Consider the following 483,793-nt stretch of genomic DNA (forward strand, 5'->3'; position numbering starts at 1 on the left):
GTTAACTATGTAATCCAGTAAGTGTTACCAAACTAGTAAAGATTAGCATGTTAGCAAGAATTCAGTTTAGCTGGACCCTATTGAGTCACTGTGGGAGGATTAATAGATGCAGGACCTAATTCAAACAGAGTGTGCCTTATTTTTTATGATGTTTACTTTTGTTTGGTATCTGTTCTTTTCTTAACATGGATAAGTCGCCAACATTCCCGAAGTACCGCTGAATGTGAGCGTGTGCTCGCTTTGGTACGGAATGATTTACTTGCATTCTCCAGGTGCCATTCTTATCTCTGTCGCCCCTCTGTGGCATTCGCTCACTCACCGACATCAGTCAGATCCAGGCGCTGGGAAATTCAGCCTGTGCGTTTGAAACACTCTTTTACCGTTTGTGTACTTGAACAGATCCGATTTTGTGAAGTCAAATGCATCTAGCATGATGACATGTCATCTCGTTTTCATGGTGACGCTTGCATGTTTTCTTTGTGCCGTCTCATTCTTTAAGAGATGCATTTAACTCTTTGACTGCCAGACGTTTTCAGAAAAGGGATGCCGTGGGTGCCAGCCGATTTAAGCATTTTTGACTGATCTTTCAAGGTCCACAGAAAATGATGTGTTTGGACTATGGAAACACACATACTACCAAATGAAAGATTGGACTCTCATCTTTCATCAGAAAAAAAGTTTGTTTCTACCTTATTCCGTTTTTCAGTAATCAACAATTGAAAATGGTTAGTTTCACCTCTGTTTTGAAAAAAAAAACGTCTTTTAACGTCTTTGGCACTCCTCCATAGGATTTTACTAAACGTTATTTAACGTTTTTGGCAGTCAAAGAGTTAATGAAGACCACCTGTCTGCCGGTTCCAGGTGTCATTTAGGAACTGTGGAGGAATTGCATGATGGCTATCACAAATTTTTTTTCTCTCTCTTCCAAATGGTTCTGGTGGTCGTCCAAGAGAGAGAAGTGTGCGTGTGTTTGAGAGACACTGAGAGTGATTAGCTCCACATGGGAGTGTTTATTAAGAGGAGATGCTCTGGGTAAATTCCTCAGATAAGTGACACGAGGGCTCTCTTGTTGTGGGTGTAGAGAAGCGTGCAACCTCCTTATATGGAGACACTGCCAAACGTACACTAACAGCTCACATTCTCGGTCATTAAAAGTGAGTTTAAGAAGCAAAAACATTCGATTCCACCGTTTGTATTAGGCAAAGTTGCACGTTAGAAAACAATAGTCAGCAAACATCACCCCTAAGGTCAACGTCAATCAGCATTCAGATGACAACATTCTTCAGATTCCTGCATTTAATTACACTACCTCATTCTATTCAATTTATTCTATCCACTAATTGGATGTAGTGAGTGTAATCAAGATGCCCGAGGAAGACGAAAAAATCCCAGAAAGCAGAACACTTGGACCAGAAATATTGTTCCAGTGTTAAGTGTCCTCTGGGAGGCGGCGTTTATGCACATAGATGTATGCGTGTGTGACCAGACTAAACATGTAGAGCGGGGGGGAAGCAGGTGAGAGAGATGTGGAGGAAGTGAAAACCTCAGCAAGGGATCGTGGAGTCGAAGCCTCTCGTTGGTAGCGTTTTTTGCTGGAATGAAATCGGGCCCAAAGTCTGGCAGGGTGCAGCAGCAGATGTCAGGGACAGTAAGATGAATGCAGACACACATACCAAGACATTTGCATCACCTCGGTTATGCTGTGTAAACACAGACAATTATAACAGCAGAAAAGTCGAATCAAGTAGCACAGCGAGTCTTTGTAAATTGCGGTTAACTGCAATATATTTCGGGGTAAGCTATTGTCAGGCAGGTGTACCGTGTTTGTTTATATATATATATATATATATATTAGGGTTGTTAGAAAAAATCGATTCAGCAATATATCGTGATATTACAGCGCGCAATTCTCGAATCGATTCGATATGCGGCCGAATCAATTTTCAAACATCTAATTTTTTATGGGAATATTCAACAAAATGTCTTACTTAGGGTTAGGTATGACACATTAAGCATGGAAGAATGTTATATTAAAGGAACATTAAGCCTTAATATTTTATTTCAGTGCTGTTCAAACATGAAACAGACTGCAACCTGTTTGTTAAATGCAGTGGCTCAGTTATAAGCCCGAATTACATTATACAGTATAAATAAATACATTTTCATAAAAATCTTACAGTGTACACGTACACGTAGTTTACTGATTAGTATTTTCTACATTTGAGTAAAAAAAAATCGCAATAATCAATTTATAGATTCGGACCGGGATTAATCGGTATCGAATCGAATCGTGACCTATGAATCGTGATATGAATTGAATCGCCAGGTACTAGGCAATTCACACCCCTAATATATATATATATAAATATATATAAATATATATATATATATATATATATATATATATTAATTTTTATTTTTTTATTTTTTTTTGATCAGTTCATTAGTAAGCAGACTACTTAATAGTTCATGGAGGATGTCAAACACAAAAGGATATTACTGATTTAAAAATTATACTATTCCTGTTTATTTATTTTTGGTGGAGTTGCGGTTATTAATCATTTCAATCAATTTGTCTTTTTGAAGACCTGATGCCCAAAAGCTATTTCAATATTGAGGCATGTCTAGGTAAAGTAATTATAACATTTTTACGGAGTAGACAATTAATGGCAGATTTTTGCAATTCAAGGAAGGGCTTTGTTCCCTACAAAAACAAGAATTTTTTATTATCTTTCTCTGCCACTTGTGTTTACTGCTCAAAACAATTTTCGTCGATAGGTTACCATTAATTAAGCCGTGTGGCACCTTGCTGGGCATTCCGGCAGACGTCCCACACACATTTGACAATTCGCTGTGCGTAAAAATGGGCGCATCTTCATTTTCCTGCCCGGGTCAAGCCTAGCTTAGCGTGTTTGTGAGTTTGGTAGCCTGCGTTACACCTCCATAGGTGTTCCGGCGGGTTTTTGTTTTGCACGCACTCGGCACGTCACAATTTGGGGACAAAAAGTAGACTAGAGTTTAGACTCGCTAAAACAAGTCTAAGTGGTGACGCAGCTAGTGTAGCGCGATTTTTGGTGGATTTGATCAAGACGCGAGCAGACAGATTCTGAGCTCCGTAGACGTGTGTGGTGGATGTCATCGTATTTTATTTTGAAATATGAGAGCAGTGTTGGGCAACTCCTCTGAATCATTGTAGAAATCAAGTCATTGAATTCTTATTATCATCCTTAAAATATTTTTAATAGCATCCCCGTGACCATGCAACACAACTATCGGCGCGGGTCCAATGTCCAATTGCTTTTAACACAAAACAATGAAGACCAGTAATGTTTTCTTAAGCCTCCATGTAAGGGTCATTGCAAAGTCAGCAGGTAACTGCACAGCAATATTTTGAAGGATAACGCTTTGTTATTTTTGGGAACTACGTTTATTGGGAATCTTTGTGGGAGGCTCAGTAGTTCCACACATGCCCGGGCGGGCGCACCATCAGGGCAGCCCTCCAGACCTCTCTCCTGCTTCCTCTCCAATTTCCACTGAGCATCAGCTGACTTGGCTTTTTTTGCTAAGTAGTGCAGAGGGAAGCGGTTTCTCCTTCTTTGCCTCTGTCATGCCGCTGAGAGTTTGGAGTGATGGAGCCTTGACCTGCTTTGCCTGACAGTACGGCATCACAAATTCAGCGCGAGATCTAAATCACTTCCCGGTGCTGAGTCATTCGGCCGATCCTACCCGGTATTCGGTCTCGTTGAGAGACCACCAGGGTCGCTTGGCGGATGAGATCAACCAGTAGACATGTTTATGGTTTGAAATTTACAGTCAAATTGAAAATGTTTCTGAGTTCAGTCGTTTATCTATGCTTTCCATATGTGGAGTTTTGACTGCACAAAAAATGGAGTATGGGTTAGGGTTTTTAGGTTTACATTGCAGTTTGTTTTTTTTTCCATACTAGAAGAGAGAGTCCATACTGACACGAACATGCAGTTCATCATCTTGTCAATGGCTGTCATGACCGAGATAAAATACTTCTTTGTCAAATTATTACCTCTTTTTCAAATTTTTCCGATTTGACATGTCATCATCATTGCTCTCTCTCTCTTTTTTATTTTTATTTTTATTTTTATTTTTATTTTTATTTTTATTTTTATTTTTATTTTTATTTTTATTTTTATTTTTATTTTTATTTTTCCATTTTTATTTTTATTTTTTATTTTTATTTTTCCATTTTTCCATTTTTATTTTTCCATTTTTATTTTTCCATTTTTATTTTCATTTTTATTTTTCATAATAATAAAAAAAAAAGGATTGCATTCACTCTTAAACGAGATGCCAATTCTTTCCCCTAAATAAAATCAAACAAAGCGGGGAATAATAGTTTGCAACTTTAAAGCACCATTCTTTATTTGACTAAAATACCGCAAGGATACCAAAATGTAATACATAATCCATTAATTTACGTGGAAAATGGATGAAAGACCCAGCCAGCAACATGCTTCCGGTGTAGACACTGTGTTGCATCAGAAACCTCTGATCTACATTTTCCAAAGCAATCACCGTTGCTCCTCCAAAAGTCTGAGGGGCAGTGAGGGGGAGGGGAGGGGGTGGGGGGTCTTGCATGTTTCAACTGTAAGCAGAGAGTACAAAGCAGCAAGGAGCTGCCAGTCCCTGTTAGGTGGACATATGGCAATGCCGTGGCCTGGGGCGTCATTTGGGGAGGGAGGGGGGGGGGGGGTCGCATGCCTTATGCGTTTCATTTTGTGTGCTTGCGTGTGTGTTTTGCGATGAATCTGTGACAAAGTTAAGGGGTTTAATGAGGCATGCAGGGGGGTTAGCAACAGAAGGAGGTTCCGGCACTCGCCCAGTGCATTGGAGGGAGGAGTCGGTTTGAAGTCCTTGTTGTTTGGACACAATGGGGCCCCCCTCCCCACTTGTCTCTGATCCCCACTTTCCGTCAGTTAGGTTGTTTACGGCCTTCATGTCCATTTTTCATTTCTTGAAGACATTGGGACCCCCAAAAAAAATCTCAGCACAGTTCAATAAAAAAAAGTGAACACTCCAAGTTATAGCATCAATATTTTGATATTTTGATTTTCAGTTTGTGTGTCAAGTGAACCGTTCACACATTTACACAAACCATTCATCTTTGTATAATGGTAAATATGCTATCATATGAATGGTGTGGCACATACAAATCGTCGCTGCTATGTGAAAAACACTTATGTCAATTTATTATTATTTTTTTTTTTTTACATTTTTATGTTTTGGGATGAAATTGAATGCAGACGTCACAAAAACGTAAAAATGTCAAAACCGGGGTAAAATATGGACATGAGTGTTTTTCCACACAGCAGCAACAAAACCAGCAACTTTAAATCTAGTTTCAAATAAGACAATCCAAAAAAATTAATAACTACGCTCATCATTCATTTTTGCAAATGTCAGTAAAAAAAAACAAAAAAACAAGATGTCCACATTAGTCTTAATAAGACCCTCCCATTTATTTTTTTATTTTTTTATTTTCACTCTCCCATTTATTTCTATCATCTTTAATTTCCTGTTTCTTTTTTTTTCCCCCAACTATCTACCGCCATCCTCCTATTTTAATGAGTGGAATGTTGTCTACTTCTTTCTCCTCAACAATGTCAACGCAACTGCACAAGCATTAAAAGCTGAGACGCTGATCTGTCGCGGCACTTTCAGAGTCCTCCGCAGTTAAACACATGTTGACACGGCATGACAAGAAGCACACTAAGAGCACGCCACAGCTGATCCATTAGGTAATCAACATTATCTGCTGAAGTGGTATTGACCTTGCCGTTTTTTTGCCAGTTTAGCATTAACTTTTCTGGAATTCATCTACAGAGGATTTCTCCCCAGCTTTAAGCTGCACGGACACGTCAGTTATTTACGCTTGAGTATTTGATCATAAGTTGCCCCCCCCCCCCCCCAAAAAAAAAAAGGGATGTACATATGGCTTGTCCTGTCCTGCGAATTAAACTGCGAGGCAGACGCGCTAAACACTTGTGCATGTTTTCATTCCATCAGTTTTTATTTACCCCCCCCCCCCTTCCTTCTCAGCGTGTATCAGAGGTTGTATAATTTCAAGAATAAATAATTCACCAGGGCTTGCGCTGCCATTACATAGTGGTTGTCTTCAAAGCAAGCAGCAGATTTGCCACTAGAGGAACAGTGAAGGTCATCTCTTTTGCCGTGGCGTGGACACGCCTCCGCGGTTCTGGTGACTGCAGCTGTAACAATGTACCACAGGAATGCTGTTTTCGGGAGACGTTGTGGATTGCTCGCCTTTTGGGGATCAAATACAGCCAGTGCAACTTGTTGGGTTGATATGTGAAAAGTCATGTGATGGCAAATTTTAGAGGGACTCGTTTGATTGCAGAATATTCGTGCCGTGAAGCAGCTGTGCGAGTCACTCAAAAAAAAAAAAAAAAACTGTTCAAGGGTCATCTCTACTGGCACCAACTACTCCATGAATGTTGCCATCTAAACGGCATTTAAAATGATGTGTGACAACGTGGCAGCTAAAGCTAAAGCTAACCATTTTCTATTGTTGATTACTGAAAAACGGAATAAGGTAGAAACAAACTTTTTTTCTGATGAAAGATGAGAGTCCAATCTTTCATTTGGTAGTATGTGTGTTTCCATAGTCCAAACACATAATTTTCTATGGACCTTGAAAGATCAGTCAAAATGCTTAAATCGGCTGGCACCCACAGCATCCCTTTTCTGAAAACGTCTAGCAGTCAAAGAGATAATCTGTCAAATAAAAATAAAATATACTCAACTCACCATACTCGCAAGCGTTCTAAGAACGGCCCCTACCTCAAACCTGAGCAAAAACTGTTAAGCGATTGTGTGTTTAATCAAGTTTGTTTGTTTTTAAGGAAAAACGTAACTGCTAAATTAGCTATGCTAACATGCTAGTTATGATAGCTAGACTTGCAAGCATTTCCTAAGAACAACAACTATCCATACAATTCTTGCTAACGGGCCGACGTGTTTATGAAAATACTTGACCATTACTCATACACACACAGTGCGCAGAAAATGAGCCGCTATAAAGTGCCCAGTCAGCGCAGCAGCTGCATCAGCAGAGTGAGACAGAATAGAAAGCAGTGTCTTTGTTTGCTTGTGTGTGTGTGTGTGTGTGTGTGTGTGTGTGTGTGTGTGTGTCTGTTAAGAGAAAGAACACATGTGAGGAGTTAAGGGTGATGGGGATCTCGGAGCAGACAAAGGAGGGGAATCACAGTCACACTCAGCATCCATTAGACCAGCCCCGTGGATCAATATTGATCCTCACGACCACAAGCTCGGTCTAATAGGCCTTCTGCCTGCTACGGTTCGATGACGGAGCATTAGCGCACATGTCCAAATGGACTCAGGGGTGACGCGCAGTCAGAAAAGCAGAAAATGAGGAATAAAGCTGTTTAACGGAGTAGGGAAGACAACAAGGCTGCTGATGTGTACAAAAAAAAAATGGTTTCTTGTGAGTGTGTGCTGTGTCTGGTGTTTGGTTTTGGCTTTGCCGTCTGTTGCGTTTGCCTGTGCGTTTCTTTCCGACACCCTCTAGCTTGGAAAACAAACAACGGTCAGCTGTGATTGTCAATTGGCCACATTTTGAGTCCGATTCTTCTTTCTTCACGATGCTCACATCCTCCAGACGCCCTAAAATTCCTTAATACTCAGGGAACGAGGAGGTCTGAACTTGCGCTAAGGGGAAGTCAAGTTTAAAAATAAAAATAAAAATGTTCTATACGCCATCACTAGTCTAAACTCGACATTGTGATCAATATTACGTTTGTGGAATCTGACTTAAATGGCAAAATTCACGTTTTTATCCTTCTCAGGGGGGGCGGCCATTTGGCCGCTTGCAAACTTGCTTGCGAATGTCACATGACCAAACCCAGAAAACAGGTGAGTGGTGATTGGTTGTTACCTGAGGCCTTAGGCACTGTGATGTCATTTTCAGTTGACAAGTGGCAAAATGGCTGCCCCCTGACGTGGATTTTGCTGCTTAATTCATACTCCACAAATGAAATATTAATCCAAATGCCGTGTTTAGACTGGTGGGGTGCCTAGAATATAATACTATATATGAATAAAGATTGACTTGACTTTTTAACTTCCTTCAATCCCTTTGTCCATACTGTGTCTTCCTAGAATAATTTGTGATGATGCACGATTACACTCAAATATGTAACCCCCTTTTTCACTCCTTCATTGGAAACATTTTGTGACTCACTCGGACATACCAATGCTATTTCTAATCAGAGCTTGCGGTTAACTATTTGTCAGCCATTCCGGCGTGAACGGCGAATTTCTACATGACTGTGTCCTCACGTGTGCCAACAAATACACTGAAGCCATTGTTAGCTCATATTGTCACAAATTTTCCAGGGAACGTTAGGTTACAATAGGTTAAAATGTCCTATTGTAACCGGATTATACATTGTCAGGGAATCAATCATTAGAGCATTCTAACAATGAGTTTGTTAAAAGGACATCGACGTTTGGTGCAGGAAGAAACATAGTGTACGTGAACTGCGTTGTTGGTGGCCTTCAATTCAAGAAAGTCACAGTAGTCACCGGTGTGAAATTGACAATAATAAATACATATTTACTGAATCTAGCTACTAGCTAACATGATGACATAGCTGGTTAGCATAGCTGGTTAGCATAGCTGGTTAGCATTTCAATGGACGTTTGGCTATTTGAGTTGTGATTGACTAGTGACAGATTTAGCATGGACCCTTCCTCGTGCTCAAAGTCCGTTGGGATAGTCACCCCAAAAAACTTCAAAGAAGCCACAGTGGATTGGTGCCTCGTACTCTTCTTCATCAAATAGCGGCTTTGGATTTAGTTCAAGGCTCTTCCCCCCCCCCCCCCCCCCCCCCCCCCCCGTTTGCTTCTCAGAGTATCAGTCAGCGTTAGCTAACGCCTGCAGGCTGAGAAAGAAGCTGGAACACAGTCTGTGCTTTGTGCAGGCCTTTGCATATAGAGCACATAGTGTCGGGGTAACCAGGCAGTGCAGCTGGCCTTTTGGCCTTTCACACAAGCTACTTTAAATCAAAAGCCAAAGGACAAGAGCCCCGTTCACTCGTTTCAAAAGACATTGAGGGAAAAGATCGAGGGAAATGTAGGGATGAGTTGTTTTCGGACAAAATGTACGATTGTGAATGCGCTGGTGGTCGTTTCTGCATTGGAAACATTTATTTTGACGATGACTCTAGCATTTAATATGTTTGGTGGGGGGGGGGGGGGGGGAACTTCCCGATTAGTTTGACACATTATCAGACAACAAATAAGAATTGTCTGCCATCAACGAGCATGCCAAGTATTCTTTCCAATAAATGTTGGGAAAGAGAGGACAACATGTCAGCAAGTTCTCCCTCCACAACCCCCTTGAAATCCCTCTCCACAACATTCCTTTCATAAATATGCAGCACCAGAGTTTTTTTTTTTTTTTAAAGAAACTAGAGCGCTGCTATGTGGATTGGCCTGGCAAGAAGCAATGGGAGGCTTTCATGATCCCTATCAGATCTCCTCCTATATGCTTTTGACCCAAGGTCCAGTAGTTTGTTCAAGGTTGGGTGATCACCCTTCTCCTCCCACCTCTCTTCCACTTCACACACACATGTGTGCACTCGCCTCCCAACTGTCCGCACGAGCGTACGCACGCATTTTCACTCCCCTGTGCTAATGTATGTGCGTTAGCGCTTACGTGACAAAGACCGTAGGACTTTTGACAGTGATTTGAACAGCAGGTCAGGCAACATACAAAAAAAAAACCTACAATGCAGTGTGTGGTCAATACAAAAACATGCACATCATAGACATCTAAAGCCTCATTTGACTGCGATATAGTGTGAACGTGCCAGAAGTGCAGCCAGACTGTCTTTCCTGGCTCTGTGAAGCATCAGAGTGCTCCCTTTCATCACTAACACAACCCCCCCCCCCCCCCCATTACTCTAGCTCGCATTCATGCCTCGTCGCCGTTAGATCCACGCCAGTACGGAGCTGTGAGCCGCCTTCACTAAAAACAGAGATCTAACTATAGCCGCGGTGACATATACGTGTGTCAGAAAATTTCCAGAGCTGGTGTCACAAAAGATATTTCAAAGCCAAAACTACAAACTGGGAGTTTTCTAAAATACCCTAGAAGAACATGATTGTGCTAGAGCAACCTCCCTACTCACCTGAGCAAGCTCGAGGGGCTCGTCAACTTGTTTTGAAGATATGGATCACAGCCCTGACAACGAAGCTGCAGACGATACCAGAATAATTCTCCCATAAGTGCATGAAGGCGTGGCAGTAGACTGGTTTAAGCCTGGAGAACCCAAGAACCCTTTTCTGCTTTGGAAAGTTATGAATTATACATTAAATGACTGCTATAAGTTCACTGAACACCAAAATATATGTTTTTTCAATTTTAACCCTTTTTTTTTTAAACTAGCTCAGAGTTGCTAATTTATCAAAATATATATATATAAAACATACTCCTAGGCATTCTGCAACATGATATGAAATAGAAAAAAAAATAATTTTACCATCTGATGGTTTGCTGAGAAGATGGTTTTGTTTGGATTGATTTCCAGCTCAACAAAACAGCATGTTTGTTGCCAGCCATCTTGTCACCATAAACTCTGGGTCATGTAAGTACAATATTCATCCACTAGATGGCCCCATGCAGGGGTCAGAAGTGGCACTCTGTACTTTTGAAGTTAAATTTGTAAAAAAAAAAAAAAGAAGAAGAAAAAAAAGGTCTTTATTTGAGTAGCAGAATTGATAGGGGCCAAATTTGACCCCGTGGGTTCTCCAGGGTTAAGATACACTCCAGGGGAAACTTTGTAGTTTAGATCTGAATTCTGAAATATTTTCCGTGACACCAGTCCTGAAAGTTTTCTGACAAACCTTGCACCAGAAGGAAGGCTATGCAGGGAAAATACGTCCCACGAGTGCTCTCTGCACATCAAAAATAGAAGCATTAACTTAAATAAACATTTTGTCAACTGGTTCCATGCAAACCTGTTTTGGTAGTCTTCAATATATCCAAAGTTTTGTGTTGAATACTTTTTGTCATGAGACGAAATATTAAGGTGAGTAGAAAGTGAGCCCTCAATGGGCAGCAATGTTACACAAACTAAAAATAAAATATTTGCAGTGAGCATGGACCTTCAGGGCATTGCTCTCCATTATCAGACAAAATGTGACCTGCATTACAGCTAGCAAGGTTGCTAATGTCACCAAGTACCGTACTTTAAAATGTTCGGTGTATTTTGTACCTTAGTTGTTCTTACAGCCTCATGCTATCAAACGCATTGTATTCACTAATCATGTGATTAGTTTGAATAAACTTGCACTAAATAACATGATAGGGGTTCATTCTGTTTGAAGGGGAAGCCAACCTGCCCATAAAATCGAAATATCTGGTTAATATTGCGCTAGTGGAATGTGAGCAAAATCTAGCAGTTTTTCATCAATATCAGATGGCGGCCATTTTGCCACTTACTGTCGAGTGAAAATGACATCACAGTTGCTCGGGTAACAGCCAATTGCAGTTCAGCTTCAGAAAACAGGTGAGCTGTGATTGGTCGTTACCCGAGCAACTGAGATGGCTAAAAACAACCGGATTTTGCTTCACAACTCATATTACACAAATATAATATTGATAAAAAAAATGTCACGTTTAGACTAGTGAGGTCAACATGTCGCATATTATTGTCAAGAAATGTTCAAGGTGGACTTCCCCTTTCGTGCTGAGAAGTACACGGAAAGACAAGAAGCTCACTGTGGGCTATGACAATCTTTTTATTCTCCGTTCAATCATTTTAAATTTAACAGATCTCACAAGTATCATTTGTTATAAAAGGCCAACGCATTGTATGGCTCTGCACATAATAGAAAGAATATATGAAAGTCAGCTAATATTGTCATATTAATCGGGCTCACACACAAAGACAGATTGAATCACTTCACTCGTTAATAACATGTCCATCGTTCGTCCAGTATTTTAATTCAGGTGTGCGGTTTAACTGTCTCGGGTCACCCCTCAAATTCTAAACACAAGTCTGTCCTTTGATTTTACCTGCTAGCTACCCAAGCTGTGTCTATGATCATGCGACTGCGTGTTTGTTTGCTTTTTTTTTTTTTACTCAAAACAAAATATATCGTTGCCTGAGTTACCGTTAAAAACACAACCATGATTTTTGACGTTTTCCCGGAAACCCTCGCCGCTTTTTTGTGATTCCTTGACGCCTTTCTGGCATCACCGGAAGATTTTGTCAAAATTCAAAACGGAAAGCTCAGACTTCCTGCGTGACCGCAGTACTCAGAGCCTCCACCATGTCAGCGACGGCCTCCGGGACTTCCTGGACATCCCCACTCAGGTTAACGTCGGTTTTCAGTTCAAAGTCACTCAGCTTCTTGACAGGCGACTCCGGCGACTTCTCAATCCCATTAACACATTCCTCGGGGTGTGCGGCGACTGCGCACTCTCCATTCACAGCCGGGAAATCTGCGACTTCCGTCACATCCTCTGGAAGAGGAAAGCTCTCTGTATCGCCGTTTTCCATCTTTGTTTGGACCACACTCTCTGGGCAAGGCACATCTTCTATGGGAGCTCGGGCTGTCGTATCAGATTCTGCAAGTTCTGCTATGTCTGGTCCGGCTGCTTCATCATTTAAAAGCTGGATTTCCTCCGCATCTACAGTCTCGAGTTCTGTGCTCTCACCTGTGGCCGCTGTTGGAACAGGCTCGTCTTCTTGGCCTTGTTCCTCGGATTGTGGTTCCTGTGTGGCAACCTCCTGCTCTGGCTCCGGTTCTTTCTCTGTCACGGATTCTGGCTCAGGCTCTGTTTCCAAAATGGTCTCTTGCTCGATTACGGGCTCAGCTAATGGTTCGAGCTCCTGAGCAAGGGGAGGTTGGGCTGTCTCCTCCAAAATGATCTCAGTCTCTGAAACAGTCACTGGAATGGGTTCTGGCTCTATGGGTGCCTCCTCTGGACTGGTTGTAACAGCCTCGGCTTCTGTCACAGTTTCTTTAACTGTAGAAGGTTCTTCAACAGGTTCAGGTGCAGCTGCGGGCTCGAGTTCTGCCTCGGCTGGCGCAGCCTCTTTGACTGTAGCTTCTTCTGGTAATGGTGATGCTGCCTCTGGAATGAAAACCGCCCCCTCTGGTGCTGCGGTCGGTTCTTCTACTACTGCAGCTTTTTCCTCTTGAATTGGAGCTGCTGCTGCGATTGGACCTGGTCCCTCCGGTATTGAAGCCACTTCTTCTGGCGCTGCAGATGATTCCGGTGTAGCTGGTTCCTCTGGTGCTGCTGCTTCTTTGAATGCGTCTGGTTCTTCCGATACCGGAGCTGCCTCTTCTTGGGCTAGAACTGGTTGTTCTGGATCAGAAGCTGCTTCTTTATTGACTACGACTGATTCTTCTGGAACCGGAGCTGCTTCTTCCTTGACTGGGACTGGTTCTTCTGGTACCGGAGCTGCTTCTTCTTTCACTGCGATTGGTTCTTCTGGTGGAGCGGAATTAGGCTCTTCCGGGGCTTTGGCTGCTTCAGTTTCTGCTGCCACATCCGACCCAACAGCTTCCTCTTCCACTGTGCCTGATCCAGTTGTCACATGAGCTTCTGTGGGCGGTGCCGCATCCTCCCCTTTGCCGGACTCCTCAGCACTTGCTGCCGGTGCTGCAGTCTCATCCTTTTTTTCTTTGGGATCACTCACGTCGTAACCCTTCTTCTTCTTGCTCAGTTTTCCTCCCATGGTGTCACCTATAAAAAAAATAAAATAAAAAAAAATAGGTGATAAAGATTAAGGCATTGCGTAACCTTGGAACATGCCGTAATTTGACTTTAATTAAATAGACGGGGATAATCACATTCATTTCCACTGGTAAATTAGATAATTCAATTCACCTGACTAACATGAGTTTAAACACAGGATGTAAGACTCATGACCATACTAGCATAACACAATTAACATTCATTACATGCTCTATTTTAAATGGGGATGTTTGAATAATGTTTTATTCTTCAATTAAAAAAAAAAAAAGAAGTTTGTATTTAATTATGCAGCAGCTTTATGTCCCAGTAATCCAAAAGAACAACCCGATGAAAATGTTCTCTTCATCCTACACTACAACAGGGAATTAGAGGGCTTTTTTTGGACACTATTTGAATTATTGTATTGTTTATGATGACAAATATAACATATAACAGCCTTATTTTCAGTGGGAACTACAGATTGGTGTCTGTGAGCACAATGACCGTTCAATGAGGATGTATCAAAGGCTGCAGCTGATTACCACACAACTGGACTTCCTTTCTGTATTTAAAAAAAAAAAAAAAGGAGAACTGGTTGTTCCTTCCATTTTGCTACCTGCTTTTCAACCCAGTGAGAATGAATCAATGTTTGAAAATGTTGTATAAAAAAAAACTGCGTCAGATGATAGGGTTATAAAGCAACATATTACATTACGATTTGAGTACAGTGTTAAAAATGATGGCAATATATTACAACCATACTTTTATGTGTGTGTGTGGGGGGGGGGGGGGGGGACTTGACATATAGAACCCATGTGAGGGCAACATATGGGCACCAAATTGAAAGACCAGGGAACTGTCCATAGTGCTGCAGTGGAGCAATCAAGCCACACCGTGGCCACACAGAACCGTGCTGGGATTGGCTGCAAATCCATTTCACCTATGGCCACTCCCCACTACGCCATTTCACTAAAACTGACTTGCGTCTGCTTTAAAACCAGCACATCTCAAACAACTTCGTTTTAATGTGGATGATTTATCATTCGTCTCCACGTTCAATGATGTGATTGAAGTAGTTAACATGTTGATAAAACATCCAATTTCATATCATGGGGAAGCAACAAGATAATGCGCAGCGGCTCTTTTTTGAAAGGCATTTGGTTTATGAAGGATGAATTCAAAGATTGAAGCAGCATGTGTCTGCCGGTTGGTAACAAAGGAATGAGAGAGCAAGTGGGTTTAGACAACAAATTGGTAGAGTAATAATGTAATTAGGAGATAAGACTGAGCACTTTCCAACCACTGTCCATCCCCCACCTCTCACTCTCTCTTGCTGTGCTCTTTTTGTTCACAGGTTTGAACACGCACACACCAAAAAAAAAAAAAAAAACTCTTTTCAAACATCATATTCAGCAAAAATGTCCTCCGGTATATAACCAAGTCGAAACTCGAGAACTTTGTTGCGCTTTCTCTTTTGTGCATTTTTAATTCATTGGATGGCCTACTTAAAAAAAAAAAAAAATCTGAGCTGCTGCCGGTAAAGCGCACACAGGCTGAACCAGTCTGGAGAAGAAAAGAAAAGGGGAAAAAAAAACCTCCCCGGCTATTGAAATTGAAATTCATTTGCATAATTAGAGAAAAGGAATAGCGAGAACAATAGGAAAGCTGCACAGAAGAACTGCTACTTTCATTCACTCTTTCTTTCTATTGAGAAAATGAAAGAAAAAAAAACAACAACGACGCATCTCGTTCAAAAATAACATTTCCCAAAAAAAGCATCGGTTTGACCAACCTGTGAGTGAGGAGAGTGATCAATCGGTCTCCAGATTCCGCTTGAATGTGATAATGGAGGTGAAAGCCTTGCAAGTGACAGCTGCGGATTCCGCTCTTGCTCTCCGAGGGTGCAGTGTGGGTTTGAGGAGTGCCCCTCAGACATCTGTCGCTATCACAATGCAGCCTGGGCCCACCAGGGCTCCTCACTGCAATCTATACCCTGCCGAGTTTTAACCCCTCCTCTCCCGCACACACCCTCTCCACCACTGCACAAGTACTAATATATATGTATACTGTATATTTGGGGACCAACGAGGATTGTAACAACAAAGACAGCAATGTTAAATTCGCAAAAAAAGAAAACATGAGGAATCATATCAGGGGAGCCCTCAGGGGGGTGTAATTGTAAGATAAATTATGCATGGGAGGTATCATGTCAATGAAATCTCAATTGCTTTGTAAATAAATAGTGATAGTGGTGACTGTAACATGTTATTTTATGTCACCTATCTAGCACTGAATATGCAGAGAGCTGCGTCCCACAGAACACTAAACTGATTTGGTCGTGTTGGCAAATGGTTTACTGAGTTAATTCAATGACACGGGTCTTTTTCAGATGGCTGAAAAATAATTGATTTGATTGACATTTTCTTAATTTTCTATGAAATGCTCCTCGTAGATTAAATCACTCAGTGGATATGTTTAGGGATATAGCGCCCTCTTCTGTAAGATCAGCACAATGCATATGGGTAAGCAAACACTCATTTAAGTACTCATTCATTTCCTTTTGAACTTTCATTTTCAATCATGAGGTTTTGTCTCTTTCCTCCAAAGTGACTATAATTTGAATATTGAAAACCTAAACTATATTATCTGCATAATCTTGTTAGCCCTGGATCTTGATTTTTTTTTTTTTAATTGTGCTGCTAATTTCTGTTTAACAAATGGGACAAAGATTCCTTTTATGAGCAAAAGAAAACAAGATCAATCTGGCATGTTTTTCTTTGCTGGAAGCAAAGCTCGGCAGTGGCAAAGGGGCAGCAGCAAAGGCCGAGTTTCACATGATGCAAATGTTCTGGAATGCAATTCCCACGAGTTGAACCACAAGCCCGGTCTGTCACTGATCTGCTCCCGCAAACATGGGAGTCAACATGCATGTGAACAACTTGAGAAATTCCCTAAATACACAAGCCAAATGTTCACAGTTTGCGATGACGAAGATCTAGACGTACAGTCATTCCTGCAGGGTGCCGTGAGAGCTCATCAGGGGTGTTATGGGAAATGATCCAAGTTCGTTTAAATTGCTCAAAGATTATTATTAATGAATTACAAATACATCTTTGTTCATCTATCTATGCCAGCGATGTATAGTGACAGGCGGAACAAACACATTTGCTTGGGTGGCAGAAGGTATGAAAAACCTGTGTAGCTATCCACCTGTTGTCATTTGTACAGAATAAGTCAATGCTTCATGCCAGTTTAGTAAATTTCACACAGTATGCCAATGCCAAATTCCTGGATCAATATAGGTTGAGAAAGACTGATGTAGAGAAAGAATGCAAAAGTGAGAGGTTTCTGCAGGAATGAGTGTCTGGGAACTTTCTCAGGAGTGTAAGCTAATGTTTGTTCTGCTTTTATATAAATGAGAAGCAATTAGGCTTTCATCTGTCACAAGTGTCAAACTGTAGTGGGATTGCTTTTGCATTCCACTGCCCTTATTTTGTGTATTTGTCTCAGGTTAAAAATACACAATTTGATAAAAAGGATGATATATTCTATAAGTAGTTCTCTGCTGCTGGCTGTTATATAAAGAACGTATAAATGAATGTCTTTTGTTTGACCCTCATCAAATAGCACCATCTACTGGATCATCCCAGAACCAACATGTTTTGCCAAAACCATAAAATAAATTATAGAACTTTTATAAATCTAATAAACTCAAGAAATACAAGCAGAAATAAAACAAATGAGCTGGAATTGTTGCGTTTGAAATTCTGTTAAATTATTGTCAATGAACTCACATTTGGATCTAGTGAAAAGGAAGCAATTGCTGTAAATGAATGCTTATTTTTTTTTTATTTAGAATGAATTTAATTGAACAGTATACACAGTCGTTTATTTTAAATGCTTTCCACTTATGCAGCTAAATAAATAATATAATGATGGCATGATGATAATAAATATTCATCTCTAATTTACCATGATGAAAAATCACACAAATTATTATTAATATTAATACAGCTGCATGCAATACAGTTATTCAAATGCATCGTATTACAATTAGAATAATGCCAATATGATGCATAACATAGGCCTACAATGTGCAAACAAAACTATATTAACAGTCAAACACATTTTCAATTCTGTCAGGGGTCACAGCAAAAGTTTCACTTAGGTACAACATTGTACATTCACTTTTCTTATTTTAAACAAAGGTCAGTACATTAACAAAAGCGCAATAAAATTTAAAAAAAAACTTGTAGATGTGAGAAATAATTACTCAATTTTGCCTTGTGTTTGTGGAATTTAATAAAGGTGATATACGACGTAGCACATGGCCGAGTGATACATTTTCAGCTTCACAACCACATGTTATAACTTTGGGATAAATCATTATAGGATGACTAGTATTACAAAAAGATCATTCCAATATTTTGATGAAACGGAGCATTGACAATATTAGTGAATTATGGTTTCAGGTTTCAAGTTGCAAAAAGAACACAATGTCACAAATGATTGATTGGGTACATGTTGTTGTGTTACGTCAGACTATCAACTATCCATTTTCATTTAATTTCATTGAATATGTATGTATGTATGTATGTATGTAAAGTAAAATATATACAGTATACTGTATCTAAATTGACACACGAATATGCTATAAGTTTCTTTGCCATCGCCCCAGGGATCAGACACCAACGCGGCGTGGCTTCCGAATAATAAAGCGTACCCTCGGCCACCGACTGGGGCGGCGCTAGTGGTGGCGGCCAAGCAGCAGGCAGGGCCTTGCCTTTGTGCTCGTACAGAGAGAAGATGGCTCCCGTTTTGGAGAAGCAACTCCCGGGCGTAGCCGGGGCAGGCGACAACAACAACGAGGAGGAAGAAGGACTCGACCTTTGGCAAGTTCGGCCATTCTTTTAGCGGCGTAACAACTGTTGTATTCCGCAGGAAAAAGTACAGCCGCCGCGGTCATGGTTTGTCACCACAGTTTGCTTCCCAGCAAACACCGGCGGCCCGGCTAACAGTAGCGTTAGCACATATTTGAGGCTGGGCGTCTAGTTTGTTGGCGTTCTTTGTGGTTATTGAGTGAGTGTCTGTTGAAGAGTCTCTAAGATCTGCATTTGTCTTTTACACACATACGCTGGAATATTTTTAATCACTCAGCCAGTTTAGACACTTGCCGTTTATTGACGGGTTTGTCTTGTGTCAAGTCACAGCTAAGCTAGCTGCTGTCATTTTAACAGGAGATACTTTACAACAAGCTAACAGGAACCTTCGTGCTAACGCCTTCGCCACTAAAACAGCATTATCTGCCCATCTCAACCAGTAGAGATGACATCATTTCAGTTTTTCAATTGCATATTCGGAGGACAGAGTGGAAAATTTGATTTATCAGAATGACAGCTGTGTTTTGTGAAACTTTTGTTGCCATGATTTAAAAAAAAAAAATTATTTGTTGCAAATCTGCTGTACTCAAAAATAACCCAACTTACTCCTTGTCTCACAGGACCTCGATACTGAGTGATGTTTCGACCCGTTCAAGTTCAAAATTACCTTCAGGAAAGAACATTCTGGTATTTGGTAAGTGCTTATAAAACCACCATTGTAGAAAACTGACAAATTGCAACGCTACTATTGTGTTGTCAGCACGGAAGGGAGTGGAACAGTTCCCATGCTTTTTTTCTTCTTCTTTAGCTACTCTTTCTAACATGCAATTAAATTAAATGCACGACGATCAATGCATATTCAGCAGTGCTTGTGGTCATGAGGTACATATGTATGTGTGAAGGTTGAGTATCATTCTAAAGTATAATGTTAACACATTTTTTTTATTGACAACAAAGTAGTCTTCCTTGAGTCATCATGCATGCATGCATTCATTTATTAAATCAGTCAGCTGATGGCAACAGTGTCTTTTAGGGGAGGATGGATCAGGAAAAACTACACTCATGTCCAAACTTCAAGGGGCTGAACACAACAAGAAAGGAAGAGGACTGGAATATCAATACTTAAATGTCCACGATGAAGACCGGGATGGTGAGTCTGTCTGGTTTAAATGTGTTATCTGTACTGTTGTTGAGTTTATAGTCCTTCGTGTATACTCAAGTTGTGTGTTTTTTTTCCCTTGGCAGACCCTACACGATGTAATGTGTGGATCCTGGACGGAGACCTGTACCATAAAAGCTTGCTCAAGTTTGCTGTTTCTGCTCTGTCGCTATCCGGTTGCTTGGCCATGTTTGTTGTGGATATGTCGCGGCCCTGGACCATTATGGAGTCACTACAAAAGTGGGCCAGTGTGCTACGTGACCATGTGGACAAACTGAAGATACCTCCAGAGGACATGAGAGAAATGGAACTCAAGAGTAAGTAAAGGCTGACTTCATCTGTGCACATTTGGTGTATTTTTCGATGAGTTTTGGTTGCAGTCAGAATCTGGTCACAATTGAGTGTACACTTTACTTATGTAAAGAATCAGGTTTAAATTGAGGTTATTTTATATCTCAGCATCAGAATTATTAGAATTATTATGTATTTAAACCAAGAGTGGTCTTCAGGTAGGCATCGCTCATTTGTTCCACCAAATGGATATGAAAAATAGCATGGAAAATAACACACACCCAGTTTTACTGACTACCTGTAAGAAAGAGCAGTTGGAGGATAAGGCTGGAGTGAAGTGTGTAATATTGCCCATTGTTAATACTGATTCTAGGTCAGAAGCCCGTGATCCTCAGCAGTGTGTTCTGGCCATGGGCAAGTTCACCAGTTAACCAGTCACACATACGCAGATCGGATGATGTTCTACTGTTAAATTTAGATGTGGCTAGCACATGAAGAGCTCCATTCTATTGTGAACAAATGATGCTTTTTGTACAAGTTAGTTAGGCCTGCATGGTTTTTAAGACCACTCCTCTGCATTGCATGTAGGTTTGATCATTTATGAGGTCAGAACAACTAAATTGTAGCCGTAAAAATAAAAGCAATTGACTGTACACAATTGTGCATGTTTTGATAGTAACGCCATTGGTTGATATTATCTTTGAGTGCTGTAAAATATATTGAGTATCTGAATGATGATGCAAAATTGTGTTTGGTGACATCACAACTAGTTTGGCTAAGCTTTAACTCAACATGGCTGCATGTGGCCTACACTGTACAATATTATTGCATAGTAGTTAGAAGATTTAAAAAAAATTAAAAAAAATGCTCATGCAATTCACTTGTACAGTATTTTGCCAACTTATGAAAAATAACAGAAGCATGTTTATTACAAATTTTGTGCAAGTACCCAATTTTCCCTACCCGGTAATGGAAAAACAAACAATGTAGCAATAATTGCTGCATGACGACGTGAATATTGAATAATAAATAGCTCCACATTTTTGAGGAAGTCAATTTTTTCTCCATTTATATTTCAGCACAGACCCCACATAAGATATCAGCCGGATAAATTTGCCAGCATGACAGCATTGACTTCTAGTGAGATGGAGTCACATTTATAGTTCAGTGGATGCGTATGAACGAGACAGGCAGGACGTTTGTGCGAGTGGCTGAAATCCAAGAGCTGTTGCAGCCCTCTTGCATCATTGTTCCCGCCCCTCCCGCAGTAGTATCAAGGATGTTGGTCTGCTGAATTCAGTCTGTGGGCTGGACGCTCTGAAAGTGGCTGCTGGGTTTTTCTACTTGAATTACAGGATCAGTTCAGAAAGTAAAGTGAAAAGGGAAGCAATGAAGGCATAGGGAAGAAATCTTAATATTGTTGTTGTTTTTCTACCCACCCGATAACATCTCGACTCATCATGTTGAACAGAAATGTAAAAGCATCTCATCTGATCCATTTTGTCAAAAATGCACTTCAGTACCAGTAAGACTTCTCTCCAGGATAGAATATTTCCCTGCTTGTTGCCCCACATGCTAAATCCCATGTCATAAAGTCAAGGAATTGGCTCTAAAATGCAAGTTAATCTGATGTCACGGGCTGTCCCTAGTTACATTCTAAATCTCCTGAGGAAGTAGGCCAAAGCTTCCTGCATCTCAGCACACACACGCACACTCACTGGCAAAAGTCTTTAACAGCTGGAGTTGCAATACAAGGATGCCATATTTCTATAATTAAATCATGTGTCTAGGTAACACTTACTGAATTGCAGCAACATTTGCCGTATTTGAAAATGTGCTTATTTTCCGCCACATCCTGCACCTATTGCGGTTATTTGCCATCACCATTTAATTGGTATTATAAATATGAATATGATCATGTTTTCCTTGTGTTGTTATTTAGTGATGAAAGCGTTCCAGGAGTATGTCGAACCAGAGGATGCCATCCCCGCCTCTCCACAGAGACGGGCCCCGGCATCAGGCGAAGACGAGGCTGTTGTGTTACCGCTGGGGGACAACACACTCACGCACAACCTCGGCATTCCAGTGCTAATAGTTTGCACAAAGGTAAGGGATTCTTAAAAGTTCACTTCTCTTTCTCCGGTAGCAAATACCAATTAATACCTTATTACTGTATTACAAAATTACAGTTTGATTGCAGCCTCTTCAGACAAAGTTAAACGTTTAATCTACCATTAACCCTGGAGAACCCACGGGGTCAAATTTGGCCCCTATAAATTCTGCTACTCAAATAACAAAGACCTTCTTTTTTTTTTATACAAATTTAACTTCAAAAGTCCAGAGTGCCACTTCTGACCCCTGCATGGGGCCATCTAGTGGATGAATATTGCACTTACATGAGCCAGAGTGGTGGTGACAAGATGGCTGGCAACATGCTGTTTTGTTGAGCTGGAAATCAATCCAAACAAAACCATCTTCTCAGCAAACCATCAGATGGTAAAAATTTTTTTTTTTTGTTAATCTATTTCATATCATGTTGCAGAATGCCTAGGAGTATGTTTTATATATATTTTTTGATAAATTAGCAACTCTGAGCTAGTTTAAAAAAAAAAGGGTTAAAATTGAAAAAACATATATTTTGGTGTTCAGTGAATTTATAGCAGTCATTTAATGTATAATTCATAATTTTCCAAAGAATCAAAAGGGTTCTTGGGTTCTCCAGGGTTAAATTCTTCATTTTGGTTACGTGCTACCTCCTCACGCAGCCCAAAACGATTTCCCAAAAGTTCTCCTGGAACATCTTTTTACATCTCTCTGCGTTAAGCCAAAAATACCTCTTTATTATCTTGGCACCGTCTTCCGTTGCTGGATTTTACGGACGGCTTCTTAAACCCTCATGAGCGCTCACTCATTTCGCAGTGTGAAATCTGTTCCTCCCCAACAGAGCGTTTTCGGTGCAAGCTTTTACTCGGGTGCTGTGCTTTGTGAGAGGCCGGCCTGTATTAAAAAGCAACTATTCTTGCTTGGTTAAACCTCCAGGCAAAGACTTGAGCTGAAAGTTCCTTGCAATCAGCAGGGCTTCACGTGCTTGCTAGGAACTTTAAAATAGTCAGTCTTTGCGTCTGTCCGGACAGATTTTTGGGCTCTTCACAAAGAGCTCTTTTTCCTCATCATATTATCATATCTTTATCACCATCCCTTCTATCATGGACTTTTAAAAAAAATGGATGTTTATGGTGTGAAGAACTTCTACGCTCATGGACCTTCCACACAAACACTTCATTTGTACTGTATTCTTTTTCATTACGAGCACGTTAATCTCAAACACCCCAAAGCTACAGACGACTTCATATGTCCAAAACCGTCTGAGGGACTGCAATAATGGCTTCACGGTACACTATAGTTGCCAAAATAAGCTCAAAAGGGGCTTCAGATGGATCAAATCAGCTTTAAAGAGGGAGACTGACGTCCATTTCCATGACTACACACTATGGGTTGCAGAGTGATGACAATGTTGACAGTACCACAAACAAAAAACTATGCCAAATGTAAAATATGTGCCATTTTATTTTCTACTGTATTAGTTTGTTATTTTCACGCTTCTACTGTCCCTCGCATAATCCACAGTGTGACTCAGTCAGCGTATTGGAGAAAGAGCACGACTACAGAGAAGAGCACTTTGATTTCATCCAGTCCCACATCAGGCAATTTTGCTTACAATGTATCCTTTTTGTAAATGTTGCCACTGTTATGTTCTTTGGAGCGTCTGCATTTTTACTTGACCCGACTAAACAGATGGAGCTGGTCTTATCTACACCTCAGCCAAAGAGGAAAAGAATCTAGATCTGCTTTACAAATATATTGTACATAAATTGTATGACTTTCATTTTACCAATCCTGCCCTAATAGTGGAGAAAGATGCCGTGTTCATGTAAGTCAAGTGCAAAACACACGTCACTATTTCTTTAGCTCAGTCTTCAGAATCGAACATTTCTATTCTGTAAAGCGACATTTGTGTTCTTAAAATGTACTGGGTGCTTTCGGGAGCAAAATTTAAATACACTGCTCTAAAAATGAACTCTTCGTTATATTTTCGTAGTCCATCAGGGTGGGATAATGACAAGAAAATCTGCATTTTGCATGAAAACTTCACAACAGTCAGACCTGGAGATCCATTTGAAGATTTTATCACAAAACCTCCAATTCGAAAGGTAAAGCAGTCCATTACTCCAGACCAGAGTATCTGCTTTCTCATATTTTGTCATTCATATCTGGAATTGTGTTTCATTCCCATGTTGCGTATAGCTGGTGCATGACAAAGAAATAAATGCGGAGGATGAGCAGGTATTCCTGATGAAACAACAGGTATGTTGTATGACTTGACGCAAGATTATAGCTGCCGTTTCCCTACATTGCAAATTATTCACATGTGAATTATACGGTCAGGGTCAGTTAACAATTTTTGTTTTTGCAGTCTTTGTTAGCAAAGCAGCCGGCCACACCAACACGAGGAGCTTCCGTAAGTGTCGTCAGTAGAACTCTTAAAAGTACCGTCCGGGCTCTTAAGTTCGTTCTTTCACCTCATTTCACTTTTATAGATGACATTGTCGCTCTGATTTCTGTGAAGCAGGAATCTCCAGGACGGACAGCGTCAGGTTCTCCGAGACCTGCTGCAGGACGCGCTGGACAGCCCACTTTGAGCAGTGGTTCTCCCATGGCTGCCGTCAAAAAGCCTGATGCCAGCATGAAAGGTAAAAAAAAAAATTATCTCTTCATCATCTTTTTTTTTTTATATAGTTAAAATCTGGACCTTTTTGGGAATTTTGCAGATTTTGTTTACTGCTTTTGAAAACATTTAATCAACCAGAAACATTTTAAGATGTTTGTCATTCCAATACTGCCCCCAAGAGGTTGTTAGTAAAAGTATGTTGACTTGGGCACATCCTGTACAGATCCTTTAAAAAAAAAATAGAATATCATACAAAAGTTGATTTATTTCCATAATTCCATTTAAAAAAAATCAAACTTCCATAGATTAGAGATTCAGGGCCCACAATTTAAGTGATTTCAAGTATTCATTTGTTTATTTTTACATAATTTGGGCTTCCAGCTCATAAAGCCCACAAAAAAACAGGATTTTAGAAAATTTGAATACTGTTACAAAATCAGCCCAAATTTTGCAGGGCATGATTTATTTTTTTTTTTTAACTGAGTGTCATCTACTAAATTGGTTCAGTTTGGTTCAATTGTCTCAGTTCGGTTCCATGGGAAAGACTGCAACCTTGACAACTGGCCAGAAGATCGTCATTGATAGGCTGGATAAGCCACAAAAGCAAAAGCCAAGCAGGCTGGTTGTTCAGACTGCTGTGTCCAAGCATATCCGTTTCTAGTGGAAATGCAAAATGTGACAGGAGAATATGCACCACCAAAACAGATGACCGTGGGCTTCAGCAGATGATCAAACAGAGCAGATTCAAGAATCGGACATAGATACAGAAAGAGTGGTACGAGGCTGGAGTCACTCATAACAGTCTATCAAGCTTCTTATGAGCCTGAGCCATTGTAGGAAGCTTCTCAAATTAGACAAGGAGAAGGAGGACTGGACTGTTGGCCAGTGGTCCAAGGCCTCTTTTCTAATTAAAGTAAAGTGTGCCTTACGAAAGTTTGACTTTCTGAATAGAATTATAGAAATAAATGAACTTTTCCATGATATTATTTTATTTTATTTTTTTAGGATCTGTACAATGCACCATTGAAAAGCCGCGTTTATTGTTTTCATATGTCTAAATACAGCAGCTAAGAAGAAAATCACAAATTAAAATTATTTGGTCAAGTTGGATTCATTCTGCAAATTCTAGATTTTGTTGTTCCTGTTGGTGGAGATGAATTCCTCTTGGTTACTAACAAGAGACAGCTATTTATTTACACATTCTTGAAATTTGTCAAACACCCACCACAGCTCCGTGTTGTTCATAAAATGTTTTACAGCTATTACGTAATATTCTGAAGTCAAGTGTAGGTCATTGATCTCGGCTTTTGAAGTCACTGCACATTTTTTTCCACAGCGGGAGCTGCCACTGAGGGCGTATTGGCCAACTTCTTCAACAGCCTGTTGAGTAAAAAGACGGGATCCCCGGGGAGCCCGGGAAGTGGAGCGGTCGGAGCTGGAGTCCAAGGCGCTGCCAAAAAAACAGGTACAAACGCATATTGCCATTCTGTGTGTGTATTATAGTCGCTTTTTGTGTGTGTGTGTGTGTGTGTGTAGAGCGACGTTTAACAGATGCAATGTTAGATAGGGGAAACATTTGCTGTGTGGAGTTTTATCTCCACAGCCTGAACACAAATGTTAAAAAAAAAAAAAAAAAAGATAGATGTGTGCTGACCTTCTGAGATGTGAAGAAATGCGTGACAGGCCTGTATGAACCAAACCTTTATTCCCGTTATTGTAACATTTTTCTTTGCATTCCCCCACTACGTTGCTCAACTAACTGTTAAATTATTGTTTTTATACAAGTTAAAAGGTAAGCCAACCCACACATTTTCTTCACAATATGTTCTATGCAGCCCTACTGATCTAAATATGACATTCAGATTAATATTGCGTTTGTGGAATATCAATGAAGCAGCAAAATTATGTTCATAATGGCTAAATGAGGTGTTAATCTACTCCCTCAAAAAAAAAAAAAGAAGCCAATTTCTGCTTTTTGTGGAAATTCACATAAAAAGTGATGGCGCACCGTATTCAAGTTAGGCGGCCTTAGTGAGTGGCAACGTAAGATGGCTGCCGTTGGCTTCACTTCTTGTTAGTCCGTTCATATGCAAGTGTGATCTCAAAGGGCGGCCATTGTGCCACTTGCTGTCGACTGAAAATGACATGACAGTTGCTCAGGCAACGACCAATCACCTGTTTTCTGAAGCTGCGCCATGATTGGTCGTTACCTGAGCATTTGTGATGTCATTTTCAGTCAACCTTTTGCTGCTTAACTCATATTCCACAAACACAATATTAATGAAAATGCTGTGTTTAGACTAGTGGAAGCACATAAAACATATTATTTTTTATTTTTGTATTTTTTTTTGTGGGGGGGGGGGCTTCCATTTAAATATAACAAACTATGAGAATGCAATGACTGAATTACTGAGATAAGCGTAAACCAAAGCGCATAACTCCCCATGACCAGTAAAAACGTCCCTCTCTTTTCCAGCTTTGAGGATAATGCATGTGCATGTCGTTCATTTTGCACGTCTTAACTGTGGCAGCAAGCCGGCAACCGCTCCGCATGGGATAGCCTCACCTTTTCCCCAGCTTCCCACTCATCTGCTTGCTTCTTCTGAGCACACACAGAAGCTACAGGAGATTACTTTTTGCCTTTTTGTCTCCCTTTTTTTGTTCCAAGGGCAGAAGCCGGGTTTGACTGACGTCCAGGCTGAGTTGGACCGAATGACACGCAAACAGGACCCCGTGGTTTCAGCCAACAACATACCGCCGCAGACTGAGAACGAAGCGTGAAGTCCACAAAAAAAAAAAAACACACAAAAAAAAAAAGCTGCATTGTTCACCGCGTTAATAATGGAAATTCAAAGTATACATGTGAGCTTAAACAGTTGACCAAATTCCCAATGTCTTTGTCAGAACAGAGCAGGTTTCGCCAAAACACGTTTGGGACACTATCAGAAGAAAGAAATGGTTAAGAGTGTGCTGATGAGATGACCGTGCTGAAGAATCAGTCACTCTCCACTTTCAGTATTGTCTGTGGAGAAATACAGTATATGGAAATGGCGGCAAGCCTGGTGGACTGGGTTGCAGGCTTCCCAGTAGATGAGGTATATTTAAAAAAAAAAAAACAACACTCCTGAGTGGAAGCACACTGGCCTTTGGCTCAGATTATCTCATGGAACGATTTGGCTTGAAATTGAAAAGTTATTTCAACTTTTAATTGCATTTGTCATGAAAGTTCATTCAGATGGTTGCGAACAAAATGTTGGGCTTATGCCAATGTATTTATACGAAGTTCCTCCTCCTTTCTTCTGTGCACCGTTTTAAGGAAACAATCTCTACAACAAGACGCCATCGAGGGCAAAAAATAAACAGGACAAAATCTCGATAGCTGATAGCATCGCCCGAGTCATCTCGAAGGATTCTGTAAATACGTACCAGGAAAAATCTCTTCAGGTTTTATTTTGTGTATATACAATTCTTGCCTCTTTGACTAACTAAGTTGGCCATTTTGACAAGGCTTTGAGGCTCCGACAGAATATTTTCTTTCGCTACAGGTGTGTATATTTGGGAAGCGGGTTGGGCAGCATCTTTCCTACGATTACTCCCAAAAGTGCCTCGCACACGAGCTGCTCACGCTGCCGCAGAGTCGCTCTTCGGCACGAGAGGAAATGCACTGTAGCTTGAAAGGTTTTCGTCCATTTCTTGTCATCCAAATAATTTATTTTTATTTACCTTTTTTGCTCATGTACATCAAGCCCGTGGTTGCTGTTATTTTGGTAGTTTTTCAGGAAAAAAAATACATATATATATTGTGGCCTCGTTGATATTTCGTATAGAAAAAAAGAGCTAACACGTTTTTACTGAAAACCTGAATTTTCATGTACCCAAAGCCAAAACACGAGTTGCTTTGTTGAAACGGAAAAAGAATCCCTTCTAGTTCAGTGCCCCGACATCATTGTGCTCTCGTCCCGCCTTCCCCGTGTTGTACACGTATCGTCTTTCACGTCTCAGTTGAAAACATTCCGTTTCTACGTAAGGATGAGAGCAATCACTGGCCCTTTTGGAAACCCTTTTTGTTTCGTCTTCCCTACAGTGCCCTCAAATGACCTTTGCCTTCAAACGACACCTTGCCTTCACAACATCACTCTCGTGCTAACTGTATTGAACCTTATCGGTCTGCAATATTTTGTTAGTTTAGAGACTTTTTTTGGGGGGTTGTTCTTTAGTTGTTTTCACACAAGACAAGTTAACTGAAAATTTGTAATCATCCATACATATTTCTCTCCTTTTCCGCATTTATTTTATTTTTTTGTAAAAATGTAAGGAACCCTCCTGTAATCGCTACATTTTCAGGAAAACCATAAAGTGGTGTCCAGATGACTTAATTGATGATCTGATATGAAGTGAGAAGATACAAACTGCACACTAATTATGTTTGATCAAAACAAGGCAATTTTTATTGGTTTGTGACTGGCTTGGCATATGCAGTAGATGAAGCACACCTTCCACGACAACCCGGATCCGAACATGTTGAAATAAGCACTTTTCCTTCTACTCCTGAATCACTTTTTTTTCCTTTTTTGCAACAGTTCTACAAACAGAATGCATCATTTTTTTCCGCCTTGCCTTTTTGCGCTTAGTGATGAACAGACACCGTAAAATAGCGTATTTGCTGCTTACATTTTGGATGGTATACCCTGCGGTTAAATACGGAATCCCCTTTTTTTTTCCCTCAATTTTTTTTTTCTATTGCACTTGTGCAATGAAAATTTTGGGACATCTTGAAGATGGATAAAATGAATATCCATTGTCATCTTTGCCCAAGTCTCCTTTGTTATGTGTACAAACAAATGTTTCAATTACGGTTATGCCGATTTGACATTTTCTGTTAGTCGCTCCAAGCTGACTGATTTGACCTTTCCGGCCACACTTGTTAAAACTGTAAAAAACAACAACAATTAGGTTAAAGGAATGAAGTGCTCTCCTGCTGCTTGGTTCCATAATTGCACATGTTTTAGTTGTTTTTAATGACTGGATGTCTCTTCCAACATTGAATAACGAGCAGACCTAACTTTTGTATTCTGGCCTCAGTTGAAGTCAACTGTCGCTTGCCAACTTTAATGAATTGCCTTTGACCACTAATGGCGGTCCTCATCTATATGAGACTACAAGCTTCCGCTATCAGTCCTTTTGTATTCAGGATATCAAGACATTATAAGCATTCAAATGGCTGCTTTTTGTGTACTGAATTAATTCAGAATTTGATTGTATGACTTTAACACAACTGCGTAGCCTCTAAGCTGCCATGTGGATTCTAGCTTCTTGTGCCGACAAAGATGAGGAAAATGCTTATCAAGTCCCCGGCTTCAATAAAACAATGAATCCACGTGTGTTGTCTTTATTGTGATTGTGGTGATGATTGGTGGACCAGTTTCGCTTTGTTTGGGTACCCTAGACATAGACAAGTTACATGTGTGCACTGCGTTGTTATAATAAAACTAGGCTAACTACAGCAATTGTTTTTTATTTTTTAAGATGAAAACGTAGGATGCACTGTAGTGACCTCAAATGGGGCAAGCCAAAAGAAAGTGTTTGTTTTTTTTTCCTTCGAGATTTTTTATTTTCTTTTTGCATGGGCAGTCTTCCCAGCTCACTCCAATACAATGTCAAATGTATTTTCATCATGGGCCACATCAAGGTTTGTTATGACTGAAAGTCATGGACGTTTTTTATCTGCCTTGTATTAACAGATACATTTTAATCTTGCTATTTGCATTAGTGGGCCACAAAAATGTGGCGGGCCTGTAACCTAATCTCATCTGGTCCCCGGGCGGTCGGACCTTAAATTTGTAACCAATTGCGGCGTAATTTTTGATTTTGTAATACTACACCCAACCACTAGACGGCAGTAAAAGTACAGTACAGCCAAAAAGACCGGGCAGTGTACAGTAAAGTTAATGCTTAACGTCTATTTGACAAATAACAAAATAGGCTGAATAAATGTAAGAATGTCACGTGACATAAGTAGCAGGCGTTGCGTTATAATAGTACCCAGGAAACAAAGTTTTTTTTTCCCAGGCCTTCACTTGGAGGGGTTGTATTGTTTTACATCAATATGAAGGCATTGCCAACAACTGAAGAGAGGGAGAAAGAAAGAAAAAAAGCTGTCTGTCGCCGCATGTTTGTGGCCAAAACTCGCTTTCCCAGACTACTCGGAGGAAGCCGAAACTGGCGGAGAGTTTTCTGAAGTGTGTGCCGTTTGAGGGGGGCGGAGACATGGCCGCCCCGCATCCACAAGGAGCTTAGCTGCGCGGAGCTGCCCCAGTGCGGGTTGCCGCTACCGGGACAGCAGGCCTCAAGTTGACGCAAGCTCACAATAGAATTCTCGCTGGGTCGTGATGGGTTCGCATGATTTGCTTACAGAAAAGGCTCGCTCTTCCCGGTAGGCGTGTTTTGTTTTCCCTTTTCTTTTCTTTTTTCGTATGCTGCGGCACTCGGCAGAATCGTCTGCGGTTATGACTGTGGAAAACAAGTGACCCGCCTAATAGAGTTCCAAGTGCCTCTGTGGGAGAGAAGCAGGAAACAGCCCCGGGTGTCGACCTCCTTACCCCGGTGAACCCTACATCGCGTCCCGGCGGGACGCCCGTGAGAAGTGGGCATTCCTGTTCGTTTTCTGCGTCCTCGCTCCTCTTGTCGCCATGGAACAAGTTTGGCTCTTTGGCGCATAGAGACAACCGGGTAATATATATATATATATTTTTTAAAGTGGACTTTACAAGCCCTTCGGCACCGCGAGGAACCACCACCATGAGGAACACAGAGGAGGCGGAGGGCTTGGACGGCGAGGCCTCCAACACCTCCATGATCTCTGGGGCTAGCAGCCCCTACCAGCCCACCACCGAGCCAGTCCAAGCGAGGAGCGTTTGGGGGGGCATTCGGTGCGATGTGGACTACCTCAAGTCTTACTTTGGTATTTTAAAGGCAGTCGAAGTGGTAAGTTAGTTCGTATTTTACTGTACTTAGGTACCATTTGTCCACAAATTAGCCACTAACATATGGTCACCGTGGATTTAAACTGCACAGTCTGCGTTCAAATGGATGGATTAAATACTCTAAAATAAAGTATGAAGGGACAGTCTGGTTAGTGTTTTGTCATGCTGACTGACTTTGTAATTGGCGTTTTATTAATTTGTATTTATTTATTTTACATCCCGCACACGCTGTTGGCTATACATTTTATGATAAATTTCATATTTATAATTCCCTCGTTAAAAAAAGAAAATAAAAAAATCCAATACACTTCCTGGATTTCCCCCCTCAGTGGTGTTTATGCACCTGTTTGAATATGATACTCTCCTAAAGGTATCTTGAATCGAATTTTGCACAAAATATAGTAAAAATTAGTAAATTAGGTAGTGATAAAGCACATCCTGTCGTTCTTATTGTATGCTGTGGTACAGTAAAGTACTCCCTGGCGATTGTGCATGAGGAAAACAACAGTGACGTCAGACAACAATGTGTGAATTGAAGGCAGTTGCAAGAAAACACTGAAGTCTTCACTATCTCACTGTGTTTGTTCTATTGTTTTGGGTGCAAGTAGCCCGTATCAAGAGGCTCTACATGTGGTAGTCGAGCTGCGTATTTGTTTGAAAATATAAAAGCGGGCTTTTATTAAGATAATTCTTCTTTAGTGGGAACTAGGGGTGTTAAAAAAAATCGCTTCGTCAATATATCGCGATATTACAGCGCGCAATTCTCAAATGGATTCGATTTGCGGTCAAATCGATTTTTAAACATCAACTTTTCATGGGAATATTCAACAAAACATCTTATTTTGGGTTAGGCTTTACACATTAAGCATGGAGGAATGTTATATTAATGGAACATTAAGCCTTAACATTATTAACATTTCCATACAAATCTTACAGTGTACATGTACAAGTTTACTGATTAGTATTTTCTGAATTTGGGAAAAAAAAATATCGCAATAATCAATTTTTAGATTCGAATCGGGATTAATCGGTATCGAATCGAATTGTGACCTATGAATCGTGATACGAATCGGATCGCCAGGTACTAGGCCATTCACACCCATAGTGGGAACTGGGAAGGCCATTTTAATAATTAGTGGTGAGTTTGGTCCGTAAAAAAATCAGAAACCCGACCTCAACCCCTGCAAACGTCTTTGCGATGAGGTCGTCTTTTTTCCAGTCATAACAAAACAGTGTTCTTCAGAATATAACGAACAATATTCTTCACATTCTGTTCCGCCCGTGTTACTTTATTTTATTTAAGCTCGTCGTAAAGTATATCTTGTCCACAAACGAGGACAGTTGAACGCCATCCAAGTTTGCATTTGTTATGTTAGTGGAAGCCTTGCAAGTCTCACCGCCAGATGGTTTTTCTTCCTTAGCTGGCAGTTTTACTGCTTCGTTCTGTAAATGCCCTAAATGGGGTCATGTGTTTATATTCTGTGCCTGATTGAGGTCAAAATAAAGAGATGGAGGACGAATCGTGAATGGTCAAACTCTGTAGCTGCGAAGAGGTTATCGGAGTGTCATTATTGTATTATGTAAATACTGTTTTAAACTGTAGCAAATCAAATTCCCACGGATGGATGATCATGCCGGCCTTTGCCGGACCTGGACTAACTGACAAACTTACTGTACCGCGTAGACAGACCATCCACATCCACCACCCAACCCCCCTCCGACCCTCCCCCCCCCCCTCGCGTCACATGTAACCCGACCATGTTTTGTCCTCAACAAAGCCCAACCCAAATTCAGACAGTTCCCCATTCACAGTCGGGAATTTCATTACACTAATCACTCGGCTCTTCAGCATTATTGAAAACTCAAGTCGCCCTGAACTGAAATGGTGGCGCTTGAGGTGCTGCGGATGTAATGAACTTTCCAGATGTCCGTGAGCGCTTCCTGCTTGGAGAGACACTGCGGTCGCTTCTGCTTGAAATGTTACGTATTCGGCTTTGGGAGGCGAGAAATCAAGAATGTTGCGCGTGCATTTTCGGGTTGCTGTGGCTTTTTTTATTTTTTTTGTGTGCACACATTTGCAGTATTTGTGTTTTCTTTGGACAAACAATGGTATCTAAAATAATAGTTATTATGGTAATCCGAGGTACCGTGCGATTATGTGTTTGCACAAACTGCGTCGGGGTGAAGGTGGGCATCTAATCGTTACTTACAAGATTATCCAATATGGAAGCTTGGTGGCCCCTCCTCCTTCTCCTCTTCCTGTTTGGCAGCTCGGCACCTGCTACACGGCGACTTTTTGGGGGAAGTCATGCTTTTTCTCTCTTAGACGTGACATCATCCCTAAGCATTTGCAGTCTTGCACTTTTTGTTTGGGTGTAACAGACACAAAAAAAAAAAAGTGAATCTAAGGATCAGTTCCAGTGTTTCCTTAGAGGAGGCGCGTCAGACTTGTTTTTGTCTCGGGCACACGTCGTAGTTTGGGTTTCCTTCGAAAGGGCCGTTGTGATCCTTGCGATTGCTTCCAATTGCAATCAAACAACAAAATGATGAATGAGGAGTTTAGAAATCAGAGGCCCGTAAAAGGAGTTTGTTCAAATATTAGAACCGATTATCGGCGCTGATATTGGGCGTTTTATTTTGACAAATATCGGTATCAAAATCTGATAAAAGGTCAATCTAAAATCATCTTCAGTTAACTTTATAATCGATGCTGCTGACCCCGGGAACCTTCTGAACCTTTTGTTCTTGTTCAACATTAAAATAAAGAAATATTTTCAAATTTTGGCAAAAAAATACATTTATTGTAGAAAACTATAGTATTTACTTGTTTAAGTTTCCATTTAACTTAAGGCATACTGATAACCTTGGGAGCTCGCTGAACATTTTGTTAGAAATTTAAAAGGATGTCTATTGTTTTAAGATTAAACAAACAAACAAAAAGTTCGACATTTTGTAAAGTCTGAAAATTTGTTCAGTCAAGATCGGCATTTAAAACAAAATTGACACTCATTTTTTTTCCCCCTCTTTTGACTGAAAATGAATATTGGCTCCAAATATCGGTTATCAGCCTCTTTGACTATTAACTCATTCACTGCCATTGACGGATATAGACGTCAAAAATTCATTTGAACTATTTCCATTAGTTTCACATTTTTTGGAGTGTGACAACCTAGAATTTTTTTACTGTACATTTAGAACAGATGTAAAATTTGTAATTAATTGTGAGTTAGCTATTGAAGTCATGCGATTAATTAAAATTTAAAAAAATAATTGTCTGACGCCCCTAATTTTTAATTCTTTTCTTTTCTTTTTTATTAGGGACATCAGGCGATTATTTATTTTAAAATTGTAATTAATCACACGACTTCACTAGTTAACTCACGATTAATCACAAATTTTATATCCATTCTAAACGTACAATACATTTTTTTTTTTTTTTTAGGTTTTCATACTCTTGTTAACAAAAGTGGAAAAAATGTGAAACTAATAGAAACCGTTCAAATGAACTTTTGATGTCTATAGCCGTCAATGGCAGTGAACGAGTTAATGTTCGGTATCGGCCATAAAAAAACCCAAAACATATCGGTCTACCTCTTAAACGTTACATTTAAAATAAATGTAATGCTGGCAACCAAAAATGCTTGCAGTATTTCAGCGTTTTTAAAAGTGAAGGTAATTTGTTATTTCTGTATTTTTGCAAGAAAAAGTAAATGTATAAATTTTCCACATAAAATGATGTGGCGGCCTCGACTTGGCCCCCAAGCCTTGCGTTTGACACCTTAGAACTATTCTTGTCATTTTGAATTTACCACACGCACGATTGCTGCTTAACCTTTATCAAACATTAAACATAAGTTTGTCGTTATACAACAGCAGACTTGGCGGAGGCGGGACTTTGCGTTGATGTTTTTCTTGGTTCTGTCGAGTCTCTGGGATTTGGACCGCACTCAGCCAGTCGGTAATCTGCATGCGGTTTTGCCGTGCCTCGGATGGCAAAAGAATACCTAAATAGCGGAATTCCTCCCATACTGTGGTTTGTTGATGACTTGGCTGGTGGAAGGCATCCACGCTGGCTGCCAGGAAGTGGACTCATGAGATGCGTTCACGGCCTCGGGTTCAGTCATAAGACAATCCCGTCATCATCACGACAGCCCAGAATTTCTGTACAACAAGTCCCATAATGCTGAAAAGAAAAAAAAAATGCATTTTTTGATGTTATGTACTACACTGGTTTGCCTTAAAAAAAAAAAAATGGCGCATTCTACAACAGAGCACACACACACTCATTGTTAGTTTTGTTAGTTAGCTAGAATTCCATTTTTAGTTTTCATAGCAAAGCTGTACATCGCCTTCTGAAGTTCTGTGCAAACATGACCTTGATATGGACAATCAGTACGGGTACAAGCATGGTTAGCCAATGAGAACGGGCACATTTGTGAAGAATGTGTAACTTTGGGTGACCAACGGTTTTGGAGCAAAACTTCTTGTGTACTGATTAATGCGACTGGCTACCGGTTTGATACGCAATTCTGAAGTAATACATTTGCTCAAGTTATTTGGTGGTAAATCATCTCCTTAGCGCCATTGCACATGCTAGCTTTTCTCCACGGGTGCTAGGGATGTAACAATTCACTCAAGCTCAATTCGATTTTTCCATGATCGGTACCCGATTTCCGATTTTTAAAAAAAAAAAAAAAATTTTTTTTTTTTTTTTTACAAAATGACAAATTTTTACGGAAGCATATTGCATTCACTTGAAAAAAAACAACTGTTTTTCTGACTAATTTTTTTGGGGGAGCTTTGTTTTTTTGAGTATTTTTTTTTTTTTTTCTGTTTTTCTGAATATTTTTTTTCTGTCCAAAAAATATTCCGATAAACAGGCTGAAAAAAAAATGTTCAGAAAACCAGGAGGAAAAATTACTCCGAAAAACAGGGAAAAGGAATATTCCAAAAAACAGAAAAAAAAAAATTTGCAAAAAAAAAAATATTCAGAGAAGCTGAGCTGGTGTTCTTTTTTTCTGAGTATTTTTATTTTTTTTTACCTCTGAACTCCAAGTGACTTTTTGCAGACTCAGTAATAGCGGAAGCGGACACTTTCCCGCATACCTCCAAATGCAATAAGATGGTCATGTTTACTTACTGGCTCTCAACAAAGGAATGAATGTGTATACTGTATTGTGGTTTGTTCTTTAATCTAAGGGAAAAAACCTTTAGAATTTTTTTTGAAAAACAGGAACATATATTTTTTTTCAAACAAAAAAAAATTGCTCAAAAAAACAGGGAAAAATATTTTTTTAAAAAACTGAAAAAAATACGCCTGGCGAGATAATTATTAAAATTAGGGGCGTCAGGGGATTAAATGTTTTTATTGTAATTAATCGCATGACTTCAATGGTTAACTCACGATTAAGCACAAATTTTATATCTGTTCTAAATGTACAATAAAAAAATTCTAGGTTTTCATACTCTTGTTAACAAAAGTAGAAAAAAAATGTTAAACTGATAGAAATAGTTAAAATGAATTTATGGCAGTGAATGAGTTAATATGAAAAGAAAAAAAGTACCTTTTCTGTCACCAATATCCAACATGAAACACTAATGCCACCTAGTGGCATAACAATTAGTCTAACGCATCTACTGTAGAACTCGTTTTATACTCCTTTTAATTACCTTTTTAACTTCAAATAACTATCAATTACTATAAAATTACTCCATCCATTTTCCTAACCTCTTGTCCTCACAAGAGTCGCGGGGGGGCACTGGAACCTAGCCCAGCTGGCTTTTGCGCAGTAGGCGGGGTACACCCTGAACATTTTTTTTTATAACCGTCACTGGCAGTGAATGTGTTAACATGGCAACGCAAATTGATACTTTTTTTTTTTTTTACATCAATGTAAAATCGGTTTTCCACTAACCGGTACCAATGAAGGCGTGCTTTAAAAAGAAGAGCAACAAAAAAAGATGTGACGCTTCTCTGAAGTTTTATTCTGCCTCTTGACATCGCCCATCCATGGTGAAGACGTTTCCTCTCCTTGCACCCGTCCGTCTCCCTCCAGGTCCTGTCCCTCATCGGCTTCATCTGCATAGAAACCATCATGATGTGTTCCCCGTGCAGCGGCGTCTACTTCTTCGAGTTTGTCAGCTGCACTGCCTTCGTGGTCACCGGCACACTCCTGGTGATTTTCTTCCTCAACCTGCACACCAAGGTGCCCCACATCAACTGGAACCTGACGGTTGGTACAAAAGTCAACAAAGGTGTCACAACGTGTTCAATGCTGTAACTGCTCGTTTGTTTTTAGGGCGTAATCGTGCTCCATTGGGATGCGTTATGCTTCATCTTGCTCCTCCATCTTAGCGTGGAATTTTCAAGAAATGCGAAAACAAAACGGACTAGTCATGTTTCCATCCTATTGTTTAGATTTTTTTTTTAAAGCAAATTTACTGAAAATGCGCAAAACGGACATGTGACTTGTGTCCGTTTCCATCTGTTCTTCTTTTGCAAATATGGAGAGGGAACTCCGCCGCTGTAGGGGGCGCTATACACCTTAGAGATGGGATCCACCAGTCATTTAAAAGAAGAAGAACAGGAAGTGATGACGTCGTATGAGTTTGCTTTTGTACTTCTTGATCAACCGTAGCTTTTTTTTTTTTTGCTGTTTTCCATCTAGAATTGCATTCAAATTAACTTATTTGATTCCGAAAAGATTTCTGTTTTGTTGTCCAACCCCAAACATACGCGTGACGTAATATCCAGTCAAAACTGTATTCGGTGTATCTTGTCAGCGTTTATCCACAAAAACTGTTTCCGTAGCCAAAATTCACATTTTTCTTTTTTTCCGATACGCTTCAAAATGCACCGCCTTACAAGCGTAATTTTTTTTTTTTTTTGCAAATTTTGGACACTTTTTCATTCAGTTTTATTTTCGCATTTTTTGAAAATTCAAATAAAAATGGGTGGATGGAAACCCGACTACTGAAAACGCTAGAAATTCGATAAAGGGCCCAAAATTCGCAAAAAAGTTTTTACGCTTAAAGGGGGAAGATTTTGAAGTGTATCGAAAAAAGGAGAACGCAAATTTTGGCGATGGAAACTGGTTTTGCGAATAACCGCTGACAAGACCGGAGATTACGTCACACGTACGTTTGTAGTCACAAAGCAATGTCGGACGATAAAGTAAGGTATTTTGGGGCGGGAAGGGCGAAACGGAAATCTTTTTGGAATTAATTAAAGAAATGAATATTAACTTATTCTCTGCCATTGACGGCTATAGACGTCCAAAATTCATTTTCACTATTTCTATTAGTTTACCATTTTTTCACATTTTTGTTACCAAGAGTATGAAATCCTAGACGAAAATTATTGTACATTTAGAACAGATATAAAATTTGTGATTAATCATGAGTTAATTATTGAAGTCATGCGATTAATTACAATTACAAATTGTAATCGCCTGATGCCCCTAATTTTTAATAATCTTAAAAAAAAAAAAAAGCTTATTTTTTAAAAATGTCTAGGTTTTCATACTCTTGTTAGCAAAAGTGGAAAATAAGTTCAACTAATAGAAATAGTTCAAATGAATATTTTACGTTTACAGACGTCAATGGCAGTGAATGAGTTTTTGAATGAGAATTACAAAAGCAAAATCATACGACGTCATCGCACGGCGCAGTCACTTCCTGTTTTTCTTCTTCTAAATGACTGGTGGATCCCATCTCTATGGTGTATAGCGCCCCCTACAGCGGCGGAGTCCCCTCTCCATATTCGCAAAAGAAGAACAGATGGAAACGGGCAGAAGTCGCATGTCCGTTTTGCGCATTTTCAGTCAATTCGCTTAAAAAATTCGAAACCAATTGGATGGAAACCTGACTAGTGTTACTAGAACGTTCAGTGTCGGCTGTAACCAAATGAGCTGGTCGGGTTTTCTTGACACTCCTTGCTTGCCTTTTTACTATTTGCCTAAACACACAAGATGCTGTTGTGTGAGCATCAGCGAGTGGAAAACTGCTTTTAAAGCTACAATAGCAGAAGCCACACAAGCTTTGCATGTCATCGTCAAGCAACGGAATCCAACCGTAGCGATCGGATTGCCTTTCAGGAAAGGAAGGAAAAATGCGGTCCGTTTGTCCTAAATGCGAGTTTTGGAGTGACTGCAGGCAGATTTAGAGAAATCGGCAACGTACCTGCGACCGGCACCATGTTACATTTTCATTTCTCATTCTTTAGTTTCCTTTTCTCATTCTCTGGTTTACTGGACTGCGTGGTTGCAGCTTAATGCGTTTTCCACTCACCGTCCCGACGAGAACTGACGAATCAGCAAGATTTATTCATCCGCCGATGGTCTTTTGTGTGCTTGAAGACTTGTTGCTATTCTGTTTTACATTGTAACCGTGGAAAGAGGAAATTTTGTTATACATTTTATTCACATTGTTGCTCTTTTTTTTGTGCTTCTTTCCCCCTTTTGCTCCTTCCAAACTACGGCTGCCATTGCAGTGACTGAGCAAGTTGTGCACGAGGGATTTGATCATGTGATTACGTGCTATGTGACTCCGTCTCCTCAATTTCACCCTATGGTGGCTTTGGAAGTGCTGCTGGGAAAACTTAGACACCCGTTCCCCCCCCCATCCGTGGAAATAACAGCACACACCACAATGTTGGTGACTTGCTTTGGACAAATGTGCTTATTTTGCACAAATAATGGCAGCTGATGAAAAAGTATCAAAAGCACCACTTTCCAGACAAATCCGTTTCCCTTCCTTCGATATTAATCACAATAAAAAAATAATAATAATAAATAAAAAATAGAAACTCCAGCTCTAAAATATTTTAATTTTTAAGCATATGTTTTAGGGGTGTACAAAAAAAAATCGATTCTCATTTAGTACGATTCAGAATCGATTTTAAATGTCCCTAAACCGATTTTATTTAAAGGATTTTATACTGTCTTGCCTTTGTCTGTGTGTGCCTTTATTTGGAACGCTGTTCATGTTGTACCAGATCTGGCCACTTAGGGGCAGTGTGGTTCCGCGTGGTCTAATACACTGTTAAGTTGTCGCCACATTAGAGAGTAGAAGGAAAAAGTCACTTTCAAGTTATTCCAATAAAGTAGTTTTTTTGCAGAGTCATTCTTTTGAGTGATAAAATTGCCGCAAGTAGCGCGCTAATTAGCATTAGCGAGTCAGATTGGAGTAGATCGTTACGATTCCTTGCACATCTATAGATTGAAGCAAAAATCATTGTCAATCAAATCATTTTGAACCGAAAATCGGTTTTAATCGAAAATCGATTCTGCATCGAATCGCAGGCCCAAAAATTGGAATCGAATCGAATCGTGAGACATTCAAAGATTCCCACCCCTAAAATGTTTATTGCACAACTTTTAGGGTTTGTGAAATATTGGAGTTAAGAACAAATCTTACTCAATAGACATCTTTGTTTTAAAACTCTAACAAAAAAGTTCAGGCATCTCTTAGGGGCAAGTAGCATGTCTCCAAAAGTTAAATAAAAAGTTAAGGAAATAGCTCCCTAATGTTTTCTACAGTATTAAAATATTTACTTATCTTAGTTTTAATTTGGAACAAAAACAGAAGGTGCAGAGAATTCCCAGAGTCAGCTGCATCTCTGAACATTTAAATACTCGGTAATTAGTTCCCTGAAGTTAACACTTTCTAGTATCGGCCGTGTGATTCTTCAAAATGGCCGATGCCGACATTCATCAAAATGCTGAATATCGGCGCCGATAATTCACCCAACCGATAATCGGTCTATTTCTAATTAATTTGTTTCATTGTTGTTCCACACACGCACACCTCGCTTTCCTCCACTTTTTTTTTTCTTTTTCTTTTTGTAAATGAAATTTTTTTAGGGTCAGCCACGATTGGAATGTGCAGTAAAGTAAGCCCGCTCCAATATTCTATCAATGGAAGTGACATTACACGAGAGAGGAATTTGAGTTTGACTTGCAAACACATTTTATGGTGTTACATGCATTTTTATATGGCTGCTTTCAATTGCTTCAATGCAACGTTCCATTAAAAAAAAAAAACATTTTTTTTTTTTTTAGTTCTTGTCGAGACGCTGACTGAGATCGGGCCAAGACTCGAACCAGACAGCCGGCAGTTTGTTCTGGTCTGGTGTTATTTAGGGTTTTACAGGGTGTCGGCCCGGCGAAAACATGGAATGTGTGAGACTGAACTGACAGGATGTGTGATGAGACACGACCCTCAAAAATGACAACCAAATCCTGTTCAACTGGTTTCGTGTCAGATCAAAAGCGCGCGTGCGTGCGTGTGCGTGTTGGAATATCGGCTTAGCGGGCGTGCGCCGGATTCACGTTTTGCTTTTCCCGTCATTGCGCTTCAGTAAATATGCGGCGCTACTAATTAACTTCCTCGATGTGACTTTATTGCGACCGTTTCGTTCATTGTGTGGATCTCGTGTGTCACATGACCCAAAGAAAAAATGCATGCCTGTAATAATTGAAATCATGCGTCCCGGCGTGATGGGCAAGCCTCAGTCGCACTGTGGTGGGATTATTAACCCGTCCTGAACTGTCTTAAAACAGCAACAGAACTCATGTAGAAAGTAGCAGCTCTCATTTTTGTCTGCTTTGGGGCGAGGTGGGGGGGGTTCATGTCTTTGAACTATGCACTTCCTGCAGGTTTAAACGGGCTATAATGAAGCAACAGGGATGCAGTCTGAGTGGTTATTAGCACAAACCCAAATTTTCTTTTCTTTTTTTTTCTTCAGTTGCAGGCAAAGGCAGTCATCCGCAATGTGTGTGTTTTTGTATTTTTCCTGCAGGATTTGGGCAACACGGCAGCCAGCACCTTCCTCTTCTTTTTGTCGTCTCTCGTGCTTGCGTGCATCAACCACAACACTGGAGCTGAAATCGCCGCAGTGGTGAGTAAGCGGGCAGCAGGCGGGATTGTTCCGTTTATTCGCAGAGCAAATCCATTGTCCCCGTTGAAAAGAACGCAAATGTGTGTCCAGTCACAACGCAGCAAAATTTAGTAGTAATAAATTGAATAATAATGCATCATTTGTGGAGACTGGCGTCAAGTTTTTTTTTTTTTAAATGTGCAGAATTTCACAAGTTACTTCATGTTAACTCGTTCACTGCCATTGACGGCTATAGACGTCAAAAATTCATTTGAACTATTTCTATTAGTTTGACACTTTTTCCACTTTTATTAAAAGTAGGAAAACCTAAAAAAAAATATTGTATTGTACATTTAGAACAGCTATAAAATTTGTGATTAATCGTGAGTTAATTATTGAAGTCATGTGAATAATTACAATTTAAAAAATGTAATCGCCTGACCCGATTAAAAAAAATAAATAAAAAATAAATAAAAAGAAAAGATTTTATTAGGGGCGTCAGGCGATTCAATTTTTTAATTGTAATTAATCGCATGACTTCACCAGTTAAATGTACAATAAAAAAATTTAGGTTTTCACACTCTTGTTAACAAAAGTGGGGAAAAAAAATTGAAACCAATAGAAATAGTTAAAATGAATTTTTGACGTCTATAGCCGTCAATGGCAGTGAATGAGTTAAAGATTAGATCAATCTTAATATGAAAAGACAAATGCACTGAACTGTCACCAATGTCTTACAAATGCAATAATGCCATCTAGTGGCAGAAAAATTACCAACATAAATCAATTTCACACTTTTTTTTACAGTACAGCACATCTTTTTAATTTTAACTTTTTTTTTTTTTTTTTAATTATTGGATCAATAACTAAAAGATGCAACATTTGTTTCCACATTTATGTTAACAAGGGTACGAAAGCTTAGAAAAAATATTTTATTGTACATTTAGAACAGATATAAAATTTGGGATTAATCGTGAGTTAACTAGTGAAGTCATGCGATTAAATACGATTACACATTTTAATCGCCTGAAGGCCCCTAATTTTTAATATTCTTTTTTTTAATCACGTTAGGCGATTATTATTTTTTAAATCGTAATTAATCGCATGACTTCACTAGTTAACTCACGATAAATCACACATTTTACATCTGTTCTAAATGTACAATATTTTTTTTTCTAGGTTTTCATACCCTTGTTAACAAAAGTGGACACAATTTTAAACTAAATAAATAGTTCAAATGAATTTTTGACGTCTATAGCCGTCAATGGCAGTGAATGAGTTAAGAGTAAATTAATTAGAACATGAAGCAACTCATGGACTCTTGTCCATTTTGTTCACCGGAAACTACAAATGGTCCCCATTTCCCGCAAATATTTATTATTGCAAAATTGTGTTATGCCTTTTGATACCGTTTCACGTTGTCACATTAGTGACGCAGCGACGACAGCAAATGAGCCAAATATAAAAGCGATGATGTTAGCTCAATGCTAACTGCTAACCAGCAGCCTACCAAGTGTACCACTGTAACTTTCTCTAAAGATGCATTAACTGCTTTTATTACGTGTAAATATTGTAGCTACTCTCTGTAGTAGATTATTATTATTATTTTTTTTTTTATTTTTTTTTTTACAAAAGTGCAAGAATCGAAACGAACCTATCCTCGTTTCATGAACAGCCTGTCCATGCAACGTTCATCAGTTTCACCACAACAATCGTGAATTGTTGCTCACTTCCCATTTCCTCTTTGTGCGCAGACGTTCGGCTTCCTGGCAACAGGTGTGTACAGCCTAAACACTTTCCTGGCGCTACGGCGGTGGCGCCGCGGCAACGGCGCCCAGAGAGCGGCTCAGAGCAGCGAGTACATGCGAGCGCGCACGGCCTCCCGCGGGGAAACGGAGGCGCGGCCCGAACTGGCGTGAAGGCAAACCACGTGACCGGCAGCTGACGGAGAGGCACAGAAGCACCTGGAGTGGAAAAAAACGGCCGCGTCCACTTTGCAACATTTGGGCTGCGCTTCCTGAGCCGCAGATGTGCTCGCCGCTTTGTTTAGCAGGAATCCCCCATCGGAACATTCCACAGTAAAGAGGCTCGTTGAAGGAATGGAAAGAGTCACAAGTTGTCGTCGCGTCGGAATTGAGGTTCACTTCGCTACTTTTGCTGATGAACTTGTAATCTATTACTGTGGAACGTGACCATTCCTTTCTCTACTGACACCAGCTGTCGGCCAGACAAGACTGATTATTTAAACGCTTAAAGATTACGTAACGCTCATTGGCTTTATTTTTTCCTTGTCTTGATGAACTGCCGTTTTTTAATCTGTGATGTTTAGCCACTAAAAGAACTTTGCTGCGTGCAATCATTTGATTTGATTTTTTAGCTTTTTTTCAACTAGCATTTATACTTACATGAAGGTTATTATTGCCAGTACAATGTGTCTTAATCCATTCAATTAGTTTTATGTCAACACTGTGAGTAAATACCACGAGACAAGAATGCTTGATTTATATTGTCTCTCTTTTGCACGTCAACCGCTTGGCTAAGTGATGATGTCATACAGTAGATCTTGTTGAAATGGCGCACGGTTCTGCAGCACATAGTAGCGCAAGCCCTCAGCCTAAACTGCATCTCAGGTGTTGCATCACCTTGTTCCGTTTTGACGTTTGCGTGACAATCTATGTAAGCACTTCTCATGTAGTCGGTCTATCATAGAGGTTTGCTTTATTATTATTTTTTTTAGTTTCCATGCTGTGTGATTTATTTTTATTTTTTTTCAGTTTTCAGTATTATTCTCTTAAAAAAATATAAATTTATAATCGGTGTATAATCAAACCTCAGTCATTCCTCTTGGTTATAACAATACAATCATTTCCTGACACTCCATTCATGCTTTTAGGTCAAAGTGAGCCATGAGTGACTGAATTGTACTTCAAAATACTTTACTGGATAGATTGTATGGTTACTATTTAACGCCACCTTGTGGTCTTTTTCTAAAATGTACTTCAGCAAATTTATGACCAATCCACAAATGTGTTGCTTTAAAAAAAAAAAACTGTACACAAACATTCCACTCCATTTTTATTCAAGCATACACAGTATACTATAAATACAGCGAAAATCACTTCAGGTATTTATTATGCAATGCTTTTATGTTAATTGTTATTAAACCAACTGAACCAAAGACTGGCTGCATTTTTCTCGGTTTGCGTATGCTTGATGTAGAGCATTGCTATAGATGTTATCTACATAAACGTGGCCAACTTAAAGCCACTCAGCCGGATGGGCAATTCAAATACTATATTGGGTGAAAAATATATAATTAAATATCTAGAACACTGTGTTTGCTTATAGAACTTTTTTTTTTTTTTTTTTTTATAAAAAACTCTAAATCACATACAAAAATAAAGACACGTGTTTTTTGTAATTAAGGTATTTTGAATAACGTTCTAACAGCAGCATCAAACAAACTAGTCAACTTGGATTCAACAGAATTTTTTTTCTTTCTTTCTCCAGATTGCTCTTCAAATGTAGAGGCGTCGTCCCATTTCAGTGCAACGATGCTTTGCTGGAACACGTGCCTTTGAGACCAACACACCTGCCGGGAAATAAAAAGGAACATAAATATGATTTCATTTGCATCGAATTACAGCGAGGGATCGCTGTATATTATTTATTGGAACATCATGTATCGCACATGCTTACCTGTAGTTTGATCATCGTGTGTGGTCTTTGGGCGTGTCCTCTTCTTTGGGCCAGGGGTGACTTCAGCAGGCCACTTGTTACCAGAGCCGACGCCCTGTTCAGCCTCCCCAGTCTCCTCATTTGCTGTTATAAAAGAAAACATTAAAAGCAACATGAATAAAACAACCAAATTTATGCTTAATGGGATCTTCAAAAGGCTGATTTCCTTTGTTGAGAGGTCAAACTTCCTCAAATAAGAGTTCAAATCTCAGATTATATCCTTACTTTCTACTGGAATTAATTTTCACCATTTCCTTAAAGTCTGAGTTTAATATCTTTTTCCTAAGATGCTGGTTTCTTTGGATCTTTGAAATTCATGCAAAAAAAAATCTGTAATATTAAATTTCTGATCCAAATGTCGCCCCTGGGTGGAATTATAATCACTACAGTAGATAAAATTAAAAATACAAACGAGACTGTCCACTCAATCGGGCGTACTGAAGAATTCCATTTATGGACAATTTCGAACTTGCATCACAATTACGTCACAAGTTAAAATGGCGGTATTTTGGGGTCACTCATTAAAAAAACTGATTTTAGATCGTTGTAATATAATTTGTGAGGATTATTTTGATTTCAAAATGTTATAAATAATGTCATTTGACTACTATAATAATCTGCCTGGTTTGTTATGCTAGCCAAAAGTAATATAACACGCTGTTTAGGTGCTTTGCGTTGAGGAAATATCAAAAATGCCCGGATGATAGGAAATCGTACAGAATTTATAAAGTACAACTATACTACAGTGAAACTAGCCTAAACTATTACTTTAAATTTTACAACATAAAGATGCCGAACAAATATAAATGATGAAAATGGACTGTTTTGTTGTCCGGGGGAAGCAAGTTTTTCTAAAATGGACGTTGATGTAACTTGTTAGCTGCTAAGCTAGCTAACCCAGATGCCGTTACGAATAACAGCTCTTGTCTTTTTTTTTTTTCTGTGAACACACCGTGAATAATTTATTTTTTAATAAAAAATTGCACATACCCACAGTGGTAGAAAAAGTTTTCTTGTCCCAGGTGGACTCGTGGTAAAACGCAGCTATGCTTTGCACCGGATTTTTCTCCCACTGCAACCTGCCGGGCAGCGGCGTCTCGGTCTCGAAGACGAAATTCCAGCGCTTGGTGACATCCTGGCTAATTTGGTGGAGCTTCTGTTCTAACTCTCGGTCTACGTGGTCGTGGTCGACGGTGCCAAACAGACGTTTGCGGACCAACTTTGTAGGCACGACGTCGTTCATCGTTGTCGTAGTGGAGGAAAAGCTTCTGGAAAGTTCCCGCTTGAATGTGATGAGTTGAGGTGCCGCATCGGCGCTGATCGCAAAGAACGTGATTGGCTGTGGCATTTACGTCATAGACATCAGAGGAGATTTAGCCAATCAGCATGCTAACAACACCAGATAATTTAGATCGTTTATTTTGTTTTTGTTTTTTTCACAGTAAATTCGATTTATTAAAAACAAAAAAGAGTAGCTCACGTTTAATGCTCTGTATGAGGGAATCTAAGATGAGAGTATGGGTCCATTTTTTTTTTTTTTTTGGGCCACCTGTAGTTTCTGCTAGGTAACAAGCTAAAATAATGTCTGAAAAAAAAATAATTTTAACCCTCCACTACACCCAACTCAATTAAAAAAAAATAGATACATGAAGACACAAATGAACACATTTTCAATCAAATATTTATTTATTAAATTTGTAACTTGTTGACCTACCTTACTCATCCTCATCACTGAGATATTTAACCTTATTAGCATCACTAACATCAGCTACAACAGCATAGGACCGAGAAAAATGTCTCTTGGACATATCTGCTGAGTTTTTTCTTTCAAAGTTGGAACCTTTTTGGCTTTTTATAGCGGTCATATTTTCAAGAACTAGAGCTTGCATCCGATTGTCTTGGAACTGTGGGCGTTTCATCTAAAGATGTTCAAGATGAAAAGTAAAAGCTGAACTTTATTTATCTTCGAATGCTGTTGCCGTAGCGATGCGCTGTTTGCCATGAAAATGTATGCTAATTTAGATGGTCAAAACGTGTGAAAACACATGGAATTTTACACACCCATAAGACCTGGCAAATCCATATGTTGATGGTTTATTGCGTCATTCATTTTTTTAAATCCAAATCCAATGTGCCAGTCACAATTTACATTCCACAAACAAATTCCGCTTGGTCAACTTACAATTTCTGCTGTCATTAATTACTGATGTTGTGTTGTGAAAATATTCACTGGGACTTTTTGTGTGCCTCTTATGCCTCAGTAGCGGTCGTAGAAGAGAGGACACACACAAAAGCACAACTAAACAATTGCAAGATACAGTAAAAAAAAAAAAGGAAAAAAAAAAGAAGCTAAAATAAAGCACTGACAATTCTACTACATGAATGAGTGGCTGCACTTTACTGTAAACATATTAAAATAATCACATACAGTAGATTAATTCACATTCACACATATTCAAATGTGACATTTCAGAGACAGAATCAACAGAAGATAGCATAACAACCTAAAAAAAAAAAGTGGCACCAACAGTGTTGATGTCAACAACACTCTTGTAAAGTTAAGCGTAACTGTTTAATGGTTGAAACCAGCCAACCTGCATCACATCTGTCCATAGAGTTTTTGGATTGAACACTAAAAATTCTTCATTGACCCTTGCTACTTTTTAAATTAACTCATTCACTGCCATTGACGGCTATAGACGTCAAAAATCCATTTGAACTATTTCTATTAGTTTAACATTTTTTCCACTTTTGTTAACAAGAGGATGAAAACCTAGATTTTTTTAATTGTACATTTAGAACAGATATAAAATTTGTGATTAATAGCGAGTTAACTAGTGAATTCATGCGATTAATTACGATTAAAAAATGTAATCGCCTGACGTCCCTAATTTGCAATAATCTTTTCTTTTTTCTTTTATTGTGTCAGGCAATTTTAATTTTTGATGGTAATTAACTGCATGACTTCACTAGTTAACTCACGATTCATCCCAAATTTTATATCTGTTGTAAACGTACAATACAATTTTTTTTTAGGTTTTCATACTCTTGTTAACAAGTGGGAAAAAAATGTTAAACTAATAGAAATAGTTCAAATGGATTTTTGACGCCTATAGCCGTCAATGGCACTGAATGAGTTCATATTCAAAAGTAATGCTTTGTTATAAATTCACTTTAGACAAACATTGTAGTGTTATTGTGGCTACACAAATTTAGGGAAAAAAGTGCAGATTTAACGATGAAGAGATGAAATAGATTTTTTTTTAAATAGAATCGGCAACTCTTCAGTTGTTCAAAACTGCATTTAGCATTATACTTCATACTTAAAGGTCAATAAAGATTTTTTTTTCTCCTTCCAGTAAAATAATGACTTGTGCCTGCAATGCATCGCTACTCTTTGGTGTACAAAACAACGGTTGTATTTAAACATGATCAAGTACCACGTTTACCAAGTTTGTCTCTCACTGAGCCCGAAATATCCCAATTGTGCAAGAAAGTCGACTAACTTCCTCTTATGCACAATATGAATGTACCCTTGCACGGACGGTGTCGTGCTGCAGCTGCCGCCTCGTCACAAATGCTGCCATTGGAGGGGAAAAATCTCAGTCCGAATCAGAGTCTGAACATTCATCTGGAAGACAAAAACACATCCATCAGCATGATTGGCGGGCGCATCCCAATGTGGGCTTGTGCTACAGTTTTTAAATAAATAAATAATAGTCATTCACAAAAATGATTTTATTGTAGCTGTTGACAAAGAAAAATATACATTTCGAAGAACAAAAGGTCAAGGCTGTAATTTGCCACAAAAAAAAAAACAGAGCCGAATTTCAAAAATTGGGGGAGAATGTTTTATGTATTGTCAAAATGACGGAAAACTTTAAAGCTTCTGGAAGAAAAAGTTCACACAAGTTCATCTGCGAAACTCAGCAAATTGAACTCAGATGTCAACATGTCTGCCAATTTAAAAGATATATGCAGCCAAATTTGAATGACTGAGTCTTCATGATCCATGAACAAACATACGGCCAGGAGAACAAAGAAGTTCATTTAAGGCAACAAGTCGGTGTAAACCTTCCAGCAGTGCTTTAAAGAAATGATTCAAAATTTTTAAAAAAAAATTGAGGGATGCTCTTGTGCACTTTAACTCATTCACTGCCATCGACGGCTATAGTCGTCAAAAATTCATTTGAACTATTTTTATTAGTTTAACATTTTTTCCACTTTTGTTAAAAAGAGCAAGAAAACCTAAATTTTTTTTATTGTATATTTAGAACATACAGATATAAAATTTGTGATTAATAGTGAGTTAACTAGTGAAGTCATGCGATTAATAACGATTAAAAAATGTTTAGTGTAAAAAAATTCTATTAGTTTTAAAAACATTTTTTCCACTTTTGTTAACAAGAGTGTGAAAACCTCAATTTATATTTTTATTGTACATTTAACTGGTGAAGTCATGCGATTAATTACAATAAAAAAAAAATCGCCTGACACCCCTAATTTTTAATAATTTATTTATTTATTTATTATAAATCGGGTCAGGCGATTACATTTTTTAAATTGTAATTATTCACATGACTTCAATAATTAACTCACGATTTAAAAAATTTAATCGGCTGACACCCCTAATTTTTAATAATTTATTTATTTATTTATTATAAATCGGGTCAGGCGATTACATTTTTTAAATTGTTATTATTCACATGACTTCAATAATTAACTCACGATTTAAAAAATTTAATCGGCTGACGCCCCTAATTTTTTGTATATATATATATATATATATTTTTGTAAATCCTGTCAGGCCATTTAAATTTGTGATGGTAATTAACTGCACGAGTTCAACAGTTAACTCACGATTAATCACAAATGTTATATCTGTTGGAAATGTACAATAAAAAAAAAATCTAGGTTTTCATGCTCTTGTTAACAAAAGTGGGGGAAAAAAAGTGAAACTAATAGAAATAGTTCAAATGAATTTTGGACGTCTATATCCGTCCATGGCAGTGAACGAGTTAAATGCATCTGAATTTGGTGCATAAACATCCTGATGTAGGTCTCAATGATTGAGAGTGGAGAACAAAGGAATAATTAAAAAGGATGATATATTCTTGAACTAGTTTCTTCAACAAAATGATGCTCTTGATGAGGTCACTTTAGAAATGAAGCAAAATGTATGTTTTTTTATATTTTCTCTGACAAAGTTCATCAAGCTCAACTCAAAACTACAAATAATATTATATGCTGTATTCCCATACACATTTGGGATGGCGATAGTTGCGGGACAATACCTTGCTGTCTGGGGGCCTCCTCAGCGGCGTCTCCGCCTTGCTTCAGGAAATTGGCCAGCTCGTTAAAAATCAGATAAAAATCTAAAGCAAATGCAATGGTAGCGATGAAGCCAAAAACCTGCCAGGAGGACAGAAGGAGAAACTTGCAGGTGAAATTTAGACTTTGTGGGGGGGGGGGGGGGGGATAGTGTGGAAGGATAATGGTGATGTTGGGGGGTGTAAGCAGTCACGGGCTGTCAAATTTACCCCGGCAGCTTTGGAGGAACCATCCACATATTTGGACACGGCAATTATGGAAATGATGAAAAAGATGATGGCAGCAGTCACGCATCTCATAAAATCCTAGAAACGGGGAAAAGAGGAAACACTTATTAGCAGGAAAAACAATTTCTTGAAAAACTAGTGCTGGGTTCAAAAGATGGAATAATCAAAATTGAATTGATTTTTCCTTTTCGAGCCTGATATTGATTCATAAAACCATGAATCGATTATTTTAATATCTCTCTTTCCCAAAAATTCATAGGAAAAAAAAATTCTTACTTTTTTCTTGGACTTTACTGTTTACATACAATTTAAAAGTGTTTTCTTACACTTATGAAAGACTCTTTTAAATTTATATTTATAATTATTGAATTAGAATTATGAAAACATTTTCCTTCCATCCTTGCTGTTGTCAATGTTTGTGTAACACTTAAGTGATTATAGCACGTGTTACTTTCATTAATAAACAAAACCTTTGGAAAATTGAATTTGGAATTTAACTCATTCACTGCCATTGACGACAATAGACGTCAAGAATTCATTTGAACTATTTCTTTTAGTTTCACATTATTTTTCCACTTTTGTTAACAAGAGTATGAAAACCTAGGAAAACAATGTATTGTACATTTAGAACAGATATAAAATTCGTGATTAATCTTGAGTTATCTAGTGAAAAATGTGATTAATTACAATTTAAAAAAAAATCTCCGCTAATTAAAAAAAAGAAGAAAAGATTATTAAAAAAATTTAAGGGCATCAGACGATTACATTATTTTCATTGTAATTAATCACATGACTTCAATAGTTAACTCACGATTAATCACAAATGTTATATCTGTTCTAAATGTACAATAAAATATTTTTTAGGTTTTCATACTCTTGTTAACAAAAGTGGAAAAAAAAGTGAAACTAATAGAAACAGCTCAAATAAATTTTTGACGTCTATAGCCGTTAATGGCAGTGAATGAGTTAATGTTTTTGGAGTTTTTATCGTTTCCTTGATATTTAACTCATTCACTCCTCGCCATTTTCACTGAAGCAGCCCCCTTCGCTCTCGGCTGTTTTACTGGATTTGGACTGATTTTGCAAGGCCCACAGAATATTGTGTTCTTTTGCTATAAAAACATGGAATCAACCAAAAGAAATATTAGAGTCTCTTCTTTCATCAGGAAAAAAAAGTATATTTCTATCTGGTTCTATTTTGCAGCAGTTAGCATTAGAATATAGCTAAGTTTCATCATTACACACAAATCTGTTTAAAACACTGGGGGGGGGGAACAGCTTTTTTTGCAACACGGCCCTGGTTGATCTCTTATACTCTGCTGCCACCTGCTGGCCGTTTTTGTAATAACTCATTGCTTTATGCTTTCTCTTCAATTCAGAGGCTGCATCAAAGCCTTCTGTATGCGCTAGCATAAAAAAACGTATAAATATGTTTTTGGGAACTATGACAACATTTATAATAGAACTTATTTATATGTTTTGGGGAGCAAATAAATTAAGAAGAATTGATGTTCAAATAATTCCTATCGGATTGAAGCGATGTGAATCGAATCAAAAAAAAAAAAATCGAATCGAACTGAACTGAACTCCTGCGAATCGAAATCGAACCAATTGCCGAAATTAGAATCAATACCCAGCCCCTTGCAACCACAACATGACCCCGGGACATTCCTCGTACCATGAGAGGCCACAGGAAGCCTTTGAACCTCTCGTTGAATTTAGTCGAGTAGGCGAAGAGCAGGAAGAGAGCAGCCAGGAACTCCAGCAGCGGCACCGTCACGAAGGCGGCCGCCGTGGACGCGGCGAAGCATACGAAGTCCACGAAGGACAGCGCCTGCGGACACACGGGGACGTTCGGGAGAAACGTCAGACAAAATTAAGCAACACCGGACTGTCATAAACAAGAGCAAAGAATCAAATCCCGCTCTGCTCTGAATAAATCTCAGCCTCATCTCTGAAGGATTGTTTATTTATAAAGCGTGTCACTTCCTGCATGGAGTCGGTTTAGTTCCTGACATGGATCACTATCTTTTTTTTTTTTCTTCTGGAGAGCTCAGTATTGTTCATTCGGTAATTTTACCAATTTGACATGTCATCATCACTGCTCTCTCTTTTTTTTTCTTCTTGAAGAACAGATCTGGCAACCAGATCTGGCAACCAGATCTGCCTTGTGGCCGGTCGTAATTCGCAACACAATTTAGGCTGAGCACGCGTAGGTTGCGTCCAGTTTTGATCGTCTCTTTGGAAGCAAAGCAGCTTCCCCAAGAGTGGAGCTTATCCACCCACGGCTCCAGGCCGACTTCCTGGAAGGAGATACGAGCTGCAAACAGATTGTGTTTATTCACGGTTACACTAAATCTCACTTGCCGTCACTCCCGGCCGAGCACAAACGCTCACTCATATCAATGGAAAATATAAAGCGGTAACAACGACGATAAAAAAAAAAAAGGCAAAAAATGACAACAAAATAAACAAAAAGGAAACTTGCTTGCTTTCATGTAAACTAAAACAAAAATATGTGATATTTAAATAAACAATTGAGAAACATGAAACAACCTACAGTATGTAACATAATTAGCGATTATAAGACCTATGATTATATATATATTTTTTTTTTTATGTACTTTGATGTGATAGAAGATATTTTTTGCATATAACTGAAACTAATAGTGTTGTTTTTTTAAGAACTCATGAAAGAGAAGAAAACGTGCATTTCAAGTGTGTTCCGGTGTGGGCGCGCGCACGAGTGTACAAATGAGTATAGTTACGAACGTTATCCAGCAAACACGCTGTTAACTCATGTTAAAAAATCATTTGAACTATTTCTATTAGTTTAACCTTTTTTTCCCATTTTTGTTGACAAGAGTATGAAAACCTAGATTTTTTTGGGGTACATTTAGAACAGGTATAAAATTTGTGATTAATCGTGAGTTAAATAAATAAATAAATAAATAATAATAAATAAATAAAATAAATAAATAAAATAATAATAAATTAATTAATTGTTTCTTTTTTTTTACAAAACAAACAAACATGTTTTGTTTAATTTTTATTTTTTATTTTTTTTTAAAGAAAAGATTATTAAAAATTAGGGGCGCCAGGCGATTACAATTTTTAATCGTAATTAATCGCATGACTTCACTAGTTAACTCACGATGAATCACAAATTTTATATACGCTCTAAATGTAAAAAAAAAAAAATCTAGGTTCTCACACTCTTGTTAACAAAAGTAGGAAAAAATGTTTAACTAATAGAAATAGTTCAAATGAATTTTTGACGTCTATAGCCGTCAACGGCAGTGAATGAGTTAAGATAGCAATATTTACCCGGCTAACTTCACACACTTCCTGTATGAAGCTTTTATTCTTATACAGAACACATCTCAATAACAATGCAACAGTACAATGTTTTTTAAACATGTTCAACATTTCTTGGCCACAAGGAAAACTGTTAAGTATATTAAAACGTCTTTGTGACCGTTTGCGACCTCCAATGAACCCGGGTACTGACTTTAGGGTCATAATAGTTCGGGGCCCTTCTGGTAAACTGCACTGGTTGATTACGGGTCGATGTTTGCTCGGGCAGAAAAAAGTAGGAGGATTCTTAAGAGTACCAAGAATAAAAGTTCATGTTTTTGTTGTATAAATGACTTCTCTTAGCCTACAAGGCAAAATGTACTCTTACATCATCATAATGAACAAACACATTGTACTTAAAAGGTATGGAATGAGTGAGCAGGTACTAAAAGGTCGTAAAATGAGCTGTGAGTGCAACGATGAGTCACAAACACAAAGAGAATTCTGCCATGCTATGTTCATACCAAAGAAGGGACTCTTTCTAACATCATCTTATATTCAACTCAATTGTTATGCACGGCAGGAATAGACGATTGATACAGGCGGAATAATAACCAACATTTAGCTGGGAATCTTTGAATGTCTCACGATTCGATTCCGATTTTTGGGTCTGCGATTCGATTCAGAATCAATTTTCGATTGAGAGCGATTTTTTTTATTCAAAGATGATTTGATTGACAATGATTTTTGCTTCAATTTAAAGATGTGCAAGGAATCGTAACGATTTACTCCAGTCTTACTCGCTAATGCTAATTAGCGCGCTAACACTTTTATCACTCAAAAGAACCGCACCACACTGCAAAAAAAACAACTTTTATTGGAATAACTTGATCGTGACTTTTTCCTTCTGCTCTCTAATGTGGCTACAACTTAACAGTGTATCAGACCGCGCGGAACCACACTGCCCCTAAGTGGCCAAATGGGGTACAACATGAACAGCGCTCCAAATAAAGGCACACACAGACAAAGGCAAGACAGTATAAAATAATTTAAATAAAATCGATTTGGGGGATATTTAAAATCGATTCTGAATCGTACAAAATGAGAATCGATTTTTTTGGGCACACCCCTACTGGCTAGCTTGACTAATATGCATGGTAAGATGTGGCGCTCTCTTACAATGCACTTTTTTTTTCAGATTTTCAAAGAAAGAGCAAGACTCGGTTGTGGATGTCGTGGATGTCGGGTCATGCACTCAGTGAGCACGATGCTCCAGGCTACAAATTGAAAAATGGAAGTGTGTGACAGTGAGGAAGAGAATGACCGCTCTGTGACCACGGCCCAACATTAGCTGAGAGTCACATGACACCAGTGTGATGAGAGAGAAAAAAAAAAAGAACACTTCCTTCCCACTAGCATGAGAAAGCTGATGTTGCATATGTGCCCCGGGTTTAAGAAAAGAAAACGACATGGACTTGGTTTTGCTCAATGCTGAATCCACGTTTTTATGCATCTCAAGGGGCGGCCATTTTGTCACTTGCTGTCGACTGAAAATGACATCACAGTGCCTCAGGGCTCAACTTGTGAACGTCACATGACCAAACCCAGAAAACAGGTGAGCTGTGACGTGTTTGTTTTTTTTGGGGCAATCTGATGTCATTTTTAGTCAACGGCAAAATATGATGTCATTATCAAAATGGCCGCCTACTGAGATGGATAAAAACAGGTGGATTTTGCTGTGTAACTCATATTCCACAAACACAATTTTAATCACAATAATTTACTAATGGGGGTGCAAAGAACATAGCTTTGTTTTTTTGGAGTATTTTATTTTAGTTTTCTGTTTTTCTGAATATTCTTTTCTGTTTTACAGAATTTTTTTTTCGGTCGAAAAAATTCCGAAAAACAGGCTGAAAAAAATTATTAAAAAAAAAAAAAACAGAAAATTTTTTTTTTAAAAAAACTGGGAAAAAAATAAAAATAATTTTACCTCTGAACTCCAAGTGACTTGTTGCAGACTCGCTAAAAGCGGAAGCGGACACTTTCCCGCATACCTCCGTATGCAATAAGATGGTCATGTTTGCTTACTGGCTCTCAATAAAGGAATGAATGTGTATACTGTATTGTGGTTTGTTCTCTAATCTCTGAGGGAAAACCCCTTTTAAAAAAAATACTCAGAAAAACAGAAGAAAAAATATTCAGAAAAATAATTATTTTATAAGAGGGGGAAATTACTCAGAAAAAAACGAAAAAAAATATTCAGAAAAACTCAGGAAAATATATATATATATTTTAAAACATTATTTTTTTTACAAAAAAAAACAGGGGGGGAATCAATAAAACTGAAAAAATACTCAAAAAAACAGGGAAAAATTACTCAAAAAACAGAAAAAAATATTCTGAAAAACTCAGGAAAATATATATATTTTTTAAAATAGAATTTTTTTTTACAAAAAAAAACGGGGACAATTTTCAATAAAACTGAAAAAAATACCCCAAAAAACAGGGAAAAATTACTCAAAAAAACAGAAAAAAAATTTCTGAAAAACTCAGGAAAATATATATATTTTTTAAAACAGAATTTTTTTTTTACAAAAAAAAAAACGGGGAAAATTTTCAATAAAACCGAAAAAAATACTCAAAAAAACCAGGGAAAAACATATTCAATAAAACAGAAAAAAATACTCAAAAAAACAAAGCCCCCCCCAAAAAAATAGTCAGAAAAACAGGACTTTTTTTTTTCAAGTGAATGCAATATGCTTCCGTAAGATTGCGCCTTAAAAAAAATAAAATACAACTTTTATACAATTATTATTATTATGTTTTAACTATGGCTACACAAGCAATGGGTCATATTGACCTATAAAAATATTTGGTGCACCAAAGAAGCATTTAGCAAAGGTTAGCGAGAAAAAAAAGTGTATTTCAAAGTTCGAAGGTTGTTGTTTTTTTTTACCATTTCAGACACCGACTGACCTACATGGAAGCAAATCGAAGAGTTGCGTTGTAGTTGCAGCTCAAGCGCGAGGCGGTGCCACATTTCCACTTTCATCTTGTTTTAAGAAAACTTTCCTACCACTTCAGCGATGAGCAGCATTCCTTTCCTGGAGGAGGCGAACTCTCTGCTGGGGAGGACCGACTGCAGCACGCTGCGACGCGGCTGCCTCGAGTCGGGAGCTTCCATGTCTCCCATGGCGGAGAGAAAGAGAAAGAGAGAGAAAAAAGAAAGACAAAAGTAGTGAAGAAGAGCTGATCGGCTCCAACCAAACTGGAATGGACGAGGGAGGCTCCTCTGAGGTGGAAGCGGAAACAATGACAGCGCGGAAGCACGACGGCGGGCAGCAACATCTGTTTGGCCAGATGTGAAACGAGGGGGGACGGGACGACCCCTAAAGCTCACGCTCGCGCGCGCACACGAACGCACGCAGCCATCTTGTGATGGGAATGTCTTTTCAATAGTGACGTCACACAGCTTTGAAACTACGCTCTAAAAAGAGAATTGTTGAACCAATTTTAGAATACAAATTGAATTGTTGAACAACTTATATATATATATTTAAAAAAAATCGCTTCAATTGGCGACACACGATTAAAATAAGTTATTCTGAAATGAATATAAAAGTTTAATTAATTATGAGTACATTAAACTTTGGATGACCCAATTTGGATTAATTTAGGTGAATATATTAAGTTTAATTAACTCATAATTAAACTTAATATATATTCACTTTGGATTAATTTAATTCAATTGTGCATGTGTTACCAATTTTTTAAGTTTTCAACAATTCAATTTGTACGGAAGAGGATTAGGGCCAGTGACGAGAGAGAGAAAAAGTTTGGCAGGATATCTCACTTTGTTCTCAGAATTCTGACTTTAAAATGAGAATTCTCACTACAATCTCAGAATTCTGACTTTAGAGTGAGAATTCTGACTTTATTCTCAAAATTCTGCCTTTAAAGTCAGTCAGAATACTGACTTTAAAGGTAGAATTTTGAGAATAAAGTCAGAATTCTCAAGGCAGAATTTTGAGAATAAAGTCAGAATTCTCACTTTAAAGTCAGAATTCTGAGATTGTAGTAATAATTCTGAGGGGAAAAGTCAGAATTCTGCAAGATTAAAGTCAGACTTCTCACTTTAAAGTCAGAATTCTGAGAATAAAGTCAGAATTCTGACTTTGAAGAGAGAATTAATTCTGGGAGGAAAAAAGTCAGAATTATGCAAGATTAAAGTCAGAAATCTCACTTTAAAGTTAGAATTCTGAGAATAAAGTCAGACTTGTCACTTTAAAGTCAGAATTGTGACTTCAAAGCCAGAAACCTTTTTCTCTCTCTCTTCACTGGCCCTAATCCTCTTCCGTAAATTTGTAATCTTAAACTAGTTCAACAAATCTCTTTTTAGAATGTAGAGGCGTGACCACATGAGTATTAGTTTTTGATAATCTTCATAGATTACATATTGACATTACAATAAAAATATATATCCATCTATCTATCAGATATAATAATAAAGTTTTCTGTATGCATTTTTCTATGGATTCTATTTTCATTCCTTGTTCTTTCTTATGCCGTTTCAACATTTCTCCATGAGCTTTCAAAGACCAACGGGTGTATTTTTCTATGGGAACCCGTGCAAATGTGGTGGAAATATGGACCGTTTTTACGGTTTCAAGCTCCTTCAGCAGCACATTGGTCACCCGGAGATTGAAAAAGAGGAAGTGGCTATCGGACCTTGTTTTTTTTAGTCATGCATGTTATTTAAACCTTTCTGCAGCCTCAGCGTTTAAAGCTGCTTGATAAGGTCCATCTTTATCAGCACGCAACATGCTAGAGAGAGGAAATGTAAAAAACGATCACAGCATGTCCTCACGATGCCACACGAGGAGAAAAGTAGCGTTGGCGGCTGATTATTTGAATTTTCATGACCTGTAAGAAAACAAAATGCAAGAAATTTGTGCATTATTTTGTACAAAAACCCACTACACATTTTTCAGCTGTATTTAAAATATACATTTATTGAAATAATTACAATAAAAATGAACAATTGTACAATTAACTCATTCACTGACATTGACAGCTATAAACGTCAAAAATTCATTTGAGCTATTTCTATTAGTTTTCCACTTTTGTTAATAAGAGTATGAAAACCTAAAAACATTTTTTACATTTAGAACAGATATAAAATTTGTGATTAATCGTGAGTTGATTATTGAAGTCATGTGATTAATTACAATTAAAAAAAAATAATCGCCTGACATGATTTAAAAAAAGAAAAGATTATAAAAAATAAAAACAGGTGATAATTTTTTGTAATTGTAATTAATCGCATGACTTCACTAGTTAACTCACGATTAATCACAAATTTTATATCTGCTCTAAATGTACAATAAAAAAAATCTAGGTTTTCACACTCTTGTCAACAAAAGTGGAAAAAATATGTTAAATAGAAATAGTTCAAATTAATTTTTGACGTCTATAGCCGTCAATGGCAGTGAATGAGTTAATATTATTAGGGAGGGTTCTTATTCAAGATATTTGTCAAAATTTTAGATATATTAATAAATATAAATATTTGAAAAATATTCAAAGCAGAGAAATTGAGCAAACTGTTGGGTGAGTGATCACTGACTAGCAGTAACAAGAAGTAATGCAAACCAGCTTAAAAAAAATGCACTGAAACAAATGTATGCAAAGATGCGGAAAGACCTCTAAGCGTGAGTTTTTGTAATTAAACCATCTGATCAGAATAATCCCTGAAAGTTGATCAGTAAATAAATAAACTGCCTTGTAAAGGGCTGAAAAGGGAAATGTTTTGATTTGACCGCCAACTTTAGAATTGGAAGGAAGATTGGCTCTAAATCAAGTTCTTTGCAACATAATACATATTCTGGAGCCTGCAACAACTGACTTCCACATTTGATCAAATGAGCAAATTTTAAAAAACACTGAGCAGTTAGAAAAGTTGTATTCTCATCATATTCCTCAGTGCGGCCACTCGCACTTCCAGGGAGACGACTCGGGCACTTTTAGGCACTTTCCTAACTTCTCACAGCCGGCTGGGGCCCAGTTCTGAAAAACACAACAGTCGCCACAACAATAACATTTCATCATTTATGCTGTTTATGAAGTAGCATTTCTGACATTTTGTCCATATTTTGTTTATGTCTTATGCGTTGCCATTATACGTATTTGAATGTTTATCTTTTATTTTATCTCCTGTACATTTTCACTTAACTTGCATTACATTAATTTGCCACAAGGGGGCAGTAGAATGCCACACATGAATCGGCGGTTCAAGCTTCTACGAGCTTCAAGTACAAAAATGAGGTAATAGTTCACAACCATTGCAGTGATTTTAGTAATAATATAAGTTTGTTAGGAAATATCATTTTAAAAGACATATTCATGAGTTAATATTTATAATAATATGGGTAAGCAGGGGATTTCTTTGCATCATGTCTTATGTACTCCTTCAACCTTTTAATTTCTAGTTTTCTTTATTTGTAAATAAAATAAATTAGATTCAGTTGGAAGATATGCAAAAAATAAAAAAAATAAAAAATCCCAATAGTGTCTTTCTTGGAATACCATACAAAAAAAAAAAGGATCTGCCTTACAATGATTCTTTGTTACATTACATGTGGTAATATTGATCGTAGTATGTAATCATATTAAAGCGCAACTGACCATGACTGCAACGTCACACATGTTGAGCTGAGGGATGCCCGCAACCAGCGTCTTCTTATGGTGATCAACAACTGGCGAAATGCGACTGAGCACATCCTGGTATTCCTCCGTCAAAACGCTGCAAATACACAAGACGCTGAAATTAACAATCACCTCCATGAGATCGATCAGAATCCTCTTTATTGGCCAAGTATGTAAAACACACACGGAATTTGTCTTCACAGTCTCAACTCATCCAAGAAACATAAAAATAACAATGACCAACATTGTAGGGATAGTCCAATATGTAATTTATATTTGTATTTATTTAAATTTTGCTGACCCTGGGAACCGTCTGCACCTTTTGCTTTTGTTTGAAATTCAAACTAAGATAAGCAAAAATTCAATATTTCAGATGTTTAGAAATTTTGGAAAACTTTATTGTAATAAGCAATTGGGTACGGAAGCATTCACTTGAAAACAAACAAACTCCTGTTTTTTGGGGGGAGCTTTGTTTTTTTTTTTGAGTATTTTTATTTTCAGTTTTTCTGAATATTTTTTTCAGTTTTAATTTTTTTTCAAGTAAATGCAATACGCTTCCGTAATTGGGAGCTATTTTACGCTTTTAATTAACTAAGACATGCTAATGACCCTGGGACTGGCCCCTGAACTGTTGACTAAGTAAGATTTTAATAATAATAATAATAAAAATATTTTGCAAATCTTAAAAGTTGTATACTTACTAAAAATTAACTAATTACTAAAAAAAAAATCAGTTCGAGATTTTTTTTTAATTTAATTTTGATGCCAATATTTTTCGCTAAAAATGAAAATCGGCTCAAATATTGATTATCGGCCTTGAAACATACCCTGGGACTGGCCCCTGAACTGTTGACTAAGTAAGATTTTATTAATAATAATAATAATAATAATAAAAATATTTTGCAAATCTTAAAAGTTGTATACTTACTAAAAATTAACTAATTACAAAAAAAAAAAACAGAGATTTTTTTTTAAATTAAATTTTGATGCCAATATTTTTCGCTAAAAATGAAAATCGGCTCAAATATTGATTATCGGCCTTGAAACATACCCTGGGACTGGCCCCTGAACTGTTGACTAAGTAAGATTTTATTAATAATAATAATAAAAATATTTTGCAAATCTTAAAAGTTGTATACTTACTAAAAATTAACTAATTACAAAAAAAAACAGAGATTTTTTTAAAAATTTATTTTGATGCCAATATTTTTCGCTAAAAATGAAAATCGGCTCAAATATTGATTATCGGCCTTGAAACATAAATGCGATCTATCGAGGTAGACAGACTTTTAAAAGGAGATGCACAGGATGAACCTGGGAAAAAAAAGCCCGCACATACTGCCACATAATGAAAGGCATTCCAACAGAACTTGCCATGTGCAAGCATAAGTCCGTATATGTAAAAAAATAAATAAAAATAACAGTTCACTTCCATCTATCTTTCATTAGCGCCATTTATTCATCAGCTTTAAAGCACAAAACCTAAAGACGTCAAACAGCTTGATAAACACACCAAAAAAAAATGAATCAAGCTTCTATTAGACCTTTTCCATTTGAAGGCCGGCGCGTGTTTGCAGACAGCTAATTGACTACGCAAAGACTTGTTTGCAACTTGCTTACACGGAATTTAAAAAGGCGCACGTACGCACAACATAATCCCTCCGCTTTGTTGTGGCTTTTGTGAAGGAGCGTTTGCGAGTGAAACGCCGTGGCCGAGCTTAACTCATTATATCAGCTGCAGCTTTCCGCCACAAAAACCGGCCGGCACCCCGTGGGAAAGCCCACTCGGCGGGGAAGGGGGGGGGGGGGGGGCGACTGTGGCGCTATCCCCCCGTCTCTCAATTACTGTTGTCGGACACCAGTGGGCCGCACACCTCTGCGCATTATTATATTCAGTGTGTAAAACACAAAGCCCCCGAAGGCTTTCAAAGGAACGCCGCTCTCAATAGGACCTGTAGGGTTAATGGTGTGTGTGCGCGTGTTGGGGGAGTGGGCTTCTGGTGGCGTGACACACAGATAGACAAATATCAGCAGCGCAATTACACCCCTGATACACTCGCCGGCAGCACCTGTGCCAGGCCTCCGTCCTCCCCTCGCGACAAGCCCCTGCCTTCTGATTGGCCCCCGGGGAGCGTGTGCAGGCTTGTGAGGTGAAGTGTCAATTAGAGTAATAACCCCAGGCCCTGTCCAGCTCACACCTAACCCCTCCCCAGCCGGATCTCCCACAGGGCGGGCGAGGCTTCCTCCATCAGCCGGCACCTGCTCCCATTTCCTCCGAGCGCAGCCGCTTTGACTTGCCGCCACAATTAGGCGAGCGCTAGCTAGCGCGATGACTGCAATTAGTCTCTCTCCTCCTCGCTCCGTGTTTGTCATCAGATAACGGCTGTGACCCTTGATGCCGGGGGGGGGGGGGGGGGGGGGGAATGATTACACCTCTCAGTTAAAAAGCAGATTCGCCGCAGATATCTGAAATCGCAAATTCTCCGGATTCGCATCAGAAAAAGGGGGATTTTCATTCCCCGTTATCTGCACTCGCGATTCATTTTGTGATAAGCAACGGAGCAACTTCATTTTCAACTTAATCTTAACCTGGGTTGGATCGAAGTCCAGGGATTCGGCGGAGGTCGAATTCACGTGTGTAATGGAACGTATGGTGTTCCACAGGGTTCAATTATGGGGCCTCTACTTTTTTTATTAATTAATTAGTTATTTTATTATTTTTTTTTTTAAAAACCAGGGGCCTCTACTGTTTTTAATCAATTAATTAATAAATTAAATAAATAAATAAATAATTTAAAAAACAATTCTGCGGCCTCTGCTGTTTTCATTGCATCTGCTGCCCCTGAATTCCATCTGAACTATTTTATTGCCCAACGTTATCCCAAAAGAGTGCCAGCTGATTTTGAACATTTTCACTCATCTTTCAAGGCAAACAGAATATTGTACGCTACGACGGCGTAAACATGGTCCCCATATGAAAGATAAGATTACATTCTCTCATTAGAAAAAAAAAAAAGTATGATTCTACCCAAATCCGTTCTTTAACAATCATCATTTGAGAAGGTCATTTGAGTGACATCAAGCGAAAATAGAAAAAATAAGGAGAAAACGAGCTTTTTGTGAAAAAAAAAATTCTACACAACAGTGACTTTGACACTACAATTTTTTTTTGTTTAGTGGCGCTCTGTGAATCAGATTGAATGTGCTGTGGTCATTCAAAACATCCTTAAAAACGTATTTCCTAAGATCCGCCATGTTGTTTTGTCATTATCCTATTGAAAAGAGATACTGTACAATGCTGCTATCTGCTGGCCATAGTTTGTGGGTGTTTTTTTCTCCCCTTTTCAGCTCATTCATGAAACCAGAGCTGGAGCAGATAAAAGAATTAAGAAAACTGTAGTGGTTATTTTAAAGCGCTGTTAAATTGAGTGATGGCAGTTGCAATGCCAATTGTAGTCCAGCACAACTAGCTATCTAGTTAAATTAAAAGTACACTTTCGTAATGTCTTTGAATTTGAAAAAAAAAAAAAATCCTGACGGGTTCTGTGAATGCGCATAGGAGACTGGTGGCGTTCAATACTGCCAGTCCAGTAAAAAAATTGATCTTTTGACGTCTATAGCCGTCAATGGCAATGAATGACTGAAAGGGATACTTGACTCCTTGACGCCATTTTTCAACAGTAAGAAGATAATATTTCATCTATAATTAACCTACCTTTAAAAACTATTTTTTCAACTTGCTGTTGCCCGAAGACCTGTTTTCTAGCTTTGGTCAACAAACTGAGCCATGATAGGTCGCTACCTACTTCCTCAGAACAGGCGATGTCATCTTCAGTCAATAGCAAATGGGGGGGGAAAAAAAATAGTTTTTAAAGGTATTAATTTTTCAGGAAAATAATGACGTTATCACATTATTTATAGATAAAATATTAATTTAAAAAAACAAATAAATATAAATATATACTGTATATAATAAAAAAATATATATAATAAAATTAATTAAAGCAATTCCTAATGAAAAATAATAAAGTTATATTAATTATAGATATTATCTTCTTACTGTTGAAAATGACTCAATAAATCAAGCATCCCTTTAAGAATCACTGATCAAATGTGAGCAAGCGTCCCCTTTCGCGTGGCGCCTGCGAAGCAACTGGCGCAAAACACAAAGTTTGCCATTGTGGCGTCCACGCGCGGGTAATCGTATTTGAGCAAAGCTGCGCATGGAAATCTAATTATATCATTTGTTTGTGTCTCTTGTGCACACAAATAATGAAAAGCCACCGTCAGCGCGGCTCATTAGCATGACTATAACCCTTCGCTTGCTGGTGCTCAGGCAAAGTGCGGAATAATAAGCAGGCGCTATGCAAATGGCCTCTTTTGATTTATAATTTATGGCACCCAAGGGGGGGGCCGGGCCATTGCTCAGGTGTGTCGCCATGCCGATTACTGATTCATAACACTATTTCTGGAACACACGCACACACAATCAAGAACACAGTGGCAGACGGAGGGGGAATTGAGGAGACAATCAAACGCATGTGTCCTGCCTAACCTCGCCCTCCGACAGCCACGCCCCCTCCCCCGCTCCTTCCCCCTCCTCCATGGAAATGGAGCACTTGGGTGAGGACTATTGATTAGAGACGCAGGAGCTTGGTGGTAGGGAGCAGATGAGGCCAGCCTGGAGCGTCAGAGCCGGGACCGCACTCTGGATGTGTTAACCTTGAGGCCTCGGGTCATAAAACGGTAGGCAGGAAAAGTCTCTGACGTACAGTTTGGCCCAGTTGGGAAGGCCCTCAACATTGCATTTAAGCCTCTTGAGTGTGGCGGACCAAAACTGCCAAAATTAAAAAATAAAGACATGACTAAATAAATAAATGAATAAAAGTGAGAATAAAAACGGATATAAGACATATAGTTTAAAAATTAAATACAAAAAAATAAATATAAATGGAAATAAAAACGACAAAATATATATCCATAAATAAATTAAATAAAGTAAAATTGAATGCAAAAATAAAAACCGAGATTCAAAAAATAAAAATATAAATAGAATCAAATATCAATCCATAAATAAGAACGCACTGCTCACATTTATTTATTTCATGCTGCAGACGCTCTGTCAGGATGAAATGTTATTCAAATGAGGGGGCGGTCCTAAGCATGTCGTGGGTTGGGCTCCGCCATTATTTGTATTTTATTAATCTTGGTTTATATATATAGAAATATATATATAGAAATATATATATATATATATATATATATATATATATATATATATATATATATATATATATATATATATATATATATATATTCCATTTATATTTACATTTTTATTTATATTTTTAGATCCATTTTTATTTATTTATTTATTTAGTCATTTATTTATTTTTAATTTTGGCAGTTTTGGGCCTCCATACTTGAGAACCGAAAAAACAAACTCCATTTCTGAAGTGTGTGATTGTGGTTGGCATGTTTTGGACTCATCAGACCGCAAGGGAAGTGAGGGTATGCGCGCAGACAGGCGCTGCATCATCTTAAGTGGCTCTTTAGGTGCAGGCAGAGATTTATGGCGGCCCGGCAGTCGGTCCGGCTACGGGAGCGAGGAGCACACGCATGTACATACACACGCAAAGGATAAAGGATTAAAAAGGATGGAGCAGAATTCTCCCCAGTGGATGCAGAGGGACAGCCACTGAGAAGAGAAGTGGCAGAAACTGTAAGGAAACAGTTAGGAGGATGGAAAACAGATAGATCGGAGTGGACGTAAAACAGTGGAGACGTGTGACCTTCCCTTCTGGAAGACTTTGCTGCATTTTACATGACTGCACATTGATTAGTTGAGCTTTTTTGTCTTTCAAGCAGACTGTGCCAATATCAAAATGAATATTTTATCATCCAATCTCATATCAGGGCTGAGAGAAAGACAAACAGGAGACGAGGGGAATTGGTGTTGTACGAATAAAATGGCATTCAGCTTCAATCGAACCCTTGATTCATTAATTCATTGAGATCGGCGATGCTATACGTATATTCATATAGTATATTTACACCAGGGGTGTCAAAATTAGTGCGTTAATTTCGAGTTAATTTCGAGTTCCTTTAACGCCACTCATTTTTTTTAATGCGCGATTAATTATTTGGAAAGCCTGTACTGGGGGAATTCAGGTCGCAATGCAGCATCAAAATTTAGCAGTAATAAATGTAATAATGATGCATACATTTGTGGAGACTGGGGTCAAGTAGTATTTTACAATTTAAAAAATGTGCAGAATTTTGCAAGTTACTTCATGTTAAAGATTAGATAGCTCTTAACTCATTCACTGCCATTGACGGCTAAAGACGTCAAAAATTAATTTTCACTATTTCTATTAGTTAACCATTTTTGTTAACAAGAGTATGAAAACCTATAATTTTTTTATTGTATATTTAGAACAGATATAAAATTTGTGATTAATCGTGGGTTAACTAATGAAGTCATGCAATGAATTATGATTAAAAAATGCAATCGCCTGACGCCCCTAATTTTTAATAATCTTTTCTAAAAAAATATATAAAAAAAAAAGATGCAAAATTTTTTTTTTAAATAAAATTATTATAAATATTATTAAAAATTAGGGGCGTCTGGCGATTACATTTTTTCGTAATTAATGGCATGACTTCACTAGTTAACTAACGATTAATCACAAATTTTATATCTGTTCTAAATGTACAATACATTTTTTTCTAGGTTTTCATACTCTTGTTAACAAAAGTGGGAGAAAAAAAATGAAACTAATAGAAATAGTTTAATTTTTTTTTTTACGTCTATAGCCGTCAATGGCAGTGAACGAGTTAATCTAAAAAGAAAAATGCACTGACAAATGCAATTATGCCATCTAGTGGCAGAAAAATGACCTCAACACAAATAAATATCACACTCATTTTTTACAGTACAGTAATTTTTTAAATTTTAACTAAATTTGATAAATTATTATGAAATTACTGTATCAATGACTAAAAGATGTAGCCATATTTCTATTAGTTTAACATATTTTTACCACTTTTATCTTAACAAGAGTACGAAAATTTGTTGCATTTTATCGTATATTTAAAACAGATATCAAATTTGAGATTATACGTGAGTTAACTATTGAAGCCATGCGATTAATTACGATTAAAAAATGTAATTGCCTGACACCCCTAATTTACACCCTGACTCAGTCGTCTGCATTCATCGTTTGAGCTGAGACCGAAATGCACCAAAGCTTATTAAACAGCACTCTCTCTGAATTTAGAGCTGAAGAATTTATCTGGCAATTTTAACCTGCAGTGGCGTGACAGTCATCTTTAAGAGGGCTGTTTGCAATCACAGAGACCAGGGTGCAATCAGGCGTGCTCTGGATGAGCGGATCAATCGTCCGCTTTCTTATTTCTGCCACCGAATCCATGTTGAGCTCATCAGCATTCTGCGCTAGCAGCAGGCTAACGGTCTCACATCATATCGCCCAGCAGTCCTGCTCTCAGTTTTCTGTGTTTTGTTTATCTCTCCCGTCCCATCTTTTCCAAATATAACCAGACTTTTCAAGCAATCCACCTGATAGGGAACTTCTCCCCGGGATCTCGACCCAGGTGGAAAATGAGAGGCTGCATCGTGTGCTCCTTTTGCTCATGCGTGGTCACGCCCGGGACTTCCTGGCCTGGACAGAAGTTCACACCCTGAAACAGAGAAGTGTCTGACTGTTAAATTCAGTTTATGCATATGAGATAAAGTTCAGAATTGCCGCTTTTATTTGAGTTTTCTTAAGATGGAACCGAGTGGCAGCAGATAAACAAAAACAGCAGAGGCCCTAGAATTGAACCCTGTGGAACACCATACGTTCCATTATACATATCAATTCATATTGCACATATTCATCGGATCACTTTCTTTTTTTGTTTGAACATTAGGGCTGGGTATCGATTCAAATTTATTCAATCGATTTGATTTTGATTCACAAGAGTTCAGTTCGATTCGATTTCGATTTTTTTTTCCCCTGATTCGATTCGCAAGAGTTCAATCCGATATTGATTAATTATAGAACATCAATTTTTCTTAAAAACTCCATAAACATTAAATTCCAAAATTAAGTAATCAGTAACTGATTAAAATATTTAGTTAAAAATGAAAATAACACATTATATAATCACGTATGTGTTGGCATGCATGGCTTGGATGAGATGAAAATGTTTTCATAATTCTAATTAAATAATTAAAAATATTAATTAAAAAGATTCTGAATTGTCATAAAGTGCAATAAGTCAGGTCTTTCATAAATATAAAAGTAATTTTAAATTCATGTGAATATTACATTTCAAGTGAACAGTAAGATACCAAAAAATATGGCCTTTAAAATTCTAGTTTCTTGTTCATTTATGGGTGGAAAAGAGATTAAAATAATCGATTCATGGTTTTATGAATCAATCTCACGTTCGAAAAGAAAAATTTATTCAATATCGATTATTCGATTTTTTTAAAACCCAGCCCTAGTATGAAGGAATTACAACAATAAAAAAATCACACGATAACCCATCACAACAGCCACAAGTCGACTACTGAGCACACATAATTCCCTGCAGCACAAATAGGCCAAGCAATATAAAGTGATCACTTGCTTGGACATAGCCATTATGACAAACTTTTCATAAATGCCCTCAATGTTAACGACTAACTTTAATAGCTTAAGGAACCGTTTATTCAACAATAATGAGCAAATTGAAAATGCTCACACTGTTACTGTTCCTTTTCAAAAGGTTCCAAAATGTTTTGTCCAAAACATCTTTTTTTTTGTGATTCATTCATCTCTGGCTGCACTTTGGTGGGCACCATGATTGAGTCACGCACACACACTCCTTCAGAAACCCCCGGAGATCCGCCTCTTTCTTCAAAAACACACATTGGCTTTTTTGGGTGAGCGTAAGTAAAATTGAAAACGCTTTCATCTGTAAGGCAGTGTTGCTGCCCCCCCTCTGAGATGGCCCGACGGAACACCTCAAAATACATATTGAAGAGCGCGAGGGGAGAACGATAGATACCCGCCGCCCCGCAGAGGCTCGTCTGATCCTGACTGCTCCCGCCTTTGAAAGCCGAGAACTCAGAAATGCAGAAAAGAAGGAAAGAGCGCTCATCCCAAAGGAGACGCAAGAGGCCTGGTGCGTGTATCTCGCCGCATCTTGTACTCCACACATGAGCGAGGACTGGCGTCTCCGAGGACTTGAATGATATGAAGACCAAAAGAGGAGGATTTCAAACTCAAGCAGCGCACGGCTGCGGGGGCATCAGAGAAACAGCGGGCAAAAGAAAGGTAAAAAAAAAATAAAAATTGTGAATATTTACTACGAGGCATGTGAATATCACATACGTTGTGTTCTAGGGTCAAACTGACACATTTAAATCTGCATTGTTTAGGTTTAGTCATACTTTAACATCTATAAACATTCAACAAAATTAAAATAAATAAAAACTAGGGGTGCCAGGTTATTAACATTCTTAATCTTAACTAATCTTCAATAGTTAACTCACGATTAATCGCACATTTTATATCTGTTCTAAATGTACAATACATTTTTTTTCTAGGTTTTCATACTCTTGTTAACAAAAGTGGAAGAAAAAAATGAAACTAATAGAAATAGTTTAAATGATTTTTTTTTTACGTGTATAGCCATCAATGGCAGTGAACGAGTGCAGAATTTTGCAAGTTACTTCATGTTAAAGATTAGATAGCTCTTAACTCATTCACTGCCATTAACGGCTAAAGACGTCAAAAATTCATTTTCACTATTTCTATTAGTTAACCATTTTTGTTAACAAGAGTATGAAAACCTATAATTTTTTTATTGTATATTTAGAACAGATATAAAATTTGTGATTAATCGTGGGTTAACTAATGAAGTCATGCGATGAATTATGATCAAAAAATGCAATCGCCTGACGCCCCTAATTTTTAATAATCTTTTCTAAAAATAAATAAATAAAAAAAAGATGATAAAAAATAAAATTTTAATAAAATTATTATAAATATTATTAAAAATTAGGGGCGTCTGGCGATTACATTTTTTTCGTAATTAATCGCATGACTTCACTTGTCAACTAACGATTAATCACAAATTTTATATCTGTTCTAAATGTACAATACATTTTTTCTAGGTTTTCATACTCTTGTTAACAAAAGTGGGAGAAAAAAAATGAAACTAATAGAAATAGTTAAAAAAAAATTTTTACGTCTATAGCCGTCAATGGCAGTGAACGAGTTAATCTAAAAAGAAAAATGCACTGACAAATGCAATTATGCCATCTAGTGGCAGAAAAATGACCTCAACACAAATAAATATCACACTCGTTTTTTACAGTACAGTAAAAATAGTACAATAATATATTTTAAGTTTTATACTCTTGTTAACATAAAAGTGGAAAAAATGTGTAACTAATAGAAATATGGCTGCATCTTTTAGTCATTGATAGTCATTTCATTATAATTCATAAAATTGGGTTACAATTAAAAAGATGTACTGTAAAAAACGAGCGTGATATTGATTTGTGTTGAGGTCATTTTTCTGCCACCAGATGGCTTAATTGCATTTATAAGACGGTGACAGCTCAGTCAAGTCCAACATTTTCTTTGCAATAACATGTTGTCATGCCTCCACTAGTCAAAACATGGTATTGTGGTCACATGACAAAACCAGGAAACCAGGTGAGTCGTGATTGTTTGTTAGCTGAGCCCTTGTGCTAAAACTAGAGGTGTCAGGTGATTAATTTTTTAAAATTTATATTAATTGCAGGACTTCAATAGTTAACTCATGATTAATCGCACATTTAATTTCAGTTCTAAATGTACAATAAAGTATTTTTTAATACTCTTGTTAACATAAAAGTGGGGGGAAAATACTCATAGAAATATGGCTCCATCTTTTAGTCATTGATACAGTATTTTGATAATTCATGAAATTTAGTTAAAATTAAAAAGATGTCCTGTAGTGTAAAAAAAACAGTGTGATATGGATTTGTGTTGGTCATTTTTCTGCCACTAGATGGCATAATTGCATTTGTAAGATGTCGGTGACAGCTCAGTGCATTTTTATTTTCATTTTAAGAGCGATCTAATCTTTAACATGAATAACTTGAGAAATTCTGCACATCTTTAAAATGGTAAAATACAACTTGACCCCAGTCTCCACAAATATATGCATTACTATTCAATTTATTGCTGCTAAATTTTGAGGGGCGGTCATTAATCGCGCATTTAACAAAAAAGAGTAATGTTAAAGTAACTTTAAATTAACTCAAATTTAACGCATTAATTTTTACACCCCTAATAAAAAATAAAATGACTTTTTTAGTAGCAGGCAGGAAAGACATGTTTAAACTTCTTTCCAATAAGTTCCATTTGCAGTTCTAGAAGAATCAGGAGACGAGCAGCAGCTAACACAGTTCTGCCTCTTGGGGAATTTAGCCTCATCCGTTAGCTACAGCCGTCGCAGGGACCGTTTTCTTTTATACAACGTCGTGTTATGCCATATGTCTTGTTTCCGACGGCTCGGGACACTGGACCGCACCATAATTGCAGATTCCTCCATTTTCTCTTCCATGCTGTCTTCACTATAGAACGGCGCTAAAGCCTCTTGCTGTTTACTCTGAAATCCCGATTGCACCATGTCTCCTATTGAATGACTGGAGATGTCATCACAGCGTGCTGCGCTCGAGCTCTTCAATTTGAGTCGGCGCTGTGCGAAACATACACATGACGGGGTGCTGCGCTTTGTGAAGAAGTCTTAGTAGGTCTTTTTTTTTTTTTTCAGATCCTAACTTTATTGTTGTTGTGTTTTTTGTAGAGGACAAATGTTCCAAAAAATTTCATCTGTGGTGTGTTTAGAATTGGACAATTGCGTGATTTTTTTTTTTTTTACAGAAAAAAAAACATCAAAAAATAATGAGAAACAAATAATATGCATATTGTTTAGTCTTTAACCAGTACCTAGGGGTTGTAAAAATAATAATAAAAATAAATAAATAAATCACCGATTTATAGTGCATTTAATACAAAAACGAAACCTATTGTGCTTCACATACTGCAATTAAAAGTACATTTAAAGCAGTTTAATACATTTAAAAGCAAAGTTTAAAAAAAATTAAAATTAAAAACAGCTGACTAAAGTGTACAGTGTAAGAACAAGATTTCCGAAAGACCTTAACTCATTTGCTTCCAAAAATGTATAAAACCGCTCTATTTTACTTTTGGCATGGTCCCAAAAACGTATGTATCCGTTTTTTTGTTTTTGTTTTGTTTTTTAATGCTAGCGCATACAGAAGGGTTCGATGCAGCCTCTGACCTTAAGAGTTGGCTGAAAGCAATGGTAGTTATTACAAAACACGGCCAGAAGGTGGCAGCAGAGTATAAGAGGTCAACCAGGGCCATGTTGCAAAAAGCTCTTTTTTGGCCAGGTGTGTGAATATTGATGGAACTCAACTATATTCTAATGCTAATTGCTGCAGAACGGAAATAGAAACAAACATACTTATTTTTACTGGTGAAAAAAGAGACTCTAATCTTTCTTTTGGTAGGTTCCATATTTTTATAGCACTAGAACACAATATTCTGTGGGCCTTGCAAAATCTGTAAAAATCCAGTAAAACAGCCAGGAGCGAAGGGGGTTGCTTCAGTGAAAATGGCTGTGAGTGGATGAGTTAATAACCTGGATTTAAAAGCAGTGGCACGTTGTTGGTATGTTTGGGATTTTTATTCATTGATATGATTCACTTTGATAATAAAGGATACCAGCCAATCAAGGGGGAACAGAAAAAAAAAAGTTTTTAAGGGTGATTTTGACGGGGGCGTATTATACACGTTATTCAAGGAGTTGCACAATAACTGCTTTTTGCTTCAAGTAAAATGATCTAGATTGATAAACTACAGCTTTTCCCCATTTTGATAACAATCCACTTTCTCTGAATACTCATTTGAAATGGCACGATATGTTGTCAAGTTAAAAAAAAAAAAAAGCTACTCAAAGAAACACCACAGGAGCACAAGTGAGCGATACAAAAGACCTGCAAGTAATGACAAAGTATTTTGAAATATTAACGTCACCACAATGCCTGCAGACAGTTTGACGGGAGCCATTTAAGCCTGTGAAATTTCTCATTTTCCTCATGGCTGAGCTGCACGAACACTGCCTTGAGTGATACCTCGACTAGCTATTAACCTGTAATGTCTTCACACACACACACACACACACAAAAACACACCATCCTTGTTTATTTTTTCACTACGCGGTCCGAAAGCTAAATTATAACAAAATATCGCAACAGCTGCCACAAAGGCGGGAAAATCTTGATTACACGAGAGAAACAAGCTGCCGTAAAAAGTCGATTGGAGTATTCGATTTACATTTAGCGTTCATGGCTCGCATTATGTGTTGTATAGGAACAGTTTAAGTATTCTATATCTATACTGAAAACAGCTTTTGTGGGCGCCTAGCTGAATACATTTTCATAGAAAAGACAAAATGCATGCAAAAGCTTTCTCTTGTCCTCCCTCCCTCTCTCTCTCTCTCGTGTACTCAACACGAATCAATAAGCAACTTGCAGGCAATCAGACACCATTATTTGCCAAGTTCTACTTCAGTTCACATGAGATGATAAAGGAGGCTGCTATTGATTCAGCGGCCCTGAAGGAGAGAGCAATTTAAGCGACCGATGGGGCATAAAGCAAACTGAATCGCAGCAAAGGAGGGAGGAGCAGAGATGGATATTTTTTGAAAAAAAAAAGTAGCAAACTGTACCGCTTCACAAACATCACATTTCATATTCCTCAGCGCAAAGTTGGAGTTGCCATCTTTTTTCTTTCTGTGCGATAGCAAAAGCAAAAAAGTCCACAGCGGGGAATGTTGGTATGTAAATTACAACGGGGGGAATTCTCCACTGGAGCTGCAACAAACAAGTCTAGCGGCTGATGAATGATGCAAGTTTGCTGATTTAGGGGCTCCTCATTAATATTCATTAACGCTGCGACGTACACAGCAGTCGGCTGATGAGCCGTTTTCAGCTCAACACCAGCAGAGAAAGCCACGAAGGGGTTCGATGTGTCAGAGAATTTGTACAACACACGCGCTGATTGCACTGCACCATATGGCCAAAAGTATTTGGACAGATGTCCATTAAACCGGATCAGTACTTCTGGAAGGATTTTTGACTTGTGGCAAATTGTGTCTACTCATCATTTGCGAGGTCAGAGTTCACCGATGTTGGATTACTGGACCTACCAACTCACAAATTGTTCTACTTTCTCTCAAATGTGCTGGATGGGGTTGAAGTTTCTTTGTCACACTCAATCAAGGATGCCTTTTATGGATCTCACCTTTTTTAACTCATCCAGCGAGTTGGTCCAGGTCCAGTAGTGGGCCTTGTATTGCCCAAGCCGGACAGCCATCAGTTCGTTCCCACGGTAATAAAAAATTGGCCTGTTAAAGAACATATGACAAGTGGGTGGGAATGCTGACAAATGAAAGGTAGCATTTTGGCATCTTGGTCCCAAATTGAAGGTCAAATGCGCGTGTATTCAATTATACATTTACCGGTTTTGCAGTGTGTGAGGACTGTTCAGGAAAACCGGCGTCAGGTCCAACCCATCCAAGGCTCGATCATCAGGTGGGCTGATGCCAGCCAGAGATAAACTCGTGGTGAACAGGTCCATTACACTGGACAGCTGGAAATTCACCTTTGAAGGCACACATTTTTTTAAATTAGATCTAGTTTTGCCCACCAATGACCCTTTAACCTTGAAGGCATTCAAAATAAATACAATTAAAGCCAAGCTACTCCTTCCTTTCTGTCATTATAGCTGCCAAAAAACTCGAACCGCAGGGTTGGTTTATAGGAGGAGGAATAGATGAAGGAGTACGAGAAGAAAAAGGGAAATGAGGAAAAGTAGAAGAAGACGACGATAACAGAGGAGTAGAAGGAGGAGGAAGAGTAGTTGAAGTAGACAAAAAACGAGGATGAGTTGGAGGAAGAGTAGAAGAAGACGATGATGGAGGAGTAGAAGAGTAGAACCAGGACAAGAAAGAGTAGAAGGAGAAGGAGGAAGATTATAAGGAGTAAAAGAAAGACGAATAGAAGGAGGATTAGAAGAAGAAGCAGGAGTAAAGGGGAAAGGAAAAGGAGTAGAAGAAGAAGGTGTACAAAAAGGAGTAGGCGTATTAGGAGGAGTAAAAAGTAGAAGGAAAAGGAGGAGTAGAAGAAGGACAAGACGTAGAAGAAATAGAAGGAGTAGAAAAAAAGAAGGAGCAGAAGGAGGACAATGAGGAGTAGAAGGAGGAGTCAAAGTAGAAGGGGGGGAGGAATGGAAGAAACAGAAGGATTAGAAGAAGGAGTAGGAGGAGTAAAGAAGGAGGAGTATAAGAGGAAGGAGGAGGAAGAGCAGAAGGACGAAGAAGAGGAGGAGTAGAAGAAGACGATGATGGAGAAGAAGGAGGAGGAGTAGAACAAAAAGAAAGAGTAGAAGTAGAAGGAGGAAGATTAAAAGGAGCAAAAGAAAGAGGAATAGAAGGAGGATTAGAAGAAGAAGCAGGAGTAAAGGGGAAAGGAAAAGGAGTAGAAGAAGAAGGTGTACAAAAAGGAGTAGGAGTATTAGGAGGAGTAAAAAGTAGAAGGAAAAGGAGGAGTAGAAGAAGGACAAGATGTAGAAGAAATAGAAGGAGTAGAAAAAAAGAAGGAGCAGAAGGAGGACAATGAGGAGTAGAAGGAGGAGTCAAAGTAGAAGGGGAGGAGGAATGGAAGAAACAGAAGGATTAGAAGAAGGAGTAGGAGGAGTAAAGAAGGAGGAGAAGAAGAGGAAGGAGGAGGAAGAGCAGGAGAAGGACGAAGAAGAGGAGTAGAAGAAGACGATGATGGAGAAGAAGAAGGAGGAGGAGGAGTAGAACAAAAAGAAAGAGTAGAAGTAGAAGGAGGAAGATTAAAAGGAGCAAAAGAAAGAGGAATAGAAGGAGGATTAGAAGAAGAAGCAGGAGTAAAGGGGAAAGGAAAAGGAGTAGAAGAAGCAGGTGTACAAAAAGGAGTAGGAGTATTAGGAGGAGTAAAAAGTAGAAGGAAAAGGAGGAGTAGAAGAAGAAGGACAAGACGTAGAAGAAATAGAAGGAGTAGAAAAAAAGAAGGAGCAGAAGGAGGACAATGAGGAGTAGAAGGAGGAGTCAAAGTAGAAGGGGAGGAGGAATAGAAGAAACAGAAGGATTAGAAGGAGTAGGAGGAGTAAAGAAGGAGGAGTAGAAGAGGAAGAGCAGGAGATCCTTCTGCGAAGAAGAGGAGGAGGAGTAGAAGAAGACGATGATGGAGGAGAAGAAGGAGGAGGAGGAGTAGGACAAAAAGAAAGAGTAGAAGTAGAAGGAGGAAGATTAAAATGACTAAAAGAAAGAGGAATAGAAGAATGAATGAATGCAACTGCGGCTCCATGCTTGTCTATCATCTCATGACATAACTGCTCGTTCGAGCCACCAGGACAAATTGTTTGGCTTTGCAAATCAACAATCTCACTTTTTTTTTTTTTTAATGTCGGATTTTATCATTAAAGCGAACATGTATACTTGTGATAGTGTGCGTGTGTGAACACAGATTGCAAAAAGAGGCACATTTCCTCAGTGCACCTAATCTCCTTTTGCAGGTTTTTTTTGTATAAAAATGCATCTCTTTAAATTTGGAGAGAAGTCGAGCTAAAAAAAAAAAAGCGAGAAGAGGAAGTAGCGAGAGGACGCAGCCCGGCGTGAGCTGCCTTTTTTTTTTTATCTCCTTCTCCCAGTCTCGCAGGAGAAAAAAAAAGCTTTATTTTATTTATAAACTTTGAACTATTTTCAGATAAAATGCCATTTTTCCGCTGTCATCCTTGATCTTGCCTTCCATTCTCTCCTGAGCGAGCCTTGGAGGAAGACTGCACGCTCACAATCAGATAGCACTATCAGGCCTCTGCAGCTGCGCGGCCATGTGCCGCTGTGCTCCTATCCACACGCACGCGCACACACACACGCGCACACCAGCGCACTGAAATTAATTCACTTTACTTCCGCAGCAGCCACACAACTAGTCGGCGCAACGCATTCCATGATATCACACGTCCTGCTCAAATACGGATTTAGTCCTTAACTTTTTCTTTTTTTTTTGGGTGCTTTTCCACACGACCACAGACACACACACACTTAAAAAAAGGGACACAAGTCGAAGCCAAACTGATATATATATAAACTGATATGAAAGGTTTCTTCAAAAGTTGCCAATTTACATCCTGTATTAGCTTGGACTGTTTTTCATTGTGTATTAAACTTCGTGTTTGTTTGTTTTTTGTCTCCTCTAAATTCAAGAGAATCTACATTCCCTTTGTCCGTGCGGCCATGTTGGAAATGGGAGGAGCCTCTCTGTCCTTGTGTCTGCATCTTGATAACAAAAAATGGATCGCGATGCAAACACCGCAGCCGCCTCTTCATCCTCTGGGGGCCCACACTGAAGATCCCACCGGAATTGGGAAGAATGCTGAACACACACCTGCGTCGCACAAGCCCATCATTTCACTACACTTGCGAACAGGCTCTTTGTGTGCATATTGATGAACTGAATAACATTCAAAATGTAAATTAAAAGTTACGTCACTGTGGGTTGGATTTGTGGCTACTAGTTTAATTAGTCAACTGGATTATACAAAAGCAATTTCTACAAAACTTTGTGACATGCATGATTGCCACCTAATATTGGATTTTATTTTTTTTTTTGCAAGAAGAACAAAAAGTGAGAAACTGGAAAGAAATACAGTATGCGGGCATTGACAGAAACTTATTAAGCACTTGGTGTTTACCCTGAAGACAGCCCTTAAAGATCATATTTTCTGTATGCTTCGTATTAACCCGTGTTAGTCCTCAATTCAATTCATGAGTTGGCATTTCAGCTTGCTGGGAAAATATGAGTGGAAATTGCAATTTGCAATTGAGAATAAGAAATAGTTTCTTAGCATCTTTGTGAATCCGCTCCCTTGTAGGCCTGAACCGTTTTTGAAAAATTATTAAATTTCATTTTTTTTTCTCGCAATATTGCGATTGAGATTTAATATGCAAATATTTTTTAAGGTCTTTTTCAAAAATATTATTTTTCAACAAACACAAGTATCTATCCAATACTATATTGCCTATCGCTGGCGTCGGGCCAAAACCTTGTACCTCAAAAATTGTCGGATTCGTCCCTTGTCAGGAGACCCCAAAAACAGCATTTTGTTCGACCATTAACATCAATAAATCTCATTCACTCCCAGCCATTTTCACTAAAGCAACCCCCTTCGCTCCAGGCTGTTTACTGGATTTTGACTGATTTTGCAAGGCCTACAGAAAATGGTGTTTTATTGCTATAAAAACATGGAACCTACCAAAAGAAAAATTAGAGCATCTTCTTTCATCAGAATCTGTTTTGCAGCAATTAGCATTAGAATGAAGCTAGAAGGGAAAAGTTACGATCAAGTTTTTCCAATAAAAGTTGTTGTTTTTTTTTGCAGCGTGGAGCCGTTCTTTTGAGTGATAAAAGTGCCGCGAGTAGTGCGCTAATTAGCATTAGCGAGTCAGACTGGAGTAGATCGTTACGATTCTTTGCACGTCTATAAATTGAAGCAAAAATCATTGTCAATCAAATCATTTTGAATCAAAAATCGTTCTTAACCAAATAATCGATTCTTAATCGAATTGCAGGCCCAAAAATGGGAATTGAATCGAATTGTGAGACATTCAAAAGATTCCCACCCCTACTGCATATGGTATATAAAATGAATGAAGTGGAGGGTTGGAATATTAGCCGGACTCCCTGTTCAAGATGGTGACTACTCTGCACATCACTCCAATTACCTTTCCGAGCTCAAACTCTATCTATTGTTATGTACAATATCTATGGTCAGTGTTGAGCGTAGCATTAGATACACTCACTCAATTAGCAAATCATAGAATCGTTGACCGACTTAATAGAATTGCTTCAAGTGGTAACACACGCTTGAATTAAATTAATCCAAAGTGAATATATGAAGTTTAATTAATTAAGAGTTCATTAAGTTTAATTAATTATGAGTTCATTAAACTTAATATATTCACTTAAGATTAACTTAATTCAAGCGTGTGTTACCAATTCTCTGCGTTTAATCTTAAATCGGTTCCACAGTTCTCTTTTTAGAGTGAAGTTTAACGGTGACATATCTTGACGATTTCAGATTGTTCAGATGATTTATGTCCAGCCCTATATTCCCTTGCACCTTGCTCAAACCCTCTTTTCAACGCGCAAGCAATAAAGATGTTGTCGACTCTGGCATCTATAGATCATCTTAAAAACAAGGAAAACGATTCAGCGCGCGTAATCACGTTTTACGCACTTGCGTGCATTTACGGTGGACAATTATGACGACGAGACCCTGCAAACGCAACAATGTCCCTGGCAATGGAGCTATTCCTCTCTCCTTTCTCTTTTCCACCTCTTTCACATCTTCTTCCTCGCACCCCCACCCCCACCTTCCCGTTTCTTTATCCTCGGCGCCTGGCATATTCAGATACTGAGTCCTCATTACAGCTCAATCCAACCTCAGCAAACACACAAACAGATTAGCTGCTTAAGACGCTCCCAATCCCCCTCTCCCTCGCTACTCGGCGGCGCTATCAGGTCCCAGCACAACCCTGTGAGATGAGCCAGGGGCAAGGCTTACTGCAGACTGCAGCCTCCGCTCGCACCGCCACCAAAATCCCTCCGCATCACAGCCCCGTGTCACAGCTGCCCCTAATACAATTAAAAGTCATTTGCAGAACGCGCGGGCTTAAAGGATGGCGCAGTAGGTGGGGGGGGGGGGTTAAATTAGGTTGTGGGACACAGATAGAGAGAGAGAGAGGAGAGAGAGAGAGAGAGGTGGGTCAATAAGTGTCGCTAAACATGACAGGGAACGCGTTCCCAAATGTAGGTTTCAAAGCATGCACTCCATCTTTCTTGGCGACCGGTTCAATCGCTCGGTAGACAGTCAAGATTAGGCGCTTGCAGCACAAGTGGCTGTGATGCGGAGTGGTAAATAACACACAAAAGAAACAAAACATAACAAGTCAATACAGAGGATTAGTAAATCAATTATTCCGTCGCTCTCAAACTGATTTACGGGACTGAACGCTGCCTTCAGCGTTTGCATTTACATTTCTGGTACCTGTTGATAGGCGGAACATTAGGAAGGAACAAAAGCTGTCAACTTTCAATGCGGTTGTTGTCCTACTTCACATTTGGGTAATCCAGCAGAAATCTTAGTGCATTCATTAGTTCATTTAAAGTTCCTTTAACGCTACCATTTTTTTTTAAAAGTGCGATTAATGACCGCCCCTTACTTGGCAAGCTTGTAGTGGGGGAGTTCCAGTGGCAGCGCAGCAGACACGCCCATCTCAAAATTGAGCAGTAATCAGGGATGTGATTTGACCAAAGTGAAATTATCTGAAAATTTAGCCGGGGGGTCTGGGGGCCGCTGGCACCCAGCTAGGTCCAGGGAGCCCCCCGGAGCTCATGGGTTTTCCGTGTTTTTAAGTACTTTCAATGCACTCACATGACAAAGAAATAGACAAAACAACAGCATAAATTTTCAATGTATATTGAACTATCCCATATAAAATGGCAGTTTTAGTCAACTCAAAATCAGTCACATTCAAAAACATTGGACTGCCTTTGCTTTTAAAAACTATCACTGAGAATATCATCATATCTAACTAATGTGATTACTAAGTTAACACATAAATAATGTTGAAGAGTTCAAATTTCATGAACAAATAATTGTATCATGACCAAATGAAAAGTAACTCATATTAGAGCATACCACAAATGTCTTTGTTATAGCAGAAGATGTTATCTGTCGGAGTCATGTGCATACACAATGAACTACTAAAAAAAAAAAAAAGATTTTTTTTTGGGGGGGGGGGGGTGGTGGATAAAAAAAGCGGAATTCCGCGAATTAGCGGAAAAATCACATCCCTGAGTAATACATTGAATAATAATGCGTATATTTGTGGAGACTGGGGTCAAGCTGTACTTTGCAATTTGAAAAAGTTCCTTCATGTTAAAGATTTGATCGCTTTTGATATGAAAAGAACAATGCACCGAGCTGTCACCAATGTCTTAAAATTCAATTATGCCATCTAGTGGCAAAAATATGACTTCAACACAGATCAATATCACACTCGTTTTTTACAGTACAGTCATTTTTTTTTTAATTTGAACTAAATTTGATAAATTATTATGAAATTACTGTACCAAAGACTAAAAGATGCAGCCATATTTCTATTAGTTTAACATTTTCCCCCCCACTTTAAAACACATATAAAATTTGAGATTACATGTGAGTTAACTATTGAAGTCATGCGATTAAATACAATTAACAATTTTAATTGCCTGACACCCCTAATTTACACCCTTTTTACAGTACAGTACATCTTTTTCATTTTAACTCCATTTTATGAATCCTTGTGAAATTACTATCAATGACTAAAAGATGCAGCCGTATTTTGATTAGTTCATTTTATTTATTCATTTCCCACTTTTATGTTAACAAGAGTATGAAAATTTAGTGCACATTTAATTGTATATTTAAAACAGATATGAAATTTCAAGATCAAAAAAAATTATCGCATGACACCCCTAATTGAAAGTACAGGCAAGGGCTGATATTAGATTCTGATGGCATTATAATTGTGAGAAAAAAATATCACAGTTTGCCCTAAAATAACCTTTTCTGAAATGTTTGGCTACATAAAAACAGCATTTTTTCCCCCTATGAAACACAATCTATTTCAAAACAATATAAAATGTTTAGTACAGGGAATAAAACGTGCATTATGTATGTTTAAATAAATGTGAACATTCTTCTTCTGTTTTAATTCTTCTTAGTAAGTCACAGTGTCCACAATGAGCTATTTTTGGAACAAAACTGTTGGCTACTCATGTTGTCCTTGGGGCTAAATAGTACCTACCCACTGCTACTTTTTTTTTTTTTTTTTATAGAAAATGCAAATAATCTGTGTTTACAGTATCTTGCTGCTCCCTCCCTCCTACTAATTGGAGCCAATTAACATCAAAGAGGCCTCAACTCTGCAAGCAGCCAATCATATTGTGCCCTGCTTGGACAACCCCTCAAAAAAGAAAAGAAAAGCTTGACTTTTTAAAACCACGGTAAACCAACCTACCAGAAAAACAAAACATCAACCAATAAACCAATTGGTAAATTTTTCGACTTGATTTTGAGGGGCCTCCACATGGTGGATATTGATGAAGGAATCCGAACTTCCAGTCAATTATGGGGACATTTTTGAAAGCCTAGTTATGGATTCGCCTTCAACTTTCATTCTCAAAGGTGTTCTCACCTTGCCTGCTGTGATGTGTCCGGGCCACCAGGCAATGGCCGGCTCTCTCATGCCCCCTTCGTAGGTGGTCTCCTTCCCGCAGAGGAATGGCCCATTACTGCCACCTGAACAATTGCAGGCGTAAACATCGCATGACATAACATAACACCATGAATAAAATCCATAACATGACTTGTTTCCAAAGGTGACGCTTACTCTCACTGGGGCCAGACGTTAGAGCGGCTCCATTGTCTGAAGTGAAAAAAACAAAGGTGCTATTTTCAATACCCAGAGTCCTCAGCCTGGACAGGATCTGACCAACGCTGTAGTCCAGCTCCATCACGGCATCGCCATACCTACGTAACACAACATCCCGTTAACAACAAGAATCATCCGGTCCTGTGGTGAGAGAATGACGGGGGAACGCACCGGCCTCGTTGGCTCTTCCCGAGGAAGCGTCTGGAAGCGTAGACAGGGGCATGAGTGGCGTCAGCCGCCCAGTACAGGAAAAAGGGCTGTTGGGCCAGACGCTGTCCATTTATGAAGTCCAGACCTTCCTGTTGAAGAAGGAAACATGAGAGGCGGGGCATTTCTGTGGCTCGTCATGTAAATCAAGAACATACCTTTCAACTTACCTGCAGGTAAATCTGTGTGAGATTGGACTCTCCTGTTTTTCTATCGATCTGAAACTCCTCATAGTATCTACAAAGCAAGCACGGGGAGAACATGCAAACTCAACACTAAGGCGGAAAGTGGGATTTGAACCGAACCTCAAAACAGCGAGACACATGCTAACCGCTGCTCCACAGTGCTGCCCACTTTGCTCTATTCGTTGAAATCCAATCTTAAACTGTACAAATATCTTTCCCTAGGTTGTAATTAGTGATAGACCGATAAGATAGATCAACAGAATATTTTGTTCTATTGCTATAAAAACATGGAACCTGCCAAAAGAAAGATTAGTCTCTTCTTTCATCAGGAAAAAAACCCCACATATATTTGTATCTGTTTATTAGAATAAAGCAAGGTTTTATTATTATTCACAAACCGGTTGAAAACACTGGCAAGAAAGAGCAATATGGCCCTGGTTGATCTCTTATACTCTGCTGCCACCTGCTGGCCGTTTTTTGTAATAACTACCTCTTCATGTTAGAAGCTGTATCAAAAACTTCAGTATGCGCGAGCATAAAAAAACGTATAAATACGCTTTTGGGAATGAAGGACAAAGTATTAAAAAACGTATACGTTTTGGGGTTTCAATGAGTAAAGAATGTTTGTTAAAACATTTTTTTTTAAATTTTCAACACTTTGAAGGTTTTTCTTGCATTTTAAATATATAAAGAATAGACAGCTTTGTTTAAAAAATTGCATTTCTATGTAGAAAATTTGCCCATAATGTTTTACATTTCTTAAGTTTAAATTTTTTTAAACAAAAAGTGTCAGCATAATCTTTTATCAAAATAAAGTGGAAATTTAAATAAATCCATAAATGAAAAGTTCCCAGTATGTCACTGAGCGACAAACGCATGCGAATGTAGCTAATTTGGGGTTTTCGTCAGGGTTCGTAAAAGGCTTCAAAAGATCTACGCAAATGGCGAAAAAATTGTCTGAACACGTTCAAAATGTCTTTGCAAAAAGTCAAAACTGTCCCAAAACCCCAAATTTGCTACATTAGCAAGCATCAGTGAGACGCCAGCTTCATCGGCCTTCACATTCCTACAAAGGCCGATTATCAATCTATCCCTGGTTATAATTGTGTGATGATGAAAGTTTCCCAGGTGCAAACTACTAACGAGATTTTCCAAATTTCGCAGGTCCCCACAGAGCCAAGCGGGAGGGACCACTAAGACGTTGCTGAGGCGTGGCGAGCACAGAAGCAGTGACAGCCATCTCTCTTCCATGCGCTTCACTTCCTCCAGGTGTCCTCGCACTCAGCAAACACAACCTGCTGTCTCTGGAGGGCGTTGCGTGCGTTCATGTGCGCGCGCCAGGTGAGTTGCGCTGATTAAACTCCCGACTAAGCGAAAAACACCGCCGGCTGCCAGTTGCGCTGACCCTGAACACGAATATGGCTGGCTGTTTTCCAGGGACACAAATAGGCGTAAAATGGAATGCACGAGTGCAGGATGTGTGGGATTCTACCTGCCGACCATCTCCGAGTTGTTGTAGACGGGGACGTTGGGTCGCCCGCTGTTGTTGTAGGGCCCAAAATGGCAGTTGGGTGCGCCAAACCATTGGTGGAAGCCGTTCTTCAGGGGGAGGTACTGCGCTCTGTGGCCCAGATGCCTGCCGTCAAGTAAAGTGCTCTCACACAGTGCGCTGTCAACGTGGCTGACTGAGCATGTGCGCTTTCACTTAGTCACATGTGCGCAGCACATTTTCCACATCACACTGATTTGAAGTCACGGATCGGACTCGAGTCATTTGAGTAATAAAAAGGTGCACGTTGAGATTCCGGAACATTATTCTTTGCATTGTATGTAAAGTTGCTGCTTATTTTATAGTTTGAGGGGTTTTACAGTTAATTCATATATTTAAAAAATGTGGATATACAAAGGGAAAACAACCCTACTGGCACGTTACGATTTGGCCTTAAAAAAATTCAATTGTTTAACCCTGGAGAACCCACGGGGTCAAATTTGGCCACTATAAATTCTGCTACTCAAATAACAAAGACCTTTTTTTTTTTTTACAAATTTAACTTCAAAAGTCCAGAGTGCCACTTCTGACCCCTGCATGGGGCCATCTAGTGGATGAATATTGCACTTACATGAGCCAGAGTGGTGGTGACAAGATGGCTGGCAACATGCGGTTTTGTTGAGCTGGAAATCAATCCAAACAAAACCATCTTCTCAGCAAACCATCAGATGGTAAAATTGTGGTTTTTTTTGTTAATCTATTTATTTCATATCATGTTGCAGAATGCCTAGGAGTATGTTTTATATATATATATATATATATATATATATATATATATATATATATATATATTGATAAATTAGCAACTCTGAGCTAGTTTAAAAAAAGTGTTAAAATGGAAAAAACATTTATTTTGGTGTTCAGTGAACTTATAGCAGTCATTTAATGTATAATTCATAATTTTCCAAAGAAGAAAAGTGTTCTTGGGTTCTCTAGGGTTAAAAAAATGTGGCCTATAAACTGCACTTAAACCAAACTAACCAATCTCTACTAGGGAAAACATGCACACCGGTTGGCAATACAGTACTCAAAAACATTCAGCCATTTCTGTTATGAGTCATCATGGAACATGTTCATATTTTTTCCTCTCAAAATCTGTCAGATTCAGAAAGCATTTCTTATGCACACCCCTCAGTTCACCCCATGGAGTTTCAATCGGATTTAGGTCTGGGTTCTGGCTAGACTTTTCCAAATGAAATTTTGAATGATCCTGTTTGTTTTAGGTCATTGTAAAGCACAAAAGTAAAATTCCTCTTCATCTCCAGCTTTCGAGAAGACGCTTGAAGGTTTAGTATGAGCACTGGCTTTTGGAACTGCCCAGAATTCTCAAACTTCAGCTTCAGTTGAAGAAAAACAAACCCAAAGCACAATACCTTCACTTTGGACATGTACTTCTTAAGATGATGGACAAATTTAAATTTTGAAATTACGACCAAAACTTCCTCACATGATTACTGGAGACTTTGTTATTTAATTGCAAAATTAGCTTTGGGTGATTTCTCTCTGGTGGTAAACAATCTTAGCCTTGAAAAACTCTCTTTCAAAACCATTTTGAAATCAAAAGTCACTCACCATTTACCAACTATCTTGCTGATGTAGCCTTTCTTTTTCAGAATCTGAGGTAACAGGATCTCATCCCGAGAGATTCCTCCCACAATCTCCTGTGGTGTGTATGCTGAAAAAGAAGTCCACAATATATTCAGTCTCTGTGACATTAGCTGACAGGAGATGAGCATGATGGCCTGAAGTGATTTATAGATGATTTTTGTCAGAAGTGGAGATGTTTTTGTGGGTTTTCACCATTTCGGGCATGACCGTTAGTGGTGTAGAAGCCATTTCGGACAGGTAGCCTCCCAGTGAGTAGTGCAGCTCTGGCTGTTTGACATTGAGGGGTGGGGTTGCAACATTTAAAAGGTGAGGAGGAAAGAAATATTTTTTTTGTAAAATAATAGCAAGTCTGCTCACTTACATGGCGAACATAAAGGGTTAGCGGTGTAGAAGTTTGGGAAAAGCATGCCCTGTGCAGCCATGGCATCCAGGTTAGGAGTCTCTTTGGAGGGCTGGCCCAAAACCCCCAAGTCCCCCCAACCCATCTGATTCGTAGAAACAGACACAGATGTACGAGGGCATAATTTATCATTTTACAAGGCATACACATACAGGAACAGTTGATTATGATTGGAACTAAAGACGACAGAACACAACTTCATACATACAGTATATGTCACGTGCTTTGGTTAACTCATTCACAGACCAAACAAACCGAACATTATTCCCGGGATAAACGCAACAACAATAACAAAAAAACTCACGTCATCCATAAGCATAATGATTATGTTTGGTGGCGACGCAGCCCCCAATTTTTCTGCACATGAAAAACATATTAAAGCACACAAAAATGTTAAAACTGGACCAGACATCACAAACAACGCAATGTCGAATAGCACCAACTATCAGGAAGTGATCTTTGGTTTACTTCAGGCAGCTCATATGCGCAGTACTTGCGCATATGCATTCGAACATAATAGTTTACGTGGTTCTTTTTCAAGTAATTTAATTAATAAAAAATAATACTTAAATTAATAAAACGTAGTCGTTTTCGTTAAACTACAAATAATTCATATGACACTTATTGTGAGGGTCAAAAATATGTACAGACCTCGCAGGGTTTTTTGTGTTTATCGTATTTTTTGTCAGAAATAAAATAAATACTTTGTACATGCGTAATAATGATAATGATTAAATTTTTTTTTTTTAACCGGGAATGTGCGCTTAACGCTCCTTTTATTATTGCTTCATTGCCAAATTTCCTAAAGTCAGCGAATGCCCCATTGTCACGTGATCACTCAACCGGCACACAGGAAGAAAAGTAAAATGGCCGTGTGTATTTCTGTCATAGCAAAAGAGGTAATGCTCCTTTTTCTAGCTGCAAAACATCAGCATCTCTGTTATTGGCGTATTTTACCAAATGTCATTAATTCTCTTGTGCTGTCAAAATCGGCTTCCTATTATGTTAGTGTCGTGATTGTGTTTATGTTCCCTCAGAACTACCCGCTGTATATCCGCAGCGTTCCGACACAAAATGAGCTAAAATTTCACTACACCGTGCACACCTCCTTGGATGTGGTGGAGGAGAAGATTTCTGCTGTGGGGAAGTCATTGGGGGACCAGAGAGAGCTCTACCTTGGTCTTCTATATCCGACCGAAGACTACAAAGTGTATCCTCTTTGCAAAGGCGCACATTGTTTTCGAAATACAGTAATGTAATGTACACATGCAGAATCTAAAATTTAATAGGACTGTCTCAAATCCCACCATTATAAAGATGCTAATTTTGATCGTCACTGCCGCTAAAGTGTTTATTTTAACTGCATTTTTTGCTTAACAGGGTAACCAAAACGTGAAGTTCTCAAAATGATGCAAGACACCACAGCAAAGTACAACTTCTTGCACTCAAATGCCAATCACAACTGACAATGTTAATCCTTGACGATCTTACTAGATATGGCTATGTAACAAACTCCAAGGTTAAATTTGTTATTGTTGTAGACTCATCTAATACATCATTGCGGGACAACGAAATCAGAAGTGTAAGTTAAATTACCGTTGAATGCATATTTTACATTTTCTCAAGTTAAAATATTCATTTCCAATGAAATGCTCCTACAGATGTTTAGAAAACTGCACAACTCCTTCACCGACGTAATGTGTAACCCGTTCCATACTCCAGGAAATCCCATTCAGTCAAAGTGAGTTCATGTTTGAGCAATTTTATGCATTGGTCATTTTTCTAAAAATCACATTTAATGGTTGACCGTTTCTTTCAGGGCATTTGATGAAATTGTCTCAGGAATGATGGCTCAAAGCGCTTGATGTCCCCCAATGTACATTACCCCGCTTTCCACATTTTTGAATCGCATGTGTAAATAAAAATGATGTTGCTGCACATGTACATGCATCATTTTAGTACAAATGAAGCATCAGATCATTTTATTTGTTCACATAAAGCAAAGGATGTATAAATTAAACAGAGGAAGATTCATACAGAGCAAGCACAAAACAATACATTTGCATTAGTCCGTCAAAATGAAAGGACATTACGACTGCATGAATACGGGATCGTCACCCTCCCCCATCATGCATTTTACACAAAAAGCTTAAAATAATCTATTTGGAGGACTGATGCAGACAAACCAGTGAGCTCAGCAACACTCTTTAAAATCAGTTCAGAGGCCCAACTTTGTACACAAGCAGCAGGGAAACTGGTTTCTAGCGCTGTTGGGGGTAGTGCTGTCCGCTGGCCCCGGCTCCCATTTCCTCTGAAGGTGGGGTGATGAGGAGAAGACAAGGGTAGCGTTTGGACGTCTGTTCATGATAATCCATGTGGCCCCACTGTCTCTTACCCGCCGGGGGGCCTCCGTAGTAAGGGTGGGGGTTCTGGTGTTGCGGTCTAGTGGACTGGTAGCGAAACCTGCCTCGGGATCCATGCTGGCCCCTGGGGGTCTGGAAGCCCCGCCCTCTGCCTCTTGAGTGGCCACCTCTGTGGCCTCCCCTGTCGGTAGTGCTGATGCCAGGCATGTTGGTCCTTTTGGGCAACACCTGGAATGTAAAAATAAGACTGTTTGTCTTTAGCTCTATTCATCAAATGCTTCTTTATGTGTAAAGATGAAACTTAGCAGTGTAAATAATTGTACACAGTTGTAGTGAGGATAGTTATGTCAAGCTCACATGCACAATTTTTAATTACAACATTTGCTCCCTTGTGTTAAAATTGAGCCTCTGCAAGAATTAACTTTTTTTTTTTGCGGAATATAAATAAGCACCAAAAGCCGCCTGTTTTTAAATCCATCTCAAGGGGCGGACATTTTTTTTTTTAACTTGCTGCTGATTTTAAATGACACACTTGTTCAGGGCCAAGGTAATGACCAATCACGGCTCAGCTTGCGAACGTCACATGACCAAACAGAAAACAGTTGAGCAGTGATTAGTCGCTACCCGAGGAACTGTGATGACATTTGCAATCGACATCAACTGGCAAAAAGGCTGAGATTTTGCATTCCACAAACAATATTAAAGTGGAAGTCAACTTTAACTAATTTACTGCCATTGACGGCTATAGACGTCAAAAATTAATTGGAACTATTTCTATTAGTTTACATTTTTTCCACTTTTGTTAAGAGTATGAATACCTAGATTTTTTTTTATTGCGCATTTAGAACAGATATACAATTTGTGATTAATAGGTAGTGAAGTCATGCGATTAATTACGATTAAAATTTTCACTCACCTGACGCCCCTAATAATAATAATCCTTTTTTTTTTTTAAGTCGCATCAGGAGATTAATTTTTTTAATATTAATTAATTGCATGACTTCAATAGTTAACTCACGATTAATCACACATTTTATATCTGTTCCAAATGTACAATATTTTTTTCCTAGGTTTTCATACTCTTGTTAATAAAAATGGAAAAAAAAATGTTAATAGAAATAGTTCAAATGAATTTTTGACGTCTATAGTTTCTTGACACTTAACATGTTATGCGACCTCACTAGTCTAAACATGACATTCTGATTAATATTACATTCATGCAATATGAGTTGTGAAGCAAAATCCAGCCGTTTTTATCCTTCTTAGGGGCGGCCATTTTGCTACTTGCTGTCAACTGAAGATGACATCACAGTTGCTCAGGGCTCAGGCAACAATCAATCACAGCTGACCTGATTTCTGAAGCTGCGCTGTTATTAGTCGTTACCAGAGACACGAGCAACTGTGATGTCATCTTCAGTCGACAGCAAGTGGCAAAATGGCCGCCTACTGAGATGGATAAAAACGGCTGGATTTGCTGCATAACTCATATTCAACTAACGCAATATTAACCAGAATATCGTATTTAGACTAGTGGGACTCCATGGAACATATTGTCAAAGAAAAATTTTTGGGTTGACGTCCGTAAAGAAAATTTTTGGGTTGATATGAAACCAACGGCAAAATCCACCCGTTTTTCTCCATCTCAGGGGTCGACCATTTGACATCGTAGCTTCAGATCAGAATACTGTATTTATTTTAGACTAGTGGTGCTGTATAGAAAACATTGAATATTTTTTCCTCCTTATGGTGCAGTGAATGTCATTCTCACCTTGAGAACTCTTCCTCGGAACACCGACTCATGCAGGGCAATAGCACTCTGCACCGAGTTGCGATCATAGAACTCGATGTAAGCAAAGCTGCAAAACAGCAAGATTGGAAAATGAGCAAAATGTTTCTTGGCAGACGACCATTCCAGAACTTGACATTAAACTGACCCTTTGGGGTGACCGGTGAACCTGTCGCAGAGGATGGTGACACGGTTGACAGGACCGCAGCCGTTGAAATGGATCTCCAACTCATCTGCAGTAGCTCCGTAGTCCACCTGGGATTTGAACCAGAGCGCATGCTGTTATCAAGTAGTTTGGGCAAAAGGCATTGGGATAATTTTTTTTTTAAAAAAGTATAATAAATGTCTTACATTTCCTACATAAATTGACCTGTTGTCTGCATCTATCCTCTCCTCGGGTGTCATGTGGTAGAACGTGCCTGTGGCAAGACAAAAAATTATTGACCAATTGCATTACCTGAGCTTAATTTGAGAGGTTCAAAGTTCAGGTCAAGTAAGATATTGCATGTAGCAATTTCTATACTTCTTTAAAAAACAACAATGTGGTACTCTTTCAATCTTGGAGTTAATGGAAGATGGGCAGCAAGTGAGTGGGGGGAAGGCAGAAAAAAAAAAAAAAAAAAGGATCCCTCCGCTCCATCGGGCAGCGATGAGGCACATTAAGTGCCGCAGGTGTTAGCCACATGACACAGCTAGCTCACCTGGCTAAAATACAACGTTGAACTTCACACAAACTGTATTTACTGCTACCAAACCTCAAATGACGGGTCATCTCACCAAGCCGGGGGCTGTTGGTCAGCAGCTGCATCTCCTCACCGTCACACCTGTCCTCCTCCTCTTCTACTATTCCCTCCTCCTTCATTCTTTCAGTCTCTTCTTCCATCTCCAGCTCCTGAACTCGGGCCTTGATGGCTGCCAGCTCCTGTTTATGCACAAATAAATAGTCAGTGAGGTTTATTAGGAACTGTCTGCCACCATGACACAGTGGAATACTACACTAATGCAGCCACAATAATAAACGATGAGTAAACAGTTTCTCAGATTGCAAAGCTGGACATAATCTTTTACAAATAAGCTGTTTGTTCCAGAATTACACAAACCCTACATGCCAGTCTTGGAACCGTGTTCACATGTGCATAATTGGTAAAGCTGAGCAAATCCAGAAAACCACGTTTTTTTTCTATTTTGATGTTGATTGCTTCCATCAAGAATACAGGTGTGTGCATAATACATATGCTAATTCCTGTTAGCATTATGCTAGCAGACTTGTTAGATGAAATGACATGGTTTGGTTAAAACATTTTGTAACAGCACATTGTTTGATTCACTTTTCTTTTCCTTGTCAGTTTTATCGTGAACTGTTAATAGCTTGCCGCCAAAAAAGTGTTTTATTTAAACCCGTGGGCAGTATTTTACTTTGAAATGGCTGGTTCAGAACCATCAAAAAAAAAAAAAAAAACGGGCCACAATGGACTATATGCCACGGAGGAGGCGGGACTTCCGACCTCTGGGTTTACGACGTGGGCCGCGTCCCAGTACTTGCGCTTCCGCCTTTGTGCCCCTCGGTTGCGTGTTCCTGGCGAGGGGTGCGAGGCTGCGAGCGTGTAGTGTATGTCTCAGTGTCCGAAGCATTCCAGATAGCCAAGACGCCCTCCCGTCAATGAACGGGAGCGTGCGGTTGGGGAGCGCGAGTGTTGGAACTGTAGCCAGCAGTGGCCGGAAACGGCGCTGATGTGTAAAACCCGGAAGTCCGTGGCATCTACCCCATAGCGCTAAAATCGTATATATAGTACACTATATCGTGTATACCAGGATCAAAAGAGCTTCAGTATACAGTTACTTAGGTTACATTTGTTAGGTGGTCCAGCGACATTTTCCCAATGTAAAAAATGTGTCTAGGCTAAATAAAGTTTAAGAAACAATAACGTTATAGTTTGGTGCTGATCCAAATGAGCAATGATCAGCCTTGGTGGAGGTCTTCCCTCTACTGAATACCACTTGCCATTTGTGTCATCTTGTATAACTGTAATTCGATTGTGCAGGTGAACCGAATTGGCAAGTGTGCATCATCCCCTTCAACATGCTTGCTATACTTCGCCTTTAAATCGAGCCAAGCAACCACATGTGAGAAACGGCCCGACACAGATCATTAAGCTTTAAATATTTTTTTCAACACTATCCAGTCTTTCTCATCCATGTCTAAACATCAGGGGAATATTATATCTACATCTCGCTGATGCATTAAAGTCTGGATGTTTAAACCGGTACATTTTCATGTGTGCGCCATTCCTCCACCGCTGCTAGCGTCCGTTCTTCCACCGCAGCGGCGGCTGCTCATTTCCTCGCCGATAACGAAAAGGAAAAAAACACTCACCGGGTCCTCGCCGAGATGCTCCCCGATGGACTGTCCCTGCAGATAGGCGTATTCCAGATGATTGTCCGCCATGCTCATTGTTTCAACATGGCTTCTGCAGCCAGGTCTCACCGCAGCCTGCTAACACGCTACGCGCAAATAATGCCACCCCGGAAGTAGACTGTGAGGACGCGCGTGACGTCGTGAACTTAACGAGCGTCAGCTGTGCGCGTGCACGTCTTGCGCTGTGTTGATTGACAGCGTCGTCTTGTGCCACTGGCCACGTCCGACAATTTTCTGAGCTGCCCCCACCCCAGTTAACCTTTAACCCCAGCGGGACTTACGTCATGAATTCATAATGATCTGTAATTGAAAACCTAATGAAAAGAGTTGAATTAGTCATAAATAAATAAATAAATAAGCTATTACTAGCCTGCCAGGCATTAATAAAATAATGAATAATCCTTAATTAATGTACAGTACTTGCAGCTGTCTGCCTAAACCCCGGTCACTAAACGGCAGCATATTTTGTATCTCAATCGAATAAATGCAACATTGCACTATTTGTTTTTGTATGTGCAGGTCTCAAGTCACCCTGTGACATCTGAATAATTTCTGTTCTTTATGTTTCGTATGTATAATCATTCTTAGGCTTTTTTTTGTGGTTTTGTTTTGAGATTCCATCGTGATCATTTATTGACTTCTGTTGCTGAGTGCTTCCCAATTGTTTTTTGGTACCCTCCCTCTCCACTGCGACTATAAATAGTGTCACTTTTCTATAAAATGTTTCACTCTGTCAATAAAAGCACCACTGACATCTACAGTAGTGGATGTGGACTTCACTTCATTGCAATATGGCAAAAAATAAAAAATAACATGCTCACCCTGGCGTCGCTATGGACTATGGATAAATGAACACAGATGCAATATTTCTGAGTCAATAAACCATTCTGGACCAATTAAGTTGAAATTAGCCAATTTCCCGCAACACATCTATATCATCTGTGATTATGTTAAAGCCAAAAGCCAAGCAGAGCTGCACTGAATTTTTTTTGAATGAACTGATTAGCTTCTGATAAGTGGCACATACTTTGCAGTGTAAAGTTGTCGATGCGGCGAAGGTGAAGGGGGATTTGTGTTTGGTACTATAAGGGAAAATATTATCCATCCTAGCTTTGTGCTGCCCCTAGTTGTCATGGTGATAAAAGCTGTACCTGCCATAGGCAAATTGCCATTGTATTTTGTTATGATTTTTAATTTTGTGCACAATTTGTCTCACAATCTGGCTCTACTAAATGTAATTAAATGTAAAACAGTATTCAATTTGTGTGACAACTCTTTACTGTCAATATCGATTTCATGGGAACATGGTTTGGGCAACCCACATGGGAGACATGGTGGTGTGTTGGTGTATACTTTTCAATTATAATTGATTGAAAAGGTTTCAAAGGGTCCAGAGCAGAATCTATTGGCAATTACAGTGATAAATATTGTTTTAGGAGTGTAAAAAAAAAAATGCAGCGTGTACGGCTTTCATTTCATATTTTAATTACACAGTTACATTGTTCAACACAGACAATAACCTGAATTAGAATGTTTTACAGCGTCACACATCCAACAGAGCGAACAGTTAAAGAGCGGTATTAGCAACAGGGAGGAAAGCATGCAAGAAATAAATACAAATCAGAATTTAATTCCTCTGGCACAGTTTACTTTATCTAAAAACGGCAACAGGAACTTGAAAAGAGAGAAATAAAGCAAAGATTTTCAGTCAACCTTCCCTACAGAAAATTGCTGTTTTTTCCCCACGTCATAGTGTATTGCACAATACAGTATAGAATGCTGTTCAGACACCCTCGTTTTCATTCTTTTATGTAAAGTTAAAAACGGGACCATCCTGAGCCATGACATTTTTTGGGGGAGTATGCAAGTGCTGTATGGGACTTTTAGCACATTAGCTTTCACCTCTGGCTATTCAGCAGTGCCTGTCACGGGAAGGATGCGCCATCACTTCTGATGAGCCTTGAGACATCATTGGTTAGCTCCGTTTGGCAACCTGCTAAAATGTGTCGTTTTAAAACATGCTTTATAAAGCGGGGAGCCTTTAAAGGTATTCACAAGAGCAGAGCCCGTTTCATTTCACAGAATGCAAAGAAACGAATATGACAAATCTCATTTGTTTGACACAATGTATCGGACACACCCTCGTGAACAGACTGTCACAACAAAGTACAGTTAAGCTACTCTTTAGGTCTGCTTTGCTTTGCGTGAATGTACGCTTCACACCCCACATCCGCCTCCTAAACTCTCTATTAATGCTCAAACAAAAACATTACCTTAAAGACAATGGAAGCAAATAGCTTTTGGTTGTATTTTGGTCATTTCTAAGTGGTCAGTTCGGTTTGGTTTATTTCTTGGAGGGCATCAATACAGACAAGGGCGCACGCTAACAATCCGCAGTGTGGCACCGCGCCACTAGGTGGCGCCTCTTTGTTTTTCTGGGCATGTTCAGCGCTTTTTCGTTTTTTTTTTGGCTGTGAACGTTTTTGACGCCGGGGAGGCACGATTAACCCAACTAACCCACAGTTTTTTTGTTTCTTTTTAATAAAAACGAACCTGTGGACTTCTAGTTGCTCTCCCGTTTTTTTTGTTGTTAACACGCGCTAACAGCGTTTGAAAGGCGTTGCCACCGTAATGCTCTTTTAATGCTGATAATGTTTACAAACCACACAACGTTAACACAGATACTGTCGCTACATATTGTGGATCTCTGTCAGTCGTCTGCCTGGGGTCTTTTATTAAAGCTCGGAGGGTTTCAAGTACAAAGATGTGGTGGGGGAAAGGAAAATAAGTTTATAAAACCACACTCTATTCAGAATATACAAACAGTCGGCGTTCCAGAGGAGATGCTTTTAATATGTCACAGAAACACAATTTAGAATGTCCGTTGAACGTTTAAAGCTCAAATGTTTCACTCTTGGCTCCGATTCTCTGACTGTTTGCATCTCAGACACTTTGGTTAACTGTAGTGGAGCTTTAACCTCATCCTATCCTGGTTTGGCATCACGACAAAAGGTCAAAGCCGCTTATGGCAATGCAGGAGTACTTTGGTCTGCGCTTTTATTGGTTTTGGATGACAAATGGCTTGCCACGGTCAATGATGTGTTCAGTGATATGTTTGGTTGTTGTTTCACCGACGGATCGGTCTGACGGACGCAGTTACGGCGGCAAAGCCTTTCGAAACCCAAACAGGTCACGGATTCACACGTGTGGATGCGCGCTTCCGTGTCTGCACTCGGCCCATCTTTTCAAAGTCCAGGTGAAGCTCTCCTGGGTGATTAGCTGTATGGTCTCAGGAGGTAGCAAGTGAAGAGTGCTCGGGCGTCACAAAAGTGAACGCCGCATCGAAGAGGCCATTTCTGTTGCAAATACAAAAAAATGCTACACAGAGATGCAGCACAAGCTTGCAGCTTATTCGCACCGTAAGCACCAGATCATCTTTAAATAATGTCATCATTCACTGTGGCCATATGTTGGGAGTTTTAAAGTGTTTATGGGAACCAAATTTGCTTGAATGTGGCCACATGGCCCTTTTCCACTCGGTAAAAGCCCAAGGCTGATAATCAACCAAGGGAACGCTCAAAAGCTGTGTGGAAAAAAAGCGATAAGATCCTCCATTTTTTTTCAATGATCAAAAACTTAGTTTAAAAACAAGGGAGCCAAATTAACATCTGATGTTGGCTTTACTTCATCTGAATACTGGCTAACGGTCCAATTTTACTTGGAAAGGTTTTACTGCAGCTGGAGGTAACAAACATAACGAAAGAGTGAAGAGAAACGGTCACAGAGGAACTATTCTAAATGAGCGGTAATATTTCACAGGACTCAATTGAAACGAGAAACTAATTTGGCATGAATGATTTGAAATGAGTCTCCTCCTGCGTGACTTTACCAAATCCGGTGTCAAGGAAATTCGGTACACTGAAAATATTCACTCATAATTTTAAAAGAATGAACGACGATCACATCTCTTGACAAGGTGATCGATTTCTCCTCAGTAAGTTCATTAAAGCCTAATTCATGTATTCCTGGAAGTCATGCAGTTCATGCACACTTGATCTGTCAGAATGTACGTTCCCCTACATCTACTCCACTGAAGAAAAGTGTTTGAATTATCTATTTAAAAGGAAAAACAAAAGAAAGAAAGAAAGAAAGAAAGCAATCGATACATTAGAGAAACAAATGTACTGTGAGAAAATCATATTCTGGACATTAAACTTTAAAGGTTTCTGTTATTTGGCAAACACATTTTTGGACCTCTTTAAATACTATGTACATTCACATTAAGTTACCGATGTTACTTTAAATATATTTATATGTATCTATATTATATGACACCCTATGGGCAGTTGCTGAGGTTCCATTCAGTAGCTGAATTCTCTTCATATTGCACCTCCGTCCTCTCACTGTCTTACAATGCGAGCAATACAAAATATTCTACAAGAGGGGTTTCATCTCATTAATATAGATACAACAAATCAAACAATGAGTACATTGTGGGGCTTCCTCTCATAGACGAGCGTCCTTGCCCGGGATCCCACTGCTCAGTCCCCAGGATGAGGAAAATGAAAGGTAACAAAAAAAAAAAAAAAAAAAAAAGTCAATTTCTGGATATACACAAGGTCATGTGTAGGTGAGCGACGATAGACTATTGAAAAATGTAAAGAGGAACAATATCTACAAGCGGGTTTGATCCCTTTCCCGCGCTGTCTTGCTCTGATGTCAATTCCGAAGCAGACTGGGTGGGGGTGGGGGGGGGGGCAGACTCGAGTCAAGTAGTCGGGCCAAAGTGTCGGGATGTGGGATGAAGGGAGGTAGAAAAAGAGGAGAGTCTGCACCGCCCTTCTCTCGGCTCTGTTCATCGTGCTTTGGAAAAGGTGTGTGAATGTAAAGCTACATTTCACCTCACCATTGGAGATTTAAAAAAAAACAAAAACAAACATACACAATGCTTGCATGTGTTCTGCTGGATGCAATTGCTCCTCCAGGCTTGAGGTTTTTGGTAGCTACATTGTTGTGTATGTAACGTCATCTCCGTTGAGTCCGCGTAGCGTTTCCGTTCCCTCTTTTTTTTTTTTTTTGCTTCCCACTCTCAAACAAATCTCATCGGGGTGAGGCCTCGGTCCATTTCGCCAAGTGGTTCACAGCGTTGTCCATATGTCTGGGCCATCACTGAAAGATGGCTGAAGTCTTGTCCACGGTGCAGAAGGCAGCTACGCAGCAGAGCCTGACTTTCGCTCTCTTTCTCTCATGGGCTGCCTTATCTGCTGAGGAGGTGATGTTGCTTTGCGTTTGGTTATGAGTGCTTCTCTTTATCGCTTACTCACTTTGGCAGTGTAATACAAAGGTTTGGATCAGGTTGTTTTTCATCTTTGAATTCATTTGGGTTCACAATGGTTTTTCGAGAGGTGAGTCCGGCGTAGATTTTTCTTGGCTCGCTAGCAAGGTAGTTAGCAGTTTAAAACTCGTGTCATTACGATGGTTATCAACGTCCGCGTCGTCACTTTTTTTTTTGTCTTATTTAGAATATTTGGACTGTTCTTTGTATTCCGTTAAAGCCCGAAAGAAATGTTTCATAAATACTAAGTTGTGTTTCTGAGGAATGGCATCACTTGTTTCCCCCAAAGCTAAATGTATTTGAGGTATAAAAAAGAAAAAAAAAAGTTTATCATCCTTATCTTGTTGGCATTTGGAGACTGGAAAAGATCAGTACTGTTAGCGCATATAACAGGTCTGGGTGCTCTCATTGGGACAAAATTATGAGGAAATTGAAGTGCTAATTGATCTTGTCTTAAACACAGCTCATGCGAGCACATCTTAGTCAAGTCTCCAGGTACCCGAGCTAAACTTATGATATGTTACTGTCACTCGTTATTGTGCTTTTCAACAGTTACACTAAGCCTAAGGTGACCAGAATCCGGAACAGTCTCGTTTTGAGTGTTGTGTCTCATGTCCCTGCGGATTTTGCCAGCCGCATTGTTTTGTCTCACTTTTACGCAGGTCTCGTCGCCACAGTGTCCGTTTTTTTTTGTTCTTGTTTTTTTTTTAGTCCGGTCAGCCAGCCAATTGTTTGGGCCATGTGTATGTCAATCACACAGTTGTCATAGCGATTCGTAGGATAAACTAATTAAAAAGAAATTTAACTGTTGAATTACTTCCAATTTACTTCCACATTCACATTTGCGTTCTCTCTAATCGTGTTTTCGTTATAACTGAACTCACTCTAATTCCTGCTTCCATTTCTACGAATCATGGGATATGTAGCTATCTAGCTAACTAGCTTAATGCTGCGGTTGCCAGTGAGACCCTACCCAAACTTAGCTTTTCTGGCGGCAGATTAATTCCAATGTTACAATACGGGACCGGCTGCTGGGACCGAGCAAAAAAGGTTGGATAAGGGTGAGTGCATTTTTGTTTAGCGCTGTTGAACTGTCAATCAAGATAGCATTTAGCATTAGCTAAAGTAATAGCACAATGACTGGTCACCAGATTGACTACCGATTAAATGTAAATTTATTGTGTCGCGGTTTTTAATTTTGAAAATCTGATCACCTTAACTAAGCCAGAATGTTAAGCTATCAGAGTTCAAAAAAAAAAAAAGAAAAAGAAAAGAAAAGAAAGAAGGAACAAGGTCTAAATTGTTGGAGGAGGAAAGGGGTCACTGTGAGATGAAGATTCCTCAGTTTGGTTTTGTGTGGCTACTGTCATACGAACGGGATCCCACGTCAGCGAGATGTGGCATCAAGTAGCGCGGGTGTGGCTGGAGTGGTGGAGCGAGAGGCACTACTTGAACTGCTCTCCTTGGGGCTGGCCGACATGCTGCCGCTGCCACTGCCCGCCCCCGCCGCAATCCCGCTCTGGCCCGCCAGCGACAGCGGACCCGGAGGGGCGCTCTCCGAGTGGGTGGGGGGTGCGCTGGACGCCGAGGAGGGGGTGCCAAGAGGAACACTGCTGCCCCCTGGCAGCCCTTGCAGACCTTGACCACAGACGTGGTGGTGCCTCTCCCAGTCTTTGTGTTGGCAGAAGGAGCCGCAGTAGCGAGCTGTGTTGCAGCCGCTGCACGTTTCGCTGGCTTTCCTCCCGCAGTTCCAGCAGCTCTGGTGAGACAGTGGGAAGACAGACGGTTGATAAAAATAAGTCTCTTTTTGTCTCCAAGACATGACACAGTTATATGTGTGTGCGGTGCTTGATTTATGGTTTTCCTGCTAAATCTATTTACATGGTGGATTCATTTCAAGTCTGCTCTGGTTTGAGCCACCAGCAGGTGGTGGTCATCTGCTCTGGAATGGCCTCAGTCTGGCACCCTGCGCTTACCATCTGCGTCTGTCTGCCATTATTATACAAACAACTGGACTGCTTCTGCAGCGATGATGGCACCATGGTGGTGCTGCTAAACAAGAGCCAAGAGCTGTTAGCTGAACGTCAGAAGCTGATAAAATGCTGGTGCTAGCTGCCTGCTGCTGGTAATAATGTCGCGGTCCAGAAAATTGGGAGCCAGCCTCTATCTGACTTCAAGCTTATGAGGTCAGACGGCAAAGAAAAAAAAAAAGGTACAGTGGTGTATAGACTTGCTATTTTAATTTGGTTCGAAATAAGCGTTTTTTTTTTTGCATTTTGCGCCTCATCAAAAGACAAAGCTGGGACTAAAAAGCTGAGACAGTCCCAAAAAAACGTCACTGGACTGGACGTACACACGTGACGTTACCTCACCTACGCATGGGAAATAGGTGGCTTGGTACTATTTATACCACACCAGCTAGCTAGCTAGCAATGAGCTTTGGCTAGCTACTTTTGCGGCTAAACACGTTGTGGAGCCGCTTCTAGGTTATTGCCTCCATGGCGGCAAGTAACCTACACTTTTGAAAAGTATCGTTTTCATGAGGGGATGACAGGGAAAGACGGAGAATTCATGCTAATTGCTAGGCTAACCTAAGAGTGACAAGGTTAGCTCGCGTTTAACACCAAAATGAGGTGACTTCTCATAGACATCTGGTTGGAACCATGTTAAAGCGGAGAACAAACTGAACAGAAAAATAGCAGGTAATTTATAGTAAGTGTCTGGGAGAAATTAAATAAATTGCGTTTACGAGGTACGTCCGCTATTTGCTTGTTTTCACAATAGTCCTGAGTTTCGACTTTTGAGGTCTGCACAATAAATGCTTTGCTTGTAGTAAATAAAATACTGTGAAACAATGTGAATTTAAGAAATAAAAACTGTTGGTTATATAAAAAAGAAAAACAGTTGGTCATCGAAAAACCCTTGCTACAAGTCCCTGGGATTAACCTGGCCAAAAAATGATCCACAAAATTAGAAAGTTGCTCGTCAAATAGTCATTGATGTTCTCATTTTTGGTGTATTTTAATAAGAAAAATAGCTCTGTATTTTATAAAAACGTAATAAAAGACAATAATCCTTTTTCCCTACCAAATTTTGGCTCACACAACAAGCAAACCAAAACGACCAGGCGACGTCTCATATCTTAAAAATTGGGACATTTGTATTCTATTCTGCAAAGCAGCATCAACAAAAGCAAAGGTATTGTTGTCTGTGATGCTCACTTCACTGGAGTCCTCCTGCTGGTTGATGACTGTTAGTGCGTCCTCGGAGGCTTGCCTCTTGGCCTCAGCCAGGGCCCTCTCCATTTTTGAGCGTTCCGCTGAAATCATCTCATGAGCCTTCCTCTCAGCATCGGACACGGCCTTCTGCAGCTCCGACATCGCCTGTCGCTTTACTTCGTTCACCGCTTCCTCTGAGAAGGAAAAAAGGAGAGAGAAAGGGACGCGTTAGAGCCTCCGCCTGCTCCGCCTGCTCCGCCATCATTTATTGAAGCTCTTTAAGCTGCTTTTTTGTCGTATCTTGGCTAACAGATGCACGCCATCCAAGATTTAAAAGTTGACGGCAGAAATGGGGAACATCCAGACAGTCAGTGATGAATTCCAACACAATCTGGACTCCGAGCGGAGAACAGCAGATGCCTCCAAAGTTTTGTCACCAGCTTGGCTGTTCAGCCGCCATCATGGGATTCCCTTTCTGCCTGATTGTCCTTCTGTCATCTGGATGGTTCAGTAACAAATCCTCAGACACACCAAGCATCCTGAAAATACGCCAGTGTGTTGTGAATGCTTGTTTTCACTACAATGCTCCTACGGTGTAGATTGTTGTGTCGGGTTTTGTGCACTTCCAGGAAATATTGAATAACAAAGAGGAGGGGGTGTTTTTGCGCGAGGCAGTTACGGGATAATGCTTGGACAAAAGCATTTGGATGAGTCTGCTTCCAAGGCAACAGTTTGAGGTTTGGGTATTCTGGTAAACAAAATTAAAAGGACGAGAAGCCTTTTAATCCAATCTGGCTCACTTCACCTTGAAATCAGAAAGTGGTGTGTTCTTGAATTCTCCATCTCCATACAGCTTAAGTTTCACTTTAGTTTTGCTAGCTTAGTTGCGCTGGACTACAATTACTCAACTTGCACTCTAAAAACAGTTGGGTCAGAAATGGACCGATCCTCTACTTGGGTCGATTTGATCCAACTTTGAGTCAAGAAATGGGTCATTCAGCATAAAACAACTCATAAATATTGGTCATATAATATCCTTTAATTAGGTCAAAAATGGGTAATTTTGTATAAAACAACCCAGAAAGTGGATCGGTCCCATTTTTGATCCATAATTGGGTTACTTTTTGACCCAACTGTTTTTAGAGTGTGGCATTGCAAATCATGGAGTTAGGTCGCTGACTCCCATCACTCACTCAACAACAACCGCAATATTCTTAAAACGAAACTCAGGGGCAGCAGATACAATGAAAACAGCAGAGGCCCCAGAATTGAGCTCTGTGGAACACCAGACGTTCCGTTATACATGCGAATCCATTATTGCACCTATTCGTTTGACCTCTTTCTGTTTTAGTCATTAGAGTCTGTGGATATGCAAGGAAGACACACAGACAGATTGAAAGGCTCCAGTAATTCCTACATTCAAGAACCACTAGCAGTTGCTTCCCCGCATCTTGTACAGTTTTGCATGTGTATACGCATATGCTAAAATTATTAGCATGTGCCTTGGATGCCATTCACATCAATGCATAAAGTCAGTGTTATGCATCATTCTAACATTACCTTCATCCTCCACTTGATTCCTCCTATTTCTGTTTCCATTCATTTCTCCCACTCTTTATTCTCTCCCCTCAAGCATTATCTGCATTATCTCAAGCTCAATTATCAAGCCTAATGTATGCACCACCAAGATAAGTTTGCAAATTTAATTAATTCTTATCAAGGAGAGTACATAGCAGATGCTAGGGCAATTAGCACTTAATGAAAAACACAGGGGCAGCAATATTAGCGTTATAATTCCACAGGGATTTGCCAAGTCTATTCACAGACCAGATTTCTTTTTTTTTATTTGGTCCCAAAATCACAGCAGTCTCTCAAGCTGAACTCGATCAGAGAAAACAGTGCGTGCATGGTTTTAATTAAAAGGGAGAGAGGCAGACTACCTGGCTGCGCACACTCGCACACAAACACACACTGAAGGGAAGATGATGGGAGTGAGATATGTTACTCACCCTGCTTGTTTTGGAGGTGCTTTAGTGCTGGGGAAAGCGGGATGCTTGTAGTGCCTGTATGAAAAACAACTGCAGTTAAAATAGCTTTTTTTTTTTTTTTTCTGCTGGTGGAAATGCAGCGCAATATTTTGCCAACAGCAGCAGCATGTTTGTTCCACAGGATCTATATTTAAGGATTATGACTGACAGAAAAATCCTTTTGACAAGGGTCTGAAAAGGTTGGAGCCAAATTATTCAAGGGATGTGTCAAAAAAAAACAACATCATGCAGTACTGGAAAAAAAGGACGTGCAATTCCGTTTATGGATATGCACATATCTGTATTTTATAAATACACACAATTACATATAAATAAAATAAAATAAAATAAAATAAAATAAAATAAAATAAAATAAAATAAAATAAAATAAAATTAAATTAAATTTAAAAAAAAAAAAGGGGGGTGGGGCGGGCTGGTTGTTGAACTCAAGATTTTATTTGGACCATAAAGTCACATTTCAAGTGTTCTGTGCTGCTGTGGCATGCCTCGGGCCAGGTGACTGCATTTTCACTGCAGCTTAACTGCAGTGGCCTTTCATAGTGGTTACAGATGGAGGGCTTTTAGCCAGAATTTTACAGAGGGCTTTCAATCCTGTGACTGAAAGGCCTCTGTCCTTTCCGTCTTGAGCCATGTTTCCACCCAGTGGTAAATTCAGATTTTCACCACATTTGTTTTATTGTCACACTAGAGTACAGAGAAGCTATTTTGACAGTGTGAAATTGAGCAATTTACAGTTTGGTGGAAAAAGGTTCTATAGTGGAAAAGGATGAGGCGGTGACTACTCATTGTGAGATGCATGATTGCGTCGGTTTGGAGTGCAAGGAAATCGTTAGCGTGAGGTCCCATAGACAAATCGGGAGAAGGAGGTGTGGTAGGTTCTTACCAGCTTTTCTCCAGATTTCCTCTGGCAGGTATCCCGATGGTGGTCTGTGCAGAAAGTCTCTGTGGATCTCTGAAACACACAGAGAGACCTAATCAGGAATGCACGCACACATATAGGTAAAAAAAAAACAAAAAAACTTTTATCCACATTATGTATGGGTGTTGAATCATCATAAAACACAACCCAAGAATCAGGATGACCTCACACTATGCACTAAGTTAAACTTTCTTTCTATGCTTAAAGTCAGTCCCTTGCCAACATCTTCAAATGGGCCCTACCTTGCCAAAAGTGCCAAAAAACATCCCCTGTGTGTGTTTGTCTACCTGTCTGTCTGCCTGTCTGCCTTTCAGCAGCGGAAGAAGCTCCTTTGGGCAGTGCCTCACTGCTGCTAGCTGTGTTGGAGGAGGAGTTGTGATGAGGAGGAGGAGGAGGAAGAGGAGGAGGAAGGCAGTGCTGTCCGTTGCTCCCACCTTTTTTCATCTCCTCCACGTCGCTGTAGCGCCGTATCCAATGATTCATCTCCTCCCGATCCGCCTCCTGGCAGCGTCGCAGCACGGTCAGAGAGCGGCGCGTCTTCTCTACCATGTCCATGATACAGTTCAGGAGCTGGTAGGAACACAAATTGGAATACAGTATATACTGTAGATTAATATTCATTATGGATAATAACACCCTTTTTTTTGAAACACTGTACAACACTGTAAAAAAAAAAAAGAGTAACAGTTACAAACATAGTGAAGTTTATTTCACTCAGAAATTTTTAACTAAATTTTACAAGGAGAGTTTTGAGTACATTTTACCAGTATATAAAAAAAGTAATGAAGCATTAAGGAAAAAACTCACGATCTTCAACTTGGGATACACTCTACCACCTGAGCCATGCCACTCTTGCTGTACTGGTGAATCCAAAATGAGACCAAAAACCCGACTCTTGGAGGTAAAAGTATTCCGCCTGACACCATTCTGAGCGGCATGGCTCAGGTGGTAGAGTGGCTGTCTCCTAACCTGACGGTTGAGGGTTTATTCCTCAACCCTTGCGTCGCTTTTTATTTTTTTTAAATAAAATAAACTGGTAAAATGTACTCAAAACTCTCCTTGTAAAACTGACTTCTTTTTTTTAAAAGATTTTTTAAGAAAACATACTACAATTAACATGAACACACATTGAATAGCAAAAACGGAAAATGAACCGCCATAGACGATTAAATTGTCATCTTCATGTTCAATCATCATGTTTATCGGTAATAAAATCCTTGTTTGAGGTCCCTGGGATTGACTCGCCAAAAAAAAAAAAACTCGACAAAATTAGAACGTTGCTCCTCAAATGAAGTAATTGATTTGCAATGCTGTTACGCAAGACAAAAAAAGAAAAGCTCGACAAAATTAGAACGTTGCTCCTCAAATGAAGTAATTGATTTGCAATGCTGCTCCGTAAAAAAAATAACAAAAACATTTCGAGTCTTGGTATGCAGATTTAAATCACTGAACAGCACAACTTGCAAAGTCTCATCTTCAATGTTGTTTCAACAGTTTGGAGAAGTAGCTTCCAATATTATTGTGCACAGAATCCAGACTAAATAAGTGTGGTGAAGTCGAACAAAGATTGTTAGCCAGGCCGCTTTGTCTCCAAGAATGGACCAAAAAAAGTCCCACAAACTCCTAAATCTTTGAGAAGGACTTCAATAGATTGGAAGAAGCTACGTTAGCTGTTCAAAATGAACCAACTATAAATTTTCCTCCATTTTTCATTTCCAGTAAACGTAACAGTCAGTTCAGTTCCCTGTTTACAAAACAATTTTCAAGTTTCACTTGGCTACGTGCGAATTTGAATTTGTACGAGCATTGCAAGAATAACGTAACAGCTGGGCTACAGATGAAAGGTTGAACCAATTTCTTCCACCCTTCTGCTCGATTTGCTGCCAGCTCAACAGATTTTCTTTTAGTTCTCCCCCCCCCCCCTCACATTGCAGTGTCACTTTCATGCACGCTACCAGTGTCGCCACCCTTGTCTGCTCCACTAAATGAGCTTAACATGTTTGACATTCACTCCTTCATACGATCCACATTCAAATGTCTTCTCCGTTGTTCCCTTGCTCCATCCCTGCCGCCGTTCGTCGCTTCCCGCCCGTCCCTCCACTCTCAGTAAGCTATATTTATTTCAGTGAAGTGTTTCTAATTTGGCAGGGGTCCAGGCCTGGCCGGTTCTCTCCATGACTGCAGCTCTTGTCTCAGCTGCTCTGCCCAGCTGGAGCTGCTCTCTGCTGGGTCCCGAGCTCCATCTGGGGCCCTATTTATTTTTTTTTTTGTGTACCGTATGTGTGTCTGCTCCATGTGTGCAATAACGCTTTCCTGAAGCTAAATGTTGCCAAACTGATACATCGCGTTTGACGGGAAAAATGGCGGCCGCGCCGATACCTACATTATCAAGGTGCTTCCATTCTTCTGCCCACTCTCGATCTGTTAGGCGGTGGTCGATCACTTCCTCTTGGCGGGCTCCGTGAACTGCTGTGAAAGAAAAGCAGATTTAAAAAAAAAAAAAAAACGGTTTCAGTATGTACGCTGAACTACAAAGTCACAGGGAATTTCGTAAACATCTTAACAAAGTTGATCTGGCATGCTATTGGACGCCTCTAAACACGCCTTCGGAGTAGAAAATGGAGATAAAAGTTATTATGGAAGCGTGGAACTGTGAATGGAAGTAGACATTTTTGAATGGCAAATATATTCAACCGTGTTTTCAAATGCATATAAATATATTTAAAAGCAGTAATTGCAAGTACGTCCGAACTTATAATTCACCACGGGTGTACCTGTATTTTTATGGGAAAAATGGTAAACGGAACTCATACATAGAAGAATAAATAATAAAAATGACCAATAAACAATGTCTACTTACTTAATTTTTAATTAGCAAAAAGTAGGCCAAATGTGGTTAAACACACTTGCAAATATTAATAAATATAATTCCGTATTTAAACACGTTCAAACGTGTTTGCAGGTACGTTTGAATGAATAACAAGTCACTGGTATACCCCGTGAGAAAAAAAAAATGACGGATGGAACTCATGCACTGCAGACATAATAATAATGAATTATAAAAATTATGAATAAAGAATATTTACTTACTTATTTTTCAAACATATTGTTATAAAGCAGGCCAAAACGTATTTATACGTATAATTTGCCACGGGTCTAAAAAAAAAAAAGGCAAAGGGAAGTTGCACTGCAGTGAGTCAGTAACTCACACAAATAATAAAAATGATGAATAAACAATGTTTACTTACTTAATTTTCAAACGTGTTGATATAACGTAGGCCAAATGTTTCAACGTTTGAACGTCTTTTTTAAATAAGTTTGAACGCATTTGCCAGTAAAAGTGTTTACTCTACATTGGCAGTTCTACGCTTCCTTAAATAATGTAATCCTGATTGCTTCATTAAAATACCATACATGCATATTCTATAGTTTTCACGTTTTGCATTTTCTGGCAGTGCTCAGCTAATTAATCATCACCCAAGCCTGCTTATCTCAGAGCCTCCATATTGGCATATTATTCCCATTACAGTATAAAAGGCTAGTAACTAATCAGGGGGACAGTTTGGCTGAGAATGCGCGTCTTTCTTTTTGGGTAAAGCAGTAGGAAGGCATATATAGTTGCCACAGTTGTAGCACATGGGTATGTAACGCTGCGGGCTTTTTATAGCCACAAGGATTAACACAGTAGGCTGACAACTGGTCATTGTTCCTGACATACACCCCACTTTTGTATGCCCCCCCCTTAGTATTTGACCTCATAATGCGACCTGCAGTTTGAGCTCGTCATCCATGTGAAGTGTTCTACCTGTCGGTCGGTGTCTGTCTCGGCTGTCTCTGTGTTCAGTATGTCTGTAAGCGTCTCTGTATTGGTGCGCCAGCGCCATGTCCTCCAAGCGGTAGTGCTGAGGGCCCATTTGAGGGTTTTGCGGGTGGGGCAGGCCGTTGGGAGGGTGCGTAGGGAGGCCGTTGGGAGGTTGGTGAGCAGGGAGGCCCGTGCTGGGACTGAAGCGCTGGCTGGGGCTAATGGTGCAGGGCCTTTTAGCGAGGTGCTCCGGGTGCAAGCCATCTCTCTCTGAAGAGTCTTTGGTCCTGGGGAGGGGGCATAAGCATGAAAAGAGTCAACTTAATATACAGTACTCGGGTCTCCTGACGGCCTCACGACTCTGGCTGGAAGTGTTCGGTTTAGGTGAACGGTATGGGATTTTTTTTAATAGGTTTTAGGTGAACTAATGAATACACACTCACACGCACGCACACACATACACGTACAAAAAATAAATAAAAGGGAGAGCAATGATGATGACATGTCAAATCGTTAAATTACCTCTGTCTGTTAGCAAGAGCCACTACATCGTGATAACTTACATTGATGTTTCTGCATCTGGCAATTTATTATTATATTATATTATATTATTAGTATGGGATTTTTTTTTAATGGGCTTTAGGTGAACTGATGAATACACACACGCTCGCACGCACGCACACACACACACATACTCACCCACATACAAAAAAAGGGTTTATATATATATATACAGTATATATCTATATATGTGTGTATATGTGTATATATATATATGTATATGTATTTAAAAAAAAAACAAAAAAAAACATTTATTAAATTTTTTTAATTGATTTGTTGGATTTTTTAAAAAAAAAAAAAAAAAAGGAGAGCAATGATGATGTCAAATCGAATGAACAATACTGAGCTCTCCTGTAGAAAAAAAATCGTTAAATTACCGAATAAACAATACTGAGCTCTCCAGAAAAAAAAAGTACAAAAAAAAAAAAAAAAAATATATATATATATATATACAGTACGCACCAGTGGAAAGCCTTAGGCAGACGAATGAATAGTGGTAAGAAAAAGTTGCTCACATATATAGTCAGTACACCCATTAAAGTAGGATACAAAATGAGTGTTTATATTGTTGAAGTAATTGCAGTGTGAAATGGGAGCATTGATTATTTGCTGTACATTATTGAAAACACTTCAGCGTTAATGAAACACACAAGGGGAGCTGAAGTGATTGTGCATACATAAAAGCCTGCAGTGTTTTTTCAGCTGTCGCATTGAAGTGCAGAACGAGAAGGTGAATTAGTGCCGGCGACAAAAACAGTTTTCTTTGTTTGCTTGCCAATATGGAATTACATTGTACGGACTGGCAACATTTCTCAAGCTATGTTTTCATCGCATGTCTAGAAAAATGTCTGCATATCAAAACAAAAAGCAAGAACTGAAAATGGCTCCTCTTTTAATAGGTCTGTAATTTTAGGTGCACAATAAATGGAGACTGGCAAATATGTTCAAAAAAAAACAGTACTGTAAAGTAGTACACAATTGTAGGCAAAAATGCTAACGGCTTAGCATTTTTCCCCATAATGTCTTGGAGTGTTAACTGTAGACATAATAAAGCATCAAAATTATGAATAATAAACAATTTTTACCTACTTATTTTTCGAACTCATTCATATAATTTAGGCAAAATGCTAATCTTTATTTTTATTTTATATCCGCGTGCACAAGTCAATACCAAGGGGCATTCTGGGAAAAAAATGCTACGTCTTTAGCATTTAGCCTACAAGTACTGCTGTGCTTGAACACGTTTATGAGTGTAAATGTACAAAAGCTAAATGTGGCTTAATGCCACATAAATGCTATAAATCGTCACCAAAATTGACAAACACACCTCTACTCATGTTCAACTTCAACTTTTGAAAATATCCAATTTTGGATTTTATGGTCATTTTTCTCACCAGCACTGTATGGTGCTCATATGTTTACGTTACGGTATGTACTGTAAACTTTCAAGCACAACTCAACATTCGAAATCCTGCAAATACGTTTGAGCGTATTTAAATGCGTTTAAATGTACTTGCAAATACATTTCAAAGTATTTGCCAGTCAAAAATGTTTACTCCAGGCGGCACGGTGGCTGACTGGTTAGCACGCCCGCCTCCCAGTGCTGAGGACGTGAGATCGAGTCCGGGCTTCGGCCTTCCTGGGTGGAGTTTGCATGTTCTCCCCGTGCTTGCGTGGGTTTTCTCCGGGTACTCTGGTTTCCTCCCACATTCCAAAAACATGCATGGCAGGTTAATTGAATACTCCAAATTGTCCATAGGTGTGATTGTGAGTATATCTCTGTGTGCCCTGCGATTAGCTGACAACCAGTTCAGGGTGTACCCCGCCTACTGCCTAAAGCCAGCTGGGATAGGCTCCAGCAGCCCCCGCGACCCTTGTGAGGACAAGCGGTAAAGAAAATGGATGGATGGATGGAAACGTTTACTCCACATTGGCAGTTCCACACTTCTGTGCAAATGCAATCTAAAGAAATAAATGAAACGCATCTTTAGTAACGCTACAAAGAAAAGTTCTTGAGCACAATGACGTCCCGCAGTGTTTACAAAACAAGTCCATCCATAAAGTTACAAATTCAGATTGCTACAAACCGCGCTATTTATAAACGATTGCAGCTGCTTCTGCGCCGAACCCGCCGCAAACGTGAACTCTGTCAATACTGTAAATTCGACAACTCCCACATGGCGTGCATGCAGAGCGACACACTCGCACGTGCACAACCATGGATACCCGTGGAGAGCTGCTTGTTGTTCAGTTACAGCGAGGCAGCGCCGCTCCAGAGTTCCAAGCCCAGCTGTACGCCATATGCACCAAACAAAGCCAAGTCCGAGCGTACACCCTGCGTCTCAAGCGTTTAATCTGAATATCCCTCGGCCTGCTCTAAGATTGCAACTATTCCTCATGCTCCCGCCCCGCGCCAGCTTAGGCTGCAATATGGACTAAATACAGAGTGTGTGGCAGATGTTTAGAGACACTGTGTACGAGTTGTTTAAGCGAGTGTGTGTGCGTGAGGGAGGGAGGCTGTGTTTTCCAGCCATCTGGTCGGTTTAAAGAGGAGTGTTGATATTAATCTTTTTAGCTAGATGGCACTAGCCCGGCATTCAGATGGAAATCAGTCAAAGGCCAACGAATGCTTGGTGGCTGCATGTCATAGACGTGCGTTACGATGAGCGTGCGGGTTATCCGTGTGTATTTTCAGCATGCCGGCAATACTCGTACACATCCTCGGCTCTGGCAACTGACAAATCATTCGAACAGCTGGCACGGCGAAGGCCATGCCTCTGCCTGAATACCCCCCCCCCCCACCTCCCTCCACTGAGCCAAGCCTGCTGTGCATAAAGCAAGAGGTCGGGAGGCGGAGGTGTGTGGATTACAGTCCCATCCAAACCACCTCCTCTCACCCGACGGAGGATGTGTTCAGTGTTACGGTCAGCACATCACCATCTGGACACATCCCTGACATATGGACAGCTGCTGGGAGCCTGCAGGTCATGCAGTTAAAGGGGCAGGGAGAGGGAAGGAGACTGAGTAAGTCAGAAATGTCAGATGCAGAGAAAAAAGGGAACGATGAGGCAAAAAAAAAAGGGGAAGATTTTGAAATATCAGTCACCCTCTAAGGAGTAAACAAAGCAAAACCTTGGCTGAAATGGGTTATTTTAAATTGTGCCACCAACAGGTTCTACTTTCCTTGTATCAGTGTTTGCCCAAACGTCTGCCTACCCAGAAAATTAGATATATAGCCTATTTCGGACACAATGGGCCCCTATTTTCGTACACGGGTTCCTGTGCATCGTCGTCGTCTTCAATTCCGCTTATCCGGGGGCGGGTCGCGGGGGCAGCATCTTTAGCAGGGAAGCCCAGACTTCCCTCTCCCCAGCCACTTCACCCAGCTCCTCCGACGGGATCCCAAGGCGTTCCCAGGCCAGCCGAGAGACGTAGTCTCTCCAGCGTGTCCTGGGTCGTCCCCGGGGCCTCCCGCCGGTAGGACATGCCTGGAAACACCTCCCCAGGGAGGCGTCCAGGAGGCATCCGAACCAGATGCCCGAGCCACCTCAATTGGTGCCTCTCAACGTGGAGGAGTAGCGGCTCGACGCTGAGTCCCTCCCGGATGACCGAGCTTCTCACCCTATCTCTCGAGAGCCCGGACACCCTGCGGAGGAAACTCATTTCGGCCGCTTGTATCCGGGATCTTGTTCTTTCGAACGTATAGATCGACCGGTAAATCGGCTTCACCACAATGGACCGATACAGCGTCCGCATCACTGCAGACGCTGCACCGATCCGCCTGTCGATCTCCCGCTGGGTTCCTGTGCGCTCAGCATAAAAACGGGCGCGTCTTCATTTTCGTGCCGTTGTGACGCTGCATTCGAGGATGGTCGGAACTTTTCCAAGTTCAAACCAGGAAGTGCGTACCCCGACTTCACCGACGGACTACAATGTGACGTCACACTACAATGGCGACCCCTTTGGAAACACGGACCGTGAATGGTAAGACACAATTTACTAGAGTATAAAACTAGATAGCTTTCTTCATTCATAAATATTCGACATAACTTCACGTAACACAACGTACGTGACGGTATGCTGCTATCTCCCTGCATGAAATTATACGGTGAACTACTGAACTGTATGAAATAAGATAAAACAATAAATAAAGCAAAATTGTGATGAAGTAAGTTTGCTGGAGGTCAAAATGAGTTTTGAGGACCACCAGCCGCCATTTTGATTATTTGCTTTCGCCTTGAACGCTTTCAGGTCGGGAACAACCAACTCTGATATATCCGACTTCCGACCATCCTCGAATGCAGCATAAGTCTGGTCTACCGAGTTTGGGACCGCATTGCGCCTCTCTGGTTCGTTCCAGTGCATCTTGCAATTCGGTGACAAAAAGTAGACTAGATTTTAGACTAGCGAAAAAAGCAGGTCACACAAACTGTAGATGACCAATCGGGGTGCAATGCGGTGCACACATCACATGCGCGGCCGCCGGCCGACTAAATCATCCGGGAGGTGTTGCTGTTCAAAAAAACACACTTTGCGCACGCCAATCTCATCGCTCGGACCTCAGCGAGTCAATTTCTGTTCCTGCAATGTCAATGATGTGTGCGCCTGATTTAATGGGAATGAGGGGAGCCTCTTCGATTGACCTGAGCTGGCTGAATTCACTCTAAAAACAGTTGGGTCAAAAGTAAACCAATTATGGATTTTTTAAAAATGGACCGATCCACTTTATGGGTCAATTTGATCAAACTTTCTGGGTTGTTTTATAGGAAATGACCTGATTTTTGACCCAAATAAAGGATCTGACCAATATTTATGAGTTGCTTTACACTAAAAGACCAATTTCTTGACTATAAGTCGGGTCAAATAGACCCAACTAGAGGATCGGTCCATTTTTGACCCATATTTGAGTTATTTTTGACCCCGCTGTTTTTAAAGCATTCCATCCTACAAAGGCGCACAAAGGAGCAAACACCTTATGCACAATTCTACCTGTGTAAAGTCTAGGAAAATACCAAAAGAAAGAAAATGCCAGGCCACGTGCACAGTCCGACTACGTTTTGCGCCGGGAGCAAAAACAGGGCCCTCTATACGTGTGACAATATATGTGTAATTGAGCGCCGTTACCTGTCGGGGGTCCTTCTCTTGCCATGCTCATTCATCTCCAACATGATCTCCGAAGAATCCAGGGGCGAGCTGGCATTGGCGTCCAGGAGAAGCTGCTCGTGTTGGGCCAGGTATTGTGCTGGAGTCTGCTTGGCAAGCCTGGCACAGTGCAGCAACTCCCTCTGCAGCAGGGGCAGGTTTGCCTGCAAAGCAGACAAAAATGAAAACATTCATTAAAGAGAGAGAGAGAGAGAGAGAGAGAGAGAGAGAGAAAAATGCGCCGAGAGAACGAAGCTGGAAACTGAAATGTGGAGAGTGACTAAAAGCCAGATAAGGCGGTGAAAAAAAAAGGAGGGAGTGATAGATGAAGAGACACAATGAGATAAGACAGATCTCTTGACACATTCCTCTGCCATGTGTCTCCATCGGAGGTGTGCATTGTGTATGTGTATAAGTGCTGTCAAATAACTCTCTTAAGACCTGTCTGCTTGATAAAACACAGACTGCTGCAATGTCCCAGATGTGGAGGATGACCACACACAAGGATGCATGACACCGAAACATACGCACTCACACTCATCGAACACTTTTTTTTGGTCTAGACATTCGCCTTAACTCTTTGACTGCCAGACGTTTTCAGAAAAGGGATGCCGTGGGTGCCAGCCGATTTTAAGCATTTTGACTGATCTTTCAAGGTCCATAGAAAATTATGTGTTTGGACTATGGAAACGCACATACTGCCAAAAAAAGATTGGACTCTCATCTTCCATCAGAAAAAAAAGTTTGTTTCTACCTTATTCCGTTTTTGAGTAATCAACAATAGAAAATGGTTAGTTTCACCTGTTTTGAAAAAAACGTCTTTTAACGTCTTTGGCACTCCTCCATAGGATTTTACTAAACGTTATTTAACGTTTTTGGCAGTCAAAGAGTTAATAGTCTACATTGTGTTGACACAAATAATAAAACACTACAAGGTTCATCTCTCAGGTTCGATCAGCTCCCCCCCAAAAGAGTCATGACTCGACTAAAATATATTTGAGCGAGGGTCGATCACGCTTAACATCTTTGCGAACTGCGCCTGATTTATCGGTTGCAGTGAGTCGGTGCTTGTTATAAATAGTTAACAGTTATATGTTGATGTCACAGCAAGAAAAGTTTTTAGTTGATATAGCTTCACACTCTCCAGAGTTAATCAACAATTTTTAAAGAGTTAAATATTTTTGCAGTGAGGGAAAGCACATTTTTAACTCACTAACAGAGTTAAATTTAAACGCTAAGAGTAGACAAGTTATTATTATTTTTCTCTCTTTGTCAGTTAAGTCGACTCCTTAAACATTTCCCTTGACTGGAATTTGATCCCCCGGTTGTATTTTACGTCAGCAGCACGACCACATCTCTTAGTCTTTTAAATAACTTCAATGTGGTCAAAATGAAATCAATTAAAACAAATAGTAGTAGCCTGTTGACTACAACCTCTTCTATGAGTGACAATGACGTCATGGGTCCTAAACTCCTTTTGTTTGAATGCCAGTGTTTCCCAGTGATAAGCAAAGAGGAAAGGAGGAGGAGGGAAATGGTGCTGATTTGTCTCTCTCAAACTGGAAAAGTGCAAGTGCTAAAATCTTAGGTAAATCTAACACTCTGTGGAGTTAATTTAACTCTACAGACTTAACTCTACAACTCTGTGGACCAGCACTCCGGAAATGCTAAAATTAGCTCCCACAACAATACTGAGCTCTCCAGAAAAAAAAAAAAATAGCTCCCACAAATTTAACACTCCAATTTTTGCCGGTGTCAATACGAGATGTATTTCACTACGTTTGGGTCAGAGGAATGATAAAAGGGCTAATTTGAGCTGAATAGAAAGAGACAGAGAAGTGCTATTCTGTAATGTATGAAGGCCATAGAATCCAGGGCAGGGCTAAATATATCACATATAAGCAGACGCACACCTGTGCAGGCAAGTGTGTAGACTATATTTACCTTCAGGAAGGGAATGACGAAAGGCCTCAGAGGGAAGTTGGTAGCTTCGTGAAGTTTGGAATGAAACTCTTCAATGGTAAGTGTAGAGTTCTGTACAAGAGAAGACAAAAAAGAGGGCACAAGGCACAATGGTTGCTAATTGTGGAAGTACACAGTGTAGTTGAAATATTTACACATACATAGCCAAACATCAACTGCATTAAACATTTTCCCTTTGTGTACACAAGCGACCAAAATCAGCACAATAGATAAGATTATGTAATGTAAGTATCCAGTGCGTTTATAATGCATATAATAATCCTCCTATTTATGAAATTGACCACAAACTCACCACCAGCCCCAGCACAAGGCTGCGCACTCGCTCTCCAATCTCCGGCGAAATGTCGTTGCCAAACTGCTGCAACGTAGTCAGGAAGCGCTTCAGCTTGCAGAGCTGGCGGGCGCCGCAGGCTGGCGGGAGCTGCTGGTTGGACAGCGAGGATGTTGACGACATAGCCGGCCCGTTACTGAAGCCGTTTGGAGTGGACGGGGCGCCGTTCAGTGATGTGGGAGAGTGGCTGCTCCCGTTTAGCACTGCAGACAAGACATAAGGGGGAGACAACACGAATTAGGTCGGTAGTTTCTGAGGGGCATCGGCGGACATCTGGGGGCAAGATGGGGGATGACACTCTTTTGCTGTATCCCGCTGATAGAAGAGCACACAAATGTGTGTGACGCATACATATTTATTGTCACAATCTTGTTTGTTTTTGTGCAAACTTCAGCTGTCTCACAAGTGTCAGCATTCGACTCCCCTCTCCCGCCACCTGCTCTTGTGTCAGTCTATTTCGCTCTGTTCCTCAAACTCTCCCCCACCCACCAACTCACTCACTAGGACACAACTATAAGAGGAACTTGTAAATGAGGTGCCAAAAATAGTCCTGTGGCCTGTGTTACTTTTATTCCAGTGGCAGGTGTGTAGCTAAATGCGGTGCTGCACATGTCCACCATCTGAAAACAGATTTGCAGCTTTGAGGTTCGCAATTCTATGAACATTCATGTGTAACAGCCCATTCTTACAGTGGGCAAACCAAACCTTTCGTCTCTTTTAATTTCACAAATTCACAAAAATGAAGGACCAAAAATGTTTGATATTTTTCTTTGTGGAGCAGTTTTGCGAATCAATGACTTCATTTGAGGAGCAAGTTTTTAATTTAGGGAGCATTTTTTCCCCCCTACGTTAAACCCAGGGATCTGAAGTAAGGGATTTATTGAAGAATAATATTATGACAATATAACAGATGAACAATTGCTTTTATTTCTTAAATTCACAATTTGTATAACAGCAATCTGTATGTTCTTGTCCAGAAGCAAAGCTAAATTTATTTTTTTAACCCGTAATGTAATTTGAGAATATTTATTGTGCAGACCTCAAAAGTCAAAATCAAAACTCAGGACTCTATTGTGAAAACAAACCAATAATATTACTTATACATAATATATAATTTTTATATATAATTTATGCTATATTTTTTTGTATTTTTAACCTTACAGGCCACTCCTTCTGGCTGTCATACGGTGTAACCTAGCATAATTCATTTCCAGTTCCAGTTTAAATTTAAATTTAAAACAATGTTTTAAATTTTAAATTTTCTTTCCGGAGCCCAGACACTCAATTTGTTGTTCAAAGTGAACTCGATCACCCCAAGCACTTAATTCCAGTTTTAAACCCGCTAGCTAGCCGTGTCACACTAAGGTTAGCTAAGTAATTAGCATAACTTCTCTGTCTTTCTTCATCATCCCTTTGTGACATACTGTAGCCGACTTGTTAGGACAAAAGTGAAGCTTATTCACCGCCAAGGTGGTGATGAATCATCACTGATGATGACTAACTTAACTCCGCAACGTGTTTGGCGGCAGCATAACCATCCGAAGCTCGTTGCTAATTGTAGCTAGCTGATGCGGCATAAGTAGCACCGAGCTACTCGAGCCTCGACCTCCAAAAGGCGCATTTTCCACTTTAATGCGTGTGCATCCAGCCCAGAAGCTTTTTGGAATCATCTAAGCAGTTGATTCTCAGTTTTTCAATTCAGTGTATTTTGATAAATGCAAAATTAGCTTCACAAGCTGCGATGCGAAACCGTGTATTTCAGGGTTTGAAAATGTTTACATTTTCGGGTATATTTCTTTGATAATTTCTGTTGACTCTCATTATATTTGCCCCCTCTCGAGTTCAACATAGCATTGTATGGCATGATAAATGTAGTGGTAGGTGCCAAAGCAACAACAACAAATGTGAGTCCATCAAATGAATTGACCTAACCTGACTAAAACTTAAATAATGAAAACAACTAGCAGTTCTGCGCTAACCCACATGATCCTAACACACAAATGTGTTTTTTTGTTTTAGAGGGGACTAACGTCACGCCATAACAGGTGAAAGAACATGGCCTGACATTGCTATATAGGGAAGTAGCCACCCCACAGCAACGCCAGCCTGACTGATGCCCTCTGCCCTGCCACCCTCCTACCAGCTGGTGAACAACAGACACACGTGCACGCACACAATGCTACAGCCGCCCTCGCACATGCACTCAGAGACACTTGTCAACAGCAAGGGCGTTTCGCTCAACAAAAGAAACTCCCACTGAGGAGCGCACTTGACACTCAAGTAGCGTCAACACTTGGTCACCAGAAACTGTTAAGAAGCACACATTTTTGGAAGATCCCTGGACACAAGTGTGTTCAAGAACGATGTAGCGCACGTACACAGAATTGTCTCACGAAAGAAGGCCCTTTTACGCTCCGCTGTGGTTGGTGCCCCAGTGCACAAAGCAAGGTCCATAAATTCATGCTTGGATAAGTATGGTGTAGAACTTGAAAGCCTTGACCTCAATTCCATCAATGACCGGTAGAATGAATCAGAACTGAAATGGTGAGCCAGAGTTAAATAATTTACTCAATGGAGGTAAAGACCAACAAACATCTACAGTAATAAAAAAAAAATGTTAAATTGTATGTACATTTTTTTTTACATTTTAGGCCTTACAATAATGATCTAATCGCAGTTTAAGGCATTAATTCCAATGAGACTTCAAGGGTTCTATATTCATAGATGCAAATGTAAAAACCTGGCGCATCTTCATCCTTGATTTTCATGCCGGTGCAAGCCTCGTTTCACCTTTTTGTGAATTTGGCAGACTGACCTACGCCAAAGTCTAAAAGGCTGAAAGTTGACCAAACTTTACAGCTGCTGGAACCACGTCTAATTACTGGCGCAGGTCGTGTAACGCGATTTGATGAACTTGATTGGGGGACGGGCAGACAGACTTAGCTGGCATATGTGGTGGATGTCATCCATCATATTTCATTTAGAAATATGACAACTGCATCAATTTCCCCAAAACGGCGCAATTATGTGAAAATACCAAACTTGGTCTAACCTGCCCCTGCACAGATTTAAACTACACTTTGCGGTAGGTTTGCATTAGAAATTAAAATAGATGACCAAGTTTGTCCCAAATGTGGCACTGGTAGAATATAAATGCTTTCCACAAACTCCCGGAGTTGCTTGAGGCTGTTTGTTCATGCACATGCCTAATTTATTGCTTACTGACGTGGTCTTTGAGCATGAAAGCAAAACAGAAGCAAAACCCACATACCTCCCAAACTATGAGTCATTGTAAATAAACACATAAACTATATTGAAAGTGTTATTTAGAAAAACAAAGATGTGGTATTTACTTGATTTACTAGTGGTGGGGGTGAAAGAAGCATTACGACTGGTTGCTTGGTTGACTGCCGGGGGTGGAGGAGGCATGGTTGGCGGGGTGGACCTGGGCTGGCTTTTCACATCCGCAGGTGAATCTGGCATTGTTCCAACCTTCTGCACTCTGCTACCTGGCAAGAAGGACAAACAATAGGAGAGAACAAACATCAAGATGGTGCACGAAAAAGAAACAAAAACTGTAACATGTTAAAAAAAAGAAGAAGAAAAGGCCAGCGCTGACATTGTCACCTGGGAGCCAAGTTTCCTAAGAACATAAGCCCCATCAAAACAGCCGAAGCAAATCAATGCACAGTGCGGAACTGGCCTCAAATGTGTATTGTGTCTCTGTTGGTTTTCCAAACACAGGCCTGGGAGACATACAGTAACACCTGCTCACCCTCTCAGCTGCCGCTGACTGAGACCCCCCCCCCCACCCCGCAACCCCACCTCCCCCCCCACTCTCCTTCACACACACCGTGTAGCTCTGACATCCCAATCAGTGCCCCTCCAATCTAACCTATGGCACTCACACACAAACACGCACACATGCGCACCCTCCTCGGCGGCTGTCCCCTCTCGTCCCCCGCTTCAGACAGCCAACTTGACTGCCAGTGACAAGTGCAGCTGGATCTGCTGCTGTCCATCATTGGGGACTGACTTTCAGGAGAGCTCCATCCCGCCACCACGGGTTCCACTGTCCTCTGCCAGGACCAAACAAGGCAAGAGCAGGCTGGCTGGTGTGAAGTAAATACATGGCATGGCGATACACCGGAGAGGAAAAGCAGATGCGGGTGGATGTGAGGGTCGGTTTGGATGTCTGTAGCCACCAAGGAGTGCGTTTTGAGCACCATGTATATTACGCAATAATGACACATTACTTACTTCATTGATTTTCAATAAACTTTGTAGAGGGTTGGGTCAATTATTTAATGACGCAGACACATGATTTTTCCACCCGTTGCTAAACTTGCAAGATTTTGCATCATTTTTCTTCACTTCTCCTTGAATAGTGCGTGAATCTTGAATATCGAGCACAAGGGTGTGCAAAGTTTGCTTTGACATTGACTTTATTATCACGTTGAAGCCAATAAGTCAAGCAATTAGGTCATATAGTTATTTTATTTTTTATTTCTTTTTAACACATGTTAAAGGCAGACAGTTTGGGATTTTTCATGGGGGTGGCCCATAGTCCTGTATCCCACCACAATAGATCCGCCCCTGCCTTGAGCTGATCTCTATTCCAGGACCAAAGCAAGAATAAACAATAATAAGATGACAATTTTTAACTCATTCACTCCCAGCCATTTTCACTGAAGCAACACCCTTCGCTCCCGGCTGTTTTACTGGATTTTGACTGATTTTACATCAATATATAGTTAGTCAACCTCATCCCGTTTTTAATTAGTCCATTTTTAGTCGACTATAAATCCAGCATTTTAGTCTTTATTTTAGCCCAAGAAAGACTAATTTTATTTGTCGAGTTTTAGTAAAAAAAAAACGGTCAACGTTTTAGTTTAATTTAAGTCAGGACAATCATTTAACCCCTGTATTTTTTCTCTCCATAAGATTACGTTGAACATTTCAGGTTTAAAACTATTTAACATAAAAAATTCTCTCTTTTTTTTGGATGAACAACAACTTGACACACAATTACAGTGACTACTATGGCTCCATGCTTCGACAGGTAAGTTAGCTAGCATTAGTTAGCGGTCGGTTCAACAATATTGTTGGAATGTTGCAGCCGTTGGATTAATATTACGTTACTATAACTATTACTATATATATATATATATATATATATATATATATATATATATATAAAATTTCCTTCTAACTTTTCACAGTGAAACCACCTCCTGTCTGTCCCATGTGTTTGTGCCTGTTACACTTGCTAGCTAGCTAGCTAGCCGCAGATTTGAAAGGGGGTGTGTCACATGACAGATTAGCAGAAACAAGATTTTACAAAATCATATCATTTTTGTCTCGTTTCTGTTCATGAACTAAAATGTAAATAGATTGTAGTCCACTTTTTATTTTATTTTTAAGTGAAGTAGATTTTCGTCTCGTCTTTATTAGTCGAGGAAAATACAGTACATATTGATTTACTGTAGACTTGGTTATTGTTTATTAATGAAGGTTTTAGTTAGGTTTTGTGATATTTGCAACAAAAAGAAACCAGATCAAAAAAAGAATTGCTTGGCAAAAAGCATTCTGAATAACAAGACAAAACACAGTGAAACGGCAAGACGCGGAGCACATGTAAACAACGTTGTGCCGTCAGTTTGACATTACACAATGTGTCTCATGTTTCAGCGGAAGAGAGAGAGAGAGAAATAAGTCATGCTTGTTTTGAAAATGCCAGCGCTGCCATGAGAATGATCCTGAGCACACATCTGAAAAATAAAACCAAAATAAACTCAATGGTGCTAACAATGATTTTTGTTTATTTATTTATTTCATCGACAAAACTCCCGCCACAGTTTGCTTCAGTCCTTTTTCTGAGACTTCACAGAGAAGCCTTCAGCAGTTGGGTCTCTGTATTTAAAGCTGCATGAGGGTCATCGACATGGTGATCCTCAAAAGCGCGAGGGGCGCTCGCTCTCCCCGTGCTCGACTCTCGACATAAACACACAAGGTTGGAGATAGCGGCTTGGTATAAATAGATGCAGATATTCTAGTCTAAAAGAAGCCGAAGCACATAAACAAACCACCCGTGCTGACGAGGTTTCCTGTGGGGAGGCTGCCATATGGCCCAGTAAACCTCCTCTTTGATTAAATGTGCAGTGTCACTGTATGAAATGTGCACTTGTGTGTGTGTGTGTGTGTGTGTGTGTCGGAGACTCTGTGAAGACATTCTAGAGGCCAGTTTGGTCACTTTGGGACAAGAGCGTAAAAATAAAGGAAAAGAAGATGAGGATGGTGGGGTGTGGGGGCCGCCCAGTCTGTTTACTCCCTCTGTGGGATTACAGACAGCTGTATAATCTGAACAGCTACAGGGACAGGGCTCACACATACACACCGGGCTGGGGATTTCACTTTTTAATACATTAAGAAGTCTGCTAGGTCTGCAACCCCATCTGTGGCCATCTGTGCTCCCACTGTGCTATGTGCTGAAGGACGAAACCCTTGCAGAGAAAGCAGAAGGCAGAGGGAAAGAGAGAATATCAGGTAAAGTGAGGTGGTTAAATCCAGGTCTGGACCCCGCACCCCCCACATCCCCCCCCCTACGAGCCCCCATTAAGAGGAAGCAGATGTGTCGCAGTCGGTCCTGCGCTGACTATTAAAAGTGAAAATAAACAACAATTTATCCCTGCACTGCGCTCTCTTGACTTTCGGAACATCTGTACATCTGCACGTTTGATGTTAATCTGGCCTAAAAGATTGCTCACCGAAAAAACTCGAGTTTAACTCATTCACTGCCATTGACGTCTACAAATCATTTGAACTGTTTCTATTAGTTTAACATTTTTTCCCACTTTTGTTAACAAGAGTATGAAAACCAAGACATTTTTTAAGAATCTTTTTTTGTTGTAGAAAAAAAAGAAAAGAAAAATTAGGGGCGTCAGGTGATTATTTTTTTTTTAATTGTAATTAATCGCATGACTTCAATAGTTAACTCAAAGTCAACTTTTTACATTTATGCCTCATTGAGCCATTTTCAGCAGTGAAAAGTGGATATTTTGTCCAGAATTAATTTGCACTGCGCTCTCTTGACTTTCGGAACATCTGTACATCTGCACGTTTGATGTAATCTGGCCTAAAAGATTGCTCACCGAAAAAACTCGAGTTTAACTCATTCACTGCCATTGACGTCTACAAACGTAAAAAAAATCATTTGAACTGTTTCTATTAGTTTAACATTTTTTCCCACTTTTGTTAACAAGAGTATGAAAACCAAGACATTTTTTAAGAATCTTTTTTTGTTGTAGAAAAAAAAGAAAAGAAAAATTAGGGGCGTCAGTCAGGTGATTTTTTTTTTTTAATTGTAATTAATCGCATGACTTCAATAGTTAACTCGAAGTCAACTTTTTACATTTATGCCTCATTGAGCCATTTTCAGCAGTGAAAAGTGGATATTTTGTCCAGAATTAATTTGCACTGCGCTCTCTTGACTTTCGGAACATCTGTACATCTGCACGTTTGATGTTAATCTGGCCTAAAAGATTGCTCACCGAAAAAACTCGAGTTTAACTCATTCACTGCCATTGACGTCTACAAACGTAAAAAAAAATCATTTGAACTGTTTCTATTAGTTTAACATTTTTTCCCACTTTTGTTAACAAGAGTATGAAAACCTAGACATTTTTTTAATAATCTTTTTTTGTTGTTGAAAAAAAAGAAAAGAAAAATTAGGGGCGTCAGGTGATTAATTTTTTTAATTGTATTTAATCGCATGACTTCAATAGTTAACTCGAAGTCAACTTTTTACATTTATGCCTCATTGAGCCATTTTCAGCAGTGAAAAGTGGATATTTTGTCCAGAATTAATTTGATAACTTCATTATTTTTCATGTTCAATTAATATCTTCAAAACCTTTTTTTTTTTTCACTTGCTGTCGACGAAAGATGACATCACCTGTGCTGAGGAAGTAGGTAACAACCAATCATGACTCAGCTGTTTTCTGGGTTTGGTCATCAACCTGAGCCATGATTGGTTGTTACCTACTTCCTCAGCACAGGTGATGTCATCTTTCGTCGACAGCAAGTGGAAAAATTAGGTATTAGAAGTATAAATTGAACATGAAAAATAATGAAATTATCAAATTAATTCTGGACAGTATAATCACTTTTTACTGCTGAAAATGTCTCAATTGGTCAAATATCCCTTTAAACATTTCTTGACAAAAATATATGTGACGTCACTAGTCCAAACATGACATTCTGATTAATATTACATTTGTGGAATATGAGTTATGCAGCAAAATCCAGCTGTTTTCATCCCTCTCATGGGGCAGCCATTTTGCCACTTGCTGGCGACTGAAGATGACATCACAGTTCCTCAGGCTTAGGCAACGACCAATCACAGCTCACCTGTTTTTTTTTTAAGCTGAGCTGTGATTGGTTGTTACCTGAGACCTGAGCAACTGTGATGTCATTTTCACATGGCAAAATGGCCGCCTTCTGATATTGATTGAAAACTGCTGGATTTTGCTGCTTAACTCATATTCCACTAACACAACATTAACCGGAATACTGTATTTAAACCAGTGGGGCAGCATATAACATATTATTGTCAATTGTTTTTTGGGGGTTAACTTTGCCTTTAAAAAGGTTCCAAGACCTATCTCGAGAACTACAATACTAGTCTCAGTCTTGGTTCGTGTGCCCTTGACTACAACACGACCCAGAACCAGGGTGGTGTCTGGTCGGTGCTGGATTTCATTTTCCTTTCTTTTCTTTGGTCCTTTCTCGGGTTTCCTGACTACTACTACTCTGACTGGAAGTGTTCGGTTTAGGGAAACGGTATGGGATTTTTTATTTTTATTTTATAGGTTTTAGGTGAACTAATGAATGCACGCACGCACATACACATATTCACGCACATACAAAAAAAAAATTAATAAATTCAAAAAAAAAAAAGGAGAGCAATGATGATGACATGTCAAATCGGTAAAATTACCGAATGAACAATACTGAGCTCTCCAGAAAAAAAAAAAAAAAACACGACCCAGAACCATCATGTAAAATGCAATTGCATACATGCATGTTTTCCCTAATGAATAACACATGCCTTGATTAAATATCAACATGATCGTACTGTATTTAGTAAACACCATCTTTTTATGACACAGACGCTCTTGGCGCATCGATCTGTACGTTATTACGTGTTCATGCCTTCACTGCAAAGGAAACACAGCTGCGACTTATTAGCTATAGCAAACCGCTGCAAAGTAGTCCCTTGAAATCCTCCTGTCTATTCCATCGCTCGTACTCCGCGGAGACTCTCGTCAGTGACCACATAGTCCTAAAACTCTCTCTCAGTCTGTCGCTTAACTCTCCCCTCCCTCCTTCCCACTGTAATTCGCCCCGTCTCCAGGAATGCTGTTGTTTTTAATTTCTCCCAGCTGCTCTGGCTGGCTGCCCAGCCGCCTGCCTTCCCACATCTGTTCCCTATGAAGCCGCTGAGGAGTCCACACAAACAGAGCCAGAGCCTCTGGCCCGCAGCCCCCCACCAGGCCCTCGTATCAAAACATGGGGTTTTGCAGACCTCAAATTCACAGATATGTCTCCTAATATTGTACTATCCTGCCTGATTTCCATCAGGAAGAGGACGCCGAGGCTCAGCAGCGTACAAGCGCATCTCCTGAGGAGCATGAATAATCTATAGAAAGAACATATGTTCTCTCGGTATGGCTAATCATTGTGAGGTAAGATTTGTTTATTTGTGTCAGCGCCAATTGGGCCCCTTCAGACAGATCCAGACTCTGCTTCATCTTGAGCTGATTTAGAGTTCAGAGGCTTTTGAGTCCGGACTAATGACAGGCTGTGTGGTGTGGGTGCGCGCGCAAATGCATATGACATATGTTGGCAGAACAAAAAAAACACGATGGTGGAATTGCAATGCTAACTGAACAAACAAGGCAAACAGAAATGTTATATTTTTATGTTGGATGGGCAGCTCAATGGCAAATTATTAGGGTAGTCAAAATTAGTGCGTTCATTTTGAGTTAATTTAAAGTTCCTTTAACGCCACTTTTAAACGTCAAAAATTCATTTGAACTATTTCTATTAGTTTAACATTTTTTTTCCACTTTTGTTAACTAGACTATGAAAACCTAGACATTTTTTTAAATAATCTTTTTTTGGGGGGGAAGCAAAGATTTTTAAAAAAATTAGAGGCATTAGGCGATTACAATGTTTATTTGTAATTAATCGCATGACTTCAATAGTTAACGCACGATTAATCACAAATTTTATATCTGTTCTAAATTTACAATATTTGTTTCTCTGGGTTTCATACTCTTGTTAACAAAAGTGGGAAAAATGTTAAACTAATAGAAATAGTTCAAATAATTTTTTGACGTCTATAGCCGTCAATGGCAGCGAATGAGTTAATTGGAAAGCCTGTACTGGGGGAATTCCAGTCACAATGCAGCAGGCACGTCCACGTCAAAATTTAGCAGTAATACATTTAATAATAATGCATATAGTTGTGGAGACTGGGGTCAAGTTGTATTTTCCAATTTTAAAAATGTGCAGAATTTCACCAGTTGCTTCATGTTAAGGAATAGATAGCGCTCAATATGAGCTGTCACCAATGTCTTACAAATGCAATTATGCCATCTAGTGGCAGAAAAATGACCGCAACATAAATCAATATTACATTTGTTTTTTTTACAGTACAGTACATCTTTTTCATTTTTACTTATTATTTTTTTTACTTATTACACAATTATTATGAAATTACTGTATCAACGACTAAAAGATGCAGCCATATTTCTATTAGTTTAACATTTTTTCCCCACTTGTTATGTTTACATGAGTATGCGATTAATCGTGAGTTAACTATTAAAGTCAATGCAATTAATTACGATTAAAATTTCTAATCGCCTAACACCCCTACAAATTATATATCCAGTGTTGTTTTCTTTAAATTTCTGTTTTTAATTGGCACCTTGGCAACTCAAAATGAGAGGATGGGCTTCAAGCAAGTATGGATGAAAGGAAATTTATCCCGGGTTAAGGGTAGAAGAGTTGTATTTCTGTCTCTCTGGGCGGCAGGTATCTTGTCATCCACAGCTCATATCTGTGAAAGCTGTTATTGATGTAATTGTATTGAAGTTCTCGCGACCATCTGTTCTCCTTTGGGAAGGTCTGGCTCCTCTCGTCGGCAGTGAAGTGGTTATGCGCAGCACATCGCTGCTGCAGACGCTTTCAGCGAGGAAAAAAAAAAACTTCCTTTTCAGATTTTCCCAACGGCTGCTAATAAAATCCAGATGTTAGACTTGAGCTGACTCTCTCACCTCTTCTCCCTCCTCCTCCTCCTGTCCTCCCTCTACTTTTTGTGTCATTCTCCATCTCTTCTCGTAGACCCCTCCCCCCCTTCCTCTGCCTACAACGGTACTAATCATTTATTTCGGCCCTTTCATCTTCTACCCCCTCCCCTCTTCGATCCATCCATCTACACCTCTTTCCTTTTGCTGCAGCCACTAAAGCCAGAGTCATTGCTAAATAAAGGAAAGTATTTGCGACATTTAGTGAAGGTAGACTGGGCCAAGAACAACTCCTTGGCTAGCCAGACACATCTGGAGTGTGTTAAGATGGCAGTAGTACCAACCGTGGTTTTCCCACTGAGCACACGTGAAAAAAATTGTACCGCATCTGGATCATATTGTTCGATCTGGAATGTATGTAGATTCATAGTCAACAAAGCAGATTTGGATTTGAATAAAACTTGGTGTATTTGTTGATAGTAATGTGACAACAGTAAATCTCAAATTTTATGTCAATCGGAGCAAGGGTTTGGGAGCTACGCCCAACCGAATTTTGACATTTTGGGCAAAAAGGGGCGTGTCCGTCTTACTTTGAACCCTTAAAGTTCAGGAGCTACTGGGTCAATCTTCACAAAACAGATATTGTTGGAAAGCGAATTGAACAAGGATGCCAAATCTGCAATCGTTTAGAAGATTCGTACATATTTTATTAACTTGACCTTCTGACCTTGAGCTTGACCTTGTGGATAATATGATTTTAACTAAATAAATGTCATGAAATGTGATCTCTGAAACTCTTGTTTTAGAGAACATGTAAGAGATAACGTTTCACGTAAAAAATGTTAAGGTCAATTTCAGGTCAAATTATAGGTCAAAAAGGTCAAATTCCTAAAATACATCCGACATCCATATCGATCTTGTAAATTATTGCGGATTAGGAATCCCTGTTGAGTTCCCTTTCTAAAAATACCCGTTTTGTGAAGATTGACCCGGTTAGCTCCTCAGGGTTCAAAGAAAGGCGGCCACGCCCCTTTTTTGCAAAAAATGTCATAAAGTGCCGGGCTGCATCTCCCAAACTTTAACTACAATTTACCTAAAATTTGAGATTTTGTGTTGATCCATCACTACCAACAAGTACACCAAGTTTCATTAAAATCCAAATCTGTTTGGTTAAACCATCCCATTGGGTGATTTTGCATGGAACGACCCAGTCACATTATGTTGTTGTCACCCAAAACAGCCAGTATCAGAGTACCAGCTCGCTCTTGTATACATCCTGCTATGCATGCAAACTGCAAAGGCATGTGGATTCTGATCATGTGGGAACAGTCAACTTTCATTTGTTTAAAAAAAAATAAAATACCCCAAATGCAGTTAATATGATTTCTTCTGAAATTATGGAAGCACCATGTTGTGTGCATGTTTCATGTTTGTGTGTGGCTCCGGGCTCTCTGTGTGAGAGGAGTTGAACACCTGAACATCAATAACTGTCATGAGGGCCACCTGGGACCCCACAGCCAGCTTGCACCGTGGGCACACAGCCATCACCAGCACAGCTGCCGCGCAGAGCCGGGGGGAGGGGAGGGGAAGGGAGGGGAGGGGAGGGGGGAGGGTAAACTGCGAGATAGGGGAGGAAGTAAGAGTGGACGGACACACGGGTACCGTATTGAAGAAGGTGGCTGTACTTGCACATCTGTGACGGGAGAAAAGGCAGACAGAAACGACTAGACGGGATTTGCACGCGAGGAGTTTCTGCTCTGTCCTCACTCATCGTCTTTTCCTCGTCCTGTCAGCCGTGAGCCTAATTTTGCCAGCTGAGAGCTTCGCCTCTGGCTGCCACGTTCCAACATGGGATCAGACTTCCTTCCCCCTCTCCAATGACCTCGGTTAGCAGGCACCATCAGACATGACATAATTCCTCTAAATACCCACAAGGCTACTGATAGCATGAGATGAGTTCCACACCTGAGCTTAACCTGAGCGGCTGCGGCAATCCGACAAAGTTTCCAACTTTAGACCTCTTTGATTCTTGAAACATTATCCTGCATATTTCCATTTATTACTGAGGTCATCTATTACCGATGTCGGCTTCTTCCTTCTTCATACTGCACACTCCATATCTGCGTTGTGTTGAGTAGCACACTTGAGTCTAATAGAAACATGACAAAAATCTTTATTTTTATTTATTTTTTTTTTTTTTTACAAAAGACATCATTAGTTAAGGCCTCTGGCACAATTAAATAGGTGACTTATATCCCTGTGACTCTCTTGCTTGGCCTTCAATTATATATTTTTAGTAGTCAAGGATGCCGATAACAAATATTTGGAGATGATATTCATTTTCACCAAAAGGGAAAATATATGCATAAAAAAATAAAAAATACAAATTCCAGCTCTGATTTTTTGGGGGGTTTCGTAAAATATTGGAGTTTAAAAAAAATTGACATATTTGTTTTACAAATCCAACAAAAAGTTCAGGTATCTTCCAGGGGCAGCAGGATGTATAAAAAAAAAAAAAAAAAAACTGAAGTAAATAGCGCCCTATTGTTTGCTATGGTAAATAAAATAAATAATAAAAAAAATTATCTGATGTATTAAAATTTTACTTATCTAGTTTTAATTTTAAACAAGGTTAAAAAATTAGTTTGTGGATTTTTTTTATTCCTCTGAACACTTTTTAAAATGAATCTATCATCGGCCGTCTGGTTCTTCAAAATGGCCGATACCGATATTTGTCAAAATGCTGAATATATAATCAGCCCTTGTTATGTTTTTATTTTTATGAACCCAAAGGACTAGTGGTACTGGTACTAAACAAAACTAGTAATTACTACTTACTATTTGCGGGCATTAAAGATAAAAGGCACGGTTGAGGTTCCAATGGCGCTTTCAACATGCGATTCAGAAATGAAGGTCTCGATAAAAAAGCTAAAAAAAAAAAAATTCTCGACTGACTTTAAAAAGAAAAAAAGGTGGATCATATTGCATTTTTGATACATATTTTGTCAGTCAAGTAAATTTGGCATAAAAATCATGATTGGGAAATTGGGAACAAAATGATCAAACCTGATTAATTGATGAGCCAATAACGTATTCAATAGCAATCAAAAGACACATCGCGTTAGGTTGTCTCGCTAAACAAAAATAACTTCACTCAGCCAAACGCAGCTCGGCCCAGCACCAATTAGCTCGTCAAGCTTTTAATTACCCTGCTAATTGCATACAGGCAGCATGAAGGGCAGCCTGGGAATGGGAGGGTCTCGTGAGGACCCATCTTGACAAATATGACCAAGCGGATGTTTTTTACCAACAGCATCAAAAAACAGAGACTGAATGATCGTCACATACATGTACTATGTATGTAACATGTGGATCAGTCTATGTTGGTCACAGGAAGGTGCGGGGGGGGAAAGGAGCAGGCGTGGGAATGTCTCACTGTTAACTTTAGGCCATGTGGGCTTATTGTATTTGTGGGAGAGTTTGGCTGGAGTCTCCACAGAGTGACCTGTCTGTCATAGAGCTCGGCTATAACACAAACATCCTCTTAACGTTGCCCCTCCCCTCGCCTCAGCTCACACACAACATGGCAGCTAACATGAGAAACACTTGCTGTTTGATTTTCACAGACTTTATGTACATGCATTGATATTTTAGTACACGGAGTGGCCTTTCCCTCCCGTCGAGCAGATGTTCTCCCTCCATTTCTTCCAGGAGCGTTGTTTGAGGAGGTGTATCCAGGAAACAGTGGCCGGTGCTCACTTCCTGTGTGACAGGTGCGCGATGGAGGCCTGACAGCTGCTGTCCTGCCCTCTGGCCATCCCTCTCTCCTGCTCCTTTTCGCTTCCAACCAGCTGCAGCAGAGCGCTTACACTGTTTGCCCTGACGTCATAACGGACGCCTGCTGATTTATGAAGTACAAAAGTCTTAGATCCCAGCCTGGCAACAAACGTGTGCGCAGGTTACGGCGTCGTAGTGTTTATTCTGTCAACGAAAACTAGACAAAAATAATTTGGTCACCGGACTAAAACTAGACTAGAATAGACTTCAATCCTCAATAATAAACAAGAACTGGGATTAAATCCATATGTATTTTTGGCGACTAATGAAGACGAGACGAAAATGTAATTCACTTAAAAACTGGACTAAAATCTATGGACATTTTAGTTCATGAAAAAAAAAACAAGATGAATATCGTATGATTTTGTAAAAATCTTGTCTCTGCTTATCTGTCACGTCTGTGACACTGTCATGTGACACACAGTGACACGCCCCCTTTCAAATCTACAGCTAGCAAGTGCAACAAGCACAAACATGGGACAGACAGGGAGGTGGATTGAAAAGTTTATATATATATATATATATATATATATATATATATATATATATATATAAATCTGATTAATCACATTTATGATTTTTGATTAACTCATTTACTGCCATACATTCATAAAAAAAAGATAAAAAATTTGGGGCAAGAGGTGATTTTTTTTAAATTTATTGTAAACTGTTCTAAATGTACAATAAAAAAAATTCTAGGTTTTCATAGTCTTGTTAACAAAAGTGGGGAAAAAAATTTAACTAATAGAAATAGTTAAAATTATTTTTTGACGTTTATAGTCGTCAATGGCAGTGAATAAATAAAAAAAGAAAGAAACGATTATTACAAAATTCGGGGCGTCAGGCGATTAAACTTTTCAATTGTAATTAATCGCATGACTTCAGTAGTTAACTTGCGACTAATCACAAATTTCATATCTGTTATAAATGTACACTAAAAAAAAGATAGGTTTTCATACTAACGTTAACAAAATGTTTAACTAATAGAAATAGTTAAATGAATTTTTGACATTTACAGCCGTAAATGGCAGTGAATGAGTTAATCACGATTAATCGCTCTATTAAAAAGGCTTTTTTTAGCAACATTTTTTGCCCGACAAATTTAAAGAGCACCTGTTATGAGTTAAGTTTTTCCACATTTAAAGTTATGAGGCCGTCTTCAAAAACATTAATCCACTGCACATCCTCATCCTCCTCTTTTTCTAATCAGTTAATTGCTTGCATAATTTAAAATGGAACAAAAAATTGCCCCAGTACAAACATTTACTAAAAGCCTTACTTTAATGCATGGAGTTATGTTTATTGCTTAAACTCTATGTTTGTTGCTTAAACTCTCTATTGCTTAAAATCTGTGCTACCTTTAACGGTAACCATCCGCTGTCAGCTAAACTAAAGGATCATCTGCAGTCAAAATTAATAGTGTGATTAATCCGCGTGAATTTGATCAATGCGATATTTTTTTGTGGGTAATTAGTTAATGCTTTAACTTTGACAGCACTAGCATTAACCCACGGCTATAACGTTCCAACAATAATGTTGACCGCTAACTAATGCTGGCTAACTTACGAGCTCATAGCATGGCGTCATAGTAACCGCTGTAATTGTGTGTGAAGAAAATTTTATGTGAAATAGTTTTAGATCCGAAATGTTCAAAAAAAATATACAGGGGTAAAATGATTGTCCTGACTAATGCTAGATTTGTAGTGGACTAAATAAAAACAAGATGAGTTTGACTTATAAACTAACAAGCGTGATTGAAACTGTACTAAAACTGACGCTACATTTAAAAATGGCGGCTATAATCAACACTACGTCGCACTGTTTGCCGGCTTCTGACACTGATCTGTCACTCGCCGTTAAGATAGGAAAAGCCAACAGCTGATTAGTCATCCTCCTGCTTCATGTCATCTACTTCATTTGGGTCAGTGTTAAATGTCTTCGGCGTCACGACCGAGCTGTCATTGTGAACAAAAGGCTCCGCACAACCCGAGCTGCTCACTGTCTGCCGGCGCTCTCACACCTCATGGTTCGGCCCACAGACGCCGTAACAATAGCTTCTGACATAAGCCAGGCAAGCGCGAGGTGTTCTGCGTTAGGCCTCGAAGCAGAACGCGCGAGTTGCGGGGCTGTTCGTTTGACAGGTTCAAGAGAAGCTCCAACAGCCGAGGCAGCAGGCAAAATAAATACCAACAATATGCCGCTGGGACGCTCAGTGACTCAACGAAAACAAAAAAAGCCAGGATGATGATTATTATCATGTGGCTGACAAATTGAGATGAGCCGGTTAGGGCGGGAGTGAAGAACCGTAACCGCCGCCATCAAAGGAAGTGTCGCTTTTGAATGGATTGAAAAGCATCTGGTGTGTTTCTTCTCAACAAGTTAAACTCATGAGGTACATTTTTTTACATCATCGAATAATGTCATGTGTTTTGTTGAGTTGGATTTTAGTTGCCATCTTTTCCTTGCGTTCCCGTTATCAACGTCCGTCTCCTTAAGTTTTATTGTGTTTTATCTTGTCCCTTGTGTCAACCAATCAGCTCCCTCCGCCTCTTGTCCAGGTGTGTCTTGTTGTCTCGTCAGTTTGTTTGCATTCGAGGAAGGTGGGAAGTCGGACATATCCCACTTGGAATCTCCCAGTTTCAACCTCAAAGCGTTTGAAGCGAATGTAAACAACAAAGATGGCCGATTCTGATCAATTGTTTGTTGTTTGGGTTGTTGGGTTATGTAAAGTTATTTTTTTTAATAACTTAATTGTATGTGATAGTAAATAAATCGATAAATATGTTCCTAAATTATATTTAGAAATTATATTTTGACATTTATGGTCTTTGTCTCTAGGGGGTTCGCCACTGTCGAATGATGTCGGATTTTTTTTCACGACTTCGTAACTCAGATGTCCGCGTTCAAAGGGGCGTTCCCGTGTATAATTCCTAGGATGAAGTTGGTGTTTTCGGACTTCCCACCATCCTCAAACGCAGCATTAGTTTCCTGTTTGTTTGTTTTTTCAGCCCTAGTCCTTGTCCTTGTCACGGACTTGGTGCTGTTAGTTTGCTGTACGGTCTAGCCAAGTCTAGCCAAGTCATGTCTTTTTTGTTGTTTGGGTTTTTGTTAATTCTAATATTTTTGATCATTTGAGTACAGTGTTTTGTTTCGGTTGTTTTAGAAAATAAATACATTTTGAACTTCGCTGTGTTTCAGTCCACAACAACACATATTCGGCCTTTAGAAGAAGTTTACATTATTTGATTGACAAATTCTAAGAAACACCTCTCAGAATGTTATCCAATCCAAAAACAACCACATATAAATGACTTTTGTCAACATTGTTATCTTTGTAAAAGTAAAAATAAATAAATGAATAAATAAACTGTAAAAGATCTTAGCAAGGATATGTTATGTTCCGTGGAGTACATAATTAAAATATATTTTTTAATTATGACAACATCGAGGAAAATAAAGACTGAAATAAATGTCAATCGTTTGTCCTCATGCGGGTTAGTGTGTGGAGTAGAGATTCTTAGTTGACGGTGCGAGGGGCAGGGTAGACCCTGACATGGCAACTATCCAATCGCAAGATGCATATAAACAAATAATTCCTGATAATTGCACTTATGGGCAATTTCAAGTTGTCACTGAACCTAATGAGCACGTTTTTGGGGTATGGGACTCGTTGAAGTGTAAAACGTGGATTGGTTTGGCTTTTTAAAGCTATTGTTACTCTAAATATTAAACAATCAAAATTTCTCGATCGTATAATAAAAGTATTTACATCCAACAGAGGTAGAGGTGATTTCTTACCTATTATAAAAGGGATCATCTCTCTTTGGGGGGGGGGGGGGGGAGCATTTGACACCATCAAAAATAAACCTACACTCCTGCTTGTGACTTTTTAATGTCACATGACAACTGGTCTTGGACACATCAAGACAACATGTAGCCTCCCATCATCTGCATTACAGATACCCCTGCCAAGGCTAAACTGTCCGTTTTATAGCGGAATGACCGCTAACGTAGGCAATGATAACGCATAAAGGGATCAGGGTTGACTTTGTGTGTGTGTGCGTGAGCGTGCAAAGCAGAGACAGAGAGGCAGAGGAAGGAAGGCTGGAGCCGAGATTAAGGTCTGTTCTCCTAACTGGTAACACAACGCCATTCAGCAGCTCGGCTCCCATTTGAAGAAGGACGGAACCATCTGTGTGGCACAGGATCTGTTTCCAGGAGATAACAGCTTTTTAATTTGATAAATACGGAACGTATATTATAAATGTATGGAAAGAGAGAGAACAAGACGCGCTTAACATCGAACGCTCCCTCAAACTGAAAGTCTTAATCATTTCAGCCTGTGTTCTTTAGTGCATGTTTACTCCGTGTCAGTGATCAAGTCCACAGTGTGGGGGCAGAAGGAAGGGGAGGGGCAGCCTTATATCGAGACGCGCCGGTGATATGAACTTCCCATTGTCTGCGTCGCCCCGTTCATCTGGCTTGATTAAAAACGCTGCTACTGTAGATTAGCCCAGCTGCTTCCTGCGTCTGACTCGGATCCCAGCACACTTCCAGCCATGCGCTCCTTCCCATGAAGTGGTGGGCCGGCGCGGCCAGGAGAGGCGACAGGGACGCTGAAGAGGGTTACGACAAGGTCAGAGGTTTGCGGGCATGCGGGGAAGTGCGAGGTGAGGACGGAAAGCGGGAGGTGGATTATGCACAAGACGAGGAAAGGGAGGAGGAGGAAATGCTTTTCTGCTACGTGTTTGTTTGCCTTCAATTCATAGCACGCATCAATTGAGAGTATATGTGTTGTTTGTGATTGTGACATAACTAAGTGGTTGTGTCAGCCTTCTTTTTTGAAAGCATGATTGGAGGTGCAATTTGTCAATGTTGCGTGTGTTGGGGGTAATTCTGGGAAAATGGAAGCGTCGATCCAACAAATAATTAGCAGACATTTTCCTCCGTGAATGTCTGCATGGTAATTAGCGGGTTTCACCTTTGACCGCATGCGTGGAAAGTCAAAATCAGTCACCTTATAATTGCAGTGGATGTAAAACAGTGTTGTGGGAATGCTTTGAAAGTGTCGTAGGCAAGGTTAACGAAATAACTAAAGCTAACATTCAAAAAACATTATTGACGAAATCAAATAAAAACAAAAATGCTTTTTAAAAAACGAACCGGAACTACATTTTACGTTTACAAAACTATAATTAGAGCAAAAATGTCCTTCGTTTTAGTCTTTGGTAATTCATTTAATACATGAGTCTTTGGTGTTGATTTTAAATCAGACTCAGATTTATTTTCATTCAGCAAACATAACATCCCAGATGTCACTGAACGAAATAAAAACACAGAATAAAACACAAAAAATACAGTAAACAAAAAAAATAAAACCTTAAATTAAAAAACAAACAATACAATTTACACTTCCGGGAGAGTTTCAATTCATGATATTACTTGTGATTTTAAGTAGATTTATTTCGATATTAACCAGAATAAGGACGTTTGAAAGTGTGTCACTCAGAAGTGACGTCATCAAGCAGCAGCCAATAGAAAAGCACCTTCAGATGACGTCGCTCCTCGGCGACAATTTTGCGTGCTTGACTTTTGGCTCCAATGGCTCGGCTCACTTTATTTTTCATTTAACTCAGCCGAAATGCAATACTAGGTAAGAAATGTGTTACTTTTTTCATTTGACCATGTATGAAATATTGCACACAATACACATTTAAAAAAATAAAACTATTAATGAAAGTAACTAAAACTGAAGCAAAACTAAGCATTTTCTAAAAAAAAATATATATATATATATATATATATATATATAAAACTAAAACTAATAAAAAATAAATAGAACCACCCTGAAAACTAAATAAAACTAAAAACTTAAAAACTCAAAACAAAATAAAAACGAACTAAAATGAAAAATTCCAATAACCCTGGTCATAAGTTATTCTTCGAAATCCTACCGAGTATGTATGCATTTAAGGAATGGTGGCGAACGGAGAAAAAGTGATATTTCACACACACACATTCGGGGTTTTACTTGGCCTCCACCCTTCGCTCGGCTCCCACGCTGTGGCGTCAGCGGGCCTGCCGTCCACCGAGTGCATTTCTCATTCCGTCAGATGTTGGGAAGCCGTTCAAGTTCTCCGCTCTATTCTTTGACATTCCCCATCTCCCACGAGAGGATGGGCAGCCTTGTCGCAGTAATGTCAAACACATGTGGAGCGCACACGCGCTTTGGATAGAGTGGAGCGAGCGGCGACTCCAACCAGCGTGCGATAGGACGAGAGCTGCTGAGACTGTTAAAAATCAGACTTTGTCGCTCTTGTCATCAATCGGCAGTTTCCGACTACATCACCGTTCACCGCAATCAACCACAGCAAAAGTATCCCTGCAAATGGACTGCATTCAAGTCACTTAGTGTATCGGCAGAGCTGCCATTTTGTTCATCAGACAGCAACAAATAAATACCTGACTGTGTGAGGGACAAAATGTAGAACCAGGGTTTCCCCCAGTGCTTTGTGGGCCTGGCGGGCCACCAAGCTTTTCTTGGGGTTAACAACTTTTTTGAAACTGAAAGCTGCTTCGTGGGGACTGATAATGTAAAGAGTTACCAGTTTCATACGCACTACTGGAATGACAGATTTGCTCGAATGAATTCATCATCGTTATGCTAGATAGCTTAGCTTCACTAAGGCTACGGTTTTGTCTAGGAATAGGCGAGTACCAATACCAGGCATCGGTATCGGGCGGATAACCGGCCTAAGAATAGAATATTGGCTTTCATTTCATGCAATTTTAATTTCAAAATGATCTGTCATTGGACCCTCGTGAGGATAAGCAGTTCAGATAACAATTAGATGTTTTTTTTTCTTCCTTTTTTTTGTTATGCAAAAAGTAATAATGATACTGAAAACAAAGTGGTATCGAACATCCCTAGTTTGGTCATTCGTTACAATACTGACCTTTGAACTCTACAGTACTAAAACAATACTGTTGTTTCCAAATTTACCCCAATGTAATGCATTTCTTTTCAGAAAAGCAACACATAAAGATTAGACCATCTCACCGGTGCAGCTATTTTTTTTTTTTTACAACAGGCTACTCTGGTGGTCCTAGGGGACTGCCGGGCGCCCACGTGCACCATGTTGGTGACCCCTGACCTGGACTCATCTCCAGGCAAAAACATAAACAGATATTCACAACTCTACAGATGATATCAAGCCTTTGATGAACCTAACATGCATGTTTTGGGATGTGGGAATAACTGGAGAAATCCACACTCGAACCTGGACAGATGCAAACTCCAACCAGGATGGCCACAGCTAAGATCTGAACCCAGAACCGAAGAACTGTTACATGCTAGTCGCTGGATCCGAATGTGATATTTATCTAACAGGGCCATTCAGAATCACAATTGCGAGAACACACGGCCGAAGTCTTTGTCTTGTTTGTCTTGTCTTGTTTGCGGTGGCCCAGGTGTCTTTGTTGTGCTGACCACCTGACTGACTCGCTGCGAGTCGGTAGCGCACGCCCACCTGAGGCCATCTGCTCCGCTCATTAATTAGGAGGCAGGCGGCTTCACCTGCGCTGCCCGCATTTAAATCACAATAATTACCACACGGCACACTTTTCCAGCCCACGCGCATGAGCGCAGGTTTGCTTTGACTGCAGCAAATGACCAACATGAGAAGACAAAGACGACCAGGAAATGAGACATTAGTAAAGAAAAAGATAATAAAACTAGACTCTGGACTCTATGTCCACTGTAAAAAAAAAAAATTAAAAAAAGGAGTTTTTTTCACTGAAAAATTCTAAGTACATTTTAAAAGGACAGTTTTGAGTATGTTTTACTAGTTAATTTAAAAAAAAGGAAAAAAAGAAGCTATGTCAGTGTTGAGGAACGAACTCATGACCTTCAGCTTTGGAGATGCTGGTCTCATTTTGCTGTCTGCAAAATGAGATCAAAACCGCTCTTGGAGGTACGAGGATTCCACCTGACACTAGCAAATTTACTAGCATGCGGAAGGAGTGGCATGGCTCAGGTGGTAGAGTGGCTATCACCCAAGCTGAAGGTCATGAGTTCATTCCTGAACGCTTACATAGCTTCTTTTTTTTTTTTTAATAAACTCGTCAAACTCTCCTTGTAAAAGTTACTTTAAGTAAATACAGTATTACCGGTACTCTTTTTTTTTTCTCTTCAGTATTCCCTTCCAGCGATGAACACGCTGCTCTTATCACCAGCGTGCGGTAAATGGGCAGTGAATAACCACTCACGCCGGGGTCATAATGAACGGCGTGCCTTTTAAGAGCGCTTAATGATGAAGAGGGGACATCTGCCTCGGAGGGCCGCTCAGCTCTGGAAGGAGCGAGGCGGCGATGACGCCCGCTTGCTGATGGACTTCTCCCGTGCGGTCAGGCAGGGCGTCTGCACTGCGGTTTCACCCCTGCCTGTAACCTCACATCCATTGTTGGAGTCTATTATCGACTCTTCAATTATTCAGATGATATTTACCAGCGCCAATTATACGGGGCCGTGTCCAACAGAGAAAAAGAGCCTTGGTTGCACTCAGAGAGAGGCGGAAGAGAACAATGTGAGGCTGTTCAAGTGGGGGTCGAACTTTTGCTCACAGGGAGTGCCTCCACTTGTTTGAAATTAATCTTAAGGGTATATTTGCTCCTTATTTCACCAAATGATGCTTCTCCTCCATTAAGGCGGCAACGTCTCAAATCAGGACAAAAAGATGAAACGTGCAGAAGGTGTCATGCGGCACCATACGGTTCAGTACACAGTAAATGTCTCAATTTATCCCCTTTTCACCCCTATCACCTCCACCCAGTCAAGTTGGACTCCATGCCAAGCAGAGCAAAGATTTTGTGTCATCACTTTGATGTTCAAGCACAGAGCTCTCTCGCTCTCTCGCTCTCTCTCTCTCTCCCTCTGTCATCCCCCACTTTTATTCCCTGCAATAAATGTAAACTACACCAGAAGTTCATGGGCTCATAAATACAATAAAAGTAACTGTAAACCATGTTGACAGCTTATAAGATTATTAAAACGGCCCCGCGTACTATGTTGGGTATTTTCTTCCAAGAGTTGAAGATCTTGACATGTATAATCTGATCAAATGTATGTTGACATGGAAAACCACACACACACTGATCGCATTCATTGTTCCCACACTTAAACAAAGTTGCTGCTGAATGATGAACAAGTACAAATAGAGCCATTTCAGCAGGATGAATTTGAGCAAAAACAACAAAACCATCAAAACGAAACCTTCCAAATACATTTTTGACAACACGTTGTACAACGTTAAAGATGTTTACTTACTCGGTGAAGGTCGAGGTCAAGCTGAGGTTGGTGAAGAGGTGATAATCCAGTTTCCACGAGAGCTTTTATATCGCCTCAATCCTCATTATTTTGAGGGGTGGGGGGCATACAGCTACCGTGGATAGAATGCAAACTGTTCCTTCTGCTTGAAATACTGACAGGAAGGGCAGGCAAAAGCCGCCACCATTAAACATATAGAATTATGTTCAACTTTCCTTTGGCCGTTCACGATGGGCTTCCAGGTTGGATCACTTACGAGGTATTTATTTTCGCTATTAAACCAGAAAAGGTTACAAATAAGAAGAAGCAAGCCTCAAACACAATTAGTCTTTGGTTTTGTAGGATGTAAAATATCACAACTCGCCCAGTCCATATAAATCCGTTCTCATGGTCATGTTCAGCGTTAGAAAAAAACGATGCAACAACGCAGTTTCGGCGAAAAAAAAAGGGAGTCAAAACCCTTAAGTCCTCAATCCTGGTGTCTCCAACGGGGGGAAAAACTGCAAAAATATTTAGATGCAGACCTTTAAGTCTGCAGCGTGCGTCTGTATCCTCGTGTGACTTTCAAAGCGTATTCTCCTTTACTTTACACGTGCATGATTAAAAGTCCCCCCAAAAAAATCGTCCGATGAGAATAATTCCTCCCGTTTCTTTTCTGTCTGAAAAGCAGTTTTGGCTCTATGGAGAAAGGGAAGGCGTGCGCGCGTGTCTCCGTCAACGCGCTCCTTCTTCTCACCTCCTCCGACTGTCAAGGCTTTGTGGCCAGCCGGTTTACTTTTCAAGCATGTGCGCTCACGGAGTGCTTCTTCGGTGCACAAATCGGGTTTTTCAACACCTCCTGTTTTGTCCTCACTAATGGAGCTGGCGAGCCCACTGTGCGCACCGACCGCGGCTCTCTCGCCTCATCCGCCTCTCCCTCCCTCCTCTCTCTCTCTCTCTCTCTCTCTCTCTCTCTCTCTCTCCCTCTCTCTCTCTCTCTCTCTCTCGCTCTCTCTCTGCCTCGCTGTCCCCTCTGTAGCCTTATGTCTGCGTTTAAACACCATCTGGAGCTCTCTCTCTCTCTCTCTCTCTCTCTCTCTCTCTATTTCTCCTCTTTCTCATTCAATTTATGGGGTGACAAATGTAAAAAAAAAATGTTTAATTGTAACACAGCTGTATATAAAACCACATTGTGCCCCGTGTACTTTCTTATTATTGCAATAACAAAGTGACCACAGACTGGATAGTGATTGTTTGTCAGTTCCCTCGCCTGCCAGTAAGGGCCGCTGTTTCCCCACATCAAGACGCCGAGGAAGCAATTATCAGATAAAATACACTTTTCCAGCAGAAGTGCGTCTTTCTTTCTTTAACCTAACAAATTATTGTACATATCAGCTTTAGAATTGAATATGCATGTTTATTTTTCCAAAACATACCAATAGCATTTTTTTCAACAACCTAAAAGTGATTTATTTGTATGTTTGTTTGCAGGTGCTCTATCAGATAAATGGAAGTGCATCAGATGGACAGTTATTAAATGTGGGCTTCGCCTTTATTCCATGGAAGCTTTTATGCTCACATCCATTTTCCATTTTTATTGTTACTCTTTATTGGGCGTCTTTGTTGCCTGCTTTAATTAGCTCCCAATAATATCACACAATCTATTTTCTGTTTAGGTTATCTTTACACGCTGTCGTCTATTTATTATTGCTTTTTTCTTCCAATTTACTGCTTAACCTTCAATTTAAAACCAGCCACATCTGTGGCAATGTTGTGCTCCAACCCATTGTATTCTTATCTTGAATGCTCTGGCAATCAAGTATTAAAAGGGAGTAATATCTCAAAAAGCATTGCATGTTAGTGTAAATTGCTCCTAAAGAAACATATGGCATGTTGTCACTTGATAAGAATCTTAATGTTGTCATGAATGCTCCTGTGCATTATAGGTATAATGTGGCATTTAGTCTGAGATGTGTTATTTCATTTAACCTTGTTTATTTACGTTCGATTATATATGATATAAGGTTTGTTGATATTTTGCTGATGTGACCTGAGGCCGAAGAGATGATCATTTTATGATTACATTAATACTCACCACAGGCTAGTATAATATATTTTCAATCCACATCGCCGTCTGTATTGGTTACAATTACACTTAATTGCACTATAAGTTTCAATTCATATATACAACTCAATAAAAAAAAAATCCGTTTATGATGCGATTTGATATTTACAGCAGGTACATTCTAGAGTGAGAACCCTCCACCTGTCCACATTGGCCAGGCCTCAAAATGCACGCACACACTCAGACATAAACACAAATGCACACACAGAGTGATGATGAGGGACAGTAGACAATGCTGACACCCTCCTGACCCCTCCCATGTCCACAGAACAAATAGAAGCAGCTTGTAAAGTACACACAGACAGCTGCTCTGCCCCGACTCCAGTCTCACCAGCCTCACCAGCCACCAACACAAATGTTGCTTTTCATATCAAGCCAGGAGCAGCTCTGACTAAATAATGCACATGCACTGGGAACGTCCAGCTCTTTTTTTTTTTCTCTTTTCCTTTCCTTTTTTTTTCCAGCAAGGCAACAGCTCCACATGGCGCTCGATCAAGCAGGCCCACTTTTGATTACTTGAAGTCTGGTGCCAACCTTTTTTTTTATTTTATTATTATTATTTTTTTTTACATCACAACAGTGGTGTTACTCTGCGCCACCAAAGGAGGTAAACATAACAGTATCTCACAAAAGTCAGTACACCCCTCACATTTCTGCAGATATTTAAATATATCTTTTCATAGGACAACATTGAAGAAATGACAGTTTGACACAAAGAAAAGTAGTCAGTTTACAGCTTATATAACAGTGTTCATGTATTGTTTCTTTAAAATAGCTTAAAATGCAGCCATTGCATTTTTCTGTGATCCTCATGGAGGAGTAGAAGAGGATTCCAGTGACAACCTGTGAAGCTCTGGTGAACTCCATGCCTAAGAGTGTTAAGGCATTGCTAGAAAAATAATGGTGACCACATAAAATATTGACACTGACATTTTCACTTAGGGGTGTACTTACTTTTGTTGCCAGGAGTTTTGCGATCAATGGCTGTATTTTTGAGTTACTCTGAGGGAATAAGCCATTGACTTACTACTTTTTATTGTGACAAAGTGTCATTTTTTTCATGTTGTCTCATGGAAGGTATGATTAAATTGGTGTTGTCAAGTGATTATCTTTTTAAACTAGCACACCATTTTTCATAATTAATTGCGATTAATTGTGATTGATCCAATTTTTCTACTTCTGCTTTTACTTTTTTTTCCTACCAAGCTTGTAACAGCTATTTGCTTGAGTAAAATTATGGATTAATGCTGTCAAAGTTAAAGCTTTAAACTCTCTTAAAAGCTTTAGTTCAACTTTGACAGCACTAAAAATGATCAAATAGAAAGTATATTTAAAATCCAAGACTGTTATAATGTTGTTGTTGTTTTATTTTAAATATACTGTTATATTTTTGGGGCTTTTTAGCCTTTGATTGACAGGACAGCTGAAGAGTTGATATTTCTTTGATCCTTGAATAGAATTCTTCTCCTTTAAAATACAATTGTTGAACAAAATGATCAAAATATTTTTAATCATACAAACATATCGAAACTTAGCAGAACATTTCACCTTTTGTGAGGCCCTGTGGAGGGAATTTTCGCATATTTTGCTTGAGATTTTACTGTAAAGATGTACAACTAATATGCTCTTTGAATTTGGCTGTGTGCAAATTACTTGACAGCGTCAAGTAAGTAAAACTGAAAGTTTACACCAGTGGCTAAGTTTGGCGACAGGAAGTAAATAAAACAGTTAACTGAGTTAATTATTTTAATGTTTTATAAAATCTAAATTAATCTCCAGAAGTAATGCTTTAATTTTTATAGCACTAAATTAAATATCTGCAGAAATGTAAAGGGGTGTGTTCATTTTTGTGAGATAGTGTACATTCACAGTGCAGTTTATCAGGTGTATTCCAGACTGAGATGTGATAAACTTCACAGGAAACGAGTGTGTAGTGCTGTGATGCGAGGACGGTTGTCATGGAAATGAGATGTTTATGAAACTAAGTTAGCACGTACATGTTTTGCCCTCTCAGAATTCTGGTCAAAGGTGCTCCTTCTGGTCTGCATTTTCTATTAGCTGCTGCCTGGACTTTGTTTTCCTGTGAGATGCCGAACATCCGAAAGTCAAGAGGCGTCTGGTGTGGTCGTGAGTGACAGAAAGGTTGGCGATGGGGGTTGCATCCAAAAGAAAGGATTGCTGTCGGGGTGACAGCTCCAAGATGGACAGGATGCTATTCTCCTCGGGAACGGCGTCAGTCAAGCTGTCAGCCTGCCTCTCCGACAGCCCCTCATTCCTCTTAATTTGGCCTTTTGTTGAGCGGTCACTGGGTAAGCGCCGGCACTCCATGTGGCCGCTCTGATAAACTGCACAATGAAACGGGTGCAACTCCCCAAGATGAACTCTATGACATCATACGGAAGTCTCTTTGATGGCATTAATTGCAAAAACAGCTTTGTCTTTTCCTATCTCACTCCACAAACACCCCAGTCCTCTGCACTCCATTCTCTTCTGTCTATTATGTATTGACAGCATCTCCTGGATGGTTGAGCGCTTTCTGATATGCAAACATTGGAGTATTGTAGTAGGTGTGCTTCCCTCTGCACGTGTGCGTATGTGTTAAAGCAGGGAGAAAGAGAAGTTTGCGGCACTCACACATTGTAAATCCTTTCTTATAATGGCAGTTATAGGCTGGAGTGTTGAAAGGAGATAAGACCCTGAAGCGGACTGAAAGGGAACGTTCGAAGCATTGTATTCCCGCGCAGCTCTCGCTTCCCCTCTCCTCTGCTCTCAAACGCTTGCAGCATGCCACACTCTGATGAAGCACCCATTAAAGATACCAACGCGCAGGTGAGCTCCAGCAGGAAGAAAATGTTTTTAAAGCACCGCAATTGATCAAAACAAGGCACGAAGGATTGGATTCGCATTGAGGAATCTCCCCAGGAGTCACTCGCATCCTCCTGGAATGAGTTTTAGGATTTAAACGGTCATGTGATGTTTCCCTCATTTTAACATCTTCAATATGAGCTTGTCGGTAAGCGACTCCACAATGCTGTGTCAGGGCACGAGTACGTGAAAGACTGTATAACACAGCGAGGTGTAACAGATCATTGAGCCAGCCACTCAAGCACGCATGCACGCTGGAATGCAACAATTTTCCATGATCTAAACACGATGACATTTTGTTTCTAGTCGAGCAGCAAAGTATTTGAATCATCCATACATGACGAGAATTCTAAATTCAATTTGAGTGTTTGTAATGAAAAGTGCCATTTTAAAAGGTTTACTATGTGCTAAAAAACGAACTTTTCACTTTTCACAGGGTGATATGTTCCATGTTTTTTTTGTTTTTGTTTATGAGAAAGTTATGCATCTAATGAGCCATAATGGGCCCACCACACAGTTCTCACCCTTCTTTACACGTGTTAATTTAGTAACTTTAATTAGAATAATAGCTGTACTGTACAGTACACTAGTTGTGTTGCTTTAAGGCTTTTTCTATATAAATAATTTAATGTCTTTTAATAATAAGGTTGAAAATATTTATTTGTCATTAAAAAAGGTTTACTAATTGTTTGTATGGATAATTACAAATTTTATTTATCGCTAAATGAACTTCCGGTTTTCGCCAACGCACTTCCGGTTTGCGAGCGAAAGAAGCTAATTCACCGAGCAGTATGGAAATGCTATCCACTGCCATCCACGTTGAATTGTCAGGCAGGAATGCAGTAAGTTTCGTTTTATTATACTTTATGCATATGAGTGTGAATATTAGTGCTTGTTTTTGTTGAAATGATGTTGTAAATAATTTGATGCACTTTCGTTTGTGACTGATTTATTATTAATTGTGATGGACACAAATAAAATATAGCAATGATTGGTCGTAATAAGAAACTGGGAAAGAAACTACGTAACGTGTACAGTGACTCTGCACTGCATATTCTTCACATTGTCTGTTGATGTTCGTCTGAAAGTCGGCCTTATTTATTTGTATTGCACGTTTCATAATGTACCTGAACTATTGATACTTGCAGCCTTCAAAACAAAAAGCACCCATGAATGCATCAAGAAACAGAGGAGAAATGTACTAAAACAAAGTCCTATTCATCCTCATCTCTTCAAGGAGAGTCTTTAGAACTCATATTTACAGATGAAATTATTCTTGTCTCAGATCATTGACTCATGGAATAATAAAGCCTGCTCACAGTTAGTCCCTGTGGATAAACTAATCAATCCTTGATTTTCACTACCTCAGAAATCCCATCCGAAAAAGAAGTCACAGAGCTTTGTTTCATTTCAAGAAAATATTCAAAATATTGTTAAATCTCATCTCTTATTTATAAATGCAGTTTTCGAAGAGCCGACGGAATTATTGACTTTCAGTACTGAGCTTCTCTCCAATGTTTTTAAGTAAATCCAGGTTGTAGCCCCTGATGCTAGCTAGCTAGCTCCCTAGCAGGTAAACAAGCACCATGGGAGCTAGCTAGGGAGCTAGCTAGCTAACACCCGGGGTTAAAGCCAAACGGTGGCAGGTTTTTTACTTTCTGGACCTGGATTTGCCACATTATATATGAGTTTGTGTCTTTTGCTAAGCAACAGATGCGCAAACAGTCAAAGTAGGAAGTGGAACCTGATTAAATCAAGTGTTGACTCAAGGGTCACATTGGGAAACTGACAATAAAGTCCGCAGTTTACAGCTGAATACGCTCACGTACGTCCACGTGAGTCACCGACATTTACATTTGGCAACGCCGCTTCTCTCAAAAGTCACTGAAGTGATCACAACGGTTCATTTTGATTGACACTTTTAGGAGGGGAATTTACAGTATGTATCTAAAGAACAACATGACAAATGAAGATTTTGGTTGTAGCTATGGAATGTTTTCAGGTGTGTGCGTGCGCGTGTGTGCGCATACGCTCAGACAGTTGGTGGTGCTGGCGCAGGAGATAGTGAGTGGGGGGAGATGAGGCAGTGTATCAACTTGTGAACATCTGTTCCTCACACAAACCACAAAGCTGGTGCTGAGAAAATAGAGGATAACTACGTTCTCCTCTGCCCACCTTTCGACACACGCACACACACACCCGTGCACGTACACACACGCGCCGTCGCCACCTTGTCTCTCCTCAACCCCCAAATGTTCTCACATTCCTTATTAAACTCAGTTTCTGTCCTCGATGCAGCAAAATCATCTTTTTTTCTCTCTCGAGAATATCTATGGTATGATTTCTGTCTTTTTGTGTCACATTTGTTCAGTCATTCGGTTATGATGAAAGCGATCATATGTTCACATGACAACTTTGAATAATGAACTGATAATTTAGCGCATGAAATGAAAGATGAAAATGTCTTTTCAGTAGACTTTACACAGATCTGATCGGCTGGATGAGGTTGACAGATATTTTATCTTATGCAAAATTGGTGATCGGTTAGTATGTCATAATTTGCCGTTGAATCAATGACATCATTGATCGGATCAGTGAAATAAGACGTTACAGCAAACTCAATCTTGTTCACTCCAGGGACGTATGCTGACATCCAAGTTTTCATAAAATATACAGTCAGATCTTTTTTTTTTTAATTCGTTCCCCTTATTTTTAAATAATTTGTTGTTTTGTTTGCCCCCATTTTCCGCGAATTGTCAGACTTTAATTGTTAATGTTTTTTTCCCAATACATATCAGTAGGCATCAATTATTTGCACATTTTGGGCCGGTCCGGTCCAGATCTGAATCTGAATCTGGTCTCAATCTGGGTTGGTACTGTACAGTAAACAAATACAATTTTTACATTAGGTTGGTTTCCATCCACCTATTTTTATTCGAATTTCCAAGAATTGCGAAAATAAGCCTGAAGGAAAATTGAAGTAAAAAGCCTAAGATTTGCACCCCAAAAAAAGTTTTTACGCTTGTAATGGGTGGATCTTTCTACGTTTCGCTAAAACTGGAATGCAAATTTAGGCTTTGGTAACAAGTTTTGCGAATAAACAAACAATGACGGGACTGGATGCAACGTCGCACATTTTGACCGGATATTACGACAAACGTACATATTGTAGTCTCAAAAAAAAAAAAGTTATAAAGTGAGGTATGTTTGAATGAGTGGGACGAAGAAATTAAAAATATTTTTGGAATTAATAAAAGAAGCTAACCATAATCTTTTGTTGACAGTCAGCTTGAGTGTATTGTGGCGGAGAGAAATATTCACAAAATAATAACAAATAGAAACGGGCATAAGTTGTATGTTTGCTTTGCACATTTTCACTAAATGTGCTTAATTATAAACATTGATCTTCTGAGCCGATCGGTGATCGTTTTCTTAAACTCGCCGATCGGCTCCAAAATCGTGTCATTTAAAGCCTTTTTTTCCAGTGTTGCTGAAGTTGTCGAGCATGTTGGTGGACTTGATTCCTGTTTCGCTGTCTTATTCTCTTGCATTAGGGTCCGCACAAAAACCACACTAGAAGGAAGCGTTCCAATACTCGACTTTATTTCAAGGTCATGGTAGCGGCTGATTTGCAATCAAAAGATTTTTTATTTTTGAAAAAAAATGGTATCGAACATTTCACATTTTTAGTGGAAGTTACTGCTGGAACGATAACATGAGAAAAGGCTAGCTATAGAGGATTAGCAGAATTCTGAACGATAGGCCTATGATAATTTTGGCAAAAGGTGAGAATCTGTTGGAGATTCACTGTGCCTTTCCTCTTAAAGACCCTTTATTTAGTTTGTCTCCTTTTCTTCTGCTCACCGTCTTTCTCATTGCCTTCCTTCCTCTATCTGGACCTGCTGGGAGGGTGCGCTAGTGCTGGGTGGCAGTTCCTTATTGTGGAGAGTCTGTGTGTGTGTGTGCGCGCGCGCGCCCGTGTGTGCGTGTGTCAGTATGCTGTTTGGGGCTGATAAGGCCCAGGGAGAAGAGCCAGCGTGCCGACATATTCTTACCACCGCGGTTATCGGCCGTCGCAGCTGTGCCTGAGCTCGGCGACATCTGCTCCCTCACAGGAAGCCTATGCTGCAGCTCGTAACGCCTCACGCCAACACACACAAAGCGCGCGCGCACACGTGCGCATGCACACGTGCGCACGCACACATGCACGGTTACAGGTAGGACTCCTTGAGACAATGAAGTGTATTTACAGCTCGCACTGACACATTTGGATTTCTTCAGTGTGTGTGTGTGTGTGTGTGTGTGTGGTTCACATGTGAGATGACTGGATTGGAGCAGTGACACCATAGTTCTGCTGGGTTTTTATCACTGAATTACAGAGGGGATGCTTATGACTAAGCCTAATTATAGAGGCCTTATCGGTGCAATGTTCACAAAGCTCATTACTGCCAAGAAATGGCAAGCGCTGCAGGTAATTCACTACACTGGGTATTAGTCCTCTATCTGGCTTTGACTTCCACGTATTCAGTCTCCATCAAATTAGGATTTTCATATCTGAATCTTATTGCAGCGCTCTGCTCTCGAACACTTTGCTGATTTAAGTGAAGGCTGTCATTTTTACTTCAAGACACTACTTAGTTTCTTCAAGAATCAATTACATTTTTTTTTTTTTTGATTCTTCTTGCCTCATTTCACTTGATTTTTTTTTTTTATGGCAAAAATGTATGTTACCCTCCATCTTTTCGTAATATATCTAGTGAGGAATAAGCGGTTCAGAAAATTGATGGAGACAGCCTTGACACCTCATACAGAGTTTGCACAGTTACCTTGAAAAAGTAGCTTGATTACTTTACCAAGTAATAATAATAATAACTAGAAAAATTCCCACGGAAATTTTGAATGGGACTGCTGACTCTTGTAAATGAGCCGAACAGTTTAAAATTTAAACCACTGGAATCGCTCAAGAAATGTGGAAGTTAACCATAATCAACAGAAACTAAAAGTATTTCACTGTCCCTGAAAATGTATTCAAAAAAATGTAAATGAGCTGAACAGTTTAAAATTCAAACGACAAAAATCGGTCAAGAAATGTGGAAGTTAACCATAATCAACATCAACTAAAAGTATTTCACTGTCCCTGAAAATGTATTTAAAAAAATGTAAATGAGCTGAACAGTTTAAAATTCAAACGACAAAAATCGGTCAAGAAATGTGGAAGTTAACCATAATCAACAGAAACTAAAAATATGTCACTGTCGCTTTAAGAACGCACACCCATTTTTGACTTGGAGCCCTCACGCGCCCCACATTCCATTGAGATTGTATGAGAGACGCACCCCTTGAACAAAAGCCTCTCACGACTTAACGGTTCAAGATACAGATTCAAGAAATGGCTCGTTAGAACGGCAAGGGTTTGGGGAACACGAGCATGTTCTCATTTTTTTAATCGGATTTAAAATGAACAAATGAGAGCAGGTTGAAAACTTATGATTTATCAGAAATGAAGAGCGAAAGGCGCCTGAATTTAACATGGAAGAGATAGGCGAGTTCGTCCGACTTGTCCTAGCTTAAAGTGAAAATAAAGGTACTAAATGACACCTTAGCCAAATAAAAGTTAGTTTGTCTGAAAGAAGACACTCGTGACTACAAAATGTGAGAATTTGATGTCTAGTGAGCAAAGATTGTGGTCATGGTGACGACTTGAAGTGAAACTTTTGCAAATAGAAGTAGACTTTTCTTTTTTCCCGCCACTCTAAAGTTAATTGCTCCACTCTGGCACTTGCAATACACAACAATGGGAAAAGGCTATTTGTCTGCTGTTTGCTCACTGTCTTTGAACCCGCACAGAGGGGAGAGCTTACATTCCTTAAAAAAGATTTCGACACTGAGCTAAAGATGGGAAAAATTCCTACAAAATGAGCTAAAATTCGTATCGGTCGGATAACGTATGCATGCGCAGCGTGTCTTGGAAAAAGGTGCTTGATCTGTAATTTGTTCCCCCTTTCTCCATTCATTTCCTATGGGAGTTTTTTGGGAGTTTTTGGGGAATTGCGTCACCATGGTAACTCGGAATTCCTAGAAAAGTAATGCCGCACCAAGTCAGATCGAGCCGCATCGTTTGATACCTCATTTGTCCCGGTGCGATCTACGGTACGGGCCGCATTTTTGCGGAAAAATCTCGGGATTTTCTAGGGTGGAGAGTAATATGTGCTGCTTTCAGCAGTCCCATAATAATGCATCGGATTTATATAGCGTTTTCTGGACACTCAAAGACGCTTTACAATGGAATGGATACATTATTCATGCACTCACACATCCACACTAGTGGCAGTAAGCTACTTAGGTAGCCCCAGGGCAGGCTGACAGAAGCGTGGCTGCCAGTGTGCGCCTACGGCCCCTCCGACCACCAAACATTCACACCTTCCATACACCAGTGTGAGTAGCACTGGAGGCAATGTGTGCCAAGTGCCTTGCCCAAGGACACGACAACACATGACTAGGGGAGAGCGGGGATCGAACAGCCGAACTTCTGGTTATGAACCACCGTCTCTACACCCTGAGCCACGCCCACCGCGCTAAGTAACTAAGTTTCTTTAGTCATTACATGATTTGAAAAGTAACTTACCTACTCTATAGATTACATTACGTCCTCGAGTTCGGTCATACGCGACCTACGTCGTTTGGACTTTACGGCACCCGTACCTCGTCCGTAGCACCTTCTTTTTTGTTAATTTCCCACAGTAATCACGCTATTTGAAAGTTATTTAAAGTTGTGTTGTTGTTACCTCCAGCAACGGACGTAAACCGGGCAGGTCGGCTCGCCATCAGGCGCCTCATATTTCCGTGTTTAAGTTTGAATTAGCTCCGCTCTGCCGTCCGAAACACCAAATATCGGTTCCGGTTTTTAAAATTACTGTACAAAGTATTTTGATGTAAATATCGACTTTAATGGTGAAATCTGACTTTCTTTCTACATCACTGTCCAAATAAAGTTTCTACAAAATGTATTCAACTGGAAATGATTTTTGAAAAATGAATCTCATAGTTATGTTAGTAACAACCAAATAAATAATATAGAGCTAACTTGTCATTACAGTCTGGGTTCCTTTTAAAAATATATAATAAAGACAAGGGTCAAGAGTAAGCTGGAGCCGATACCAGTTGACTTTGGACAAAAGTTTCCAACCAGTCACAAAGCGTATAAAGACAAATATTAAACAAAATAAAGACATTCATGCTCACATTACTACTGTATGGAGCATTTAGAGACTTTAATGAACTTTTGGATTGTGGAATACCCAGAAAAAACCCACGCAAGGATGGGCTGTATATGCAAACTCCACACCGGTTGATAATAAATAGTTATATGGTGTGTGTTGGTCTGGGGACGCAAAGCTTGAACTCCACACACGCACACACAGACCTGTTCAAAAATATTTAAACTTCTTTCATTTTCATTTCCACCGCAGGACAACAGAGTTCACTTTCGTGAGCTTGTTAAAAATGATGGCAATCATCTACAGTATAACGGCCCAGGAAGAAACGGTTTAACCGTGGTGTCATTTGGATTCTGTGGGCTTGGAAAAGACTGGTTATCTACAAGACGATTGCCGGTATGTACTTTTTTTTCTTTCTTTCTAAAAATAAGATCACGAAATTTAATGAATGATGCCAAAATTTGCCGTTATTCCAGCTAACTTGCAAACATAAAAAAACAGAACCTCTAACAAGACAAGTAAAGACCACATTGCCCTTTTAGTATGTAGCATGAAAACAACACAAATTGTTATCCATCAATCACTCTGACTTAATGAGCACATCTGAGAGCAGGTCGACCCCCCCCATCACTCCTCATGGCAACAAACTGTCGAACCTTCAGTATAAGACGCGCTCCTACCTTCGCCAGATCTGAGTTGGACACTTGGTGCCATCTTTGGATTGAGGCCTCTGTGCCGGAGAACGTCTTTAGTCCTCAGATCTCTGTGGCTGACCAGGGTAACCGTGGGGACGAATGCCAGGTGTCCACCTTTCTGGTGAACCTTCTTCTTGTGCTCCTGATGGACGTCAGCAGACATTTTTCCAACTGGGTTTTCTCACTTCTTTTCCAACAGTTTGTCCCAATTCTTCTATCAACTAAGAAGGAAACTCTTAGGCCAGAAAGACAAAAAATAGAAACCAGTCTATAAAGTCTTCGGATTTATGGCAGTGTTAGCTAAAACTTCTTGCTCATAATGAAAAAGTTTGGCATGTATCTTCTCGTAAATGTCCATCTTTGTACACAACAACCCGCTAAATTATACCTTGCAGGGGTGATAACGATGTAATGTTCCAAAACGAGGAAAAACAAGATTGAGTCCTCTTCATCCTTTCATGTCTTTGCCAATTTGGATTTCAGCAGTATTATTCCTGGCTTCCTTTGATATTTTCCTTTCAATGTATCCTTAAGATGTTAGCTTTGATGTGGGGAAACTCATCCTTTTCAACCAAAAAGTCTCTCCAAGATGAACTGATCCCGTCTACGTCCTGGTCAGTTCTTTCGGGTTCCTCACCAAGCGTGCGTGAGGCGTGGCAGCAACACAGCACGGCGTGTGTACGCGTGTGTCAACAGCAGGTCAGATAGTGTCACGGCTCTATCGAAGTTGCCGTGCTGTGGTGTGAACCCTCCTCCCCGTCCCGCCTGACTCAAATGAGAAGTGCGCATTTGTGTGTCACGGTGAGTGTGTTGCAGTGCCTGAACCCCCTGGGGAGGTTAGAAAGCGAGAACGGCTTCAGTGATCTTAGCAGACAGCAGCAAGCAGCAGGACCTGAACCTCCATCTGGGCTTCCTCTACAGGAACCAGCTGCGACTGCGGCCAGCAGCCTCTTATTCCCCCTTTTTTTTTTCTTCTGTTGCCCTCCTTCAATAGCCTCGTTTGCGCCCTTTCTACACCTGTGATAGCTTTTGTGTTTTCATATAACCAGACTGGCATCCTGTTACATTTTTCAACGCATTCCGTTAACTCTGCAGATATCGTACGCATCATAGTTCTGGTTTCCCTCTGGGGCACGATTATGACCGTGAACCAATGTACAGTAACCATATGACCATTCACATTAGGGCAGGGTATCGATTATAATTTCTTCAATCGATTCAATTTCGATTCACAAGAGTTCAGTTCGATTTCTCCGATTACACTTATACTAATTATGGAACATAAATTCTTCTTAAATATCAAGAACATGATAGAAACTCCACCAACAATACATTTCAAATCAAGGCAACAGATGAAAATGTCGTATTTCCTATTTTAACATCTTTACCAGATAAAAATACACAAAGACCCTCTCGCTGTTCAACATTCAACAAGGAAACGGTGAGTAATTCTGCGAGAACAGAATTATTTGCAGCGTCCATTCCATTCGTTAGGTTTGTTTGTTCCCCCCACCGCCATCGGCGCATCTCGGTTTCGTCCCGCCCTACACAACGCCTGATTGGTCTGACCTAAAAAAAGGTCGGTTGCAAACGTATCAGCGGGATCGGGTACAAGATGAATTCTCCGGAGTTTGTGAAGTCACAAATTGCTGGCAAGGTTACTGCTTCATACTATCGCTTATACAAAACAAAACAGAAGCCATTCAAATAAACGGTTGATCAACTTTTTCATTTTATTTTAAAAATGTGATTGGTAAGAAAAACGCTTCTGTCCTATGCCTTACATAAGGCATATGTGCCAGACTGTCCAAATGGCCAGTTTTATGCAAACAAAATTAGAATATACTGTAAAACTGGACACAATTATTGAAATTGATGCCTTCATTTCATCAGTGTGTAAAAAAAGAATGTGCAATTTAACACCTGAGACTCAAGGCCCACCCCATGCTGGACGCAATTGTCGCTGTCCCTCCCAGGTTGCCATGCATCTAATTATCTAAATGCGGCAAGCAGCAATTGCTTATGTAAAAGTGTTTGAAAGTAACAGGCGAATAAAGCCAGCGTGAAAGCGACCGTGGCGGTCTGATGTGAAAGCTCAGCTACTTGTCTTCGAACCTCTGACCGCTTAGGACTCAGTAACCCTGAGCTTCTCAATGACACACGCATATACGCACACACAAACACCTCAGGAAGCTTCTGTTGGAACTAGTTGTGTTGTTGATGAGAGAAGTGAGAGAGGATGTGAGCACATGATGTGCCAAATGCCTGCTTGAAACCAGATGGTCATCAGCAGAGAGGAAGTGAAAGAAAGAGAGAGAGAAACTTATTTACAGACATACAGTGCAAGTGGGATTTCCCACAGTTACTAGCGTGCATGCAATTATAGTGGTAGTCCACTTTAAGTCAATCAATAATTAACCAGCAGATGCTACATCAAAATCCAAACGCATTTTCGCGCCGGGGCAAGTCTAGTTTAGCGTGTTTGTGAATTTGGTAGAGCTTCTACGTCTTGACAGGCGTTCTGGTGTATTCTACTGTAGGACCCCAGCAAATCTGGCAATTTGGGACACCAAATTGGGAAAAAGCACCGGGACTGGCGAAATCAACTCAAAACAGGACTGTCTCGTTAAAACCGGGACGTCTGTGATGAATTTAAAAGGAAAGAGGGGAGCTGCTTCGACTGGCAAAGAGTCGGCTGCCTTCCCTCCCACAACGAACGCGAACACCAACTTCTACCTGCGCTAGCCTTGGAAAATACCAAAAGAAAGAAAAGTGAGACTTTGTAGTACACGTGCACTGGGCACGAAAATAGGGTCCAGTCCTACTTTGTAATTTTGCCTTTTATGTACCTCAGCACGTAACCATTTTTTGCAAGTGTCACATATTATAGGATCCTTTGCCCTTTTGTGTCATCCCCCTTCCCCAGATGTTGGCAGGTTTGAAATGAGTTTTGGGGTGGGGAGATAGATAATAATTGTGCCGTAATCACTGGCAGACAGCTCTGACTCTGGCAGGTGCTATCAGAGTAGCGACCCAGTGGTCCCTTCTCCCCTCAGATAAGGTCAGAGGGGGCTGGCAGGATGGAGGACGGGTGGAGGGAGGAGCGAGGGAGGGAGCAAAAGAGGGAGAATAGGGCAGAGGGGGGCAAAGCGTGCATTACAGATGAGCGGCTCGCCGGGCCTTATCTCCCCCCGGCGGCTGCCGCTGGAGGCTTCCAGATGCGACGCGCCGAAGCAGCAGTGTCACGGCGATCCCTCTATCAGCGGCGCGCAGACACCCATTGCCAAACGCAACCCCAGCAAGAGGACGCAACATTTGCTTTTTTACAACTTCAGCGCTTGAGAAGATGGCAAATTATCTGCCACTTTTGTTTTGGTACATCTACATGCTTGGAGTTATAAATCCATTCCACTGTTGTTTTTTTTGTAGCCAGGTTCAAAATGAGCCGGCTGTTGTGTCTGGGTCCGTGACATTTTGTGACCTACTTTTGAGTTTTTATACAAGGATCAAAAAGCAAAAGTTCTTCCAGCTGGCTGGTTTTGGTCAAGCATCTCACTGTAAAGCGTGAGAAAGAAAAAGGCCTGAGCGGCTGCTTGGTTGCGAGAGGCAAACATATGGTGAAGCATCTTGAGACATTCAATGCCGCTAATGACTTAGCTTAGCTCCTTCTAAGCCACTTTTATTTTAAATGTCTTTTCCTTTATTTGCAAAGTATTTTAAATGTTTTACTTTTAATAATGTGAAGCACATTGAGTTACCGTGTGTATAGGGTGACCAGATTTTCCAAATTAAATGCTACAATTTTGCTGGAGAGGGGGGGGGGGGTGTTGCAATCGCTAATGCGAAATAGCCTACTATCTTGGTTAGCGCTAAACAAGTCGAAGCACTCACCATCATCCAACCTTTTTTGCTTTGTCCTGGCAGCTATTGGACTACATTTTCCATCATTCTCAGATGCAAAAGCAGGAAGTAGTTGAGAATGAGAACGCAAATGTGCATTTGGAAGTAAATATGAAGGAACAGTTAACTTCCCGATTTATCATATGATTCGCTATGACCAACTGTGTGATTGACATACACGTGGCAAAAAACAGGACGTCGGGACAGGACCTGCGTGATAGCGGGACAAAACAATGAGGCTCAAAAGCGACAGTCTCGGTCGAAACAGGACGTCTGTTTACTCTACTTGTGTATGAAATGCTCTACATAAATAAAGCTACCTTGCTTTGCCTTAGCTTAAAGCTACAGTAGATCAATCCGTTTTATAGCTCTTGTTCTTCTTACGGGTGAGGTGGCGCCAATCCCAGCTATCTTCTACTAGCTTTAATGCTTTATTAGTGCTCTTTTTTAAAATGTTCAACACTTTTTTTTGGATCAGCACCAAATCAAGCAACTTCATAGCTATCCACAGTCTGTTGCGCGATTATGGAAAATTCAGCCCTTATCCAATTAACTTCTATCATTTGCTTGTGGAAAGTGAGCTGTGTAGTTTTTTAATTATAGTAATAAAACATTTAATGAAAACAAAACAAGCACAAGTTAGTAAAGGTGAAACGATGCCAATTTTACTATGATAGAAACAAAATGTTACGTGGGAGGTTGTTCCAAATCATTCTTCTCTATGCAAGCTGGTATGATATTGAAAATGTCACTAAACTAATAAACAGCATATTAGCATCTTCGTAGTGAAAACAAGGCAAACAAGTCAGAGAGGACTTGTTCACCTTACTCCCTCTCTCTCTACGGTGTTTTTAGAATACACACCTGTTTGGCACAGACTGCTTCAGAAAACCTCCAGATCCTAACAGAACTCTAAAAGTTAAACCGTCCCCATCTGTCGCAGCAGAGCCGTACCCAGATGCACACTGAACACCGCCTCCTCTTTCTTATCCTTTCTCATAGCAGACTTGGCACTCATTCAAGAACTGTCAAAGCACACCTGCTAAATTAAGCCTGTTCTCATACTTAAACACATGCAGACACAGAGGCAAGTTCAGGAAGACATTGTGTTTACACACATGCTCACCCACGGATGAATATAACAATAATACGTACGCTTTAGAATTTAAAGATAGTGGTGGGTGCAAGTGACATTATGCTCGTCTCGAGTTTTTCGCTTTATGTTTATAGTACGCTCAAATCTCTTTTTTTTCCTGACCTCGTAGTCATCATTTCAGGTGGACTAGAGTCCATTTTGACCACACTCCTATACTTCCATGTTTTTTTAAAATCATATTTAAATGTCAAAATACTATTCGTACTTGCCTTAAAACCAACCGTGATCTTTTGACACCCACCTCTTTTGACCCACATAAAACCCATCTTCTCACCTCTCCTGTGGCAGCCGCTGAGATACTCTAAATAGGTTGCCACTGTGAATTGGAGACAGATGGAAACGAAGGTTCCCTGCAGAGAGGTTCCCTTGCAGCTGTGTTGTGTATGTGGTGCCAGGGAGTGATGACAGCATAGTGCGGGGACACCCAGGGACATAGACGGCGGCGCCATCGCCGTCTTTTTCTCACACGCTCTGCGGGCTGCACAAAGGTGCAAAAAGCAATGGTGTTAGCTCCAATGTCTGCTTCCAGGAATGTGAAAGTGGAGATATAAGTGAAGAGACAAGTGGTAGATTATTGTATGTCTCAACTTTCAACCACATTGAAATGAAAACAGGGATACTGTCGCCTAATAGGGCAATTTAGGGTGTGGTGTATCAGCTATTCTTAGCACGACCAAACACTTAAAAAAAAAAAAAGTTGGCTCAAAAATAAACCAGATTGGGTCAAAAAGGGACAGACCCAACTTTTTGGGTTATTCATGTAACCCCAAAAGTTAACCCACGAAACAACTCCACAACAAACACAGATGACTTCACTTAACCTTCACCCCCCTCCCCCAACCCACCCATTCCCCCCCCAAACACACACAAAAATAGGCTTGTTTTGTGATTTAATCCTTTGACCCAAATTTTGGGGTTAAAGAAATAACCGTAAAAATCGGGTTATTTAATATTGTGGGTTATTTTTGTGTTCAATAACCCAAAAAGGTGGGTTATTTAAGTTTTTGGGATAAATAAATAACCCTACGAAGTTGGGTTATTTACGTTTTTGGAATAAATAAATAACCCAAAAAGTTGAGTTATTTAGTTTTTTTTTTGGGGGGGGGGACTAAATAAATAATAATAAAAATAAATAAAACCCCAAAAGCATTATTATTATTATTATTATTATTATTATTATTATTATTATTATTATCATCTTGTTCAGCAAGCCAAACAATATTTTGGTTATGCAATTATGCAGGAGTTGGGTGGGCTATGGGCGCCTGAGCTGATATTTATTTTCTCTCCTGTGTTTAATTGATTAATGTGAGGTGTGATGGACCTTATTACCTGTGCTGCTTACATTGATTTTTTTGGGTGCACTTATGAGTTCTTATAAATGCACATTTTTTTTGTACTGACAGTAAGGATAGGCTGATTTGGAGAAAGTGTCAGGATGCCTCTGCTCATTAGAGCTGTATTTTACACATAGAGAGGAGTCCAGGGATTACTTTTGTTTGATCTGCTTTGCATAAACCGATCCAATCTAACCCTTGCTTGTGAGGAAAAATCAATTAAATTCTCCGTAATTGGACTGACAGTGCACTCCAAGTAGAACAGAAGTCAATATTAAAGATGAAAAATGAAGCCAAAGGCCACCTCACTCCATTGATTTGCACTGAGAAGAGGCGGCTTCCAGATATTATTGCCACATAGGAATATGAGCTATTGAACTACATAATGTTGTTATTGTCTCAGCATTGAAATGGATGAGAGGCTGAGCGGGGAGCATGGGCTGACAGCTCCAATTAAAGTTCACTGATCTATATACAGAGCTGCCTTGTTTATTCTTTGTGAAAAGTCAGTGCGTTACACAGTTGGCAGCACGTCTGCATCGGTAGGAGACGCAGTCGACACATAACGAATGCAAGTAGGCTTAATCAAGATGCAATTACTGAAGAGGCGCAAAAACCCATTAAGCCTTTACGTATTGTATTTTCATTATGAAAAGTGCGACTACACTCCAAAGCAAAAACACACTTCTTGATGGCTACAAACATGAAAAAGGAGCAACTTTCTTATTCAGTGGTAAATGAAAAGATTGATGAAGCTATTGAAGCTACAGTTGAAAGGGTGCATCAATGTTTTGAACCTCTAATACTCCGAAATTCCTCTGGGCCGTATTGCCAACCCAACCACATTGATCTTTCACGTGTTTTACAAATTTCAGAAACATAGGACTATGCAAAAGAAAGAAGGTCCCTGTTCTGCACATCTTACAGCCACTGGAAATCCAATGAATAATACATTTACTTCACATGAAAGTTACTCATCTTGAGGAGGGAATCCAGCATTTTCTTACAGCAACCCCCGCGTCCCACTTGTAAGCATTTGCAAGGTCAATAGTTTTAAAAATGGTAACTTGGGATAGGTGGCCAGCTAGGATGTATTTCAGCAATAATAATAATAATAACAATAATGAGACTACAACTAATAATAACTAGAGCTGCGCACAGCTATAACAGGCCTTTGCACGTCGAAATACTTGCACATTGGGAAATGTGGTAGGCTTTATGTGTGTTAGCAAAGTTTAGTGCCCAGGTTTAGACCCTCAAAAACAACATCATTTTTCCTTGTAAACAGTACATTGCCACGGCAACAGCATGTGGTGAAATATCTTTTCATCTTAAGCTACTTTTGATGAAACATGCAAATTTGAAGATGCCCGGATAATTATTATTATTTTTGTATTATGTCGTGGGCTGTTACATATGCCTCCCAAATTTCGTTGATTTAGACTGAATGCTTCGTTAAGAAGGAATTATGAAATGCAAAATTTGATGCCCTGCCCTCGTCATATATACAGGGATGTGATTTTTCCGCTAATTCGCGGAATTCCGCTTTTTTTATCTCCCCCCCCCCCCCAAAAAAAAAAAATAAAAAATTTTTTCTTTATTTTTTTTTATTTTTATTTTTTAGTAGTTCATTGTGTATGCACATGACTCCGACAGATGACATCTTCTGCTATAACAAAGACATTTGTGGTATGCTCTAATATGAGTTACTTTTCATTTGGTCATGATACAATTATTTGTTCATGAAATTTGAACTCTTCAACATTATTTATGTGTTAACTTAGTAATCACATTAGTTAGATATGATGATATTCTCAGTGATAGTTTTTAAAAGCAAAGACAGTCCAATGTTTTTGAATGTGACTGATTTTGAGTTGACTAAAACTGCCATTTTATATGGGATAGTTCAATATACATTGAAAATTTATGCTGTTGTTTTGTCTATTTCTTTGTCATTGAAAGTACTTAAAAACACGGAAAACCCATCAGCTCCGGGGGGCTTTGCCCCCCGTGTCCCCCCACCAGGGCACTGCCCTGGACCTAGCTGGGTGCCAGCGGCCCCCAGACCCCCGGCTAAATTTTCAGATAATTTCACTTTGGTCAAATCACATCCCTGTATATAGTATGTAGAAAGCTTAAGATTTTTTTCCCTTTGTTGATGTACTGGGTGTTGAGATGGATTGAAGTCACAGTCGAGGACAAGGGGGGGGCCCTGTAAATGTGCAAAAATGGGCCTAAATTGTACATTCAAATACTCATAGCTCACTTCCTGTACATTTTATAATATGACAACCAAAGACTTTTTCGTGCATCTCGGGGTGCTACACGTCCCTCCCAATATCAAACATACTAGAATAATGATAACTTCTACAGAAATAAATTGGGCCCTCAGTCCCGCATAATAATAATAAGTTCTCGATTGCAATTTGAACTCTAGTGAGGACATCACTGAGTAGCATTGATTGGTAGCTCCCCGCTGAAGCAATAAATATTCCAACCTTTTAATAAGGAAAGCCAACAATCATAATTATTTTTAGCCTGAAAAAAAAAAAAAAACTCAAAACAAAACAAAGTGCAATGTCTATTACAAATGCAATCACCATTCCTGCAGAATGTTAATTAGTGAAAAATTACTGCCAACAAGACTCCTTGGTCTGACAGGTGAGCTAAATGTCTATCATGAATATTAAAATCGGATACAAAAAGTGAAAATAGTCATTTTAAGCTAAAAATATCTAATTAAAGCCTGCCAGTCAGTAGTGTGTAGACATGTTTTCTGCATGCTGGCTTCATCCGTCCTGTATTCATCTTATGTTATTCAGGTTTTGAAGCAAATGCTGACAGATGTGCACTAATCAGCAGACAGATGGACTGACCGACGATCAAAAGGTAGGCAGATGATCACATAGTTAGACGACGCTTTGAAAAGGCACTTTGACTAATTTTATAGACACGTCTAGTATTATCCAAGTTGTGAGTGTATTGGTTGCAGGATCATTTTTTACTATAAGGTTGCAGTTTTAAGGAACAGTTAGTATTACAGAAAATACACTAGATAAAAACACCTGGTGTCATCATTAGAGTAGGGAAGAATAATCAGAATTGAGCGTGCCCAGTACGTAACAAATGGGGGCTCGTCCGGGATCTGCGGTAGCTACGGGTGCGGGGGTTGGTTTGGGTTTAGACGGTGCACTTTCGTTTCTTTCTTTCTTTCGTTCGTTCGTTTGTTTTCTTTCATTCTTTCTTAAGTTCTCTCACTCTCACATTCTTCCTAGACTAGGGCAGGGGTGTCCAGCTTCCATCAGGCACCCATTTAATTGTATTCGTTTGTTGTTTTCGGGACGATTCCTGGGCGGGGCGGGTACCCTGGCGGGGGCCGCAACAACAGGTACGGTTGAGAAGCACTGCATTAGGTTGATGGGTGGTTCCTCCTTGAGTCGTCGCTTTATCGTGGTGATGAGAATGTGCGTCCTTCCCCTTTCCATGGGCTCGCCATCTGAGGGAGGAGCCAAGAGGGTTGGGTGCCTAGAGAACAGGGCGGCCAAAAGGGATCTCAGTGGTCTGCTCCTTGGCCACCGCAGACCCAAAAAGAACATACAAAATCCACACACGAAGACTGAAACCCAGATTTGAACCCACAACCTCGTTACTGAGCGGCAGATGTGCAAACCACTTGTCCACTGTGATGTAAAAGAGATCAAATATCATCCTCTTCATTTTTATTCCTATTAAACACAAATTTAATCAACAATGTTACTCAGTGGAGCACAGACCTCTGCCAAGGTCAGACAATGCTAAACATGTCTTTGATGGTTTAATTGGAAAATCGTAACGTGACAAAGCGATCCAACAGCCACAATGAGCAAAACAAAACCACAATCAAAACACATTTATCCAAATCTGTTAAAAAGGGGAGAGAGAAAAATCAAAGGTCATAACTAATTGACTAAGTGATGGTGATGAAAGCATAACCATTTGTCTGGTTTCTTTTGTCCTTGATGGATATAGATGGTGCGTATCATTTCATGTTGTCATAAATACTCGCACAGTGACTTGCACTTGCCTAAGTGCCAATGTTATATTTACATTTTAATTGCTTGGAACCTTCCAAGAAATCCCTCTTGTCATGATATTGGAGCCCAGAAAAGCGAAGCAAAGCATGGTCCAATGTCAACTTGCTCACCGCCGGTCCCCTCCACCTCTTACCGTCCTCTCCTGCCTGTCAGCTTATCAGGACCCTGGCAGACACTGTGATCAGGGTTACCAAGCGCTGCCTGAATGTTTGTTTGCTTCTTATCCCACCTCGTGGCGTGGCATGCGGCGCGCAGCGCCTCAAGCCCCTTAGCATACCCTGCATGGACGACAGAGATAAAACAAGCCCTCCCCCCCTCAAAAAAAAAAAAAACGGAACTGAAGATCAACCGTCAGAGTAGCCGTAGACATCACCGGAGGAATCTGCATGCCCTTCCCACAGGAGAGGAGACCAGTTGTAGACTCTTGAATGTCAGACTGGAAAGTTTAGAAAGCCATCGACAGCGTGTGACTGATATCCTTCCCTCGGGTGTGTCACTTCATTGTCTTTAAGCTGCTCCTTTCTGATTTACTCGTACTTGCCCGCAGGTAATGACGCAGTAAAAGTCTGATGGAAACAGCTGCCCACTAAGCTAGTTGGAGGATGGATGGTCTTTTGGGTTTGTAACACATCTGGTGCCTTCTGGCTGACAATTACAGATTTTTGTCAAATTATTTTCAACTTTTTTTTTTTCAAAGATCCGGTCTGTGTCCCGTAACGGGTGTCCGTAAACTGTTGTGAGTGGAAAGGGAAATGTTAAGGGCGAGTTGTAGCCTGCCCCAGCTAGTTTTGGGTGAGAGGTGGAGAACACCATGGACAGCTCCTCAGCCAATCACAAAGAACCAACAGATAGACAAGCAGTATTGACATTCACACCCATGCCCAAGTTTGAGTCTTAAGTCTTAAATCTAACGTATGTTTTTGAAATATGTGTGGAAACCTTAAAGCCCTTGCAGCACCTGGTAGTTGTGCCGACGGCTACCGCTAGCTAGCTAGCTAGCTAGCTGGTACAACGAAGCACGGATGGATTTAAGATTATACTAAAAGTGGAAAAAACACCCTGGGTTCTGCTATTGGTCAGTGTAGATCGAGGGATCCTGAATGTAAGTTAAAAGAAAGTTAAAAGTCTTGAAAGTAAGTTATTTTGTAATTAAAAAAGGAAAACCTTTCCGCAGACTGATGCGGCTGTATTGGCTTGCCGGCCGCGTTAAAGCCTTAGTACACTCTCATATGTAAAAAAAAAAAAAAAAAAAGAAGTAAATATGAGGCTTAGTTAAGCACTTTAGACAACATATAATGAAGATAAAGCACTTTATAAGTGCACTCCATTTACCATTGTAATCAAATTGGATTTTTCATTCTTTGGACTGTGCCGCGTTTTTCTACAAAAGTACGATTAGTAACCTATTCAAGTTGATTCGTTGATTACAGTTAAACAACTAGCCAGTGCCGATTTTGGGTCCAAGTCCGAGCTCCAGTTAGTATACTTCAATTTTGAAGTACAAAACTTTCTTAGGTAGCTTTTTTTTGCTACCTTCTATCCATTATTTATATATATCTAAAAAAATTAACACCTGTATAGCCTACCATTTGATTTATACAAATATGCTATGTGTAAACACATACAAAGTCCAAACAGTAGTTATTGTCATCTTTGGTGACTCTGTTGTAATATCTTGTGTTGAAAAAAGATTAGTCAGATTAAAGTCGCAGGTGAGTTCGATCCTATCCCAACTGATTGAAGCAGCATGGCAGAATACATTCTGGACAGATCGCCAGTCAACTGCAACTTTTTGGCTACGAATCTTCATTTTGTGTGTGTTTTCTTGTCTGCATGTCAGAGGAAGAAAAAACATAACTTTTTATGATTGTCATAATTAGAGCATGCTTGTCTTTGCGCTTCGCTAAGACTTTTTGAAGCTTCTGAGAGGAGGTGCTTTATGTTTTCTCTCCGGAGTCCTGGAGGCAGGAGCAAAATGACAACAGGAACCCAGATCTGTCAGCTGATGCTTTTTACGGGACGGCAAGTGTTTGAATTTCATATGTACTTATTAAGTCTTCATACAAAACTACTGACATATCCCAAAAAGTTTTTCCCCACCCCATTTCTCATAGCTACACGGATTACAGCTAAATTACCATTATAAATATTGGACTTAATGTACTAATTGGACATTACTGTCAAGTTTAAACTCTCTGGAGAGACCGTTTTCACCTTTTAAGGTCAAAATGACTTGACAAGGACATTTGATGCTGTTCACTGTGTCAAACTCTCCACCAGCCAGAAAATAACTCTGCTGTTCTTTGGTGACTTTTTTTGAGCCGCGCAAGCTGCGTCCAGAACGGTGAAGGTCAGAGTCAGATGCAGGACAAAAGATACAATTCAAAGTGACAAATGGGCAGAAAGAATGAGATAGCGATTGTGCGGAGAAGAGAGGGAAACAGAAAGAGTGAGCGATGAGAGACAGCGCAGTGCCCGGCGGTGGCGGAGAAAGAGGAGGAGGCAGTGAGTAAATAGTCAGCGGCTCTAATAGGAATATCAAGCCAGTGAAAGGTAAACAGGCTTCTCCAGGCAGATACAAAGGGAATGTGGTGGCTTTGAGAGCGCTGGAGTGCCGGCACGCGTCTGTGGCACAATGATAATAGCCCCGGGCCTGCCTGCATCCCAGAGATAAGGCAGAGCACTGGCATGTGTCGCCCCTGATCCCAATTTCACAGTCAATATTCATCCAGCTCGACAAACAAGCACCATTTAAGATAAAAAATAAATATAGAGTCCTTCTGCTATTACCTCCTGTTTATAAATCTGCACACAGCGCCCGCTGCCTTTTAAACAGTAGCAAACACACCCCCTCCCCAGCCAGACGAGCCCCCCCCCCCCCCCCACACACACACACCCACCTTCTTTCCAGGCACTTCACTCCTCCTCCCAATCCTCTCATCCTCATCTTTGCCGTCTTCCTGCACATCTGGGGATTTGCATTGCTTTGTTTTTAGTCTTCTCCGACTGCTGCAGGGGTGTGTGTCTTTATGTGTCTTCTCGTGAGGCCGTGTGAGTTCTGCGTGCGTGCCAGATGGTCATTGAGATGGAGGGCTGTATATTGTAGATATCCTGATGACTGTGCCAGCTTTGATTGATGCATGTGTGTTTTTGTCTAGTGGAACCTTTGCCACAACATACGGTGTCAAGTTGAAGCGTTTCCATACTGTATCATCTTCTCCTGACACAAATGAAAATCTTACATCGATCCGCTCATTCATCAGACACTTGTAGCTGTTACAAGGTAAACAATACGCACAAATTCTATTACCGTTTGACTTGAGCAGAGGAAACGGCGCGCCAGAAGCTTTTGAGTTTGGCTACATGTGACAAAGACAGGATCCACTACTAAGTAGTTAAGCTTAAAATAGTTTTTTAAAAGTTGGAGGAAAAAAATAAAATAATTTATCTTATCCTGCAGGAAGTTTGCCTCTAAAATAAGATTACATTCTGGATTTAACAACTCCCTATCTTGTATTGCAGGCCTTAAGCTGCATACGGCAGGCGGGCTGTGCTTTGATCACCATCTGCGACATTCCCAAAGAGAAATAAATCAAGATCTAAGCACAGCTGGATAACTTGTTTTATTTCTTTAGCTGGCGTGCGCTCAGAGTAACTGCCAAAATTAGTTTTGTGAGTTTTGCACCGTACAGTATTACAAAGAGTGTGAAGGGTGTAGAACCTAAGCCTGATGGGAGCCAGGACTGACATGTTGGTCACATCAACACAGTAGATTAAAAATAAATGCCAGAATCTTACATCCATCTAGCTGCTAGATGGATGTGCACACATAACCGGAGTTGGGCACTCACCGAATATATGGAATTAAGCGCAGGATGGTGGGCATCGTGATTGACGGGACCAAATTTCCCAGTTCTGGTCATAACTTCCAGGAATCCTGCCGCCCACTGCCTACTGACCACTGATCTGAATATATTACTGGATAGCCGATAGCACATACACGCCCGTGCAAGCCGTTGAAGCCACAGGGCGGCCATCTTACTCCTCACCATCTCGCGAGCAGACTACTGTATAAACGATACGGTATACGCACAGATTAGACATATACAGCTCGTGTGCTCTTAGTATGCGGGGCGGTCATTATTTTTTAACAAGTAATAATAATAATAAATACAATAAAATGAACAAGTATTATGCTGTTTCTACTAAGAACTGTCTCAAATGTTCTCCAATTTCGATACTGTAAATGTATAAGATCGTATGCCGAGAAACGTTTCTTAGCAGTAGTAATATGGCGGCCTCGCGGCTTCAAAAGTCTCGGCCTATCAGCCATCCAGTAATTTCTACAGATCAGTGCAACTGACTTAATACTTGCACTTTTTAGGACCCCTTAGCTGTTTAATAACCCGCCTGATGTACAATAAACGAACTGAGCACTAAATGAATGCTTGCATAAGCGTAGCAATAATGAGGAATTGACAACAGGAGGAAAACATCATCATCCCGGTGTGTCGTCACCTGAGCTCCACAGCACGGCCAGCTATCAGTATTGGGACGGAACCAGAAGGAAGGCTTGGAGAATGGTATGCGAGGAAGTTAGCATACCTGATAAGGATATATTTTTTTGTTTACTGTTGCATTCAGTGTTTCCGTCATTCGTCAAACAGGCGTCCGTCATTGTCAGACTGGGAAGGTCCGTTGGTACTGACCTGGTTATTGATGATTACATTGACTGACGAAAACCTACTTATACTATACAATGCTTAGTCCGTCCATTTTTCAAAGTTTCCCTTTATTCGTTAATCGTCAACAAAACGGGCGTCCATCATTGACGTTTTGACAGATCTTGCCCACCTCTGCTTATGAGGGATCACCTTAGAAGCGCACCTGTCCCTTCCTCATCTCTTTGGCCTTCTCCTGCCCTTCCTTTTTCTCTCCTGGTACGAACGTGTCCACGAATGACCAACTGGCCGTATCCCTTTAAATCTGGCCCGGGCTGAGCCGCTGCCTCGGCGAGATTGCTGCACACTCTCCGAGGCTCCACAGATGGGAGAGACAAGCTGCCAGCTGGCACAGGGACACCCACCATCCCCACTGGAAAATGGCCAACAGTCCTGTCTCTGTGGTCTCTGCTCGGCCCATTCACACTCCTGATCGTTACTTCTCCAACATTCTGCTCTAGCATGTATCACGCTCTCTCCGTTTGGCCATTTTTCTCGTTCTCTTTCTCACTCCTATATGTGATCAACATATTTTCACACAAAAAAGAAAGCATAATAGCATCAAGAATAATAGGCAAGGCAACTTTATTTCTTTAGCACATTTCATTTTCAAGGATTTTCAAATTACCAAAAGAACGTACATTAACAAAATTCAATCGTATTTATATTCAAAAGATTTGAAGACAATTAAAAGCAAAGGCAATAAATCAGGGATGTGATTTTTCCGCTAATTCGCGGAATTCCGCTTTTTTTATCTCCAAAAATAAAAAATTTAAATTTCCGGGTTTTTTTTTTTTTTTTTTTTTTTTGTAGTTCATTGTGTATGCACATGACTCCGACAGATAACATCTTCTGCTATAACAAAGACATTTGTGGTATGTTCTAATATGAGTTACTTTTCATTTGGTCATGATACAATTATTTGTTCATGAAATTTGAACTCTTCAACATTATTTATGTGTTAACTTAGTAATCACATTAGTTACATATGATGATATTCTCAGTGATAGTTTTTAAAAGCAAAGGCAGTCCAATGTTTTTGAATGTGACAGATTTTGAGTTGACTAAAACTGCCATTTTATATGGGATAGTTCAATATACATTGAAAATTTATGCTGTTGTTTTGTCTATTTCTTTGTCATGTGAGTGCATTGAAAGTACTTAAAAACACGGAAAACCCATGAGCTCCGGGAAGCCCCCCCTTGTCCCCCCACCAGGGCACTGCCCTGGATCGACCCCCGGCTGAATTTTCAGATAATTTCACTTTGGTCAAATCACATCCCTGAATAAATAAAAAGTAGCTTTCTAAAATTGCTAAAATACCGTATTGTGAAATTGATTTAAAAATGTTTTAAAAAATACCTTAATAAAATAAATGGGGAAAAAAGGATTTAAAAACATTTACAGTTGATGCAAACTTATTCCATTTGCGTTCAGCATAACAGCTAAATGCTGCTTCACCATGTTTGCTTTGAAACCTGGGCTCCACCAATTGACCTGAGAGCCCTATTAGTTTTATATTCAGTTAACATTTCCTTAATAGTGACCTTTGAAAGGTCTAAGGTATTATTGATACAACTAAAACATCTCAGAGATGAGGAATTGCACACGAAATAGGAATAACTCTCTCCACTTTATACTTTAGACGCTGACATTGACTCTGACAGTCATGATGCAATTTTATTTTTTTTTTTTGTGCCATTGATGTTAACACTATACTATAAACAGATTTATTTATTTATTTATTTTATCTGTCTCACCTTGCATTCTGGGACATTTTCAACACGGTGTAATACATCTTGATGACTGTGACTGTGATGGCGAAGACGCCAATGTCGTCGAGTGATGAGAAGAATGGTGCGATATGAAAACGTGTTGCCCATCTTTATGCATGACTGCATCCTGTTTAAGTGTACTGAGCATCACCGAACGTTTTTTTTTAGGTGGCTTAAAGTTGATGTGCAGAAACTTCCCTCCCCAGCCTTCTGCTGGACCACCTGCCGGGCACTGCCATGATTGCACAGTGAGATTGCTGTGCTAGATTACTGTGACCCGGCAGACTCCCTCCAGATGGATACACAAATACACACACACACGCTCGTACCGCACTACACTAACACCTGGCATTACTGTATATTTAAATACACTACAGTATATTGGAGACAGCAACGTGTGTTGATTACACATTTTGTAATACACATGCATTACATATCAGTCATGGTAACAATTGCTCAAAACGTAAAATAGTAGGTGGAGCTAATAGATGACAGATGCACCTAATTACATGAAATCTAAGTGTGTATTCTTAAGAATATAGAACTATCATTAATATACGCACCTGCAATGTCTAATGGAAGCTCAATTTACAAGAAAATGGTAAAATAGCTTTAAGAGTTCAAAATAAGCTACTTGATGCAAAAAACGAAAAGAAAAGAAAATTACTTTTCTGCAGCTGGTGAAAACAAACCACAGCAGATCTGATAAAACAGGGACGGTCCTGGAATCGGAATTGCAGCACGGGGGAAGATAAAAATGAATTGATGAGATGAAGAAATGTCCGGCAGATAGAATGTGGAGTCAGCAGCTTTGCCACCCGCACGCAAAGATTGGGCCATACAAAGCCTTCTATATGTTAAAGTTCGATAACGCAAGATTTCAACTGCTCATTATATATATATTTATTTATTTATTTGATCTGTTTCGATACATATGAAGCAATCAAAACAATTTTATTTTTTAAAAAATTGGTAGGATTTGAATGCACCAAATGCAACTGTACTTTCTGGTATAGTCTCAATCATCCTCCACCTACTTTACTTTCGCTCTTCTCTGTCTTTTTAGAGTCCCTGTCCCTACAATAGCGATCGCCAACTTTGACTTCGCTGTAATTTGACCACTATCAGGTAAAAAAAAAAGTTTGGATATTGGACTGATGGACCCGCGAAAGGTCTAATGAAGCTAGAGTTGTAAAATTAAGAGTTGGAGCTGCAATGCATCAGCCAAAGAAGCCCCAATGTCAGAACTATGACATTCTAAATGTGATGTTCTAACCACATGACCACCAAGTGTTACCTTTTAATACAGCTCTTGTATTGGATCTGATTATCTCGAGCAGGTGTAGCGTGACCCCTGAGTGAATGTTGTTGTTGGTTCCGTCAAACTATTATTACATTTTTGTGCTACTGAACTGGGCAGCCATGAGCAGAAAACATTAGAATATTCTAATGAAAACACATCAGTGCCTGTTCGATGAAGTGAAGAGGAAGAGTGTAACAGAGGAGGAGGTAAACTGACATGACACGCATCACTTTGCATCACGTTTGATGGACTGTCATTACGCTTCACATCCAACCGCACGTCTCTTTATACCAGACTGTGGACGTCACATGATATCAGTAAAACTGAGAAGGTAACTTAAGGCTCTTTACCCCCCCCAACCCATCGTCTACCCCTCAACCCCCGCCCCCCCCCCCCTTCCCCCATGCCCCACGACATCACCACCACCACCACCCATGTCCCTCCACTGCGTCTCCTCTCCTGTCATGTTTGCAGGAGCGAGAGCTGTGGAGGGTGGCACTCTGATGGCGTGAAGCCAGATGGCAGCCACAAGGCAGGCGGCGTGGCATCGAGAAATGAAGTGCGCGCACACACACACGCCCGCACACAATCACCCGCTCGTGCTTTCGCTCCTTAATGAAGGGCTATGAATTATTCATCGCACACACACAAACACACGTACGCCGCCTCTCGCAGGGCACATACACAGCTCCTGTCAGCAACAGAAGGCTCAGCGACTTCTCTCTATTTTATTATCATTTCTCCAGGCATTTTCCTTGCTTGTAAAGGAATACCAGGTGGTGCTCTAGCCCTCCTCCCAAACTACCAACCCCTCCTCCTACCACCAACCCATTTCCTTCTCGCACCCTGTCTGACTGACTGAGTCATTGCCACCTTCTTCCAACTTCCCAATGACTCTTCTTCCTTGAACCGACGTCTTTGGGATGAACGATCGGAAAAGCACACCGACCAAATGGATGTTGGAGGGCAGCCATCAGAAAGGTGACATTCCAAGGAGAATCCTTAATGAGGAAACGCATTCCAGGACTGAGCTCCCTTTTCAGACCTGACACGTCTTAAGGATGCTTATTGTTGCATCATTTACTGCATTTGTCGTATGGTTGAACTCATTTATATTTATAAAGCACTTTAAAACAACAACCCTTGCTACATGAAGTAACAATCAGTCATATGATGACAAAGAGGTAAAAAAACCCCAAAAAAACCCAATAGATAGTAAAAATAAAAACAAATATAAATTAATTAATCACATAAAATACAACAAACGCCATACAACACTCAAGCAAGTATGATGTTTTCTTAAGATGGAACTCAGGGACAGCAAATTCAATGAAAACAGCAGGGGCCCCAAAATTGAACCCTGTGGAACACCATATGACAGCGGGGCAGAGCGGGACTATTTGTGTCAAACGTCTAAGTAATCAGTTTTATTCAGTTAAACAATGACAAAGAGGTAAAATAAAATAAATAAACAAATATCACAATAGAGATAATAAAATAATAAATTTATGGATTTTTAGGAAAATCGATTGGATATCGCTTATTCGATAAAAACAAACAAAAACAATCTTAGTTCTTGTCTTATCTCTGTACATTTAATTTGGATCCTTCTGTACAATTAGCCAGTCTGATCACATTCAAAGCGTGTCCTCAGAGCTGAGCAGTGTAAAGTGACTGTCACATTTATGATGGGTGGAAAGATGAAAAGCTGCCCTTGCTGTCAAGGAGGTTCAAGGTAACAAAAGAGATGTGAAGGGAAAGGAGGGTGGGTTTGGTGTTACATGGGGAGGACCAGAGCTCTCTAGGGAGAGATAAGGATAAGTGAGCCTGATAAAGTGTTCATGTATGAGAGGAGTGATGGAGGATATATATATATATATATATATATATATTTTTTTTTTTAAAGAACGAGGAAGGAGAGTGACGGGAGGAGAGGGACAGGTTCTGCTGCTCTGCTAAAGGTCACCAGCCTCCCCAGTGAGGTTGAGTGGTATTTGAACCTCACTACTGGTGGTGCTATTGTATATTCTGCCCTCGTTCGTGTGTGTGTGTGTGTGTGTGTGTGTGTGTGTGTGTGTGTGTGTGCGTGTGTGTGTGTGTGTGTGTGTGTGTGTGCGTGTGTGTGTGTGTGTGTGTGTGTGTGTGTGTGCGCGCGCATTTGGCTGCAGACGCGGAATTTCAGACTGCATTAATTAAGAGCCCGCAACTGAGAAGGTACTATAAACTGTACACCGACCATTCATCGCAACATTAGGAGCACATATGCACATACTGCAGTATACTATTACGCAAGATATTAACTCATTCACAGCCATTGACAGCAATAGACGTCAAAAATTTATTTGAACTGAATTAGTTTAACATTTTTTTTCCATTTTTGTTAACGAGTATGAAAGCCTAGAATGAGTTTTTTTGTACATTTAGAACAGATATAAAATTTGTGATTAATCTCGAGTTAACTAGTGAAGTCATGCGATTAATTACGATTACAAATTTTAATCACCTGATGCCCCTAATTTTTTATAATCTTTAATTTGTTTAAAAAAAAAGATTATTATTTTTTTTTCATCAGGCGATTACAATTTTTAATCGTAATTAATTGCATGACTGCACTAGTTAACTCATGATTAATCACAAATTTTAAATCTGTTCTAATACAATTAAAAAAAAAAAGTCTAGGTATTCATACTATTGTTAACAAAAGTGGGAAAAAATGTGAAACTAATAAAAATAGTTCAAATGAATTTTTGACGTCTATAGCCGTCGATGGCAGTGAATGAGTTAATATTAAGATTATTTGACTGCCACTGAAGAGTACTGTCAAGTATTAATTTAAGTAAGCGTGTATTATATTATGTACTTATTCGGATTGTAGTTTGCAATATTGAAGAACTTTGCTTTTTCATCGTGATAGCTGATATTTTGTAGTTTGTCCTTATAGAAGACCCAACCGTTGTTGTGAGGAAGATCAAACTCTTGTATTTTGCAAAAGTGGTTATAATGTTTCATCTGTGGTTTATCGCATTACCAATTGGAAGCTGAATACACACAATTTATAATTGTAGTTAACGAAAACTAACAAAATCTAACATTGGAAAAAATGTTTTCTTCACGAAATAAAATTAATGTGTGAGTACTTAAGCCAATCTATAACTAACTGAAATTGCATCTTACATTTATAAAACTAAATAAAACTAACAATAAACATAGCGTAAATATCCGAAATTACCCTACATGAGATTTGCGGTTCTTTTGCATGTCTCTATAAACCGTTGTTTGCGATTTGTAGTTTATTTTTACATTATTACGCAATGAGTTGTAACATTAGTAACATTCGACTAATACTTCATTTATATAAAAACTAGACTAAAAATAAAGCATATTTGGGAAAAATAAATAAACTTAAAAACAAACCTGGTCTAAAAACTACTTGAAAGTGGATGATTTTAAAAATCAAAATGAAATACTACTTTCATGATCTGTGTTTGGTTTTGGTTGGTCCTTGTGTCTCTCGTCCTCATTGTCTCATCAAGTTCTATCACGTCCACCTGTGCTTGTCATCCCGCAGGTTTCTCTCGTTAGCTCGTTATTAGTGTGTGTATTTAGGCCCTGTTCACACGGCAGCAAAGCCGGATTCGTTCCTCAAAAAGAATCTTTTTGCCGCTTTGTTGTTTATTTAGATGACTTATTCTGAGCATACCTGACCTACGATGATGAAAAATCCCAAACTATTATAACCCTACTTAGAATACCATGACACAACAATGGTCATGATAAATGAGAGATAAAATAGTTGTGATGCTTAACTTTTTATTTACTTTCGTAAAGTTTGCTACAATTGCAAAACATTCTAATATCAGTCTACCAAGTAGAAAAATCTGTGAAGATTTGTCATTAATTGCTTTTGATGCCTCTAAATATTTCTTATTCAAGAAGGCTGTCCACCAAAGGAATGAACAATATAAACAAAAGCTATTAAATAAAATATTACATCACACAAAAAGGAAAAAAAAAAAGATATGCGTATTATCTATGGCGCTCTACCCAGTGTGATTTTTGTGCAAGATGGTGTCATTGTTCTCGCTTCTTTATTTCCGTCAAAGTGAGTGTGACTAATTTCTGGAGACGTCAAGATGGAGGCTTACGTGAGCGAGCATACGGGGAGGGGGGGGGGGGGGGGTGCGGCGTGTGTGCGTGTGTGTGAAGCTGCAGGAGGCACTACAAATGAGGTTTAAAGTCCAGAGTGATGTTGATGGAGTGAGACAAGGAGGGGAGGGCAGAGGAGGCTACGGTCCTTATCACCTGGGCCTCGCTCCTGCGCACATGACTCGCCAGCCGACACTCGTTCCGTTACCCCGTCAGTCAATAGATCTTTGGTGTGATTGGTTACGATTGAGTCCTCAAGAGGAGCAGAAAGACGGAAGCGCGTAATCAGAGCAAATATGGTGGATTGAGTGTGTGTGTGTGTACAACAGAAAAACAATCTTGAGTACATTAATTGGAGATTATTTTTGTTGCTATATCTCTTATTGGTTAAATAGTAAATGTAACAGAATATAAGTTTGTATAAAGTGCATAGGGCAAAGATGTTCAAATAACATTTCTGAAACCTTAACTTGGTCCGAGTCAACCATTTAAAGATAACCGGCATTGAGGTTTTTTAGAAGCATGCTATGAAATATTTTCAATCATTTTGACAGTTTTGAGATGAGACTTTTGTCAAAATCTCAACTCAACTTTATTTATATAGCTAATTATTTATTGAAACATTCTTTGGTGAATAAATGTTTGTTTTTAAAGAAATAAACTTGCCAAAATCGCTCGTATTAATGACAGAAAATGTGGTATCGTACATTATTATGAACTCTTTCATTATTGATATACTCTTTACAGTATATCTCATAGGCGTCAAACTCAAGGCCTGGGGGCCAGTTTCGGACCCGCAACAGCATTTTAAATCTTGTGCATGTTTTGTGCAGATTTTCTTCACCATCGACGACACTGAGATACAAAATATTGAAAGCATTTTTTTTTCCGCAATTCCCCTTCGTTGTAAAATAAAAATAGCTGAACACAACAAAACCATAACTACAATGTGTCTGGTGACAAAAATATATTTATTTATGTATTTTTTTTTTTACAAAAAATATATATGTATATGCGGTTCAACAAAAATGCAGAATATTAAACAAAAATGTCAATTTTGGTGCTGCGATTGTTTAACAACATGAGAACATTTTAAAAATGTGGTTGATGATTAGTCTGTCACAGGCAAGTAGCACCGTCCTTCTAAAGGCTTCTTTTAAGTAAAAGACGGGGTTTACTCTCAACATCAATAGTAATGACTGAGAGAGTTCAGCCTGCATTGTTGAAATGATTTTTAAATAAAGTTATTTGCAAGTCTGGGACTAAACTCCTTTTTTTCCCTCAAGTATGTTGTACAAAAAGCACTTTCGGTTTTAAAGGGCACAATTCCTCCACATTAACATAAATAACAAATCTCCCTTTTGTATTTTAATCGCTACTGGAAATGGAAGCGTCGTTTACAAGTTCATTTCCTCAACAGAATGTGAGCTCGGCCTCACGCTGGGTGGGAAATGTTTCATTTAGCATCAGGGGACATGGGCCAAAACAAAACAAGAGTTTTGGGGATTTACCAGCCTTATTTCGAATTACATCAAAGTCATGTCCGTCCAACATGTAATGTGGGGCGGGGGGGGGGGGGTACCTTGCTTTAAGCTGCTGGTTGCACAGCTAAAGACCTTGCAAGGGGTCCGGGCCTTCCTCCCTGTCTGTCCTAAATGGCTATGTAATTGCAGGGCTGCCGCTTGCGAGCCCCTGCTGTGAAGAGATGAAAGCTTGACTGGCTCAATCATGACCCCTTGATCCCGCCTCTCATTGTGTCCTTTTTTTCATAAGCTTTCTGTCTTTCTTCTCCTCCCTGTTGCCTCTAAACTCGGCTGTCACTCACTCCATCTCAGTGTGTCACCCCCAAACAAACACTGTATATATACATTTCACATTGCGTTGGCTGTGGCTACCCTGGCCAGCTTTTGTCAATGCTGGTACGTGAGGATGCTCAACAGGGTCCATCTTAAAACCTCAACAGTGACGTGGAAATCAGGAGCTGATACTGAATGTTTTCCCTCGTCAAGTAAATACAGGATTTACTAGACGGGGGGAAAAAAACTCTTTAGAAATATTGGTGAGAATTGAGACAAAGCTCTACCCCTTAGTATTTTGGTCTATGAGACGAAGTGACGTCAGAACCACAGTAGTGATTTTTCCAGCTCATACAGTACATTTGAGTAAGCCTAATTTGTTATGTTTGTCATCACTTATATAAGGATTTGAGAGAGGAAATCATGAACAACTTCAAAATGTCCGATTGTCAGCCCAAACCATTTTTTTTTTTTAACAGATCGGGGAGGAAAAAAATCAATTTGAGCACACCCAATGTCAGAGGATTATCATTTAGGATAATCTTTCAGAGACATCTGATAATCAGACATTTTCTGGAACTGATCACGAAAATTCTCAAATGGGTTGAATTATTTTTATGTCTATAGTCGGTTTAAGATATGACAACATTATGACATTGCACTATAGTATGTCTCCAACAACATGTATTATGTCACAAACAAAAATGCCAGTTATCATTTGAAGATGTTCACAACCAGATGAATGAACAGATGCTTCAAAAGACATATGACGCTTTGTGAGATTATATTCTCTCTTTAGCAGTCGCTGCCATGACATTGCCTTAATGTTGTGCTTTTCACTTCAAAGTTCTTAGGGTTTTCAAAGAAATTAATATTCATGTGTGCAGCTTGGCTTTACAGCAGCTGTTGACATAATTACAGAGGGGGGAAAGTGTGAAATTAATTTTAAATCTAATGTAAATTATAGTGATTGGCAGAGCTGCGCTAATCGTCATGTACAAAGAAAATATGCACGCCTCAAGCTTTTTCATATGCAAGAGGAGCTGCACTGATAAACAAAGCATCGTTTAATAAACGAACACAGTTAGTTGCAGGTAAAAGTCTGTGAAGCCTTTGGGTGGCTTTCTGCGTAAATTGGTCATGAACTGTGATCTGATCTTCATCGAGTCACAACAAAAGACAAACACATTCTGCTCAAACTGATACCACACCAACAATTATATGTTTTTATTTCAAAATTCAACATTCAAAGTGTGTCATACTACCGACGTAGCAGCTGTGGCTAAAATTTTTACACTGCTAATGCTAATTTAGTATTGCTAGTTTTGCTATTTTGCTAAAGCTGGATTGCGTTTGCTGTGACTAACGCTATCTTAATATTGCTAGTTTTGCTATTTTGCTAAAGCTGGATTCCTTTTGCTGTGACTAACGCTATCTTAATATTGCTAGTTTTGCTATTTTGCTAAAGATGGATAGCGTTTGCTGTGACTAATGCTAGCTTAATATTGCTAGTTGTGCTATTTTGCTAAAGCTGGATTGCGTTTGCTGTGACTAACGCTAGCTTAATATTGCTAGTTTTGCTATTTTGCTAAAGCTGGATAGCGTTTGCTGTGACTAACGCTATCTTAATATTGCTAGTTTTGCTATTTTGCTAAAGCTTGATAGCGTTTGCTGTGACTAATGCTAGCTTAATATTGCTAGTTTTGCTATTTTGCTAAAGCTTGATAGCGTTTGCTGGGACTAACGCTATCTTAATATTGCTAGTTTTGCTATTTTGCTAAAGCTGGATAGCGTTTGCTGTGACTAACGCTAGCTTAATATTGTTAGTTTTGCTATTTTGCTAAAGCTGGATAGCGTTTGCTGTGACTAATGCTAGCTTAATATTGCTAGTTTTGCTATTTTGCTAAAGCTGGATAGCGTTTGCTGTGACTAACGCTAGCTTAATATTGCTAGTTTTGCTATTTTGCTAAAGCTGGATAGCGTTTGCTGTGACTAACGCTATCTTAATATTGCTAGTTTTGCTATTTTGCTAAAGCTTGATAGCGTTTGCTGTGACTAACGCTATCTTAATATTGCTAGTTTTGCTATTTTGCTAAAGCTGGATAGCGTTTGCTGTGACTAATGCTAGCTTAATATTGCTAGTTTTGCTATTTTGCTAAAGCTGGATAGCGTTTGCTGTGACTAACGCTAGCTTAATATTGCTAGTTTTGCTATTTTGCTAAAGCTGGATTCCTTTTGCTGTGACTAACGCTATCTTAATATTGCTAGTTTTGCTATTTTGCTAAAGCTGGATAGCGTTTGCTGTGACTAACGCTATCTTAATATTGCTAGTTTTGCTATTTTGCTAAAGCTGGATTGCGTTTGCTGTGACTAATGCTATCTTAATATTGCTAGTTTTGCTATTTTGCTAAAGTTGGATAGCGTTTGCCGTAACTATTTATCACAAATACGCATCTCCATAATTATGTGTCATAATAAATGGTCTTTGAGAATCGTGTCGTTAGTGAGGGGTGCGTTTGGTCAGACCTGAGGTGGGCGCGTATTAGTGAACTGATGCTACATTCAAATTTTGCTCACGGGTTTAAAAATGCAAACTCCCTTTAATCTGAGAGTTTTTGACTTGATTCATATGCGCCGCAGACCTTGACTTTTTCAAAAAATAATTTTGGTAAGATTCTGGATCCAGCCCTCTAAAGTCTGTGTCAACTCCATTCCAGCTTCTCATTGACTCGCCTAATACCCTTGGTGTTAAGTGCCTGTTTGTTTGAGATATGCTGCGAATATATAAAGGAAAAAGACCGAAGAATATGAGAGGGAAGAGCGAGAGAGACATCTTTTCCTTACTTTATGTAAGTGTGTGTGTTTGCTAAAGGGAACATACAGTAAATCTCTTGAGACGCACCGGTACAGTATCTGACAGGCACCCAACCCTAAATTTGAACTTTGTTCACGTAATCCTATGTCTGGATGATGATGTTTTGGCTTGGCAATGGCAACTGCTTGTTTTACTGTAAAATGAGAATAATACTCATTTTGGGGGAGTATTATACAGGGGGCTTAAAAAGAAATGTCAAATCTTCACATTGATTAGAGTATAAACAATTTGGACATTTAACCAGTGCCTATGGGAGATATAGAATAGAATAGAATCACTGATTTATAGCGCGTTTTATACGCAACTAATCAATATGCTTCATATACTGTACATAATTTAGGACTGTAATAAAGTAAAAGATTATTAATACTAATTTTAAGGTTGTTTGAATTTATATATTTGCACCTTTTTCATTTTAAAATGCCTAATTTAATAAATCTTGTTTGGTCCAAAAGGAACATAATTATAGTGTTTCAAATCATTTTATTTGTCCTAATATTTTTTTAGGTTTCTTGTTTTGTACCAAAAAAAATCATTGTTTGAATATTTATGATTTCAATTATTACCAAAATAAAAGTGATTATTATTTTTTCCATAATCAAACAACCCTAACATAATTAAATGTAAAACGTTTAAAAGCCGTTACAGACTTAAAGAGGTGTAAATGGAAGAGTAACAAAATTGCAAAATTCTTGCTAAAATTACTAAAAGAGCCTCCTATAGTGCAAGAACAGGATTTTTGAAAAATCTTTGGTATGGGAAAAGTGCATCGTTTCTAACCTGGATTGAAAAGCATTTACACTTTATTGGTATGTTTTTAATATTTATTCGTTCATATTATTAAGTACAGAGAAAAATAATGCTGGGGGGAGGGGGGAGGATATTACGGTGCATGTTATTCACAGGGTTTTACGGTCATTCAAATGCTTACCTTACTGCTATGTCAAAAGAGAGGCTATCGCATGAAAGTCCTAATGAAAATATACATTTATTGAGACAAACATACATATGACATATATCGAAAGGCTTGTCACGCCGCGCATCACGTTGGCATCTGGGGTATCCCGTAGTTGCCTCCACCCAAATTAAAACAAAGAGGGCCAAAAGATATTTTCCAATTCAGCAGATGTGAGTCATTTCATCTTGTGATTCAAATGAGTTTGGTGTTTTGTGTGAACAGATGTCCGTACCCCGCCTCCTTTATCAACATTAGCTGATTGGGTTTTAGCATGCAGCTTGCCGCGCCTCTGCCTCACAGGTACTAACACACTAATCTGCCTCTGCACAGCTGTGCAGCCCGGTGGAGGAGGGCGGAGTGGAGAAAGCAAGAGTAGGATGGGGAAGGGCTGCGAGGGATGGAGAAAATGATGAGGAGGGAGGAAAGGGAGCGGGAGGGAGGGAGGGTGAGAGATGGCGAGTGGCCTGGAGACAGGATGCAGATGAGACAGAGAGACAATTGGAGGAAAACAGATGCCAACAGAAAGAAGAAAATACACAATGGAAAAAGTGAAGGAAAACAAATGAGAAAAGTGTGAATAGTAAAATGAAGTGTGCGGACAAAGCTATTAGTCAATATGTCCATTACATTTACAAGGACTGAAAATGGACACGTCTTCCCTTGCGGCTTTCAGAGTTTTCTACCTGTCTTTGGAACTCACTGTCAAATTTTTCACATGCGATTTGACATTTGCAAAAAAATAATAATTCTCATCAGGGTCCGTTCAACATCGTAAACATTGGTCGGCAACCATTTAAATTGTTGACGGACGTCTGGCGAATGTATTTACGACCTCGAATGAACGCGGCCATCAGTGGACGGAAACGACGCCGATGTGTGAAACCCGGAAGTCAGACGTCGGTGGCATCGTGCGCGCGCAGGTGCGCGAGTGTGTCACGCCGCAATTTGCATGCAGCTTTGTGCGCATTTCTCCTTGCTGTCCTAAAAATCCACTGTCTCAACTGTGGGATGTTTTTTGTTTGGTGTGCTGCTAGTGAAGCCGCGCGTCTGTTTTTTGTCTGCGTGGGCGGGTGCCACGTCGCGCCAAAGACCTCTGGCACGCTTGTTTACCCAGGCGTCATGCCACAACAACGGGACTCTTTCTGTCCGCGCACCTGTTTGCAGCCCCGACACCACAAGCAGTCAGTGCACAAAGAGCACCTCTGCACCCGTGAGGGGAGACGTGGGAGGGGGCGGGGGGGGAGTGAATTAGGGCTTCGGGAGGGGGTGGAGGAGGCAGGTGAAGTGTATATCGCCATACAAGAGGCGAGGGGTGATGAAAAGCAGGATGATGACGGTGAATCACACTTATGGAAGGTGGAAAGAAGAACCCAGAGTGATGTTACGTTTGTGAGGATGAAGGCCATAAAACAAAAGATACGTGAAGGGTGTGCGTCCCCGGTCCCGGTGACGTATGGCGCTCGGGTGCATTGCCTCTTTTGCGTCACTCTTCTCTTCTCCACCCCGGGAGCTGATCGGGTGCACTCAGCTTGTGAGCTCATTAAAAAAAAAGCAGCCATTATTCCCACATTTGCACGCATCACATGCAAAACTAATTTACTTGTAAGAAATTAAAAGTTCATTTTAATTGAGCTCGCACTGCAGTATGCAAATGAGGAGTACATAATGTACATTGATGCGGAGCCGACGACACAGTTGTATGGACGACACGCTGGAAATGGGATTAACCCTTTCGGGACAATGTTTAGAATGTTGTAAACAAAATCGCCAGAGACTAGCATGGATTTGTAATTCATTGAATGTGTGCATTTTCAAATGTTGGATGCTCTTTTATGAATATGTGCAGGGCCGTTCCTAGCCAATGTGGCACCCTAGGTGGGATTACATTTGGTGCCCCCTCCATTGATGATTTACAAATCGCTGGCGTCGGGCCAAAACCTCATGATAGGTGTGTGTGTGTGTGTGTGTGTGTGTGTGTGTGTATGTATATCACCCAATCTATACATAGAATACGCACGGTATATTCCCCAGGTAGACACCAGAGGTCATCGACAAAGACCGAGTTGGAACTTTAACTAAGATGGAACTGAGTGTGTTTTTGTCTCCCGAGAGTGTGTCAACCCAACCCGGAGCCGTGCGCTGACCTTCATGACCCGGCCTTGAGCTGTCAAATAGCCGATAACATGTCAATAAGTTTACTGGAGAGTTCCATTAGTGGAGAGGGGAGGTGACGAATTGTGTTAGGAGGGGGACGGGTTGCAGGGAATGGTAAACATACAAAAGACTCAGATGCAGTTTCTTGCTATGGTTGCTTTTTCTTTGGCTTGATTATATGTTTGTTTTTTTCTTCCCATCAAACAATTGGGCATTAAGAATATAAACTTACGTTGAAAGCAGATTGACTCCAGAATGGCCATAAATGTAGTCTATATGTGTATATATATTTATATCTGTCATAAAAGTGAGTTGTTTTTTTTTTTTACCCGGTTACTATTTGTTAACTCATGGATCGTTGTGTTGTGATAATGATGTTGTCAGTTGCTGTGTCCCTTGTGATGATATTTGTAGTTGCTATGTCACTTATGATGATGTTGCATTAGCCAGTCTTAGTTTGTGTAGTCACTCTTATTTTCTTTTTGTTGCTATGCAGTTACTATGTCATACGTGACTGTTTTGGGGCTGGCTTGTGGGTCATTGAATGAAGATGTCAGTTGCCACGCCCCTTGTGATGATATATGTAGTTACTATGCAGTTAATGTGTCACTTATGATGATGATGTGGTGGCCACTCTTAGTTTCTCTAGTCACACTTTTTTGTGGTTGCTGTGCAGTTACTATGTCCCTGATGATGATGATGTATTATCTACTATTAGTTTGTGTAGTAACTCTTATTTTGTAGTTGCTACAGTATGCAGTTACCATGTCACTTATGATGATAATGTTGCCAATTGCTATACAGTTGCTATGGCCCTGTAGGCCTGTATGTCACTCTCATAAAATTGTACTGAATGACACTTTTGGCAGTTGGTTGAGCTTTCTTACAGCCAGCTCGGGATTTTTTCGTCAAGGTTTTTTCCGTCAAGTGTTTTCTTTTAGGCTTGATGCATCCAGCTATGCTCTTACTTTGTATTTTTAATATCTGCTTTCCAATATCCGTCTTGCCTGCATTTGGTTCCTTCACCTCACGTGACGCTCATCTTAAAGTTACTCTCGCACTGGTCTGAATAAAGTAATTTAAAAGTTGATGGCCTGTAGCTTTTCATGGCATCAGCATTTTCCATTACAATCGATTAGCTGTACAGAACCTTCTAGTCATATCGTCCAATCTGAAGCTGAGTCAGCAGTGACGGCGCAGAGTGTGCGATCCGTGCTTGCTTGCGTTCACCCCGCGATGACAGGTGAGCTTGGCACCGGCGCGGCCCGACTGCTTGGCAAAGACGCTTGCGCTATAGAGCGGAATGAGAGGAGGGCACACTGTTAGCTGGCGTGTGCGTGCCCTTAATGAGCAAAGTGTTGATTTGGCGCAGATCCTAATAGGATCAAAGCTGTCATTTGGCTCCCCCAATGGCTGACAGGAGGCCAGGCCTGGCACGCCACCAAGAAGGAAGGGAAACGACATCACGCTCGCAAGCTACGTAGGCACACATAGTGACAGCCTCTTTGTTTTTTTTTTGTTTTTTTTAGCCACTGCTTTTCACCGTCATTCCATAAAAACATGCAAATGATCTAATGAAGCTCGACCTCATTATTGAGCTGTATGACAGGAAGGAGATAGTCCTGACGGATGATCATTAATGTTTGTATGCGCAGTCAGTGTGCGGGAAAAGCCTCAAGGCCGAAATGACTAACAAAGTAAAATCCCAGACAGTGAGGGCAATCGGAGCAATGAATGTAGATGATATTGTAATGCTCTAAGGAGCCTCTAAGCTGACTCGGGCTCATTGAGAAGAATGATTTATTGTGCGGGAGTAAGTGGGGTTTATTTTGGCTTGGGAGCGCCGCGTGCCCCCAGGGCTGATGATGGATGCGCACACACACTTGTGTTGTCATTTAGATGCACACCAACAACTTATAGGAGAATGTTAGCATGCTACAAAAAATTGTCCAAAGTAGTCAGAATTAGTGAGTTAATTTTGAGTTAATTTAAAGTTTAATGACACAAATTTTTTAAATGCGCAATTAATGACACCTTCGGTGTGTGAAACGGAACATGAACTGGGCTGTCACCAATGTCTTACAAATGTAATTATGCCATCTAGTGGCAGAAAAAAGACTCACTTTTTACAGTACAGTACATCTCAACTTAATTTTATGAATTATTATGAAATTACTGTATCAATAAAAGATGCAGCCATATTTCTATTAGTTTTTTCCCACTTTTATGTTGACAAGAGTATGAAAACGTGTACATTAGGAACAGATATAACCCTTAAAATTTACATATTAAAAAATTTAAATTTAGTTATTATACATATATTGATATAAAATTTGTGATTAATCGTGAGTTAACTATTAAAGTATTGCAATTAATTACGATCCAAAAAATAATCACTTGACATCCCTAAAATGTACATATATATTTTTTTAATTTAGTTATTATCCATATATTGATATAAAATGTGCGATTAATCGTGTGTTAACTATTGAAGTCATGCGATTAATTAGGATTAAAAAAAATTATCGCCTGACACTCCTAGTTCAAAGTATAAAGTATAATGACAGAAGAGGAACGCGGAAAAGTAATCACAGAGTGTGTGGGGGGAGGGGGGGTGGGGTAAATGTTCTCAAAAAAAGAAAGAAAAGAAAAAAAGAAACTACTTTCCTTTGCCCGATGAAATAAAAATGCAAATGTTTTTTTGTGTGTGCTACCTGCACTTTTTCTCTTCTCCACTCTCGCCTCTCGCCTCCTCCATCCCTTTGTCTCAAAATTAGTGAAGCAGAGTGCTCGGGCGGCTAATTACGTATTCAAATGAAAGAGGCTTGTTAATGTTGCACTGGGGAGAGGCAAGATGATTGGGAGAGGGTGATGGAATTGAAATGAGTGCCGGGGTGTCGTTCGGGCGGCGGCGGCGGCGGCTGCAGTGGTGGCGGTGCATCTGGAACCAGCCGAGCGCATCCTGGCAGATGTCACCTCCCGGGGGGTGATTGGAAGACAGGGTGGGGAACAGAGAGAGGGAGTATGTGGGTGGGGTAAGGGGTGAGGTAGGAGGGAGGTGTGAAGCGGGGGTGAGGAAGGGGGGAGTACGGTCAGACGGGGGATGCACACGTCGCAATGACAGGGTGGGTGGCGAGAGGAGGGAGGGGAAGGCTGTGTGTGTGTGGGGGGGGGGGGGGGTGTTGGGAGGGGGCATATGGCTTTGTTTCAACAGAGGACACACAAAGGAGAGAAATTGGATGGTTAATTTAGCACAGCGGAGAAGGAGAAAAAATGAGCTAATGAGCATGTTGTTTTTGTCCCTTTGTGTGGTCGTACACCACATCATGACCACTTGCACAATTTGATGACATTCCATTTTGAGTTCTTTCAAAAAAAAATACAAAAATGTCAGTTGCGATTGACAATGTCAGTGAGGAGTTTATGTTAGCTTGCAACATATGCGAGCCGCGTCTAATATATCGACTCGTGCAAGTCGCTAAATGAGGTAAACAAAATATTATGAGCCGCTCTCAGGATAATTCGGTGCAGTTCCACGCCACTGCTCTGCAACTCCATCCATCAATCAACTTCCAACTTCTCCCGTGCAGCCACAACATCGATGTAGGATCTTGTGTTGTTGACTAATGTACAACTTAGATTAGATTCGTGTGTGGAGCAAAAGGGAAGCACAGAAAGGAAAGTCTCGTGCTGAATGATGTACAGGGCGAGGCGTTCATGTTCATACTCGCCATCTGCTCTCTGCGTCCTTCCTCTGACATACTTCTCACCCATACGGGCGCACACACTTGCTCACAAACGTACCGGACCTGTATCCAGCATGCGCGCGCATGCACACGCACACACTTGATCCCGTATTCATAAGGGCTGTCCTGCCAGCTCGGTACCCTGAGGCCTCCTGCCCTGTGGCCTGCAGCCATCATTAGGGAGAGCCTGTACGCTCATTATTGATCCTCTGCCTGGTAATTCTGTGTATGGGCTGCGCCGCTGGGACTGGTGGCCCTTACCTGTCCAGCTGCAAGGATTTTCTGTCCGTCTCATCACCACACATCTGCATCTATCTATCTATCTATCTAATTATCTCTATCTATCTATTTATCTATCTCTCTCTCTCTCTCTATCTATCTATCTATCTATTTATCTATGTATCTATCTAATTATCTCTCTCTATCTATCTATCTATCTATCTATCTATCTATCTATCTATCTATCTATCTATCTAATTATCTCTCTCTCTCTCTATCTATCTATCTCTATCTATCTATCTATCTATCTATCTATCTATCTCTATCCATCTCTCTCTCTATCTCTCTATCCATCTCTCTCTCTCTCTCTCTCTCTCTCTATCCATCTATCTCTCTATCTCTCTCTATCTATCTATCTATCTATCTATATGTCTCTCTCTCTATCTATCTATCTCTCTCTCTCTCTCTATCTATCTATCTATCTATCTATCTATCTATCTATCTATCTATCTATCTATCTATCTATCTATCTATCTAATTATCTCTCTCTCAATCTATCTATCTATCTATCTCTCTCTCTCTCTCTATCTATCTAATTATCTCTCTCTCTATCTATCTCTCTCTGTATCCATCTATCTATCTCTCTCTCTCTATCTATCTATCTCATTATCTCTCTCTATCTATCTCTATTTATCTCTCTCTATATATATATCTATCTCTCTCTCTCTCTCTATCGATCTATCGTAGTTAGCTAGCTAGCTAACTACAGTATCTAGCGAGCTAGCTATGTAGCTAGCAGGCTACCTACTTACCTACCTATCTATAGTAGCAGGCTACCTAGCTACATAGCTAGTTACAGTATCTACAGTATCTATCTATCTATCTATCTATCTATCTGTCTGTCTGTCCACCCTTTCTTCCACTTTACCTCCATCCCCTCCTTTTTTTTTTTTCCTGACGGAGATGCATGGTGTTTCTAATTTGGCATGCAGACATTAATTCCAGCACAGCTGCTGCCTCCTCCTCCCTCTTCCTCCTCCTCCCTCCATCCTCTGCCCGCCGCTTCTTCCCCCTCAACCCCACATCTTCGACTCCCTCCCTCACTCCCTAAAGGCTTCTCTCTAATGTGCAGCTTCAGAGAGGCGCGGCAAATTAACACCATTTGTTCTGCGGAGCATGCCTTCTTCTCAACACTACAAGCATATCTTATGAGGTTTGTCTCAATGTGAGGGATCACTGGGAGGAGATATACAAAACATTTATTTTTTTTGCAACGCTTTTTTCCCTATTCTAATCCAAAAGCCCAAAACTCAACTACAGTATGTGTGTGTGTGTGTGTGTTTGTTTTATTTTTACACTAGAGATAGCAACCCTTGTTACTCTTTTATCTCTTCACAATTGTGCCTTCAGGAACAGTGTTTTGCCTCTGCTTACCAACTGCTGAGATCTATTTCCTGCTGTGTTAAAACTAATGCATTGGCACATAAACAAGGAATGTTTTATTCAAATGTTCTATTTAGAATTAAATCTGAGAAAATGAGAAGCAAATATTTTGGCTGAAGGCTGAGTGATGCTGTGAATAAGAGGAGAAAGGAAGGAATTGGTTTACAGCAATGTTGAACGTGACCTGCCGTATTCAATGAAATACCACAAAATCCCATGTATAATCCCCCCCCCCCCCCCCTTCGACAAATCATCCTTAAAAAAACATATTTTTCTCTGTACTTGTGTATAATATGGTCCCTTGATTTGCTGGCATTTTTCATGTGCCAAAGATATTTTTAAGGATTTGAGTTATTCTGGGCTGCTGAGTTAAAGAATAAACAACATCTGTTTCTGTGAATTGGCTCTTGTTTACAGTGTTTCTGCTGGGGTTAGGTTCCAAAAAATAGCCGCAGTAAATGAAATGCGTGAAGTAGTTAGCTTTATCTTTTACATTTATTATAAATGTTTTAAGGCTCTAAAATTCCTCACCACACAGTTTACACACTTTTCTCATTGAGGCAATTACATTTACATTACTGTAAAAAAAAAAAAAAAGCATGCAAAATTGCACAAAAAAAATTCTTGAAACAGCGATGCCGCGAAAAGTGAACCTGTGTGAGGAAACACTGTATTGATATTTTTGACAATTGATTGATAATCCATTTGGGGATATCAAAAAATGCTAGTCATTTATTCCCTAATAAAAGTGAAACAAGCTTGTTGTTTATTGCTAATATTACCTAAAAATTTCTGAATTTTTGTTAGATTTTTACATGAAACATGATTGCACATAGAAGGCTCTTTGGTTTGTTAAAAAGCATCAGTAGGAACCGACAACTCTGACAGGCTGTCAGCATCAGCATTGATTTATTATTATTATTATTATTTATTTTTTCCCGTGTACAATATAATATTGGCCAATTTTATATCACATAAATCTGTAACAGACATTTGGCCTTTAAAAAAATATTATTTTTTACGTGTACCAGCAAAAATCATAGTTTTTTTATTTTTAAATATATATTTATTTTTTTTATTATTATTATTTTTAACATTTATTAATGTATCTATTAGTAAATCCATGTAGGCCTATAACACGGTGGGACCATTTTGGATCATTTTATTTGAGGAAAAAATGCGCCTTATTCGCAGTATTTTACAGCGGGGTGGGGGGGGGGTGGTGGTGGGAGGCCTCCTCCAACAACCCACCTGCCCCTCCCGCTGGGACCAAACCAGGTTGTCTCTCTATGGGCGTATCTCCTAATGGACCTCTTTCCCTCTGGTCGTTCCCCCTCCCTTCTCAAACCCCCTTTTTTTCCCCCGTATTTTATTTACCTTCCTCTGTGCATCCATCCCCCCTTGCCTGTGAGATAACAGCATTATTAACTGGCCTAGTTGACCTACACTCCCGATAAGCTACGCCCACTGAGGAGCCCTGCTTTTCTTTCCCTGCTGCTTGGTTACTATCTTGTGAACCAGCAGTGGCCATAAACATTGAGTGATTGGTATAAAGTCTACCTGGACAGAGATGCTAAATGCAGATAGACTCACTCGCCAACATGAAAAGGGCTTAAAAGGGAATTGAACGCCAAATGTAACGTTTAGGGGAGGTAATACTGAATAATTGTATTAGTTGTTAATTAGCAAGTGAGGAAAGCATTTTGATTATCTCAAGTGGAAATAGTGCCTAATGTGGGCCAGAGAGTAGTCAGCTGGGCCTCAGCTGGGAGAGAGCTCTTTACCACAGGTGCATGCTGGGAGACTGACGGGGGAGGGATCAGCCAGAGACGAAACACGAGTCTTTTTTTTTTTTTTTTTTTTTTTTTATAAACACAAGCTTTTTATGTTGCCTGTTCCAAAAATGTTTCCAAAAAGGGAATAGTGTTAAGTGTGTAAATGAGACAAGCATATACAGTAGGTAAAAGAATTTGACAAATGGGGAGACGGCGGGCCGCCCGAGCATCTGCTTGAAGGCAGGAGAGGGGAAGAAAAAGAAAGAAAGCGGCTGAAAGCAGGGAATCGAGAGCGAGAGCGGAGGGATGAAGTGTTGCTGCACTTGGAAAGCTGCCTCCACATCTGCTCGTCCATGATGTCTGCGCCAGCCGTCAGCTGTCATTTTGGACCGCAGTCAAGTGGAGCAGAGGTACCGCCTGGCTCCGTGCCTCCGTGTGTACCCAGAAAGCTCGTTTGTTTTTTCCAATACACTGAAATGCCCTCCATCTCTCGGTCCTTGTGTCTACTCTTGACCCATCAAGTCAAGGAAGGGGGGGGGGAGTGGTTCTATTTTTAGCTTTTCAGGTGCGGGAGGACAATCTGGCCTTGATTTGACAATTATCTTTCAGGATTTCTGTGTTAATATTTACTTGACCTGCTAAAGCAGTGGTTGCATTCAGTTGGGGGGGAAAAAAAACTCCTGTTTTTCTGACGAATTTTTGGGGGAGCTTTGTTTTTGTTTCTTTCTGATATATATTTTTTTGTCATAAAAAAATGTTTCTAAAAAACTCAAATAAAAAAAAAAACTAAAATCTGAAAAACGGGAAAAAATATTCCAAAAAACAGATTTTTTTCTTAATCATATAATTTTCTAAGTATTTTTTTTTTTGCCTCTGAACTCGCTAATGGCGCGGACCCTTTCCCGCATACCTCCAACGTACTCTCAACTATATCACTTACTGGTTCAATTAAGGTAAGCATACGGACATGTCAATCGATCAGCATGATTTTAGTAAGCTAACAGTTAAGTTTCTACGGAAGCGTATTCCATGCGGGGAAGTGTCCGCCATTAGGGAGACTGCAACATAAAAAATTATACTTGGAATAAACAGAAACCGGTGCTCTTTTTTTTGGAGACATTTTTTATTGTTTTTTTTATTATTTTTTCCCTTATTTTTTTCTGAGTAAATTTTCCTCCTGTTTTTCGGAATATTTTTTTCCCGTTTTTCGGAATATTTTTTTATGACAGAAAAAAATATGCAGTAAAACAAAAAAAAGATATTCAGATAAACAGAAAATAAAAAAAAATACACACAAACAACCAAACCCCCCCCAAAAAATTCAGGAAAAGCAGGATTTTTTTTCCAAGTGAATGCAATATCGGTTTCCTATGCGCATTTATTGCAAAAATGTTTTTCTTTTTTTTTTCTTTTCTAATTCAAGACATAAGTATAGGGTTTACTGGTGAACAGACAAAAGTAGAAAAGTAACACAGAAAACAGAAAAAGTAACCTTTTTATCAAACCTGGTTCTCTTCACCTTAAAATAAAATGAAAACAGTGGAGGCCCCAGAATTGAACCCTGTGGAACACCAGATGTTCCATTATACACTTATTTCTTGGACCACTTTCCTTTTTTGCTCGACATTGTTAGTATGAAGGGATCACAATAATAACGAAATCACATAACGTACCATAAGAGCCAAAAGTCGAAGAAGAACCACTGTGCTAAAGTCACAACTTCTGAAATGGACTTTAATTCTCCATCTCACCAAAAAGACATCATTGTAAAACAAAACGTGCCACTTGCAACCCATCAAGATGCATTACTGGAGGACAACTAACCCAAAGAAAGAATTTTAGTGTCCCACTGCATCAGGCGGGCTGTAAACAACTGTATTGTATTTAAGCACCGCCATTAGGCTTTCGCAGACAAACATCAGTTATTCAACATCCCTCTGCCAAATGAATCGAGCGCGAGAGAGAAAGAAAGAGAGAAAAAAAAATGCCAGCGAGAACTCAAAACAACCATAAAAGAAATCAAGATAACTGAGGAGGATCAAACTCCAATGAAGCATCAACAGATATAAAACAAAGCACGCTCGTGTTTCTGTTGATGATACGGCAAAATGGAGAAGAAGAAGAGAAGAGGGAAAAGTGAGACAATGATTTTGTATGTTTGAGCCTTTTTTTTTTTATGCATTGGACTGCCATGCAGTTTGGCGGTGAGATAAATAAATAAATAAATAAATAAATAAGCAGGTTCTGGTCTGTGTGGCGCGGTGCTGCGCTGCTCTGTGGTGCCTGGTTGCCTATGAATATTCCATGAGGCAGTGAGTGGGGAAGTGTGCTGCCACGAACATCTGGTCCGGTCCGCAGGGACCCTTGTGGCGAGAAAGCTGCAACTTCAGGAGGAAAGAAAGGAAAAAAGGAGGGGTGGGGGGGAATGCCAATAAAATGAAGGGGGTGGGGGAGGTGGGATAGCAGCAATCAGCAAGCCTGCATCATATGGTTGATTTGTTTAGCTAATTAGATTTTAAGACCAGGAGTTCTGGTTTTTACGCAGGGCAGGGTATTGATTCCAATTTCCTCAATCGATTTGATTTCGATTCACAAGAGTTCAGTTTGATTCGATTTCGATTTCCCCCGGTTCGATTCGCTGCAGTTCAATCTGATATTGATTAATTAAATATCAAGTATGATAACAATTCCACAAACATTAAATTCCAAATCAAATTTTGCCAAGTCTTAAGTGTTGCGCAAGCATTGACATCAGCAAAGATGAAATTAAAATATTTTCATAATTCAATACTTAACAAGATTGAAGTCAGGTCTTTCATAAATGTGACAAATGACTTTGAATTTTATGTGAACAGTAAATGTCAAGAAAGCATTAAGATAGAAAAAATATTTGGACTTAAAAATTTTATTTTCTTATGATTCACGTTTTTATAAATCGATATATCACTCGACAAGGAAAATCGATTCAATATCGATTATTTGATCTTTTAAACCCATCCATCCATCATCTACCGCTTATCCGGGGTCGGGTGGCGGGGGCAGCAGCTTTAGCAGGGAAGCCCAGACTTCCCTTCCCCAGCCACTTCAGCCAGCTCCTCCGACGGGATCCCAAGACATTCCCAGGCCAGACGTAGTCTCTCCGGCGTTTCCTGGGTCGTCCCCGGGGCCTCCCGCCGATGGAACATGCCCGGAACACTTCTCCAGGAGGCATCCGAACCAGATGCCCCGAGCCACCTCAACTGGTTCCTCTCCAGTAGTCCCTCTTAGATGACCGAGCTTCTCACCCTTTTTTGAAACCCAGCCCTACAAAATCGACCAATTTCATGATGCAAACTAGCTTTGAATATGATCAATATGTCGTCACTATTGAAAATGACTGCATACAAAGCATTTGTTTGCGCACTCGTACATTTGCATTCAAATGGCCCAAGTCCATTACGGAGAAGATGTTTTGCTGAGATGTCGAGTTTTTTTGTCCATCTCCAGTGCGTGTAACCACAATGTTTGTTGAACATGCAAGGATTTATTCAATGCGAGTCAACAGGAAAGGTTGAAGATGCAAATATTGTCAAGAGACAAGGTTGTGAAAGGGTGAGTGTCACAAGTATAAAGCCTGAATGCAAAGTGCCTCCACAATTGCGTGTGGCCTTGTCACAGGATTGTTGACGAGCCGGCCCTAATGAGAAGCAACCTACCTTTCACCGATGGCTCCGGTGTGAATAGTGACGGGATTGCGTTCCGAACGCGGACGGTAATTCCAAGAATGCAAATTCTGAAGCACTGTTTGCTTGCGTCATCAATTCACGGGAAAAGAGTGGAGATGCCTTCTACTTGAGGCAATCGTATACAAAAGTACAATAGTCTTCATATTTACTGCGTTGGACACGCGTGATGCATGCTTTGGATTAAGAGCTTTGACTTTTCTTTTGCGTATTTTTTGGCCTTGACCTTGAACAAGGGAGGTTTTCTGTCTTGCTTTCTGGATGTTTCCAGTAATAAACCATTTCAATTTACATTAACTCATTCATTGCCATTGACGGCTATAGACGTCAAAAATTCATTTGAACTATTTCTATCAGTTTAACATTTTTTCCCACTTTTGTTAACAAGAGTATGAAAACCTAGATTTTTTTTTAAATTGTACATTAAGAACAGATAAAAATGATATAACTTACATTGATGTTTCTGCATCTGGCAATTTATTATTATATTATATTATTAGTATGGGATTTTTTTTTAATGGGCTTTAGGTGAACTGATGAATACACACACGCTCGCACGCACACACACACACACACGCACATACACATACTCACCCACATACAAAAAAAAGGGTATATATATATATATATATATGTGTGTGTATATGTGTATATATATATGTATATGTATTTAAAAAAAAAAAACATTTATTAAATTTTTTTTTAATTGATTTGTTGGATTTAAAAAAAAAAAAAAAAAAGGAGAGCAATGATGATGTCAAATCGAATGAACAATACTGAGCTCTCCTGTAAAAAAAAAAAGAACAGATAAAAAAATGTGTGGTTAATTGTGGGTTAACTAGTGAAGTCATGCGATTAGTTATAATTAAAAATTGTAATCGCCTGAATTTTTTTTATTGTAATTAATCGCATGACTTTAATAGTTCTAGGTTTTCATACTCTTGTTAACAAAAGTGGGGGGAAAAAAAGTTAAACTAATAGAAATGGTTAAAAATAATTTTTGACGTCTATAGCCGTCGGCGGCAGTGAATGAGTTAAGGAAGGCATGTGATGATTGTAGATTTTGACAATGATAAACCATTTTCCTCTCAAGAGTTTTGAACAAACATTGAATAGCAAACAAACACTAGAAAAAGTATACAGTCTGGAGAAAACTCCACCAGCCGACACTGATATCTAAACCGTATATGTATTTATATAATTGAATGTCAAGATCATTTAATGTACAGTATTAGAAGTTGCTATCGGCATTTTATTATCACTATTATTTCCTCTAATCGCAATTTTATGGCAAATGTTACGAGTAAAAAGAAGAGGTTGCAGAAGACGACGTTGTGAATAGCATAATTACATTTCCGTCACTGAAACATCTCAAGGTTTGCTGACATTTCTATTTAAAAACTAGCTCTTTTTTACGACCCCCCCCCCCCCCCCCCCGCGCGCGCGCTGTTAGTTATAAAAACCTTGCACAGAACATCTCTGTGCTGAATGTACCTTACAAAAGAAAATATGTCAGGATGAAATTCATTAATTTGTCTGACTACTTTCAGTTTTAATGGAAGTAAATGATGTTTGTTTGTGATGTTTGTAAACTGTGAGCTGTCAATTAGGATATTTAATTAATTTGAATTACAACTATTTAACCATTTTTCCCCACTCAAGTTTGTTTACTAGGCAAAACACGAGGTTAAATTACACTTTTTTTAAAAATTATAAATAATAACTTTTTGGTTTCTTGCGACTCTTGCAAACATGATTAGGAAGGAATTCAATAAAATATAATCATTCCCGTGATTATTATAATGTCTCTATCTATTACTGTATATTCTGTACGCTGTACGGCGAGAAGTTCAAATTCAGTTTAAAACTACAAATTCTGTAACATTCATTATTGCGTTACAATATGTAATATTTCTCTTGTTTTATATTAGATAAAATTTACATTTATTTACTTATTTTGTTTTTTTATTAGGTTTTCTTTCTTTCTTTCTAAAAAAAAAAAGTTTTAAAAAAAATGTCTATAAAAGGATAATTTTAAAAAAACGTTCGGTTTAGCTGAGCAGAGTCGGACCTGTCATTTTGTGTAAGAGAGACAGAGTGCCCCCCCGCGCCCCTCCCCTCCCCCAATCAGCCCATATCAGGAGTGTTTTAGCGGCAGCTGGAGCCCGATGCTGGGAGCGCTGGTGGATGAGGGTCAGGCTGTCCTGTCCCGGATGCTGGATCATGGAGATCCTTTCATTAGGCAGCAGCAACTCTGTGATGATTGGCCTTCAGCGCCGCGCACCTGAGCACAACTCAGCAGTCATCCTCGCTCCTATCAACGCCGATAGGGCTCGCTCGGCATTCGTCGTCGTTTTACTCGCGTGTCTGCTTGTCGCGGGAAGTCTGAACGGTTAGGAGGCGGGACTGGCTTTATGAAATGAATATTTTCATCTCACGTATGCACATATTGAATGAACTGCTTTTGAAGTCATGTTTACTGTCTAAATCTTTTACTACGTACTCCTTTCTATGCGGCAATGGTTTTCTTGAAACTTAAACATTTCTTGACAATAATATGTTATACGTGACCTCACTTCACTAATCATGACGTTCTGATTAATATTACATTTGTGGAATATGAGTTATGAAGCAAAATCCAGCTGTTTTTGTCCATCTCAGGGGGCGGCCATTTTGCCACTTGTTGTTGCTCGGGGCTCAGGCAACGACCAATCACAGTTCACCTGTTTTCTGGAGCTGAGCTGTGATTGGTTGTTACCTGAAACATTAGCAACATTGATGTCATCAGGTGGCAAAATGGCTTATTGTGGAGGGAAAACCCTTTAAAAAAAATATTCAGAAAAACAGAAAAATAATTATTTTATAAAACGGAAAAAATACTCAGAAAAACAGAAAAAAATATTCAGAAAAACAAAAAAAATAATTATTTTATAAAACGGAAAAATTACTCAGAAAAACAGAAAAAAAATATTCAGAAAAACAGAAAAATAATTATTTTATAAAACGGGAAAATTACTCAGAAAAACAGAAAAAAAATATTCAGAAAAACAGAGGATTTTTTTTTTTAAACAGAAAAAAATACTCAAAAAACGGGGGGGGGGGGGGGGGGGCATTCAATAAAACTGAAAAAAAACACTCCCCCCAAAAAAACAAAGCTCCCCAAAAAATTTGAAAAAGTTTTTGTTTTGTTTTTTCAAGCAAAAAAGTAGTTCAGCGTATCAAATAAGGTTACAAACTGTGTAGCCAGCCCAGAACTTTTGCTCACTGGCAAAGCACATGTCAAACCAAAGGGTGTGGGTTCGATCCCTGTTTGTCCCTAAAAAAAATTATTTGGGGGAAGAAAAAACGTTGTACTTGCAACATTGTGTCATTATTTATTCATTTCAAGCAAGGCCTCTTTGAGTAAACTTAAAGTATCATTTAAGTATCTCCAGACCAGGCCGAGTGTCACCATGAATTTTGGGAATGATTTTAGATTTTGCTCACACTATATTCTATTTGAGTTAGTACGTCCCTCTCCCCAAGTAAATTTTATCACGAACCATCTAAGTGATCATATTTTGCATTGTGCCGATCACTCTCCCGCCAACTGAGCTGTGTGTTGCTATGAAACCAGAACTGACCATGACAGTCACATGAATCTTCCTCAGTTGGAATGAAAACCAATTACAGTTCTTTCAATGCCGCCTCGTAGCTGCCGTCGCTCTGACACGCATGCAAAGAAGCGCCGGAGGCAACGTGACCCTTCGGAAGTACATATTGAACGCCATATTGAACACTCAACCAAGCAGCCTCAGTCTATTGAAGGAAATAAAACACAGATGTCGGTTATGTGTATTATTTATTTATTTTTTACTAATTTGAGAAGAGAAATGATAATACCTTAATTGGGAATCTTCTGGTCCAATATCAACTGATGGATTGTCTGTTTGAGCGTAATATGTGTGGTGAGAGAGCACATGAGCACACCTCATTCATCACTGCCACACGCACCACGCCTCACACACACTTTCACCTTAGCATCACGCCAACACACACATTTCCTATTCCACCTGAGACCTTCACATCCCACAGAAAACACACACACACACACACACGGGTCTGCCCTTCACCTCTCCTCCACCGCAGCGATGACCTCTCTAACTTCACCTCGACTCCTTTTGACACCCACGCAACACAGCGCAGAGAATAGCTGGCCTGGTTGCCCCCCTCCCACAGCGTTATAAAGCAATAGATGTAAACATGTTGAGTGTAGCCTTGAGCTATTTACGTCTTGCTACGCAAATTATTACACACTCTTACAATGAAAAAAAAACAAAAAACGTGTCAATTCACCAGAGAGGATACACTGAAGAGGAAAATGTTTTTTGTGATAGTTTAAATGTTGCATTAAATGTTGTTTTTGTTTTTTGATGCTAGCTTAAATGTTCACTACGACAGTGTATTAGGGCCACGTATAGATATATATATTTTTTAGAGGGCGGGGCAATATTCAGAGAAAAAACTCCCAAATTTGCCACTTCGTAAAGTCGCAAATTAATTGCGACTTTATAAAGTTTTTGGCTTTGCAAATGTCCACACGCTGAGAATCAAGCATTTATGGTAATTTGTTAAAATAAATATTTACTTGTACATTTATGTTTCCAGAATTATTATTTACACATTCATACATTTTTTTTTTTACAAGTAGTTAAGTTGATGTGTCGAATCTACTGCTTTCCGTCATTCACTTGCATTTACCTGAAGCATGCTAGCTTCTGATTGGTTAGTGTTGAGTCAGCTGATAGAGGATCAGGAAGTGTTGTTGCTCAAGCTGCCGTGTATGACGAGTTAATTAAGAATGAATCCGTCTCCATCCCACCTTTTCATTTTATAACCAGTGTCCCATTAACCACCTACGAATCCTCACATTTGATTATAGTTACGCTACGTGTTTTTCTCGTAAGTTTCGGAGTTTTTTTCTTGAAAATTTGCCACTTTATAAAATCGCTAATTTCCCGCTATGTATTACAAATTTACGATTTTTTTTCTCGCAAAAAAATTGCGAGTTTTTTTCGCAGGAATATTGCACCCGCCCTCTAAAAAATATATATTTAAAGATATACTAATACGCCGTATTTTCATGTCCATATTTTTTTTTCTGTATTAGAATCAGTGGTGTGCTCGGTACCTAAAGGGTCTTTGTTAAGAATAAGCATGAGTGAAGTACAGTGGAACAATAGATCAACAATAAACCCTCTTTTTTTTTTTTTTTGCATGGTTGCATGCATGGATATCACAGTAATCTACGTTATAACACGCCGTGTCCTCGTCCATGTCCCTTTATCGTCTCACAATCAAATCAGCAACTTAGCTAGTGTATTGTTGTGTTTTCACAGCAGAAGCACCAAGTAAATTAAAAGCAGCGGCTGCCAGAGAACCATATGTTGGCGGGCTCTGCGCGCGAGAAAAAAAAAACACTGCAAAGATTAATTGATTATCGCTGCCACTTCCACCACCACCGACAGGGATATTAGTGTGTGTATGCATGTGTGCTGCTGTGCTTGCCTCTGTGTCTGCAATACACGTGCGTGTGCGCAGGCAGACTTCAAAACAGCATGTTTATATTGAAAGGCTCAGGAGGGGGACCTGTCAGACATGATGGTTTGTATTGTCTGCAACGTCAAAATAGCATAGCAGTAACATTTTTAAACTTGCCGTGGAGTCACAAATGCTCAAGACTTAAACACGAAATTCATTCGCGAGAGCTTTCGGGCCATTGTTAACTCGTTCACTGCCATTGACGGCTATAGACGTCATAAATTCATTTTAACTAGTACTATTATTTTAACATTTTTTTTCCACTTTTGTTAACAAGAGTATGAAAACCTAGAATTTTTTTTTTTACATTTAGAACAGATATAAATTTTGTGATTAATCGCGAGTTAACTAGTGAAGTCATGCGATTAATTATGTTTTTTTTTAAATCCAGACACCCCTAATTTTTAATAAAATAAAAAATAATTGTAATTATTGTTTCCAATTTTTAATAAGCTTTTTTTTTAAAGAAAGAAAATCTAAAAAATTAGGTGCGTCAGTTGATTTAAATTAAATTTTTAATCATAATTAATTGCAATTCACTAATTAACTCACGATTAATCACAAATTTTATATCCGTTCTAATACAATTTAAAAAAATCTAGGTTTTCATACTCTTGTTAACAAAAGTGGGAAAAATGTTAAAACTAATAGAAATTGTTCAAATTAATTTTGACGTCTATAGCCGTCAATGGCAGTGAATGAGTTAATATCTATTTTTACCTGTGGATTTGACAGTTTGTTCTCCTTTTGTCTCTGGAAGCAACATATGACATTAACCAGGCTGGTTGGCAGCAATAAACAAACTCAGATGACAAAGACGCTCACATTTATTGCGCATAATCACACACAAAAAAGTAACATATCCAAGTGTGGTTATTGACCTCCCTCCCGCTAAAGTCAGGCTGCCTGCAGGAGTGTAAACGACTAGACGAGAAAGTGAGCATAGTCTTACAGGTTGGTCGGAAAGGAGAGAAAGAAAAGCACAGGAGATAAGAAAGTGAAAGAGAGAGGGAGGAAGACCACTCAGGGGAAATCAGCCCTCTCCACTCATAAACAAATTCATCATCAGCACTGACAAACCGCACGCCGCATAACGATGAGCTTAAGTGCACAGCGCAGCAGGAAGGGCGGGTGCGAGGGGAAGAAAGAGATGGGGAAGAAAACAAAAGGTGAAATCAACATTAACATCCAGTTAGAGCGACAAAATGCCAACCGCATCTTTGAAGATGGAGGCGTGTGCTGTACAATAACGACACCGTACTTATACGTGTCCCTGCTGCTTTTTTTACGTTTCTGTGGTAAGATGTTCGCTTTGAAGGAATTACTCCAACACAGCATGCCGAACCATTGTCATTTCAATAATTTGAATTATTGTGGTTATTATTATTATTATCAGAAACTGTCATTTTTGGATGGATGGATGGATGGATGGATGGATGGATGGATGGATGGATGGATAGATAGATAGATAGATAGATAGATAGATAGATAGATAGATAGATAGATAGATAGATAGATAGATAGATAGATAGATAGATAGATAGATAGATAGATAGATAGATAGATAGGACAGAAATAATGTCACTAGCGAGCAGACAGGTAGACTGACAGCTTCCTATGTAGCTAAATAGATGCTAACTGGTGCAATCGGACAGACAGACAGACAGCTGTATACAATACAGTAAATAAATACTAATATGGCTAGCTAGCTAGCTCTCCAGACAGATAGACAGACAGCTCCCTCTGTAGCTTATATAGATGCTAGCTAGTGTACGATAGATAGATAGATAGATAGATAGATAAGACAGAAATAATGTCACTAGCTCGCAGACAGGTAGACTGACAGCTTGCTACGTAGCTAAATAGATGCTAACTGGTGCAATCGGACAGACAGACAGACACATAGTTACAGTAAATAGATACTAATATACTATATATACTACTATACTAGCAGACAGATAGACAGACAGCTCCCTCTGTAGCCATTAAGATGCTAGCTAGTGTACGATAGATAGATAGATAGATAGATAGATAGATAGATAAGACAGAAATAATGTCACTAGCTAGCAGACAGGTAGACTGACAGCTTGCTATGTAGCTAAATAGATGCTAACTGGTGCAATCGGACAGACACATAAGTACAGTAAATAGATACTAATATGGCTAGCTAGCTAGCTCTCCAGACAGATAGACAGACAGCTCCCTCTGTAGCTATATGGATGCTAGCTAGTGTACGATAGATAGATAGATAGATAGATAGATAGATAAATAGATAGATGCAGCTCGCTAGATACTGTAGTTAGCTAGCTAGCTAACTATGATAGATAGATAGATAGATAGATAGATAGATAGATAGATAGATAGATAGATAGATAGATAGATAGATAGATAGATGCAGCAGCTCTCTAGATACTGTAGTTAGCTAGCTAGCTAACTACGATAGATAGATAGATAGATAGATAGATAGATGCAGCAGCTCTCTAGATACTGTAGTTAGCTAGCTAGCTAACTACGATAGATAGATAGATAGATAGATAGATAGATAGATAGATAGATAGATAGATAGATAGATAGATAGCTTGGGTGTGGTGAAGCAGGGGAGGGGGGGGTGGGCTTGGGTAAAGCGGGAGCTCGACAAGGACCCCTGAGATGGAGGAGCAGAGGGGAGCCAGGGGCTAGACTGACAGCCCATAATTACGGCTCATTTTCAGTCATTAAGCCCGGGCACTGATTAATAATGAAGCCTCCCTCTTCCTTCTCTAACACGCAGACAGAAATATGCAAATACAGTAAGTGCATGAACAAACACACTAAAAGATGAGCAGTCAGGCACATTGTACGCATCTAAGCCTGCGTGAGGATTTTTTTTCTCTCTCTTTGCGTTGTAGATGTATTTTTACATGCACTGATAAACATATTACACTTGACAACTTCTTGTTTTCCATTGTGTTGAAAACCAAGGGAGCTGTCCAGGACTTGGGTGGTGCTGAATTTAAAGTGAGCACGTGAGCTCCATCCCTTCTGTTTTCTTCCTCCCCCCCCCCGCCTAGCGCAGCGTCTCCTCCTCCTTCTCGCTCGTCTTGCTGGCTGTCAGAGGAACCAGCATCTCCTTTGAACTCCAACACAGGCACCCCGCAAAGATCAAACTCGGAGCTGCTCCCCACCATGAAATATTTAACACACAGAGGGGACACGTTCAGTCATTGTGGGTCGAGAGGCTGGTACAAAGGTGCTACATGAAAGTTAGAGAGAATATGAAAGGAGGAGAGGAACATTTTCAAGGCAAGATTTGAGCTCTTCCATCATAAGCATGCCTCGGAGCACTCCTCGTATCAACTTGGAGATGATATTTTGAGTGTTTATTTTTGTTTTTGTTTCTGAGTGATATTTATGAAAAACCATCATGATAGTCATCCACATTAAAACTCATTCTTGTATAGTTTTCATAGAAGATGAGTTCTTATAAAAAACATTTTAAACAACTACTGTAATCGTGTTGCAGGATTTCTCTGTTCTTTTCAGAGAATGTGGCTGTGGCTCAATATTTACAGAAAACTCACTACAACTGTAAACAAACACCGCAATAATAGACAATTATTAGAGTAAAATTAATATCTGTAGATGTATTTTTTCCCAAGTCAAGTGACAACATTTAGCAACAAAGGCATTTGTTGTACTTTGTAAGAGTCATCAGCACACACCAAGGTTATAATAATGTTAAGTTTTTCATTAGTTTTAGTCTTTATGTTCTACTTTTGTTTTCAAATTCAGCTAGTGTTAATTATTTTTTTAGAGTGGGTTTGCCAGATTTAATTCATGGTTTTTAAAATTCTTAATTGTATGCTTAGTGCTAATGCTAATTATTATTTATTATTATTATTATTATTATCATTATTATTATTATTTGTCGGGCGCAAGACCAAAATAGATCTCAATAAGTATTTAAATCAACAAATAATACTATTTTAATGAGTGCAACATCTTACCAACAGTTTCCTAAGTTTTTTTGAACAGACAATTTTGCATCATGAGTTATTGTTCTTTTGAAACACAAATGTATCTTTTTCATCAATGAATAGGTTTTTTTTAAAATTTTGCTTGTTGTTAACTTTAAAAACCTTCACACACACACACACAAGTTTGTTTTACTATCTTTGTGGGGCCATCCAAATGACATAATGCATTTGCTAGCCCCTTACCCTAACCTCAACCATAACCCAATTCAAGCCTAACCTCTAGAACCAAGTCTTGACCCTCAAAAAGAGGTCTGAACTCGTGGAGCCCATCAACATGGCCCCGCAACTGGGTGAAATCACAAAATATTGGCCCCACCATGTAACAAAAACAAGACCACACACACACACACACACAAACACCAGCCGTACCAGTCCAAAGAGAGCCGGGACAGAGTTGGCTGGTCCCAGCTGGTCCCTGCTAACACATTCCACTGCACCCTAATGACAGCGGGCCCCCCAGCCTCTATGACCCTGGCCCTAACACCCCTTCATGGGTCCCGAGGGATCCCGCAGGGCCAGGACGGGTGAGGAGGAGGACGTATCGGGAGGAGGAGGAGGAGGAGGGGGGAGGAGTGACACAGATGAGGGAGGACACTCCAGGTGGTGGGACAGCTCTGAGGGAATTGGAAGTCATGAATATATTAACTGACAGGAGGGGGAGTAATGAATTCAAATTAAATTATATGTGCTGAGCACCACATGAACACGAGCAAACACGCCGGTGATATTTCAAGGGGGCCGACATAATTATACCTTTCAGGAAATGTGATATAAAAAGGAAATAATGTGTGAGACAATTCAATTCAAAACACAGCTGTACTCCAAGAAAGTTCACAAGCATAAGTTTTAAAGTGTCAGGATTTGTGTCTATACGATATTCCATGCACTGCAATTTTTTTATTTAAATAAATAAAATTTGATATATATATATATATATACATAAAATAAAATAAAATAAAATATAGCTGAGAGGTGTTTTTTGATGCATATTAATTGTGCTGATTTGCTCATATTCCAGGCCAAGGATTTGCTCCTTGAGGTCTTGGAAGCCAGAACGAACTCCACTAGCCAGGAGGTGAGAAGGAGTCCAGCTGTCTCCCAAGGCTGGAACTGACCGAGGCCGCCCCTCTCCCCCCCCCGCCCACCCGCCCATCGCATCAACCCACTTCATCCTGGGGTCTGTCTTGGCGTCGCCAGGGGCAACTGTCATCCCTAAATCCCCTCTGCTGTGTTGTGAGGCCAGGTGACTAGAGGGCAAACGTCACTGATTGGTCCAACAGCAACAATCTGGACAGCGGGGCTTGCGACGGTCTCAGACTGGAGAGGAGCGCTGGACAGGTTGGTGGGATGCGGGGAGAAAATGGCGGAAGGCGGTGGGGCAGGACCTCTGCATGGCCTGAGGCAATGGCAATGGCAGGAAAAGCTATTGTTCATCTGATCCTATAAACAATATTCCAATCCTTGTGAATTACTGAGTATTAGTGTGTCCACGGGGATTCTGTGCTTTGAAATGATTCAAATGAAGGATATTTTTTTAGGGGTTAAATTAAAAATAAAATCATAATTAATCGCATGACTTCAATAGTTAACTCATGATTAATCGCAAATTTTATATCTGTTCTAAATGTAGAATAAAATATTTGTTTTAGTTTTCATACTCTGGTTAACATAAAAGTGGAAAAATTTTAAACTAATAGAAATATGGCTGAATCTATTTGTCATTGATACAGGAATTTCATAATAATTCGTAAAATTGAGTTAAAAATAAAAAGATGTACTGCAAAAAGAGTGCAATATTGATTTGTTTGAGGTCATTTTTCTGCCACGAGAGGGCACAATTGCATTTGTAAGACGTTGGTGACAGCTCAGTGCATTTTTCTTTTCATATTAAGATACTATCTAATCTTTAACATGAAGTAAAAAAATTTAAATTGTAAAATACAACTTGACTTCAGTCTCCGCAAATATATGCATTATTATTACATTTATTACTGCTAAATTCTGATGTGGATGTGTCTGCTGTGTTGTGACTGGAATTCCCCCAGAAAGTACAGGCTTTCCAAGTATGGGGCTGCCATTAAAAAAAAAAAAAAAAGTTTACTAATTTTCTCCCAAAAACGTATAAATACGTTCTATTTTAAATATTACCATGCTGCCAAAGACATATTTATAAGTTGTTATATTGTTGTTTTTTAAAACTTTTTTTAAATACTTTTTTTTCTTAAGTAAAAACTACTTTAACTCATTTGCTCCCAAAAACATTTAAATATGTTCTAGTTTTTATGTTTTAAGTATCCCAAAGATGTATTTATTTGTTTTTTAATGTTTTTTTTTATGCTAGAGCATACAGAAGGCTTTGATGCAGCCTTGGAACTGAAGAGAATGCTTGAAGCAATGGTAGTTATTACAAAAATGGGCAGCAGAGTATAAGAGATCAACCAAGGCCATGTTGCAAAAAGCTCCTTTCCCACTGTTTTAACCAGATTTGGGAATAATGATGAAACTTAGCATTATTCTAATGCTAATTGCTGCAAAATGGAAACAGATTGAAATATTCTTTTTTTTCTGATGAAAGAAGAGATTCTAATGATTCTTTTGGTAGGTTCCATGTTTTTATGGCAATAGAACACAATAAATTGTGGGCCTTGCAAAATCCGTCAAAATCCAGTAAAAAAAAAAAAAGCCGGGAGCGAAGGGGGTTGCTTCAGTGAAAATGGCTGGGAGTGAATGAGTTAAATGAACTCAAAAGTAACGCACTCGTTTTGACACCCCTAATATATTTTTGATTTGAATGCAGGGCAGATATGATGCATAAACCTCTTGATGTGTTGTTCTAAATTTAAAAAAAAATCAAAGTGATGGCAGCAAGTGCACTGACTGCACGCTAAGGCAATTTTAATTACGGATTCTGAAGACCAATTAAAAAAAGTCCCAGTCACGCTGAGATTTGTTTCAAGGTTTCTATTATTTGGCGAGCCGGCGAGATGAGGAAAGATAGAGCGTGAAGCCGCAAAAGATAAACACGGGCCGAGATGATGCCGGATAACCAGTTATCGCAGCCTTCACATGCCTTTCAGCTTTGTCCTTCTCTTACCCTCGTTCCACTCCCTCTATCTCGGCCTTTCTATCATTCGAGATCTCTCACAAGTAATCTGTTTTTCCCCGCATTCCTTGTCCCCGTGTCGTCTTTCAATTTAACATGCTCATCCCGCTTTCTGATTAAATCCCGCCGTCTTCTCTAACCTTCTTCCTGTATGCAATATATACACTTTAAAGGTTGTTCTTGAATTCCGTAGCCAGCTGCAGCTCCTCGGTATGCCACTAAAACGCAACCATGACTCTTCCTCTCACCTGCGTGAATTATAAGGACCATTAAGAGCGTTCTGTGCGCATGCTAACGATGATAAATACATGTACGGCGAAAGTAAAAGTAAAATAGGTAGAGCGACTCCACATTAGGACGGCATGCTAGCTAAGTTATACTGTACAGGGTGTCCATAAAGTCTCTTTACCATTTAAAAAAATTATTAAAAATGCAAATGATTAGATATTTTATTCAGATTTGTTCTATTGTATTCAGTGTTTATTAAAGTTTTTTATCACACTGCATTTGGTGTGTTTCAGGGATCCTGTTTGTCAAAGAGGTGATGTTAAATGAACCCCTACAACATGGCTGCCCCTCAAGAGAAGGCGCAACGTGTCTCATGGTTTATTGAAACAAAATCGGATAGGCAGACTCATCATCTCAATCATATACTGATAAAATGTCTTTACCCATCTCGAAATGGGAGACAGACTTGTCTATAGCACCGGAACCTGACTTTTGGATTCAAGTTTGTGAAAACGCATTTAAAATGACAAAACACACAAATTTACAACTTATCCAATATAAAATTATTCACAGAACATACATTACTCAATATATGATGAAGAAAATGGGACTCTCAGACTCCGACATTTGTCTCCAATGCTTACAAAACACTACAGACACTTATGTTCATGCTTTATGGTTATGTACTCCGGTTATGTATTTCTGGACTAAAGTCTTAGAAAAACTTTCCGCTATTTTGGACTGTAGGATACCTTTATCTCCAAACTTGTGTTTGCTAGGTGACCTAACAACAACTGACTTACCACATAAACAATTTCAATCTACACTTGTAGCCCTTACTATCGCTAAAAAGACAATTCTTGTTAACTGGAAAAATAAACAAACTCTGAATATCGACCATTGGTCTAACCTCCTCATAAATCACATTTTAATGGAAAAAATATCTGCCTCAAATAAAAACCAAATATCAAAATTTATAGAAACATGGTCTACGTATATAGAATTTTTTAACCTAATTCCGGTTACTTAATTCTGTCTGTTAGCGAGAGCCACCAAATCGTGATAACTTACATTGATGTTTCTGCATTTGGCAATTTATTATTATATTATATTATTAGTATGGGATTTTTTTTAATGGGCTTTAGGTGAACTGATGAATACACACACGCTCGCACGCACGCACACACATACTCACCCACATACAAAAAAAAAGTATATATATATATACTGTATATATATATATATATGTGTGTATATGTATATATATATGTATATGTATTTAAAAAAAAAAACATTTATTAAATTTTTTTTAATTGATTTGTTGTTTTTAAAAAAAAAAAAAAAAAAAGGAGCGCAATGATGATGTCAAATCGAATGAACAATACTGAGCTCTCCTGAGAAAAAAAAAAAAAAAAGGATAGGCAGACTCAGCGAAACTACAGAACTAAGTATGGAAGAAATCCACCATCACGTCCGTCAATTCGTGCATGGCACAAGAAATTTATGGAGACAGGGACAGTGTTAGATAAAGGAAGGAGTGGGCGACCTTTGACCTTTGACAAACAGGATCCCTGAAACACACAAATGCAGTGTGATAAAAAAAAAACTTTAATAAACGCTGAATACAATAGAACAAATCTAAATAAAATATCTAATCAATTGCACTTTTAATAAATTTTTGAAATGGTAAAGAGACTTTATGGACACCCTGTATATTAGCGTACATGCGCTACGTTGCAGATTAGGAGGTGCGAGACAACAGATGGGTGTGTCTAAAAATTAAAGCCCCAAGCTCCAAACATCCATCACTGATCACGGATTGAGATTGATGTGAAGGCAGTAACACGTTTCGGTGGTACGGGTGAGAATTGTTTACACGATATGACAATCAGACAACTCGTCGCGTACGATTAAGACCGAGGAAAATATCTTACCACTAATTTGATGTGCACTTAAATGACAACTACAGCATCCTCCTGTAAAGAAAATACTCCGGAAATGTATTCCGTTTATGTGCGCGGCCGCCAAAACAGCTGCTCATTGCTCACCTCATCTTTCCCTCATAAATCAGTTCATCAGTCCATTTCTTGCTGTGTCAGTCCTTCCCGCGCGCATGTGTGTGCGTGTGACAGATGAACATGGACGAGCGTATGAGCCGAGCCTGATGACAATGACAGGGACTTGATGAGTCGATATAGCTGGCTGCTGATGCCCTGACCATATGGACGAGTATTGTTGTGCCTCCCCCACACTACCACAGATGGTGCCCGGCAGCAACACAACACAACAAAAACCCGAGCTATTGTTTTACCACTAGCAGTCATAATAAGGAGAAGGAGGGAGAAGGACGGGGAAAATAATTACTTGTGCAGCCAGGAAAAAAAATCTGTCCTTCCTCAGAGCTGGTGTCCAGAAGGGCAGATTCCTGAGAGAAAGAAGCCAGAATGCTTGTTGGTAATTGACTGATATGGTAATGAACACCTAATTATACCCAGCGCACGAGCACAGAGGGTCGCCTCCGCAGTCACTGCCCCGTGACCCGCTTTATGACAAACTGTCACTTCATCTTGCCGCATCACTCAATGGCCTATCAAGTCTGACCCCAAAATAGACAAGTCAAAATACAACACACACTGGAAGATTTGACATATGTGCACATACAAATGTACTGTATATATAAAAAAAAAACACACAGAGACATACTGGGATCTTGTACAGCAACACTTAAAAGCATGTGTGAGTCGTAGACTATTGATATTTTTGAGTAGGCTCAAAACACACTTTTTTAGTTTGACATTTAAATGATCTTTTATTATTTTAATTTTTTTATTGTAAATTTAAATTGATTTAATTCATTCATTTAATTTAATTAAAACGATTAAAATTTAAATTTAACTTAAATTATATTTTTATATTTTTTTATAATTGTATTTTTATTCTTTTATTTATTTATTTTATTTCCAAGTTATTTTTTTTATCATATTGTCTTTTTGCCTTTATTTATTTATTTTTGTCTTTTAGTTTTTAGCTCCAGTGTTTCTTGGGTGCCTTTCATTACATGGTTTCTCTGTGCCCCCCCATTGTGTGTGTGTTTTTTTTGGGATGGATGTTTTTTTTTTTTTTTCGTTTTTTTTGTTATGAATGTTTTAATTGTTTAGCACCTTGAGTTGCATTTTAATGTATGAAAGGTGCCATATAACCAAAATTTTTCATTGATTGATTGATTGATATTATAGAGATGTAATGAGTATTTCCTGGAGTGCAATAATAAACATCAAGTCATGGCCTTTTAAACCTTTTAAAATAATTTAAAAAAATAATAATAAAGAAGGGTTTGGTGATTGCGCATAGGAAACTGGTTTGGAGTTACTATTAGGGTAATGTGACGTCAACTATTGCGTTTATATATAGAAAAAAAAGGCAATTAATTAAATGAATTCCATTTAGAAGTCGCAATTTCAAGTTCTTCACTTTTAAATTTGTCATCGCATGTGCCTAATGTTTTGCCGGCTGCACAAAAAAAAAAAAGAGAAAAAAGAGCCATGTCACTTTCATGGCTTATTCATTCAAATTGGTTGTCTTTGCACGTGAGGCATTCATGGTCTTGTTTGACTTTTGACTGTGCTTTGAACAGTTTTACAAATGCCTCTGCGGGGCTGCCAAATTATAATAGCCTTTGACTGAAAGCAATTTGAAAGGAGTCCCAAATATGCAGTACTTGACAAGTAAAAATTGGCACAGTGGCCTTAAACAAATGCCATCGTGTTTATTATTTCTGTATGTTTGGTTAAAATGAATTGTTACTTAGAGACATAATTTATACTCTTATGGGTCTCCCCAACAAAGCCTGTGTGACGATGTGACTGTGAGCAATTGGAACATGTTGTATATGTTCATCCTCTTAAGTGCTATTACAGTATGAGGCATAACAATAAATGACTCGCAGCTACAAGGAAAATTATATTTTAACTGGCTGATTTTTTATTTATTTATTTGGTCAACATTCTCACGTCACGAGTAATTAGTAGGCCATTTGGTTTCATTTAGCGCTCAACAGTGTTTTGTTTGGAAATCTCCTCGGAGGAGAAGCAATGTGGTCTCATAAATAAGACATTGAAGTCGATGTATAAAACATCACAGCGTGACAGTGTTTCTCCATTTAATAAATACTAGTCTTGGCTCAACTCAGTTACACCAGCCATGGTAATATAGCAGTTGTTGTAAGTCCACCAATTAACAAAGTTGTTGTTGACTGGAATTGTGTTATCTTTAAAAAATAAAAAATAAAATAAATTGGAAATTTAAAAAAAAAAAAATCCAAATCGAGAAGGGTGTGGGGGTCTTTATTGTATTGCAATTTTTTTTATTATATTATATTATATTATATTTATTTTTGTAATAAAATATGATACATAAATTTAAATAATAAATAATAATATTAATATAATTTTAATAATAAAAAATAAATATAATAATCAGCTGTGTTAATTTTGTGTATGTAATTTCAGTTAGCATGTAAATTAAGATTTATATTCATATTTTTATACCTTGTGGATGTAATGTGTTAATTTTTAATATGCAGTATATCATATTTCTAGAAGACAAAATATGACTCATTAACAAAATCAAGCAATCACCCAAGCATTGGCAAAATGATGTTTCCTCTCATGTGTCATTGGTGTGCGGTTCTGGGTCAGACTTGGGCAGAAAGGGCCCACCCACCAGATGGCCTTGATCCAACAGGTGGTCCCTTATCGGGAGGGGGCGGGCCTGAGAGGTCTGACATCTGCTAACCAAGGCAAACTCCTCACACAAGCGTCATCGTTTCCTACCTCCGTGTTTGTTTCCTTCACGGTGGCTGAGTATCCGCGGCTGCTTCATCTGAAGACTCCCGTCTTCCAACTTCCCTCGATCACATTTCACTCGCATCACAGCTCAGCGTGCGCTCATTTCCATGGCTCGGGCTTCGAACAATGACAACTCATTAGTATCCATTGTGAATGCCGTTTCGACGGACGAGACATTTTCATCTTATTCATAATCGCAGATTGTTGCGTTTGTTTGGACTCGAGCACGTTAATATATTGAGGGCATTGTTCCAATTGTTGCCTGATGTTTGTTTAATTGCTCATATAGGAGATTTGATTCATGGATGGTTTGAGACAGTGGCAACATAATGGCAATGGAGTCCGCGTTTTAATTAAATGTTCATTGTACGAGAGAAATATTTTTCCTGAAGGAGGTAGAAAGAATAAACAAGATGCGTTCTCATTTGCATAACACATTAAAAGGATACAAATTTACAAAAGTACAGCTTCTTATTAGAAGTGTGTTTTAGCTCAAGACACACAATTTTTTTGTTTGGCATTTAAATGATCTTTTTAACCCATTTTATTCCTTTTCTAAGTTCCCAGTTATTTTTATCATATTGCTTTAAAAAAATATGTATATATTTTTTGTCTTTTAGTTTTCAGCTCCAGTGTTCCCTGCGGGCTTTTCCTCACATGGTTTCTCTGTGCCCCGACATGTTTTTGTTTTGTTTTTGTTTGTCTGTTTTGTTTTTGTCTTTATTTTTATTGTTTTTTTTTTGGGGGGGGGGGGGGTTATTGTATTATGGATGTTTTAATTCTTTAGCACCTTGAGTTGCATCTTAATGTATGAAAGGTGCTATAGAAAATAACATTTTGATTGCTTGCTTGCTTGCTTGCTTGCTTGCTTGCTTGCTTGATTGATTGATTGATTGATTTTACCTGAATTTAAGTTATTATTATTATTATTATTATTATTATTATTATTATTATTATTATTATTATTATTATTATTATTATTATTTTCTAAATTTAATTTACAATTTACTATTGCAATTTATTATTATTATTATTATTTTCTTAATTTAATTTACAATTTACTATTATTATTATTATTATTATTATTATTATTATTTTCTAAATTTAATTTACAATTTACTATTGCAATTTATTATTATTATTTTCTTAATTTAATTTACAATTTACTATTATTATTATTAGTAGTATTTTCTTAATTTAATTTACAATTTACTATTATTATTATTATTATTATTATTATTATTATTTTCTAAATTTAATTTACAATTTACTATTGCAATTTATTATTATTATTTTCTTAATTTAATTTACAATTTACTATTATTATTATTAGTAGTATTTTCTTAATTTAATTTACAATTTACTATTATTATTATTATTTTTATTATTTTCTTAACTTAATTTACAATTCGCTATTGCCAGAAAACAATTTATATGTCAGAGACATACTGCTGACACAAGTTGCGCGGAAATATTGTCCAAGTGAGCGTACCGTGCTGTGACCTCACCATGAAAAGTTCAGCCCAACTTGCTACTAAAGTTGAATTATTCATCAGACGTCAATGCCATTCTTGTCTACCTTTTAATTGACAGGTGTCTAGGTGAGTCCATATGGCACACATGCGTGGATACACATATACAACAAAGGCACACACCAGTGCGCACACTGGAAGGGAGAGACGTGCTCTGGGTTCACAACAGATGATTCGCATTGCGTATGTGTGTGTGCGGTGGTGGAGGAGAGGTCTCGTTAGCACTACAAGTGTATGGCTAAATTAGTCTCCTCTATCCCCCATCACCTGCTCTCAGACACTGCAGCTGTCACACAGATATCTGGCTCTGGATTTATTTATGAGAGGTTTAAAATTGCATTCCATACTGTATGTCCATGTAGTGTATCTGTGCTCCGATGCAATGTAAGACTCTTTACAAGGAAAATAAATGTGACAGTTATCACAGTGAATGTTACAGTAAATATGTATACTGTTAATAGTAATAATAATAATAATAATTAAGGAAGGGCGATATATTCCAATGTATCAGCCTCACTCTTGTGATGGATTTACGATCAGGAACTAGAAATTAAGAGTATTAGAAAATTGCCATTTGTTGCTAATGCTATATTGGGATGGATAGGCCTTTCTTTAAATTATCTGTCATTTTTTGGGTGGGGATATTTTGTGGATCAAATGTACTAATGGTATTGGTACTTGGTATCGGTGATATTTAAGCGTTGAGGACTCATACCTCCCTTAAAATAATAATAATTATTATTATTATTATAATAATAATAATAATAATACAGTATTATTACTACTACTATTATTATTATTATTATTACTAATGGATACGTGATACCGCTTTAAATATAGATACATTATAACAGCGATAATAATAATAATAATAATAATACAGTATTACTACTACTACTACTAATAATAATAATAAGAAGAAGAAGAAGACAGTATTATTACTATTATTATTAATAATAATAATAATACAGTATTATTAGTATTATTATTATTATGGATACGTGATACCGCTTTAAATATAGATACATAATAATAATAATAATAATAATCAACCCACTTCTGTTTTCTTAAGACAGAATCTAGGGACAACAAATAAAATAAAAAGGGCAGAGGCCCCAGACTTAAACCCTGTGGAACACCATCCGTTCTCTTATACATTTGTATTCCTATTGCACATATTTGTCTTTCCTTTTTTGCTCGACACAGTTGGTATGAAGAAATTACAATAACAAATAAATCCCAAATAGCCACAAGTCGGCTACTGCACCCAATTCCCTGCGCAAATAGTCCAAACAATATTAGTTTTATTTGTAGTGTTTGAAGCCCCCCCCAAAAAAAAAACAATACATTGCAACATGTCTAAAATAGGTAGGATGGGACGAGCGAGGAGTAAGTAGAAGGTCAGAAGTAAAAGGAAATGGTATGCAAATGTCAAATGAGCGTGGCGCCAATGATGGCCAAGCGAGGCGGATCGAGTTTAGTTCTAATGAATTGATACAAATTCTAGATCATCAAACATCAACCTAATAATTTGTACATACTGTATGACTAAAGAAGGAGTGTTGGGATGCAAACTGAGCCGAATGAAAGTGAAAATAAGTAATAGAGGGTAAAAGGTCACCCGGGTCACGACCCTTGTAGTTGTGTCAGTATGTTGTCACCAGCTCAGGACCTTTTTATTGATGCTCGAGTCATCTGTTCCTGCCACTTCATACGGCCGTGGCATATGGTCACATTTCAGGAGAATAGACATCATTTGTTTTTATTTCGACATGGATCCGTCTTTATTTCTTCCCATTATGACGCTTTCCCCTCTACACTAATTGCCATGTGACCTTCCCCCCCACAGCCAAGAGACACCACACCCCCCTCCGTACTGCTCCAATAAACAAACAATTACAAGAGAGGAAGATGTATCTGGCGGATGTGCTTCACAATAGCAAAGCGTTTAATTTCTGATTTCACAGTCTCTTGGAAGAGGGGGACAGACAGGGGGCCAGGCCAAGCAGCAGTCTCTTTCCCAGACACTCGCTTCTTCTTTTCTGGGCCTTCTGTTTTTAAACAGCATGTAATTACATCTCCAAGCTTGGTGTCATGGCTCCCATTTTCAATTTAACGTATAGATGTAATGCACTGCAACCAGAAAAAAAAAAAAAAACATCCATCTCTATCTGGGCTTTTACATGCTGCTCATAACTGACTCGCATAGTGAATAATTCAATTTGCAGCCGTATACAATCACGACGTGTTGTGGAAGGGTGACCGCAGTTTCAATGCACGCCTAATGGATTGATTCAGTGATAACAGTGGGCCCGAGTAAGTAGTTTTCCTACTTGCTTGTCTAACCGCAGTGTAGCCGTAAAGACCCACGTTATGCTAAACGGACTGTAGATCAATATGAAGCACCAGGCCAGATTGAAGCCGCTCCTCATTCAAATATTCATAACAAATAAAAATCCTTTAATCCTCCTTTTTGGCTTGCTTTCAGGTTCGTTTAATCTAATCCTGTAGTGAGCCTCCCATGCAGGGATCAAACATTGTTGATGAATAATAACAATAATGTGTACATTTTTTAGGACTGAGACCGTTTTTGATGAAGAAGAGTAGATGTAGAACAAAGAACAGTAAACAGAAATACTAGCGTCGAGAGTTCTTAAAATGTCCTCCGTCCATTTTCAACATCATAGCAAGCTAGCTACATAGCTAGTAAATCCCAATGATACGGTTATGGAAGTCTGGCTGAGAACAACTTCGCTTGTTTAAAAGCCTTCAAATCCGAAACGGTCGGCGGCAGCGACAGGACAACACGCTTGTTTTTCAAATCACCGTAATTCCTGAACCGCTAGCGCTAGCAACACAATTCCAACGGTTTCTGAAAGCAGAGAAGCGGAGCTTTACGTGGATATCACATATTTTACAGTAACTAGCGGATTGTCACGTGTGGAGGAGGGGGAAGTCCCGCGAACTATTTGTGCTAGCAACCCAGAAAAAAAAACTAAAAACAATAAAAAGAGGCTATTATAAGATAATAGTACTAAAGGGGTTTTAAAAGTCGTGGATGACATCAAGACGGGCACGGACTCCTTCTAGGAGTGCTTGAAGGCCGAGAGAGTTCATCAGACTCAAAATGAATTATTTTGAAGTTTGGATTTGAAATATATTTTTTGTTACACCAGTCTTGGAACTATTCTGACATATCTCGTACGTCAATTTCATGGGGGAGGTCTGGTTAGGCTTTATGAGCTACTGTATACCTGGCAAGGGCCCAAATGTGGACTGACCAGGCAAAAAACAAACAAGAACGATTAAAGTAGGGAGTGATTTCAGTTGTAAAGCTTTAGAAAAGACCACAAATGATGTGTTTTTCTGTGCCATCTTTAGAACAAAAATTGGAAATGAGAAAAAAATTCTAATCAAAATAATGGTATTGGGGGGCAAGACTCAAGCAGGGATTGAAATTGTGGTTTGAAAAGTAAAAGTTCTTGACTAATTGAATAAGTCCATGTTAATTATTATTTTCACTGATCACTTAACCACATGTGTCAAACTCAAGGCCTGGGGGCCAGTTTCAGCCCACCCACATCATTTTAACGGGCCCGCGAAGGCAAATCATGTTTGCATGTCTATTTCATGTTTCATAATATCAAAATTGAAAATTGTCTTTATTTTTAAAAACGTTGATATAATCGCAAGTTTTTTGTTTTTGTTTTTGTTTTTACAATCTCCCTTTGAAAATGCAATACATTAAAAAAGAGAGTTTTTTTTTAAGATTGGTTTCTAATTTCAGAGCTAGTTATCCATCAATTTGTTGTGTATACATACATTCATATGTGTTCACAGTCATAACAGCCCTTTGAGGGAAATCACGATGTGGCCCGTGACAAAAACGGCTGTGACAACCTGACTTAAAAATTACCGTAATGACACAATAGTCACATCCATCCATTCATATCACTCCATATCATTCAAAAGCAGAGTTTGGAAGAATACAAACCACGAGCAAGCAAGCAAACTCCACACAAAAAAACAGATGAGTAAAATACTCTCAAGGTTCAATTCCAGCACTTCTTCTGAAAAGTAAAACCTAGTCTCAAAGGGAAATGGTTCCCAGTACTGACAGTGGTTCCTATTGTCTCCATTTGAGTTGTTGGAGGTGATACTGCTTTCCCAAAAATCTTTTTTTCAATAATAGGAGCCGAGAGTTGCCTTTCAATCTATTTATTTTCCCTTCTTCAATTTCCTCTTGTTTGATCCCCCCCCCTTCCCCCACCCCACCCCCATACAGTACACGTAGGCTTGCTCGCATTCATTGTTCATAAGGTATTGTTCTGTGTGCCTTTGTGTTGGTATCATTCGCCGCCTAGATACATCTGCCAGCGCTGATCCATTGTCCGGCAGCGTGCCACACAAACAGGCGTCAATTAGGCAGCCGGTGGCGGTCGGTGGCGACGTGATTGCTACGGCCTCAGCACCTGTCTCAAACATCCCTTGATGGGCTGTAACTTAACCCCGGCTCGACTCGTCCTCTGCTAAAAATAGCAGGATGCGCGCAGGTCAGGTTGGGCTCATGATCACTTTTTACAAGGTCAAACTGGAAGAGCGAGGACAGCGTGGACGGTTCGTGATGAGGTGATCGCTGTTTAGAAGTGACGCCAGAGTCACTGTCAAAAATGTGTGTCATATGAAATGAAATGTAAAATGTAGTTTTGTCCATGTTGACACTCACGTGCTATAAATAGACTGGCACGATTTGGCTTATGTTTGAAAAATTCTCCCATAGTAAATAGAATAATGCTTATGTGACACTTTCTAGGCATGTCAAAATTTGTGTGTTAATTTTGAGTTCATTTAAAGTTCTTTTAATGCCACAAATTTTTTTAACGCGTGATTAATGACCGCCCCTTACTTGGAAAGCCTGTACTGGGGGAATTCCAGTCGCAATGCAGCACACACGGCAAAATTTAGCAGTAATAAATTAAATAATAATGCATAAATGTGTGGAGACTGGGGTCAAGTTGTATTTTACAATTTTCAAAACATGCAGAATTTTACAAGTTACTTCATGTGAAAGATTAGCTCTTAATATGAAAGGGAAAAAAGCATTGAGCTGTCATCGTCTTACAAATGCAATTATGCCATCTAGTGGCAGAAAAATGACCTCAACACAAATCAATATCGCACTCATTTTTTACTCTGTAAATCTGTAAATCGTTTTAAATTTTAACTGAATTTTATGAATTATTATGAAATTACTGTATCACTTGCTAAAATATGAATATATATATATAAATATATTTCTGTTAGTTTAACATTTTTCCTACTTTGTTAACAAGAGTATGAAAACGTAATCATGAGTTAACTATTGCAGTCATGTGGTTAATAACGATTTAAAAAAAATTAATCGCCTGACACCACTAAAACTTTCAGAGACAAATTACATAACAATATTTTTTATTTATTTGCTTTTTTTCAAAACACATTTGAGAATGAATGGTATGGCGCAGCCCCTTCTTGTTTACAGTACTGTCAGAATTGTGCAGGGCTGAGGGCCATACTTTATCACGCTATTGAATGAAGAAATGAAAATTGATTGATGATTGTGTATATTTGACAGAATTGCTTATTAAATTGATTCATGCAGGGCTGCAAACTTCAGTTGTTAAAATATTTATCTTAACACGCAAACATACAGAAAAAAAAATAATAATCTAAATTGCCGGATCATTTAATGACAAATTCAAAGCAAATTGACAGTGAGTTGAACAAGCATATTTTGTTTATACAAAATGTACACAATTGCATATTTTGCATGTCAATAGTTAATCCTCAAAAGAAATGACAACAAAAAAGGAGAAAAAGAACATTTGCATATGTCAACAACCATTAACATGTATTCCATCTTTGTTTACACAGATAAAGCAGAGGTAAACATTTGGTGTCGCACAAAAAGATACTGTTAATCTGCCCGCAAACTTCATGGTTTAAAAGAACCGCAGCTAATTAACAGCACACCAGTACAGGAATATATTTTAATATTGATCTCCTTCCGTCCCTGGAGCATTGTCTGCAAAATGTGTGAGTGCATGTGTGCGCAAGTGCGCGTGTGCAGGCAAGAGTATGATTATGAATATTTTAAGAGCGCATTTAACATGGCGAAGCCGGAGCGAGCTCGGTGAAGGATTTGTGCCTACTCTTCAGCTAATGACCTCAGGCGCTTCCAGCAAAGCTTCTTCATATTTTAAAGAAAGTCGATAAAGCTGCAGCCCAGTCAGCAGCATTAAGATTCATGCAGACGCCACAGGGACCCTGAAAAAAAAATTAATAACACGCGTGTCTAACAATCCGTCCTGCGATTTAGCGCAGCAACCAAGATCTCGGTCTCAAATGCAAAATAGTAATGAACACATAGATGAGATAAATTCTGAACACGCATCCCTTACCTCTCAAATCAATGTACAAACACACTTCTGCTCTGTGCAGTTCCTTCAGGCCTCTCGCTACACACAAACTCAAAAGCAGAGGAAGCCAAACACTAAATCCTTCAGTAGTACAAGATTGCACTGTGTTTTTTCTCCCCGTCCGTCCGTACATGCACCTTAACTCATTCACTGCCATAAACTAATTTGAAAAAAAAGATTGTTAAAAATTAGGGGCAAGAGGCGTTTAAAAACAATTTTTTTTAAATTGTAAAAAATCGCATGACTTCAATAGTTAACTCACGATTAATCACACATATTATATCTGTTCTAAATGTACAATAATTTTGGGGGGATTTTCATACTCTTGTTAACAAAAGTGGGGAAAAAATGTTAAACTAATTGAAATAGTTAAAATTATTTTTTGACGTTTATAGCCGTCAACGGCAGTGAATGAATGAAAAAAAAAAGAAAATATTATTAAAAATTTGGGGCATCAGGCGATTAAAGTTTTTAATCGTAATTGATCTCATGACTTCACTAGTTAACTCGCGATTAATCACAAATTTCATATCTGTTCCAAATGTACAATAAAAAAATTCTAGGTTTTCATATTCTTGTTAACAAAAGTGGGGAAAAAATGTTAAACTAATAGAAACAGTTAAAATTATTTTTGGACGTTTATAGCCGTCAACGGCAGTAAATGAATGAAAAAAGAAAAGAAAAAAGGAAATATTCTTAAAAATTTGGGGCGTCAGGCGATTAAAGTTTTTAATCGTAATTAATCTCATGACTTCACTAGTTAACTCGCGATTAATCACAAATTTCATATCTGTTCTAAATGTACAATAAAAAAATTCTAGGTTTTCATATTCTTGTTAACAAAAGTGGAAAAAAAATGTTAAACTAATAGAAATAGTTAAAATTATTTTTTGACGTTTATAGCCGTCAACGGCAGTGAATGAATGAAAAAAAAAGAAAAAAAAAGAATATATTATTAAAAATTTGGGGCATCAGGCGATTCAAGTTTTTAATCGTAATTAATCTCATGACTTCACTAGTTAGCTCGCGATTAATCACAAATTTCATATCTGTTCCAAATGTACAATAAAAAAATTCTAGGTTTTCATATTCTTGTTAACAAAAGTGGGGAAAAAATGTTAAACTAATTGAAATAGTTAAAATTATTTTTTTGACGTTTATAGCCGTCAACGGCAGTGAATGAATGAAAAAAAAAGAAAATATTATTAAAAATTTGGGGCATCAGGCGATTAGAGTTTTTAATCGTAATTGATCTTATGACTTCACTAGTTAACTCGCGATTAATCACAAATTTCATATCTGTTCCAAATGTACAATAAAAAAATTCTAGGTTTTCATATTCTTGTTAACAAAAGTGGGGAAAAAATGTTAAACTAATAGAAACAGTTAAAATTATTTTTGGACGTTTATCGCCGTCAACGGCAGTGAATGAAATTTAAAAAAAAAAGAAAGAAAATATTATTAAAAATTTGGGGCGTCAGTCGATTAAAGATTTTAATCGTAATTAATCTCATGACTTCACTAGTTAACTCACGATTAATCACAAATTTCATATCTGTTCTAAATGTACAATTAAAAAATTCTAGGTTTTCATATTCTTGTTAACAAAAGTGGAGAAAAAAAAAGTTAAACTAGTAGAAATAGTTTAAATGATTTTTTGACGTTTATAGCCGTCAACGGCAGTGAATGAATGAAAAAAAAAGAAAATATTATTAAAAATTTGGGGCATCAGGCGATTAGAGTTTTTAATCGTAATTGATCTTATGACTTCACTAGTTAACTCGCGATTAATCACAAATTTCATATCTGTTCCAAATGTACAATAAAAAAATTCTAGGTTTTCATATTCTTGTTAACAAAAGTGGGGAAAAAATGTTAAACTAATAGAAACAGTTAAAATTATTTTTTGACGTTTATAGCCGTCAACGGCAGTGAATGAAATTTTAAAAAAAAAGAAAGAAAATATTATTAAAAATTTGGGGCGTCAGTCGATTAAAGATTTTAATCGTAATTAATCTCATGACTTCACTAGTTAACTCACGATTAATCACAAATTTCATATCTGTTCTAAATGTACAATTAAAAAATTCTAGGTTTTCATATTCTTGTTAACAAAAGTGGAGAAAAAAAAGTTTAACTAATAGAAATAGTTTAAATGATTTTTTGACGTTTATAGCCGTCAACGGCAGTGAATGAATGAAAAAAAAGAAAAAAAAAGAATATATTATTAAAAATTTGGGGCGTCAGGCGATTAAAGTTTTTAATCGTGATTAATCTCACTCGCGATTAATCACAAATTTCATATCTGTTCTAAATGTACAATAAAAAAATTGTAGGTTTTCATATTCTTGTTAACAAAAGTGGATTTTTTTTTTAAACTAATAGAAATAGTTTACAGCCGTCATTGGCAGTAAATGAGTTAAGAGACATTTACATTCTCTGAACAGCTTCCCATTTTGGACTATTACTGTGATATTTGTTTTCTTATGCAGATGTGATGAATCCTCTTGATGCAAGGTCAGTCATTGTGCAGAATCCACCTAAATAGCTCTTTGTTTACAATTTGTGTTGGCGCTGCTAGTGGCACTTTCCTGTCTGCCTTTCAGACAGTGCCAAGGGACCGAGGCACTCACACGAATGCAAACTGTAAAAAATTAACAAATGCAAAAAAGAGTGGGCGAGGACAAATTATATTAAATGTATTCAGGGGGTTTGGTACGCACCTCAGGTGGCATCTGTCCTTCATTGTGGCTTTTCAAGCGTGACAAAAAGGGAGATGAACACAAAAAAAAAGAATCACATAATGTATCAGATTTGATTGATTTAAGTTGTCTTTGTATAAAAGAAGGGTAAAAAATATATAATATAAAAATGAATTTTTGCAGGGGAGTTTTTTTTTAGTAGTAAGCGAGTTGGCGTCACTTATTGAACGGACAATTGTACAGTGGTAAGCTCAGTCCTCCCTGAGAGGCTAGACAGCATATGGCATTGTCTCCGCGAGAACAACACAGCACCCAAGCTGCCTGGCAGCAATGGTGGGAGTGCGTGTGTGTGTCCGTATGAGAGAAAAAAAATGGTCTCTACACACAAAATAAGCAAGTTACATATAAAGTGTGCAACATGAAATGTGCATGAATATGAAACACACATCATGAACTACATGTGCAATTTCTGGAGAAATTGTGTGTGAATGCTGAAAGCCCAATGCTAATTATTTGAATGTTTGTGGAATGCTTTATTATAGTAATAATATGAAATGGCATTGAATAGAATGGATGTTAAAAAAATGGACAAAGTTGAGCTAATTGACTTGTTAAAAACCATGAAACGCTGTCGAAGATGAATGACGATTTTATGTTTAATCCACATTTATGTGATTAAGTAACGCATTGATTTAGTATGTATGCATACCATTTAGTATCGTGTGTAAATGGATACATTTCCACTATACGGTTAGAGCTGGGATTTAAATTCCTGACCTCTAACTGGACAGAGCACTTTAACAACTGCTCCGCCGAAACAGTATCAAACACTTGGGAATGACGATGAGTGGTATTCAAGGAAGAGGAATCCTGAAAGTTGAATTTCCCATTGAAAATGAAAGGGAATGTTTTCATTAACCCTGGAGAACCCAAGAACCCTTTTCTTCTTTGGAAAATTATGAAGTATACATTAAATGACTGCTATAAGTTCACTGAACACCAAAATATATGTTTTTTCAATTTTAACCCTTTATTCCCTAATTTAGGATAAGGGCGAAATTTGACCCTTTGGGGATTTAGGGGTATCATTTCGAAAAATCAGAATAACAAAAACTGTCAGTAAACTATTTAAAATTTAAGAAAATAATCAATCAAATACACAGCTACATTGAACAATATAATTTTTTTGTTTTATTTGTTGCATTTTAGAACTGGATTTTGAATGTATAAACACACTTTGGCCAATGGAAAGAAGAACACAGGGACAAAATCACTGCTGGAAAAAAAAAAATAAAGGTCTTTGTTATTTGAGTAGCAGAATTTATAGGGGCAAAATTTGACCCCCGTGGGTTCTCCAGGGTTAAACTTCAAATTGCTGGAAAACTGTAAGCATGTTGATTGAGAAAAATATGAGTCCAGTTGGTGTGAATTTTTGGAGTAAGTTGAAATTGAAATGGATGTTGTGTGTGAAAGCTGAATGAGGACAAAAAAAAGTGAAACGAATAATATGAGTAAGTCTGACACGGAATCGAAATAACATAAATGTGAACGCTTCACATAATGACTCTTTCGGAAACAGTGTCAGGATTAGGCATCATCTGAACATAGCCCAAAAAAATGAAAAGAAAAGCACATTTTTTCTGTCTTTTTTTTTTTTTCTGGAGAGCTCAGTATTGTTCATTCGGTAATTTTACCGATTTGACATGTCATCATCATTGCTCTCGTCTTTTCTTTTTTTTTTTTGTATATGCGTGCGTACTCCAGAAAAAAAAAAGAAAAAAAGAAATGAAAAGAAAAGCACATATATGATGTAATAAGAGGCTTGTGCAATTGTAGCTTTTCTCTGCCGTAACCCTCTGAGTGTTGGCAGGCTGCAGACACTAAAGGGATACGCACAAAGGCAGCGAGCTGATTTAGCCTCAAAGAGCGGAAGTCCTGATCGTCTGCCTGGCAGAATAGTTTCCATTTCCTTGCGTGGGAGTTAAAAGGGAAAGGAGGGAATCAATAAGGCTTTAATGGAAAGCCATCAAGAAATTCTGAAGCTTATTAGAGACAGAAGGCCAGGAAGCTCGACAGCATTTATTTAGAGCGAGTTACCTTAAGACTACAGTTGAATCAACTTTATTCCGTCCATTTGACCACGCCGCGCGCCTCTGTTATTCACACAGCAAGTAAATTACAATAACACGCTGCAGGCAAATCATCTTGTATTTAGAAAGTATTCCCAGTAACTTGTTCCTGAGATTTGATAGTAAACCCAATGAAAAAGCTGCAAGGCGAACATATCTGCTCTCTAAGCTGTTGGAAAGCAAAATCCTGTGCCAACCCAAACAATGCAGCATATAGCCACTTCAAATCCTCTGGCAGAGACATCTCTCTCGCTCGCTCTCTCGAAGGCCACAATGAGAGGCTTGTTTAAGCAGCTCATCAGCAGCCTGGTACCCCATATGTGCCTCACGCCCCGCCGTCCCCAGTGGCTTCCAGCTCTGTGCAGTGATACCGTCTCATCTGCCAACATGGACCACTTGAAAAAAAATATAAAAATTAAAAATTAAAAATTAAAAATTAAAAATTTAAAATAAAAAATTAAAAATTTAAAATTAAAAATTAAAAATTAAAAATTAAAAATTAAAAATTAAAAATTAAAAATTAAAAATTTAAAATTTTAAATTAAAAAATTAAAATAAAAAATAAAAAATAAAAAAATACAATCCCTCCTCTGCTTTCTCACGTCACGCCCTTCCTGGCCAATGTTATGATCCGGACATTATCATTATAGACAAGTTGGGGAAATTGGATAAGGCAGGCAAAGACAAATCGACTGAGGTTAAGCGCAACAATGCAAAATTGAGAATACAGAACCCACTAAACACTCACAGTACACAGATCGTTTTTTTTTTTGTCAAGGTGTGAATCTTCCGGCTCAGTTATGACATATGTGGTGAGAAGCAGACAGACAACGTTTCAGGGTCCAGTGTCATATCGGCAGTGCGCGTCTGCAGGTCCGCTTATCCCCCTGCCGCCGCACATACGTTCGGGACACGGAACAGTTGGACGCGGCCGATGGCGAAAATGGGTCAGGCAGACACAGATGGAGAAAAAAACTCCCACTGGGTTATTGTCGGATAATTTACACACTCGGAAAAAGGGGAGAACGAGTGTGAGAGTGATGTGTCATTCGATAGAGCTACAGGAATAATAATTATAAAAATGCCAATATTGTGGTTTGTTGACACCTTTTTTTTTTGTTCTCCTTTTGTCTCATTGTTGTTTCTTAGCAGAATCATAAGGAAAACCCTTTTACTTGGAAAGCCTGTTCTGGGGGAATTCCAGTTGCAACGCAGCAGACACGTCCAACTGCAAAATTTTGCAGTAATTCATTTAAGAATAATCTCTATAGTTCTGGAGACTGGGGTCAAGTTGTATTTTACAATTATAAAAATGTGCAGAATTTCACAAGTTACTTCATGTTAGCCGTCACCAATGTCTTGTCAAATGCAATTATGCCATCTAGTGGCAAAAAAAATTACCTTAACACAAATCAATATCACACTTGTTTTTACAGTACAGTACATATTTTTAATTTTCATTTCACGAATCAGTTTACATTTTTTCCTACTTTTATGTTAACAAGAGTATGACAACTTATATTATAATATTTTAAATATTTTATAAGTAAAAAAAAAAAATTATTGTACATTTAGAACAGATATCAAATGTGTGATTAATCATGAGTTAACTCTTGAAGCCATGCGATTAATTACGATTACCCCTGGTTAAAGTTATCCTTTTGCTGAATAAATGAACATCTAGACAAGTGAAATCCTGAACGAATTGTTCAGTCCTTGCATGACGTTTGTTTTGACAATGTGTAAAGTAATTAGACCTTGGCCTTGAGTGTCAGGTCTCAGAAAAACACTTAATAGCGCGTGAGCAAAAACATATTTCTGAAAGGATGAAGAAGAGAATGTTTGAAATGCAGATGGACAATTCAGCGCACTTACCAACACACACAAAAAAGGGGGAGGTCATGGAAAAGTTACACAACAATAAGATGTTGATTACCGTTCCACCGTCTTTTCAAATCACAATCATCACAAATGACATGTCTGTGAGAGCATGTCTTGCATAGATGCTGTTGAAAATTCTCCTTTGTAAACGGAGGCCATCTTGATACAAAGCTGCTCCACTCGTTCCAAGCAATCCGTGAGGTCGCAGATCAAATTGATTCTCCACAAGCGTCCTTGGTATGTCAAAACCTTCATCAGAAAACTGATGTAAAGAGGTCATAATTGTGTAGTTCATTATTGCTCTCGGTTTTCGACGGAAGCGTGGACCTGTCAATGTGGAGTAAATGTTTTGATTGGGTTCGAATGTACTGCAAAGTCATCATCGATAAAGTCCTTATTTATTTATTATTATTATTTTATTTTTTTCCCCATAATGCCACGGGGTTTTGACTTGTGCATGTGCAGTTGTGGCATTATGTTTTTTTTTTTTTTTAATGTTTTTAGCATTTAGCCTACTTACCAATTTACCAATACGTTTTAACGACTTTACCAAGACGTTCCAATGACTTTATCAATACGTTTGGATGAATTTACTATAATGTTTGAACGACTTTATCAAAACATTCAAAGAACTTTATCAAGACATTTGAACAATCAGAGATTGACCGTCTGTAATCACCCGGCTCGACGGACATAAACTTGCTTCTGTCCTCGAGTTACGCAACCGACCTCGTTTCAACTTTGAAAGGCCCGTGCCTCGTCCGTAGCACCTTCTTAATTTTCCACAGTAATCACGCCAATTTTAAAGTTATTTAAAGTTGTGTCGTTGTTGCCGCCAGCAACGGACGTCCATGGAGCAGGTTGGCATTTCCGTGTTTAAGTTTGAATTAGCTCCGCTCTGACGTCCGCCAGCAATGAATGTCCGTGCGGAAACACGAAATATTGGTTCCGGCGCAAATATGTTTTTTAAAAATTGCTGTACAAAGTATTTTGATGTAAATATCGACTTTAACGGTGAAATCCGACTTTGGGTTACTTCACCAGCGTAGGAACGTAACTTGACGTAACTTGAGGACTCACTGTACTTTGCTAATACGTACGAATGACTTTACCGAGACGTTCCAATGACTTTATCAAGACGTTCGAATGACTTTATCAAGACATTTGAATGAATTTACTATGATGTTTGGATGACTTTACCAACACGTTCGAATGACTTTATCAAGACGTTCGAATGACTTTATCAAGACGTTCCAATGACTTTATCAAGACGTTCGAATGAATTTACTATGATGTTTGGACGACTTTACCAAGACGTTCCAATGACTTTATCAAGACGTTCGAATGACTTTATCAAGACATTCGAATGAATTTACTATGATGTTTGAACGACTTTATCAAGACGTTCCAATGACTTTATCAAGACGTTCGAATGAATTTACTATGATGTTTGGACGACTTTACCAACACGTTCCAATGACTTTATCAAGACGTTCCAATGACTTTATCAAGACGTTCGAATGACTTTATCAAGACGTTCGAATGAATTTATTATGATGTTTGAACGACTTTATCAAGACGTTCCAATGACTTTATCAAGATGTTCGAATGAATTTACTATGATGTTTGGACGACTTTACCAAGACGTTCCAATGACTTTATCAAGACGTTCGAATGACTTTATCAAGACGTTCGAATGAATTTACTATGATGTTTGAACGACTTTATCAAGACGTTCGAATGACTTTATCAAGACGTTCGAATGAATTTATTATGATGTTTGAACGACTTTATCAAGACGTTCCAATGACTTTATCAAGATGTTCGAATGAATTTACTATGATGTTTGGACGACTTTACCAAGACGTTCCAATGACTTTATCAAGACGTTCGAATGACTTTATCAAGACGTTCGAATGAATTTACTATGATGTTTGAACGACTTTATCAAGACGTTCGAATGACTTTATCAAGACGTTCGAATGACTTTATCAAGACGTTCGAATGAATTTACTATGATGTTTGAACGACTTTACCAAGACGTTCCAATGACTTTATCAAGACGTTGCAATGACTTAATCAAGATGTTCGAATTAATTTACTATGATGTTTGAATGACTTTATCAAGAAGTTCGAATTAATTTACTATGATGTTTGAATGACTTTATCAAGACGTTCCAATGACTTAATCAAGACGTTCAAATGACTTTATCAATACGTTCGAATGAATTTACTATGATGTTTGAACGACTTTATCAAAATGTTCGAACAACTTTCCAGGACGCTCGAACGACTTTATCAAGACATTTGAACGACCAGAGATTGACCATCTGTACTGACCCGGATCGCCGGACGTAAACCTGCTTCTGTCGGTGCTCTGTCCGTGTACAGTATTTATTGGAGGCTCCACATCATAAAAGCCATCGGCAAAAATGCAGAAGCAATCCTTGAAAGGCGGGGAGCCGTCAATGACGGGCCGATGGAGAGATGGAAATCCTCTACGAACGAATTTACCCAGATGTTCGAACAGCTTTATCTCAACGACTACCAATATCAAACAACATTGCAGTATGTTCGAGCAACATCAAAACGATTCACTCCACATTGACAAATCCACGCTTCTGTAGTTTTCGGATACAGTGATTGTACCGTTTTTTTTTTTTTGCACAACAGAATTTTGTGGCAATTCAAAAATGCTTTGGTGTTCTACCCTTTTTCAAACTATCAAATTCATAATGGTTTGTTCAGCTATCCAGTGCATTCATATTCCATCTTTCACCTCAAATGACCCACCACATGACATACCACGATTTCATCCATGCCTTTAAGTCTGTGGGTGACATGTGCTCGGCATGGCAGTCATATGTTAACAACGAATCTCTTGGATGAAAGTCAAGTTTGCATCTGCGGCATTGGAATATTTCATTGGCCGCTTTTTTTTACCCCGGAGGAGCCACAGGTAGTTGATGAAGTGGCAGTGCCAAGACTCCCAACTGGCGAAGACGAAGCGCAGCTGCCGGGAGTCAGCACGGCCAGATGCCGTTGCTGATGTACCATGTGTTCCAAGCAGGGCAACAGTGTGTTTGTGCGAGAGCCGGGTGGGAGGGAAGCGTGCGAGGCGCTTGCCAAGATATTCGCACGTTGATGCCAACCTGACACATGCTCGGGTAGTCCCCTCGGTTCACGGTAGCATATCAGCCTCTCTCCCGAATCTGTAGGGGTTCCTCTCTTCTTCAGATGCAGCCCTTTGCCAAGATGGAAGCTGGCACAGGCTCGCCGCCATCCTGCCCGTCGGCAGCGAGATGGTTTCAGGTGGTGTTCGGCGAATGATATGTTGGCTGCAGGCCATTGCAGCTTTGCTTGGTACGATCATGTCACTGTAACCTTTACGGTAAATCCCTACAGCATCATATACGTACATAAATATATATATATATGTACATGAGCTATGGCCTTTGTAATCCTCTAATCTTCTGTCATGCCAACACATCCTCCTGTTGTTTAAACGAGCCTCTTGATGGCTGCGATTCCTGTGCCCGCAAGCAAAAAATATGGCTGACTTCCAGGAAACAAATCCCAAAACATTGGTCGTTTGTTCACAGGCGGCAACATCCAATCATTCTCAGGTTGTATCCTCGCAATATCCGTCGCCCTCATCTCCAGTAGAAATACTGCGGAGGGAAAAAATCATGAAAAATAAAGCGTTGTCAAGAAACAACGTAATTATTATCGTAGCATAGCATCCGCTTGACTAGTGATTCCTCACAAATAGGAAGGGCTGGTCTTTGACGATACTATTCCTGAGAGCGGAGGGGTTCTCTGATACAAAGACTCCACATTCATTAGGAACATGCCATCATCGTTTGGGGTGTAGGGGGTTTGTGAGGCAAGTGAAAACTTTTTGAACGTGTGCCACGTCTGTACCATTCTGTTATCCGAGGCCCTCGACTGCCAGCTGGCGGCTGAATGTGCCCACTTGCACAGTGATGCCAAGGTAGTTGGCACACTGACATGTGATGTAAAGCCAAATGTGTCTCTTTGCTGTGGCTACATATATGCGGCAGCAGGACTCACCCCTCCCATATCCCCCCTCCCTTCTGATGAATGCTTCTCTTCTGCATCTGCAGCATTTCAATAATTGGAGTTGATATTGACAATATCAATACTGCTTGAAATGTAATAAAATATTATGAATACACTTTTTTTGTTTAATTTTAACGGTACGGCAAAAGATGACTATGTTGGGGGGGAAATGAAATAATTAAATCAATTTTATAGTCAACATTTTAGTGTTTGTGTCACAATTCTAAAAATCATTAGTGAAAGTATGAACGGTTAGATCCCATTCAATTATTTTTGAAAATGTGATTTTAAGAGTCACAAAAAGCGCTGAGTCGTGTTAACACAAGTAGGAACCTTAACTGCAAGTTCGTGTTTCGCACCGACGCTATCATTGGTTGCACCGTCCTTCACTGTAAGGATACCGGCCGGCTTCTAGATAAGGTGAAATTCCTGCGCTTTACGAGGTAGAATGTAAACAACATTACCCTTTTTGTTAAACAAAATTAGATTACACTCTTTGCGAAAGAAATATGATGTTGTTATTTGACATTTACATGATCTTTAGTTCTGTTAAAATGTCGAATCGTCGCAAATCATTTTTCATTTACTACAAAACGGTAAACTTCTGCTGTAAAGGTAAAGTTAGATTTGCTCTGTGACAACACCGTGAGCTTAAACGTTTGTTTTTCTTCATGACTTTTACGCTCCTTGTTCATTCTCGCATTACGGACCACTTATTACAGTTATGAAGTAATGAAAATTCTATCATCAACAACGTAACTTTTCTGAATTAATAAAACGTAATTTCATGTTATCGATCATGATGACTCTATGAAGCATATGATTTTATGTTCAACTTTAATTCTAAAACTTAGTAACTCGAATTTGAGACTGCGGTTTACATCTACTTGTGCCAGTGCAACCAGTAAATTTGCAGATTTTTTTGTGCGTGTATGTATATACAGTACAGCCCATTTATCAGTAATATAGTGAAAATGAGTTAAATTAATATTTACATTGCAAGTCAATTTACAGTGTGTGACCCTTAATCTTCTACTTGCACACTTAAAACTTCAGTTTAGGGGCCACTGTGCTCCTAGATAAATTTTAAAAAAAAAAAGTTAGTCTGGAACCTTGTGTTAGCTCCATTGAACACGTTAAATTGAGCATGAATGCTAATTTATCTTTTTGTCCCCTGTGATGAGCTGGGACAGGCTGCATCTCACCTGGGACCCTAATGAGGACCAACAGTGTCAGAGTACAGAAGACATAACTATTATAACAGTACACATAAATATTTGTCTTTTAGAATTGAATACATAGTTATTTGATGTATATTATATCATACATATTAACGTGTACTCTCAATATCCAGTCAATATTCATATCTAACTCCTGTTTTTTATTTTATTTGATCAGTTGAGGACAAGACTTCTTCATTATTGACCCACGAGGAAGTTGTCCCCCAAACTTAAGTGTGACTCCAATGTCATCCTGACATTTATATATTGATGAAACAGAAGATGTCATCCGCCGTGATGTTTAAAGTCGGACCGTTCTGAACAAACTATCAACCATGTTGCCAAGATGTGTCGCCGCATGCTACTGTCTCAAGTGGAGGTGTTGCTGGAAACTCCGTGTTGACATTAATTCCAATCCAAGGCGATGCTTTTTCGTGAACGAAGTCCAGAGGAAAGCTCATACGTGGACCAGAGCACCCTCATCAAGGATTAACCAGAAGCCGGTGTTTGCTCAAGCGCCGGCATTTGGAGACAGAACAGCCGTGATAGACAGCAGTGGCAGCCACAGCTACAAGCTGCTGTATGCTAGCAGTTTAAGCCTAGCGGAAAGAATCAACACCACACTACACTCTGACTTCGGACGTCTGGAAGGTAAACCAATCTCCTTCCTGTGTGGGAATGACGCTTCCTATACGGTGGCCCAGTGGGCTATTTGGATGAGTGGTGGGATTGCAGTTCCACTGTACAAAAAACATCCAGCATCAGAACTGGAGTACATCATAACAGACTCACATAGTGCACTGCTGGTGGCGGGGCACAACTATGCTAAAACCTTGGAGCCCCTGGCACAGAGACTGGGTCTGCCTTGCCTGACACTTCCCCCGACCTCCGAACTCAACACTTTAAACAGCGATGGCCAAGACCTGGAGGAGGCCAGCACGGACTGGAAGGAGCGACCAGCCATGGTCATCTACACTAGTGGTACTACCGGGAGACCCAAAGGTGTTCTTCATACGCACGGCAGCATCCGAGCTATGGTAAATAATTTATTTTTATCCCTTTGAGTACCACCATCTACCAATGAATTTGACTGTTGTTGATCATATACTGCAGCTAACAAAAGTCAGTACACCCCTCACTCACATTTATGCAGATTTTTAATTGCACCTTTTTATGGGACAGCACTGAAGAAATTACACTTTGACACAATGAAAAGTAGTCCACGTACAGCTTATATAACAGTGTAAATGTATTTTTCCCTTAAAGTAACTCAAAATACTCACAGCTGAACCCCTGGCAACAAAAGTCAATACACCCCTAAGTGAAAATAGCACAGTAATTTATTTTCCCTCCCCAGCGTCATGTGACTTGTTAGAAGGGGAGTGCCAAAAAATCGATTCTCATTTAGTACGATTCAGAATCGATTTTAAATGTCCCAAAATCGATTTTATTTAAATTATTTTATACTGTCTAGCCTTTGTCTGTGTGTGCCTTTATTTGGAGCGCTGTTCATGTTGTACCCGATTTGGCCACTTAGGGGCAGTGTGGTTCCATGCGGTATGATACACTGTTACGTTGTAGCCACATTAGAGAGTAGAAGGAAAAAGTCACGGTGAAGTTATTCCAATAAAAGTTTTTTTTTTTTTTTGAAGTGTGGAGCCGTTCTTTTGAGTGATAAAAGTGCCGCGAGTAGCGCGCTAATTAGCATTAGCGAGTCAGACTGGAGTAGACCATTACAATTTCTTGCACATCTATAGAGTGAAGCAAAAATGATTGTCAATCAAATCATTTTGAATCAAAAATTGTTCTTTATCGAAAATCGGTTCTGATTCGAATCGCAGACCCAAAAATCTGAATCGAATCGAATCGTAAGACATTCAAAGATTCCCCACCCCTACTTGTTAGTGGTACAAGGTAGGGAGCAAGTGTGTTAAATTTTCTCTCATACTGCTCACTAAAAGTTCAACATGGTCCCTCATGGCAAAGAACTCTCTGAAGATCTGAAAAAAGGACTTTTGCTCAGCATATTTCCTCCCATTTTCCAAAATAAATGCATCATAAGTCACAAATTGAAATCATCTGTTTGTTTATGTGCCCTTCGATTGAATGGCAATAAGTTCAGGGTGGACCCCGCCTCTTGCCTGAAGTCATCTGGGATACTCTCTAGCAGCCAAGTGAGGATAAGTGGTACAGAAAATGAATGGATAATTTCCCACGGCACACCAGGCGGTCTCTTATGGCACGCTGGTTGGGAATCACTGCTGTATGGAACCACTACATCAATCAAGAAAATGACTGTAAAATCTCATCACATCATGATATATTTCAATACATATTTTTATTTAAAGTTAAAATAAAAGTGTGCACCACTGCTATTTGAAACCAGTGAGCATTTTATGAGATAATTAACTTTTGACGATTTTTATTCAAGTATTTTTTTTTGTTTTTGTTTTTTTGTGGAAGACCTTCAAATAGTTATTTTTGATTTGGAGGTTTTCAACCGAAGGTGTCAGGCTTCATGAAGGAGAGTGCCACTTCATTATTCCATTAATTCAAAACATGTTTTTAAATTCAAGAACTGTGTAGACATCTTCACATCACTTCCAACGCACACACACACACACGCACGCACACACACACACACACACGCACTTTGATTAGCATAATTCCTCTTTTGTTCCAGTCTAGCTTTCTTAATTAGCTCTAATTTATGCCATTAAAGATCTCACCAAGATTTAGCTGTATATTTTCAAGTCAAATTGACCCACTTGTCCATTAGTGTGGAAAATCAAATCATTCCGAATGATGTCAGAGCTTCATTTGTCTCCACTTGATCTGTGGTGGTGAAGTGTTGAATTAAGGGAGTTTTTTTTTTTTTTTTTTCTTGGAACACGACAAATTCGAGTTAGCGAAGTTCCTGGAAAACTTCACAGTCTTCTTTTAAGTAAATGATTAAAAAAAGAAGAAGCAATTGCCAATATGCAAATGAAACTGCTATAAAAAGACTTCAATTGCAATATCTTTGGGAAGTAAAAAATTACTTCTATAACATTTTACAGTGGTAATTTTTGTCCATTCATGCAGAAGGATGTTTTTTCTAGATCTGATGTTGGATGAGAGAATCACTGGTTTGTCCTCAGTGTGTTTGACAGAGATGATGTCAGAGCTCACATCTACCAAACTTTTTATGGTTTCACATGCTTGAACAAAAAGAGCCAAAACGTCTCGGTAAACTAAATGATTTACATTCAGAAGAAGTAGAGGAGGATCTAGCCCAACACCCCATTGATTAATTAATTGATTGATTGAGTGGCGCAATAGTGTTGAAAAAGACCCTTTGACGTTCCGCATCAATACATCCGTCTGTCATCCTTCTTTTTCCTCCGCGCATCTCCCGGCCTTACTTGGAGTACATTCAGCATTGCTGCAATTTGTTGACGTACGTGTACGGGAAACAGTTAAGTGTTTGCAAATTTCCTTGACTTATTAGTCAGGTGTGCATTCCGTTTTTTCTTCTTATTTTATATATATATATATATATATATATATATATATATATATATATTTTTTTTTTTAATATATATATATTTATATATATATATATATATATATATATATATATATATATATACATATATATATATATATTTTTTTTTTTACAATGCTGAGCAATGAACACCATTTGCCAATTCTACATAGTTGTTCACATACCTTTTTTTTTCTTTTTCTGGAGAGCTCAGTATTGTTCATTCGGTAATTTTAACGATTTGACATGTCATCATCATTGCTCTCTCTTTTTTTTAATTTTTTTTATATATATATTTACATACCTGTGTTTCTAATACTCCAGCTCTTATGTTTTCACTGAATGAAATGATGTTACATTAAAGTCAAACTGTTTGAAATATCAGGATGCAAACTTTAATATTTACATATTGTTTAGAAGAGAATCCCCAAGAGGACAAAACCATTCACCATATAATAAGAACAACATTATTGACCTGATTATCTTCACTGCAGGTGGTATTATTTATCTAGCCCCGAATCATGATAATCATGCTAATTGTGTTCATCATCAATCAAGATTCAAAACATCAAGGATAAACAACATGTTTTGATTCTGATGGGAATTCAAATGAGTCTAATGAATGATCTATTTCATTTGCAAGTGTACAATTTAACAACGATCATCATTTCAGTCCTTCTCCTCAGGTCAAGTGTTTGGTCTCTGAGTGGGCGTGGTCCCAAGATGACGTCATTCTCCACACGCTGCCACTCCACCATGTCCATGGCATTGTAAACAAGCTGCTGTGTCCTCTCTGGGTCGGCGCCACTTGCGTCATGCTGCCCGAATTCCATCCTCAAAAGGTTGGCTTTCTTACCCTCAACTCATTTTCTGGCAGAGGTGGCAAAAGTAGTCACAGTTACTAGTTTCCACTTTCTTTATTTAATAGTACAAAAATGCAGCCTCTCAAATGAACTGAAGTAGAAAAGTACAAAGTAAAAATTTTATTTTCCCTGTCAATTACAGTATATATTGTACAATACCTGTTTTTTCATTTTTGTTGTAGGACACTTTGTAGTTATGCCCTTTTTTTCCACAGGGAGGTTATTACTGTGATCCCAAATAAATGTATAATGACTTAATGACAAATACACAAAATTTGAGGCCAGTAAAAACTGCTTGTTCAAATATTATTACATTTATTTTTAAGAGGGGGTAATAATTATGGAGGACCAAAAATGTCAAAATAAAGAAAATAAAAATGGATATAAAAAATATAATTTAAAAATTAAATACAAAAAAATTATTTAAATAATGGAAATAAAAACAACAAAATATATATACATATATACATACATGCATAAAAGTAAACTAATTACAGAAATAAAAATGATTCAAAAAATTAAAATGTGGAAATAAATATATAAATAGATTTTAAATATCAATCAATGAATAAAAACGTTCTGATCTCATATTTGTTTATTTGATGCTGCAGATGCTGTCTGCATAAAATGCATCATGACATGTTATTCAAATGAGGGGGCGGTCCTAAGCGTGTCTTGAGTTGGACTATTCGCCATTGCAAGCTGTCTTTCGATGGTGGAGTGCTCTCTCACGTACACCAAGCAGGTTCCGGTCCAGCTTTATTTTTTGATTGATATTTAATTATTAATATGTAATTATATTTATATATTCATTTTTGTATTTATTTCCACATAGATTTTTATTTTTATTTTTTGAATCTCATTTTTTATTGTTGTATTTATTATTTATTTATCATTTTTTATTCGCATTTATATTTTTAAAACTTAATTTTGATTTGATTTTCACTTTATTTATTTATTTATATGTTGGCATGTTTGGTCCTCCATATTGGTCACCCAAAATGTTTGCAATATTCCAACGTTTTTAAAATTAAAGTCATTTTAGCAAGGAAACTCAGTGCACGTGATTTTTTTTGGGTGCAAAACGTTGTTGCGGGCCAGATCTGGCCCCCGGCCTTGAGTTTGACACCTGTAAGCAATCGGATTAGTTGTTCCCATAGTGTTGCCAACGTTGTGAACTGACAAACATCAAATGCTTACCGTAATTCGCGAATGATAATATTCGTATTCATCTTTGAATCTGAAACACAAATGTCTTCAGTATAAAACAAAAAAAAGGAATTGACCTTACCATTTCAAGACTTTCGGAAGGGGACTTTTTATTTGTGTCATCATCCACGTCGATTGAAGAACGTAACAAGCCTACATCCGAAAAGCTACTTGAGTACAGTAACAAAGTATTTGTACTTTTTTACCTACCACCACTGTTTTCTTGATATTCTTACCGGGGGTTCAGAGCTCCAATTCCCGCCACATCATTTTCTTTGTTGTGGTTATCAGTGTCTCTCTTTCTCCATTCTACTTTTCTTCTCCCCTTGTTTCATCTCCTCCTCCTCTCTTCTGTGTCACTCCCCACCTCCCATCCCTCTCTCTCTCTCTCTCTCTCTCTCTCTCTCTCTCTCTCTCTCTCTCACTCTCGCTGTCACGCTAAGTGTTTTGGGCCGAGTGATTAATTGCCCTGTGTGGCTTTGTATCTGACCAATGCCGACTCACGGTAAGAGCTTAAGCAGCGGATCAATCGATGAGCTGACATTGAAGAATGATGCCGCTTGTTTGGCCCTGAGAAAGGAGGCGAACAAGGTGTGCGTGTCTTCAGAATACAAAGGGAGTGACGATTCAACTGTTTTCCAACATTTGGAGGACCTCAAGAGCTTTAATGGCTGTTGGCATAGATGGGAAGCAAAGACCCTTGAAGGACACTTGGATATGTCAGAAAGGCATTGCTACGCTCTCGTAGCCATCAGTATTCGACTGTTATCCCTGACCTTGTGTACCAGACCGCAAAGCCCATTCGCAGAAAAAAAAAAAGGCTTCATTGTCCTTCTCCTGAAGTTGTAGTTGCTTGATGAAATGCTCAAGAGTCGGTTTGTTTTATCCCTAAAGTTCTCTGAAGGGTAAGCTAGGCAGTACTTTTTCAAAGATGCTGGCTTCGCCCTCGAGAGGTACAAAGTCTTTTTGACGGCGCAGTGTAGATCAGGCAGATTGGTTATACGGAAGGAATGTCTTGCTCCAAATTGAGTCAAATTTATTATGAATATTGTTATTATGGCTGTGGCTGTTATGGATATTTAATACCAGAAAATGATTTACTGAAGCATTTACATTTCAAAGTGTTTTAATGCAACATTATTGCAAAAGTGGGAGGAATAACGAGACATTGGCCAATGAGTTCTTCCATTATCAGCAAATCTACTGACTGCTTAATTTAATCTTTGTAATCAATTTATAGATGGAGCTGTAAAACCTTAGACCATATTGGAAAAGTGCCCATCATAATTTCAGAGCAATTCAAGGTTTATTCTTCCAATTGTCTTTTTTTCTGGAAAGTCTTTTTTTCTTTCTTTTTTCTTTCTTTTCTTCCTTCCTTCCTTCCTATCTTTCTTTCTTTCCATCTATCTTATTCCTTCCATCTTCCCTTTCTTCCTTTTTTGGTTCTTTCATTTTTTTTCTTTTGCAGTACACGTGATCTGGACAGGGTTTTTCCTGTCTACAAAATTCAGAGGTGGCCACCTTCACCTAATTTGCTCGCCACCTCCAGCCTGAGCCGCTGATATCGCTCAACACAGCGCTCCGGCTGTGTTGATTGAGCTCGGCAGAAATGCATTTTAACTGCAGTTGCAGTGTTGCGCCATTATGGAGGCGCTATATCAACAGCACCGGAAAGACCTGAAGCAACAACCGGAGTAGAAGCAGCTTTCTTTAAGTTTTTTTGTTTTTTTAAACTTTAATGTACCAGAGAAGAAACAGCTCCGTTGCACACGCCTATTTCCTAGTTGCGAGATTCATCGCCAAAGTCATAAAAACACAGTATGTACAATAACTATAATAGTGTTTTACAACAACGCTGAACTATATTTACAATTTAATATGCACTTGTGGATGAATTTTTGGAAATGGCAAAAATTAATAGCAACTTATGTATGTATTCTTAACTTAAGTTTGTATTGGCACAGATACGATACGTGGGTGATACCATCTCTGAGTTATGTATCTATCTAGTCTTTTTTCAACACTCACGCTGGGTCTTATTACCGTAGTTTCTTAAAATATCACATATTCTGTAACAAACACAAAAAAAACATCTGTTATTATTATATTCAAGCCTTATTTTGAGCATCCGCTGACAGCTTTCCATGCATCTTGGATGCTTACTGTATCATTTCATGCGAAAAGGCGGCATTTGTATTTCATCCCCACCTTTAGTGCAGGTCCCAGCAGCTCGCTGAGGTGTTCAGCATGCGGCCCATGCATTTAGGTTCGCACTGCATCCTGTCCCTGAGGTGGAGGCCAGCTCTTTGACGGACATAAATTGCCTTCCTCTCGCCTTCAGAGTGGACTTGGTGGAAGCGCTCGACTGGACTTGATGGACAGCACCCACAGTGGTCAAGTCAGAGCCAGTTAATAATTCGCCAGTCACTATCTACCAGTAGCAGGCACACCCTCTGTTTAGAGGAGCTTGTAATAATAGTACTGTGGTAGAAAAGAATGTGAGAGATGATAAAAAAAAAAAAAGAGGACCTGATTACAGTATATGAAGTTTCAATTGTGTCATGTGGTGGGAAAAATATGTAAACACTCCCAAATCAAATTAAACTTTTTTTGTACGTCAGGTCTAATCCAAGAGTGGGATATATGCAGATCAGGGTGGGTAACTGGCGGCATGTGTGCTGCATGCAGCCCCCGATCACTCGTTGAGTCGCCCCTTGATTAATAAAAAAAAAAAAAAAAAAAAAAAAAAAAGGAATGTTGTTATACACGGAAAACAGGAAGAAATGTTGAAAAAAGACATGGAAAATTTGTAAAATTCCCAGATTTTTTTTTTAATTAATACAAAAAAAAATTCTGTGACTATGCAAATCCGAACTGTAAATATACAGCTTTCAACTGTCGTTTTAAGTTGTAATATCACCATTCACCACTAGATGGCAGACATACATTCTTACACTGCCCTACTACAACATGAGTAGGCCTAATAATTTTTTTGTGGATTTGGAATGCTATGTAGGACAAACAGTATCTTACTAATATCATTTGGATTGAGTTGATTTTTGTGGGGAAAAAAATCGACAAAATGAGTGCGTGTGCATGTGTGTGTTTCGGCGCACGAGAGAGTGGCAGCGATGGTGGTGAGCAGAGACGGGAAGATGAAGGGAAGGAAGTACAGAAGAAAAAGTACAGTAGTTGGTAAATTGAAGTAAAATTAAAGTAGACGCAGTGAGGGTAAGTTGACAGAGAGACAGCTGGGGAGGAGCATTTGTCTTCTCGGGAGAGGTAGAGGAGACGGACTTAAAGGAGATGTCGCTCACCTTCACTTAATTCATGATGCCGTCCCATCCTCCCATCGTCGACTTGGATGTGAATCATGTGATGCGTGAGAGGATGCAGAAGAAGCGGGGTAGAATCTTTCAAATATTTTTTTTGTCCGAGAGTGTTTTGTGTTATTTCAACATTTGTGCTTCTTGTTTCTGCTTCCATTCCATAAACGAATGCATGTTTGAAGTAGGAATGGAGAAGGGCATGTGTAGCCTCTCCTATGCTACCGGAAAGCACATTTGTCAAAGGTAGCCGCACGGAAGGCCCTTCCACTGACCAATGTGTCAGTTGTGCCCCACAGCAGTCTACTGTTTTCCTCTCTGTGACCTTTTCAAAACCCGCCTTTTCTTTTTTCGCGTTGACAGCTTTTAATATGAGGCAGCTTCCTCCACCTCAGCCTGCCATTTGCATCAAATAAAAGAAACAAAAAGGCACTTTTTGATGGCATGCAAATGTGGATGTAACCGTTTCGGCACGGTTTATATTTGTATTGGTCCTGTCTATCAGACTGTCCTTATCACCGTCTTCCTTCTGCCCTCTTCAGTCAGAAGCCAAGCTCATCTCCCTTTGTCTCCTCCCCCCTCCCCTGCCTCTCTTCTCAGGTATGGGAGATGCTGCTGAGCTCCAGAGCTCCACTGGTGACTGTTTTCATGGCCGTGCCAACGATCTACTCCAAACTGATCCACTATTACGATCAGCACTTCACTCAGCCCCATGTCAAGGACTTTGTCAAAGCTGTGTGCAAAGAAAGGATCAGGTATGGATTTTGTGATCATAAAAAATAGGGCTGATGATGAAGAAAATGGGACTCTCAGACTCCGACATTTGTCTCCAATGCTTACAAAACACTACAGACACTTATGTTCATGCTTTATGGTTATGTACTCCGGTTATGTATTTCTGGACTAAAGTCTTAGAAAAACTTTCCGCTATTTTGGACTGTAGGATACCTTTATCTCCAAACTGGTGTTTGCTAGGTGACCTAACAACAACTGACTTACCACATAAACAATTTCAATCTACACTTGTAGCCCTTACTATCGCTAAAAAAACAATTCTTGTTAACTGGAAAAATAAACAAACTCTGAATATCGACCAATGGTCTAACCTCCTCATAAATCACATTTTAATGGAAAAAATATCTGTTTCAAATAAAAACCAAATATCAAAATTTATAGAAACATGGTCTACGTATATAGAATTTTTTAACCTAATTCTGGTTACTTAATTCTGTCTGTTAGCGAGAGCCACTACATCATGATAACTTACATTGATGTTTCTGCATTTGGCAATTTATTATTATATTATATTATTAGTATGGGATTTTTTTTTAATGGGCTTTAGGTGAACTGATGAATACACACACGCACGCACGCACATGCACATGCTCATCCACATACAAAAAAAAAAAATAAAAAAAAAAAAAATATATATATATATATATATATATATATATGTGTGTGTATATGTATATATATGTATATATATTTAAAAAAAAAGAGAGAAAAAAAACATTTTTATAAATTTTTTTCAAATTTATTTGTTTTTTAAAAAAAGGAGAGCAATGATGATGTCAAATCGAATGAACAATACTGAGCTCTCCTCGAAAAAATAAAAATAAAAAATAAAAAAATAGGGCTGTGCAATTAATTGAAATTCAACTACAATTTCAATTATTACACCCCACAATTACAAAATCAGCATAATCGTAAAAAACAACAACCCAAATAACTAATTTTGAGTTGTTTAAATTTATACATTTTATATTTTAAAATAACTAATTTCATAAATTATGTTTCATCCAAAAGGAACTTGCATAATAGTGTTGCAAATAATTAAATTTTTTACGTATAAACATTCATTTTCTTGTTTTGTACCAAAAAATAATCCTGATTTTAGTTATCAAAATAATCGTGATTAATATTTTCTTTATAATCGAGCAGCCCTAATCAAAAATAAATAAATAAATAACAGTTAGAGGTAAACACATGTGCTGATGACATATTTACGAAAACATATAATAAATATTAAAATTATATAACAAGTATTTAAGACATAACAACCCATCCCAAATTTCATTCTGTAATAAGTTTGAAAAAACCCTACCTGGAACTATCTCGCTTCAGACTTATGGTTTCTGGCTCTGCCGCTCTCCCGCTACCCACAATGCAGCGATGGAAGGACATCACGGGGCACACACTTCTGGAACGCTACGGCATGACTGAGATTGGCATGGCACTGTCCAACCCTCTGAAGGGCCCACGCATCTCAGGTACTCACACTCACATCTATAAATAGACAAATTAACAAACAAAAGGTAAGGTAACTGGTGTGCATATCTGCAACAAGTAGAAGTTGAGAACTGGAACTCTTCAGTGATGCAGGGATGTGATTTTTCCGCTAATTCGCGGAATTCCGCTTTTTTTATCCCCCCCCCCCCCCAAAAAAAAAATCGATTAATTTTTTTTTTTTTTTTTTTTTGTTTTTTAGTAGTTCATTGTGTATGCACATGACTCCGACAGATAACATATTCTGCTATAACAAAGACATTTGTGGTATGCTCTAATATGAGTTACTTTTCATTTGGTCATGATATAATTATTTGTTCATGCTTCCCCCCCCCCCCACTGGGCACTGCCCTGGACCTAGCTGGGTGCCAGCGGCCCCCAGACCCCCGGCTAAATTTTCTGATAATTTCACTTTGGTCAAATCACATCCCTGGTGATGTTATGTTCCTTTCTACAGCAAGCATTTTCAAATTACGTGTTTGATCCACAGTTGGGTAAAATCCCATCATCCCAAATTTATATTTCCTTCAGTAATACACAATAAAAGCAAAGTCGGGAAATCAGGTCAGATAAGAGTTTTTTTTCCCCCCTCATTTCTCTTCTTCAACATCCACCTTGTCCTCCCCTTCCCCTCTCCTTTTTCATCCCGCCGTTCCCTAGCCACCTCTCCCACTGACAGGTAAACCTAATTAGCTTGCAGGTTGTTTTGTGTCTGGGTGGGGTGTGTTGTTTTTGTTTGTTGGTCACGTGTTGTTTGACATAAACTAAACAGGTTGTGTTTGATTCCTCTCAGGCGGTTATTAGGAGTAGTTTTTAGGGATGTGTGCTTTGCTATTGGTGCTTCCGCAGCAGCACAAGAACAGTCACAGAAGTGTTCACAGGTGGGAGCGTAAACTGGCACGCGTTGGTGCATGTAAGAGTGAGGCTGTTACTTTTTTGTCTTAAAGTAGGTTAAAATAGATCAATAGCAACTAGAGGAAACAGAAAAAAGCAGGGTGGAATGTTCATCCCCTGTGGTTCTGTTTCATTACAACATTTTTCTTTTCATCCCCTGAAAACAAAATAGACACAGGTCCTATTACATTTTATTGACAGAAGTTTCTTTTATATACATTCGTCTGTATGTAGGGCATCTATCTGTCTGGCCTATTTTTGTTGTGTGTCTTACATTTTTAGAGCATTGTAGATAAACAGCAGCATATGATTCTAGGTCACACTGCCCTTGCAGAGATGTAAATATGATCTCATGTTTGCGCTTTGCATCTCATGAAAATATGGATGCAACAATGTCTCACCTGTATATCAGTATTGGCAAATGTTCATCTTGTGGTCACATAAGATTACCTTCATCACTTTCAAGGATAAATGTTTTTTTTTCTTCCTGATGTGATAAGAAACAATCATCTGTATTGTCATACGTACTTACCCATTCGTGTTTAGGTGTTTAATGTAGGCTTGCTCCAGTACTTCACAACAAAAACAATGGTTGGCCATAGTTTGTAAGGTAACCAGTTTGATAATGCTTCGCTAATTTTACACTTTCTTCCCTGCTATTGTGACCAGTGAATAGACATTTTACTTACAGTATGTGCATACATTTTGTGTAAATACACCCTAACTACGGCACATCATGCTGTTTCAAAACCTCATCACTCCTCTGAATAACCTTGTCATTGCCAATCAAGGTCACTGTGATTGAAATTCTACTCTTCTTGTCAATGAAGACCTGATTCATAATCATCGTGTGGTGGCTGAGAACAGGAAGTGACCAAATCAACAGGGCAAGTTCCAAAGATCAACATAACGTGCTCCAAATTGAGCAGGAAGTAACCAGGAAGTGCCCCAAAATCAACAAGAAGTATCCCAAGATCAACATTTAGTGATCTGGAAGTGCCCCAAATTGAACAGGAAGTGACCTGGAAGTGTCCTAAAACTAATAGGAAATGCCCCAAAATCAACAGGAACTTACCCATATATGCTTCACAATCAACAGGAAGTACCACAAATTGAACAGGAAGTGCCTCAAAATCCCAAGAATCAAGAGGAAGTACCACAAATTGAACAGGCAAAATCAACAGGAAATTTGGTTATTCCAAAAATTGTCTATTTTTCACCCCCTAACATCCCATAATAGAACATATTGTACATTATTCCCTCCTTACAGCATTTCTCGACTGAATTTTTGCTTTCAATATGTCCAGATCATTTAAGCCATTTTATTACTCCCAACAATTACTTTACTTTTCTTCAAAATCCTGTCAACTTAATTCAACCATTTTAACCAAATTACGGTAGGCTGCACGAAAAGGCCTTGTCAAGCACTCAGCTGCAGTCCGGCAGTGCAGAAAGAGCACTAAAACGCTAAAAGCTAAAACGAGCGAGTGCAAGATTAAAGCCCATTTAAGTGTTTTTTATTAACTGGCATTGTGCGTCAGAGGAAGAGTATATTGGCGGTTTTAGTGATAAGTTATCAGTGTTGTATGGAAAAATGCTTGACTGTCAATGTCAAACAAGTATGCCTGGTAGGCTGTTACATAGGTTTATCATAATTTTCTTTTTTTATAAAGAGCAAATGTGACAATATCCTCTTAAATAGTGAGTTACTTGTTGTGGACTTCAGCATTGCTTGTGAGCGGCCCAGTGGCAACTGAGATGAACGGCTTTCGGGTCATTGTATTTTCCAAGCTCAGCAAACCATTTTGTGACCATTTATGCCCTTTGGATGGAGGTTAATATCATCCTGGAGGAGAGCACTCGCTTTCTACTGGAGTTCATGATGATAACTCTGATTTTCATTGTATGCCACGGATATATATATTTTTCAATTTATAACACATGCTCTGCCATGTCCAGGACCTTGGAGGCTTTAATGTTTGCACAAGACAAATCACAGGTTCATTTGGAACATGTTAACATTTTGGTTCTTACGAGAGGTCAGTATGGACCAGAAATAGAATGAACGGCTATTGTTGAAAATGTTTTAGAAGCCTTCAATTTGACAGCTTCCCTACTACTGTAATTGTGTTTCCACCTATACAAGAGTTTTAGTTTGCAAGGACAAAAAGACGAATATGCACTTAATTCCTCGTGTGTGTGTGTGTTTGTGTGTGCGTGCCTGCGTGTGACAGGAGCTGTAGGGTTGCCACTGCCTACTGTGGAAGTGCGGATTGTTATGAATAACACAACCAACACAATTGTAGAGGGAAACCACAGGGAGACTCAGGTTGGTAATAGCTTGTAATAGGACATAAATGATGGGCTAATGGCTAAACACTTTCCATCTACACCTACGCTCAAGTTCATAGACGGACAAAAAAAAAATTGAAATATGATTGCAGCTTTTAGTCATTGATACAGTACTGTAATTTTATAAAAAATCATAAAATTGAGTAAAAATTAAAAAGATGTGCTGTACGGTAAAAAAAAACGAGTGTGGTATTGATTTGTGTTGAGGTAATATTTCTGCCACTAGATGGCACAATTGCATTTGTAAGATGTTGCTGACAGCTCATATTTTCATATTAAGAGTTATCTAATCTTTAACATGAAGTAACTTGTGAAATTCTGCTCATTTTTAAAATTGTAAAATACAACTTGACCCCAATCTCCACAAATATATGTATGATTCTTAAATTTATTACTGCTAAATTTTGACGTAGACGTGTCCGCTGCGTTGCGACTGGAATTCCCCGACTACAGGCTTTCCAAGTAAGGGGGCGGTCATTAATCGCGCGTAAAAAAAAATTTGTGGTGTTAAAGGAACTTGAAATTAACTCAAAATGAACGCACTAATTTTGACACCACCAGTATAAAACTGTCTTGGTCCCTCTTTCCCTCTCACAGGTACGACCAGGTCTGAATGGGAAGGAAGGGGAGCTCCTGGTCCGAGGTCCGTCTGTCTTTAAGGAGTACTGGAACAAACCTCAAGCCACCTTAGAGTCTTTTACAGATGACGGCTGGTTCAAAACAGGTACCAAACACTTCATCTCCTCTCACTCTATCTACTGTATATCTTTCTTTATGTTTTACATTGTAGTACAGTATATTCTCGAGCTGGATGCGTACACGCACACACACGTAAATACTGTACATACACACTCATACATTTCCCTGGATAGAGTGGATTCTGACGCCAACTGCACAAGTAATGTTAGAAGGATTCAAAAAAGGAGGAAAAATACATATGTAGATGACATGAAGCAAGAGCTGGTGGATGAGCTTTGGGAAGGCTTGACGGAGGGGCGGTGAGAAAGAGTCAGCTATGACAAGGCGAGGATGACTATTGGACGATAGGAGCCGGAAAGCAGCAATGAAGAAGTGTTGGGAGAGCAAATCTGGGAGAGCAGAAGCAGGAGTGTGTTTAATTGGCTTTGCAGCCTGGAAGGACAGAGATCCAGAGCACAGCACGCTGCTGTCACACTCTATTACAGCCACTGGCCACATAATGAGAGCCTGAGCAATCAGCTCCCCACAGACCGGTCACTACCTCAAGCCACCCTTTGCCTGCACACACACACACACCCTCACTCACTCACACAGATTTATAATGTCACAGGTAAAAACGAATACAGTAAAAAGCCCTAAAAAAAAAAAAAGTTGACCGACTGGAGAATGTCAGTTAACCAAGAATAACTAAGCAGAGGGAAGGAAGGGAGGTCATTATAAAGTCTCAACTTTTTACCAGGACATACTTTCTGATAGTTTTTAGTAGTTCTGTCAAAGTTAAAGTGTTAACTAATTAATTACGATATGATACGATACGATATGATATACTTATTTTGACTGCAGATGATCCTTTATCTTGACAGCGGATAGTTACGTTAAAGGTAGCACAGGTTGTGTTTAAGCAATAAACATAACTACATGCATTACAGTAAGGCATTTAATAAATATTTGCTTATGACATTCAGAATATTCAGAATAATTTCAGAGTCATTTTTTCCCTCCATTTTAAATTATGCAAGTAATCAACTGAATCGAAAAGAATTAACACACAACAGGTGCTCTTTAAATTTGGCAAATGTTGATAAAAAACTTTTAAATTAAGCGATTAATCGCAATTAATCAAAATTCTAAGATGTGATTAATGTGATTTCAAAATGTCATCGTTTGACAACTCTAGTTTTTACTCACGTAAATCGGAAGTAAAGAAGCACAAATACTTTGTTACTGTTCTTGTGTAATTTTTCTGGTACTTAACTAAATATTTATCAGACTACGTTTTACTTTCTAATGACATTTTAAAGATGGGATCTTAAGTTTTGACCATTTCTGTTTGTAAACAAACAATTCAAAACGGACTCCTCCCATGGCTCACTCTTCTCGTCAACATTGCGCCTGCCACCCCCCGCTCTGTGATTGGCTGGAGGGGTAAACCTCGACTTTCTGCCCAAAAACGTCCCTCTTACGGCAAAACACAACAAAATGGCAAAATACAAGCTGGCGGGGTGGTGCGTGATGACAAAATCACCACCACACATTAACAGAAGCCCAGAGGTGTTGATCGAGAAGGATTTAATGTGTATCTGTCCAGTGTTTATGAAGTGTTTATTTCTGAGTGAAAACTTAAAGACCCCCACCTTTAAGACCAATATCTGTATTTTCATAACTGACTCATTACTTTTTTCTTCTTTTTTTTTTTTTTTTAAATGCATTGGAGCAATTAAAATAGTTTAGATGTGGAAGAAAAAGCAGCCGGCGCTGTTTCCTAGATCCGCCAATCATACGAAGCATTAGTCCCAGCCCCCAACATCCAAGCTTGTGATTGGCTCTTCTATGTCAATGTTATGACATGACATACAATTGAGCAATTATTTGAATTAGTACACTGCACTTCTACTTAAGTACAGAATGTGAGTACTTTTACCATTTCTGCTATTAATTACTTACCAGGCTGGTATGAAGATTTTGAGATGTATTGCTAGCAAATCATCATAGAAAATTGCTAAACTGGTGACATTGGTCATTTAGAGTCTAGCGCGTTGCACTTGACACTGCATTTCTTTCACCTCACTTCCCACAGCCAACACTCTTTCTCTTCACACCTGCTCCCTGGTTCACAGACAAGCTTTCTTTTTTTCTGGTCATCACACTTCCCTCGCTTGTCGCCTTGAGCTTTGTACATCGCCTTTTCAACGTCGTCTCAGATTTTTTTTTTACTGTGAGGTTGCACTTCACTGCTTTCCCGACATCTGAATAAGATGTGTTTTGTAGTGTTTCTCAACTGTTGTCGCCCTGGAATGGAAACTACCACATAGTTGCAAAGTTGTGACCCACTTTAATAAAAAATAAGAAAGTAGAGAATGTGAATTATCTTCTAATGGCGTTGGGTTGAAGAACAGTAAAACCAAATGCATTCACCCTATTAGCTTCATTCCTCTAATTTTCTTATATTCACTTTTTATTCATACTGCCGATTCAAAAGAGTAATTAAATGCGCAGAGAATTACATTACAGATATATGTGGAGCACTTTGTAGATGGTCTTACAGATCCAATTTCGTGCTCATATAATTAAGTGTACTGCATCTGCTATAAATAGCTGCGGCTATAAATATCATTACATTCGTCCTTATCATTTGTACTGTGAAGGAGTGCTCCATGGAGTGCACCGCAATCTTCATTCAGCACGCACAAGATGAAACTTTGCCCGCTCCTTTTTTTTTCCTGAGTCCAGCAAATGTGCATTGTATTAGATAAACCGGCAGAATTGTCGAGTTCAAAGAAAAGAACTCATTGGCTGTGGAAAATGAAAAATCATTGTTTTTGTGCCAAGACCCGGGCCAGCAAGATGAAGTCTTAGTGGAAAGGCGCTTCATTGAAGATGCTGACAGGCAAAGAAAAAGAGAAGAAATGGCCAAAGAAAGATGGAATTTAAGAAGAAAAGGAGTGTGAGAATTAAAATCAATAACTCCTCAGCCGGCTAGAGGTGTCTCCACTAGTGTGAGTGGGCCCGTGGAGCTTGACTGGCAGCTCTATAGGGAAGCTGTCGCCTTCCCCCGAGTGCTCGCTCTTTCCACTCAACCTCACAAACATCGCCAAGCGCATTGATTCCTTCGGACTTTTTTAACACCCCTTTTTGTGCTCTTTGCGTGAGCCTGTCCATCTTTCCGGAGATATGCCAAGCTCCCAATGACAGCTCATCTGTTGTTGTCGTGCCGGAACAACCACCCCCCCACCCCCCACCCCCCCACCAGAGGCCGCTAATGGAGCCATAAATAAATTGATGAACTTGTTAATAAGCAATCGACAGTGAAGATGAGCAGTTATCTCCATTTTGGATTTCAGCGTCAAGTAACAGCTGCTTGTTTCTAGCAGGCGCCTAAAATGAAAATTGTGTGGTATTTGCTTGTACGTAATATTAAGGAGACAATTTGACAAATGTTTACAGTGGCCTAAAATACAGTTTAATCTTGCTTTCACTCTTTTATACTACTTATTCAAAGCCAGTGAACTATTTTCCAGATTAACTTTTAAGAGGCTTTATTTGGCTATTTTTTACAGTGTGGTGCGGCTCTTCTCCAATCATGGTTCGGTATTTTTTCTAAGATGCTCTTGTTATAGTTTTGTGAGAATTTGCGGGGTAAAATAAATAAATTAATTAATTGAGCTTTTTATTTATTTATTATTACGTTAAGCCTACATGTCACTGCTGCTGTCAAACCAAGTTCCATCAAGGCAGCTTTATTTATATAACATATTTCATACATAAGATAACGCAATTCAACGTACTTCACTAAGTTTAAAAGTAAAACATAAAAAAAAAAAAGTTAGACATTTAAAAAAAGTAAAGAAATAAAAAGTAGGTTACTAAAATTATGAAAAATAAAAATAGTGCAAGAACAAAATTTTGGGAAAATAGTTTTTTTTTTTAATACTTTAAAAGACCTTGTTTTTTGTGTGTGTGTTTTTTATTTTTATTTTTTTTGCTGTATGTCCACACAAAAGAAGGAAGGTCATTTGAGATTTGTATTTTACGTTACTTTATTACATAATACTTTGTGATTTTTCTTTTCATCTTGCACCCGACAAATACTCCATACATTAAAAATATACGGTATATCTAATACGAAAACTCTTTAAAAAGTAAACTAAAATGGAAAAACAATAAAAACTAACAAAAACCTGCTCTAAAATTTAACTACAAATTAATTGCAATAAAAAACAAACAAACAAAATAAAAACTAACTAGAATGAACAATCCCAAACTATTATAACTCCTGGCTGTGTGCTGGCAAGCCGAGCAATGTTGTTGCAAATTTCCTGCAGATATCATCCGTCATACATGTTGTGGCTCTTTTGCGCCCAACAGTTCTTTTCCTCTCGTCTTCTCTTTGTCCGCCAATGTCACATTTCACCCGCAGTCACATTATGTTCTCCCGAGCCAAATGTCACACAAACCAACTCTCTCGCCTCCCAGCGGTTTGCTCAAAGGCACCTCCCCTGTCCCCTCCCTGCCATTTACAGCTGGTTTGCCAGCCCAGAGTGGTGCAGGGTTTCCTAGTGGCAGACTGATTTTTAACTTTTTGGAAACTGTTAAGCCATTTATTATCAGCTCTGTGTATTCTGGCTGTAGGTTTTTTTTTTTTTTTTTTTTTTTGAGGGTAACGTCCTGGTTTGTCCTTGTCTATGTACTACTACTAATCTACTGGGTGTAAGAGTGTGACAAGAAATGAGGAAGACATCATTTAAGTCTAGTGTAGAACTTATAAAAACATTTGCTTTGTAAAAACACTGATCCACAGATGGCAGGCTTTGTCTCCTAAAGGTTTTTGGCGGTTACAGTCACTTTTTTTTTTAATACATGACTGGGGGGATTTTGACCAATTCTTAACCAGGCTGTTGGTGGTTGGTTTCTTTACTAATGCATTTGAAGAACATTCTAAACATTTCCGGACATCTTATACATCGGCTGTTTCCCTTCTTTTCTGGCAGTCTAGCGTAGGTTTGTCTGTTTGTGTGCTAAACCGTGGCAAACATTGGCCTTGGCTGACATCTTCACTGTCTTGAGTGCTTTTTCTTAAATCCACATTAAGAAGTTCCGGTCCAAAGTGAGAACTGTAATTAGTCTGTCTCATCATCATGTTTTCCACCTTCAGATTTGCGTGTCTGACTCCAGAACAGAAGCATGTAAATGGCCGTTAAGTAGTTTGCTCGATGAGCGCTGCAGATCTGAGACAGACATCAATCCTCAAGTTCAGCTTGTTATCAACTTGTGAAGAGGCAGAGAGCAAGCAATCTCATCAGTAGCATTACCATAAAGCAATTCAAGCTCCTTTAATTGCATTATATTAAACAAATTAGATCAGTCATCCAAGTGCAAAGTGCTTTTTTGTGTGGTATTAATTACTAAAAAAGGAGCTGTGACAAAAGTTAAGGATGATAAATAATATCAGAGCTGAGATTTCAGCGCTTTGGCTGTCTGTTATTTATCCTCATTAACTCCTCCATCTTGGCTTTGGGGCTTTAATGTAGTACATTAATATTCATGTATGCTAAGTGTTTACAGTCCCCCTGAAAAGAGGCATGACTCACATTTACACTGCGGGTCTGTGAGCAGATAAGGCTCTTCTTTTCACAGTAATGGAGGGCACTCGGCTTGAACCTGCTGCCGGAGGTTCTGCTGAATCTTGCCAGAAACCGCGACTCCACTTGTCCAAGACAAATGTCACCCTACTCACACTTCACCAGTGTCAACAGGCACAACGCTCCGCACAAATATCAACTGTTGTGTTTGCATGCAGTTTCCGAGATGTGGCAATGACCTTTGACACTGATTGTGATCATCTTGACACAGGCAGGGTAGTTATGGCAACAGCTCAAACACACAAGTGTACTGTAGTGGGGTTTCCAGACACTCGTTTTTATTTGAATTTTCAAGAAATGCGAAAATAAAACTGAATGGAAACGCTAGAAATTCAAAAAAAGGGCACAAAATTCGCAAAAAAGTTTTTACACTTGGAGGGGGTGGATTTTGAAGCGTACCCAAATGTTGGCTATGGAAAAAGGTTTTGCAAATTACCGGATACATTTCGCACGTTTTGACACGAACGTTTGTAGTCACAAAGCAATGGCGGACAATAAAGTAAGGTATGTATGACGACGAAACAGAAATCTTTTTGGAATTTATTAAAGAAGCGAATATTAATGCTATTTTAGATGGAAAACAGCAAAGAAACGCTACGGTTTATCAAGAATTACCAAAGCAAACTCCTAATAATGGTCTGTAATTCTGTTGATTATCTAAAAAAGAAAACTAGATAAATTTACTTACGCTTGTGTAGTCATAACCAAGCAAAATTTGATTTTATTTGAATACTCGAATATAATTGATCAATATCATTTTAAGTGTTACCATATTTTAAGGAGGATACTCCAATACTAACATATTTGTGTGCTTTCACACCTGCGCTCTGTCATAACCTGCGTACGCACATCTCTCATTTCCAAGCTTGTTGGTTGAAGTTTTCTTGGGAAAGTGCAACTTTGGATGCCCTCCATTTTTCCGTGAAAGTCTTGATCTGTTTTTATTTCTTTTTCTTCCACTCCACTGTTTGCCTTCACTTTCTTTAATGCCTCTGAATGAGATGAAAGCCCAGTGCAATTAGGCTTCTTATCGTTTTAATTAAGAAAGCCATTCGGCCATATCTTCCTGTGACGCCACGGCACATAATGGTGGAGAGGCTCTGATGCCTGAAGTCGTGCGCATGTGTGTGTGCGTATGTTTGGGTGTGTTTACCGCCTGTGTCAACACCGTTTGTATGGTGTGTGTTGGGGTTTGTGTGGCCCAGTAACACAGTTGGCAACATCCCTCCCTGTCTTGCTTGTTATTTTTTTAAAGTATTATTCTTTTTATCAGCCAGTGTTCTCCAATCACAATTCCCACTTGTGCCACTCTCTGAACATGCTGTTCTACCCCCCCCCCCCCCCCACCCACACGCACACAAAGACACAAGGTCAGAGAGTCCCGGTGAAGTACTTCAAACTCGACACAAGTGCGTTGTGTTAGTTTTTGCCATTACCCACAAGCGTTTTTCCTTTTCCACAGAGGGTGAAGGTTACAGAATTTATTGGGCTCAGCTTGCAAAGACAAGAAAAGTAAATGCAAGTGCCTATAAAGCCTGCAGTCACAGTAGATAGCTACAACCTACTTATTAGCTACTTATGTCTATGTTTTTATTTCCTCCCTCATCTGAAAGCAAGAGGACGGGCAAAAAAAGAGAAAGTGAAACAACCCGTTTACTGCCGTTAACACCCACATGCCACATCCCCCCTCGGCTTACCCCCGTCTTCCCAGCCCTCGCCGGTTCCGCCGGCCTATCAGCGCAGAGCAGCGGCCTGTGAAGAAATTCCCGATATCTAAATTTACACTCTGTATCAATCTTGTTTAATAGACTGGAAAGCTTATAGGCAGCGTGGCAAGCCGGCAGAGAGAGCCGCGGTGATAAATTGTCGGTGTGCAGGCGACAGCCGCCCGTGATGTATAATGAAATATTTATGATTTATCCCGGCTAATAAACTGAAATGAAGTGCGTGATGTATGGGAGCAGATGGGCCCTCTATTGATGCGGAGGCGAGTGGAAGGAGGAGACGGCAAGATAGGTGGAGAGAAGGAAACACGTCATGTGATGAGAGATGCGGCGGAGAGGTCGAAGGAAAGGATGAATGATGGAGTGAGGAAAATAAGGTGCATTTTTTTTAGACACGGGGGAGAGGGACATTAGGTACACCTGCGCAATCTAGTCCAATACTCTCGTACTCCACTCGACAACCTCACCAAGCAATCATGTTCTCAGAAATTAATGCAGTTAGCTAATGCTAATCTGTGCATCCAACAAAACCTAATACAGCTCTGCTTACCTTGTGCAAAATCACCATTTGCTAATTTTACTATAGTGTTAACATTTATTAACAGTTATTAAAATAGTTAATTATTTAAAAAGTAGGGATAGATCGGTCAGACTGATTATCTGCGCCAATATTGGGCATTTTGACGAATCTTGGCATCTGCCTCTTTTTTTTTGTTTGTTTAAATATGACGGACAATAAAAGGCCAATCTAAAAGCATTTTAATCTCAGGGAACTACTGTATTTATTAACATTTTCATGTAACCTTATAAGAAATGCTTCTGACTGTTTGAGGCAATCTATAACATTTAATAAACAACAGATCAGAAAGGACGAGGTTTGAATTATTTTTGCTCGCGAGGAGAACGGAAAGAGATGTGCCCAGTTACAGTCTCTCTGTCGCGCTCTGGACACACGTCGCCATTCCCTCTCTTTTTATTGAATATTCACTAGTTACATAGAGGTTGCTGTTCTAAAGGGGAGGGGACACACATAGAAGCAACCTCAAAGCCGTCACGGATAGAAATCATCGCACAGATAATAATCTAGACATGTTTTCCGTTAGTATTGAAAGTTTTAAAGCTTCAACTGTTCAATCGCAAAATGTTCCAGTTGTCATCTTGCGATAAGGCCACAGGCAGTTCTTGTTTTTGAAGATGAAGGCGCATGAGTCATACTCCCTTTTGTTTTCTTCACAAATGCTTTGCAATACTTATAAGAATATATTTGGGATACATTTATGTACATTCTTCTAACATCTGAACCTTTTGTTTTTGTTTGACATTAAAACAAATACATGTGACAGTTTAAGATTTAGGGTATTTTTGAATTTTGGGGGGAAAAAATATTTACTGTAGAAAACTATAGAGAGCTATAGTATTTACTTGGTTAAGTTTCCATTTAACTTTTTAAGACGTACTGTTAAATAACCTTGTGAGCTCTCTGAACATTTTGTTACAAATCTAAAATGAAGTCTATTGTCTGATTAAAAAAAAATCTACATTTTAAAAAGTCTGAAAAATTGTTCAATAAACATGTTTTAAGACATTTCAACAAAGTCAAGATTGGCATTTGCGTTTAAAAAAATATTGCTGGCAATATTTTTTGCCCCCTTTTTACGGAAAATGAATATCAGCTCCAAATATCGGTTATCGGCCTCCTTGACTACTAATAATCGGCATCGGTATCGGTCTATCTCTAGTAAAAAGTGAACAATTATTAAAATATAATCTTTAGTTGCAGCACTACGGATCGATAATTTTTATTGTGTGTATATTATTTACGAGCTTGTCACTTCCTATTGTCTTACATTGTTATCAGATTCATAACAAGGGTAGGGTTTGCTCAATCCAGTATATCGCTGTCGGGTCCTGCAGGAGCACACACGTGGTGTATTTTCCCGACCTCTCAGTCCACCACCTTTACTCAATGGTGACTCATGTCGCCTCACTCCCCTTCCCCTTCGCCTTTCCAGTCCCAGCTGCGGATGCACCACCTGTAATAAGCCAAAGGAACATCTTCCGCTACTGACCCATTTTCTCTGCTCGCCGTCCTCTTGCCCAGCTGAGCCCTTTCAAAGTGTACGCCTCGTACCCACACTTGCCGCGCGCGTGCGTGCGTGCGTGCGTGTGTGTGTCTGTGTGTGTGTGTGGATGCAGCCCTCTGAATTAGTCTTAAAGACACGGATGCAAATATTGAATTGAAGACTGTTAATGCTTGCTTTTAAAATGTCTTTATAATTATATATGTACAATACGCAATTGTGGTCAGGTCAAAAGTTCTCAGGTTTGAATCTCGGCCATGAAACCCGGTAACCAATGCTCTAAATTCTCAGTAGGTGTAAATTGTTTAAATTTATTTTTAAGATGGAGTGTTTTTTTTCTTACACTGGGTCAAGTTTGAAATAATATCCCTCAGTCTCACCCTTTTTTTTTTTTCTTTGTGCATTGCATTACGATTGGCTTTTGTTTTAGTGGCTATCTCATTGTATGGTCATAAATCATTCTGTATTGATTTCCGACCACTGCATGGAATCCAAATCAATGCAGACTTTCTGACGTCTGCTAATTTAAACACGTCCAAGTAATCCATATAATATTGTAATGGAACGCTATGAGCCATTCAAAAGCGAGTCAAGGGTGAATTTACATAAATTATCGACATTACGTTTCAAAACGAACCTTTAACCTAACATTTTTGAAAGCCTTACTGTATCACGGCTTCTTTTTTTTAAGAAAACAAAGTCAAATACATTATGCCTTTTTTTTTCTAATTTAGTTATTTTTAAAAAGCCTTCCGTCTTTTTTAAGCCTTACTATACATGAAGGCTTTTTTTCTAAAAAAAAAATTTTTAAAGCCTCACTATACAACATGGCTTTTTTTATTATTTAAAAAAAAACTCATGGAGAAAAAAAAAAGCTTGGCTTTAAAAAAGCAACACATTTTTTTTAATGTGTTTTGGTGCGTGAACGACGTATTGAAGAGTTACTTTTGTGACCTGAACGCACATTAACATTCATTTTATTCAACGTGCAGGAGACACAGCAGTGTTTAAAGATGGCGTCTATTGGATTATGGGCCGCACCCAAATTGACATCATCAAGTGTGGCGGCTACAAGATCAGCGCCCTAGAAGTGGAGCGCCACCTGCTGGCTCATCCAGACATCATGGGTAAAAAATTGACGCAGCGCCGTCTTCAAATTTAATTTCCAAAGTTTGTTGGTAAAAAAAAAAAAAGTCAGGAGAAGGTCAGAAACAAGAGAGATGGAGTTTGAAAAGTTTCCGCGTTTCACTGTACAGACGTAGCTGTGATCGGGGCACCTGATGCTACGTGGGGACAAAAGGTGACTGCAGTGGTTCAGCTGAAGGAAGGTCACAATCTCACCTTGACGGATTTGAAGACATGGGCAAGGTATTGTTGCTTTGGACCTCTTTCCTCACTTCAAATGTGAACCGCCACAATAATTATATTATGTATACAGTATCAATCCAGTTAGTTGCTATAGCCGTTTTTATATCTTTAAATGCTTGGATTTAGTTGAATTTTTATTAGTTTTATGCTTAGATGTAGTTTTTAAAAATGTATTTATGATGAACTCATTGAGGGCAAAAGTAAAAAAAAAAAAAAAAGGCTGCTAAGTTATTGTGTATTAAAATAAACTACAATTCCCAAATGATTGTTCGTACTTTCGTCCTCTTTGCGGCCGAACAGGGAGAGCAAAATAAAAACATTTAAAATTAAACACAAAATCTCAAGTAACTATCATGAATGTATGAATATTGAAGGGACATTCAGTGATCCTAGCGCCATCTAGTGGTCAACTAATAATTCATTAATTTTTAAAAAATGACTGTTTATGTCAATAGTATGCAAAAACATATCTTGTATCACATTAGCTATTTTTTTTTTAAATAGTAGCCTGTAGCCTCACTTTACTAAAACTGCTATTGTTTTGCAGCCATCTGGTTGATCTCATATACTCTTCTACCACCTGCTGGCCGTTTTTGTAATAACTAACATTGCTTCAACCGTTTTGTGCAGTTGAGAGGCTGCATCAAAGCCTTCTGTATGCTCTAGCATAAAACCCCCATAAAAAAACGAACTAACTAAATAAAAATAAATACATATTTGGGACACTTAAAACATTTCAAATCGAACGTATTTATACATTTTTGGGAACAAATGAGTTAATTGACCAAAATGATAACAAAGGACACGTATCCCGATACATGGCCTTCAAAGCTATATGTATCCACAATATTGTGCTTTTTTTGTTCTCTTAATATAAACTTTTTCACCGTGAGGTTTTTATACCGTATCATGATCTTTTTTTTTTTTTTATATATATATATCGCCAACCTCCCCACAATATCGTGATAATTATCATACCATGAGGTTCATATCAGAATATTTATCGTATTGTGATGTATGGACATTTTTTATATTGTCGTGTGTGTGAGAGAGTTTTTTTTCTAGTGTTATTTTTTAGTAGCCGAATTTTTTTTATTTCAGCCTGAGAGTTTTCCCGTTCTGTGTATAAAGACAAATATATAGTAGGTGAACGTATTTTAGCATTGAGTGTGAGCAATGTTATCCTGAACGACGTCCCTGACAAGCCCCTCTTATCTGAGAGCATGTGTGTGTGTGAGTGTGCTTGTGTGCATTATAGCTGCGGGATCCATATGGCAGTGCGTTCAACGTTACTGCCGACCCATAAGGCTATAACGCATGTACACACACTCACGCACACACTCCAGCCAGAGGTGCCGCCAGCGGACGGTCATCACCAGCACACTTCCCGCCAGCCAGTGAGTTGCCGCTAACGGGGGAAGGAGGAGGAAATGAAATGAGACAAACAAGTGGACGGATGCTCACTCGTCAGTGGCCTGGCTGCAGCCGTCAGTCTCCATCTCCGTCATGCGTGCCCAGGCCTCGCCACCCCCCCCCCCCTCCCCCCAAAGAAACACGCCCCATTGCAGATGTGTGTGCTTGCGCACGAGCTCGGTGATACTTGCTGAAAGCGCAGCGTGAGTCATTTTGTTCACTCGCCGCACAAAACAACTCGCACAAAAGTAGGTTAAGAGATGATAAAAAAGCTCCCGGCTGCAACTTGACTTGACGTAACAACCGTGCACTGCATACGGAAAAATTAATTTTAATTAGCCCAGCCTGCTAGTTTGCCTTTGACTTGTGTTTATTTTTGTGTTTTATAATCTCCCAACAATGATAATGCTTTGTTGGGAGGGACTTGTCTGTGACTGGAAGGTAAATTTGGCTTATTAGCGAGCAAGGGATGAAGGACATTTCTTATCGCGACCACTCCGCCGCAGGCCTCGCCTTTGTTGTGCAATTGTTTTCGACTCTTGTTGTCTTTGTTGTGGCAAATGCGCGCACACACAATTGTGCGCACTGCTTCGTAGTCGCGTGCGTTTTGTGCGCGTATCTCCTCTCGCCAGTGAGCAGGAAACAAGTCCTGAGTGCATTAACGTGGGCGCGTAATGCTGATGTCTTTGCAGAGAGCACATGGTGCCCTACACCATCCCCACAGGCCTGCTTCTGCTGGACCAGATACCGAGGAACCAAATGGGCAAGGTCAACAAGAAGGACCTCCTAAGACACTTCTTCCCATGAACGCGTCAAGGAACTGGGTGACACTGTTTACGTCTGCTGTATTTTTATGGATGGCAACATGTGTAGGGAGGCCTGAAACTGCCAAAATAAAGTAAATAATTAAATAAAAGTGAAACTAAAAACGGATCTAAAAAATATTGAGCAAAAATTTAATACAAAAAAACAGAATGAATCAAAATAAAAACAAAAAAATATGTATCTACTGTACATAAATTCAATCCATTTTCTTAACCGCTTATTCCTCACAGAGGCAAACAAACACTCACAAGCACACCTCGGGACAATTTAGAGTGTTCAATTAACCTGCCATGCATGTCTCTGGAATGTGGGAGGAAACCGGAGAAAAACCCACGCAGGCACGGGTAGAACATGCAAACTCTACCCAGGAAGGCCGAAGCCCGGACTCGATCTCACGTCCTCAGCACTGGGAGGCGGACGTGCTAACCAGTTATCCACCGTGCCACCCATAAATAAAAGTAATAAATAAATATATTTATAAAAATTAACAAGATTGAAAACATAAATATAAAAACAAATGGATAAAATACATTTTATTTCCATATATATTATAATTTTTTGTATTAAATGTTTTAATTATATTTTTTATATCTCTATTTTCGCTTTTTTTTATTTTGGCAGTTTTGGTCCTCCATAACATACACAAGAATATTGCCTCTTTTTTTTTTTCATTGAAATCATGCTTCGTTGTGTAAAGTACAAATGAGATTTAATAAATACAATTTACATGTTTTGTTAAACCTGGAACGATTATGAATGACACAACGGTTATTATTATTTTATTTTATTTTTTTATATAGTTTTTTTCAAAAGCTGTGATGCATTACTTATCTCTAAGGAAACTGAAATGTGTTTTTAATGATGTCATTATTTTTCTTCACCCCTGATTACGGCTGAACAATTTTGAAAAATAATCGAATTGCTATTTTTTGTTTGTACACAATATTGCGATTATTTTTATTTCAAGGTCATGCCCATGTTTTTTTTTTTTTAGCAAGCAATAATATGTATTAAAGTAAGCAATATGTTATTTATTTTTGCATTTTTGGTTATGTTAAAATAAAGACAACTGAGCCATGTGAAAGATGGTTAAATGACAGTATTTTAAGCATTCGTTCACTCATTCAATTTCACAAAATTCTACCAAACAAGTATGACACAAATATGAGTCATCAGAATTGTCATTGCACACTAGTTCAACGAGTTTATTGCCCATAAATTAGATTACAATAATGCAAACAAATGTATGGCTTTATTACATCAACTTTTAATGTTTCATGAAACACTGATATTTAAAAACACCTTCTAACGTACTTGGGCTAAATGCTAAAAACATAGCATTTTTTGTCCCCATAATACCACGGGATATTCACTTGCACATGCGCATAGCATACCCTGTGACATTACGGGGGGAAATGCTATGTGTTTAGCATTTAGCCCACAAGTACGTTCGAATGAGTTTGCCAGTCAAAAATGTTTACTCCACATTTGCTGTTCCGCACTTCGGTAGTTCAGCCTATTTATATAATAAATAAATAAAGTATAATTATATAAAATGAAAAAATTAAAAATTTTCTTCACCGGTATACTCCCAAATTGTATTTGCTACACTTGTTTTATATGAGAGTGTGTGTGTATGAGTGTGCAGCTGTGGTGACACAGGTGCATCTGGGCCTGGAGTCAGATTCTTTAGCACCACAGCTGGATGCCCAACACTTCATCTCAAGTCTTGCACTGCAAGCCCTTCTCGCCTCTCATCCTTTCTCATCTCAATTTCCCCAACGCTCGGCCTCCTCCGTCTTCATCACAACTCGTAACAGATTGCAGCGGGGCCGACTTGACTCTGAGATGCCTTTTTCAGTGCGCCCTGGTGTGCAAAAGGCACGAAAGAAGAGACAGCAAGGAGTTATGACAAGGCAGGACAATCAGAAATATTGGAAGAAGAAGGACGGTGAAAGACGATCCAGTCAAGATAAACAAACCTAATGAACAGGCGGAGAATTCCTCGATGGAAAGACACACGAGCGCAACCATCACATGGTACAAGCTCTTGTCTACACGCACACACACGCTTACACTGGTCTTCCCACAGCCACCAGAGACCTGATTAAGAGAGCAGAGCTATCGATCTGTGGGCTGGCAGACCAGGATGGATGAGCAAGCAGGAGCACCAAAGGACGACGTCCGTGCCCCCAAATCCCACCCCGCTGCCCCGCCCAACCACCCACGCTGCAGCTGGAAGTGGGCCAAGGGCCACAGGCGGCAAGGCTTCGCTTTTTCACGCCGACGAGGCCGCCAGCAGCGGAGGCTCCAACCCAATACCAAGGTTGTAATAATTTTGGGATTTGCATCATAGTTTTTATTTTGTTGTGAGTTTTGTGTCTTCTATTAAAAAAAAAAAAAAAAAAAAAGTGATGGGAAAATGAAGCTTCGTGAACCACTTGTAATATTTTTTTACTCCTCTAGCTGGTGTGCTTGCTTTAAAAGTACAGTGGAAATTGTATCAATTTCCATTGCACTACCCTTTAAACCAAGAGCACCATATGGAGGAGTAAAAAAATATTGCAAGTGGTTCATGAAACTTCATTTTCGCGTCAAAAATGTATGGTTTCAGTTAGTTAAAAAAAAAAAACATTTCCGTATTTATTATTATTATTAGTAGTAGTAGTAGTAGTAGACTTGATTTCAACAGGAAGTGATCTGATTTCAACAGGAAGTCATGTGATTTCAACAGGATATGACCCGGAAGTGAACTGATATCAACAGGAAGTGACCCAGAAGTGGCCTACAATCAACAGGAAGTGACCGGAAACACTACCACTACACGACTACTGCTACACTAAGGCTGTTTGAAAGTGCTATATAAATAAAGATGACTTGACTTGACAGGTACTACTACTACTACTACTGCTACAACAGGAAGTTACCTGATTTTAATGGGAAGTGACTTATTTTCAACAGGAAGTCATGTGATTTCAACAGGATGTGACCCAGAAGTGGGCTAATATCAACAGGAAGTGACCCAGAAGTGGCCTACAATCAACAGGAAGTGACCCGAAACACTACTACTACACGACTACTGCTACACTAAGGCTGTTTGAAAGTGCTATATAAATAAAGATGACTTGACTTGACAGGTATTTACTACTACTACTGCTACAACAGGAAGTTACCTGATTTTAATGGGAAGTGACTTATTTTCAACAGGAAGTCATGTGATTTCAACAGGATATGACCCGGAAGTGAACTGATATCAACAGGAAGTGGCCTACAATCAACAGGAAGTGACCCGAAACACTACCACTACACGACTACTGCTACACTCAGGCTGTTTGAAAGTGCTATATAAATAAAGATGACTTGACTTGACAGGTATTTACTACTACTACTGCCACAACAGGAAGTTACCTGATTTTAATGGGAAGTGACTTATTTTCAACAGGAAGTCATGTGATTTCAACAGGATGTGACCCAGAAGTGGGCTAATATCAACAGGAAGTGACCCAGAAGTGGCCTATAATCAACAGGAAGTGACCCGAAACACTACTACTACTACAGGTACTACAAGTACTACTACTTCTACTGCTACAAGTAGTCTACTACCTTGCAAGAGTCAGCAGTCCCATTCAAAATTTCCGCAGATTTTTTTCTAATCATTATTTTTAATTTATGTTAATTATATAAAAATGTCAATTTTAGTTTTAGTTATTTTGTTCGTTTCCGTTAACTACAATAATCTTGCGCCATGTGTGTGTGTGTGTGGGCGGAGTATTCTCAGGACAATGTTCACATGGAGGAGGGGAGCCCGTTTATTCCCTCGACTGAAGCTTGATCAAGTACTCGTGCCCTTGAACTATACCCCACCTCTTACATACAAACACACACACACACACTTGAGCCTGTGTTTGCTGGTGCATGGTGGAAGAGGTTTTCTGCAGATGGCTGCTTATTGGACCCCAGGGTCCACGAGGATGGCTTATGGGGGACACTGGTGAGCTTGTTTATGTGTGACACACACTGAGTTTGGTCACATGCGGGTGGCATTATACATGAACAGCTCAGTTTTGGTGCCCCTTTGTTAATATTCTGCTTTTTTATAGCAGCGGGCCTGAGTGGCGATTTTACGATGGCCACATTAGGCCTTAACACAAACCAGATGGCTTCTCAAATGCACCGAAAATGGAAACAGCAGTACATTTGTACATGACATTTTCTCATTCACGTTTAAATGACTTTATTCAATCACTGAGTGGATTCATTCGCTGGGGCCGTTTTTCCAAATTCATATCAGTTGAGACAGATGGACGGATACCAACATAAGCACATCAGTTCACATTTTGGTCCACGCCACCTGCACCACCACTTAGACCTGCTTTTATCTACCCTAGTCTTCTTTTTGTCGCCAAAATGCTGGCTGTCAATATGTGTTTCATACATGAACCCCTCGTTTGAATAACATTTCATGACAGCATAAAAATAATAAAATATGTGTTTTTACTTATTAATTGACATTTAATTCTATTTATTTTTATTTTTTGAAGCTCTTTTTTTTAATTCACTTTATTTTTTTATTTTGACATTTTTGGTCCTCCGTAATATTTATTACACTATTATCATTACGACATCTTTCAAAATTGTGCAAATATAGATCACATATCTAGTTGATTGTCTTACTTTGTCACAGGGCTGCAAACATCCGTCATGAACTTGCGCCAATCACTAAATTCAAATTCTAGCAAACTGCCTCTGGATTCACAGCAGCACACCCACATCCCGCTGACCCGTTACACACACACACACACACACACACAGAAGCAATCAAAATACATGTACACTTTTGACATTCACAAAAGGCTGCACTCCTGCAGCTACTTGATGACCACGAGGGGCTTCATGTTTGTAACCGTGTATAGGGAGAGGATGAGGGATGGGAGCACGAGGGGCCTCAGGGACACCCGCAGTCCGTATACACACACATGGCGAAACCAGAACCCCCGAAGGCCTGCGCGGGTGCACGCGCGATGCTTGTAGGTGGCCTCTTGTTGTTTACACGCTGCTCATGTTTATTCTAAAGCAACATTCATGTTGGTGGCTCAGCCTCAGGCTCATGCACGCCCTCCCTTCTCTATTTCCTCCTTCACTGCTGTTGACCTTTTCCCACTTTCTCTCTTGCCAACTTTTACTCTCTGCCTCATTGCTGCGCATACGTGTCATTTGGGACACCTGCAAACATCAATTGAGTCAAATCCAATATGCCGTTTTTGTCTTTACAAAGAAAATCATGCTCGGTTTCGATGGACTATGTCTCAAGTTGGAGTGAATGGTTTAGAAATGACACACGATGTGTTAAGTAATATTAATTTTAAAATTTGCCATGGAGAACCCATGCTAGCACATGCAGACAAGCAAAATCCACATAGGACCTGAGATTTCGAACTGTGAGGTAGACATTAAAATTTCGTCAACAAAAACAAAACAAAACAAACAGTTACCTATGATTGAATTTTCGTCGACTAATGAAGACAAGACAAAAATGTCCTTTACTTAATAAAACTGTACTAAAATCTATGGATATTTTATTTTAGTTCACGAACAAAAACGAGACGAAAATTATATGATTTTTTAAATCTGTCATGTGACACTTTCCCTTTCAAATCTGCAGCTAACGAGTGCAACATGCACAACCTCATGGGATAGACAAGTGGTGGATTCACGATGAAAGGTAAAAAAAAAAAAATATTATAGTTATAATGTAATCTAATCTAATCTAATCCAACAGCTATAACGTTCTAACAATAATGTTAATCCGACCGCTAACTAATGCTAGCTAATTTACTAGCTCATAGCATGGAGCCATAGAAGCTACTTGTTGATATACTGTAATTGTGTGTGTAAGTTGTTTTTCATCAAAAAGATGAGAGAAAATTTGATGTGAAAAATACAGGGGTTAAATGTTGACTAAAACTAGACAAATAAAATTGTGTTTTCCTGGACTAAAATGCTAGACTTATAGTTGATTAAAAATGTACTAAATAAAAACAGGATGAAGTTGACTTGGTTAAAAACTAACATATTTGAAACTGGGCGAAATTTAAAAATGGCTGATAAAATTAACATTATAATTTTATTAGCCATTTTTAAATTTTGTTTCGAAAGGACAGTAGAAATTTTAATAAAAATATATGATTAAATAATAAAATGATTACTTCAAATAAGCAAAACTAAATTATCTGCCAACAGAACAAGAACATTTTACTTAAATTTACCTGCAAGATTTCTTAAAAATAAGAAAATAATACTAGGCCCATATTAATCACAGCAGTCTTGAAAATAGTACTTTTAGACTAAAAACAAGTATTATTTACTTTTTTAAGATGTAATATATAGAAACATTTTCTTAAAATACATGCATATTAATTTACATAAAGATAGCAGGTCCCATTTTTTATTGTCTTTGATATAACCTAGCCAGGGATTGAACCCACAACCTCCTACCTAGTCTGAGGGTAGACACTCTTACCACTAGACTACAAATTTTTACAAGAAAAAAATGTTTACAATAAAGTGCTATGTTGCACTTTTATCTTAAATACTAGATTCTAAAGAGATTAAACCCCAGTTCAGGGCCTTTGCTGTTGCTTAGTTGTCATCTTAAAATGTGGGAAATGTTTCTACTTAAAACTGGCTGCTAACACTTAATACCAAGACGGTTTGATCAAATAAGATTATCAAGTCATACGTATCTTAAAATAAGCGTAATGATCTTGTCTGACAATTGTATTTTAAGTAAAAATAGCTTTAGGTTACAGTTACAAAAATGATGACTGTTATTGTTATTAAGCTTCTCGTTCCATTCTTCTCCTCGTCAGCGGTTGGATATGAAGAGCTGCGGACAATATTAATGCACCGCTTCTTCCCAGTTGAACACTGGCCCCCCCAAAAAAACAGTGAATCAATAATAGATTTTATCACGCACGAGCTCTCATAAGTCGGCCCAGTCCACAATGGAGAGACAAGGTCACGAGAGAATAAATAGTAGGCGGCCCAGCTAATGATCGATCATTCTGGACAAGCGGCTGCACCCGAGAGCGGGCCGGCTGACAAGATCATTAATAAGCGCTGCTGGGAGAGTGATCGATCAGCTCGATGAATGATCAGAGGCACAAATACTATAAAACACCCGCACGTCCGGTCGTGTCTTTTCTGAAAGCCGGTCTGATAGCCGGCCTCAAATTTCTCCCGCGCATGAGCGTGTGCGGCTCAACGCAAGTCGTTTGCGTTTGATTCAGCGTAATTGAAGGTAGATGATGGGGGAGGGGAGGGGGGGAGTCGGCGGGGGTCGCAACGTCGCCTCGCTCAAGTGTAATGGAGGCATTTATTATTGACGCTCGGCGCTCACAACAACGCCGAGCTCGGCGGCGGGGAGTCCATTTCGACAATGAACCTCCGCCTCCTTCTTTTCATCCGACCTTATCTAGGATGTCTCGCAGCCTCTCACATCAAGCCCGCACGCGCAAATATATCTTACTCATCATCTCATGGAGATTCCTAATCTTTTCACTTAGCGGGAGAATGACTTGAGAAGGACTGTACTCTCCTCGCGTGGCTGCGCGTATCAATATCTGGCCATTGATCTGAGCCCGGCCCGGCCTCCTCCATTCGTCCACATATAGATTGCTTTTCCCAGCAGGTATCTGTGCCTACAATCTGGCTGATGGACGGCGTGTGTTGGGCGGGGGGCGGGGGCTGTATTGAACCAGGGTGTCACATGTGCCAGTGCAATGAGTTAGACCACTGAACAAAAAGGGACACAAAATTGTGACACAGACACCCACAAAGAGACGGTTTGTAGCAATGCAGTAAAACTTTTTTCTTTTTTTTTTACATTGTCAGGAATAAATAAAAGTGAAAAATGCAACAAAAGTCATATACGTTTGTGAGGTATATTTTGTCCACTTGATAGCAATGCATTGAACTCTGCCTGAGAGTATTGTAAACTAAGTGCAATCTATAGATGTGGGATAATGTGTGTTAGCCTTCAGATAAGCCTTTATGGAGCCGTTACTTACACCAAACTGGACTTTCTGGCGCTTGGAACTTGGGTTGTTATATTGCAGGTTTGCTTCCTCCCTCTAGAAAGTGTTTGGATTTCACTTTCCTTTCTTTTCTTTGATCCTTCCTCGGGTCTCCTGACAACCTCACGACTCTAGCTGGATTCTGAAGTATTCGGTTTAGGTGAACGGTATGGGATTTTTAATGGGTTTTAGGTGAATTAATGAGTACACACTCACATACTCACGCACATATTAAAAAAAAGTCAAAGAGAAAAAAGAGAGAGAGAGAAATCGGTAAGATTACCAAACGATTTGTTTTTTCTCCCATGCACTGTAGCTAACGAGGGCAAAACAAGAAAAAAATAAATAAATAAATAAATAAATAAATAAGAAAAAAATGGTACTGAACATCCTGCCAGTAAGGTGGGGGCTTTAGGACCCAGATGCGGGAAGGCAGAGCAAGGAGGCAAAGGTGCAGTCCAAAAAGAGGTTTTAATTTCTAATCAAAAAAAAGCTAACTTCAAAATACAAAATAAACTGAACTAACAAAACATGAAGCTAAACATGACAAAACAACTAAGGCGAGACTAACAACATGACATGGATCCTGATAAGGCAAAGAGGTCAGCGTGACGTGGCGAAAGACTTACGACAGTGGCAACAATGAACCGACACAGACAGGGGGGAGACAACCGACTAAATACACCAACACTAATGACATAACAAGACACACCTGGCTGAGGGCACTGATTGGATGACACATGAGGGTAATGGGGAAAGGTGGACACAATCAGGGTTGACACAGACGCCACACAAGGAAGGGCAAGTGACCTGAAACGAGAGGAGTCAGACTTTTCACAATAAAACAGGAAATGACACGACAAGGGGAACACACAAGGAAAACAGAGGCTAAACATGACAGGGACTAAACAAGACTGAAAATAAACATGACACATCCCTAGTAAAAAAAAAACAACAACAAAAAACACATTAATAATAACATAAAAAAAAGTAAACACCATAAAACACTAACACAATGCCAAGTGTCACGCTGACTTAAAATCAGAAGCCATTGAATGAAAATGAGATTTCAGATTCACCTCAAATTCACCAGCTCGCAGGTCCAAAATAACGGCAGTATTTTTCCCTTCTCTGATTGGTTGGTCGAAGCAAGCCAAGTTTGACTATGAAAGCACATCTGCACACATGAATACATTGAAGCATTCTTTATCTGGTGAGAGCGATCAGCGTTGCTAACTCCTCAGTAAGGAATGTAGCTATTGGCTGTCCTAAAAGTCGCTAGAAGTTGCTGAATGACATCATGGCCTAATTTGCATAATTCCCCTTTTGCATGTATTAGTAATAGACGCTATAGGAGAGAGCAATAAGAGTCAAAAAGTGGTCGTAAAGTCATAAAGAACACAGTTGCGCCATTTGATGCTAGTCGCTTTTGAAAACAAAAAAATGGGGGGGGGGGGGGTCGCCAGATTAGCAAGAAAGTCACCAAGTTGGCAACACTGCGAGCGATGTATGCATTTATACTTATTTTTAAATGTTTTTGTCATATTATTAGATAAATATTGATGCATGCTGTTATATTCCGTATACCATACTGATTGTTTCTATGGTATCGGTGTGATGCGATAGTGGTTGATTAAGGGGAGTCACTACAGAAGTACCAAATGCACTCTAAATAACAATAACGACTATAAAGCTAAACAAATAGATTAATAGTTAAATACATAGGTTAATTGTGCATGCTTGTGCTCTTCCTATCTTTTTGTTGACATGTTCTTTGTTTCCCCTCGATGTTTTTTATGAGTCTCTTAGATTTTTGGGGAAATAAAGACCTTTGAGACGTTCTTTTCCCCTGCCTTATTTGGTGAATGGTTTTGGAAATAACACAAAAACACGTTGCAAGACATTGCGTTAAGGGCTCTTTAGGATTTATTATCTTATTTTTGTTAAGCTATTTTCAATCTTTTCTCCCCATATTGTTGTTTTTAGCTTGACAAATATCCTTTCCCTGTACATGTATATCCGATGTTCTAAAAATTGAACTGAGGTTTGGAGATACAAATGTTGACTGCGTAGACACGATTAGGCTTTTTTTTATTATTATTATTATTATTATTATTGCTGATCACTTACTGTATGTATGTGTTTTTATATGTTTGAGTATGTAAACATCCAATTATACCAAGCGTCCTCTAAAAACAACACAACGTTGTTCTTGCTACTGTGATTAGCGTTACAATGCTAAAGCATCAACAAGAGTATAGCTTGTGTGTGTGCGTGCGTGCGTGCGTGCGTGCGCATTGGCTGAAGTCGTTTTGAAGCGCGAATGCATTTGTCGGTATGTGTCCGTGCTGTTGCTATCAGCGGCCGGCCATAAATCAGAGGCCCTCAGGCCGGGGGATTGCCCGGCCGGCTCGTGCCTCCATGTGTAATTACAAAGCTGACATTTAAACAGCAGCGGCCATATTTCACTCTCGGCGCTGGACGCTCAGTGGTCTACGGGCGGAGTAAAAGTTTTCAACTGAGGAAAGAGAAAAGGATAGGAAGAAAAAAAATCGATAGGAAATAGAATGCATTCTAATGCCTTGTTAATGGACCCGCATATTAATTATTCAAGTGTGGCCATTTTGACTGCTCATTAAAATGGCAGCTGAGAGGAGAAATGTGCAGCATTAGCCTGCATGTGGTGCTCACTCTTCAGTGCTCACACTTTACAATACAAGACCTTGTTAGTTGTTTTGTTATCAAATTCTTTCAAGTACGTTTGCTGCTACAACAACACATCGGGGTTATAATAGCTTGGGATTTTTCATTATGCTAGTGAGTTTTTGTTTTGACGTTGTTTTTTAAAATTTAGTTAGTTTCAATTACAGCAAGTTTGTTAGTTTTTATTTTGTTGGAAAATATTTCGTTTTAGTTGAGTTTTTATTAGTTTTAGTATTAGTCTTGGTTTTGTTTTTGTTTTTTAGAATGAGTGTTTGTCACATTTAACTCATTTGCTCCCAAAAACATATAAATACGTTCTATTTTAAATATTACCAGTGTCCCAAATAATTTTTATGGGGGGGGGGGGGGTTATGCTAGAGCATACAGAAGACTTTGATGCAGCCTCTCAACGGCAGAGAACGGTTGAGGAAATGGTAGTTATTACAAAAATCGGCCAGCAGAGCAAAAGAGATCAACCAGTGCCATGTTGAAAAAAAAATCTTAATTACTCACAGTTCTAAATAGATTTGTGAATAATGATGAAACTTATATATATATATTCTAATGCTAATTGCTGCAAAACGGAAACTATTACCTGATGAAAGGGGGTTGCTACAGTGAAAATGGCTGGGAGTGAATGAGTTAAGATCATTTAAAAAAGAAAAAAAAGGTCACTACGTATTGCGTAATATAGTAAACTACAATTAGTTCTCATGTACGGATGCAACAATAATACAGTAATAAATAAATTAAAAATAAACCACAAAAGCTCATGTATGATGACAAAGATGAAAATGAAGGGCATTTTTCTCTATCATTGTAATTTTAATTAGTTAATTAAAAATGTCAGTTTTCGTTTTCATTTTTTTTTTTATGTCAATTTTTTATTATAATAACATTGCAACACACATAGAATGATGTCATTAACTTTTTACTTGACTGCGTTTCACTTCAACAACATGTAAGAATAAATTTTTGCCTGTTACGCCCGTACCCCGCTGAGATGCAAACGTTTGCGAGTGTTAGCAGTGAATGCTAATTTTCCGTCAGGGTTCATTCAAAGGCGGATCATTGGCTAAACCGTCTCTAAACGTTCGCCAGACGTTTACCAACAGTTTTATTTTTTATTTCATTTTTTTGTTGCAAGGAATCATTTTGGACATTTTCACTTTTGTTGCCAGGCGTTTAGCTATTAACGGCTGTATTTTGAGTTGTTCTGAGGGAATAATAGATTTACAATGTTATAGTTGTACACTGACTACTTTCCATTGTTTTTGTTTGTCACAGTTGCTTGCTATACTCACACAAGACAAATTCTTTGTGTGTTTTTTTTTACGTACTTAGCCACTCAAGATGATTCTAATTCTGATGAATGCAGTCAGGGCCAGCAGGTTAAGCCGCGAGGTTGGAGGTTACGTGCATTGGCAGGATGAGTGTGGTCATTAAAAATGGAAGGGAGGTGAAAGAGTGATTCAGGGGTGAAAATTCAAAATCTTCCTCTTCCTCCTGCTGTCAGTCGGCATCTGCTGACTATTCAGACGAGCCGCCGCATGACTGGACTCCTAATGGCACCGAAGTAGCCATCGCCACCGATGGCTCTTTGCTGATTTATGTCTTCCTTTACCTCCTTCCTCTTCTCAACATTCCCATTCAAGCACTCCATTTCTCTCTTTGTTCACACCCGCTCACAGTGAGAGCGTCTTCTGCTCAGCAGCATGCCAGTGGCAGGGAACATCTGTCTGGAGGTCCCCCTGCCACACAGCGTTAGAGTCAGGCCGGGTCACTCACCGGAGCGGGCTGCCCGCGAGGGCCCGTGGTCGCAACGGGGCCGGAGCGGCTCGGCACACGCCGGGGCGTCCATGCGGAAACGTGTCCCCGGGTCCATCCTGCTTGTCTGTCTCCGGCCATTTGTAGCCGCGCGCGTGCTTTTGCGCGACATTTTGCAGACGGTTCTTTTGCGGGTCAGAGGGCGCGGTGGCAGCAGAACAACAAAAGGCCGCCTCTCGCTGTCCCTCTCATCCTCGCTGTGTCTTTTGCATCCTTGTCCGGCTCTCTGACTTTGTGCAAATGTGGTTTGCGTCATTTTTGCAGCAAGTGCCCGAACTATAGCAATCAGGCTTCCCTGTGCACAGCCGCTGTTTGACCAGCTTTAATCTTCTTACCTTGAGTCTGTTTAAATTGTCTCAATTCAGTTAAGTTGTTATTTACTAAAGCAAAGTGGAATGCTATCAGAGGCAGCAGGCGGGAGTTTGTCAGTCGCACGGCAGCAGATAAGGAGTAGGAAGGGAACCAGTTGTTAGTCAAATGGTGGATTGCATTTCATTTTTTTTTAATGAATGAATGAATGAATGGATTATTTCAGTGACATAACATTGAAAAGAAAAACACAAACATCCCTTCAAACAAATCAATTGACCCAAAAAAGATTGAAATTATTGACGATCCATGGAGTCCCATGAATCACATAGAATTACAACAAAAGTATTTCTAATGTATTCAAATACAAATACACTATAATAAATTAGATACAATTAAAAAATACCAAACCCTGTAAATAATTGATTAGTTGATTCTCTGTAGCCAACTTTATTAATCATTCTTATCGCTAAATTTTGGCGTGGACGTGTCTGCTGCGTCGCCACTGAAATTCCCCCAGTACAGACTTTCCAAGTAAGGGGCGGTAATTAATAGTGCATAAAAAAAAATTTTGGTGCCGTTAAAGGAACTTTAGATTAAATCAAAATGAACGCACTAATTTTGACATTTAAATTTAAATTGAGTTTTATATCACAGCTGAGCTACATACCACCAAATACCATAAAATTAGGTGTGTTTTTTCTTTTAATAACTTATTACAATCAAACCATTTTTTTTTTTTTTTTAAATATGATCAATTCCCTTTTCCACAGCTTGTATTAGTTGTTCCATTGTATCCCCTGAGTAAAATAAAATTGTATTATCAGCAAACATGACACATTTTAATATATTTGAAATATAATTTAAATCTAGCTTGGGTTCCAATACAGAACCCTGTGGAATACCACCAAATCTATGTTCTGCATCCTGACTTCGTCTCAGTCCAGTTTTCTTGTTTTCGTGAACTTCTAGTTCACTAGTAGCAGAAGACCCCCCCCGTTTAGACCCTCTAATGCACAGGTGTCAAACTCAAGGCCTAGGGGCAAGAATTGGCCCGCCGACTCATTTTATGTGGCCCAAGAAGGCAAATGATGTGAATGTCGACTTCAAGTTTCTTGCTATAATATCAATATTGCAAATAGTCCTCACTTTTAATAACATTAATATATTGTAGGGATAGACAGATGTTTTTTTTTTTTTCCATGGCTGATATTGATACAAATTTTTAGTAGGCTAGTCAAGGAGGTCAATATTTACATTCAATTAAAAGGGAAATATGGCATCAATTTTAACAGTGTTTTTTCTTTTAATAACTTATTACAATCAAACCATTTTTTTTTTTTTAAATATGATCAATTCCCTTTTCCACAGCTTGTATTAGTTGTTCCATTGTATCCCCTGAGTAAAATAAAATTGTATTATCAGCAAACATGACACATTTTAATAGATTTGAAATATCATTTAAATCTAGCTTGGGTTCCAATACAGAACCCTGTGGAATACCACCAAATCTATGTTCTGCCTCCTGACTTCGTCTCAGTCCAGTTCTGCCTCTATTTTGATACCTTAACCTGCCTCTTCCCCTTCATATCCATCCATCCATCTCTCGGTCTGGCCTTTTCTGAAGCTGGAGTATTCATCATCCCTATAGCAAGCAGGATGATGTTTGTTGGCCATGCTGTGTGTGATAGATGGACGAGTCACTGATGTGCAGCTACCTGCAGAGACACAAAGCAGACAGCCATTTAGCAGCAGAACAAGACACATTGCTTTTCTTTTATTGTTTTCAAACAGCAGGCAAATGTGTGTTTGTGTGTGTTTGTGTGCTGGGGGTGTTTAGAGGGAGTTTTGGGAGGTGGAGGAAGGGAAGAAAAACAACAAGAGATGCTTTTTGGCTGTCCAGTAACATGCAGCAAGTGTAGACGAGATGAGCTATTATCTATCTACAGTGTATCACGATGTTGTTGACAAATCAATGACTCTGACAGTGATGACTGTGTGTGTGATACAGCAAAGCACTCAGACTGTCTCCGTGCCTTGCCTGCTGTGGAGGCTTCAGCAAGGGAGCACTTGAGGCAAGAGTACTCTGAGTCGTGAGGGTCGTGTGTGTGCGGCTGTACGGAACGTGTGTGTATTCTCTCTGCTTGTTTACAGGTGTCAAACTATAAGTTTAAATGGTGCGCTGTGGAAGCCGGAGAATATGATGCACGTTTATGGGTTTTTGAATATGACTTGTGCTTGTAATGGGGAATGTGCATCACCATTCTGAGAATTTAGCAGAAAATGTTCCTCAGTTGGGTGCATTAGTTGCATCCATCTGTTTTTCATTTCCATTTTTAAATTAATATATAAATTATCATTTTAAAAAATCGAATTAATACACAGGACTGTCAATCCCAAGTATTAGTTGCATATTATGAAAATAATATAAAAATGATATAAAATAAAAAATAATTTTAATGATAATAATAATAATTATTAATAATAATATTAATAAAGGCAAAGTAAATAAAAATAATTAAAATACAAAATTTACAAGAAGTCACTAATAGTTCACTAGTAGCAGAAGACCCCCCCCCCCCCCCCCCCCCGTTTAGACCCTCTAATGCCCAGGTGTCAAACTCAAGGCCTAGTGGCAAGAATTGGCCCGCCGACTCATTTTATGTGGCCCAAGAAGGCAAATGATGTGAATGTCGACTTCAAGTTTCTTGCTATAATATCAATATTGCAAATAGTCCTCACTTTTAATAACATTAATATATTTTAGAGATAGACAGATGTTGTTTTTTTTTCCATGGCTGATATTGATACAAATTTTTAGTAGGCTAGTCAAGGAGGTCAATATTTACATTCAATTAAAAGGGAAATATGGCATCAATTTTAAAATACAAACTCCATCTCATAACTTTAAATTTAAGCATATAAATTTATTGGACAACTTTTCAGATTAGCATTTTTTTTAATTTATCTTAGACAATAGACATATTTATGGAGCCCCTGAAGTGACATGGGAGAAAACATTTTCTTTTAAATATGTTTGTCGTCCGGATGAGAAAGTTTCTCGTCCAGACAAGAAACTTTCTTGTTAGGACGAGAAACATATTTAATTTTTTTTCTCTCCCATGTCACTTTAGGGGCTCCGTACATATTCGCTTTAAATTTGTAACAAAAAAATCGGAGAGCTCCCATTTTCATCAGCATATCTTAAAAAGTTAAAGGAAAATTTAAACAAGTGAAAGTTGCTTTCAACAGTAAATAAAGTTTTCCCAAATTTCAAAATATCTCAAATGTTAAATTTATACTTATCTTAGTTTTCATTTCAAACAACAACAGAAGGTGCAATGAGGATCAGCAGCATCTCTTACAAAGTTAACTAAAAATGTAAATAAATATTTCCCTCAAGTTAACCCTGTTTTAAATTGATCTATTTTCGGCCATCAGATTTATTATTATTATTATTTTTAATGCCGTTATTTGTCAGATAATCGGTCTATTGGTAATTGCAATGATTTATTTAACAATCTCCCTTTTAAAATGGAATAATAATTGAACAAATGGCTTTTTGACTGAATTCTGATTTCATAACTAGTTAACCATCAATTAGTTGTTTACGATGTGGCCCGCACAAAAATGATTTTGACACCTCTGTTATAATGCCACAGCACTTGCTTCTCATTTGTTCTCTACTCAAAGTTAGAGCTTCCATTGAAGATGCCCATCCTTGTGCTAGACAATTATCCTGATTGTATCGTTATTTATTTTGAAGTTAGATGTAATAAGTGAGTCCGTTCTACGTAGTAGCACGTTATCATGCATAAGGAGAGATGAGCAGCAGGGGCCTAACAGAGACACTTGATATGGGGTTAAAAGCGACCACTGTTTTGTGGCACAGAAACAAGAAGACAAGTGTCGACAGCGACAGGAAAAAGACGGAGCCTCCCCCATCCCAAACTGCCCCCCTCCCTCCCTCCCCCTCCCTCCCCCATGCCACAGACAAGCATATGTGGGCTGACAACATGACATTGCCAGCAAAGAGGAGGCAAGCGAGAGAGAGAGGGGGAGAGAGAGAGAAAGACCAAGAGCCAAACTCGCCCTGACATCTCCGATTGTGACAGCTGATGGAGGCAAATTAGCCTCACACATGCATACAACTGTCAACTCTACCCTCAACCCCCCCCCCCCCCTCCTCTTTGCTCATCGCTATTACACCCCCAATACATCTACCCAAAAAGCCATACCGACTCCTTTCTAATATCTTTCTCTGTCCCTCCTCCCAATGGACCCGCAGAAACACTCCTAAGAGCTCGGGGATGAAGGGTATGACATTTCATGGGTGGGTTTGCGTCACGCAGCTTTTCCATTTTTACTTGTATGTTGCTCTTAAGCCACAATGACCTCAGCCATAAGTGTAACAACCATATCACCACGCAAGTCAGGAACAATGGCGCTGAGTCGCAAATGTTACGACTTTTGTCCAAGCAGAGCAGATATCCTTTACTCTAATATTTGTAATCCCCATGACTCTGGTGTCCTCACACAGCCTGACGTCCCTTGTGGTGTTAGAGAGGCGGATATAACACATTCAGATGGTGATGGATTAGCTATATGGCTATACTATGCATCTTGGCTTCTTGCATGACTTTTTTTTTTTAATCATGATGTAAGGTTCAGAAAGGACTAAGGTTTAAGTTAATTTGTTAAAATATTATATATTATATATATATTATATATATATATAGAATTATTGTTTACACATTTATACATTATTTTTATTTTTAAATACAAGTAGCTAAATTGACGTGTTGAATCTGCTGTTCTCATTCACTTGCATTTTTACCTAAAGTTTTCTAGCTCCTGATTGGTTAGTGTTGGTCAGCTGATGATTTTACAGGAAGTGTTGTCGCTGTGGCTACGTGTGTGAGTAAATAGCGTTTTTCCCAAACAAATAACGAACCCTCACGTTACAATAACTTGGATTAAAATCTGTCGGTTTTTTTGTATTGTTGAAAATCATGTTTGAAAAATGAGAATGGAAAGAGGACAGAAAAGCGTTTTTGAGAGTGTGTCTCGTGCTTGTATATTTCTGTGAAATAAACAGAAAGCTGGCATTTTACTCTCTTGACAGGTAAGAGAAGAGTTGAGGGAGAAAGGAAGAGTGTGCGCTGCTGTCTTTTTGTGTGTGTATGCGCAGAGGCAGGCTTGCACCCTGGGACACAATGTCATCGATCGTGCTGCAGGAAGAGCCCTATTATCTCCAGCCATGGTTCAAGCGGGAGAGTCAAGTGTGTCATATTTGTTGGCTCTAATTGGCAACCCACCCTGGTGGAGGCAGACTGGGGTGAAGGTACTGCAGCAGAAACTCTTACAACAGACACCTCTCCCTCGCACACACTCCACGCTACTACTAGCACTGTTGTGCAAATTCTGTGCATTTCATATGTGTCTGCAGAAGGTGACGACGACGCAGTTGCATTGGGAAAATTGAATGCTCGGTCAGTAAACAATGAAACGTATGTAAATGCAGATTTAGTGATGAATGTTTCTGTGGTGAAACAAATCGTGGAATTATGTTGAGTAGCTTAGCTTTTACACGCCTTTGTTGCCTTTTCTAGAATACAAATCGAAATGTGGTTTCTTGAGTCTGCTGTCTGCAAGCTGAGCTGCTTTTTTTTTCTGTCCTTGCGTGTCTCCTCTTTTTATGGGGGAACACTGCCCTCTGCTGGAGGAAAACTGTTAGACGTAGGTTATGTTTCAAGGGTCGGGTTTCAGTGTCATTCATGATCGTCATCCTATGGAAGTAAATTTGGTGCAAAGGTTGAACTTTTTTTGGTTTGGTTCTTTATTGAACATATAAACACCTTACAAGTCTAAAATATAAATTGAAGCAAAAAAGGAAACAAAAATAGGAAGAAAGAAAATAGTTTGTAATTTAATATCATTTAAAAAAATATGTATAAAAAATACAACATTGAAGCTGTAGAATTGATAACTTGTACCTGTAAAAATAAATTGTAGCATAAGTTGTGACAAAAACGACTACACAGTAAATTTCCAAGGGAATTTTTAATCCAAGTCCAAAGGCCCTTTATAGTATTAATTGTCAGTTTTAATCATCTCTGTGAGACATACAATTTATAGACCGCCCTTTCCCCTTTTGGGTATTATTATTATTTTTTACTTTTTTCTCTCTCACTGGTCTGGCTCCATATGGATGGCATTTTAAAATCTTTATTTTTTTTAAGTAAGTAGTAAGTGTGAGAGGCTGAGAAGTGCTGCTGAGTGCAGCCCCAAATACTCCCCCTGAGTCCCTTAATGTCCATAAAGTTGCATTATTTAGATACAGTAACTCAGCTGCGTGTATAATGTGAACGAGCGCACAAACGGGAAACAAGCACATCTGCACGGCCTCCGTGATACACACATCCTGTAAGGATATTTTCACTTTAGTTTCATTACATTTTATTTCTCAATAGCTCCGATTTGACTTATATATTTAAAATGTGCTTTTTTAAAAAAAAATAAATAAAAAAAAAACTTAAATATTTTGTCTTTTCTGTGACAATTGGCAATTGTATTGATTTTCCCTCAAATGTAAGCAAAATAAAGCAAACTACAGCACAATAATATAATACATAATTAAACCTTTTAGGCATTTTGCCTCGTATAAGATCTCTCAAGGTGTTGCGAGTGGTCATAAAATGTGGCCAGTCTCTGTATTTAAATGCTCAAAATACCTTAATTGGGTTCAAATTTAATTTTTCAAAAGGCTCTCTGATTGATGTAATGTTAGCGTGTCAAAGCAAATCAGATTCGACGTGAGCTCTTGTCACAGCCAAAAGTGGGCAGCAGAGCGCCATCTCTGAATCTTGGAGAAGAAAGCTGTTTTTTTTTTTTGCTCGCTTTCAAACTTTAGCATCAACTTTGGTTCGGTACAACTTAAACGGATGTTAGCGTTTTGCCCCTGACAACACAGATGTAGACAAACTCTTTTGATTCCGCATGCACACACACACACACGCGCGCGCGCTGTGTGGTATGAACGTGTTAATGATGAGCGTGTGGGGAGAAAAAAAAAAGGAAACACAAAGGCGACTCTTGCCAACTGCATGCTTGTAAAATGACAGCGACAGGTGGTGTTCAAATCAGCACTTTATAACGCACGCAAACACATGTACACCCACTGACTTACTTTGAACAGGAGACATTGTTGAATCTTTTTTGTGTGTGTGTGTGAATTAGTGCGGATTCATAATCCACTGAGCTTCAGTTTGATTTTTGTAATGGAAAAAATATCTGCCTCAAATAAAAACCAAATACCAAAATTTATAGAAACATGGTCTACATATATAAAATTTTTTAACCTAATTCTGGTTACTTAATTCTGTCTGTTAGCGAGAGCCACTACATCGTGATAACTTACATTGATGTTTCTGCATTTGGCAATTTATTATTATATTATATTATTAGTATGGGATTTTTTTTATTGGGCTTTAGGTGAACTGATGAATACACACACGCTCGCATGCATGCACGCACACACACACGCACATACACATACTCACCCACATACAAAAAAAAAAAATATATTTATATATGTGTGTATATGTATATATATGTATATATATTTTTAAAAAAACATTTATTAAATTTTTTTAAATTTGTTTGTTTTTTTAAAAAAAAAAGGAGAACAATGATGATGTCAAATCGAATGAACAATACTGAGCTCTCCTGAAAAAAAAAAAAAGTTTGATTTTTGTTTTAGTTTGGAGAGGGGTCAGAGGTGATTTATCAGGACACGAGTTCAAAACGTGTTTTTATGTTGAAAGAGAGGCCAAAGCGCTCCCAAATCTTTTCCTCTCCAAAATATATCAATAACAACCTTTGACCTTTGAGCAAAAGGTTTTTGAAGAGTGTTTCAATGTAGTCTTAAGAATACTTAGGCTTAACCTTAGAAGATAATTTTGTTCATTTTTCGCCCTTTAAATGTCAGCGGCCTTCTACAACGAAGGCCACTCGCCAAAAGCTATTTTAACTTTTAACCTCCGTAATGGCCCAAAAAATTGTCACAAGCAAAGAGATCTGCTTGGATCTCAACAGCACAAATAATGTTTTTCAATCAGCTAGTTTGTTTGTTTCCCCGCACAAACGGAATTGTTTCCCTAACGTTAAACAAGAAAGTACCTTGAACTTCAAAAGAATATGTTGGCAGAGTTTGTAGCCATGAACAATATAATTCAGCTGCTGAGTGTTATGGAGCACCTGGCGGTTTGAAAGTTGTTCGGCCCCAGACTGTATAAGCAGTGACTTGATGAGATGATTTAGATGAAGAGCTACGGTGCATATTGTGCTGGCGTGACCTCCACCAGGGTTTTTATGATGTTACTATAACTGATTAGCCAACAGAACAATGATTATTCATGAATTGGGTAGTTGGTGGTGTCCCTGTGTACATATAGTACTTAGCAAAACCACACTTTATAGCATTTGTGCCACAGCTGCTTTAAATTAACAAATGTTCTCACAAAAAATGTTAACAAAAAATGTTTTAAGTGTTCCAAAAACGTATTTATGCATTTTTTTTCACGCCTTTTTTTTTTTTTAATGCTAGAGCATACAGAAGGCTTTGATGCAACCTCTGAACTGCAGAGAACGGGTGAAGCAATAGCGGCCAGCAGGTGGCAGCAGAGTATAAGAGATCAACCAGGGCCATGTTGCAAACAAGCTCATTTCCCCACAGTTCTAAACAGATTTGTGAATAATGATGAAACTTAGCTATATTCTAATTAATGCTAATTGCTGCAAAACGGAAACAGAAATTAGTTTTTTTTTTCCTGATGAAAGATCTTTCTTTTGGTAGGTTTCATGTTTTTATAGCAGTAGAACACAATATTGTGTGGGCCTTGCAAAATAAGTCAAAATCCAGTAAAAGAGCCGTGAGCAAAGGGGGTTGCTTCAGTGAAAATTGCTGGGAGTGAATGAATTAAGAGCGTTGGTAATTGCCAGAATCATATTTTGTTTCCGTCATGTTTACTAAACCAGTATGTACCCGTTTAACTGAAATTATTAGGGATCGACCGATTATCTGCCGGGCCAATTATCGGTGCTGATAATTAGCATTGTATGTCGGTATCCGCCTTAAAAAAAAAAAATCTTAAGGCCAATAATAAATCAATTTAAAACTGTGCTAAATTCGGAGAACTATTTGTCCAATTTTTCAGTTCACTATATATGAGACACTGCTGACTCTGGTAACTCTCTCCACCTTCTGTTTTTTGTTTTTTGTTTTGAAAATTGAAACTAAGAATAGTGAAAATGTAACATTCCATAAACTGTATTTAGAAATTTGAGAAAACTTAATTTATTGTAGAAAACAACTTGTTTAAGTTTTCATTTAATTTGCTGATGACCCTGGGAAGGGGCCTGCCTTGTTAGAATTTTAAAATAAAAATATTGTCCAACAAAAAAAAAAAAGTCAACATGTTAGTGAATGTGAATATTGCCTCCAAATATCTCTTATCAGCCTCTTTGACTACTAATAATCTCCATCGGTATTGTTTCTATTATCCATGAATTTTCAAATTTAAAGCTACTGAACGTAGAATATTCAATTTCGAATCGCTACTGCCACCTGCTGATGAAAAATGGAACTGCACATTCCCTTCTTCACATACACACCGCACACATGACGTCATATCCGCAGACAGGGCGCGGGAAATTCTAACCCGAATCCAGTCTGAAAACTATTGGCCAGAGGTTTGCAGGAGTATCCATTGTGAACAGCTAAGGTGTTATTCTATTATTTAGAAGACATTTCAGTCATAAATGGACAAATTAAAAAGGTTACTGTACTGTAAAGATTTTTTTGAGAAAAATGTTCCATATTGCAGAATTCCATATTGTTTACCAAAAAAGGTGTTATTAATTGGCCATTTAAAGATCATTTTAATTTCATATCATCTATCTAGTTTTGTGGTTGAAAAACAACTTAGCTGACCGGTAAAAAGATTGTTTTGTGTCTACACCAGCAACAGCTGTCCCGCTTCTCTCTTCATCTGTCTGTGGGCTGCCAGGGCTGTGAGTGACGGCACATGTGCTGGGGTACATGGGAGGGCCACTGCTGAAATTCTAACCCCTACCCCGCGACATGAGGCATACCCCGGCTATGGCCAGGGAGGAGCTCTAAGGGGCAGATGCCGGGAGAAGGAAGGGAGGCAGAGACGAAGGACGAGTTTTAGGGTTGCAGTGTGTTGCGCTTTCCGGCGTCAAGTTGTTCTTGGAGGAGGTCTGTTTAACGCTCAGCTTCTTCGGAGTTCAAGTGCAGAGGATGGCCAGGAGGATGTTGATAGCGTGCGCGCTGGCTGCTGTAATTTGTCAGGTAAATTAAATCATCTTCATTTCGTCGCCATTCAAATGCTGGTTGTTTTTTAACATTGGGAATACTTGCTAATTTTAGTGTTCGTTTCTTAACATTTGCAAAAAAAAAATACTTGGTTGTTAGTACACTGATTGTACAGACGGGCGATTTATTATCTCAGTATCCGAATTTATCCTCAGCACTGTACCTTGACCTTGGTAAGCTGCCCCTCATTGTCCATTTATAAAGTTTATATTCTTACCTAACTTGATATTTTTCAACCAAATTTCATCAACACACCCACAACTCACTGTGCAATCAGAGGTTGAAGTTGATGTAAACAATTCGGTTGGAAAGAGGATGGCTCCAGATGTGTGCACGGGATTCAGGGCATCGTTTGTAGCACCTGTCAGCAGGCGCCATTATGAGAATAGATGACAATGTAAACTGACATATTACCAACAGCATCTCCAGCCATCATTAGTCTTTCTGTGTGTTTGTAAAAGTAATGGAGCCAAAATTGGCCGGGTGAGTGAGTTTGCCTCCGGTGAGTCTCTGGAGCTTTGGATCTTTCAGCTATGGTATGCTGCTCCATATGAATATAAACAACATTTCCATTTGGTTAAAAGTGGTAATTAATTAGAGGTGTTTTAGCAGTTGACAGGTCTCTGTAATGTTAGAAAACACTTCTTGGTTCAATCTATTGTGCTTTATATAGGCCTATGAACCTCAAGAGGGACGAGTGAGGGGCTCAAATCCTAGCTAGCTAGCTGCTAGCTAGTTAGTAATGCTAACACCACGAAAATTCTATTGAACATAGTGTTACACTAATATATTTTGTTTATTCCAAACATAAAAATGTGAGTGAAATACAGAGTGCTACCTAACTATTTGAGATAAAGAAAATGAATTATTATTTATTTACAACACGGACTTGTACATGAGTGTAAATAGGACCCTCGGGGGCAGCCATCTTACGTTGCCAATTTTACTGACGTGTTTTGTGCTAGGATCCCTGGATAGTCAAGAGAACCTCGCAAAGAGTGAACTTTGCGGTTTGCATCGAACATTCAGAATAAATTATCTCAATATCGTGAATTGTGACTCACTGAGGTTTATGTTTACATTTCGCAGCATTTTTTTATTTTTATTTTTTACTTTCACTTGTATCTTATAAGAGAAAATTATAAGTATTTTTCTTAGCAATTAAATGTACATGTGCTTTTTCCAGAATTATTGGTACAACTGTATGTCATACATGGAATGGTCGCCATAAAGACAGATAAGAGTGTCAACATAAGATGGCCGCCCGTGGCTTCACTTCTGGCAACGACGAGTAAGAAACATCGGAACTATGTTGCCCCCTATTGGTACGGGGTGAAGGCTGAAATAGTTCACCTGTAAATATATTTTTACCAAATGTTTCAAATGACTCATAAAGAAGGTGAGCTTGTCACACAATTAGATTGGTCTTTACTCGTTAAAACTAAGGTGATATAAATCTTACATAAAGCTGCTCAATATACAGACAAACAGGAGATAAGACAAGATCATGCAAGTTACCAGTGTCCGCGTTGAAATCATTTGTTGTAATTTGTGGAAATTCGGAATCTCTTCCAAAAGCGAATATTGACTTAAATCGTACAAAATTATGAATATAATTACCTCAATACAACTAAGATATTTTCCGAGTGTTACCTGATAGCTTTCAGTTGCGCTACGATGCACTCACCGCCTTTTCCCGAGGCCGGCTGTTATAATGCGAGTGGCGTCGAGGGCGGCTGGTGGATGTTTGGGGAGCAACGGGGCAGCAGTCACAGCTGTTCCCAGATGCATACGTGATGCCATTTGTCCCGCTCCGCGATCCCCTTGCGGAAAGAGGAGTGGGCCGCTTCTCAACCATGAAATCGGGTACAAATCAAGAGTGCGGATGGCAGCAGCCAGCTGGCACGGAGGTCTCACTCATCGGAAACAATCAGTCAAAGGCTTTACGGCCTGAGGGGCCACAACATTCTGAAAACAGAAATAAACAGTGTTGAATTGTGTCGTTTACATTGTTTGGGCACTTGAAAATAAATGCTCAGCCCTGAGATACATGTGTCGAAGAGAGATTGGCAGGTTGTGGGTTGCTAGCAGTGAAATAAGTCAGGGAAGAAGATATGTAGGGTGACCAAACGTCCTCTTTTGCCTGGACTGACTCATCAACCAATCAACTTCTTTCAACAGAGTAAGACTATTCACCCCCAATTTCATCAACTTCCCTGCTCTACTTGCATCTTATTTATTTAAACTTGTTCAGCATTCTAAAAGTGGTGACATCTGGTCTGAGGGGCGCACACACACACTTGCTGCGCACCCCTAAAATAGCACGTCCACGCCAGGCAGTCATGACTTAGCAAAGAACAGAGGTGTACGAGCACGACCGACGGTGTTGCTTGGCTTGCTTTTGTGTCATCTAAAGAGGCAAGTGACCCGGGGGCCACCCGTGTGACCTCCATACGTCACGTTATTGCTCAGCTGCAAAGATTTTTCATGGTTGAACTTGCAAACTTATCATTTAGAATTTAGATGTACGCTAACATTTTTCATCCATTCTACTCGCAGTCATTTTCACTGAAGCAACCCGCTTCGCTCTTGGCTGTTTTACTGGATTTTGACTGATTTTGCAAGGCCCATAGAATATTGTGTTCTATTGCTATAAAAACATGGAACCTAGCAAAAAAAAAGATTAGAGTCTCTTCTTTCACCGAGAAAAAAAGTTTATTTCTGTTTCCGTTTTCATCATTATTCACAAATCTGTTTAAAACTGTTGGGGAAAGAGAAAGCCCTGGTTGATCTCTTATACTCTACTGCCTCCTGTTGGCCGTTTCTGTAATAACTATCATTGCTTCAAGCATTCTCTTCAGTTCTGAGGCTGCTTCAAAGCCTTCGGTATGCTCTAGTATAAAAAAATATTTTAAAAAAGTTTACAAAAACGTGTAAATACGTCTTTGGGAACATGGTGATATTTAAAATAGAACATATTGATACGTTTTGGGGAGCAAAGGAGTTTTAAGTGCAAGAAATGATTTTCTACATTTCTCACCAAAATCGTCTCACTCGAAATTTTTATATTATTTAAGTGCCATGTTTTTCCTGCATATCATTCCAAACATGCAAAAAATATATACCGGTATATAAATATTAGGTCAACTCACATTGTATTATGGCTATGGGGCAGTAAAACCTCAGCACAACTAAGACATGTCAGCCACCTAGTGGTGATCGGTGATACTACAACTACAGTGTTTGCTTTTCGGCATCCGCAGATTCACATATTTGCAGATTTCTCCCCCAACATGTTTGAATTTTTTTTTTTCCCATTCTCTCAATTTTTGTGGAAAATATATATTGAATAGTTTTTTGGATTTGTAAAAAATAAATAAAATAAAAAATAAATCAAGCAACCAGGGGGGGTCACCAGAAATTCCAATTGTTTCTTTGAATGAATGATCATGACATTGATCCAAGATTTCAAGAATTTTGTCTTTTAGAGCCAAGCAAGGACATCAAACGTTCCTGAGTCCCGACTGTGACCACTTAATAGCGTTTGCCAAAATCATCCCAAACAAGCTGTCCGTACTTCTGTGAGGGCCCAGGGTCAAAGGTCGCCTTGTAAAAAAGTACCTGGGAAAAGCTTCTGAAACAGTTCAACTGTGTGTGGTGTCATCACTAAGCCCGTCACAGAAGACCGCCCTTCGTCTAATTGGTAATGTGACACTTTGCTCTGACTGCGTCCTTGTCTGGTAAAAACATTAGAAAAGTGGTGGCGACTGGAAAGTATCCAAAAGACAGTCATTGAAAGGTCGTGCCGCTGAGACAAGACAATTAGGAATGAGGCAGGAAAGTTGAGTCAAATAGCCGACTGATTTTAATCTGGTATTATTATTTTTTACCTACTAAGATGATTTTCTGCTTTGATTGACATTGTCATTGAACACTCTAAAAACACTTTGGAAAAAAAAACAAAAAACACAGATCCATTTTTTGGGCCAATTTGATCCAACGATCTGGATTTTTTTTTAGTTGTTTTAAACAAAATGGCCCAATTTGTTTTGTTTACTTGATTGTTGGTCCATCTCGACCCAATTATTTTTAGAGTGAAGTATTAACTCTTTGACTGCCAGACGTTTTCAGAAAAGGGATGCCGTGGGTGCCAGCCGATTTTAAGCATTTTGACTGATCTTTCAAGGTCCATAGAAAATTATGTGTTTGGACTATGGAAACACACATACTGCCAAAACAAGATTGGACTCTCATCTTCCATCAGAAAAAAAAAAGTTTGTTTCTACCTTATTCCGTTTTTGAGTAATCAACAATAGAAAATTGTTAGTTTCACCTGTTTTGAAAAAAAAAACGTCTTTTAACGTCTTTGGCACTCCTCCATAGGATTTTACGAAACGTTATTTAACGTTTTTGGCAGTCAAAGAGTTAATTATGCTTTTGTTTGATTGTCACACCATCACAAACTACAACTATGGTATTGAAAGACAGATTTTTAATAAAGCTCATGTATCGGATATCGTGAAGGTGTAGAAGTAGTCGAGACCTCTAACTTAAACATATAACATAGCATATGACTCTTCCAGATTCTGTTTGCCATCTCCATCTGTCTCCTAGTGTGAACATTTTCCACAGAGGTTAGCCAAAAAGCCTATTAATCACACATAAGCCACGTTTTACTGAAATAATAATAAAGAAGGCATGCGCTGCCATTGGAGAGTTGAGGGATTGAGCATCAGCTTGCTGCAGATGGTGTTCGGGATGAATTTGCGTGGATGGGAAGCACTCAAGGAATGTGTGTGTAAACATGCATCTCGGAGTGTGTAGTGATGATGGCTACAAATAGACGGGGTGGAGTCTAAGATTAGTGTGCCCCCCTGACTTGGCCTGCAGATGCCAGCCATCACGCTCATTCCTCTATGACACGTCTAACAGCATGCCGGGAATCAGGGAATATGATCACCAGCAGAATTTTTTTTGATTTTTTTTTTTTGTGTTAGTTTTAATTACTTATCAGAGTGGGTTTGTTAGATTTTATTTTAGTTTAAAAAAAAAATGCTTAATTTTTGTTTATTATTAGTTTTAGTTTTTTTATTTAAAAGATTAAAATAACATCACGTTGAGTATTGTGTATTAAAATTTTAACATTACTAATTTTGTTTTTGTTAACTTTGTTTTTGCATTTCATCCACCGTAACTGTGGTGACTAAAATCTAAATTTGGGTACAGTACATTCCAGCCAGGGTTTTAAAAGTTTCAGAATTTTCACCGTAATCAGTTTTTATTTCATTTCAAGTTTCTTTTTTTTTTTAAGTTACCGTAATTTTATTTGCTTTAGTTTTTTCAAAAATGCTTAATTTTTGTTAATTTTTATAAATTAGTTTTAGTATTAGTTTTTTCAAGAAATTGTATTTAAAAAAAATAATAATAATATCACGATAAGTATATTGTTATACTGTATTATATAGTATCGTTTTCAGTAGTTTTAGTCATAGTTTAAAAAAATATATATATACAATTTTAAAGATTAAAATAACATCACAATAAGTATAATGCAGTAAAATATGTTATAAGTAATGTTATTATTTTTATTATTATCATTATTATTATTTGTTCATTAAAGTAACCTTAGTACAATCTGGACAGGGTTAACCCAGAAATGTTGCCATTTCTGTCAATTTCTTTCTTCAATTTTTTTTGTCTGATTGTCTAAAGTAGCTTTATAATTATGAGTTACACCACCACCTGTTTCTTTTTTTTTTCTTTTTTTTCTTGGAGAGCTCAGTATTGTTCATTCGATTTGACATGTCAACATGCCACCACCTGTTTCTAATGTGTGTGGCAAAAGTATTTGTTTGTTTTGTTTAAATGGCTTTTTGGGTACTATATGTCCGTAGTACATTTTTTTAAGAGGAAATGAGGCTTACATTTTGTTTGCAAATGAATTGGCACTAAAGAGGCAGTTTGAACTGTTAAACATATGGCAAGTAATGTTGGATCGAGTGATTCCCCACAGAGACGTCGGAAACAACTTGCGGAAATGTGAATAAGATGATCATGTGTGGGTGGGTGTTTGTGTTTAGTCACTAGAGTCAGCGGCTACGTGTGTGCGTGAGAAACTGTCCGTTTGAGTGTGTCTGATGAATTCCTACCGCACAGCGGATTCGTAAGGTGACCCCAAACTCCCAGTCAGGTGCGGAGTTGAGCATAGAGGGGGAATTTTGTGCGTGTGAGGCGGGAATGCGGCTGGGAAAGCAAGCACACCATCTAAATCCATAGTGGACAGCTGTCGGTGTGTGGGTGTGGGAGGGGGTGCGTTTTGTGTGAATGTGGCCGTCACAGCAAAAGGCTCGTGTGATGACTGTTTGCGTTTCCTCATTCGGAAATGAATTTTAGAGCCAGTTCAAAGGATGGCGACAACGTCGTGGATTAGTGAGTGAAACCTGAAGCTCTGACACGACAACACTTCTGCCCCGAGCTGCCTCCCAACAGATTTCCCAGCATGCTTACAGCCTAAAGATGGCTGTAGATATCCAATCGTGGCACGGTTCATGCTGTATGTTTCGTGCAGGTGTGGAGTGCTGAACAGGCCAGACATATTCAGGAGATTCACCCATGGAGGAGCCAAGGCAAAGGAGTGGTCAGGGTGAAGAGAGACTGGATCATCCCTCCAATCAGAGTTCTGGAAAACAGCAAGCAGGTCCCAGAAAACCTGGTTCAGGTACACTTGGTCAAATCAGAATATCCACAAGAATAGTCACTACATGAGCACAATTGCACGATATTACACACAATGTGGAAATCAAATTAAGGATATTTTGATACCATTTTTGATACTGGTATCTTGTCGCCGTTTACGATCAGGAACTAGGAATGAGAAGAATAGAAAATTGCCATTAATTTCGTGCAATTTTAAGGAAAAATGTTTATATTCCCAAAACTACGGTACTACGAACATCCCCACACTTCCTGCAAAATGACAGATAATTTTAAAGAAAGATCTATATTTATTTATTTTTTATTTAATTTAAATTGTAATTTATTTGTTTTTAATTAATTTTCATGAATGAATAAATACTCAATAAAAATGAAGCATTTTTGAAAAAACTAAAAGTAATAAAAACTAACTAAAAATTAACCTATATTTCATTTTATATTTAATTTAAGTATTTATTTCTTGTATGTATTTATTTTTAGAAATGAATAAATAAATACATACTAAATAAAAATGAATCATTTTTGAACAAATTAAAGGTAATAAAATCTAACAAACGTACTCTGAAACATAATTAAGACTAACTATAAAAAACTAAACATGAAATAAAAACTAATAATTAAAATTCTCAAAACTACTACGAACATCCCTACACCTACATCAAATTTCCCTCCAAAAATGACAGCTAATTTTAAAGAAAGACCTAAACTTAATTTTTAATTTAATCTAAATTGTAATATATTAAAAAATATATATACAAATAAATAAATAATAAAGCATTTTTGAAAAAACTAAAAGTAATAAAGACTAACAAACCTGCTCTGATACATAATTAAAACTAACATCCCTACACCTACATAAAATTTCCCTTCAAAAATGACAGATAATTTTAAAGAAAGACCTGTACTTAATTTTTTATTTAACCTAAAATGTAATTTAATTAATTTATTTATTTTTATAAACCAATACTAAAACTAATCAAAACTAAATAAAAATGAAGCATTTTAGAAAAAACTAAAAGTATTAAAAACTAACAAACTTGCTCTGATACATAATTAAAACTAGCTATAAAAAAAAAAAAACTAAAAATGAAATAACAAATGACAGTAATGTAAATTACCCATAAATAAATACATACTAAATAAAAACTAAATAAAAATGAAGCATTTTTGAAAAAGTAAAGGTAATAAAATCTAACAAATAAAAAAAACAAACATGAAATAAAAACTAATACCTAAAATTCTTAAAAGTACTACGAAAATCCCTACACATACATAACATTTTCCACAAAAAATGCCAGATCATTTTAAAGAAGGACTTATGTACATCAATATTACCATGTATAATTTCCCCCCAAAATCGCCTAGAATATTTCTAGTTCCTGATCGTAAAAGGACCTCAAGATACCTGTATCGGCCGTCACGAGTACTGATAACCTTGAAATGAGGCCGAGTATCAACTCAATACCGATACGTGCTGTTGCTACTTGCCTATCCCTAAATAAAATGACCTGAAGTAATAGATAAGCCATGTAGAATGCATACAATTTTATACAGTGTGTATTTAAATACGCACTCACACACTCCCTCTAGGTTGTAACGACAACTAATGTGATCTACTTTTTCCAACCAGATCAAGTCGGACAAAATCTTCACAGGCGAGGTGATCTATAAATTAGAGGGTCCAGGCGTGGATCAGCCACCCAAGAATTTCTTTGAGATTGATGACAAAACAGGAGTCATCAGAAGCAAGCGCCCGCTGGACCGAGAGAAGTACAACACCTTCACGGTACGGGAATACTAAAAAGTACATACTCAGTCTATCACCAGCAGACTTTTACAGTGAAATCACAAGGGCATCGCATCCTTCACACAAAGGATGAGCCTTTTACACGGCTTCACGTTATGTTCCCTCAAAGCGTGACTGCCAGAGGTCGTCTTTTTAAGGACTTTAGGGAGCCATTTGACAATGTTTTGGACAAAACGGCGATGATGTAAACCATGATGTCTGAGGAAACATCAGACACACGTTTCCTCCAACTTGACCCATTAAACACACATTAACTCATTCACTGCCATAAATTAATTTAGCTATTTCTATTAGTTTAACATTTTTTCCATTTTTGTTAACAAGAGAATGAAAACCTAGATTTTTTTAATTGTACATTTAGAACAGATATAAAATTTGTGATTAAACGTGGGTTAACTAGTGAAGTCATGAAATTAATTGCAATTAATTTGTCTGACGCCCCAATTAAAAAAAAATATTTAAAAAAAATTAACTAGTGAAGTCATGCGATTAATTACAATTAAAAAAATTAATCGCCTGACGCCCCTAATTTAAAAAAAAAGATATTTTTTCTTTTTTATCTTTTCTTTTTAAAGAAAAATAATAAAAATTAACTAGTGAAGTCATGCGATTAACTACAATTAAAAATTGTAATCGCCTGACGCCCCTAATTTTGTAATACATTTTTTTTTTATAAACATTTTAATTGCCTGACACCCCTAATTTTTTAATAATCTTTTTTTCTTTCTTTAAAAAAATAAAATAAAACATTTAATCGCCTGACGCCCCTAATTTTTAATAATCTTTTTTATTTTATTTTTTAAATAAATAAATAAAATAAAAGATTATTAAAAATTAGGGGCGTCAGGCGATTACAATTTTTAATTGTAGTTAATCGCATGACTTCACTAGTTAATTTTTATTATTTTTCTTTAAAAAGAAAAGATAAAAAAGAAAAAAATATATTTTTTTTCAAATTAGGGGCGTCAGGCGATTAATTTTTTTAATTGTAATTAATCGCATGACTTCACTAGTTAATTTTTTTTAAATATTTTTTTTTGAATTGGGGCGTCAGACGAATTAATTGCAATTAATTTCATGACTTCACTAGTTAACCCACGTTTAATCACAAATTTTATATCTGTTCTAAATGTACAATTAAAAAAATCTAGGTTCTCATTCTTTTATTTTTTAAATAAATAAATAAAATAAAAGATTATTAAAAATTAGGGGCGTCAGGCAATTAAGTTTTTTAATCGTAATTGCTCGCATGATTTCACTAGTTAACTCACAATTAATCACAAATTTTATATCTGTTCTAAATGTACACTATTTTTTCCTCTAGGTTTTCATACTCTTGTTAACAAAAGTGGGGGGAAAATGTAAAACTAATGAACTGAATTTTTTACGTCTATAGCCGTCAATGGCAGTGAATGAGTTAATAATAGGCTCGTTGAAGAGTTCCTCCATATGAGGTGTGAGATTTGTTGATGTTTGTGTGTGCGTAGTTGAAAGCCTTTGCGCTCTCGCCCAGTGGAGAGAGGCTGGAGAACCCAACCACCATAGAAATTGTAGTGCTGGACCAGAATGACAACAGACCTGCCTTTACCCAGAAACAGTTTACTGGTTCTGTCTCTGAGTTCTCAGTCCCGGGTAAATCCACACTACAAAGAAAATTGATCATCATAAATAACAATTCAAACCGGGAGTCTTATTGACTTGTCATCTAAAAATGTTTGCAACAGGTACATCAGTCATGTCAGTGTCAGCCACAGATGCAGATGACCCAATGACAGATAACGCTTTTCTCAGCTACTCTATTATTGGCCAAGAGAGCATCCCAGCCAATGCCGTTACCAAAACCATGTTTGGCATCAACAATGAGACGGGAACCATCTACACAAGAGATGTGGGCCTTGACAGAGAGGTAAGATACCCTATTCTGAAGTTCTAATTATTAAGAATGTATACATACTAGGGGTGTCGGGTGATAAAATTTGTAATCGTAATTAATCGCATGACTTCAATAGTTAACTCACAATTAATCGCAAATTTGATATCTCTTCTAATCGCACAATAAAATGTACAATAAGTTTTTCATCCTGTTGTCAACAAAAAAATGAGGGAAAAAATGTTAAACTAATAGAAATATGGCTGCATCGTTTAGTCATTGATAGAGTAATTTCGTAATATTTAATCTTGTTTTTTAATTGTTTTTATTTGAATGAATGTTCTCTTTTTTCAAAACACAAAAGACAAACGTCTCAACCATAATCAACAAACTCAGAGAAAAAAAAAGACTAACTAAACCCAGGACTATGTAAACAAAACAAATATAAATCTGTCACAACACACAAAAAAATGAAATGACCAAAAAACTCAAAACATACGGTACTTGTACTTCTTGTACACACATCCTACTCCACAAATAAACAAAGAAAAAAAATCATAAAGTTGACTTAATATTAAAAAGATGTACTGTACTGTACTGTAAAAAAAAACGAGTGTGATATTGATTTGTGTTGAGGTCATTTTTCTGCCACTAGATGGCATAATTGCATTTGTAAGACGTTGGTGACAGCTCAGTGCATTTTCCTTTTCATATTAACTATATTATAACTCATATGAACTAATCTTTAACATGAAAGTAACTTTTTAACATTTTTAAAATTGTAAAATACAACTTGCCCCAAGTTTCCACATATATATGCATTATTATTAAATTTATTACTGCTAACTTTTGACATGGGCGTGTCTGCTGCGACTAGAATTTCCCTAGTACAAGTTTTCCAAGTAAGGGGCAGTCATTAATCGCGCATAAAAAAAATGAGAACTTTAAATTAACTCAAAATTTGACACCTCTAATACATACATACCACTTGTAACTGTAAGAACAGACTCCCCTCCAATAATTTTGTGGACTGATGAGACAAAAATTTACCAGAGCTAAAAAGTGATGGAAATGCTAAAGCTTAGACAAAAAATGTTGTCACTTAAGGCAACATGTTTTGTTTAGTTTTTTTTGCCTTACCAATAAATAATAATAATAATAATAATAAAGCTTACTTAATGAAGTGTAATTGCACATCCTCTACAGTAGGTGGCAGTGGCACAGTATTAACTGTACTATTTCTAGTTTTCTTCTTCCATTGACATAACAAAAAATACATATGAAGGACTTGTCCATATTATTCTATGTCCTCTCATTATTGTCCTGTTTGGCAGGTGGTGAAGTCCTTCCGGCTAATGTTGCAAGTTGCTGATATGGGCGGCATGGGGCTAACAAGTGAAGGCGTGGCCATCATCCACGTGTCTGATATCAACAATCATGCGCCACATTTCCACCCCAGCTCGGTGAGCCCATCTCGCAAAGAAAGACGCCACTTACAGATGTTGGCGATGGCATGAGGACAATCGGCCAATGATTCAAGCATCTGTATTCATGAGCTGTGTTTCGTCTGCGTGGCCCATCCAGTACAGCATGACGGCGGCGGAGAACAGGATGAACCACGAGATCGGACGCGTCAACGTGACAGACATGGATGATCGCGGAACAGGAAACTGGGAGGCCAAATATTTCATCTCAAATGATCCTTACAGAAACTTTGCCGTCACTACGGACAGCGTCACCAACCAGGGCATTCTGATGGCGGTGAAGGTAAGCTTGGCCCGTTAGCAGGAATGATGATAAATGACTTACACTGACTTGCTTTGAGTTTGTATCACATGATTACAATATCACATTCAATTTAATGACGTGAACAACATGCAGTATAATAAAATAGTGATGTTTGAAATGGAAATTGATTTAATTGTCGTTGCACATGCTCATGTACAGAGCACAGAAATTAATTTTACAGTTTCAAGTTCAACCCATCCAAACTATGCTACTATGGGGGAGCACAGTGCGAATCCTGGAAAAAACAACAACTCAGAATCTCTATAATCAGTGGAAATAGTTCATCAATATCTGAAGTTTAAAGGGATACTTGACTTAACTCTTTGACTGCCAAAAACGTTAAATAACGTTTAGTAAAATCCTACAGAGGAGTGCCAAAGACGTTAAAAGACGTTTGTTTCAAAACAGAGGTGAAACTAACCATTTTCTATTGTTGATTTCTGAAAAACGGAATAAGGTAGAAACAAACTTTTTTTTCTGATGAAAGATGAGAGTCCAATCTTTCATTTGGTAGTATGTGTGTTTCCATAGTCCAAACACATAATTTTCTGTGGACCTTGAAAGATCAGTCAAAATGCTTAAATCGGCTGGCACCCACGGCATCCCTTTTCTGAAAACGTCTGGCAGTCAAAGAGTTATTTAGTTCAGCAATAAAAAGTTAATATTTTGTCTAGAATTAATTTGATAATTTTTTTATTTTCCATGTACAATTAATCCCTTTAAAAACACATTTTGTCACTACCTTTCAACCGGTACTGTTCCAATACTCGCTACCTGGGAATCGATACTGGTACTCAACGGTACCAATTTTCGATACTTTTGTACTCTCTCTCTCGCTCTCTTTTTTTTACTTGTTAGATTTTATTTAATAACTTATTTGGGTGGCAGCAAATGTTCATCATTGTTTATTTAATAGTAAAATCTTTTTTTTTATCAATTTAACAATTACCTTTCAATATGTAAAACATGAAAAATAAAAAATAAAATAAAATTTCATTTAAATGAGACAGAGTGGAATAGTAAAAATAAAGTTTTAACATTTTACAATTACTGAAGTATAATTAATAAACATAATTTAATATTACAAAAAAGTGTGAATCTAAGTTCTGTGCAATGAACAACAGTAAATATATAAATTAATAATAATTCATGCAGTTGTTTTTCAAGGACGTAAAGCCTGCCACGCAATGAGCTTAAAGTTTGAACCCACGTTGGACTCAGATGTTAAAAAATGACAGTTGGAGGACATCACATCAACAAAGAGAAAAATTTGATTCAAAATAACCATTTGATACCTTAACGATGCTGAAGCCGCGTACATTCCAGCATGATTCCATTTGGTGGGGGACGACCGGCGCCGACACCTCCCTTTCAACCGTGCGCTGATTGTGCGCTGGTGCACGTTGCGTTCAAGTGCGCCATGGAACATCGTCAACTCAAAGGCGTGCTTCAGAACCGAAACATGGCACCGTTTGATGTTACGTGAATCGCTGATCGGCAGTACTGACCCACATGGGTCCATACCACAAAAAGTACCGTTTTTCGATACCCATCCCTGGTAACGACCAATCCCTTTTCTTGCAGCCGCTGGATTATGAGGCCCAGAATGAGCACATTCTGTTTGTGACAGTGGAGAATGTCAACCCACTGAGCGACAAAGCTCCGAACTTGCCGGCGAGCAGCGCAATAGTTGTGGTGACGGTTGTCAATGAGAATGAAGCGCCACATTTCAGGGAAGACCCAATCCGGATTGTCGTACCGGAATCTGTGGCTCCTGGAACACTCCTGAAAAGCAACATTGCCTTTGACCCTGATCATTCTGACCTAAGGTATGAAGACATCTCATTTCTTTCTTTGCTCGAATGTGACCCTGATGATCGTCTCTTTGCTCTTTTGTGCTTCAGGTATGAGGTAAGTCGAGATCCCGAGAGGTGGCTGGACATCAACAGACATACAGGCGACATTAGTGCAAGGAGAACTTTCAACATGCGATCGCAGCATGTTAAAAACAACATCTACGCCGCTGTTGTCAAGGTTACAGGTCAGGAGAGACATTCCTTTCCTAAATTTGATATATTTAAAAATATATTTCAAGCAGACGATTCCATTGGTTGCAGGTTTTAATGAGCAGATTAAAAAATAAAATTTTAGCCCTGTCAAGCGATGACATTTTTTTAGCTAATTAATTGCACAATGTTCCGTAAGTAATCACGATTAATCGCAATTTTCTGTGATTAATCGTGATTAATTACATAAAATTGTGACTAATCGTGATCAATTACAGGAAATTGCAATTAATTGTGTTTAATTACATAAACTTGTGATTAATTGCTATTAGTTACAGAAAATTGCGATTAATCACAGAAAATTGCGATTAATCGTGATTAATTGCAGAAAATTCTGACTAATCGTGATCAATGATAGGAAATTGCAATTAATTGTGATTAATTACATAAACTTGTGATTAATCACTATTAGTTACAGAAAATTGTAATTAATCGTGATTAATTGCGATAAATTACAAAAAAAAGGACTCATCGCGATTAATTACAGGAAATTGCAATTAATTGTGATTAATTACAGAAACTTGTGATCAATCGCGATTAGTTACATGGGTTATTGACAGATAAGGATTGAATGTACATTTTAGTAAATGTATTGCTTTTGTTATGAAAATGTAATTTTAACATTTTAATAGTATTTTCGTGAATGTATTGTTATTGTTGTGCATTTTATTTTTATTTTACTAGGGTGACATACAATCTGTCTTGGGACTGCAGATAAAAATTTGCCTTTTGGCTAATTCTGGCATATTTACTGAAATGTTTATGAATATGCACTGTCCCTAAAACAAATAAATAAAATAAAATAAAATTGGCAGAAAATTGCGATTAATTGCGATTAATCCCATTTGTCTACTTATGCATCTACTTTTTTCTACAAAGCTTGGAACATGTATTTCTTGAGTAAAATTTAGGAATTAATAAAATAATCAAATTAAAAGTATATTTTGAATCGAAGACTATTCCAATAGTTTTCTTTTAACCTTAAATATAAATTCCTTTCTTGTAAAATACAACTGTTGAATCAAATCAAAATGGATGTACAACTATAGCATATTAGTCTAATATGCTATTTGAATTTAGCTGTGAAAAGTGCACAGGTTACTTGAGATTTTGAAGTTTGGCTGCAGGATTTAGGCTGTAACAGGAAGTATATCTGAGTCAATTGAGTTTTTTTTAAGAATTGAAATTCATCTCCAGAGTTATCGCCTTCATTTTGACAGCCCTAACTATTTTCAAGGGCACATGTTAGTTAATGTAAATTGTCTTCACCTGTACAGATGTGGGCGGCGTGTCAACCACTGCCAGCGTGGTCATCACTTTGAAGGAGACCAATGACTTTGCCCCAAAGCTCCTCCCACTGAGCGGCACCGTGTGCAGGGATGCACGCGGGGCCGGTTCCGGATTGGTGCTGACTGCTGAGGATGACGACCTCCCTCCGCATGCCGCACCGTTCGTCTTTGAAATGCCCCATGACCTGTCCATCAACTGGACCGTCATTCAAGTCAATGGTATGGAATGGAATGAAAGAATGAGGGCAAACAATGGTTATTGAATGTGGTCGTGCTATCACAATGCTACAAATAAAAAACAATTTTTTTTGAAGCTGTTAAGCGATTAAACATTTTAATTAATTAATTGCACAATTTTTAATGTAATTTTTTTTTTCATTTAATAATCAACTCATTCAAACCCAAAAACATATAAATACGTTTTTGTATACTTTGTCCTTCCTTTTTGTTTGTTTGTTTTATTTTATGCTAGAGCATACAGAAGGCTTTGATGCAGCTTCTGACCTGAAGAGGTCGCGTAAAGCAATGGTAGTGATTACGAAAAACGTCCAGCAGGTGGCAGCAGAGTATAAGAGATCAGCCAGGGCTATGTTGCAACAGGAATCTGACTTAGCTATAATCTAATTCTAATTGCTGCAAAACGGAAACAGATTCAAACATATATTTTTTTCCTGATTAAAGAAGAGATTCTAATCTTTCTTTTGGTAGGTTCTGTGTTTATATAGCAATAGAACATAATATTCTGTTGGCCTTGCAAAATCAGTCCAGATTCAGTAAAACAGCCGGGAGCGAATGGGGTTGCTTCAGTGAAAATGGCTGAGAGTGAATGAGTTAATCGCGATTAATTGCATTTTTCCGCTTGTGCTTCTACTTTTTTTTCTCCAAAGCTTGTAACATATATTTCTTGAGTAAAATCATCAAAATAAAAAATAAATCAAAGATTTATTGTATTGAAAGAATGAGGGCAAACAATGGCTATTGATTTTGCACGATGACTAATTCAACCCACATTTTCCTTCCTAAATTTTTTTGCCTTCCTGTCACGCGTGCCCTTTTTGACTTCAGACACCCACGCAACGCTGCAGCCCCTTGTAGACCTGTGGGACGGCCAATACGCGGTCACAATGTTGGTGTCCGACTCTGGAAAGCCGACCCTCAGCTCGTACGCTCAAATCAACGTCACGGTGTGTCTCTGCGACTCGTTTGGAGACTGCAAGTCTGAGGCGGGGGCGGTTTTCGGCTCCAGTATGGGGATCAGCTTCATCGCGCTTATTATCATCATGGCCACTTTTGGTCTCCTTCTATGTAAGTCACACTTTCAACCTGTCATTCAATGCGACCTTCTGGCAATACTTGAAAAGGAGGATTTCAAATTACATTAATAGTGTCCCATGTGTCAAAAGTGGAAGAAAAAGTTTTTTATTTTTGTTTGGAAAAAATTACTCAAAAAAAAAAAAAATAAAGTTTATACAGCTCATCGTATGATGATAATGATATTTTTTACAGTGTTGCTCCTCTTAGCTGTGGCGGTAAGCTCTTGTGGCAGACGACATCATATCAAGAAAGGAAGCAGTCTGCTTGTGGGGGATTCGGAGGACGACATCAGGGACAATGTTCTCAACTACAATGAACAAGGAGGGGGTGAGGAAGACGAGGTAAGTCAGCTTCATCATCCGTTATTTAATATTAGTAGCATAATATACATATTGTATATCGTTGCTGTCTATGAAAAACACTTATGTCCATTTTTGTAATTTAAAAAAAAAACATTTTTACGTTTATGGGATGAAACTGAATGCAGACATCCCGAAACGTTTTCAAAAATGGACGCAAGTGTTTTTCACAGGACAGTGACCGTTAAAACAAACATCCCTGGAAGCATTTCATTAGCATACAGATTTAATTCTTCAACCAAAACAAAAATGTTGGGCCACTGAGTTAAAAAAAAATGGCTGTAGTTTTTGAGATATTGATATTTTTGACAATTTATTGATAATTAATGCATTTTGACGGTTTATGAAATAATTTTTTTTTTTTGCATTTGTAATATAGCCTAACTTTCTGAATTTGTGTTTGCTTTTCACGTGAAACATGATTTTTGCATATAGAAGACTCTCTGCAGTTCAATGATCTCAGTTCTTCCGTGATATCACATCAAAAATGGAAGCCGCAGGTGCGTCATTGACGGATAAGGATTTGACGAGACCCAGCACAGTTAATTTACTATAAAATCACATAAAATATGTATTATTTATTATTATTTACTATTATCTACCATTCTTTCTACAATCAGTCCCAAAAGATGATTTTTGGTCGCACCACAAAATATTTCCTACTTAAAGTTATTAGGCTAACAATTAGCCATCTAAACAAAACAAGCTAGCCTAACCACACAATCTCCAAATATGACTAAAATGTTAACTTTCTTACAGTTATGAGACAAACCCGATATCTGCTCCCATGTGTCCTTGACTGCCTTGTGGATGATACAAACTCCTGTCTTTAAATATCTTTCAAAATAAAAGTCCCAAATTGGTTATTTCTTTTCAGTCGCACCACATGCCGAGTCATAAAATGGGCGCCATCGGACAAACTTGCTCGTCAATGACCCAGATACAGCCCGATCAAAGTCGTAGGCTCGTAGCATAAAGAGAATACCAATATCATAACTTTGATATCAAAAAGCTCAAAGTCACATTCCTGTAGGAATGAGGGTCGTACGACGAAAAAAAAAGATTTACTGTCTTTTGCAGAACGCCTTCAACATCGACCTGTTGTGGAATCCTCTTGATGCCCCCCTGACCCCCATGCCGTACTACCCGGTTCGAGGCAAGCAGCCCGTCAGGAAGGACGCGCCACATAACCTGCCGTCTCCCGCCTACCCTCGGAGGCCCCCAGCAGATCCTTCTGATATCGAGGACTACATCAGTGATGTAAGATGCTTCTGTGGACTGAGCAAAATGTACAAATGGTCCTTTTTTATGAGCATGAAAATTCTTTTTTCGGGGGGGGGGGGGGGTGAATAGGTTCTTCAGGAGCCAAAATAACCAATAGGTTTAGGAATAGAAAACTTCAAATTGAACAAAATAGTAATATTTGACATCTCTGTGTTGTTTACATATACGCCTAATAAACCTAAAGTTTGTCTTTGTCGATCACTTTTCACAGTGTTATTTCAAAAGCTAAAGGCTAACAGCTAAAGCTTATAAATACATACTCGAAAAGTTCGTAGCTACATCATTATTTTTCATTGGCTGTCAACTAGGGGTGGGAATCTTTGAATGTCTCATGATTCGATTCAGATTTTTGGGTGTGTGATTCTATCTATAGATATTCAAGGTATCGTCATGATCTACTCCAGTCTGACTCGCTAATGCTAATTAGCGCGCTACTCGTGGCACTTTTATCACTCAAAAGAACGGCTCCACCCTGAAAAACAAAACAAAAAAACTTTATTGGAATAACTTGATCGTGGCTTTTTCCTTTTACTCTCTAATGTGGCTACAACTTAACTGTGTAATAGACCGCCTGGAACCACACTGCCCCTAAGTGGCCAAATCGGGTACAACGTGAACAGCGCTCCCAATAAAGGGAAGACAGTATAAAATAATTGAAATAACCATTCCAGGGTGTGATAAAGTCATCCGTGATTAGCTCCAACTCATCCGCAACCCTAATGTGGGCAATCATAGGAAACAAACGAGTGGATGTTGAACTAAAGCCCACTTTGTCATGTTGGCAACTTAACACATCATTTTGTACTTTGTATGGAGCATTTCCGCTTCCCTGAGAATGTGTTAAGACTTGTGCATAAAGGCCATGTTTTATTGCTGCCCTCAGGGTCTGGAGGCTGCGGATAAGGATCCCAACGTGCCGCCGTATGACACGGCCCTGATCTACGACTACGAGGGCGAGGGCTCACTGGCAGGCAGCCTCAGCTCCATCGCGTCGAGCAGCTCAGATGAGGACCAGGACCAGGACTACGACTACCTCAACGACTGGGGACCACGCTTTCAGAAACTGGCCAACATGTATGACCCACGTTAGGCGGGAAGGTGACCTTTTTACGGGATGTGTGGTATGATTCAACATCAGCGAGTAAAACACGTCATGCTTTTAAATGTTTGACTGGACAAAGATGAGATATTATCCATCACTGTGTGCCAAAAGGAGCCATACTGGACCACTGGTCTTAAACAGAGTGTGTGAGATAAGAGTTATTTGTGAATGTTTGGATACAACTACACAGTTAAACACGATGGACTTGTTAAAACCGTGCAAGTGTGCTCAGGAAAAAAACATGTTGAAATGTTAGTCCATGATGGATTTGATTTTTCCCCAGACTGGGATTGCCTGGGATGTAATTTGTTTTTATATTATTTTATAAGATGGATTTGAATTGTTTATGTTCTTTGTTTTGATCATAACCCCTCCATTCCAGCATGTTACACCTTTAACACAAACAATTACCCAACAAAACAGATGCACAATATCCCTGGTGAGTTAGTTCTGATAGGCCAACAATATTTTTTTGTATACAGAATGAAAACATTGAAGAATAAAGCAGGTTTACCCTAATTATTTCATTCATATAATAGAACAAGAAATATGCCTAGCCTAGTTATTTTTCTCATGTTATTTAATAGTCAAGTAACCCGACTCACAATTTAGGATGTAGTTAGTCCATCTACTGTATTTGTAAAGTTGTCAAAATGTGGAAAAAGTTCCAGGAGTATGAACACGTTTTCGAGCGCCATCTAGTGGTGAACTCGCTAAATTCAGTGATTCGGGCTCTTGCCGCTTGTTTCCCTCGGCTTTGCTCTCGCTAGCTTCTCCCGCTAGCAGTTCCAGCTAGTTTTTGCTAGCTGCTCTTGTTAGCCGCTCCAGCGAGTTCTTGCTAGCGACTGCCTGCTCGTGCACTCCAAATAATACACAATTAGTAAAGAATTGATGGTAGCCTGCGTCAAAATTATTGAATTGTATTAGTCCACCACTGGGTAGCACTAAATACACCGTCCGTTTAAAGAAAATATTGCTTGTTGCCAGTAGAACTCAAAACATAACTTTGAGTGCAGTTGAAGCATGAGCCAAGGAAGCAATGTTAATAATTTTATCTTTTATCATGTTAATAAACACAAGTGGACAGAAGACGGACGACTTTACCACCACCTAGTGGTGCTCCCTTTACTAAGTCCTCTTTCTGAAAATCAAATCAACCATAATGACAATCAATTATTGCAATTCTTCCGTTCATTACAATTCATTTTATTTCCAAACCACAAAACACAGAAGTGCAGACATCCTCCAAAAAGGCTAGAATAATGTCCACAGAAAGCATTTGAGCATGTAGCCCGAAACAACTTCCAAAAGCATTGCATTGAAAAGTTGTATTAAGGTTTTCAAGATTTCAACAAAACCCACAGAAGCGTTTTTTTTCTCCCGCCATTTTGACACATTTAATAGTTGGTTACACAAACCTGATGAGATCTTCTCTGACTTGCAACGGCTATTTAATCAAAATGTCCACTTCAACTCTTCAGAATCATGAATCATTTGCACAGCAACTTCTTCACTCAACGATTAAATAAAAAAATAACGCAGCGGCTTAGCAACGAGTCTGACGTCTACTTCAGACCATCTCCGGATTCACGTCGTCTTCGCCGCGTCTCCGTGAAGGCGGCTGTGGCTCGTCTTCGCCCGTGTCTTGCTTGTCCCTCTGCGCTTCCACCCAGCTCTGCGGGACAATCATCTTTTTCGGCCCGTGGGGCGGAGGACCCAGCAAAGCCTCTATGTCGTCGTAGTTCACCACCTCGCGCTCTAACAGAGCGTTGGCCAACTGCAAAGAATCCATTGTGGCGAAAATTTTAATGTAAACAAAGTGCAGACATGTAGAGACGGTAGAGTACAAAGACAGGAGAGCACACCAATGTCAACTTGTCTCTGTTGTCTATGAGCAGCTTCTCTGTATGACGATAAGCACGGGCGATCAACAGCTTAGCCTCCTAAAAGCACAAATACAGTAATTCATGTTAATAAATTGCATAAAATGACACGGAATTCCCGGATAAAAATAAATAAATTGAGAGCTCTAATGAAGTCAACAGGAAGTAATAATTGTGACCCTACGTGGTCCATCTGCTGCTGGAGTCCTTGGCTGAAAGGTCGGCGCCCAATAGCGCCCTTCTCCTCAGTTTCGGGGAACGACACCTGGCCGACACTGTGACACATGCCGTACTGCTTCACCATCGAGTAGGCCACGCGGGTCACCTTGCGCAGGTCATTCTGAGCTCCTGCGGATGCCAAAAGTACATCAAGATTTGCGCGCGTGCAAATTATTAGCAACATAAAAGTGTCATCTTTTGGGATCACAGTAAAACTCGGTTCTACAAAAAGAAATAATTAACTGAATTTCAATTAAGGTTTTTAAGTGATTGACAGGTGATCTCGGCTCTCTCGAATGTCTCTCTTGATTTTCTCTCTCTCTCTCGGCTCTCTCTCCCCCTCTCTCGTGTCTCTCTCACGGTTCTCTCTCGATTCTTTCTCAGTTATCTCGGCTCTCCCAGTTCTTTATTTCCCCCTCTCTCTCTCTCTCTCTCAGTTATCTCTGCTCTCACAGTTCTCTCTCTCTCTGTGTTCTCTCCCCGTTCTCTCTCTTTTTCTCTCTCTCTGATCTCTCTCCCCCTCTTTCGTATCTCTCTCACAGTTCTCTTGGTTCTCTCTGTTTTTTCTCTGTTCTCTCTCTCAATTCTTTCTCAGTTATCTCGGCTCTCTCGGTTATTTCTCTCTCAGATCTCTCTCATTCTAATCTCTCTATCTCTCGGCTCTCTCTCCCCCTCTTTAGTTCTCTCTCACAGGTCTCTTGGTTCTCTCTCTCTGTTTTTTCTCTGTTCTCTCTCTCAATTCTTTCTCAGTTATCTCGGCTCTTTCTCTCACAGATCTCTTTCATTCGGTTCTCTCTATCTCTCGGCTCTCTCTCCCCCTCTTTCGTATCTCTCTCACAGTTCTCTTGGTTCTCTCTCTCTGTTTTTTTCTCTGTTCTCTCTCTCTCTCTCTCTCTCTCTGTTCTCTCTCAATTCTTTCTCAGTTATCTCGGCTCTCTCGGTTCTTTCTCTCTCAGGTCTCTCTCATTCGGTTCTCTCTATATCTCGGGTCTATCTCTCGGCTCTCTAATAAATAAATTTCCTCCCAAAAATGCTACTTCATGCCTTTTTGACTGGTGTGACTTGAACTCTGAAGTGACATTAAGGTAAAAAAATATATGGTACTTACCCTGTGCCTAATAAGTGCAAAAACAATTGTCTATTTTAATACTTTTCCATTCATAATTTTTATTTGAATTATTTTTAACCTGTGTTGTTTTTAACATCGCTACAACTTCATTCAAGTCTATGTGAGCTATTGGAAGTGTTCGTGAGTTTCCCCATCGGAACAAGTCAAGACTCCATTTTGACAGGTGGCGTTTACCTGTCGTAACCTTGTTGAAGACGACGGCTTCTGCAGCCCTCCCTCCCAAAGCCATGCACATGCGCTCAAACAGCTGCTCCTCGGTGAACAGGTACTGGTCGCGAGGCAAGATCTGGGCGAATCCCAGGGCCGAATTGGTCCGAGGCGCAATGGACACCTGAAGCAGAAATCACTTTTGTCTTATATATTGGACCTGCTGAACAATTAAGAAACAAGTATTCTTTCTACTCAATGCAAATAATGACGTGCTTTTTTTTTTTTTTTTTTACCTTCATGACAGCCTCTGTGTGCTCAAGCAGCCATCCGACTAACGCATGTCCCGATTCGTGGAAGGCAACCACCCTCTGCTCCTCCTTGGAGAGGATCTTACTCTTCTTTACACTTCCTAAAAACACACATTTGTCAATTATAATCAACTTTTCCCATATTACAAGAGCAAGTTAGAGACTGTATAAACAACGGACGGACGGACAGACGAACAAAGGCAAGTTGATTTCACTCCACCTGCTATGACTCTCTCCACTGCATACTCAAAGTTGAACGTGTGGATTGACTTGTGTCCCTCTCTGGCAGCATGCAGAGCAGCCTCGTTGCATATGTTGGCGATATCGGCGCCTGTTGACAGCGAGGCAATTATTAACATGTACCGAGAAGTTGCTAGACGCTAGGAATGTTTTTGCATGCGTACCACTGAAGCCAGGAGTGAGCTCAGCCAGGCGCAAGGAGTAGAACGTGGTTGGCTGAGTAAGCTTCAGGATCTTCAGATGTTGCTCAAAGATTTCCATCCTTTCCTGAGGGATTTATTTTTAAATTTAGCCTCCAGGATCTTTTTTTTTTTTTTTGAACAACCGGCCATCTAACTTCCCGTAAGATTCAACAAGTGTGCCGCGGGTCACCTGCAAGGTTGGAAAATCGATGAAAATGTGCCGGTCCAATCTGCCAGGTCTCATCAGAGCGTTGTCCAAAATGTCTGCTCTGTTTGTGGAGGCCAGGACAATCACATGGTCAGTTGTTCCCATTCCTGTAGAAGAAGGAAAAAAAACGTTTTAAAGGACAAGTCAACTCCCCCATTTTAAAAAAAAAAAAAAGTTCTATGCAGCCCCACTAGTCTAAACATGGCATTCTGGTTAATACTGCATTAGTGGAATATTAGTTAAGGAGCAAAATCCAGCCGTTTTTATCCATTTCAGGGGGCGGCCATTTTGCCACTTGCTGTCGACTGAAAATGACATCACAGTTTCTCATTGCTCAGGTAGCAACCAATCACAGCGCAGAAAACAGGTGAGCTGTGATTACTGAGCAACATTGATGTCATCTTCAGTCGACAGCAAGTGGCAAAATGGCCGCCCCCTGTGGTGGATAAAAACAGCTGGATTTTGCTTCATAAATCATATTCCACAAAATGTAATATTAATCAGAATGTTATGTTTAGACTAGTGAGGTCACATATAACATATTATTGTCAAGAAATGTTTAACGTTGGCTTTCACTTTAAATAATTCCTCTGGCAAGAATATAAGCTTTTGATAGTGAAAAAATGCTCTGACATGCAAATTGGAACCCACCGTCCATCTCAACCAGCAGCTGGTTGAGGGTCTGCTCCTCCTCAGTATTGGAGAAGCCGGACATGTTGGTGGAGCGCTTCTTTCCAACAGCATCAATCTCATCAATGTAGACAATGCAGGGCGCCCGGCCACGAGCCTCCTTGAACAGGCTCCTCACCCTGGCCGCACCCAGACCTAGAAACAACATTTACATTGATTTTAGTTACGATTAGTGATAGACCAAAATGTTTTTTAAGGCCGATACAGATACCGATTATTAGTTGTCAAGGAGACCGATAACCGGTATTACAAGCCGATATTCGTTTGCAGTAAAAGAGAAAATATTGGCGTCAAATAAAAAAAACTAACATTTTCTTTTAATTTTAAACATATAAATAATTGACAGCTTTGTTTTAAAATTATAACAAAAATTGCAGAGAGTTTCTAAGGTCTTCTAAGCTAAATTAAAAACTAAGCAAGTAAATAATTCCCTAAAGTTTTCTATTGTAAATAAAGTTTTTCAAAATTTCATCATCATTTAATTTTTTTATTAAAAAAAAAAATCAAAAGTGTAGGGAGTTCCCAGTGTCAGCATTATTTTTCATAAAGTGGAAATTTAAATAAAACGGTAAATGAAAAGTTCCCTGTATCTCACTTAGCGACAAATGCATGCATTTGAGATTTTCGTCAGGGTTCGTAAAAAGTTCCAAAAGATTTCTGCAGACAGTGAAAATTGTGTGAACATCTTTGAAATGTCTTTACGACATTACAATTATCTGAGACCATCTTACCAATCCTGATGAAAACCTTACATTTGCTACGTTCGCAAGCATTCACCGCTCAGCTTTATCGGCCTTCGGATTCACAAAAAGGCCGGTGCCGATATTCGGCATTAATCGGTCTATCTCTATTTACATTAAACAGCTAATGCATGTACTGAATTTTCTATTTTAAATGCCAACATTATATGTTATATATGTTGTTATCTTTTCCTTTGGCACCAAGCCGTACAGAAAGACAGAAAAATAATAGTATTTATTTATTTCGTTTTTGAAGTGGAACACATGAGCATATATCTACCGAACCCTAAACATACCTCCAATGACCTCCACAAATTCCGAGCCAGCCATTGCCAGGAATGGGACTTGTGCCTCCGTGGCAACAGCCTTCGCCAGTAGCGTTTTTCCACAGCCTGGCGGTCCGAGCAGCAACGCCCCCTTTGGTACCTTGGCTCCCAGCAGGAGGTATCGATCAGGATTCTGAATAAAAGAGAACGCCAAGACAATGTTGTGACTTTCAGTTTCATCTGCCAGGTAATGTCTAAAAAAAAAAATAATAATCACAAATCTCACCTTGAGGTAGTCAACAAATTCTTTCACTTCGATCTTTGCCTCGTGCATGCCCGCAACGTCTTTAAAGCTCACACCTTTCCCGGACTTCCCATCCACGATGGTGAATTTGGCCATCTTGAGCTGATTCTGTCCAGCAAGTTGCGTGTAAACGTCTCATTTTGATGACATGATTTGAACAAAGAGTACCGCAAGCAAACTATCAGGTTTGACTTACAAACGCACTGAAGGCGCCTTCTCTGCCACCCATGCCTGCCAGACGGAAAATGTACCAGAGAATAGCCACGCCGATTGCCGCCATGCCGAGAGCATACAATGCACTGCAATAAAGCATCATATTAGCATCATATAAACTTAAAAAAAAAAAGTAAAAAAAAAGACGAGGCTCTTACTTTCCAAAGAATCCAGTGCGTTTGTAGGAGACAGGAATCCGGTCCTTTGTGTTAATATTCAGCTCCTCCTCAGCAGCCCTCAGCTTCTCCTCGAATTTGTCTATGTTGGCGACTTGCATCCGATACATGAGCGCAAGCCTCTTACCAAAGAAAGATGACATTTGAAAAAAATTAGCAATATAAACTACAAAAAAAGTATTTGCTTTGCTATTTGTTCATATGGAAGAGCGGACAACATACAGGCCTGCCAAAGATGACTGCCCCCGGGTGAAGGTAGATTTCCACAATGTCACTTTCAGGAACCACCTGGACACGTGAAACCTCGCCCTTCGCCAACATCTCATTGACAAAGTCATTCCAGGAGATGTTGCCACCGCTGGTGTTTATAGAGTTGAGTAGGCTCATGATAAGCGCGATTATGAAGAGGGTCCGCAGGCGCTCTCGGTACATCTGGTCTTCCTGCTCGCGCCGTTTCTTTTCCTCTGAAAAGGACAATTGTGGCGATAATGGACTGCTATGTGAATGAAGAGGAAAAATGAGACTGTTTGTATTCCAGCACAGTCTTACCTTCATCTTCCTCTGGGCTTTTTCCTTTCGGTTCATCGTTTTTATCTTTTGTTTGTCTGGAACGGGATGTACTGAAGAAGTTTGTTGTGCCTGGAATGAAATTGTACATTTTCGATTAAATGTTGCTGGATTGGAAAATAATGCATAAATTAATGTAGGGTTTAAAATAAGAATAAGATTACCTAATAAATTGATTAAACCCACTGGATTTGTAAACAGGTTGTTCCGGACTAAATCTCTGCTGATTCCAGCCAGCGCGGGGCTCAATGGTTTGTAGAGAATACTCTGGAACATAAATATTCAGATGGTGTGAAAACATCTGATCTTGAATGTAGAAATTTGTCATTTTTAAGACACCCGGTAACAGTCTTGAGTAATGGATGGCGTATTTACACAACTGCCAGATTTTCCGAAATGGGGCAGTACTACTAACCCGTGTGTTATGGAAGTAGAGAGAGCTACTGTAATTGATTATTTTTTATGTCCCTTGTTTTAAATAATACGTTGTAATCACCTCATTATCACTGTTCTTTAAAAAGCCCAAAAACTAAAAGGCTCATGAGGCACATTTAAAGCCAGCAATTTGTTTAAAAACAAACAAAGCAACCTAATGCTAAAATGTACTGTTGCAATAATCTAAAATACACTGTATCGTCTGCAACTACTTTAGATGTGCAAGTTTATATTTCTACATATTGCACTTGTACAGCACGTAAACAGTTTGTACTATATCCCTGCAAGCAAGGTGAAGCAAAACGTTGTACACGTTTTTATGTTATCACAAACAACAAACGGACTCAACCGAACGTTTCTTACCTGGATTAGTTTTCGAGGCTGTCCAGTTAGAGTCCTCTCAGACATTGCACAAAGCATCTTTCTTATTAAGAGCACATTGTTGACATTTCCGCTGGTCGTCGCCCTGTTGGATAATTTGTGACAGTTTAGCCTTGACCACGTCCACGCTAAGCCTCTTGTATATTTCGTACAAAGGCGAACACGATGCTGCAACAACAACGACGCGGCCATAACTTCAATCAGAACAAAATTGTTTCAACTAGCGAAATGCATTGCTGATGTTTTCATTCAGATTCACCCTCTTATTTCCTAAAATCGCTCTTAGCTAGCTTGCGAGTTGCAATGTTATTCAACCCAGTGACGCACTTCCGGGAAATATAGCGCCTTAAAAAAAAACACTAAATTAATTTTTTATTTTGCCAATACATTTCTGTTGATAAAATTATTCTTAGCGTGTGCTTTTGGACTTTGATTTTGCACTCATGTTGAATTCAACCTTATTAATATAAAAATCTTGAGTTCAAGAGTAATTTAACTGCGCATATATTTACGCAGCCTATCCGTATAAAAAAATATATACGTATCTTTATAGCTAATTAGGTAATTAACCTTGTAGCCTTGTTAACTGGTGTGACTTCTCATGTAAAACAACAAAATAAAATAAAAAAACAAAACAAATTTAAAACAAAACAAAACAAGAAAGCAATGCTCTCCTTCCAACCAGTACACCTGCATATATTGTTGAAAATTTAATTCTCAGTTTTCAATGACACAGATATAAAATTGTCAGCATGTTTGCGTTGTGTTGACACAATTTAGGTGACACCGCGCAGTACTGTACTTTATTTGAGTAATCCAGCAGGGTGCGCTATTGGTCAAATTACACTTGTCTGACGTTTGTCTTTTTAACGACACATGGACCTAAACTACAGCGGGTAATTAAAAAATTTAACAAATAAAAAATAATAATAATAATAACACACTCGTTTAGTTTAAAATTTGAAAATATTTGGTTAAGTCAAAATACAGATAGATGATCGAAAACTATCGTATGAAATGAGGTCATTGATATAGTCAGGAGTGACATACATAACGACCAATGAGAGCACAGCACTTTTAGCACCAATTGGAAAGCTTGTTCTATTCACGCTCGACTCTTGTCTACTGAGGGGTGCGTTCGGTTTATATACCAGTCTTTGCCGATATGGTTTCAACGACTCTGTCTTCTGTTGACCACAACATGTTTGAATATTTGCGATGCATCAATAATAGACCCGTTAGGGAAAACTAACTTTAATTCATGCACATTGCATTGGGTCTGAGTGTAGTTTAACTGAAGGTCAGCCCTGCTTGCCCCTGGAGGGTTCATAAATTAGCGTGTTTTCTAATTATCTGCCATGAATTATGTCCTTCTATTTAACCATGGATAGAAACTAAATCTGTAAATAATGCACGTCCTTGTAAAAATAATAATAATATAACAATGTCCCTGTATTTAGATGTTATTATTATTATTATTATTATTTACCTTTATTTAAAATTAGAACGCATTCATATTTATTTTAATAACGCTACTGGTAACACACGAAGCAACAATTTAAGAAGTACATACGATTTCAAGATATATGACATCGAACGCACCAATGTCTGCACTCCATTTGCTTTGATTGGTACTTCGCTTGTAACAGTAGCGCGGGCTCTGGTGTGAAACTCCAAGCCTGGTCGGCCATGTTGGGGCATTCCTTGTACATTGAGAAAAGGGAAGGGATCCGTTCTAGATCCAAAATGGAGGCAGTTTCATCGTGCGCGGTGACAATTCGACCAATCACAATGCGGCTTTCATTCCCCCCAAGCGTTTCCGTCCTGCACCTCGAAGTCGAAGGCCGCTTGAAAAACGCTCGAATGGGTTCGCTGATGACTTTAACGAAACATTCGGTGCTATTTTGATGGGTTTCCTTCACCCAATCAAATCTGCCGTTACACAAGTGGACTGATGAAGATTTGCACTCGGAGGTGAAGAAGAATTAGCTGCGCTGCAACCGTGTTCTTGTGGATATTGGAGCCGTCTTTTTCCTCTGTCGTCTTCTTGTTGGTGTGTATGGTTTTAACAAGCTAGCGCTAGCCTCGTTTCTGGTGGGCTGCTTTTAGCTGCCATGGTCCTCGCAAGTCTATGCGGATGTCTCCCGGACTGTTTGTGCTAAAACGAACTCAACAAATGGGAACATCTAGCATTGGCTGAATACACCGTGGCATTAAAAAAAGGTTCCGTTCACACTTTGAGGAAATACCAAATTAGGTAAGTGGGACTTTCGCCCCCCCTTCTCTTGGTTCACACGGTCAGCGCGGTATCAACAACAAACTGGCTATTGCTGTATTGTGTGGTAATCTGCTCTGTTGTGACTAGCAACAAATGTCAATTTCGAATATCACCGTTTGTTCATGTTTTGTACATATGTATCCATTTGCAAGCAGTTGATATAATCTAACATTTTCCGTTTAATTTGTTAAATTGACATAGTCTTGCTGTTTAGTGGCAGAGGCTTTTCATTTTTGGATAAAAAATGTGATTTGCGAATTATCCTGAGGGGGTTGCATTATTGTGCGTTTTGTTGTTGCATACTCACAAAACTGACTTAAATGGAAACAGCTTTCCATGCAGCATTCTTCTGCAATATCCTTCCAACGTAGCACAATACAGTAATTACATACAAAAACATGGAGCTTGTTGATGTTGCTTTTTATTAGCCTAACCCAGGACCTCTTTACTACCTATTTACTGTTTTCTTTTTATAGTCACACTTTTACCTTTTTCAATTCTACATATCTCCATCTAGTAACTAAACACATAGAGCTTTCCACCAGTGGAACGTGTCCACCAAGAAGTAATTAAAAGCGCTGTGAGTTTGTGTACATAATCGTATGACGTGTGGTGTGTTATGGGTAGATATCAGTTGTATTTGTGAAGATGATTCAAGTGTTTTGTATGTTAAATACCATGTTAAGGAGAGGCTCAACAACATGGTGGGCTTGTGGCTGAGCAGTCAAGCAAGCTCTCGTCTTTGGTGCAGGACCAATGGCGAGGAAAACACTGCAGTGCCGCTGCTGCTGCTGGTATTTTCCACCAAGATACCCAGTGGCCTATGGAGCTTCTTGGGTTCATGTTGACTATGCTGACTCATATCGCAGTCCCCTCGGCGGAATACTTTCTGTTCAAGTTTGTCTATCTAATCTTCCATAGCCGTGGTATACTTTAAGAATCAGATGGATTCCCTTTGGGTGTGTTCTTGACTTCTTCTAGCATATCTCCACATAAGTTGCTACATTGGGAATTTAAGCAATTGTTGGTGTTGAATTATTTAAACATTTCTTATATCTTCAAATTTGTCTATGTCTTTTTTCAATGTTGTTTGGAATATCTTCCATACTGTACGTCTATTGAAATACTTAAAAAATGACAGTTATCCTGAAATGCATGGTTTTCTACTTACTGTTTTCTGTGTGCATGGTTTGGAGTCCATTGCACTTGTTTGTGTGCATATCTTTAATTTAATGATTGACTAATTACTACTGGTGCTCCGATCGTGATCGGTCGATTTCTGTGGTAAAGTACGTGATAGTTATTTCACCAAAACACAACCACGCACAGCTTTTACTTAACAGCTTGCAGCCAACTTGAGACAAGCCTATATGCAATTTATTTTCCTTCCCTTAACACTGCATGTTACAGACCAAACCAGTAACTGAATCTTAATATGGTTGTGGATTTTCTACAGTCAGTGTAAAAATAATTTCCTGCTTTTGTATCGTAAAGGGGTGGATTTGTCAGTCAATCTGATTCATTAATTAGCCCGACCAAAAAAAATTGACAGTTTAATTTATGTATATAAATGTCTCAAATGTGGGACTAATAAAGGCTCTTATTTTCTAAATATTTATTATATAAGTAACAGCTGACATGAGCGTCGTCGTCCTATTGTATTATTTTCTCCTGTTACGTATTAAGTTTCTGGGTGTTTTGTCGGTAACGTTCGCCTTTGGACCTCTTTCATATTTTCTTTTTCACTTTCATTATGTATTGTAGTGTTAGGGTTCGCTCACACTGGGCCATTTTAAAATAAAACAGAGAATTGCGTTTTTAGGACTGATAACTTTTACAGTAGGACGCCAGCCTTTTCAAGCGGGACCTGTGATTGGCTGGCAGTCGGTTCAGGGTCTACCCTGCCTCTCCTCCAAAAGGCAGCTGGGATAGGCCTCATCCAGCATACCCGTGGGCCGCGACCCTAGTGAGGACAAGCTGTTTGAAGAAAGAATGAATAATGTTTTTGCCGTGTAAAAAAAACTTTTGAAAACAGGCTCTTTTGGTATCTTGTCTAAATCCGTCCATCCATTTTCAACACAGCTTATCCTGTTCGGTGTCACGGGCTGCTGGAGCCAAGATGACTTTAGGCAAAAGTTAGTCGCAGATAGAGAAGGACAACCATTCACAGTTGCATTCGCGTTGACACGGGAATTTAACCCACGCTTCCTGCACCAAAGTCAGGCAACTGTACCACACCATCAGTGACTTTTGCTGTCTAAATGTACAAACACTGGTGAGTTGTCACTAGGGATCAAGCAACATACTCCTAAATATTGCGATAATGCCTCTCTGCCAGTTGTGACAAAATTAAAGGACGACGACAATTGCGGTACAAACATTTGCTCGGCAACTTCTTCAGATGTGGAGACCGTCTTGACCAACTTCACACTTCTGGTATTGGAACTGTACCGTACAGGAAGGCTGTCCACTGTCCAGCGTGACATTAAAATTGCACATCTGTAGAGTAGCCTTCACACCCCGACACCAGATACGACAGCCGTGCCACAAAGAGGGCACAAGACATGATCGGAGACAACGCACATCCACAACGCACACCTTGCAAATGGCTCTCATCTGGCAGATGCTACGGGAGCGTCGCAGCCAAAAAAAAAAAAACAAGACTAAAAACAGCTTCAACCCACACACCATAAATAAAATCACAATTTGTCAACCACACTGCGCAATGTTTTTCTTTTGTGATCCTGCTCACCTCAAAATTTACACTGTGCAATACCTCTGCAACACTTGAATAGTTGAATGCCTACCATACATGCAAATCATAAAATTGTCGGCCGACTTCCAAAGTCCAAACTGTGAGAGACCCTACGTGGAAAAAAAAAATCACACAGGTAACCGTTTTGAATGTACCGTATTTGTTGTGCAGCCACGACACATCACACTTGAGTTAATTTAATTCACAAATGTTTCCTGGTTGGACGGGAAATCATGCAAAACCTCTTGCAATTAAACATGACTTCAGAGTAAACAAACATGGAGGACCAAACTTTCGGGTTTGTTCTTAGCAGAAAAAAGATACATAAAAAGAAAATGCGTTGTTAAAGGAGTGTAAACAGCGCAAGCACGTACTTTCTGTGGCGTCATGACTGTTTTGATTTTGGATTCTCCACCGTCTCGCTCGCCGGCACGCTTTCGATATTGGCTGCACGTCACCGCCAACCGGCTGCATGCTCGTTTGTCCACGAGGCACACCGCACGCGGTTTGAAGTCGGGCCAAAACAATCCAACATGTCCCCAATTTGAAATCGGAGCGACCCAAATGACCTTCAGAGCGGCCGAGATCGGTCTGAACAGACCACACACACGGCAGGATTTTCTGTTAAGGTTATCGTTTGGATGTCGGCGCGTCTTTACGATTGTCGGGAAGGGAGATTCGGGGCTGAAATCGGCCTAATTCTCCTACTAAATATATATATTTTTTAATATATTATATTCTACGTTTAAGTGAAGGGAGACCAGCAAAGTACGATTTTCATTGCTAAGTGCGCTTTTACTGTGCATATGACAATTGAACCTCTTGAATCTTAATGGAGGCTTGTCAGCATTTTGAATATGTTATGTTACCATAAGCAAAAATTTGTTCGAACAGGATCTCAAGAGCCTAACAATCACTGCATTGTAGAGATCTTGTTTTAGTATATTAAATTAAACCAAGTACAGTATGTCACATATTCGTATTGGTGAGATTATTCATTTGTCGTGTATTCAAATCAGTCTGCATCTCATACTTGTGGTTACCTCTAAGGAATACAATGCTTCTGTTTTTATTTTCATAGTAAAAAGAAAAACAAACAAATTATACTGTGAAACCGGAAACAGCAAACATAAGCAATGACTTACCTAGTGCAAACATTCCCAGTGTGTTGTGGGTGTAGGAACATTGTTCTTCGTGATTCATGTCTTTATGGCTGAATATGTCAATATTTGTTATTACTCCATCTGAAAGAATGCTGCAATATCCCTTCTACTGTTTAGTAACCTGACAAACAACCACAGAAAATGGCTTCGCGTTCGCTTCTGCACTGTGGAAAACTTGGTGTTGAGACATTCTCGTCACAAAACCTAAATGATGATGCACCTCGTCTTGCCAAGGAAAGCAATTTTAACTGTTGTTTAAAGAGCTGAGGTATGTAGCTACAACTTGTGCAACAACTCTGGCTGCTTTCCGTTTGCAGGCTTTCCCCTCCCCCTTGTGCCGAGCGTGTGGTCCTTTCTGGTAAACAAGTATAGCTGCTACTCTTTCATAGCTCTGCGTTTGTGCTCCAGCGTATCTCACTTCCATGTTTCTTTCTCACTGTTAGTTTTCAGCTTTTTAAAAAAAAAAAAAAAAAATTAAAAAGTTTTTTTTAAATTAACTTAATCTCAGCAGACCCTCAAATGGCATCTTGAAGCCCTTTGAAATTCAGCTCATTCTGCTTCCCTCTCCTTATAGGCTTGAAGTGAAATAGAGCAAAATGGCGGGCCATAATCCTGCAGCTTCTCTCGGGACCGCAGAGTCACATATTGGACTTAAGGATGTCCCGATGGTGGACAATGTTCTCTACCTGCCTTTTGGTTGTGCCTGCGTGTACGTCCTCCACTGCAGCAATACATATTTTCTTCTAGCCAAATGTATTTCACATCAAAAGGGAAAAGGTTGTGTCTCTGGCATGTTGGTGCTTCTCCAGAATGCTTTGCAGACTTGGCAGGGCATTTTGTGATTCTCATCTGTCTCAGCTTTTTGGAAAGGGATCGTTCGTTCCTATAGAAAAGCATCAAGGTTAGTTGTGGGGCTGCAGCTATCGAATATTTTGGTAGTTGGATATCCTACAAACAGCTGCTCTTATATAACCAATATTATCTTAGAGCTTACATTTTTGAAAGTATGTGTAAATTATAAAGAAAGATAATTAGGATGGTAGGACATTGAACTTTTATTAAACGTTGCAGCTTATATTTGCTTTGCACACGTGACATGTTTATAAAAGATGGGGCAACTTAAATTGAAGGCGATACTGTGGGCCTGTGGCCGTAACATTTTTAGCTGTACTGTAAATCTTTACTACATTTTAAAAATGAAACTACAAACTACACACTATGAATAGTTGCACAATGAATACTGAACGTATCTATAAATACAAAAACAAATACAAGTTGTAAGCATATTTCACAAGCATTAATGTAGAAGACAGTGAAATTGGATGAGTAAAATGGCACTAATTAAAACTAAAATAAACACATGTATTTGGTTTTATTATTTTGGTTTTATTTTGTGCCAACTAAGGCTAGCTTCACGGCTTGGCTGTCCATATATCAGAAATGCAACGAAGCATCATACAAGGCATTGCATCACATTGTTTTTGGTGAAATGCGCCCAGTCTATTTTGACTTTGTTACGAACATTGGTTAGCCATGCCGCTGCCGCAGTACTTCTGTTTACATCACGGATGACCCGGATTGCCAATACAGCTCATGTACGTCACATACAGGCAGACAGCCAGCGAGAGTAGCAGGAGATGAGGAAGTTTTGAGAGGAAAAACAAACCTGCAAAAAATAACAATGATCAGTTAACTATTAGATAAGCCATTGATGGAGTTGGTTGTTGACGTTGTCTTGATTAGTTGGCTAATCTTGGCAAACCGTATCGGATCCGGAGAAGAATTGTATTGTTGACATGTTTTAGCTCACCCAGGATTAGGGGTGCAGCTATTAACCGGTTTTGCAATTAACCGTGTTTGTTAAACATCAGGATCGTATAACAACACCGGTTATTTCTGCTCACAACAGTCTGTCAGTTTAAACTCCTGTGCGGCGCAAAATGCGCCATGCCGCATAGTTAATAGTTACTCTGTTTCCACATAGCCCATTTGGCGGACACACAGGGCTCAACCTTATAGGCCATAGGCGAGCCTGTGTCCAAATTCACAAGGCTGGATCCTCCGAAGGCCGAATTTGTCGGTTGCATGACGTCACTCCCGGCGGGACTCATGGACTTACACATGATCGGTCAATGCGCTACTGACAAGCAGCATTGACAATCCATTAGTATGTAAGTCTGTGCGTGCTATAGAGTTGCGCCGGGAGTGACGACATGCAGCCGACAAATTCGGCCCGAGACTTTTGAAGCCGCGGGGCCGCCATCACAAATCGCCAGTTTAAAGGCTGTGGACGAACATTTCACCTGTAAGTATGATTGAAATAGAAAGATGAAAGAAAAAGAGGGTACATACCGTTCACTTGTTATACATAGTGCCCATCCCCTTACTCTATATTTTTTAATTCAGGTATTTATTTTCCCTTTGCTAAACTAAAACTAAAGTTAAAGCCAATTTGAGCTTTGCAAGTTCTGAAACTATAATATTTCTGGTTTTTTTTAACTTATTTGTGTGCTGTATTTGTTTTAAAAGGCAGCGACTTTTTAAACTTTATTTTCCGTTATTTATTGTTGTTAAAAACAAACATTTTCAAAGAATGCTGATGTGCTTTTTTTATGTCTATAAGAATAACCGTAAAACTGTGTTTTTGTTCTCAGACTATAATCGTATACCAAAATCTGAAACCATTTTACCCCTACCCAGGATGCAGCATTGGCACATTGCTTTGTAGCAACAACATAGCATTTTCGCGGTGCTAATTGTGGGGATGCTAGCAGAGTTATTTAGATTAAATACCTCTGCTCGTCAGTAGTCCTTTTTTAAGGAGTCAGGATTTTCCAGCTTTTTCCCCCCAGGTAGCTGTTTTTGTAAAACCAAAAAAAGAAAGAAAAACAGAAAAAACACAGACATGGAATGAGGGTCCAGTTCCCGCTGCCAGTTTTCCTCCTTCAACGTGGGTGTCACATCTGTAACAGAGCCAGGAAAACGCCAGTGAAAATGTTGAATGTGAGAATGGCGGCACAGGGATTGTGAATTTTCACACTCGGAACTCACTCGTGCCGTTCTGATGTGTTGAATGCAATGTCGTTAACGTCTACACTTGTACTGAGATTGTTGTGCATAAAATAATTTTGTATTGAGATGCTGCAAGCTTTGCAAAACCACATACAGTTCCATCGTCGCAGGGTCGTGCTATGTAAAAGGCAGAAGCTCTGCTGATAGTGGTCGTCTTCAAACCTGGAGCTTTTGGATTTTTTCCTCAGCCCATGTTGTTATGTGGAAGTGGCGTTCAGCTTCGAAATAAATTGAATCTAACTTGTCGGTCGCCATCTTGACTCGTCATACGCACCAATCACAATTCATGTGCACTTTAGGGACAGTCGGAATACATAGTTTCCTGAGACCATGACACCCAATACGTAATCATGCATTCCACTTCAGCCTCACATGAACTTAAAACTCAAGAACCCCTCCACCATCTATATACAGTAAACATATTAATTTTGTTTTTATTGCATTGTACTATGAGGAAAAGTGGTTTAGATAATGGATGGATGGATGATGTAATTTAATTTATGGTTGTTGTTGTTTTTTTTCAATTTAATTTATGTACTGTATAGAAAGTATACATAAGGTATATAATTTGATTTGTTAAATTTTGTAGTTTATTTTTAACATATTTTTATTTGAAAAATATAATTTGATGCAATTGAATTTTTGAATAAAATTGAATGTGATTCGATTTACAAACAAATTTGACTTAAAAACCCATTGTGTTTGTAAATTGAGGACGACATGTATATCGCTGCCGTCGTAGAATATTTAAAAAAAAATCTATACTTTAGGTCATTTCGCTGTGTGGGTGTCTTTTTTACGAATTATTGACCAATCTAAAATGTTGAAAATGGCCTGTTCACTTCGATGATGCAATGTTAACGGTTGAAAAAACATGTTTTTTGGTCTCCTGAAAAGTGACAATGGAGGTACAAGGTTTTGGCCCGACACCAGCGACATGTTTGTACAGTATGCATTCGTGCCTGTTATGATTATGACCTCTACAACAGCACTGGAAAATCACAATGTCCCGTCACTGGTGAGCTATTTGGTGAGAACAGGCCCGTGGGCTACTGACAATGGTTCTACTGGGCACCACGTTAGACGTGGGCAATTAATTTCCCAAAGGGGTGATGTGACAAGCTGAGATGGTTTTTGATAGCCACGCCACCATGCCAACCTCAATTCCGTTCCATATAACTGTATATAAAGCATTAAAATGTAATATTTTAATAAGCGGCTACACTTGTGAAAATTAGGGGTCGTTGAACTGACTTGTGGTTTTACTATTCCATCTTGAAATCTAAGGCTTGAAGTCGGCTAATCACGTGTTTTTGGTATCTTGTCATCCAATCTGCAGAGGACTTTCAACTCTCTCATCTACTGCTGCTGATGCAATATAACGCTGTGTACTGTGGAGCAGTGAAATGTTGAGCTAACAAAGTTCCAACACAGGATTCATACCAAGGGTCAGAGAGTACGAAAATAAGATGGCGGTGGATGAGAATAGCGGCTAGCCTCTCTATCTCCGGCTATTCTCATCGCCGTTAGTCTTAAAAGATTAATATCCTCACTTCTTCTGGACTGCTGGTTAGGAACGAGAGCAGCAGCAGGAAGTGAATCTCTTATCTTCTTTGCCAAAATGTAAAGTCTGGTAATGCACAAACAACAGTTAACTGTGTGCTAACAAGATGTAAATTCATCATAGAAGTTGTTTGATACAACACACACGAACATCGCTTTACGACACTGAAAGCGACACTTGCGGCTCTTTACGACACTAACGTCAGTGGATACAGCTGTATGCATACTACAAGCAAGTTGAAATATGTTATATAAATGAGACTTGTAGTCTTGTCTTCAAAGACAATAAAAGCACAAGTGAAATAGAAACCGTGACACACAGAAATGCTAAATATTTTGGAGCTCTCTTACCATGTCCCATCTCGCAACATGCTATGATATGAAACAAAAAATGAGCCCGGCCGGTTTGTTGAAGAGAAACATGCGCAGGACTCCCACCGATTTAAAACAACTACAATTAGTGTAATGGTGAGTTGTAATTTTGATCATTTGTTTTCGTGTGTTGCTATGCCTGTTCATCGAAACATGAAACCGGTTTGTGCCACATAGGGCTGGGTGAACGGTATCAATTGAATCCCTTCACCTTAACTGTGTGCATCAAAATATAAAATTAAGGCGAAAACAATTTTTTGCTCTGGCTGTATTGTAGTTGACAATATTGCCTTCCACTAGGATAATTTTTTGTCATATGCAAAACAATGTGAAAATGTGTCTGATGTTGTCTGTTTTTAGTGGGAATTTTCACGCTTCCGCTTTCTTCTGATTCACGCACATAGCAACATTTCTCTCAATCTGTTGTCTTTCAGGGTTTTTTTAAATACAAAAAGAGGGGGGAAATGTCTGCCCAGCCCTCGTATGTGAATTTAACTGAAACATCACATTGTAGACAGACTTATTGATCCTGAGGGAAATCCGCTAGTCTCACTGTACTGCTCGCCGCCTGATTGTCTGTGATGCACATGCGCAGTAGTAATAATCCGAGTCATCCGTGATGTAAACAGAAGCGCTATGGCTAATGCTGTGTCATGGCTAACCGGTGTTAGCAACATAGTCCAAAAGTTAGGGCGTATTTCACCCAAACTACTTAATGCGATGCAAACCTGCCTTTGATGGCAGCACAGCGGTGATAAATAAGCGTCTAAAGAATAATAATGTTGTGGCTTGTACCTGGTTTTATTTCTGACATAGGGACAATCATGTTTGTAAGTTAGCATTAGCTCACACAGGTTACGGTGTTTGTTTGATGTCATGTTTGATTACCCTAACATTGTAGCATCAAATTTGGGTTACCAAGACATTAGTCTCCTGTTTATCAACAACCACTACACAGATACTGACCATACGCCACGAAGTAGCACACCTTCGCTCGCTCACTCTGCTTCCTGGTTCCCAGACTCGCCAACAGAATGATGCCTTTTCAGAATCCGGAAACAACAGCACTGCTTAAAGCCTGAGAAGGGTGAAATATCCTTACAACTATTTTGTTCTGGTATTTACTGACGTATTCATAGTGCAAATATGCATAGTTTATAGTTTTTGGTTCCCTTTCAAAATGTACTGACATTTACAGCTAAAAATGTTCATCATTTATGAACAGATCAGGAATGCTGGTACAAATAAAAGTTCAACCTTAGTTGTCTTTATTGTTAAATTTGCATATGCTTAAATAATTAAAATGGTAAGATAATGGTTATACAGTATGAGAGCAGCTGCTTGGTAATAAGATATGCTGCAATTTACATACGATGCGATTAGTCGACTAAACTACTGTTGCTGACTAGTCGACTAGCAATCCATTGTGGCAGCCCTAATGCACACTATCTGCTTTCCCCTTCTTTCTTATCCAAAGCACACTTTGAAAATGCTCGATTTATTTAAGTCTTTGGATGAGCAGTGTTCATGCTGGTTCCAGTAAATAATATATACACATTGCTGTGCTATCAAGCTCATTATCTTAAGCAGCACTGACCGGGCCACTAAATGCACATCCTCTGCTTTTGAAGATTTGTGTTTTCAATGTTTCACCGAGCATAATAACCCTCATGTCATTTCAAAGTTTGAGAGTTGTTTTCAAAACATAACATTTTGCATCCTCAACATTGTCTCTATTGTTGAGTAGCCAAAATATCCCCAAGTTAGTTACTGAAAGAAGGTCCTGGGAAAACGGGCCCTGCAGTAAGCTATAAAGTGAGATGATGTGAGGATGCTGCAGTGCTGGGTGGGGGGATGGTAGAGTTGTTATGGCCTGGGTGAATCTCAATCATCAAGGCCCTTTATTAGGGCTGGCCTTTTGATGGGCCAGCTGCAGCCATTCATCTCGCCATTTACATTGAAATGCAACAACAGGAAGGGGGAAGGAGAAGATTGGGGAGGTGTGTGTCTACGCTTGCTGGATGTGAATGAAATGCAAAGACATACCTAAATACCAAAGATAGGAGTGCCGTCAGTTGGTGCTTAGGGTTCCTACCATGTCTAGCCACCTATCTTTTGTGTTTCCCTAGCCTGTTGTGGGGCAGTATGCCTAACCATAACAAAGGATCTAAGCACCCTTTTTTACCAGTGCGTGCATTTGCAAACGTCAGCTCTTTCCTGTCTTTACAGCCTGGCTGATGGCAATAAAGACCCTGTGATTCATGTCACGGTCCCAATTTAACAACACTTACACATGCTGCTTTTTGTGGTTTTCATTCCTCACGGAGTGTTATTTTCTAATGACGAGCCATTTCAGTTTATGAAGCTGCTGTTGACTTGATTCTCCATCTTTTGATACTGTTTCGCTATCATAGATCTGTTATCGGAAACTGGAAAGGCTTGTGTTGTGTTTCATTCTGGCAAACGACGCTAGTGTGTCACTTTTCTTTCTAGGATAAGTACCATTTTCCCATAGTCCTAGACCTACAGGCCAGTGATTTAGGGGCAGGCGGTTTCAGAAAACGATGATACAACTCAACAGAGAAAGCCTAGGGCTGGCTGGGTGATAAGGCTGAAAGAGGCTAATTATTTGTCCTCTTTTGCGTGTCCCAAAAATTTGAAGACCGATTTCTTGTAAGAAAAAACACCTTGCAAGGATGATTTATTAAACAGAGAATTCTCCGGTCACGGCAACAACACTGAACATCACGTATGAGGTGGAATTTTCAGAGTGCCCATGTGCCCCCTCCCTCGGGGAAGAGGGCTTCTTATAGTAAAGTAAAATGCCTCTCTCCTCCTACTAAGAATGAGTAGAACAGATTGGTTCTCACACAATATGTTACATAATATTATTTTCGTACACAGACTGCAGCTGTATTCATCTCTAGACAAAATATATTTTCAGGGCACCTCTCGTCCCAAAACAATATTTCACAAACAAATTGAACCAGATTTAGAGTGGCCGTGAGCGATGGTGCTCTCAGGGTATGTGTGGCAAAATCTGTTCTCACGAACGGAATGTGTTTTCGCACAGAACACTGAGAAAGAATTTTAGACGAAAACAATGTGTACCAGCTTAGGTTAAGGTCAAATTATACTGAGTTCAACACTATTTTACCTACTTCACATCTATAAAACATTTCAACATGGTTAATATATAAAATAAAGAATTAAAAATGTTAATAATGTCTAACAAGGCCTAACATTCATATTGTGGTACAAATTGAATCCCTTCACAGTAATGATATCGCTGTATAAACTTAAGTGTAAGAATTATAATGGAATTATTCCTGAAGGGATTTTTTGTCAGTAACAGAAAAAACAAATATACGGTAATGTAATTTTAAAAACATTTAGTGGGCAGCTCTCAAAATAAAAATTCAGCGCTCCATTGTTGCAAACAAACCCAAATACTATTGATCTGATTGGTCATTGGAAGCGGAAGGTTTCAGAGCGAGCAGAGACGTCAACGCTGTAATTAAAGCCTGCCGCGTAAGGTGCACGTAATAAGACTTTGAGGCGAGTAACTATCTAACGTGTTTGATCTTTTTATCCTTGCGAGGTAAAAAAAATAAAATAAAATACACACAATTTGGTCTGACCCTCCAGGAAAAACTTTGCTTTACTATTGATTTTACTACTTGCCCAACTAGAATACTGCCTGGCAGGTAAACATCACCTCATTCTTCCTGCACAGGATCTTCCCTCATAACAAGAGACTGGTTGGCACATGTTGAGGCTTGTACAACCTGTCAATTTCCATGCTTGAAAAGCTTCCCAAACATATTTGTTATCTTAACAGAAATATATTCTGTTCAAGAAAATGCAGTCTAAGAAGGATATAATAGGAACTGAAGGACGGTTTCCTGGGATTACTTGTTTTTTCCAATAGGGGTGTGAAAAAATCGATATTGCAATGTATTGTTGTGCTTTCTGTTGCAATAAATATATCGATACACTAACGGCAGTATCGATATTATATGACGGCACACCAGCGCAAAGCACATAATGTATTTTCCCCGTCATTCAGACATGTCACTGAAGCTGGAAACATACTCAACTTACACATACACCAAGGCTAACTTCAAAAATAAAGCTTTACCAAACAATAAATTGATGCCAATGCAATTGCCTTGGTGGGTTTTTACTTTGAAGTCAGGCTGCGCAGCGACTTGACCGCCAGCTTGACTTGACCGCCAGCTTGACTTGACCGCCAGCTTGACTTGACCGCCAGCTTGACTTGACCGCCAGCTTGACTTCCTTTTTCGACGTGTTGGCTTCTATATCGAAGATTTTATTGAAATTACATGTTTTCTACAAACATTTTCACAATGCATCCCAAAAGTATATTTAACCGCTAATTTAAGATGCTAAGAAACCGCTAGTTAATTACGTCGTCATTGTATGATACTCCGCAAGTCTCCGTCGTTAGTGGCTAGCAGCTAGTGTTAGCATTAGTGCCTGGCTGGTATGGTGGCCCTGAAGTGCAAAAAAGGGCTGGCAACATAATGAGTGACAACTACCTGACGTGCTTTCTTTACTTTTTCTTTACTTTTTCAATACCCTGGGCCTACGCTACTTTGTAATTCACTCTCCACGTTTAAAGGAAGGGAATGTGCCTTAAATTGATCTTTTTCATTATTAAAAAAAAAAAGAAGATAATAGAACGTTGTCTTCCAATAAATAAAAACATTAGACTCAAAATATCAAATATTGATGTTTAGATTTTAGGAAAATCACTTTAAGCCATTAATACCATGATATTTTATGCATGGACCAGGTATAAAATAAGAATGTATCTGTCTCTTATTGCACTTAAAGTTGTGTTCCTAAATCCTAAACAACCAAATTAGACATTTTGAATTGATTTTTTTTATTATTTAATGGGTAAAAGTGTTTTATAAAATAAATCAATGTATCTTGTTTTGTTTTCTCATCCAAAAAAACGATTCGATCTTTGACTCAAATTCGTGCTCCAATCCGAACTGTGACTTTTGTGATCCTTTGCTGTCACCATCAGTACTTAATCTCTCCTGTCCTGTTTGTGGGGGCGCTAATCATTAAATGTTGGTAAAGTAGGCAGAAGCAGTGGCGAAGAAGAACAGTTGGCAAGTGTTCACTGTCACTCACATACTTAATATCGTGATATATCGTTGACAAAATTTATACAAGACAATATGTCGAATATCGTAGATATCATGTATTGTGATATTATCGTTATTGTGGGCCACATATAGTCACAGTATCGAATCGTGAGTTACCCGTATCGTCCCACCCCTATTTCCCACCATACTACTGTACATTCTAGAATCTAGATGTTTATTGCATACGTTGTGTGCTCATTTGTGGGTATGCAGTTGTCATACACTCAGCAGTGAATCTTTTTGTAGAAACAGCAGCCAGCGGGGTAATCTTTGTCGTTAGTAGGGCAGTCTCGCCCCCATCCCCATCCCCAAGTTACCATTTTCTAACAGAAGCCCAAAGTCAGCGTAGCCTTGTTTTCTTGTTTTTCTCTTGAGCTGAAGAATCTTATCGTTCCATAGCAGCATGTTACTCTTTTCATCCTTTTTTCCATCAGTCAAGTGGCTCTTTAGAAGTTGGTATTCAAAGTAGCTGCGTTTCTATTACAGTTCTTCACAAAGTAAGGCACAATTTTCGTAATGTTGAACGTCTCTCGAGATCTCGCAGTTCTGTAGGAGGTGCTCATGATGTTTACGGGAGACGGATGCCCCGAGTTGTTAAGATTACTAAACATCACTCATTGGGGGGGTTCGGGCATTTGGTGTTGGTGTTGTATGTGCGCGCGCTTATAACTCATGTTATGGTGCGGACGGAGAGAGCGGATTTCAACGATGACGTGCGCTGTCACTTGATTGCTCGTTGGAACGTGCATGGAACGGCGGCCTGGGCTCTATAGCTAAATCGCTTTGTGTTTAAAAAGACTTGTTATCCCCTCAGGAGGCAGTTCCGACATGAAAGCGAGTAGCCCCGTCCTACTTCCTTTCCTCAGTGACCGGGCGGGGGTCACATGACTACAGGGAATGCGCAAAAAGAGTTTCCATTACATTTTTGTGAAAAACCACCTCATGAAAGTGTAAAAACTTTTTTGCAATATTTGAGAGTTTTTTCGAAAATTGTATTTCCATTACCAGCTTGCTTTTGCACAACTTGCCTTTTTGCGCTAAACTGAGGGTAATGGAAACCTAGTGACAGTTCTTTTGAGCCGACAACAGAACATATGCATACAGGTAAAGCCTAGCCAGATAAGCCATACTTGAACTGTTAATATGTTAAAATATCAATAGTCTGGCTTTTTAGAAAACTGCTTGCTACAATCTGTCAAGAACGTTTGTTCGTTGAAAGCCGAAGTTTTCTTAATGTTTTATTTACTGAAATTGTAAAAGCTAAAAATGGCATCTCTATTTCGAAGTTCTCATTCTTTGCCATGAAATTTTAATTGAATGAAATTTCACCTATTTTACAGGGGTTCTGATTTTGGTTAATGCATTTTGGTTTATGTTTCATTTATGGGTAATTTAGCTTCACTGGTATGTTCTGTAAGAAGAGCTCAGAAGTGCATCCTGTATTAAGCCGTGCTTCATTACGTTACATTACATAATAATTAGTGGTGTTGGGCAAACTGGTTTGAATAGGCAAAAAGCTATTAATCGGGTTGATATTGCAGATAATTTGTCATTTCTTTGAATTGACTTAACTTGAATGAATAGTTAAGGCTTTGGGGAGATTTTATATGTGGTTACCTGTCAATAAAACCTTTGGTAAATCTCAGAATTAGAATAATCTTAATTGGCCATGTAAAAGAAAAAAAGAAGGAATTTTTCTCTGGTAGTTTGAGACACCGTCTATTATTACAGCAACAAACAACTATAACAGAAACACTTGGGATATAACACCATAGTCATTAAGCAATATAAGAATAACATTTTTGAAGTAATACCGAACAATGACAGCTGTGCAAATGATGCGGCGAGTTGAGTGCAAAATAAAGTGGTGACCAGTAGTTATGTTACAATGACAATTACATAGATGATGCAGAGAATCATCACGCAACATAAAGTGACCAGCTCTGAGTAATTCTGATAGAACCAGAGTCTTTGAGAAATGTGTCCAGTGGTGTGAAATGGTGATCAACAGTTATGCAAATACTAAGAGTGCCGAGAGCCACATTAATGAATACAGTAATACTGTCTCTCAGGGATGTGCAAAATTGTTAAATATTTGCAAAATGCCACTATGGAATTATGAGTCAACTTTTTAGGGAGTTAATAGCAACAGGGAAGTAGCTTTTGGAATGGTTGTTGATTTTGGTGTGCATAGTTCAATAGCACCTAGGAGGGAAGGAGCTGCCTGGAAGAGGTGGTGACCAGGATGTGGCATTTCCAAGAGAATTTTGCCTGTTCTTGTCTAAGTTCTTGCAGCGTGCAAGTCTTCGCCAGTGGGCAGCACAAAGAATGGAATGCTGTGTCCTTGCTCTTCCAACCTTTACAGCCTTTCTCTGCGGGGCTATTTTGGTCAGTGCATGTGTGGTAATGGCAGGTTACGCACATGGCTCACACTACTTTTACACATGCAGACACGCAAACATTTCCGTAACAGTCATACACTTCATATCTGCTGTCCTTTTCATCATATCACCCTCTGGGAATCCTGTGTCGGTGAGATTGTTTTGTGCTTGTGACTCCCTCTCCTTTTACCACCTTCATGCTCGTTCATTCCCATTCCGCAATTGTCAAGATTCCCCTCCCGTTAACCACATCCATACAGTAGCTGTGGGTCCTCAGGAAGTTATGTTTGCAGGAAGCTAAGGGCGTTGTAGCTAACTGCCTTGTTTCCTCTTTAGACACAAATCATTCTAAAACGATTTTGCCACTGTGGCAGCCTCTCTGTTTTTCTGCCTTTGACCGACAATGAGCACTGTGACTTATATACAGACGCTCCCCACCTTACGAACGAGTTAGGTTCCGGACGATCGTTCGTAAGGTGAATTTGTTCGTAAGTTGCTTCAGTGCTATATTTTGTATTATAATTTATGTTTAAAGCCTATATAAGTATATTGAAGGTTTATATAAGTATGTTTAAGGCTTGTACAAGTAACCTGCATTGGTTTGTACTGAAAAAAAATTAATAAAATGGAGAGAATACGTACAGTACTGTACTGTACTACGTATGTTAGAGAGAGACAGCGAAAGACACACACACACACACAGTATGTACATGTACGTAATAAGATAAATAAAATGAAGTTTAACTTACTTTTGGAAGATGTACTCGATGCTTAAGGAGATGATGGAGGAGGAGGAAGAGGAGGATTTTATATCATGAGAGATTCTTCGTCGTCGCTGGAATCGGCTTCAAAAGTTATTTCCTGCTTCATGGGGACCGGCGTTTTCTTCCTCCTCCTCCTCGCCACATTGCTCAGCCTCCAATGAGCTCTCACAGCGCCAATCGTCGGTATTAGCGGCGGAAAGAAGCACTACGCGCAATACAAAATCTAACTTACAGCATTTCTTTCCAAACATTTTTCGACATACTGACAGCGCGACATACGCGCAGAAATGTTCGTATGTACCGTTGTTCGCAACTCGAATGTTCGTAAGTAGGGGAGCGTCTGTACACACAATTTCTGCGTATATTTTAAATGTTTAGCAAAAGATTATGGCTTCTGTTATTGGAAATCATTATATGAGTTATGCACCAGCTACATTATAGTGTATGAAGAGCCCTTTTCCAAAAGCACCTTAAATGTTTAAAAAAAAACAAAAAAAGAGAGAGAAAAGGTTATGGCATGCCATTCTGTTGTGTACAGTCTATCATTGCACACCTTAGAAACATTATATAAAATATGTATAATATAGTGTTTATATTGACTATGTTTTATATGCAGTCTGTAACCTTTTCAAAACCCAGATATTGGCAATATTCAGGTTTTAAAAGGCCACGTAAACGTGCAAAAACTCAAAGATGCTTCCGCTTTTTAAAACACGAATACCGGTACCCCTTTTCTAACGTGATTTGTTACCGCCTTTGGACACATCTTAATATATTTTGTGTGTTCTGTACACACTATATATGCTCAAGGAATCTTGGTCTATTGCGTACAGGAAGTACATGTATGCATGGCGTCTGTCCACTGGTAAAATACAAGCAGAGATACACAAACATGGCCAAACTGGGACGCAGCGCAGCAACACACTTTTAGAGCGAGGAGGAAACTGACTACTTAATCAGTGTGATGAGTGACATGAAAATAATGTATTTTATTGACAGTAGAAAATAAGAAGCGGAAATGACGTCTATTGGTGTCATGGCGTCCGTGAGTTGCGTTTTGGATAGGGGCATTGAAATAGATCACGTTATGTTTATGGGAGTAACTAGTACTCACATATGTAAATGAGTTATATTGTGGCGGCCGTGGCTCACGAGGTTGTCACGAGCCGGTTGTCCAGTAACCGGAAGGTTGGCTATTTGATCCCCACTCTCCCCAAGTCATGTGTCGTTGTGTCCTTGGGCAAGACACTTCACACACATTGCCTCCAGTGCCACTCCTACTAGTGTCGGAAAGGTGCGAATGTTTGGTGGCGGCCGGAGGGGCCGTAGGCGCACACTGGCAGCCACACTTCCGTCAGCCTGCCCCAGGGCAGCTGTGGCTACTTAAGTAGCTTACTGCTACCAGAGTGTGAATATGCGAGTGCATGAATAATGTATCCATTGCAAAACGTCTTTAAGTGTCCAGAAAAGCGCTATCGAAATCTGATGCGTTATAATAATTATTATTATTATTCCAAATCTTTCACAACTGGAATATTGATCTTAACCCGGATTATAAACATTCACTTTTATTGCTCAGCTCACTCTCCAGGCACATCGAATCAATTTACACTCAATCCAATCATTACACTACTGTAAAAGTGTGGTTATTCTTGGTTTGAATGGTCATGCCAGGAGAAGAGATGCCAAAAGTTTGTTTCCCCACCAACTACATTTTTTTTGCCATAACAAGCTAATGTTGTCAATATCAAGAATTTTTAAAGGATAGAAACTCGCACACAAATCCCTCCTGGTCTTGGCTATAATGGCAAAGGGGGTACGAGTAGTAACAAACTAACATGATAGATTAGTAGATTTGTTACATGTACTGTCGTTAAATGTATATCCTTACTGTACTTTATTGAAAACAAACAGCCTGTGCCTACTATCACATCTGGTGCATGCTGCTGTAAGGTATTTATCAGTTCATCAGCTGATAACACGCTGCTCTTTTTACGGAGGACTATCTTACATCATTTTTATTCCTTCCCTCTATTTGAGCTGTACGCCGTGGCCAATGTTTGGATCTGGTTCAAAAATTATCTTTGTTAGTGAGTGTGTGTGTGTGTGACAGAGAGTGAGTAAGAGTGAAAGAGAGAGAGGGAACGACAGCTGGTCTGAGAGTCGTGTGCTGCATGTTGCTCTATAAATCAGCGTGTGGGGTTATTTTAAGTTTTTCTAACAGAACTGGGAAATTGAAAGACCAAAGTGTCATGCATTCTTTGTTGTAGTATCCAGAGTTCTGGAGCTAGCTGGACAACTCAACTCAATGACTGAACTGTATAACTTGTATATTATGCCATGACTCCAATTGTCAGTTCCAGTTCCAGTTCTGATTTGTCCAGTTGATATATTGAAGCAGCAAATTAAAACCAAAACAAACAACTATGTGGGCCCCCGCCAACCACCAATTATACTAGTGCGGTCACAAAAGCCCACTTTTAGTCACATTGTCATGCTGAACTATGGTACGAGGTCCAGTATATTTCACTCAGGATTTTTTATGGTACTATAGAATCTCATTGATAGATCGCTGTCAAAAATGAGAAACCACATTTTTTATAGTACTGGTTCTTCTGCCCACTTAAGCAGATGGTGTACATATCTCCACAAAAAGAGTTTGAAGTGTCCTTCCTTCAAGCTCTTGAATTTTCACTCCTGTGAAATCTGTCAGATGAGCACGCTGTGGTGGACTGCAGCATACTTTATTCAGACTCCGGGGCCAGTGTGGAAGGACATCACCTGAAGCAGCTATGGAAGACTAAAGTCTAATCCACAATATGCTACAACTCCCAGTTGGGGCTTGCTGTATGAATCCGATACCTATAAAAGGAGAATTAAACATTGATGTAAGCAAATTACATAATTTCATGAAAGTTTGCTATCTTAATGCTAACATGTAACACAAAAGGCCTGAGGTGGTTTGATGGAAATTAGCAGTGATGTTACGGTAATTGTAACCTTATAATCATAAACAAATGCTACTATCACACAAACAGAGCCCCGATTTATAAAACTGCATTGACTGGTTTATTGAATGTTTGCCTGTAAATAATGAATATTAATGTATACAGTGGGGCCTTGAGATATGATTTGGATGGAATGACTTGTTTCATTTCAAATCAATTGTGGTGTTTCAAACCAAAAAGATGACAATTGTGTCAATGTCTTAATATTTATAGACCTGAGTGTAAACATTAAAGCTGCTGGTGTGCTGTGTTAAAGTGGCGCAATATATTTTCTACTTTCCCTGCAGCCACCATCGGCTTGCATGCCAAGTATGTTGTTTTAGCGTTGCCACGATTTGCTAAAATGAAGCAAAAGTGATGTGCAGCGAGACTTGAACTGCCAATTCTCCAAGCTCACCTTTCACTTATTTTCTAATGTCCTCTCAGTATTATTACTGTGACGAAATCATACCTCGAACCAACTGTTCTAGTGACAAATTGTGCGCAAGTTGTTTATTCTGAAGCCTATGAGGGGATTAGCTAAAAGACATAATGATGGCATCTTCACATGACAAAGTTCAAGCGTGCACTGTGAGACAAAGGCATAAACAAGCAGATTTGCAAGTTTTATATTTTGTTTTGAGTGCTAAATGTTTCTCTGGGTACACAAGGGACATTAATCCGAAAATTTGTGATAAGCGCAGTTGATACTGAACGATTAATCGCATTTGCAATTAGATCGCGGTTTGACAAAACGTGATAACGCAATCGTGAAAAACTGCGATTTTAAATGCCCATTGAAACGTAGCGGAAGGAGAGAAAGAGGGAGGGGGAGCATGAACGTCACCGCTGTAACTAAAGCCTGGCGCCATAAGTACACGTCATTTTGGTGAGTGTCTTACATGTTTAATCTGTTTGATCCTGGTCTTAAACTGAGTGTACATGCAATTGTGCAGCAGCGGCTGATAAATTTGAGTTGTTCTATATTTTGAGGCTTAATAGGTCTGTATGTAGCCTGGATATCCCGACTGTCTGGTCAACCACCCTATCAGTTGCATTTCTGAGGCGGGGCAAACCTGAGCTAACACAGTGGATTGAACCAATGAGCGAAGAGCGGACATGACGTCAGAAAAGCGACTTTTTTTTTACGGAGACTGAGTAAAAATACAACATGACTACTAGCCGAAGAGGGACAGTAGTGAATGACGTCGTTGTTAACTCTTTGACTGCCAGACGTTTTCAGAAAAGGGATGCCATGGGTGCCAGCCGATTTAAGCATTTTGACTGATCTTTCAAGGTCCACAGAAAATTATGTGTTTGGACTATGGAAACACACATACTACCAAATGAAAGATTGGACTCTCATCTTTCATCAGAAAAAAAAAGTTTGTTTCTACCTTATTCCGTTTTTCAGTAATCAACAATAGAAAATGGTTAGTTTCACCTCTGTTTTGAAACAAACGGCTTTTAACGTCTTTGGCACTCCTCCATAGGATTTTACTAAACGTTATTTAACGTTTTTGGCAGTCAAAGAGTTATATGTCGTTGTGGGAGAAACTTGAAGAGTGACGTTGCTCACGAAGACGACGTCACGCAAACAGACAAATTTGATTGGCCTGGCCAGTGCCGAATTGCTGTCTATGGACGCCTGTCCAAAGTGGGTGTGGCTTGCCAGGCTAGTCTGTATGTGGCCATATGTTGTCGTCCGATTTCATGAATGAAAATTAGGACGGACGAAATCGTCATTACTCACCGTCATTTAGGTGCCACCACTGCGGCAGCGGTGGACTTAGAAAGCCTCCAAACAACTTATTTGTGTGGCACAACAGCAAATATTCAGTACTTCGCAGACTGAAGATTATGACGCACGACGCATCCACTTTTAAGGTTGATGGTAACCGTTTGAAGATATCTTTTTCTTTTTTTTGAATGAGCTGATATTTTTCTCTCCATCAGGCCTCTGAGCCTGTTACCTTGACAACAGCAGAACATTTTTATCAAGGGCTGTGTGTTTTTTCTGTGCGTTGTAACTGTGGCAAGGCAGCGCTGAGCTAAAAAAAAAAAACATTAACTGTGTCACAAGCTTTGCTGCCATCTTATCATTGCAGCTGTCATTGTAGATTTCTGGTTTATTGTTCAATTGACATTTTCATCATCATCGTTATTTTTGACTGGCTCCTTATGACTGCAATACAACGTAACAGTAGCCCAATCAGGATGACTCTCACATTTCCAAATACTAGCTGACATTTTGTCCCTGTTTCCCTTCTTTTAAGATACAAAACCAATCAGCAGTTACCAGATTCAAAAGATTGGTTGTTTTGTATTGACTGCCATTCACACTTTCTATGCAAGATGCTTAATCCTGCGTTTTTTGTAAATCTTGTATTTGCTTGAGAATGGTCGGGGGATCATTGTGCATTGGTCCCTGCCCGCTGAAGTCAGACCTCATCAATAATGTAGATGTTTTTGTAGAAGAGATGTGTGGTGTGCATGTCTTTTTCTGTAATCTTTCCCTCCCCCCAATGGTCCATTCCCCCCCCCCCTCCCCAGCAGTCTCCCCAGACTCTCCAGTGTCAGCTTTCCTCTCCAGTGTTTGTGCATTGAAGAGCAGATGACTAAATCTAATTAGTGGAGATATTACAATAAGCTCTGATACCTGATGCTTGGACATACTGCAGGCCAAACCCGGGCTTGTTATGCAAAGCCACTGGTGCTTCCAAATGAATATTTGTTGTTTGGGTTCATAACAATGCCAATGCAGTAACCATTTCTGAGGTCTGTTGACTGCAAACCTTTCAGATAGCATAGCAACATCAACAACGTATTTTAACTGTACTGTATTAAACGGTCATAGTGTTTTGAAGTATAAACTAGCTACTGTGAGTTGTTTTACTTTCATATACTCGTACTGATTGTGGCTCTGGTTGTAGCAACTGAAATTATAAAAAAAATAAATACAGGAAAATATGGTAGATAACTTTAATATTCATGAAATTGGCCAATTAAGGCCACTTAAATTGGCCAATTATGCCTTATAGTGCCGAAGCACATTGCCCCTCTCTCACGCTGGTGCTTGCTCACAGCGCTGCAGTCAAACACATTTGTGCAAATCATCACGCCGTGATATGACATTGCATTACTGCAACTGTGCCCCAAGTCGAGTTGGTGTTAGTCAGAACAGCACTTAGAGGCGTCAACACTCTCTTTCTACTTTCTACTTTACAATGGTTTGATAATTCCAACTCGCACTGTGCGAATTTAGTCCATGCAACATTTTTTTCCCCTCGCGTTTAACCCTCAGTGGGTTGAAGAGCAATCTGATGATCTCAGCGGCTTTCTTAATGTTTACTGTTCATGAATTATATTGAATACATCATTGTTTAAGCCGAGGGCTAGCTTGTTAGAAAAGATTACTATATTATTGGGGAAAAAAATACAAATGTTGAGAATGTGCTCATGTCGAAACTGCATCTAAGCAGGGGTTCGCATAACAATTTTGGTGTGCTAGAGGTGGTTTGTTGCTATTTTTTCCCTAACACACTGACCCCATGGATGAACTTAAAGCATATTTGGGGATAGTATGGCCTTGTGAGCAACATTGAGCTCATTCGCAGTCTCTGACCGGCCTTTGTAACATTATTGAAGTCAAAATAAAATGTTAAAGTATGCGCTGCATTTATTTAAGTGTAAGTGAACATGAGCAGCAATTTGTCTAGAGTGTTGCCAACTTAAGAGGTACAGTACTATCACTGTATTTAATGATTTTCCCAACATTCCAGCAACTAATTTTCAATGAATAGCGCCAATGCTAACTGGTTTTCTCAACATTCTTATTTCCTGCACAATGGAGGGAAGAGAGGAATTTGTCATGGTAATGATTTGGGATTCCTAAGAATGGCTAATCGAGGTTTGTGCTCCTAAAGAAGCTTCTGTGCATTTGAAGGGCTGTACTTTGTGACATCCCAACATCACGCGACAGCTATACATATTTTTAATTGCTGCAAAAACAGTCGCAGAGACAGCTCAGTTAATTCTGCCCCATGCCGGTTGTAATGGAAAAGCAACGGAGCCCGGCAAAAATTGCCATTTTCGGCATTTGGCCGAAATCAAATTAAAGCCGAAAAAATATGGCCGAAATAGGTTGTGGTAAGGAAAAAAACGCTACAAGCAAGCGTCTGTTTGAATTAAACCGCGTACGCGGGGGTGAGTGTCCGCCTTTTCTTCTCGCTGGCTTTTCATCGTGTGAGTTTGCACCGGTCGGTCGCAGCAGCTCCCGGGGTCATTGCGCACACCAGAGGAGAGGGGGGTCGCTTGGTGTACAACATTTAAGTGGGTCGGGAAAAAAAAGACAGAACTGCCGTGTACTACAGTACAGGTGAGCCACTCTTTCTCACACAGCGCCGTCCCCTTTTTTTTTTTTAATTATAAGAGCCCCTCGAACACTTCCACTTTTTCACCGGCATCCCGGTGGCCGTGCCAAATACTTAAGCTAATGCTAGCACTATTGCTATCAACAGTTTTAAACATGGAAACACTTAACACTATCTCCGGGTGGCGGCAGACCTGTACAGGACGCTGTGTGTGACTTACGTTTTAAACGTTTGTGAATATGTGAATGTGCCGATTTTTCGTGCGCCGCACGCATCCGTCCCTGCCTGTGAGAACTACATCGACTATAAGGTGCAATCGAGTCAACATGTCTGCGGTGTGGGCACATTTATAAATTTATATTGTGCTTGGTTAAATTGCCAGTGCTAAATAAATATTTTATAATAATATTATAATTTTAATTAATTATACTAAATGCAATGGTAGTAAAAAAAATTGGCATCATTGTTTTTCGGTGTTTCGGTTTTCGGCCAAGCATTTTTCATTTTTGGGTTTCGGCCAACCATTTTAATTTTGGTGCATCCCTAGAATAATGACAACACTATTAGTTGATTTGTTTTTTTCGTCGCACGATGTGGTATACAGACTTACATATGCATTGATTACGCTAATACCTTCAATGCAATGTTACTTAATTTTTCTTTATATCAGCTGTTTGTTCCTCAGTTGGCAGAATCCTCCTTTTGTCTTGGGTTGTGGGTGTTTGGGGGCAGTGTTCTGCTTCCTGGATGGATTATTACAATCCGCCAATCCTCAACTTCCCGCTGGGAACCCACAACAGGTTCCACTCCAGTAAAAACACAAATACCCATCTATCATCCTACTTGCCATGTAGGCCATCCCAGTGAGGTCTGGCCTTAATCCTGTCCTACGCACCCACCTGCTACTGTATCTGCCTCGATCTACCTCTAGCCTTCGTACTGTAATGCTTATTTGATGACATTACCAAGTGATAGAAAGGCCACACACAAAAAACAAAAACTACTTTTAAGTCTTTTGGGACTCTTAACTATATCCTAATACCTTGGCATTGAACGTACAGGAAATATCAGTTTTTGGTATAACATTACGAAGGAACTATGATTTGTCTTTTCAAACGGTGTTCACCCCAACTTGTTTATGGGACATTTCGAACTAGATTGGGGGAACAATTGTGGGCTCAAATGGATAAGGGAATGCTACACTGACTGGAATGTTACCAGTTTAGCCCAACACTGGGCCTCTGTTAAATATGTTCCCATGTCCCGCCTCCTAAATCCTGATAAACCCTTGTCCTCATAGTTGGAAGAGAACAGGGGGGAGGGTGGCTATCCAGGGGAGGGTTTGAAACCCGAGCAGAGCTGCGGGGTGCTGGCCTGTTATGTTGTGCCATTCCGGTTTGGGTTACAACAAACAGTTTAAATGCATTTTCTCGCATTGAGCTACCTTAGAATGGTTTTTCACAGAATAGAGCCAAATATTTTTTTTTACCTGGTTTAGAACATGTCAAGGTGTGATTTTTACCGGTAATTTTGCTATTCCCAAAAAAAAAAAACATGTACAGCAGAACCTCGAGCTACGAACGTCCCTTTTTACAAACATGTTATGGACTCGAGGATCTGTCGTGCTTCTCGCGCTGCATAACCATCATTGGCAAACATGCAAAACGCACTGCTCTATACTGAAAAATAGTTGTATCCCTCCGCTTGGTAGCCTAATGGAAATCCGAAAATCATTTTATTTTTATCACACAAGTTCACCTGAATAGTTCTCAGAAAACATGGTCCGCTCCGAGTTGCGGATGGAGTCTCCGTTTGGGAGTCAATATTTTTTTCTGAGCCAAATGCTCAAAAATGCTTCATGCCAAATGCTTCTGGTTCATGGCTATTGCATATCATGCAATTGCCGTTTGTGTGCATATGCATGTTTAGCCACACACGTGCATACCAATGTGTGTGCGCTTATGAAAGAGGATCTTGAGAGAGCAATTTAAAGTCCAAATTTGTATGACAAGAAAAGTATGTTGTGGCTGGAAAATGTGTGTGTTTGTTTGTGATGTTGACACTGAACTGGTCGATCTCGGGAGTTAGGCTATTTAAAAAGTAGGCCTTGGGTCAAAACCCTTTCTCACCAATTTGTACCCAGACTGTTTTATGGCTCTATATTTCTAAAAAGGCAGGTCAATCAAATTTACAACCTGCTGATGTAAAACGCTACACTTTGGATTTCAGCAGCGTCTAACCTAAACTTTGAAAGGTTCAGTCTTCAATATTGCTTTTGGTATATAACTTAAGTCCTATGATGCAGTTTGAAAAAAATAAACAAACCATCAATTTCATTGGCTGTTTCAACATTCCTGTTTTTTTAAACCAAATTTTCATACACAATGGCAGACTTGATGAAATCAGACAGAGGTCAGTGCTGCTGCTCCCAAAGTCGCGTTTCAGCTGCTATGATGTGTACTATGATAGATAGCAGAGCCAGACAATGAAAATGTCATTTTCTCTTTTAAATCATTTTCACATGGGGATCATGATTTCATGTCAGGGTTCATTCAAGTTCGCAAACGTTCTAAACGTTTGCCTTTAATGGTCTTTGTAGTCGTTCAAAATTGTGGTGAGGCCAACTTCAAAATAAAATCTTTCCAAATACAGTAATACTGTACACCGACATTCGTGCCTTTGAACGCTTTTATTTTGAAGTTGTTTCCAGCAGCGTGTTGCAGCGTAACGGCTGACTTCAAGCCGGGGTGTCTCTCGCAAACCGTTGACGCCAACGTAAGCAACACGTCAGCCTGAAATCAAGTTCAATCGCTAATTAAGGACGCTAAAAAGCTACTTAATTACGCTGACATTGGATTATATGGCGCCTGCTGCCAGCCTTTAGCGGTATCGCCAGCGTTAGCAGCTAGCTTTTAACCCCTAAGCCAACAAGACGGTGAGCGACATTGGGTTACTTTTTAAGGCAGTTTAATCAGATGAAAATGGCTCTGCGACTCATCACTTTTTAACAAAGCAGGCTTACTCAAATGTGCTGTTTAAGCCGGTAAAATTGCTACTGTCGTTCTGACATCACTTTGTCTCATAAACCAAAATCGGGAGAGATCTCAATAACATGTGTAAAGAGGAAAGTAGTGTGCTGCTAAGCCAAAAATATGCAAATTTTAACATGATGATTTATCAATCAACTGTAATAAATATCAACGTCTCTAAAATGAGAGTGTATCAATGGAATTTCAGAAAAAAAATATTTGCACTGCTGCATCACTCAGTAATTGTTGGACAAACTAAACATGGCCTATAGAATTTGAATGAAATTAATTTATTCAAATGTTGATTTTGTTTTAGCTTGATTGTCTGAATTTTTTTCAAATAGCGAAAGGAAAGTCATTTTAGTGAAAGTTTTTGTTACATCTTAAATGTTGGAAGAATTGGCTGCGGCTGGTTCTTTTTATAACCGATATGTAATGGTTCTGGATTTGGAAACATTGTGTTTGGGTTTGCCTGTCTAGTAGAATGTTGATTGATGCGGGACCTCGCGTTAAATGGAACACCGTATCTCTATCCAAGTGTTGTACGCTGAAGGACCGATTGGACAAATTGACGAACAGCTATGTCTCTCACGTGTGCTTTCACTCTTTGCCCCTCTGTCTTTCTCCTTTTCTACTGCCTAACCAAACCGGTTGAGATAAGTCGACCGCCCCACATTGAGTCTTCAGTCTGCTCAAGGTTCTTCCCAAGAGGGAGGTTTTTTTTGCCTTAGTCTTGCTCATGCGCGGTTCAGTTGGGGTTCAGTATGTCTTTTAACAAGTGAGGAAGGAGTTTGGACTTAGACCTGCTCCGTGTGTTAAGTGTCCTGAGACCAATTCTGTTGTGATTTGGCACTATATACGTAAAGTTGAATTGAAATAGAACTGTCGCCCAAGGCTTTGTTGACATTTTCCTCATTAATCATGCTTTCTTTTCTTTGTTGTCATGTTTCAGGATCTGTGGACACCTGAAGATTCCCTGGTGCTTCTCTTTTTGGATTTTAGTGTACTGACATTCTCCCACAACCATGGAATCGGTATGTTAAGCAACAGCCTTCTTTTCCAATGTTTTATGCATGTATAGCGGTTGCTTTTCCCTCAAAAAGCATTTTATATTTTATTTCACTTTTGAACGAATATCCCTACCACCAATGTTAATTTTAAAATTGTCGTAATGTGTAGCCTCAGTTCAGAAAGAATTTTTTTAGAGACATTTTGATGTGTGACTATGCTGCAGTATGCAAAATGGGGCACAGCATTTAACTGGAGTGCTCCGTGTGAATGTTGTTTGCTACGTGTCACGTTTCCGATACAGATGCAAATCGGTTTGTATTTGCTATAAATTAGCCCTCCGTTTTCTTCAAGAAAGTGAAAAGTAGAAGTGATTGTGCTTTAAGAGACCGTTGAAAGTTTTGCAGCCATGGTGGTGTCCCGTGAGCTCTCGCTGGTGGGGCTGGTCGCATGCCGCCACGTGTTGTTGTTTTTATTGAAGCTCGTCTTTTGAAGAGCTATAAACTCACTGCTTCAGGCGGGTTGGAGTTCTCTTTCTAAGGCCGCGGAAATGCAGCGCGCTGATCATTCATTGCTGGTTCTCATAACTGTGTTGAGGCACGTTTCTGGAACGTAATCCCTTTAAAAGATGGCCCTCGAAAGTAGGGGTCCGGAGGCTTGGCAGGAGGCGCCTGGCTCGGTGGGCTAGCCCATACCTTGGCGTCTGTACCTGTCGCATGCACAAAAACTGACTTGGTTCTGAAACGGATGAATTCCATTTCATTTCCTTTTTTTAAAAAGCTGCTGATGTTTTACTGCATTTTGTATGACATAATTTTATTAGCATACTAAATGTTTTTGCAGTAGCATTAGCTAATGGAATTTCCTTCTCTTGCCTTGGGTTAGAGAAATAGTTGAGGCAGGTTTTCTATATATATATATATGTATGTATATATGATGCTGCAACCATCAGGCATTCAGTCTGTCGTCGTGTGTGCAGAAGTTTCCTGTACCATTAGGCTGTCTGAAAGCACATTAGCATCGCGCTCTATCCGTTGGAATGCATGCATTAAGAGCAGGGCTTACTGCATGCAGAACTTGTGCCTTGCTGACCATCGTCAGAGGCCGTGTTGGTACGAATGAAAACTAGGTCACCGTTTCTGTACTGCAGAGCAAGCTCATGTTCCAACAAAATCCCTACATTAGCCAGCATTTCACTCAGACATGCATAATAGACTATCAGATGTATGTCACACTAATCACCCTATCATTGATCGTGGACATGAGTGTCATCTTTCTATAGAAATTTAAAGTTTCAAGGTTGCAGTGACAATCCCACATTGTAAAAATGTATCTGGATACAAAAATATTTTTTCTGGGTAGAAAAAGGTGCTGGACACTAGCAGTGTGTAATTGTTTTTCCTTTGCATACATCATCTCTCCTCAGTCTCTACTCACACCAGCCTTTCTTGTCTCTCTCTGCTTGTGACATTGCACCAGCCAGCGCTGCTTCTGTTTACCTCCCTGAGCTGCCTATATCTGCTTACTGTCAGTGGAAACCAAGGAAACTGATCACAAAGCTTATTATGGGTGCCAGGAGTAGAATACACACTGTGCCTGTGGGCACGCAGGCACACACACGCACCCTCATGCACCACCCTCCTCCATCTCCTCATGTGATGCCAGTCACATGGTTTCCAGCAAGCAGCTCAGTAAATCAGAATCGCTCTTTTATTTTTAACTACTTTAAATCCACCACCTGGGCTGCACAGTTAGCGCAAGCATTGTAGGCGTCTGTTGATTTATTTTATTTTTTTTAGTGTCTTGAGAATAACCTCACAAAGCTAATAACTACATTAATTTGCTTGTCTACCTGTGGAACATTCCAGGCGTCAAATTTGAAATGACAGTATTTGCAAACATCATTTATTAGATTGAGATTTAACATTAGATATCTTGTCTTTGTAGTGTTTTCAATTGAATATAGCTTGAAAATGATTTACAAATCATTTAAAAAAAATTTAAATTTACATTTTGCACATCTAAACTTCACTGGAAATGTTCAGGGTTTGTATATTTAAGCATTTCCAACCTTTTATAGTGGAATTATGTAAAGCTAGGTAAACTTTTTAAATCCAGTAACTGTGTTTGTCTTTCAATGTTGTAGTTGAGTAAATTGCATAAATATGTAAAATGTCTGCACTGTACTTTACTTTCTATCATCTATCCATCTACATAATATATCATTTATTTACACAAGCATATACACAATGCCTTCCCTGATTTTAAAAGCTAGCCATCTGTAGTACTATATAAGTTCTGTTTTTGTTCAACTGCCTAGCTCAAAAGGAAGGTGTCTGTGTTCAATTTGGTGTAGATGAAAGACTTAAATTCTTGTAATCACACGTTCTTCACTCGTTTCCTCTTTGTACCCCCCTACGATGTCCTCCTTGCCCCAAATGGGGCTTGTTTCTCGGTGGGGATTAGTGTGTGTGCAGCAGCTCTGAACGCAGAAGTGGGGCCCTGCCTGTCACGTTACATAACTCGCCCCGGGAAGAGCGACTCAGCCTTGCCCGGCTGGAGAGACGACTATGGAGGCTTTGTTTTCCCTACCTTGCCTTCTTCCTCCTCTCTTTGGATTCTCGTCCTCCCCTTCAGGCAGACTGCACAGTTATACTGTATAGAAGGAGTCTGTTTTCAGGAAAACAGACAAGCCACTGTGGCCCTGAGTTGAAGAGTGCTAATGGCAACTAGCATTACGGTGCGCTTAGATCTTAGGCTGAAGAGTTCAAGGTCTGCTTGAGGTCACAAAGTTTCAAAGATTGGAAGTTGATGATTCTCTGCCAATACTGCCTTTCCGCTTTAGCATACTCTGCGGTGACTATGCAAGTTTAGCGTTCATTTCAAGGGGGGGACGGATCCGCCCCAGTGTTGAGCATTTGTAAAACATTTGTTCGTAATTCCTAATATTGTGATTTCTGTCCCACTTTGTGTGGTTTGTCTACAGCCAGACTATTTCCTGGCAGGCACTGTGCCATCATTTTTAAACTCAGCGTTCATAAATTTTGTATTTCAGATGGTACGTACTTTTATTACAACCTGATTTTGCAATACATACGGTACAGACCAAAAGTTTGGAAACACCTACTCATTCAATACTATGCTTTATTTTCATGACTATGTACATTGTAGATTCTCACTGAAGGCATTAAAACTATGATGACAACTATCAAAAACATTTGGAGTTATGTAATTAACAAAAGAGGGTGTACAATAAATAAGTAAATAGCCACCTTTTTCTCTGATTACTTTTTAGCACATTCTTGGCATTCTTTCGATGAGCTTCAAAAGGTAGTTACCTGAAAAGGGTTTCCAACAGTTTTTAAGGAGTTCCCAGACGTAATTACAGTTTAAAAATGAATATTTATATTTATTATTACTGTTGTGACACAACATCACATGGCCTTTTGCCATCTGTGTGTACGTGTGTTTTTAATAGATGGAATAGTATGCGCTTTCAGGGCATTGTGTATGAGCCAACATTACCATCAAACGTGGCCACAACACGAAACACTGTTTAGTTCTAAAGACTAATTTTAGATCTGCTAGGCCCCCTCTCCAAGGTGGGAAGGATAAGATAACATAGATGTACCGCTGCCAACCCCCCCACCCCCAATGCAATTTGTTTTTGTATGTCTATTGTATAACAGTACACAAATGGACATGCAGTATTTTATGTTGTCATATACTATATCCCAAAATACATTTGACAATTGTTGGTACAATTCTTTTAAAGAATAAGCCATAATGGTTACTTATAGAACTCGAGACTGGTAAGACTGGGATTTGGCAAATGCAAACTGACAAGCCACAAAGCATCTGGGAGAAAGTCCCTATCATTACATCATTTTCTGGCTGCGTTATTCAGCGCTGAAGTTTGTCTATTTTATGTCAGTCACCTTGTTGGGCAGCTACAGGTACTTGGAAAATTGGAGCCAAAGTATGGACTTCACGGCAGTTATTGTTTTCTTTTCTACATCGAAGCCTATATATAGTATCTGTGTTTGTGATGAAGATATCAGACTGAAACATCACAGGCAATAAAATGCGGACAGTGAGTCATTTCCTGTTATTGCTGTGTTTGTGCTATGTGTACGATAGTTTATGTCAGGCATTTGTTGGGCAGCTAAAGCCAAGGAAAGACGTTGAGTTGTTTTGTGGCAATTACTATGTTGGTTTAAAATGTTTTAATTTCAACCTTAATATACATGATTAGTTTTTCCTTGAAAAGCACAAAATATATTTTGTCATCTTTTTTTTTTTTTTACAAACGTGAGACAAGGGTCCAAATTACGCATATTGTAAGGTAAATTGCATTATTTCCGCGCTGCTATTTTCACAGAGCCATCCATTGGGTCAGCATGGAAAGGTTGCAAGCCAATTGCAGGGCACAAATAGACAACCTTTGACACTCACATTCACAGCTATGGACAATTAATAACCCTAAAATAAACTCTAACCTTCCCAGGTGAACTTAATTTGACCTTCTCTAAAACTTTTGAATGCACACCTGTTGTGAACAGAAACTTATACCAAAAGTACTAGAACAATGACTAGTTGGGCATATGCATTCAGAAGTTTCCAGACAATCAAGTTGAGTTCACTTGTAATGGTTATTTTATAGTGAATTTTAGGTTTGTCCTGAAATTTCATCCTAAAGCTCAATATATACTTGCCTAATCATTGTCTCTGCATTGCTTTTATAGCTTCATACTTTCATTGCCTAGACAGGCTTCCTGCAGATCCTTAAAACAATCTTAAAAGACATTGAATCCATGAATCAATAATTAAGGCCTTGATTGGTCTTAAAATGTCTAGCATCAAGCTTTTAAAAGTCGTTAAAAATGTTAATGCCGAAGTGAATTTTATTGTTGAAAATAGTCTAACACCTAAAAAATCGACAATCTGAATTTAATGAATGACTCTTGTGATAGCAGAACTACCAAAACAGTGATGCGTTTTTAGTCAGATGTATGTCATTTATGGGCTCAAGCAACTTTGGGCAACAAGGGACCTTGGGAAGTTGATTTTAAGTTTTATTTCAAACGTCTTGAATTGAACTTGCCTTAAGCTATAGGAACCCACACCACTCTAGTCGAGAAAAAACACGTTTAAATACGTAGCTGTAGCTCTACCTAATTATTAGTGGGGATGGAACGAGATCACACAGGATTATGACACCGCAAGAAGTGTGAAGCGATTGGGATGAGGATCAGCACCTCCAAATCCAAGACATGTTCCTCAATCGGGGGAAAAAAAGTACTGCACGGCGTGTACATGTTTTTTTTTTATATAAATAATAATTCAAATAGGAATTTTCTGATTTTGGAGCTTGAGAACCGATTAATTGCATTTACATTATTTCCTATGAAAAATGTTTCGGAGGTTGAACAATTCAGACTTTGAACGGATTGTGTTCAAACTCTGAGGCGCCACTGTATCGGTTATCGGTCCTCTTGACTAGTAATAATCGGTATCGGCACGGAAAAAAACATCGGTCTATCTCTAATTTGTGTCTCGTCCCATGCCTACTAACTAGTGTTGGTTTATGTAGGAAATTCCATTCTAATCCTTTAGTCTGGCACGGAGGTATTCGTCCTCTTAAAGAGCAAGCTGAAACCTTGCAAGAGGCTATTAAAGATGAGTGCAGACAAGATAAGATCTATTATCTACAATTTCTTGTCATAATTGCTTCTTTTCTGATTTGCTTATGCCTGTAAGGAATCTGGTCTTAGGGAATTCTACCCCAAAATTGTGTATAGTAGAATTTCTCCTGTAATTCACTTATTTTCACAAATGAGATATATGATATTATTGCAGGTCATGCATGTCATACTTTGGCCCTATCTGGTCCTTCTCATGCCCCCTTTCGAACCACCAAGTTGCGACCTTGGTTTCAAGTGGCTGTACTCCGTTAGAAAGCAAACACCTCTCCCGGGAGAAACTGACCTTGTTGTCTGTCACATTGTAAATCTGCACACCTCTCTCACACCTTAATATTAGCAAGTCCTGTGTTCACTTTGCTGCACCTGTATTTTATAGTGTATAAAAGTAATTTGTTTAGTGGGTGCCTTAAGGTTTTGTAAGAATTATCAAGTAACAACAGTCCAGTCTATGTAGGCCTGCAAAAATGACGTGCGATTATGCATGACAGATCCATCGGTTGGTGAAGATCTAGATTTAAATACCTTTTGTCAACTAAGAAATTGCTTTAGAATTTGGCACTAGTGCCACTCTTTTGGATGGTTTTGTTTAGTAGATCAGTGTACACTTTACCGATTGGAGCAAGCAAAAATGCTACAAGTTGTGGATAATGTGGAGTGAAATTGTGTCGCTGACTGTTTGAATCTGCCATTGATGCTTTGAGTGGCGACATACTTGGTTGAGAATGGTCTTCTTTAAGCAAACACTTGCACATGTTTAGACCTATCCCGAAACAGGTGTTTCTTTAGGAGGCCAGCTTTACTCTGAATGTCAACACACAAGCACATATTTAATCCAGTCTCCTCCCTTCCAATTTATTCAGTGAGCTTGAATATATTCATTTAGTGTTGGCTTTGTTTCCTATGTCCACAAAGCTTGCTTCTTTGGTCCTAGCTTTTATATATTTATATATTTATTTATTTGGATTTGGCTGTGATGAGGGTTTTTCTTACTACTGTCCAAAGTACCCCCACTGTAAGCCCATGCAGATCTTATAGAATTTCTCTAAACACATTTATGTGACATTACATTTAGTTATGTGAGCCATTGCAAAACCAAATTGCATGGAGGTATACTAAGGAAGACAAAGAGTGCCAAAAATTAAATAGATACATTATTGAAAAAAATATTTAATGTATCATGGAGTTTTTATTTATTTATTTTCATTAAGTTTTTATTCAATTTTCCCAACTAGAAAAGACAGAGCCGTATTTGGGCAATGTGGTAGACCAGAGTATGTGCAAAGAGGCCATTGCTATACCCTTTTTAAACTATTTGAAATAAGTTGTCCAAGTCATAAGTAATTATTAGCAAAGCTGCCATTATTAAAAACATTTTTAATTTTCATAGTTATGAGCATTGTTATTTTCGTGTGTGTAGTCGTGTTGTTGGAATGTGTTCCAATGTGTTGCATCAGGCTGGAGCCTGCTTAAGAGCTGGGCAGGGGCCAGCAGTCAGCCAGGGAAACAGAACAGGAAGCAGATGGAGCAGTTTGGGCTTAACCCTTCCCACGCCACTTTATCCTCTAGGCCCTCCTCCTTCAACCTGCAGGCCACTTTGCAGAATGGAAGGAAGACAGGGTAGGGAGTGTTTGGGGGATGGTAGAAACACTCCTGTTAAAAATATCAAGCAGAAAGAGATGTGCAGGCAGAAAACAAGGATGCTGTTATACAGATTCATCCACAGTAATGTATGTATACCAACAACCTTCACTTGCAAATGATGAACTATTCATTATTGATTAATTAAAAGCACAAGGACTCATATCATTCTTTAGGTGAAGCATGTTGGCAATGGCATGGTGTATAAACGTTATCTATACAATATTGGGCCTTTGACTTGCTCTAATTTGTATACTGGTACCAAAGTACAGAAAGCTCTTTGACACAGGTGCATGTTTTATATTCAAGAAATGTCACATCCTTCGAGACTTTGCCAATATGTTCACATGCTTTGCTTAAGTTCTTGAGCTCCCAGTATCTATAGCAGAAGTATTTTCCTTTTGTGTGCAGTCCATTGAACAACTTTAGGGTAGAGTCACGTGCATTCGAACCTTCCGCTTCAGTTATTAGCGAGGGGAAACACAAAAGCGGTTTGACAGAAAATCAGTGGTTGCCAATTCATTTTTTGTAGACCGCCTGCATGCTTGCTTCTCTCAGCTGTCTGATGAAAAGTCAAAAACACAAAATGCTCAGTTTTCACCAACATCACTGTGCTCAATATACTAAAGACTCGTGAGACAAAGAAACTAAACTTAGTCAGGTGGCTGATAGTTGTGCTAAAACTTTGGCTATTGCTAAATATTATTGCAATCTTGGTCCACAGTTCAACAGCTATAAACAAGTGAAACTGCTTACCAGATATGCCAACTTACTCACCATTCTCCTTCTTGGCTTGTATTGGAATATGGCTGTGTCGTACAGCTCCCGGTTCACACAGACCGTAATGAATGGGGTAGATGCCACGGACTTCCGGGGTTTCTCACATCAGGGCGGTTTCCGGCCACTGCTGGACGCGTTCCAACACTTGGCACAAGGGCGGCAGCGCAAGCACTGGGACACAACCCACACGTCGTAAACAGCAACTGGAAACAGCGCTGATGTGTGAAACCCGGAAGTCGGAAGTACCGCCTTCTCCGTGGCATATACCCCATTTGGCTTACATTGTTTACCCATGCTACCAAACACAGGACAGATTTGTTTGTGTGTGTAGCATAATAAGTACATTCTCGACGCTGGTTGACTGTCTCAACACAATGTGTTTTCCATTTAAAACTTACCAATTGGAGCGATTTGAGCTTAAACGCTTTGCATCAAACGTGTCAACGGCATCTGCCTACGCGAACTGCACTGACTATGTTATTGCGCCGTGAGAGCGTTCGGTCTGACTCTGACCATATCATTAGCATGCCCCAGCACAGTACGGCTTTTTGTCCAAATATGCACTGGTAAAGCGAAATTGTGGACATGAAATGTTACCATTTAGCGAGAGAAGACAATGGCTTTAGGGTGTCTTTCCACTTCCTCTATAACACTGTTCCATCCCCCACTTGCCTTCTAACAACCAAAGTGTTAGCTGAATGTGTCATGGGGGGAGGGTGGCAAGACTGACATCAGTGACCCTTTCCTCATTCTGGCCTTTTCTTTATTTTTGGGCATGTAAATTGCCATAGTAGGAAGAGAGCCAGAGAATCAGTGTAAAAAAGAATAGAATAAAATACATTTGGTAAAATTTAAACAAAGAGGAAGACCACTGACGTCTTGGTGTCTCCTTGGAGATGACTCTGACCTATAAACTTTACTTACATTACAATAATGTGTCCCCCTTCCCGATTTCAGAAATCATTTTGGCTGCCTTGTAACCATTGGAATTTGAAAGGACATTAGTGATTAGACAGGTTTTCTTGGATTATAGTGCTGTAAAAAACAAAAACATCCGTCCCCCCATTTACATCCTTGAATCTTACTGGCAATATTTTTCTACAAGTTTTAAAGGCTTTAAGGCTGTGAGCTTCATTATTCAACATTTGCTCCAGTTGTGGAGGGTTATATTTAGAATTGTTGTTGGGGAAACCAACACACAGTGTGTACTATAACTAAATGTAGCCACTGGTTGGATATTCAGACCCATTTTAGAGGATTTCATCATGAAACAAACAGTTTTCCTCATTATATTGAGATGCACTTGGGCATAGGAACATTCAGATCTCTGGAGGTGGACTTGTAGCCTTGAAATTGTCCATGCCTATCCACATTTTTGGTCTGTGTTGTCTAGTCCCTGGCCCATTCTCATGAAGGTACGTACTACGCCATGTCTGCAATTCTAATGTAGGTGTGTGTTTACCAGCAGCCAAAGCAGGCAATTGAGTTCAGCCAAGTTGTGAGAATTAGGCAGTTATGTCATACACCAATGTTTCTGTTGGCCCTGCTAAGCTCCAGTTTCACCACAGAGCTGCCCATTTTTTTTCAACAGAGATGATCATTGTGACCTCGCTGATTTTACCTTTTTTCATCATTGGCAGCTTGCCACTGCAGTAGCCAGACAGCCGGCTGGAGTGAGTTGGAAATAAATGTGGATCTTCATAGTGTTGGAGATGAACACAACTCCTGTTTTTTTGTTTTTGTTTTTAGATTTGAGACTCATTCAGTCTTTTTCCCTGTCTCGTTCCTGTATTTGTACTGTATCACCTAATCATCCATGTTTTATGTACTACATTCTTTGTTTTATTGCTAAAACATATACTTTATGTAGCAAACCATATTCGTAATGTATATATATATAATGTAATATTTATATTGATTTGTCCAAATACAAAGTCTTGATTTTAGTGAAGTTATTACACAGTCTTAGCTTAAATGCAGTTTAAATATGCTAAATATTAAATATTGATGGCAATTTATTGTATTATATGATAAATATAAGGGGCCATTACCCGTTCTCACAAAGCCTTACTCAAAAAGGCTTAATCTCAGACCTGGCTACTAAAAACCTTGCGTTGTGGCTGTAGGTGGGTCTAAAAGCAGCATGTACTACCTCGCTCACATTGGCCGCCAGTGCTTCACAGCTAAAGCTCAATGCCTCTCGTAATCTGTGGAAACTTGAGCCTGAATAAATGGTCACGCTCGTGGATTATCTTCCCAGGATGTTATTTTGTGCAGGAAGGATGTTTGAAATGCCAGTCACCAACATACAACACCATCCCCCAGCTTCTCTCCCACACACACAGTCTTTTATAATCTGCTGTTGAGCTGCATTGGAAGAGTGCATCTTAGTAATGCAGAGCTCTGCGGCCTTAGGTTATTGAAACGTGCATATAGCACACTTTCCCACAGTGTGGCAAAACAATGCTGGCTTATTCAGTTTTCACACACTGTCCTGCCCGTTTTTCCAATTTTTACCTCTGTCTTCCTCCATCATCTTCCTCGTCCCTCCTTTGGTCCCTTTCCTTCTACCCTCTTTTCAGATTTTTAAGGCATCCAAACCCCTCTCCTGAGAGAGGTAGATGAGCCCTCTGAGGCAGGCAACGAGGGAGTAGAAGCTCAGCCGAGGCATTGACAGAGTAGTGAGACCCAGCAAGGGGAGTGAGCAGCTAAATATAGAGTGTGCAGTGGAGTGGTGGTGATGTCACAGGCCAGAGAAGAGAGGGAAGGCAGTAGGGTAAAGGGTACTTTTACAGGTGACTAATTAAGTATGCTCTGATTCTCAGATTCCTCTTCTGTAGTAGTAATGAGCTGGCATTTGAAGTCCCTTTTCTTTGAGAATTTTAGTAAGGGAACAATTTGAATATGCATTGTCTTAGGACCTCAGCAGTTCACGGATGGTTCTGAAAAGGCAATTGTTAAAAAGTATGGTGATTTGAAAGGAAAAATAATTGGAGCATGTACTGTATTCTCTGAAGTGGCGTGATGTTACAACAAAATATATATGTCAGCCCTTAATAACTTCTTTCCACTGAGATCTTGGCATGAGCTGTTACGCTTACAGCTCTTGTACACGCTAGCCACAGAATTAATATCTGAGTGTGGTATATCCTTGTCTGGCTTTGGGATTTCCAAAAAGACGGGGAGACTCATCCAAAATGCAGACGTTGTTAACATCTCTGTGTCTGTATATCTCTTTAGATGCTGATTCTAAACTGTGGTCCGTGCATTCCCAATTTGGGAAGCATATTGTTTTATAATCAGAATTATCTCTATTGACCAAGTCTGTAAAACTCAGAAGGAATTTGTCTCTGGTAACATGCAACAATGACAAACTGATTATGGCTACTTAGAGAAACTTGCCAACTGTGTTGGGTGGTATTTAACAGATTGTGATATTATTTTGCACATGGAGTTGTGCTACAATTTTCAGAGTAGATATTAATAAGCACAGCCATTTTTATGTGTTCGTTTTTGCTGTGCTGCAAGACTTTTATTGCTATGGTGCAACTGTAGCGCAAGCCTCCAAGAGTCTTGTTGTGCTATTGATCGTAGGGCTGCTGGATTCAAAAATACAGAATCTTGGCCAGACTGCGTCAACCCTATCACTGAACGTTTATAGCGTACTACAATTTTTACTGAAAGTACTTAAAATTAGACAATGCTTTGAACCCTTTGTGCTGGTGAAGCGAACGTACAATGTTGTAAACTTTGCTTTCCTTGTAAATTAATGGAAATGGGCACCTTAGCCTTACGGTACACCAAGAGATATGACTGAACATAACTGACCTATTCAGTGGTGTCGTCCAGTGCCTGTGAAGTTTGTCTCTACCTAGCAAGATCTAGCCGGTGGCTGCCAAGCCATACGAATATAAAACGTATATTATGGGGCTTTTTATATTCATGAAAATTATATAATTATGTATTTCCTTGTAGCCAAAAAGCAAATAGTTGTGGAGAATGGAGATTGTGCAAATGTTCATGCAGTCAATGAATGGGGCTATCATTGCCAACAACCTATCGAATATCTCCGGATGCATCCTGGAGAAATTTGCCAGATGCCAGTTCACCACCTTGAAACTTGGTGACAGGTATGAACAAAGCCCCTTTATTTTCATTAAAGAAAACATGTGGGGCTGTATTCACAGTCTCTCCTTTCTTCTTGGCCTGTCCTCTTTGTACTCTATACCTGTTAAACAACCTTGCGATCGCAGCCAGGGCAGCCCACTTTTTCCAATGATAAATCGCGCATCCTCTCTGTAGGGTAAATAAAATAATTGTTAGTAGTTTAATAGTTTTTACCGTTTACTTGTTATTCATAGAAAATCATTTGAAATCACGTTTACGTTCAGACACGGAGGTTTTAGTAAGTCATTCAAACATTAAATACATACACCTATCAGGAAAGACTGCCTTTTAGAAAACATTAATCAGCAAACATTAACAAGAAAAAAGATGTGACTATCAGTATCAAAGAGCAAGTTAGTTAGCAATGAAAGAGGTAAGAGTAAAGGGTAAACTACGGCTGGAGGAAGTCTGCCATGTGATAGAACAGAAGTGGTGTGTCTGCTGATGAGTAAGCTCGCACCCTAGCTGGAATGAAAAGCCTTTGTGTTCATAATAAGAGTGCTGGCAGCAGTCCAGCAGCCCTGACTAGTGTAGGATTAGGCTTGGGACAATCGGGACCGCGGGATCAAAACAAGGGGTAGGAACACCAGGGTCATTCTGCTTGCTAGGATACCATCTGCCCTGCTTGCCTTCCTGCCGCAGTCTGGGGGAGGGGAGAGCTAGCGGATTGGGGGAGGGGCAGACTAGAGCTCTACAAGCAACAACAGTGTTGTGGCATAGCTCGGCAACTCTGTATGCAGCTCAGCTCAGCTTTGCTCCGCTTGCAGCGCACGGGTTCAGCATGCGTGTACAACAATTCCGTTGGATCGCATGCACGCACAGTAGAGAGACACTCTTTCTCAACATTTTCTAAATTGAGTTAGCCAATGAAATGTGTGTCAAGTTATTGTCATCAATGAGCTGGAAACTAAATATGGTTAACTGTGTTTCTCATTAGTTATGTTGAGGATATGCCGACTGCTAAGGCTCATTTTTGCATACCCGTAATCGTTTCTGCCTCCATTTTGTCACACCACCGCCATATTATTTTTCGACCATTTGTCCAAGCCCAACGACCCCTCTCTTGACACGCGCAGCACTTACCATATGAGGTGTCAGTCCATTTGGTCCAGTCCCCATCCCACCCTTTGTGTTTTCATGAATTGAATGTGTCCACCGGAGTGAGAGGGAGTGGGTGTTTATGCTTTGCTTCTAGCCTCTATGTGAACTCCGCGTGTAGCATGGTCAAACCTGGGTACCCCTGACCTACTTTTGCAGCTTGACGCCTTTTGCTTGAAACATGACCGAGAGAAGCGAGTTCTGGCCACCAATGTTTGTGAGAGTGGGTGTTTAATGTTGTGGTGGGGATACAGTACAGTGTGGCCGAGGGCAAGAGAGAGGTGAGGGCAGATGGTCTAATTTGAGACTGTAGTTGTTGGTGGCTGGGGGAAAAAAACGAGGAAAAGAGAAGTAGGTATGGCTGTGAAAGTGTGAAACATTATCCACGCTCTATGTGAATGCTTGTGTGCACATATGCGCAAGTTAAGTGCGTATGCGTGTGCATTAGCAGTGAGGGCCAACCTGCTGGCTCTCATCAATAATTCACCAGTCCTTTCTGTGCATCTCTCCTCGCAACATCCCCTCCCCCAGCTGTCTCATCTGTTCCTCTTCTCCTTCCCATCACCTCATCTCCCCCTTTACCTAAACACCACACCCTTCATTACCTATTAGACTCATGTTACTCTTTTGTACCCCACCATCAAATAATCTGCACCCGCTCTTCTAAAGTGTGTATGGGTGTTTCCTCTTTAGAGAGTGGGAGTGTGTATAAGTTCATAAAAAATGAAAAATAAAGATGCTCAGTTGGCTGTTTTGGTTGCAGTCTTACAGCTTTTTGGCAGAGCTCCCGTGACTGCATTAAATGGTGATGATGCACAAAACAAAAAGACAAGGGATTGGAGCTTTATACTCCCTTGACACTGATCCCAAAGTTAAGTACAAGAATGTACCTCTCTTACCTGAACTGAAAACAGTGTCAACTTTAAATAACACGATACAATATTGCCCCAATTACAGTAGGCCTTCTCTTCTGTGCTACCACTCCACCTTCACCTTCACTTCGTCTTTGCTTTCCAGTTGAGTGTATTCATTTTTCAACTCTCCCGCTATCCTCAGTTCAGAAACGTTACATTGTCAGAAGTAGTGGTGGAATGTTTTTTGAGACTGTCCACACAGTTTGGTTCGACTGTTTAGGTTTGGTCTGCGTGCATTTTTTCTAAACTTTTTCTGTTTTACTAATGTAATGAAGAAAGTGTACAGTAACGCTAAGCCAAGATAGTAGTGCGCTAATGGCGGAGTGGCATGACTAGGCAGGACACAACATGGTCATACCCTTCCAACACAGAGTTGGATTCATAATGACGCTAGAGTCGCCATCGTAAGCAACCACTACCAAGTCTTTATATGACCATCACAAGATCTCATGAATATAAAACGGAAAACTTGAAATTACAACTCACAAGTAATAGCTGTGTTTGTGATTGAGGAGTTTCAGTTATGAAAAGTTCGGCTTAACCTGAGGATACGAGATGTTAGTATGAAGCTTGCTGACTCACTTAAAATTCTGATGCTATTTATCTGTTTTGGATGTCAAATCCATTGTTGTGGTGTTTAGGGAGAGAGAAAAAAGCATTGTGTCCATGTCCCATGAATGAAGAGATAATTACTTAACGCAAGAGCTGAGCTCATTCACGTACGATTATCATCAGGTAGATAATAATAATCCAATTAATATTCACTCTTCTATCCCTATCGGATATGAATTATGAAACATCTCAGTCTGTGTATCATTACTTTTTTTTTTTTATTAACTTTTGAGTTTTTATTTAGAAATGTAATAGCAGTGTTTTCCAGCCTTTGTGGAGCCAAGGCACTTATTTCACATTAGGAAAATCTAAAAACTATCACAGAAAGTATGAACACTGGAATAATTATCTGTACTTAATGTGAAATATAGCCTTGTATAGTTGAACACAAAGTTGATATATTTACAGGGAGCCATGGTTTATTTTTGCTTCTGAATAGCAACCAGGGGTTACACAGGTTGACTGCAATAATAATAATTATTATAATAATAATGCATCGGATTTATATAGCACTTTTCTAGACACTAAAAAAACGCTTTACAATGGAATGGATACATTTTTCATGCACTCGCACATTCACACTGTGATGGCAGTAAGCTACTTAAGTAGCCCCAGTAGCCACAGCTGCCCTGGGGCAAGGCTGACGGAAGCGTAGCTGCCAATGTGCGCCAACGGCGCCTCCGACCCGAACATTTGCACCTTCCATACACCAGTGTGAGTAGCATTGAAGGCAATGTGTGTGAAGTGCCTTGCCCAAGGACACGACGACACATGACTTGGGGAGAGAGGGGATCGAACAGCTGACCTGGTTACTGAACAACCGTCTCTTCACCTTGAGCCACGGCCTACCTGTACCGTTTGCCATCCAATTGAAGAGCATTTGTTTGTTATGTCTGTCACTGTCACTGGCATAGAGAGAACACCATAGATGGGAGTGTATGCGTTCACTTTTAACCTAACTTTACAAGACATAATTGGTATTTCTAAGAGTCGACACGTACCGAACCATGGATTTTGTGAACACCTTGTCCACCCATGTCAGTATTAATGACAAAAACGGAATGCTGTGATGCTGCAGTTTTCATCCAGGCAACCTTCTCGGTTATTGAATTGATCTTGAGCCAAATACTATGTTTCTGTCAGCCTGACTTGTCCCATCAGGGGTCACCACAGCGAATTTCTCGCATCATTGGTTTAGATCTAAATAGATTGTTTCATGTTGGACCATTCCTGTGGTAATCCTGACGGAATTACCAGCTCTTTGCATGTTTACGTTTACTCTGTGCTAATGCATTCAGTAAAACTAGAGACTGTTTTTGGGTTTCTCCCTAAAATGTTAGTGTATATTCTCCTGAACATTTGGTCGATCGTTGTCATGTTGGTGTCTAGCGCTCTGGAGCAACGGCATTGGAGTGTTTGGTTGTCCCTCTCTTGCACCTATAAATCATATACCTCTTCTTGAGTTTCCACTTCTCGCTCACTGCCTTCCAGAGTGAAGGTGCTTGTAAAGCCAAGTAAACACTGATATGCGGAAGAACTCTCTTGTAACCCCACCCCCCCTCTCTCACACATACTCCACACTGCCTATGTAGGTCATCATGACTCACTCCTTTCTGCTTCAAAAGCCTGCTCAGTTTCCTCTATCTAGAGCCTTTTCACATGCTATGTGGTGAAATTTGTGTCAGTGCATTTAGCTGTGCAGAGTTGATTAGTTTTTTTGGGGGGCTGGGGGTGCCATTAATCATACATTTTATCTGCTTCATTTGTAATTGTATATTGCATACAGACATTTGGAATTTCTTCAACCTTGCCTTGTTGTCTGTGCATTCCTTCACTAAGATGTTGTTTCAGTCATCTACAGCAAGCAGGTTTAGTACTGCTTCAGAAATAAACGTGATTTAGGCCTCTTTTGATTTGTTGTTGGGCTTTTAACTCTTTCACTGCCACTGACGTTTAAAGACGTCAAGTAAAAACCTACGGAGCACTGCCAATGACGTCAAAAGACGTCATCCAATTTATTAATATTTTTTTTTGAAACGGGTGGGGGGAAGCCCTCCGCATCTCTAGTGAAAGTTTCAATTAGGTCTCTTGTGCCTAAGGACTATTTTTGGCCCCAAGAGGGCAGCGATGACTGTCTTTTGACAAGATCGGGTGGGCGTCAGTAGAGGCGGAGCTAGAGCGTCGAGCAGGAGATCAGAATGGAAAACAAAGGAAAAATGGCGACCGTTTGCGAGGAGTTCACGCCCGAGCCGTTTTATTTCAAAGACAAAAGCATCGACCAAAGCTAAAAGAGTACATTGATGACAACGATGATCATCATCGATGATGATGATGAGGGTGATGACTCCGTGGATGGAAAGCATTGACGCGGCAGTAGAAGACGTGGGGGGGGAAGCTGATGGCTGAGGAGGAAGTGGTGCCCGTTTGGAAAGCAGCTCTCTACACTTACAAGACGAAAGGGATCGACCAACGCTTAAAGAGCACTTTGATGACGACGATGATCATCATCGATGATGATGAAGGTGAATCCGAGCTTGGCTGCGAAATTGGAACCGCTGATGCGGCGGCTATGACGGCGTCATAAACGCGGAGCACAATCGAGCACGCACAGGCGGACGTTCGATCGGACGACGGAGAGTGCCCCGAGTCCAATGCATATTCATCGGAGGAGTGTACAGTCTGCTACTTGCTATTTATTCCCCGGAAAAAAAGGAAAGTGTAACGTGTAACGTTTGCACGCGAAACGGACAAAGTGAAAGTAAACTGTTGTGCGAGTCCAGCGGCGTCTCCTTGCACGCAGGAGAGCGTTATAAAAAGAAAAACTGTATTTGAAACATCCACATAATTGTAAGTAGTACCACAGTTGCACACATTTGTAAATAGTTTGCGAAATTGTTTTGTCAAATTGTTACACTGTTGAATGAAAATATACGTATTTTGCAATCAAAAAACACCTTTTCATTGTTGGTGAAAGCGTTTTACAGAAGTAAAGCACTATTTAGGTATTTGTGGCATCATTCATGGACAAAAAGAAGTGTACAATTCACTAGAATGCATGAAATAACATCGTTTCACAAAAAGCCCTTTTTCTCCGTTTTTTTTTTCAAAACAGAATTTCGGTGAAAGTAACCATTTTCTATTGTTGATTACTGAAGAACGGAATAAGGTAGAAACAATTTTTTTTTTTCTGATGAAAGATGAGAGTCCAGTGTGTTTCCATAGTCCAAACACAACATTTTCTGTGGACCTTGAAAGATCAGTCAAAATGCTTAAATCGGCTGGCACTGGCGACATCCCGTTTCTGAAAACGTCTGGCAGTGAAAGAGTTAATCAAACAGGAAGTTCATTTTCCTCAAATTATTAATATTTTTTAGTCCGTCGCACGGGCCACATTTCATTGTGACTTTTGTACTACTATTTTTCTTGACGTATCATATTTGCTCACACTGCGAGTTGCACCGTGTTGCTGTCTTATCCATTTTAAAATCATTGTGGCATCCATGCTAATTAAGAAAATATAGCCTTCTAGCACTTACCTTGATGAATCTTCAACACAACTCCCGTTGACCTGTTAGACATTTGTTTGTGTCTCGCATTAGTGATTATTTCTGTTCAGTATCCAAAGGGTCTCTGTCGTGTGCGCCCTGTTCTCATTGCAAAGGATCTGGATATGATTGCTCAGTGTTTCCCACACCATGTTAATACTTGGGTGGGCCACCCAAGTAAACTGGCCACCATCCAAAGAGTTTTCAAGAAAAAATATTTAAAATATTAATATTTAAAAATAAATAAATAAAACATGTCGCGACATGTAATGTTAGTTCGCTGTCACTTTGTGGATTGTGAGGCTAGAGGAGACGTAGTAACAGGACTGAGACGTCCCCCAGATCCCCAGACCACCCAAAACCACCCCACCCGCCCGCTGGTGTCCACCCACCCAAATAGATTTCAAATCTGTGAGAAACACTGTTGCTGCCTTCTTGTCTTTACTTCTGACACCAAAGAAACCCCAAACATTGGGGCCTTTTCATGTGTGCGTTTGTTTGGCAAAGAAGAAGAAATAATCTTAAATTAGAAATTAGAAACTGACGTTTGTTTGTTTACATTGTGTGCTCATGAGAGAGAGAGCAATTTAAATATGTCTGAACTGGCATTAGCTACATTTGGTCGATATAGTAAAATATGCTTTTGACAACTAGCTCATAATCCTGACCAACATGCTAAAAAGCCGTAGTGTTCCTTATGTGTTCTTTTGTCCTCTCTATGGAGCTGCTTTCATTTTTGGCCAGACCTTGGGTGTGGAAAAAAAAGAGTACCCAGGGACTTTTTTGATGAGTCATTCAACCAGACAAAAAAAAAAAAGGAGTGAAGAAAATAATAATACAATGCTTTGGAACCCTCCCCCAGTGCTTGTTGAAACTGTACTGTTGTTATATCATATGCACAGATTGTTTACAATTGACAGATGTGGCCTATTGGTGGTCAACCGTTATATGAAGCATTATGCTATAACATAAGAAGACACGCTGCGAGCAATTTTAAGTAGTACAATAGGAGGGATACGTGCTAGACGAGGTGGGGGCATGGGTGTGTCATGATAAAAATGGAAGCTTTGTAGAGGAAACCTGAGTAGGCCGGGTTTTCGGAGGCTGTGCATTCATGTAGCTATATCATCTATCCTTTTCCCCGAGCCTCAATGCAGCCCTTGTGCGCTGAATTACACCACCACAGAGACCCCTTTGCTGCTACAACTCTGCATGTCAGAAAAGAAATGGGTACCCAATGAAGCTTGCAGCAGCATCTTTTGCAACTATTCATGCAAAAACGGACAGTTCTTAGGTGTATGCACTTTTTGAAGTGCAGTCCATTGCGTACCGTTTTGCCTTTGATGATTGTTGAGTCATTTTATGTATTTAAAACACTTTGGTTAATAAATTGTTCACCCGAGTGAATCACCAAAGTGATTAAATTTATTGTTTTAGAAGGAGCTCTCGGTTTTGTTTCCGAATGCGGGTATTTGCACTGGGGCTTCCAAAATTGGTTGACTAGCCGCCAATCAAAATCATTGACTATTTAAGAATAGGCTTTGTATTTCCACTCCAACGGGCCTCCATACTTTCCACTCTTGAAAATGCTTTTAGGTGTTGTGTCTTTGCTTGTGTGAAGCACATTGAGTTGGCTTGTGTATGAAATGTGCTATATAAATAAAGTTGCCTTGCTGTCTGTGCTTATCGACCATTGAGCCCCAGGACTCAAAAGTGCATTATGTATTCAAACACAAGATATCACACAGAGCAAAGTGGTGCACATCTCAGACCCCATCTTATCTCGTACTTCTGTAACATGGTACAACATCATGCACACCATCTTCTGATTGATCAAGATGGCAGCCTAACCAAACCAAATTGGATTGTTGCGTTTTAAAATGTACTATTCTTGAATGGTATGGAACCCCCAGAGGTTTGATGTTACTGATGATGGGTTGTTTCTTTGAATTTAATTTGTTCAATAGTTCGGACTGTGGAGATCTTATACATATTGTTACATATCAATAAACATGACATAAGCTAGGAAATGACTGTATAGTATAGTCCTACCCTCAAATTGAAAGTCTCGATACACTATGGTGGAATTCTGAAAGTAAATCAGCCATCTTCAAATGGCGGACCACGTTCCGGGTCTGAACCGAGTCAAGGTTTCATACGGATCTACAGTCTATTGCGATTATATCAAAACAAGGTAGTGTGTGTGCGTTGCCATGCAGTGTTTTATTCTATTTTTTAATTCTCTCCCAATCCATAGTCACAGATTGTTATAAGAACTATTGTGATTCTGTGACCAAAATGAGCTAATCTGTTTGTCTAGTTTGCTGCTAGAGTGTACTGTAAGATTATCAAAAATTATCAACGTGAGTACTCTCTGGAGCGTAATAATAATAATTGCCCTCCTCCCTAGACTGAGGTCTGGCGACAGGTCTGGTGTCTCATATGTTGCAAACCACCGTGGATTTTAAAGGATGAAGTGCATCCTAAGTAGCGTGGATTTTGGGGCAACGTTAGCATGTTATTTTAGCTGCCGTCGGGAGCGACGTTAACTTTAAGATATAAAAATAAAAAATAAAAATAAATGTTTACTTGGCTTTACTTGGACGTTAGAAATGCTGTTTCTTTAATTGAAGTGGTTTACCTGCCTTTGTTTTTTTCTTTTCTTTTTGTTTCAGGCTTCAAAACAGTTTGTAGGCCTGACGTGTTTGTACCTGTTTAAGTTGTTGCCGTTATTTGTTCTTAAATGTAAACGCCTGAACGGTTTCAAAAGTTTAGGTATGTGCTTGAAAAGTACTTTGTACTTAGTGGAGGTTTAAGATATTGGCATTGTTTGTTTTTAAATGTGAACTTTTTCAAGAGTTTAGATCAGGGGTGCTCAAATTCGGTCCTCGAGAGCCCCTATTCCATTCTGTTTTGCGTTTTTCTTTACACTAACACACCTTATTCATGATCAGGATCGTTATCAGGCTTCTGCAAAGCCTGCTCATTAGCTAATCTTTAGATTCAGCTGTGCTGCAGGAGGGAAACATGGAAAACAGGCTGGATAGGGGCTCTCGTGGACCGAACTTGAGCACCCCTGGTTTAGATGTGTGTTTTAAAAGCACTTTATTTCTGTGTTGTGGGAATACATTTATTGATGTTTATGCATTGTTGCCCTTCAGCAGGATCAAAATAATTTCATTTATAGTACATACAAATTGCTTTTTTCATCGACAGCAAAACATCGTGTTTTGTTTAGTTTTTTTGCAAAACTAAAAATGAGAAAAGGAAATGTGCCACACACCCGCCTCGTATTTCAGAGTTTCTGGCTTCAAATCAAGTGCCCGATATTTCTGTGTGAAGTTTGCATGTTCTCCCCGTGCCTGAGTGGGTTCTCTCCGAGTTTCCTCCCATATTCCAAAAACTCGTGCCATGTGATCAGCGACCAGTCCAGGGCACACCCTTCTTGCCCAAAGTCAGCTGGGAAAGATTTCAGCACACTCGCGACCTTTGTCTGTTGCGGTTTGTCTTGGAGAGGAGATGCAGAGAATGAATGGATTGCCATCCAGTCAAAGTATTTTGAGGTCTTGACCTTTGCCCTGAGAAATCCCTTGCAACCAGACCCCTCTGAATTTTAATTGTCTAAATTTTAATTGTGATCCCTGGTCTAAATGAAATCATGTGGCCTGTTGACAAGCCAAGATATTGAGATACACCCAGATTTGTCAAACTTGTTTCACTCGCTTTTGTGACATGACACCTTCACTGTTCATGCCAGCACACAGATGTAGCGCCAGAGACTTGTTAGGAATAAATATGTATACACTTCCCCATTCTCTTTTCTCACATTTATGTCACCTCTGTGTTAAAGCTGAATTCTGCTTTGGCTTTAATTGGTATAAATGCATGCATATGTTTCCAGTTGTTGTCTGGAAGTGAATGTGTATGTGTCTCTTGATGCTAAAACGATATCTTGAACACCGGAAGACTAATTCCCTCTGGGTAGGGGCACGTTCAATTACTGCAGTTTCCAATGTGGAGATGGAGAACAAATATGCGCACACATGCACCGTTATTCTTGAGATATCCAAATGCTGGTTCAAAATGGCAGTCTTGTTGGTTTGCGTGATATCTGTTCTATGACCCATGTTTGTGTAAAAATTAACAATTCCAAACATCCAGGCATTTCTGATATTTTCGCAATACAATACAATACAAATGCCGCCTTTACACATTGAAAATGAACTGTTATTGACTTAATAAGTAGCTCGCATTTTCTACTTTTGCTCATCTGCGTAGGGAAACTCGGATGGTGCAAGCAATATGGAAGACAGTGTGTGCTGTGGTCTCATAAATGACAAGTTGGGTCCTAACACTTGGTCAAACCACTAATTAAACTCTTTCTCTTCAATTAGCTTATTTTTTAAGTGTCGCCTTATGATTGCATGTGGTTGACCACTACACTTAGTAGTTTGTACTCTCACCTAGCTGTTTTTACTTGAGTTAGGGCAAGATAGCATTTACTTAATAGGTACATTATGATTGTATTAGCTTTACTCTATTTATGGCATTGTTGGTGGTTTATTTTAACTGTTACGGACTAACTTTTTAAAATTTTATATAACCTTTATAGATCATCCATGTGCTGAGTATGATCACAGTATGTTGAAAATAAATTGCAGATGCACATACCAAAACATTCTAAAATCAGTAAGCACGTGCACTTTTAACACATTACAGCAGAAACCATTCCTGGTTGCTGGTTAATGAGCAAATCATTGGAAATGTCATTTTAATTTACCGGTGGAATTAGTAGTCTTATTTCATCCATTCAGGCTTGGTCCATACAGAACATGTTGCATCATAATGACTACGTTTACATGCAGGCAATAACCCTTTTAAACCCAGAATATTGGCAATATTCAGGTTTTAAAAGGCCAAGTAAACACGCGTAATAAGCGGAATGTGCTCTTATTCAGGTTTTTAAAAAAACGTCCGCCACGCATGGAAACGTGTTACCTCGATTGTGTCAGAAACTGGAATTCTGACCTTAACCCGAATATTGACTGCATGTAAACGTAGTCTCTGATAACTGTTCCTATTACTAATGTTTTTACTCTAATGTAGCTAATTGAGGTCACCAAAATATTAGGCCCTGCTCTTATTATGATGCAACAAACTTCAACAACACTGCAAACTAGAGATGCATGATAATATCTGTGGCCGATAATTATCAGCCACGTTGGTCCATCTGTTGTGGTTGTGGCTCAAGTTGTGCCCAACTCCTCAACCCCTCCCCTCTACTATGGTAGTGTCGCGCATTTGTGACGTCATAATGCGCATGTTTTCGGTTTTGGCCCAAAATTTTCATTCCGGTGCATCCCTACTCTAAATGTATAGGATCGTATGCTGAGAAACTTTCTTGGGAAAAGCAATATGGCGGCTTCAAAAGTCTTGGCCTATCAGCTATTCAGTCATGTATTCAGATCAGTGGCATGTTCACAGAAGAAGCATCATGGCGATTTCTTTACTGTGTCTTCCCAAATGTTACCCTCACAGTTTTTTGTTGCATTTTTAAAACGTGTTTGTTTTTTGGGCAAACTCAAAATGAGTTACTGGTTGTCTTTAAAGCAGAGATGTCAATAAAATTCAGCTTCATGATGCTTTACACAATGTTTCAATGTATTTGTACATTTTAGACTTAGAATAAGACTCAAAAGTATATTTGTATTCAAGTTAATTCTGTAAACAATTATCGGCTTACTTATCGGTTATCGACATCGGGACTTTCTAAATTATTGGTTTATCGTATCTGTTGAAAATAGCCTTATTGTGCATCCCTACTGCAAACTACTGTATTACCATCATGAAGTGCTATTGCTGTTGGACTTGGGCTTATCTGATGTTGTCAACCTGAACCCAGCATGATTTCCTTTGCAAAGGCAAAATTAAATTCTATTCATAGATACAGCTCTTGTATATGATCTCACTACACTGTGCAAGTGGACATAATGTTGTGGCTGGTGGGTACATTTTGAATAGAAGTACATTAAAATCACACACATGCCATGACCACTTGCACTGGCTCAGTATGGCATCACTATACTCTCCGAATCTTTAAAAAGGCACCACCCCAAACTCTTTGCTATGCTCTAGAGCGACTGGGCTTTCATTTCTTCATCTTTCCATCCTCTCCATCCTGCCCTGCCCAGTGATTTATAATTCATCTGGGAGCCTGACTCTCTCCTCCCCTCTGCACCAGGACAGCATTAACATTCTGTTTGGTCCCGAGCTATGCTGCACCCACTTGTGTGTAGGCCACTTAGCCAGGAAGGATCCTTTTTTTTTTTATAAACCTTTTTGATACCGATTTTGTTGCTCGGCAAGTCAAAGCAGATGTTTGCAAATGTCTTATGATTAAACACAAACATAACCAGTCTGCTTTCATGATGGATGACACAAAATAGAATGATTGGGGATTACATCACAGAATTTTAAGACCTTCCACAGATAACTATAGGCATATAATGATTAAATCTGATCTTTGACACCATGGTACACCCGAGCACCGGCCTTTAGTCAACTTTAAACCCGACAACCAATTTGCCTGGAGAATTGTATAATTCAGATTGACGTTTCATGAGCAGAATTGTAATTGACTACATTTACATACAGGCAATAACCCTTTTTGTAGGGCCATGTAAACATGTGCAATAACCCAAATATAAAATCTGAATAAGAACCCTTGGTTACCCTTCATATCCCCAATTTTTTCCTCATATAAACGCATTTGGAATACCTCGAATGAACGGTGCATTTTTTTCCGCTGTGCGCATGCGCTCTATTTTCTTTTTTTCTTCTTCGTTTATTTTAATTCACAAAGAATCTTGGTATTTGTAGTAACGACTTGTATGTGCAGCGCCGTCCCACTCGCTAAAGGAGCCTCGCTTGAATACATTGAATTCTCCGCAGCGTTTTCACATTTTCTTGTGTCTCTACGGTGAAAACGCCACAGTTTGTGCCTATATACACATACAGTAAATACAAGTGTATAAATCTATGCTTCTGGCGTGTAGTAACCCACCGGAAATACTCAAGCCGATGTCAACAAACATGACGCTCGCAAAGAACCACACTTCTAAAGCGAGTAGGAAACCGACGTATTGAACGAATAGTAAGTTAAAAGCGGAAATTACGTTATTACGTTGTCAGCGCGTCACAGTCCGAACAGGATATTCCAATAGAGCACAAATGACCATGTAAACGTGAATATCTCTGTCCGCCACGCATTTAAATGTGTTGCCCCGATTGTTTCAGAAACCGAAATTCTGACCTTAACCCGAATATTGACTGCATTTAAACTTAGTCATTGTCACAACATAGGAGGTGAGAAAAAACAATTGTTTGGTTGAAAAGCGACTCAAAAGTCATAAATGGACTGAAGTATTGTGAATTTGTTATTCCGAAGCTCTCTTCCAATAGTTTTCCTCACCTCGTCCTCGGCTATTTTACTAGCTTATCTGATATGTCTGCATCTGCCTCATCCTTGAGTTGCTAGGCAACAGGCTATCCATGTGTGTATGCTCTCGCATGTTTCTGTGGCAAGAGTGGAGAGAGATGTTGAGAACAGAGGAAAAAAAGCAGATGAGAGAAAAGTACTCAGAGAGGAGAGGTTGAAGAAATGGGGGGATGAGTCAGAGCGCTGATGGAGAGGAGAAAGTAAAAAACACTAGATAGCTTCTTGCCTTGCCTGCAGTGTTGCTGCATATACATACTGTACATATGCGCGTGCCTGCCACTATATTAGTGAGGTCACTGGCAAAGACAGCATGATTTACCACACTGGCAAGCAGGCTACAAGCACGGAGCACTTATTGGATGAAAAAGAGAGGTGGACGTGCTCCGAATAAGAAATGAGACCAAGGGAGTGGATTCTTTCTGCTTCCATATATAGTAGACATCATAGTCAAGTAGCACTTTACATTTCAAGTCCACGCGCATCCGCCGCAAATGGGCTGGCCAAAATGCTTGCTTACAGATCACGTTCGACAGCGACGCGACGTCGACGTACAATCCAGTACTCAAGTCTGTGTCATCGTAATTCTTGCCAGACGGTGTCGCACAGGGCAGCCATTCAAGACTATGGGTGAATAGAGTACAGTATAAGATCCATCCATCCATCCATCAATTTTCTTAACCGCTTGTCCTCACAAGGTTCGCGGGGGCTGCTGGAACCTCTCCCAGCTGGCTTCGGGCAGTAGGCGGGGTACACCCTGAACTGGTTGCCAGCCAATCGCAGGGCACACAGAGACGGACAACCATCCACACTCAGAATCACACCTAGGGACAATTTTGGAGTGTCCAATCAACCTGCCATGCATGTCTTTGGAATGTGGGAGGAAACCGGAGTACCCGGAGAAAACCCACGCAAGCACGGGGAGAATATGCAAACTCCACCCGGGAAGGCCGAAGCCCGGACTGGATCTCACATTCTCTGCACTGGGAGGCGGATGTTCTAACCAGTCAGGCACCGTGCCGCCCACAGTTTAAGATAAATATTTTAAAAAATATATGTATTGTCAGTAGGGTGATACTGATAATTGCCCTATTGGTTCCCATTGCATTTCATGTGCCCTTTTTAAGACTCAGCTCTAATGACTGGTCCGAGTCCAGTTGTTCTTATGCACCAGCATCTCATGTACTGTAAAGACTATAGTGTGCAGGCAGAAATGAGATTTCTTTAGATCTAATGCTGTCATAGCTCAAAAAGAGTTGCGTAGGCAAAAGGGTATGGTAAAAGCTAAAGGTATGATTATTTTTTCATCTATTTTCCCAAACCCATATCAAAAGTCAGGTTAATAGAAGGCTGGTCTCTTCCCTCAAGGGCGGACCAACCAGTGGCAGTATGCCACTGTACACTTAGTGCTCCTTTCCATTAGGTTCTATGCTCAGTGCTTGTATAGGTTTTGTCATGTGATCGTGTGTTAGCCTTGGTTTTATTTATCTGCAGAGGTCTACAGTGAAATGAATGGGCCCAGGTCAGGGACTGAGCTGTGCTTTCGTTGCCAGGATACAGCAGCTGAGCCTGGCTGCCTCTATTTGCACACCAAACAGGCGAGCTCAGTGCTGCTCTCGTCCCCCTGTAGTTCATTCTCCCCACAAGTATTACTCGGCAGAAACATACAGAAATATCAATGCATTTGATTGACTCTTCCATTTGTAATTACACAGTTTAGTAACGATCCGTCCAATGCATAAAGAATTTACAAAAAGTTGTCATTTTGCAGTATTCTGGATGTTAGACCGCTGCAAAATGTTATCAGGTGTGCTTGGGAGAATGACAATAAGTGGCCCGCCATGGCAAAATGAGTCGGAACGCGCACAGGTAGATTCTGAGATATGAAGCAATTATCGCATTATGTAAAAGGACAACAATGAACTCCGTAATTATCTCAAAATATGGCAAAACAATTGTTCAATGCTTTGCCATTGTCGTAGATATCCACGCAGAGAATTGCAAACAGTCATCAGTTTAAAACTGATGATTCCCTTTTGTTTTTCATAATCATTTTTTGCATCATTATGGGGTGAAGTTAGGAAATGCGCAGGATTTTCTATGAATTGCCATGAAATGTAGCATAGCATCTTTTGCTATGCTAGAGTTTATGGCCTCAAAATACTGGCCTCTGATTGGTCTATTGTTCGTTCGTTTGAGTATCTTAATGTGTAATAATCACAGATGTACGCTAGCGTGCTGTAGCAACCTGGCTACCGTTGTGCCTACGTGGTGGCCATGTTGGCGGGGGCGACATTCCCATCAAATTCATTGTCTGTGACGAATCAAATATCAGCATTTACCTGAGATGAAGTTTTTGTCGGCAGGTTAGTTTGAGTGGTAGGTTATTTTAAGTAATAAGTTAAACCAGTACATTTGTTTGCAGAGGTGAACGCATCAAAGAATTTTGAGTGTCCCTTATTTGTTATTCGTCAATGGCAGAGCCGAGCCAAACTGTAAACGTCAATCCATCATCGTTGTTTAACCACACTTCCGTCATCGCTAAATTACATTTTGTCACCACTGCTTTAGGATTGTCAGTAAAACATTGTTTACAAGGGTAACCGGCTGTTGCCCTTGTTATTTCTAACAGGACACATTAAACATGCCACCGTGTACACTGGAAATATGTTTTCTGTGCCATCTGCAACGGGGTTTGCAACTACACACAGTATTAGCAACCAGGGCACATACACTTGGAGATCAACAAGCCCATCCCTGTATGCAGCTGCTGTGCTGCTCAGCTGTCAGTGTGGAAAATTGGAGTTGTGTTGCTGTGTGTACAGTGACAATCACGAGCTTCGTGTAGCATATGCTTGGAGCAAACAACTGCACTTCTCAGCAATGTGATTTATATTTTAAGTGGTGGTTCCTTGTAAATATCATATATGCTATCGGCTTTCCACTGTAAACCCCATTCAGCATAAAATTTGAATACAAATTTACAAAACTACATTACTGTGTTCACAAAACAGCCGTACGGTATGAACTCGTGATTCAAAATCTGCATTGCCAATGGATAGTGATGTAGTTGAACAACCATTCAAAATGCAGTCAGCCTTCAAATAAAAAAAAATCTGTGCATTTGTGTAATTTTATACACGTGTGTTTAGCATAAATGTGTGACTGGTGGTGCATCAAAAAACTCTGATCATTTGCAGCTCATGCTTGACCAACTAGAGACCAGCCTTTTTGTTTTTCATCATCGTTCTGATTCTTGTGCCGTGCTTGGCTGACGTCATGGGAAAAACCATCGCACGGCAATTACGTGTTGACCAAAACTTGTGACGTCGCGAGTCAGCTTTTTTGAATTCTTCATCTAGACGCCGTCTCCTCTCACTCAAAACCACCCATCCATGCCATGTACATAAAAATAAAAATTAAACGGCAACCGCCTCACGTTTTCCTCTTTCCTCACTGTTGTTCTAACGTTTGCCGCGCCATGCTTGGGTGACGGGTGAAATTTTCGTACGGCGATTACGTGTTGATTAAAACTCGTGACGTCGCGAAATGGGTCGTGCTCCGCAGTGGGGAGACAGCCACGAGCGGGCTGGCTGAGAGGACGGTTCCTGTGTAAATCCCTGCCCCCCCTCCCTATACCCGAACGTCCCGAAGTGGAAACGGGGCTCTTGTCATTGCGATCAATAAGGCTCGATCGTATCAGAATTGGCACTATCAAACCCTGATCAAAACAGGACTGTGTATATTCGTACATTGGACCCCGGTTGTTTTAAAAACCTGAATAAGACACTTGGATTTCTAACTTGAATATTTACTCAGTTAAACGCAATCGGAATACCTTGTTTGGAAAAAAATCATTGGTTTGTGTCCTAATCTGTGCATTGTCTATCCACAAGGGATCTTGATCTTTTGAGTACAGGAAGTACTTGTAATGTATGTGCGGGAGTCTCACACGTTACCCACCAGAAATACACAAGCAGAGATAAACAAACATGGCATCATGTCGTTGTCAAGGTATCGTGATTTAGATGGGGATACAGACGCTCCCCACCTTACGAACGAGTTACGTTCCGGACGATCGTTCGTAAGCTGAATTTGTTCGTAAGTTGCTTCAGTGCTATATTTTGTATTATAATTTATGTTTAAAGCCTATATAAGTATATTGAAGGTTTATATAAGTATGTTTAAGGCTTGTACAAGTAACCTGCATTGGTTTGTACTGAAAAAAACTTTTAATAAAATGGAGAGAATACGTACAGTACTGTACTGTACTACGTATGTTAGAGAGAGAGAGCGAAAGACACACACACAGTATGTACATGTATGTAATAAGATAAATAAAATGAAGTTTAACTTACTTTTGGAAGATGTACTCGATGCTTAAGGAGATGATGGAGGAAGAGGAGGATTTTATATCATGAGAGATTCTTCGTCGTCGCTGGAATCGGCTTCAAAAGTTATTTCCTGCTTCATGGGGACCGGCGTTTCTTCCTCCTCCTCCTCGCCACGTTGCTCAGCCTCCAATGAGCTCTCACAGCGCCAATCGTCGGTATTAGCGGCGGAAAGAAGCACTACGCGCAATACAAAATCTAATTTACAGCATTTCTTTCCGAACATTTTTCGACATATTGTACGCGCAGAAATGTTCGTATGTACCGTTGTTCGTAACTCGAATGTTCTTAAGTAGGGGAGCGTCTGTATTCCAATCCATCACGGTTGGCATGTATGTTGGAATAACTCATATTCCATATTCTATCCATATTCTGATATTCCAAATCTTTCAGGCACTGACATTTAGACTTTAAACCCAAATATTAACAGCATGTAAACGTTAATCCCTGTCTTGAATTTTAGGCCCAAAATGTGACTGTTTATGGGCAGTCTGGAGCCTATTTTTTTCCCTCTTATCTTACTATAGCAACTTCCAAGTTCAACCATATTGAAACTGCACTCATTTTTTTATGCTACTAATCTTTAGTCCTCAGTTTGGAGGTCAGCTTTCCCATTGTTTATTTAGCAGAGCATCTAGACAGCAACTAAAACCTGAGAGAGGTGCATGCTGCAATATGCTGAAGTGCTGGCCTCTGTCTGACCGCAGAGGGAGTGGCTCCAGGAAGATGAGATAATGCAACTTTGGGAGAAATGTGTGTGCGCGTGTGTGGACGAGACGAAACTATGGAGAGCGCTTGATTGCTTTACTGGCTCATGTCTTGCCGGTGCTACTCTTTTCTGCAGTTACCATTTCAGTGGCTGGAGCTGCTCGTGTCTGGCACAAAGCATTAAAAATGTATGCATGACAATGTTCAAATAGTGTTCAGACTACTTTTTCACATTATTCTTAAAGTTAAAACAGAAGTCAATTATTTCCTTAGTACATGCTTTCCATGTCCTCGTGCCGCTGCTGTTGTCAAATATACTGTTATTTATTGACTTCCACGGGGCTTGATTAGCATTAAGTGCATTTGCAGGTAATCAAATCAAAAGTCAATTGTATCAATCTTGCTAAGGATTTGATTCATACAGTAGACTTAGTGCTCTAATTAGGACAACTTATTGTTTTGGTTGCCAGCCAAAACGATTTATAGTGAGCATCCATAGCAATGTATAAAATAATGTTATGTCACACTTGAGAGTCCTTTATGTTTTCACAGACATAGCAGTGTTAACAGTGTTACAATTGTGCTTGTAACAGTTAGCGTACCACGTGTAGCATGTTGTCTTGACTAATCATTGCCGGTTCTAAATAAATGGTAAAGTACAGGAGGGAATCAGATCATAGCTGTCAATAGCAATTGCAGATGACATATATATATATATAGTGTGAGTGTATATATGTAAACTTGTTTTATGTTAGAATACCATTACACAGTGCTGGTGATGAGCGAGTCCTCTGGAACATAGTTTGGGTCAACAGGAAGTCGACAGGAGGTGCTGTGATTTGATTTATCTTGTTGGGCTCTCTCACCATGTACCAGCAAAAGGGGAGCAGTTCAACCTCCTTAGCTGTTAGCGTCTCTTGGTTGGCTGGCTTTCTATTTTGACTTGATGGGGGAGGGGAGATATAAATAGCAGTCTTTGAATAGGATAACTGCAGAAGGAAGAGAAGGAGGGTGGGGGTAGGCGAGATGGAAGCGGCGCCAGTGAGGATAGGAGTGCCAGTGTCTCTGAACGAAAGAAACAAAATGATACAGCCGAGGTCTCATCTGTTTACTTACTCAGTCACAAAGATGATTGTAGTTGGATGCAGTCAAGAGAGTGTGTGTTATGGGGGAGGGAAGTGAGGGATTAAATGCATGCGCATTCGTGACCCTAAGAAGCAGAAGACCTCTCCTTATGAAGAAGTTAGTCGATAATATAGTTTTGTTGTCCAACACATGCACAAGCGAAGGAATCAACATTTCACAACACGTACCTTTGAACTGTATGTATGTACTGACTCGCAATACCGCCAGTAGAAGGGGGAAAAAAACGCCATTGTTTTGCCACATCGGACTATAAAAGCCCATTGTTCTGATTACTTGCAAAGCGGTAGACCTGCTTATCAAATGTTTGAATAGCTTCAGTAGCGAGTGCTTGATTTACTGCCAATTGCTTCCTTGTCTGGCCTGTATCTAAATGTGAAACCTCGAGTGGTCAGGTGATAACCTCCCCTTTTTTGCCTTCCAGACGGTTGATGACGATGCAATGGCAGCGTGAATGAAGCTTGGCGTGGGGAGAGCTGAACGATGCCCAAAGGTGGGGGTTCTAAAACCCCCCAGCTGGACCACTTCCCACTTAACACCGACATGGTGGAAAAGCAGGGTGGGAAGAAGGTAAGCATGATAAAACCACAGGCACACACATTCCTGTTAAAAAATGATGATAATAATAATAATAAACTGTATGATTTATGTCCTTTCAACAAAATGTCCACTTCTGTCATCTAGTTACTAAATCTGAAACTTTGTGAGTCTACTTTTGCTCAACTCCCAGATAATACTTCCGATTTACACTGTTCAAATTTGCTTCAAAAATTCACACTAGGGCTGGGCGATATGGCCAAAAAATTAAATCTCGATTTCTTTCAGTCATTCAGGACGATTGCAATTTTAATCAATTTTAATCTAATAAACCCAACGTTTATTTAAGCGTGTAATTTATTCAAAAATAATTCCTGTGCAAAATGTTCAGACAACAATAATGTATACTGATTCTAAATCAGTTTTAACATCAATTTAACATTCATAGTTGACAAAATTATAACTCAAAATAACCTCTCGATGTAACAGAACATAAGAACAACAGCTTTTAATAATCCAGAAGACAACATTTTCTTTCACGATTTTGCAAATTGTCAACGATTCAATTTTCAAAATGACGATTAATCGAATTAATTCGATTTATTGCCCAGCCCTTCTTCCGGGGTATATATCGTCTTATTACTTACATACAGTATTGGCACAATTTAACGTTAAATATCAACTTTTCCCCATTTATTTTCAATGGCACAGACATCGAAATGTTCCCACTTTCCATGTCTTCTTTCATCCATACAACTGATCATCATTACCAGCTCTCTGATACGGCTCAGTGGCACACTTGGTAAAGTGCATTGTCCAGTAACCAGGAGGTCGCGCGTTCGAATCCCACCTCCGACTGTATGCTGCAAATATATCCATGCCAATTATGCTAAGTGATGTACACGTAAACCAGCTCACTATCATATTAGAAAATGCATTATAACTTCACTGAAATGATTAAACGTGTGCCCATTCGGCATTGCTTTTAGCTTTGTACAATTTTTTTTAAATATGAATACCCACTGAGCTATGCAGTATTTCCCTGTTTAGACACGTGCAGTTCTAATATTTTTGATTCGAGCAGAGGATGCCCACAGTTTAGATACAAGCAGCAGCAACAAGAGGCAAGGCACAGAGAGGTGCAGTTTATGCAGGCATAGATTTACAACCCTCTGCAACGGATTGCATCAGACTCTGGCATGGAGGGAGGGAGGTGTGGAGGCGAGGGGGGCTGAAGCACTCAAGGGTGGGTGGAAAGCAGAGTAAAATGAAAAAAGCAGCCATTGCTGAAGACGGCAAGGTGTCATATGAAGACACGAAGCAGTCGCGGCTTTAAAAATAGCAATAAAAATATCTTTAAAATGCATCTCTCTTACTGTTTGCATTTTATACTTCTTTCTTTGCTTCCACGCACATTACTTATAGCTTATAATGTACTGGTTCTACATGTCATCGTTGAGGCTTTGTATTGCTGAGTGTAGACTGAGAGCTTGCTCACTGTAGCTGAACAGTCTCTACTGTACCATGACATCATAGTCTTATGACTGGGGCAGGGCAAGGGGGAGGAGTTTAGAGAGCCAGTGCATAATTGAAAACATGCCCCGTGGATAGAGACAAAAGCATAATTTGTATGAAATGGTGATGCACATGCACAGAGTACACAGTCATCCGGTTTCCGAAGAACAAGTTCACTTGCCTTAGGCTGATCTCTGATGCATCCTAAAATATATACAATCATTTTTTTATTTTTTTTTTACACAGCCTCTCATTCTTAAAATTGTATGGCACATGAACTATTTAAAAATCCTACAGCACTTATCCTATGCAGGAAGTGAGATGGTGCCTATCCCAGCTGACTTTGATGGTGAAAGTTGGCGGCACTCTGGACTGGTCGCCAGTCCGTTCACGCAGACACATTTACATGCATGGGCGATTTCAAGTCTTCATTGAACCTAGCATGATTGTGCCAGATTACCTGGAGAAAACCCACAAAAGCTCCAGGAGAACATTTAACGCAATCTATTCCCTTGAACAAAGTAGGGATTTGTCCATTTTTAACCCAAATTGGGTTACTTTTCAGTACATTTGCTGATAGGACCCGCACTCGTGCTTTTTCCAGAAGCTTCAGACTTCAGAGTTGACCAAACCTAAATCAGCTTTGCCTTTTCTCATTATTTGTACTTTGGACTGTTGATGTAAAATATATAATTTTGCTCATATCGTGTGGTATTTAATGATCGATCCGATTGATGTCGTTGACAGGAAAAAGTGTTGTCAAATAAGACTCCCAAATTGGATCGCAGTGATGGGGTTAAAGAGATGAAAGAGAAGGCATCGAAAAGAAAACTGCCATTCACAACTGGAGCAAATGGAGACCACAAAGATTCTGACTCGGGTAAGAGATTATATTATATTTTGATTAATGCTGGCAAAGTTCAAGCATTAACTGATTAATTAATCACAAAAAATATTGCATTTATTATGAATTAACGCACATTAATCACACTATTAATTTTGACCATAGATTATCCTTTAACGTGACAGCCGATGGCTACATTTAACTCTTTCACTGCCAGACGTTTTCAGAAACGGGATGTCGCCAGTGCCAGCCGATTTAAGCATTTTGACTGATCTTTCAAGGTCCACAGAAAATGTTGTGTTTGGACTATGGAAACACACGTACTACCAAATGAAAGATCGGACTCTCATATTTCATCAGAAAAAAAAAGTTTGTTTCTACCTTATTCCGTTCTTCAGTAATCAACAATAGAAAATGGTTACTTTCACCGAAATTCTCTGTTTTGAAACAAAAAGCGGAGAAAAAGAGCTTTTTGTGAAACAATGTTATTTCATGCACTCTAGTGAATTGTACACTTCTTTTTGTCCATGAATGATGCCACAAACACCTAAATAGTGCTTTACTTCTGTAAAACGCTTTCACCAACAATGAAAAAGTGTTTTTAGTTTGCAAAATACGTTTATTTCCATTCAACAGTGTAGCAATTTGACAAAACAATTTCGCAAACTATCTACAAATGTGTGCAACTGTGGTACTACTTACAATTATGTGGATGTTTCAAATACAGTTTTTCTTTTTATAACGCTCTCCTGTGTGCAAGGAGAGGGACCAGGATTCGCACAACAGATTAGTTTCACTTTCGCTTTGTCCGTTTCGCGTGGAGACGTTGCACTTTCTTGACGGCCTTTTTTTCCGGGGAATAAATAGCAAGTAGCAGACTGTACACACTCCTCCGAGGAATATGCATTGGACTCGGGGCACTCTTCGTCGTCCGATTGAACGTCCGCCTGAGCGTTGTGCTCCGTGTTTTCCGGTGTCAGCATCGCTCGCCCGTGAACCTTTATAACGTCGTCATAGCCGCCGCGTCAGCGCTTCCAACTTCGCCGTCAACCTCGGAGTCACCATCATCATGATCATCGTCGTCATCAATGTGCTCTTTATCGTTGGTCGATGTCTTTGAAAAAAACGGCTCGACCGTGAGCTGCTTGCAAGCGGCCGCCATTATGGCTTTTTCAGCCAATGTCCCCTCAACACTCTAGCCCCGCCTCACGTCTTCTACTGACGCCCACCCAATCTTGTCAAAAGAGAGTCATCGCTGCCCTCTAGGGGCCAAAAATAGTCATTAGGCTCAATAGACCTGCTTGAAACTTTCACCACAGGTGCGGAAAGCTTGCCTGCACCCGTTTCAAAAACATTTTTTTTAAAATTGGATGACGTCTTTTAACGTCATTGCCTGCCCTCCGTAGTTTTTTACTTGACGTCTTTTAACGTCAGTGGCAGTGAAAGAGTTAAGGTAGCACAGGTTGTTTGAACAATAAACATAATTACATGCATCGAAGTAAAGCATTTAACAAATGTTTGCGTATGACATTTAGAATATTTGTTCATGTCAAAATATTGGCGACATTTTTTCCCCATTTTAAATTATGCAAGTAATTAATTGATTAGGAAAAAAAGGAGGATGAGCGTGTGCAGTGGATCAAAAAATGTTGAAGACGTCCTAATAACATTAAATATAAAAAGAATAGCCACATAACCGGTGCTCTTCAAATTTGGCGGGGGAAAAATATTGGTAAAAAAGCCTTTTTTATTAAGTGATTAATCGTATTAATCAAAATTCTAAGATGTGATTAATTTGATTTTAAAAATTCATCGTTTGACAGCTCTATTTATGATCCTTTTGAACTCATTTAAGTCATTCACTGCCAGCCATTTTCCCTGAAGCAACCCTTCGCTCATGGCTGTTTTACTGGATTTTGCAAGGTCCACAGAATATTGTGATCTATTGCTATAAAAACATGTAACCTACCAAATGAAATCTTAGTCTCTTCTTTCATCAGAAAAAAAAAAGTATATTTCTATCTGTTTCCGTTTTTGGCTGTTTTACTGGATTTTGACGGATTTTGCAAGGTCCACAGAATATTGTGATCTATTGCTAGAAAAACATGGAACCTACCAAAAGAAATCTTAGTCTCTTCTTTCATCAGGAAAAAAATGTATATTTCTATCTGTTTCCGTTTTGGAGCAATTAGCATTAGAATATAGCTAAATGTAATCATTATTCACAAATCTGTTTAAAACAGTGGGGAAAGAGTTTTTTTTTTCCGACATGACCCTGGTTGATCTCTTATACTCTGCTGTCACTTGCTGGCCGTTTTTGTAATAACTACCATTGCTTCATGCTGCATCAAAACCTTCTCTATGCTCTAGCATAAAAAAACAAAATATTTAATATAGAACTGTTGCTGTTACCTGTTTTGACTTTTACTGTGATAGTGCTTTGGGCCTCAGAGTGAATAGTCTAGTTTCTAGCTCTAGTTTCCAGTGATCCGTGAGTCTGTAAACTTGCTAAATTGGGGGAGTGTGTTCATACCACAGTTTGATAGAAGAGCATACATGCATATTTGTGTAACATACTACTAGCCTGACCAGGACTGGCTTTGGTAAGGGCGGCTTTGTGTTTTCTTTAATTAGAAAAGGAAGGACTACTGCTTGTGCTTGTTTGACTTTGGGATTTGGGGGTTCAGGATGGGGTTTGTTAATAATGTTCCAGCTCAGAGGCTTTGCTAACTGCCTTCATCATCTGCTTTGGCTGAGTAGCTACTTTGCTTTATGTTCTGTAATTACACTTTTGAAAAGGTTTCCATCCAGTCAAGAATGGAAAATTGCATGCCTATTTGTGTGGGGGTGTGTGTGTCTGTGAATGTGTATTTGTACGCTATTAATGTTTTCGGTCAAGAAGATCCATATCAATTGGCTCATGCTTTATAGTTGTAACTCGTGAGTAGTTATTTGATTGGCATGCTGAAGCCCAATGTTGTGTGTTTCACATTTGCCAGCTTCCATCTTTTCCCATCATGTTGGATTGGAGCACATGTCCGCATGTTCAGGTCATTTTCCTATTGTACTTTTTGTGAAGAAAAAATGTTCAATTGACCAGATTTCAACATTAGAAGGTTTCGGCTCTCATTACTCACTCAGTCTTCAATAGTCTGGAGATTGGCTTGACCAGTATAACCCCTTCCGCGGCTTGTCCCCGAGTCTTTTTGAGGTTTTGCAAGTGTGTTGCATGATGAAGGATCTCACATTCAGTTTGGTTACATATTTTTTTAAATTGTCAGGCAAAATATCTTTGTTGCTGCCATCATATGTTGTAAAGTCAGTGAAAAAATAGTGTACAGTATAGTGCAATTATTGTACACATTGCTGGAAAAGATTTAAGATACACTATGACAGCACCTCTGCATTCTGCTATTGGGACTGCTTTGTTAGTTTCCTGCTTCTTAAAGGTCATCACCCACTTACAATGATGCAAAACTGTATTCCCCCTAGCTTGCTAGGTTTTGGTGGAGATTTGGTCACTTTGTCATGGTATGATAATTATGTTCAAGTACGTGCTGAAGGAAGGCGTGACTTGAGACAGTGATTTACACTTCATCTGACATCCAAACATTTGTCTTTTCTTTTAGTTCCCAGGCACTTGCTCTGCTAATCTTGCAATATTACTCGCCACATGGCTTGATGCATACTTGTGTGCAGCGTGAGTCTCTTATTCAGTGCAAAGCATTGAAAAAACATCCTGTTAGCCATTTCCTGTCTCTTCTGCCTTGACTTCCTGTTTTCACAATTTGAGTTCCCCAAGCAAATCATTGTCTAACTGTGAAGTGCCACGGTCAGACGTATGTGGTCAAGCTGGTTAGGGCGGTTCTTCATGGCGTAAAATGATACTTAGCTGAGTGTTTGTGCTGGCCTACACTTGACTTTTGTCTCCTATATTGAAAGCTTACCTGTTTTCACTAGCGCTGAACAATGAATCCAATTCAAACATTACGATCTAGTAGAATGCAATTTTCAAATCATAAAGTTAGCGGGGAACTGCCGGTCGGTCCGTAGACTTTATTTTTCATAGACCAGGTTATTCTGTGTACAGTATGTGGCACATGGACACGTCACCAAACACACGCACACAAAAAAAAAAACGATCGTTTCTGCGTATTATCAGAAGCTAATGCAGCTAGCAGTGTTAGTTAATCTATGCTATCACACTGCATATTTCAGTTTTCCAGGTTTCAAAGTGGCTCTGTCACAGATACTTGTAGGTACAGCCTTGTCATTGGCTGAGAAACTTTGCGTGGGGGAGGCTGTTTAAACTAATAAGTGCAGACCAGGTCGCGCAGACACATTTTTAGAAACGGCGTAGTCTGATGCTAAATTTTTTAATCATTTGTTAAATTTCACACATGATAGGTGGGCAGGCATACCAGAGACCCAACTATTTGAATACAAGGCATTAAAAAGTACATTTTCCATCATTTACCCCCTTAATGTTACAGAATGTTGAACTTGTCTGTGTTATGTTTATTTCACCGCCATTCAATTTAACACATCATTCACCACTATGTCTGAATTGGCCAACTTTAATATGTCGGAATATAAATAGAATAAACTGGATTATTCAGCATTTGGACATTATAAACTCTTTAAATGGTGTATGATCACAGTACGAAAATACTGATTATGTACTTCTCGTTAAATTAAATGAGAATTTGTACAACAGTGACTCAAGTCATCAGATTTACAGACTGATAGCTGCTGCTCTTTCATCGCAGTGCCTCAAAGCGATATGATTTCCTCTGTTTTTGTGCATTCAAGTCATTTTTCAGCTGCTTTCGGCTAGCAGTCTTGTAAACACACTTAAAAAGCGCTAGCCTAGCACTTTCTCTGTTCTGCTGCTCCCAAAACATGTTTTGACTGCTTCTGTGGTTCCCCCGTTCAAGTCTTGGTAGAAGGAATGTGTCTGAATGGCAACTGCTTTGCTTTGGAGAGCATATGAGGGTTTATCGAAGGGGGATGGGGACGCATGAGCTGAAAGTGTTCACAGATGTTCGTAAAAGTTCATCAGATTTTAGCTTGTGACTGGAACATGTCCCTTTTCTTCAACAAAACAAAAAAATCATACATTTCTGAAGTGTGATTTGCTTACTGTAGCCTAACCACTTCAGTGTTTGTGGCCACGGGCAGTATTGCTGTGTCAACAAGAAAAGTCACAGGAAAATCAGGCTCAGACAAGTCCACTGGTGTTTCTGCAGATGTGTGTTTGATTCTAAAAATGTTTCTGACTTTGTGTTTGGTTCATATTTCTCTTTGCAATGTCTTTGTATGCTCAAAGATCAGATGTTAGAATCATCATGGGTAAACGGAGACCTATCCAAGGGTCATCAGATGGTATGTTGCTGCTGAAAATAATTGCTGGGTGTGCCTTTGTGGAGCAGCTGTTTTGTCCCATAGCAGAGTCTCCATTCAGACTGGCAGGCAGGCAGGCAGGCAGCCATGTGGTGACCTTGGCAAGGCTGTGTCGAATTGAATATTTCGTAATAACTGTGGTTCTGCCAAGTCACGCCCTCTTCCTGACTTCTACTGATTGGCTTGAAAACATAAACACGCAGCCTGATGGCCTGTTGAGGGGGCCTTCCCTTTCTAAGGGGCAAATAGGATCTAAACACATTTCTGCAGCTACTCTTTCTAATTTAAAAACAAAAGAGCAATTTGGGATTTTTTTCATTTTTATGCTATGTTGTGAGGTTTTATAGTCCATTATAAATTAATGAAATGAAATGGTATACAAATTAAGCAGTTCAACATTCAATTGTAGTGACCAAAATGATCACAGTTATGAGTATTGTCACAATATTGCCAAAAGAAATGTAACAAAAAAGCAAATCACAGATGATCTATTTAAAAAAAAATAAAGAAATGGATTCTGCAATCCAGTGTACAAATTGTAATAACAACCAAAATGTTTTTTATGACATCTTCACTGTCTGAGTCACATCCTCCTCTTATTCGTTTTTGTCTGCTGCCCAGCTAACTATGACATTCACAAAGACAGAATGACCATTTGCAACGATAATGCTGTCTCAACTTGTTCACCGTGTATCAATCAACCGTTTCATCCCTACTCACTTCTGACTTCATTATTTTCTGTTCCTGTGGGTTCTTGTTAGCCACAAAAATTAAATGTATTTTCTTCTTTTTTTTTCCCACCACAGAGAAACCAGGCCCAGAGCGGAAGCGCAATAAAAAAGAGCCCACAAACACCCGGAAGGCAGGCTTGCCGTTTGGAATGGGGATGCCAGGCATCCGGGCAGGGTACCCCCTCTCTGAGCGGCAGCAGGTGGCCTTGCTCATGCAAATGACTGCAGAGGAGTCGGTAAACAGTCCAGGTGCGTGCTTATCATGGAGACCACGTCTTCTGTTGCACACTAGGAAAGAGGGATAAGGAGGCTATGGCGAATTTAGCTGTACGGAATAGCAATGACAGTGTATTTCATTAGAGACGGTTGTTATTAGGGAGGCCAATAAGAGTTCTTAATGTCCGCCTTATTAATGCAGTGGTAGTTACTGTGGGATAAACAACAGAATTATCAGTGTCTGGTTTCTATACTTAATTACAAATCGAAATGATTCTCTTCCTTCAAATACTGCTTGAAAAGGAAATACATGATGCACACATTCATGTACATTCACTTGATTTATGTCCCTGAGGCATGCACATGACTGTTTCACAAATCATTTGAATAAATAGCTGGGCAAAGTCAGTAATGTCAATGTGATAGCACTCGTCCAATCTTCTAAATGTTGTGAAATAAGCTCAAGTGGATCCATGCTTGGCGGCACGGTGGCTGACTGGTTAGCACGTCCGCCTCCCAGTGCAGAGGACGTGAGATCGAGTCCGGGCTTTGGCCTTCCTGGGTCGAGTGTGCATGTTCTCCCCGTGCTTGCGTGGGTTTCCTCCCACATTCCAAAGACATGCATGGCAGGTTAATTGAACACTCCAAATTGTCCATAGGCGTGATTGTGCGTGTGGATGGTTGTTCATCTCTGTGTGCCCTGCGATTGGCTGGCAACAAGTTCAGGGTGTACCCCGCCTACTGCCCGAAGCCATCTGGGATAGGCTCCAGCGCCCCCCGGGACCCTTGTGAGTAAAAGCAGTTAAGAAAATGGATGGATGGATCCATGCTTCTGCCAATTCTTAGTGTGATGATACCACCCTCTGGCCAAAAGACGAACAACAGTACTACGCTGAATGGAATTTTTTCCCCCATAGAATTTGAAAACAATACAAACAAATAGTCGTTTTAAGCTATAGAATATAATCACTTGTTCTTTTCCCATCAACAGACACAACACCAAAGCACCAGTCACAGTCCAGTCTAGGTCAGAAGGGAACGCCAAACTCTGCATCTAAAACCAAAGATAAAGTAAATAAAAGAAATGAGAGAGGAGAGACTCGGCTGCACAGGGCAGCAATTCGTGGTGAGGTACGCCGCATTAAGGAACTCATCTGCGAGGGAGCTGATGTGAATGTAAAAGACTTTGCAGGTAAGAGACTTTTATTTTTCTTCTTTGGCTCGAATACTAAATACAGTTACACTATTGCAGTCTAATGGTTTAAAGAAAGTGACATTGGGTGCATGTAATCACAAATATTTTTTTTCCCATTATACTTAGGTTGGACTGCATTGCATGAGGCATGCAACAGGGGATATTACGACGTGGCCAAGCAGCTGCTGGCAGCCGGAGCAGAGGTCAACACCAAGGGTCTGGATGATGACACCCCTCTCCATGATGCATCCAATAATGGACATTTTAAGGTAATATTTTTTGCAACCTAACTAAATTGAGTACTTGGGTAAAGCTCAATATTGCATCACAAATAAATAAGCTCTGCTGTTGTTTTGGATGCCTCAAGCACCAAACATTTGACCTCAGAAATCATCATCAGAGAAAAAAAAAGTCATTACATTTCTTTTTATATTTAAAAAAAAAGTTCACCTAATTCTGTTGTTTATTTCAGGTGGTGAAGCTACTTTTACGTTATGGAGGGGACCCGCGTCAAAGTAACCGAAGAGGTGAAACGCCTTTGAATGTTGCCAACTCTCCAACTATGCTAAATTTGTTGTTGGGGAAAGGCACATACACCTCAAGTGAAGAAAGTTCGTCAGGTGTGTAGTGTAATATCAACATTGATGAAGTACTTTGGGATTCTTATTTGCATTTTAACTTTGCTTTTGTTTTATTTTCTCCAAACAGAATCTTCAGAAGAGGAGGACGCTCCCTCGTGTGCCCCATCTAGCTCTGTTGATGGCAATAACACAGACTCAGAGTTTGAGAAGGGCTTGAAGTTAAAAGGGAAAACATTAGACCCTCCTAAATCTGCTGTCACGCCCATCAAAGATGAGTATGAATTTGACGAAGATGACGAGGAGGAGCGAGTCCCCCCAGTGGACGATAAGCACCTCTTGAAAAAAGACTTCCGTAAGGACACAGTCACAAAGGCCAACAGTTTCATCTCCATACCCAAAATGGAGGTCAAAACCTATTCCAAAAGCAACTCGCTCACACCAAAGAAAGCCGCCAGGCGGATCATCTCGGACAGTAACAGTTCAGATGAGGATGACAGGACGCTGTGTTTCACACCAGCACCTACGCCACGTCAACAAGCCCTTCAAACAAATGCCAAGACAAAAGACTTGGGGAACCTGAGTTCTAAACAACTAAAAGATAAGAATAAAGTCAAAAAGAAGAGGAAGAAGGAGAGTAAAAACAATGTTAGCAAGGAAGTCAGGTTTGGTAAAATCAATGACAAATTCTGTACATCGGATTCTGACTGTGGAGATCTGGAGAGTGAAGATGATAAAGGGTCCAACAGCATAAAAGATTCTTCTATGAACGTTAAAGAATCCACTGGCTTCAACACGTCCTCCTCCTCACATGGAAACTTGAACTCTCAGAAACAAGCACCATCATTAGCAGAACAACACCCAAAGCAGTGGAGGACTGATGGCTGGAAGACTGTGTCCTCTCCAACATGGTCAGATGTGAGTTCCCTCTCAGATTCTGTGAGAACAAGACTGTCCAGCGAGTCTGATTACTCATCTGCTGACTCCAGTGTTGAATCAATAAAACAAGTTAAAAGAAAAGGACAAGAGAACAAAAAGAAGAATAACAATGTACACAATAACACAATGGACAAGAAAAATTCTGACAACTACAAAAATGCCAATGCAGATAGTACAGCCTCCAAAACTGATGTAGATGGTAAAGTGCTAAAGAAGCATAAGGTGAAGCACAAACACAAAAGCAAAGAAAAGGATAAGGCACCTAGTCTTGTGCTTAATCAAGACATGAATGAAAAATTTGTAAAAAGTTTTTCATTTGATTTTGATGATTCGAGGCAAAAGTCTGTTGACTCCGAATTGCCAGCTGAAAGCAAGATCAAGCTATCAAAACATGAAAAAGACCATTCAAAAAAGGAAGAAAGGCTGTCGAAAAGCAAGTCTGAAGAAAAGGATTGGTCATCAGGCAAAGACTTGCATAGGACGGAAAAGGAGAAAAATAAGAAAACAAAGGACTCTGCCAAGGACAAAACAAATAAAGAAGAGCGAGAGAAACCTGTCAAATCTGACAAGGATAGAAATATCAAGGAAAAACCCAAGGAGGATAAACAAAAAAACCATAAAGAGGAGAAGAAGAAAAAGTCTAAGGAGAAGTCAAGAGCAGATAGGAAAAGTGAGCAGAAAGAGGAGAAGCATCTCAAGGTTGATAAGGAGAAAACCACCAAGGAGGAGAAATGTAAAAAAGACAAAGTTCTGAAGGAAGAGGCAGAGTATGAAAGCTATGATGTCAACAACCGATTCCTCAACCTGGATGATACAAAGCTCAGTGCCTCAGATGACCATCATGACAGATGGGGCTCAGAGATGTCCTCAGACTCTTCCCTCTATGGAGATGACAGCTGGGATGCCCCTGTCAAAGAGTACAAAGAATACAAAGCCAATAATTCTGTTAAACTTATTGTTGAAACAGTAGAGACAAGAAGAAAAGACAAAGTGAAAGACAAGAAATCAGATCATAATGAGAAAAGACCAGAGAAGGACGTCTCATCAAAAAAGAAAGACAAAGATTGTTCAGAAAAAACTAATGAAAAGAAAAAAGACTGGTCGGAGAAACAAAAAATAAACTCAAGTCACTCTGTTGAAAAAGATAAGAAGCGGAAAGAATCCACAGAAATTGGTAAAGACAAAAAAGACAAAGACTCTCTGGACAATAGCCGAGATCGCAAAGACTCCTATGACTTCATAAAGGAGAGAAAAGACGCAAAAATTAAGCAAGAGTCAATTAGAGAAGAATATGGCAATGACACGTTCTTCAAAGAAATGGATGCTGTGAGTAAGTCATGTGACATCCGGGAAAGAAACCATTCTGGTAAGGAAAAAGAAAAGAAGTTCGAGGGAATTGAAAAGCGAGAGAAAACAAAAGCAGAGAAGCACAAAGAAAAAATAAAAGATAGAGCGGATCAGGAGAAGGACAAGAGTGACAAAATCTCAGCAGAAAAAACTGCAAAGGAAAAGGAAATTGATCGGACGTCCAAAGACAAGAAGGAGGGTGCAAAAGACAAACACAAAGACTCTCATGGCAAAGACAAAGATCGAAAGATGTCATCAGAACAGACCAAGGACAAGAAAGAAAAGGCCTCCCAAGACAAACATAATGACAGAGAGAAGGACTTCTTGGAGATGAAGAAAGAGGAAAGAAAGCCCGAGAAAATCCGAGAGAAAACATGGTACAAAATAGCTGACATTTTCACTGATGAAAGTGATGATGAGGACAGTTACGGTGGTGCCGTTTCTCATGTTTCTGACTCTATCAGAAAAGACTCAACGCCTGATCAAGATGATCTGGATCACTTTCCAACAGACAAAGTAAGGAAAATGTCATCAGAGACGAAACACGGTGCAGAAAAGGCTAAGGACAAAGACCATAAGGAGAAGAAGAAAGAAAAGGCCACATTTGACACAGGTAAAGAGCGGAAGGGCTCCCTCGAGAAACACAACAAAGACAAGAAAGAATCTGTTGATGTCAAACATAAGGAAAGAAAAGACAGAATGTCAGTGGACTCAAACCAGGAGAAGAAAAATAAGCAGAAGCTTTTAGACAAACGGGATAACAGTGAGGATAAAACAAAAAACAAATATAAAGACAAGATGGATAATCCCAAGGATAGAAAACCATCAAAAGGCAGTGGTGAGAACGAAAAGTCTCTACTAGAAAAATTGGAAGAAGAAGCTATGAATGACTACAAGGATGACTCTAATGATAAGAACAGTGATATTTCTTCGGATAGTTTCACTGACAGAGGTCATGACCCTATCCTCACAAGTTACTATGACTCGATCAGCCTTGCAGATATGTCTGATGACAGGAGGGACTCTCTTTCAATATCCACACCCCAGGATAAGTTCAGAGAGAAAGAAAGACACCGACATTCCTCCTCCTCATCTTCCAAGAAAAGCCATGACAAAGATAAAGAAAAGGTGAAGAAGGAAAAAGGAGACAAACGTGACAAAACTGAAGAAATCCGAGACATGTACAGTCGCAGGGAAAGCTTACCTTTTGAGAAAGAGCCCATGCCTCTCGAGGCAGATCCTTACACTTTTCCATATAGCAGTAAAGGAGATGGTGAAGACGATTTTGATAAGACATTAGAATTTGAAAAAGAGATGTCCAAAAAAGATAAAGCAACTGCCGTCATCAGTGATAGGACAAAGGACAAAAAGAAAAAGGAAAAGCATAAAGATAAAATAAAGGAGGAAAGAAATAAGCACATTGAGGGATTTGGTTCTTCGAAGCACTCCAAAGATGATATGAAGTCAGGATTAAAAGATAGCCCTCAGATCACAGCTTTGAAAGACAGATCAAAAGAGGAAAGCCCTAAATTTGATATTAAAAAAGAGAGAAATCGGGAAATATTGGAGAAGGACAACAGATTAGATCACACTAAGTCAAAATCTAAAGACGAAAATGAAAAACTCAATCAGTCCAAAGAGACAGGACGGAAAGATAACCGTCCACGTGAAAAACTACTGGTGGATGGCGATTATCAAATTACGAGTTTTGGTCAGATGTTGAGTCTGAAAGATCAAGAAATTGAAGAGCGTCATAAAAGACATAAAGAAAGGATGAAACAAATGGAGAAGCTGAGACCCAAGTCAGGAGACCCTAAACTTAAAGATAAAGCCAAGTCCACTGAAGAAGTGAAGAAGAACCGTGGTGAGCTCTCCTCGAAGAAATCCAGCAGTCTGGAGTCTGGTCTTAAAGAGAAGAAGCTAAAAGATGTGGGCCTACCAGTTCAAATGATGTCCCCTAGTAGAAAGTTCCAACAGCCTACAGACAGTCACAACTCAAAAGAATGGCTGCCTGGCCATCAAACGAAAGAGAACCTCCCGGCTTCTCCAAGGTCAGAACACAACAGGCCGACTGGTGTCCCCACACCAACATCCGTCATCTCTTGTCCCAGTTACGAGGAAGTCATGCAGACTCCACGGACTCCATCTTGCAGTGCAGAAGATTACGCCGATATTATGCTCGATGGGCTGGATTGCCAGAATTCCTCAGCAATGACAATGTCTATGAACGCATGTTCACCATCCTTCTTTGAAAGGTATTTTGTCATTTTAATGTTTATTTTCTTGCATTTATTCTTACCCGTTACTATTTTTCTAATGTTCTGTCTTTCTCTTGTCCACCAGCAGGTACTCCCAAGGTTTTCAGGAAGGCACATGCCCAACCCCGGCAAAGAATCTCCAGCTGCCGCTCATCAGCCGTTCTGCCTCCTCTGATGTACGCAGGCCTCTGGAAGAAGAGTTCAAAATCGAGGCGGACAAGTTCCTTCGACAGCATAGTGATCCATCGGCTGAATTTGATCCTGCTACTGGCTCACAAATTCTAGAAGAGAAATCAGCCTGTGTGGATAGACTAGAAAGCTTGCCCTCACCCTATTTCTCTCCAATTAGATTGTTGTCTCCTCGGCAGGAGCCAGGCCATCCAACACCAGAACTGGCGTTGCCGACGCTCCCTTGCACAGAGAGTAATGAGCATCTTTCTGATAGCGTTTACAGCAGTTACTTGCCTAAGCCATCTACACCAGTTCACAGGCCAGATCCACAGGAGCCCTGTTTTGACATCGCCGCGCCACCAACGCCAGCTCCTGCGGCATTGCCTCCACTTGACATTGATGACATATCTGAATCTCACCACAGTGAGCCAAACCTGGTCCTCTCAGATCTCCCCTCTGTCATAGAGGAAAGGGATGAGGAAGAGGAAGATGAGGACGATGAAGGTGACGGTGAAGACCTTGATTTAGATGAAAGAACAGATGATCACTGTGCTGTGCATGAGACACAGCAAACACAGGAACCCTCTTCCTTCGCCGCTCAAGTTGAGGATCCTTTGAGAAAGAGCTGGCATGTTGAGTCGCCAGATCAACAAGATCCCGAGGTCCACCATTTCACTCCGCCGCATCCCGAGCCCAACCACGGAGAAAACTGTTATGACCACAGCATGAGTTGGAACCATGATGTGGACCTCAAATCTCCCCATCGGACATATGGGGAGATAGAAGCTGCTGTCTCCAAAATAACAAGTCCTTATTCTCATTCAGACAATGATCTGCAGCACTTGTCTGGACACCCATCTGTAACTCCTCCATACGCCACCTGGAACAGGTGGCACAAGGAAGAAGACCCTGAGGATTTTGATGAGCAGAAGGAGGCTGTGGCTGACATTCCTTCTCTAGACAGACCTGATACTGCTCTGGATGAGGAACCCAGTTATTTAAATACGTCCTCATCCTCCACAAGACTAGAGTCTTTTTTCCAGGACTGCAACAAATCTAATATCGAGGTTACTCACCAAATGGACACAGAGACTGCTTGTGACGAGCCAGGCAGCAGGCAGAGCACACATGCCTTCTGCCCTACCACTGACGGACATCTTACTGCAGCTGTTGCTCCTGAGCCAGTTGTGCCCTGGGCTGATCCATTCTCTACTGATGCCGATGAGCTGGATGACCTTGGACCGTTCTCCTTGCCTGAACTCCCGCTCCCTGAAAAGTCAGAAGAAGCTGAGCATCGAGACTCTGATTTTGCTGACCTTAACAAGACAGTACAATCTCACATTAGACATACAATTATGGATGTTGATGACCCGGACTTAATGCAGGTAGATCATTCAGGTCTTGTGGAAACTACATGCCCTGCTCAAGACCAAAGGCTGGGGGAACCCACTGGGCAAGACTTAGTTGTACCATCGTGTCATAACACCTTTCAGCAAGAGTTGGACCCAGAGCCTCAGAGTGTTCCGGTCAATAGCCCTCTGGCTTTTCCGCCACAAAGCATAATGTTGGAAAGTAAAATGCCATATGGAGGCTCTGATGAGTCTGATCCTGATATTTTGTATTCGTCAGTTAAATCCGAGACCAGCCAGCTACATCACATCCACATTCATCCCATACCTGAGCCTTTGCAGTTACCACAGGACACGGTGCCAGTTGACAAGTTAGAGGTGAGACAGGAAGACATATCGGAGCCCCTGACGGAACCTTTATCACCAGATCCTGTTCCGCACATCCCAGTGGCTGTTACCCCTCCTAGATCACTAGAGCATTCAGACACTCAAGAAACAACACAAAAGCCAGCCCAGGTAACCCAGAGCACAGTGTCTACAGATATTCCCAAAAAGGTGGATGAAATCCCTCAGAGGATGACACGCAACCGGGCCAAGAACCATCCTCCTGTAGTTTCTTCTCCAAGCATAACATCTTCAACAACCTCCCTGTCTGTGACCATCAGTCCAGTCGTGACCATTAATGCTATTCCGACAAGGACACCAACTCCCAACTCTTCAGTGTTGGCCTTTTCAGCACTCAAGAAAGACAAAGATTCACTGCTTAGCATCTCATCCACTGCATCCAATTCCACTCTGACGCTGTCTGTACCAAGTTCTTTGACCACCTCGCCTACAGTGGTCCTGAGTAAAACAAGCAAAGGCCGTCCATTACCAGTAGAAGAAGAGGATTCTCAGACCCAGCATCCACGAAAGAGGAAGTTCCCACGTTCGACTGGGCCGCAGGTGCAAGTACAGCTCGTGAACACGGCCATGCAACAGACCCGGGAAATGATTCAGCAGACGTTGGCTGTCGTAGTCAATGCCATAAAGTTGGATGACATTGAGCCTTACCACAGTGATCGTTCCAACCCGTACTTTGAGTATCTGCAGATCAGGAAGAAGATTGAGGAAAAGAGGAAAATATTGTGCTACATCACCCCACAGGCCCCACAGTGCTATGCTGAGTATGTAACCTACACTGGCTCATATCTGCTGGATGGGAAGCCTCTCAGCAAGCTTCATATCCCAGTGGTAAGTTGCGATACATTTGTCTTAATAATGGCGGAATATCATAGTTTCAGTCTCATTGGGCAGAAAGTTTCTTACTGTGGATCTGTGAAAATGGCCTCTGTGGTTTAATGCAGAGCGGTGAAATCATTTTTGTCATTAAACAGATTGCCCCACCACCATCTTTGTCAGAGCCTTTGAAAGAGCTCTTCAGACAACAGGAGGCAGTGAGAGGAAAGCTCCGGTTGCAGCACAGCATAGAACGGGTAAGGAAAACAGTCCCCGACTCCCCACCTATCAGTCATGGTTTCCTGCGACGTTGTGTTCGTGGCATGCTTTGCACTAAGGTAGCCCTAAACAGCACTCGCACAATGGAGATTTTAGGTGCAAGGTCAAAGCCTGTACTTGGCAGACAGAAATGCAACTGTATTCAGCTTCCTTGATTGTTTTCTCAATTTTGTTTTATGTTCACAGGAGAAGCTCATTGTCTCATGCGAGCAGGAAGTCTTACGAGTCCACTGCAGAGCTGCAAGGACCATAGCCAATCAGGCTGTGCCGTTTAGTGCCTGCACCATGCTTTTGGACTCAGAAGTATACAATATGCCATCAGAGAGCCAGGTAGGAATTGCGTTTATACACATAGACATTAGTGGTGCAACGGATCACAAAAGTCACGCTTCGGATCGGATCATGAATTTGAGTCACGGATTGGATCGTTTTTCGGATCAGCAAAAAAGAAAAGATAGTGCTTTGCCTTCATTTATTTCATAAAGCGCTTTTTTCATTAAATAAAAATAATGAATTCAAAATGTCTAATACAGCCGTGTAAGGTTTTGTGTCTTCATTTATTTTGTAAAATGCCTTTTCCCCATTAAATCTTAAAAAAATAATAATAATAATTAAAAATGTCTAATATAGCCGTTAAGGATTTAGGAACACAACTTTTAAGTGAAATATGAGGCAGAGTTTGTTATTTTGAGTTGAATGTTTTTCTTTTTTTAATGGGCAAAAGTGTTTTATAAAATAAAGACAAATTTTTATTAATATTTTATTTTATAATGGAAAAAGCCTCAACATTTCTTTCCTTTAAACATGGGGAGTGAATTACAAAGTAGCCTCGTCCAGAATATTGAAAAATAATTAAAGTAAGCCAGGTACCAGCTATCAAACTTACCAGCCGGCAGCCTGACACTCGTTGGTCATGCTAACAGCTAGTCGCTAGCCACTTACGTCGGAGACTTTTGTCATATCATACGACGACGGCGTAATTAATTAGCAGCTTCTTAGCGTCCTAAATTAGCGATTGAATTTGGGATACTGTTGTGTTGATGTTGGTCGCAACTACAATGTCAATCAACTATGATAAAGTAACGTCTAAAGGGGAAATCAAGCTCGCAATCATGCCATAACGTGTGCGAATTTCAAAGTAAAAGTGTACTAAGGCTATTTGCATTGCCGTGAATGTATTACTGTATTTGGTAAACTTTATTTTGAAGTTAGGCTTAGCATGTTACATTGAGTACGTTTCAGCATCCTTGACATGTCAGAATGGTATCACCTGTGAATGCGCACTTTGTGTGCGTGTCCCCCACCAATCCGCGGATCGGGCGCGATTTGAACACGTGGGGCCTGATCCGAACCAACCGCAGATCAATGATGATCCGTTGCACCACTATTAGACATGCCTTGAAAGAGGATGAGGGATGATTTGGTTTAACTTCTCCTCGTTCATAACTTTGCGTGTTTGCTCAGGGTGATGAGAACAAATCGGTGAGAGATCGCTTCAACGCACGTCAGTTCATCTCCTGGATTCAGGATGTGGATGATAAATATGACCGTATGAAGGTAAAAATCTCATAATAACGAATCTTCAGCATTGACGTACAATTTCTGCAGAAATTGCACGTCTAGTTGCTGGTGTTGTTCACGCACCCTCGCTCTCTTTTCCAGACATGTTTGTTGATGCGGCAACAGCACGAGGCGGCAGCCCTCAACGCGGTACAAAGGATGGAATGGCAGTTGAAGGTCCAGGAATTGGACCCTGCTGGACACAAGTCCCTGTGTGTCAACGAAGTGCCGTCCTTCTACGTCCCAATGGTCGATGTCAACGATGACTTTGTCCTTCTGCCGGCGTGACACCTCTTGGCGCAGCGATAAAGAGTTCACTTTATCCAAATCCCTTCTTCTCAGAGAGAATTTGTTGAACAGAACAAATGGAAAGGGCTAGCAAATTTGAGAAGGGCCTTCAAGACAGGAAAACAGCAACAGTACAGTGGGAGAGTGCAGATTAACAAAACAAAAAACATGCTCTTGGTTCCCTTCCTTGACGAAGGAAACTTGTTTTTACTGGGGGGAAAGAAAATACTCAACTTGCACTTTCATTCTCAATCGTTTTTACTCCTTTTTTGATCAGAGCATGAAAAGCAGAAACCGTTTTTGCTTTCCAGCACTGGCCCGCAACTCCCTTGTGCTCAGCGGTGTCGAGACGGGGTGGGGGGGCAGAGATATATTTTCTGCGTTCATTTTTTGGGGCTTTGCTTCATCAGACCTACCACTGGGGAGACGTGTCAAAGAGGAGCTCTCCCAACGGCTTGGTGCCTGTTGTACCATGGGAGGAGCTGAAAAGGATCCTCGCTCCCCTGTCGGGGCCAGGAGCACAAGTCAGTGCTTCACCAGAGGATGTCAACAAAACCCTGGTGCATCTTGTGAGAATCCACCGCGAGACAAGTGACGGACCAGGAGTCTAGATGCAGGTGCTGGTGGATCTCTGCTGCATACCTGTCAAGAGACGGCAGATGGATACAAGTGTGTGCGCGTATGTGTGTGGATGTGTGTGTGTGTGTGCGAAGTCTGAGAGGAAGAAACTGTTGACGCAGCCTCGGACATTGAGCAGCAAATTCATTGCTCCCCAAACGCATCCGAGCGCCTTGGACTGCAAAAAGCACCACAAGGACAACTAGAAGAAACAAACATAACGAATGTTGACATTCAAATCGCGAAATTGTCGTTTGTCAGGCGGGGAGAAATATTGTTTTTGTCTATTTCTTTACTTGGGCATTTCATTGTTTCTGAGGAAGTGACTTGAAACACTACAGAGCCAATATTAGTTTAATGGAAAAAAACAAACAAAAGAAAACTGAAAAAAAAAAAGTTGTATTCCGTAAATGATGTACAGTTTTTATATTCGTTAACCAATGTATCTTGCTGCCTTCTAGATAATTTATTTTGCCACACATTACTGCACAGTTGTAAATAACCTATGTACTGTAATATCACTCAAGTAAGTGTAAAGAAAAACAAAAGAAATAAAAAGTATCTTTTTATGTACAGTTCACTTTTGGGCAGCACTTTCCCTCCCTCATATCTGTGGGCCAAATATGTACTCAATTCTGTCAGTATTGGAAAGGCAAAGTTGTATAGTCCTACCTGTCACTATCACCTGGAACGACAACATAATAACTTACACGTGGCTGACAGACACCACTTCTGGATTTAGCAGCCCCCCCCCCCCCCCCCCCCATACAAGGCCAGCCAACACATTTCCACACATGTAGCAGAATAGACGAGGACTTATTTAACAAATAGAGGAATATTACTCACTGCTTTACTACACAATTATATCGGAGAAATCTCGAACCAAGAAAATGCCTTTTCCCGGTGAAAACTAATGTACTCATTGTTGGGCAAAGTCACATAGATATTTATTGTTTGAATGAAAGCATAAGTGATGTCGTTCATCAACAGAGAACCGTCTGTTTGAAATTTTATTTGTCTTTATCATTTTTGAAAATTGGCTGGAAATATTTTCTCCTCATCCAATATTGTTGTCTAAAGCCATCAGGGTCTCCATATTCTGTTCACATGTCCGAATTAAGAGTGAGTCTGGGGAGTTGAAAGGTTTCATTCCGTGCTGACCTTTGAACTTTTTGTCTCACTTATGTTCCACATTACTGCTCAGCCTTACACATTGCAATGATTACCCACTGGATGGCGCCAGTGAGGTACAACACTAAGTACTTTTGACGTTGGACAGGATGGGGCCTTCAAATTGGAATGCGTTTAAGCCTGTTGAATATTTAACTCATTTAGGTGATTGGATCCCTTTCCAAATTTAATAAATTGACATTGGTTCTGATAGAATTCTCAAAATTTTGGCTACTTCCTCTGAGAACCATTCTGTGTGATCTTCCAGAAAGCAATGCAGTAGATTGGCTTTTATTGTTCAAAATGTGATTGCATTGCATTTTCCATATACTGTCATCAAAGGCCTTCTACATACTGTCAGTCAAATCAAGTCATTGCTGTGTTTAGGATGTGTAATCGAGTGCTATTACACTGTGCAGACAAGTGGCTAGAAATATAGTTACACCCCCTCCAGGCTGGTACACGTTGGCGTTCATATTTGGACTCATTTGTTCGTGGATTGTGTTTGTTTCTCCCAAAGTTTGGTTGTGTTTTGGTCACAGAAATGTTGTGCGTCTGTATAACGTCATGTATCTCCTTTTTGTTTCTAACACCAGTGGCATGTCAATCACATTGCTTATCAAGCAGAATGTAAACCCGTTACTATGTTTGTCCGTTGACACCCTCACTATTGTTTACAAGACATCCTCCCGTGTTTTACTTTTCATCCGTCAGCCTTTGTTTGTACTTGTGCAATCAATCACTGATTTGAACGACAAAGGCTTGAAATGGTGATGGTTGCCGCAGTCGCGCGCTGCGCAATTCGTCAGAAGACGTTTTCGGTGACAGACACCCCTCCGGGGGCCCCCGTGGCCCCAAGCATGTCTTTACACAGAGCAATAGAGTAAATCAGGTTGATTTTTCCCGTGTGAATAATCAGCCATACCAAGTGATTCCCGCATCCAATGAGTGCAGATGCACAGTCGAGCACTTGGCCGTGGTGATACAGATGCTAGCCTGACACCACCTCAGTCAGCAACATATTACCTCTACAATCCTCACATTCACTCATAATTTAGATTTGTTTTGGTTTTCTTACTGGATTTAGATATACATAATTGCTATTTTTTCATTCGATAGTATCACGATTTCAAGCCTTTTTTTTTCTAGTTTTCTTTTGTCTATTTTTTTAATTCAAATCCAGACTGTAGCTGTTTCTTTGTTCCTTTTTTAGAATGGACAATGACTAATACAAAGCATGGAGAACTACTCTTTAAATGGTGAGAAATAACCTATTTATTATCTATTTTTGTTTTTCTGGCACCTGTGGTATGTTTTGGTTAAAGTTGGTCTCCGCCGTGTAAATTTTCCTCCTTGTAATGCGTGAAAGAGACATACTGTAAATAGTTGTGTAAATAAAACTTCCCAGGACGTTTTGCACCCTCTTCTTTGTACTAGTCTGAAAAGTTGTGTAGAATGTGGGCTTCTTAACGGAAACGAGCAGAGGACGCTCGCCGCAGGTGGATCTGATGTAACAATGTAACATTTTTTTTAATTTGTACAATGTAGTTCGTGTACATATTGTTGGAGCAGCTAAAGGGGGGGGGGGGGTTGGTCAAATTTGAGGGCTTGTCGATGCTATCGTCAGTGCTGTAATAGAAATCCAGTACTTTCACCTTTTCGCTGTTTTTGATTTCCTGAAAAAAGAAAAAAAATAGAAAACAAAAAAAATATTGTGAGAACCTGAAGTGAGGATGGGTGGGTATAAGACTAAAACTGAAAAGTAAAAATTCAAAATTGTTATTTTCTACAGTTGCATGTACAGAGAGCGCAAACTGCTGTTGTTCCTCAGAGATTATGTTCGTTAATAAAATTTTGAAATATTACAACTATGGCCCTTTCTTTTGTGTTTGCCATGAGCAACATTTTCCAATATTTTACTTTTTGAACTTATGATACACAGCATGTCCATAAACCAGTAAAATGTTTTTTTTTCTCATGCAGAGAAGCGACTCGTGTATGTTTACCAGCCCATACGTTTAAAATAGCTGTTCTGACATAACTGCCAACTTTAGATTTTTAGGGTAATCTAATAGCCTCAAAGAGATCACCCAGCCAAGTCACTGGCTAATTTAGTGTATTGGACTCTCGGAACCATTCTGAAATTTAAACATATTGACCTGCTGTGCTGTTGAAAAGTATGTGCCCTCTTAAATTCTTCCTTTTTGCTGTTTGCCCACTTAAAGGGGGTGGGGGTGGGGGGGGGGTGTAAATAAAATGGCGTTTTGAAATTAATGGGGGGGGGGGGTATTCAAAGTCCGTGAACTGTTTGGGGCAAGCCTCAGCAGCAGCAACTGAAATCGGATTTTCTATGGCTGGCAATGAGTAACCTTGCCGACAAGATGAATTTTCGCCGTATTTGTGGAGAATTATGTAAAGAACTCCCTCGAGTGAATCACAATTATCAATCTGGCTGGCGAGGTTAGGCAATGAGTCTTTCACATCGCTCTGGAAATATTTTTGGCCCACTCTTCCTTGCAGAATTGCTTAGATTCAGAAACACTGAGGATTTTCAAGCTTGAATGACCTTTTAAGGTCACGCCACAGCATGATGAAATTATCTGTAATCAACTTTTGTTTTTTAATAAAGATAAAACAAGGAACGTTTTCCAACAATACTTTTTTTTTTATAACAGACAGGCTATTAATACATTTAAATAATATAGACAAATATACGAGGACATGTTCGGCTTGTGTCAAATTTGAAATTTGAACTATGAAAAGTAAGTAAAGGAGTTGAATCAAATTTTCTCGCTTTTGTCCCAGCTCCACAAACACCTACTTTTGTGTGACTCTATTTTTACAACCTCATATTAGGAACCCCAACTTGTGCGTGAGCTACAAAGTCATCGTGATTTGTTATATCACCAATAAATAGATGGATGTCTCACAAATGTGATTCAGCTCACAGTGGAGTGGGTGTATCGAATGCCGGACAGCGACTAGGACGTCACCGCCCTCTTCTTCCTCGTCTTCCCCCGGCGTGCTTTACTTCCCTGAGGCTGGCAGCCGCGGCTCGCTGAGCTGTGCTCCGGTCCCGACGAACTTTTGTGAGTGAAGCGCAAACCCCCACACTTGGAAATGGATTACGAGACCAAGGTTTTCCCTCACAGCGGCGGATACGGCCGCTACAACCGATTGGCGGTGGCGTTCAGTTGGTTCCCCAGCTTCGCGGTCATGTTCAACCTGCTCAGCGACGTTTTTTTCACCGCCATCCCGGACGCGTACCACTGCAAACCGGACCCGCGGCTCCTTCCCGCCGCCTTCCTCCTCACTAATTTATCCAAGTCGGCTTACCTGAATCTGACCGTCCCTTGGGTCAACGGCAGCGGCCTGAGCCACTGCGAGCTCTACAAGTACCCGCCGAACTCGTCAGAACTGTCCCAAAGTGTTCCCCGGGAGAAGGTGAGCTGCACCCAAGGCTGGGAGTACGTTCGCGTGTCGGGACTTCAGAGCAACTTCGTGACTGAGGTAAGAAGAAGTGACTTGGCCGAAGTAACGTCTTCAGTCGCACGCAAACCTTATTTATTGTTGTTGTTTATGGAAAAGCGTTTGAGCACATCCTCGATGAGGTCCATCCGTTTACTAGTAAAACAATTCAGCACACTAGGTCACAAGGTCTTACTAGTAACATTTTTTTCCCTCTACTACCTCTACTAGTTTTTTGCCAATAATTATTTTGTTAAAACTGTCAATATGAGCAGCCAGTAGTAAATTAACAATATAACCTTTGAATGATTAATCATCCCTCTTTGGCCCTGTCACATACATCTCATTTTGATTTAAATCACAACCAGCCATTTTAGATTTTTCTCTACTAGTGCCACCTTCAGCCTACTGACACTTTCATGACTTTTTTTCCCCCCAATAATTATTTTGTTAAAACTGTCAATATGAGCAGACAGTAGTAAATTAACAATATAACCTTTGAATAATTAAATCATCCCTCTCTGGCCCTGTCACATACATCTAATTTGATTTTTAAATCACAACCAGCCATTTTAGATCGTCTGTCGAGGGGTTCTCTGATAATGTGCCTAAAATGGGCCTAGGGCCTACTGTCTGATATTAGCAGGCATAATAAATGTTTAAATTTTTTTAGTACAGTGGTTCTTCACCTCGTTGGAGGTACTGAACCCCACCAGTTTTTTATGCAGATTCCCGGAAACCTTCTTTATTGGGAAAAAAAAAATGCATATTGTTTTTTCTTGTAATCTGGCTCTCTTCAACTTGAATTCAGAAAACGTTGTGATTGTGTTCTTGTATTCTCCATCTCCATATAGCTTAAGGAAGTGTTGCTTTAGTTTTGCTCGCTAGCTAGTTGTTGTGGACTAGAATTGCCCAACTTGGCATTGCAAATCCCCCTGTTTTCTTAAAATGGAACCCAGGGGTGAAATAAATAGATACAATGAAAACAGCAGAGGCCGCAGAATTGAACCCTGTGGAACACCTTACGTTCCGTGTGGATTCATATTGTTTTGTTTGCTCAACATAGTATGAAGGGATTGATGTAGCGTGTAGCCAACATCACGGATCATATGAGTCAGGTGTGTATCTTCTTGAACTCTGCCGAACCCCTGGGGTTCGATCGAACCCAGGTTAAGAACCACGGATTTAGTATGAAATGTTAGACGAGACTTGATCAACAGTAGGTATGAGAAAATATGACCCACATTTATTCCAAAACATTTGGGTTACTTAAAATCAATCTCAAGCATGTGCATCTGCATAATAAGAATAACAATTTTCTTTAAAAAAAAGAGCGTAGTACATAGACGATGTTAAAGTGATATGTATCAAATGTTCCTCCAACATGGAGTGATCTTGTGAGTTCTGTCAATATTTGCTCCGACTTTTCGCTGATGTCGGCTAATTTACATGAGCAAACATGTTAGGTTCAACACACCCGTGACACTAATGAGGATGAGCGCTACAGAAAATGGATGCACATGTGATATCATTGTTCTCAACTGTTGTCACCACTTGACCTGCATTTTATATTTATTTTTTATTTTTTGCTCAGTCACATTCGCCCACTTTTGTAGAAGTTCTTTAGACTAATAAAGAAATCAAGATTGAAAATAATATTTATAAACATGATTACAGAGAGCCTTTCCGAGTTGCTTAATAAGAAACTGAAGAAGAACATGAGAACGAAAAATCACATCTCAGGCAGACCAGAAGCCAGTGCAAATTGGCAAGTACGGGAATAATTGAATTGATCAAAATGTCTACTGTTAAGTCAAGAGTCAAAAGAGTTTTTGCAAGTTTGTACTTTGTACTACAACATGCTTAGACCAGAACGCAACCCAATCCTAAAGTCAAGGCAAGAAGTAACAACTACGGTCACATGGATAGAATCACAATTTCATAATTATAGGGTTGAATCTGACCTGCCTAAACAATGAATCTTAATCAATAATTTAGTCAATCAAGGATTGGACTGTACAATCGCCACCTGTATCATTAATTTATCGAGACATTCTGTACAGTTGTATACTTTGAACGTTGTTGAAACCGTGTGGGGCTGTCCCCATTTTTTGTGTACTAGTGCTTTAAGAAACCCGTAAAGACATGCTTAGATGACTTTTATATGGAAGAACTTTGTGAGCCATCAAGGACAGTTGGGATGAACAAGAAAAGAAGATTATGCTCTCGCAACAGTTTTGAATCAAATGGACAAACATTTCTACACACACACACACACAAAATCTAGTACAACAATTTCCCAGAAAAGACGTTGCGATTACAGCTGCAAAGTGAAAGAAACGTTTGTTTGGGTGTGTTTATCTCTTGCAATAATCTGGCCTAGCGTGTGATGGCTTCTGCTTGTCTAACCTGTAAATAAAGATAAAATCTTCATCTGCAAATACTAAAATGTCTCAGACCTGATGGGGAGCGGAGAAGAAAGGCAGAATCTGTCGTATTTTTTTTTTTTCCGCATTGTATTTTTAACTCATTGAATTCCATGAATGGCTTTAGTCAGTCATTAGAATAAAAGCATTCAGTGCCAAGGACGAGTTATGTCGTTTGGGAGGGTTTGATGTGTCTGACGCTTTTATCTTTTAAATTGCGATCACTTGAGGGGTGGTAATGAGCCAAAATCGCCAGCAGAGGGCAGCAGTGCACGATTTTTTTAAAATTTGAAATCACCTTTTATTTGATGTGTACGGTCATGGCTGCTGCGCTGGCAGTCAACGCACTTTTAGTTGGACAATCTGAAGTATACACTCGAACATTGAACATATATGTTTAGAGTTCACAAATGGTAGAAGTATGCGCGTGTCATAAATGAAAAAAAGTACATCGACCTTGGAAATAAAAACGAGGATGACGAGGTCATCATGCTAACAGCCACGAACAGCTGACAATTTACAACAATGACAAACATTTTATCATTAAAAGCTTTTAGCTGATTTATAGAACTAAGCCATTGTTTAAATTTTAGGAGGCGCTGCAAAAGTGTTAGTATCAAAGTCACAGATTTTGGGAAAAGCAGCTGAATTTCTTAAAATTAGGGAACAGAAAAGGATAAAATAAAATAAAAATTTGAAAGATGAGTCTATTCTTTCCTTTGGTAAATTGGCCGAAGTGATAAATATAAAAAAAACATGTAATGATGATACGAACTAGTAAGTGGCTAAAGTTAACTAATGTAAAATATGGACAAGCGAGTTGCGACATGCTAGCATCGGTCGTCAGAAGTCACAAAAGCTTGGACTTTGCAATCTCTTCACCAGCTGAGCTTCATTATGCTCATTCATCCTAGTGGCTAGCGGGGGTCAACGCCTGAGTCAACGCTGCAATTATTTTCCCCCCAAAAAAATTGGTCAAATCCCAAATTGTGTTCAGGCTTGATTTTGTGGCAATTTTGAAGAGTGAAAGTACTAACGTGAGAAGGAGGAAGTCTCCCGCTGACGTGTTCAGAGGCACGGGGATGCATTAGCTACGAGTCGAGGACTGGCAGTGGTGGTTGCAAGCTGAAATTCTGAAGCATTTTCAACAACTCATCTCGTTTTAAAATGGATAATGAATCAACAAACCTGCTCCAGAATAATGCGGGCTTGTCACAGATTGTTTTTGACACACTAAACAGGATGAAAAAAAAGATGATCCTTTTTAAAGTGTGTCGAATTTGACCTCATCAGATTGTACAGGCGAAAAATTTGGACAATGCTACTTTTGCCAAAACCCTTACATGTGTTAGCATGTCTTCCACAACGGCTAGTGGCGTCTTCCTGCTAGCTGGCTGCTGAGAAACAAAGAAGCTGCTGCGTCTGTGCTTGGGTGGACTGCCATTTTGTTTTATAATCAAATTATGTCATTTGGGAGTATTTTTAAATCATTGAAGGTAGAAAACCCTGAAAAATGACAAACAAGACAATCCGTGAGTCACACAAAGTTTAGCCGGTGAGCTTGTGACGTGTGGACTGGTGTGTGTCTCCGAATGACATCGTTATGAACGATCAGATTGGCGGGTTAAAGGATGAGCGGGGGAAAGATTGTTGGCAGGCTCATTTTTGAACACCGCTTTGTGGTAATGTGATAATCCGGTCAGCAGTCATCTTGATTGAATTAGCGTCGACATGATCTACATTCCCGCCCGTTGCTGCGCCGAGATCAGTGATTGGGGGCTTTACAGAGAGCCTGCTCCTAGCTTGCGAAGTATAATGCTACATGCTGTTTGCACATTATTCATGTTCTATAATAATTCTCTCATGATTCCCCCAAATTCTGCACAAGCTCTCACTCTCATAAATAGCAACATTCTTCTCTTGTATGTATTTTTTTTGTGTCGCAGTGGAACCTCGTCTGCAGCGACTACTGGAAAATTCCCCTTCAACACGTCTGCTTCATGACGGGATGGATTCTGGGATACATCTTCATCGGCTCGTTGTGCGACTGGTAAATTAGCATAATACGACACGTGCGTTTTGTTTTGTGTCCATTCGACCGGAGTCTCATATCGGTGCGATTTTTGTGCGTTTCTCAGGCTCGGCCGTCGACGAGGTTTCCTCCTGTCCGTCAGTCTGTCCGGCGTGTTTGGCATGGCCGTGTGTCTGTCCAACAGCGCCGTGGTGTTTCTGCTGCTTCGTCTCTCTCAGGGCGTCATGCTCGCTGGGGTCTTTTTGTCCTCTTACATAGCAAGTAAGTCCCATGTACTCACATCGGGTATGATTATGTTGGGGCAGAAAAAGTATTGCTTTAACTGTATTGCTTTGTATTCTCTTGGCAACTATTAAGTCGTTGCTCACGGAAAGGTTAGAAGTGTAAATGTTAATGTTCAGTAGTTAGCATTTGTGATGCTTTAATCTGTATACCTTTTTGTTTGATATATTTGATATAAATATGGAATATTAACTCATTCACTGCCATTGACGGCTATAAACGTCAAAAATTCATTTTAGGTTAACATTTGTTTCCACTTTTGTCAATTTCTTTTTTTAATCTTTTCTTTTTTTTTTTTTTTTAAAAAAAGAAGAAGAAAAAATTTTTTTTAAAATTGTAATTAATTGCATGACTTCACTGGTTATTTTTATTATTTAAAAAAAGAAAAGATTAAACAAAGAAAATAAAATATAAAAAAATTAGGGGCGTCAGACGATTAAAATTTGTAATCGTATTTAATCGCATGGCTTTACTAGTTAACTCACGATTAATCACAAATTTTATATCTGTTCTAAATGAACAATAAAACAAAATGTCTAGGTTTTCAGACGCTTGTTAACAAAAGTGGGGACAAAACTAATAGCAATATTATTATTATTATATATAGACTTTGAATTTTTGACGTCTATAGCCGTCAATGGCAGTGAATGAGTTAATGACCGGCACACTTTTCTCTTATAGTTTGCTTTAAATTCAGAAAATACACTAATGCTGTATTTAACTTAAGTAGCTGGTTTTTCATTGTCCTTTATAAAATACTTTGCTTTATGTTTCAACGCACGTATTTGATTCCATATATAAATTCCATATAAAGATAAACTATGCTGATTGCAAGATTGCATTCCGTTTGTATGAGATCTGGAATTTCATAGGGATTCTTGTAATATTTCCCGTCAGCTCTCCTTTCATGGAATTCCATCAGTATGCTGAGATGTCTCCGGCAGGCGTATTACGTTTTTGTACACAGTGTACCAAATGTTTTGGTCCGTCAACCTGCCGTGCATGGAAATATGATATTAGTCTATCGGGGACTTGGGAGAGGCACGGCAGGGGTTCGACTTTTGTAATATCCACACCCATGTCTGTTTTTGACACGCACACACTCCCCGTTCCAACAAGGTCAAGGCTAGATTGAGTCCAGATTTTTGAAGCTGGTCTCATGTTGGGTTAGGAAAATATCTGAGTGATGTCCTGCGGATGGCGAACCTCCACGGAGATGTGAAAACAATAGCTGGGCTACCACTAAAGGCAGGAAGGGGAGCTTCTCGTTCTCTTTGTCAGGAGGAGGGAAGTGGAACAAGTGATTCTTCCATCTCTGGGAAAATGAGGTTAAAGGTGACATGTTGCACATAAGTTAACATTGATCCGAAAAGTCTTGTCTTTTAGTTGCTTAATCGAGTTTATTGAGCGTTTTGTTTGTTAGGGGAGGAATGTATTATGTTATTGTTAGTATTGAATCATCTCAAAAGCCGATAGGTGCAAACTACGTGGTGACGTGTACATTTTGCTGTCCTTCATCAGTATCGACCACAATTAATTCCAGGTTCGACTTTCCTAAGTCTTTTGTCTATTTCTGTTTCTTTAACTCATTCACTGTCAAAAATGAATTTGAACTATTTCTATTAGTTTCACATTTTTTTCCACTTTTGTTAACAAGAGTATGAAAACCAAGGAAAAAAATTATTGTACATTTAAGAACAGATTTGTGATTAATTTATGAGTTAACTAGTGAAGTCATGTGATTAATAACAATAAAAAAAAAATAAATGCCTGATGCCCCTAATAATTTTTGTTAAAAAAGATTATTAAAAATTAGGGGCGTCAGACGATTTTTTTTTTTTTTAACTGCAATTAATTGCATGACTTCAATAGTTAACTCACGATTAAGCACAAATTTTATATCTGTTCTAAATGTACAATAAAAACTTCTAGGTTTTTATACTCTTGTTAACAAAAGTGGGAAAAATGTTAAACTAATAGAAATATTTTTTGGCGTCTATACCCGTCAATGGCAATGAATGAGTTAATTAACATTAAAAACTCCGATTGAAAACGACAACTTTTTTTTCCCCCCCCGTCAGGGTTGGAGCTGTGCGACCCTCCCCGCCGTCTGATGGTCGCCATGGTGGGCGGCTTCTTCGGCATCTTTGCAGAGCTGCTGTTGCCGGGCGCCGCTGTTCTGTGTCGTGATTGGCCGGTTTTGCAGGCCGTTACCACGTTACCTCTGCTCCTGCTCTTTTGCTATTGGTGGTGAGTCATACAGGGGCCGCCGTGTTCAGGAGGAAATGGAAACACGATTTAGGAAGCGGTATTGGCATGTGTTTGTTTTTCTGCTCTCAAGCCCGATTGTCTTGTTCAGCTGCGCGTCATTGTTTCCTGAGTCTCCTCGCTGGCTGCTGGCCACAGCTCAGATCCCCGAGGTGAAGAAAAGCCTCCAGGAATTCTCCATCAGGAATGGCGCGTGTTTACCGGACGAACTCTTCCCTGGTGAAATCTTGCTGGCAGGTGAGACCGAGCACTCCCACTAGCTTGCTTGTATGAACGTTTGAAATTAATAGACCTATGGCTGGGTACTCGCTAAAATTGCAACAACAAGATTTTTGGTGCTGCTCTTGTATTGGATCTCATTACACTATTCCAGTGGCCGATGAATGCAGTTGTATGCATTTTGATTTTGATTTTCCGTGTCTAGAAATTGATTCGGTATTCGATGAAGATTGCCAGCCAAGATATTATACCATTTTGGAGCTGCGGCAGACTCGTGTTATCTGGAAGAACTGCCTCATCCTCAGCTTCACGCTGTAAGTTATGTGTTGGGCCACATGAAAGCTACTTGTAGTATTTTGTTAGACAAGCAAGTTCAGGGTTTCTGCAGGTCCTTAACTCATTTGCTCCCAAAAACGTATAAATGCATTCTATTTTAAATGTTTTAAATGTCCCAAAGACGTATTTATACGTTTTTTATGGGGGGGTTATTTTATTTTTAAAATATATTTTTTGCTGGAGCATACAGAAGGCTTTGATGCAGCCTCTCAACGGCAGAGAACGGTTGAGGAAATGGTAGTTATTACAAAAACGGCCATCAGGTGGCAGCAGAGTATAAGAGATCAACCAGGGTTATGTTACAAACAAGCTGATATACCCACAGTTTTAAAGCGATTTGTGAATAATGATGAAACTTAGCTATATTCTTATGCTCATTGCTACAAAACTTAAACAGATAGAAATATACTCTAAGACTCTAATCTTTCTTATGTTTTTATAGCAATGCAACACAATATTCTGTGGGCCTTGCAAAATCTGTCAAAATCCATTAAAATATCCTGGAGCGAAGGGGGTTGCTTCAGTCAAAATGGCTGGGAGTGAATGAGTTAAAAAGCATTAAAATTCATTAAGTGGAACGTGCAAAAAAAAGAAGAAGGCCTTAATCGGGATTAACCTTTTAAAGCCTCGTAGACATCGTATTTAAATACAGTTGATAAAATTGCTCTGAATTGGATTTTAAAAATGTACTGTTCCTGGCACCAACGTCCAGCATGAAACACTAATGCCATCTAGTGGCAGAAAATTACCTCAACACAAATCTGACTCGACGTTTCACACTCCTTTTAACTGTTTAGTATATCTTTGTTAACGTCAAATTACTTGCTGTAAAGTTACCGAATCAATGAACTGAAAGTTACAACCACATTTGTAATTGGTAACCATATGTTTCTATTTTTTTTTTTCCAAGAGTGTGAATTGAAAACCTGGAAAACAACATTTTTTATTTTGTATATTTTATTTTAGAACAGATGTAACTATTTGTGAATTAACTGTAGAAATCATGTGATGTGGGCATTAAATTGGTTGAATTAAAAATTGCATTAAAAGTGTTGACTTAGATTTGCTGATACCTGCAGAAACCCTAAAATTGTGGGGGTTTTCTTTTTAGCTGATTGTGAATCTCATGCTTACTTCTTGAGTTGAACGTCGCTCTCTCCCTTCCCTGTAGCTTGATCGGAACAGGCATCCAGTACTGCTTCACCAAAAACCTGCACATGTCTTCCACCAATTTCTACTTCAGCTACTTTGTCAGAATCGCCACAGGAACGTTGGCCTGCATCTTCATCTGCTGCACCGCCAATCATTTCGGCCGGCGTGGTATGCTTCTGCTCTCCGCCATCATCACTGGACTGTCGTCGCTGCTTCTGCTGGCGCTCACTCAGTGTACGGCCATTTTTATTGCTTCTGGAAAGGATCTTAAGCTTTCGCTCGCCTGATTCTTATCTGGTTGGCTGATTTTCCTTTTGATCCCTTTCACGAGAATGGCTTGAAGATTCAATATACAGTGGCGATAATAGGACATTCACATAACGCATGTTGATGATTTATTCTTAATTGTTGTTGTGTTGTCAGACCTCCGAGGAGGCCTGGTGCTGGTGCTTTCGATTGTGGGTCTGCTCTTTTCTCAAGCGCTTGCCATGCTCAGCATCTTCTTTGCCTCTGAGGTTTTGCCAACTGTCGTGCGGTAAGTCTCCCTCACACTGGATTCCATAATGCATTGTCTAAAGCAACGTTTCCTGTCAAAAGAGCCATTTTAGGCCATGCAACCAAAAATCTGTGTGGAGTCGCAAAAACATTTGACGATTGTGATGAACACGGAAATATGACAGCAGCATCCAATATGTACACATTCATTTTCTTCTCCCTTAGTTTTTTTTATTTTTTATTTTTGGGTGTAATTTTTCATTTTTTTTGTTGTTGACATTTTTATGCCTATTTTATGACTTTTTTTAATTTTATGACATTCTTGGCAATTTTAAGGCATATTTTGAACATTTCATGGTTACTTTTTGAATGTTTGCTTTTCTGCCTTTTTATTCAATTCTCTGACATTTTTGGCAATTTCATAGACATTTCATGTTAATTCTGCTTATCCGCTTCCTTTTTGGACATTTTATGGTCACTTTTTGGACATTTATAGGGATTATTTTTTTAGAACTTTTTCATCAACCTTTTGTCTCTGTTTTTCTGACAACCTAATAATTTGGACTCTGACATTTTTTTTTTTTTTAAATATTCATGAATTAATTTCAAGAATATTTCAACAAACAAAAATAGTAGGACTGCTCAATTATGAAGAAAATATTAATCACGATTATTTTGGTAATAATTGAAATCACGATTAGAACGATCATTAATTTTTGGGGTAGAAAACAAGAAACTGTTTAAACGTAAAAAAATATTAAAACAAATACAATTCTTTGAAACACTATAATTATGCAAGTTACTTTTTGATGAAATAAAATGTATAAAATTAGTTATTTTAACGATTTTTTAAAAAGTGCAAATGTATCAATTTAAACAACTCAAAATGAGTACAGTATTAATAATCTTTTTATTTTTATTTTACGTTTACCGTATGCTGATTTTGTAACTGTGCAGTGTAACGATTGAAATTGTAATTGAATTTTGATTAATTGCACAGCCCTAATAAATAGGTTAATAAATAATTTCTACAATTTTTTTTTTAGAGATCCACAGTGAACTACAGAAGAGGGACTAAATGGCTCTAGAGCCGCAGGTTGCAGACCCCTGGTCGTCCTGCCGTGGCTCCGTTTGTTGAGTCTTCCCTATGATATGATGACATTGCAACTTTTCTCCTGTTGACATCAGAGGCGGGTGCCTCGGCCTGGTGCTGGCAGCAGGCTGCATCGGCATGGCCGCCTCGTCCCTGATGGAGCTCCAGAACAACGGGGGCTACTTCCTCCACCACGTGATCTTCGCCTCTTTCGCCGTCCTGTCCGTCCTGTGCATCATGCTCCTGCCCGAGAGCAAGCGCAAGCCCCTGCCCGACTCGCTGAAGGACGGCGAGAGTCAGCGCCGGCCGCCGCTCTTCCCGTCTCCCGTGGACAGGGTCAGCCTGCCCTTGCTGTGCCCCCGGCCCCGGTTGTCCGAGTACAACCCTGACAACTACTCGCGCCTGGTCAGTGCCACCAGGAAGATGCTGAACAAAGACAGTTTGCCTTACAGGATCGCAGCGCCGGCTCACCGCCTGCTGGCCGAGAGCGAACCGCTGAGGGAAGCGTCATAAGATCAAGGGGCCTTCAACAATGACATGGACTCTTGAGTTGTATAGAACACTTGACGCCCGCCACTGTGCCGGCTCATTATATGCGAGCAAATCACTTCAATCGAAATAGCAGCTTTGTTTTCTGAAGAAGAAAAAAAATCAAGTTGACCTGTTGTATTGCTTTGTGTGACAAGGCCATAGATGTGAAGATTTGTGCGTCAGCAATGGTTGGTTTGTGTGCGCTTTTAGCTGCGAAGCACACTTAACTGTGCAAGTGCTGTCGATCATGTGAGCCGCAACACTTTGGCCATTTGTGAGCAACTCATGCACTTTTCATTAAGTCTGACAGCGTGACTCGGCAGTGTCGCCGTGGCAGCCTAACTCTTGTTTCCCAAAAGTCCCTCAAGTTGAGCCGGTGATATTTGTAATGAGTCTCAAATAGTTTTTTGGAAGATGAGCCCAGCTCATGTGTTTCGTCTGGTATTATTGTGTTGTTTGTGGAATACACTAGAGGGCGCCAAATTCACACTGTTGAAGAAAGTCAGACGTTCTGCGTTTAATGTTCCGAAGCATGTTTGACACTTGTGTAAATTGCATATGTCCAGGGTGTAACTGCCATTTTGTTGCTTTCTTCCTGATTGAATGCCATTAGAATTAAAAGCCTGTTTGTATTGACTATTGGGGGCCATTTGATGTGGCACAATATTAGGCTTATGTCTTGATAATACCTCATAAGCCTTTCGGTCTCAGATTGGAGCAGTCTGGATGATAATTGCTTCAATCCTCTTAATACAATGTCATTTTCTGTCAATGTTTTGTGTTGAAAAATGCCATTATCTTTTCATACTATATTTCGTATAAGCTTTATTTCACAGCCGCTATGAAAGCTTTCTATAGTTTTTACTGGCTTTGTAAGAATGTACCAAGAGCAAACGTTTTTAGATTGTATTTTTTTGTTAAAAGTGAAGTTTCCCAAAAAAAAAACATATGTGAGTTGTGCAGTTCTCTCCACTGGGTGGTGCTCCTGTCTTGAAAATAGTACACCTCTCACCTGACATCTTATGAGGCATTATTACAGGAGAATTTTGTTTGTATATTGGATTACTTTCGAGACCATGTCATGGGAAAAAAATAAACCAAGTGTGCTGAAGTAGAACATATGTATCCTAATTAAACAACAAACACGGTTCTAAAAGCTACGAAGCATGTTGATGAATGAGAGAGCCTCTCTACGAAGTGCCTCGTGAGATGAGATACTGTAAAGCCAGCGTTAAAAGAAGAGCCGTGATGCTGAGTGAGGGAAAAGCTCCACCGTTGGGGTAACCGTCATCCGTCCTACACGGGTTCTTCACCTCCTCCGACGGGATAGGAACATCATCTGGGCTCAGCTTGTTCAGGCTGTCTCGGACCTGACAATGATAAAGGAATGGGGTAGATGCCACGGACTTCCGGGTTTTACACATCAGCGCCGTTTCCGGCCACTGCTGGCCGCGTTCTAACACTCGCACCCCATCCCTGCGCCCCCCAACAGCGCGCTCCCGCTCATCGGCGGGAGGGCGTTTCGGTTATCTGAAATGCCTCGCACCCGTCGACGGGAACACGCAACCGAGGGGCACAAAAGCGGAAGCGCAAGTACTGGGACACGGCCCACCCGTAGCAAACCAGAAACGGAAACAAAGTTGATGGGTGAAAAGTCGGAAGTCCCGCCTCCTCCGTGGCAGTACTTGCGCTTCCGCCTTTGTGCCCCTCAGTTGCGCGTTCCCGTCGACGGGGAGGGGGTGGGGGGGGGGGGGAGTGTTGGAACGCGGCCAGCAGTGGCCGGAAACGGCGCTGATATGTAAAACCCGGAAGTCGAAAGTCCGTGGCATCTCCCCCTATTGGCTATCCTAAAAGTCGCTAGAAATCGCAACATGACTAAAAATGTAAAATTGGCAAATTGCATGTAGTAATGGACGCTGTAGAAGAGAGGAATGACGTCTTGGGAGAGGCAAAAGGTGAGTTAAAAACAACACCAAATTGTGACGAATTGTGTCTGATGCCAGCCAAAAATGCCTGGTGGTGAGAATTTGGCAAATGCGCCTCACTTGATGTTTTATGTTTGCCTTTTTTATGACTATATTACACACATGACACCTTTTGCCACTTGGATATTGCTCTTGGGGCCTTACACAAGCGTTTTACAGGCTAAGTGGTGCTTCCTATGACTTGATAAGACTTTACAACACCATCATCCAATGAAGTACATGACGTTTGAGGTTTTGCGTGGGGCAGCACAGCGGAGTAGTCACAGGTTTGAATCTTGGTTTTGCATGTTCTCAGTTTTGAAACACTCACATTCTTTCACTTAATTAATTGTCCATATGATGTGAATGTGAGTGTGGGTGGTTGTTTGTGAGCAACCACTTCAGTGTGTACCTTGCCTCTCACCTAAAGTCAGCTGGGACTCGCGACCCCGGTGAGGACAAGCGCTATAGAAGATGAATGTTTTGCTCGGCACTTGAAGACATTTCAAAACTGATGCGTGTGTCTTGTGTCCGTGTGCATCTGCAGCTCACCTCCTCCGCTCGTTTGAGTACGCGAAGCAAATTGTTTCCCAGAGCGGCGCTGACCTCCTGATCAGACCACCCTCTCCTTAATAGCTCAGCCACCAGACTCGGCACCTTGGACACGTCCTCCAGACCCTCAGGAACTCTGGCACAAGTATGGGTCGGATTCATGACAACGCCTTGTGATGTTCACTCTGATTTGACGTTTGAGGTGAAGTGTTGTGGGATTACCTTTCAACGCCATCATAGTCACCGCCGAAACCGATAATGTCAGATCCTGCCACTGTTCTTATGTGGTCAAAATGATCTAAAGTGAAAACAGTAGATTTGATCACATGTGGAGTTTGGAAGTCATTAGTGAAAATCATCTCACAAAGTTTTATGGTTGCATGACAGTTACGTTACCGGCAACATCGGCGAGGGTGGCAGTGTGGGAGCAGCTCACATAGTCGTTGTAGAAGTTGACCATTACTATTCCTTCAGTTTCTTTCTGGACACACACAAGATGTCACATGACAACATTTAATTACATAAAAACTTTATAGAATAATGAGCTATTATAGATCCTGGTTTGCTTAAATAGATTTTTGTTTTCTAAAGACGCCAAGTGGAATGCAATGGGCTGTAAAAGAATTTGTTATATGCCCGCTAGATCGTCTACACTCAAAACACTGCTCAGGGAAGCCTTTTTTTTTTTTTTAGGATTTTTTGTCCCCTCAATTAGAAAAGAATGTGAGGTTTCTATTGTTGGAAGAGGGAGTCCACGATATTGTCCTGCACACTCACCACTCTCTTAAGGACTTCATCGGGAACGTTTCTCTTATGTGGGCAGACGGTGTAGGCGGAGGAGTGGCTGAAGATGGCGGGCGCCTTGGACATGTCCAGCACTTGGTGCATCACTCGTATGGGCACATGAGACAGGTCGATCAGCATCCCCAGACGATTCATTTCTGCAATCACTTGCTGGAATGGAAGTAAGATGATTTCATTTTTTTAATGTCCAACACAGTCCATCCATTTGGTCAAAATGGATGAATGAATTAACATGTTTTCCTAAGATGGAACCCAGAGGCAGAAGATACAATAAAAACAGCAGAGGCCCCAAAATTGAACCCTGCGGAACACCATGCAAGTATTGCAACAGGTGTTTTTTTTTTTTTTTTTTTAACAGCTTACTTGTCCGCTAACCTTCCAGAGTTCAAGCTAATGTTGAATGAACACCCCAAAAATCAGAGGTGGCAAATCCAGGTCCAGATAGTAAAAACCCTCCCACAGTTTGTCTGTAGCCCCGATGCTAGCTAGCTAGCTCGCTCCAATGGTGTTTGTTTACCTGCTAGGGAGCTAGCTAGCTAGCTAGCATTGGGGCTAGCTCCTTAGCAGGTAAACAAGCACCATTGGAGCTAGCTAGGGAGCTAGCTAGCTAGCACCTGGGGCTAAAGCCAAACTGTGGCAAGGTTTTTACTTTCTGGACCTGGATTTCCCTCCAAAATAAATACAAATATCCCACCTGCATTCTGATCAAAAGATTGGTGGTTGATCTAATTAAGTCATATAAACTCTTAGTTGATCATTTTATGGTAATGAACTCTACACCATGTAGACTGACCTTGCCAAAAGGAGACAGGCCATCATGTTGAGATGGTTCTGATCCAGTATCCACAAGCCAGTTATCGGCCCTACAAAAAAATACATTGAGTGAAATCAAACAAATATCGTGAATTAATTATTCATTTTAATGACATTTTCAAGTGGATTTTTTTTTTTTTCAGGACCTGAAAAGTAGAACTTATTCAGGCGCTTTGCTTTGTAAAGGCTGATAACTAAGAGATGAACACGAACAGGCTCTTCCAGTACATTTGATACCTCTTGGACCTCACCTGCACCCTGCAGGAATCTCCCTAACTCTCCTTGCCTTCAAGAATGCTTTCACAGCAATAAAAACACATTGTGCATGCGTTTGTAAGCGTGTCCTACCAGGGTGTATTGCAGGAATGTGTGAGTGTAAGGTAGCGGACCCCCAAGTGGTAGAAAGTGCGCAGGGTGCCCAAACTGCTGTCAATGGAGTGCCCCCCCTCCACACCGATCAGACTGGCCGTCTTGTTACGCTTGAATGCCTCTGCGATGTCTGCACAAAAACACGAATGTACCACATTTCAACTGACGCTCAAACTTCAAGAAAGAAAAAAAAAAACTTGACCTTGACTGCTGGTGGCAAACATCAACGCGTTTGGGTATTTCTCACACATCCTGTGAACGACATCGATCTGCTCCAGTGTTTGTCGAACGGCGTCTTTGTGCTGAGACTCGCATGGCACGTAGGCAGACCAGAACTGAAAGAGACGGAAATGTCAACCACTCGCACTATATAAAAAGCAGTCCATTTATTCTTCATATACTGAGAACGGACGGCACTTGCCTACCATTCCCGCATGTCGCTGGTTTACTGCTAATATTGCCTAATTTTCAGAATTGTTGCTTGATTTTCACATCAACATAATTTGTATACAAAAAAAGCTCTCAGCGAGAACGATTGGCGCATTTCTCAATTGCATCAAAAATGAAAGAATAATGGACGGACATGCTTGAAAAAAAGACGATGCGGATTTCAGCCTCGTCAGAGTTGTAGCATAAACAGAATGCCATAACTTTCGGTATTATTAGCATTTTTTTTTTTTTTTACTTCAACTTTAAACTTAGTCCTCCTCGGTAGTATGGAGGAGACCGTTGAAAAAATGTGAAAACAAATTAAAATCATTTTAAAATGTTCTCTCAAATGTGAGGCCTGAATTGGAGTTACGTGCTCCCTCCTATGAGCTCCAGTTAGTCAGCGAGCAGCTGGAGACGCTTGAAGGAGGACTGGCTGACTCCAAATAAAGTGCATTACGGTATTTCAGACGAAATTTAATGAGTGCTGCTGTGGAAAGGAGGGGCTTTATTTTAAACAACAGCGCCAATTTAAAATCCCGGAGACTGTTGGCTTTAGATAAAAGCGTCTGGGGGGGCCCCAGTCAGCAGGGCACTGTCACTTGTTTTCTTTCCATTGAAATTCAAGAAATTCAGTGTCACCTTAGTTTCTTCCAGATAAAAGTGGACTTGATCAGAACGTGTTGTTTTTGCTCAGCGGGACGTATGTAGATCGGACTGTCATCTGCATAGCAGTGAAAGTAAAATACCGTGCTTTCTTAAAATCAGGGATGTGATTTTTCCGCTAATTCGCGGAATTCCGCTTTTTTTATCTCCCCCCCCCCAAAAAAAAAAATCTGATTTATTTTTTATTTTTTTTAAGTAGTTCATTATGTATGCACATGACGCCGACAGATAACATCTTCTGCTATAACAAAGACATTTGTGGTATGCTCTAATATGAGTTACTTTTCATTTGGTCATGATACAATTATTTGTTCATGAAATTTGAACTCTTCAACATTATTTATGTGTTAACTTAGTAATCACATTAGTTAGATATGATGATATTCTCAGTGATAGTTTTTAAAAGCAAAGGCAGTCCAATGTTTTTGTATGTGACTGATTTTGAGTTGACTAAAACTGCCATTTTATATGGGATAGTTCAATATACATTGAAAATTTATGCTGTTGTTTTGTCTATTTCTTTGTCATGTGAGTGCATTGAAAGTACTTAAAAACACGGAAAACCCATGAGCTCCGGGGCCCTGGACCTAGCTGGGTGCCAGCGGCCCCCAGACCCCCCGGCTAAATTTTCAGATAATTTCACTTTGGTCAAATCACATCCCTGTTAAAATGGAATACGCTGAAAACAGCAGGGGCCCCCGAAATGGACCCCTGTGGAACACCACATGAGAGTACCTTGACATCAAAATAATCCCCCAAAAAAATTCTTGGCACTCAAATGCCGCGTTATCGTCGCATGGCAGCTTTTGTGGTCGATCTCATCCAGTCATGCAGAAAATCTATCTTACGCTACATGCAATAAGCTGTACCGTACCTGCGCTCCAAGCCGGCCCGTCTTTATCTTTGGTATATTAGTGTGTGTTGTTTCCAGAGTGTTTAGATCCACTTTGTTGAGCTGGTTGTCGAATTGTTGGCGCAGTTGCCAAGGCAAGTCGTTGTGGCTGCAAAACAAGAGCGGAAAAGAAAATGATTCATGACCGGGGGGGCAGGGGGGGGGGGGACTCTCTTGAAGAGCGTCCAACTTGAGACGTTTGTCAAGAAGTTGACCACAAAAAAGAAGTTTGCATTCACCCGTCGATGAGCGGCGTCTCAGACATCAGCTTCAAAGCTCTGCTCATGTACGGATCCTCGGCCGACGATACGGACCGACACATGGCGCATAAAAGCAAAGACACAGCTAACGACATTTCGCAACGTCTTTGCAACTTTTGGCTCCAAGCTAGCTAAGAAAAGTCAACCAACTATTCCTCTCAAGAAGCGATTTGCTCCTCCTTTAACCGTCTGTATTTTTGAAGCTTCAAAAGTGTGGGATGAGTGCGAAGCTCCTCCTCTGTCATGTTTCTCATCACAGCTTTTTCTGGCATAAAGTGCATAGCAACAAAACCCTCAGACAGCCGTAAAACAAAACATTTTGGTTAATGTGTTAACTTGAGAGTTCGTTCAACCTCCTCCAACCACATGAACGCGCTCGTAGCTTTCACGCCGGACACAAACGAAAATGCTCTCGTGCTTTATTATCTGGCACAAACACCCTCTCACACACACGTTTGCCTTACTATCCTAGTGGGGACATTCCATTGACATAATGCATTTCCTTACCCCTCACCTTAACCGTCACAACTGATTGCCTAACCCTAACTACGGACTAAACTCTAAAACCAAGTCTTGACCCTGAAAAATGCGCACCAAAATGTCCCCACAAGGACAAGTCTGTCCTCACAATGTTAGTTAAACCGGGAATATGGGCCCCATAATGTAGCAAAAATAAATAAAATACACACACACACACACGTTTGTGACCTTTTTAACGACTCACATGACACCTGAATGGATGAATGACTTGCGGTGATCATAGTTGAAAATGAATTATCACTTTGAATATGCTTGGATTTTATTGATTGTCGCAAAATCGGCTTGACAATAAAAGTTGACGGTGTTGTTTATGCCAGTGTTTCTCAACCCTGGTTTTCCATGTCTCCCGATTCGACAGGCAGCTGATTCCAATGACAGGGACCCTGGTTGAGAAACACTGCTTTGTCGGGGTGGGAATCTTTGAATGTCTCACCATTCCATTCCGATTTGTAGGTGTCTGATTCGACTCAGAATCGATTTTCGATTAGGAATGATTTTTTTTATTCAAAATGATTTGATTGACAATGATTTTTGCTTCAATCTATAGATGTTCAAGGAATCGTAATGATCTACTCCAGTCTGACTCGCTAATGCTAATTGTTGCGCTACTCGGGGCACGTTTAGCACTCCAAAAAACGGCTCCACGCTGCAAAAAAACAACTTTTATTGGAATAACTTGGTCGTGACTTTTTCCTTCTACTCTCTAATGTGGCTACAACGTAACAGTGTATCAGACCGCGTGGAACCACACTGCCCCTCAGTGGCCAAATCAGGTACAACATGTTCAGCGATTCAACAGATTCTGAATCGTACTAAATGAGAATCGCGATTCTTATGAGAATCAATTTTTATAATATAATAATATAAAAAATTCCTAAAAGACAATAATATAATGTGTTATATAGTAATATATTTAACAATATTTATGATTAAGGGTTAGGTTCAGCAACAGGTGGAATTATTTTTTTTAAATGTCATAGCTATGAATTTCAACGTATGATCGAATATGTATTGCGAAAGCTTTTAGCTGTCAAACCAAAAACACACAAAAAAATGCAGATAACTCAAAAACCTGATGTGCTAGGGAAAAAAAACGAAATACACACACCCGCACCTACAAAAAAAGAAAAAAAAGAGAGAGAGCGCGACGATGATGACATGGTGAATCGGTAAAGTTACCAAATGAACAATACTGAGATTTCTCCAAAAAGAAAAAAAAAAGAATTTTTTTTTTTAAAATCGACATCAAAAATTGGTTTAGGGACATATAAACCCATCTCTGATAAAAAAAAATAATAATTAAAAAAAATAATAATAATTAATAAAAATAGTAATACAAGACACTAATATAATAGGTAATATAGTAAAATATTTATGAGTAAGAGTTAGGCTCAGCAACAGGTGGAATTTTTATTCATTTATTTTTTTTGAATGTCATAGCTTTAAATTTCAACACATGATCAAATTTGTATTGCGAAAGCTATTAGCGGTCAAATCAAAAAACAAATGGAAATGTCTCAAAAACCGGATGTGCTCGGGGGGGAAAAGTAAATGCAATGTTTAAATCAACATCAAAAATCCATTTAAGGGACATATAAAGCCATTTCTGATTCAAATTAGCTGTAGGCCCGTGTAATCCGTAATTATTGAGAACGTGTCAAATGGATTCAACGTAATAAAACAGACAAAAGTCAAGTCACGGTCAGCTTTTACATTACTTGTTGTACAGTATTTGTGTCTTTTTTTTCCTTCTTGTACATCATTCCAAGAACTTTTGGATTAACTGTGAACTATTTTAAAAGAAGATTTGATCAATTAGCTCATATTCTGATATTTTACAGTTATTCAAAATGCTTCCAAACTTGTATGCTTTGTTCCAGTTCCGTGTGCGTATTTTCACTTTCTCTTTAGTGTGAAGCTCATTCGGTTGTCTTTCGCACTCTTGACAGGCACAGTCAGCCACAGAGGCAGAAGGAGACCAACGTTGGTTGCAAAACGTCAGGAAGAAGATAACGAGCGCACTGAAATCATTTGCGCAGGTCAGAAATGTCCCGGTTGGAAGTGGCAGAAGCGTTTGGCGGAATCACTTTTCCCGGACACCTGCACACGCAGGAGTCGTTGCAGCTTGCTCTCAAATTCCCTTTTCAAGACACGGACGTCCTCATCGTCTCCTACCCAAAGTCGGGTAAGGAAACACAAGCCCTCACATGTACTGTAACGGTTTTGGTTCTGTTCTGTTTGTTGAGTCGGAAGCAAAGAATTGGCCCAAAAAGTCTTCGGATGTTTAATTATCATAATGTATTTATCGATCCAGGTACCACATGGATGCAGCAAATTGTAACTCTGATCACCAGCCGAGGTGACCCGCGCGTGTCCCAAACGGCCCCAAACTGGGCTCGCGCCCCGTGGCTTGAGCACCATTACAGCGCCGCGCTTCTCGACGCCTTAAGCCAACCTCGAATGATCACCACTCACCTTCCTCATCGCATGCTGGCCGAGGCCCTCCGAGGCGCCAAAACTAAGGTCTGACCTTTTTTTTTTTTTTTTTTTTTTCAACCGACCAAACACGATCTGCATTGTGATTTTGTTCCTCCTCACAGGTGATTTATGTGAGCAGAAACCCAAAAGATGTTCTGGTTTCTTTTTACCATTTCCACAAAATGGCCAATTTCCTGCCCGATGCTGGTTCCTTTCAGGAGTTTTTCAACACTTTTCTGGACGGCACAGGTAGCAACATTTTTGTTTGAGTTTTTTACAGTGTGAGAAACAATGCTGATAATAATTTTATTAACTCACTCACTGCCATTGACGGCTATAGACGTCAAAAAATTAATTTGCACTATTTCTATTAGTTACATTTTTCCCCCCCACTTTTGTTAACAAGATATGAAAACCTAGAATTTTTAAAAAAATTGTATTAGAACAGATATAAAATCTGTGATTAATCGTGAGTTAACTAGTAAAGTCATGCGATTAATTACGATTAAAAAAAAAATAATCGCCTGACGCCCCTAATATTTTCTTTAAAAAAAAAAATAGTCCAATTATTTATTTATTTAAAAAAAAAGAAGAAAAGATTATTAAAAATTAGGGGTGTCAGGAGGTGAAGTCATGCGATTAATTACGATTAAAAAAAATGAATCACCTGACGCCCCTAATTTTTTATATTTTCTTTAAAAAAAAAAGGGATTTTTTTTTTCCCCCAATTACTTATTTATTTAAAATAAAAAAAAAGATTAAAAATTAGGGGTGTCAGGCGGTTAATTTATTTAAATCATAATTAATTGCATGACTTCACAAGTTAACTCACGATTAATCACAAATTTTATATCTGTTCTAAATTTTATTTCTAGGTTTTCATACTCTTGTTAACAAAAGTGGAAAAAACGGTTAAACTAATAGAAATAGTTCAAATGAATTTTTCACGTCTATAGCCGTCAATGGCAATCAATGAATGAGTTAAAGTCACATCTTCTGATCTGCTTCAGTGCATTTTGGCTCCTGGTTTGACCACGTCAAAGGATGGACGAGCCAGTTAGGAGCGATGCCTAATCTGCTTCATGTGACCTATGAAGAGCTGTCAATGGTAATTGCAAAATGTCAACTTCACATAAAGGTTTGCTCGGAAATCGTATGTTCTGCTCCTTTCCTTTCTCGTAGGACTTGAAAGGCTCCATTGTGAAGGTGAGCTCCTTCCTTCAGCGCCCTCTGGTGGAGGATGAGGTGAACAGCTGTGTGAGGTACTGCAGCTTCAGCAGCATGAAAGACAACCAGATGATCAACTGCAGCCTCGTTCCTCCCGAGATCTTGGACCACAGCAAGGGCGCCTTCATGAGGAGAGGTGAGGCGTGCAATGTCACGTGAGACTTCAGCGTGTTTGTGGCACAGCCTGTGCAATTAAATGCTCTTCCACTAGATGGCAGAAGGGCGACAATTAACCTGCGTACAGTATAATAGACACCTTGGCTTAAAAATCTGTATATTGCCTATAGATGTTAAGGGATACTATTTATGTCTAAATGAAATGCCTCAACTAACCTCAACAGAGTCCCTTGGTATGAAGATTGTGCCAAAGTAACATTTTTATTGGTTGGGCCCAAGCACAAAACGGGGAGTTTTTCAGAAAGTAAAAGGAGAAAAGGTTAAATAGAAAAATAAATAAATAAAGAGAAAGGTGCATTGCTGAATCTCAAATATGCCGTATTTCACTGTATTAACTGTTTGTCCATTTTTTTCAGGGATGGGCAGCAAGTGGGTGGCCTCCAACCATAGTGGCCCCTTGATAAAATCACCGCATCCACACCCCAATTTTTTTTTCTCCCCAAAAATCTTTTTCGTAATTTTTTTTTACATACCCGAAGAATTGTTCATAAAGTGCTGATTAATATTTAAAATGTGTTTTCCATGATAAACAGGGTAAATTTGGATAAAATCCCGTAAAAAAACGGAAAAGCCTAATTAAAATAAAAAAATTAAAAAATGTTTTAGTTTGTGGGTGCCAAATTCGACTGTAGTTTTAAGTGGTAATATCACCATTCACCACTAGATGGCAGACATGGCTTGCATCGGGTCTTACGCTGCATTCGGGGAAGGTGGGAAGTCGGACATTTCCCGCTTGGATTCGTCCAGTTCCGACCTCAAAGCGTTTGATGAAAGTCTAAACATCTAAGATGGCTGATTCGTGATTCCGATAAATTGTTTGCTGTTGTGGTTAACAGTCAGTTGAAGTTACTTCTTTCGAATAACTAAATTAATGTTATAATAAATAAATGTGTTTATAACCGTGAATTATGTTTTGCCTGTGCGGGGTTCGCTATTGTCGAGCGACGTAAACCCCGACTTCCAACTGACTTTGAATGCAGCATTATATACTGCCTGTAAGCCTAAAAAAATATATGTTTTGCGTGTTAGGATAAACATAGTAAACGTAAAAAAAAATTTTGTACCATACTTGAATGGTAACTTTTATAGACTGAAATGTTGTTGTTTTCAAACTCTTTGTTGTGGATAGTGGATCATAAAATTGGAAGAATTATTTTTTTTTTTTTAATTACGAACATAATATTTTTTTGATATGTAAAATATCAACGGCTGATTATCATGGCTCTCCTCTCTTGTAGGCAAAGTTGGCGACTGGAGAAACACGTTGACGGATGAGCAGAACGAGCGTTTCGAGAGCGTCCTTGCGGAAAAGCTGCCAGTTTGCTCCTTGGAGTTTGTTTGGCAGCTTGACATCGAACAGCACCGAGACACAAAGAGCTAGTACGTGCCTGTGCCGTGACATGACCTGAAGCGAAATTGATTTCTGCCGCAATGTATATCACACATACGCAACGAAACTTGCCGCCATTTTTATTTATTTATTTTTTAGTTTCAAATTTTTTCCCCTCACATGATGATGTGAGCAAAGTCTATTCTCCTGTAGTGATTGAACTTCTTCAATTATTTTTTTTTTTTGCGGTGTGTGCTTTGTGTGAAGGCGGTTTCTATAGATTGTGTTGTTTGGTTTGTTTTGATCCAACTCCAGACACACGCATGCGCGCACGCACACACTCACACAAAAGAAATACACGTGTGCGGCCATGTGCGCTTTTCTTCTTGCTCTTGATCAGCCTTTTGTGTCGGGGGGCGATTGCCTTGAGAGAGCTTGAGAGATGGTGCAGCGTGTGCGTTATTTGGATTGTTGGCGTCGTGCGCATTGCTTGAAGTCCGAAGCAAGTCATGTGGCAGCTGTCGAGCTCTCACCCGTGAGAAGAATTTAGTATAAAATATTACGGGGAAGTCAATTTTCATTGACACTTCTTTCTCCCGTGTCGCAGCAAAACACTGCAGCGGCTCTCACTAGACTTGACCTCAACTGTGACCAGCATGAAGAGGAAAATGTTCCGTCCTTGTTACTCACTTAACTGCCATCCTATCATTTTCTTTCTTTTCAACAACAACGTTTTTGAACAAATCACATATTGATTTTTTTTTTCAGTGTATTAAAATTAGCATTCAAAGGCGGCACAAAAATGCTTAGCTCATTCACTGCCATTGACGGCTATAGACGTCAAAAATTTATTTGAACTATTTCTATTAGTTTAACATTTTTTCCCCACTTTTGTTAACAAGAGTATGAAAACCTAGATTTTTTTAAATTGTATTATGACAGACGCCCCTAATTTTTTCTTTATATATATTAAAAAAAAGATTGTAAAAAAAAATACAAAAATTATTATTAGTATTTTTTATTTTTTTTTACAAAAATTTATTTTAATTATTTTAATTAATTTGATTATTAAAAATTAGGGGCATCAGGCAATTAAATTTTTTATTCATAATTAATCATATGACTTCACTAGTTAACTCACGATTAATCACAAATTTTATTATATATATATATATATATATATTTTATTTTTTATTTAAATTTTTTTTTCTTCTTCTAGGTTTTCATAGTGGAAAAAATGTTAAACTAATAGAAATAGTTAAAAATCATTTTTGACGTCAGCGTGATTGGCCACGCTGTGATTGGTCAACTGCTGGTCACATGACATATGGACGCCATCTTGTTACCCTGCTGAAACCAAGATGGCCAAACGCTCTCTATATACGGCTCTGGCCTGGTGCAGACACGTCAGCCATCTAGTGGTGATTTGAGATATTACAACTTAAGACTACAGTCGACCCCTGATTACTTGCATTTTGGTGTTCGTAGATTTGCATTTTTGTGTGTGTGGTTTTTTTTTTGGGGGGGGGGGTACTTTTCAAAAAAGTCCCCTAATTTCACCCCATTTATTTATTTTTTTATTAATCAAGAGGCCACTCAAAGTGTGGTCGCTCCATGTGATTGCCTTATCCCTGCTGTAGCAAGGTTGGATTTGTTCATTTGCAGAAAGAACCCAAAAAAAAATGAAGTTATCTGTCACACCTATTATTTATATTTTTTTCTTTCTTTTGATTTTCTGCTTATTTCAATTGAAATTTAAATAATCAAGCTGACTTTATTACTTTTATTTGAACCTGGAACTTCTTGGAGAGAACATGCAAGCTTCACACAGGAAGGGCAGAGTTGAGTTTTGAATATATATATATATATATATATATATATATATATATATATATATATATATATAAATTAGACAGCTGAAATATGACATTTACTTTGAAGTGATGAACCTGAAACATTTCCTCCTTTTAACTGGGTGGCGAAGTTGAGCTTTACAGGACTGTAAAGTCCTTCGGCTTGTTTTGTGAATGGGAAGCATATTTCCAAATGCAAGTTTGACTTATTTACATCTGGCTACATAATTCTGCTTTCAACAGCAGAACCAAAGTGTCAGCATGGAGCGCTCGGCAGGAGTGACGGAGCCACGAAAGTCCACTCGGAGACTGCTGGAAAGTAATGGCTTTGACAGGGATATTCATATTTTAGAGGCCACGGAGGCGAACCTCCTGCGCTCTGATGCGGAGCTGCTAAAAGAGGACTTCTTTAAAAGCCAGCTGCTCTTTTTCTTTTTTTCTTTTTTGGGTTTGAGCAACAGATAACCTAAATAGACCAAAAATACTCTGGGTAACCTTTAAGCAGACAAAGAGCACACCTACTTACTTTACTTTATCAACAAATATATATATTTTTTTTTTTTATTGAATAGTAGCAACTAAATTGTGTCAATTTGGACTACTTTCCCACAGCACATAACACAATCTTTCATGATCTTCCTGTGTGCTGTGTAGCACAATGGTTAAAATAACTGCCTTACGTACTGGGTACATTCGTAAATGATGCATGTGGGGTTCATAGATGTGAATAATAATTTTTCTTTTATTTTTTGTAACGCCATCATCTTGCAACCACTCCACGGCCTTCCACTTGACTTTTGGCCAAAGTCGCTCACGCAAGCCTCGCTGCGAGTGTATTCGCTGCCTTGCATGTTGCTTGGATACAATTCATGCGTTAACTGTGGATTCCCTTCAAATTGAACACATACAATACAATCAACTCAATAAATACAGAAATGAATAAAAGTGACATAATGGCACATATCACACTCTTGGAGACTGGAAATGTTTGCGTGTGTGGCAATTAAGGCGGCTAATGAGTATTATATGAAACTGTTGAGCAATCAATCAAAATGACTCATCTCGGCAGTGTATTGCTTTTGTGAGTTTTTTTTCTCTCTTTGATATTTGCCACTTTATGTCGCAAATATAAACAAAATTTCTCAGAAATTCGTGTTTTTTTTCTCTTTCAAATGTACCACTTTATAATGTCACAAATATTCAATTTTTTCTTGCAAATTCTTGATTTTTTTCTCACTCTCAAATTTGCCACTTTATGTTGCAAATATTCACGTTTTTCTTGCAAATTCTTGATTTCTCTCTCTCAAATTTGTAATTTAATGTCACAAATGTTCAAGTTTTTCTCGTAAATTCTTGATTTCTTCTCCTCAAATTTGTCACTTTGTCGCAAATGTTTATTTTTTCGTCGTTTATTTTTTTCTCTCGTTCTTTTATTGTTGGCCTCTGACGTCGTCCAAGCACGAAGGAAAGGACACTGCACTAGAGAGACGAACGCTCACAGGTGTTAGCTTAGCGCTAGCTAGCTTGTACGACAGATATAGATGAATCGTTTCAAACTTTTACCAAAAGTGAAGAAAAAAAACACGATGGGTTCTGCCGTCGGTCGTCGTACGGCGACGGCGGAGGATCCTGGAGGTTAAAGTAAATTAGGAAAAAGGAGAAACTTCTCCGTAGGTTGACGCAGCTACGTTAGCGCGACGGCTACATAGTTTTATTCACTGTGTTTGTTTTCAAAAAAGGGAATGCACTCATTTACCTTGATGAGTAAATAGCATTTTTCATTTCTGGGACTTTTTCGGCAAAAGTACAATTAGTAACTCATTTGAATGTATTTGGGCTTTGGTGGTGTACAATCCAGGAACTAGTAAGGCTGCTTATAGAGAACCCCGTTAAGAGACATTCCCAAATTCCAGCATGTCCAATTTTGTCGCTGATATGGCCCAATATCAGCCGTCTCTCAGGATTCCCTCCAAGCCACCAGCCAGCAACATCTGGTAAGGGGCCCCAAAGTGGGCGGTTCCCGACAAGTTGTTGTTGCCGTGTCTAAAGCAGTGCCATTGATTTGTCATTAACACGGACCCGAGTCAACAAGCCAATTAACCAACGAGAGCATTTGAACAGGAACGTACATGCGGAAAAAGTGAGTCACTCTTGTCTTGAGCAAGCCTGATTGAATAGTCGTCAGATTTTACATTCATTTATCAAGAGGGTCAAACGATTAAACAGTGACGGTATAGTATTTAATGAGGTATTCAACAAAGACTATTGAAATGAAGTATGCATATTCAGAAGATGGAATTGAGTTTCAGTGTAGTCACTAACCTTAGGCACAAATCAGAAATTCATCATGTTCATGTGTACGGAGAAAATATGATCATCCCTTTCACGGAACACCACCGTTTATTCTTTCATTAATTTTGTCTAACAAGTAGACTTTTTTTTAACAGCATTTCATTTTCTGCAAACTCTCATTCTACATAACGAATGAGTTTAAAATCAGATGATCATCTTTCTCATCGTGATTTGACCTTCTTGCAAAATGTCATCTGAGCTCGGCTTGACTCCCCCGATCATGAAAGGCTTTTCTTTCCCCAGGTTTAATTTTTAAGGGTTTGAAACTTGGCTGTTACTCAGGATTTGAGTTTGTTTAGAAATTTCAGATTAATCGGCATTAAAATAATAAATAAAAGGAACTATTTTTGACCTGTTGTTGTTTATAGCTTATCAGGCCATGGGCGTTGTGGTCCGGCCCTCTTCATATCAAATTTGTGTGAAAGTGGCGCCTGAATTAAAATGAGTTTAACAACCCTTTCCTAAAATTGGTTCATTAAAACGTATTGACTCACTCTGTATGTTTTGCAGTAGCTTAACGAGATTCATTTCTTAATTAATTTATTGGTAATAGTAGCAAACATATTAGCAAATTTACAATTGTTTCAAAAATATTTTATTAAATTAATGGTTAGTTAATTATAAATACTACAATACAAAAATGAGATTTAGAATACTTTTATTACAAAAAACTACTGCATTTTGCATATTTTATGTACACATTGTGACTATATTATTATTATTATTGTTTTTTTACTCCATTTCTGAATGACCTGACCCAAATTGTAACTAGGTTTTTTAATACTTTACTTTTACTTTGATTATTATTACTATTACTACACATTCGGACACAAAACAATGCCCTGAGAGTCATGAGAAAAAGCAATAACAAGTACACAGAAGAAGAAAAAAAAACATTTCTCATAAAATAAGAGATTTTCAAAACACTGAATTTCAATTTCAGCCTAAATTCATTAAGCTGGTTAACATCAACAGCAGGAACAACAACACTAATAGGTAATAATAATAATAATACATTAGTGTATTATTACAGCAGTTACGTGTGATAGAAAATATAGCCTACCTTTTTAAAACCATTAAACCAACCAGCCGGTGGACATGGAAACACTCCTACAGTTTATCCTTTGTGTCTTTACACTAAACCGTCCTTATTGGCTGTCTGCAGTTCCACCAACGGCCTGTAGGTGGCCTCAAGTTGTTCTTAGCTTTGAGCTAATTCCATTTCAAAAGTAATCATGTGGGAGTTACGTATGACTGCATTGAACATGAACTTCACCTCCAAAGACCAATTACAATTACGTGCAGGTCAATCTGTTTTGTTTCTATGACTCAAGGCGAAATGAATCCATAACGCGACCTTATTCATGAACTTCGGAGATTCCATTCATTGTACGAAGCCGGAAGCAATACAAGATCAAATCTGAGAGGAAAGAAGGAGGCGGCGGCAACTTGCGAACGAAAATAGTGGTGAACTTGCTGCAAGAGTGCGTTGCGTACATGCAGAGGCTGATGTGGGAGGAAGGAGGGAGGATGCGAGGAGTGCGTGTGCAGTGTGACGATGGAATGAGGAGAGAGTGACGGATCGCGCTGAACGCTTCTCCTGCTTGGCGGAAGCAAATTGCATTCGTATTCGTTCCCGAGAGGTCAAGCTTCTTTCATTGGATTGTTTTTCTCCCTGATTTTCTTTCTCCCACCCGTGCTCAACTGCTTGATGGTTCACATCCGTCAAATTCAGGTAAGAAAAATGTTGCGTTTTTTTTTGTAGTTAATAAAATGTTGTATGAATGGCAAATACTTTTCAACAAACTAAATATTGCTATCTTTTTAGCTGAGGGTTAGGAAGGAGACTGTCATGTTTTGAGACGTTTTGTGAAAAATCATTACAGAAAGGAATCAACAGATGAAGGAAGTGCACTACTGAGAAAATGAATGTGAATGAAAATCAGATCATGAATTTGGACTAACGAATGAAAAATTGGCATTTTGCTCATTTTCCTGTTGGAAGACCCTTGACCTGCAACTGAGACAAAAAAAAAAAGCTTCCTGACACACGGCAGTACGCACCAGCCAGTTTCGCACCCCTGACCGATAACCCCAAATCAGACGCAAAGATCAGAAGTCATCAGCAGCACATTGTCAATATGAGCCGTATAATATAAAAGCTGATACATCATTTGGCGCCTCTTTTTTTTCCATTCCATTCCACATCAGTCATCTTCTGCATTTCAAGGTTCACAATTCAGTTTCACTTCTTTGCTTTCGAGTTAATCATGAAATGTTTCTATTGTTTGTTTGTGATCTTATAACTGTTGTAGCCGATTCTGAAATTTTTTTTGTGGTGTATCAGTTACTCGAGTTTTTTCGCTATTCGCTATCTAGATTTGACTGTGTAGTATCATCATCATCATCATCATCATCATCGTGCCTGCTTTTAGACCAAGCAAAAGGTGACTAGAAACCAGAAAGAGCTTACAAAAACAAAGTTTGACATATTAAAGTGTAGCAAAATGTAAAGCAAAATAGATCAGGGATGGGTGAATATACCCCACCATATGGACAAAAGCAGTAGTATTATGACTGAATGAAGACCACATTTCCCAAAAGGACCAGCACATAACGTCATCCTTTTCTCCGGGTGACCTCCCTTTTTCGTTTTTTTTTTACGTTATTTTTTAATCGCCGCCGAAAAAAAGCTTTTAGTTTCTTATGCCGCTTCTGTCATGACAGCAGTAACCGCGCGGAAAAGCTTCGAATCGACTTCCGTCTTTGTAACAAACGGGGAAAGAGGGACGTGACAATCTGTGAAGCAGTCCGTATTTGTAGTTTTTTTTGTGTGCAAGGGTTCCTGCCACCCTCCACAAAGACGCCTTCAGGCTGCGACAAAGGTACCATTCAACTCGTTGAAAGTCGTTGTTTCATCAGATGAGTCATAAAAATATTTTATGAAGGTTGAAAAGTTCCTTGTGTTGTTTTGCTTTAATTTCATGTCATTTTATATGCAACTTTTTTTTTGCGCAGTGTGCTCGTTTTCATTTCAAAAGAGAATCACCTGTGACAGGGTGAGGAGACCTTACAAGGTTTGACGTCAAGTCGCGCTACACGCATGCTTAATACTTATCGGTCACGCTGGAATGTGTGAATGGACTTTCAATTGATCCAAAACACAAGGGGATACAGTATGTCAGTGTGCATACAGAACGATAAACAAGTGTGTGTGTTGTGTTGTGTGATGTCAGCTGCTGGTCTCGCAGCACTGGAGGTCTGGCCACAGGGTGGACTTTAGCCTGTCATCTTCACTGAAGGTAACCAGGCTTTTAATGAGTTGTTTTCCCCCCTGACTATTCTAAGCTCCAGCCTTTTTTTTATGTTATTGTCATTTCAGCTTTATACACAGTTAAATATATATATTTTTTATGTATCCACAATCTGGTGCAAATGTTATTACAAGACCAATATTTAGAATAGGAATAAAACATCAACATGTACGTCACACAATAAACGAGGTTTTAGAGTCTATTTAATTCTTTCTCATTTAGTTATTATAAAGCAGGAAGAACTGAACAGCGACGGTCTATTCTTTCCATAGATGAGTGTTCTGTATGATTTATATATTTTTTTAGAGAGGGGGGTAATTTTCAGAGGAAAAACTCACAAATTTCAGAGAAAAAACTTGAATATTTGCGACATGAAGTGACAAATTTGAGAGAGAGAGAAAACAAATCAAGAATTTGCGAGAAAATTTTTAACATTTGTGACATTAAAACGTGGCAAATTTGAGAAAAACAAAGTATTTCTGAGGGGAAAAAAACTCGAATATTTGCGACAAAGTGGCAAATTTGAGAGTGAGAAAAAAAATCAAGAATTTGCAAGAATTTTTAAAAATATTTGTGACATTATAAAGTGGTAAATTTGTGAGAGAAAAAAATCAAAAATTTACCAGAAAAAAACTCTAATATTTGCGACATAAAGTGACAATTTTAAGAGAGAGGGGGAAAAAAATCAAGAATTTGCAAGTAAAACTTGAACATTTGTGACAAAGTGGCAAATTTGAAAAAAACAAAGAATTTCTGAGAAAAAAAAACTCGAATATTTGCGACATTAAGTGGCAAATTTGAGAGTAAGAAAAATCAAGAATTTCTGAGAAAAAAACTTGATTTGCAATATAAAGTGGCAAATTTGTGAGAAAAAAAATCAAGAATTTACCAGAAAAAACTCGAACATTTGCGACATAAAGTGGCAAATTTGAGAAGGAGAAAAAAATCAAGAATTTGCAAGAAAAATTTGAACATTTGTGACATTATAAAGTGGCAAATTTGAGAAAAACAAAGAATTTTTGAGAAAAAAAAAACTCGAATATTTGCGACATTAAGTGGCAAATTTGAGAGTAAGAAAAATCAAGAATTTCTGAGAAAAAACTTGATTTGCAATATAAAGTGGCAAATTTGTGAGAAAAAAAATCAAGAATTTACCAGAAAAAACTCGAACATTTGCAACATAAAGTGGCAAATTTGAGAGAGAAAAAAACCTCACAAATACATTATTACAAATACAAATATTACCCCCCCCCCTATCTATTTATATTTATATGTGATGGCCCTAATACGCCATTGTAGTTCCGCATGTGATAACTACAGTATGTGCGTTATTAAATTGAACACGTTCAGCACTTATCACGCAATCAATCCGGCTGATTTAAATGAGATTGTTGCTGCAGTGCACTGGAGTGTGAAGTAACTTCATTTACATAAGCGCAGATGTGAAGAATTGGATTTACATTCAAGCGAGTTCATCACAATCAGGGACGTTTTTTTTTTTTTTTTAACTGAATTTGGATCAAAATGACAACAGCGGGATCCATTGCGACATACTCAAACAATTGATCTGTTTCTCGCGAGTAGCACAATGCGTTAATGAGGGAAGATCCATCGGGCCAGTCACATTTCTATAACATCCACGTTAATCATAATAACGCTGCATTTTCCCGCTCCCAGGTTTTAGAAGGTGATCAAATTTGCGACTTTACTCTGAGCAAATCTGGTTTTCAGTGTCTGATTGTGTCCCTTCCTGTTACCGTTTGTTTTGTTGTACGTGTGCGTCCTGCTCTCCAAAACAGCCAATGTCATAAATGATTGAAGGGCCTGTGCACGTTATTGTCAGCTCAGAGAGCAGAACTTAAGATGTTCTGAATGATTTCTGACAGCAGTGCCGTGCTCGTGCGCGAGACCGCAGAGCAGAAGCAGCACACGCAAATAACACAAAATCTTTTGTCAGGCTGTACTATGGCGGAAAATATTCTAATGGATGTGCTTCCATTATTTTCACGTACAAGAGCAAAAAACATTGTATTTTCATTTCTGCATTATACTAAGAGGTGTAATTTAGTTCCAGCTCAATAAGGTCACAATAAATATGGCTCTGAAAAAGGCAGAAACCACCGCAAACTGCCGCCATAATCATAAACATACTTTTCAATGATTGTAAGTATGACAATCAATACTACTATTTTGAGAAGTCAAAAGTCAGATGCTTGAAATTTTCAGTTAACAAAAAGGGAAAAATACTGCCGGAATATGTAACTTTATTATTATTATTTAAGTTCAAAAGGTTTCTTTTTTAAATTTTGACAACGACTTCATAGGAAGGATGGAAATCAGACTTGATCAGTCAGCAGCAAACGTGCGTGTGGGAACTGGCCAAAGATTGGTTCCTGGTGCTGTTTTCAAATTTGTAGTAAAAAAAAAAACAACCCCCCAAAAATTTTTTGCCCAAGAATATGTAACTTTTATTTCAGTTTAAAGAGGCTTCTTTTTAAATTTTGAGAATGGCTTCATGGAAAGTGGCCAAAGATTGGTTCCTGGTGCTATTTTCAAATGATTAATTATAGTTTTGAAGCCGAAGTTTTTTGTGACGACCAATTTTTGTGGTCGACTTAATCAAGTTAGATGTTTGTTTTTTTCCACCAGCATGTCTGCCTCACAGTTCTGAGATTGAGCATTTAAAACTTTTATCATCGTCTAGACCAGAGGTGGGCAATCTCGGTCCTCGAGGGCCGGAGTCCTGCAGGTTTTGGAGGTTTCTCACTTCCAACACAAGCTGATTCCAATCAGCAGGATCGTTATCAGGCTTATGCAGAGCTTGCTGATGAGCTGATCATATATCAGCTGTGTTGGAGAAGGGCAACATGCAAAACCTGCAGGACTCCGGCCCTCGATGCCCACCTCTGGTCTAGACTTTGCATGCTGTCCTTGCGCTTGTGTGGGTTTTCTTCTGGTCCCCATCCCCAAAACATGTTAGGTTCATTGAAGACTCTAAATTGTCCAAAGATGTGAGTGTGAGACCTTGTTTGTCTGTATGGTCCCTCAGTGTCGGTGGTGTAAAATTTGTTTTCATGAGTTGCCATTTTGATGTCTTGATGGTGGATCCCACTTCCCCAACAGGTTATTCCCTGAAGTCAGGACAAGGTCTCCAGACTGGCCCCGCCAGACGAACAACACAAGTGAAGACCAGACCATCCTGGACCATGACTGCTTTTCTGAACGAAACCGATTTGCTTGGGAATTTAGCCGTTCTTCTGCCGACCATAGACTCCCACTTTAACCGGACTCCAGCTTCTCGGGCAGAACTTCTATCGAACCAGCCGTTGGCTCCTCTTTGTACCGTCTGCTGCTGCGGCTTTCTCAATCGTGCCTTTGCAGTTGCGTTCATGGTCAGCCTGACTTTTGCAATAGTGGTCGGGAATGTGATCACTCTGATTGTATTTGTGCAGACGAGACAGTCCAGGACTCCACAAGGCTACTTGAAAGGTAACTGCTTTCAGTGTCTTAGCTTAGCAAGGTTTTTTTTATATTATAATTTAAAAAATATATATATTTTATAACAATGGAGTAGCCCTGTCATTTGTAATTACTAGTAGAACCACATCAGCAAATACAATGAAAACAGCAGGGGCCCCATAATAGACCCCTGTGGAACACCGTATGACAGTGGGACAGAGCTGGACTCGGAGAGTCGGAGCAACCAAGGCTAACACAAAGTTCAAGTTCTGTCTGTCACCTCCCTAGAGCGCTAGACTGAGACTAGAACAGGGGTCAGCAACCTTTTCATGTCAAAAGAGCCATTTTAGGCCAAATAAATAACCACAAATCTGTGTGGAACCACAAAACCTTTTTTTGAGATTGTGATAAAGGAAAGTGTTAGTCTAATGTACTGAGCCACAACTCAAAAATATGACAGCAGCATCCAATACATAGACATTAATTTTCTTCGACTTAATTTTTAATATTTTTTTTCCGCCTCTTCTCTTCGTTTTTTGGACATTTTCTGGCAATTTTTTTTTAAGATATCAATTTTCTTACTTTTTTTTTTTGCAATTTTGAGGCATTTTCGGGATTTCTTCTTTTGATTTTGGATTTTTTTTTGGGGGGGGGGTAATTTTTCATATTTTAAAAATTTTCTGATTCTTTTCTGCATTTTTTGACTTTTTTGCTATCAACTTTCTGGAATTTTTGGCAATTTTGGACATTTTATGGTTACTTTTTGAATGCTTTTTGCCTCCTTTTTTTTATTTATTTCACGGACATTTTATGGTAGGCCTAATTCTGCCTTTTTGGACATTTTATAGTCACTTTTTTGGACATTTAGGTATTTAAAAAAATCATCAACCTTCCGTCTCTTTCTGATAACTTAAAAATTTGGATCAGATTTTTTTTTTTAAATATTTAATTACTATTATTATTATTTTAATCCTAAATTCATTTAAAGAATATTTTATCTAAAAAAATATATATGTAAAAATATATATAGCCTACATTAAAAAAAATTTTTTTTTCGAGATCTACAAAGAGCCACAGAAGAAAAAGCCACGTGTGGCTCCAGAGCTGCATATTGCCGACCCCTGCACTCGAACAAGTCTACTACAGTTTTTTCTAGTCCATTGTAAACGTTCCTAATGAATGCGTATCTCTTGTTGACAGTGTCTCTGGCTCTCGCCGACATGATGGTGGGCGTCCTCGTGGTCCCTTTCTCCGTTTACACGGAAGTCTCACTGATGCTAACCTACACGCCTCCCGTTTGGTACCAAAAGGTTTCCGCCACCCCTCTAAGCGGACAGAGGAACCCCTGGCAGCCCTGCATGCTGATTGGACCCGTGTTCGCCGGGTGCACGTTTGTCTCCATCAGCACCATCTTCCTCATGACGGTGGAGCGAAGCGTGGCCATCCTGCGGCCGCTGCACAAGGACGCCTTGGTGACGCGGAGGAGAACGCTTCTCCTCATCCTGCTCTCGTGGGCTGCCAGCTTTCTCCTGGCTCTGGCGCCGCTTTTATTCAGCAGCAACTTCACGTTAGAGTACAACGAGTGTAGCCGGATGTGCAACTACTCCCCGCTGTTGCTCGGCAACCAGCTGCCACGTGACGCCAACATCCTCCTGTTATTCCCAGTGTTTGACTTCACTCTTCTCGGCGCAACGTTGGCCGTCAACATTATGTCGTTCACAAGCATCAGGCAGTACTCCCGGAGACGCAAACTTCTCTCCGAAGGGAGTTTGGCTGATGGAGGAGGAGGAGCAGGAGGGGGAGGGGCATGTCCCCACAGACCCTCCTTTTCAGACATTAAGGCCGCTAAGACGATAAGCATTTTAACATTTGCGTTCACCGCATCCTTCTCTCCAATTGCGGTATTTGTTCTGGGCAACGTGGTGGGATACGCCTGGTGCAACTTCTCCTTTGTTGCCTTCTGGATTCTAACGGCAAACAGCTGCTGTAATGTGATCATCTACAGCGTCAGGGACCATCGTTTTCGGAAGGGGGTGACATTACTTTTTCAGCGTGATCGTTGTCCCCCGCAGGAGGAGAAAACCTGAAGGAAATGTCCGGTACCGGAGCTTCTTGTTGAATTCTTCAGATTCCGAATATTTATTGTCATTGTCACAAGGAAACTTCGTTTAGAGCACGATGACGATCTTGAGACTGATGATGGGATTGAAGTGGCAACAAGCATGTTGTTATCTTTACTCTCTTTGTTTCTGGCTCTGTGAAGTCTTTTTTGGCAAGCTTTCGATGTTGTTAGGCAGTCTTTGGCTAGATGTTCCTCTCAGTTTGAAGTCTTTTAGAATTTGACAAACGTCAGTTGTCTTAGCTTTTGTCAAGCACAGACACACATAATGTAGATTACAATATCTATAAAAAAAAAAGGGGGGGAGGAGTATATAAATATTCTTTATTTTTGCCATGATCAAATCTCTCCTCTGACTTCTTTGCTTGTTTTGTGCCCGTACCTCAGGAACACAGTTTTTTGGGGGATTATAATTTTTTTAACGAGGCATGTTTTATATACTGCATGTAAAGAAAAAGTGATAATTCTTTGAGATCATGTGAATTCATGAACAGCGTTATGCAGCTAATCCTGCTAGTTTCCGATTTAGAATTTGTGTTTTGGTGCACTCCTTTGGAATACGGTTACACCATAAAACCGAATTTTGCGTATATCGAGAACTGGTCTGCTTTCCAGTAACCATCATCAAAAGCTCGTAATGAAGCACACTATACAAAAGCAGAGTTTTAACACAAAGACGCGACTGTATTTGATCTCAATTTAAAAGCCGTTTGCAGCACGACATCAGAAGATTTTGTACGTTTCCATTCTTTCGATTCTATTGGAAGAAGGTGTAGGGTAGACATTTTTTGTTCATACTACTTGTAGCTACAATGAGATCTTTTTTGGTAATATCTGCCATAAAGTTCACAAATAAAAAAATCTTAACCATCAGTTTCAATGTTACTCATCCTGTAATAACGTAAAACTGTTTTTTTTTTTCTGATTACATCACACCCTCATACCTGCTCAGACCTCAGACAGCATACATTAACACTATTTTTGTTTGTTTTTTCTATGCCATTTTAAAACCTGAAATTTGATACTTTACCAGTAAGTACCTTAAACAACTTTATACATAAAATAGTAGATATTCTTATTGTAGACTTTTTACAAGGGCATCATATTTTCTACAATGGTTTTGAACACACGTTCTATATTTGACCTCTGGCTCTTTTTTTTAGACTTCTAAAAATCTCAAGAGTCCCAATTTTTACAATCATTGTAATTCATAGTAATTTTGATGATGATGGCAACTAAATTACCCCTAGTATGAAAATGGTTATGCTACAGTCTCGAAAAAATGTTGCATCTCGAGGAGCAAGAAAGGCTCCAACAGCCCTCAGCGTTAAAAGCTGTCGTTGCAGTGATTACGTTACCTCGGGATTGAGAATCCGCCATTCATTTTCAATGGAAAATTCCAAACGGATCCATTGCGTGGAACATCTGTGAGAACGACGCATGAATAAAAACTTTAAAATAAACAATATCCATGCTAATTGTTGTACTGTGCAAATGTGTAATGGAAATAAAAAACGAGTTTTGGGAATATTTCATTTGTGATCTTGATACGGTTTATCTGCTGCAAAGCAATTTAACCTAATTTCGTTCCCCCCCCCCCCCCCCCCCCCAACAAGATCTTTCCTATTATGTCACGTGTTTATACAGTATGTTGAATGTGCTCGTTGGTAAATGGATTATGTTCTCGGCACATGCCCAGGAGCTCTTGAAACTGGATTTGCTCTTCACCAGCATTCCCAGCCTACTCAGACCATTTCCCCAAGCGCTGACACTGTATAAGCCTACGGTTAAAAATCAAACACATTTTCCCCATATTGTGTGGATTAGAGTGGGCGTTTTATTGATTGTGATCCGTGGAGGAAATATTTTAGCATACTGACAGATGGAAACCTGACTTAAAATTTAAAAAAAAAAAAAAATACTGTAAATGCTGCTGCAACAGTTGGATTTAATAAAGCAATTTACATTTGTATCACTTCTATCTCGGAAAAAAAAGATGTGATGCCAAGACAAACAAATATCTTATTTTGTAAAAGTGCGTATTATGCGTACATACGTCAGAAAAGGCCCGGTGGACAAGGGCTGAGAGGTCGGAGCCCGAGCAAGGTTACATATTGCTGTCTGCTGTGTGTCCTTTCCAGCCCTCTCATTGCATGGTACTGATGCATTTTTAATTGTCTCTCCCAGCACTTAAGGCAAGAGACGTGTGTCACAACCAATAAAGTGCACAGACCACCTGTGGCTGGCTCTGTTTTTGGCTCAAGCCAGGGCAAAGGCAGAGATGGCTGCGGGGGTGTCTGTGCTGGTCGCAATGCCAAATAAAACATTAACTCATGTCTAAACATTTCTCTGCCGGCAGGAAAATGTCGTTGTCTTTAGCTATTTGTTTTTGGGTGTTTCTTTTAATTTTTATTTTGCTGTTGTTTAGTTTTGTTATTGTTTTTTTAATAATTTTTTGTTTGTGTTTTTTCATTATTGTTTTTTGTTTAGGAATTTTTGTGCTGTTATTTTCATTTGCTGTTGTTTATTTTGTGTTGTTTTAGCTATTTTTTGTGTTTTTTCTTTACATTTACTGTTGTGGTTTTTGTTGTCTTGTTGCAGCTGTTGTGTTTTTCTTATTTACTGTTTTTTTTTTTTGTGTTCTAAATTTCTTTCTTTTTGTGTTTCGGTGTTTTTTGTTGTAGTGTTGAATTTTTTTTGTTTAGTTATTTTTGTGGTTTACGTTTGTGTGTCCCCCAACTCTAGCCCAGGGTGTTGTGGTTTGCCCTTTTGTTGTTTTGTTTAGCTACTTGTTTTTGTGTTTTTTCATTTGTGGTTGTGTGTTTAAAAAATATATATATGTTTAGCTGTTTCTTGTTTTGTTTAACTCTTTGTTTCATTTACTGTTGCCTTTCGTTATTTGTCGTTGTGTTTTGCACCTCAGGGCCACGCTAGGTTTGCGAGCAATGTAGCACGTATTACGTTCATTTGGAGCAGTCTAGACAATTAAGTAATGCAAAACTAAACAACACGGAATAGCCTGTTGTTTTCAAAGGAAATAATTGAATGTGACATGACAAAATTTGTTGAGGCGCACAAATTCTGCATTCTTACTGTTTTCCCTGCAAATACGTATAAGTATAGCAACATAGTGGCATTAGTAAATGGATTGGAGGTGAGAAATAAAAGTAAAATAGCAAGCTCAATCCAATATTAAGCCTGTGTGAAGTGAACGTCGAATCGTATTGTATGTGTACAAACACCTGCGCCCCCTCCCCGGCATTTCTGACCCAGCTCCATTTGTCCAGCAAATGTTAAGTACACCTCACCGACATGTCAACTAGATTATTCATCTGGAATCAGCGCCCGGCCCGAGTGATGCCACCTGTCCACTCGTCTGATGTGTGCTTGAAGCAGGTGCGCGGCATTCGGAGTCCCTGCTGACGTTGTTTTTCTTTTTTTTTATATAAATAAATGCATCTGCTCAGTTCATCCGAATGTCTCTTCAATTCAAACTTGCACTCTTGCACTTAACTTGAGTGGCCTTCGCAGCACGTCTGCAGGGAGACGTGCATACTGGAATATTTATCAGTATCACACAACAACGGCGACGCTGCATAAAAGACCTTTGTGGTCATTATCGAGCAATAAAATGTGATCGGCAGAATCAGCAACAAAAAAAATTAAAAATATAATTTTGTCCGTATTTTTAGTATTGGTATGATATGTTTTTTGTTGCTGACACTTCCACTTCAGCCCATTTATCAGTTACATAATGGAAGAAAAAAAAACAACAAGATGTGAATGTTAAGTCTTTTATACTTGCCGTGCTCGGCCTCCTAAATTTTTTACTTGCACACGTGAAATTTCCGGTTAAGCCAAATTTAAGTTGATGTAGTTTGAACCTGACACACACTTTGAAACTTAAACCTCAATTTAAAACCCTAATTTGAAACACTAACTTGAGTTTAAAACCCCAACCCTCGTTTAAAACTAGTGTTGTTCCAATACACGAAAAAGCTGCCCTGCCATTGGTTCAGAGCATTCAAGGGCCAACAGGAAATCTTGGCCACGAACACGCCACACATCAGTGAATGTCGTGCACAAGCGAGACACAAGATGCTGCATCCAAAACCCTATATTAGCGTCGTAAATAATGGTATCGGCATGTTACTTGTTAGTACTTGCCGATGCCGATACCACTCTTTTAATGCAGTATCGGGGCCTCTTCCGATACCGGTATCGGAACAACACTATTTAAAAACCCTCATTAGAATCATTGAGCCTAGTTTATAACCCTAATTTGAAACCCTAACCCTATTTTAAAACCCTCGTTAGTTAAAAACCCTAATTTGAAACCACAACCTCACTTTGAAACATGAAGGCAAGTTTAAAACTTTAATTTGAAAAACCAACAGACGCTAGTTTAAAACATTAACCCTTGTTTAAAGCCATGCTTTCAAAACGTAAACATAGTTTAAAAAGTTTTTTCAGGGGTTGCAAGTCATTATTTGTGTCTGATAGTTTCTAATGGGGGGGGGGGGGGGGCTGTCAGATTACTCAACTCAACTTTATTTGTCTTGCACCTTATCTTAAATGCGTGCAACTCAAAGTGCTTTCGTTGCCTCAGTATATCACGCATGATTGCAACCTCTTCATTAACTTCAGATGGGAAGTCTGCGCGTGTGATTAAATGAATAATGCATGCCTAGTATAACTAATCAAGTAATTTATTCTCAATTCCGTAAAATGACTTTCAATCTAATTCACTCTTAAAACAGATTCCAGATTTAGCTCAGCAGTCGCGTTATCTTTAGCCTCTTCCAGTAATTTTTAATGTCACAGTACAACTGTTTTTAAAGCTGGGATTTTCCTTAAAACAACCATTCAATGTGCTTGGAAAGAAACCAGGCCCAGTTGCAGTTGACGATACCAGAATATTATAGTGTATTTGCATCTCTCATTTACATTTCTATAGTACATGTTAAATTAAGCTCTGTATTCTTTTAGTGCCTTAAGATGACGGGAAACTGCAGCAGCTCACATTTGTCAAGCAAAGCCACACTTACAGCATTTTTGCATACGTCTTAATTGCTTAAACAAACCTAAAAAATAAAATATGTACAGTATATATCAATGCCAAGAGCATTATCATTCATGTTTTACAACAAGAAGGTATTTGAAGAGCACCTGAAGCCTTCACGTGTTGAGTTGGTATGTTGTCCACGGGCAAAAGACACGAGGGTCAGTGGCCATCTTGTATCGACGTGTCAACACTGTAATTGACAGGTGACGGGTTAGAGCGTACCGCGCCTCGGATCCAAAGTCACCTGGTTCCCGGTGACCCTGAACAGGGGAATAGAAAATGGATGGATGCCTACAAGACACCAGACCGGCAGAATGTCCGATTATGCATTAAAAAAAAAAAACAAGGAGCCTTTAAGAGTTGCTGCAATTCGCTGTAACAAAAGAAAAACTCCTGCTGCTCCAGCTGGAGGAAAAACTGCTGCGGAGACATCAGCTGGTGTCAACAATCCTTTGCTAGCGAGTCGAGCCATCCTATCATCTGTGGTCTGCTCCGACGGCCTCAGAAACACTGCCAAATCCTTGTTCTCTGCAAAAAACAAAGAAATAGGGGTGTCAAAATGAGTGCGTTCATTTTGATTTAATTTAAAGTTCCTTAAACGCCACACATTTTTTTAAAACGCGCGATTAATGACTGCCCCTTACTTGGAAAGCATGTACTGGGAGAATTTCAGTCGAAACGCAGCAGACACATCCACGTCAAAATTTAGCAGTAATAAATTGAATAATAATGCATATATTTATGGAGACTGGGATCAAATTGTATTTTACAATTTTAAAAATGTGCAGAATTCCACAAGTTACTTCATGTTAAAGATTAGATAGCTCTTGATATGATAAGAAAAATGCACTGAGCTGTCACCAACGTCTTACAAATGCAATTATGCCATCTAGTGGCAGAAAATGACCTCAACACAAATCAATATCACACTTATTTTTACCGTACACTACATCTTTCTTAATTTTAACTAATTTTTATGAATGATGAAATTACTGCATCAATGACTAAAAGGTACAGCCATATTTCTATTAGTTTTTTCAACTTTTATGTTAACAAGAGTATGAAAACTTGTATATTTAGAAAATATATAAAAGTTGCGATTAATCATGAGTTAACTAACTAGTGAAGCTATGCAATTAATTACAACAGAAAAATTTAATCGCTTGACACCCCTAATTTTAACCAAGTCAGGAGTTAAAAAGTGACAATATCATGTAGGGAGTAAAAGCACATATCAGAAAAATAATAAGATAATAATAAAATACAGATTCTATTATGAGAAACACTTCAGTATGTAGGATTGCAATGAATGCAGATCTTCCCACTTCAGGTCAATATCAGATAGTGTAGATGGATTTCAAATGGAAACCAGTTCTCGGAGGGAATATAAAGCTGACGTGTGTGGGATGAAAATGCGTTTGCCAACCCCGCATCAGATTGCGCGGCTCTCACTGCTGCTGATCCAAGCCCAACTCCACCATGACAAACCAGTCATCTCTATTTCCGTCAACGTCAGCAAGCGATGAACGAGGACCAACACTCACTTGAGAAGCAGTTCCAACTCCCGCTTTATCTTGGTCACCACAGGCGGACCCTGGTAGGCCAAAGCTGTGTAAAGCTGCACCAATGATGCACCAGCACGGATTTTATCCATCGCGTCCTGTCCGCTGGCCACGCCGCCAATTCCAATGATTGTCACTTTGCCTAGGACGACATCGGTACATTTACACTGGCTGTCACTTGCAGAAGAAATGAAAAAATATATATAACGGCACATACTGTACCTTTCGTGAGTCTGTACATTTCCCTGACAGTGTTTGTGGACATGTCCTTGAGAGGCTGCCCACTCAGACCGCCAGTCTGGCACCTTTGAGGGTCTTGTAGCACCTCTGGCCGGGACACGGTGGTGTTGGACACCATTAAGCCGTCCACTCCAAGCTGGGAAAACGAAAGACAAACACGACCGTGTGCGTTTGGGAGGCGAGCGGGTGACAAACGTGTCCGCGATCCCGAAAAAGACGGTTGTAAAAATATTTGCCCTTCTTAAAGCCTCTTCCATTAAGGTTTGTCTGCTGCTCGCACCACTGAACACAAGAACACCGCAGTGTACTTTCTAAAAACAACCTCCACAAGTAGTGATGAGGTCACAGTGAAAAGGGCAACGTCGACGCTTTAAAATTTAAAGCCTCTGCAGTTTAAACAAAAGGATTTGGAATCATTCTTTTATTTAAATGAAATGAAGGATGCAAACCTGTAGCACTTGTAAAGAATGTACAGACTAGTAGTAAAATAGGGCTGTGCCCTATTTACAATTTCAATTATTACACTGCACAATTACAAAATTGGCATTACGGTAATAAAAAAAAATTATATATATATATATATATATATATATATATATATATATATATATATATATATATATATATATATATATATATATATATATATATATATATATATATATATATATATATTTTTTTTTTTTTTTAATACTAATTTTGAGTTGTTTAAATGTATATATTCGCACTTCTTTTTTTATTTCAAAATTACAAATTTCATAAATCTTGTTCGGTCCAAGAGGAATTTGCATAATTATAGTGTTTCAAATAAAGTTATTTGTCTTAATTTACTATTTTTTTTTACATGTTTAAACATGTCCTTGTTCTGTACCAATTTTAATTATTAACAAATTAATCGTGATTACTATTTTCTTCGTAATCAAGCAGCCATATAGTAAAATGTTGCCTTTCTGTTACGTTAAAGGTGAAGCTTACATAACATTATGCCACAGTACATCTACAGGATTTCTACAATTTAAGGCAAGATCAATTCAAGATGTTTTAATTGCATTTGAAATTACATTTATGACCAACTTCCAATGTTCCGTGTTGCCCAAAGTTGCTCCAGTACATAAATGACGTGCATCTGCTCTTAAGAGTCGCCATTAAAACCACATCACTGTTTTAATGGTTCCGCTAACATGATTGCGTGATGTTACCACGAGAGTCCGTCAGTAAATTATTTTTTAAAATAATGTTAATTTAAGATAGTTAAAACACTTAAGTATTTTGAAATATGTATTTAAGACATTTTAATGCCAATAAAGTTTATATATTCATGGATTCAATACCATTTAGGACTTCTTAAAGGAAACGTCAACCCAAAAATTTTCTATGCATCCCTACTAGTCTAAACACAGTATTCTGATTAATACTGCATTTGAAGTACATGAGTTAAGCAGCAAAAATCACCCATTTTTATCCATCTCAGGGGGCGGCCATTTTGTCCCTTGCTGTCGACAGAAAATGACATCACAGTTGCTCAGGGCTCAAGTGGCGACCAATCACGACTTACCCGTTTTCTGAAGCTGAGCCATGATTGGCCGTTACCTGAGCAACTATGTTGTCATTTTCAGTCGACAGCAAGTGGCAAAATGGCCGCCCCTGAGATGGATGAAAAAAGGTGGCTTGTGCTGCGTAATTCATATTCCACAAACGCAATATTACAGTAATTTCTAGACTATAAGCCGCTACTTTTTTTCACTTGCATTCGACCCTGCGGCTAATACAAAGGTGCGGCTTATCCATCAGATCACAAGGGGGCGCACTATAAAGAAAGCGCAAGAGCTTCAGGCAGAGCAAAACAAACCAAGTGAGCCCAAATACAGTAGGAAAGAAAACGAGAGCGAGACAATTTGTGCCCTCATAATGGAAAAAAAAGTAGCGGGAAGTCCCGGTGCGGTAACATTAAAACACCAACGGCTTACAATCGGGTGCGGCTTCTATGTGTAACCCACATTTAGCTAGCGCGGCTTATAGTCAGGTGCGCCTTATAGTCCAGAAATTACTGTAATTAGAAAAGTGTGTGTTCAGACTAGCTTGGGCACATATGACGTATTATTGTCAGGAAAATTTGGGGGTTGATTTCCCATTTAAGGATTTGGAACAATCAAACGGCTAAAACAAACCAGCAAACATAAAACTGGAAGTGAATGTGAAGACCTGAAAGCAACATCTCATCAAGATTAAACGGAAATCAAACTTCCAACCTCAGTAACGACGTCAGCAATGTCCTGTTTGTCCTGCGCGCTGAGATCAGGAGCGATCTTGACCAGGACAGGAGGCTTGCGTCTTCCCTGCATCGCATCCCGCTCCGTCAACACCTGCCATTATTTGAGTTCATAGCAAGGAGATGAGAAGAAGAGGCGGCAGAAACAAATGGTAATGAATGATTCAAAAAGATTGCGTTGTACATATGAACCTGTAAAACTTTTGTCTAACAAATGTTAGATGAGTTGACAGTGAGGGCAAACTTGAAAACTAGAGCGCATTAATGGGAACAGGAAACATTTCTTGATTATAAGAACATAAGAAGAAATGTTGGGTTGCTTTGAGAAAACATGAAAAAAAAACTCTTTGACCATCTTTGTTCTAGCATCAAACATCTCCTATGTAGGTAAATCAAAGATTTATATTCTAAAATAAAATCTCTTGGGAGGTGAAACCGTCTTAGATGAAGTCACGTAATTAGGTGATGTTTGGAGTACATACCGCATGCAGGAGACGGCGCAGCTCAGCTTTGCCTTGCAGGTCGCGGAGGCCTGGCGTATTGGGACTGCTGACATTTACCACAAGATAGTCAGCCAGCGGGCCCAGCACTCTCAACCCCTCCAAGTAATCTGCCCTCGCATCCTGGGACTGCTTGTTCTTCCCCAGGTTGATGCCCAGGGGAAGGCCGGCTAGAAAGAAAAAGACAGAAAAACAACAAACTGCATGGTCACAAATGTGACTCAACAAGGGCACAGACTAGGCCAAAGGGGAAAAAAATCCTGCGTTAAGCAGATGTGGTGAAATAATAAGTGAGGTAAAAGTCAAAAATGTATATAAAAAGAATAAGCCAATAAATCCATAAAATTTGCACACAAAGCAAGTAAAAACAAACCTTTTGTTTGCTCTTGTTGAACTCCCTCTCGAACCTTCAACCTCTGTTGAGCTTCTAGAACACCACAGCTGTTGAAACCATATCTAGGCAGAAGCACACATACAATTCTTACATTCTTAAAACTAAACAAAAGTACCAAAACATCACATATTTATAGAGGGGGAATTAATAAATTATTCAAATGGTAAAAAAAAAAAAAAGGTAGAATGAATTCAGTCAAATTCACCCACAACGTTGAGGGCGTCATCACCAGGAACGAATCAGCAAAAAACAATCACCCTTTTTGTACAAGTACAAACTAAGTAAACGGATGAAACCGACCAATCACAGCTCACCTGTTTCCTGGGTTTGCTCATGTGACGTAAGCAAACTGAGCCATGATTGGTCGTTACCTCAGTCAGCACTGAGAACATGTGATGTCATTTCCAGGTGACAGCAAGTGGCTAAATTTGTTTTAAAGGTATTTTATGGTAAATTAAAAATAATGAAGTTATCACATTAATTATAAGGCAAAATATTAATTTATTGTAGCTGAAAATGGAAAATGAGTCAAGTATCCCTTTAATGTGTGCATTTTGCAGACGAACATACACCCATGCTGAGCTGACGCAGTTGTTACGGTGCTGCACTTCAGTCAGAATCACAGGTTCGATTCCCTTAATAGATGTTTTAAACTCATACTCATCTATTCATAAAAAATGTACTTAAAATACCATGTGGTTCATGGTTGTCTTGTCACTGTTCACAAAAAAAGAAAGAAAAAAAGAAAAAAAAACACACCTGTGGAGAAGCTATTACTTAAAATGAATTTTAAAAAATTATCCTTCGTGTACTTGTTGAATTTTGCTCCAAGTAACACATTTACATTATTTTCTTAAACAAATTGCCATGATTAACATTCTCAATGCTGTTGTCTTCTTGACTACTTGATGGCGCCATAAAGCGGATGAAAAACCATAAGCAAAACTACTAGCGGGAATTTTTCCATCACTAGTAACTTGTGAAGCAGCAGATATGGCGGATGACGATCTTTGGTTTCTTGAAATTTCTTATTAACGACAGTAAAATTTTATGACTATGAAAGCCACAAGAGGTGATCCTCGTGATTTGTGCCAAACGTACCTGTTGATGATGGCACGGTCTGCTGCTAGTCGGAACACACGTGGTTTAGGGTTGCCGTCTTGCGGTTTGGGAGTGATGGTCCCAACTTCCACAAAGCCAAAGCCTATCTTGTACAAGCCGTCCACCGCTTCCCCGTGCTTATCGAAGCCAGCCGCGATGCCAACGGGGTTTTTGAACTTTAAGCCCAGGACGTTAACTCCCTGCACACATCAGAGGACACACACAACACACAGTCAAAGAGGACACAATTGTGTCTTTAAGGGAGATTTTAAGATAAAACCACTCACCAGTGACTCGGGGTCCTGGTAGCGGTTAAGAGGAACCAAACCCAGACTAATCATTTTTACTGCGAGTACGTGGGCCGTCTCTGCACCCGCTACCCTTTGTAGCAGGGGTATCAGCTGGTTGGCATAGAAACGCTCATCTCCCACCACCGTGAGGTAGGAGGCAAAGAGGAAGCTACCCGAGCCGATGATCTTCACCGCCTCTTTGAGCTGCTTCTGTTCACAGACAGGAGAAAAAGATCACACAAACATAAAAGTCTACAATTGACATCAACAGACTACATTAGTTAAGAAATATTCTGCTTAAATACTCTGTCATTTTACCTGTAATCGGAATTTAATATACATTAATTGGACAGTTCTGGTTTATGAAGTACAAAACAGTTTTTACAGGTATCTGTACTTGAGTTTTCTGACAACCTTTTGCTTTTACACCCAACATTTTCTACTGATTACTTTGCCAAAATAAAATCCCCCTCAGTGAATGAGGACACACACACACACACACAAAATAGACCTAAATAGGGATAGTCAACCCCAGTTTTGAGCTTGATTGATTGAAATATTGTGGACTTTCAAGGCAAAATAAAACAACAAAAAACTGGGACAGCCACAAATAGCTTGATTCAATGGCAAATGCGTTGTGTCTTGTGACAGCCTACAAAACAGCAGCTTTACATGTTCAATTACAAAAAAAAGTGTATTTTATCATCAGCTGTCATTTGCTAATCAAGCAAATTCACAACGTTAGTTGATAGGGTGTGAGAACACGTTTTGATAGCATAGAAGTCCCAGATAATAAGATGGAAATTATTTTGTGTTGTCGAAAAAAGTTTTGTTAGATAAAGTATCATTATTACTCTAATAAATAAGAGCATTCGTGCTTTTTAAGAACATTTCAGAGGCTGTACATTTTCCCTTTTAAATTAAATCAATATCCTGTACTTTCCCCCCGAAATATATCTGTACTTCTACGTTTGTAGAGAGTGTGATTATTACAACTATTAAAAATTATTATAACTGCCACTGGCACATTACTGTGCGCCTACTATGCCCAACATTGTGATAGATGTTGACACTCGTGTAGGTAGCACGTACTGACACTCAAACTATAGCACTCAAACTATAGCGAACCAGTGAAGCTTAACCAAACTCCAAGGTCATGTCAGTGATATTAGAAAGTACAAGTATGCGTGTATTTTACCTTTAAATGTGCCGCCATAGGTCCAAGTCTGACTTACAATGAAAGGACACTCACGTTTCCTTACCCAAACACGCGCGGTTGTAGCGACAGCGTCACCATCTCGCGAGATTTCCATCCAACATGATTGGTAGACCATAGAGATATAACCACTAGAGGCAGTATTTACTGGTTGAGCGTATGCAGACAACACCGCCATCTTTAACCGGGAGCACCCAGCCAACTCATTGAATGCTTTACCGATTTTGACGCGAATCGGTTTGTTGCTACAAACATCTGAAATGCAGCTATGATACAATATAATCGGGGCTTTTACACTTTACTTTAATATTTAGATTCAATATGTTATTAGACAACATTAAGATTGTCTACTCTATTTACAGTAGTTCCACTTTATTTACTAAACATGAAAAAAATCACAGACATCAACTCAATGTGGAGACGAAATCTGACACACTGATTCAATATTTTTTTAATTCACATGTTAACATCTTTTCTTTTCTTTTTTGAAGTGTCAAGAATTTCCATATCAGACCAGTGAAATTCCGGAATGTACCACTAGATAGCAGCAGATATTCCATTCATCTTTTTGGTCTGACCTTGATCATAAAATGTGTTCAGTACAATTGATATAGCTCAGTGGCTCAAGCAGAGATAAATGTTTATGGGACAAAAATTAGAAAGACAATATTTAATAACGGATGAGCACACCCCTTGCATGCAATCTGGATCAGAAAAAAAATCTCACATTCTACATTTGTTTCAAACCACACTTAAGTTGTATTTATTTATTTATTTATAGACTGCTATACTGTCTATTTACTGCATACACAAGAACTTGTCAACAAACCAACACATGTACTGATGAAATTTGGAGTTAATACTTTACACGGTATTATCCATGTTCTATCTGATTTACAATTGAACACATTTAGTTGCCCAAACTGCAGCATGCTGAACTGATGTCATACAATCTGGAGCAGGTGTCTCATTGTTTCTCCAAAAGACTCTTATTTAACAATAATGCAACCAATCCAAGATAATTATTGTATTATGGTATTTTAACAGTAGGGGGTCAGTGGTGTCAGAGTTATTGTTTGAAACAGATGTCACTAGTGTGATGTAGTTCCATTAGGGAGAGGCTTTTAAAGACCTTTTCTTGATTGGCACTGGGGAAAATGTGGGGAAAAAAAGAAAATAATGTTATTATTAAGTTGACAGCATCTCTGAATATTCTGAACTCCTGCTACCAAGGAGCATGTCATTTTAAGCTGAATAAATGTTCCTTGGAGTAATTCAAGTAAATGTTGAATGAGGAATGTGCTTTTCTCACAACTTGAGTCCGAGACTTTTTCCTTTAAAAAAAAAAAATGCTAGCTATGTTATTCAATTGTTAGTTTGAAGGGTGTCACTGTATCTATCCAGTGGGGTGGCCCTGAGCAGAGGAGGGGGTGCCTTGTTACACATGAGTTACATCAGGGGGAGGAAGGACAATACTGCTGTTAACACTGCTGGTGGGGACCTTTGGATCCACTCAATGTTTAATGTGACTCTGTGAGCGACCTGCACTCGGAGGTCAGAGATGAGCCCGGCCTGGCGTTGGTGCAGGTCGCCTTGTGTTGGCGCGCTTGAAACCAAATGCCAGCAGCGGGGTTGGGGGGGCATCAGGCCCAGGACTTGTTTTGTCTCGTTTGGAATGGATAATGAGGCATCTGTCTTCATGTACTTCATAGAGAAGTGAGGCTCACTGTGTCAATGGAAAAAGAGCACAAGTTACTTGCCTGATTTGGCGGCTAAAAGACACTCAGAAGCACAGGAGCTATCGGGCTAAATGATTTATTTTAGAGCCTCTTGCTATATTTAAGTAGTAAATGTAACCTTTTTACGTATGCGTATGAGTGTGGTTGACGTGGCATAAAAGATTATGTACAGCTAAGTAAATTCAATTAGTATACTGAAACCATCCCACTCAATTTGTCTTAAAGCTAAGTTTGTGACCACTTTGGTTTCCTTGCTAGTGTGCCTGTGTCAGAAGCCCATCAGCCTCCCGCTGCGGACCTCACGGAGTCCGCATGCGGAGTTGGATGCAAGGCCCGAAAGGTGATCTTGGCGGTGTTTTGTCTTGGTGTAATCAGACAGCGACATCATCAATCATGAGCAGGGGAATTACAGCAGGTTACAATAGCAGATAAGATAATGAGCGGGGCCACGGCGACCTGGTGAGAGACAGCTCAGGTTCCCTACCCGATTACATGGCAGCAGATTGCCCTCCCCGCTTGCCTGCTCACCAGCTGAGGACATTGCTTGCTAAAAAAAATATATATATAAAATGAAATTCAAGAGAAAGGGAAGTTGGACAAGAACTTCAAACTTTATTTGAGGTTACTTTGGATTGTCCTGTGTTGTTTCACAATTGACACTGAGATTGGGATTAAAGTTCTCCATAACAATGAGAGTTATTATAGTTTTGGAATTTTCATTTTAGTTATTTCGTTTTGACTTTTGTTTTTTGAAATTTAATTAGTTTGTATTAGTTTTCAGGGCGATTCTGTTAGTTTTTTATTAGTTTTAGTTATTTAAAAAATGCTTAGTTTTAGTTAGTTTCTACGGCGGCGTATTAGGGCCACGTCTAAATATATATATTTTTAGAGGGCAGGGGTCATATCCCCAAAAATAAAGTGGCAAATTTGCGAGAAAAAAAACTAGTAAATTTGTGACTTTATAAAGTGGCAGATTTGCGAGAAAAAAACGTTACGAGAACTTACACGCAACGTACTACTTGACTGTTTGCGCCAATACTTTTCGGTCGGGTTTCCAAATGAGATAGTAATTGCTTTAGCATAGACTAACCATATGATGTTAAGCATTTGCTCTTTGAAGCGTTGTGTACGGCCGCTGGCCAGCGACAAACACGGCTCACTTTGCAAAGGTCCACACCCGTACGATCAAACATTTAAGTTAATTTGTTAAAATGTATATTTACTTGTAAATGTACGTTTCCAAAATTATTATTTACACATTCATACATTTAGGTATTTTTTTTGTACAAGTATCTAAGTTAATGTGTCGAATCTGCTGCTCTCCGTCATTCACTTGCATTTACCTAAAGTATGCTAGCTTCTGATTGGTTAGTGTTAGTCAGCTGATAGGGGATCAGGAAGTGTTGTCGCTTTAGCTGTGGTGAATGACGAGTAAAGTTTAAATTTAAGAATGAATCTGTCTCCATCCTGCCTTTTCATTTTATAAACAGTGTCCCATTAACCACCTTCGAATCCTCACATGATTACTTAAATAAAATAACCTTGGTCTGTGATTGTGATGGGAGAGTCTAAAGCTAGCTAGCTTTTAGCATAACGATTTGAGGATAGATGACCAGAAATAACAAATTAAACTCACTCTTTGGTCACTGGTTTGTTACAAATCATGGTCTGAAATTAAACAAGTCTCTGAACCTTGGCCACATGACTTCTCGGGACAAAGACGATGAAGAATATCTAATGCAGTTTACGGAAGAGGTCCTGAAATACGTCATTGAAACTGAAAAGTTATCTCACTCACTTCATGTAAAGTGATTTTAAAATGAATTTGTGAGTCACGCAAATAGAGAAACATTAACTTGAGACTCGCTACTTAATGAATATTTGGCCATGTGTCCCATTGTCCATTTTTAAAATGTCCTCTGGTTGATTAGCTTCATTGTTGTTTACTAAGTAATCATTTAGCCATCACGTGCTTGCAGGTGAGCATTTAATGTGTCTGGAATCGTAATCTGTCTGTGTTGCGATAATCGAGGGCGTGCTTGGACGTGTGTCACCAGCCCTGAGCTCAATGACGAGGGGTCTGTCGCACACGCTTGGGCCCACACTCTCACTCCCTGACATGTGCCGCTACTTGCTAATCCCTCACTGACGCCTCTGTGGAGTATTACACTCCGCAACGGAACAATAAATGACCGCTGCAATGACCTCGGACGGGCCGCTGGGGATCTTAGCTGTCTGTGGGTGGCCATACTGACGTGATACATTGTGCAAAATACATCAGAGTTGCTTTCTGTTAGCAGATTGTAAAGCATAGAAACAGACTTTTGTCATAATGCATGTTTTTTTTTCAGGATTAGGACGGTTGGAGATTTGAGTAGAAGACAAAAAGAGAGGATGTGAATACTGTCATAATTAAGGCTGAGCCGATTATTTAACAATGTGATGCATTTGTAAAAAAAATATTAAAAAAATAGCGGGAAAAGTGTGCCCACGCAGAGCATCTGTTTCAATTAGTTGTTGTAAACTACGGAGTCATATGGAGCAGCATCTGCCTGCCTGCTGCTAAAGCACATCTGACCATTTTGGATCATATTGGGCACTCGACCATGAATGATGAAACACTCTTTAAAGCCTAATCTAATAAAATGTAATCTTATATTGATTTGAGGAGGATTATCCCCCTGGGATCTACAGTAACAACTATTGTACATCAATTATGGAGTTTATTTTGGACGAAATCCTCATAATTTGGTCCTGATTACATTTTATTTATCAACAAAGTTGTATAGTGATTGAAAAAAATCTAATAAAATCTTGTTAAAATGGTAAAAAAATCACATATATTTTCTAGCATAATATATCAAATTACTGCTTTGATTTTAAATCATTTTGACAATTTTTTTTTATTGTCTTCACAATTCTTGCTCCAGTAATTCTCTTGTCAACACATTCCATCTGTAGTTGAGTACTAGCTAGTAAAAAGCTGTTTCATGATACGTTAACCTCATTGATCGGCTATAATTGAGTGTACAAACATAAAAGTAGCTAGCCGCACTTCCAATGGCTATGGCAATTGATTTCCTCACTCTGATTATTATTATGTGAATGGCAGATGGTGGGCGGGTGGTAATCCCAGATGCCCAATGGCCTGACCCTTTGCACTCAGCCCCTCCCCAAAAACCTTAAGGAAGCGGCTGAGCTGCACAGCCAAAGAGCTGCTTTAAAACGGGCGAGTAATGGCTGTGTCAGCAGTCACTAGATGAGCCAGAGGGGTGGGGGTGGGGGGTTGGGCGGTGGCTGTAGGTGGACGGGTATTAGAGCACGACTGAAGCCAAGTGGTTCTCATTGTTGAGAAGAGAATGCATGGAAAACCCTTACATACACTGTTCTGATAACAAAAATAATACACACTCTTAATAAATCTGCATTATTCATTCATAATTCCAGTTCATTTATGTGGATTATGTCCAATTACTCTATGGCGTCCTCCAACACTCCACAAAAATGCAGGTTTGCTTCATTGAAGATTAAAAATTGTCCATATGACATGAATCAGTGTAAATATGTACTATATGTACGTATATGTCTAGACAGCCATCAGTCCGGGGTTTACCCCGCCTCTCATCCAAAAGCAGCGGGGATGAGATGTAGGACTCAAAACCTTACTTAAAAAAAAATTTAAAATAAAAAAAAATAAAAAAAGCTTTTCCTGGTTGATTTCTATGCTTGATTTTTTTGTTTTGTTTAACTCATTCACTGTCATTGACGGCTATAGATGTCAAAAATTTATTTCAACTATTTCTAGTAATTAAAAATGTGTTCCACTTTTGGTAACAAGAGTATGAAAAATTTGAATTTTGTATTTTATTTTACATTTAGAACAGATATAAAATGTACTGTTAATCGTGAGTTAACAATTGAAGTCATGCAATTAAATACAATAAAAAAAAATTATCGCCTGACGTGATAAAAAAAAAGATTATTAAAAATTAGGGGCCTCGGGCGATTAAAATTTCTAATCGTAATTAATTCCATGACTTCACTAGTTAACTCACGATTAATCACAGATTTTATATCAGTTCTAAATGTACAATAACAAAAATTCTAGGTTTTAATACTCTTGTTAACAAAAGTGGAAAAAAATTTAAACTAATAGATATAGTTCAAATGAATTTTTGACGTCTATAGCCGTCAATGGCAGTGAATGAGTTAAAGTAAAGTGCGCTACGAATTAAATCTATTATTATTATTAGTTCGCCCATGACGCTCATGAGCAAAATGCAAGTGTGTACTGTATATAAAATACACAAAGTGCTGTCAAAGTTAAAGCATTAACTCAATCATGTATTAATGATGATTAATCACACTAATAATTTTGATCCTTTAGCTTGATGGTTACATTAAAGGTAGCACAGGTTGTGTCTGAGCAATAAATATAACTGCATGCATTCAAGTAAAGCATTTAATAAATGTTTGCTTATGACATTCAGAATATTTGTTCTGGTCAAAATATTGGTGTCATTTTTTTTAAATGTCTAATTATGCAAGTAAATTATTAGAAGAAGAGGAGGATGAGCGTGTCAGTCGATCAAAAAATGTGTACGACATCCTAATAAATAAACATAATTAAATGTAAAAATTATTTACATATCACAGGTGCTCTTCAAATTTGGCAAGCAAAAAATTTTGCCGAAACCCCTTTTTATTTATAAATGATTAATCATGATTAATCAAAATTCTAAAATGTGATTATTAATCTGATTAAAAAATGTCGTCGTTTCACAGCTCTAACATAAAGTGCAATTTTTGATTTCGTAAACGACTAATTATCTTGTTTTTTCCTCACATGAATCGAAACATTTAAAATTCACCAAAATGGCCGATGTAAATGAGGCCCCACACACCCTTAATCCCAAAATACTGAAAGACACACTAGTTAGCAGTATAGCGCTCCCTAAAGTTCTCCCATCTGTTGAAACAAAGCAGATTGACAGAAACATTTCTGTATCTTACAGAAACGTAACAATGGTTCACTTGAGTTACCTCATTTGTCATAATCTTCTTGCTTCCACTGCATTTCCACGGGGCCCCCAATCTAATCTAAAGTCACGGGTGCTAATCCTCCGCAGCAACAGCGGTGGCGCTGGTCGAGGTAAATTAGGTCTTGGAGTGATAGCCATCTGCCAGACGTGTGCTTAATTGGTTTGTTTTACTCGTCTATGATGTCGATAGGTGTCAATTTAAACACAAGGAATTGCTTATTTCCTAAAACTATGACACAAAAGGACACCTAGCGTCAATATTTCATGTATCGTCTTGAGTTGAGGACGCTACCCAGCGGGGTTTTGTCAAACCAAAACTACTGTTTATGGTTAATTCAACCTGGTTGTCAGTTGGAATGGTGATACTGTTCCATTCTTGTCCTGTAGGTGGCGATAATGACACTATAAACCTTGTTTGCAACTGACAAACAAGTGAAGAAGAAACCAAAATTACATGATTTGATACTTTCTTGATGCTGCTGTCTTTACATTCGCTCTCATTGATGATTCCATCAAGCGGACGCAACAAAGATATAATAATATATATTTTTTGAAGACATAATCATAAACATGATCTCCTTGGCAGAGGTATAACCATACCTAGCGGTCATAATCCTACTCTTTGCCAACACTTGACATTCAAAGGATTATCTAAACCGATTTAGGATGATTGACATTCTAACCACTCAGAGGATTTAACACACGTGCAGTGTGGATGAAAATTCACGACAAGTTATGGATGTATTTGCGTACCTGGCCTGATTTATTATTTAGATTACTACACATTCAACAATGAGTTAAGGGGTCAGACAATTTACCATGATGGGCATGGAAGATTTATTTTTGCGTGAAATCCAACCAGTCCATTTTCTTTATGCCGCTTGTCCTCTTGAGGGATTGTGGAGAAGTTTTGGATGAAAGCCATTTTTTCAGATTTTTCAGGAGACACACAAAAAAATTCCATCATGAGGTTAATTTAGGCCGAAAAATATTTTTTGCAAAAAAAAAATGACTTGAGCAATTAGTTTAAGAGGGTGACGAAGAAGGTTAAATTTCGAGTTGGACTACAATTTGGTCTTTATGACTCTAACCAGTTAGCATTATGAAGCTCCTACAATTCCAGCAGTCTGTTGTAGGTGCTAAATTCACGCAGTTCTTTAAAACAAGTTTAAACAAAAAAAAAAAAAAAAAACTCCCACAACAGCAGCAGCAGTAGTTGGCTGCCAAATGTTTGGGGATGGCCTAAACAAACCACAGGGCACTGAGCTGCATCAAGAGGCTCAGCTAAGGTCCAATCTGACGTTTATCTCTCCTGGCTGTTCTGCTGATGGCAGCACGACGTCGCTTTAGGAAGCAGCTGTTCACTGTCAGAGATCTAGGTCAGGACAGGGAGAGTTGGTCGCAAAAGGCAGGCAGGCAGGCAGGCAGGCAGGCCAGGCCCGCTTCCTCTGGCACTATTGTGGGCCACTTGGTGACCGTGAGGTCCAGAGATGGAAATGAGCCATGGAACGTTACAGGGATTATACGCATTAAACAAACAAGATGCTTAATTGCTTCAATCACGACACACTGACATGACATAACCGTCTTTCCAGTGCTCTAAAATCATCATCATCATATACTCATCAGTTCCTCAACATATGCAAAGTACAATGAACCTTAACTCATTCAGTGCCATTGACGGCTATAGACGTCAAAAATTCATTTGAACTATTTCTATTAGCTTAGCATTTTTTTTCCCACTTTTGTTAACAAGAGTATGGAAACCTAGAAAAAAAATATTGTACATTAAGAACAGAAATAAAATTTACTATTGACTATTGAAGTCATGCGATTAATTACAATAAAAAAATGTAATCGCCTGACGCCCCTAATTTTTAATAATCTTTTCTTTTTTTTATTTAAAAAAAAAAGATTGCTAAAAAAAAATTTATACTCTTGTTAGCAAAAGTGGGGGAAAAAGTTATACTAATAGAAATAGAATTGAAAATGAATTTTTATAGGCGTCAATGGCAGTAAATGAGTTAAAGGGACATACAGTGATCCCTAGCGCCATCTAGTGGTGAACTAGAACTTTTATAAAAAGACGGTTTATGTCAATAGTATGCAAAAAAAAACAACAATCTTCAGTTAACCTAACATGCATGTATTCGGAACGTGGGAGGAAAGCAGGGATCCTCCCGGGTTAGCTCAGCTAGCTCGCTAACTGCTACGCCAGCACAAGGATGGATTTAAAACTTTACTCATTGGAGTTTGATTCCCCTTTGAGGGACTATAGTGCGTATAATAAACTAACAAAATAAAACAAAACCTGCTTGTGTGTGTGTCTGTTCATGTCAACATGCACATGAGTGGACTGATCTGCTGTCAGACACACCTGACGTACAGGTAAGAGGCTCAGTTTCCACCGTCAGATCCCAAAGGCAGATTTATCATCGTGTTATATAACGCGCACACACAGACACGCACACACATGAGGCAAGGCTGATGGGAGGTTGCTGTCACAATGTTGCCGTCAGCACTGCTCAGATCAGATTTAACACCCCCGCCCCTTCATCTCCACACAATCATCCTTGAATTCCCTCCATGATCCACGGCAACAGTCCCTGTGCACGAGGTTCGACGAAGTCTGCTGGAAAGACAAATTTGGTACATGAAATGACCTAGCTATGAATGTGTAGGTTCTGTGCGAAGTGATTGGTCTGCTCAGTCTACAAAATGGATAAATGTGGGCAGCCGTGGGCACAAACTTAAGACCGTCGCATCCCCCAGACACACGGTCGTGACTGTCCTTGAGCAAGACGTCAATACCCTGAACTGGCCCCGCTCTTGAACCACCACTTATTAGAAAACAAATGGGAGATATTTGATTTAAAAAAAAAAAGGTCTCAAAACTTGAGGAAAAAATATGAGGGAAGCTCCAGGATTGGCAGACAAAACGGTTGCTGGCGATTATTGGTGCTGTTTTCAAAGTCGGATATGTATCCTTCATCATTACATAACACAGTTCCTCTAATCATTCTTTGAATCCTAATATTAGACTGCTCCCATGCTAATCTATTTGTCTTGGCATAATCTATGGCCTGCGCATGTAAGCATGTCTTCACCTAAAACGTATTATATCATTAATGTGGACACTGCATTCATGTCTGCTGTCATACCAAAAATATGGATTTTTATTTTTTTTTTTTAAGTAAGCACATCAACAGTTTGAGGTTTCCATATGTCATGCTTATGGTCCAGTGATTTATTTTATGGATGCCCATTTGATATCTTCAAACAAATGATTACAAAACTCATATTATATTTGAAAGGATAATAAAGGTGATTTTAATGAATATTGAAGCAGTTCTTTGATCATTCATGAGATCCCGTGGGTAGGATATTAAAAAGCGTGGCCAGTAAATATTAGGTAAATTATTGCTCGGATTGGCTCCAGCAAACCCCCCCCCCCCTTCCCCCCCAGCAACCCTTGTCAGGACAAGCGGTTAAGAAAATTGCTGGATAGATGAATATTGCTGCATAATACATGACCCCAGAGACTTTATTTTGATGTTGAAAAACTGCTGGAAAGAAATGATGGCCTCTTTTTCTATTTAATTGCATGCTAATGTTAGACTGCAGTTATCGACACATCTCTGGACTATAGAGAAAAAAGTTTTCATAATTTTCTGAAACTTTCATGATTTATTTTTGCCATTGTGTGAAGGCTGAAGGCCTATTCATATTTTTTTTATTGCACACGCTTTTTTGACATGCATCTCCTTCCACATAAATCACCCGATTCACATCATTCCAATTTCAAAATATTCAAAAAAATGTCAACATTGGGGGTATTATTTTTCTCATTGCAAAAATTCACAGTTTCACCCAAATTCTACATTTTCAGCCAAAAATTCCCCATTGTTTTCCGACTGAAAATTCAGCATTACAGATTCACATTGTTCCCATTTGAAATTCAAACCATGCAACAAAGCAGATTCACATCATTCCACTTCCAAATCCGCATTCAATTCACCTTGGTAACAATTTTCAACATGCCAGAATTTCCACGCCCAACAAAAAATTAATAATTCATTCCCAATGGCACATAAAAAAAAAACATTCAATCTTTTCACATCATTCTATATCTCTCAAAATCATTCCACATCATTCAAATTTTCAGCTTTCACACACAATTTCTCCAGAAACTGCAAATGTCTAGTTCTGTAAAAAAAAAAAAAAAATCCCACAAGAAAAAAATTTGGCCAAAAGATGTCTATTCATTAATGTGTGACAGTTTTGGACTCTTTATAAAATTGTTTCTCAAAGCGATGTATATGTTGGGATAAAATTTCCCCCCCCCAAAACCTGAATGATTCCATATACAGGTAATCAGTGTGCGATTATGTGAACCCAAGCAGAAAGTCTTTAGAATGCTGACCTACGAGGACTAATTAACCGGTAAATCTTACAAAGGTCAACATTGTGGCGGCCAAGGATGAAAAGAGTAGTCACCATATGGCGAAAGATGCCCTCAAGAAGTGTGTCTTCGCTGCTCTTTTAATCTTTTGAGCTAATTGTGTCTCTTCACCCCCCACCCCCCCCCCCACCCGTCTTCTATTGACTGTGACTGGTGTTCGGGGCAGACAAAATGTGGCCAAACCTTAATCTACTTAACTGCTTTCCACCTTGTTTTTGCCATTTTATTCCAGCCTTGTTGTTGTGTCTTTTGAAACAAGCTGACATCAACACTAAAGTTGCTCTGCAATGCAGGTTTTTATGCATACGTGATGATTTGAGTCATAGGCACAGATTTGGTTTCTAAATAATCATAGTCATGGGTTTTGCTGTAAACATGAATTAAAGCGGCACCAATCAATAATTTGAAAGTCAACAAGTATGGTGGCCACACAGGCAGTTATTGATTATGTCTCCAGTGAATTTAGGGAACAGCCTGATTTCATGAGATGAAAAGTTCTGAAGATTTAATCGGTATAGTTGGGGGTGGGTGATGGGAGGGGGAAATCGAAAAAAATATTTGTGCAAAGCCAAGTCTAGTAGAGTGTCATTTACAACTGCACCCAAAGTTTCCCAGCAACCCCCTTTGTAAATTGGATTTATTTGCAGTTAATACTAAACTTATTTTTACCAAATGACGTATTTTAAGTTAAAGTGAACTATTATTTGTGGAATGGATTTATTTTTAATGGGAATGTTACCAGAAAGTCGCAAAACATTGGAAGAAGCGGTGTTAAGAATTCCCCTCCGCAACAATTATGAGGAAACCCAATCTTCCAATCTTTTAGATTGTCTATTGACTTGTACCACTAGAGGGTAGGTGGGCTCCCTCTAGTGGTATGTGAAAGAATCACTGAATTAAATGTTTTAACTGCATAATTTTACAGTGGCTTTAACTTTCATTTTAAATCCATTATTGTATATTTATTAAGTACTTAATTGTTAATTGTTTTTATATATTTAGGGATTTTTAGTTAAAGTGAACTATTATTTGTGGAATGGATTTATTTTTAATGGGAATGTTACCAGAAAGTCGCAAAACACTGGAAGAAGCGGTGTTAAGAATTCCCCCCGCAACATTTATGAGGAGACCCAATCTTCCAATCTTTTAGATTGTCTATTGACTTGTACCACTAGAGGGAGCCCACCTACCCTCTAGTAGGGTAGGTGGGCTCCCTCTAGTGGTATGTGAAAGAATCACTGAATTAAATGTTTTAAATGTTAAATGTTTTACAGTGGCTTTAACTTTCATTTTAAATCCATTATTGTATATTTATTAAGTACTTAATTGTTAATTGTTTTTATATATTTGGGGATAAAAAAAAATTTAATTTATGTGCAATATATTTTTAATTTCATCATTATTTAAGTGCATAAAAAAAAGTAAAAAGTTTGACAACTTTACATATAGAACAAGTCTGTATAGTTGTTTGTCAATATGTGCGATGTGATTGGCTAAGGACCAGTCCTCGCCCCAAAGTTTGCTGCATGGGAAAGGCTACAGCTCATCCACAACCCTGATTAGCACAAGTGGTATAGGAAAACAAGAAGTTTTTTTTTTTCTTGACATGATCTCCATGAGCGTATTGACTGAGTCTCTTATTTAAATTTCGCCACTGAATGGCACATGTATGACAATTCCAACTGTATAGTAATAAATAGAGCAGCTCTAAGAGGTATACTGATGTCGACCACACCATTAGATATTCCAATTTTTATTAACTCCCCTGTAACCCCTCACCCTGGTACCAAGGGGAAGCAGGTGATATGCATTTTGTCCAAAAGAGCAAAATGAAAGTTAACGGGCAGCTCCTGAGCAAACACTAGCATTCATTTTGAATGTGGGGCAATCACACAGATTAAACATATGATGTGTCTCACTCAAATTGAAGAGACATGTAAATATAATTATACGAGCCCCCGCTCCGATAAATGCAGGAATTGAAGAGTAGTGTTGACGGACACACTGACGAGACTCTAAAGACTTTAAGTTACAACTCTTCCACAGGTCATCACATTTTGTCAGACTTAGCATCACCAATGTACGGGCAATGTGACTGATTGATCCACTCGATGAACAGTAAAGATTAAGAGGATGACAAATAAGCATGCTGCTTACACAGCACTTGGGGCTAATCCCCAGCGCCCACCCCCCCCTCGGCTCCCTTTTGAGGAGGTGCCACCGAGGAGCACCCACAGACAGTGACGGACCCGGATGGTTGGTGGGAGGACGTACAACCTGTGCAGCAAGTGTGGGTTTGAGTCTGCATCTCCACGCCAGAAGCTAGTAGACGGGCTCTGCAGGGGACTCAGGTTGCCATCCGCACATTGGGAGCTGTAGCGGGCCCCCTATTTTTTGTTGTTGTTGGATACCTGACACTGTTTCAAGATTGGGGGACGGTTATTTCCCCTTTGTCAATCATCATTTAGAAAAAAAAAGACATTTTCAGCAAAAATGATGGAGGATCACCTGACAAAGATGCCCATGGCGCCATCCTGTTCGCCCGCTGAGTCGACTGGGAGCGGCGGCACGGATGACAGCAGAGGAGGTGAGTTCAGCTTCAGGAGCAACAGGTGAAAGGAAAGACCATCAACAGTTGCTACAGAGAGAGATGATAATAATAATAATAATAAAATAGCAATAATAATAATAATAATAATAATTATCATTATTATTATTGCTATTATGTATGTAATAATAATATTATTTTCAAAAATATTATATTATTTTTTATTTTATCATCAACATTGTAATAATAATAATAATAATAATAATAATAAAATCATAATAATAATAATAATAATTATTATTATTATTAACTCATTTAATTTCATTGTTGGAATTAATTTCAGTTTCTGTAACTTATTTGTCCCTATTGTCATTGTTTTAACTTCAAAATTATCCACTAAATAATGGTCTCACCAGCTTCATTCACAGCGGTTTGAAAAATTTTGCTACAGAGAGATAACAATAATAATAATAATAATAATGATAAAATGAAAAATAATATAACAATTTAAAAAATAACATTTTATATATATATATATATATATAAAATGTAATTTTTTACTACATATATATATATATTTATATATTTTATATATATATATATATATATAAAATGTATGTTTTTACTACATATATATATATATATATATTTATATATATAATATTGATACAATAAAAATAATATGTTAATGATAATAAATCAGAATGAATATAATAATAATAATAACCCATTTAATTTCCTTTCATTTCAGTTTGTGTAACTTAATTTCCTCTATTCATTCATTGCTTTAACTTCACAATTATCCACTAAATAAGCCGTTGCGTCTTGTCACACTGCCAGCTCCCTGCACACTCGGCTCACACCACCACAGATGGCAGGCCTACCATGTATGACACAATTCATCGCTGAATGAACGCTACTAACCGATTTGTCTTTGACCCTCAGCCAAGAGTCCGGCCCCTGGCAAAGCCCTCAGCCCTGCTCTGGTCTGCAAAGTGTGCGGCGACACCAGCAGCGGAAAACACTACGGCATTTATGCCTGCAACGGCTGCAGCGGCTTCTTCAAACGCAGTGTGAGGAGGAGACTCATTTACAGGTAGGCAACGTCACCACATTATTTTTGAAAACAAGTTTTGTTCAAGTGACTTCCATGTCAAACATGTAGCTATTTGATGTGCGGAGTTATATTAAGCTTGATTAGTAACAACAAATTTGTTTTTTTGTTTTTTTGTAGGTGTCAGGCGGGTACCGGCATGTGTCCAGTGGACAAAGCTCATCGCAACCAGTGCCAGGCGTGCCGGCTGAAAAAGTGCCTGCAGGCGGGCATGAATAAAGATGGTAAATGTGTGTGGGCGGGATTCCATTTAAAGGGCCAGTGTGTAGCATTTAGAGGCGTGTGTGAACTTACATGATGATTGACATACTGCAAGCCAATCAATTTCTCCCATCCTGCTGTTTCCATGCGAATCGCAGCTGTGCAGAACGAGCGGCAGCCCCGCAGCACAGCTCAGGTGCGTCTGGACTCCATCGATGTGGACCATGAGAAGGAGCACCTGGCAACCACACGGGAGCCCACCTCCTCATCCTCTTCATCCTCTTCCTCGAATGGTTCCGTCATCACATGGCCCCACATCACCTCGTCCGTAGCCATCACCTCCTCCGTGGCCCCCCAGCGCTGCGTCAGCCCGCAGAACAACCACCGCTTCATGGCCAGCCTCATGACGGCCGAGACCTGCGCCAAGCTGGAGCCTGAGGATGGTGAGGAGTCTTTTACTTTCATAAATATTTTTGAAAGGGCACAAAATGGGAGAAAACAGAACCACGCTTACACGGTATTAGTGCGATGATGATTCCAAGGGCCCAAATTGACGGTATTTTCACTTAGCTGCACTTAAGAGCCCAAAATGTTTTGTTTTCACGTGCCCTTTGGCATCAACTTGTCGATAATTAGAGGCGGCTACTTGTTGCACATAGAAAGTGTGCATTCTTTTCGTCAAGCTTTGCCCCAGTTACCATGAAGTTACTTAGTTATTTTACTGATTACTTGATTTAAAAAAAACACTTTATTAATTTAGGGATTACTTAATTTTAAAAGTAACTTAATTACTTTTTTTGATACCTGCTTTTAAAAATAGCCTATTTTCTTTATCGATTACTTGATTTTAAAAGTAACCTAGTTACTTTACTGATTACTTGATTTTAAAAGTAACCTAGTTACTTTACTGATTACTTGATTTTACAAATATTACTCAGAGAACCTAAAAACACACTACCACATTCATCATCAGTAGAAGCCATCCCTGTAACATTTCCTCCTCCGTTGCAGTTGACGAGAACATCGACGTGACCGGCAACGAGCCCGAGCGAGCGTCGTCGGAATACCACATGGCACTTTACCCGTCCACCTCGGAAAACGTGTACGAGACCTCGGCGAGGCTCCTCTTTATGTCGGTCAAGTGGGCTAAAAACCTGCCGGTGTTTTCCAACCTGCCCTTCAGGGACCAGGTGAGAATTCCTGCACAGCAGTGACACATTCACTCTGAGAATTCACTGGATAAATATTTGATGTACTGCCAGTTTGAAACTGTCATCTGAAGGATGTATCACAGCACTGGTCTAGGTTTCAACCTTTTGGTGTCCCTGCAGGTGATCCTACTTGAGGAGGCATGGAGCGAGCTCTTCCTCTTGTGCGCCATCCAGTGGTCTCTACCGCTGGACAGCTGTCCCCTGCTCTCCCTGTCAGACCTGTGCCCAGGCATGCAGGGCAAGACCAGCTACACCAGCCTGGACCTGAGACTCCTGCAGGAGGTCTTCAGCCGCTTTAAGGCCCTCGCCGTCGACCCCACGGAGTTCGCCTGCCTCAAAGCCATTGTGCTCTTTAAGCCTGGTGAGGAGGTTTTTGTTAATTCAGTGAAGTAATATAAATAAATTAATATTAATATAAATTGCTAATTAGGGGTGTAAAAATGAGTGTGTCAATATATAGTTAATTTAAAGTTCCTTTAATGCAACTTTTTTTTTTTTACGCATAATTTATTTCCGCCCCATATTTGGAAATCCTGTATTGGGAGATGCAGCATACACTTCCACGTCAAAATTTTGCAGTAATAAATGTAATAATAATGCATATACATGTGGAAACTGGGGTTAAAATGTGCAGACTTTCACAAGTTACTTCATGTTAAAGATTAGCTAGATTCTTAATATGAAAAGAAAAATGCACTAGGCTGTCACCGTCTTACAAATGCAATAATGCCATCAAGTGGCATAAAAATGCCCTAAACACAAATCAATATCACACTCGTTTTTTTACAGTAAGTACATATTTTTAATTTTAACTAAATTTTATGAATTATTATGAATTTACTTATTTACTATATTTTTATTAGTTTAACATATTTTACCACTTTTATGTTAACAAGTGTATGAAAACTTAGTGAAAACAAATATTTTACATTTTATTCTACATTTAGGACCGATATAAAATACTACTAAGTCATCCAATTAATTACGATTAAAAAAATGTAATTGCTTGATACCACTATTAATAAAATACATTTATTAGAATTAATTATTATTATTAATTTATTTTGTCAAAAACAATCTTTAAACCTCATTCGATATCGTCAGAGAGTAAATTAAAGAATAAAAATAAAAATGGATGCATGTATTTATGACATCAGAATGATGAAATGTTTATACACTCGCAATACTTAAAATACGTAATCATTGTTTAAAATAATAAAGGCACGTGGCAGACATTTGCACACGTATGCCATATAAGTTACCAGATATTGTTATAAATTGCGGTGGCTGTATAAAAAGGTTGAATACACACCACCAAATCACATTATTTATTCATTTTTCTCACTCACTTCACTCCTTCTTGTCATCGTCAGAGACTCGTGGTCTAAAAGATCCAGAACAAGTGGAGAACCTTCAGGATCAGTCGCACGTGATGCTGGGACAACATATTCGTTCTCACTACCCGGGTCAACCCGCCAGGTAGCAAACATCGCATCTCCTCATCGTTCATAATGATAAGAATGTAGCAATGAGATGGATTTTTGTTTGTTTAGGTTCGGAAAGCTGCTGCTTCTTCTGCCGTCGTTACGTTTTGTCAATTCCGAGCGCATCGAGCTGCTGTTCTTCCACCGGACCATCGGAAACACTCCGATGGAGAAACTGCTGTGCGACATGTTTAAAAACTGATTCTGCTAACTGGAAAACATGTGCAGTCTTCAGCCAGTATGGAGGACAGCGGATTGGCAGATTGCTGCTTTGTTAACTCTTTTAAGGTTAATCTTAATTGTATGGTCACTTTGTGTTTGCTGTTGCCACGCCTGGTAATTATTATATTTCGTTTTGCTTGTATATTGTTAACAATTGGATTTTTTGTATGAAGTAGCTCAGTGTCACAGTCGTCTGCAATTTTCTGTCTTCTTCACCCACTGAATATTAAATTTGATCGATGGAATGTCATCAGCATGAGTGTGTATTCATGTTGTCATTGTCTTGATAAAGAAGCAGAAACATTTTCAATTTGGTTTCTTATTTTATGGCTTTGCGTAGTAAAAAAAAAAAAACTCATAACATATTAATTAAGTGTAGCAATTTATAAGTGGCCTGCATTAATTCTATAATATTCAATATTTACATGTGCTTTTAAAAAATAATTAGTATGAATCCCTAGCTTGTATAAAGTACTAATGAACATGTACAATTATGGCCAGCCAGCCATGCAGTGTGTGTGTGAGCACGCTTGTGTGTGTTTTCCTAGCGAGTGTAAAAAGGTACACAAACATGCATCTTACAGTCAACAACTGGCCTCTGCTGCCTCCAGTGGCAGTCAAAGACATGACAGCCAAAAGTTATTTCTGCAATTAAAATAAAGAAAAAAAATATCAATCACTGCACCTCACGTCTAAGTAAAAATGTGAAAATTCACAATATTTTTAATTTGTCTAAATTTGGGCAATTCATTATAGGCTTGATAGCTGAGTACAGTTTAGAAATAAACTAAGAAAAAAATAGCAGCAAGATACTTTTAACTTTAGCGTAATTCTATGGCCATTAGAAGCAAAATATTTTGTTTTTAAACCTTTCGCACCTTTGCATTGCACCAAGATCTAAAAAGCAAAGGAAAAAATAAATTGCCATAATGCTTTTAATGTGTTCTCAGCCAAATATAGCAAACAAACGTTTTTTGGTTTTTTTTCACATCTATAGTGTTTTAGTTTCTTTATCATGTTGCAATAGCAGCAGTTTAGCATTATTCTCTAGCAACTGAAAATCTCAGTTGGGCCTCATAGCTTCTGTCATATGAAGGAGCTCAAACACTACTTTAAAATTGTCAGCAAGTTTGTCTTTGAGCGTGTGGAAATGTGACTACTGATATGCATTTAGGCACATAATTTGAAAGTGCGAACTGAATATCTCCGTCTTGTTAGACAAATGAATGAATGAATCTACAACAGCGGCATTTTCACATCTCTAACTTTAGAAAGAGTTCAAAACAAATTCCCAAGGCGGCTGCAAACAAAACTTTCTTTGTTTAGGCCCGAGATTTTCATCTTGTAATGGGATTATTCTCTTCAGTAACAGGCAGAGCGAGGCATGAAGGTTAAATCCACATTGCAGCATGAAAATGACGTTAACTTGTTTTCACATAGAAAATATTTCAAGATATTGTTGGATGTTTATGTTAAATAATATGGAGTGATTTTGTAAAGAAGTGACTTTATGAAGTTCTTCAACTCACTTCAACACCAGGATAACACAAGCTGGCATCAAAAACAGTGGATGGAGGTTTTAGCCAATAAAACAGGATAGGTTCCAGATTTATTATTCATTTTATTTTATTTTTTAATCAGCGCCTATTTGAATCCGCTAATGTTGATCCGTAAATTTGCAGCGGTCCACTGTTCAACCTTGAGAGATAGGTTGAACAGTGCCGCTAATCTAGACTGGGAATCAGGGTTCACTTGAGGTCAAAATGTTCTTCCACGCCCCCCCCCATGTGCAGCAGCTAATCTACTGTGTTTAATTCTTAACACTTACTGGAATGCGTTGCGCCGTTTGGTCCCACCATCGCATCAGCACCAGCCGATCGGGCCCGTGTTACCTGAATTGAAGGCGGAACGAGAGGAGGGAGAGGTTCGTTTGTCCTGCGTCGCCAGTTGGACTTCACCAAGCAGGCATGATGAACAACAGCAAGGATGAATTTGAACCTATTGAATATTCCTACTATGATTACTCTGACTGGTACTCCAATAACCCGGAGCCTACAAAGCCTCCCAAAGAGTAAGTATCAGCCAAGAAATTGCTTGTCTCAATCGTCCTGTAAGTTTGTAATACCATTTGATCAATAGTACAGTAGTTAATTGCTAGCTACAGTTTTGCTTAGTTGATTTGCATATACATTTCTTTTTGCAGAGTCATTTTACCGTGTGACCCAACAGCGAATGATGCAATATTTCACATATGCATACTCTCTATATCGGTAAGTACACAATGAAAAAGGAGATCTGTCAGTTTTACTCATAATCTGTAAAGATACGTATGTATGAAAATGACAATGTTAATTTCACTCCCAGCCATTTTCACTGAAGCAACCCCCTTCGCTCACGGCTGTTTTACTGGATTTTGACAGATTTTGCAAGGCCCACGGAATATTGTGTTCTATTGCTATAAAAACATGGAACCTACCAAAAGAAATATTAGAGTCTCTTCTTTCATCGGGAAAAAAATATTTAAAAAAAGAAAAAGAAAAAAATATTTCTATCTGTTTTCGTTTTGCAACAATTAGCATTAGAATATAATTAAGTTTTATCAATATTCAGAAATCTGTTTAAAAGAGTGGGTAAAAGAACTTTTTGCAACATGGCCCTGGTTGATCTCTTATACTCTGTTGCCACCTGCTGGTCCTTTTTGTAATAATTGCCATTGCTTCAAGCATTCTCTTCAGTTTAGAGGCTGCATTAAAGCCTTCTATGCTCGCTGCATAAAAAAACATAAAAAACATATAAACACGTCTTTGGGAGCATGGTAATATTTGAAATAGAACATATTTATACGTTTTTGGGGAGCAAATGAGTTAAAGTAGAAGTAATGAGTCAGTTGTTAAGTAAAAGTACACACAGCACGTTCGCAAAGCTTTGCTAATGTTGTGAACCGAGTAATTAAAAAATTGCAAATTATGACAACTGTATAAAAAAATAAAAAATAAAAAAAACACCATGCCACAAATGGGATGAAATCCATGATTTACAGTCCCATCAACTCATTAATTTAAAAAATAATAATAATAGTGTAAAATGTTCGTTTTTGTTTTGCTTCTAGCTGGTGATTATGCTCATTCTGGCAGCTCTAAGCAGGAGAAATAAACTCTGCCAAGGATTTACAAGAGGATCCTCCAGCATCTTAAGGTGAGTCCCACATATGCTTGATTTCTGCTTACCGATTATGTCTGTGAGACGCGTTTTGATGCTCCTGTTTGATCTCCCAGTCCCAGCAACTTCCTGGATCAGACACAGAAGAAAGGTGTGGCGATGGCTGTGTTTGGACTGCTGTTCAGCAAGCTGGCCACGTTGGTGATCGCACCTGATCCACTGCCTTTCTCCAAAGACACTCCAGCTGAAATCAAAGGTGCACATTTAGAGTGCAAAGAAAATATGTCTCTCATTTTATTCCATGGCTTTTAACTCAGCATGAAACTCTTCCTTGTTTTATTTAGTTTTTTAAACTATCTGTTATTGTAATCTAGGCTCATTTTTACCCCATGCAGGCCTACCACTTTGTATGCAACGGCTGTTTTAAAGTGCTCTATAAATAAAGAAACGACAAGAAATGAAACATTAATGTTATGTCCATGTTTTGTTTAGAGTTCATGAAGATAACGGCCATCTTCTACTATCCAGTTCTCTACTACCCTCTGATGGTTTGTAGCACTCTGCAGCACAAGGCCGGTTATGTATTTGGAACTCTGCTCTCCGTCAGCCATTTTGCTGTGCAACTGTGGCAGAAGTTGGACTGCCCAAAGACTCCGGAGGTAACACATTATTTACATTAAGTGTATGTGTTTAGTTTCTTCTGTTAGGTCCAACATCTTAATAGCACATCACCCCATTTTTTTCCACAGCTGTATAAGTTCTACTCCTTGCTTGCAAGTTTGCCTCAGCTGGCTTGCCTGGTGTATCTTTGCGTCCAGTTCCCTTTGCTGTTTTTCAGAGGAACAAAGTCAGAAGAGGTGAGAAATGTTTGTCGCTCACCTCACCTTCTCTTTGTCCACTGAGAACATGAGCTCATATAAAACATTGAATCACTGACGCTGAACAACATATATTGGAACAACATTCATGATTACAATAAAGAGCTTTTTGTGAACAGAGTGGACGTAACTCAACATTTTTGAGCGGATTGTACAAGACCTATTATGTGTTTTTTTTTTTCTTCTTTACATGCACAAAAAATACAAATACATACAAGGTCTTATTTTGACATCAGAGTAGCGTGGTACAGAATACAGTCTGTAGCTACCCATTTCATTTTTAATTGTTTTGATTTTCTGAAAAACACAAAATGTGATGTTTTGTTCATAAGGTTAGGATACATATACGGATGTTTTCACCTTGTGTGTGGCTCTTCTTTGGTTTAGAATGTGACGCGCCCCTTCCCGCATGCACACTAAGTAGCGAACGCTGCCCTCTGCTGGTCGGCGTTAGTAATTACAACCTCCTTGTCGAATAGCCTGACGCATCCAATCACAATCTCAACTATTAAGCAATAAAACAAAATGACCACCCTCTGAACATGGGCTGCACTATAAATTAATATCAAATACATGTGGGAACAATATAAATCTAAATATAAGAAGTTTAGATATACATGCAGTGGTGGGCAGTTTTAGAAAATAGATTGTTTTGTCTGTATTCCTTTACAAAACATTTGACTAAGGTCTGAATGATTTTTCTCCTAGGATCTCGACAGCTCCTACTACAGCGACTATGTAAAATGCCTTCTCAAAAAGAAGAAGCCATCAGCAATTAGGTGACTGGAATCTTGTTTAGTACTAATCCAATTAAGTCATCTGAAGGCAATGTATGTGTTTTAAGCGCCAAATAAAACCAACTCTCATATTCTTAAATTTACTTCTAAAGTTATGAATTGCTGATTCAAACCTTAGTGAGCCGTGACTGGTTGTTTTTGTTTGTCGCAGTTCCTCCACGTCTGGCAAATCAACATTGATGGAGAGACTACTGGAAGTGCCTAAGAATTATATTTATATTCCGGAAAAGGGTGTGTGCATTTTACTCAAAAAATATTAATTCTCAAATCCTCTCAACCTTTTTTTTTTTTTTCCTCTTTTAGTGTTTCATTTCCCTCTAAAGCTGGCTGTATCAGTATTTGTGGCTTTGGTGGCGATATACCATGTAAGTGACCTTTAACACTTACATATACTGTCTTGATTACATGATAAATAAACGAGTAACACGAATCTGGTGTTAAAAAAGAAGAAGACATAAATTAATGAATATTTAGGTCTTTACACATCGCATCATGTTCTTTTTGTCTTTCAGACAGCCTTGTTGTTAGTTGTATTGGTTGTCCCAACCCTCCATATTGTTCGTGCCGGTATTGATGAGAACATCGCCTTCCTCTTACTGGGATTTGGGATCATCCTCTCCGATGACAGAATGGAGGTTGTCAAAATCGTCACTTTCTACACTTGGCTTCTGGAAGGTTTGGGACATTCTAATAAAAAGCCATTTGGATTGGTAGAGATTCTATATAACTTTGCTGTGTTTTTTTTTTTTCTTCAGTCTGCTACCTCTGCGCAATGACTCTGTCTTGTGTGGTCAGTCTGGTCATGCTCATGAGGACCATGGTGCTTCACAGGTCTTGCAATTGTAGTCTGTAGCTACCAAGAAACGTTTGTATTGTAACTTAGCAACATGGTGGCTAGTGGTTAGCATGTCTGCTACTTCACCAGAGTTCAGATCTTAACTCTGGCCTTGCTGTGTCGATTCCTTGTTTTGTTTTTTTAGCTCCCAAACATAACAGTAAATTTCTTTAATGACGAAATTGTCCGTAAGTGTAAATGTAATAGTGAATGCTTGTTTGTCTCTACTTTTCCTGTGACCACTCCGGAATTTACCCCGCCTCTTGCTAATGTTAGCTGGGGTTAGCTCCACCTCTGTGACCCTATGAGGAAACACGCTTTAGAAAGTGGATGAATGATTATATAAAAATGACCCGTCCCATTGTTGTGCTCTGTGCTTCAGGTTAAACCTGCGTGGACTGTATAAGGGAGAAGTTTACAACCTCTACAACAGCCAGAAGAGCCTTCGTCCATCGAAATCTGGCGTTGTCTGTTGGATGGGCTTGACTGGATACCAAGCGGCAATCGTCTGTTTGGGTAAAGATCCAAAATACTTCACAAATCATCTGTGATCAACACGTGATATGACCTTTGTAATTGCAATGTCATTACAGACAATGAAGGCAGCTTTTTAAAAACAATTTTTTTTATAAAGCCCAAATATTTTATCACAATACCTTAAAGCATTTACAAACACAACCGCTAATAATATTCAGGAGCAGATCTTGCCAAAATGACTACAAGACAACATTTTAAGCAACACTACATTCTAAAAAAAGTTGGGTCAAAAATAACCCAACTATGGGTAAAAAAATGGACCGATCTTCTACTTGGGTCTGTTTGACCCAACTTAGAGTCAAGAATTGGGTCTTTTAGTGTAAAACAACTCATAAATATTGGTCAGATCCTTTACTTGGGTCAAAAAATTGGATCATTTTGTATAAAACAACCCAGAAAGTTGGGTCAAATTGACCCATAAAGTGGATTGGTGCATTTTTTTTATCCATATTTGGGTTATTTTTGACCCAACTGTTTTTAGAGCGTAAGGAACTTTCATTTTACGTTGATTATGGCGACGCCATATGGACAAAAGCGGTATTTTTATGCCTGAAAGAAGACCACATTTCCCATGAAGACAAGCGCATTGCATCATTTTTTTTAACTCACGCCAGCGAGCGTTGACATTCAAATTGACTTCTGTCTTTGTAACGAATGGGGAAAGAGGGAAGTGACATATCCCATAAAGCAGTCAGCACATTTGTAGTTTTTTATGTGGCAGTGTTCCTACCATCCTACTCAAAGTTGCTTATTGCCAGTAAAAATGATACATACCCCCTCAGGCCATGGCAAAGGTACCATTCAACTAGTTTTAAGTGTCATCAGAAGAGTTATGAAAATATTTTATTAAGGCTGAAAAGTTCCTTAGTGCTACTTTAAACACATAAATAGTCCTTAAATACATTTAAAAAAAAGTAAATAAATAAAAGTATTAAAAGAGCATACTGTGAAACTGATTTTAAAATGTTTAAAATACCTTAATCAGACACTCAAGGCTGATTTAACTTATTCCATTTCTGTGCAGCATAACAACTAAATGCTGCTTCACCATGTTTGCTTTGAACAAACGCAATGGACCTAAGACCTCTTCACAAACAGTGGCTGAAGTCAGGGCAAATTTGCTCTCATTGAGTAAGACAGATTTGTGAAATGAAAATTAGCCTAATGTTGCTAACTCTGGCATACAAACAACATTGGACATTGCACGATATTGATTAATGTGCATTGTCGCTTATCAAATAAATACATCCAAGTTCAAGACCATACAGGACTAAAGATGTCTTCATCAAACGATCAGTAGTGGACTGAGTTCAGATGTTTGATCATTTTACCTAAACTTAGTCCATTATTTGACTGACAGTACTTCACGACTAATATGCATTGAAACGCAAATGACAATTACTACAGTGAATATCTGATTTATTTCCCACTTTGAAATATATTGATCTCTGTCATGTAAGAGACCTGCAAAAATACATTTTGTTTTTTCTCTCCTGATATCTTTGACAGGTATGGTGATCCAGACGGTGGTGTTTTTCATCTGCTTCTTGTTCCTGGTCTTCCTTGTCATCATCCCCATCTTTCACAGGCGGAACCTAATGGTCTTCGAGATTGCTGGCAAGGCTTGGTCAGTCGGCAAAAAATGCACCCATTTGTTGCGTTTTCATTCTTAATGCACAAACATTTAACGCATTTTCACATTCATCAGGCCCGCGTGGGTTACGGTCATCCTGATCACTTTGCTACAACATGTCGCTGCTAAGTTTGCCTTTGTCAAAAAAGATGCTGGCACCAGAGATTTAAATAACAGGTACAACGCGTGCCGCTCATTTTGAGGAATCCTCATGCGCCATATTTTCTGCTAGAAAGGGAAGCGCTAAACTGAACATGTTTGTTGTATTGCCAGGGAGAGTTTGTTCCTTCTGACATACCTGCTGTTTCTCATCAACGTCGTGGTGGGGCTGATTGTGGCGATCTGGCGAATGGTCATCGCAGCGTTGTACAACATCGTGCATCTCGGCCGCGTCGACATCAGTCTGCTGCACCGCACTGCAGAAGCCTACGACCCAGGTAGAAACCATAGAAACAAACAACTCAGCAAAACATGTCTTTGATAGCAACAGCACAATTAATAGATGACGATAGAATAAAATGGTTGAATTGGCGTCCATGTGTGTTTTTGACCCTACCAGCGTACCACTACTACACACACTTTCTGAAGGTGGAGGTGAGCCAGACGCACCCGGTGATGAAAGCTTTCTGCGGGTTGCTGCTGGACATACTGCGGGAAGGGGGACGAGCGGGCCAAAAAATACGAGATGCAGAGGAAGGTACGCATGTCATCATTTCTTGTCAGTCTTTGTTGGATCGTTGTGCTGAGTTTAGTGGAACTGTTTTGTTTGTTATTTTATATCAGCTTTTTGTAATTAACTCATTCACTGCCATTGACAGCTATAGACGTCATAAATTAATTTTAACTATTTCTATAGTTTAAAATTTTTTCCACATTTGTTAACGAGAGTATGAAAACCTAGAATTTTTTGGGGTACATTTAGAACAGATAAAATTTGTCATGCGATTAATTACGATTAAACATTTTAATCACCTGACACCCCTAATTTTTAATAAACTTTTCTTAAAAAAATTATAGTAATTATTTTTTTCCAATTTTTAATAATCTTTTTTTTTATTATTATAAAAAATTAGGGGCGTCAGGCGATTACCATTTTTAATCGTAATTAATCGCATGACTTCACTAGTTCACAATTAATCACAAATTTTCTATCTGTTCTAATACAATTTTTAAAAAAATCTAGGTTTTCATACTCTTGTTAACAAAAGTGGGGGAAAATGCTAAACTAATAGAAATAGTTAAAATGAAATTTTGATGTCTATAGCCGTCAATGGCAGTGAATGAGTTAATTTAACATAGTTTAATGTTGATGATTCCAATTTGCCTTGTTTTCTTTTTTTACATTCAGGAAATGGGAGCACTTTTGCAATTGTATTCTCAACCTTGCCAGATCCTAACAACTAGCACACACATCTTCATTATGTGCATCGCTAATATTTGTGCCTGCCATGCAGAAAGTGAGCAGCACTTTGAAATAGTGGTTAGCACATCTGCTTCACAAAATACAAATAGATTCCCAACTCTTGTATACAACATTCATGCCCGTAATGAGTGTATGAATCTTGGCAATGTTTTTTTATGCATTTTGTTTCACTTAAAAATACAGACTTAATGTTGATTGTTGACTATTTTCCATACGCATACCCACCGTTCACCTGTTTTAGATTAGTGTTTCCTAGTGTATATAATGGACATATATTGACATCACGGAAAGAAAAAAGCTCACTGCATAGGCCTACCATCAAACAAAAATGTCACAAAAAGTGGACACACAGGTTATTTATGTACCATCTGCCATCTAGTGGAAGAGCTTTTAACTCATTCACTGCTATAGACATCAAAATTTCATTTTAACTATTTCTATTAGTTTAGCATTTTCCCCCACTTTTGTTAACATGAGTATGAAAACCTAGATTTTTTAAAAAATTGTATTAGAACAGATAGAAAATTTGTGATTAATTGTGAACTAGTGAAGTCTTGCGATTAATTACGATTAAAAATGGTAATCGCCTGACGCCCCTAATTTTTTATAATAATAAAAAAAAGATTATTAAAAATTGGAAAAAAAAATTACTATAATTTTTTTAAGAAAAGGTTATTAAAAATTAGGGGTGCCAGGTGATTAAAATGTTTAATCGTAATTAATCGCATGACAAATTTTATATCTGTTCTAAATATACCCCAAAAAATTCTAGGTTTTCATACTCTTGTTAACAAATGTGGAAAAAAATTTAAACTATAGAAATAGTTCAAATTAATTTATGACGTCTATAGCTGTCAATGGCAGTGAATGAGTTAATTGCTCAGCCTGTAATTCGTCGCTGGCATAGATAGTTAAAAAAAAATTGGTGATATTTACTTAAAAAACCTAGAAACGTTTTTTCGCTCAGAAATTCAAAGTAAATTTTACAAGGAGAATTTTGAGTACATTTTACCAGTTTGTAAAAACAAACAAACAACCCCCCTCCCCCAAATATAAAGCTAGTCAAGCATGGCTTACGTGGTAGAGTGCTTTTTTTTTTTTTTATATGAACAGGTAAAATGTTCACAAAACTCTTCTTGTAAAGTTTACTTAGAATTTTTGAGTGAAAAAACGTTCCCAGTTTTTTTTCTCCTTAAGTAAATATTACTTTTTTTTCTTTCTTTTTTTAGTGTACAAAGATGCATTATCTGTAGTTTATAAATAATTTCCATACTTTTTAAGTGGAAATTGATAATTTTCCATTGTACACTTGATGATCTCTTATGTCACACTAATGTGTAGTGGCAAAATTTGGGCATCAGTTTTAGATTAATGCTAATTATCCACCTTCTATAATGTCCATATAAGCTATGGACTAATATATGTAAACATTGTCCAAAAAACAAAAAGACATTTTTTGTCTCTGGGAATCTATAATTTGGTTACTAAAAACTACTCAACAAAAAACTTTCTAATATTTTGGTGACCTTATTTAGCTACATAGGAACAGTATGCAGGATGATGCAGACACAACAGTAAGAATACATCATACTGTACTGCATTGTCATATCGCAAACACTCAAGAGTGACGTCACGTGACGCGTTCATGTTCGCAGGGATCCAGGAGAGTTCTCGGAGCAGGTCGAGCAGCAGTCGTAGGATTCGCTCTCGCTGGCAGTTGGTGTACACGCTGGTCAACAATCCCTCCCTCCTGGGCTCCAGGAAGCACTTCCAGACAACTCAGAGTTTGGAGAGCATCGTAAACGGCAGCCAGAAACGTAGCAAGCAGACAAGCAGCAAGAGGGAAGCCAGCAAGGCGACATCCGCTGAGCCTGCTCCATCCAGCGAGAATCAAGACAAAACTGATTGAGTTGAGAACAGTTTGCAGTGTTCTAAAAAATAATTTCATCACATGTTGCTTTTATGCCGCAAATTATTGTGGAAATGTCAGGAGGAAGTGAGGCCCCTAGATTATTATTTTTATTTTTTTAAAGAGAAGGTTAATTTAACTGATCCAGAACACATTAGCCCTGATTACTGTGCTACAATCACCAACCGTGATTATAATAGGCTATTGATTGATTGATTGATTGAAGGCCATTTGCTGTTTTCGAACTGTCACTGAATGCAACCACACCTCATAGACAGATAGGTAGAACTGCAAAATGAACTTTTATCCCAGTCACAAGTTTAGCCGTGTATATGTTGTGCATGACGTTTAAATAGTGAATCGATGTGAGGAAGATTTGTTTGGAAGGTGTAACTCACATTATGGTTATAGGCTAGCGGGCTAGCTAGCAACAAGCTACAGTGCGTAGCATGCCGCTGAACCCTTAGCTCAAACTTTCGCTCCGAGTAAATTCCAGTGAATACCGGTCATCACTTCCTCCTCCCGTCCGTGAAGCTTTTTCCAACTTCCCGCGTGTGGAGAACACGACCAGTCAGTTCGTTCGTTCCCACCTCCCCGACATGTGGCAACGGTCCCACTCGCGTGGGCGTGCACGCGCTCTCACGCTCTCTCTCTCTCTCATTGTAGAAATTGTAATCCCTCGAAGTAATCCCAATTTTTAATAAATGTACCTGTAATCTGTTACATGTTTTTCCTGTAACTGTAATGTAATACGGTTAATTAAAAAAAAAAAAATCTGATTACGTAACAGCTGTACATGTATTCCTTTACTCCCCAAGCTTTCTTTACCCAACATTGATCATTTAGATGAAATGTATTATTAACTTGTTTTCTTCTATTGTCACAATAAAATGTTGCTCTCACATTGTTTTTTTTCCATCTTTGTCATTCACTAATATGTCGCAACTACAATGTTGAAATAATGCCCCCAGCAGCCAGATATGTCTGTCAGATGCCCCTTTCTCCTTTTCTCTGCTTCTGATGATTCATCGTTCATCTTCAGGAAAGTGAATGTTGCTGTGGTTACCACATTTTGTCATACATATAGGATGGTCATATATATGAGATACACAAGTCGGCCTTGGTACAACTTAACAAAGTATTAAAAGTGCAAAAGTCCACAGGCCCTTTGTTGTTCTATATTGACACACACATATTGATCAGGACTGATCAATTGCAGCGTGACAATAGGATGAATGAGGTCAGAGTTCCAATTTGGTCAAACACGGCATGTTAAAAGCAAGTGGTTCAAAGTACAATATATCTGGCACACTTCACATTCGCAGTACTGTACATTGTTAAGCAACAGATATAATTCCTTGTTATTGACTAAAAAGCAAACACGTGTCACAGAAGCAACCGATGTTCAACTTTTACTGAGATAAAGTGTTTGAGTATAAAGTAAACACAAGTGTTATTTTTGAATGCCTGAATTGACAGTTTAAGGAAGACGATAGGAGGCAGTTAAAAAAAAAAAACATGACCAAAGTTACCTTTTGAGCAAACTAGAGTAAATTCTAAATACTGAAACGCAGGTTATAAGAAACAATTTAAAACTCGACTGAACACACATTCACTGTTTTTATACAATGTAGGTGTAGTAAAAACAATTGCAGTAAATGATCCACTTTTTCCCACATATAAGTCAAGTCAACAAAGCATGTTTGGAACAGCCATTTAGTTCAAGAACATATAGCAACTCAGCATTTATTTAGGTCACAGTACATTTGAGTTGTGTTCAGAATAATTGCCGTGTGTTGAAAAAAATGTGAGGAGGTAAAAATGTAACTCACTCAAAGGTGTATAAGTCTAATAAAAAAAAAAATAATAATAATAGCAGTATCAGCAAAAACTCATTCGGTGCTGTTATTCTGAACACCACTGTATGTTTTTGAAGTCACGCACAAACATTGTGCCACAGTAGTATGCACTGTAGATGGCTGTAAAATGCTTATATCCTTATAGCGCATACATGGATTACGTGTAGTACATTATCATTTTACTGTCATTTAGTTATTTGCTACATCATTTATTGTTATGTAACATAGCCCACTTTTGTTTGTTATCTTTAAAGGTAGAAGGTCACTGAGCGGTGAAGGCTTGCGAGTGTTTGCGAAAGTAGCGTATGTGGGGGTTTTCGTCAGGGTTCGTTAAAGGTAGCAAACGGTCGCAACCTTTAACGAACCTCCTAATGAACCCTGGACAAAAACAAAACAAAAACATCATTCGCTATGTTGGCTAACACTCGCCACTTAGTGACATACTACTTTAACGATATTAGCATTAGCATCTTAGCAATGGCAACTGCCATAATACATCATCTTTTTTTGAATCTCTTTTCATGAAATACTGTATAATTTTAACTGTCTACTACATTCACCAAAGACTGCCTGATTGTCTAATTACTGAGTGAGTGCGTTAGTTAGTTAGTTGCTTGGTAAGTTTACGAGTGTCTTGGTCCCTCAGATAAGACTTGAGTATATCCACATAACACAACACGCTAACGTCGCTAACATCACCGGCACAAAGTGGAACAACAGCAGCATTATTTGACCAAGTGCACTTTTTATAACAGCAAGGTACATTGTTTACTTAAAAGGAACCTTGACTGGAATGACAAGTTTGCTCTAAATTATTTATTTGGTTGTTACTAATATAACTACGAGATTAATTTTTCAAAAATCATTTCCAGTTTAATACATTTTGTAGAAACAGTATTTAGACGTACGCCGCCATTGTTATTTACGTCGCAACGCATTCAGTG

General features: G+C 39.3%; 20 protein-coding genes and 1 long non-coding RNA gene across 51 annotated transcripts; 11 read left to right on the forward strand and 10 right to left on the reverse strand.

The window, feature by feature from the left end:
* Positions 1-11,800: 11,800 nt before the first annotated feature.
* LOC144050999 (uncharacterized) lies at positions 11,801-15,736 on the reverse strand. Its single transcript, XM_077564730.1, has 2 exons — positions 15,564-15,736; positions 11,801-13,780 (listed from the first exon to the last, which is right to left on the reverse strand). The coding sequence occupies exon 2, from the start codon at positions 13,770-13,772 to the stop codon at positions 12,315-12,317; it is 1,458 nt and encodes a 485-aa protein (XP_077420856.1). The 5' UTR covers positions 13,773-13,780; positions 15,564-15,736; the 3' UTR covers positions 11,801-12,314.
* A 2,766-nt stretch (positions 15,737-18,502) lies between these two features.
* On the forward strand, positions 18,503-30,207 carry dync1li2 (dynein, cytoplasmic 1, light intermediate chain 2). 2 transcript variants are annotated; one of them, XM_077564019.1, is made up of 13 exons: positions 18,503-18,663; positions 19,272-19,345; positions 19,685-19,801; positions 19,897-20,127; positions 22,044-22,207; positions 23,729-23,822; positions 23,897-24,032; positions 24,201-24,312; positions 24,407-24,466; positions 24,576-24,620; positions 24,732-24,852; positions 26,167-26,295; positions 27,499-30,207. In XM_077564019.1, the coding sequence occupies exons 1-13, from the start codon at positions 18,578-18,580 to the stop codon at positions 27,609-27,611; spliced, it is 1,482 nt and encodes a 493-aa protein (XP_077420145.1). In that variant the 5' UTR covers positions 18,503-18,577; the 3' UTR covers positions 27,612-30,207. The 2 variants fall into 2 exon arrangements, with proteins under 2 accessions (XP_077420145.1, XP_077420146.1); XM_077564020.1 differs by having other exon boundaries at positions 27,504-30,207.
* An 814-nt stretch (positions 30,208-31,021) lies between these two features.
* On the forward strand, positions 31,022-45,870 carry cmtm4 (CKLF-like MARVEL transmembrane domain containing 4). The gene is made up of 4 exons (XM_077564689.1): positions 31,022-31,814; positions 37,870-38,046; positions 42,615-42,713; positions 44,447-45,870. Exons 1-4 carry the CDS (start codon positions 31,629-31,631, stop codon positions 44,609-44,611), a joined length of 627 nt encoding a protein of 208 aa, XP_077420815.1. The 5' UTR covers positions 31,022-31,628; the 3' UTR covers positions 44,612-45,870.
* Positions 45,755-47,759, reverse strand: LOC144050976 (cyclin-dependent kinase inhibitor 1B-like). Its single transcript, XM_077564690.1, has 3 exons — positions 47,421-47,759; positions 46,392-46,514; positions 45,755-46,284 (listed from the first exon to the last, which is right to left on the reverse strand). The coding sequence occupies exons 1-3, from the start codon at positions 47,671-47,673 to the stop codon at positions 46,211-46,213; spliced, it is 450 nt and encodes a 149-aa protein (XP_077420816.1). The 5' UTR covers positions 47,674-47,759; the 3' UTR covers positions 45,755-46,210.
* A 737-nt stretch (positions 47,760-48,496) lies between these two features.
* Positions 48,497-58,619, reverse strand: LOC144050492 (CKLF-like MARVEL transmembrane domain-containing protein 3). Its single transcript, XM_077563816.1, has 5 exons — positions 58,362-58,619; positions 53,667-53,822; positions 51,971-52,066; positions 51,725-51,842; positions 48,497-50,061 (listed from the first exon to the last, which is right to left on the reverse strand). The coding sequence occupies exons 1-5, from the start codon at positions 58,476-58,478 to the stop codon at positions 50,033-50,035; spliced, it is 516 nt and encodes a 171-aa protein (XP_077419942.1). The 5' UTR covers positions 58,479-58,619; the 3' UTR covers positions 48,497-50,032.
* Positions 58,620-60,277: 1,658 nt separating this feature from the next.
* Positions 60,278-89,033, reverse strand: galns (galactosamine (N-acetyl)-6-sulfatase). 2 transcript variants are annotated; one of them, XM_077563718.1, is made up of 14 exons: positions 88,885-89,033; positions 88,542-88,665; positions 88,373-88,447; positions 88,145-88,247; positions 86,516-86,659; positions 85,009-85,075; positions 84,803-84,930; positions 84,590-84,729; positions 84,395-84,498; positions 76,586-76,728; positions 76,369-76,471; positions 69,570-69,691; positions 61,970-62,087; positions 60,278-61,351 (listed from the first exon to the last, which is right to left on the reverse strand). In XM_077563718.1, exons 1-14 carry the CDS (start codon positions 88,990-88,992, stop codon positions 61,265-61,267), a joined length of 1,566 nt encoding a protein of 521 aa, XP_077419844.1. In that variant the 5' UTR covers positions 88,993-89,033; the 3' UTR covers positions 60,278-61,264. The 2 variants fall into 2 exon arrangements, with proteins under 2 accessions (XP_077419844.1, XP_077419845.1); XM_077563719.1 differs by lacking the exons at positions 76,369-76,471; positions 76,586-76,728.
* Positions 89,034-89,405: 372 nt separating this feature from the next.
* On the forward strand, positions 89,406-90,518 carry trappc2l (trafficking protein particle complex subunit 2L). The gene is made up of 5 exons (XM_077564572.1): positions 89,406-89,479; positions 89,618-89,790; positions 90,075-90,162; positions 90,242-90,321; positions 90,400-90,518. Exons 1-5 carry the CDS (start codon positions 89,447-89,449, stop codon positions 90,443-90,445), a joined length of 420 nt encoding a protein of 139 aa, XP_077420698.1. The 5' UTR covers positions 89,406-89,446; the 3' UTR covers positions 90,446-90,518.
* A 4-nt stretch (positions 90,519-90,522) lies between these two features.
* pabpn1l (PABPN1 like, cytoplasmic) lies at positions 90,523-95,340 on the reverse strand. Of its 2 annotated transcripts, XM_077564571.1 has the most exons (7): positions 95,104-95,340; positions 93,507-93,651; positions 93,081-93,148; positions 92,878-92,984; positions 92,712-92,799; positions 90,976-91,171; positions 90,523-90,891 (listed from the first exon to the last, which is right to left on the reverse strand). In XM_077564571.1, the coding sequence occupies exons 1-7, from the start codon at positions 95,179-95,181 to the stop codon at positions 90,842-90,844; spliced, it is 732 nt and encodes a 243-aa protein (XP_077420697.1). In that variant the 5' UTR covers positions 95,182-95,340; the 3' UTR covers positions 90,523-90,841. The 2 variants fall into 2 exon arrangements, with proteins under 2 accessions (XP_077420697.1, XP_077420696.1); XM_077564570.1 differs by having other exon boundaries at positions 90,523-91,171; positions 95,104-95,336.
* Positions 95,341-96,607: 1,267 nt separating this feature from the next.
* Positions 96,608-155,921, reverse strand: cbfa2t3 (CBFA2/RUNX1 partner transcriptional co-repressor 3). 5 transcript variants are annotated; one of them, XM_077563606.1, is made up of 13 exons: positions 155,825-155,921; positions 121,838-121,993; positions 118,446-118,687; positions 118,115-118,204; positions 116,153-116,334; positions 110,471-110,754; positions 109,049-109,134; positions 107,100-107,235; positions 106,953-107,021; positions 106,630-106,698; positions 105,708-105,761; positions 103,702-103,892; positions 96,608-102,239 (listed from the first exon to the last, which is right to left on the reverse strand). In XM_077563606.1, the coding sequence occupies exons 1-13, from the start codon at positions 155,856-155,858 to the stop codon at positions 101,868-101,870; spliced, it is 1,965 nt and encodes a 654-aa protein (XP_077419732.1). In that variant the 5' UTR covers positions 155,859-155,921; the 3' UTR covers positions 96,608-101,867. The 5 variants fall into 5 exon arrangements, with proteins under 5 accessions (XP_077419732.1, XP_077419733.1, XP_077419728.1 ...); XM_077563607.1 differs by lacking the exon at positions 106,953-107,021; XM_077563602.1 differs by having other exon boundaries at positions 106,953-107,235.
* acsf3 (acyl-CoA synthetase family member 3) lies at positions 148,683-264,024 on the forward strand. 6 transcript variants are annotated; one of them, XM_077563608.1, is made up of 17 exons: positions 148,683-148,769; positions 155,397-155,540; positions 165,055-165,121; positions 173,868-174,310; positions 174,399-174,435; positions 174,579-174,663; positions 174,851-175,085; positions 207,553-207,872; positions 234,896-235,754; positions 238,930-239,085; positions 244,242-244,396; positions 245,766-245,911; positions 249,056-249,150; positions 249,771-249,897; positions 260,309-260,443; positions 260,573-260,684; positions 262,790-264,024. In XM_077563608.1, the coding sequence occupies exons 9-17, from the start codon at positions 235,053-235,055 to the stop codon at positions 262,902-262,904; spliced, it is 1,743 nt and encodes a 580-aa protein (XP_077419734.1). In that variant the 5' UTR covers positions 148,683-148,769; positions 155,397-155,540; positions 165,055-165,121; positions 173,868-174,310; positions 174,399-174,435; positions 174,579-174,663; positions 174,851-175,085; positions 207,553-207,872; positions 234,896-235,052; the 3' UTR covers positions 262,905-264,024. The 6 variants fall into 6 exon arrangements, with proteins under 6 accessions (XP_077419734.1, XP_077419735.1, XP_077419738.1 ...); XM_077563609.1 differs by lacking the exons at positions 173,868-174,310; positions 174,399-174,435; positions 174,579-174,663; positions 174,851-175,085; XM_077563612.1 differs by lacking the exons at positions 148,683-148,769; positions 155,397-155,540; positions 165,055-165,121; ... (2 more) ...; positions 174,579-174,663; positions 174,851-175,085 and adding an exon at positions 205,170-205,307.
* Positions 264,025-266,700: 2,676 nt separating this feature from the next.
* cdh15 (cadherin 15, type 1, M-cadherin (myotubule)) lies at positions 266,701-307,015 on the forward strand. Of its 5 annotated transcripts, XM_077564170.1 has the most exons (16): positions 280,727-281,180; positions 281,286-281,328; positions 285,862-286,211; positions 292,804-292,953; positions 294,580-294,735; positions 296,244-296,388; positions 296,481-296,662; positions 297,961-298,089; positions 298,211-298,393; positions 299,999-300,243; positions 300,319-300,455; positions 301,758-301,988; positions 302,835-303,074; positions 303,276-303,424; positions 304,523-304,702; positions 305,610-307,015. In XM_077564170.1, the coding sequence occupies exons 3-16, from the start codon at positions 286,161-286,163 to the stop codon at positions 305,814-305,816; spliced, it is 2,385 nt and encodes a 794-aa protein (XP_077420296.1). In that variant the 5' UTR covers positions 280,727-281,180; positions 281,286-281,328; positions 285,862-286,160; the 3' UTR covers positions 305,817-307,015. The 5 variants fall into 5 exon arrangements, with proteins under 5 accessions (XP_077420295.1, XP_077420292.1, XP_077420296.1 ...); XM_077564166.1 differs by lacking the exons at positions 281,286-281,328; positions 285,862-286,211 and having other exon boundaries at positions 280,725-280,753; positions 280,962-281,180; XM_077564167.1 differs by lacking the exons at positions 281,286-281,328; positions 285,862-286,211 and having other exon boundaries at positions 280,727-280,961; positions 281,028-281,180; positions 305,610-307,014.
* Positions 307,002-314,237, reverse strand: spg7 (SPG7 matrix AAA peptidase subunit, paraplegin). Its single transcript, XM_077564171.1, has 17 exons — positions 313,902-314,237; positions 313,268-313,370; positions 313,086-313,175; positions 312,759-313,000; positions 312,519-312,658; positions 312,344-312,446; positions 312,130-312,255; positions 311,874-312,036; positions 310,799-310,972; positions 310,130-310,254; positions 309,922-310,024; positions 309,738-309,848; positions 309,503-309,618; positions 309,234-309,390; positions 307,896-308,059; positions 307,694-307,771; positions 307,002-307,605 (listed from the first exon to the last, which is right to left on the reverse strand). Exons 1-17 carry the CDS (start codon positions 314,109-314,111, stop codon positions 307,399-307,401), a joined length of 2,412 nt encoding a protein of 803 aa, XP_077420297.1. The 5' UTR covers positions 314,112-314,237; the 3' UTR covers positions 307,002-307,398.
* Positions 314,238-315,755: 1,518 nt separating this feature from the next.
* On the forward strand, positions 315,756-401,127 carry ankrd11 (ankyrin repeat domain 11). Of its 4 annotated transcripts, none has more exons than XM_077563012.1 (14): positions 315,756-316,176; positions 344,792-344,873; positions 377,468-377,613; positions 379,843-379,975; positions 386,149-386,322; positions 387,281-387,481; positions 387,611-387,753; positions 387,957-388,104; positions 388,193-392,603; positions 392,695-395,359; positions 395,503-395,601; positions 395,810-395,953; positions 397,088-397,180; positions 397,286-401,127. In XM_077563012.1, the coding sequence occupies exons 3-14, from the start codon at positions 377,527-377,529 to the stop codon at positions 397,469-397,471; spliced, it is 8,484 nt and encodes a 2,827-aa protein (XP_077419138.1). In that variant the 5' UTR covers positions 315,756-316,176; positions 344,792-344,873; positions 377,468-377,526; the 3' UTR covers positions 397,472-401,127. The 4 variants fall into 4 exon arrangements, with proteins under 4 accessions (XP_077419138.1, XP_077419135.1, XP_077419137.1 ...); XM_077563009.1 differs by having other exon boundaries at positions 392,692-395,359; positions 397,286-400,683; XM_077563011.1 differs by having other exon boundaries at positions 315,756-315,972; positions 392,692-395,359; positions 397,286-400,683.
* Positions 401,128-401,911: 784 nt separating this feature from the next.
* slc22a31 (solute carrier family 22 member 31) lies at positions 401,912-414,678 on the forward strand. Of its 3 annotated transcripts, none has more exons than XM_077563803.1 (9): positions 401,912-402,769; positions 407,100-407,203; positions 407,292-407,446; positions 409,549-409,717; positions 409,809-409,972; positions 410,160-410,268; positions 411,462-411,610; positions 411,866-411,977; positions 413,126-414,678. In XM_077563803.1, the coding sequence occupies exons 1-9, from the start codon at positions 402,380-402,382 to the stop codon at positions 413,541-413,543; spliced, it is 1,770 nt and encodes a 589-aa protein (XP_077419929.1). In that variant the 5' UTR covers positions 401,912-402,379; the 3' UTR covers positions 413,544-414,678. The 3 variants fall into 3 exon arrangements, with proteins under 3 accessions (XP_077419929.1, XP_077419927.1, XP_077419928.1); XM_077563801.1 differs by having other exon boundaries at positions 401,917-402,769; positions 411,462-411,676; XM_077563802.1 differs by having other exon boundaries at positions 401,925-402,769; positions 409,827-409,972; positions 411,462-411,676.
* On the reverse strand, positions 414,370-431,439 carry dpep1 (dipeptidase 1). 2 transcript variants are annotated; one of them, XM_077563808.1, is made up of 10 exons: positions 431,331-431,439; positions 420,033-420,159; positions 418,266-418,398; positions 418,043-418,193; positions 417,675-417,744; positions 416,855-417,031; positions 416,474-416,558; positions 416,300-416,375; positions 416,078-416,213; positions 414,370-414,931 (listed from the first exon to the last, which is right to left on the reverse strand). In XM_077563808.1, exons 1-10 carry the CDS (start codon positions 431,342-431,344, stop codon positions 414,752-414,754), a joined length of 1,149 nt encoding a protein of 382 aa, XP_077419934.1. In that variant the 5' UTR covers positions 431,345-431,439; the 3' UTR covers positions 414,370-414,751. The 2 variants fall into 2 exon arrangements, with proteins under 2 accessions (XP_077419934.1, XP_077419933.1); XM_077563807.1 differs by lacking the exon at positions 431,331-431,439 and adding an exon at positions 420,290-422,095.
* On the forward strand, positions 415,373-428,919 carry sult5a1 (sulfotransferase family 5A, member 1). 6 transcript variants are annotated; one of them, XM_077563810.1, is made up of 14 exons: positions 415,373-415,516; positions 415,706-415,812; positions 415,899-415,977; positions 416,073-416,222; positions 416,901-417,042; positions 417,127-417,212; positions 421,209-421,303; positions 422,800-423,035; positions 423,165-423,373; positions 423,451-423,577; positions 424,339-424,436; positions 424,511-424,691; positions 425,971-426,112; positions 428,159-428,919. In XM_077563810.1, exons 8-14 carry the CDS (start codon positions 422,897-422,899, stop codon positions 428,196-428,198), a joined length of 936 nt encoding a protein of 311 aa, XP_077419936.1. In that variant the 5' UTR covers positions 415,373-415,516; positions 415,706-415,812; positions 415,899-415,977; positions 416,073-416,222; positions 416,901-417,042; positions 417,127-417,212; positions 421,209-421,303; positions 422,800-422,896; the 3' UTR covers positions 428,199-428,919. The 6 variants fall into 6 exon arrangements, with proteins under 6 accessions (XP_077419936.1, XP_077419939.1, XP_077419941.1 ...); XM_077563813.1 differs by having other exon boundaries at positions 415,706-415,977; XM_077563815.1 differs by lacking the exon at positions 417,127-417,212.
* A 356-nt stretch (positions 431,440-431,795) lies between the features above and the next one.
* LOC144050489 (adenosine receptor A3) lies at positions 431,796-440,700 on the forward strand. Of its 3 annotated transcripts, XM_077563806.1 has the most exons (4): positions 431,796-432,002; positions 433,504-433,569; positions 436,705-437,070; positions 438,241-440,700. In XM_077563806.1, exons 3-4 carry the CDS (start codon positions 436,788-436,790, stop codon positions 439,125-439,127), a joined length of 1,170 nt encoding a protein of 389 aa, XP_077419932.1. In that variant the 5' UTR covers positions 431,796-432,002; positions 433,504-433,569; positions 436,705-436,787; the 3' UTR covers positions 439,128-440,700. The 3 variants fall into 3 exon arrangements, with proteins under 3 accessions (XP_077419932.1, XP_077419931.1, XP_077419930.1); XM_077563805.1 differs by lacking the exon at positions 433,504-433,569; XM_077563804.1 differs by lacking the exons at positions 431,796-432,002; positions 433,504-433,569 and having other exon boundaries at positions 436,533-437,070.
* Positions 440,701-443,850: 3,150 nt separating this feature from the next.
* dhodh (dihydroorotate dehydrogenase) lies at positions 443,851-451,912 on the reverse strand. 2 transcript variants are annotated; one of them, XM_077562671.1, is made up of 9 exons: positions 451,833-451,912; positions 450,578-450,790; positions 450,291-450,490; positions 449,169-449,251; positions 448,778-448,965; positions 448,276-448,389; positions 446,009-446,162; positions 445,769-445,928; positions 443,851-444,752 (listed from the first exon to the last, which is right to left on the reverse strand). In XM_077562671.1, exons 2-9 carry the CDS (start codon positions 450,629-450,631, stop codon positions 444,701-444,703), a joined length of 1,005 nt encoding a protein of 334 aa, XP_077418797.1. In that variant the 5' UTR covers positions 450,632-450,790; positions 451,833-451,912; the 3' UTR covers positions 443,851-444,700. The 2 variants fall into 2 exon arrangements, with proteins under 2 accessions (XP_077418797.1, XP_077418796.1); XM_077562670.1 differs by having other exon boundaries at positions 451,779-451,869.
* Positions 451,913-465,283: 13,371 nt separating this feature from the next.
* nr2e3 (nuclear receptor subfamily 2, group E, member 3) lies at positions 465,284-470,069 on the forward strand. Its single transcript, XM_077564360.1, has 8 exons — positions 465,284-465,626; positions 466,533-466,683; positions 466,822-466,925; positions 467,061-467,345; positions 467,914-468,092; positions 468,234-468,474; positions 469,487-469,592; positions 469,667-470,069. Exons 1-8 carry the CDS (start codon positions 465,533-465,535, stop codon positions 469,797-469,799), a joined length of 1,293 nt encoding a protein of 430 aa, XP_077420486.1. The 5' UTR covers positions 465,284-465,532; the 3' UTR covers positions 469,800-470,069.
* Positions 465,294-467,845, reverse strand: LOC144050778 (uncharacterized). Its single transcript, XR_013293926.1, has 3 exons — positions 466,996-467,845; positions 465,548-465,636; positions 465,294-465,456 (listed from the first exon to the last, which is right to left on the reverse strand). It is a non-coding gene; the product is annotated as an uncharacterized LOC144050778 (long non-coding RNA).
* Positions 470,070-471,654: 1,585 nt separating the features above from the next.
* Positions 471,655-481,892, forward strand: LOC144050775 (receptor for retinol uptake stra6-like). Its single transcript, XM_077564359.1, has 17 exons — positions 471,655-471,890; positions 472,023-472,089; positions 472,929-473,014; positions 473,095-473,234; positions 473,471-473,637; positions 473,728-473,835; positions 474,565-474,635; positions 474,805-474,884; positions 474,957-475,018; positions 475,166-475,328; positions 475,409-475,484; positions 475,871-476,004; positions 477,535-477,652; positions 477,734-477,835; positions 477,932-478,095; positions 478,218-478,355; positions 480,737-481,892. The coding sequence occupies exons 1-17, from the start codon at positions 471,787-471,789 to the stop codon at positions 480,988-480,990; spliced, it is 2,034 nt and encodes a 677-aa protein (XP_077420485.1). The 5' UTR covers positions 471,655-471,786; the 3' UTR covers positions 480,991-481,892.
* The last annotated feature ends 1,901 nt before the right edge of the window (positions 481,893-483,793 follow it).

Source organism: Vanacampus margaritifer, chromosome 4 (genome assembly GCF_051991255.1).
Source record: "Vanacampus margaritifer isolate UIUO_Vmar chromosome 4, RoL_Vmar_1.0, whole genome shotgun sequence".
NCBI lineage: Eukaryota > Metazoa > Chordata > Actinopteri > Syngnathiformes > Syngnathidae > Vanacampus > Vanacampus margaritifer.

Excerpts from the sequence above, each read along its gene's own strand:
- dpep1 (XM_077563807.1), bottom strand. The coding sequence starts at position 420,405 with ATGTCGTTAGCTGTGTCTTTGCTTTTATGCGCCATGTGTCGGTCCGTA. Across the intron at positions 416,214-416,299 it reads GACTATGATGGCGTTGAAAG|AGTTCCTGAGGGTCTGGAGG; the intron begins GTAATCCCACAA and ends TACTTGTGCCAG. Across the intron at positions 414,932-416,077 it reads TACTCAAACGAGCGGAGGAG|GTCCGAGACAGCCTGAACAA; the intron begins GTGAGCTGCAGA and ends TATCATTGTCAG.
- LOC144050489 (XM_077563804.1), top strand. The coding sequence starts at position 436,656 with ATGAGTTGCCATTTTGATGTCTTGATGGTGGATCCCACTTCCCCAACA. Across the intron at positions 437,071-438,240 it reads TCCACAAGGCTACTTGAAAG|TGTCTCTGGCTCTCGCCGAC; the intron begins GTAACTGCTTTC and ends TCTTGTTGACAG.
- acsf3 (XM_077563608.1), top strand. The coding sequence starts at position 235,053 with ATGTTGCCAAGATGTGTCGCCGCATGCTACTGTCTCAAGTGGAGGTGT. Across the intron at positions 249,151-249,770 it reads GAAACCACAGGGAGACTCAG|GTACGACCAGGTCTGAATGG; the intron begins GTTGGTAATAGC and ends TCCCTCTCACAG. Across the intron at positions 260,685-262,789 it reads GATTTGAAGACATGGGCAAG|AGAGCACATGGTGCCCTACA; the intron begins GTATTGTTGCTT and ends ATGTCTTTGCAG.
- pabpn1l (XM_077564570.1), bottom strand. The coding sequence starts at position 95,181 with ATGAGCATGGCGGACAATCATCTGGAATACGCCTATCTGCAGGGACAG. Across the intron at positions 93,149-93,506 it reads GACCAACAGCCCCCGGCTTG|GCACGTTCTACCACATGACA; the intron begins GTGAGATGACCC and ends GTCTTGCCACAG. Across the intron at positions 91,172-92,711 it reads TCCGAGGAAGAGTTCTCAAG|GTGTTGCCCAAAAGGACCAA; the intron begins GTGAGAATGACA and ends TTTACATTCCAG.
- sult5a1 (XM_077563813.1), top strand. The coding sequence starts at position 422,897 with ATGTCCCGGTTGGAAGTGGCAGAAGCGTTTGGCGGAATCACTTTTCCC. Across the intron at positions 423,578-424,338 it reads CACTTTTCTGGACGGCACAG|TGCATTTTGGCTCCTGGTTT; the intron begins GTAGCAACATTT and ends GATCTGCTTCAG. Across the intron at positions 426,113-428,158 it reads CACCGAGACACAAAGAGCTA|CAGAACCAAAGTGTCAGCAT; the intron begins GTACGTGCCTGT and ends TGCTTTCAACAG.
- LOC144050999 (XM_077564730.1), bottom strand. The coding sequence starts at position 13,772 with ATGGGAGGAAAACTGAGCAAGAAGAAGAAGGGTTACGACGTGAGTGAT.
- LOC144050775 (XM_077564359.1), top strand. The coding sequence starts at position 471,787 with ATGATGAACAACAGCAAGGATGAATTTGAACCTATTGAATATTCCTAC. Across the intron at positions 474,885-474,956 it reads TATTTATATTCCGGAAAAGG|TGTTTCATTTCCCTCTAAAG; the intron begins GTGTGTGCATTT and ends TTCCTCTTTTAG. Across the intron at positions 475,329-475,408 it reads CTACACTTGGCTTCTGGAAG|TCTGCTACCTCTGCGCAATG; the intron begins GTTTGGGACATT and ends TTTTTTCTTCAG.
- nr2e3 (XM_077564360.1), top strand. The coding sequence starts at position 465,533 with ATGATGGAGGATCACCTGACAAAGATGCCCATGGCGCCATCCTGTTCG. Across the intron at positions 467,346-467,913 it reads CAAGCTGGAGCCTGAGGATG|TTGACGAGAACATCGACGTG; the intron begins GTGAGGAGTCTT and ends CCTCCGTTGCAG. Across the intron at positions 469,593-469,666 it reads TACCCGGGTCAACCCGCCAG|GTTCGGAAAGCTGCTGCTTC; the intron begins GTAGCAAACATC and ends TTGTTTGTTTAG.
- LOC144050492 (XM_077563816.1), bottom strand. The coding sequence starts at position 58,478 with ATGGGAGACATGGAAGCTCCCGACTCGAGGCAGCCGCGTCGCAGCGTG. Across the intron at positions 53,823-58,361 it reads TGCTGCTCATCGCTGAAGTG|GCGCTGTCCTTCGTGGACTT; the intron begins GTAGGAAAGTTT and ends GTGTGTCCGCAG. Across the intron at positions 52,067-53,666 it reads GCTTCCTGTGGCCTCTCATG|GATTTTATGAGATGCGTGAC; the intron begins GTACGAGGAATG and ends CCCCGTTTCTAG.
- cdh15 (XM_077564166.1), top strand. The coding sequence starts at position 281,097 with ATGGTTCAAGCGGGAGAGTCAAGTGTGTCATATTTGTTGGCTCTAATT. Across the intron at positions 292,954-294,579 it reads TCCCAGAAAACCTGGTTCAG|ATCAAGTCGGACAAAATCTT; the intron begins GTACACTTGGTC and ends TTTTCCAACCAG. Across the intron at positions 303,075-303,275 it reads CACTTTTGGTCTCCTTCTAT|TGTTGCTCCTCTTAGCTGTG; the intron begins GTAAGTCACACT and ends TATTTTTTACAG.
- dhodh (XM_077562670.1), bottom strand. Across the intron at positions 450,491-450,577 it reads ACCAGGACCCCGAGTCACTG|GGAGTTAACGTCCTGGGCTT; the intron begins GTGAGTGGTTTT and ends TGATGTGTGCAG. Across the intron at positions 444,753-445,768 it reads GAGTTGGAACTGCTTCTCAA|AGAACAAGGATTTGGCAGTG; the intron begins GTGAGTGTTGGT and ends TGTTTTTTGCAG.
- slc22a31 (XM_077563801.1), top strand. The coding sequence starts at position 402,380 with ATGGATTACGAGACCAAGGTTTTCCCTCACAGCGGCGGATACGGCCGC. Across the intron at positions 409,973-410,159 it reads TGGTGAAATCTTGCTGGCAG|AAATTGATTCGGTATTCGAT; the intron begins GTGAGACCGAGC and ends TTCCGTGTCTAG. Across the intron at positions 411,978-413,125 it reads GTTTTGCCAACTGTCGTGCG|AGGCGGGTGCCTCGGCCTGG; the intron begins GTAAGTCTCCCT and ends TGTTGACATCAG.
- LOC144050976 (XM_077564690.1), bottom strand. The coding sequence starts at position 47,673 with ATGAACGACGTCGTGCCTACAAAGTTGGTCCGCAAACGTCTGTTTGGC. Across the intron at positions 46,515-47,420 it reads AACTTTTTCTACCACTGTGG|CAAATGAGGAGACTGGGGAG; the intron begins GTATGTGCAATT and ends CTTTTATAACAG. Across the intron at positions 46,285-46,391 it reads ACACGATGATCAAACTACAG|GTGTGTTGGTCTCAAAGGCA; the intron begins GTAAGCATGTGC and ends ATTTCCCGGCAG.
- trappc2l (XM_077564572.1), top strand. The coding sequence starts at position 89,447 with ATGGCCGTGTGTATTTCTGTCATAGCAAAAGAG. Across the intron at positions 89,791-90,074 it reads CCGACCGAAGACTACAAAGT|ATATGGCTATGTAACAAACT; the intron begins GTATCCTCTTTG and ends CGATCTTACTAG. Across the intron at positions 90,322-90,399 it reads GGAAATCCCATTCAGTCAAA|GGCATTTGATGAAATTGTCT; the intron begins GTGAGTTCATGT and ends CGTTTCTTTCAG.
- dync1li2 (XM_077564019.1), top strand. The coding sequence starts at position 18,578 with ATGGCTCCCGTTTTGGAGAAGCAACTCCCGGGCGTAGCCGGGGCAGGC. Across the intron at positions 23,823-23,896 it reads CAGGCAATTTTGCTTACAAT|ATGGAGCTGGTCTTATCTAC; the intron begins GTATCCTTTTTG and ends CCGACTAAACAG. Across the intron at positions 26,296-27,498 it reads AGGCGCTGCCAAAAAAACAG|GGCAGAAGCCGGGTTTGACT; the intron begins GTACAAACGCAT and ends TTTTGTTCCAAG.
- spg7 (XM_077564171.1), bottom strand. The coding sequence starts at position 314,111 with ATGGCCGCGTCGTTGTTGTTGCAGCATCGTGTTCGCCTTTGTACGAAA. Across the intron at positions 313,371-313,901 it reads AGCCTCGAAAACTAATCCAG|AGTATTCTCTACAAACCATT; the intron begins GTAAGAAACGTT and ends TTTATGTTCCAG. Across the intron at positions 312,447-312,518 it reads CGCACTGGATTCTTTGGAAA|TGCATTGTATGCTCTCGGCA; the intron begins GTAAGAGCCTCG and ends GCTTTATTGCAG.
- galns (XM_077563718.1), bottom strand. The coding sequence starts at position 88,992 with ATGTCTGGTCCAGTTTTAACATTTTTGTGTGCTTTAATATGTTTTTCA. Across the intron at positions 88,666-88,884 it reads TCATTATGCTTATGGATGAC|ATGGGTTGGGGGGACTTGGG; the intron begins GTGAGTTTTTTT and ends TCTACGAATCAG. Across the intron at positions 76,472-76,585 it reads CCTCACACACTGCAAAACCG|GCCAATTTTTTATTACCGTG; the intron begins GTAAATGTATAA and ends GTTCTTTAACAG.
- cmtm4 (XM_077564689.1), top strand. The coding sequence starts at position 31,629 with ATGAGGAACACAGAGGAGGCGGAGGGCTTGGACGGCGAGGCCTCCAAC. Across the intron at positions 38,047-42,614 it reads ACATCAACTGGAACCTGACG|GATTTGGGCAACACGGCAGC; the intron begins GTTGGTACAAAA and ends TTTTTCCTGCAG. Across the intron at positions 42,714-44,446 it reads GAGCTGAAATCGCCGCAGTG|ACGTTCGGCTTCCTGGCAAC; the intron begins GTGAGTAAGCGG and ends CTTTGTGCGCAG.
- cbfa2t3 (XM_077563602.1), bottom strand. The coding sequence starts at position 155,858 with ATGGCACCAAGTGTCCAACTCAGATCTGGCGAAG. Across the intron at positions 118,688-121,837 it reads CCCCACCACTAGTAAATCAA|TGCTAAACGGGAGCAGCCAC; the intron begins GTAAATACCACA and ends TCTTGTCTGCAG. Across the intron at positions 103,893-105,707 it reads GCACCTCCAAAACAAGCAGG|AGGAAGCGGTGAACGAAGTA; the intron begins GTGAGTAACATA and ends TTTCCTTCTCAG.
- ankrd11 (XM_077563009.1), top strand. The coding sequence starts at position 377,527 with ATGCCCAAAGGTGGGGGTTCTAAAACCCCCCAGCTGGACCACTTCCCA. Across the intron at positions 392,604-392,691 it reads TCACCATCCTTCTTTGAAAG|CAGGTACTCCCAAGGTTTTC; the intron begins GTATTTTGTCAT and ends CTTGTCCACCAG. Across the intron at positions 397,181-397,285 it reads ATAAATATGACCGTATGAAG|ACATGTTTGTTGATGCGGCA; the intron begins GTAAAAATCTCA and ends TCTCTTTTCCAG.